At 40.7% G+C, this 485,289-nt stretch overlaps 37 protein-coding genes and 1 long non-coding RNA gene across 56 annotated transcripts; 18 read left to right on the top strand and 20 right to left on the bottom strand.

Annotated features, from left to right (window-relative positions):
• Positions 1–673: 673 nt before the first annotated feature.
• On the bottom strand, positions 674–12,649 carry git2a (G protein-coupled receptor kinase interacting ArfGAP 2a). 3 transcript variants are annotated; one of them, XM_079551377.1, is made up of 21 exons: positions 12,264–12,649; positions 11,223–11,356; positions 10,195–10,307; positions 9,998–10,103; positions 9,828–9,914; positions 9,608–9,738; positions 9,427–9,521; positions 9,308–9,353; positions 8,999–9,050; positions 8,855–8,927; positions 8,693–8,790; positions 6,686–6,794; positions 6,447–6,589; positions 6,236–6,385; positions 4,777–5,025; positions 4,081–4,170; positions 2,843–2,925; positions 2,570–2,752; positions 2,247–2,378; positions 1,837–1,900; positions 674–1,755 (listed from the first exon to the last, which is right to left on the bottom strand). In XM_079551377.1, the coding sequence occupies exons 1-21, from the start codon at positions 12,313–12,315 to the stop codon at positions 1,543–1,545; spliced, it is 2,403 nt and encodes an 800-aa protein (XP_079407503.1). In that variant the 5' UTR covers positions 12,316–12,649; the 3' UTR covers positions 674–1,542. The 3 variants fall into 3 exon arrangements, with proteins under 3 accessions (XP_079407503.1, XP_079407504.1, XP_079407502.1); XM_079551378.1 differs by lacking the exon at positions 2,247–2,378; XM_079551376.1 differs by lacking the exons at positions 2,247–2,378; positions 4,081–4,170.
• Positions 12,650–13,237: 588 nt separating this feature from the next.
• ankrd13a (ankyrin repeat domain 13A) lies at positions 13,238–17,968 on the top strand. The gene is made up of 15 exons (XM_079577885.1): positions 13,238–13,756; positions 13,940–14,075; positions 14,273–14,397; positions 14,478–14,523; positions 14,716–14,859; positions 14,938–15,127; positions 15,230–15,296; positions 15,374–15,455; positions 15,533–15,594; positions 15,678–15,808; positions 15,877–16,034; positions 16,121–16,249; positions 16,327–16,487; positions 16,572–16,636; positions 16,765–17,968. Exons 1-15 carry the CDS (start codon positions 13,649–13,651, stop codon positions 16,961–16,963), a joined length of 1,803 nt encoding a protein of 600 aa, XP_079434011.1. The 5' UTR covers positions 13,238–13,648; the 3' UTR covers positions 16,964–17,968.
• On the bottom strand, positions 17,161–18,724 carry LOC306979083. The gene is made up of 2 exons (XR_013793937.1): positions 18,553–18,724; positions 17,161–18,368 (listed from the first exon to the last, which is right to left on the bottom strand). It is a non-coding gene; the product is annotated as an uncharacterized lncRNA (long non-coding RNA).
• Positions 18,725–20,820: 2,096 nt separating this feature from the next.
• Positions 20,821–25,286, bottom strand: slc6a4b (solute carrier family 6 member 4b). The gene is made up of 13 exons (XM_079562155.1): positions 25,086–25,286; positions 24,588–24,722; positions 23,901–24,120; positions 23,634–23,772; positions 23,424–23,558; positions 22,876–22,979; positions 22,671–22,798; positions 22,482–22,594; positions 22,283–22,414; positions 21,785–21,884; positions 21,607–21,707; positions 21,288–21,455; positions 20,821–21,211 (listed from the first exon to the last, which is right to left on the bottom strand). The coding sequence occupies exons 1-13, from the start codon at positions 25,282–25,284 to the stop codon at positions 21,131–21,133; spliced, it is 1,755 nt and encodes a 584-aa protein (XP_079418281.1). The 5' UTR covers positions 25,285–25,286; the 3' UTR covers positions 20,821–21,130.
• Positions 25,287–28,202: 2,916 nt separating this feature from the next.
• sgsm1a (small G protein signaling modulator 1a) lies at positions 28,203–67,120 on the top strand. Its single transcript, XM_079561926.1, has 25 exons — positions 28,203–28,470; positions 28,601–28,644; positions 37,179–37,254; positions 43,467–43,629; positions 45,350–45,502; positions 45,573–45,640; positions 46,653–46,798; positions 47,492–47,629; positions 47,923–48,047; positions 48,736–48,803; positions 50,483–50,646; positions 51,217–51,346; positions 54,243–54,372; positions 56,085–56,149; positions 56,251–56,396; positions 56,875–57,003; positions 59,186–59,371; positions 59,620–59,685; positions 61,084–61,851; positions 61,925–62,049; positions 63,422–63,504; positions 63,638–63,747; positions 64,441–64,537; positions 65,394–65,561; positions 65,728–67,120. The coding sequence occupies exons 1-25, from the start codon at positions 28,452–28,454 to the stop codon at positions 65,814–65,816; spliced, it is 3,456 nt and encodes a 1,151-aa protein (XP_079418052.1). The 5' UTR covers positions 28,203–28,451; the 3' UTR covers positions 65,817–67,120.
• Positions 67,121–68,207: 1,087 nt separating this feature from the next.
• Positions 68,208–74,188, top strand: gatc (glutamyl-tRNA amidotransferase subunit C). Its single transcript, XM_079562181.1, has 6 exons — positions 68,208–68,621; positions 68,684–68,734; positions 68,864–69,033; positions 70,709–70,812; positions 70,896–70,989; positions 74,149–74,188. Exons 1-5 carry the CDS (start codon positions 68,466–68,468, stop codon positions 70,955–70,957), a joined length of 543 nt encoding a protein of 180 aa, XP_079418307.1. The 5' UTR covers positions 68,208–68,465; the 3' UTR covers positions 70,958–70,989; positions 74,149–74,188.
• isg15 (ISG15 ubiquitin like modifier) lies at positions 71,106–72,119 on the top strand. The gene is made up of 2 exons (XM_079562144.1): positions 71,106–71,315; positions 71,387–72,119. The coding sequence occupies exon 2, from the start codon at positions 71,396–71,398 to the stop codon at positions 71,861–71,863; it is 468 nt and encodes a 155-aa protein (XP_079418270.1). The 5' UTR covers positions 71,106–71,315; positions 71,387–71,395; the 3' UTR covers positions 71,864–72,119.
• A 3,715-nt stretch (positions 74,189–77,903) lies between the features above and the next one.
• On the bottom strand, positions 77,904–81,112 carry pxmp2 (peroxisomal membrane protein 2). Its single transcript, XM_079562119.1, has 5 exons — positions 80,908–81,112; positions 80,508–80,630; positions 80,259–80,421; positions 78,452–78,571; positions 77,904–78,373 (listed from the first exon to the last, which is right to left on the bottom strand). The coding sequence occupies exons 1-5, from the start codon at positions 81,015–81,017 to the stop codon at positions 78,305–78,307; spliced, it is 585 nt and encodes a 194-aa protein (XP_079418245.1). The 5' UTR covers positions 81,018–81,112; the 3' UTR covers positions 77,904–78,304.
• Positions 81,113–82,940: 1,828 nt separating this feature from the next.
• unga (uracil DNA glycosylase a) lies at positions 82,941–85,566 on the bottom strand. 2 transcript variants are annotated; one of them, XM_079562081.1, is made up of 7 exons: positions 85,440–85,566; positions 84,863–85,075; positions 84,688–84,783; positions 83,906–84,003; positions 83,738–83,826; positions 83,486–83,664; positions 82,941–83,418 (listed from the first exon to the last, which is right to left on the bottom strand). In XM_079562081.1, the coding sequence occupies exons 1-7, from the start codon at positions 85,536–85,538 to the stop codon at positions 83,278–83,280; spliced, it is 915 nt and encodes a 304-aa protein (XP_079418207.1). In that variant the 5' UTR covers positions 85,539–85,566; the 3' UTR covers positions 82,941–83,277. The 2 variants fall into 2 exon arrangements, with proteins under 2 accessions (XP_079418207.1, XP_079418206.1); XM_079562080.1 differs by lacking the exon at positions 85,440–85,566 and having other exon boundaries at positions 84,863–85,235.
• A 22-nt stretch (positions 85,567–85,588) lies between these two features.
• Positions 85,589–87,001, top strand: alkbh2 (alkB homolog 2, alpha-ketoglutarate dependent dioxygenase). 2 transcript variants are annotated; one of them, XM_079562101.1, is made up of 4 exons: positions 85,589–85,649; positions 86,007–86,274; positions 86,361–86,559; positions 86,628–87,001. In XM_079562101.1, the coding sequence occupies exons 1-4, from the start codon at positions 85,620–85,622 to the stop codon at positions 86,944–86,946; spliced, it is 816 nt and encodes a 271-aa protein (XP_079418227.1). In that variant the 5' UTR covers positions 85,589–85,619; the 3' UTR covers positions 86,947–87,001. The 2 variants fall into 2 exon arrangements, with proteins under 2 accessions (XP_079418227.1, XP_079418226.1); XM_079562100.1 differs by lacking the exon at positions 85,589–85,649 and having other exon boundaries at positions 86,001–86,274.
• A 986-nt stretch (positions 87,002–87,987) lies between these two features.
• On the bottom strand, positions 87,988–92,330 carry usp30 (ubiquitin specific peptidase 30). The gene is made up of 13 exons (XM_079562024.1): positions 92,239–92,330; positions 91,629–91,738; positions 91,371–91,544; positions 91,205–91,308; positions 91,022–91,120; positions 90,873–90,915; positions 90,343–90,437; positions 90,216–90,275; positions 90,053–90,139; positions 89,906–89,977; positions 89,611–89,836; positions 89,443–89,542; positions 87,988–89,355 (listed from the first exon to the last, which is right to left on the bottom strand). The coding sequence occupies exons 1-13, from the start codon at positions 92,307–92,309 to the stop codon at positions 89,106–89,108; spliced, it is 1,491 nt and encodes a 496-aa protein (XP_079418150.1). The 5' UTR covers positions 92,310–92,330; the 3' UTR covers positions 87,988–89,105.
• A 364-nt stretch (positions 92,331–92,694) lies between these two features.
• Positions 92,695–97,203, top strand: svopa (SV2 related protein a). Its single transcript, XM_079562011.1, has 16 exons — positions 92,695–92,835; positions 93,406–93,563; positions 93,628–93,713; positions 93,785–93,883; positions 93,986–94,057; positions 94,145–94,269; positions 94,342–94,405; positions 94,491–94,616; positions 94,691–94,819; positions 94,897–94,970; positions 95,057–95,133; positions 95,308–95,412; positions 95,509–95,620; positions 95,702–95,783; positions 96,233–96,322; positions 96,663–97,203. The coding sequence occupies exons 1-16, from the start codon at positions 92,801–92,803 to the stop codon at positions 96,873–96,875; spliced, it is 1,647 nt and encodes a 548-aa protein (XP_079418137.1). The 5' UTR covers positions 92,695–92,800; the 3' UTR covers positions 96,876–97,203.
• Positions 97,204–97,351: 148 nt separating this feature from the next.
• LOC306967138 (D-amino-acid oxidase-like) lies at positions 97,352–103,568 on the bottom strand. The gene is made up of 11 exons (XM_079562046.1): positions 103,549–103,568; positions 100,106–100,338; positions 99,913–100,030; positions 99,498–99,574; positions 99,340–99,405; positions 99,210–99,264; positions 98,842–98,946; positions 98,666–98,748; positions 98,462–98,579; positions 98,257–98,355; positions 97,352–97,826 (listed from the first exon to the last, which is right to left on the bottom strand). The coding sequence occupies exons 2-11, from the start codon at positions 100,297–100,299 to the stop codon at positions 97,701–97,703; spliced, it is 1,041 nt and encodes a 346-aa protein (XP_079418172.1). The 5' UTR covers positions 100,300–100,338; positions 103,549–103,568; the 3' UTR covers positions 97,352–97,700.
• Positions 103,412–114,760, top strand: ssh1a (slingshot protein phosphatase 1a). Of its 3 annotated transcripts, none has more exons than XM_079561936.1 (15): positions 103,412–103,678; positions 105,044–105,081; positions 107,452–107,552; positions 108,012–108,076; positions 110,260–110,381; positions 110,460–110,528; positions 110,618–110,683; positions 110,910–111,092; positions 111,291–111,384; positions 111,457–111,585; positions 111,738–111,784; positions 111,857–112,003; positions 112,075–112,275; positions 112,365–113,007; positions 113,088–114,760. In XM_079561936.1, the coding sequence occupies exons 1-15, from the start codon at positions 103,598–103,600 to the stop codon at positions 114,108–114,110; spliced, it is 3,009 nt and encodes a 1,002-aa protein (XP_079418062.1). In that variant the 5' UTR covers positions 103,412–103,597; the 3' UTR covers positions 114,111–114,760. The 3 variants fall into 3 exon arrangements, with proteins under 3 accessions (XP_079418062.1, XP_079418061.1, XP_079418063.1); XM_079561935.1 differs by having other exon boundaries at positions 103,413–103,678; positions 110,910–111,104; positions 113,088–114,759; XM_079561937.1 differs by lacking the exons at positions 103,412–103,678; positions 105,044–105,081 and adding an exon at positions 105,687–106,030 and having other exon boundaries at positions 110,910–111,104.
• A 5,290-nt stretch (positions 114,761–120,050) lies between these two features.
• coro1ca (coronin, actin binding protein, 1Ca) lies at positions 120,051–131,415 on the top strand. Its single transcript, XM_079562171.1, has 11 exons — positions 120,051–120,182; positions 122,143–122,336; positions 125,515–125,637; positions 126,499–126,628; positions 126,774–126,952; positions 128,183–128,302; positions 128,570–128,674; positions 128,755–128,900; positions 128,994–129,051; positions 129,131–129,346; positions 129,902–131,415. Exons 2-11 carry the CDS (start codon positions 122,145–122,147, stop codon positions 130,019–130,021), a joined length of 1,389 nt encoding a protein of 462 aa, XP_079418297.1. The 5' UTR covers positions 120,051–120,182; positions 122,143–122,144; the 3' UTR covers positions 130,022–131,415.
• Positions 131,416–132,398: 983 nt separating this feature from the next.
• tmem119a (transmembrane protein 119a) lies at positions 132,399–134,434 on the top strand. The gene is made up of 2 exons (XM_079562067.1): positions 132,399–132,473; positions 133,382–134,434. Exon 2 carries the CDS (start codon positions 133,392–133,394, stop codon positions 134,340–134,342), a length of 951 nt encoding a protein of 316 aa, XP_079418193.1. The 5' UTR covers positions 132,399–132,473; positions 133,382–133,391; the 3' UTR covers positions 134,343–134,434.
• Positions 134,435–138,692: 4,258 nt separating this feature from the next.
• iscua (iron-sulfur cluster assembly enzyme a) lies at positions 138,693–139,957 on the bottom strand. The gene is made up of 5 exons (XM_079562132.1): positions 139,733–139,957; positions 139,482–139,595; positions 139,294–139,404; positions 139,143–139,221; positions 138,693–139,008 (listed from the first exon to the last, which is right to left on the bottom strand). The coding sequence occupies exons 1-5, from the start codon at positions 139,826–139,828 to the stop codon at positions 138,941–138,943; spliced, it is 468 nt and encodes a 155-aa protein (XP_079418258.1). The 5' UTR covers positions 139,829–139,957; the 3' UTR covers positions 138,693–138,940.
• sart3 (spliceosome associated factor 3, U4/U6 recycling protein) lies at positions 139,899–145,060 on the top strand (the record flags this gene model as incomplete). 2 transcript variants are annotated; one of them, XM_079561963.1, is made up of 19 exons in its annotated part: positions 139,899–140,240; positions 140,644–140,770; positions 140,857–140,961; positions 141,050–141,234; positions 141,315–141,420; positions 141,617–141,741; positions 141,823–141,978; positions 142,050–142,188; positions 142,270–142,377; positions 142,443–142,520; positions 142,608–142,666; positions 142,736–142,845; positions 142,935–143,047; positions 143,121–143,197; positions 143,281–143,446; positions 143,542–143,987; positions 144,057–144,209; positions 144,292–144,479; positions 144,554–145,060. In XM_079561963.1, the coding sequence occupies 19 exons, from the start codon at positions 139,899–139,901 to the stop codon at positions 144,732–144,734; spliced, it is 2,964 nt and encodes a 987-aa protein (XP_079418089.1). In that variant the 3' UTR covers positions 144,735–145,060. The 2 variants fall into 2 exon arrangements, with proteins under 2 accessions (XP_079418089.1, XP_079418088.1); XM_079561962.1 differs by having other exon boundaries at positions 142,419–142,520.
• A 146-nt stretch (positions 145,061–145,206) lies between these two features.
• Positions 145,207–147,697, bottom strand: ficd (FIC domain protein adenylyltransferase). The gene is made up of 2 exons (XM_079562036.1): positions 147,167–147,697; positions 145,207–147,054 (listed from the first exon to the last, which is right to left on the bottom strand). Exons 1-2 carry the CDS (start codon positions 147,435–147,437, stop codon positions 145,979–145,981), a joined length of 1,347 nt encoding a protein of 448 aa, XP_079418162.1. The 5' UTR covers positions 147,438–147,697; the 3' UTR covers positions 145,207–145,978.
• Positions 147,698–153,251: 5,554 nt separating this feature from the next.
• On the top strand, positions 153,252–154,715 carry cmklr1 (chemokine-like receptor 1). The gene is made up of 2 exons (XM_079562056.1): positions 153,252–153,313; positions 153,506–154,715. Exon 2 carries the CDS (start codon positions 153,514–153,516, stop codon positions 154,549–154,551), a length of 1,038 nt encoding a protein of 345 aa, XP_079418182.1. The 5' UTR covers positions 153,252–153,313; positions 153,506–153,513; the 3' UTR covers positions 154,552–154,715.
• Positions 154,716–157,433: 2,718 nt separating this feature from the next.
• On the bottom strand, positions 157,434–196,831 carry wscd2 (WSC domain containing 2). The gene is made up of 9 exons (XM_079561999.1): positions 196,501–196,831; positions 179,537–180,311; positions 168,744–168,858; positions 166,625–166,809; positions 163,997–164,118; positions 163,676–163,850; positions 163,099–163,263; positions 162,242–162,442; positions 157,434–157,971 (listed from the first exon to the last, which is right to left on the bottom strand). Exons 2-9 carry the CDS (start codon positions 179,919–179,921, stop codon positions 157,619–157,621), a joined length of 1,701 nt encoding a protein of 566 aa, XP_079418125.1. The 5' UTR covers positions 179,922–180,311; positions 196,501–196,831; the 3' UTR covers positions 157,434–157,618.
• A 9,631-nt stretch (positions 196,832–206,462) lies between these two features.
• On the bottom strand, positions 206,463–220,417 carry LOC306967076 (sodium- and chloride-dependent GABA transporter ine). 3 transcript variants are annotated; one of them, XM_079561981.1, is made up of 14 exons: positions 220,376–220,417; positions 220,006–220,255; positions 216,439–216,573; positions 212,826–213,036; positions 212,614–212,746; positions 212,285–212,419; positions 211,896–211,999; positions 211,448–211,572; positions 210,250–210,362; positions 209,287–209,427; positions 209,108–209,207; positions 208,935–209,035; positions 208,681–208,848; positions 206,463–207,136 (listed from the first exon to the last, which is right to left on the bottom strand). In XM_079561981.1, exons 2-14 carry the CDS (start codon positions 220,202–220,204, stop codon positions 207,035–207,037), a joined length of 1,767 nt encoding a protein of 588 aa, XP_079418107.1. In that variant the 5' UTR covers positions 220,205–220,255; positions 220,376–220,417; the 3' UTR covers positions 206,463–207,034. The 3 variants fall into 3 exon arrangements, with proteins under 3 accessions (XP_079418107.1, XP_079418109.1, XP_079418108.1); XM_079561983.1 differs by lacking the exon at positions 220,376–220,417 and adding an exon at positions 215,607–215,701 and having other exon boundaries at positions 220,006–220,233; XM_079561982.1 differs by lacking the exon at positions 220,376–220,417 and having other exon boundaries at positions 220,006–220,280.
• A 976-nt stretch (positions 220,418–221,393) lies between these two features.
• Positions 221,394–236,430, top strand: limk2 (LIM domain kinase 2). The gene is made up of 16 exons (XM_079551453.1): positions 221,394–221,701; positions 221,922–222,018; positions 228,201–228,336; positions 229,970–230,079; positions 230,574–230,759; positions 231,577–231,682; positions 232,141–232,355; positions 232,506–232,692; positions 232,767–232,853; positions 232,980–233,111; positions 233,813–233,869; positions 233,950–234,015; positions 234,087–234,261; positions 234,356–234,411; positions 234,565–234,722; positions 235,425–236,430. Exons 1-16 carry the CDS (start codon positions 221,686–221,688, stop codon positions 235,633–235,635), a joined length of 1,995 nt encoding a protein of 664 aa, XP_079407579.1. The 5' UTR covers positions 221,394–221,685; the 3' UTR covers positions 235,636–236,430.
• Positions 236,431–237,261: 831 nt separating this feature from the next.
• Positions 237,262–241,227, bottom strand: pik3ip1 (phosphoinositide-3-kinase interacting protein 1). The gene is made up of 6 exons (XM_079571204.1): positions 240,994–241,227; positions 240,751–240,879; positions 239,919–240,035; positions 238,630–238,800; positions 238,380–238,458; positions 237,262–237,849 (listed from the first exon to the last, which is right to left on the bottom strand). The coding sequence occupies exons 1-6, from the start codon at positions 241,064–241,066 to the stop codon at positions 237,636–237,638; spliced, it is 783 nt and encodes a 260-aa protein (XP_079427330.1). The 5' UTR covers positions 241,067–241,227; the 3' UTR covers positions 237,262–237,635.
• Positions 241,228–245,374: 4,147 nt separating this feature from the next.
• Positions 245,375–254,645, bottom strand: LOC306962740 (tRNA (32-2'-O)-methyltransferase regulator THADA). The gene is made up of 31 exons (XM_079556007.1): positions 254,474–254,645; positions 254,221–254,401; positions 254,060–254,146; positions 253,959–253,983; positions 253,678–253,826; positions 253,485–253,607; positions 253,269–253,386; positions 253,047–253,192; positions 252,878–252,962; positions 252,663–252,799; positions 252,396–252,593; positions 251,618–252,326; positions 251,384–251,536; positions 251,184–251,293; positions 250,948–251,108; positions 250,723–250,877; positions 250,478–250,642; positions 250,254–250,402; positions 250,051–250,188; positions 249,876–249,980; positions 249,606–249,806; positions 249,380–249,530; positions 249,055–249,307; positions 248,737–248,973; positions 248,467–248,668; positions 248,204–248,386; positions 247,727–247,971; positions 247,486–247,650; positions 246,723–246,983; positions 246,442–246,644; positions 245,375–245,823 (listed from the first exon to the last, which is right to left on the bottom strand). Exons 1-31 carry the CDS (start codon positions 254,626–254,628, stop codon positions 245,582–245,584), a joined length of 5,592 nt encoding a protein of 1,863 aa, XP_079412133.1. The 5' UTR covers positions 254,629–254,645; the 3' UTR covers positions 245,375–245,581.
• Positions 254,646–254,944: 299 nt separating this feature from the next.
• Positions 254,945–258,886, top strand: tctn2 (tectonic family member 2). Its single transcript, XM_079579522.1, has 18 exons — positions 254,945–255,082; positions 255,268–255,381; positions 255,450–255,520; positions 255,595–255,796; positions 255,878–255,978; positions 256,053–256,249; positions 256,332–256,452; positions 256,519–256,672; positions 256,742–256,825; positions 256,909–257,025; positions 257,100–257,174; positions 257,249–257,350; positions 257,424–257,541; positions 257,625–257,728; positions 257,805–257,952; positions 258,061–258,204; positions 258,592–258,680; positions 258,750–258,886. Exons 1-18 carry the CDS (start codon positions 255,001–255,003, stop codon positions 258,863–258,865), a joined length of 2,139 nt encoding a protein of 712 aa, XP_079435648.1. The 5' UTR covers positions 254,945–255,000; the 3' UTR covers positions 258,866–258,886.
• Positions 258,887–261,638: 2,752 nt separating this feature from the next.
• On the top strand, positions 261,639–271,540 carry LOC306967373 (V-type proton ATPase 116 kDa subunit a 2-like). The gene is made up of 20 exons (XM_079562371.1): positions 261,639–262,116; positions 262,226–262,304; positions 262,623–262,720; positions 262,838–262,975; positions 263,065–263,162; positions 263,250–263,376; positions 263,649–263,731; positions 263,811–263,904; positions 264,028–264,240; positions 264,360–264,510; positions 264,714–264,853; positions 264,930–265,087; positions 265,165–265,255; positions 265,430–265,548; positions 265,620–265,830; positions 267,894–268,013; positions 268,097–268,216; positions 268,281–268,398; positions 270,347–270,518; positions 270,597–271,540. The coding sequence occupies exons 1-20, from the start codon at positions 262,000–262,002 to the stop codon at positions 270,697–270,699; spliced, it is 2,550 nt and encodes an 849-aa protein (XP_079418497.1). The 5' UTR covers positions 261,639–261,999; the 3' UTR covers positions 270,700–271,540.
• A 502-nt stretch (positions 271,541–272,042) lies between these two features.
• skic3 (SKI3 subunit of superkiller complex) lies at positions 272,043–281,723 on the bottom strand. Its single transcript, XM_079554593.1, has 41 exons — positions 281,628–281,723; positions 281,241–281,341; positions 281,016–281,159; positions 280,788–280,879; positions 280,067–280,142; positions 279,844–279,990; positions 279,624–279,722; positions 279,431–279,539; positions 279,208–279,348; positions 279,029–279,127; positions 278,795–278,919; positions 278,634–278,720; positions 278,460–278,563; positions 278,266–278,392; positions 277,928–278,107; positions 277,718–277,842; positions 277,380–277,630; positions 277,202–277,304; positions 276,949–277,122; positions 276,736–276,868; positions 276,597–276,675; positions 276,390–276,451; positions 276,246–276,302; positions 276,102–276,170; positions 275,604–275,678; positions 275,389–275,530; positions 275,220–275,313; positions 275,067–275,141; positions 274,855–274,979; positions 274,664–274,787; positions 274,344–274,568; positions 274,188–274,260; positions 274,045–274,098; positions 273,824–273,935; positions 273,557–273,685; positions 273,348–273,472; positions 273,070–273,234; positions 272,808–272,960; positions 272,587–272,717; positions 272,380–272,506; positions 272,043–272,311 (listed from the first exon to the last, which is right to left on the bottom strand). Exons 2-41 carry the CDS (start codon positions 281,328–281,330, stop codon positions 272,240–272,242), a joined length of 4,674 nt encoding a protein of 1,557 aa, XP_079410719.1. The 5' UTR covers positions 281,331–281,341; positions 281,628–281,723; the 3' UTR covers positions 272,043–272,239.
• Positions 281,724–281,904: 181 nt separating this feature from the next.
• Positions 281,905–284,177, bottom strand: arsk (arylsulfatase family, member K). Its single transcript, XM_079565975.1, has 8 exons — positions 284,049–284,177; positions 283,850–283,973; positions 283,619–283,778; positions 283,264–283,540; positions 283,021–283,192; positions 282,621–282,845; positions 282,335–282,550; positions 281,905–282,253 (listed from the first exon to the last, which is right to left on the bottom strand). Exons 1-8 carry the CDS (start codon positions 284,154–284,156, stop codon positions 281,979–281,981), a joined length of 1,557 nt encoding a protein of 518 aa, XP_079422101.1. The 5' UTR covers positions 284,157–284,177; the 3' UTR covers positions 281,905–281,978.
• A 684-nt stretch (positions 284,178–284,861) lies between these two features.
• On the top strand, positions 284,862–290,954 carry arrdc3a (arrestin domain containing 3a). Of its 2 annotated transcripts, none has more exons than XM_079555312.1 (8): positions 284,862–285,380; positions 286,747–286,828; positions 286,909–287,056; positions 287,158–287,260; positions 287,341–287,597; positions 287,967–288,123; positions 288,216–288,349; positions 288,430–290,953. In XM_079555312.1, exons 1-8 carry the CDS (start codon positions 285,101–285,103, stop codon positions 288,496–288,498), a joined length of 1,230 nt encoding a protein of 409 aa, XP_079411438.1. In that variant the 5' UTR covers positions 284,862–285,100; the 3' UTR covers positions 288,499–290,953. The 2 variants fall into 2 exon arrangements, with proteins under 2 accessions (XP_079411438.1, XP_079411439.1); XM_079555313.1 differs by having other exon boundaries at positions 285,244–285,380; positions 286,688–286,828; positions 288,430–290,954.
• Positions 290,955–302,895: 11,941 nt separating this feature from the next.
• adgrv1 (adhesion G protein-coupled receptor V1) lies at positions 302,896–382,637 on the bottom strand. Its single transcript, XM_079582678.1, has 95 exons — positions 382,253–382,637; positions 375,127–375,314; positions 374,896–375,045; positions 373,444–373,539; positions 373,251–373,355; positions 373,039–373,152; positions 372,744–372,974; positions 372,347–372,672; positions 371,997–372,267; positions 369,410–369,736; positions 367,583–367,759; positions 367,041–367,264; positions 366,176–366,302; positions 365,888–366,097; positions 365,629–365,803; positions 362,241–362,404; positions 362,047–362,170; positions 361,609–361,869; positions 360,695–360,821; positions 360,384–360,607; positions 359,581–360,303; positions 359,117–359,490; positions 358,471–358,650; positions 358,175–358,355; positions 357,890–358,083; positions 357,684–357,810; positions 357,366–357,446; positions 356,820–356,959; positions 356,374–356,739; positions 356,048–356,291; positions 355,506–355,721; positions 355,092–355,307; positions 354,770–355,014; positions 354,514–354,695; positions 353,938–354,436; positions 352,450–352,759; positions 352,172–352,381; positions 351,960–352,090; positions 351,789–351,888; positions 351,540–351,719; positions 351,293–351,456; positions 351,087–351,174; positions 350,182–350,260; positions 349,972–350,110; positions 349,746–349,887; positions 349,403–349,668; positions 349,159–349,334; positions 348,957–349,081; positions 348,687–348,871; positions 348,474–348,620; positions 348,313–348,393; positions 347,959–348,223; positions 346,254–346,367; positions 345,873–346,095; positions 345,591–345,795; positions 345,370–345,516; positions 345,033–345,285; positions 344,683–344,885; positions 344,435–344,611; positions 343,856–344,038; positions 343,599–343,778; positions 343,346–343,510; positions 343,106–343,226; positions 342,589–342,712; positions 342,370–342,508; positions 342,109–342,294; positions 341,800–342,035; positions 341,560–341,708; positions 340,995–341,193; positions 340,697–340,916; positions 339,821–340,060; positions 339,596–339,745; positions 339,294–339,514; positions 338,951–339,218; positions 338,736–338,879; positions 338,477–338,648; positions 337,424–337,553; positions 336,592–337,160; positions 335,960–336,223; positions 335,753–335,870; positions 335,497–335,668; positions 335,176–335,418; positions 334,686–335,093; positions 334,228–334,400; positions 333,897–334,143; positions 333,650–333,789; positions 333,403–333,563; positions 332,595–332,695; positions 322,971–323,087; positions 319,828–320,006; positions 318,341–318,498; positions 314,721–314,842; positions 310,744–310,926; positions 308,218–308,395; positions 302,896–303,400 (listed from the first exon to the last, which is right to left on the bottom strand). The coding sequence occupies exons 2-95, from the start codon at positions 375,310–375,312 to the stop codon at positions 303,282–303,284; spliced, it is 18,576 nt and encodes a 6,191-aa protein (XP_079438804.1). The 5' UTR covers positions 375,313–375,314; positions 382,253–382,637; the 3' UTR covers positions 302,896–303,281.
• A 663-nt stretch (positions 382,638–383,300) lies between these two features.
• On the top strand, positions 383,301–388,218 carry lysmd3 (LysM, putative peptidoglycan-binding, domain containing 3). The gene is made up of 3 exons (XM_079562636.1): positions 383,301–383,421; positions 385,172–385,440; positions 386,841–388,218. Exons 2-3 carry the CDS (start codon positions 385,177–385,179, stop codon positions 387,531–387,533), a joined length of 957 nt encoding a protein of 318 aa, XP_079418762.1. The 5' UTR covers positions 383,301–383,421; positions 385,172–385,176; the 3' UTR covers positions 387,534–388,218.
• Positions 388,219–388,496: 278 nt separating this feature from the next.
• Positions 388,497–390,616, bottom strand: polr3g (polymerase (RNA) III (DNA directed) polypeptide G). 2 transcript variants are annotated; one of them, XM_079565700.1, is made up of 8 exons: positions 390,476–390,616; positions 389,627–389,762; positions 389,319–389,448; positions 389,181–389,246; positions 389,047–389,106; positions 388,914–388,978; positions 388,704–388,820; positions 388,497–388,629 (listed from the first exon to the last, which is right to left on the bottom strand). In XM_079565700.1, the coding sequence occupies exons 2-8, from the start codon at positions 389,735–389,737 to the stop codon at positions 388,540–388,542; spliced, it is 639 nt and encodes a 212-aa protein (XP_079421826.1). In that variant the 5' UTR covers positions 389,738–389,762; positions 390,476–390,616; the 3' UTR covers positions 388,497–388,539. The 2 variants fall into 2 exon arrangements, with proteins under 2 accessions (XP_079421826.1, XP_079421827.1); XM_079565701.1 differs by lacking the exon at positions 390,476–390,616 and adding an exon at positions 389,878–389,983.
• mblac2 (metallo-beta-lactamase domain containing 2) lies at positions 390,171–392,088 on the top strand. The gene is made up of 3 exons (XM_079565688.1): positions 390,171–390,757; positions 391,145–391,359; positions 391,439–392,088. The coding sequence occupies exons 1-3, from the start codon at positions 390,316–390,318 to the stop codon at positions 391,610–391,612; spliced, it is 831 nt and encodes a 276-aa protein (XP_079421814.1). The 5' UTR covers positions 390,171–390,315; the 3' UTR covers positions 391,613–392,088.
• A 264-nt stretch (positions 392,089–392,352) lies between these two features.
• On the bottom strand, positions 392,353–439,508 carry rtkna (rhotekin a). Of its 4 annotated transcripts, XM_079560556.1 has the most exons (13): positions 439,365–439,508; positions 439,097–439,265; positions 398,307–398,571; positions 397,906–397,959; positions 397,350–397,467; positions 397,008–397,232; positions 396,840–396,934; positions 396,241–396,347; positions 396,029–396,160; positions 395,173–395,338; positions 394,994–395,098; positions 394,579–394,675; positions 394,051–394,192 (listed from the first exon to the last, which is right to left on the bottom strand). In XM_079560556.1, the coding sequence occupies exons 2-13, from the start codon at positions 439,205–439,207 to the stop codon at positions 394,186–394,188; spliced, it is 1,482 nt and encodes a 493-aa protein (XP_079416682.1). In that variant the 5' UTR covers positions 439,208–439,265; positions 439,365–439,508; the 3' UTR covers positions 394,051–394,185. The 4 variants fall into 4 exon arrangements, with proteins under 4 accessions (XP_079416679.1, XP_079416680.1, XP_079416681.1 ...); XM_079560553.1 differs by lacking the exon at positions 394,579–394,675 and having other exon boundaries at positions 392,353–394,192; XM_079560554.1 differs by lacking the exons at positions 394,579–394,675; positions 439,097–439,265; positions 439,365–439,508 and adding an exon at positions 421,533–422,019 and having other exon boundaries at positions 392,353–394,192.
• A 4,278-nt stretch (positions 439,509–443,786) lies between these two features.
• Positions 443,787–446,603, bottom strand: smn1 (survival of motor neuron 1, telomeric). Its single transcript, XM_079564133.1, has 8 exons — positions 446,470–446,603; positions 445,987–446,058; positions 444,986–445,114; positions 444,720–444,908; positions 444,447–444,644; positions 444,279–444,353; positions 444,089–444,196; positions 443,787–443,984 (listed from the first exon to the last, which is right to left on the bottom strand). The coding sequence occupies exons 1-8, from the start codon at positions 446,515–446,517 to the stop codon at positions 443,928–443,930; spliced, it is 876 nt and encodes a 291-aa protein (XP_079420259.1). The 5' UTR covers positions 446,518–446,603; the 3' UTR covers positions 443,787–443,927.
• A 30-nt stretch (positions 446,604–446,633) lies between these two features.
• On the top strand, positions 446,634–482,102 carry hspb11 (heat shock protein, alpha-crystallin-related, b11). Of its 4 annotated transcripts, XM_079564144.1 has the most exons (7): positions 446,634–446,826; positions 446,900–447,006; positions 447,081–447,149; positions 447,225–447,268; positions 447,361–447,406; positions 480,281–480,373; positions 481,975–482,096. In XM_079564144.1, exons 1-7 carry the CDS (start codon positions 446,735–446,737, stop codon positions 482,037–482,039), a joined length of 516 nt encoding a protein of 171 aa, XP_079420270.1. In that variant the 5' UTR covers positions 446,634–446,734; the 3' UTR covers positions 482,040–482,096. The 4 variants fall into 4 exon arrangements, with proteins under 4 accessions (XP_079420270.1, XP_079420271.1, XP_079420273.1 ...); XM_079564145.1 differs by lacking the exon at positions 480,281–480,373 and having other exon boundaries at positions 481,975–482,102; XM_079564147.1 differs by lacking the exons at positions 480,281–480,373; positions 481,975–482,096 and adding an exon at positions 475,595–475,768.
• On the bottom strand, positions 454,666–477,881 carry lzts1 (leucine zipper, putative tumor suppressor 1). Of its 2 annotated transcripts, none has more exons than XM_079564111.1 (9): positions 477,245–477,881; positions 464,211–464,577; positions 462,785–462,898; positions 458,670–458,823; positions 457,904–458,280; positions 457,661–457,819; positions 457,038–457,166; positions 456,176–456,370; positions 454,666–455,674 (listed from the first exon to the last, which is right to left on the bottom strand). In XM_079564111.1, exons 2-9 carry the CDS (start codon positions 464,445–464,447, stop codon positions 455,204–455,206), a joined length of 1,836 nt encoding a protein of 611 aa, XP_079420237.1. In that variant the 5' UTR covers positions 464,448–464,577; positions 477,245–477,881; the 3' UTR covers positions 454,666–455,203. The 2 variants fall into 2 exon arrangements, with proteins under 2 accessions (XP_079420237.1, XP_079420238.1); XM_079564112.1 differs by lacking the exon at positions 477,245–477,881 and adding an exon at positions 467,154–467,510.
• Positions 482,103–485,289: the final 3,187 nt, after the last annotated feature.

Genomic DNA, 485,289 nt, shown 5'->3' with positions numbered 1-485,289 from the left:
TTTAAACACATTGCTTCAAGTTTTAGTCTTTGAAGTCATGCTGTGTAACATATTAGCCGATAAATAGTCTTTACTGTGAGTGGGCTCTCCTCAGACCTGACCTGACCATAACTTGAATGTTCTGCTGTGTAGCTTTAACTAGTGAACTCAACTCATACCAATGTTTTAGGTTGAGCAGAAGCGGCAGCAGCAGTGGGAGGAGCAACTGCATGTGGAACAGCAAGAAGAGGAAGAGAGAGAGGCTTATAGGCTTCAGGAGGAGCAGCTGAGGCAGGAGGTGCAGAGGATGGCACGGAGAGGCTACGAGGACAGAGTGAGTCAGACCTCATTTATCCTGTGCTTGGTCACCAGAGTTGTACTGTAACAGATGGTTTTCTGCTTATAGATCCATGGCAGACCTCGATCAGCGTGGACCTGAGCTCAATGAAATACACTGTGCAAACAAGGGTCTAATTTTTCTATTAATGATTAGCTTTAATGTCTGAGGCCAGATTTAAGATACGTGCCATAACTATTATTATTATTACAAGACTTTTGCTAATGTGGAAAATACAATGTATTTTCTATTAGATTGTAAATAAATGTGTAATTTTCATTTTTATTTAAACATTTTCATCATTTTTCTTATACAACTATGTTAAAAGAAAAAAGGAAAAAAAACAAGAAGGTATGAATAAATTAGGTTTATTTAGAAAATATTTTTTTAAAGTGCAACTTTACAGCTGCATCACATACATCACTGCACCATCGTGCAGAGACGGACCTTACTTTTGTTTTGAAATGACAGGGTGGTTTATCATCAACACTTATTTGTTGCACATAAAATAAAAAGCACAACAAACATTGAAATACACACATTTGTAGACGTTTTATGTTTTAAGCTTTTTGTTTCAACACTGGCACATAATAGTAATACAGTCCAGAGCGTAAGGGAGACACAGCAAGATTTAACTTATTACATTTACAACTCACTGCTGGTGAATCTTAATGTTATTTTTTTGAAAAAGGCAACACACGAACAGCTGTTATAAATGAATGGCTAAATTAAATTATGTAGGATCCAGCCTTGCATTTTTCATCAAACAATATTATTAGAAAAACTACAACATAAAATCCAAACAAGAAGACAAAGTCCACCCTGTGTAGATGAGCGAACTTACAGTATTACAGTCTTGATGGCTGCACAGTGCAATAACTAAAGGGAAGCTCTGGCAGCTACATGAGTGTTCAAAATACTTTTATGGCAGTAAAATTCTCACTCATTTATGGCTTATCCAAGCTGCTTTGGGACGTTCCGTAAGTGATCACTCAATACATAATCTGCTGTGGACACACAGTATTGTATTTCCTAGGCCTGCTAGCTATCTCCTGTATAACGTTTGTTGCTATTTCTAACAGTGATTTATCTAACACGTATAAGTTTTTTTTCCTTTTCAAAATAAATAAAACACATGCATAAACCACAAATGCAGTTTTCAAAATAAAAAAAAACACATTATGTAAAAATAAGAAATGACTCTGACATATTGGATTTAACTGCTGTTAGTTGGTATTCTCCTTTGTGGTGACGGTTACAAGCTGTTTGGCAGCTTTGGCAATGTCATAAGCACATTGTATAACCTGCTGAGTGACCAGCTGCACGTCTGGGGCCTGGCCTCCGTCTGAATGCACCTCTTTCCTGCATTCAGCCTGCAGTCGACAAGCACTTGAGGTAAGCAGGCGCAGAGAGCCTCTCACAGTGTCCGAACGAGGTCTCTAGAAGTGAATAAAAGTACATGTAAAATAGTAAACTACACAACTGTATTGGCCCCTGCTGTCAGAGAGATGCTCAAATACCTTTGGAAATAGGGCAGCCATTTCGGTTACAGCCACATAAATCCTTTCTGAGCAGGGTATGAAGCTGAAGGAACCATAAAATAAAAGAAAGTGATTATTTCAGAAATCTGGAAAAAAATAAAACAATGCACTCAGAGTCATAAGGCCAGAAAAAGCATTCACTGCACACCATGCAAAAGTCAAATGGATCCTTCAAGTAACTGAAGACGAGTAAGTTTGACTTTATAACCCTTCACACTTGAGGCTGCAGGCAGGTTCAGGTTACAGCTGTTATTACAACAAACCAAAGTATTGAAATCAAGCCCAACAACACACATTGCTTTTATTGATTTTTTTTATAAAAGCAAATCATATCACAGAGTGAGAGGAGGAAGACTGTGCCTGGTAGGCAGGGACAGAGGCCAGAGTACCAGGAGGTGGGGTCAGTGGAGCGAAGGCTGAGCAGCTGCAGAGAGGGAGTAGGCTTTTCAGCCCAAGGAACCAAAGTGCTGAAACATCCCAAACTATGTCTGAGGCGACGCACACCCTCACGCTCAGCAGACCTGCTCATACTGATGATGGAGACATGGAGACCAAAGCACAAACATACAGGGAAAAGAAGTAGGGGAAGAGAATGAACCAACCAAACAGAAAATGACGGTTTCTGGGATAATATGAATGCTTAAAAATAAATGACGAAGAATAGGAGTGGAGGTGTTGGATCTCAGTGATTCGTTTAGCTTCACTTTCTGACCTCTCATGTTTGCTCTCCTGCGCCGCTCGCAGCAACTCTTGGATGTTCTTGGTGATCTGCTCGGTCTTGCGGATAACATCTTCAGTGCTGGGAAGACTGGGGTCTGTTTCCATCTCCACATCATCAAACTCCAGAAGCGAGCTGCCCTCTCCCAGCCAGCCAGTGCTCCTGAGCCTGCCCCTCCTGCACAAACGGTCACCGTGACAATATTCATGCTAAAAACATCCTTCAGAAGGTCCAACATTTGCACATGATTCCCTGGATCCTCCTTACCTGAGTTCGTCCATCTCGGAGTCATTAAATGCATTATCATAATCACTTTCGGGCATGCTGCTCTGCTTATCTAACTTTGACGCCTGGAAAGAACAGAGAAGTGTCACTATAATGTGAACTTTCCATGCAAGGGGTTGCCAGCAACAGTGTGAACTCAAAACAAGGAAGCCGTGCAGCAGCTCAAGAGTGTAAACATGAAGCTGTAAATTAGTAAAAGGGAATGCACTAAAGTAACATGTGGCTCATTTGAGTCTGCTGGGTTAGTTCTGATTATGACAAATATAAACAATAACAGATGGAAATATGACACAGAAGCAAAATTACATAAACAATATTTAGAAGAGACTTTATTGAAACCAATCATTTATTAAAGGGCAATAATGCAATAAAGCAGCTAAGCCAATGATGTAATAACTTTTTGTCAATATGAAATCATGACATTATTGTTATTATTGGCCTGATAAGAAAATAATCCTAACCTTCGCCACTAGTGCAGTTTTAAATAGCTTTGATGACTGCCAAAAATTAAGCTTAAGTCAGACAAAGCCAAACTGTAATTATTTACTGCTCCCCGGTCTGAACAGATTGAACTAGCGCAGTCATAACTCCTCTGATCGACCAAAATTAAAAAATACAAATATTATGTTAATGTTATGTTAATGATTGCTATTCCATTATTAGCGGTTCCAACACACCTCATGAGAGATAGAAGTGATGTGAAGGATGGTCAATGTTTGCGGAATTGCTAATTGTTGTTCAGTTGTTCCCAAAAAGATGTAAAATAGGCTCAATTAAATTAAATTATGTCTAAACTAGGTCTTAACATGTCTAAAGTGGAAAAATATCAAACTGAAATTCATTACTAAAGCATAGATTAAATGAAAGATTAAAATTAAGTCTAAAATTCAAAATCAGCCCGAGTTCCACCTGAAGAAGCCAAAGTCTGAGAACAACTGTTATGGTTAAGTGCAAAAAAGAATCTAAAAAGTAAAGAATAATTCTATATAGCATAATAAATGACTATAAATCCATGTTAAGTTGGAGTTAATTACAAGCATGCCGTTCAAAGCTTACTAAGCAAAGAGAGCAAGAAAACAGAGCCCTCCATGAGCGTGGATTGGTCAGACTGTGCCCATAGTAGGAGTAGGAGACACTGCGCTGCGGCTAGTCCATGCAGTAATGCAGTTTATCACCAGCCTATAGACAGAAGTGATTTGCTGCAACAGGGAGTACTCAACCTTCAGAACACTTTCTTCTTTAGACCATGATAGGGTGGATGGAAATGAGGGCAGAGATGAGGAGGTAACACCAAAAGCACCCCTTTCCGTCTGAGCACAGGGTAAAATCAATTGGGAAAAAAAAAAGCAAAACAATGTAAAAAAAAAAAAAACATAACTCCAAGTCCAAGTAAAAATACTTGACCTGACTAGGATCGGCAGAACAGTGGCCTAACAGCAAAGTTGATCCGAGGTTTGATTATCAGACCATATATTAGCCTAACATTCACAGCTCTCCGCGTAGGAACTCCTGACCAAGTGCGACATTCATGATCTGGGTCCGCGGTCAGTCGCACTTTGTTCGTGACTGATCCAACAGCACGGGTTGAATGTGGAGAGCACATTTGTCAAAAGACTACCTGGCCTCATAAACAGACAATGTACTAATGAAGCAGATAATTTGAATGAATATGTTTAATGCTTATTTAAAAACAAAATGGAAAACAGTACAAAGTGTTAATATGTTTAAATAAAACACTACACATATCCACTAAAAAAAGAACACACCCGATATTATGTATATTATATGATATGATGTATGTGAGAACAGATGTTTATAGATGAAAGCAGACTGAGGAAATGGTTTCCCAAAGGAAATGACAGGAGTCCAGGGCAGCAGACAGGAAGGAGCGGATGCAAGGAGCAGGTCTTACTTACATGAGGTGGGAAGGGTTGCAGGGTGGGGAGGGCCTCCTCTGAGTAGGGCATTTCCCCTTTCGGGACATAGGGCTTCAGGCCTGAGCCAGTCTCATACATAGACATAGGCCGACTGACTCGTGAAGACTGTCGCCGCTTGTGGGAGGAGGGACTGGAGGGGTCAGGGTACTCTGAGCCACTGGGGCTCTGATACTGTTTGGTTGTGACCTGCCGCCTTAGAGAGGTGTTCTCAGTTTGCAGAGATTGAAGCTGGAAGAGATGCAATATACTAAGAAAAGCTCTCAGCAAAGCAAGAATTCCAAGGAATTATCTTATTGAGCAAACTTCTACAGGACCACATTAAAGGTGGTCTTGTAAAAGAGGTCAAAAGGTTACTAAAGTAAGCTTTAGTATGAACATAAAAAAATAGATTTTGCAAAAAGGTAAAACCAAGTAACTTCTTAAAATGTACATGCTTTTTCTTTTATGAGGCTAAGCAAGTGGTGAGCAAGCAAGATATGTACATGAGCAGCTGAGGTCTTAGGAAATTGCTATAGACGGACAAAATACAAAATACTTTTGGTAACACTTTATTTTACACTACCTTGAAACATTGTACATTTACAAACTAAATTTAGTACAAGGTAATGTGCTTTGTAACAATGTGTAATAACTTGTCCCGAGTGCATACACAATGGAATAATGTGTATTTGTACTTTGAAGGTACATAATGTAATAAGACAAAAGACCTTTAGGGTTAGGGCTTACGGTTAGGGTTAGAGTTTGGGTCTTATGTCTTATTACATTATGTACCACCAAACGTATTATTACATATTATTCCATTGTGTATGTAACACATAGGTACATGTTATTAAACATTGTTACACAGCACATTACATTGTACTAAATGTGGCAGGTACAAAGTATCAAGGGTAGTGTGTCATAAAGTGTGACCATATCTTTTATTTTTATTTTGCCAAGAACACAGGGAAAGTTTGGAAAACTACCTATGGTAGGTTTATACTTTCTTGGAAACAAATAATGATGCGAAAGTGGGAGGGTGCATTGCTGTTGTTCTAATAATTACCTAATATCTTTGAAATGTATTAAGTGCAACATCCATTACAAAATTTATGATGAAAAAATACAAACATTAAAAATAATGAGCACATAAATCATGCATAAAAATGTTTTGAAATGAACTTTGTGCTACGATAAACACAACATATTTATAACAGTAACATATAAACCATGCGTACACTTCAAGTTAGTCGACATATTCGTCATGCTTGGGTTTGAACATGCCTGTTAGTTAGAACACTCCGTAATGGAAAATAATAAGTAAAACATAAAACACGAGCATGCTAATATGAAATCATGTGACCAACGTACAACAGTTTATATTTTTGATTAGACGCAGGTACTACACAAACCCAGGCAGTCTGTCCAATGGTTAGTAATGACACAGCACTGGCGATACCTTTTTCTGCATCAGCCTCAACTCGTCACTCAGGCTGCTGTTGGCTTTCATTAGCTCCTGAATCTTTGCCTCTGAAGCAGTGAGAGCATTTTTAACACCCATGTATTCGTGCACAGTAATGGGGCCGTCTGACAGGTCTGAATCCAAGCTCTGACAAATAGAAACACTGTGAATGAGCCGTTGGAGAACATTAGGTAGATTTTGGTGCTACCTTTGTCCTGTCTTCTTTGCTTTCGGCCATGTCTTGGTCCGTATCTTCATCGGATGCCACACTGTCATAGTCAGGCTGGTCGTTGTCTGGACTATCTCCAAATTGCTTTACAGACAGACTTTTGAACATGAGATCGAAATTTTCTACAACATGAAAAAAAGCAACACTGTTAACTTGGGATTCACAGCAAAACAGATGTCAACACACAGTACATTTGTGGATTAAAAGAAACTGCTGACCTTGAGGACTGACTACTGAGTTCCCTTGTCGGCGTTTAGCATCACTTAATATATCAATCACTAAAGTTGCAAATTCGTGTGCGTTAAATCTCGCAAGTTTCTGCCGTCCCTGTTAAAAACAACAGTCATGTTAAATAAATTAAATCCAAAAAGCCTTTGAAAAAAATGTATATACATGGCATTTGAAACATTTTTCTTCACATTTGGGACACTTAAAGGAATAGGCCACCGTTTTTACATACTGAGATATGTTCTTACCTAACCTTAGTCAAGTTAATATATCCCCGTCTGGTCTTTGTCCGTGCGCTCTGTCACGCAAACGGAGCACATACGCAGCCTCTCCCACATGTCATATAGCTCCAAAAAAGCTCACGATAGAAGCTACCAAGCTCTTCCACGTGTTCCCTATTTAAATAAAGTTACGTGAAGTGTTTTCATGCAAAGTATATTTACACAGAAATGTAACATGTCGATTTTATAAGCAAATAAAAAGGGGTACTATATTGTGAGGCGTAATGATATGAGGAGCACAGCGTCCGCGCAGTAACTCCTAAAGACTTCCCCCGCTCACTTCCGTCAATAGAAGCTGCGTGTCTTGTACAGAGCTAGCAGAGAACAGTTGAAGAAGCGTCGATAACTTGTGAACGATGCCTTTTACGTGCATCGTGCCGGGCTGTGATAACAAGCAGAAAGTATATAGTGTAGTAATGTTTCACAGATTTCCAACTCACCCCGGACGACGACACAGGACTCAGGACCTCGACCATGAGGTAGGAATGCGCGAGCACTTTCCGAAAATATATTTTCTGCTTGTTGTAAAAGGCTCTCTACAAGTCACGCAGCTTCTATTGACGGAAGTGAGCGGGGGAAGTCTTTAGGAGTTACTGCGCGGACGCTGTGCTCCTCGTATCATTACGCCTCACAATATAGTCCCCCTTTTTATCTGCTTATAAAATCAACATGCTACATTTCTGTGTAAATATACTTCGCATGAAAACACTTCACGTAACTTTATTTAAATAGGGAACACGTGGAAGAGCTTGGTAGCTTCTATCGTGAGCTTTTTTGGAGCTATATGACATGTGGGAGAGGCTGCGTATGTGCTCCGTTTGCGTGACAGAGCGCACGGACAAAGACCAGACGGGGATATATTAACTCGACTAAGGTTAGGTAAGAACATATCTTAGTATGTAAAAACGGTGGCCTATTCCTTTAATGCAGTACTAAGTAACTCATGCCCCTAGAGGCCATAAGCGCCACTGCAGGTGTCGTGGCATTTGCGTTTTTTTTTACTCATTAAATTGTCAGTGAGAGTAAATACTACACTGACAGAAAAGACAAAGGGAGAGAGGGATATTGTACATCCAATTACACAATGGAGATAATTTTTTTCACTCAAATTTGGCTGTAAATACTGTTTATGTGGCGCTAGCCCTCAGTTAGCTTTGCCTGTTAGCCTGTTAGCTTCTTTTTCGTGATTCCATTAGTGTGTATTGGTGACTCCGACCCAGTGCAGGCAAAGTTGCTGTTGTGGTTTTCTGGCCACAGACACCAGGGGGAGATGAAAGACCCCCTTAGTACTGCTTTAAATTAATTCAATTGGGTAAAAAAAAAAACAAGAAAAAAACTAATGAATGAAGACAAGGCTTAAATTTAACTACATTCAAAAATATTATAACCAAGTGATTTTTTGCTATAATAATTGACGAATAAACAAATTGTGCAAAACCTTGTAACTGATATTGAGAATTTGGTCATGTTTCAGAGGATTCTATGCAATCCCGTATTGTGTTTATTTTTCCCTATTCCAATAATAATAAATAAATGATTGAATTTAGGTTGGGGGTAAATGCACATGGTACATCAGAATCAGAATGGGTTTTATTGCCATTGTTAGTGAACACAAACTAGGGATTTTCTTTGGTGCAAAACGTGCGACATGAAACACTGAACATAAAACTTGGTAGAGATAATCAATAATTCTACATTTGGAATAAACAACTGCACCTGATTTCTAGTGGAGGAATATTCTGGATTCACAGGAAGAAAAGGCACCACAGTCGTCTCTGATACAAGAGTGCTGTGATTCTGCGTTGCCAGCCACACTGTAAACAGATCAGCCGAGTAAATGAAAAGGTGTGTTCTGAGAATTACTCTAAAAAGGTTTACCTGCATCCGTCTCCCTGCGGTCTACCTCATCATACACGTCCATAGCCAGCTCCTCAAATAAATGATTACTGAGCTATAGAAACAACAGAGTCGTTATAACAACATCTGAAGTCTGAACATCTGAATGATCAAGTCAATACTCACAGATTGTAACTTCTTCTTTGCAGCTTTGGCCAGTTCAGATAAATCCAAGGTGCTACAAACAGAACAGCAAGATTAGGACGTGCTTTTAACATTACGTCCAGCTCAATGCAGAGGGAATTATACTCACACATTTCTAATCCACAGAGAGCAATGCAAAAGTAATGGCGTATGCATAAGCTTCTGTTAGATCAATTTACTGTATTTAATATATTAAAGAAAATATTTTGGGTCTATTCATTCTGCAATACGCTCTCTTATCACACTTTCCTGCTAAATTTGCGCACAACATCCACATACACAAATTCTTACCTGTCGACTAATTGTGGAATAATAAAATGCTGTCCATTCCTATGATCTGGAAGAAATCAGAGCAAGTAAACCAAATGCCTTATCTACGGACACCATGGGTAATAGCACAGCAGAAATACCTGGCTTTCTCCCACACAAATAAAACGCCAGTCGATCTGTAAGTTCATACTGTATTTCCACCAGTCTCTCTGCCAAGTCATTCTGACCAGCTTCTCTACACACAGACGAACCGGATGTTACAGGGATAATGATGACACATCAAACGGAAATAAAAAATCTGTTCATTATTGTTTGAGTTACCTTGCATAGTCAACTGGTGTTTTGCCATTACTATCCGGAGAGCCTGGATCTGCCCCATATACTGTCAATAGTTCAGCCTGTAATACTTGTCCAGCCTTTGCAGCCACATGCAGAGGAGTGCTCCCCTTCTCCTGTATGCCCAGTACAGACATATGAATAGAAATGCAAGCAACGTAAAGGGAAATGTCATTCTGTGCTTTGAATAGTGGTTAAATCTTACAGGGTGAAAGAAATTAGCTTGAGCGCCCAATGTCAACAACCGCAAACACGTCTCAAGGTTTCCTGTGCGCACACTTGAATGAAGTTGCTGGGGGGAAAAAAGGGGTTTTGGTGAGCACTTGTAAACAAAAATAATAATAAGTCGGGGATGACGTGAGTTGTTTTACCTACTTTGCTTAAATCGTTTGCTGTGCTGCTGTCATCCTCCCGACAGGGCATGCGATGGACAAAAGCCAGCATTTGGTATTTAGCTTTTATAAACTCGGATTTGTTTGGGCTTTGTGGCATCGAAAAGAGGAAAAACACATCACGTATAAAGACATTAACAAATTATATGAACTATTTAAAAAGAAATCTTAACTACTCACTGCAGTTTGTCCTGAGGATTGGCCTTGCGTTTCCCGCTCATCACAGATGCAGGGTCTAAAAGTGAGTGCTCCCAGATGGAGTTTGCTCCATTGCTGTACAACGTCTGAACCATCTACATCAATTGGAGAAGAAAGAGCAGCATCTTAGAGATTCAGATTTTTTTTTAAAAATTGGCATTTTCGCATTTTAAAGAAAGGAAAAAATGGGTACAAGCAGAAAAAAACAAAATATTCTATTTTGTTGCAATGTTGCACTTAATTGACCATCTGATGTTGCCTGTGTTACACTTTTAGGGCCCCAAATCTGATATGTAAACGAGAGAAGGCTACGTGTTTATTTATTTTTTTGTTTAGTTTATTTCGAACAATTTAAAAACAATGATAATACAAGTAATGGATACCAATACAGCGATTGTTCAAAAACGAGTGGGTTGAAGTGTGACCTTATTTAGTCCCACCCCCTTTCTACTTGATATTTTTACAGGAGCAAAAGAAGCTCATATCGTTCTTCTTTTACAACAACTTGCACAACTCAATATTTACAACAATTGTTTTACAAACTATGAATGTCTTTCCACAATATACACATCACGGCCATAGAAATCCAGCGACAATAATGTTATTTAAATCATAATTAACATCCAGCTCTATAGTCCGTGAAGACCATGTTTTTATACATAGATTTAAATTGGCAAACTGTAGTACAACTTTTGCACATGGCTCTCGCTTTGCACACGAGCAAACACTTGGTAAATGACTCTCAAGTCTGAATTATTGTGGTTATCCCATTGTATTTTTCCTTTACAAAAGAGAAGCAGCTGCCCATTCCTTCAGCATGCACTTTTACAGTTCACATCTAAGAAAAGAGTTCATCATCACGTTTTGCCAAAATGTTTCTATGATTCATTTCTTGAGCAGACTTTTAAAAGCCTTTTTTGCACTGATGAAAATAAAACTAATATGCATTCACGAAGACTTTCTGCACCTAGTTTGTGCTAGCATACAGCAATAAAACGTATTTTGTGTACCTGCAGTTGAGTAGAAGGCCAAGGTGTATGCATTAAGTGTCGGACCTGGGAGCTGTGCCTGCCCAGGCTTCGATGCACGCTGCAGCACTCATCACAAATCAACACACCCCTGTTCACAGAGGCCCAGCGCGGCCCTTAAGCAGAGGAAAAAAAACAAGAGTAAGACACATGCAACATGCTGTTACAGGAATGTTTTCAGATCAGAGTATTGGCAAATTCAGTGGGTTGGTTTAGGGTGGCAATAATGTGAAGGCAGGAGGGCTCTCTTAAAGCTTTTTAACCAATGATTTAGGTGAGGCCTTTCATTATGAGAAGTAGAAATGAACAGCAGGCTAAAAGGTTTTGCGAGCATAGGTATTTCTGTTGAGTAATACAACAGCTTCCTTTTTTAAAGCACTGTCAAACCTAAATGCAATTTTTCGAAACATTGTTTGGTGATGTGGTCACAAGTCACTGGTCTAACTCAAAACACAGGAAATATAAGTTAGCAAGCTATGATTCAACTATTTAATGTATATGCCACATCGAATAACAAATTGTCTTTTTTGCCGAAAGTGGTTTGAAGGTTGGTTCCTAGACATTTTTTTTCTGTATATGACGATTGTCATTTATCTGTGGTAAAACAATACAACGCTGTGCACTGAAACATGTGGCCATTTCGTTCTGTAGCATCCTGTTGTGCTTCCTGTGCCTGAAACAGAAATCATCACACCATTCACACTCACTTTTAAATGCTCTAATTTGGCCAAGTTTTGGCCAAGGCAACATTGTCAGTCAAGTATTGCATATTTCATGTGATTTGCTAAATATGCTCTCCCAATTCTCATAAAAACAAAGCAATCTTTCCTGAAACAGTAATGCAGGCACAGCATGGCAAAGTGAAAAAAGAAATGAACCTATGCATTCAAATATCTGTGGCCACGGAAGAATCAAAGCTCCCCTAATTAAACTTCAGGGTTAGAAAAACAGCAGGTGCCTTAACTTAAGCCTATAAACAAATTGGTCAAGTCAAATAAGGGGCATCAATAATAATCTGCTTACCTGGCACACTGCAGTCCGCACAGACTTCGGTATTTCGCAGGCGGTTGGACATCTTTCGTCATTTAAATAAGATCTTTTAAATCACACTTTGGAATATTTACCTGAAATCGTTCATTGATTAACATTCCACTCTAAATAAACATTGGCAGCTTATAACATAATAATAACAACGCCCAGCTAAATTGTACTGTTGCTAAATTAGCCTAGTCGTTTGGTTTAGCAGATCTACTAAACCCACATAACTCTTTTCCGCCGACATCAAGGCTGTAATGCTTGATGTCACATTGGCTGATTAAGTTAGCGTCTTGACAATGTAACTATCCATATATAGTAGTTTAGTCTTCTCATACTACTACATCGAGGTATGGCTATGGGCAATTCACAGTGGCAGCTGCAGAACCGAATACCTTTTCCCTAAGTTTACCCTCAAAGGGGCAGCTGTTACACTAAAATTAAACATAGACGATGCCATATTCTTTAACAAAGTGCTATATTTTCTATTTAATGCTGTAATTATGCGTTCGTAACCAATACAACTGGATTCCGTGTACACAAATAAAGCGAGACTTTTAGAACCTGGAGGACAACACCCAGGGCTCCATGGCATAAAGTTCCTGACGTTTGATGCCATATTTTATGATTATATTTAATTAACAGTATCAATAATGATGCCTAGTTAAAAACACGCGTTTTCTCTGTAAATAAAATAACAAATGATTATTTATTTATTTTTCAAACACATGAACCCTGTGGCAACGACGCCAAGACGGTCTCATTACCTCGTTTAGAGCATGGATGTATTATTATCATCACTTGGACTGGTATAATGGTGATTTGTTATCTGCTGTTATGAATAATAAATAAAAATACAATAAATTAAGCAAAAGCATTAAATAAATTTGCAAGATCACAAAAACCAAAACCGTTGAAACACCCCTATGCGTACGGGGTGAATGGATTCTTCCGGACTGGATTTGACCACCCTGCTCATACTCCATACCTTGTTACTCAAACGATCAATTAACGTTGTAATAACTTATTTGATTGTGGTGTGAATTTACCTAACCGATTCGGGTTATCATGTGAAGTATTTACGCATAAATTACTTCTGCAAAGACCTCAAGCAAGAAGACAAAATCAGACAGCACACCCCTGCCATTTCTGTGCACTACCCGTACTACCACCACCCCGACACTTCCGTGTTGAAAAGTTTTATTTTGAGGAAGGCTTGACGAAAGTTCGAAGCTCACTTTGATCCGTTTTGGTTATGTTTGATAAATTACTGAACTGAAGAAGCTATGGGTTTTGTGGCTGTCCCTCTCTGACGACCTCGTATGGCTGTAATCACACAAAGCTGGCCAATATTGCACTGAGGCTTCACAGAGATGTCCGTGGCTAATGTTAGCGAGGAGATCCGGGAGAAGTTTTCCTTGCACTCTGCTGTTTGGGAAAATGATTACAGACAGCTGGATGAGCTCATACGGTTACCAGAGGTCAGTAAGACCGTTTGTTTTGTCTAGAGCTCACACTAACCATCTGATATTTTAACTGATACTCGGCAAGATGCTATTGGTCTGACACAACATCGCGTGTTTGACTATCACAAAAGCAGCTGACGTGTTTCCTACGTGTTACTTTAATGCCTTTTTTCATTTATATGTGTTTTCTTTATTCAGATTGACATTGAGGCTTTGGATCCGAGAGGTCGGACTCCTTTGCATTTGGCTGTATCTCTTGGACATCTGGAATCTGTTAGAGTCCTCCTAAGACATGGTTCACAAGTCACAAAAGAAAATGCCAAAAACTGGACTGGTAAGACCACTGTTCACATGTCATTACCCCATCTAAAGAAATGTGATTTAAATTAGTGAACTTTATTTAATTTTCGATACTCATTAAGCAGAAGTTAATAAATAAACTGAAATCAATTCCGTTACAGGTGTCGATTATCATTTATGAATTTTAAGGTCGCTGTTTTGATTAATATTTATTCTGTACTATATGTGTAGTCTTGCAGGAGGCAGTTAGTACTGGAGACCCAGAAATGGTTCAGCTTGTGCTTCAACGCAGAGACTACCTCAAAGCCTCCACTGCTCTTGGAGGAGTGCCTGAGCTGCTGTCAAAGATCCGAGAGGTTGGCGTGTTTTACTTTCAATTTGCAGCACAGTATTTGCATTGTAATTTTTATTAAAAATTTACTTTCTTTTCCTTCAGTCTCCAGACTTTTATATGGAAATGAAGTGGGAGTTTACAAGTTGGAGTAAGTCTTAATTTAAACCTTAATATTGACTCTAAATGCTTTTTGGAGCAGGGGATATTAAATCTGCCATTTGTTTACTGTTAAAGCAACAAGAAAAACTGGAAAAACAGCATGTGTACCTCGTGTACATGGACATTTTTGTTGTAGACTGTAAATGACTTCCTTCATTGTAGTTCTGTCATGTTGTTCCAGTTCCGCTTGTGTCCCGGGTTTGTCCAAGCGATATTTGCCGCATATGGAAAAGTGGTGCAAACCTGCGAGTTGACGCCACGCTGCTTGGGTTTGAGAACATGACGTGGATCAGAGGGAGACGGAGCTACATCTTCAGAGGAGATGGTACACTCCGAAACATATTCAGATGTTATACTTTATATTATACTTTTTTAATGCAGAACGACTTCTTTTGTGTAACAGATTCACATGCAGAGTTAATGGAAGTTAACCATGATGATAAGGTTGTGGACACAGAGCGCTTCAATATTTCTCAGGAAATGGAGGACGTCACTTTGGAGTCCATGCAGCCAGCTGAACAGGAAGTTGCCAAAAGACTGACCACTCCTATTGTTAACACATACCTGGACACCAAGGATATTGCTTTTGAGAGGCAGGTTATTGTTGTGGTTTTTACTGTAAAGTACACACTGATGTTTACATCTTTATGCTTGGGCATATGTATGATGACGTTTATCAATATTCATCTATACAGGACAAAGTCTGGTATTTGGGGATGGAGAACTGAGAGAACTGAAGTAGTCAATGGCTTTGAAGCCAAGGTTGATATTTATTTAATGTATGCATATCGCAATCAATTGCTATCTGACATTCACTCAATTTACTTTGTCATATGTAGGTTTTTAGTGTAAACAATGTAAATGTCGTAATCAGGACAAGGACCGAGCATCTCACAGATGAAGAAAAAGCTCGTATTAAAAGTTAGTATATTTACAGCATATCAAGCTCTTATTGCACAAGTATTATGTGAAAATAACCATTTATTCTCCAAATGCAGGTGAAAGGAATGTTCTAGAATCTCTTTTGGGCACTGTGGAGATGTACAATACTGAACAGGGGGTAAGCTGCATGCTCACCTACGGGAGAGTTCTGCTTTTGTGTCCATCAGACACTCAAAATCCCAATAATGATTATATTTTCAGGACCTTACACTAGAGTATGCAACTGCCAACAATCCCACTGCCATCACCCCTGAGGAATATTTTAACCCTGACTTTGATTTAGGAAACAGAGATATTGGTCGACCAATTGAACTCAGCATTCGAACTCAAAAGTATGACTAACACGTTATCAGAATGTCTGTTGTTTTCTCTATGTAATACTTTAACAATAATACCACAGATTCAAAGGTACATTGTGGATGAGTGAAGAGCACCCATTGTCGCTGGTGGAGCAGGTGACCCCTATTATTGACCTCATGGCTCGGACGAGTTCACATTTTGCCAGGCTGCGGGACTTTGTCACTCTGAAATTCCCACCTGGATTTCCGGTTAAAATAGGTAAGGAAACACTTTTACTGCCTTTATATATTTCTTTGATAATACAGAAGGTTTTAGGAAATGTATATTGTGTCACTCTTTTACAGAAATCCCCCTGTTTCATGTGCTCAATGCCAGAATTACCTTTGGTAATGTGAATAAATGCGGCACAGAGGAGGAGGCAGCTCCAACTCCAACAGGGAGCCCAACAGAAACCCCAACAGAAGATGATGCAGGTGTGAATGCATACTTTAAGTATTGTAAACAATCATGTTTTTTTATTACTATTATTCCTTATTATCCCTCCCCCCAGCATTGGTTGCATTTCAGGTAAGTCCTACTGTGTTTGATGTTCCTCCGCACTACCATCGTCGAGGGGGTAACCGACACACCCCAATGTCCAACAATGACGAGGAGCTGCTGCAGTACGCCATCCATCAGAGTCTGCTGGAGTCTCAGGGAATTTCTGACCAGGTCGATATCAATGGATGTATTTGTTTAACTGAACACCTTTTTCCTTCAAAGTTTCTAAACACCTTTTTATGTATGTAATTTTAGGAAGGGAATTGGGAGGAAGCTGATGGTGGATTTACTGACGTCATGCCCAGAAGTTGCAGCGATAGGTTACTTTTTTTCTTTTTAATTAATAAGTGAAATAAAATAACAAAATGACACAATATATGTATTGTGATTTTGTTAGTTGTGTTACATAGAGACAACACATTTAACAATAAAAATCTGTGTTGTTTAGGAGCATACCAGAAGGGGCGCTGGTGGACCTTGCCGAAACATCAAGTCCTGCAAGCTCTTTTTCAACTCTGAGCCCGGACACTGACCTGCGCCTGGCCATGGAGCTGTCGGCTCAGGCTCAGGAGGAAGAGGAGAGGTTAAAGAAGCAGGAGGAAGAGGACTTGGAAAGGATACTGCAGCTGTCACTCACAGACAAGTAACAAGGGAATATGAGGGAATTTAAAGGGTACAACTCACTAATCCCATTAAACAGTTGCAACCGTTGCACCTCATGCACCCCTGACACCTGCCGTCATCTCTATGCAACCACAGATTTGTACATATCAAACCAGGTTTCTGTTTTCAAATAATTCCATGAGTAGTAAACTTTACACACAAAACAGGCTCTTGTTTATTAAAAAAAATATTTCTGACTAATAATGAGCAACACACAATTTAAGGATTGATTAACACGATCATGTATTTATCCTAAGATGTTTCTTTTGACCCCTATGGGATAGTTTTCTGCACTATGTAGTCTATGTAGCCTACAAAGCTGTTTGAGTGTTTGTCACTCAGCAAAACAGATGTCTCAGGGTGTATTGGCTCTGAGCATAGAGCTCTCAGTTACTTGCTTAATGATTCTGTGTTGTCCCTCATGTCTTTCCAATAGTTTTGCTTTAATACTAGATTTCAGAACCTTGAGTCCTTAAATATGTACAGCTAGCATCTTGTGCTTTATGAATGTACCGTTTTCAATTGGGAGATTGAAAGCATGTTTCTGTAATCATCTGCGGGGGTGGTTTTGTTTTCAACAAAGGATTCCTCTCCCACTCTCCTTACCTTTTTTCATTAGAGATATTCTCTACTGTTCTGTCAGTATAATTTGGATGTCCATGTTAGTTGGTTAGTGGATTTAACAATATGGTGCAGTAAAACATTGTGGCAGATATAGTGTAGTCTGCCATTCTTAGCCATAAACATCTGTGGTCCTGGGGACGGCCTACAGTATTAAACTTAATGAGCATGTGCCATTAACCTGTCAAGCCAAGACCATGTTTCAAAGTAGCTTTTCTAAACCGTTTAAGAAGCATTTATTGAATGAGAGTTTATAACTAGTGTGCATTGCCATAAGAAGGTTGCTTTTGTGCTGAACGTGCTGAAAACTTAACCACTAATACTGATTTCACACAACCACTTTTGTACATCTTTGGGTTAAAAATGCAGAGTGTACTATTGTAACAAATAAATTGCCAAACTGCTTAACCATAACTAAAAACAATTGTTTATACAAAGCTGCGGCGTGTTTTACTCTGTGATTTTAAAAAGTATGTGTTTCAAAATGTTTCTAAAATAAAGGCACTTTATTTAAATGATTTCAATTAGATTTTTTTCATAAACAAATCTCAATGTAAATTAACAGTGACAATGGAATAAATTAGAGTAATAGGCTCGTTGTATAGCCCACAAGTCTCTGTATCTCCATGGGCCGCTATGGTTTCCGCACGGGGCTGGGCCGGAGCTTCTCCACCTGCGACCTTTATCGCCGAGGCAGAGGTTTGTAGACGCAGACAGCCATGAAGATCATCAGCAGCAGCAGGACCGCCAGCACAGTCCCCAAAGTCACTGTATATGAATCAAAACACAATCAACGCTAAAAAACAACACGAATACAAGTTTATCTCACAATAAGTCTGAGTTAGGGGGTCATAGGCTTGTTTTGTGTTCATTATAATAAACCTGACCAATTATAAGGGGCAGCATCTTAATGGGAAAGTCTGCGACGAGAAAGGGCTTAGAAATGGTTTACCCATGTCCTGCTTCTTTAGTACGTCATATGCTCGGTTGTTGAGTATAGAGTCCCCGCGGTCTCCGTAGACTACCGTGTTAAACCACGAAACCATTGTCGATACAATGAACCAGTGCATTTTAATATTTTGGAGGCAGAACCGGTGATGATAATTGAGAGAATAAATGATCCACCACGCATGCGCAGAACTAACCTTAGTCCAAGGCACCCACTCTGGTCCTAGTGCCTTGTGGATTCACGCAGTGAACTTATTTAAATGTATCTTTTTTTTCTCGCCTTGTCCCTTTTTTTTACCAGCATTTTTTTTGTTGCATTTTCGTTGCTTTTTTTTTCTTCTTCACTTTTTCGTCGCTTTTTTTGGTGACATTTTGTCATTGTCACTTTTTTGTTGCATTTTTGTTGCTCATTTGTTGCATTTTCATCCTTGTTTTCGACGCTATTTTGACACTGTTTTCAAGACGCTTTTAGATTTAAAGTGTGGAAAATGTGCTTTGTTTCTAAAATCGTATCTAAACACAGAAACCTCAATATTGAGCTTTTAATTGGGCTTTTAGTTATCATTTCCAAAATGTGTACACAATTTTGAGCCGGAGAATGAATGCACAGACACAGACAATACTACACAGGTTGGTTGGTTTTGTATGTGCATATGTTTTGGGTGTTTTCTTGTATAAGATTGACCCAGTATTTCCACTTCTTTAGCTGCTTGATTGAGCTTATTCAAAGCTCATATACTTTTCCAGAATATAAAATATATTTCTTATATGCTAATGTGAATATCATTCCTCTACAACTACAGAAGGTATAGCTCAGCCTGTATGTCTCAAATCAAATCAAGCATCTCTTTATAGGCTACTGGAAACCATCAGAAAAGTATGGAGCCTTTATCACATTTCCATTTCTCAAATGTCAAAGAGCAGTGAATGAAAGGTCACGCTCCTTGAGGATATATTCTTATACATTTGTTGCGTGATTGATGTATATGGCCTTTACCTTCAGTGTCTATACAACTTAAGGGTGAAAGCTATTACAAACACTTATTGCTGCTAATTATTTGTCCGGAAAGCTTAATGAGTGTTGGCAAATGTCACTCACGTTAACTCAAGTAAAAATCCGAGGCTTCTGCATGTATAACGTGCCTGGTAAGTGAACTTGCAAGTCAAGCCTTATAATAATAACTAGGCAAAATAAATTGTAACCACAATCTTAAAGACATGTTTTATCCATACTTGTGTTTGTTAGTTCTCTTTAGATTGCCACAAAGTGCATTACGTAAGATGTCATTCTATGAAAAAACAGAGACTCATGAATCAGCTTCTAACCTTAAGATCTTTGACTGCTGCCATGGCATTTAAACACCGGATAAATAATCACTGGCATCTCTTTGCTACTATTCATATACAAGGTGCATTTCCATGTATGTGCTATAATATACAGATTAACTACAACAGTCATACACTTGTTTTGTTTTGTTTTGTTTTGTTTTGTTTTAACCAGCTTCTCTTTCATACATCGCTCTGGGTTCCCTGCTCCCGACTTCAATGGTGGTCACTGACACAAAAGGCCTTTGATCCATCAGCTAGTTGTGAAATGAGTAATCATATGTAGCTCAGCTCTTGATGCTCTTGCATACATTCATGCCGGCATTGTGATACCACTGCTTCTGTCTTAATCAAGCATAAAATCAGCATGTGAAGATCTGACAGGCATTACATCACAGAGATGTAAATCACGTTTTGTGATAAGGGGTATGTTGTTTTGGAGGGCGACAATGCATTTCTCCTTAATGCTCTATTGGTTATGTTGTCTAAATAAAGCACAGACAATTCTTATGTAACTGCTTTATATATCATGAAAAATGACACAAAAATTACAAAATATAATTTTACTGCTGTGTTTACTATTATAATATTCACTAAACATACATTTTCTTTTAAATATTTCAAAGTAACAAGACACACAACAGTGTAACAGTCCTCAATGGTAACATTATTTGGAGGCACAATATCAATACAACCTTTAAAACCTGTTATGCACGGTTTAGTAAAACTGACAAATTAAGGCAAAAGATGCTCTTAAATCAATTGACCAAATTGTCATGAACACTATTGTCTATATTATTTTCTGAAAATGTTCACAGTTAAAAGTTAAAAATAGTTTGAAATTCACCGGACCCTAATTTAATTTTGTTGTTATGCACAGGAAAAGGGATCGCGTGACGCTTGTATAAAGACATCTGATCGGCAATAATAAAATAATTTGTTGAAAAATTCATCATTCACAAATAAAGATTTCTATATTGATTTTAGGTGCAGTGTTTCCCAGCACAGTGTGTGGAAAAACAAATTGTTCATTCATGCTTTAACTGATCACGATTTATTCACATAATATTTAAGTGAGTCTAGCAGCATGTCTTTGGGTCTGTCAGAACCCAGTGCCAAAAGTGAAAAGATAAAAACAAACATCCATGCTTTCAGCAATAATGGTATCATTTGGTCAACTTGAAATTCAGTATCAAGCAACAGTGATGTGCAACAGTGATGTGCAACAGTGATGTGCTCTTGCGGCTCATGGTTTTCTATGGCACGGTCACCATGTGCAGGTTGTCTGCATGAATGTCCGGGATGGTCCGCTCCGGTCTCAGACACACGGCGAGTCTCTGCACATGAAAATTGTTCAAAGGTAAATATTGTGTATCACTTTTAATATAGCTTGTTAATGTCGGTGTTACTGGCCTGTTTGAGTGACCCGGGAGTCCACACGAGCTTATAGACCATGTAGACTGGCACCCATATAAAAGAGGATAGCCCAATAATGTATCCCACAGTGAGGCTCCAGTCTGGGTACACGTAGTCGAAGAGTGTGAGAGACGGAGGTTTCAACAGTGAACTCACAATAATGTACTGGGGAAACAAAGAGAGTTGCATTTTGTTGAAATTGGCAATGAAGAAGAACAATATTATAAGCCTACATGCTATGGATAAAACAGGTTCTATTCGTAGCACAACATTTTGCAATTAGTAAATGCACTTCATTAGTGTGTCGTGTTCTTACTGCTAGAAATGCTGGACTGATGGCTACCCAGCAAACCTTCCAAAATAAACCAGGCGCTTTGCCCAACATGGCCTGGACATCATTGCTGAATCTTTGAATTCCTGGGGTAAAAAAGAAAATCAAAAAGCCTTGTTTATGTAAGCTGTAATGCTGTAATAATTTATACATTTTTGTTTACCATAAAACCAGGACACTGCAATAGCTTCCAAAAAAACAATTGCAATAATGGAGCTCCCCACTCCGAACTCCTCCAGCAGTTTTACCACAAAGGCCCCGCCCTGTGATGGGAAAAGTAAACAAATTAAAAACATTTTTTGGTAATGCATTTTACACAGAGGGAAAAACATACATTCAGAATCAGAATAGTTTTTATTGCCATTGTTTGTGAACAGGTTCACAAACTAGGAATTTTTCTTGGTGAGACGTGCAACATTAAACATAAAAACGTATAACACAGTGTTTAGATAAAAATAAGCAATAAACTTTAAAGTATAAGGCTTTAGGGGCATGCATAAGAATATTAAATAAATAACATAAAAAAATAAAGGTAAAATATGGTACAACAAACAAGTACATCGGTCATAGCAGCGCTGAGAATGCACTGTACGTGTGTCTTAAAAAGATCTTTCGATCTGTAAATCATCGGTTCCAGTTTTGTTCCTCATTTGTTACTTACATTTGTAAGGGTGCTGAGAGAGCCCAAGAAACAAACAATTACTAATCCCAGCACAAAAAGCTCCCGTCTGTGAGAGAAATAATCTGGATATTCATCAAGGACAGCGGTGATGATCGCCTCTAGTCCACCAAACTGAAACACATGACCAAAAAGGTTTTGTATTTGCATAGTCCATAATAAGCTGGTCGATGTAACATACCGTACTGTCAAGACCGAGGGTAATCATCATCACAAAAAAGATGATCGCAAAAAATGTTGAGCCCATCATATTAGCAATGGCTTCTGGATATGTAATAAACAGCAGACTTGGCCCTAGAAGATAAATCATGAACAGGACAACATATTTTATACTCTACATACATTTTATTTCATTTGTGAAACACCTTACCTTTATCTTTGGCCACTTCCTCCACCTCCACCTGTCTCATCTCAGCCATGTAGCCCAAAACCGTAAAGATGACAAAACCAGACACAAAACTTGTCAGGCAGTTCACCAAGCTGGTCACAATGGCATCTCTGGTTCAGAAAAAAAAAACAAAGAAAGAAAAACTTGCTGTTTTGTTTATCCATTGGCATTCAGAGTCAGGTCTCACCTATAGCAGTTGTTTGTGAATGGATTGTAACTGGAGAGTGCGAGGAGCACCCCAAAGCCAGGCCCCAGGGAGAAAAATATCTGAGCTGCAGCGTCCACCCACACCTAAAACAACAACAACAGAAAAGTTTTTTGTTTTTTTCATGCATTGTGTTTCTTTAGCAAATTTACTTTCAGTCATATTATTTGTCATGCTGTACTGGGCAGTAAAAAAAAAAAAAACAGTTGTTGCCACACAGCTGTCCACATGGAGATCTGAAGAGCTACACACATTTGGCATTAAAAGAGAAGAAAGAGTGCTGGATGTTGGTGAGTGCCACAAAAAGGGAGGCCTTTGTTAATGGGCAGAAATTCTAAACTAATTATGCATCTTATTATCCACCTCTGTGGCTTATTTATGCATCTCATTTCAGCTCATCCATATTCCCATCCAAGCAAAGCACACAGACACAAACATTTAGCTCACAAGCTGCAATAGAGACGGGGATAAGGGGATATTAAAAATATAAATAAACTCTAATTTATAGGTTTTATTTTGCAAATGCTCACACTGGTCTCAAGCAGTTTCTCCCATTGTGGTTTCAGGTAGAAGACCACCCCTCTCCAGGCTCCAGGCAGAGTGGCCCCGCGGATCAGCAGAATGAAGAGCACAATGTAGGGCAAGGTGGCTGTTACCCACACCACCTGATGAGTCAGACTGGGATAAGTCAGGGAAATCACACTACACGTGCTTTGAATGGGCACATAGGACTGAGTTACCTTCCCTGATGTTTTCACTCCTTTCCACAGGCTGAAGTACACAATTGTGAAGATAAGGAACAGACAGAGCATGAGCTGCCAGCGAACACCACCAACGTTTGAGAGGCCTGAAGAGTTTTGGATCCCTAGAACATTCCTCCTGTTTGGATCAAGCATGTCCACTTCATCATAACATAAAGGTGTTATTCAAAACCATCACTATGGCCTCATGTACCCCATGACTGTACAGTCAACCACACTCTGGTACTCACTGCTACATGCACTTACGTGTAAAATTCCTCTGCCGGAGAACGGGAATAGTTGGTCCAGGTGACGTTGTTCAGGCCAAAATAGTTGGTGCAGTTTTCAGTGTTCCACACATTGTCACAGTTTGTCCATGGCAGGGTTGAGGAGAAAGAGGAGTAGAAATAGAAGAGTGCCCATGCGATAATAGTGTTGTAATAGAAGGACACATACAGGGCAATGATACATATGGCATAGCCAATACCTGAAACAGAGAAATCATTACATACTGTATATTACACACTGTATATAACATATCACTCCTTCACCGTCAATATGTCACATCAAAATCTTACATGTATCAAATTCTCACTGCGTTGGTAATCCATGTGAGATTTTATCATGTAAAATACTCAATTTAGTGTATTTAATGTAAAATACTAATTTAACTGACATATAATGTGTTGGATGTATTTACCAGTAGTGAGTTGTTCTGCTGCCGTTTGTTTACATTTTAAATATTGTTTTGGCCCATAATACTCTGCGGATGTTGTTGCCTTTTATACCAACAAAATAGTGGATCTGATCGATAACAGTTTATAACATTTATGTTCATAGCATGTATATGGGATTAGTTTGACACACCTCAATGTACATAAACATTTAATCTTGATACAATTATACATTGGCCACAGTTCTTACAAAAATGAAAACCTCTGATTGCAGCAGTACCTTTGAAAATGGGACAAATGTGTTTCCAAATGGATATTGCTCCAGTTCTGTGAAACTGTCCCAGAGCCAGCTCCATGTAAAAGAGTGGCACACCTCCGAAGATGGCCATGAGGATGTAAGGTATCAGGAAAGCTCCTGTCCAAGAAAGTACACAGTAAAACTGAATTTAATGAATTATTGAATCATTTCTGCAACTAAAGCTTATACATTTCAGCACAATAAAAATCTACTCTATTAAATACACACTGATTTAAGTTTGGGTCGAGATCAGTCACAATATATTTTATTTAATTTTACCCCTTGCAGATAATTAAAAAGCAAAACTTGTAAATTATGCCTTTGTTGTTTGCAAAGCTTAACTTGCATCAAGGTTTCAGCACCACGGACAGTTCCGATCTCAAGGGTGGATCTTTCTTTCGGGTCCAAATAGTTTGCTCAAAGTTTTAAGTTTAGCCAAGTCTGCTGTATTTGTTATAGAATGCATTTATGCGCACTTACCTCCGCCGTTTTGATAACAAATATAAGGGAAGCGCCAAACGTTGCCTAAGTCCACAGCAAAGCCAATAACAGATAAAAGAAAATCCATCTTTTTGCTCCATTTGTCCCTGGAGTCGGTTTGGGTGAGCACGGATACCGGGACACTGTTGGGGCTGCACCCGGGGTTTGAAGACCCGTGCTGGGTCACGCTGCCAGCCATGACCGTGGTAAAGTCAGAGAGAGGATCTGCTTCTCAGAGCAGTGGTCTTCTATAGCGAGGACAGGCCCAGTGGGAGGGGCCGATGAGGGGGCCTGTTTGGACTCACACGTTCAATCTCTTCTCATTCTTGTAGAGAAACTAATAGGCCTAAGTAGTCGTTATTAATGACCAGCCAAGTTGCCTAATCGGCCTTTGCAAGTGACGACACAGCCCAAGTTTATTTTGTAGCCTAGTTGTTTGCTCGCGCAGAACTCTGTTCTTGCTGCTGTATGTTCGCGTGCGTGCTCAAGTGACGTTTCTTTAGACAGACCAGGGAAAGGGAATCCAATTTTGTGTCGAATTTTTTCCTGAGCCACACGCCACCCAAAGCGCAGGATGTGCTACTTTAGTGCCACACACGCATGATCGAGTCCCACGTATTAGTCAGCCACGCCAAGTAGAAAGGCCTACCACAGTTTTACCAAAGTTATGCGTATCAACTGAAAGGGGGCACTTACGACAGCAAATTAATTAGGCCAAATTGTCAACTATTTGATTTTTATAGCCTACTTTACTGAAGAACGTGAGACAAGAAATTCATCTCCCTCTCACTGAAGTAAATGTTTAGTTTGATTTAGGCTACGAATCTAATATGCACATTGTACAAATATGCTACACTTATCTAAAATATTTATCGAGTGTTCTTAATGACATTCTGATGTTTAGTACATCAGTTCCATTTGGGCACTGGATGTGACTGTTGCGGTGCAACCATACAGGGGCCATGAGCGAGTCAAATGTCTGTCCTTGGGTTCTGGAAACTGTCGCCCGTCACTAACATGGTGTCACACCTGTAAAGTGGAGTAAGCAAGTGCTTTATTTGTCATTAGAAATTCTAAATGTACAATTGTACATTTAGAATTTGAATTTAAGTCATGATTCAAATTTTAACATTTAGCATAACAGCAAAAATCTGAAAATCTTCTATGCACTTTAAAGCCACACCGCCTACAACTTTACCCAATAAATAAAATTAAAATATTAGCACTTATTTTATGACAGATAAATAGAAAAATGAACAGAAAAATACCTAATAAAAGTCTAAACAAACATGAGCCTTTGCTGTGAGCGGCTCAGCTCTCCTAAGACATGACTGGAACTTTACCGGGAGTGGGTACGTCTCCAGCTCGTCTCCATGGAGATGTGACTTAAGTCAGCAGACTTTGAGATTTAAATAGGTTTTGGACCCATTCTTTGATTACCCACTGCAAAAATAGCATTTTCTATGTCCAACTGCTCAGTAGCATGTTTTGTGTTGATGGCAACAGTAGAGTCCAAAATGTTACGCAGTGTGCCTTTAAGGTGGGAGTACAACTGTCCAGCTTGTGTCTTCATCAAATGAACATTGTGCCAAGTGCTTCTAGCTTAGTCCATTGGCCATATTCATGAGGCTCACGTCCTCACTGTCAGAGGTCTGGAGCAGATAATTGCAGGTTTCTTCAGTTTCATATTGTTGCTGCAGCTCAGAAGAAGTAAACAGTCAACAGGTCTGATTGCTCAGCCAAGGTGCGCGAAGCCCCTCAGGGCCATAACAAACATAACAGCAAATCCTGCTGCAGCCTTTTCCAACATACACCGCTGTCAGTGTTCATTGGCACACATGGGCAGAAGCACATCAGACTGACAGCATCTTCAATCACAGTGTGGAGCCTGTCGACTCCAATCACATAAGAACCTGTGGGCCCCACTTTACTGAGAGCACACTTATGACACAGCACACTGACCAAACTCAGTGTGAGCCTGATTATTCAAAATACTACATTATATCATTCCTATGAATGCACAATAATGTCTGTCACAAGCACCACTGATTAGATGGTGACGCTCTTATGTGATTTTTCTCTCACAAACATTTTTTTTGCATACATTATCACATTCAGAGTAAAAAAAAACATTGACATGGGGTAACAAGTAACCACGTGGCCCTGTGTTACAGGGTGTGGGCCTGCTGTGGGTGAGCCTATTAAAGGCAATGCAAGTGTGAATAACAAAAAGAATGATCCAGTTTATGGTGACATTTTGAATGACATAATCTTTGCACATATTTCTCATAGGATAGAGATTTTGGGGAATTCCTAAGGGATCTTGGATGTGTTATTGAGACCAGTTGAGGTGATTAGCTTCAGTCTGTCATTTCGGTTGGTTCTGCACCTTTCACCACCTGATCTATCTGACAGCTCTGGGCCCCAGGCTTCATAAGACCTGTGAGCATCAGGAAACACACTCAAGCAACTGCCACCCTCCAGGGTCACCGGTCTGGGACCTAGAAATGCTGCATTATGTATCAGAGTGTTTCCCAACATTTTTGAGCCATGGCACATATTTTATTTGGAAAAATCACCAGGGACAGCACCACCAAACAAAATGTCACAAAAAGTATATTTATTGAAATATAATGAAAATCTAGTCTCAATGTATGAACTCAGTCTGAAACGTGGGCCTGTTTTATTGAGCATAAAACTGATATTCTTGCAGAAATAGAAGAAAGGTGGTCAGGTCAAGTCCTCTAACCTTAGGCACATCATGATCTCCGGTTCACCTAAGGCGCTTTCACTGGTTGAGAAAGACACAAATGTACAAAACTTCAGTCTTTTGTGACAGTTTTCTAAGTATGGCATGTGCTGCGCCAATCGGTGCACGTTAACCACTGTCACTGACACTGGATTATAATTTCAAAAGTAACTGCCCAGATAAACCACAAGATGGCACAAATAAGACACGCTATGAGTACATTCTGAGCACAAGACGAATTTTGCTATCATCTTAATTAGAGCCTCTTAATATATTTTTCGGTGTTTGCATCTACAAAATCATCTCTCTATCTTAATTTTCCAGTTGAGTTTTAACAGCTGTCCACACATTAAATCAATGCGATGTGCACGAGTGCAGGGCTGGTCATCGATACATCAACCACCATTTTCATCAGCTAGATTTGCGTGACGAAAATGACCAAAGGCCTCGTGTCTTGAGTCACCCTCTATAGACCGGTGTCGTTCACACACTTGTGCTTGCAGAGGCGGTGTCTTTAAGGGGCGTGTGCCACCGGAAAGTGGAGTCGAGTGCTACGGCGCAGCGCACGAGCGGACAGTAGATGGGAGCACTACCACCGTAGACAGGAGACGACATCCATGGCAACAACCATGGCAGGTGGGAGCAGAAATTACAGGAAATATTATTATTATTATTGACTAGAATAATACAGATAGATTACCTTCATTGAATTATACCGGGGTGGTTAATTGCACCTGTGTAATAGTCATGTTTGTGCGTGTTTCAGAAGAGGAGACTCGTCAGCGGCTGGTGCGCACCGTGAAGAAGGAGGTGGGTGTTTTCACTTCAGCAGTTATCGAAATGGAAAAACAAACACTTTGTGTTATTCAGCACGTTTGGTGTATCCACAGCAAATCCGATAAACTGTACTTGTAGGTTATACCTTTTTGCTCTGTGATATTGTTTTCTATCATTAATAGCCTTAATTTCAAATAAAGGCTATTCACTGGTGAGTGGACTCCAGTTGGATATACGTATAGTCCAAGTAGTGGGTTGGATGAAGGCTATTCCCTGCGCCTTAATCAATGTGTGCTGAGTGATTTTGTGAGATAGGGGACATTTATGTGAATAAAGCTGGCTCTTTTTTCTTTGCTTTTTTGCTTCTCTGCTTTTTTATTTTTTGAATTGGCATGCTAGAATGACACAGATGTCCCTATGTGGAATGTCTAAGAGTAAACAATTGAATGCAGCATTTAGGCTATAAAAGTGAAGCAAGTAAGGAAGAGAAATGAAAACATTATCTACTATGTGTCATCTTTGCACAAGTTGATGCACAAATGGCCTACTTCTTTGTAGACATTGATAAAAATCACTTCATCTTGTAAAAAGAGAGATTTGTTTTGAGACCTCTTATCAGTGGAAACCAGACCCTTCCCTAGACCCGCCTCCTCTGTGCTACTGGGCTCTGGCTTACTCCCTGTTACTTGTGGCACTTACAGTATGGCATCTCTGGCTGGGAACTCAGATCAGTTTTCTGAAGCCTAGTTAACAGCAAATAGTCAACCAAAGGATTTATTTAACTTTATTTTATTTTTCTTCATTGTACAAAATGAAAAAATAAATAAATTAAACCATAATTTCTGTATTTTCGATGCCTGCCATTTCCCTCTGTGTTGTTATGATGAGTGTGTGGGATGGTCCATATGGCGTCTCTGGCCTGTGTTTTCCCACACTTGGCTCGTCCAGCTGGTTTAGTGCCACAGCCTCCTCACCTGAACGTGGGCCATTATCCAGAAAGCACAGTACGTCTGGAACCACAATTACCTTCTGGCACAAAATAGCTTTGAATTAGGTCTTTGGCCTCTCTGTCTGCCTGTGTCTATCTCATTCAATTATTATCCCTGTGCGCCTTTTTTCATGAATGATGGATGTAATGTATGGACACCTGTGTTTGCTCAGTGAAGCAAGACAAGGAAAAAAGAGGACAATTATAATGAGCACACCATATATCTGCTCCTTATTTAGTGCTTGCATGAAATGGCTGCTTCTTCGTTATTAGGTTTCTGGGCTATGCAACATAATCAGTCACTGTTTTCACGGTGTCGTATTAGCTTTCATACACTGTGCTTGTGAAAAACTAATAATGGCAAAGGCCCTCCAGGGTGAATAGTGGAATTTAGAAAGTTGTGATACTGAAATGAACAGCATTGAAATCAGAGGAAATCTCGGTCGTCTCGTTGACAATTAAAAGAGAGTTGGAGCAAATTTCCATTAATTGCACAACCATTATTTTAAAACACATATCAGGAGCATTAACAATTAAGAGAAGGCAAAAAATAAACTGCTGTGAGATTAATGAAGTTGTATTATCGTGTATAGAAGTCTAAACTACAGGATTAGCAGTTTAATACATAATAAGCATCTCATGGAGACTGGACATTTTGTCGTTTGCAAATAATATTATACCTTCTAAATAACTGACTTATTGCCCTATGTGATAATGAAAGAAAGAAAGCCACAAGTCTATGTTAATTTAGGACAAGCCTGGATAACTGGAGAGGATGTCAGTGGAAGAGGTGCTAAAAGAGGTGCTGAATTAGATCAGCTCCAGGTACATTTGCTTCACCTAATGGAAATGTTTGGTGATATTTGTTGCATATAGAGACATGTTACATGTACAGCTCTATTTCATGTGTGCAGGTATTGGAGAAATGAACAATGGGGGGTTTTGTGACAGGGGCTTCTTCTGCTGCTGTTGAAGTTAATTGCTCGGCTCATGAGATCTTTTATCACCGTGGATGGTCCCTTTAGGCTGCAGTGGTTTGATAGAGACCATTTATCATGTTTACTGCTCTTATATGGTACACATTTGTGTGTACATGGGGTATGATGTTTTAACTTCTCTAAACTGTTGTATTTACCTTGTAATGTATTGTTAAAAGTCACTCTTCTCTCTGTTTTTTCGGTCATGTCTGAATGTTGTTGACGTGTCTACTTAGGTGGAAGTGATACACCGTGTCACACATGCGGTCTCCATAGAAACCTGCAGATTGTCTGAGCTGAGACACTTGATTATAAAAATACCTCAGAGAACTGATCTGTTGTCCTGATCATTTGAAGTAGAGAAGGCAGTCATTAGCGTTGATATCGGAGTTTTGGTGCACTCGTTTAGAGCGCTGAAGAGCCTTAGTGTGGGAGTTTGAGGTTTGAACTTGAAATTCAAAACAGAGATTCAAATAATTATGTGTGTACATCTGATTGTATTTCAAATGAACAAAACCTGCTAGATTTTGAAATGACAAATGAATTCGAAATAAATAAAATATCGCAATCATTGACAAAGTCTAAAAGTAAAGATAACTGGGGAATGGACAACATTCTTCTCAAAAAACATAAAGAAAATTTTGTAATTCCCATCACATAATACCTAACAAACAAATCAATAGAAGAGAGCTTGTTTCCCACTGCTTTTAAAAACGCAGTAATCTCATAACATACTTCCTGTTGTCTCAAAGATTGCAGAGAAATTAATTGCAGAGCAATTCAAAGAGCACCTAAACAAAGATAACATGCTACATCCCATGCAATTTGGACATATAAAACACCATTCCATCGAAACCGCACTTTATTGAGGTGGTTAAAGCAAAGCTGGACACGGGCGGGGTCGTGGGCGCCGTGTTTTTGGACCTATGCAAGGCGTTTGACATGATCAACCACTCTGTCTCACAGAGCACTACAGTACAATCATAACACAGTCACCGTGTCAAAAGAGTCAAAGGTAAATCAACATCTAAGGCTAATGACATGGGTGTCCCACAAGGCTCTGTTCTTGGGCCATTGCTGTTCACGCTTTACATAAACGGTCTCCCTTCGGTGTGTGGTAAGGTGGTCATACAGATGTATGTGGACGATACTGTAGTTTATGTGCATGGAAGTGATGTGATCAGTGCAGCTAATAAACTAACCAATCTTATGGGAAACGTCTCAAATTGGCTTTCCTCTGCCTCGCTCACACTGAATGTAAATAAAACAGTCGCAATGTATTTTACCAAAACTCAAAAAGTCCTCCTTCCCATGCATTTATGTAAGCCAGAATAAAAGTAGTGGAAGAATTTAAATATCTAGGCCTTGTTTTGGATCCAGCATTTAGCTTTAAACTTCAAACATGTTAAGGAAGTCTGCAACACATTAAAATACAGTTTGTCTGTTTTTTTTTGTTTTTTTTTTTATAATTCAAGTTTTTATTAATGTTTACTTGGTACATGACAAAATAATCAGTCATACATATTGGCCATTGGGGGTTTCTGCATACGCAGGATCAAATAGTGAAACACAAACGTTTAAATAATAATAATAGTAAAGGATGTAGGGTGTGGAAATCCTTGCAAAATACCCAATTACAAAATAAATACAATTAGGTTTCTTCCTGTTGACTGGTCATTACATTAAAATGAGACCAAAAGTTTTCCCAAACACACATTGTAGTGTTGTCCTTGTTATTAATTTTATAAAGCATGCGTTTATATGAAGCCATCCTAATCATCATATTTACCCATTCTTTAAAGTGTGGGGCTTTGGGGGTTTTCCAATGTTTAAGAATAACTCTAGCAGCCACTGATACCCCAACCATAATAACAGAGTATTTATCATTAGGCATATTTGCCATTTGTTCTTTATCACCGAGTAAACATAATCTTGGACATGATGGCACATTTCTTCCCAACCAACCACTCAAAGCATGAACTATCACCAGCCAGAAACGACTAATAATTGGGCATTCCCATAAACAGTGCATCAAAGTGCCAGTATCTTTTTGACACTTCCAGCATAGAGAGTTGTTCATGAGACCCATTCTATTCAATCGTACAGGAGTCCAATAATATCTATGTATAACTTTGTATTGTGTAAATTTGCCTTTACATTCTCTTATAAATTTCCCACTCTTAGAAACAATTCTAGTCCATTCCTCATCTTCAAACATACATCCAATATCCTTTTCCCATGAGACCTTTAGATTTTTACAGTCACTGCTGAGTGCGGAGTTGGTCCTTTTGTAGAAAGTTTGTCTGTTTTTAGATATATTAGGAATACACTGAGTCATGATGCTGCAAAAATTTACTTGGGGGCAATGATAATTCCTCATATTAATTTCTGTATTTCTTGTTGGTCACAAAAAGCCACTGAGATACCATCACTGTCCAATTCTTGGAAAATACAGCATGTTAAACTTAGATAATTCAATTCTATATGCCAATGTGTGATTTGTTTTTATTTAATATAATTTTGAATAATACTGCACCTCCACCACTGAATGTGTCCTGCTCTGTCCTGAACAGACAACCTGGACCTCCAATGACTGCAGACGGCCTAAACGTAGCTCAGTGTTTGCACAGACAGCCTTCTCATCTCTCTCAAGAACTCCCACAGAGTCTGAAACTTTCCTTAGACCTGAAGGACTTTACTCGCAATACAAGAAAAGTGTCGTGTCAGCATAGAAAACTGAATGTAAATATTACCGTTAGTGATGTTTTATTGTAGTAATTGTAGCATTATGTGGACTGATGGCTGTAATGGGTGAATGGTTGAATGAATGAATGAAAGAATGAATGAATGAATGAATGAATGAATGAATGAATGAATGAATGAATGAATGAATGAATGAATGAATGAATGAATGAATATTTGTATTTGAGTGGTTAAATACATTTTATATTGTACATTTTGTTTTGTAACGCACCTGCTCAGGGACTGCAGATGGAAACTAGCTCAAGCTAAATCTGGTGCAAAGCATCTTCATGTTTTTGCACATTGTCCCTGTTGAAATAAACTAATAAACTAAACTAAGAGTCTGGAGAAATGTATAGGCAGTATCGAACGCACACTCATGTGGTGCTGTGAGGATGAATCACTGCTGTCTAAAGATAACTATAATGCGTGATGTCAGGGAAAAAAATAGCCTGTGATACAGTCAGTGTAAAACAGCACATACATGCAAATCATGGTTATTTAGATAAAGGCTCAGCAATGTTCAGCTCCATGTGGGACTGTAAGATTTTGGAAAAAAATGTAATGGGAATTTTTCTGACAAGTATTGCTATTACAGATAAGCTGTTCACAGTGAACATGTTACACATGCCCAGGAGCATTGTCATTTGAGCGAAGACAGAAATAAAAATGCATAAGAAACACATGCAACAACAAGTACATGTTTGTAGAAGTGTGTTAGTGTTAGCAGGATTTACACATAATTACAAAAGGACATTGATTGTTTTGTTGTTTTGTATCTCGTAACCTTTGTGATTTGCTATTTGCGAAATTCAAAGTACGTTGGGTGATTTTAATTGCGATTAAATGTGCTGCCCTAATCAGGATTCACCAAGACTCACCAAGTCCTAACATTGGCCAAACAAGGGCGAGTAACTCTTACCAAGAAGTTAACTAGACAGCAATGCCCAAACTAACAATATAGATTTTGATTCATAGTAGACATATTACTTTTTTTTCTCACTTCGTCACAGTATTGATATTATATTTAGTGAGGTCACTCTAAAGTTACTCTATACGGGCTCCTTAATTAGTAAAATAGTCTGTCCCAAATATTTTCATTAGTCATTTATAATCGTGTCGCTTCCTTCCTGCCAGGAGAGATGAGTCAGCCAAGGTTTTATCCAGCTGCAATCGGTGCTCTGTGGGCACACTGTTCTCAACACTGTCGCATAAACAAGTTGCTTTGTTTTCTCAAGATAAATCAGAAATCCCTGTCTGTGCCCCCAGCTCTGAATAATGACTAGGATAGAATAATTAACTTGAGCACGGCCCTTCAATAAGAAACACACCGACAATAATACACAAAAATGAGAAGCCTCACTTTACCATTAATTGTCTGTGTACTTACTCCATGTTTGAGGATGGTAGCCACTGAGTCAATATAGGTGCAGGTGACAAATGCACGGATCCAGCCACATCTAAATGAGTTTTACTGTGAATTGAACTAGAAGCACAAACAACACAGTCAACACAAAAGGTATTCCCCCCTTTTGTATTGCCAGCCGTAATTGTCTTTTTCCATCAAGAGAAAAATGTTCATGTGCGTTTGAAAGTCTCTCTCACTGTAATATCCCCCACTTGTAAGCTGCAGGGGTCAAGTGCTTCTGCGTGTGCTTTTACACTGTTGTTGTGGCTCTATCCGCGCACACAGTCGTCCCCACACAGTCAATAAGGATGACTCATGTCGTCACCGCTCAGTTAACTAGCAACAATGTTTTGTTTTTTTACACCTAACTCTTTTGTCAATTGTGTTCCCTGTAAACCTCAAAGGCCATCATTAGTTTTTTGAAATACTTTTGGACATTTGGGAATTGGTGTGTCCATTTGTATTACCCATACTGATGTTTATATGTATGGAAAATACGGATGTAATGACATTGCAATATCGCCAAGGCAAAAGTCTCCTATTACCATGGACTGTACAATGTATAAGCTCCGATAGGCCGACTGTTATTTGATACTATTTAGACTTTAATCCATATGACAGAACCCAGGACATTCTGGGAGGAATAAAGTTGTGTTTTCAATCAATCATTAAAACACCTTAAAAATCAACAACATATTTGTAACTGGGTTGTATTCAACAAAAAGGCCCTTTAAAGCCACGCAGGGTTTAGGTTGTCTACAATTTTCTATAACTAAACTGTAGCAATGTCAGCAATACCAAAAATGCTTCTACTGCTCACCTGGACAAGCTTTTGCAATGGATTATCAAAATAAAACAACCTAATGTAATGTATGTTAGGTCCCCTTCCAAATGTTTGATTTTATTGTCTGGGTGTCTGTGGTTAAAGCAACATTTCCATGGAGACGAGCTGGTTGGTGGTGGTCAGAGGGGCTGGTGGCACAGACTGGTTGCCTCGTTTCCGTCAGTCTACCCCAGGGCAGCTGTGGCTATAACAATAGCTTACCACCATGGCGTAGTTTGTATTCACACTGCAGCTGATTTTGATTGGGGTCAGGACCGGGGGCAGACTGAGATCGTAGCTATGCTACACTCAGCGTGGCTCAAGGCAGCAGTGGGTCTTCAGAGGCAGGTGAACAGAGCACTGTGATGGAGACCAGCAGTTTTTCTTATCTTATCTTTCATTATCTTCCAGATGGAGGTAGACCCACAGATTGAGGTACATTTAGATGAATGAAAAGAATGAAATAGCTTTAAATGAATTTGCCCCATCGGCTTAAGGCTGTGATTATGAAGATTATTACAATTTACACTGAAACAGGCATCCAACCAACTCGGCGTCCGTTGTAAATGTTGAGACCAGCTTTTCATTCAGCCAGAGTAATAGGACCTTGTGGACAGACTAATTTGGACAGGATATTACAGTGATCTGTGTCCGGAGGTTAATAGTCCCCAAACAAACGGCAGCAGGAGCAGAGTCTTCTTAGTTCAGTCGTTGTGTCTAATGCTTTCACCCATCACATATGACACAATAACACATGTTTTTGGAATCCATTTTGTGACAGGATCAGAATTAAAAGCATGACATTTCCCTTCATCTTCACTCTCAAAGGCATTCCAAAATTCAGCTCCAAAGTCACTTGAATAAGAAGCTTTTTTGCAATTACTGTACATGTAAGTTTGATCCTTTGAGCAAACCATTAGAGTCTGCACTTCCATTATGAGTTCATCCCAAGTGCTCTGTGGTACTGCCTCCCACTGTCCAAAGACATGTATGTGTTAATGCCTCTAAATCACCCCTAACTAATGAGACTCCATTATGAATACTTAGCCGGACTAACCCTGGACCAAATTAAGACCGAATTTAGACAAAACGAGAGAGATTAAAAAATGCGAAATTAATCTTTTATGCAACTTAAAATAAACAAATAATGAAATATTCTGAAATCCTGTACTATTGGTGTGTATTCAGTGCATCCTCAGGCTCATAGTTATTCAATCAGCGCCTTTCACGTCTAATGAGAACAACCAATTCATCGCAGTGAATAAATGAATAATGAATGTTTTAAAAGTTGCTAAAAAAAAAAGAGACACTTCTTATGTTAGAACATGAATAAAGAGTCTTTAAGATGTCTTCCCCTGAGCTAAAAAAAAAAGTGTTGAAAGTCTAGTTCCATGTGATGTTTCTCCAGTGCACTTCCACTCCCCGGTGGGGCTGATAAAAGCTGGTGACTCATCTGCTAACTTCACACTTGTCCCTCTTGTGTTGCCATCACTTTTGAACCGTGCTTTTCTCAATATGTTCCATAATTTTACACACACTTTCCGCTGATTAACTTTCATTATTTCTGTTACTCTGTTAGTGTTTGCGGCACATTAAGGAGTGACTCATCAGTTTTTCTCTCCTTGACAGGTGAAGCAGATTATGGAAGAAGCTGTCACCAGGAAATTTGTTCATGAAGACAGCAGCCATATTGTGTCCTTTTGTGGTGAGTTGCCTAACACACTCATTATCACTAAGGCATTTAAATTGGCCAAGTCATGGTTATTAGTTCATAGTTATTGCTGTCATTACTAATAAGATTATACTGTTATAATTGAACTGAATGTGCGTCAAGCCTGTACATAGCATGGCACCTGTACAGGCTTGAAGCGTAGTATTACGACTACTACTACTACTACTACAATACAGACAATAACGCCAGATGGAGGGTTAGTCCTGAGCTGCTGCGTCTCTGCAGGCCGATACATTGGGCCAACCTGACCCCGTGTTTTGGAGGTAAGGAAATCGTAACCCTCACAGGAAACCTAAAGCAGACATGGGGAGAACTTGGGGGAAACTCCTCGCAGACTGCGTGTCTGTGATTTGAACCCAGGACCTTCTTACTGTGGCCTTTGCTCTGCCTGATCCCGTCAGACCTCCGAAGCTAAATAGAGAAGGGCCTGGTCGGTAGTTGGATGGGAGACCGTTTGGGAACACCAGGAGCCTGGGTGAATGTAGTGAGTGAGTGGGTGGTTGGTGGTGGTCACTGATGGTGGCTGGTTGCCTCGCCTACCAACACAGAGTTTGGAGTGAATGAATGCATGAAATTGTAAAGCAACTTTGAGCGTCTGGAAAAACGCTATTTAAAGAGGGGGTATTATGCTTTTTTCAATCACATAGCACCAGTCTATAGCACACTACAATGATGACGAAACCTTCTGTTGGTCTGTAAATGCAGTAAATTAGAAAAAATGCCTTGTATAAAATTGCTCTCTCAAAATGGGTGTAGCGAATGTCTTGAAATAGGCCTCTGTCTCTTTAAGAACCTCTGACCCTTTCAGACACGCCCCCTCCACACGCTGTGTGTGGCATCAGTGGGGAGGGGGTTCTGCTGAGGAGCAGTGGTTGGTTACTCGGCTGGTGACGAAAGGTCGGAGGCGTCTCCGGAAGGTGGAGGCGTTCCTAGGAGGACTCAGGCAAACCTATCCCTAAAATGGCTTACTCAAAAATACATGAGTGTTCCAAGGCAACACTTCAGGCATGTTTTTAATGAGGGAATGACATAATAACATGATGTAAAGCTTGAAAAAGTCTATTTTGCATAATACCCCCTCTTTAAGACTAATGTATTATTCTTATTATTATTACTGTGAGTGCTAACCACTCAGCCATGTCATTCACTTTGGTGACAATTTTCCTCAAATATATTGGTCATTGATAGACCTGTTTGGGGTGAATGTGGCGCAGATAGTAGAGCGGTGATCAGAGTCAGCGGTTTGAATCACACAGGTGCACACTGTCGTTGTGTTCTTGGGCAAGACACTGCACCCGCCTTGCCTCCAGTGTCTGACACTGGTGTATGAATGTGAGTGTATGGGGGAGTTGTTCCTTGATGTAAAGTGCTTTGTGCCTACAACAGGTAGAAAAATGCTCAATAAATGTGGCCATTGACCTGTTAGTGTTTTATTCATTTAAAAACAAACAAAACTTTATTACACAGTTCAAATTACGCCATATTTCAAATTAGCATAAAAAACTTTCAAGAGGAGAATTCAGCCAAACTGTTATTTTGTGCTAAAAGTTACACATCCCACATGGAAAACAAGCACTTTCACATTCTTCACAAGGCAAGTTGCGATAAACAAAGGCAATACATGCAAATTATCCAGAGTGGTCCCAGTCCACTCAAATAGCGATATATTTATGTCCAAACACAGTACAATATAGTTTTGAATATAGCATATCCTTGACAGCAATAATATCAATGTTGACAACACGCTATTAACAATGTAAAAAACCTGCAGCAGGAAAAACAAATAGTTTTTAATTAGTTTCAGTGTGAAAGTCAGACAGAGAGACATTGGCCTGAAGTACAGTGCCAGACAGCCAAGTGTGACCAAAGCTTATTAAAAGTGAATCATCCTTCCCACTCATTAATTAGTTTCATGCGAGTGTATTTTCTGTATTTTGAGTTTTGTCCTCTTCTAGCTGACATTGAGAATCCTCCATGCGTTTTACGAGCTTTAATGCTTTTTTCTCCCCCTTAACTTCCATAGCAGTAACATTTATTTGATGATAGGTTTGTAATGATCTTGCTGTGCGAGGAACATAATGTGGCTTTTGCACTGGGCTTGTCTGGTACACAGCCCAGTGGGACTCTTCAGGCTCTCTCTGTACTGACTCCGCCACTGACCCTGTCTATTACTCTAACTGCACATCTTCTCTGAGCAGTGATGTGCTCCGTGATGAAAGCGGAGGATGGGAGCACACTGGGAGGCAATTAGCGTCTACTGTCATGCTGAGGATTTGTATGGGAAAAAGAAATGTTACTAACCTGGAAAATCCATGTCATGCTTGGTCTGTGTTTGCAAGAAAGAAGAGATCTGAAACCTAGTCACGAATGGCCTTCAACGTTAGGGCTGAACGTTATGAGGAAAAGAAAACTGAAATATTTGATAAAAATGCTTTGAATATTGCGACGATGATGGAATATTTTACTAAACCATTTCAATTAGTTACGTTTATTTTTCATCAAATTGTGCCAAAACCTGACTTTAAAAATACTAAATCAGAAGCAAGTTTGAAACTGAGCTAAATTACAAAAATCATAACTAGAAATAAACTTTCACACATTTTTAAGCATTTTGCTTTAACGCTGTGTTGCAATCCACCAGTGATGCTATAGGGTATTGTGTCACCTAATACTGCAGCAACAATTATTTGATATTATTTGATATATATTGTGCAGCGCTCCCTTAAAAGTTTTTACATTTCTTTATTTTCACAGATATTAGACTTGGAGGGATAATGGGTTGTGCTTTTACCCCTTAACCAAACAATCTGTGGTTTGAGTGTCTGGGTGGGTACTATATCTTTGTAAGGGAAACTTACACAGAGAGTTTATCCAGAGCAAATTATTATATATTATATTATAGTAGACTCATATTATTACAGAATAATCTGATGAGTACCGTGGCCTTGAGCTAGAAGATCACTGTGAAATCAATATTTGTTTGTTATTGATGGAAAATGTTGTCTCCCCTAAGAGGATAACTTATATTAAACTCCTCATGATCAAAGGAGAAGCAGAGGCGGTTTGGGGCATCTGCGCAATCGCGAGTAGGGCGGGGCTTAAGCTCCATAATGGCGCCGCCATGTTTATTTCCCAGAATTCCGCGGGCGGCCCCCATGTGACGGTGTCTCGGCCCGCGGGCATTGGCCACGGGTCCATATGGACCGCGGTGCATTGCTGTACTGCTGTCCGAGGACAACCCGGCGTCACAACAACGCCAGTGCACGAGATCTGACTGCCGTGCGTGTGTGCGCGCATCCAAACAGGGCAATGTGTGGCATCGTCACTCACCGCTAAACTGCAGCTGTAGACGCTCCGCACAGGTACAGTGACATCCTCCAAAACAAATGACATCTGCGCGTCTTTGTTTAAGTCTCTCCTGCAGTGACCGTGACTGTGGTTCATTATAGATCCAGTGCTGCGTAATGTCACAGGCGCAGACAAATGCGAAAGATCCAATCCTGGCCATATTCCGTCTCCAAGGCTTGGTCTCTGAAAAAAAGTACACGCAGAAAATGGTCCAACAACTGGCCAAACACAAGGTGCAAATCAAACGCGCTGCTCTGAGTGCTTTAGCCTCTGTGTGAGGAAAGCGAAAATGAAACTACCACATAACGAGCGCATGGCCTGCACTGCGTAGCTTTTAAAAAAATTATTATTATTTATTTTTTTGCTGCTGTACCATTTGTTTTCTATTTTGCTTTCACGTAATGTGAGCCCATAGGTACATTTTATTATAAAGCAACTTTGAAAGCATTGCCAATTTTATTCTAAGATTATAAATACTGATAGGCTATTTCATTTCAAAACCAACTTATTATTTTTTTAGATTGCACGGGTCCTGCACCGTGACCCGAACCATGAGAGCTGAACCCCTAATATTTATCCATAAATATTCCACTGTCTCTTGAATTCTATTCCCTGAGTTTAGCGAACATATTGTCGATGTAGTCGCTCATTTTGCTGGCACTCTGGACAACACTAAAAACATGTGCAATAGGTGAATCCTCCAGTTGATTCTGACCATCAGCCTTGCTCCACATCATGGAGATGGGTCCCCGGGCGCGGCACTGCCGTCGACCACTGTTCCTTACGGGTTGCCCCAGCGGCATCGAAGGATGGGTTAAATGCAGAGGACAAATTTACTTACGGGGACAATAAAGTATACAAACAAACAAACAGACTCACTCCTTTCTGCACACTGCAGGAGTAAGTAACTTTGCAATACACTATAGTCATTACAGTGGGATTGCAGAGGCTCAGAGCTTTGTCTGGTCAAAGGGTCAGGTCATGAGTAAAATCATCAAATATAAGAAAGGAGGTGCATCAAACACTCCAATTGCAGTTTGTTTGAAATTATTTTTAGCATTCATTCTTTTATACATTTGTAATGGCCATAGTTTTTGGAATGGGTTGGGAACAACTGGTCTACATAGTGCGGGTCTACAGCTATACTGAGTGACGGGTTAAAGGGACTATAGGGGACATTTCTTTGTAATAACTCATAATATCAAATGCGGGGATATTATAAATAAACCAGATAGCTCTACATTTGACAGATGTTGATGTGTGTTAGGAGCTGCCTCTGGTCGTTTGACAGAGTCATGCGAAAGTAAAACATTTAAACTCACAGAAAGCAAACCCCAGTAAACTGGGAGAAAGTCCAATGACAGTGTGAGCTAAACCTGTGGTGTCATACTGTACTTCCGAGGAAAAGCACGACATGTCCACACAGTGACCTTCATCTTATTGATGAACTTGATGAGTTTCCACTCTCAACATGTAAAGAGCTAGACTGATACCGTCCTCAGAGCGGCTTGAGAGGCTCTTTATGTGCTCTGTTAGTAACACTTGTGTTGGCTGCCTTTAGGTATCAGTCCAGCTCTTATTATGTTGAGCACGGAAACTCATCAACTGTACCTAGTTTTCTAACTATGCTGGCTGCAAATATTAATGCATCCTTGTTGCATTTTAATATCATTTTTTTTACACTTGACATTTTAGTGTATTGTGACTAGATAAATGTACTGTACGGAAGACCATTGGATGTTCTTCGTCTGCGTTAACCTCTATCTTAAAATGATCAGAAAAGGTTAGGAAAAATACCTCAACCCGACCCATACAAAACAAACACAACTCTCACATTTTCATGATCAGCAGGGAGAGGCAAAGAGATTGAGTGGCCCACCTGTTTTATCACTGGTATGATTTAATCATATAATCAAACGCCTATGGTAACATTTCTCTATTGTATTTGCCGTAGCGTAATATCTATTTAATTTAAATCTATAAGAACAGTGAAGGTAAGGTGGATGGATTTTGAGCATTTAGATTAATTACTTAAATTTGATATTATTTTTGAACATCCGAATGCGACACACACAACAAACGTCTTTGTAAATGCAAAGCAAAGCAACAAGCTGTAGCATCTCAGAAAGGGTAGAACCAACTTTAACATAATAAGCTTCAGGACTGATTGTCAGAAGAGCAGACAGACAGAGAGGGAGGGATTGAAAGATAAAGAGGGATCGTGATGTCGGGGATTGGCCACAGCCCCTCCTTCAGCGCTCGTCTCTCTATGGCTCCATCAACACTGTTTCCCGTGGTAACCGCAGCAGCCTCCCCCCTGACCCCATGTGAACAGAGCTGCAGGATTAGCCTCGAGAACCACAGCAAATGTCAACACAGAGAAAGCCAGTGCCACGTCGTGAGGAGGAAACTGTTTTTTCCTGCTTTGCCAAGTGATTGTGGAGATTGACTGTAGGATACATAGGATTTCCTGTATTGATTTTGGGATATTTTTGTCTTGCGGATAAACCCTCTACACCCTTTAATTAGGTTAAAAACGTATTATATGCAGGAGAAATGTAAACAATTGAAGGGTGTTTGAGAGGGCTTTTGAAAGTTGAACCTGTGGAGTCTATACCTTTGCTATTAAGTCCTACAACACAAACTCCAACCCCAAACAATACAGATTTGGGAAGTAAAGTAAAGTAAAGACTATTCTAAAATGAAATAGAAAGCAAGTATTTTTGGGACAAAATGCCAGCAATCCAGCATTATGATATGGACTTGTCGTTCCTATTCAACTTCTCACTTATTAATTTAAACCTGTCCTTGACTACAACTGAACTTTGTCTCCGCAGCTGCAGTGGAGGCTTGCGTTCTGCACGGGTTGAAGAGGCGTGCAGCGGGGTTTCTGCGCAGCAACAAGATTGCAGCTCTGTTCATGAAGGTGGGGAAGAGCTTTGCTCCCGCAGAAGAACTGTGCCGGAAAGCCCAGGAGCTCGAGCAGATTCTGGAAACCAAGTGAGACTCGCCACTCTCTCAGGACACATCAAAGGCTGTTTGATCACAAAACAAGTGTCTGCAAGTTATTTATAGCTTTATATTCATGAGGTAATTCTCTAATGAAGGGAGTCAAGGAGAGCGAATTAGTGAAAACTTTAACTTTCAGTGTTTTTCTCCACAAATATCACTCTCACACACAAAATATGTGACTTGATCTTTTCAAACTTGAAAAACTGACTCTGAGAAGCGACTTATTTGCTGTTGTCATTTTTTTATTTTGAGCCATACAAACACAAGTACAGACAGTGTACAAACACAAGTACAGAGACAAGGCACATGCTGAATTTGGCCCAAATCTTTCAATTTCATACAACGTTCCTTGCCCCTATAATTGAAAAATAAATAAATAATAATAATTAATCATCTGCGTTTAGTAACTTGAACATTGGACGTTCTGCTTCTCCTGCATCTGCCCCTTTGCTCTGTGCCCTTTAAGTGCCCTTCTCGCAACCACAGGTTTTTTTCTCTCAAAAAATAAGTATTATTTATTTCATAGTTCTTAGATATTTGCCCTACTAAGCCAACGTGTATGGAAAAATACAGTTTTAATGCACAACTTCAAATTGCGCTTCATTCCTCATCTGCCTCTCGAGCTCCTGATCAAAGAAGGGCAACTGTGCTGTCCCCGCGTTTCCCTCGTTTGAAAAGATGGTACAGCACATCTCTGAAAGACGCGGGGGTAAAGTGAGTAAATGCGATAACTTTTATGTACGAACTAGTGCGACATGACTGGATAATTAGGGGGAATGGAAACGTGTGGTGCCCTTTTGTCTTGGTTGAGCACCTGCCCCTTAAAATGTCTGTGCACGTCACTGCTGCCTCTCATCCAAGAAGCCTTGACTGCAGCATTAATGATATTTTAGTGTTGGGGCAACGTATTATAAAAGTAACAAGTTACAAAAATATATTACTCTATTCAGTAACTAAGGAAAATAACATAATACTTATTATATTAGTCATTACAATTCAAGTAACTTGAGTTACAAGTGCATTTAGTACACAGGGCCATCGGGAAGCTGAACTCCCTATAATAAATGAATAATAATAAGCTGTGATTTGACTGCAGCTTCATTAATAACAACAGCTTACGCTTGTATTGCACTTTACAATCTTGACATCTTGTATCACAAGTTCCATAAAGTACTACATAGTAGTCATTATTCATTCACTCCACACTTGGTGGTGGTCGTAAGCTGTTATTGAAGCCACAGCCGTCCTGGGGCAGACTGTCCATTTACCACGTGGCTATATAACGTGTTGTTCATATCCTGAGCTCCTATTATATCAGTGCCCTCTGCTGGACACGTTTGGAACTCTTACATTTTTAAATATACTGTATATTGCCCCCTAGTGGCTAGAAGGAGCATTCTGGTTATTCTTTAAAAAATCATAACTCCGCACAGGAATGGGCTAGAGTCTTACTTACTTTTTATATACATACTCTGGAATTTATACTCTACAGGGCATGGGCCGTATTAAATCATCTCGCGGGCCAGTATGTTGGACACCCCTAAACCTTACAAGTTTGAAGTTCAGCCATTCAAAAACATATCCTTATTCTTGATTGAATATCAGTATCAATGTAACAATCAGCAGCAGTTTTGTTTTTCCTTCAAAATGTCATGAATCCTTGAGTATGTGATCTGTAAATATTACCGAGACATTTTGTGATTTGCAGGCGGAGTCAAAGTTTGCAAAGCCAGGACAGTTTGAGAAAGATCCCGCGTCTGCCCAGTCTCACACCTCAAACCGTTAAAAACCTCTGGATCCGCACTGCCTTGTTTGAAAAGGTTCTGGATAAAATTGTCCTCTACCTGGTGGAGAACAGCAGGTGTGTTTAACAAGACCAATGGCAAGTATTAAACGTCCCCTTGACAATTTCATAAACTCTTGTTTTTCAGTAAATACTATGAGAAAGAGGCCTTGCTGATGGACCCTGATTATGGACCTATCCTTGCATCTCTGTTAGGTAATGCTGCGCTTTTACTGGAAACATTGCCATTTAATGTAATAATACTGCTACCTCATATGGCTCCGGAAAGTAGAACAAGGACAGAAACTGGCCCTGTTGTGGAAATGAATACAGATGCTGGTGTTGGGCAATGGATTTGTTTACTGGACATTAGATAAGGCGGCGATTCTCACCAAGACTAAACTAACAGTCGTTTTTGACCAAACTGATTTGGCACAGGGTTAAAATAGACCCAAATCATGGACTAAATAATGACTAAACACAAGCCCACTGTTAAATGCATTGTTAGCATCTATAGCACCTAAAATGTAGTAAATGAAAAAAAAATGAAAAGGAGTATTAGTACCACCACAAGACGTCCAAGCTCTATTGGTACATGTAGCACATTTTTAGGCTTACATTGCTGTTGCAGAGAAATGGATCAATAGAATAATTGTTAGCAAATCTGGGGATATTTGGGAATCTGCAGATGCACAAGACCCAATCACCAGTATCAATAAGTAGTGAGGCCTAGGCATCGGGGACCCAGGCGGCCGCCTAGGACACCATCTGCTAGAGGGGGCGCTGAATTTTTTTAACCCAATACTCCCGCCATTTAGAATGTCACTGATTTTCGGACATAACTTCGAAAGAGAAAGTGATAAAGACTTGCAATCTTTTGTGTTGGAAACTCGGGATTTCAAGCTTTCGAATGAGTCGGTCCTTCTAGGGGAGCCATATAAGATTGCGATGAAGATTCGTAAATTTACTTAAGAAGTAGAGGTTCTTCCTCCAATATAACTGTTATGCACGTTTCATGATGCACATGCTCTGATTTTCTTTTTTTTAAATGAATAAATAATCATAATGTGTCCAAAAGGATTGGGAAACAAATGGTAAAAACAAAACAAAACAGTAGCATGCGATATTGGTCAAGAAACACGCAGAAATGCCTCGGGCGCCAAATTGGCTAGGGCCGGCCCTGACAGGTGGTCAGTTATAGAGAGTACATTTGTCACTTTTGTCACAGTTGGACCTTGTGCTCTGGAGTACACCAAAATGAAGACAGCAGACCACTTCTGGACAGACCCCTCGGCTGATGAGCTGGTCCAAAGACATCGCATCCACAGCGGCCACTGCAGACAGGACTCCCCGACCAAGAGACCTGCGCTGTGCGTGAGTATCCAGTGCAGCGGGGCATCGTAATCACAAACCTGTTTGAATTTCCCTTTCTGAGATACTGCCTGTTCATGGGGAAAATGAGGAGTTTGTTCGGTCATGTGGAGTACAATGTGCTCAGGGAGAACATGGTGTATCCTCTACCTGCTTGTCCTGCCAAAGTCAAATGCTTGTTTGCTTTTTCTAAAGGATTGCTTTGTTTTGAGCGCTTCATATAATAAAAACAACTATTATTGTTTTGGCAATGTTATGAATCATCTTCCACAACTATTGGCCCAGTTGGAGAATACGGAAATGGTTTATCTCTGTCTTTTCTGTTTGCCATTGTTTTTTATTATGATTCATTAAATCTTATACAGCACTTTCTGTATGAACACGAGTCTCAAAATGTTAAATACTTGGATTGTGGCCATAGCAAATAACAACACAACAAAGTATTCAACCTTAGAGTGTCAAAAATGGAGATGCAGGAAAAAATTATGTGGAATACTTGAGTACTGTACTACGCCAAGTTGCAATTGTGGAACTACTACGAATAAACTGCACATATTCTTCTGATCTTTGATGTGGACGCAAAATGAGCACAGTGCTTTCAAATCCAGCATGTGTTGTGAGTGATCATGTGGATAAAGGCCTCCATTGAACAACAATGTACCGGTGATTTGATTTGATTTGTTTTGAATTGTCTAGATCCAGAAGCGCCACTCGAGCAGCAGCATGGACGAACGCCCCTCCCCCTCGCCCTCAGCTCGTGAATATGTCGAGTCACTGCATCAAAACAGCAGGGCCACGCTCCTTTTTGGCAAAAACAATGTGCTCGTGCAGCCGGTAAATGTCCCGCTCATCCTACCAGTTGTTATCTGATTTATATTGTGTCCGATCAACCAGCAAAGACAATGTTTCTCTAGTCTCGGTTACGATTTGAAAAAGCACGCTCCTCCTTTCAGCCTATTCTATAAAGTTAGTCAAGTAAAAATGATGTGATAGCAGCTTAATAAATAACTACCGACTTCACATTTTGACCTACAAAAACACAACATCTTATTCCTTTTGTCAACCTAATCCTTATGCTTCATTTTGCAACATAACGGCAAGTGTTTTTTCTATCCGATATCTTTCAGAGGGACGATATGGAGGCTATCCCGGGTTATCTCTCGTTGCACCAGACTGCAGAACTGATGACACTGAAGTGGACACCCAACCAGCTCATGAACGGTTCAGTCGGGGACTTGGACTACGAGCGCAGGTGCCTTGTGCTTCCTATGCCCATATTTAAAGTCTGATGTGCCTCCTCCCTGGCTCCCGTTGTTGGTGTTACTCTGGGCTGTTGCTGAATAATGCAGTGTGTTTATGCGCGGCTCCCTCTTCTGCAGATCTCGATGGGTTTATTTCCAGCCCAGCAGCCGCCAGCAGATGGCTTATTGACTAAGACATCTTTCAGACCGGCAAACCGTGTTATGTTCCAGCGTGTGCATGGTTACTCTCACCAAAAAAAATTGATTATTTCATTAGGACTGGCTTAGTGTGCTGTTTATTAGCTCGGGTACAAATGTTCTTCAAGATTTCAATCAACAACAACAACAACGACGACGAGCAGAAAAATGCCTTTCTTGTCGTTTTCTTATTTCTTTTTCATCCCTACCTTCGGGCTGGGTCAGGCCTTAAAAGTAGGTCTCCAAAAGGCATGTTTATTTATACGGCTCATTTCATACACGAGGTAACTCAATGCGCCGGTCCCGAAGCTACACCAGCCAAGAACAACTGTCCTAATGTGCAGTGAATGTGATATTCATATTGATTTAACATTTTATGCTGGATGCCCTTTGTGATGCAACCCATTTCTGCAGGCTTTGAAGCTGCACGAAGGGCACACTTACCCTCTATCCTTTGATATTCCTCCATAATTTTATGCATTATTTCTTCTGTGTTTTCAGTGTTTACTGGGACTACGCCATGACAATTCCTCTTGAGGAGATTGTGTATTTGCACTGTCATCAACAAAGTGAGTCTGATCACTTTATTCTCAGCATACAGTGGGTTCATTAAGTATTCATACCCGTTTATAGTCTGATACAGAAAATTATCATGTTAATTTTTTTTCCTTAAAAATCTACAGGCTTATATAGAGGCTTTTATGCTTCCTTGGCGAGTACTAGAACTTCCCACACCCTGATATTTTTAGGAACATTAAAAAACAACAGAACTATCTATGAACAATGCATTTGCAGTTGTTGTCTACAGTGACTGTGAAGACTTAGGTCATTATAAAACGTAATGTTTTATTTGAATGTATTAGTATAGGATGTAATGTATTGCGTAGGATAATAAGTGTAGCATTTAAAGGAACAGGCCACAGTTTTTCCATACTGAGATATGTTCATGCCTGAACTTACGTGGAGGAGTTGATGTTTACCTGTCTGGTCTTTGTGCTTGCGCTCAGTCAAAAAGACCAAAGATGTTGTTAGCATTTAGCCTCTCCTCCTCTCCTCTATGGGGTCAACGGAGGTGAAGATAGAAGCGTCCATGCTCTTCCACGTTTCCCCTATTTAAATACGGTTACGTGAGCAGTTACACGATCAAAGTATAGTCACACAAAATTAAACATGTCGATTTTCTAAGCCGATAGAAAGGGGTACTATATTGTAAGGCTCCTAAGATGTTATTAATATTATATAGTACCGTATTTTCTGGACTATACGTTGCTCTGGAGTATAAGTCACACAAGCCAAAATTTGCCTAATGAATAAATAAACAACAGGCTGAATAGGCGTACGGTTTGCTAACGTCACACACTGATGTTGAGCTACATGAAGCATAAACAACAGACTAAATAGATCTGGTATGTTAACGTCACCAAATCCATTGAAACCTTCATCCTCGGTGTCACTTCTGGAAAATCGCCATGGCAACTACCAGGACACGGAGGCGTGACTGCACCGTTGACAAGCCTCTCCCGGCAGCACGTTTTTCAAGCTCTTATTTGCGAACTCGTTCCTCTAGCTGTGGCCATCTTGCTTTTAGCCCGTGATTATCTTTTTATGTTTTCTTCATTGCGGTAACAGTCCCTCGCAAGTTTCTCCTTCACTCCAAACTTTCTTTCTGCTGCTCGATTGGCCTGCAGTGCCCTCTAGCGGCGTGTGAAAATATATATTTGAGTAAAACATTTAAAAATCACATATTATCCACTCCGGAGTATAAGACGTACCCCCAGCCAAACAATGAAAAAAGCGCAACTTATAGTCCGGAATATACAGTACCTCTTTTTATTCGCTTAGGAAATCGACATGTTTAATTTTATGTGACTATTCTTTGATCGTGTGTCTATTCACATAACCATATTTAAATAGGGGAAAAGTGGAACAGCTTGATCGCTTTTAACTTCACCCCCGTTTGGCCCCATAGAGGAGAGGAGGAGAGGCTAAGTGCTGACAACATCTTTGGTCTTTTTGCATGACTGAGCGCACACACAAAGACCAGACAGGTACGCATCAACTCGTCTAAGCTCGGGTATAAACATATCTCAGTATGATAAAAAAAAAAGGTGGCCTTTTGCTTAAACAAATATAAAATATGTGAGTTTAGCATCAGACTGTCCCTTATTAAATGTAAATTGTTGAAGGAGTTCTAAAATCCTCCTGAACCCACTTTAACCGTAACATTAATCACTTGATCTGGATGCAGTCGACAGCGGTGGGACCGTGGTGCTGGTCAGCCAGGACGGGATCCAAAGACCTCCTCTGCGCTTCCCCCGAGGAGGTCACCTGCTCCAGTTCCTCTCATGCCTGGAAAATGGCCTGCTTCCACACGGACAGCTGGACCCTCCTCTCTGGTCTCAAAGGGGAAAGGTCAGCACAGAATTGCCATTATTTCTGCTCACCTTTTGCACCACAGACCCAGAAGACAAAACGCAAATTACAGAAAAATGTGGTTTACTCAGATGAGGGACTTTAACCTATGTCTGCCAGATCAATAAATCCATAGAATGGGTATTTTTAAAAAGCCCATTGTGGGTGGCTCGTGCTTTTGTTGCTGTGATGCTGATGAATGCCTTACACAGTCTCCAAGAATCAATGTTTGTATTTTTGGACTAGCGCTTGATCTGCAAGTAACCTGGAAATCCACCCACACCAGTTTGAACTAATAATACCCGTTCAATGCGTCACTTGGGTTATTTTAAATGCAGTTTTTCTCCTGAAGCTGTAGTTGCTTATATTACATTTTATTTGTATTACGTTTTGTTTTTGTTTATTGTGCCTTATAACTATTGTTTAATTTTTGCTGGGTTTTATAATTATTATGACGACTGGTGACGGTAAACAGAGAAATACTGGTTTTAAATGTTTGTCTTTGTGCAGCACTTGGGAAACTGTGTATGTTTATGAAAATATGATTAAGTGGATTTGAATTTGATGCAGGGAAAAGTGTTCCCCAAGCTGAAGAAGAGGATTCCTCAGGGCTCCACAGACTCTGTGTCGGACAAAGAGGAAGATGAAGCCACTGATTATGTCTTCCGCATCCTGTTCCCCAACAGTCAGTCTGAGTTTGGTGAGTGTTGTTGATTCTCTCACATTGACAGAGCCGTTTTTTCCTATACGCAAACAACGCAAGGTGTGTAGGGCCCCCGCAGCCGCAAGGGCCCCGCATCTCAGTCAAACTACGGTGTTGTTTCACTGACTAATCAACACGTTGTTATGGGGACAGGCACTCTGACAGCACGCACTCACTCTCCGCCTACTTTGCCACATATAACTCCATAGCGGAGCAGGAGAGACCTACCGCCTCCCCCCGGTCACTTCCAAGGTGTGAGTGCTTCTCCGCTGGTGTCCCCGCTCGGCTAACGGCCTCCCGGTGCTCGCTTCGCCTCATGCTGCCCTCATGTGTGGCTCCTCCGCGGCTGCATGCCACCCGTGTCCTGGGTGCTGCTCTCATGTTTTCTCTGTGCGGACTCTGGGCTATGACGGCCACACACTCATTTAAACTCTCATCTTATTGTGTGTGGTGAGTCTAGAGTATCAGGACTGTAGTTTGGTGAGTAGATGAGAGTAAAAAGCCGTTCTCCGTGGCCTTTTTGTTGAGTTGAATCCACATGGTTCTCATGAGCACAGTAACTTGCAGTATCTCTGGTTTTCTGAATGTGCACAGTCTATAATGAATTGGGCGACTCACAGGCTAATTCTCAGTGGTCAGACAGAAAAAGCCGTCAGGTGCAGGTTTCAGTTAGCGGTTCCCAAACTGTGGGTCAGGGACCAGAGGTGAGAGAATGGGACCATTTGCCATTTTAAAAAGTGGGGGAAATAGACTAGTGTCGTCCTAAATCCCAGTCTCACAGTGGCTTAGTGGTTGGTGGTCCTCACACAGAGGGGCAGGGCCTGAATTGAGGTAATTATGTTCCCCTTCTGCCCTGCACTACTGCACAGTGGAACTGTTTTTGACCGAATGGATTCGCTCTTCGTCCAATAGCCATGGGATGTGAACTTTAGGGCCCCCGTGTGGATTTTTTCTTAGGACCCCAGAAGGGCCAGCACTGGCTCTGCACATGGAGCTCGAAGTACAATCAAATGATACATCCCCTTTAGTTAAAAACTTAGATTTTTGAACTATTTGTGAACCATTAGCCTTTGACCTAATTATTATTTTTTTCTCGAATGAAAGTGTGTCAACCACATTTGCTCCTTGTATGTCCCTGTGATTGCTCCCATCTTCCACATCTGAATCTCTCCTCCTTTCGACTCAGGGGAGAGTCCTTCCCGCAAACTAGTCGAGACACCGGTTGTTACCAAACAATCTTAAAGGAACAGGCCACCGTTTTTCCATACTGAGATATGTTCTTACCTGAGCTTAGACGAGTTGATGTGTAACTGTCAGTCATGCAAAAAGACCCAAAATATTGTTAGCATTTAGCCTCTTCTCTGAGGCCAAACGGGTGAAGTTAGAAGCGACCAAGCTCTTCCATGCGCCTCCTCCACACTTTGACTTTACTGCGCGGACGTCGATGTAAATATTATTACGCCTTAAAATATAGTTCCCCTTTTAATCCGCTTAGAAAATCGACATGTTTAATTTTGTGTGACTACACTTTGATCGCGTAACTACTCACGCAACCGTATTTAAATAGGAAAACGTGAAAGAGCTTGGTTGCTTCTAACTCTAACGCTTCTTTGGTCTTTTTGTTTGACTGAGAGCACGCACAAAGACCGCATCAACTCGTCTAAGCTCAGGTAAGAACATATCTCAGCATGGAAAAACGGTGGCCTACTCCTTTAATTCTGTCGACTCATGTATTTCATCATAGTTTTGTATTGTTTTTGCGGACCAAACCTACGCAGCCACGGGGAGAAGTTGTAAACTTGACACAGAAAGGTCCCACATCCTTGCTGAGGGGAAACAGCACTAAACACTCCCCCATTGTGCTTCCCTTTAGCTCTCTTTCCTGCCCGCCTCAACCTCTCTATGTAATCACCCACACTTAATAACCATTTCAGCTTCTTTCTGCCACGGGTGACACTTATTGACGCCGTCTGCTATTAAGTCCATGCCCACTTCGCTGCCAGCTCAAATTACCTTTGTACTCCGCGTGTCAGCACAGTAACCTTTAAGTGATGGACCTGTGACTGATGGATTATGGGTTACAAATCGACAAAAGCCCTTGTTAAGCTGACGTTGTGTTTTCTGTAGTGTTTAATTAAGCACAGTACAGGTACAACACAACAGAAGACCAAAAAACTATTAATGAATGAATACACAATATTTGTATTATTCATTGAATTTGAATTGTTAAAATACATTCACAATATACATTTCTACTTTTTATTATCTTTTTATCTTTCCTTTTTTTTTAATGTTTAAGTGTATTGTAAGTACCAGACACCAGATAAAGCTTTACTTAGCTTTTTGTGTACACTACACTGGCATTGGCATGTTTGTTTTGTGGGTGTGTGTGAGCCAGGTTGCTGCAGAGGATTTACTTTCCATGGGACTAACAAAAGTCATGACAAGTTGCACATTATTAGGCTGATATAATTTTGCCCAAAAAGCGATTAAAAAGTCACCAAAAAAACAACAACAAATATGCAACAAAAAAGCCACAAAAGAGAAACAGAAAAGTGGCAAAATGTGATGAAAAAGCAATGAAAAGAAATGTCAAAAAAGTGACTACAACGTGGCAACAACGCAAGAAAAAAGATCAGTTTAAATTAGTTTTGTGGATCTTAGCTTTCAAATGAGGTGTTACACTGGCCTTTGTGACCTTTTAGATTGGATCAAAGCGGAACTGGAGAAAATGCACTTGGTTAAGGTGGGATCTATAGGAGATGGGGAGCAAATATATGACTAAAACTCTTGAAAATGCACGTATATTGTGAATAATGTTGCCTCCCTCAGGATGACTTAGTTCCACACAGTTGAATCGCCTGTGCTATATCTGTATTCTGGTGCATTGTAGCTCCACCTCCTGAACTAATGGACCGGGAGGCGACGATGTGGCACCCCTCACTCCGGAAGTCCTCCTGCTCCTCCTGCTCCCAGGGCAGTTTCTCTGATGGGACCATGTCCAAAGGATGCAACCACGAGAGGTGAGCAGAGTGCAGTGACCGACTCAAAATGAAACACATGACCATGACAGTGCAAACAAAGACACGGGAAAACTGCAATTACCTCGATAAAAAATGTGTGACATTTAGCTCCACGCCGCCCACAACAGTGTTCGGATATTAGGTGATAATAACTGTAGATATGGACAGTGATGTACCTGAATGTGAACTGAACACACTGTATTACTGCCTGATGAACAAAACTATGAACGTGTTCATTCTGGTGTCTGTGAACGGCGTTCCCCATCTATTTACATTTGTTCAATAGGGTGCCAGCTTTCTTTAGTGTTCAGGCAAAAACCTGGCTGAACACACCGTAAAGCGCCCTTAATATTTAGCGTTAAAACAGCGATATATTTAGCATCAAAACAGTCAACTTGGCAACAACCACCAGCGTCACTCACACGTGCGGCATCGAAACAAAACAAAAAAGCAGCATGGGGGCGGAGGCGACTGACACTGTATTGGAAGGACTCGTCGTATGAACATTTAAAAGAGTTCTATGACAAGGTTGGTGAAGAAGGGAAAAACGTCACAATTATCTGTAAACTTTGCCCACCAGCTTTCAAAAAAAAATCTGCACCTCAGGCAGGTCAACAGCCAACTTAAAAAGACACGGTGAACTCAAGCACCCGGCTAGCTTTGTGAAGTATATGAAAGCTCGTACCCGTACTAGTACGAAATCAAGCCATTGAGGTTTTGAAATGTAAGATGATATGTATAATATAATGCACTTTATTCAGTGCTTAATTTGTAAATGAGTAGTTTCATTAACACTTCAGGTCTAATGTGATGGATTCAGGGAACAGAACATTTACCGGAACACTCTCATTAAACACCATTATATCAGATCAAATATTTCCCGGATCCTTTACCCTGAAAAACTGAAAATTGGGGGAATGCGTTCCTCCAAACAGGGGATCAAATTAAGCACTGACTTTATTGCACTTTCAAGCTCAACCTTATTTCCTACATCAGTCTGGTTCATACCTCCTTTTGTGTAAGTAGAATGTTCTGTTGGCTACGATGCTGTCCTGTTTTTCTTTATAAATTAAAAAAGACCATCCGACTAGCAAGTTTCCCCTCATGTTTGTTTTTAGAATATACTGTAGGGAAAAGCTGAAGCTACTAGTAGTGTTGACTGAAACGACAGTTAAAATGGGGGAAATGCTGTGCCCTAAATGCTAATGTTGCTAATAACCCTGGTTGGATAAGGATTCTGAATTTTATATGAAGATGAAATCTAACACATAGTTTCACTGTTAAACCTGACTGAATGTCAATGATAAAAAAAAAAAAAATAGCTCACAGCAACACCAAAAAAAATAACTATGAACGAACTATACTATAAACAATTATGAACTATGAACAAGCTAGTCTAGTTTGAAATTTGTGAACTGAACTCTGAGCTATTTCATGTAGAAAAAGAACTTTCCCAACACTGGATATGGACTGAATAGGACGGGAGGATGAAGATGGAAACACATGTTGACATCCAGAGCCACAGATGATACTGTAACATTTGCATACATGGTTCAAATAATGAATTAGTTCTTTCCGAATTTCCCAAATGTTAACATTCATTTGTATTCCTTTGGTGACTGGGGATTTGTGTCTTGCCTGGTCAGAAAACATGTATTTTTAAAACGTGTGAATTATTTACCTGAAACGACAAACATGTTTCTAACCTTCAGGACTCCTTTGAAGATGCTTTGCGACAACATGAAGTATCAAATCATTTCTCGGGCGTTTTATGGCTGTACGTATTCCCTCGCACTCTCCTTTATGTAATGCTGTTTAATATCCTCATTGTTTTCTTATGGGACCGCCTTGACTTATGATGTTTTTGTCGCCATTCAGGGCTCGCCTATTGCCGTCATCTCTCCACCGTGCGCACACACCTCTCGGCCCTCGTCAACCACACCATCGTGGACCCGTCTGTGCCGCACGACGCCTGCCACGGGCTCACGGCGGAAGTGTGGCAGACTTTTCTACAAAGCTCTACTGTAAGCTCTCAATCTACCTTCCCCCGATGTGTAATATAGCCACGCAGGTCCACCGCGGAACCCTCCCTGCCCCCTCATCCATATTAATCGCCCGCTCGCTCCATTAGTTCCCCTGCTTTGAGCGTAAAGCATGACTAATGGCCCTGTCAATCCCCATATCTGCACTTACTTTGGATGTTAATTACTGCATATTAAGCAGGCACGAGTCCTATACCAATTAAAAAAGTATCGTGATAACAAAATGGTCGGGCTGTTTATTATAACCACTGTATTTCTTTCACAACACAAACCCTTCCCATAATTAAGCCCTTTGAACGCTTTACTACAGTGTGCTTTCTGTTGTGAAACTAATTACAGTTTTGCAGTCACCTTGTAATGCTCGTAAAAAAAAGAGGAAAAGAGATGCTTTTATCTGTATTATAAAGGGAAATCATCCTTTGGTAATGCTGAGTGAAACAACAGTGCATTTATTTCGCAGTCCTATGAGGAGAAGGAGCTGCAGCGCCTGGTGTATTTCGGCGGCGTCGAGCCCTCCCTGCGCAAAGAAGTGTGGCCTTTCCTCTTGGGCCATTATCAATTCGGAATGACTGAAGATGAAAGAAAAGAGGTTTGCAGATTTGCTTCCATTACTCATTTTGTTTTGCTGTACGTCTCTCAGCTCCTCAGAGGTTTTTGACATTTTTTAAGTGTGATAGTGTGAAAACAACCCATATGTTTAGAGTTACATCAATTCGTTTTCTCTTTGTGCACTGAAGGATTGAACATGTTGAACACACTGGAATATGTTCAAGTATTAAGAGGAATATGTTGAAACTTCATATTGGCTACTGACTGTCCTCGGTGTGTTCTGCCCATTGTTATTCAAATATTCTCAGCACAGGTTGCTCTCAGACGTTTTATAAAAGAAGCTCACATGGTGGAAAAAGGTTGTAGACCCAGTTGGTTATTGTCATGCAGGACAGGCAACAAAAGAAAATAAAAATCATAGAAAGTACTGCTAAGGTGTTTTGATCATTATGACTCATATCTGTTCAAATGCTGTTACTAAAAGCACAAAAGTCACAGTGCACTCCCTCTGTATGAATTACTGATGAACATTAAGGGAAAGAGGATTTTTCTTACTCTTGTGTCAACAAATGTGCTGCTGATTCATAGGAGCATGAAAGTCCATTTCATGACAAGAATACAAAGAAACATGAATGAATTTTTTGTGAGTTCTGTCTTAAAGGTTAAAAAATGTGTTTCTGATCAGGAATCCCAAATTACTAACGTTCTGTTTTCCATTATAGATGGTTGTAATCGCACTCTTTAAAACGGCATAAAACGGCAAAAAAAAGGCTCATCGTGTGTATCCAACAACATAGATAGACAGACAGACAGACCGTACGAAAATGACAGTACCAAAATGACCCCAACTGTGTATTGCCCTCTTTAACATCACAGCTTGGAGTCTTTTTTGGTAGTTGTGGAAGAGGTTCTTTATTTTTCTGATGGTAAAGTGGCCTATTCTTCTTTGCAAAAAGCCTTCAGCACCTGTAAGTTCATGGTCTGTCTTGCATGAACAGCGGGTTTGAGCTCTCCCCACAGTGTTTCAATGATATGGAGGTCAGGAGACTGAGATGGCCACTAACAGGACCTTCACTTTATTCTGCTGGAGTGGCATCAGCGAACCAGCTCCATATTTCACAGTATGTATAGTGCAGTTTTTGTCATAGGCCTTGTTGACAACAGAAAAGTGCACCATACCTACTGTGAAATATGGTGCTGGCCCGCTGTCCACTGTGGGGAGAGCTCAAACTACCACAAAAGAATCCAGGCTGTCATTGATGTTAAAGGGGCTAGATGCAAGTTAGTCATTTTATACTCACTACTGCCACCTCAGGTCTTATGCGTAACTGCAGCTTCTATATTAAGCTCGTGCATGATGGCACTTCGGACCGAATTAACACCTTTTTGAGTGACAGTGCAGGATTTTAGAGGCAGTTGTGGTGAACAGGTCTGAGCTCAGTCTACACATTAGGACATGGCAGGAACATGTAGGGGGATGAAAATACTTAGTTTTTTAGTTCCCCTTTAAAGGGGGCAATACACAGTATTAAAAACTGGGGTATGTAAACTTTTGATCAGTCATTTTGGTATTTGGCGTTTTTATCATGATTGCCTTTTTTAGTTACATTTGGCTATTTTATTATGATTTAAAAAAGAGTAAATTCAGTTGTTTTACCATAAATGGCTTCACACAACCACTAACTATGAGTGAAAAAATACTTTTTGTGTTGTCTTTCATATTCTTTGAAAAATAGTCAAAAGAAATTCTGTAGATACATCTATCTGTAGAGAGATGGATCAAAATCAATTGTGTGAAATAGCTCTGGCATGTTCAGTGCGTCCTCTGCCTTAGCCCATTGTTGCTCAATTATTCTCAGAGCATAAGCAGATATTTGCTATTTTGTTAAGTTGCTCATGGGGTGAATACATTTGGAGACCCCTGAATAAAATAATCGTTAATTGAAACGTAGATCCAAATCTCAACTATGGTCTACCTCAATTTTCTGTCTGAAGCTTTGCACCGGTGTTTACTCCAAAATGTGGCAGTGATGGATTTTTTAAATTTAATGTGTTCAATGGTGCTGGAGTGGAAAGCATCATTGTTTTTGTTTTTGTGTGGATCATTTAAAGATCTTTTCTCTACTACAGCTGCTGTATATTAGTAAAAGTTTTAAGTGTTTCTTTTCTATTGTGTATGAATCGAGAATTAAGGGTAAATATCTGGCATTGTTGACCCTCAGGTGGACGAGCAGGTGCAGCTCTGTTACCAGCAGACGATACGCGAGTGGCAGAGCTGTGAGGAGATCATCCGTCAGAGGGAGAAGGAGCAGCACGCCGTAGCATTAGCCAAGTGCTCCACCTCCGGGGCGAGCATGGACAGCTCCAGCCAGAGGATCGTGCATCATGACTCCACTGTGAGCAACGAGGTAAACACAAACTCATTCACTATGTTTCTCGTTTATTTATGTCTGCAGGGCTAAACAGTTTGAATTATTATCTGTTGTTGCTTTGTGCCGCAGTCATAAATATAATATTAGATATTATATGAATGTGGTGCGAGGGGCTGTAGATTTGCAGCCCAGAGTGAGGCGAGTCAATGAACAAAGCGGGAAATTGTCAAGCTTAAAAGTGAAGAAGGACTAAGACTAATTCATGAATATTATATTTATTGCAGTCCTCCCAGAGCTCCGACAGGCAGAGTCTCGCTCGTCTGCAGAGTGACTCCAGCAACAGCACACAGGTATCAGGTCTCAAAACACTGGTGTTGACACCATATGGGCCCCTTTCACACCAACAGTTTCATATAATAGACCAAATATAACCCGACTTTTTATAACTAAACCATAGTAACACCGAAGGAAAACTCCTTAGGCAACTACGGTGTGACAATATCAGCATATACAGTGGGAGGAAAATTATGATAATTTAAAAAAGAAAGAAAAAGGTTTCCGTTTTACTCGCCATGTGGTTTAGCCAGTTTAGCCACATGCACATTTTTTTTATTATGTACTAGACTTGTTAAACCCATTTAAGATGGTAATAGGTAAGTTTAAGTGAATACTTAGTGAATTCATCTTCTGAAAAATAAGGAACTGACTTAAAATAATCTTCAAATCATAACAACGCCGCCCAAGAAGTGACTTCCTATTTTGATCCAGCACGCCAAAATAAAAGCACACAGCTCGTCTCTTTGATTAGTTCAGCTGTACTTGCAACAATAACAATTAATATACAAACTAATAATACACACATTTTAAGTGTTTTGACTGTTAATAGTTAGGTAGAAAAAAAGTTGAACTAATGAATAAGATGGTGCTTTTATTTTGGCGTGCTTAATCGAAACAGGAAGTCACTTCTTGGGCGGCGTCGTTATGATTTGAAGTTATGCACAGAGTCAATTTGAGACTAGCTTGGATAAATTCACTAAACAGGTTAAACTCGGATAATTAGAATATCGTTCAAAAGTCTGTTTATTTTTGTAATTCAACTTAAACTGTGAAACTGACATATGATATAGACTCATTACATGCAAAGTGAGATATGTAGCCTTTATTTGTTATAATTTAGATTTTTATGGCTCAGCTTGTAAAAACCCCAAATTAAAAAGTGAAAATGGACTGTAAGCCATAATCATCAAAATGGCTTGACATATGTCACTTTAAGTTGAATTACAGAAATAAATGTAAAATGTAAAAGTTTTGAAAGATATTCTAATTTTCGAGTTTCACCTGCACAGTGAATTTATCCAAGTTTGTCTTCTCAAATTCCTTGTATTTCAGAAGACGATTTGTTTCCAAGTATTCACTAAAACGTCCTTATTACCATCTTAAATGGATTTAACAAGTCTAGTACATAACTTTTTTCGCATGTGGCTAAACCGTTAAGTGGTCAGTGAACCACATGGTGCGAGTAAAACTAAAAGCTTTTTCTTTCTTTTTTAAATTCTTATTGTTTTTCCCCAGAGTGTGTGAAAGGGCCTCAGGACTTGTTTGTCATTTTCTCCATTAACAATCATATATCTCTCTCTCAAAATGCCAAACCAATACTCCTCCCTGCACTCTCTCTCTCCGGCCAGTCTCTCACATCCTCCCATCCCTTCCCCTGGAGTAGCCTGCTTCCCTTTGGCTCTTTCTTTCAGGTGTTTGAGTCCGTGGAGGAGGTGGAGCAGATTGAGACCGAGCCCAAGAGTGAAGAGCCCAAACTGTCATTACAGAAGGTGGCCAACGGGGCGCTGCAGAACGGGACGAGCTCTCCGGACTCGGGACACCCCTCCTCGCGTAATTTCTCAGTTACCTCCGGCTTGTCCGATGGCTCGCTCAGCACCGAGGACAGCGCCCAAGCTCAAGCTCCGCAAAGCCCCGGCAGACCACAAGATGCAGAAGACGCTCAGGCGAAAAGCAAAGAAGAGGAAGAGAAGTTGGAGAGTCAAGAGTTGGATGCCGGAAAAGAAATCACAAATGACGCAAAAGGCAGTGATGAAGGTGAGATGAGAACAGAGGAGTCAGCCAATGCCATTATAGAGGCGTCAGAGCTGGTCATTGAATCCAACACGGGAGCGGACGATCCTGCTGTGAAAGAAGCAGGGGAGGAAATAGGCCTCGTTTTAACCACAGAGTCACAGATGCCACAATCAGGGACCGCCTACAACGAACTTCAACCCACCACCGAGTCTGATGAGTCACCCTCGGCCATAGAGATGGAGGAGATCCCCAAAGCCAAAGTGGTGCCCTGGAGCGGGACGGGGTGCGGTGCAGAAGATGTGGAGGAGAAGCCCAGTCCTGAGGGAACAGAGTCCATACTGTCCGATGAGCCAGAGATGGAGAGCCTTTGCCCGCGCTTTGACGATGGCCCAGAAGAGATCGATAAGGGAAAGAGCGCAGAAGTGTCCACAGGAAGCCCTTTCTCAGTATGCACACTTTAAACACATTACCTGATCAACGATGAGATGATGTGATAACTGTTTTCACCGTGTTTTTCAGCAAGAGCTTTTGGATTTGTACACACTCAATCTTCACCGCATTGATAAAGACGTCCAGCGCTGTGACAGGAATTACTGGTACTTTACGCCGGCCAATCTGGAGAAGCTGCGCAACATCATGTGCAGGTGATGAGATTTCTACGCAATTAAAATGTTAATGTGCTAAGTTTATGTACCGTGACCTTCTGATTTATGTACGTGACTCTTTATTCTGCGTATTTGGGTCCTCTGCTGGACAAAATAAGAATAATATAGTTTAATAAGGCGATTATACAGCATCCCATGTATTAATATTCATGTTCATATTAGATATAATGAAGGTAAATTGATTTTTAATGTGATACAAGGCTCTTAGTTATATTAAAACTTTAACGTCTAAATAATTGTCCAATGAATTATTAATATGAAATATGTGCACATTTTATTGTTTTATAATTCTTCCATTTGAGGCTCCATGCTGTTTTTCTTCTTCTCTTTTGAATGAGAAGACGTTTATCACAGTACTATTTAGATTGTCAGACAGAAAATGTAACTTCAGCAGCTCCGTATGTATCAACACAAATACGAGGACACTGCACAGACACAGGACGTTTCACAAAGACGTCAAAAGCAATCGTCCACTCGCCACTACGCGTTTAGATTTTATTAGATCGACATAAAACACAAAACAGACACAAACATGCTGAGCTGATGCGGGTTTTGCTGTTACACGGCCATGATATAGAGCAGGGGTAGGCAAAAGTAAAGCACCATTTTCTACAAATACCAGTGCCGTGCATAATGACCTAATTTGGTGTTCTGTTTGGAAATGTATTTCTCACATTTTTACTGCCTTAACCGAACACATTCTCTCCAGTTCGACTTTACCCGTCTCTAAAAAGCTTCAAAAGAGAGACATAAGAAGTGATGAAAAATCAACAAAAGAGCAAAAAAAACAAAAAGAAAATGCGACAAAAACACAACAAGAAAGTGAATCAAAAATCATAGAGCAGTTTGGTCGGTCTTAGCTTTCAAATGAGGCGTTACACCTATAGGCTGTAAGCTCCAGTCGAGAAGCTTTGAGATTTGCGTAAAGCTGAACTGGAGAAAATGTGCTTGGTTAAGGTTAAACTCTAAAACGATTAAAGTACCTCTGGTTTGTATAATAATATTTCTCAAAATCACCTTGAGGGCCAAAGGTTCTTTGCTGGAGGGCCGGATTTGTAAAGTAGCTTATTTCCATTAAACTGTTTTGTGTGATACTGCATGTTCATGGTATTACAGTATAGTAGCGATGGTTGAGAGGAAGTGCGAGGTCCCATTCATTTTCCCATCAAGTTCTTTTCTAAATTTTTCACTTTTTGTTGAAGTTACTGTCTTCATCAATCCATCCATCTCTATGTAATAACGGTTTTAGGATCTATCTAGTTTGATTTATTCATCTTTCTATCTGTCTCTATGGTTTCTATCTGTACTTATCGACTTGTATTGACTTGTACGAGCTTGTATGTGTCTGCAGCTATATCTGGAGGCATCTTGATATCGGCTATGTGCAGGGCATGTGCGACCTCCTGGCTCCTCTCCTCGTCATTCTGGACGACGGTGAGTCATGGCTGAATCATTCTCTGTTTACTTTAATCCGTGACATTTTTACAGATATTCTCGGTAAAACAATGCCGTAGTTTGACCAATCATGTGACACTATTTCCTGTGTGGGTTTTTTTCTTGTCTGCAGAAGCCTTGGCCTTTAGTTGCTTCACTGAGCTCATGAAAAGAATGAATCAAAACTTTCCGCACGGAGGAGCCATGGATACGCACTTCGCCAACATGCGCTCTCTGATCCAGGTGATTGAGAAAGACATTAAAAGCCTATTATATCAATCAAGCTTTTTGAGCCTTTGTGATGCCCCTGAAAAAGAAAAAAAAAAAACATGCTTCATTCATGTACCGTGTAATCCTCTTCCTTTTCAAGAGCTCCAGACTTTTGCTCTCCCACCTGCTGATGTCACAAGGTGTTTTTAAAGTAATCATTTAATAATGATAAATGGTCTCAACTTGTATAGCGCTTTTCCACCTACATTAGGCACTCACACCGCTTCATACACCAATGTACGCAGACACTGGGGCAATGTGGGTGAAGTGTCTTGCCCAAGGACACAACGACAGTGTGCACCTTCTGGAGGTGGGATTCGAACCCCCGACCTTCCGATCATGAGACAACCCGCTCTACCATCTGCACCACTGTCGCCCCATTATAATTTAATCATGTTGTTTTGTTTTTTTTACGATTCTGGAGCTCTTAGTGCCTCCACTACAAATAATTTATTGCTAACAACTGGCCACCATGTTTAGCTCAATTCACTTTCACCTTCTTTCACTTCAAATAAGTATATACAAGGTTTAAAACGTGTATTACCAGTACTATGTCCTCCTAAGTATTCTTTATAAAGCCCATATAAGGCATAATATGGAAAGTTATGTACAGTACAAATGAAAAATGCGTTCACAGGTAATAAATAACCTTTTTATTAATTGTAGATCTTGGACTCTGAGCTGTTTGAGCTAATGCACCAGAACGGAGACTACACTCACTTCTACTTCTGCTACCGCTGGTTCCTCCTTGACTTCAAAAGAGGTAGGACTTTAATCATTTTAGATACACATTCTACTGTTTTACATACTGAGATATGTTCTTACCTGAGCTTAGACGAGTTAATGCGTAACTGTCTGGGCTTTGTGCGTGCCCTCAGTCATGCAAATAGACCAAACGGGGGTGAAGTTAGAAGCGACCAAGCTCTTCCATGTTTCCCCTATTTAAATACAGTTACTTGAAAAGATAGTTAAGCATAAGTAGAGTTACACAAAATTAAACGTCGATTTTTTTTAGCGGATAAGTAAGGGATAATGCACGACAAGGTGGCCATTATCAGAAGAAACTGGACTACGCGGAGGCAGTGCAGTTGTTCTGATAATGGACACCTCGGAGTGCATTATCCCGCTTATACCATGGTCCCGCCAACTGAAACTGTTCATTGGGGATCTACCAACTATCCTTGGAAAAATATACTCGCTGCCAGGCTAGGTGTACATTATCACTTTTTAATGGACACCTTTCAGCCAATCACAATCGAGTACACACCCAGACCATGGGGTGCCAATGGGGTACTATATTGTGAGGCGTAATAATAACTTAGGAGCACTTCGACGTCTGCACAGAAAAGGCAAAGTACTCCTAAGGTATTGTTACGCCTTACAATATAGTGCTACTTTTTATCCACTCAGAAAATCGACATGTTTAATTTGGTGTTAAACTTGGGCTAGGGTTGTATTTTAATCCCTAAGCAACACCTCTCACTGTGTTTTTAATCTTTTTTTAAAACCATGTGATAATATTCATGAATTTCTTGAAAAACTATATATAAGTTTTCAGCACATTTCTTTCCAAATGTCCCAATGTTATGACGATGCCCAGCCCTGTTTTTGTATTTCAGAGCTGGTGTATGACGACGTGTTCTCGGTCTGGGAGACTATCTGGGCGGCCAAGTGTGTCTCGTCCAGCCACTTTGTCCTCTTCATTGCTCTGGCGCTGGTGGAAATCTACAGAGACATCATCCTGGAGAATAACATGGACTTCACAGACATTATTAAGTTCTTCAATGGTAAGAAAAGACGTTGTGGCTGTGAATGCCTTTGCAGCATTTCTCCCTACTCTGTAACTTAAGTACAGTATGTGTGTGCTGTACAGAACGTCCTTAGTAACACTGACTCTTGTGTAACTTAATAAAATGTGTTATTTATAAAAGATTCATTGCATCTTCTTTTCAGAAATGGCTGAGCACCACAACATCAAGCAGATTTTGACCTTGGCTCGAGACCTGGTGTGTAAAGTGCAGATGTTGATTGAGAACAAGTGATTTCGGCGTCCGTCCTTTTTAACTTCCAACTGTAGCAGCACAACTTTGACGCATATACAGTGTAAGGACAAAAGCAAACACGCACCACACCACGCATATCTCCTCACTGGTTTTGCTGCTATTAATCTTCCTGGCTTTAACCATTCGGCTGTAGGTGTTGTCAAATGGTGTGTAACCTGCTTCATACTGTACATTCAGGGGACAAAGAGAAAAAAAAATCCCACAAGTGTCTAGCTCTATCGAGTGCACTTACTGTTTTAGAGACTTTTAGTTTCTCGCCAAAATGCAGAGATGAATTCAACCAGAGATTATATTTATGAAACAAAATCACAAGATGCTACTTTATAATGATTATTTTAATACATTAAAAAGTAACAATTTTTAAATATTAGCCAACTCTGTTACCCAGATATTGAATGTTACCTTTTTATCCAAATCATTTTACTGTGTGTGTTATAACATAGGACACAGAGCCAAAGTGAATTCATATCTCTCGTAAAATCTTACTTAATCATAGTCAGCAGTATATTACAGCATTCCACACCTACTGTGATTAAACAACTGTGTTTTCAGTGTCTTTGCTTTGTCTGCCAAACAGTACGTACCTGTAGCCTACTTAGCATTGGGAAAAGTGTCTGAATTGAATAAAGTAATCTCTGTACCTATCCTGCTATTCAAGGGACTTGAATGTGAATGAATGTTTGATCAGAGATTTGCAACAAGCATAATTTCCAGTCTTTGCCATTGTAAATTGTGCACTTTACTCATTTACTTGTGTCCAGTATTGTCTATTACCTGTTTGTTATGTTTAATTGAGGCTTAAATATTATTGTGGAAATGTGTCCAAAATAGTTTTTATTTAAACGTTATTTAAATTTGTTTGTGTAAGAAAGGTATGAGCCGTTTACATTAGAGAAAAAATGTTTAGTTGATTTATGACAAAACCTTTTGCATGGATCTCCTTGCTGTAACAATTTTAGTTTCCAATTATAGAATTATGAAATAATGTGGTCATCCTTGAAAAGTCCATACATTTGTGTTGCTTCATTGAAAAACATTACTTTATACTCTTGAAGTGTTTTTGAATGTTCTGATTAGCTTCCAAACGGTGTTTGTAATGCGTATATGGCAATGTCAGAAAGTGTCTGTTTGTTTAATTATTGGAATGTTTTTTTTTGTTTGTTTTTTTATTCGGCTCCATAGTCAAATGCTGCTTTCTATGTACTGTATTTTTCTTTTGTGCCAGATAGCCTAAATATCGTGTACTAAAACAATCAAATTCTATAATATATATTGGATGGTACATGTTTTTACAATAAAAACAAAAATGGAATAACCATTATTTTTCCAAAACAATGTGACGTGTGTTTATTACATTAAAGGCACACTGCGTAACATTTTGGACCTTACTGTTGCCCACAATACAAAACATGCTTCTGTAACCCTTAAATGTTGTTGACTGGATGGTCATAGACTGTGGGTCAGGCAGGTAACATTCAGAGATCTTTGTTTCTTCAGTATTTTGGAATCTTCCGTGCTAACCAAGGACCAGACAGCAGGACAGTTTAGCTTACTTTATTTCACGTACCTCTATACTCTCTCTCTCTGTCTAGGCTGAACCATAACAATGTGGAAACAACAATAGGACACAGCAGGGCAAGAAGAAAAACGTAATATACAAAACATAATCAGACGAAAATGAATAATCATAAAACAAAGCACAACTTAAATACAGCAAATAATAATATGCAAATGAATAACACACAACACAAATCTAATATTACAGTCTTCCTCTGCCACAGATGAAATGTCCACATTTCAACAAAATACAACAATGGTATCAAATAATAATCGTAATACTTGCAGGTACTTTTTTTTTAGACTTTTTTTCATAAACTAAGAAATTCAGTGGGTAATCAAAGAAAGGATTTGGATGAGGACTTCCCTGTTTAAATCTCAAATTCTGCTGACTTTAGTCGGCATAGAGACGAGCTGAAGATAATGTGTCATGGTGTTCTTCAATAATGAAAATATTTGTCATAAAAATGCTTGTATTTCCATTGTATATTGGGGGAAATTCTACGCGGTGTGGCTTTAATGCGCATCATCGGATCCATGGGAAAAAGACTAAACGAAAAACAAAAACATACGCCCGAACAGGGACTTGAACCCTGGACCCTCAGATTAAAAGTCTGATGCTCTACCGACTGAGCTATCCGGGCGCTCGTGCACACAGGAGTCCATTAAGAATTGAAATAGTTAATGCCACACGAAATCATGCTCGTTTTTATGATTCAGTTACAATGACAGTGCCGATTAGAAAACGTATTTGTACTGTCCAGGCTATAGATAAATAAAGTAAGCAAATACCATCGATCCGTGGTGCATTGGTGCCCATTTTACACAAAACGTGACTAAAGTAGGACTCGAGTCGGACGGTAAAGCAAAGCAGGAAGTGATGAACCATCTTGCGCTCTTAGTTCTTTTCCTCCATTGCTAACAACATAGCTAAACAGGCTGCTACAGGACTGCAACCCGGAACGTACGCTTGTCAGTAAGATACGGTGCAGTTCTTATAATAAAAAACATTAGTGACAAGAAAAAGATCGCTCGTTCAGAATGATAGTTGAGCCAATGTGATTCGTAATAATGCGAACATTTGAGCGAATGACTCGACCTTTGTTATACAGTCTTGCTAAAGACATATGGCCAGTGTGCACAGACAGCAGTGTACATTGTTCTCAAAACCATTACAAGTGTTTAGCACAATCTTTCTGTTCAAGTGGACACAGCAGATTCACAAAGGTAAACACTCGAATGAAACAACAAAACGTTTTCTCTAATCTAGACTAACTATAGTTTTGTAGGTACCCCAAACACCAACATGGGAACCGGTTATGGAAGACCAACTGCCACCGGTAATATGCTGTTTATTATGCTTCATAGATGTGTGAAACGTCACTGGGCATTAAAAAGAAAGAGGGATCCTTAAAGCCTTGGGTGGGTGTGGGCTTGTTCGTGAATTCATTTCAAAATGTATTTTACAGCCGACCACAGTCCTGCCTGACCTTGTGGACAAACTGGAGAGACTGGCTCTGGTGGATTTCCGAACCAAACAGGGACTGGACTGTTTGGAGAAAGCCATACGATTTGCTGATCAGCTTCATATTGTGGACACGTCTGGAGTTGAACCAATGGTTTCTGTGCTGGAGGACAGGTAGGCCATGGAGCTCAACTCACAACCTGCTCTGGTCGAAGTACATTTCCCATTCATTACGTCAGCGTTAGGGGCATGTAGAATTAAGAAAATACTTCTTTTTTTTTATTTATTACAACTTTTAAGTAGAAACGTCGTGCCCAAAGGCATTGCCGGCTGGGTTCATGAATATTAAAACATAGCATCAAAGATCAGCCTCTGCTCAATGTCCCATCATTTGTTTTTAAAACAGTCTAAAGTAAGACAGTCCCACAGTTCTGGAATGTTGTTTATTAACTTTGTTGCAAATAGGAATGGAGATCGGACCAATGCTCGACTCATGGGGAACTCTATGCCTAGATGGACAAGTGTTTTATTCTGTGTTTCAATATGAGTTGTTTTAATGGTTGGACATAGGGACAGAAGAGCCTTTGGAAGTAATCCCCGTAACAGCTTGTAGCCATAGCACATAACTGCAAAGTTTCTCCTGTGTTTTAAAGGAGCCAGTTTGAGTTCTACATAGTCCCCATCTGTAACTGGTTGCATGTAGGAGTAATGTAGTATGATCCTAATGGCTCGGCATTGGAGTTTTTCCAAGCCGTTAGTTTGTGTGGCATTTAGAGTGGCCCAGACAGGTGATGCATATTCAAAATGAGGTAGAACATAACATTTGTACAGTCTTGTTAATAGATTCTTGTCATTAACAGAGAGGGAGAGTCTACGAAGGAGGAACATTTGAGATGCCGCCTTTCGGCAGGCGTAGTTCACACAGTTCTTAACTGGACAGCACATGAATTTGATGTCGATGTTTGTATTTTGCATTTTGGAGAGAAACATTGCTTTGGTTTTGCTTGGATTAAATTGCATACCCCAAGTTTCAGCCCACTGAGCAATGTCCAGGAGATCTTCATTTACTTTCTCTACCATTAGAGGGAGCTGTTGGGATGCAACAAACAGTGTAGTGTCGTCAGCATAAAGCGGACAATCATTTACAGCCTGGCTTGCTTGATGACTGGATTTCACCAGGAACCAGATGTGAAAGATCATACATGAACAGTACCTGATAATATGGCAAATTACTTCATACTTCATACTTCATAATCCTCTCAATTTTGTGTTTAATGTCATGAGTTCACTGTCCTTCTATTCGTTTTTAAACTGTTACTGTTAATAATATTACACTCTTTTCTCCCAAATTTAATGACATTTTTTACTTTGGTGGGACTGATGAGTTTTATAATTAATTAATTAATTATTATTATGAATTATGAGAATACTTCTACTGAATCCATATGACTATGGAATCAGACTATGGAAGTGTATCCACTTAAGAGGTTAAGTGGATATACACTTAACCTCTTAACCTCCGCCTTGACTGCATTTTCCCCAGTACAGCTTTACCTAAATCCATAAGGTCACAGCCGATAGGCCAAGCTTAGACCTGCAAAACTCAGCTAAATTTATGTTTTTCCTCGTGTAGTCGTCACTTTTTTCCCCATCACTTTTAAGTTGGGTTTTCATCACATTTTTGCCACAGTTTCATCCCTTTTTGACACTTTTTGTTCCGTTTTTGTCACTTTTTTGTCGCTCTTTTATGGTGTTTTCTTTCTAGATCCAAACTGGAGAAGATGGGCCCCAGGGGTTAAGACCTTAAAAATAATTAAATAAAACATAATTATTATTATTATTTTTCCAGGGTATTATACGTGAGGAGGGACGTGGTAACAGAAGGGGACTGTGCCGACAAACTACTTCAACTCTCTCAAAACACATTAGAAGAATATTTTGTTGCACCCCCAGGTAAGTCAAAACTTGTGGTTGATAAACAGAGAATATGTTATTTATCATATATCATCATATATTCATTTATCTTTTTCATACAGGAAACATCCCTCTGCCAAAAAGAGAGGAAAGGGCAACGATGCTCAAACATTCTGAATTTTAGATATGTACATATGCAACAAAAACAACCCACTTGAGAATAAAACTGTTGTGAGAATAGTTTCTGTTTTGTTTGTGATGTCACAATTTTATAACAAACCATTCTCATGACTCAATGCTGCAGGTATCCATTCAACGCTAAAAAGCCTGTCTGTATTAATCAAAACAAACACAGAATCACTTTGGGAGAACAGAAACTGAAACCTATGAAGTCACTTGCAGGGAGAGGGGAAACGAATCTAACCAGTGGGTGGGTCTAAACAGCGGAGCAGTGTATAAAAACAGAGCAGTCGGATGTTTTTCAGAATACACACAGGATACGACTGAAGAGCTTTCGTCTATCATTGCCAGCTGTACTCAAAGTAAGTTTAGTAGAATATGTACATTTTTACATTTTATTTCTTTACAACTATTAATGTGTCTTGTCTTTCAGCCTGCAGAGATGAACATCACTATCACGATGCTGAATGGGGCGTCCGTCACCCTGAACGTGACCTCGGAGTACACTGTGAGCTCCCTCAAACAACTCATAAAGAGCCATTTGGATGTCGCTCCCGAGTGTCAGAAGCTGGTCATTAACAACGGGCAGACCAAAATCCTCACAGACGGCTCCAAACCTCTGAGTTATTATGGACTCGCATCTGGCTCAAGAGTGTCCCTCCTGGTGGTCGACCCAACACCCATTCAAGTGTTTCTGAAGAATGAAAAGGGTAAAACCAATGCCTACGACATCGACCTGGAGGAGACAGTGCAAAGCTTCAAGAGTAAAGTCTACGCCAGAGAGAGAGTCCCCGTGGACCAGCAGAGGCTCGTCTTCCAGAGCAGAGATATGACGCAAGGCAAACTCACAGACTACGGTGTTGAAGCATTCGGGACTATTGAGCTGCTTCTGCGCCTGCGAGGAGGTTAAGGACAATCCCTGCCATAGTATTTCTTTTTAATTTAATCTTGGTCCTTTTTGTTGGTTGACAGCCAATGTGGCATTCCTCACTTCATGTTATCTAATCTATATTGAAGTTGTTACTTGTGAATCCCTGCCCCGGCTGGGGAGAATGCATTCTCTTGTCTTGATTTTTGGGAATAAGGATCCAAAATTGTGTATTCCAATAGCTACTGATTAAGAAATGAAGTACTGGTTGTCATGGAAATTATGTATTATTTTTTTAACAGAATAAAGTTATTATTATTAAAAACTTTTCCTTTACTGTACCTATCATTTTGTTGGCCCTAAACCGGTTACCAGGTAAACAAGGCACGTGTGTTGTGGACACATCTGGAGTTGAACCAGTGGTTTCTGTTCTGTAGGACAGGTGGGTCATAGAGCTCAACTCAGAACCTCCCTCCCCAAAGCCTGCTCCGGTTCTGGAAGTCCTACATTTCCCGTTCATTACATCAGAGTTTGATCTCTTAACCCCCACCTGAACCGAGCACATTTTCAGTTTGGCTTTACCCAAAGGCAAGAAAGTGGCAAATGAGCAACAAATATGTGCCAGAAAATCATCAATAACACAATAAAAAGTGACAAGAATATGATTAAAAAATTGACAAAATGATCAAAAATGCAGGAAAAAAAATCAGCAACAACGTGACAAGAGGTTAAAGCAGGGGTATAAAATTAAGAAAATACTAAACACTTGAAAATATGGCAATGACTTCATACTTTTGTTTTTAAAATTGTAAAAAATAATCCTCACTTGTGTGTTGATTGTCATGAGTTTGGCGTTCTTCCAGCTCCATTATCATTTTAAACTGTTAACATTACATATTTATTTACAATATTTTATGCCATTTTTACTTAGGTGGGTGGGACTGTTGGGTTTTATATTCATTCTGGATTATGAGAATAGTTGTAAGGCTTAATCTGCATGATTTATGATACACAAGTGCACATATACTTAAAAAAAATATATATTGCATTATACTTGAAAAGGGATGTTGTAGCAGAACAATATTTTGTTGCACCCCCAGATAAGTCAAAATTTGTGGTTGATTAAGAGAGAGTATGTTATTTAATTGTCATTCATCTTTTTCATGAAACATCCCTCTGCCAAAAAGAGAGGAAAGGGCAACAGTGCTCAATACTGAGTAACATATATGTTATGGTTAAAGTGCACTTTGGAAGGAGGTGGAACTCTAATCTTAAAGCCTCAAAACGCTACATAAGGCCCATATAAAAGGCTGTGAATAGATTGCATGCACAGAACGTGTTTTATATTACTTTAAAATTGATTTATTAAAAAAAAAAAAAAAAGTTTTAAAGCATTTTACAGAACACTCTTCTTCATGTCTGCACTTGTTTGAGATCCTCTCAGACAGAGCAACAGCCAGTCCTACCCAGGACATTTTTGCTTAATTAGATACAATTTAGTGCAATCTGCTGTATTTTAGGCAAGATAATGCCGTTTAAAATAGTCTTATATAGTGATGACAATCAGATCTGTCCACAATATGATTACTTTCCTAAATAAAATAAATAAATAAAAAGAAAGAAAGAAAAGCAACACAGATTTTTATAGCTGTAATCAGACTACTTTTATTATTTATTCTATTTATTTGTTGTTTTACTGTCAAAATGTGTGTGTTAGTGTTTCCCAGTGGGACCCCTCAGCCCCTCTGCTGTGGGGCCCCAGTCCCTCTGCTGCACGTGTCAGCTCCGCCCCTGTTCCTGCTCCGTCTGCAGCTATCCGTTATTGGGCTCCTCGCGCTGAGACACAGGCCCGAAACGACTCTAAAGACTTAACTTTATCCAGGATTCCTCACTTTTCTGTTGCTTTTGAACCGGGCGGATTCACAGGATCAGATCAGAGGAAAGATTGTGTGGGAAAAGGCCGACATTGCGCCGTCACCGCGCGCCGTAAACCCGCACTATTGTATCGCCTTTTCTTCATTAGGCATCCTAAATTAATCTGTGAAACCGAAAATATAAGGCCGATTGTTGTGAAATAAAAGAAGAAATAAAGCGTGGGAAGAGAAGACTTATGGACCTGTTTATGTTCGTAAAGTTGATGATTTCATGCTAAATGGTTATCTCTCCCTCTGAAGAGCGGACTTCTATCCAAGTACCAATAATCCCCATACACTCACATTCTATTTGGCGTCATCTGTCAGACGCGTTTTGTTGTTGTTTTGTCTCCCCCACTACAGTTCCGGCCCACTTTAACCCCTGCTGCATATGTGTAACAAAACATCTCACTTTCTATTTGTAATATACGAGAATAAAACTGTTGTGAGAATAGTTTCTGTTTTGTTCATGACGTCACGCAATCTCATAATCAACCATTCCCATGACTAGGCTACCATCTATTCAACACCAAAAGGCGCTGTCATTGTCAAAACACAGAATCACTTTGGGAGAACAGAAACTGAAACCTATAAAGTGGCTTGCTGAGAGGGAAAACGAATCTAAAGAGTGGGTGGGTCTAAACAGCGGAGCAGTGAATAAAAACAGAGCACTCAGAAGCTTTTGGGGATACACAGCATACAGAAGAGATTTCATCTATCATTGTCAGCTGTGCTCAAAGTAAGTTTAGTAGAATATGTACATTTTTACACTTTATTTCTCTGCAACTATTAATGTGTCTTGTCTTTCAGCCTGCAGAGATGAACATCACTATCACGATGCTGAGCGAGTCCGTCACCCTGACCGTGACCCCGGATTGCACTGTGAGCTCCCTCAAACAACTTATAAAGAAGAGCCATTTGGATGTTGCTCCTGAGTGTCAGAAGCTGGCCATTAACAACGGGCAAACCAAAGTCCTCACAGACGGCTCCAAACCTCTGAGTTATTATGGACTCGTTTCTGGCTCAAGAGTGTCCCTCCTGGTGCAGCAGCGGTTGTAGCCGAAAGTGTGGTCTGGTCCGTGAATATTAAAAGACCGGTCCGGACCATAACGGACCATGACCTCTAGGGGCGCTGTGCACTGGTCCGAGTGGTCCCTGATGGTCCCTGAGATGGTCTCTAGGTCCCTCGAATGGTCTTTTGGCTGAATTAATGGTCCTGTGTATTATGTGTGGCAGGAGTGGAGTCCTAATAGGTCTATATCAATATTTCTCATTCATATTGAGGAAAACCAACGATTTGTTTTGGGAAGATTTTTTATTTGAAAATCATATTCTTTTTCCGGATGGCTTTCGACATTATCTGTTTCAAACATTGCTCTATATTCATTCCAACCAACTGAAATATGCAAATTTGCGACATTAATGATCTTTTTTTTAATTGTACTCATTACGATTATAGACCACATCTACTGACATTCTATAACACGTTGTAGATATTACGTGGCCTAACGGGTTACGTGCATGACTGCAACGTTAATGGTTCGAGGTTCGAGAGTGACTTAAAGTGTTATTTTTGGTTTCAAAACACAGAAGCATTTTACAGTTTTTAAAATGATGAACGAATGAACGAATAGTGCAATGTAAAGCGTCTTTGAGTGTCCAGAAAAGCGCTGTATAAAACCAATGCATAATTAATTTATTGAAATAATGTTACACTCCCCTTTTTATACACTTCCCCTTTCATCTTGCTTTACATTTCTGGAATTACATAGTGCAGATGGTCGATGGTTTGATTTCCTGTGTAGCTCTATGAATTTATTTGTTTATTGTGACAATTAATGGGATCTTTGGATGATTTTTTGCTGTTTGGTAATTAGTCTAAACTCATATAAAGTTAATACACTGAATAGTATTTGCTCCCATTTTATAAGTCCCTACTAATAGATCAGTAGTTATCATAGTAAACAGGTTAATTCACTGTTCTCTTACCTCTGGACATTGGACTGGACTCTGCACTAGAGAATTACAGGAGTCACCTTTGGGGATGCTGTTCACTAGTCCGCCAGTGGTTTGTAACAGACCGTGGTCCTTGAAGTGGTCCTTGGGCCCATGCAAGAATCAGGGACCACTGGTCCGAGTGGTCCGGACCAGTCAGGGACCGGTCCCTGAGACGGTCCTTGGTCTGAGTCAATGGTACCTGTTATTTATGACTGGTTTCTGCTTCATACAAGCATAAGGGACCACTGGTCCGAGTGGTCCGGACCATTGGTCCAAGTGGTCCGGACCAGTCAGGGACCGGTCCCTGAGATGGTCCTTGGTCTGAATCAATGGTAGAATGGTAGCCTACATGTTACTTATGACTGGTTTCTGCTTCATACAGGCATCACTGGTCCGAGTGGTCCGGATCAGTCAGGGACCGGTCCCTGAGATGGTCCTTGGTCTGAGTCAATGGTACCTGTGGCCTGTGACTGGTTTCTGCTTCATACAAGCATAAGGGACCACTGGTCCGAGTGGTCCGGACCAGTCAGGGACCGGTCCCTGAGATGGTCCTTGGTCTGAGTCAATGGTACCTGTTACTTATGACTGGTTTCTGCTTCATACAAGCATAAGGGACCACTGGTCCGAGTGGTCCGGACCATTGGTCCGAGTGGTCCGGACCATTGGTCCAAGTGGTCCGGACCAGTCAGGGACCGGTCCCTGAGATGGTCCTTGGTCTGAATCAATGGTAGAATGGTAGCCTACATGTTACTTATGACTGGTTTCTGCTTCATACAGGCATCACTGGTCCGAGTGGTCCGGACCAGTCAGGGACCGGTCCCTGACATGGTGCTGCTGAACATGTGGATCACGTGGGTGCTGCTCTGCTCAGCGAAGCTCAGGCCAATTTACGCTAATAACATATAACAATAATAAAATGATTCAAGAACTTGTAAAGCCACCACTCCGTTCCGGTTCATAACATTAATCCATATGTTGTGGGACTGCGGAACTATCGCAAATACTCCTGCTCGTAGGGCTCCATAGGTAGAGCGCAGGGCTCACGCGTACAAGGTCGGTGGATCGATCATGTCACCACCTCTCTTTTTTTTTTTTTTTGACTGGGAACCCGCTGGGAAAAACATTAATGCTGATCCGTATATTCAGTTTATTTGGACATTATAAAAACAGTACAGTTATCAATGATGCTAAGAATCATTATCATAAACCGTAAAATGCTTCTGTGTTTTGAAACCAAAAATAACACTTTAAGTCATTCTCGAACCTCGAACCATTGACATCACAGTCATGCACGTAACCCGTTAGGCCACGTAATATCTACAACGTAATAAAGAATGTCAGTAGATGTGGTCTATAATCGTAATGAGTACAATTAAAAAAAAGATCATTAATGTCGCAAATTTGCATATTTCAGTTGGTTGGAATGAATATAGAGCAATGTTTGAAACAGATAATGTCGAAAACCATCCGGAAAAAGAATATGATTTTCAAATAAAAAATCTTCCCAAAACAAATCGTTGGTTTTCCTCAATATGAATGAGAAATATTGATATAGACCTATTAGGACTCCACTCCTGCCACACATAATACACAGGACCATTAATTCAGCCCAAAGACCATTCGAGGGACCTAGAGACCATCTCAGGGACCATCAGGGACCACTCGGACCAGTGCACAGCGCCCCTAGAGGTCATGGTCCGTAATGGTCCGGACCGGTCTTTTATATTCACGGACCAGACCACACTTTCGGCTACAACCCCCTCTCTCCTGGTGGTCGAACCGAAAACCATCCAGGTGTTTCTGAAGAATGAAAAAGGTCAACTTAGCACCTACGACATCGACCCGGAGGAGACAGTGCAAGGCTTCAAGAGTAAAGTCTACGCCAGAGAGAGAGTCCCCGTGGACCAGCAGAGGCTCATCTACCAGGGAAAAGAAATGATGCAAGGCAAACTCGCAGACTATGGCGTCGAAGCACTCGGGACAATATACCTGACTCTGCGCCTGCGAGGAGGTTAAGGACAATCCCAGACATAGATTTTTTTTTTAAATTATTATTTAATCTTGATCCTTTTAGCTGGTTGACAGCCAATGTAGCATTCCTCATATTCACTTTATGTTATCTAATCTATTTTTAAGCTGTTACTAGTGAATCCCTGGTTAGGGAGAATGCATTCCCTTTTGTCTTGATTTTTGGATTTAAGCATCCAAAATGGTGGATTCCAATAGCTATTGATTAACAAATGAAGTATGTGTTGCCACTAAAACACAATGTATTATCTTGAACACAATAAAGTTATTATTGTTAAAAAGATCTTTACTGTATATCATTTGGTTAGCCCTAAACCGATTACCAGGTAAACAAGGCACGCTAAACAATTTGCATATCTTTAAAAGATACTACAAGAAATAATATTAGCACTAATTATACAATATTTGGCAGTGAAATGTATTATTCAAAGTCATCCTATTGAGTGTTACAAAAGAAAAAAGTTGACATTAATCAGATCTGCATTTTTATCAAAATTAAAAAAGTGGGAGCAGTATATAAGTAGTTCAGTCATTGATTCGGTCTTCATTTCCTGACTGATGCAAGGTAGGCATACCAAAAGAAGGCAATGACGTTGGCAAACAGCACTCTGAACTGAAAGCAAAAGGAAGAGTTATCTGAAAATGTAGCACAGCACAACTAAGATGGGAGAATGCTCTTTCAGTGGATCACCTGCACAGGCACAAAGTTGACATTGACAAACTGGAAGGGCGTCCAGACTTTCCAGTTCATCTTTAAAGCCATCCAGTAACTACTTTTCATTTTTCTCTCGAAGTCAGACCAACCTTTTGCCTAGAAGAAATTAAACATGGATGAGTTCAATTGGTCAAGTTGTTACATAATGTATTTCTGGTCCCTGGAAAAACCTTGTTGTTAGATTTAGACACACTGTTTATGAGAGATGCTTTGAACAGAAATCAGACAATATTAAAGAGGACATGTTTCTGTAATGTATTTTGTTTACAGTAAATATAACACAGAAGCGTAATTTGCCTGCATGATCGGCGACGCTACCGGAGAAAAAAGTCTGAAGTCCGGCCGACCGCTCCACATGCAGAGAAGAGCGAGAGTGGCCTCAGATCACGCAGCGTCTCGTTCAGATATGGCATTCATTTCCAGTTTATCTTAAATGAAACAAATTGCTCCTGCTCTCTTTCCTTTACTCCAGAGACATCATTCTTCAACAGAGAAAACTTTGCCATTTGTTTGTTTGTTCAAGTTTGTGAGATAAAATATTTCCTTTTAAATCATGAGTTTGTTCTGAAAAGCATCAAACATGAGGTCTATTTTAGGGCGCAGTACGGAACTTTAATAGTTTCAGTCATATTTCATTTGGTTAGATCTAAAGTGAGGAGAGAGGAGGGGGCGAGGAGCACGTTTCTAATCACAACAGACTCGTATCCAATCACCTGAGCGTGAGCCGCTGACAGGTGGGTGTTTTCCCGTCATGCACGGGGCCGTGGAGCCGCTGCAGTTGCCTTTGGGGAGATGCAGTGGCTGATCGAGTCGGCTGCTCTCGTTGGGGTCTCACGATCTTTCCGTGCCCAACGTGTCCGTTACATCACAGCCTGTCTGGAGCAAGTCGAACAGAAATCTAACCGGTGTAACGTCGAGATGCACTTCTTTGTCAAGCTGCACTGACAGTATCAACGCGCATGTGCACATGTCTTAGTCTCTCATTAAAAACGAGTTATTAACAACTGGTAAACTTTGTCTTGCATAATATTACGTAAGTAAAGAGTAGACGACTCTTTCCTCAGCAACTTTTATTACATTTAAACGGTCATGCTTTCTGATTATTGACAAAACTTGTACTTTTTTTGTTTTTAAAGCCAATATCTTCAACAGACAGATATTTAAAGGCAAATTGTTTTTGCAGCTACGTCATTTACTAATTACATGTAGAATAGACTGCCTAATTTGACAGTAAAATTTATTAAATCATGTTATTTGCTGAAAAAGCGGAACTCGATGGCTGAACCTAAAATGACTCGATAGTTCTGCACTTGCGCAGGAACGAGAAGTAGTGCAACTCGACAAGCTGTCTGTTTCGATTGTGCGTCTGCAGACGGCTGTCAAAACTGCGTCTGTCTAGCTCATCTCGAATGAACCAACAGCTTTGACTGCTATGTGATGTCATATCGCTAAGCATCATGGGATTAGCAGCAATTATAAACTAATGGAGATTTTTAAAAGCTAAAATACTGGGGTTATTGTTCACATTAAAACACTTGGACACCACAGTGAGTTAGATGTATTTACCAGCAGTGTTTCAGCAGTTTTTTTCTCCACTTTTTATACTGTTTTTAGCTAATGTTACTCTATGGAAATGTATGCTAACAGTGGATCTCTATGGTAACAGTGGATCTCCATGGTAACAGTGGATTTCCCAAACTCTATACCTGCACTTCATCAAGTCATTAACACAATTATCCACATTCACAGGTAGCAGTATAGAAAGCAGCAAACTATAATGTACCTCCAGGACTGTCATCACAAAGTAGAAGAGAAGTAGGAAGGCAGGGGCGAAGAACAGTCTATCCAAGAGCAGGCGTTTAACAAGGCAGTATGGGTCAGTGACGGGCATCCAGACTTCCATCAAATGGTAAAAGAAATGACTGAGAGGCCCGGTGAAGAGCAACCTAACAATGACAACATCAACTTCAGTGAATGATTCTATAAAGCAGTAGTATTTTACATTGAATAATTGGTGATGGTCTAGCCTTACCCAAAAATGGCATATCGGGCTGCCCCAGCTTTGTCAATCTCTTTGGCTGCAGCTCCATGTCTTTCTTTTCTTCTTGCCTCCAAAGTTTGAGATAAAATGTTTCCTAGCGCTGAGATGATGGCACTGAAAGTAGGATAAACAATATGCACATACAAATAATTTTATTAGCGAATAAAAAGGGGGAGGGTCAATAAACAGCTTCTGATTGGCCAAAATCTGGACAGGAGAGAGTTGTGTGGCCAATGCAAACAAGATAAGCTCTCATGAAATTAAACAGGATAGACCACTGCATGGAAGTATTTCATGTATTTACACGACTTTGATTTTAATATCAGTTTAGACAAACAATAGAGCACGAGCCTGGTGGGTGTTTGCTGAGGAGAACTTCACATATACGTACCTCGTTACAGATTTTGTGAGAATGGGGTATTTCTTGAGCAGTATGAGGTATTGCTGCAGAAGACTGAAATGGACGGATGCATCACGGACTTGCACGCTTTGCACAGGCATTGTGGAGTCAATAAATGCTGCAATGTTCTCAATGTAAGGCAAAAACTGAAATCATAAACCCATGGTGGCCGAGGGTACAACTTTTCCTGTTTACGTCACTGTCTCTATGCTGTCTACGCGAGAAGCCCCGCCCACGACGCAACGCCTTCTTAAAGGGACTGAACTTGTTGAGTCTATGGACTGAACCCCACAGCAGGTTTTGTGCAGCATGTTGTACACTGTCAACACATTCTTTTAGGTACCTCTACATTGATACTTCATGCTATATAATGTCTAAGTATGTAATCACAGGGTTTATACCGGCAGCAGCAAGTCATTTTAATGCGTTTTAATGCCAGTTTAATTTAAAGTGACACTGCGTAACATTTTGGACTATACTTTTGCCAGCAGTACAAAACATGCTCCTAGTGACCAGCTCGACACAGAAAATGCTATTTCTGCAGTGGGTAATTAAAGGATGGATTTTAATGAAAACCTTAACTATTTAAATCTCAAATTCTACTGACTTCGACTTCAACATCTCCATGGAGACGAGCTGGAGAAGTACCCACTCCTGGTAAAGTTAGTCATGTCTTAGAAGAGGTGAGCCGCTCACAGCAAAAGCACATGTTTGTACGAGGTATTCAATAATTAAAATATCTGTCCTAAAATAAATGTTTGTACTTCAATTGTATTTATTGGGTAACTATTGATTTTGATTTTTTGATTGAATATTTTATTTTGAGCTACACTAAACAGACACAAAAGCGAGAAAAACAATAATTACAACAAAAAAACAGCAGTCTAGCTCGAAAAGGAGTGGGAAGAAGACAAACTTATTAACTCCCACCCCCTATTCACTTCAATAATAATGTGGTTGCAATAATAACATATGGTTACATATTTACATCAAATGCAACAATGCATTACATTAAGTCAACAATCACATTTATATTTTTATTTATTTTTTTCCTTATGCCTTATTTATTACCATGTTAGTATCACTGTTGTTCATCATAATCATCATCATCATCATCATCATCATCATCACCACCATCATCACCACAACCCATGTAGCTTTACTTGTTTCAGTGTGCATGAATAATACATAACACACACTGCATTTATTCATGAAAGGTATTATATTGACTGATTGGTGCTCATGATAACATATTAATCTTAATGATGTGCACTTAAAAGGAATCGAGGTTCTGCTGTCTTTCTTTTTGTTTTCTCTTATGTTTTTATTTTTTCTGTGCTGGACCTGCTGCCAGAGGGGGGCAGCCCCTAACTATTCTACGCGGTGTGGCTTTAATGCCACAACTGCAAGAAATAAATCTGTGCATATTTAATTCATTAATATACAATATTTCATCAAACAGAGGAATGAGGGGAAATTCAAATATTCAAAAGCAAATTGGACACAGCGGAAAACTTTGAGCAAAGAAAACACGCACAATTTGTAAACTGCAGCTGAATGTGATTTGGACAGTCATTTTTGACAAAATTATGCAGTTACTGTTTGGATCCAGAGTAATGATTTTAATGACATTTAAGAGGCCTTCATTTTGGCACAGTTCATTAAATGGCTTTTAATGCTGTTTAATGCCTTGCAGAAACCCTGAATCAAGACAGTAGAGAGCCTGGGCTGGCCAGGATTTTGAATTGGTCTGGAGCTCCCTCTACAGGTCACCGTGGAATGACATGGTGATAAAAAAGCTTTCACTGTCTGCTAGCTGATCTTCGGAGCAGTGATGAACATAGATTACTTATTCAGTGAGGGAACAATGTTATAACAATGATTAAAAGATTAGAAAAGTAGATTTTGCGTCTCCTTCAAAATGAAAAGACACGGTGGGTTCCCTTTAATTGCAAACTTGTTTTTGGTCAAAGGATCTGGCAACCAAAAACATGGGGATTATAGACCAAAACATAAAACTCGATTTGTCTATTCCACTACAGAGCTGCCATCCTTTCTACCCTGTGCATTAATCCAGGCTAAAATCCATATTAACCTGGAATTTGTTAATCAAGTAAGGTTTTCTATTTCGATAGATTTGACGAATGAATTTGGAAAAAAGTATTAAAAACTGTAGCTGGAAAATATAAACACTTTAATGATGTGCAAACACACAAAAGATGAACACTCAAGACAACAGCTTTTCAGCAACTTGAACAAGGTTTTCTAACAACAAACAGAAATATAAAGCCTGGTCAACTATGTTAAAAAAGCTTATTTAGAGGAGGTATTTGTTAGTAGTTAATTGAGCCGTTGCAGTATTTAAAGTGCCTTCCAGTCAATAGGAGACTTCTTAGATAACACTAAAAACTCATTGGCCTTTGAAAAGTGTTTGCAGCCGAAGAATCCACGGTGAGCTGACAGAGGGGATGGATGCACAGCTTTGAGGACATGGTGTCGTTTCTAGGAAAATAAAAACAATACATCATGCGTGTATCATTGTTGTCTAATCCACGGCAATAAAACCTACCCTGTTGATAGCAGCCCCCTTTTTCTGGGCATAGGCTCCCCACAGCATGAAGACGACGCCGCTGAGATTCTTGCTGAGCCACTGCACCACCGCGTCTGTGAAAGTCTCCCAGCCTTTGTCTTTGTGGGAGTTGGCTTGGTGCGCTCGAACAGTCAATACAGCGTTAAGTAACAGAACTCCTTAGTCCACATGGGGAAGAGCATTAGCTTCACACGCTCGAAGGAAAAGGTCATGTCAGTTTTAAGAAAGTACCTTGTTTGGACCATCCCGTCAGATCTCCATGTCCAGGGTGTGAAAACCCATCAATATCAGATATTAGTTCTTTGTACATGTTCTCCAAACTGGAAAAGGAAATGTGGTTATATTCGGAACAATAATAATGATACAATAGTTGGTAACATTTCTAAGAATATTCCAAACCTTGGAGGAGGCGGCACTGGTTTCTTCACACTGAAGCACAACCCATGGGCTTGGTTCAGGCCGTGGTAGGGGTCTTGACCAAGAATCACCACTTTCACCTGAAGGAAGTTAAAGGTTTGAGCTCATTACTATAATGCTACCATAAACTATAAGACAATAAAAAATGCTATTTTGATCATCATATTGTAGTCTTATGTTATTTTTATTTGTGTTGTATTGTTTTGTTTGTGTTGTGTGTCTTCAAATGGACCTCGAGTCTGTTAATAAAAGATGAATATGATGATGATGTTTAATGCAGGTTCAGAGATGTCCAATTTGACTGAGATATGTTCTTACCTGAGCTTAGACAAGTCGATGCATACTGTACCTGCCTGGTCTTTGTGCGCGCCCGTGGAAGAGCGTGGTCGCTTGCTGGGAGAGACCAAATGCTGACATCTTTTGCGTGACTGAGCGCACGCACAAAGACCAGACAGGTACGTATCAACTCGTCTAAGCTCAGGTAATCTCAGTATGGAAAAATTGTGGCCAGTTCCTTTAAATGTAAAATGTGGGCAAATCAAATCAGTCCAATAAATGTAAGTATAATCATTAAATAATCAAATCAACGTCCTATGCACAGTTTGCACAGAGTTGAGCCCCGTTTCGCTTCTTTAAAAGTTCCAGATTTTAGTGACTGAACCAATAACAATGAAGGGTGTCAGAAGCAGCAGATGTCTATTAGCTACAGACCAAGTGTGCGTATTGTCTCCCCTCAATATAGACCCAAAACAGGCGTTACGTACATCTTTAATGTCACACATCTGTGTCCACGTGAAGACCTCTTCCGCAGGAGGGTAAACTGTATGACGTTTCCTCTCCTCCGAAACAAATGACGTCAGCTGCAACAAGATAGACATTACATACTACAACTCACGCGCAGACTGTGCACCAGCAGTGTGCGAGCACGAGGGAACGCACTTGTTTGAAATAAGCCTTTCCAAACTCCGTAGACAGGCCTTCTCTCCAGCTCTCCCCGAACCCAGAGGGCGCCTGGCTGGAGGAGAGTTTCTCCAGCGCCGCCTTCTTGTTTTGGGCGATCCTCTCCTGCTGCTCCGGGGAAGGAGCGACACGACCAGCTGCACTGGCACTGGAAGACGCAGGCTCGTCCTCCACATCAGCAATTTTTCGCTTCTTCGGCATTATTTTGGTATATCGCGTGGACGAAAAGGTGAGAAAAAGACACTCAGAAAAAAGGGATCCTGATATAACTGGTTTTAAAAGGAACTGACTGCGCGCAACAAACATCTCCTCGCCCCGTACTGTGTGCAACCCTTCAAAACAGAGGCGCCTGTGAACGCAGCTCTAGTTTAGCTCGGACAGACACGTGACAGTCTCATAGATATAAAACTAAATACCGTATGAGATATAAAACTAAACTGCGCGCGTGAGAAGTGGTGGACTGTTACAACAAGTAGTACTAAGTGTAATTAATCATGTTTACATTCCAGGTCTAGCTGCCGACGAGAGATCTCCTTCGCAAATACTGTAAACCTACCGCTACTTTGGCATCCTCCTCCGTGTCATTGAGATCTTTAGAAGTTCTTTTCCTCGACACAGGCGAGAAAAACGAGTTTATGGTCTTCTGTCCGATCATTTTGTTAATACGAGATCAATTTTGCAAGTTTTCCAAAAGGGGGTGTCGAATGTTGCGCAGCGTGGATGCTTTCGCGCCAGGATGCACGAATATGCAAATGAGCTGAGCTGCGTTCAAGGGCCGTCTGTGTCGTCGCCAACCGTGTGCTTCATGTCATGCGCTAAAAGTAAATAAATACAAATAAATGTGAGCATGAAATGAAAGTTCTCGTGAAATTTACAGAAGAGCTAGTGTTTTATTTAGCAAAATGGTGATTTTATTTTGAAGTGAGAAGGGATTTTATTTACTATGCATTTTCCGAGTTCAAAACATGCTTGTAACACCTGTATGTGCCAGATTGTAAGCCTGAATGACGACGGCATTGACTGGGTTAATGGATTTATGAGTGTAATGTCACAAAACATACTTTATAAATACTGAACTAGTCAATAAAGTGTTTTTTTTCTTGCATAATCTAGGATGGCAAAGGAAATGGCTACTGGGCAGATAATGACAAGACGACCATCTGATGTCAGTATTGCAATAAAGAGGCTTAAAGTTGAAAAAGATGCTGAGAAAGAAGAGGAGTGCGATTCTGAGGATGATGAAGCAACGGGTTTGGCTGAATTTGCTAATCCTGTCCCATGGCAGAAGATAGAGTCAGAGGGACTTGACTGCGATTATGCTCTTCTATTCCCTAAAGAGGAAGCCGATATCCTCTTCAGAAAGCTGGAGGAAGAAGTGGTGTATGCAAAAGGTATGTGATAAAAGCGAAAATATACAATAGCTGAAATACACAATTAAATAACACTGTTTGTAATGGACTTTATTTATTTGTGGTAGGGGAAGAAGCACAAGTTCAAGTATTTGGAAAAGTTCACAACATACCAAGAAAGCAGGCGACATATGGAGATGCCGGCCTTGCCTACACTTACTCTGGAATCAAGCGTTTTGCCTGTCCCTGGACCCCAACTTTGGAGCATATCAGGGAAGCTGTTACTAAAACCACAGGACAGACTTTCAACTTTGTCTTGGTCAACAGGTAAGATGAAGCAACAGATCTCTAACATATGCCGTTTTGTTTTTGATGGGACGTTTTCCTCTCACCAGGTATAAAGACGGTTTGGACCACATGGGTGAGCACAGGGATGATGAAAAAGAGCTGGATCCCCTTTGTCCCATTGCCTCGGTGTCTTTGGGAGCCGCACGTGACTTTGTTTTCAGACACAGAGACACGAGGGGAAAACAAAACCGCAGTCACATTAAACCAGTGAAGTTGGAGCTCGCCCACGGCAGCTTACTCCTCATGAACTCTCCAACAAACACATTCTGGTATCACAGTCTGCCCGTTCGCAAGAAAGTGGTAGCGCCGCGCATCAATCTAACATTCAGGCGGATTCTGATCAGCGGTACAAAAAAGGACAGATGAAGTTTGCATACTTTGACCAAAAGTCCAGTGTGGTGAAAGCAGCAATGGAACTGTTAAGACTAGGGGGGTGGGAACCTCTGGGTACCTCACGATTCAATACATACGTGATACATGTCTTACGATAACGATTATCTCACAATACGCCGATACTGTGATAATCGATATATTGCACAAAAATAACCTACATAATATGGAGGATTGAAAGTGCCACAATTAAATAAATACACCATTAAATCATTAAATAAATGTGTCATTAATTAATTAAATGTTTCAGTCATTAAATAAATAAATGCACCATTAAATAAATGTCATTAATTAAATCTTTCATTAATTAATTAAATATGGAATTAGATAAATCAATGTGTCATTCATTAAATTACCAATGATGATGATTTATCTATTTAATTTTGATAGAAATGATATTACAAAAAAAACATGCTACTTTTAACCTTAATTTGAATTTACTACATATTATTTATCTTTTACATTTCTTTTCATGTGCTTTGATCCCTGACTTACTCAGTGAAAATGGGTCTTTAGATCTGTCAGTGACTTCATTTATATTTAAACAAGAAACCACAGTCCTATTTAAAAAGGAATAAATCAACACCAAATTAATCTTATATACAGTGGGGGGGAAAAGTATTTGGCCAAAATCCAATACAATGTCTATGTGAAACTGACCAAATACTTTTTTTCCCCACTGTATATAAATATGAAAACTATGATTAAAAGTTAAACTATTTGTGTGACAATGTTTGGTCTACGTGCTTAAAACTGTAGTGCCGCCCCCTGCAGTCCTGACTGAATTCTTGATCATTGTTGGCCTCTTGACTGTGAAAACAGTAGAGCACTGCTGCCTCATTAATATGCTTGACGTCATCAAAAGCATCGGAATAAAAAGTCTGGCAAAATATCGCGATATATCGGAAAAACAATATATTGTCACATTCCTAAGACTGCAACCAAATGAGCTATAGAGGTATTAAATGAAATAAAAATAAAATAACATTGTGGATTCTTTCTGTACTTTTATTATTGAAATTCTGCATACATTCTTATATATATTCATATTATATTTACAACTACGCACAAAAGGTACATTATGAAAATACACATTTGTGAAGTTAGAAAAAATCAACTGGGCTGTACCTTTCCATTGTAACTTTGTACATGCTAAACCACGGCATTCAAAGTACTGCAATTACAACATACAAATACAAAAATTAAAGTTCTTAAGTTGTAATAAACCTTAATCTCTAGTAATAATTTAAAAAACAAACTACATTCAGTTCAAATGGTGCAGCCTTTCCAATATGATTTCAAAGTTTGGTTGCACGCTGGGAATTTTCAGGCAAAATAAATTTCATTTGGCATTAGTTTGAGTGAAGAGGGAGGGGGGAGTGTAAGAAGTAAGTGCTCATTGAAGTTTTTCCTTGTTATAGATGAATTATTGCGTGTTATATTTGTGGCGTCTTAATGAGATTTGTATATGTGGCGTCTTAATGTGCAGCAAAGACCCTGTCCGAACCAAATTTATCCCAAGAGAAACAAAGTGTTAATGAGCACGCGTTCCTCCTTCTAGAAACATACATAGCTTGACAAAGAAGTCCTGATCATAAACTAAGTGAAGAGTTGCTTGTGAATGATTCTTACTACACAGAATGGTAACGAGGGATTACTGCATTTGACATGTTTTTTTCTACCACTAAAATCGCAAAATTAAAAAATGTAAAAAAAAGACCCAGACAGTGAAATTGTCCCAAACCAGAATATTGCCTCTAATCAGCCACTAATCAGTCAGTCTGACCATAGTTGTGCCCCCCACCTGAGTGAATGTAGAGTGTGAGCGAGTGGTTGGAGGGGCCAGTGGTGCAGATTGGCAGCCTGGCTTCCATCAGTCTACCGCAGGGCCGCTGTGGCTACAATAGCAGCTTACCAAGTATGGCGTGAATGAATAATGAATCTTGACAAGTGTGTAAGCATGATCATTATTAACTGCAGTGATATAGCTAATATGTTTCTGTATGGCCCATAATCTTTGGAACAGTGAAACAATGAAAGTGCAATAACTGGCCTCAACAATGGCTTTTATCATTGGTCATAATTTACCCAATGTTGGCGACGCGCTGAGGCGGAAGAATAAAAAAAAAGGCTGGTTACTCCTTTGAACGCCCGCCCGAGTTCAGTCGCCGCACTCTTTCATAGAACAGCATGTACGCATTTGAAGACAGAACCTCGTGTAGACTTGCTTTACGTACAGAGTCATCGGAAACCCAGACCCACTGAGAGTTGAAGGGCGAGGGGCCGCGAGGCGAGGCGGGGCTGCGGCGATATGTGATGAAATGTCCCGAATGCATGTCTCCATGATGAACTAATACGGCTGTGAGCTGGAACAAATACTCTGTTCTGTGAACAATAGAAGAGAATAGAAAAGATGCAGGTTAACATTGATGAATATAGGCATGGGCCAAAATCAACAAGACGGTTACTCACCCAAATTCACATGTAAGGCTTAGCTGGGGTCTCACTCCAGAATAGTGAAACAAAGATGAACCATTTGAAAAGGGTTGATTATTGTTTTGATGCTCTTTTTCTACAAGATTAAACACAGGGCATTTATTACACCAAAAATGTAGCACTTTGATAAAAATGCAAACAAACCTGTGCCATTGACAGTGGGTTGCGTTATCAAGTCATCTTCTGAATTATCGGTTTTTAAGGGTTTTGGAGGACATTTGATGGGCAAAACTCTCTGTGTTGAAGTACTGTGTTTGTAGCGGTCCATAGACAAGAACTCAGAAAACTGGACATGTTCCTGCCTCTTGATAGGACTACCTTCACTTGACCATGTCAGTCTTTGTAAATGGATACAGAGGCACTGGGGCAACTGGAAAACAATACTTATAGTTACGGCAACAACTATGACTTCAAGTATCTACCGTTAACAAAAACTCACTTTTCCCAGTTTCAGCTGTTTGATAAATGTTGTTCTTTGACTTTGTGAAGCCACTAATGTTCCTTCTTGAAGCTGTGGAAAAAAGTCAAAATAAGCAATTGTGTTTTGAGTCCAAAGTAAAAATTTACCGACGATTCAAGATGGCACCTTTGTACAGTTTTCACATTCCACCTCTTTGATGGTTTCTGATGATATAAAATGTTGGAGACATTGGTCTAAAGAAACTGGCCGCCCCTGTGGACAAAACACCAGCATACTTAATGAGCATACTTTCTTTATTCTGTATACATATTTAATGAACATTACCCACCCACTGAGGTAAAGGGATTGTCAGGGAGAGGCTGTCGAATGAGTCGTATCGCACAGGGCTCTGGAAAACAACAGAGCTATAACAACTACCAATAAACAAAGAAAACCTGAATGATGCTCAAACATACTTGTTGTTCACATCGCTTGCAGGACATGTTGCTTGTTAAACGTCCATGAAAAGGATGCTGACATTTCAAAGAACAAGGAATCGGACGAAGAGGTGCTATGGTGACAAAAGTAAATGTGAAATGTATTTATAAACCCAGTGTGAATTCAAAATGGCCCTGGGCCACAGAGCAGCTGCATTTGCCCCAGTATATACCGGTAAGTCTTAAAATAGAGTTTTCAGTTTTAACAAAGGGGGTTAATTAGTTTTTAATTGATATAACAAATGGTCTGTTTTACATTATGTTTTACATTACATTAACAAATGCCTAATACTGTATTTCACTGCACCCAGTTGGCAGCTTTCCCTTGTGGTGCGAAGTCTTAGCATGAATTCGGCCCTGCCACTGAAGAGTTTACACAGATTTCCATCTGGTGCAAAGTGTAACCGTGGAGTGACACAGTGCATTCATATAGCTAAAATTATGGCAGATTTCTGGGGCACAGGTGGCGCTACACATGCACATACTAAGTACTCTCAACGTCCTTTTACCTCGACTTCTGCAGGCCATATTTGGGTCTTCTTTGGGTAAAGCCTAAAACAATACACAGTCGAGTAACGGTTATAGTCCTCCTTGAATGTACCAACCAAGTGGTTTGTTCATTTAAATATTGATGGAAATGTAATTAAATATACCTTACCTCCAGAGACTGCATATCAAACAAGTGAGTGACTTTAGGCTGACGATCCCGCTCCTCATCCAGAGATGATGTAAGAACATGAAAAAGTTCATGGGCGTCCTAAAACCGTAGAATAAATTGAAACTAAAGTTTTTGAAATTCAAAATAATACAATCTATACCCAATAACATATATTTAGCTCACCTGCTCTTCGAATGAACTGATGTGCCAACGGTACAATCGAAGTACTTCCAGGAGACCCCCGGCATCCAGCACGTCTTCCTCCCCAGGCTCATCACTAGATAAAGCTGCAGTGCATTCACTTTAGAGTGCTGCAAGACATCCTTTATTACCAACAATAACTACGTACCTTTGAGAAGTTCAAGAAGAGTTGTGGACAGCTGGGTCTCTCTGCATGTCCTAGTTAGAGTTGATTGGGCAAACTTCTCAAGCCATGTGATAAAAGAGGGACATGCTGCTAAACCTTGAAGCAAAGAATTTAAGAAGCAGGTGTTTCCTAAATTTAAGAGTCCTGGGACCATTCCTGGGGGGAAAAAAGTGACAAGCCATGAACATGAAGTGATGAAAGCACTGTGGGATATTTTTGTGTTGAACATGTTTGGTTTACCTCTCTTTCTCTTCTTTTTCACCGTTATTGGACCCCACAAAACATAAACTCCTGCTGCAATTGCCGCAGCTATGCCACCAATAACGCCCCAATTTTTTATCATCTTGTTTCTGAAAAAACAAAGTGGAGAGGAAAAATGAAGCTGTCTTATCTGCCATTCATTATTGCTATAATTGATGCCGCACTTATCGTGAACAGCACCTGAAGTTGCTACGTTAAAAGAAAAGGTTCTGCGTATTTGTAGCGATATTATTGATTACCAGCTCTGCCAACTTTACACGCACCAAAGAGGAGAAACACAAACATGCTAGCAGAAGAAGCCATTGTTAGCAGCTTGCTAAAACTTACCCACACTATCGCTGTTACATTGCATCCTTTAAGACACAGAATCTCAATAAAAACAAAAAAGCATTGTTCTCCACGTGTCAAAAGGACCAATGGCATGTATCATGATAAAGTGTATCAGGGCAGTAAGGTACAACTCAAATCCAGTTCGCGTATGCACGGACAGAAACAGACCGGGGCTCGCAGACAGGCTGGCCTCGTGACCCTTTAACCCGAGAGCAGTTCTTATCAGCTTTTAGTTATGTCTGCCAAGGGCCGCATTTACCTGACCACGCATCCAGTGCCAAGAAACTGCCCGATGAGCTTATCTGAGCTCCTGGGTCTGCACCACAACATTCTGCTACTACAGCGGAACTCTTCCTCTGGTTACGTGTTTCCAGCCGGAACACTAGAGTCACGGACCCCGGTGTTGTTAGTAAATAAAACGTCATAATAGATCCATGAATCATCCATGATCATAAAACACCAGTGAGACCCGGTCATTTATACAATTGACTCATGAAATGTAACTTTGGGATTTTGATCTACATGTTCCACTCATAACCACATTGTATCGTTTAAGGTTAGGTTAAAAATATTTTTGATGTACATGCACAGCATGCAACACCTGGATATGTTTGGAAATGTATATAAACTATAAATATAACTTTCATGTGTATTCTAATGGCGTAATCTGTATTAAAATCCACTCTGGCCTCGTCCATGCGTGGGCTGTCCCGTCTCTGATTGGTTGTGAGCGCGCACGGTGGCGGAGCTCTCCTCGGTGCTGAAGCTAAAATCTCTTCGCGTAACAAAACAACGATGATTGTGTGTCAATAAACTCTAAAATGGACGATGATCTTTTCCAACTTCGTCAGTTACCGTAAGTAAATGATGTGCTCATGTCCATGTGGAAAGCCCTCACAGCTATTTAACGTTGTTTGTTTGTTTGGTTAGCTCCCACAAGGCTAGTACATCAGTTGTAAATGGTCTGTATTTGGTTCTCTTTATTATCATCCAATAATGCAAAGACCAGTTGGTCTCACTGGGCATGCATGCAATTTTTTTTACGTTTTTACATCACAGCAAACGGGTTTAAAACAAAAGTTTATATTGCACAGGTAGGATCACCTTTATTGATTGAGTGTTAGGCAAAAATGGCCATGCAAATAAATAAACAAAAACGCTGAAAATGACAATGAACTTGTAAAAATAAAAAAGAAGTAACTTCTGATTCTGGATGTCTGGTATTTTCCAAGCGCGCTTTGGATAATTACAATAATTGACCTGTCAACTGAGGATGCAAAGACCCACAGTGTGTAATTAAGCCACATAGAAGAAAACTATGTTTTACTGAACGGCACTTTCTATAAAGAGGACAAGATGATTCAGAAGTGAGCAGAGGGGGCAATTACAGCCACATGTCTTAATAATGATGATACACTTCCTGCAGAGTTATTCGGTTCCGTCACTCGGGAGACAGCATACGTTCTGAAGATGAAGTGGAGAAGCAGGACGAGGTTGTCCGGATTGCTGACCAGACCACTTCGGAATCAGAGGCATGTGCAGATGGACCTCCGGTTCCACGGGAGTTTGCCAATCCAACTGATGGTACTGTATTTATATGTGATTCTCTTGTTAGGAATAGATATAAATGCATTTGTTTATTTTTCAGATACATTCATGGTTGAAGATGCAGTAGAGGCCATTGGGTTTGGGACATTTCAATGGAAACTTTCCATTTTGACTGGCCTGTCTTGGGTAAGAGGCCTTTCCTACTGTATGGCAAGGATTCAGTGTCATTGTAACTCTTTTAAACTCATTTCTATCAGATGGCTGATGCTATGGAGATGATGATCCTCAGTATTTTGGCCCCACAACTTCACTGTGAATGGAGGCTCCCAAGCCTTGAAGTGGCATTGCTCACATCGGTAAATGTCCGACACACCACCAAAGTTTAGTTTATACACTCAATTGTTTTCCTGTTACCTAATATAAACAGGCACAATTTAGTGACTACCTATTTCATACAGGCTGTCTTTATTGGAATGATGATAAGCTCTTCACTTTGGGGAAACATATCAGACAAGTATGGCAGAAAAACAGTAAGTGCAGAGGTTCCCTTTGAAAAATGTAATGTAAAGTCACATAAATAATTTTCCTTTTGCGCTAATTGAATCATTCTTATACAGGGTTTAACAATGAGTGTTTTATGGACTTTGTTTTATGGTCTTATGAGTGCATTCGCTCCTATTTATGCCTGGATTGTGTTCCTCCGTGCACTGGTGGGTTTCGGCATCGGAGGCGCCCCACAGTCGTAAGTGATTTTCAATCACCTGTTCAAAAAGGAAATTATGTAGATTAATGATGATTCTTTGTTTCATCTTAGGGTCACTCTTTATGCAGAATTTCTGCCAATGAGGTCCAGAGCCACATGCATTCTTCTAATTGAGGTAATGGCATATTAGGCAGGCAACATTTATGGTATCAGTGTATGCAACCAATTTATTTACTCACTTGAATAATATTTTTTGACAGATATTTTGGGCATTAGGAACTGTGTTTGAAGTACTTTTAGCAATCATGGTGATGCCGACGCTGGGCTGGCGTTGGCTCCTTGGCTTTTCAACCATTCCCCTTTTCATTTTTGCTTTGCTTTGCTTTGTGAGTATGGAGTATATTTAAGGCTCAAGTAAATGTTTTATGGGCACTGCATAAATGATTGTTTATTTTGACAGTGGCTTCCTGAGAGTGCCCGATATGATGTCCTGACAGGGAATCAAGACAAGGCCTTGGCCACATTGAAACGTATTGCCACAGAGAATGGGGCACCGATGCCACTGGGCAAACTAATAGCTGCCCGTCAGGTAGATCTAAGCCTTATCGTGTGGAGTATAGTGTGGATGTTCATAATAATTTAAAGTATAATTCTTTATTGATAAAGGAGGAACGCGGGAAGTTTCTAGATCTATTTTCAACACGCTTTCGTTGGACCACAGTTCTGCTTTGGTTTATTTGGTATTAAGCAATGAATATGTTTAAAATAAGATACTCGAGAAGTTTATATTTATTAATAATGCTGTTTGTGTTTTCAAATTCTCAAGGTTTGCCAATGCCTTCTCCTATTATGGCCTGGTGCTGCTCACCACAGAACTATTTCAGGAGGGCGGCGTATGTGGAAGTAATTCCCTTTTTTTTTTTCATTTTTCCAGCTGACACATGCACATATATATTTATATATTATTATTTGGTATATTGTGACGCCCAAATGAAAATTAACTATAAATTCTACTAAAAATAATAATTAATAGTAAATGCCTTCCCTTACTGTTGTTCTTTTTGTGTCTCCCTCTAGTGTCAAAAAAGGAGAAAACGGAGCTAAAATGCAGCCTGGAGTGTAAATACCTCAATTCAGATGATTATAAAGACCTGTTGTGGACAACACTGTCTGAATTCCCTGGTAAATATAACACATTAATGCTATAACTAAGATATTTATATGTGAGTGTGTTTCATATCATTTAACACTGAACTAAATCAAGACGTTGTCGGGCAGGGCTGCTGATCACACTGTGGGCTATTGATCGACTGGGAAGAAGAAAAACTATGGCTCTATGCTTCCTGGTTTTCTCACTTTGTATTATTCCTCTTTACGGATGTGTGGGAAGGTATGAAGGAACACAATCAATAGAGAGCTCAAAAAAAGAAAAGAAAAACTTGCCGATTTGACTTTGCCTTTTCTGTTCTAGGACATCCATGACTGTCTTGATCTTCATTGCCCGGGCGTTTATCTCTGGAGGGTTCCAGGCTGCTTATGTGTACACTCCTGAGGTTAATTATATAATATTCATCTCTATACCCGGGTGATCATACTAGCGGTCGACCGATATATGGGTGTTTTAAAACATCGGCTTGTACGCATATTTTGTACATTTCATGTTGCAGACTTTTGCTTATGATAATGGAACGATAAGACATAGATCAGGCTGATTTTTGTCTTTCCTCTTAAGTACCTACTAAAACATGAATGTCCTGAATAAATCAGCCCTAAGCCTCTCATAAAGCACCCCCTGCTGTCACAGTTCAACATTGGCACATTATACAGTTTAGTAGCATCACACAGGATTATAGATGAGACATGTTGTTTTAAATTGGCCTCGGCCTAAGAAAAAAACAATGGGCGAGGAAAGCCCTTCTCTATCTATGAGAAAATCCCATATCGGCCGACCTCTAGATCATACTTTGATTTAATAATAAAAATAACAATATATACTTTCTAGGTGTACCCCACTGCGACCAGGGCCTTGGGACTGGGAACAAGTAGTGGAATGGCCAGAGTTGGTGCTCTCATTACACCTTTTGTTGCTCAGGTAACATTTGCACAATTTGTTTTGGGGTTTACTGTACTAAAGCAGATCATACAATGGGTTAAGGAATTTTTCATACCCTACTCTTATATTGTTATGTTAAAGTCTGATATTGTGTTGTTCAAATGTTTATCTTTTTACCCTTAAAATAAATATACATTCAAACTTGTATTCAGGTATACATGTCTATTTGAATGAACATACGTGAACTTTTTTTGAATGCACAAAACAGCACAACTGAGAGATGCCTGTAGCATTGTTTTGAACATTAGAATTGCAATGTATAGTAGACTGCAACATAATACAGTAATTCTGAGTCCATATTACAAAAAATCTCTTCCAGGTGATGCTAGAGTCTTCGGTGTACCTAGCTTTATCAGTATATTGCTGCTGCTGCCTTTTTGCTGCAATAGCCTCATGTGCTTTGCCAATTGAGACGACTGGCCGAGGCCTTCAAGAGTCCAGCCAACACGAGTGGGGTCAGGAGATGACAGGGTGCGATGCCTCCCACAGTTTAGGTGGAGGATCTCACTCCAATACAGACTCCCACGAATAAAGCCTCCGAGACCATTACAGTATTCTGTCCATACTGCCCTACACCTGTGACTTTGCATATAACCTGTTCGGATGCACAAAAGAGCTGTTTGTTGTAACTCTTAGCACTTTTCCATCTCTGAGAACTTGAAGTATTTTTTACACTTGAGTACAATTACCTGTATACAAAATACAGGTAATAAATGTTTCAGGCCAATCTTGGATTGGGCCTTGACACATTTATTAGTTAATATGTTTATATGTAGGCTATAAATATTGTTATGGTGAAAGATGTACAAAAGTTTATTTTGTCCATACAAATGTTAAAGCACCTTGTACAAAGAGTTCAACATTATCTAGTATAATTGCCAACTCAATGCCAATTACTTGATAACAATCTATAATTGGTTATATACTTTACATTTTGTCTGTGTGTCATACTGACTTGTTTGGCCACAAAATTGGTCAATAACCTTTAATATCTTTTTTTTTTACAATCTTCATAATTCATTTAATTCATTTAGTTAGTCAGTCATTTATTTCAGTATATTATTACAAAAGAAAACATACAAGACATGCATAAACACATCAAAATCCCGCTTTGTTGTCTTTGATTGTAAAGTGACTGATGCCAAGAAGCCAAGTCAGTGTGTAAAGAAACGGTAGCGTTCCATTGATGTCTATGTGGCGTGTGCACAAATTAGTGTTGACACAGTTTCTGTATATGTGTACAATGGCATTAAGCATATTAAAACTAGTGCACATGCTCATTCTTCTTTCTGTGTGATTTTAATATTGTAATACTTTTCTTTGTGTTTTGTTCAATTATATATATTTGACACTCAACTTAAAGATGAGCTTTCAGGCCTTTTCCTTTCTCTTCCACAATCTGTCCAAATAGTCTGGCAGCTTCCTCAGCACAACCTCGGTGAATGGTCAATCCAAATCCTCCATGTCCATAATTGTGTATTACCTATATTTAAAATAAATATGGTTAGCCAACACATACAACTTGAACAGACGCGCCTGATCTTCATTAGAAAACTTAGTAAACTCACTCCAGGATAGTTTTTGTTTGTAGTAGTAGGTCACCTAAATGAACATTTTTTTCATGGCATTACAAGTAAAAACAAGCAACTAGTTCCGCCAATGTAAATTGATCTGTCCAAAAACAATACAAAAAAGCTCGCACTTAAAGTGAAATAAAAAATGCACAGTGCGCCCTCTGCTGGGTAAATGCTGCAATTGCGCCATGCAGCCGCCTGCTGTGACCAAGTAACCAAAGCCACGATTCGCAAAAACTCTATGATGGAAACGTATGAAAATTCGCTTCTGTTGTGCGAATTTATTATGCGAATATTGGACCGATGCGCATTTTCTCTGATGGAAACACAAAAATATACCTCTACTTTAGAAGCTCCACATGGTAAAGACTCTCTTTCCAGCCTCACTTTGCTGCGGTAAGGTCTAAGACCTGACCAATCGTCCACTATTCTTGCATGCTGTAATGAGAGAGAAAAGGTTTGTATTTTAAATGTAAGTCACTTGCTCTTTTTAGTATCTTAATCATTTTGATGTAGTCATGACTGTGTAATAGTATTGTCTTACTCTGAGACTAGGTTCAAGCTGGCAAGCTGCTTCCCAAATGTTCTTGTGATCAATGGAGTCATTTGCCTCATTCCAGTTTCCTATTTGAAACACTCCACCAACAGTGACAAGTCGACTTCTGCATAAACAATAATTTGATCAACTTTACAAGAACAACTCTTCCATCATGTATAATGTTGCATTTTGGTGTATAAAGGTGTTTACCCCGGAATTATATAGGGTGAGTTGTACACCCCTTCTTCAAAGTCATGGGTCAGGATCCAGTGCTTAAGCCATGGAGCGTCTACCTGTAATTGGTCAAGTTCCAGGTATCATCAACCAAAAAACACTGCTGTCTTAAGGTGACCATGAGCCTAACTTAAACAGTTTTATGCAATCACCTTTATGATTTGCCCACGGCCAGGTTTAAGCTCTGGGTCCGGCTGGAGCTCACCAGATCTCACCCCAGTGCAGTTGACAATTATATCTGCTCCAGTTTCTGCCAGCTATGGACGAAAAGCATGATCAAAAGCAAAATATGACCTCAAACATGAAGTACTTTTTTATAAACACATGCATATTTATTTACATTTATAAATTACAAATATAGGAACATTTTATTGTACTTTTTTATATTTAGCTCTAGCCTTGAATAACTGAGGAATGTGTGGGGAGAGAGTCAGGGTCTACAATAATAACGCCGCATGACACTTTTCCATATTAATAATTGGTCTATTAAGTTAAGAAATTAAAACACCATCTCACTTACTTCTTTAAATGACTCAATTTTTCTGTGATGAAATTTCACACCTCTCTGTTCCAGCCTACAGAATGAAGAACTTGTGTTTGGGGAATCCTTCTTTATCATAATGTTGCATTATATTAAAAAATGTACGCACCAATCTGTCAGCCAGGGGAGGTAGGTTTTACCCTCTACCATCAACGCGGTGTTAAACCATCCATGTCTAAAATGTTAATAAGGAGTAATACCAACCAGAATTACCACTGACCATTCACACAGTTCACTGCATTACTGTATGTGTTTATTAGAACGTACTTGTATCCCGGAAACATCTGCATCTCCCGCTTGCTGAGCTCTCTAAAACCCAAAACACTATCTTTAAATGAAGGTTCCTGCAAACATAAACATATTTTGTTATGTGCAAAACAAATGTATTACATGGTATCTAGAACTAATAGCTCCTTTCCCCTTCTGTGATTTCAAGCCCCTTTTGGTGCCCCAGCTACAGAGTCTGAATACTAATTCCAATTGTTGTGGTAAACTTAGCTCTCAGGTTAAAGGCACTGATAGAGAAATTACTTGCAATTAAATATTAACTACTATAAAACTGTTATCTATTTACAGACTATACCTTTGTTCTTTGTTATGAAAGATACAGTATCACCTCTCCTGAAGTGACACCATAATCTTTACGACAATTGGATGTGATATTTTCGAAAAGACAACTCACTGCAGGTGCTTGTTGAAGGCATACATTGTAGCCAGACTGAAGAAATACGCCCATCTTTACACAATCTGGAGACTTGATGAAACTCAGCAAGTAGTCAAATGTCTCTCTAGTCCACTTGCTGGAGAAATTAAATAATAAAAAGTCACTTATAGGGTCTATAAATTGAAACATCAACAATTAGTTACATACTCACGTTTCATCAACTTTTCCATCGTCATAAAGGTATGGCTGCCAGAAACCTGCCGCTCCATCACTTGTGGTGAGTGGAGTGAAGCGGTCAGCATACACGTCAATATTAAGAGGGTGAACAACAGAGTGGTAATGTTGGTATATGCTCTGAGCCGTGGACAGTCCAATGACCCCAGCTCCAATTATAGCCACCCGCATGCTGGATTTCTCTGGGACACAATCTTACTTGAAATGGTACTACTTCAGGAAAAAAACAATGACAACATCAGACCATTCATGCTGCAAATTACAATTAATTGATCATCTAGGACAGGCATTTGCAATCTATTTTACATGATGCTCTTTCACCCTGCTCGAGGCTTTTTGGATTTAGATAAAGTCAGGGAAACTTCTCGTCTAGTTCTGATTTGAACCTGCTTTATTGGTCTAATCTGGAGTCTGAATTGTCGTTTGGCACTGGCTTTGGTTCAGGCGCGGTTAACAGTACAAAGTAAAAAAAAAGAAAAGAAAAGAAAAAGTTCTTTATAGATATAGGTTTAGTTTAGTTTTTTGCAGACCCCATAGTTCAGGTGAGGTTACAGACTATTGCAACTTTGCTGAGAACCTTAGCAGCTTCACAAACCAAGTGACCACAACTTTAGCAAAACAAGCATGCAACATGTGCCCTACTATGATAATAACTCAAAAAGCCTGCACAACTATCACTTCACGGGGAATTACCCTGTCAAACACGCTCTTACTTACGTTATGTCTTCCAGCAGGACGTGGGTGTGGTGTCAGGCATTTCAAGTCCATGGACAAGTCTAACAGGGAGAATGGGCGGAGCTTGATCTACGACCATGTGATCAACATTCTTTGATTATGTGTTCAAAGCAAGTTCATAGGGAATCGTAATATGGTGCCGTAAAGCGGAAGTAACTGTGGCAAAGCAGAGAAAGGTGTGTGAAAAGGACACATGTTTAATTTAAGTTTATTTGTTTATTGCTTACAATTTCTTGGCACGAGGTTGGTAGGGTTTTGTTATGTCAATTTATATTTTAATAGTTTTTGCGGAGTTTATGTAACTTAACTGCTTTCTAACGGTAACTTTTTACCCACTAGACGGTGCTAACGGTCTTCGGTAAAAGCCTTGATTAACGCGCTCGACGTAATGTAATGTAGGCTATAGTAATGGTTCAGATATAAGGTTAAAAAGACAAGGTTTAAATTTTTAAGAAATATACATGGAATTTACATAATTACAGCAGTCAAAATAGAGATTGTCATATGGTAAAAAGTAGGGCTGGGACAAAATATCGGATCGGATTTGGATCGCAATACTTTGTGCTGCAATATCAAGTATCGATACTTTTTCAAATATCGCAATACTTTCAATGCTTGTGTTTCGAAGCATTTTTACCCTTGTTTCGCAGTAACGTTGCACTTTGTTACATTTTGTGTTAATGCACTTTTCGATCTTAACACTTCAAAAACTGTTAAATGGCATTGGGTTTATACATTTTGGACACATGACTGTTTTCTTTTAACACATTTTAAGGCAAACATGTTACAAATCATAATTACTTATTGTATCGTGATTCGTATCGGATCGGCCCCTGAGTATCGTGATACGTAGCGGATCGTGACAAAAGTGGATCGTCCCAGCCCTAGGAAAAAGGTTTAAGGTAAATTAATTGGATTGTTTTTCTGTTTACATTAGCTCTTACGGTGTGTTCACATGCAAGGCAAGGCTCAATAAAAAAAACATGTGAACCATCAGTTTGAGCGACCATCTTTTCGACCGCGGCAGCTACAAAATGTGGGTTTTTATATTTTTATATCTATATTGATCTATCCACGTGAGCTTACTTGCTTGCTATTTATCACACTTGCAGCTGAAACGCAGTCTACTGTTTTTTCTTAAGGCGAGACACTGCAGGTGAATAGGGAAAAAATGTATATTTACAGATATCAATTTCAAACTTTTGCTGTAGATCACTGGCATAAATGTGAGAAAAAAATACATTGCAAGTTTTCTGTCATTTTATCTTTTCATATAAGAACAAGGTGTTTTATGCCTAAAAATGCCCCAAATTTCCCATCTTTTCGGCGACGAAATCTGAATAATGCATTGAACTACAGTCAAATGTATTGTTTCATTTTATTGATGAATGAGCTACCAAGACTTTTTCAGAGGGGATTTTGGATTTCTTTTTTAGTTTTAAAATAAGCTGTTTTTAGTGGAAAAATGTGTAAAAATTTAATTTTCGCCTTATTTTTTGACATTCAAAACTCAATAAATGGGGCTAGGGATTAGATAATAAAAAATCCCTCTGAAAAATCATGTATAATGTTGCATTTTAGTGTATAAAGGTGTTTACCCCGGAATTATATAGGGTGAGTTGTACACCCCTCCTTCAAAGTCATGGGTCAGGATCCAGTGCTTAAGCCATGGAGCGTCTACCTGTAATTGGTCAAGTTCCAGGTATCATCAACCAAAAACCACTGCTGTCTTAAGGTGACCATGAGCCTAACTTAAACAGTTTTATGCAATCACCTTTATGATTTGCCCACGGCCAGGTTTAAGCTCTGGGTCCGGCTGGAGCTCACCAGATCTCACCCCAGTGCAGTTGACAATTATATCTGCTCCAGTTTCTGCCAGCTATGGACGAAAAGCATGATCAAAAACAAAATATGACCTCAAACATGAAGTACTTTTTTATAAACACATGCATATTTATTTACATTTATAAATTACAAATATAGGAACATTTTATTGTACTTTTTTATATTTAGCTCTAGCCTTGAATAACTGAGGAATGTTTTTTTTTTTTTTAAATAAGCTGTTTCTAGTGGAAAAATGTGTAAAAATTTAATTTTCGCCTTATTTTTTGACATTCAAAACTCAATAAATGGGGCTTAGGGATTAGTTAATAAAAAATCCCTCTGAAAAAATCTTCCAAGTATTGTTCAGTCCAAGGCTGGAAAATCTGAAGTCTTTAGGTCCTACTGACGTGGACATAGTGTCACCACAATGACAGAAAAATGTGTTTTGAGAAAAAGGCCCTTGAAATTGCATTGTCCCTTATAAGTCTATGGGGGAACATTGAATCAGCGCAATACTTAAACATGAATTTGTGAAGATTAGGTATATTTTCTGTTTCCGGGTGAAAGCTTATATGTTCATAGACCAATTTGGCGCAAAACCTGAAAACTGAAAAAATTTAGTTTTGCCTGTAGTGTCTCCCCTTAATAGACTATTGACAAATATATATTTTTTTTCTTGTTTCAGTCTTGTGGAGTTGACCCTGAGCTGCTGACCACCACCATGAGCCTAGAGAAGACGGAGCTCCTCTCTCACTCCTGAGTGCTGACCCTCCCTCTGCTGGCCCCCCTCTCGCGGAGTATGTGGGACTACGAGCTCTGGCCGTAGTAGTGTGTGTCGTTAGCCCGGTGCTAGCGGCTTACTTCTGGGCGCTGTACACCGGTGTTTGGCGGCGCATCCTCAGCTTCCGCCATGGCGCTGGTTACTCTGCAGCGATCTCCGACTCCTAGCGCCGCTTCTTCGGCCAGCACTGCGACCACCGCCGCCGGGGAGGTCAGTCCAAATGCGGGGACATCGGGGAGCACATCCTCGGTGTAGCCGGGGAGGTGCAGTGGGTGAAGCCGCTGTACAGGGCCTGCTGCTGACTGAGGCTAAAATTACTACTAGCACCGTTAGTTACCGTGTTATGCTAGGTTTGCTTATTTTTACTCAACATAAATACAAATAATACTACTCCAGCCAATTCCATGATATTATGACCAATCTGATCCTAATCAATCACATCATTGTTGAGTTATTTTGTATCATATTTGCTCCTCTGGTACATGCGATGATAATGAAAGCAATATAAACTCACATAGCTAGCATTAACAACTGTGAGTGAAGAATCATAGAAACTGATCTTAGCTGTTTATCTTCACTTTTATTGTTTATCATAAAATTTAACATAGAAGGTACAAGGTCCTTGTCAATCACTGTCTGACTGGTTTAAAAATGATGATGTGAACTTTGGTTATTAACACTGGATATGTTGATAAAATGACATAGAAGCAGCTGCAGATTATCTTCAAGGTTTTATTCATGTATTTATTAAGTCTTACAATATGGATATAAACGTAAACAACGACGTATTTGTTGGTTCAGTGATTCCATCGTTGATATTACCAGATGGGGGCGCCATCTACCAACTCTAAAACAGAGGGGATACGTCTCATCTGGCTCATAATACATCAAATAAATCTCATGGTATCTGTATCTAAATGCACAAACTTGATTAACTATGAATGAAGTGGAAAATGTACTTTGCTTTAATGAAGAAAACAGCTAATTGGCATCTACTGCATGAAATACATTTATTTGTGATTTTTTTTAATTGTACAAAAAGTTGTGTATTGAAACAACTAGGCCTACATTGTATGAGTTTTGAAGTTGTGGCACCACTGGGCATGCAGCTGTGCAGTGCTGGGTAAAACTGGCACGGCAATCAGGAGCTTCTGCAGCAATGATGTCATCTGCTTGTGGGGATGATGGGGGTGGGGGTAATACTACTGATAGTGAGAGCTGCAAAAACAGCTACTATTACACAGATAAATTTAGCTGATGTGGAGAATTACATGTAATAACAAAGTCTAAATATGTGTTTTTAGGTTTATCTTCAGTATGACTTAAACAAAATTAACCCCTTGCCTTTTGTATTTGATGCACATCTGCTTGCTCTGGTTTTCTTTCTGATGGTGTGAAGTAGTAAAAAGCCACTTTTGTGATACGTTTGGTTTTCTTCATCTTCATAGAGGCCGCCTAACTGGGTTGTCGGTTTTGTTTAACTCTTTTCCAGCTCTGTTTTGGCACAGTTGCATAATTGTCGTGCATTACAGAGAGTTTATCAATCCAACCAATTATCTGTAACATCTTTTCCAGGACTTTGGCAGTGAAGATGAAAGACGAGCCAATCAGAGGTGAGTCTGCTGCTGTTCTCACTCAGTTATGCACAATTTATCACTCCTACTTTTCAGGACAATAAAACTTATCAAATCACCTTCACATATAATTTGATCAATGAGAGTGACAGCCAGCAGGGATGATTTTAAGGACATTCCAGTCTGGGAGGTAGTTCTTTTTTTTTTTTTAGCTTTAAGGTTATTCACAGTAAAATCCAAGACACAATTTGAATAGTCAAGAGCTGCAAAACATTATATACAGAGAATGATGTAAATTCTTTAGCATCAAAGTTTATCTGGATTTGTGAAGGTGTCTAATGTCAATGCAAATGCTTGAAATAGTAAGTGATAAATGGGCTCTAAATAATGGCCGTCTATGGGATAAACATAAGGTTTTCTAGTAATCTACAAATTATCTTTCAGAGCGACTCACTGCTGTGCTAGGCGAACAAACTAACATTGACAAATATAGTTAAGTCAAGTCCAGAAAAAATGTGAAACTATTACTCAGAAGTTTTTAAAGAGGCTTGAATTTTATTTTTGCTGAATTATATAAACTCCAATTCAAGCCTTTCCTCAAATGTGTAGAATTATTATTACTTAGTTAAGGAAGTCGGGTGAGTTTGAGGAGGCAGGTGAAGTTTGTGAGCCAGAGGGAGCAGGCCGAAGCTGGGAGGAGGGAAGAATGGGAGGGGGCGTGGCATCTGACGTCACTGATCCATGAGAACCAGCAAGCTGTCAGTCAGAAGTGCCGCAGCCAGGAAACAGCATGGAAACAGATGCCTGTGCAGACGCTCTCTTCTGTTACACCGGGATCTGATGCTATGGAGTTACAGCTTTTGTAGAAGACACCTGGGTGCATAAACAGGATGCATTTGGTTTTTGAACCCATCCAGGAATCCATAATGAAGATGTTACCGTATTTTGTAGAAAATGCTGTGCTAACCCAGCGTGAGATTAATCGCATGTAAGTCTAGCTTTATCATTTACCTTCAATGAAAAGTTTGTCTCATTCATTTTTGTCATTTAATTTGATAAAAACTAAATTAGATGAATTGTACACTGTTGCTCCAGGCATTTCTGCTGCTGCCTTATCAATCAGTGCCTGACACTGGATCCTCCTAAAAGCCTCTAACAATCTCAGGGGGCAGATTCAACACAAATTCAGAAAATGGAACAAAAGCTCTTGTTGAGAAGTGTCTACCACCCCCAAGCTCCTTTCAATGCTGTGTAACTTTTGCTGTGGCGCTGGAGGCGGTGGGAATTTCTAGTGAGGTTCACAAAATCACATCCATTGTTGGTACTAATGTGTCTCAGGCCCACACCTCTGAATCTGCTTCACAAAGTAGGAACAAGGCACAAGTTTTACAAAGCAGGGTTTGTACTGCATTGTCATCTTCAGGACTTTTCACACCATACTGCAATGTATTCCTCACTCACTATGTATATTTATGGAGCTGTCCATGAGAAAGGCAATGAGTCAAACTTCCTCTGAAACATGTGCTTTGAAATGATTCTGGTTTAGTTCACTCAAGTGAAGTGTTGTTTAAAGGTCAAAGGGCAAATTGAAAAAATGCTGCCCAAAGTGCTTCTCAGGCAAAGAAAAAAGTAGTTGAAACATCAATGCAGTTTTACACAAAATGATACAAAAAGATGGGTCAGTTCTAATCTTTAATAGCTCACTGTTCCACACAACCACAGACCTTTCACATCAAGTTTTGTAACATATTCCTGGAGCATTTAGGGGCAAGGGATTAGTGGACCTCATCTCTGTTATTGGAATGTATGAGGGTAGCAACTCTGACAGGTATGCTGTGGCCAAACCATTAAGACATATAAAAACAGAGTACTTTATTTTGAACAAAACTTTGCAATAGTCAAGATGCTTTCTATTGAAGAACTACCTAAAGGTGTTATTTTCTCAATAGAAAAGTTTGCCTTTAAATATATCAAAATATTTTTGCAGGGCTGGCATCTCAGAACTATCCAGCTTTGTTTGAATGGGAATTTTGAAGCAATAAAATAGCTTAACATGTAACATAATGCTTGGCTTTATCAACATTTTAAATGTGTTTAAATGCAGAGGTCATAGCATTGCAAACATTCCAGGTCAATTTAGGACTGTTTAGCATTAACCTGAGAAGAAAAGACCTGCCAAACCAAATAGGTGCAGTCCATGCAGCAGAATTAGGACAGAAAGCATTTAGGATCAACGTCGAATGGCTGCTGTAAACCAATTTTATTATATTACAGCTGTTGTAACAACTGAACGTAAGCATCCCTGTTAACATTAATCGACCTCAATTTGATTAAGTTAGGCCTAGAAAAATGCAGGTGAAATGTTTAAATCTTTCAACTAATGACATGTGCAATTTACTTGTTTTGCAGTTTGAGCGAGAGCTTCCTCATGGTGAAGGGAGCTGCCCTCTTTCTGCAGCAGGGCAGCAGTCATCCGAGCCAGAAAACACATCCTCAATACAAACATGCAGGTGATTTGGTTACATTTCTTCTTCATTCAACACTGCAGCAGATGTGGTTAGCTTAGTTAGAGGCGGATGAAGGAGGCCTCGCTGTAAGCGTGTTCCAGACATACTGTATAGATTAGACAGATTAAGGTCCTGATCCAGTGCACTGTAATAACCTTGACATTGTGGCAATACTTTACTGACATTATCAGACATTATAGTTTTCTTGTTTGTTTCAACAGTTGTGAAGGAATACGAAAAAACAATTCACTTATGTACTGTAGTGTGTTGAGCAGACGCATTGGTAAATTGGTGAACTTGAAACCAGTGTCCACAGTGTTTGAAATGTGCTCGGGTAAATTGACATGAGCCCTTTTTTGTGATGCTAAAAGCCACTGCAGACATACAATACCTGTCAGAGGTTTATGATGTACCTGTGATACTTCCATTGAACAACCTGTTACTGATGTTTTTCTTGGTCAGGTGACCTCCCCCAGCACTTGCAAGTGATGATAAATATTCTTCGCTCTGAGGACAGAATCAAACTGGTGAGAAACGATATGCATAACACATCACAACACCATGATGGCACTCCTGCCCCGTCCCGAGAGCATTGCCAGATGCACCTATTCAGTACAGTGCAGGGCAGCCATTCTCAAAGTCCAGAACCTTGTATTGCATAGATTTGAAAATCCTTCGGGCCTATAAGATTTTAATCGACTCAAAATGATACAAAAAATTAGATATAGGGAATAATAATGAAGTTTTTTTTGTATGTTAAATGTATGTAAACAACTTTCGAGCTGATGAGGCTGTAGGTGCTGCGTTTACTTTTTAGTCTTGGCCTTCAATCGCTAGGAATGGCTCAGCTAACATGTGGGTGCCACAGGGTTCAATATAACTTTTGTTAATTCTTGTACATTTAGCCACTTGATTTGATTTTTAGGAAAACACAATTTCATCATTCCACTGTTTTATTAGTGTCTTACAAGTCCACCATCTGCTAAAATTCACTACAATCAAAGTCCTCTCAATGAGAAATGGAAAAAGAAAAGAAAATCGCAGAGTCGTCACGTCTGAGGCTCTGGTGGGCACCACAAAGACCAGAAAACTAAACAAAACAGGACCATGACATTGGCTCCCTATACCCACAGCTTTGTCAGGATCAGTGATTGTAGATGCATCTAGATTAGTTAAACAAATAGGATGTCACGATGCACTCAAGCCCCGATTTGATTTGATTTTCGATTTTAAGCTCCTGATTGGGGGTAGGTGCTCATGAGCTTCTTGCTTTAGCCCACTCCTTTTGAGCATAATGTATACTGCTCAAGTAAACAAATAAACTAAACTAAACTGATTTACATTTTTAAATTATTTTTCTTTACCCTTTTTTTTTACAAAATGAATACGACTCATTTTATAACCAAAAGAGGTTTCTTTTATTTTAACATCTGCATTTTTGTCCTTGTAACAAACTGTAACTGTTGTCTCAGTAAAATAACTTTACGTTACCAAATGAAGTTCCTAACAGATAAATAAAGTGAATTTGAATTTGAATTGAATACCAAAAAAGACATGAAAAAGAGTTAATCATTTTGACTATTTCTTTTTTTTTTTAACATCGATTCACATTTTCACATCACCAGATTTTAGGTCGATCTTGGATGAAAGCCTAACCCTAAGCCTCAAATACATCTTTTAAACGCCTGCCTAAGCTTAAAAATGTTTTCATAATGTCGCCTGGACTACAGTAACTTTTTGTGGGACCAGCCATTTATTTGTTCAGTTGTCTATGCAAGTCCCTACCAGGGCACTTTGCTCAGCAAAAGCTCAGTGTCTCTCTCTTAACGTCTTTTTAAACACGTTTTTTTTCTTTTCTTTTTCATCCCCCTTTATATTGCTGTTTTATCGCTCAGGTCTTAGATGTTTTATTTGTGTTTTCTTGTTTTATCACATCCTTATGTACAGCACTTTGGGCATCTGTAGTGGTTTATAAAAAAAAAGTGGACAATTTTTCATAAAATATTTCAGGGTTGCAATTGCAATTAGGTTTGCAATTTTTGAGTTAATATCCTAATTCAGTTCATGGTGCACATTTTAAATCTGTCCAGGATCCGTAACATACAAGAACCAAGACATGTTTTTATTGGTCTAACCCAGGGGTGTCCAAACTTTTTTCATGGGGGGCCACATACTGAAGCTTACACAGGGTGAAGGGCCATAGATCAGTGGTTAGTGCCGCAAAACCTTTGACTAGCAGAGGTTTAAATTGCGCCCCACACCTGTATTTCTGCTCAAAACCTTCATGCCAGCTCTGTCTCACAGTAAAAGGTTAGTTGTTTGGTTAGAATTGTGTAGAATTATTACATTTCAAATAAAAAGGACTATCTCTGATGATGTGTCCCGATTCAGCAAGATGGCAGAGGGCCACCAAAAATTGGTCTGAGGGCCGCATTTGGCCCCCGGGCCGCACTTTGGACCCCCCTGGTCTAACCTAATGATTTAGTTGTTCTATATAAAAATATGACCCCATGGAGATGAGACACTTTCTTTAAATGCAAGGAATAAATAATAAATAGATGAATAAATAATTGCAACCATTGCAATTTGCTGAAGTGGGAGTGGGACCATTCAAGACAACATTTTAATTTGATTGTAATTAATTGTGCAGTGTGTGTATTTATGATACACATTTAGTACACACGCTAAGACTGACTAAGTCTGTGTGCAGGCGGTGCGGCTGGAGAGTGCGTGGTCTGACCGGGTGAGGTACATGGTGGTTGTGTACTCCAGTGGTCGACAGGACACTGAAGAAAACATCCTACTGGGGATTGACTTTACCAACAAAGACTGGTATTGACATTATGCTTTTATCAGGAGATGTTCAAACACGTACAGTATTTGGATTGTTTCCTTCTATTTGTGTGACAGTAAAAGCTGCTCTATTGGCATGGTACTGCCTCTGTGGAGTGATGCAAAGATCCATCTGGATGGAGATGGGTAAATTTGTCACTACATCGAATATACAGTACTTGCATATTTTTGAAGTATTTGTGTTGAAAATAACCATTAGCTACTGTTCTCTACAGAGGCTTCACAGTGAGCACAGCAAGTAGGACACATATCTTCAAACCTGTGTCTGTGCAAGCCATGTGGTGAGTAATGTTTGTGGAGGATACATTTCCCCCTAAATGTTCCATTTATGGATGTAGGTTTAAGAACTGATTGATTCAATGGGTCACTCTGCCACCTGCTGGGTCAAAGTAGCTCGTGCAGATGCTTGACTTCAGTTTTCAACAGAGAGGAAAAATTAATACCCACATTTCTACAAGACACCTTTTACATTGTGAGCTTTTCTTTTTCAAATATTTCCAAATGTAGGTCAGCGATCCAGGTGCTGCACAAAGCGTGTGAGTTGTCGCGCAGGTTTAACTACTTCCCTGGGGGCATGGCTCTCACCTGGATGGGCTACTATGACAGTGGGATATCATCAGATCAGAGCTCCATCAACGAGTGGAACACAATGAAGGACTTGGAGACAACCAGGCCGGATTCGCCAATTATGTTTGTTGACAAGTAAATTTAAACTACTGTAATTTATACACTTATTGTTTATTTAAAGTCCATGAGAACTGTTACAGTTAGAATGTTACAAATCCAACTTTATTTAAACTATATAGTAAAAAAACATTAAAAACTGCACTTTGAATATTGACTGTGGAACTCAATTGTGTTTTGAGACTGATAAGTTTGTTTTGATAGGCCTACAGAGAGAGAAAGGACAGAGTGCCTTATTAAAGCCAAACTCAGAAGCGTCATGACATGCCAGGATCTGGAGAACGTCACTTGCAAACAGGTTAAAAAAAAAACATCTTGACCAAGCAAACATTATCTTTATACTTTCTGTTGAATGTTTCTTTCTCGACAGATCCGTACAGAGCTAGAGCAGCACATGAACTGCAACCTCAAAGAGTATAAAGAGTTTATAGACAATGAGATGCTGCTGATCCTGGGTCAGATGGACAAAGCCACTCTCATCTTTGATCACGTTTACCTGGTAACTAAGAACTGGACTAAAGACCTTCAACACTTATTAATAGTATATCATCTGATCTCAACATGAAAGCTGCATCTTTAACATCTCTCACTTAAGAGTCAAAATAATAATAATAATAATAATAATAATAATAATAAAACATCTGTTTATAGGGATCTGAGTGGAATGCATCTAATTTGGAGGAGCTGCAAGAAACAGGGTTTGTTTTTTTGTTGTTTGGAAAAATACTTTGTGGAACACAACTGTAATTGCAAATATGTTTTTTCTTCAGGGTGGGATATATTCTAAATGTGACCAGGGAAATAGACAACTTCTTTCCTGGAACATTCAATTATTACAATGTGAGAGTCTATGATGAAGATGCCACTGACCTCCTGGCCCATTGGAATGAGACGTACAACTTCATTGTTAAAGCAAAGTGAGTCACCTTTCCCCACTGGAAAAACGGAAACCAGAACATGAATAATATTTAGAAACTCTTGTCTACAGAAAGAATCACTCAAAATGTCTTGTCCACTGTAAGATGGGTGTAAGCCGGTCAGCATCCACTGTCATTGCTTATGCAATGAAGGAATACGGCTGGTCACTGGAGAAATCTTACAATTTTGTCAAGCAAAAGCGAAGTATCACTCGCCCCAACACTGGTTTCATGAAACAACTAGCAGAGTATGAGGGTATCTTGGATGCAAGGTACAGTCTGTTTTGTCTTGTAATTCAATGTTTCTTTTATAATACAGTATGTATGGGAAAGTGGAACTCATTGATTATTTTTGTTCCAGTAAACAACGACACAATAAGTTGTGGCAGCCGGACTTGGATTGTGAGATGGCTGAAGGGCTGCCAGCATCGTGTGGTGCAGACGAGTTGGAGCCGTCCATGTCTCCGTGCTGTGATGAAGCTCTGTCAGAGAAAGGCGCTGCCTGTCCGCCTCGACCCACTGTTTCTCTACAGATCGACCCAGCCTATAACAACTATTATTTTCGCCGACTCTCAGACTCAGCATTGGATAGTGAACCCTCAACCCCAGTGCGCGGGCCTCCCCTTCTGGGCATGGATAAGGTGTTTATAGAGATTGACGATGTTGAGCGTGATGCTTTACTGGACGATGAGGCCTTTGTTGGACGAGAAGGCCTACCCCTTGCACCCTTTGGGCCCTCAGCTGAGTGCACCACTGCTCCAACTGGCAGCAGTGGAGCTGAGCCGCTGGAGGAACTGCGAATGAGGCTGGAGTTTAGTACAGTTGAAGAGGAGGATGAGGAAGAGACGCAGAAAGAAGAAGCCGAGATGGAGGTACTTATGCAGCCAGACAAAGAAGAAAGTGCAACAGCAGAAGGGGACAGTGATGGCAATGGGATGGACCTCGCAGCAATGAATGAGAACTCAAACAATAACAACTTTTTGAGTAGTTCACATAACCCCACTGTGAGTAAACCCTTGTAATTTTACCACAACCAGTTTTAAATGTAACAAATTAAGACGTTCCTTCTTCCATTTTCATTCAGGACCGTATTTGTCCAAGACTGTTTCCTGCTCTGGATTGCTGTGAAGCGATGAAACTCGTCCCTCCATCCCACAGTACACTTTGCCTTCACTGGAGTCCAAGCATAATCCTAAGTGCTTCAGTCCCTTCTTCCCAATATTCCTCTGATGGCATTGCACCCTTAGCGGGACAGGACGGATCCTGGTGTAAATGTGCCAACTGTGCTGCCTCGCCTTCTGGAATTCAAAGTGACAATAAAGAAAAAACTCAAACGTCCGAGAGTAAGACAAGACCTCTGGCTGAGGACCTTTCTGAGACTCTGCCAAAACTGTTGAGGTTGGATTCGGAGGAGAAGCCTGCACTGGCCTGTCTCGGCCAACAGCAGGAGACTCTTCTGCAACTTAGGAAATCAGGCTTAGTCCGTCGCCGTGCTGAAAGACTAGAAAGACTTTCTGGGTTAACCCGAGAACATTTGCCATCCCTGAAGCCTTTGCACACATGCCAAATGTCCAGAAAGGGCTCCTTTTACACTAATGAGGAATTGGAGTTTTCTTCTATTGCAGGGGATTTTGCTAAATCCTCAACACCATGCCAAGTGCATTTAGAGCCATTGGTGTTGCCACTGACCAATGATGCTTTGATGGGGGTAGTGGGCTCTGGTTTACTCACACCAGCCTCCTCTCCTCGTGGCTCTACACTTACTCGCAGCTCCAGCAGTGAAAGTGTGCGCAGCATCAAAGGTCGGCCTGGTCTGGTGCGGCAGAGAGCGCAGGAGATAGAGACACGCATGCGCCTGGCCGGCCTCACACTTCCCTCGCGGTTAAAGCGTTCCAACTCACTGGCAAAGTTGGGTAGCCTTAACTTCTCATCTGAGGACCTGTGTTCAGGTTGTTCAGCAGATGCAGGGACACTGTTGCTACTCTCTCTGTCTCCCGAGCAAGACTCTGGGCTGCAGTGGCACTCCAACCCTGCCCCGACCTTCTCACAGCTTTGCAAGGAGTTACAAAGTCCAGAAAGAAGACTAGCTTTGGAGCCACACAGTTAACAGTAGAAAAATGGACGCATACCGTTTTTTGTGGATAGAATAGGAAAAAATATACATAAGATTTAGAACAACGAGGCCAATTAATATAATGCTCGGTTCCAAGTTTGTCAAAATGTTGTTTCCAGAGACTGAAGTCATCTGAGAAATGTGTAATGCTTTCAGTTCAGCACAAACTTCATTCAATTCATGGACAAACAAGTGCCTTACCCATGATGCCTGAGGCACACGGCGTTACAAGGATGAAGTAGTTGGAGAATCTTCAAATTTAAACCACGGCTGTAATGTGTATTAATGTGCGTATACATTATTTAACCTCATATACAGTAAACTGCTTGGTTGCCTACTTCTGTACAAATGCCCAATGAACCATGACTGCAACTGAAATGTACATTCAGCTGTTTACAACATATATTAGAAAAAAAGGAGTTGTACAATTACCTCATGTTGCTCTTTCTTACTGTATGAACATCACAACTGTCTTCAGGTCCAGTAAACTGAAAGCAGAAAAGTTGATTTTTGCCTGAGGCAAACTTCATGTTTTTACTTTTTTATAAAAGAACAAACATTTTGAGTTTGTTATTAAATGCACTATTAGAAGTAAAAGGTACATGAATAATACTGAAATTGTTATTGTTTTTTTGTAGTATGCTGCATGGATTTATTCCTCATGTGGTATTAAAAATGAAATTTCAAATTATGAATATATGGTACAATGAAAAGATCCTCTTAAGCTGAATTATCTGTTGAAATGTAAAAGACCAAAGTTGTTTTGCCGTCTCTAAAATCAGAAACAACATTTAAGCTGTAAAAATAACAACTGATCATTCAAATGCTGGCATATGTTTTGCACCTTTGGGGAAAGAGACTTAATTGCTATACTGTGCTCAAAACTGTTGAGCTTTGGCTCATATCACCATTGAGTTGATGACAATGATTAGGTGACATTATGTTAGCCATTTTTAAATATGCAGTAACTTTTGTACTGTACTTTGCTGTAGTTCATATGCATATTGCACTTTTTTTTTTTAAGTTGATCGAAAAGTACTGTATGTGTTCATATTGAGAATAAACATTCTTTTACGTAAACAGCTTTCCTTGGTTATTGGCTAATAATATAAATGAAAATATTTTCTTTTATGATGGCTTACATAACATTGTACTTTCTTGTCTTGTACAAGATCAGAAATTTACACAGCTCATTTATCCCGGACAAAGACTCTTGATGATGAATAGTAGCTTGTGTTCAACCCAAGCGTACTTGGTTAAAGCCGCCAACACGCCGCATCCAGTGACTTTTGAATTTCCTCAGCATATGACATTCCAAGATGTGTGACCTAGAGATCCAGATTTTTCAAGTGTTATGGATTGTAACACAGGAACAACTTTACTATAGGCTCTCATTCTTCTGTGGTTTGGTTTGTAGACTTTACGCTTTTATTATCAGACGGCTTATCCTGTTTTGTATGTTACCACAGCAACCAGGGAGAAACAAATGGACAATGTCTGTAGGTGGTTAGATAGTCCCTCATTTCTGGATTTCCATCTGGTTAGCTTCATTCATTTGCAGTCTGATCACAGCTCCTGGCATTAATTAATACTTTCCCCGATTAGGCTCCCGCAGTGAGGTAGTTGTATAAAATACACAAGGGCACAAATCAAGGATAATAGAGTAAATGGTGGCATCACACAGCCTCACATTCCCTAATAAATAAGGTTAAAAAAAAATCTATAAAAACAACAATAAATAGTCAATTCCATTAACCCATGTCTTTGTCGCACTTGTTTTACTACAGCCTTAAACTACTACAGCTATTATCTACACTGAAAATACTATAAGCATATGAGCATGTCTAAGTTTCTCCTGATTGTATTAGTCAAATGTGCTGTGACATCACATGGATGTAATATAAGGCTCCCATTGCTTGAGCATTTGAAGGAGGACTGAACATCACCAAACAACCAACAAAGAGCACTCTGTCGATCCAGGGAGAAGGCCAGCAGCTCGGACACTACCTCGACCCAGTGAGTACATCTGAAGAAATACATCTTTCACTTTGAAATGTGAGAAGTTGGCAGGATAAGTTAGGACATAATAGTTTCCTAGCTGTAGGTATGGAGCACAGTAAGTAAATTGGTTGTTTTGGGGTAAATTGTTATATGCAGTTGTTTTTTTTTTTATGGCTGGAACAGATAGGTTTAGATGTCAGTGTGTGAGTTTTCTAAACACATGGCGATCAAGTGATCAGCAGTCGGCATTCAAGGATGAGACTGAATAATAGACTAATTGTTAACAAGCATGCCATGCCTTCAGGAAGTCTTCCAATGTTTATTGACGGGAATACATAAAAAAATATTTACTGCAGGTAATGTAATAACGTTTCTCTACGTATCAATACTGCACTGACAACTTGGTATTTGTGTTGTTTTATTATTGTCATGGCATGATAAGAGATTATTCACACTGCTCCGCTCCTAGTTCAGTGTGATAACCGTAGCTCCAGAGTGTATCGAGCAGTGCTCAGACTTGTCAGATGATAAGAAAACAGCAGTCATATGTTGTCACACATGGGGGATGAGGCTGCAGACAGGAACCAGACACTGTCTCAATGTTATTGTCCATTGTGCCTAATTGTTTTTTCCGCTTAGATGGGAATTTGTATTGGTGAAAGATTGTTACACCAAGTAAAATTCAGCATAAACTAAAATACTTGTGTCCAAACTGCTGTCATTGCTTATCCTTTCTATTACACACTATTTAGATTTAGAGTTTGTGTCTGTGTGTCTGAAATACCAACACAGAGGTTGTACTAAAGCTGTTAAAGTCATATGATGCTCAAATTCACCGCCTCCATAATGAAGGGTTTTGTCTAACAATGAATTGTCTCTGTGAGACAAAGTTGTTGTTGTTTTTTTACCAATATGAATTTTGGTAGAATTGTGGTACTAACAATATGTTTTACTTCACAGAATAACATGGGGCAAAATCAAGACAAAGTTGAAGGTGGAGTGAACATGCCTGATGAAGGACCAGACAATGAGTTTGAAGAAGGAGGTAATGTCATGGAGGAAGGAAGCTCCAGTGATGAAACTGTGAGCACTAAGGGAAAGTTAGGTGAGCCAGGAACTCAGGGTTTTGGACCAGGCCAGAAGCCAACAGCACCTTCTACTGAAAAGCTCGTGAACTTGTGGGTGAGTTCTTCCACTGTTGATGAGGTGAGAGCAGGAGGGGCCAGGGCAGAACTAGGAGGAGGCAGGACAGTTTCACTGGCTTCACGAGAAACAAACCAGAACCAAGAGAGCCGCAGTGAGAACTTCAGGACTTCCACGCATTTGGACCAGCTAAAGAGGACAAGAGAGGTGCAGCCATCTGCAGACTTTGTGATGGAGCATCAGAGGAGAAGTGTTCCATATGATGAGAATTTCTCTGGAGTGTCAGGTGACCTCTCTCTCTTTCCTTTAGAGGGAGACCATAAAGAGGACTCGGGTTTGATGAAAATTAAAAGAGGAGAACCTACATCAACATTAAACAAATTATCATCATCCCATCATCGATACCAGTGGAACACCATGAGGACGACTGAGGACAGAGAGGATGAAGATAGGAAAAAGCCTGCAGAAACAGTGCACCACTTCAGAGACAGGAAGGAAACGGCTCCAGCTAAACCCCAACATCCTTTGAAAAACACAGTGCAGAAAGAGCCTCTATTAGACTTGAGTGATACCATTCACTCCAAAGCAACGACAGCATCAACTACAAAGGCCAAAGGATTAATATTTGATGAAGGCAACAATTTAAGGGAGGAAATTAACTACTCTTTCAGTAAACCCATGGGGAAGAACCAAGTGCCCACAAAGCAAACAGCATCCACAAGCCCAGATGAAATGGAAGAACCTGGCTCTATTTTGGAGAAACTTCTGAAAAGAAATAAAATAGAAGCAACATCATCTCTCTCTAAAATTAAAGAAGTTGCTACTGACAACAACCATGCACTGGACAACGCCATGAATCATTACAATGCTGCTCAGTTATCCAGTGAACAAGCTCACCACACTCATGACACAACCTGCGAAACAAACCACACTTTGTCACATGAGAAAAAAGAATGCAAAAGGCACATTGTTGAAGACGTTAATGAAGAAAGTGGAAATAAACAAGAGTCTGGATGCAACTCTCCAACAGTTGATGCGGGTCCAGATTTGTTGACAATAAACAAAGTCTCAACAGTTAGGGAGTCGAGTGATGAGCAACCAACAGAGAAATTACAACCACGGCGATCAAAAAAGGCGAAAGATGACTCTGTGATAATCAGGGACAAACCCCAAAGTGCTCTCAGACCCAGGCCCGTCTCTGAACTCATTAAAGCCAGCATCCAGATCCATGAAAAACTGGTGCAACAGGAGAGGTCCAAACCAGCCGAGCTCAGAACGGACGAACATGAACAGTCGGCCAAAGTGGCACAGATTAAGGCAGCCTTCGATGGTGCACAGAAGTCTCCGGAGAAAACTATTGAGAGGAAGCCATCTATGAGAAAAGGTAAGGCAAAACCCACTCTAAGTATTCTCTTGCATGAGATCCATGAAGTGGCCCAACACTCATTCTGATTATGCTATGATTCGATTAAAAAAAAAGCCCACCAAATAGTAAGTAGCCTAGTATGAATACTGTAGCTGTAGAGCAGGTCAATATAAACTAATCTATGTGTCATTGCAGAGGTATGTTAATGTAATGTCTTACTAAAAAGGTGACTTAGAACATATACACTGTCACTTAAAGGAGCAGGCCACGGTTTTTCCATACTGAGATATGTTCTTACCTGAGCTGAGTTGATACATACCTGTCTGGTCTGTGTGAGTGCCCGTGGAAGAGCTTGGTCGTTTCTAACTTCACCCCGTTTAGAGCTATAGGAATATACTGGGAGAGGCCAAATGCTAACAACATCTTTGGTCTTACATCTTTAATATAGTTTAAAAGCTACATTCTTACACATCACTCCAGTACTGCCCTGATGAAGGCCTAATACGGCTGAAACGGCAATGTTTTAATCTAATGGCCTTGCTGTAATAAAGGCCTTTTACCAATACTTTTCTTTGACTACCTCAGTTTTGTATCTTTTTAACATCTTTGGGTCTGTTTGCGTGACTGAGCGTACACGGTTCCATACTGTGATATGTTCTGACCTGAGCTTGGACAAGTTGATACATACCTGTCTGGTCTTTGTGCGTGCCTGTGAAAGAGCGCGGTAGCTTCCAACATACTCCCGTTTGGAGCTACAGGAAGACTGATAAGAGGCCAAATGCTAACAATATCTTTAGTCGTTTTGCGTGACTGGGGGCACGCCCAAAGACCAGACAGGTACGTATCAACTCGTCTAAGCTCGTGTAAGAACATATCACTGTATGGAAGAACTGTGTGCCCTCAGTCACGCAAAAAGACCAAAGATGTTGTTAGTATTTGGCCTCTTCCAAATGTATTCCTATAGCTCCAAACAGGGGTGAAGTTAGAAGCGACCAAGCTCCTCCACGGGCACACACACAGACCAGACAGGTACGTATCAACTCGTCTAAGCTCATGTAACACATCTCAGTACGGAAAAAAACGGTGGCTTGTTCCTTTAAACAAAACAAAGCAAAGGTAATATCAAGCATATTAAGTATTCCTGAAATGTCAACATTACAATAATCTTTTTTTTCATAATTTTTTCTTTCTGCAATACAATGAATGTCTGAAAGGCCCGTCTTTCTATTTGATCCCGTTGAACTTATGCAGATACGGGGTATTTTTTATTCAATCAGAGTCCTGAGTCCTGACATGTAGCGTCCCAGATCAACCACTGGATCTCTGTCTTTAGCCACACTGCACTGTGATTGGATAAAAGAGCTGTCAGTCACAGGCAGCTGCTCCACACAGTGCTATCGGTGCTGGAATCGAGGCGGACCCTGAGAGTAGGAAAAGTGCACATACTTGAGTCAGCACAGCGGCGGGCGGCTCCTGTACGAAAGGAATCTAACAGGATACTTTTTCAGCTGTGTCTTTTGACTACCGTGGGAGTAGTTTTATTTCTCTTTCAGGAGGTAGGTTCAACAACAAATCCCACCATTTTCTTAAAACGTAAACATGCCGTGAGGATGTTTAGTGACATTCAACTGCATTTCAACGGCTACCACATAGCAAAGTGCACGCGCTAGGTTAGCTCAACTGAAACATCCTTCACTTGTCTAACTACTTGAACTCACATTTAGCATCTCCCAAGTGCTGTCCCAAACTGTTTTTGTGTTACCTAAGTGAGTTTAGTGGATGAATAATATGTGGTGATGGGGGGTGGTCAAAGCAAACCTAAAATGTACTGTAGATTGTACCATGGGGTGGGGTAGCAAGGCACAGTCGGGCAGTGCAGGAAAACTGTCAAACGTTGACACATGTTTAGTTTTATTGTAATCGCTAAAACACTGAACGCTTACACTCGAGTTAGTTGTAGTGTTTAATGCATGTTTTGCTTATGACGTCTAGTGCGATGAAGCTTACCCAGTTAGTTCTTATCTTCCAATCACGCGGTATAAAAAAGAGGAAGTGGCAGAGAGACACGCCTGAGTTTACCTGTAACCTGCCGTGAAACTGCCACATCCGCAGAGTTGAAGGCTACGTGTTAAAACTTCACACCAAAGGGGACTTTTAACCTTTTGTATCAATATAATCAATCGGGAAAGTGATCGAAAGTAACAAAGTGTGACCAGTGTGTTCGATTATATCATTTTGTCATTACCATTTAATCATAGTTGTGTCATTATTTACATTTTTAATTGGAAAATAAAAAAAATAAAAAGCACTCAGATATGCTTTACCAATAGTGACAAGCCCAGCTCTGTGTTTGTCACAGTCATAGATTCGTCCCGTCCCACTTCAAATGCATGCCAACACCCCTGTTGCTTAAGCAGTTGTAAGGCCTGTCTCCATTTGACCCAGACTTGAGTAGTGAAGATAAAGGTAATCAGTTGTTGGACTGACAACTATCGAACAATCAAAGTGCATCACATGCATATCACTAAAACTAGGTTTTATGGTTTTAGTTTTTCTGAGAAAAAAAACAATAGGGACTTTGTTAACATCTGAGATGTAAAAAAAAAGAAAAGAAAGGTGCTTAGTGGATTCAAAATTTATAAATTAAAGACACACTCAAAAGTCAGTACATGCTGTGGCAGGCATCTGTCAAAGCTTCATGGCAGGATCAGGTCCTGTTTCTACAGCCCAGAACGGCCCTCTCACAGGAACTGACTCTGTCCGGGATTGCGTCTGTACTGCAGTGCTCAAATATAGCCTCATTCTACCAACCGTGATGCAGAGTCACACTAAATGCAGGACTACTGAAAGCTGTCTGTAAAAACGAGAATGGAAAACGGGCATAACAACCTCCTTCCTGTTTTGGATTAGGATCATTGTTGACCCTCTCGTGCAGAGGTTCACAAACTACAGAGTCATGACCATCAGGAAAATAACCATGATCTAAATTAACTAAAACAGTTTTATGGTACAAAGTACATTTAATACAGTGTTATTAAGTTTTGGATTATGACGCCCAGCCCAGCGCCCCAGGGCGTCCTCCTGACTCACTCTGCTCAATGCCCCTTCAACAGCCTTCCTTTATCTTATTTTTTAAGCTATATTTACCAACATGACCTGGGAGTTACATGAACTGGTATTGAGCACTTCAGTGATGAGTTGAAATTGCGCTTTATTTTAATATATGTATTTTTTAATAGGGCCACGTAATTTCCAAAGGTCTAAAATATTAGAACTTATTGATGGGAGAACATACAGGAAATCCAGCATGGAAGCAGGATAAGTGCAGGTATACTCCGCACTCTGGTGCAGTCGACCAGCAGGAGTTTATTTAGATAAGGAGATGATATGGATTCCTTTTTTTTTTTGTTTTATCTAAATGTGTTCTACATCAGAATGTGGTGGTGTTTGACAAAAGTAAAATATTTTTCTTGCATGTTTTAGGATTTGTGTGTTGTGCATTGTGCTGCTTTACAGATATGGCTTTTGTGAGGCAAAGCAAATTCCGTCATGTCTTCGGTCAGGCGATGAAGAATGACCAATGCTATGATGATATCCGAGTATCCCGAGTCACATGGGATAGTCTTTTTTGTGCAGTCAACCCTACGTTTGTTGCCGTAGTAGTTGAGGCCAGTGGTGGTGGAGCCTTTCTTGTTCTTCCTCTTCACAAGGTAAGTCCTCACTGGAACCACATATTTTGTTATATCATTTTAAGCAGTTAAGCAATGCTTGTTTATGTTTGTTTAATTTAGTAATGTGTAGCTTTCACAATCCTCCCATCTGCTGGAGCAATGGGACTCCTGATCCCTGGTGTTGGTGTGACACAGTTGGCATAATGTTTGTGGTTACTACTTGGTGACTTGAAATACTGTTCTACTCTTGACAGCTTTAACATGAGCCTGTAATTAGTGTACACAAATGCCCCAGTAGTGACATTTGAGATGCGTCTGGCATGGCTTTGGACCCTTCAGCATGTCAGCACACCATTTACACCTTCTCATAAAGGCACTCAAAGCTTGACATGCAAAGTCTTTACGAACAGGCTTTTAAACTTTTGGTTATGCTCACTTTTCTGAATATCCCGTAGAGCCGCAAGATTAATTGTAATCATATCAAAATCACAATTTGAATGGCTGTAATTATTTAGGCCATAATGTGTACGGGAACAGCTGGAGGAAGTGTGCTTGAATAGGGAAGTCTGGCCCCGGATAAAGAAGAATGGATGGATGGATAATATATACAAACGACAAACAAAATCTTGTCTCTTTGGGGTCTTATTGTGTACAAATTGTGATAATCGTGTTGATTTTACATCTCTGCTTTAGGTTTGTATTAATGCAAGCCAGTCTTGAAAAAAAGTTTCACAGTTAGTCTTTTCTCAAGTGCTCTGTTTCTGACTGTCTGGCCTCTGATCACAAATTTCCATATGCTGGAACCGCCGCTATTTTAAGGTGTACAAGTTGAGCTCAGACTTCCCTAAACTTTGGTCACTTTCGGCTCAATCTTTTCTCTGCCTGGTTTACTCTGCATTGTCGCTTCTGCCTCTCCGTCCTGCTGACTGCAGATTTTACCTTATATGGTCATTTAGTGCTCCCTGTCTGACAGGCTTCCAAGACCATTTCTTCCCTGCTTTGCCATTGGCTGCTCTAATATGTGTCGGTACATGTCTGAATTCTAGGATAGGCTCAGGCCTGAGAGCGGCCAAGACAAGAGAGTTATGACACAGCTGCTGGATTCCCTTCATAAAACAAACCCATTTCACTTCCTTCATCTAAATCAAGCTTAAGCTGAATATGTTGTTCCCGATACAACAGTCAGTCAAAACACTGTTCTTTAGTACGTTATTCTTTTCATATATTGATTTCCTTGTTTTGGCTCCAGGACTGACTTTTATGACTTGCTTGATTTAATTATTCATTTATGCTTTATTTGTGAAGCGTAAAGTATAAATTTCCAGGCGGCTCTGAGCAGTAGACTGCATTCTCAGACATTTTGGTGGCGTGTGCATGTGTGGATCACATGTTTGGCTGCGAAGAAAAAAGTGTGCAGAAAAGTCTGCCTGTTCCAGGGAGCACACAAGTGTGTTAGTGTTTCTGCTGAGTCTCCAGCGCTGTGATTCACTCACTTTATGCACTGGCTCTTGTTGCTAAGCAGCTGTTTGTTTTCTTGGACTTGGACACACTTTTTCTGAAAATGGTTGCACGCAAACATAAGAACTTGTAGCAGTTCAGATCTTGAATGTATTTGTAACGATCCTAATGATCAACGTGCTTATTATTATGTATTATAATTATATAATAGAATTAGATCAAATTAGATTTAAAAAAACATGTGAAATGTGAAACATTTTACAGATTATGTTGGCCTTCAGGATGAAGTAAAGTCTTCTCCTCTTCATAGATATATTTAACCCCTTAACGCCGAGTGTCGCTAATTCACAACATATCGCTTCCTGCAAGAATTTAGCATCAGCTTGAAAGCAAAAACGCATCTCTGAGTGAGAGGCGGGACATGGCCACACTGCAGACCCTCCAGAATATCCTGAAGGACAGTTCCTCTTGTCTGCACACCTTCATGACTCAGGCCTCCTCCATTGGATACAAGCTCAGGCACCAAAGACCATATGCTGCTAAGAAGAGCAACACAAAAAAACGTAAAATATCTTTTATCCCACGAGCTTTAACGTTGATTTAGAAATCTGTTTTGTAGATGTTTTGTTTTTTTCCTCCTTTGCTGTTTTTATGCTATCATAATTGACACATTTCAGGTTGAACATTTTGTTCTTTCTTGCTATGTCAATGTTTAATAAACCTAAACCTTAACCTAAACCTAAAAACACTGATAATATATTTTTTATATAATTGGAAATATATTTAGGCGTCAAGGTTCACAGATTTTCTATTAAATTGTCAAAATCGTATGTTTTTGTATATTTTCTAATGAAATGACTGCCCTTCTCACTTCTCACTCTATTTTTAAAGCGGTCTAAGGCAGTGTACCAGTCTCACATGCAGCACAAATTCCCCACAACATTACACTCAGATTTAAGGGATGTTTCTATTACTGTACTTTCATAGGCTGAAAGTGAGTGTAAAGTGTAGCGCTGGAGCAGTAACATCAGGTTGTAATGTATTTTGCTGTGGGTGGAACTGATGCACGTCACACAAAACATCAATAAGATGCTTAGGAACCTTTTGTGGAAATTTTGAACCAACTTATGGCTTCAGCCATTGAAAGGCTGTTTCATATGATCTAAAGCAGAGATGGGCAAAATACGTCCCGCGGGCCAAATCTGGCCATACAAGCAATTTTGTCCGGCCCTTGACTTTTCTGTTGTCATGATTTAAATTTTTTCCCCCTGCATTTTCCACACTGCGTTGTGTTGTATAGAGGCACCATCCCCTGCAAAATAGGGCTGAAGTGGCTCTAGATTTTTCATTTTATCATTTTAATTATTTCATTCAAAAGTTACATTAAAATATATATAGTAACAAAACTGTTTAGTCAGTGTGGTTTGAATGAACAGGAGCAGAGAGAAGAACCTTGTGCATTTTGCGATGGCAGAAAGTTAAACCCCACAGGGAGGTCACGAGATAATTACGAGCAGCCTCTTTTATGAGCTACTCCTTTTTTATAAAGACAAGCAGCCACCGCTGTCAAGTTCAAACAGTTTCAAAAAGAGATTATAAACACAATTGTCCAAGATGTGTCAGTAATCTTTTTGCCTTGTCATTGGCACTATTCATCAAATTCCACTACTATTGATGTATAGAAAAATCAAAATGTATGTTGTTGTTTGAATTTAGGTGTTATTCTTTCTGATATATGTTTTTTTCACTTTGCTTCCAGACGGGACGCATTGACGCCTCACATCCCACGGTGTGTGGACACAAAAGCCCAGTGTTGGACATTGAATGGTGTCCCCACAATGACCACATTATTGCCAGTGGCTCTGATGACTGCACCGTCAAGGTAAGGCCTCTTCAGCAATTCAGAATTGTTTAAATTTACAAAGTCGCAAGTGAATTGTTTTTCATTGTGGAAAAGCAGGAGTCAAAATGAGACTTGCACTTAAATGCTCCATCTGTTGTTTCTACGGCTAATTGGCCTTAAAAATATTTAAGGTTGGGTGTTGCATGTAGCTTTGTCTTCATCAAAGTCTAGAGAGACACAACCCCCAGGCCCCCACTGAAAAAAAGAATCTGCCCAAACACATTTATTGAACTATTCAAGACTTAATAATAGACCCTTGAAGGATGGACCTTTACTGATTTTCTCTTTTTATTTTTTATGATTTATTGATTTTACTAGTGCATATGACAATTCATATGAACCAAGAACCATGCTCACTCTGTGTATCAGCACCACTTTATCAAAAGTTGGTGTTTGAAGTCCAAAGGTTAAGGAATCTGTTGCCACAACAACCACAATGATTTTGCATTGCCACCAACTGCAGCTTTTGACTCACTGTCGTCTTGTCCAACGCTGCCACCTACTGGCTTTGTTGATTAGCTCACTGACTTGACTACATAAACATTGTGTGAAGATTAAATCTGCCCTCTCCCCTATAACACAATTCTAAAATTCTAGTAAGAAACATGAATAAAATCATTATTAAAAGGGTTGGGGTTTTTTGGCACTCGGTTGCTACTTCAAGATGTAGGAGTGCTGGAATCTGTAAATGTACTGTTGTGGGAGAAGGGGAGAATTTTGGTTGAATAATTAAAAAAAAATCAATTGAATGTAAATATTCTAACTGGTTTCTCAATAAACAGAAATGGTAGTTAGAAGGAACAGAACAGAACTTACAGATTATATTTCTGTATGTTATAGGTATGGGAAATCCCTGAAAACGGCGTTCAGGTCCCTATTACAGAACCACTTGTGTCTCTCGATTACCACTCCAAGAAAGTGGGCATCGTCGCATGGCACCCTACAGCGAGCAACATTCTTCTGAGCGCGGGTATGAACTCTGTGTGGCTCTAATAGTCACAAATTAATCTATGGGTTTGGCAATTGACTTGTTTTACCAGGACTATTATTTCATTTATTTAGCCATGTTTTATAAGCAGAAGATTAGTGCTGACTTGGAAATGCTTTTTCCACAGGTTGTGACAATATCATTGTCATCTGGAATTTGGAAGAAGGTGAGCCTCAGATCACACTGGACATGCACCCTGATCTCATTTACAATGTTTCCTGGAACCGCAATGGCAGCCTTATTTGCACTGCCTGCAAAGACAAGAATGTCCGTGTCATTGACCCTCGCAAGCAAAAAATTATTGCTGTAAGTACTCAGTGTTTTTTTTTTTTTCAGATTTTTTTTTAAATGCACTAGTAATGCAATAGTAATTTATTGTATAAGCAGTTACATTTGTCATTTTTAATTGAGCTACATTGGGTGGCACGGTGGTGCTGCGGTGAGCTCGTGCGTCACAGCTGGAAGGTCCTGTGTGGAGTTTGCATGTTCTCTTGTGCCTGCGTAGGTTTCCTCTAGGTGGTGCTCTATCACTAAAAACATGTACAATAGGCTAGAATGAGTGAGAGTGTGTCTGTTAGTGATGGGCTAAAGGTACTAAAACATGCATCAAAAAAAGTCCCAACACTTTTCATTGTCACTTTGTATCACGTAGTGTCACATGATGCAACAAGCACCAGAGTGCGCCAGTTGAATGAGTACAAACTCGGACTCATTTTGTCCTTTGGATTTATCATAATGTGCACAAGGCGCCGGCTCGAGCACCCGCCCAAATCTTTGATCACCAGGCATATTTGCCCTGATTATAAAATGATTCAATTGATAATGGAAATCACAAGAGCCATCTCTTTTCTCCTATTTTGTAATGTAATGGGCTTGTCCATTACATTGATTCAAATGCAGCAGCTGTGCAGACTATAGTATAATGTGTTACAGATACACTTTCGAGACACAAGGAATGCCCCTGATTAGAATGCAGAAGTTCGAGTTGGGCAGCAGCCAATGGATCAGTCGTTTGACCTGGTACCGACTGGGAAAAGATTCTGCTTTATGTGGTCCAGTACGGCCACAATCGGAACTACTGTTTTTGATTCTTGATCTGTGAATCACCGATAAGTCTCTCATTCATTTGTTTCTATTCTCATAATCCTGGGTGCAGTTTTCTTACTGAATTATGACTTTCAACTGGTTTAACAAGCTCATTCATGGTGATGTGGTTCACATTTCTGAACTAGAATAAATCAGCCAGTGTTTTTTTTTCAGGCTCACTGTTTTTCACCACCAGATGGTGTCACACAGTCTGATTAAAATCTTGGAAGTGTGTGAGGCACACCTCGAGTTCTGCTAGTGTCTGTCTGTGTGAGTGAGTGGTTGGTGGTGACCGGCAGTCTACCCCAGCGGCAACTGTGGCTACCGCAGTTGCTTATCACCACAGAGTATGGCGTGTATTATTAATGACAAGCGCCTTGAGAAACTTGGTAGCATAGGCTTGGAAAGCACAATACAAGCGTAAGCCATTCTTTTTTATCCTCTCCTCAGGAAAAAGAGAAGGCACATGAGGGCAGTCGGCCGATGCGAGCGATATTTCTGGAAGATACGAGGATCCTCACCACTGGGTTCGATCGCATGAGTGAAAGACATGTGGCGCTTTGGGACACGGTAAATCCTTTATCACTGCTCCATTAGGTTAGAGGTGGTATGTTTGGTATTAGGTACAATATATCATCATAGCTATTTTAGTGCTCTGATCATTTTGATAAGGAGCATCGCATTTCTGATATTTATTGTTTTCTTTTGTGGCAGTTTGTTTCTGACGTTTTTATGATTATTCTCCTAAAATTCACTGACATTATCAAACCATTTGAGATTTACAAATAAGACATCCTACTATTTGAGAGTATTGATAAGCATGTTTTGCTTTTTCAGGAAAACATGGAAGAACCCATGACACTGGTGGAGTTGAATGTGGCAAGTGGAGTGCTTATGCCCTTTTATGACTACGACTCTAAAGTCATTTTCCTTTGTGGAAAGGTAAGCTGCTATACTGATGTGATGCATTGACAGTGTAAATATTTAAAGTATTCATGTTAATATGTATTAACCCATGACAGGGGGACACCACCATCAGCTACTATGAATTTACACACGAGGAGCCATATATCCACTTTCTCAGTGTGTTCTCATCGGGTTCTACACAGAGAGGCATGGGCTATATGCCCAAAAGAGGACTTAATGTCAATAAATGTGAAATCGCCCGGTAAGCTACTGTAATAAACTGCTCTAGCCACTAGAGGGCAACACAGAACTTTGACGTTATAATGAGGTGTTTTGTATTTATTTTTTCTTCCAGATTTTTTAAACTGCAAGAACGAAAGTGTGAACCTATTGTTATGACTGTACCAAGAAAGGCAAGTCTCATTGGGCTTTTGCAACAAAGCAATACTTGTGGTGCATTTAGTGATCTTTATACGTGTGTCTTTGCTTTAGTCGGACCTTTTCCAGGATGATTTGTACCCTGACACAGCTGGACCTGAACCTGCTCTGGAGGCTTCTGAGTGGTTTGACGGCAAAAATGCGGATCCCCTTCTCATCTCACTCAAGTCTGAGTTTGTCCCAACAAAGAAAAGCGAATTTAAGATGAAAAAGAACATTTTGGGGAAAAAGGTGACCAGGAATACAGAGAACTCTGGCGATTCTTCGGGTGTAAGTCTTTTTCATGCATTTCATAATTATTCTTTTGCTTCCATAATGGTTGATGCAAATCTCACAAGAGAAGAACATTATTGGTATAAAGAGTGGACGATCCAGAGCTTCTCGCTGTTTCTGTTGGGGCTGAGCAGGGCGCATGTTAGTGATTCTTTTTTTTAGAAGTTAAAACACTGGTTCTCTCTTCACTGGCGCTGAATGTTTAACTGTTTATAAGCAAGACTCAAGCATTCATTTTAGAGACACTGTATAAGCAGTACGTGAGATGAGGATAGCATTTGGCAGGACAGCACAGGGTAAAAAGGAATGAAGAGCAGAGAGTGGCATTAAGCAAAATTGTCAGAGCTGGAACTTGAACCTACAACTCTTGGAACAGGACAGTCTTCAGTCTTAACCACCGTGCAATCGGCTGCACTAGTTGCTGTTGTAAGTTTACAGTTTGGGGACTGTTAGGACAGAATTGTGAGGGCTGATCAAAGAGTGTGTCTGATTAGAACATGAAGTGTGTGAACTACAATATGTTAAAAAAGTACTGTGTCTTTTTCCCTGCAGAAATCTGACGCCAAAATGGAAGAGCTCCTGAAGGAAATCAAGTCTCTCAAAGATATGGTTAGCAATCAAGAGAAGCGAATTCGACAACTTGAAGAGAAACTGACTGACCATACAGAATAGCCAAATGTGTAATAGCTACCCCTCTGCTTTTTCTGATCAAGACAATTTTTGTATTATATGATTTGTACAACCATCATGTTATTGTCATAGGACCAAAACAATTTCAGTGTCAATTTTCTTTTTTTTTTTTTTTACACACCCTGTTGCTCCAGTATTGAAATTATGCCCTCGAACTATTGGTATTGGAAAGAAACACTTTATCTCATTAGCTGTAGGGAAAATAAGTATTTCAATGCCCTCATTTTCCTTTTAATCCGTGTTTCATTCCAGTATATAATTTTGGAATCGGTCAAAGCTACTTCCTGCAAGTGTTGTGGGTGTTACTGTCGTGTCATGTGACGAAACCGAGTCTACCTGGCTGAATTTAAATATCATGTGCCTCGTGTCAATTGTCCATTTATGTTTGTCCATTTGTTTTTGTTTGGGAGTTTTTCTTTATTCAATGTCGAATACCCCTGCGGTGAATTGTAATCATTGCCCCTTTTTTTTTCCTTATTTGTCCCCATTTAATTTTACAATTTATATTCTCAATCCCGCTTTGTGTTGGTTAAGTCCGAGCTCCTTTGCCGAGTTGGCACATAGTTCCCGACGACCCTGTTTTTGACTTGACGCTTGGCGGGACTGACACGGGTAATGGTTCAGTCTGTCATTTGCCTTAATTCATGGGACTGCTGTAAAGACCAAAAAGTGCCATAGAGGGGATGGTACAGCTGTAAAGACCAAAAAAAAAGAGAAAAAAAGTGCCATAGAAGTGGCCGTGCAAGTGTTTCTGAAGGCTGTGAGTGCAGATGTGCGTCAAATGGAAAGATGTCTGGTACCACTGAGGTGCGATCTCCTGCAGAGCAATCAGTTGATTCAAAAGCCCATTAATAATCAGTTTGACTTGGTATTAAGATATTCAATCAGGTGTCTGTGATGGAGTTTAGAGCTGTGGTTCACAAACCTTTCATACCAAATACCACCCCACAAAGCATCTGACCTTCCAACTTCCACCTCATAAAATATGACCCTGAAAAATGGATTCAAATAGACAGAATCTGGAATAAAGAATATCTAAACTGTACAGCTCTGCTTTAGACCGTCGCTCTCAGGAGGCTGGCACAGACAGCATATTTCAATGAGTAGTTCATTGAAATGAAAAGGGACTTAGAAGGTTGTGAAGAGTGCAATTGAAATGTATGTAAACATTCAAATCTGGGGAAACCTGAGCGAATGCTGTGTAAATAACAAAGCAATCTGTTTTTGTGATTGTCTGTGGGAGCTGGGTTTTATGTGTTTCCCTTTGTCCTACTTCGAACTTTGTTGTATTAAGTTTTTTTTTTTTTTTTTTAAGATAATCACAACTTCAATCAATTGCAAACTACAGAAAGTGCATTCTAGCAGCATTTTTATATTTTTGCTTTAAATATTGAGAAAGAAATAAAGATTTTTAAATGATTTAAGTTGTATCGTGTCGTTTTTGTTACTGTTAAAAGAGCTGGACCAGATTTCTCGAAATGGAATGACATTTATTTTGTACTTTATATTTTAAACACAAATATTTGTGGGGAAAACTGTGTGCATCAAATTATAAATCATTTGTATCAATTTCATAAACTTTCAGGCTATATTTCTAGCATTTTTGTGAAAATGACCCTAAAAAAAAGTGACCCTGCAAGTTGTGAAATGTGCCAATAAATGTGTCCCTGTAAACAGTTTGGATGCTACAAATATATTAGGAAAGTTACGAATGAGTTTGAACCACAACTAACATTTTAATTCAGTGGTTTCCTCTTTCATTGTTTGCAATCAAAGAATCAGGTATAGGGCCTTTAAGTGTACTTAAGTCAATGGGTAAAAACTCCCAGCTGTCTAAATAACTGAATAAAAATAAGAACTGTAGGGTCGCCTCTTAAAATAGACACCCTGCATATGGTATTTAGGGTCAAGTGTAGAGATAGTTTCTCCTTAAACTTTGTACATGTGTTTTTGGATGAAAGGTCTGCACCCTTATTGGCACGCTGTAATCAAGGGCATGTAATTAGAGAGAACCAAGTGGGAGGCAAAGAAATCCAGGGACTCGCCCTTCCAAGAACAGAAATCCATTTTTTCAACATGTGCTTAAAATATATTTTTTGTAGTTTTTCTTGCAAAACATCCACACATTTTGATTTACAACTTAAAATATGGAGAGTATGTTAGTGTGTTCCCAGTTTAATAGACCAATTGTGCACAGTATAATGCAGAGTAACTCCGGGAGGTTAAGGGAATTCTGCTGTGAAAGGGTTAAACGACCCAAATGAAAGGCTGTAGAAGAAGGAGGATGAGATGTAATGTAGAGGGTGGAGATGAGGGAAATTGAGGGGTGGCCATATAATTTGTCAGTGGGACCTGAGACTCCTCGAGCAGCGCAGGCTCCAGAACTGTCCTCAGTTTCTGCTGCACTTGTCTCTGCTCCACATCGACGACACATGTAAGTATGCAACCCTTTTATAATAGTATTTATTTACAGTTAAGGGTTATAGTAGCGGAACTACGCTCTATCAAGTCTCTTTTATTGCATTAACATCTGACACATTACATTAGTTTAGGCCCTATATGTGAGGGGAAAAAATGTATTGCAATGTATGTATGTATGTATGTGTAGGTATACTGGCATAAAGATGCAATGTATTTTTTATTCTTAATCAATCTTAGTAAGCCATAATCTAAATATTTGCTGTCAAGTTATAATTATGCTTTCTTTTTGTCTAAAGTCAATGTTGTTGATCTGATCTAATAAGAAGGGGAAAACTGGCCTTCCTTCCTAAACCCAGAAAAATACACTTTGCAGTGATCGGCCTAACAGGAGTCACACAGCTCTAAACTAAAACGGCTCTAAGTTTGTCAATTAATGAATTAATGAATTAATTATATTTTAAATTATATTTTAACATGTCACACTAGTTTAGCTACATTTTAATAACAGGGATACAGGCTACTGTCCACAGAACAGCAGGTAAGAACAGATGTGCCGCCTGTAGACACTTCTGTAGGCCATGTAGCTGTGTGCTGCTTGTGCCTTGTATAAATTTAGAAACCACAGTCTCCCACGCCTCTGCTCTGGCTCTGCTGTGCTGCTCCCTCTTTGGTCTTTGGTGTGGCGGATGGGTGGCCTGCACTGAGTTCACAAATTATATGTCCTTCAGTACCAGATTCACTGTCTCCACCCCAAATAAGTAATGGCTACACTATATGCTGAGCTAAAATAGCTCAAGTACAGCATGGAGGAACATTAAAACTGACATGACACACAGAGTTGTGGACTTTACATAATAGACACTTTAACTGCCTTATTACTCCAAATAATCTTTGTTTTGTTGTTTGTTTTTGATGCAGCAGAGCTGAAAACATGGCATTCTACATACTTTTTGTGGCACTATTGTCACTGAGCGTGTGCCACGCCAGTCCAATGTTCTACAATGTTTCCATGGATGGCAGTGGAGATGATGCACTGGAACTCATTTTTCCCACATCCTTTTCCACTCGGGCTCCTGTTCAAGTCACCGCCACCACAAAGGCTCCAACTTTTACTGAAACCATCAAAAACACTCTCACCACCACCATGGTGCGCCTCAAAGACTTCGTCCTGAGCAGAGTGGTCGACTTCCTGCAGGAGAACCTGCTCATCATCATTGTAGTCACCTCTGTGCTCATCGTGATGGTTTTCATCATCTGCTGTGCCTCCGCCATGACCCACAAAAAGAAGCTGGAGTCCTACAAGCCCCTGCCCAGTCCCTCCAAGAAGTATAGTGCAGATAAAAAGGCAGGACGAAAGAATTCTGGTGATTTTCAAGAGAGGCCTTTTGCTGTTGATCATGTCAAGAGAGTTCACTCTCAGGCTCTGGCCTCCCCCAAGACTATGCGTGTCCCCTCCAAGGCTTTGGTGGGTGAGAAGGGCCGGGATGTGCCATCTTCTCCTCGGCAGGAAGTGAGGAAGGCCCAGGACACAGAGGAGGTGAGGAAGGCCCGTGACATTGAGGAAGTGAGGAGGGCCCGCGACATTGAGGAGGCGAGGAGGGCCCGTGACATTGAGGAGGCGAGGAGGGCCCGCGACATTGAGGAGGCGAGGAGGGCCCGTGACATTGAGGAGGTGAGAAGACCTCATGACCTACAGGAGGTGAGGAGGGCCCGCGACTTTCAGGACGTGGAGAGGCGCTGGGACGAGCCCCGGGCCAGAGAGCAGCCCAGAGAGGAGAGGAAATACAGGCAGGACGTGGCCTATGACAGAGCCAGCCCGAGCTCCAGCTCTGCCTCCAGTCACCCTGTCTGCACCTGCCACCTCAAGAAGGCCTACCACTAAAGATCAACCACAATAACTCGGTTATTACTGAGGTACAACAACGGTTATTGATTGGCAGAGAAATAAGGAAAATAGGAGGAAATGTGCGTAAATTATGGATGAGCCAAACAAAAGAGTGCGGTAAATATAGGAATATGCCAAGGAAGAAGAAAGGTCTGTTTGTCCTGCTGAATATGAGCTGAGTGCTCATGGATATATCACAGTATTATTACATGCATCTAATGCAAAACCAAACACAGCTTGGTGTTATTTGTATGTTGATTTTGTTCTGATCTGCTGTTTTTGTTTAATGAATTAGTATTAGTTTAGCATAAACAAAACCTTTGCATTAATTTATATTTTCTAATTATATAGCCCTTGTGTGTATACTTTGCGAACAAGTGTAGAAGTTCAAACCTTTGTGTGTTTTTATTACTTTTAAAGTTTTTTGTAGTTAGTTACGTATATCTGGTGTATAATAATAATGTTTATACATGCAGATCATGCCATAGACTTTGACTCAAGCGACAAAAACCTCAAGCAAGTGTCCTCACAAATGCCTTTACTGTAAATGACAGCATTGTATTCTCTTCCTCTTTTTGTTTTTAAATAAAGTAATAATCTTTTTAATTGTTTTCCTGCATTGTTGTCTTTGCAAAAAGGCTCTGGTTTTCAATATCTTGCTGCTGATGTACCAAATTCAGCCACATGGACAAACATATGGACAATGCATACGTTGGTCAATAACCCACACTGGCACAATATCTTCCCCTCTGAGGGTATGAGGGTTTAGGGAGCTATAGATTGTACTGTATAGATAGTTTAGTATGTGGGAAATGTGGGACTGAATTTGAACTTTTGAGCTCAGGAGAAAACCATATTGAACCTGTGTGAGTGACTGTGTTTTAGTTTTTGACTAGGTCGAGTATTTATTAGCCTTGAGAGCCACTCGTCCCTACTTTCTTACATCTATGTAGGCATTAGGAAAGGATTGTAGTCTAGCTGCACCTGACAGGTGTTTGTACTGGAAGAAAAGAGCAAAGCATATGAAATGAGAAAAAGTGTAATTTATTGTTTCTGTGATGAAATTAAAACAAATATGTCCACTGCAGAAGTTTATCTCAGGACATTTATTTGAGACAAATGGCTCAGACGATGTGGAGAAAAGAGGAGTTTATCACTTTTAGACCATTAGGCTACTGGTCTAAAAGTGATAAACTTTTAGACCAGTAGAGGAGTGATAAACTCCTCTTTGTCTCTTTTCCTACAAGTTCACGATGGTATTGCACTTTACAAGCCTGACTTGACAAGCTTCTCAAAACACTAGTGAGCCCAGTGGGTCGCCTCATGATTGGAAAGTCAGGGTAATCCTGACTCCTGCAGGTGTGCACTGTCGTTGTGTCCTTGGGCAAGACTCTTCACCCTCCAGTGTCTGCCTACATATGAATGAGAGTATGAATGGGTGAGGGTTCCTTGATGTTAAGAGCTCTGGGTAAAAGTGCTATGCAAGTTGGAACCATATAGCCACTATTCATTCACTGTGGTCAAAAGCTACTGGTGTAGCCACAGCTGCCCTGGGGTGGTCTGATAGAAGTAAAGTGCCTCTCCACCCGATTGATCCTCGAAGCACATACCATATTCACACAAAGGCTAGATGGGAGGATTCGAACTGCTGTGAGCCTTGCGACTTTAATACGACCTGCTCTACCATCTGAGCCACTGTCGGTATGTAGTATGACATACAGCTCGTGTTACTGTGTTTACTAACTGAATAATACAGACAGTATGCTGCGTTGAACACTGATGACTGCTACAGTTTTTAATTATACATCAGAGAAAAAACACACTTTGTGGTCTTGCTCCAAAACCAGCCCCTAGTGTCGTATCGGAAAAGGTCAATGTGCTTTTCCATTATTGGAGGACTATTTAATGCTGTTCTGTAGAATTCTACTGTTTTGACAGATTTCGCACTAAGGTTAAGAGTTTTATATTATATTTACCTTATCTATAATTAAGTACATTTTAAAATGTTTGCACAACATTTTAGATTTAGAACAATAATCTGCAGTTATTGCTATATAAAAAAATAAATATATTATCTTCTCACCTTGTGCTCTATTTTCTAGTCAATACACAGGGTGTGAGGTTTACCTTGTTTTTGCAATAGTTAATAATAGTTAGTTAATTAATGTTTTTATTGATCGAGTTTTGGTTAATTGGTACATAAAGTAAAAACACTGGTTTCACTGGTGAATGAAATCAATCAGAAATCAAAAGTCATAAAGGGTGCCATAAAAGCATGAGGCCAGTGAAAGCCTGTGACGTCTGAAACTTGAGCTCAGAGGAGCCTGGCGCTGGGGTCAGATTCCCTGCTCTCTGTCAATGAGGTGCTAAATAATTCGAGAAAATACTACCCCTTTACTTTCACTCTTCCTGGTCGGTGACAGAATAAGTGGACAGCTGTTCTCAGCATAAACAAGGAAGGAGAGTAAATAAATAAAAAATTCACATGGAACTGCTTAGTCAATAATTTCAATCAATTTCTATCACTTTTGGTCTTTCGTTTGCTTAAAAGAAGAACTCAGGGCCTTGGTAAGTTGGTACCTCAAGATAATCATTAAACTTTGATGACCCACCGGGAATGCTCAGCACGAGTGGTGGTTTTCGTCAAAGGGCTCGGACATACAACTGGAGCCACGTGGGAACAAGCCTGCCCATCTCTAATGGAGGAGCACATCCGACAAACATAGAAAATGGTAAGTGATTTATATCGCTTTTGTGTATGTTTCTTCATCTAAAGCTTGTATTTTTCTTGTTTACAGTGAGCCATGCCTTGGAGTGGATGTGGCTTTTTATTAATTCTTTGTGTCAGTCCAATAGCTTGTCTCATGGTGTCTTCCTGTCCTGCTGGATGCTGCTGCCCGGGTTCAGGATTATTAGTTTTGTGTGAGTCTCTCGGCCTTCTATCTCTTCCTCGGTCCGTCCCCTTGAGTACATCAGCCCTTTCAGTGGCCAAGAACCAGCTCTGTAATGTCGATAACTTGCTCAGGCCTTTCTCGGACCTGCAGGAGCTCAGTCTGAGTCACAATCAACTGTCCCGTTTCCCTCGAGGACTGCCTCCAAGTCTGGAGTCTCTACTGCTCCAAGAAAACCGCATCACATACATCACCTCAGGATCCCTCAGATACCTGGGGAACCTCACCCGCTTAGACCTCGAGTTCAATCAAATCCGTGCCATTCAGGCAGGAGCTTTTCAAGGCCTCAATAAGTTGGCTGTTTTGACTTTGAAAGGTAATAAACTCACAAGCTTACCTCGAAATCTCCCACATTCTCTGATGCACCTGGATGTGTCCGCTAATTGCATTTCTGCTCTTGACCTGGCGTCCCTGTCCAGTCTGGTAAACCTGCAGGTCTTGAAGATCAACAGTAACTGCCTTCGTTCGGTTCCGGACAACGCCTTTGACACTTTGCCACGTCTGAGATCTGTGAATCTGTCAAACAACCTGTGGGTTTGTGAATGCGACATTCTATATCTTTACCGGTGGCTGCTGAGTGGGCGCATCAAAATGGCCACAGACCTGGTTTGCACGGAGCCCCTTCATCTTGCTCACCGTCTGCTTTTAAACCTGTCAGTGATGGCCATATGTCCCCATGTTCTGGTGCCAAAAAGAACTGCCCTTAAAGATGCACTGGAACTGAGTATACAGCTCCCCACTGAGTCTATCCTTTTAAAAACCTCTCAAAATGTCAATAACAAGGTTGCTACTAGACTCTCGCTTAATGACTCCTTTCCCTCTGTAACCAAAACGAGAGTACACCCTGGACATTACTCGTTAGAGACACTGAGCTATGAGGAGTGTATGTCACTAAATACAACTCCATCAGTGACTCCACACTATCCAGAAACCACTGCTTTTCCAACTGATGAGAAGCTGCTGTGCCACTACAATGTGACAGGCCAGCCCCCAGAGACCAATGTCACTTCTACTGAAGAAACTCGAGCTCTGCTGTCGACAAACAGAGACTCTCCATGGCCTACGGTTGAACCAGGACCATTGGCGCTAAAGGATTCGACTGTGATCACTGCCCTGCTTGCTCTGCTGTGTGTCCTCGTGGCTATGCTAATACTGGTAGTGCTCATAGTCTTGAAAAAAATACTCCATCGCCATCAGAGAGTGGCTCCACTTGAAACTGGCTCAAGCAGATGACAGTTAACGTTAATTAATGAAAACAGACATGTACAACATGTACTTTATTAAATTAATCGCAGCAAAGGTTACACAATTCTGTGAATGGCTTATTCATTTTAGTGAATTACAACATAAAGAGAGGAAACAAACAGAACCTGAGCCGTATGTAGACCCTATGCTAAAAATAATAACCAAACCTTTTTCACCTTCGATGAAATGTATTCAATATAAACATAGATGTTATTTTTATACTGTGTATTACAAGTAAATTAACTTCCACAGTCATTCAAGCATAAATTCCAGTTCCAATTACAGCATTCTATCTTCCCAATGCAGTACATTGAGCACAAGACCGGATTGATGGATGAATGAATATCACGAGGTGTCATTGTACTGTAACATGTTGTGTGCGATGTGTATTTGTTACACCTATTTCTTGTCCTGTTGTTTGAGTCTGTAGTCCGACAGTGCTGCTTTAATAGCGTCTTCTGCAAGCACTAAAAGAGACAAAGATATACAGTACTAGTGGGCCACAACAGCCATTTAAACATGAGAACGCATTATGTCTTCAGGTTTGCTCAGTTTTGCAAAATAATCCAGTTTAAAAGAGAAAAATAGACATTGAACTTACTAGAGCAGTGGAGCTTGACTGGAGGCAGGCAGAGTTCTTTGGCAATATCAGTATTCTTGATCTTGAGGGCTTCATAAACCTTAGACAAAAGTCATTATGTGAATATTTACTGAGTACATGTCCATTTTTGCTTTAAGTACAATAAACTTACAGATTTTCCCTTCAGCAACTCGGTGGCTAAAGAACTAGATGCAATTGCTGAACCACAACCAAAAGTCTTGAACTTTGCATCCACAATTTTGCCATTTTCACCCACTTGTATCTTTTTCAAGAAATGTTATACAAGTCACAGCTTTAGTGGTAACGCACTGTTTGATTGGTGGTGATTTTAATTCATACCTGGAGTTTCATCACATCGCCACAGGCCGGAGCACCAACCAATCCAGTGCCCACATTCTTTGCGTTTTTATCCAATGAGCCTACATTTCTGGGATTCTCATAATGGTCAACCACCTATGGACAAATCAGACAATTATTAAGACATTTTCATCACATTGAACACAGTAACAGTTTTTAAATACAGATTACAAAGATTATGTGACATGTATATACAGATTAGCCGTATTTCTTGCTAACTAGTCACAATTTACCTTCTTGTGGTACGAACTCAAAACATTGAGCCTGGGACTGAGCAATTTCCCACGAAAGAGCAAGGACGTTATCTTTTGCAACCCAAACCCTGCCATGTTTATAGTTTAGTTTAAAGGGGGAAGATTATTAGGGATTATTGACCCACCACTGCCACAGAAAACAAGGATGACCGTAGGAAGTCAGCAAGTGAAAAGTGAGCGCACGTTTTGTTTACAAACACGAGCTGCGGCGCGTCACCGTTGCCTAGCGCCCCCTGCTGGTCTGACGGACACAGCGCGCCTCGTGTTTGTTACCAGGCAGAGCTTTTCCAACATGGCTGCGTCAAGTAGCGCAGAGCAAACGCACTTGCGAGACATGGAGGGAGAAGATGCGGGAACGGACGAGAGAGAAATGCAGTCCGACGAAGAGGAAGAAGAGGCAATGGGAGATGAAAATTCAGACGACGAGGCTGATACATCTGAGGACGAGAAAGAAAATGAGGCCGAAATCCAGCGACTCGAGGAGCAGGTAATTAGCGACAATCAGCAAGTCTTAGCTCTGATGCTAACAGGGATGAATGGATCAGTGTCAAGCATCCCATTATTTCTTTGCATTTGCACAACAACGACTTTCCCTACATTAAACAATTACTGTTTTACTTTTAGACTATAATAGTATGGATTAAATACTCCCATGAGGCGAATCCCTCCATTTAGAAAGCTGATATTATGTTCTCTGCAGCTCTGCGCGCCTGTTCCCTCAACTACGTTGTTTATAATGAGAGCCAGAACCTGTGTGTCGTCCTATCGACACAGACACATTCATGGCAATTATACAAGAACATTGTTGCACTTCGTTCATGTAACAACTATATTGTGCAGACTTCCTAAACCTTACACTGATCATGCTCTTTGGCTTGTCCATTTTCCAGCTGTCAATCAATGCATTTGACTACAACTGCCATGTAGATCTGATCAAGCTGCTGAAGCAAGAGGGGGAGCTTCTCCGCTTGCGAAAGGCAAGGCAGAAGATGAGTGAACTTTTCCCACTCACTGAAGGTTGGTATAACACAACAATTTGAAATATGTTCTACTCTGATTGAAATTAATATCACAATAATACACAAAGAATGTAATGCTTGCAGAGATCTGGCTTGACTGGCTGAAGGATGAAATCCGTTTGACAGAGGAGGAACCAAACAGAGAAAAAGTGTATGAGCTTTTTGAGAGGGCTGTCCAGGATTACATATGTGCGTGCATATTTATCAGGAAATATATCTTCCCTAAAGAACCTAACATTATAACTCAATCAGCTGCATGGTTTATGTTCTAACACAGGTCCTGATATTTGGCTTGAATATGCTCAGTACTCCATTGGTGGAATGGGCTCACCAGGAGGACTTGAGAAGGTGAGAGCAATTTTTGAAAGAGCTGTGACAGCGGTCGGGCTCCATGTGACCAAGGGACATATGGTGTGGGAGGCATACAGAGAGTTTGAGAACGTCATTCTGTCAACTGTACAGGTTTGTGTTTTAATATCTGTCCTTCCTTTTATAAACATAGCCATATTTCTCATATTATTTTCTTCTTCCATTGCCATCAGCCTCCTGCTGGCAAGATACCCAGCCATGAGGAGCAAAAGTTACTGAGTGCTCAGCTTGAGCGCATCCAAACACTGTTTCGTCGACAGTTGGCTGTGCCATCAATGGGTAAGAGCTGGATACTTAATATAAGAGTTTCCCATTTATTGTGAAATAGTAGTTTTAATTTAATCATTATCATTAGGTGTTTCTTGTGCACAGAAATACAGTTAAACTATTTGTTGCCAAAGTGGTAAAAGTGTTTCACCAATAATGAACCAATGAGGTAAAACCATTTTGAAAAGTATAATTTAATCATTTTTAGACATGGAAGCCACCTTTGCGGAATATGGAGAATGGGCTGAGAATGGTGTGCCTGACACAGCTCAGCATCAATACAAAAAGGCTCTAAAGCTGATGGAGAAGTGTAAAGCTTATGAAGAGGCACTGGTAACCAACATGTGCAATGTGTGTTCAGTGTTTCTCCTTGTTTCTCTGTGTTAAGCATGTTGTTTGTTCTGTCTATTGCAGCTAGTATCAGAGCCACCTAAACTAGCAGAGTATCAATCCTATATAGACTTTGAACTTAAGGAAGGTGATCCAGCGCGCGTCCAGCTGATTTTCGAGCGTGCTTTGGCAGAAAACTGTCTGGTTCCAGATATGTGGGCGAAGTACACCAAATACTTGGTGAGTGCTGGTGTGGGCAAACCGAGTTTGGTCCTTTTTTGTTCTTGTGTCTGATGTTTTTCTGTCTACAGGACCGTCAGTTGAAGATCAAAGACTTGGTTCTTTCATCTCATGAGCGCGCTGTTCGAAACTGCCCTTGGACGATGGGATTGTGGAAAGGTTATATCTTAGCTTTGGAGAGGCATGGAGCTGAACACAAAACTGTGTTGGGTAAATCTTTTGTTGTAATACATTTCCATTATTTACTTCTATAGTAGCTTTTGATCTAATCTATATAAAATGTATTTACAGATGTTTTTGAGAAGGCATTGAATGCTGGGTTTATACAAGCTACAGACTATGTGGAGATTTGGCAGGCATACCTTGACTATTTGAGAAGACGTGTGGATTTCAGCAAAGGTAGCTTTCTTTATTCTTTTTTACTAAAAATGTATGTATAGACATCTCTGTGTTTGGTATCTTAGAATCTAGCAAAGAGTTGGAGGAGCTGCGTTCTGCCTTTTCAAGATCACTTGAATACATGAAACAAGATGTTGAAGAAAGTAGGCAAATTTACATTTGGTTTTGCAAGGATGTCACTTTTTTCCCCTTTTTACTGACTTAATGTAATTTATTAAAATATTTTCAAGGGTTTGGTGAAAGTGGAGATCCCTCTTGTATTATAATGCAAATCTGGGCTAGGATAGAGGTAAGCATGTTATATATAATAATGTTGCTATGAAAGAACAACATTGAAATGTGAATCTTATTTTATTAGGCCCTTCATTGCAAAAATATGCAAAAAGCCAGAGAACTTTGGGATAGTATCATGACAAAGGGGAATGCCAAATATGCCAACATGTGGCTGGAGTACTACAACCTTGAAAGGTGTGTGTGATTTTTGAATTTTTGAATTTGATTCAGCCGGTCTTTACTTTCAGTTCATGCTTTAAAACGACAACACTCTCTGCACTTAGATCATCTGGGGATGCCGTCCATTGCCGTAAAGCCCTTCACAGAGCTGTCCAATGCACCTCAGACTACCCTGAGCATGTGTGCGAAGTTCTGCTCACATTTGAACGCGTTGAAGGCAAGGCTTTTGCTGGCCATAGTAAAAAAGCATCTATGTTCCAGTTGGTTATAATGTATGTGGCGGTTTATAGGCTCTTTGGAGGACTGGGATGTAGCAGTACAGAAGACCGAGACCAAACTCAATAGAATAAACGAGCAACGGGCAAAGGTAGGGTAATGCATCCATGTGCATTTTGTTATTTGGTGATCGTTAAAATCCATCGGTTAAACTCACTTGCGTTTGACTCTTAGGTGGCAGAAAAAGAAGCCAACTTTGCTCGTCAGGAAGAGGGGCGAGCAGAGCAGCGGCACAAAGCTAAGGCTGACAAGAAAGCATATAAGAAAACACAAAAGGGAGGCGGTATTGGAGAGAAGAGGAAAGCTGACAGTTTTGCTGATGAGTGGAATGATGACTTGGGTATATGTTTTATTATTTATTATGCATTTATAATATAATTCTAATATGTGGTTATCTAATCTAATCATTTGCCTTTTATCCATCAACCTTCACAGATCAAGGTTCCAAACGGCATAAAGGGAATGGTGACCAGATCACTGAAGAGTTAATGGAAACTGAGACGGGACTCTTCGGAAAAAAAGCTCCCCCAGGTTATAAGTCTGCTCCACAGGGCAGCAAAACGGACGGCTCTGTTGCTCAGAGGGAGAATTACGACAAGCCAGAGTTACGAAATGACAACTGCAGTGTCTTCATCAGTAACCTGGCATATACACTGGAGGAGCCTGAGACAAAACTTAGGACGCTGTTTGAGACCTATGGTCCTATTAATCAAATACGTCCCATCTTCAGCAATAAGGGGACCTTTAAGGGATATGGCTATGTTCAGTTCGACTCGCAGCTATCTGTGTCTGAAGCGCTGAAGCTGGATAGGAAGGAAGTGGAGGGCCGACCCATGTTTGTTTCTCCATGTGTCGACAAAAGTAAAAATCCAGATTTTAAGGTAAATTAAACATTGGCAGATTTTGCTTGTACTGGAAAATCTTAATTAACTCTGAACACGCTTTGACAGGTGTTCAAGTATAACACATCGATTGAGAAACATAAAATCTTCATTTCTGGGCTGCCATTCTCTTGCACTAAAGAGCAACTGGAAAAACTCTGCGTAAGTCATGGGAACATCAAAGAAGTCCGTCTGGTTACATATCGCTCAGGAAAACCAAAGGTAGGGCTGTGATTATTATGCTGAAAGCGTTTTGACTCTTAATAGGCATATTGTAGATTACATTTCTAATTAATTTTTATAGGGACTGGCTTATGTTGAGTTTGCGAATGAAAGCCAAGCTTCCCAGGCAGTTTTAAAGCTGGACGGCACTGAAGTCGAGGGCAACACAATTTCTGTTGCCATTAGCAACCCTCCACGCAGAAACGCAGCTGACAAACCCGGTTCCAGTCGTCATTTCGAGGACGTGGCGCCTCGTCAGTTCCATGGAGGGTAAGTTTAAATGTAGTGACATCATTTCTGTTTTTTTCCCTTTGCATTAATGGTTCTTCTAATTTGTTCTCAAGGAGAGGTAAAGGACGGACCCAACTTTCATTACTTCCTCGTTCCCTGAATCGTCAAAGTGGATCTGGGAGCAAAGTAGAGAATGGGACTCCAGCACAGTCCGTCTCAGCAGCAAGCAACGCGACCGGAGACACGAAACCGTTGTCAAATGCAGACTTTGCAAAAATGCTTCTCAATAAATGAGACGTGTCGTACAGAAAGCCATCCTGTGTCCTTAGAAATTAGTGCTTAAATACTTCTGTAATTGGTTCCCGGGATCCCTTTAATAATGCATAAGTAGATTATCACCCGCTGAAAGTTGCCGCAATAGCCAAGAACTTTGAGCATTGCATTCTCCAGTGTTGAGGGTTTTTTCTGTGTAATTGCTGTGAAAATTTTAACTGTATTGTTTTTTTTTTATTGTAAATATATTGTAACTAAAGTCTTTTTTTCCTTCTGTGACGTGAGATTTGTCTAAAAAATAAGTATATTTTTTAAATCTTCAACTGTGTACATGATTCTTGAGATAATATATGCAATTGTAACTGTAAAAGAGTACATTGTTGTACCACGGTGGGAGTTTTACATATTAGTTTACTCTTGAAAACAACTGAATTCATCACAAACCCATACGTTAACAATTTGAAACTGTTTTGTTTACCGGACTTCACTATATTCTAAAGCAGGGAATTTACATCCAAGTTACAGCTTACAATTTGGGTGGCATTAGATTAGTCAAGTGAAGTAGTATTACTTTAGCAATGAAAATAAGGTTACTCTATCAGTCTGAATTATGCAGTGTTTCCCCGTCTTTGAGGAGTTAATACATTTATTTTAGAGAAAAAACAATTGTTTAAAAGAATCTTTGTATTGCTATCACCACAGTGGCCTCAGAAATTGTACATGTTCATAGGTCTTTGCCGTTTTTAAGGTTTGTTGCCATTTTGTTTGTTCTTCCAAATTGCATTTTATATTAGTGAACAGTGGCCGATATTTTGATAAATGTTTGGTTGTAACTTCTTTTACCCCCATGTTTTTGTTCAGAAAAGTAATCATCTTTATTACTTTCAATAAAATATATTCTAATATCTATAATAAAAAAATAAACATCTATAGGAACTGCTTCGGATGGTCATATCAGTCATATTAGAGATTTAAAATGTTTTATTCCACAATAAATTAAATCACATAATACAGAGTACACCAGACTGCTGCTTCAAACCCATCGCTCTGACATCTGGGGCAGATAACAAAAATATCTGAAATCATTTCAAAACCAAGTCAGAATGAGGCCATAACGTGAACCTTCACATGAATTCAGCAGTAAAAATCCCAGACTGGGAGTCATAAAATGTCCATAGGACAAAATACAAATTCAATATACATAGGTTTTTGCAGTTACATATTTATAAACAAATGTGCATGCCATTAGTTGTCAAAGCTGTGACTTAATGGACAGGAATGGTTTGCTTGCACTCCAGACAGACTGGGTGGTTGGTTCCTGGCAGCCCAACAGCATGTTCTGTCGTTGAAATCAACAGTGTGTCCAATGTCATCTCTGTGCATTTGGCAATAAAGCGAATGAAAGGCCGGACATCGCCTTCATTTGCCGTATCCAAAGCAGCATAGTATTCAGCCCTTTGCTCTTTGCGAATGGTAATAGGCGGGTACCTGGCTTTCATGAGACCCAAGTTCATAAGAAGTCGTGATGTGCGTCCATTGCCATCTACAAATGGGTGCACGTACACAAGTTTATAGTGTGCAAGGGCAGCATACTCCACGGGGTGCAGCTGCAGAGCCTCCTCAGAGTTCAGCCACTGCACCAGCTCCTGCATGTGTCTCTGAAGGTCCTGTGGGTGGGGCGGGATGTGATGTCCTACAAACACCTGACTGGTGCGCAGCCTGCCCCCCTCTACAGGGTCCACATAGCCCAGCACACGCCGGTGAATCTCTAAAATGTCATTGACTGCAATAGGTCCCGTCCGGGCTAAGAGTGTGGTGTTTATGTACTTCATAGCTACATCGACCCCTATGGCCTCATTCTGCTCCTGTAGGCTCTTCCCTGGCACCGCGTACCGCGTCTCGATGATGTGACGGATCTCAGACAGAGTGAGAGTGCTGCCTTCAATAGCTACAGTGTGATAAATATGATGGTAGTAGGTTTCCTCCATCACTCTCCTCAGGGCAGAATTGCCTTTGGGGATGGACATGAGCCTGCGCACTTTACTGTCAATAATGCTGAAGTGACGCTGGTCAATCTCCTCCACTAAAGGAAGAGTTCGGTCACGGCTGATAAGAGCTCGCTCATTGCATGGAGAAATAGTCAACGCTTTACAGTAGAGCTGATCTGCCTGGATGACATCCTTCTCCTCTTCCAGTATAGTCCCAAGCTCTGTCAAGGCTTCCACAAAATCTGGGTTCATACTTAAAGCATGCACAAGGAGTTTATGAGCTTTTTCCCTTTTCCCAGCTTTTTTCATCTCCAGAGCTTGCACGAGAGCGGCTTTGGCCTCAAGCACCATTTCTGCAAGAACAAAATACAAACATCAGCATTAAACATTGACCTACAACTTCAAACAACAAAGTACTGTCCATTCCCTCTACATGAAACAATAATTAGAAACAGATAGGCGTACCTTTGCTGGGCTTGCTCCTTTGAGGCAGCAGGTCCAGGGCGGTGAAAGGGATGGTCAGGCTTGTGGACTGGACAACTGCAGGAGGCGGGGGGCTCCCCCAAAGTTGACAGCGTAAGTGGGCGATACCTTTTAGTGGAGCGCAGCACTTGTCGTCTACTCCAACTAGAGGCATCAGGAGTCCCACAAGAGACCCGATCAACACACACAGCAGGGGCCCCCAGCCCCCCAGGATGCGGCCGCTGGAGTGACGCCACACGGTCAGAGCAGCCATGGTGGCACCGGGTTAAAGCCATAGGTGAAGGCTCCATTTTCGACTATGAGGAGCTCTCATCTCACCTGCTAGCACTGCCAGATGACAGATGCATACGATTAGGTTGTGTGAATCTAAAGTAAAAATAGGACAACTCCTCCACCGCACCGCTCATAAAAAGTTTAAGAATCCTCAACCTCCCCGTGTCGCGCGTCCCGATGGTTGTTGTGTCGCGTAAAGCTGCAAAACAACAAATCGCAACAAATACACATAACCCACTTTCTCCGGTCTGAACGTGATAACATGGCCTAACCTTATTGGTCTCCGCACAAATGAAAACACGTGCTCATTGGCTACAGGACAGGACACACGGAGCGGTGTCTGATTGGACATGTTCACAATAGGTTTATAGCCCTGCTTTTAGTCTGACAGGCAATCAATGACTCTTTACCCATTTACTGGAGCAGCAAGAGGCCGTGGCTGTGTAGAAGCTTGTGTTGATATTTTTAGGGTTTGTCTTTTCTGTCACTGAATGTGGCTGATTTGATGAATTTAGTTTATTATTCTACAACTTATAACATGATCATGACTGGAGTCTGAACTGCATCCTATGTCTATGTTCGAGAGGCCCTACTACATCACCAACACAGGGTGACGCCATTGTTCCAAAAAGCGTACTTCATTAAAGCTCTATTTGATCTTAGTGTAATTAAATGCATTGTCTGACAGTGAAATAGTCCTTTTCAAATGACCAATTAACTATTTGTCATTTGTCAACTATCAACTACACTAATTTAGGTGATCACTGGGCAAATTAAAGTGTCTGTAAGTTTGCAAGATGAGGAAAGATGGATTGAAATGTGAAAGTAAACATCAAATCCCTCCCCTCTTTAACCAGAAAGCCCTTCAAAGTTTGCAAAATGAAGAGAGCAGGAACAGAATTGTCAAAAGCAAACAATGAAGCCCCTCCCCCTCCCTCCTGATTGGACCTGACAGGCTAGTTCACAGGAAAAGCCCGTCTCATTGGTCAACACGGGAGGATCCTAGACTCTGATTAGTTGCAGAGATCCGGGAAGGGGGGACTTTACAAGAAATAATAGGTGTGTTTGAGATGAGCCAGACGGACGCAGTTTTGACAGCCGACTGCAGACGCACGGTGCATGCCGGTTAGATTTCTGTCCGACTTGCTCCAGACGGGCTCTGATGTCACGGGCACGTGGGGCACGGAAAGATCGTGAGACCCCAACGAGAGCAGCCGACTTGATCAGCCGCTGCATCTCTCCAGAGGCAACTGCAGGGGCTCCTCGGCCCCGTGCATGACGGGAAAACGCCCACCTGTCCGCGGCTCACGCTCAGGTGATTGGATACGAGTCTGCTGTGATCAGAAACGTGCTCCTCGCCCCCTCCTCTCTCCTCTTTAGATCTGAACAAATACACTATGGCTGAAACTATTACAGTTTTGCATCGCCCCCTAAAATAGAGCTCATGTTTGATGCTTTTCAGAACAAACTAATGATTTAAAAGGACGTGTTTTATCTCACAAACTTGAACAAACAAACAAATGGGAAAGTTTTCTCTGATGAAGAATGATGTCTCTGGAGTAAAGGAAACAGAGCAGGAGGTGAATGACTTTTATTTAGGATAAACTTTAAATGAACGCGATATCTGAACGAGACGCTGCGTGATCTGAGGCCACTCTCGCTCTTCTCTGCATGTGGAGCGGTCGGATTGAATTCAGACTTTTTTTCTCCGCCCCCGTTGCGCCGGCTACTCTCGCCGATCATCCAGGCGAGCCGCAACGGCATCTTAAACACACCTATTGTATATATGTAATTACTTGCTTTGCAGCCCAGGTGGTAGATTTTGAACATTTAATAAAATTTGTAATACATGTAGACTTCCAGACCATCACTTTAAGCAACAGATTGATTGATTAATTTGTCTGTTTGTTTTTGGAGTAACCATGTACAGAATTATTCAGAATTTCTTTTTTATCTTAGTATTGACATCTTCTTTGGAAATATTAGAATTTTCACGTTATTTCATGTTCTGTTTCTCATAATTCATGCCCCGACTGAAAAAAAAAATTCCAGGAACTTTTAATGTCGCCAATTTTCCCATGGGAATTAATGAGAATAAATAGAATTGCAGGTTGCTTCTTTACAGACAGACATGAACTGCTGCAGGAGAATCAGATGTGATCGTTATACACTGAAATATTGATTACAGCAGCAGAGATGAAAAGTCTAAAAGAAATCAGCTTTGTTCAGTCTGAGCAGCAGGGTTGGAAGAGGACAGTGTTTTAGGTGTGTGGCCGATACAAAGAAGGGATTTTGGAAATTAAATACAATTACGGGACCAAATTGGCCCAAAATCTGAAATTTTAGTTTTGCCTGTAGTGTGTCCCCCTAACCTCTTAACCTCCACCTGAACCGTGCACATTTTCTCCAGTTTGGCTTTACCCAAAACCAAAAAGCTTTAAAAATAAATAAATAAATAAAAGCATCAAAATAATGACGAAAATGCGGATGAATAAGCAATAAAAATGCAACAAAAAAGTGACAAAACTGAGGTGAAAACAAGACACAAAAGGGATGAAAAAGCAACAAAAATTTGACAAAAATGTGTCAAAAACATGACAAAAACACAATAAAAAAGCAACAAGAAAAGCACTCAGTTCAGGCAAGAGATTAAACAGAAATAAGTAATTTCCCTCCAACCATCCACATCAGAAGGGTTAACCCATAAATGTTCTCTTAATCCAGGAGTTTGGAGCCACAAAATATTCATATTTATTATGATTATTGTAGTTTAATTTTCTATCACCACACAAATTATGTATTGGTTTCAGAACTGTGTGATGTGTTTCGAGCTGTGAACATTTGTTCAGATGATGTGAACAAAACATGTAGATGTGTAAAATCAAATCAGCTTCAATGATAAGCTTTATCTTTCTTTTAGCAGATTCTGCAGATCAATTTGACACAGATATTTTACACCAGAGTTATCTCAGTCATTGTTTGAGCCTGCCTAAGATTAAAACACTCAAATTCTATTGAAATGTTAAAGAGCTCTTGTCCATCTTTTTGAGGTTTTTCATTGTTCATTCATAAAAAAGAATATATGAGGTTATATTTTGTTTCATTGATGCCAGCAGGTTTTATGAGGTGGAGCTCCTGTGCTTCACTTGATGTTTCCAACATTCACATGATCTACATTTCAATGCAAGACTTGCCAATACTAATCAGCTGAGTGGGTTTACTTCCATTCAGTACATCAACTGTGGCCAGGAAATGTAATATTGCATTAAATTACCCTCATATGCCCATAATAGCGAGGATTGGCTCCAGTCCCATTGCGTTTTCTGAGTAAAAATGTTTAATATGAGCAAAAACGGTAATGGGTGAATTTGTATGTATAGGGTTTATTATCATCTGCTTTTTTTTATGTCACTGTCTTCTGCATTTCTACTGATATTCAATCAACATAATGGGAACTTAGTGAATGCAGGTCATTTGGAATGGCAGCACTCAATCTACTTGCAATATCTAGTTTTAAAAAATATATATATCTTTTCATCTGTGGAAATGCACAAGGATTTAACCTGGGGACATATATGCATTTCCATATGATTATGTGCCGCAGTTCCCAGAAAGATTGTTGCAGTGTGTGTTGTGATTGATTATTTATAAGCCTGAGCTTTATTGGAAATCTAATGCCACCGGTAATCGCGTCCTTGTGTTGAAAGGTGTTTAGCTGAGAGGCATTTAAACGGGTCACACAGGTAATACTATAGCCTACTGTGGACTTTACTGCAGAAGTCACAGAAATTGCGGTCAGGTCAGCGAGGTCATAAGTATACAGTGGTATGCATAAGTATGGGCCCCCCTTTAACTTTTTGATATTTTGCCATATTATGAACCAAAAACGTGAATATGTTTAATTGAAATTTTATGTGAAAGACACACAGTAAGTGACACACAATCGTGAAGTGAAATGAAATTGACCTAATACTAGATAGTTTACCTTTGTGCACTGCAAAAAGTGGATTCTAAGCAAGTAAAAAATGTCTTACTTTAAGAAATAAGTTCTAAGTTTTAAGTTCCCTAAAAAGTAATGTCTTGCCGAGCAAAGTTTTCTTGAGAAAAAAATTCTTATCTTTGGAAATACAATCTAGCCATTTCTAGTTCCGATATATTTGCTTTTTTTTTTTCTAATCTTTTTCAGCATTAGACAAAGAAAAAATAAGATCACAACAAATCTTCATTTAAGAACTGATTCTCACAGATAGATAATACATTCCATTCTTTATTTTTACACTCAAAATGAAAGTGTATTAATTCCATAACTATATCTATTAACATTGTTCTGACATTAGAGCAATTGACAAAAGATATTGAAGTTGGTGTTCTCAAAATAGTCAACAGTTTACATTTATGTTGCATTTAAACAAGAGATCTAAACTAACACAAGGTACAAGTTATTACACAATGTTACAGAGCACAATACATTGCACTAAATTTAGTTAGGTACAATGTATGAAGATAGTGTAAAATAAAGGGATACCAGATTTTCCTTCCCAAAATAGGAATATTTTCCTTAATGCTCAAAAATGGGTATAATTTAGAACATTTTGCTTAAATCGAGCATCATTTAAGTATGCATAATGCACAATTTTTCACTATATAAGAATGTTTTTCTGAAATTATTCCATTTTTTGAGGACATTTTGCCTTTTTCTAGCTATTTATTTGCATAAATTTAGTGTTTCTTTCTTGTTTTGTAATAAGGAAAATAGAAATCCCATTGGCAGATTTTTTTCCTTTAAACTAGACAAAATGTCTTCTTTTAAGATTTCCTTGTTTTCAGTTGGATACTTTTTGCAGTGTGTAATCTAATGTCAGTTCAAATACAGCTGTTCTGTGATGGTCTCAGAGGTCTGTTAAGAGACTATTGTGGAGCAGAAACATCATGAAGTCCAAGAACACACCAGACAGGTCCTGGATATAGTTAAGAAGTATAAAGCTGGGTTAGGTTATACATCTCTCAAAGCACACCATCCGGGAATGGAAAGAGTTTGGCATGGCTGTTACCAAGAAGCCTATGATGACCCTGGATGAACTGCAGAGAGCTACAGCTCAGGTGGGGGAAACTGTACAAAGAACAACTATTAATCGTACACATTATGGTCCATAGTATGGCAAGATGTTGAAAAGTTAAAAGGGGGCCAATACTTATGCAACCCACTGTATTAAACAAAAATGTAGCTGTCTGTGCCTCTGCAGCTGTTCGGACTCAACTCTGGCACAACTAAGAGTGTAAAAACTTGATTATGTTGCATTTACACCCCAATTAACAATCACCCATAGTAGGATGACAGCCTTGTTCATTTCCCTCATCCAGATGTCACTGTCTTTGCTTTGTTGGAAACATCTGCAGTAAATATGCCCATTTATTCCAGTGCGCTTACTGCCTAGGGGACTTTGTTCACGATTTTCTCCTCAGCTGATCAACTTGAAACTGATGCAACACGAAAGAATGAAAAGCAAAAAAAAAAAGTAGCTATCCCAGATTTAGCAAGGGGGGGAATTCAGCTTTGTTGTTTGAAAAACCTGCCAGTATTTTCATGTGAAGCATATCGACCCGGAGAAACAGCACATTTAGATATATGCTGAGTACACGACATGAATCGAAAAATGTACTCAGCCTTGACAACAAGTGTCCTAGAAAATTGTTTAGTTTGTGACTAAAACAATGGCACATGTAACAAATGACCTCAGATAAGATGCAGAAGTGAAAGCAGTTGAGAAACACTTGTCAGCTGCTCAAGAGCTGATGCAGTTGAAAGGAAAAGACTCAGAAGACCCTGCAGACACTCTCGACTGGACAGCCCTGAAGGTAACCCACTGAAAAGACTCATTTGTTTTTTGCTTAGTGATATCTTGCCTATACTTGATTGATTTTGCACACACCTTCAAATGACCCATAAAATTGCATTGTTATGTGAAAAAGACAAAATATTCTGAAATGTTATTTATTTTTTATTTTATTTGATAATCCATTCAACTTTTCTTTTAATAATTTTCCCAGTGGACAACATGGAAATCGAGTACCAGTACGACTATGGCGACGCTTTCAACTACACCTACACCGAAGACCCAGATATAGATGAACAGCCGGTCCACAAGCACCAGTCGACCTGCTTCAGTGAGGTCATCTGTGTGTCCCTGCTCATTGTAAACCTGCTCATCTTTCTTCTGGGCTTCTTTGGAAATGCAGTGGTGATTTGGATTGCGGGCTTTAGGATGAAAAGGACAGTGAACACCACATGGTACCTCAGCCTGGCCATCTCTGACTTCATCTTCTGTGCTTGTCTGCCGCTGAGCATGACCAACATGGCCATGGATAACTGGATATTTGGCCTGTTTATGTGCAAAGTGGCATCATGTGTAATGTTTGTCAATATGTTCAGCAGTATCTTCATGTTAGTGGTCATCAGTGTGGACCGCTGTGTGTCCGTGGTGTTCCCAGTCTGGGCCCAGAATCATCGCTCAGTCAAAATGGCCTCTGTCGTAGTTGGGTTGACTTGGGTTTTGGCCATTGCTCTCAGTGTCACTTCCGCTATATACCGTCAAGTGGTCACTCATTTTGGCAGGACCTCTTGCTTCAACTCTTATCCTCCTGGCGGTCACCAGATTATAGCACTCACACGGTTTGTTGCTGGATTCATAGCTCCTTTTCTTTTCATCATTGTGTGCTATTCTGTCATAATCTTTAAACTGCGAAATAACAAGATGACCAAATCGACCAAACCATTTAAAGTCATGACCGCATTAGTAGCTGCATTCTTCATCTGCTGGTTGCCCTACCATGTCTTTGTCCTGTTGGAGGTGAACCATCACAATCTGAGCCACCATGTCTTAGTCAATGGACTCAAATTTGGCACTGTGATGGCAGCAGCAAACAGTTTTCTCAACCCAGTGCTGTACGTGTTCATGGGCAATGATTTTAGGCAGACCTTCAAGAGTTCACTGCTGAGGAAGATGGAGAACGCCTTGGGCGATGATCCCCGCACCATCAGCCGATACCTGTCCCGCTCCAGCTCCATGGACACCAGGGCCTCCACACACATATAGGGAGAGTGGCACTGGGCTGTGGATGTAAATAAGTCCCTGAAATGTAATATATATGTCATTGAACTCTTAAGCTTGTTTATTGGGCATTAGTGTAGCAAAATGTGCAATACCCGCAATTGTGATTGATGTATCAGAGGTTTCATAATAAATATTACTTCTACAGTCAAGTATGTGTGCTCAAATAGATGGTTGAATAGCTTAGCTCACATTATGGAGCATCGCACTGAACTCATAACAGTCTCAACTTTTACAACTGCTCTGAGATGGAAGAAAATAAATGCCTCATTTTTGTGCAATATGGATTTGTTTCCTCTGTAATGTCTCTGAGAGTCTTTGAGGATATGTTATAATAATAAAATTGACCTCTAAAACCTGTTAAAAGGTCAAAGTATTTAAACTTTGTGGTTGATTGTGTCATTTCGAAAAATAAAGAAGGAAATACAACAGGAACAGGAGCCTGGTGATTCTACTGTGTTGAAATGTGCGCAAAGGGGATTACCATAACAAAAGGTTTCATTCAATACTATTTATTGAATTATTTTTTAATTCATTATTTTTGAGTTTACACTATAAACCCTGAATATAATTATTTTATTAAAGGTTTCAAAAACACAGGCAGTTCCCTCTTAACCATCCCATCTAATAATAGGTTCCCTGTAAACCATACCACACACCAGACAAATAACAGAACAAAAATTTAGTGCCATTTTCAACTATGGACCCCCAGACACAGGAATTCTGGAAAACGAACAGGTTCGATTTCAGCAAAGTCTCTGCAAAGTCTCTGCATGGTCTCCGCGAGGTCTACGCATGATCTCTATGTGGTCTCAAGCAGATATGTCGTGAACTCTATTTGTTCTCAGCAGGTGAGATGTTTCTGTGACATTCCAGAGGACAACAAATAGTGTTCGCAACATTGCCACAGGGAACTTCTCAGAGACATCGCCGTGACTAGCGACAACTCTAGTCTCCAATAAGTCTCCATGTCGGTGAGATAGGGCTTTGTATCAGCGCTATCAGAGTTCCTGATGAAGCTGCTGCCCTTTATGATAAAAAAGATTGTGCATTTTGTCGCGGTTCTAAAAGTGTACAAGTTTGTTTTTTGTAGCAAGCCCACTTACCACTTTCCACCACTCAGCATTTGTTGAGGGTGTTTGACTGAAATCAGCAAAGGCCTATTGTTATCATAAAACAAGATGTTGACATAGGAAATACTCATATACAGCACTTCAGTTTCTGTTTTTCAAAATAAAATGACAGCCAAAAGATGTCATCCACACCCCGCGGCGGATATTCCATCCATTTTCTTCCGCTTTATCTGTGGCCGGGTTGTGGAGGCAGCAGTCTGAGCAGAGATGCCCAGACTTCCCGATCTACACACATTTGCTCGAGCTGTTCTGGGGGGACCCCGAGGCGACACCAGGCTAAATCATACACGCAACATACTGTCATCTTTTATTAGGTCTTCACAGTACATTCATTCCATAAAAAATACATTCAGGTGTGGCACTTGGTGTTAAAACATGCCAGTGCATCCGTATAGTATTTAGCCAATAAAGTTTTAAAGCATGTCCGAAAAATATAAACTCTTTGTCTGCATTTTGCAATATAAAGAACTGTCAGTGCACACTATAAAAATATAATTATTCATAGTAGCTTCATACCGAAAATGGAAGTCAGTTTTGCAAAGGTATTATTCACATTATCATAATATCATAATTCAATTTGACGCATCAAGGGAAAACAAAAGAAATTTGAAAGGGATTTACAACAGAATAAAAGGATATTATCACTCGTCTAATCAACAGTAAATCTCTGAAAATAAATCATGATGTTGTTATAAATTAAATACAGTAAACTGTTCAGATTCACAGAAATCTGAATGAGTCCAGTTTGTGAGAACTAATGTCCAACTCATCAGCAGCATCGAGACAAATGCTCTTACGTTGGTGCTTTGAGGACTGTAGTACTGAACATGACGAATTCAGGAGTTCACACAAATACACAGTAGTATCATCACAGGCATGGCACTGCTGCCCATATTATTTATTGCATTTTGGTCAAAATCTCATTAAAAGGCTTTTAAAACGATAGCAGCAAAAATGTTTAACTAATCTGTAAGTACCGTCAGGACTATCGTGCGGGGCCACACCACTTATCTAATGGAAAAGATGCATTGTTTTGTGCAAATTTCGTTTGGTGTGAATATAAGCCAAGCCTATTATTTTAAATGTGAAAAAGTCATTCTGATTTTATGAAATACAAAATGGTTTGGTTCAAATGAATTGTAAACGGCTATATTTGCAGTACTCAAATAAACGAATGTGTCTGCTGTACCTTGTTCAAATAAGGCACATGGCTGCATTGCACATGTGCACAAGGAAGTGCCCTTCATCATGAAAATAAAAAAGGAAATAAAAGCATTAAGATGTCCCAAAACATATCAGTATAAAGAAAGGAACATGACTATAATGGCAAGACACTACAAGGTAATTTTTTCCCTTCTTAGTCTTGTCTCCCATAGCCTCTGCTTTAAAACTGAACAAAAGGAAGTGTCTAATCAACATAGTCTTAAACTTGCCCAATCCCGTCAGACCTTGGAAGCTAAGCAGGGAAGGGCCTGGTCGGTACTTGGATGGGAGACCGTTTGGTAACACCAGGAAGCCTAGCGAATGTAGTGTGTGAGTGAGTGGTTGGTGGTGGTCGGGGGGGGCGATGGCGCAGACTGGTTGCCTCGCTTCCGTCAGTCTACCCCAGGGCAGCTGTGGCTACAATAGTAGCTTACCACCACCGAGTATGGAGTGAACGAATAGTGCAATGTAAAGCGTCTTTAAGTGTCCAGAAAAGCGCTATATAAAACCAATGCATTATTATTATTATAAACTTGTGTTTACTTTTGTGCACACACAAGTACAAAAGGGAACTGTCATTCCAGATCTTGCTTTTAAAAACATTGAAATCGTCCTACCTATCTCTAATATCAAGTTGTGTCCCCTCTACCTGTAGTGTCACGCCCTTAAACACATTAACATATAAATTAAAGCATTAAACACGGGTATTAAGTGTATCATCTGGGCCTGTACTCGACAGGAACCCCCGACATGTTCATTTTCTTCAGCGCCCCGTCCACAGTTCGTATGAGCTCGTCAATGTGCGCTCTCATTTCCGCTGTATAAGGGTCATACTCCAGCTTGCGGAGTCCGGAGCGCTTGAAGTTGCCATCTTTCTGCCCCTCCACACAGAGTAGCCGCTCCTCGGACACCTCCAGCCCCAGAAACTGCACCATACCCTTGAGCTGGGCAAACAGGTCCCTCTTCAGCTCCTCAAAGTGAACCACATGTACACGACGCCCATGCTGCAGCCAGTCCAATGTGTGCGATGCCCACCAGGGGGCGTAGTTCTTCACAAACTCGGGCCACTCTATAAGAGAGAAGCGACACAATAGGAGATTACTTGCAAAATCATGCAAAATCGACTTTTTGGAGCTTTTAGCCATGTTGTTATGCTATTTCCTTATCAAAAACACCCCCAGAGTGGTTTGTGGCTTCATTCACGCAGCTCTCAGTAATCCTCCTGAATCCTGCTCTCTGAGCAGCTGCTCCTCCCTCTCCTGGTGAACGACTGAGTGTTCAGTTGTGTCGTAACAACGGAACGGAAGTGCTCGACGTCTGTAATGTAATGTCTTAATTCTATGCTTAAGGCCTGATTTTAATTTGTAAAACAGCGTTTTCATTATTTCTGTCGTAAGAGAGAAACAAAGAGAAAAAATAATAATAAAAAAAATAAAACAAATTATTGAAAAAGGATGTGCCTGAGGTGCTTCCAGGTCAGCTGTGGCCAAAACAAACACCCCTGAGCGTCTGAACAGATCAGTCATGTTTGCGCTGCAGCTGAAGATGGAGCTCGTTGTCATCTACTCTGGACACACCTGTTCTTTATTCTTAACTAACGATAATGTCACGGAGAAAAAGAAGCGCGTTTGGCTACGAGGACGAGGAGTTTATTCAACCTTTTTCAGGAAGAGGCCACTCAGCTGTTTTTTTCTCCGGGATTCAGCGACTATCAGCCAAAATATTGTTTTTCTGTGACTGTCTCTGATGGATGTTTGGTGAACCTTCGCCAGAACCAAAGTGGATTAACTTTTATAACCAACGCGAGTCCCATAATGTAAACAGCGATGGAGCAGAGGGTGAGTCAATCCAAACGCGTGTTAGCTTGTGTGTTAGCATATTAGCATGTGTGTTAGCCATTTATGAAGCTGTGTTGCAGATGTCAACTCCGTATAACTGCATCGTGAAGTGACTTCACTTATTGCTGTTTATTTATATTACGGTAAAGTTGTATGTGCGGAGAGAGGGGGCGGAGTTAACTGAATCGAAGCGTTGTGTCTTCCGTGTTCGAAAAATACCTCCAGAAAACACTTATATTTATCACAAAAATGAGTGCTCCATAATGGTAGAGGTACAATATATCATATAAATGCCTATACTTAACTTTGGAATGGCTAAAATAGCATGATATAGGACCTTTAACAGCGAGGTGATTGTGTCTTTACATAGTGGAAAATAGTGAAGGTAATCATGGTAGTAAGCAAAAAATAATAATAATAATATTTTTTTGGCCCTATAATTGGAATGGCCAGTATGAGAGAAGCGAAGCAAATTGTCTGCTGAGGCTATAGTTTACCTGATGTGAACACGCTTTAATTTTTGTGTTTTTCTTTAGTCTTTTGTGAGGGTCATTAATAATAATAATGAGAGCCAGAGAAAGTTGCAGAAATACCACTGCACTATTCAAATAGAGAACCTAAAAGGTGCCGAGTTTGCAGATTTGTGGTCACAAGACGCAAACACGGGGTATATAATGCAATAATTAAATAAAACAAAGGCACATGATGTAAAATAAAACGCTATCACAAACATAATAAAGCACATGGACCTTTTTGTTGATGAATTCATTTGTGTATAGAGTTTTGACTATCTTCAGCAAATACATTATTAGTAGTTGTTTGCAATGTGTTGTGCAATGTAAGGAATGTTGTCAATGTATTTCTAAATGTGATAGGCCTGGTTAGACTGATTTTTCGTACTAAACATTATGATAACTTTATTTAGTGCTAATGTACCACAAAAACTGGATTCCTCCTCGGATAGACAGGTCTGTGTGTAGGCCTAAGTACAGGCCCCTGAATGAGAACAAGCTTTAGTCTCGTATCAAGCATCAATCACGCAGAGCTCATAGCGTTACAATTTCCCACAAACACCAAACATCGATGTTCACTGGGAACAGCGGGGCAAAAATGTGCTGAGGTTTTCACAGAGAGGGGCGACTGCTGGCTCGGCAACGCACCCGCCCCAGAATCGATTAAAGCTTCGAGAGGGTCAGAGACAGAGCGGCCTCACGCCGTATTAGCACCAAAACAGTTACCGTGACAACCTGGTCCAGCTCGGGTCTGATAAAACCGCCAGGTATTGTGAGATCAGTGGCACATTTCATAATAACAAACCAATGGAAATTTTAAATGAAAAACAGTCTGCGGAGGTATTTGATCACTGTGATAGATGTAGCTTTTTATCAGTAGTGACAGCAGGCTCCTTTCGTTTCTGTTTTGTTTTTGTGTTTTTTACATTGTTTTGGTTTGTTTTGCGAGTTGCTCACATAATCTACGGCAGCACCTCTATCATAAAGAGAGTCATTGGTTTAAGGTTTTGCAGACAACTGTTACCATGGAGATCCGCCACGTTTGCGGGTGCAAGCATAGATACAGACAGCATCTCTGGAATTGCCCAAATATGGTCATGTTTGAAAACAGTTAAGGGGGAAAACAATTTTGAAAAAATGTAAACTTTCTCTAATTACTCAAAAACTACTACTACTACAAACGCTGAATTAGGAAGTTTTCTACTAAATAAAGATGCAAAGACATGGAGAGGAGCAAAGTGGTTCAACAGCCCATTAATACATCAATAACAGAGAATGCTAACATAATGCTACATGTTAGCATCGGGCTAACGTTAACAGCTAGCTAGCGCTAGCTAGAACTGCCATTTTTTCACTTCTACAGAACAGTCTGCTGTGAGAAAATATCCATATGGACCCAATTTACACTTGACTTTATTTGTCTGTGATAAATAAGTTCATGTTCCACCAGAAAATATCTAAAAAGAGTGGAAAATTGTGTTTCCCAAAAGATTCTATTTTCCCCCTCGGCGAGGCCACGCTCCCTTCTATGACGACATGCCGTCTGTATCTATGCATTACCCATAGACTAACATTAAAACAGTAGAAAAAGTGTAGAAATAAAAAAGGGGAAACAAACCCGTTAGCAGCTGAGGCCCAACTGGTATATACAAGTGTTTTAATGTGAACAATAACACCAGGATTTCACCTTTTAAAATCTCCATTAGTTTATTGTTGCTGCAATGATGCATGATGCTTAGCGATATGACATCACAATCCTGAACTCTATAAGCTAAGACACGCAGGCTAAAGCGCTATGGAGGCAGTAGGTGTAGCGTTGATATAGTATAGATAAGGTTTGCTATTTTTAGCCTTTAGTTACAATTTCGCTCATCTAAAAAAAGAACACCACTTCATTTCCTATGAGATAAAGTGTTACAAAATACACGATGACTCACTCTCTTCCATTCATAACTGTGGTGTTATTTATTTCATAACCCTCCGAATCTGAGGAAGAATCTCCAGCTCTGTGACACAGCACCTGGCTCATGATCAGACCGACCAGAGTGACGCAGGGTGCGGTTGGGGAATGGTTTCATTTCTCATTTATGATTGAAAGACATACAGTAATGGAGCCACAAAAACAGAAGTGGGCCGCCGCATCATTTCTGCCGACCAGATTTTGAAATGGGGGCAAATTTCCACAACAGAAGAATCACCCTAATCAAATGTTCAATGGATACGAGCATTACCTGTGTACTGTAGAGCTACTCTCTCATATTTTTCATATCCTCTTTCTTCCTTTTGGCAGTGCCCCTTGTGAGTCATGTTGTTACTATTCTCTGCACATGAACAAACCATTCCAGCCTGCCCTCTCTGAGATTTGTCCGAAAAACATGAGCTGTCCCACTTGCGCCAACGAATTCCTGATCTTATCCGTCCGGGTTACTCAGCATCATCATACAATCGCCAGCTCTTCCTCTCATAGAATTGTCATTATATCGGAGAAATAACTTACTGTGATGTGGCCCCTGACGCTCCTGCTTTTGAAAACCAATTAGGAGGGATCGTCCCGTTGGTACAATAGACCCTTTAATTGTCTGTTAACATTTCGGGCTTAGCTGGGGGCGGGAAGCTGGATTTTCTATCTATTTTCCATTGCAGCTGTTGTCATAGTAACGATAAACATTATGTCTAACTGTTGTTGGAAATGTCAGATAAACTTTATTTTATCGTTTTAAATGTCATTCCTCTTGTTCTTGTGCAAGGACCACATTTTTTAGTTGTAGTTTTATACTTGTAATCACTAGTTTTAGTTTAATCTGATTTCTCTTGATCACTTGCTGCCTCTAGGTGATGTCACAGATGATGTAAACAGCGAAAGAGTTTATACAGTGCCAATGTCGGTACTTAAGGCGGCACGGTAGCTCTTGTGGGACTTTCCTGGTTAAATAAAGGTAAAAAAAAAAATATATATATTAAAGGCTGTCGAGTATCCTCTGTGTCTCACCATTTCCTTTCCAGTGGGCACGAGAGGCAAACCCGATGTGGCCGCCGTACTTGCGGTTGAACTCTGCCATGAGGGCCTTGTATGGGCTGCGGATCATGAGGACTGCGGCGTCAAAGGCTTCGATCTCGTTCTTGCCGCTCTCGTGAGTCTTAATGCAGATCGTCCGCCCACTTCGCCAATGGTCGCGCTCGCCTTTGAACCCTGCAAACAGCCCACAGTCACACAAAGCACGGACTGGATAGGCCTTTTGCATTGTCAAACTATCTGTGTGAAACTTAGGATGTCATTTCATATTGACATCTTTGCTGTAGCACACCAGCAAGCAGTAGGCATTATATTAACACATGCGCCTGTAGATTCACTGTGTCATTGTATCAAACAGATTAGTGTGTGGATGCAATATAACTTCCTCCAGTTAAATACAGATAAAACTGAGATAATTGTCTTTGGCCCACAAAAACACAGAGAGGTTGTCATTGGTCATCTTAAAAGGCTTTCACTGGGACCCAAAAGTTAAGTTAGAAATCTCGGGGTAATCATAACAGTCATATTAAGTCGATTACATCAGCGGCCTTACCATCTAACAAACATTCCCAAAATAAAACACATAGTGTCCAAACCAGACTTGGAGAGACTAATGTGTTGTGTTTTTTATGCTTTTTACTGTATTTTTTACTGTGTTTGGTGTTACTGTGAGGCACATTGAGTTGTCATGTAGATGAAATGTGCCATTCAAATACACTTGCCTTGCCTTGGCTTAACACATACAAGAAGTATTTAGTTATTGTGATGGGCTTTCCATATGTTTTCCTGACTATGCATTCTAATTCAGGAATGTGTTTTGAATGCAGCATTACCTTTATTATAGAGTGACCCGTCGAAGTAGTAGCTACCGGTGTAGAAGCCAGTAGCGAGCTCGATCAGGTGGCGTGCCCAAGTGTTGCCGGCTCCAGGGAAACTGGTCAAAGCGATCAGCTGCTTGGAGCGAGTGGGCAGAAAGTGTCGGTCCATGCAGCGATTATCTGAAAATACATTGTGTTTTTGTCTTTTATTTTGCCTTGCTTTGAGACGAAGACTTTCACTACATGCTGAACCATGCATACGTGCATTCGGCAAACAAACTTAGATTTGTTCCTCTCACACAAAAACAATACCACCATAATGTGCACCGACGCAGTCACGCTAAACCATATGGGTAAAAGGAAGTGACACGCATAAACTTGTGTTGTTTGCACTAATTTGCAAAAGCTCAGCAAACCCCTGTTCGCACCCTGTTGGTTTCTGAGTGCTTCCTGTTTATCACACATAGTGGCTAATGGAGTTCAAGTCAAGTATTAACAATATGCACTTAAATGTTTCATAATACACTGTGGGTAAAGATGCTGCTTTTTAACCAGAGATGTTCAATGCTGTAGCTGTGCCTTTATTCTTTACCTTGCACCTGCGTCTGATAAACCACAAAGTACTGGTCATTCCCGCAGCTTTCGAACTCCTCGCCCTCGCAGCGGTGGACACACAGGTCCTCCTCCTCTATGTCGTGGAGAGAAAAGAGAGGAGTGGGGAACCCGCAGAGACAGCGATCTCCTGCCAGCACAGCCAGAGTCTTCTCCTAAAAGTGATTGGTTTAATGATTGGTTTAATATTGGGACATACCAGAAATGACACTAAAATTGGTCAAATAAGTCCAGTACATATCGTTACAACAAAGTCTTTATGAGTGCTATAAAGCATTTCCAGACTTTCAATTTGTCTCACCCTCTCTGTGCACATGTCCACGCACTTGTCCACAGACATGTTTTGGATGACCGCGCTGAACGGTAGGGCCAGGGTGACATTGTCTGGCCGGCGGAAACAACCCTTGAAAATGGCGCTGCCGTCTAAAAACACACAGGACATACAGGAGCCGGTCAGAAAGAAAAAAAAAACACTGGACGTTCTGCTTATGTGGTGGCTTTGACCTCTCTCTAATGACCCAGGGTAAAAAAGATCCTATTGGGAGCAGTAGTGAAGACCTAACCCGGCTTATGGCACTGCTCTGTTATGATGCCCCTTGACCTTTTGTTCTTGTTCCTCTCAGATGAATGAAGGATAAGTCACAAGAGTGGAATGGGCACGGCACGGCATGCTTGATTATAATAAAATACATGTATGTTAAGCATCATTTCTGCAGTCGGTGTAACTGCATCCTAGGGGTAGGGGGCTATATAATAAGTAGGTTATTTAACCAGATGCATGCTTTGTTAAACGCAACAGTAAAGTTAAATAAAAAAGGAAAAGGTGGAGTGAAACGTAAATTGCCATACCCATAGGTTTAAATTATTGAACCAGAAATCACTTAAAGCATTTCACTGTGACAGCTTTAGCTAAATAAAATATGCTAATGGTCTATGGGGCTCCATCGAAGGCTGCCACGTTCGCAGAAAAGGGAAAATTACTGAGAGCAAATCGCTGAACTTAAGCAGTAAACATCAAAACCACCAAGTGTTGTCCCAACATGAAACCTGCGCTTCCTCTACTGAGATTAAAGGATTCACGTGTTGCAGAAGAGGGTCAGAGGTTATGTTTGCAGTTGATGAAAAAGGGGGTATTGAAAGTAGAAATAAAAAAGATTATTTACAATGAAAGCGAGCCGGTTTGTCAAAAATGTGAGTGTTGCATAAAAACAGTTTTGTTTTCCGCCAGCCGTTCAATCACGCGTTAGCAGATAAGAAGGTCGCTTTCCCCAAGGACAAAACAACATGCAAGCTCTTATGCCAAACATTACAGCTACGGGTAGTGCTTTGCTTAACAGCACAGTAATAATGATATGGTAGCAGAAAGGTGACTAAGGATATCAGGGGATAATCCATTTTGCAGCTCTGTTTCCAGATTATTTTTTTATTTAACCTTTATTTAACCAGGTAAAAAACTCATTGAGATTTACAATCTCGTTTACAAGAGTGACCTGGTCAATTACCAAGAAAATTGTACCAGGTTTCTTAATAATTCACCATCTTTGCATGTTGGATAAGGCTTTGATTAAAGTACCATAAAATAAATTAGGTGTGTGTTAGGGATACACCGATCCAATATCGGTATTGATTCCAAATATTTGATACTGAACAGATACCGTTTTAAAAACACAACTTGTCTCAGTGAATATGGTGTAACGCTCTATGCCATTTTGAACTGAGTCAGTTTTAACTTCCTCTAATGTATCTTAATCACAGGGCATGCTGGCACGCTTTGACAGAGATTATGATTGGTCAGTCACCTAATAAAATAATATCTACTTCTGGACTGACCAAGTGATTGCATTTTAGTTTCTGCAATGCTGTTAAAGAATAACTGATCCAACACATTTGTAATGCACAAGTTAAAATAATCAGATCACTTTATGCAAGTTGTCATATTGCAACCTAAGGATCTATTTAGTGTAGAAAAGTCCAGTGATCCTTGTATAATGTTTTCCTAGTAGTTTATTCATAGCTATTATTAATAGATATAATATGTATCATCTTGTTTTAAGAAAAGATAAGAATTTATTGATCTCACAATGTAGGAAAAAGGAACATTCACTTTTCAGAGAAAGACACGTCTAAGAAAGTCGCTTGGTATCGGTTAATATAAGATATCAGCAGATACTCAAACCCCCAGTATCGGTATTGGTAGTAATGGATCAGTGCGTCTCTAGTGCAGTGTTTTTCAACCACTGTGCCGTGGCACACTAGTGTGCCGTGAGATATTGTCTGGTTTCCTTGGAAAATTATCCAATTTCACCTAGTTTTTTTTTTTTTAACAAATTCATTATTATCCACAAATATTGTACCGTTTTCGAGTGTCTGTGCTGTCTAGAGTAGAGTAACCATGTAATAAATACTCCATATTAGGTCGCTCATTTCTTTGAAACAAGAGAATTAGTGACGCATGGATGCGGCAGGTGGCGGTGACTGTGGCATTGTGGGTAGTGAGACTATACGGTGTTCCTATTCAAGACACTTTGATGCGAACGACTGAATATAGGCTACAGGGTTACATTTTTTAATATTTTCTGCTGGTGGTGTGCCTCGGGATTTTTTCAATGAAAAAAATGTGCCTAGGCTCAAATAAGGTTGAAAAACACTGCTCTAGTGCGTATCCAGTGTAATTACCCTAATGACCATGTTATTACACTTTTAGTTTCCATGCAATTAACAATCCCAGAGACTAGACCTTCTGAGCTATTGCTGTGTTGCCTTTTGAAAACTTAAATTCAGAGATACAGAAAAACAGAGACAGTGTTTTTTCTGCATGTGATATATGTAAATTTAGCAACCAGTATGTCAGAGATGCCTTATTATATGATCACATGCTGTAGCCTGCTCTCCTGCTGTGCGTCTGGCCGTGGGGGAGTGCGAGACTCACAGCGGCGTGCCGATTCCTGGCTCAGCTCCAGTCTGTAGATGGACAGACGGTTGGCCCCTCCACAAAGGCTGCTCTTCTCACCCTTACACTCCATGTTGCATTCGGTCTCGGAGACATTGACTCCTTGTATCTTGTGACCACAATAACACTCTGCGCCAAACTCGAGGCCTGCATACATGTAACCTCTGCAAAAACAGAAAGTCTTAATTAAGGTTCATCTCAAGGCCAACGCTCATTGGAACTTAGAACAGCTCCAGTGGACTGAGAAAGAGACAATAATGAGATAAGGTATACAGGCACATAGGTGAAATGAAAAGTGATAACAAACAAAGATACTGAAAGAGGAAGGTGAAGCAGAAGTTCAGTTCTTAACAAGGTTCCAGGATTGACCAAACAATAAAAACAAAAACAGTTAAGTACCTAAATTCCCATTATAAGATTACATAGACTAGTGGTTCCCACAGTGGTGTCCGGGAGATGCACCAAACACAGAATTCAGTCTTTGCTATTGTTTATCTGTAATTGATTTTGGGAATGGCTAATATATAGTTAAACAGACATAAATAAAAACACGTCACTATTAAGCAAATGCAAAATGATGGCCAATACAACCAGACACAAAGCAAATCCCTCAGGCTGTCAATGTTTTACTGCCCTCTATTTCCTGCAACCTGCTGATGCTTCCCATTTGTTTGTCTTTTATCAACCTGCCACTGAAGGGGGGACAGGTGACAGAAGATAGGAAGCACGCTATAGGATCAGTGCAAAGAGGAAAATGCAGGCATCTCAGAGCTGCCGCACTAATCTGGGGGGGATCACTGACGTGTGTAATTTAAAGCAGGGGATGGAGCGATTCCACAGAGACGAGTACAATGAAGGTGCGGAGAGAGCGAGAGGCAGGAATGAAAGACGTGAACGAAATGACTAAAAAAGGCCAAAAGCCGAGGGAATGCTTGATATACTGTACATTAGAGGTCGACAGATACAGTGGTGGTTTTTTTATGACCAAAAAATGGGGGGGGGGGGGGTGAAAATCAAGATGAGCCGATAACATAAATAATCACTGCATGAAGCTGAAAATACAGTACACTTCTTACACAATATCTACAATCTACAGCTTTGTTTCCTTAGCCTCGTAAACCCTACCTGAACCAAGCACATTTTCTCCAGTTTGGCATTACCCAAATCTAAAACGTCTTGGAAAACGCCACAAGAGAGCAACAAAAAAGTGGGGAAAAAAGCGATGAAAGAGCAGCAAAAAAGAAACAAAAACTCAACAAAAATGACATGAAAAAGAAAGGAGCTACAACAACAGAGCAACAGAGCGAGGAAAAAAAAAATATGTTGAGATCAGTTTTGTAGGTTCTAGCTTTCAAATGAGGCGCTACATTGGCCTGTAGGCGGCAACCTCTTAGATTTGGGTAAAGCCGTACTGGAGAAAATGCACTCGGTTAACCTCTTAACCCCTGCCTTAACTGATCGTTTTCCTTGTTGTTAACCTTTTTTGACATTTACTTTCAGCTCATTTTTGTCACTTTTTCATAGTTTTTTGTCACTTTTTTGTCACGTTATTGTCACTTTTCTGTTGCTCTTTAGTGGTGCTTTTGTTGCTTTTTCCTCAAACTTGTCAACGTTCTTTGGCTGCTTTTATATATTGCTTTTTTGTCCCTTTGTCGTCACTCTTTTTTTGCATCTTCATCCTTGTTCTCGGTTCATGTTTGTCGCTATTTTGGCGCCGTTTTCAGAAAGCTTTTATATTCGGGTAATGCCAAACTGGAGAAAATGCACTCAGTTAACGTGGGGGTTAAGAGGGTTAAGGCTTAAGAAATGCATGATGTATGTGGCCTTATCCGAGATAAAAACTACGGGATAATATTTTAAATATCTCAGGGACGGGACACATCTTTATCATGTGACGGCAATGACACTTAATTTGTTACGGAGATAAAACATCTAAAGATTTCCAGCGACGAGCCTTGCAATAACAGCGTTCATGAGTCCTTCTGATTATTACTGTCTGCAGAAGCACGAGCTGTAACTTGGACTTCAAACCCTATCAGGAAGCGTTTCAAAGATCTGCGACAGGAGACAGAGAAGCGATGAATAAATCTTATTGTACCTTTCTGCACAGTTGTCCTGGCAACGGAACACAGTCATTTTCCTGTAGTCGAAAAAGGAAACTCCTCGCAGCGCTCTCTTCTGCGTATCGTCGATGTGACAGCCGACGTACTTCGCTGAAACAGATGGTGGATACAGTGAATGTCAATATCTTGTGCTTTTCAAACATTGGCGACAACAGGAATCAGGGGCTGCACGTAGAACATATCGCAAGAAGCCACAATAAATATCACAAATGACTGGGGTCTTCCATCTGACTGAGATTTACACTTTCTTCTGCAAACACAAGCACGATTTTAGTTTGGGTTGAATATGGTTCTTGCAATAGACGGATTAAACTCTAAACTCCAACCTGAACCGAGCATTTTCTCCAGTTCGGCATTACCCAAATGTAAAAGCTTCAAAAAAGTGTCAAAACGAGGGTGAAAATACAACCAAAGAAGTGATTTAAAAAACATGACTAAAAAGCGACAAACACGCGATGAAAACACGTCCAAAAAGTAAGAGAAAAAAGCACCAAAAAGCAAGAGAAAAAAGTGATGAAGAAAACGGAAAATGACAAAAACACGATTAAAAGAAAAAACGAAAACCAGACAAGAAAGTAGTAGGTCACTGGCTTATAGTCTGTAAGCTCTTAGATTTGGGTAAGGCCAAACTGGAGAAAACGCACTCAGTTAAGTCGGGGGTATTTATCTCAAGATAAATTAGCATAAAACAATCCATAAACGCTCCAAACAAGATAGAAATGTGTACAAGGATAAACAGAACAAAGGAAGACTAGTGGAGTGCCCATTCTTTGAGAGCCACAGTAAAAAAATAATGATGGACAATATGTCAAGGACTCTGTGTCTCTGTGTCTTATCTTTGTCTTGTCCTGTCTTGTTTTAATCTGGAGTTATCGTTCTATGAAATGTATTGTGCTTTTTGTATTGTTTTGTTATTTTGTGACCGTGTCTGTGGTGAATGAATGAATAAAAAAAACAAAAAAACAGGGGGTAAGAGGTTAAAAAGTGATCAGTTATTGCTTCCCCCCTCCTCATATTATGCAGACCTTGTGGTAATAAAATGGCCCAAGAGACATATTTCAGGAGTCTGTATCTATAACTACACCAGAGAAATGTTCACTATAGCAGCAATACAACACATTTATATTTGGTTAAAAGAATCAAAGGCTTATTACAGTAAAATGTCTCGTGTGAATCTGTTGTGGTTTCCATTTCCTTAAAAACAATATAAAGTTAATGTGTTTCAGCAGAGCCCAAGCGCAAACTGGGGCACACTTATTTATTTATGAGGACACACATCCCCTTCTAGTGGCGTGCTCCAGTAGTGGCAGGCGTCTTTCTGCATTTTCCACAAGAGGGAGGGGGTGGTTCAGGGAGAGTGAGAAGTGGCCTTCATACAGTTCACACGCAGCACACACAGCTGCAGCTTCAGAATCTCATTCACTTCTACCATTTGATGTCATCATTTCAAATGAAGAGCTTATAAGAGCGTATAAATCTATGGTTTGAAACCTAAGAGTTTGAAATATATCTTATTAATCCTCTGGCATGAGGTCCTTTCAACTGGTAATGAATGTGATTAAATAAAGTCACTGCCTTTTATTACAGCCATGAAAAAAAATCACCTGAATTGATTATTGCTAACAGACAGAGGATATTAGACTTTTTCTGTTTCATGGATAAAAGGCCGGGCTGTATGAAGATGAAAACCTAATCGTGCCAATCCCAGTTCTGCTATTTTTATGATATCACATCTTTATGCTCACTTTCCGCTTAACCCCCGCCTGACCGAGTCTAAAAGCTTAAAAAACCCCTGAAAAAAGCATAAAAATAGTGACGAAAACGAGGATGAAAACCCAGACAAAAACATGACAAAAATGCAACAAAAAAGTGACAAAAAAATGTCAAGAAAGTGGCATAAAAATGTGGAGAAACCACGATAAAAAACAAACCTAAAAGGCGATGAAAAAAGTGATGAAACGGGGCAAAATTACGACAAAAGAACAACAAAAAAGCGATGACAAAGCAACAAAAAATCGACAAAAAGTGACAAAAACTAAACAAAAAAGAGACGACAACGTGGCAAAAACACAAAAATAAAACCTAATGAAAAAGCAGCAAAAACGGCAAAAACATGACAAAAACGCAATCATCGTGAAGTTGAAACATTCAGACGGAGCAGACCACTTAAGTTTCCTCATGGATTCAATTTATACTAAATTTGCATGCATTGTAAGCTCTACAAAAAAATCACGGTGTTAACCACAAATGAGGTCAACACTTTCTGCACTATGACAGTTTACAGGCATCTTCTAGTATAGTTCACGTCTGTCCACCTTCTCTGTATAAAACAATAGGCTCTTAGAATGCTATGTTGTGACGCGAGCTCAACCTGTGCTGTATCTTTCAGCCTTTCAGCCGAGCAAACCTCTGGCCATCTGTGCACTGTCATTATCCCCGGGGGCTTCGGTTAATAGCTTTATGTGCAGAGCATCGAGTTGCCCTGCATCACTTTAATTGTCATTGTATAAAGGGGGACATTCTGAGCTGCGCTAAGCCTCCTAACTACCGCTGCACCGGAGAATCATCTGCTTCAGGATGCACGGAAATGCTGATTTTCAATATGAAGAAGAGTGTACAGACTCAAATACAAACAGCTAAACTAATGCAAAATTCATATGCATTTCATTTAATATACAGGATTTTTTTTGGACCATACACTTTATTGGATAGGGCAGTACAGGGTGAAATGCTACTTTGCATGTTTTTAACCTTTATTTTAACATACTACATATTATACATAATTTACATTTCTTTTCATTTTGGACCCCTTTTATCTGTGTCTATAAATGATCCCCGACTACCACACTGAAAATGGGTCTATAGATCTGTCAGTGACTTCATTTACATTTAAATTGAGAGAGAAAGAAACCACAGTCCTAATTAAAAAGGAATAAATCAACCGCAAATTAATCTTCCTTCTAAATATAAAAGTTACTTCTTTGTGTGACAGTGTTTGGTCCAAGTGCTTAAAACTATAGTGCTGCCCCCTGCTGTCCCGACTGAATTCTTGCTCATTATTGGCCTTTATTGACTGTGAAAACAGTGGAGCAGGGCAGCCTCATTAATATCATGACGTCACTCATTAATATGCATGATGTCATCAAAAGTATCGATCCATCCATCCATCCATTTTCTTCCGCTTTATCCGGGGCCGGGTCGCGGGGGCAGCAGTCTCAGCAGAGATGCCCAAACTTCCCGATCCACACACACTTCCTCCAGCTGTTCTGGGGGGACCCCGAGGCGACACCAGGCCAGCTCGGAGACATAGTCCCACCACCGTGTCCTGGGTCTTCCACGAGGCCTTGTCCCACTAGGACATGCCTGGAACACCTCCCGCGGGAGGCGACCAGGAGGCATCCGAAACAGATGCCCGAGCCACCTCAGCTGGCTCCTTTCGACGTGGAGGAGCAGCGACTCTACTCCGAGCTCCTCCCGGGTAGCTGAGCTCCTCACCCGATCTCGGAGGGTGCGCCCAGCCACCCTGCGAAGGAAACTCATTTCGGCCGCTTGTATTCGCGATCTTGTCCTTTCGGTCATTACCCAAATCTCATGACCATAGGTGAGGGTGGGAACGTAGATCGATCGGTAAATCGAGAGCTTTGCCCTCCGACTCAGCTCCCTCTTCACCACGACAGACCGATACAGCGACCGCATCACTGCTGACGCTGCACCGATCCGTCTGTCGATCTCACGCTCCATCCGTCCCTCACTCGTGAACAAGACCCCGAGATACTTGAACTCCTCCACTTGAGGTAAGGACTCCCCACCGACCTGGAGAGGGAAAACCACCTTTTTCCGGTGGAGAACCATGGCCTCGGATTTGGAGGTGCTGATTCTCATCCCGGCCGCTACACACTCGGCTGCAAACCGCCCCAGTGCGTGCTGAAGGTCCTGGTTTGTTGAAGCCATCAGAACAACATCATCTGCAAACAGCAGAGATGAGACTCTGAGGCTCCCAAACCGGACACCCTCCGGCCCCTGGCTGCGCCGAGAAATTCTGTCCATAAAAGTAATGAACAGAACCGGTGACAAAGGGCAGCCCTGGCGGAGACCAACACGCACCGGGAACAGGTCTGACTTACTGCCGGCAATGCGAACCAAGCTCCTGCTGCGGTCATACAGGGAGCGGACAGCCCTTAGCAGAGGGCCCCGGACCCCATACTCCCGGAGCACCCCCCACAGGGCACCACGAGGGACGCGGTCGAACGCTTTCTCCAAGTCCACAAAACACATGTGGACTGGTTGGGCGAACTCCCACGAACCCTCGAGCACCCGACGGAGGGTATAGAGCTGATCCAGTGTGCCACGACCAGGACGAAAACCGCATTGTTCCTCCTGAATCCGAGGTTCAACCATCGGCCGGATCCTCCTCTCCAGCACCCTGGAGTAGACCTTACCGGGGAGGCTAAGGAGGGTGATTCCTCTGTAGTTGGAACACACCCTCCGATCCCCCTTCTTAAAGAGAGGGACCACCACCCCGGTCTGCCAATCCAGGGGCACTGTCCCCGACCGCCACGCGATGTTGCAGAGACGTGTCAGCCAAGACAGTCCTACAACATCCAGAGACTTAAGGTACTCAGGGCGAATCTCATCCACCCCCGGAGCCTTGCCACCGAGGAGCTTTCTCACCACCTCGGTGACTTCAGCCCCGGTGATGGGCGAGCCCACCTCCAAGTCCCCAGCCTCTGCTTCCTCATCGGAAGACGTGACGGCGGGATTGAGGAGGTCCTCGAAGTACTCCTTCCACCGTCCGACGACATCCCCAGTCGAGGTCAGCAGCCCCCCACCCGCACTGTACACAGTGTTGGTGAAGCACTGCTTCCCCCTCCTGAGGCGCCGGATGGTTTGCCAGAATTTCTTCGAGGCCGACCGATAGTCTTCCTCCATGGCCTCCCCGAACTCCTCCCAGACACGAGTTTTTGCCTCTGCGACCGCACGAGCTGCAGCACGCTTGGCCTGCCGGTACCTCTCGGCTGCCTCAGGAGTCCCACAAGCCAACAAGGCCAGGTAGGACTCCTTCTTCAGCTTGACGGCATCCCTTACTTCCGGGCGCCACCACCGGGTTCGGGGATTGCCGCCGCGACAGGCACCAGAGACCTTACGGCCACAACTACGAGCAGCCGCATCAACAATGGAGGAGGAGAACAGAGTCCACTCGGACTCCATGTCCCCCGCCTCCCCCGGAATCTGGGTGAAGCTCTTCCGGAGGTGGGAGTTGAAGACCCCACTGACAGAGGGATCCGCCAGACGTTCCCAGCAGACCCTCACAACACGCTTGGGCCTGCCAGGTCTGACCGGCTTCCTCCCCTGCCAGCGGATCCAGCTCAAAAGTATCGATATCGGAATAAAAGGTATCGGTATAGTATCGGGCCACAAACTTTCGCGATATATTGAAAAATCGATATATTGTCACACTCCTAGCTTAAACTGTATGATTAGCCGGGTTCAGACGCCATTAAAAGGAGACATATTGTTTTGTTATAACGTTTTATTAAATAACTGCAGGTTTGCAAATTGCGGCCATTAAAACTTCAGTTTGATTGCAATTAATATAGTGACTCTAAACCAGGAGTTACAAAACTACAAAATACTTGGGCGAATGGAAAAAGGGGCTAAACTGAGAAGTCAAATCTAGTGTTTTTTTCTAACAAACATGTTTCTCACACTATATAAATGGAGGTTTTATGGACAAGAGCTTTGAAGATTTTGCTGGTATTGTGCAGTCCTACAGTGCAGAAAATCCCTTTTCTTATGTGTCTCGTGTTGCTTTGTTCCCACAGTTTGACTCTTATCTTTGCTGGACTAGTGCCATCGAATAAGATTTACTTTAAGACAGCGGCTTGGGAGAAAAACAGAAAAAGGGGATAGCATCTCTTAGCCCAAACATAAGCTGGTCCACGGTGTATTGAGGCAAATTTGTACTTTGATTTGCACTTTTTTGGCTATAAATCAATCCATCATTACATCTCGCTGCAGTCCGGGGAGGTTATAGTGTATTTGGACAGAGAACGGTGGGAGGCGTACCGTGAGACCTTGGCTACATCTAATAATGCCGAGCTTCAGTCTGCTTTATAAACACGGCCCGACCATGAACAGGATTAATGGCTCTGTGTTTCAAAATCACTGCTGGAAACCACTGTATTTCATTACTCTAATAATTTCACTTGGTATTTAGGATTAAGACCATTTTGTCCTGCTAATACATGCTTGGATTAAGACTACTCTCATGGACAGTTGGTTACAGACGCTGTGATACGCATGTACTCCAGCAATGATACCGAAAAATAGAGCGTCTATTTTGGATATAAAGACAGTTTACGTTATTGCTGCCATTGCTGCTCCTGTTTTTACTGTAGTATTAGTACTACAAGTACTCTTATAAATCAAATCTGCGACATTTGTTTGTGAGGTGGGACAACAGCCAATTATGCAAAGACTTGCGACAGTCATTGTATCAATCGCCCAGTAATGGTTGTGAATCCCTGTTCAAATCTAGACTCTCCAAGTAATAATGATAATAAAAAAGTAATGCCCTGTGTTCAGAACCACTTTAATTCTTTTGATTTTACTATGGTGCTGCTGGAATCTAAATCCAATTAATAATATTTACTTTAGTTTAGTTTAGTTTAGTTTATTTGTTTGAGCAGTTAACAAGCTGCTCAAAAGGAGTGGGCTGAAGCAAAAAGCTTTTGAGCGCCGCCTACCCCCAAAATCAGTGTACACATATTTACACTTACACACATAGTGCTTTACAAGACCGTGTAACCGGGTTCCCTTTCCACTAAAAACATGAACAATAGGTGCATCCTTCAGCCAAGTGTTTCTGACAATTAGCCTGGCTTCACATCTGGCAATGGCACTGGCCTACACGGGCTGCTCACTTCTCCTACAGGTCGCCCCAGCAGAACTGAGGATGGGTCAAATGCAGAGAACGAATCAATAAAGTATAACTGGAGTGTCTTGCCTAAGGACACAACAACAGTCTGCATTGGCAGGAGCTGGGATTTGAACCACCAACCTCTGGATTATTGGACGACTTGCTCCATCGTCTGAGCCATTGTCGCCCCTGATTATATATATATATATTCAAATTCAACCACAGAAAAGGTTTCGCAAAAATATGAAAAAGAAAAGGAGCAATTTGAGAATAAATCACCCATTTTAACAAACCTGAAACAACCGAGAGCTGGTTATCCAACCGAAAAAATCGGGCAAGAAGGTCCTTAAAGAGACTATACGGGGTTTAAAAATGTTAAAATTATGTATTTTCCTCCCCCTACATGTTCCAGCCATGTCCTAATGTGTAGAATGAGCCCAGACCTGTTCACCATAACTGCCTCTAAAATCCTGCAAAAGGTGTTAATTCGTGTCAATTGCTGTCATGCACAAGCCTAATATATAAAAGGCGCAGTTACACGTATGACCTAACACAGTAAAAATAGCATAAAAACTATTAAAAACACAATAAAAAGCATTAAAAACCATTAAAAACACAATAAAAACCATTAAAAACACAATAAAAATCAATAAAACAAATAATTCGTTACAATTACATTTAAAAAAAAACAAAAAATAAAAAAATAAAAAAAAAACAATCAAACTCCATAGGCTGCAGTAAAAAGGTGTCCTTTCAGCCTGGACTTAAAAATGCTCAGCGTTGAGGCCTGTCTCAGGTCCTCATGAGGCTGTTCCAGACTTTTGCTGCATGAACCTGAAACGCAGCCTGACCATGTTTATTATTGACTCTGGGAACCACCAGGAGACCCCTCCCTGAGGATCTCAGGGCCCGAGGTGGTTCATACAGTTGTAACATGTCAGAGATGTACTTTGGTGCTTGACAATGAAGGGACATACACAAGCAGGGCTGTTTTAAACTCTATTCTCTGAGCAACAGAAAGCCAGTGCCGAGACCGGAGCACTGGACTAATGTGGTCATATTTCAATATTTACAAGATTTACAAGATTTCTTCTTGCTTGTAAGGAGAGACTTTCGGCAAATAGCCTGAACCGGGAGACGAACTCACAGCGCTGAGGTCGGCAAAATGCCCGGCATATGTGCTCTGCAGCCAGCAGCCTGCTGGGATATCGTGCAGCACAAACCTATTCTTTTCTCATGGTAGTCTACTAATCCAGCAGACCAGAAAGTAATCTCGAAAAGTTACCCTTAATCTTAATAACTGATACTTGATCAGTACAGGGACAGAGGAGCCCACACGAGTAAACGATACCGCTGCTCGACTCGGGTTTCATGAGCAGGGCTATAAGTCAGTGCAGTCGCTCCAGCATCTGATCTGCCTGTCAATGTTTTCAAAATGTTGTCTGTCACATGTAAACATTGTGACGGGATTACCCTTTGGCTTTATGACGTCTAAATCCTGTTATTGCCGGCGCTGTGATGTGGGCGAACATGTGGCACTGATGTCAAAGCAAACACAGCGCGAGCAGGACTTAATCGCACTCATCAACTCTCATTTACACTCAGCCCAGTTTAAATGTCACCAATTGTGCACATCATTATTACATTGCAATTATAGGACCCTCATATACCCTCATACCCTAATATGCAACAAATGAAAAAGGGAGCGTGTACATTTTTTGTTTTAGTCTCTAGTCACAACTATATAAAGGCTTTAAAATAAGAAGCGTGACATTATACATTTCAATCTACTAATCAAAGAAGAAAAGAAAACAAATCTGGTTTAATGTTTGACAGCCTCATAATGAATGCACTTTCACTATTAACATGAATTCAGGCCACAAAATAGTGAAGCATATTGGGCTTCATCAAATCATAATGAATATACTGTTGATATGGACGACTTCCCACAGTTCAGTGCCGTGTTTGCAATTCTCACTGTAAAAGCTAATCTGAATTGTACACAGTTGCAAAATCCATCAGTTTTTAATTAATAGAGCATAATTCGCAAGCTGTTGCATGTTACTGCATCTGTCCTTAATCAAAATGAGCCGTTAATCAAAAGGCGATATATGTCACTCTCTCAACCACTTACTGAATTTGAATTGTTGCCTGTGTACTTTTCATATTGTGGAAATGTCTATTATGTATTATGTAAGTAATAAAGTGGACTGGCATTGTTTGTTTCACATCTGTCTTCATCCTCAGTGGGCTCAATTGCATAGTACATTGTGGTATGAGGGGATTGAAAGAAAGTGATAAACGGTCTGACTCAAACCCACAAGCAAATAGTTTTAGTTCTACGCACCAAGCAATAAAACCAGTGTGCTTCAGATCATTTAGAAATGTTTTGGCATTAGGTAAGAGCCTTGTATCTCATCATGAAACTGCATTGAAACTTTTCAATAACTTATGAATTGAAAGAAGCCTGGGGAGCCATTTCCAGATCTTTAGCTGAGTTTGGCCTGCACGACCAAGCTGGAGGACTCTCCTATTGTGCATGTTTTCATTTATCATGTACAGTGTTGGGGGTAACGTATTACAAAAGTAACGAGTTACAAAAACATATTACTTTTTTCAACTAAGGAACATAACATATTACTTCAACAAAATATGGGAATATATTTATCATTACATGGCAGCCCTTTAAAGAAGCTACGTACCGACGTGCACCATCAAATGCATACCTATACGCACCAGTCACATTGCCCGACATGTTACTAGTCAATTGATAGATTTGGGTAAGACAAAGGTCCCCCTATAAAACGCATGGACAATTTTTACAGATATTGTTGACCTGTTTGAAATATATGTTCAAGTGGTAGTATTTTTATAGGCTCAGAGTGTGTTTTGGTTCCCACCTATCTATTGCAGCTGTGGACCTTTATTTTCATCAAAAAATGTAGGCGAGGATAAAGAAAATTATTATTTTATTCAGTGCTGTAGTTGATAACTTGCCAATAGTGGCAATGATAGTCATACTGATTGTTGTGGCTAAAACTAGAGACTCACATGCAGAAGAATTATGTAAACTCCATAAGGGACGTTAACAGCAATGGTTTTAATTTGGAGACGTCATTTTACAGGTGAGTGAATCAAAATGACCTACTTCAGTGAAGGGTTAAGTAACTCAAGTTACAAGTGCATTTAAATGGTTTGTATTGTTGTCAATACAATGCCAAACTCCTCCCCAAATGAAATGCATCACCAAATCAAGTTAGACACTGGTGTATCTGCAGCTGCGTGAAGATAATGTCGTCAAAATAAGACACAAGATTATGGGGGAAAGCGATGGAAGAGGAAATCTTTGACCTCACTTTTGCTCTGTGGTATTATTTCTATTTTCATTTTACAAGTGCTCGTCATATATTTAGAATATCATGAATAAGTGCATTTACTTGTTCAACTTAAACTGTGAAGCTAATATATGATTGACTCATTACATTCAAACTGAGAAATGTAGCCTTTATTTGTTATATGTTTGATTATTATGGCTCAGCTTGTAAAAACCCCTAATTAAAAATCTCATAATATCAAAATATTTTGAAAATGGACTGTAAGCCATAATCATCAAAATTATAACAAACAAAGGCTTGACATGTCACTTTGCATGTAATGAGTCATACATTAGTTTCACATTTTTAGTAGAATTACAGAAATAAATGAACTTTTTCATGATATTCTAATTATATGATGACCACCTGTATATTTTGTCAAAAGTAACTCAAAAGTAACTCAAAGTAGTGTAACTAAAGTAATGTTGAAGTACCTTCTGATCATGCAACATAAGTGCTCGAGTGTAGAACTGACCTCTTTCGTCGTCCACGTCCTTCGCGTTGCGTCCTGTGAGTGCCCGGTTCCAGCTGCGGGTGTGGTGCTTCCCGTCCGTCTCCGCTTGTGCAGTCTTCTTCCAGGGAGGACCGAACCGGCGCCCCCCGGGCTTTCGGCTCTCTTTAAACACCCTGCTCATGAGCCCCAGCCCGCGGACGTGCGTCAGGGTGGTCCTGCCCGCCATTTCCGCAGCAACTACAGAGTCCCCCCTTCCATCCCTCCTACCACCGCCAGGACCGTCCCATATGATGCCCGAGTGGAGGAAGACCAGGCTGCCCGCCGTTAGATACAGCAGGATGAGCGAGAAGAAGCGCACCGGTTTTCGACACAGGTATCGCTGTATTTTGAGAAGAGGTTTGACCATCGTGGCTCCTGAGAATCACACTGTCCCAATGGGGGAAAACTCAAATCAGGAAAAGAAGTGGGACATGACACCGTATCCAAGCATGGCTCTGTCCCGTTCTCATGAGGTGGGCCCATTACATAACTGAACCTCCTCTCCGCTCTCGTCCATCCTAGAGAGTGCCCCCTGTGTATCCTGAGCAGCGCCTGTATGGATGCGCAGCATGTAAGTGGAGCACCTTTGGGTGAAACAAGATCGCTATTGCTTTCACTTCTGTCTTCGGCGACACAGCCGGGGCGAAACGGCAGCACTTTCACCGCTCAGCCTCTCAAGGGCGTCTTCCTTCCCGAAGTCCACAGAGGGCTTTGTGCAGGACCCATTCACCGGGACAGAGAGGGGCGTAGTCACCATCTGTGGAGAAGAGCAAAAATAGTCAGCGAGCGTGCACCTGGATAAGCATTTCTCCAGGTGGGAACAGAGACGAACACCAGCAGGGAGCACAGGGGGAGGGAGGGTTTGGTTAAATAACATTTTAGGAGAGATTTAAGATTTAATGAAAGCGTTTTAACTTTGGAAAATGGCCTGATAGGAGAATACTGTATAAAAACCACACGATATATCGCCAAATTATTGCAATACTAGGTGACGCAATAGCTGAACAACATGATGCCTTTGTACTAATATCAACTAATTGCTCCTAATCTTTCTCTTAAGTAATTATCATGTGAAGACAACTGTGAGAATTTCAGGACAGACAGAATCCCTCACTCAATGGCCGCTCTGTTCGGATGTGAGCTCCAATCAAAAGCTGTAACGCTACACTCTTGGGGGTCGGGGGAAACTTACTGAGGGTTTGATGGGACACTCGCCCTGTTTGCCCTGAGACAGATCGGGCGGGGTAAATTTAAGAGTCACCTGAGACCCCCATGGCCCTCCCCGAGTCTGGGAAGAGCCCTGAACGCTCCTGCCGCCACATCTACACACAAAGACACTCTTCATCTGGACTCTAAATACACTCTCTGCACGCAAGTGCTCCACAAGGACACCTTTGAAATTAGCGAGATTCCATAAATAATTGTCCAGCAAACACACACGGCAAAATGTGTTGGCAACATTTGCAAAGGGAAGGAATACTTTACTTTCTCTGCATTGGACTAATCTCTGCTCACGGCAGGGATCTTTTAGTGAGATGTAATGAAAATCCAACTAGTGGGGCGGAACAATTTCGGCAAAATAATTATTCGGTTATTCGGACACGTTTGCAAATGTGTTTTGTAGGGCTGGGATAAAATATCAGATCAGATTCGCAATACTTTGTGCTGCAATACCAGTAGCAGTATCGCAACACTTTCAATACTTGTGTTGGAGGCATTTTTATCATAAACTCCTTAGTTTTCCAGTAACAGCACAATGCTACATTTTGTGGGTCTAGATGCAAGTTGGTCATTTTTATACTCATTACTGCCACCTCAGGTCTTACACGTAACTGCAGGTTCTATATTAAACTCGTGCATGACAGCACTTTGGACCAAATTAACACCTTTTTGAGTGACAGTGCAGGATTTTAGAGGCAGTTGAGGTGAACAGGTCTGAGCTCATTCTACACATTACTGGAGGATGTATGGGGAGGAAAATACTTAGTTTTAACATTTTTAAACCCCGTATTGTCCCTTTAACAATAAATGTTAAATGGCATTTGGTTTCTAAACTTTAGACACTTGACTGTTTTCTTTTAACACATTTTAAGATAAACATATTACTTATCATAATTACTTACTGAATCGAGATATGTATCAGATCGGCCCCTGAGTATCATGATCGGATCGTGACAAAAGGGGATCGTCCCAGCCCTAGTGTTTTGTAATATCAAGATTGAGTTCACTTGTAATTCATACATGTAGGAGCATTAAAGGGACTATACAGAGTTTAAAAATGTTAAAATTAAGTATTTTCCTCCCCCTACATGTTCCAACAATGTCCTAATGTGTAGAATGAGCTCAGACCTGTTCACCACAACTGCCTCTAAAATCCTGCACTGTCACCCAAAAAGGTGTTAGTTCGGGTCCAAAGTGCCGTCATGCACGAGCTTAATATAGAAGCTGCAGTTATACGTATGACCTGAGGTGGCAGTAGTGAGTATAAAATGGCTAACTTGCATCTAGCCCCTTTAACATTAGAATAAAAGACTGAAATATGGATGGCTAAACTAAACTCATATTTCAGGTACCAATTTGATCGTCCCTAAGGGCCTATCTCACCGGCCTGGAGATTAGTTAGAGACTATCGTTGGAGACTCGAGTTGTTGCTACTCACGGAGGTGTCGCCGAGACATCCCCTGGAGATAAGGCAAGTCTCCAGGTAGTCTCATTGAAAACAGTCAAGGCAGTCTCCGCAACTCTCTCCAGTGAGATGGGCCCTTGACCAACTGGATGTCATCATTTACGCAAGACCGGCATCACATCCAAGTGTTTCAAAGATAATTTGCAGCAGTTGTGGAACCAATAGCCTGGTTACATGCATCTGCCGTTCAGTGTCCCTGGATCTGTCTAGAAGTGTTCTGTCTCAAATGTGTTTCTTAAAAAACCCCAAAGTGGTTCATTGTGGTTCAGGACGTTCTATGTTTGATTTCACTGATTAGACCTCAAATATTAAAATGCATAGTGAAGTCCAGGACAAGGCAGCTCCTCCAGGTCATGCCCTCCACGCCAACAGCGCACTACAGGCCCAATCACTAGCAGCTTTTGAGCATGTGTTGTCTATTTTCATTCCCTCACACTTTTGCATCTGAAATGAGTTGTTTTTGGGCGAGGCACTTAAACTGTATCTGCCAAACCTCAAAATCCCCAATGCAAATCCCCATGCTGCTCAAGTAAATCAGGCCTGATGTCCTCCCACTGTTTCACATGCCGTTTGTTTGTGGGTTTTCTCAGCAGTTACTATCGGCCAAAGCAGCCATAGGAAGGTGTGTAAGAGAATAAATACAACATTAACAGCGGGGGATGACTTCAAAGCTCGCCTAGCAATGGGTTCATTATCCACCTTATCCGTTATGCTATATTGCAGCGTGTACTATATCGCTGAATTGGTACACAGCTTCAGAGGCGTGTATACACTTTGAAATGCGACCCTCGATGCAAACATGTAATGTATAAAACCTGCTAACACTAGCCTTTAGTATAGACCTAACATGTTTGGAAAAGCATGTGATTCTTGTGTAAGTTTAGCCAGCATTTCTTATATCAATCTTCTCTCAGATGTTGTTTTAATCCACTGAAGCATTTGGTTAATTTAAGACATTATTTTCCCATAACACAAGAGGAAATCGAAAAAATGAAAAGCTTGAGGCAGAGAAGAAATTGTCTAAATAAATGTGTGGTGTGTGATGTGTCATAAGTAAGCATGGGAACTGTTTTCTTTCACTGCAGTTTGCTTGTACAAAAGACACAGCTCAAATAAAGCGATCGGATGCCAAACTCCTCTCACTCGACACACATGAGCAGCCGTACAAGTGTGTGGTCTTTGTGCTCCGGTGAATGGACAGAGCTGCTTCCAATAACAACAGAGTCTTAGTGCCAGGGCAGTTTTCCTCATTCTCCTCTCGACAAAACAAACTACCCCAACGTATGTGCAGCCTTCCTCCTTACGAAGTCGGTCATGTGAATTAAAACACTGTGCGCTCCATCTTCCTCTGCATTAGTCACTCAAGCTGTGAAAAACAGCCGTCCCTGGATGTTTGGGATAAAGGGAGGAAAATATTGTTTTGATTCCAAAGCTCGGCGAGTAGGTGGCTCCAGGAAAAAAACGCTGACTCGTAAAAAATGAGACCCACACAGTAAATAACAGCCCTGACAAGTTTGACAGTGTTTAAATCAGGTCAGATGGCAGTGTTGCATTATGGGAATTATCACAGCTTCAACCCTCAGCGGGACACTTGAGAAAAGGGCCCAGGCAGAACCTAGTGCTCTGCCTTGAGGTTACATCACCATAATCTCAGAGAAACATGCCAGATTCACAAACAAAGTTAAGTTTTTTTTTTTTCACCAGCACAATTTAATGGCACGCAAGTGGTGAGAAGAAATGTAATTGTGCAAAGCTTTTTTTTAACATCATAAAATAAACCACCTCATGAATCTATCCTAAATAGTCCTTCACTAAAGCACAAAGGGCAAGAAGACCTAAAGAACAGGACAGACAGACAACAGAGCCCCCTCACCGGTGATTGGGAGCTATGTGCCATCCCATAAATCACCGCGCCACCAATCCCCCCACCCCACCCTCGAGTGATTCACGCGCGACCACAGTTGATAGACATTTAATTTTAAAAAAAGGAAAGGAGAAAGATTCTGCACGAGCCAAACTTTATAAAAGTGACAAAATACATGTTAGAGTCAACAAAGCACAGTCACTGTTTTAAAGAGTCGCCTCAGTAAATGGCCTAAATGAAGGCAGTTTGTGCTTCTGCTTTCATTTAGAGGAAACTTAAAGCCACATGGCTACATACATTGTGCAGCGGAGGAGCAGACCTCACTGTGTGTTAATGCAGCATCTTTCTCTGAAGATGAACCAAAGGACAGGATTTGGTGGAATATTTGACCAGAGCATTTTTTATTTCTGTGATGAAGCTGTAGCTGTGGAAGGTAAATCTGAAATAGCTTTTTATCGTCGTCTGTTTTCTGTGTGGCTTCAAAGCCTTGTTGTGGTTCATGTTTGAGTCATTAAAGTCAGTGACTGCAGTAGGAGCGTTTTTTGTAGTCCAATACTGTATGGGTGATGTCGTTTTTCATGACACAGCTGTTGGTGATGTCACTTCCCCTGTGTTTTCCGCTCTGGGTAAGGACGGTCAGATTGGGCAAATGCCGAAGGTCTTGTTCCTAACTGCATAACAGTTGACCCCATGAAAGGTTAAGGATCAAGACATAGGAGGTATTATTTGAGCAATTCAGACGCAGCCGGAGTCTCCTTGCCCTATGTGGCTGGGGTCTCAGAGAAACTTCAGAGAAATTTTCGACAACACAGAATCCCACTGTACCACAAACCAGCAAACACACTGAGACAAAAATGTGTTAATCCCAAAGACAAAACCCCGAGCCATAAACAAAGCAATGTGGTTTATTCTATTCGATGAAAAGAAGAGAAATGCAAAGAACATTATATTGGTGAAACCAAACAACAGCTACAGAAGAGCCTCTATCAACACCATATGGAAAGCACAACAGCCCCCAGTCTGCTGTTCACCTCCACCTCAAAGCCTCCAACCATTCCTTTTGCGGACAAAGAGGTTAAAATTTTAGTGAAAGAAAAACGTTGGTTTGAAAGAAGAGTCCATGAAGAAAGAAAATCCCTCCATGAACAGGACTGGGGTCTAAGGTTTCACCTGGTCCTGTGTACAACAGCCTTCTGCGCCTCAGGCCTGGGAGAGCTCTTTCACGCTAATGAGGCCGAAACTCAGCCCAGGTTAGATCAATAGGCAGGTAAAAAGCAGTGATCATCTGCTCCGGTGTGAACTAGGTCGTTAGAATTGAACAACAAAAACTCATAACTACAAATGTGTTGTGAGAGTAGCCGTTAATAGAGGGGAGGGACTGAGCCAAGCTCCTCCCTGTGGTCTTTATCTGGGCTTCGGGCTGAGCTGACACTTTAGTGCACTGACGAAGCCTTTCGGATGAGAGGTGAAATGTTCGACGCTTCAACTATAGAGTACAGAGGACGACTCAAGAACCTTGACTGAAGATGGACAACTCCTGTACGACTGAGAGCCCACACAGACACATCTCATAAACGTTCTTTTGAGAATTCTATATTTTACATACGCTTTCCATTTCTTACGTTGCTATATATATATATTATATATATATATATATATATAATATATATATATATATATATATATATATATATTTAAATATATCTATATACTTTTTTACTATATACAACACCAGATAGAGCACTTATATATATGTGCTTTATCCACTGTGTAATATTCATGAGCAGGTTCTGAGTCCTTCTGCTGCACTAAATGTGGAAACCTGTTTACTCATCCACAGAGAGGAGCCTGACCGACCTGGGCTGAGCGTCTGAGCAGATTATTATTATAGAGATCATGGCAATAGTGTCATGAAACAAACGCTGCTCGTACACGCTCCTGCTGCTTCTATGGCTCTGGTAATTACACAGTAGACCTTGGTGCTTTGGGTATGAGGCACTACACATGGAGCTTAAAAACAGAGTTCAGGAGGGGGAAAGCCCATTGTAATCCAGATAATACGTCCCAGCCCATCAAGCTCAATGCTGACCTTTTATTCTGAAGAGGAAGAGGTAAATTAAAAGGGGCTATAAATAATGTAATCCTCTTCTTTGGCTGGGGCACATAGCGTTAAGCCACAATAGTGTAATGGAGTGACTTATGATTATGAATGTTTTCTGGGAACACGGCCCGAGCAAGTGACTGGTACCAAATGAGAGGAAATTAACGAATAATAGGCACAAAGCATAAGATCATTGAGACAAGTGAGGACAGATCTCATTTGGCAGGTTATGTTCCTGTTTCTGAACTTTGATCTGAAATATTCTCAAACCACATGATGGATATCCAAGAAAAAAAGAAAATCACTTCAGCCTTATGTTGTCCCCTGTGATAAGTCCGAAATGAATCTAAGATTTTGTCATAGGAGCCACCAGTGCCCAGAGAGAGAAGCTATCAATCTGTCCATCAGTCTCTTTTTACTGTATGCTTCCGATGTGAAGGGTAGATGGTTTCCGCATAAAGCAGTGTGAACTGAGAGAAGCAGAGGATGGAGGAAATGCCTTTGTGTAACTTCAGGTAATATTTAACAGCACCAAATTAGAACAAACTGTTGGAGCAGAACAACCCTGACGACTAGTGAGACTTTAAGTGAGTCAGTTGATTTTTCCTAGAAAGATGTGGGAAATGATTTATTGAGTACAAAGCTTGTTCTTTTTGTTTCAACATATTCTACAGTAGATGATTATATAGTAAAAAACTTTTTACCATCTTACAATGTTGTTCCCTCATCAGCCATTAATATCTGCACGCAGAAAACCTTTAATCTTTAAAGTTACCCTATTCAAAGTGGCCGACCGATATGTGTTTCTCTCAGGCCGATGCCGATATGCACCTCTAATTTTTTAAAATGTCTGTGTATGAAGCTTCTAAACTGTAAAATATGTCAGAGTTGATCTGTGACAGCAGGGGCCGCTTTATTAGAGGCATAGGGCTGGTAGGTTTTTCAGAGGGAGCTCGTTTGAAAGACAAAAATCAGCAGATTCCAGTCTCTTATGATTCCAAAAAAGCAAAAGTCTGCAACAGAAAAAATATATACAATATGATCAAACCATCCGAGCCACAAACTTGTGACCGATTTTCATCGCGATGTTTTTCAGCTCCCCTGAGGCCTAAGTTGTGGGAATCATGTTTTAAGGGTCTGACTGGAAGTCTCTATAATGTTCGGTTCCAAAGATAAAATACCCATACATCGACCCCCAATTTCCCCCAAGCTCCTCCTGCAGTCCTACAAAACCAGGAGGCTCGGCTTACCTCGATTCATAGCACAGCATATCCACTTTACGCAGACCACTGAGAAGCAAAACCTCAACAAACCGGACTTCATTGTTATGGTAAGCTATGTAAAGAAAACATATTTAAAGGGACAAGACGGAATTCAAAAATGTTAAATATAATGTATTTTCCACCCCCTACTTGCGCCAGCAATGTCCTATGTGTAAAATGAGCACAGACCTGTTCCCCATCACTGCCGCTAAAAGCCTGCACTGTCACTCAAAAAGGTGTTACTTTGGGTCGAAATACTAGCAATCCCCATCGTCATGTATGTATGTGCAAGACCTGAGGTGGCAGTAGCAAGTAAAAAAAATTACAACTTTCATTTGGTCCCTTTAAAGGCTTATCGACAAATTTGAGTAATTCTAAAAGAGAAACATTAACACAACTGTCCCATTATTTGTGTATGTTGCAATATGTTACAGTTTGGTGATTGCTGCGGCAGATTTAACTCTACAGTATTCCCTAATGTAGCTGTTATTGACTAGGGTTTAAGTTGACGCTAAATCAAATAGCTGAGTTTGCTGAAGGGTTGACAGCATTGGTGCACAGGTCCCTCTGCGCCACACGTCGCTCGAACAGTACAGACACTGCAGTCTCAGCTTGGTGCATAGGGGAGCTATTTAGGAGCTAATTACAAAAACCTATCTGACATAAAGTGTAGATTATGTTTTTTTTTTACTGTTGGATTTCACTTAGCAGCACAGTTATAACAGGATAAAAGAATGTAAATGTCATGGGTAACAGGATAATGTGTTTTACACCCCTGGTTCCATATTATAGGTAATTTAAAGCCCTACCATGGGATATTGTACATTGTATTAATCATTGGTGACAGGTAATAAGTTGTCGTGGTCGATTTTAATGCTTGACTGCGTAAGGAGTGTGAATGTATGGGGGAAGAAATAAGACCTTATATAATCATGCATATTACACAGCCACACTTTTACAGAGCTATGCTGCGATCCATCCTGCTTTGTCCACCTACACACGGCAAATCCATATATCAGCACATCTACAGCTTTACTTGCATATAACGATGACAGCCAGGGCCCATATGACGCCTGAACAAGCTATTTAGGGGTTTGTGTGGCTTGCTGTGAACGGGCCAGTAAACAGGGGCAGGGCTGGGTGCATTTGAGCATGCCCTACCAAATGTTTAGTGAACCGTGGATCTTATCATGGTCACGCAAATCGGTCTTTAAAAAGGTTGAGAAACAGCAGAAGGACTTCCTGTCAATGAATCCATCTCCGTCACCTGATTAGAGAGCTGACATTACATTTACTTGACACCCTCATTTGAGCATGCCCTGCCAAATGTTTAGAGAACCGTGGATCTTATCACGGTCACGCAAATCGGTCTTTAAAGGTTGAGAAACAGTAGAAGGACTTTCTGTCAGTGAAACCATCTCCATCACTTCATTTCTAAAGAGCTGATATTACATATACTTGACCTCGATATTGTGATGTGGTATGATACTTTATACTCAATAAACCGTCAAGCAAATTCTATGGGGGAAAAGTACAGTTGTTTTAGCAGTCATCTTCAATTTGCTTTAAAGCAGAACCAAGTAGCCCCTACAGGCCATAAGCGTCACTGCATGCTGCCTTTTTCTTTTACTCATTAATTCTCCGTGAGAGTAAAATACTACGCTGACAGAAAAGATAAAGGGAGAGAGGGATATTGTACATTGTGCCACAACTCAATTACACGATGGAGATTTTTTTTTCGCTCAAATTTGGCTGTAACTACTGCTTAAGTGGCGCTAGCCCGCAGTTAGCTTTGCCCGTTAGCCTGTTAGCTTCTTCTTATTGATTCCATTAGTGTGTATTGGTGCCTCCGACCCGGAGGCAGGGGTGTTGCAAGCATGGTTTTCTGGCCAGAGACACCAGGGGGAGATGAAAGACCCCCCCAATCGTCCCATTAACACTTGCATTATTCCCAGAGGGACTACAAAAAGGATTAATTAAGGTAAACACGTTACTTAGTGCTGCTTTAACTTGCAATACTGTGTCACGTTGATGGCCGAAGTGAGAAAATAAATGTTAAGAGGCTACACTACATGTCTGCCGACTCAGTTAAGCTAAAGATAGAAAAAGAATGAGCTGGCCAGGATAAATATTCAAATACTAAAGAATAACCAAGTGTGTTCAATTAGATGGGAATAACCTTTAACATGAAACACAAGAGGAAACAGTGTGAAGGTCACAGGTGCAAATGCACAGTAGGCTACACAGGAAATCCCTCATATTGTTAGAGGATAACCTCCACTTACAGTATATTGCAACTTACAAGCTTGAGGTGACAAGTTTCTCAAAGTGGTGCACTGCAAACCAGAGCTGCCCTGACCGACGGAAGTGAGCTACCAATCTGCACCATCAGCCCCTCTCACACGGGGAAGGCGGGGGACATCTTGCCCAAGGACAGAGCGGCAGTCTGCACCTTCCAATTATGAGACTCAAAAAGGCAAGAAACAAAAAAAAAAACTGAAACAGAGACGTGTTGGGGGACAGCAGTCTGTTTAGACTTGAGCAGCAAAACCTCAGCTCCAGCTCTGAGATGAATAAATAACCAGCCTATGCAGCCGGGTGATTTCCTCTGATGCAACATAGCATAACATTCTCAGAAGCACAAAGATGCTGGAAAAAGCTCCGGGTATGAGCTTGTGTTTATGTCCACAGAGATACAGCGATGGAGCAACAAAGGTCTTTTTGTTGTTGCAACCTTTTCATTTTTCCTGTGCGTTGGCTCGATCTACAGCACAGACTCAAGCATGTTTCTTCAAGAGAGAAAAAACTGAAGAGGTATTGCAAGAGACTAAGAGGATGTTGATAGCAAATGACTTCTCGGCTGTGTCTGTGTGAGAACTCGTCAGTAAAGCCCGCCTTGAATATTGCATCAGTGTTTTCGTACGATAATGACATTCGGTCTCTCTTTTGGGCAGTGACCCAGGTATTGGAGGTGTTTTACTTTCAGTAATACAGCAAAATAACTTTCCCAGCCTAAATAAAGAGGGCTCACATCTATCGGCTGATATTTTTGATCGATATTTTTAATATAATGCTATAATGCTGTAAAAACAAATACTTGGCCGCTCCAGCACTGGCCAATTTTACTTTATTACTTTAAGTGATCCAATCATAGTTTCTGTCCCAGCTTTGATAAGTTTCCATTAGCATTAGCATATTGTTACTAGCCGCGGCATTTTGCGCAGCGATCAAAAATACAATTGCAGAGATTAAAACTAAATCAGCGAACTCCAGATTCTACACTTCAAAATGACATGCAGCATGTCCATATTGACGGAGGTTTGAACTTGTGTTTAACAAACTTGAAGCTAACCAATTTACATGCAATGTTTCTCATTTCCCCTGAGGCCTAGGGAGTTGCCGATCGGTTGGCCTCTACTCACATCTCCATCCTCAGGACACTGTCAACAACTCAAATGCTTCTCTTGTTTTGGATTTCTTAGTGAAACATGAGGTACAAAAATAGGAGCACGCTGATTTCACTGACTCCATTTTCTAACAATTACGCACCCATGCCTTCCTCGCATGCGATTTTAAATATCTCAGCAAATCAGTTCAGCTTATTCCATCCATCCATCCATTTTCTTCCGCTTTATCCGGGCCGGAGTCTCAGCAGAGATGCCCAGACTTCCCGATCCACACACACCTCCTCCAGCTGTTCTGGGGGGACCCCGAGGCGACACCAGGCCAGCTCGGAGACATAGTCCCACAGCGTGTCCTGGGGCTTCCACGAGGCCTTGTCCCACTAGGACATGCCTGGAACACCTCCCACGGGAGGCGACCAGGAGGCATCGGGAACAGATGCCCGAGCCACCTCAGCTGGCTCCTTTCGACGTGAAGGAGCAGCGACTCTACTCCGAGCTCCTCCCGGGTAACTGAGCTCCTCACCCGATCTCGGAGGGTGCGCCCAGCCACCCTGTGAAAGAAAACTCATTTCGGCCGCTTGTATTCGCGATCTTGTCCTTTCGGTCATTACCCAAATCTCATGACCATAGGTGAGGGTGGGAACGTAGATCGATCAGTAAATCGAGAGCTTTGCCCCGACTCAGCTCCCTCTTCACCACGACAGACCGATACAGCGACCGCATCACTGCTGACGCCGCACCGATCCGTCTGTCGATCTCACGCTCCATCCGTCCCTCACTCGTGAACAAGACCCCGAGATACTTGAACTCCTCCACTTGAGGTAAGGACTCTCCACCGACCTGTAGAGGGGAAACCACCTTTTTCCGGTGGAGAACCATGGCCTCAGATTTGGAGGAGCTGATCCCCATCCCGGCCGCTACACACTCGGCTGCAAACCGCCCCAGAGCAGCTGAAGGTCCTGATTTGTTGAAGACAACAGAACAACATCGTCTGCAAACAGCAGAGATGAGATCCTGAGGCTCCCAAACCGGACACCCTCCGGCCCCTGGCTGCGCCTAGAAATTCTGTCCATAAAAGTAATGAACAGAAAAGGTGACAAAGGGCAGCCCTGGCGGAGACCAACACGCACCGGGAACAGGTCTGACTTACTGCCGGCAATGCGAACCAAGCTCCTGCTGCGTCATACAGGGAACGGACGGAGTTCAGCTTATTGTTAAAGAAAATGTGATGGCTTCTTTCACTCTGCCTTGGTATAATCAGATCGAGATTGTATTTTTTTTTTACAAAACGAAATCTATTCAAGTCCGGTTCAGTATGTCTAGATTTCCACTGATTTTGGGAGAGTATGAAAACTATATATTTTTTGTAAAGAGGAAAGAGAAAAACAATGTTTCATTGATTTGCCGTAAAATTTGGTTAAAACAAAGTCCAATTATACAATTTGTCCATTAGAGTAAATAGGGAGTTATGGTCATCGCTATGGTAACTCCATGAAAAATATGACAAGGGTTTCAAAACTACGTTTTTTAATCCCCTTATAAATGTTATTATCACCTTTTTACTACATATCAGAGCAAATGGAAACATTGTTTTTCTGATTGCTGTTTTAATAAAGTTTTCAAAAATGTATAATTTTTAAACTCGCAAAAATCCGGTGAAATTACATAGTGACCCGGACTATTTAAGCCAATTATCATTCTTGACACTACTGTTTTATTGAAGCTTGGGACTGTCATAAAGAACACAGAGGTAAAAAACTAGTAAGAAGACAGACTGTGCGGTTAGTCATACCACACATGCTGTGTCGATTTCAGGAGGATGGGAATTTGCAGAATGTCTCCCAAGTAACTCCTGTTCAAAAAAGCCTAGAGGCCAACGCTTAACTTTACAAGAACTTTCAAACAAGAGAGTAAACTTGTCACCTGCTGAGGCTAAATGAAAAAAAAAAAAAAAAAACTATATAAAAACCAATATAAGAGCACTTTTGACAGAGATGGTGAGGGACTGGCTGGGATTTGCTGAGTCACACCGCTCTCATCTCAACCTGGGAGAGAGAGGCCACAGACCAGCCAAGCGCGCTTCCCTGGGAGCTCACACCATCACAGTCATCCAGGACAGATGGAGCATATTAGCAGCGCCGAGGAGCTCAAGTGCATATCCCTAACTAAATGCCAGATTGGTGCAAAAGGAGCGGATAGACTTGGGGCTGAAAACACTGCTCCTGTTTGATGTTGGCCATGATGTAAATTAATAGAACAGCATGTGAGAAATAACAGGGTTCACTTTGAGAATATACACATTAGGCACGGGCAATTTGACACATCTGTCAGTGGGGAATCCCAGTAGATGCCATTATCGAATGCAGCATATGTACGAGAATGAGCTACATTTAGCCCTTAATGACAAATCTCCCACAGGACATAAACAAAAGCATAGTGTTTTGGCAATGTTAGAATATACTGCATATTGAAAATGCTTAAACATTTTTTACAAAAGTAGCTAGTGATATCACAGTTTCAATTGGGCACTTTTATTCACAGCAACATGGTACATTTCTCAAGCAAGTGCAACTAATTAAAACCAAACACTCAGATGTGGCTCCTGACACTGACCAGCAGCTTAGACACACGACCTGACCTCTCAGAAGTTGTTGCACAACAGCTTAATATGGAACCCATGCTCCCATTAGCTCAGAGAAATTGGGGATTTCTTCTTTCATAAGGGAAGGGAATGTGATTTGTACAATGCTTTTCATAGATACAAGTCACACAAAGCACTGCACAAGGCTAATCATTCATTCACTAACTGGTGGCAAGCTATCCATGTAGTATGTATTCGCAACTGCCCCTGGGGTGCACTGACAGAATGGCAACTGCTGTCACAAGGGATGAAACACACAGACATTTTGACCTGAATAAAATGAGATGGTTTTGTTGGGAGAGAAATATTCAGTATATTCTCAAAATATCCACAAAATCCAGCTAAAATGGATGTTTGCTGTACTAAGTCGGTAACTTTATAAAAGTGAAATTTACAGACTAAAGTGTTGAAACGGTGGTGCAGTGCCAGTCTGTGGTACAGCAGGTACAGCAGGTACAAGGAAACACAGCGCTGCAGTTGAACTCAGACAAGGGCTTTTTGTGAAAAACAGATCACGTTGTGACGGGACACCAGGGTTTCCTGCTCAAGGTGAGCAATTACAGTAAGATGGGTCTCTAGGTCACCAGGACAAGGTTTGCTGTATTCCTTTAAAACAGTTGCAATTCACTTTAAACAAGGCTATCGATATCTATTTTCTATTCAACTATACCATGGCATGCTAGATGTTGTTTATTCAAAAAAAATGAAACTTTAATGTAGGTCACATTTAATGAATAGAACAAGTGCTGTATCTCTGCAGAGTATGATTCTGATGTCACTCCATGACAGACGGGTGGCACCCAGACACACCTCTTTGATAGACACAGATACATGTTTCGGTGTTCAGTGTTAGCAGATGGACAAATATAACAAGACGTGTAACCCCAAGACGTCTCAAATTAGCTCAGCAATAATCCAATCCCTCAGCTGGTGTTTGTGTGGCTGTCTGGATCCTGAGCCAGACCCCGCTTCAAAAATATTCAACCAGTCAAAAACACATTTTTAACACAGCATACTATTCACGAGTCACTGAACTGTGGATGAATGTTAAAAAGACCACGTTTTGGGGTTTGTTTGGAGGTAACTATTGCTGTAAGAGCAGCAGTAAATGCCATGATTAACTAGATCCTTCTTGGTGGAAAATGTCTGGCCTTGTTAATCATCTGCCATAAGCTGCAAATCTGGAGATTTAGTCCCTTCTTTGGTTCTATGCAGCCATGCCATATGAACCCAAATACTCTTATCTTCCAAGAAAGCAACTTATTCAAGTTGTGGTTAAGTGAAGATTATGACTTTACTTAACATGCAAGAAATTTGAGACACCATGAAATATCTTTGGCAAAGTATTTGATGTCAGGCTATTTTTAAATGGCTTTCTTGGCCCTGTTTTACCAAGAAGAAGCTACAAGCTCACTGGGGGTAAGAGTAAGCGTTCAAATAATGAAATACTGTTACTTCATAGTGTTCAAAGTTAACCCACTTGAGTAGAAGTAAAGCATATTCCTTGTATAAGATTTGTAATATAATGTATCAAAAAAAGCTTTGTCTAATCAAAGCTGTACTGTAGCCTTCCATCTTAAAGGGTCAAATATAAGCAGGTGTCTTGCTTTTCAGGAGTTCACTTTGGAGCTGATCCAAGGCCTGTCTGTCCGTGAGAGGTCACCAAGAGGATGAAGCGATAAGCCCTGGAAGAATTCAAAGCCTCTGTGCGGATGACCACCCCACTGTCACCAGCACTTCCCATCTCTGGCACTCTGCACCCTAATGTAACGAGATCTGCAGACACCTGATAACAGGGAAATCAAAGCAAACTACCACTACCATGACAAACACTGTGGCACAGCAGGATTTTAAAATACTTATACAATCTTCTAAACTCTTTAGTCTGTTGACGCTCCAAAAATCATAGTGATAACAGGATGGGTTTGGATTATTAGTAGTAGTAGCAGCAAAAACATTAATGGGATTGTCAATCATTAGTGTAGACCTTACTTTCACACTATAATTGAAATCCCCATAGACTAAGAAGAATGCCTGTAAACAACAACAGCAGCATCAGTGCTGTGTTGTGTGGAGGGTACAAATATGATTAAAAGCACTTGGCATATTTTCTCTGGCGCCTTATCTTTTGTGCCGTAGGGAGGTCTCATTAAAACCACATTCAAAACTATGTGAATGTATGGCTTTCATGTAGCTATGATGTTCACTCAGATCAACATTACAGAATAATAGGACAGAAAAACACCTTTTGAGCAAACTGAACTCAACAGAAAAGCTGCACCATTCAGTGCTTTATACACCTTATCCACAACATTAATCACTAAATGAACCTAGACTCTTTCAGAACAGAACCTTCTTTGAATCTGATGAAAAACAAGAAATGGCAACCTGTCAAACGGCATTGACTTCAATCTAAACCTGTCACCATGAAGTCATCTGGATGACTGGATCATCAATCTGCACTTTATCACCAAACTAAACAGTCACCGCGCTCTGAGGCAAAGAAACAGATGCATCAAATCATGCTGAATTTGCATTAAATCCAGGGGCTATAATGAATGGTGTTGTGCAGGCTGTACAACTAGAGCCGTGGAGGAGACAGCAAACAGCTCAGACTCTGTGAATTAGCAGCTCAGGTTAAAAATTAGCGTGAGGGCTTTAATGAAAGTCAAACATCACAGTTTGGAGGAAAGTGGCCTGTGTTGTTGGAGACAGCTGAGAATATGAATGGACCGACTATGTCAAATCTATCACGCACAGCAGCCCACAGACATTATTCACATAGGCTAGGACTACTGCTGCATCTGACGCCTCTATAAAACCACCAAGTGTATGATTTAATGAGAAAAGTAAGGTTTTATCCATCACTGATATCACTGCACACGCTACACATCGAGTCCACGCTTTTGCGAGCTAACACGCAAATCTTTCAAGAGCATCGAGCAATAAATTACTGCATGAGTGTTCCCGCGAACGTAGTCATTTTACCCAAGTCGCGATGGTCAATGGTGCTGTTCCCGGGACGAGTCGCCGATGACAGTCATATCTGACGGAGCTGGTGTGATGTTCACGTCCGCGATGATTCACTCACACAAAACTCTCAACATGTCGCGTATGATTAGTTATGCGTCCACCAACAGCTGAATTAGCCATCCTCTCTGCAGCAGGACTGTGGAGTGACACGGAGCGCACAGATGGCACCGCTGGCTCTTCTGCGGGAGACAGCGGTCACCGCGTCACGATGCGGCGTGGGGCAAAGCTGCTCTGTCCGCTCTGCGCGAGGTGAGGAGAAGCTCCAGCTCTGCTTTGGTATGAGAAGACCAACAGCACTGCCTGCTGTACTTAAAGAGACACGCACTCAGCAGAGGCGCAACATCACGCCTGAGCAGACACGTGACACGAAGATGAGTTCACATAAAATCATTTTAGATCAGCCCCACTTACTAAGCCATAATTATGTGCCTTCTATGTCACAGCATTGGCCCACATAGGGTTAATAGCTGTGAGGTTTCGTCAGATATTCAAACTGAACCAAAACCATGTCTGCTGGAGATGAGGTTTTTGAGATAAAGCCATGGAGTCAGTTTTCCAACAGTAGCTACATTGTTGTAATCCCACAGTCGATAATAACAAAGAGGTTCATTCAACGCCCCCATAAACAACAGCATCACAAACATGAACTTCCCATTAGGCCTTGTGGTAAAACAAGACATTTTTGTTTAAGTATCATATTCCCCCTTGTTCCCCAGTTTCCAGTTTGATCATCCGTTTCGCTTTAATTGATGAGCAACTGCAAATACACACCTATAGTTAAGGTCAAGGACAGACTCAAACCTGATGATTAACTTTTGCTCAATAACCTTTATTACGAGCTCGGGTCACTGTCCGATCATGTGCACCAGCCTCAAATGCTGCTGATGATTCAGTTGATTGTTTGCATCGTGGCCCGAAGCATTGTCACCCCAAATTACTCCCCTCTGATGACTCAACGATGCACTACAAGCAGCAGGGAGAGATTTCTGCTGCCTGTGCATCTTCTCATTATGACCAGGAGCCAAACAATGTGCTCAGAGTTTTGCAGAGAGAGAAAGATTCATTGAAATATCTAAATTATACTCCAATAAAAAAGCTACACAAAAATAGAGCTTCAGTTTCATGCTAAAACTTTTGCTCTTACGGAACATGCTTGGTTAAATAAGAGTCAAGTAATCTCTTGATGTTTATCAGCAACTCATGAGCATTCCACATGACCCTCTTGTCTAGGCCTCAAATGAACATTGGACATTAAAACTGTGATTTGTCCATCAGTGATAGCATGATATTCAGCCACAATTCCTTCAATTTGTTTCTGTCGAGTCCAGACAACACCGATCATTATAAAAATTGCTGATTTGATTGAAAGGAGGAACAGTTTGAAATTCAATGAGACACATCAAACATGAAATAGTAAGAGAGCAGACTGATAATAAAAGTTACAGTAACAGGAGATTTGACAGACACAGTAGCTGCAAAGTCATCTTCTCTTTTCTGTGGTCTGTCAGTGGAGAGGCCTTGGTGCCGAGACAAATGACATTACAGAAGCTTTTACACCTGACATGGCGATGCGCACTTCTGCAGTGGAAACAGGGACAGCCTCCTCCTGTTACCCAATGGTTTCATGGTCTGTCCAATGGGGCGCCTCATTGAAGGGCAACTCAAAAACCTTCTACAGAACATTGCAACCCCTTAAGCACCATCTGCCTTTGGACTTCAGGGACATTCTTTGTGAGGGAGGGTCACATTTTGTTTTGGATGTTGTCACGGACGCCGCACAGATCGGAGTTGAGCCACACCTGCTTGGTACATCTTGAAAGGTGACGTGAGGGAGTGTTTACTAGACTTTCTGTCAGCTGCTTTTGCTTGCTTATTCTCCCACCAGTTTTGTCCTGCTGCACACAAAACTGTTGCGCTGTTTAAAATGTAAAAACAAATAAAAAGGATAAAAACATGCACAAAATGGCACTTTGCCATAAGACGACCAACAGAAGTGCAGCCTTGTGGGAGCTGTAAACTGTAAGTGGTACTGATGTAATTCAATAGCTCCTCAACCTGAGAGTTGGTTTACATTCTTCCTATATGGACTTCATCCCACATGTAACAGAGAGGTGCAGGTAAAGCTTTACTCATCACAAACAACACATGAGAACCACTGATGCATTATCATTACTGTAATGTTGTAATCAAATATAACATTTTACATTTTGAGAGCTATCCGAAGTTTCTGGATGCTTGCCTTATTTTTAAAGTTCTAAATGGACTGGCTCCTCCACCCTTAACAGATTTTATATGTAGAAAAAACAATATTGGAGTCAGAACCAGAGCACTAACCAGGGGAGACTGCATTGTGCAAAGGCACTGGACTAAATTCAGTCAAACAGTGGCGTTCATCAGAGGCACAACATTATGGAATACTTTGCCGGAGCACATACGAAACTGTGGGACCTTACTAGCATTTAAAGGGGTCCTTAAAAATGGGTTGAAATCCAAACAGTCATGCTCCCATTAATGAACATTTACTTTTTCTTTGTTATTGCTTAACTAATATTGTCTTTTATGTGTGTTTGTTCTTTTCTCCCTGCCTTAGGACAATGGGGACTTTGGGAATGAAGTTGTGCTCTTTCACATGCCATTCAGTTGATAATCATTTGTCCCGCAGACAAACACCAAGGGACAAATCAGAACTGTCCCACTCACTCAGTGTTGAAGCTCTTTCATTTGGTCACAGATCAACAGCACTTGTATGATGTGCAGTACAGAACCCTAACGACATGTGGAAAAGTGCTCATTGATTTTACACGCTGAAATAACACAATCAATAAAGTGAGCTACTGACCTTTAAAAATGAATAATTGCATCCTGGTCTATGTTTGGGTGCACACGTCACAGTGCGGTTTGTAAATCAGAATACCTGGTGTAGCCTTTATTTGTTATTTTGGTTATTATGGCTCAGCTTGTAAAAACCCAAAATTGAAAATCTCATAAAATTAGAATGTTTTGAAAAAGGACTGTAACATCAAAATTATAACCAATAAAGGCTTGACATAGATCCCTTTGCATGTAATGAGTCTTTATCATACATTAGTTTCACATTTTAAGTTGAATTACAGAAATAAATGAACTTTTGCACGACAGTGTAATTTTCCGAGTTTCACCTGTTCCCAGTTCAGTTTCAGTAGCCACTTGGTTTAGAAAAATATTGCAACAATATCATCACAATCTTCAAGGCAGCCATTGAATGTTGCAATTGTTTTTCATATCATGCAAGCCTAAGCAAAACTAATTTAAAGACTTCACTTCCTGTCTACATAAGAATGCACTGCTGAACGGTCGCCTTAAAAATACTGGCACTCAGCCTCGTTTTATTTAGTGCTACTACACTGCCATGTTGTTGCAGTGGTATTTAAAGTCCCCAAGCGGAAGTTTGCCTTGAGCCTGCACGCTACAGCACCACAACATGAGCACATAAAGTAAAGGATCAAACTCATCACAAAAGTGCCAGTAGCATCGTTGTCTTCACGGTTCAGTTCTTTTGTGCAAAGACATATCCAGAACGAGTTCAGCCAAAGACATATATTAAAAATAAATGGATGCATATAAAGTATTTACAAAGGTAATCTATAATGATTCAAAGCAGATACAGAGCATTCCTTATTCTTCCACAATACACTAAATAAATGAACTAAATTCATTACTATATTATCATGTGCTGCGAGGCTGAGTCACAATGTCACTGCTGGATCGTTTTTGCTTACATCTTTCTGTCACTGTGTTATTCTACACAAATTTCCTGTGCAGCCGTCACTGTCACTCATGACCTATATAACAGTATATAGGTTTTGTGGTTTACAATGCAATGCACAAAACAGAAAGCAACACTTTGCTCCATTCTATCTGGATTACTTTGCGTATCCACTAATGTTGTGTAACAGATGATGCACTGAACAGCAGCTGAACTCTTTGACTATTGAATAAAATACTGAACACACAATGGAATCCAATGTCCCTTAGTGCTATCTTTTTGTCTGAATCTTTGTGTTGTGATTATAGGCAGAATATTTATCACTTAAACGAGTTGATCTCCATTTTGCACTTCATTCAAATCTAAATGCTTTTCCCCATCGCCTTTGGGGTAACCTAAAAATAAAAAAAAGATTTCACATCAAGGTTTTGGCATCTGCTATTCACGTTACCGGGGTTCCCAAATGACAGCAGGAATGTCCTTTTCCCCCATATCAAAACCTCAAATTCTAAGAGTAGCATTTTATTCGTGGCTATTTTGAAGTGCAAAAGGATTTCTGTGGCCACTAATGCATAAGATTTGATAATTGGTGCCTGCGTCTTGGGGAAATGGTGTCAAACTACATAGGAGCCAGAACCCCAGTCACCATAATTACACATTGTACAGACCACAATGATCTCAGCTCTCTAATCACTGTCATTCACTTAAGCTAGTATGATTATGGCTTTGTTTTTTAGGTTTGATATAACTATTATGAGGGAAATTATTCTGTAACACATGGCTTGGTGGGATATGTTATGCAGCAAGTGATCTTTTTTTTGTATTATCTAAGGTTTCAGGTTCAACCATCTCCAAAGCTCCGTCTAGTGTGCTATGAGTATGTCTCTCGCTATGAGTTTTTGTCTGCAGGCTCTCTTCGACACGGCAGCACAGGGTGAAAGCGGTGAGGAGACTTTCGGCCAATCGTTAGGGCCGGAATTCAAACCCACGACGTTGAGTACTGTTCTGCCATATCTTTCAACTGCACGTGCTCAGTAACTCGAACTGTTAAACTTATCACTAATCTTAAAACATGCCCAATAGGCTGATCCTCCGACTACAAAGCAAAATACATGTCTGGAAATGCTGCTCCTGAAAGGTTGTTCCAGCAGAGTTGAAGGATGGGTCAAATGCAGATGACAAATTTCTCTATGGCGACTATTCAATCAAACCAATCCAAACTACATGCTGCAAATTAAACACGTTGCAATGACAATAATGAGGAATTATCTGAATTTCTTTACATGAAACTGAAGCCGTGGTCTTCATTCTGAAAGTGCCCGGGTGGTGCCCCACTTCAGTCTTCAATGTCACTGTGAATAATTTCACATGACCTCAAGCGGAAAGCCTCTTATTTCACTGAGCTGTTTTGTCCACAAGAACAAATTGATACAGATCTATGCCTCACCGTCCAAAATGCACTTTTATTTTTAGAGAAGTGGAATAGTGATACTACACGCTGGCATCCGGATGATGACATGTTTTTTTAGTCCAGAGTTTAATCAATTTAATTCCTATTATCTGATGTTGTCTTTTGTGTGAGGAGGGGCCGCAGTGACAATATCTGTCAAAACGATGCAGTCTTAAGAAATTAATGAGAATATTTATGTATTACAAACAGAAACAATGTGATTAATTTTATATTTGTGTACTTGGAATACATTTGCACAGTATCCTCGGCTTCTTGGTGGTCTGCCACTCTGCTTCAGGCTCCCTTCTATAGTGGGACAGTTTCTTCTTCTATGTATAGGGAAATAAGGCCACACACTCAAACTAACCACAAAGATGGCCCAGATCTGGAGTGTGGACAACTTCAGACAGAACCAGAGCAATATCCCATGGCGTGATTTCATATAGGGCCATATAAGCCTGTGTCCTCTTTGTGGGCCCCAAGTGTGCATGGCCCGATGGTGAACTTGCAACAGAAATGGCAAATGGTAAGGAGAAATTTTAGTAATTTGGTTCAGTGGACAGTGGGAGGCAGATGATGTGCTGTTGCCAACTTGACGCTCTAAAATGTGAAGCATGTTGTTGTATCATCGGCCAAGTCACACAAACATTATTCAGTCAATATCTGTGTAATTATAATATCTAATATATGAGTAGTTTCTGTGTAGCAATGTAATGTATGAGTGAACATGGGTTCGCTTTATAATCAGGGTACATGAATTCATGCATGAATTCACCATAATTCATGAATTCATGAATCAATTCACCATGAATTGATGCGAGTTCATGATGCTTTATAATGAAATACTATGAATTAACACGGTTAATTCAGGCAATGAACTCATTAATGATAATGATTCATTTATCATGATCATGATGAATTCAGTGGCAAGGACCAAACTTTGTATAAACTTACATCTAAAAATGATCTCATGATTAGTTCATAAAGGATTTCTTGCCTTGAGAGCAACAGTACATAGGTACAAAAGAACTATCTTTAGATATGAACCCCTCCTCTCTCTTTCTATAGAAGGATGTATTTGTCTGTCAGCACAGTACTACATGTTTTAACCAGATTTAAGACAAAATTGCATTCATAGTGAATAGGAAACAACTTTGCATTAACATTAAATGAAGCTAAAACTAACACATTAACAATTATAAACAAGGTGCAGGTGTTCTATAAAACATAATGTATTACCAGCCTTCATATAGAGCTGCATGCTTGGGTTGGACGCTATGCTGACATAAACTGAAGCTTGGTACTTAGTATGCACATCTCAAACAACTTGAATACACGGCAGAAACTTCGAATGAGCAAAAATGAAAGAAGAAAGAAGCAATTTCACAGCAGTCAGGCGTGTGCTGCTGCTGCAAGATCCTACATCAAACGTTCCCACCTGCATGAGGAGCGACACAGGTAGGCGTAGTAATACTTTGATGGCTCAAAAGAGAAAACAAATTATTATGTGTGTAGGTAACATGATACTTTTTGGTAAAATGACTCCAAAATTAACCTTGAGTTATCCATAATAAAACAGTAATAACTTGTATAGTAGGCCTATATATATTTCCTTAACTGGCAGTATAAAGTGCCCCAATCATTACAAAGGCTTATTTTATTACCGAGCAATAATAGAAGATCTAATTTATTTTCATTTGTTTATCTAAATGAGTAAGACAAACCCACCTACATAATTTGAGCAGATATCTTTAGCTTACTCCCACACCAGGTGACCAGCAGAACCATGCAATCATATCTAATCTGTTTTTCCTCTCGTTTAATCGTTCCTGCACACGACCACGTCAGCTCACATTATAACAGATGTTCCAATGTTTCCCACAACACCCAATTTAATAACAACAGAGGGGAAGAAAGCATGCGTTAAATGCAGTATGCTGTTATGCTATCTGGATTTGATTTGTTGTAGCTGAAAAGATTAAAGTCATACGGGCTGGCACTTTTTACACAAAGCACTCATGGACTGCTTTCTCTGAAGGCCTGTACACTCTCATGCTCATACAGTCCCTGGAGCTGCCCAGTCTATAACTATTGATTCAATCCCTATGTTAATTTAGTGCCAACAACAATCTGTGGTGCAGCGAGGGAAGCAGGAAGAGGCTATCGATTCTCATATAAGCCATTGCAACCAATCACTCTAATTAACTTGGCAGCCTTTTCAATTATTACATTTACATTTTCCCAGATGCTGCCTCAAGGTGCTCACTAAAGTACTGTATTTGGAGGATAAGGTCAACTGCAGTACCATTGATGGACTTTGCAATAACATATCCGTAAAGGCCTATTGGGGTGTTTTGAAGAGAATCCCCATTACGAATAGCCTGCAATATCTTATAATAAGATAATAATAATTATTTATTATTTATTGTAGGGATAAGCCAGAATTATCTTTTAGCCTACATCGTCTAGGCCAGAACTGATTTTTACTCAGTTACTCAATACAGGTGCTCGCCATATAATTAGAATATCATTAAAAATAAACTAATACATGATATAGACTCATTACATGCAAAGTGAGATATGTAGCCTTTATTTGTTAGCATTTTGATTATTATGGCTCAGCTTGTAAAAAAAAAAAATCTCATAAAATTAGAATGTTTTGAAAATGGACTGTAAGCCATAATCATCAAAATTATAACAAACAAAGGCTTGACATGTGTCAATATCATATATTAGTTTCACATTTTAAGTTGAATAACAGAAGAAAATGCACTTTTTCATGATATTCTAACTATATGACCTGTAGTCTTACATAAGTAAAAAAGTTGAATGAAACTAGGTCAAAAACAGGAACTAAACCAGGTCTAAACCAGATCTAAACAAGGTCTAAAGGAGTAAACCACTAAACCAAATCGAAACTGGGACTAAACCAGTTCGTCACTTTGAACATAAAACACTTTTACTTTTAGAACTGTAGTAGAGTAGAAAGTACAGTTACAGGCTCTAGAATATAGTGAAGTATAAGCAAAAAGTATTCATCATCAAATGTGCTTAAGTAAAGTAAGAGTACCTATAATTTGTACTTTTTACTTTGTTACTTTCTACCACTGTATACTAGGCCAGTGGTTCTCAACCTTTTTTCCTTAGCCCTGCCGCCACATGTTGTCAGGTCACGTCCTGCAGCCCAAAACTGCAGGTGTATCAGAACATACAAATAATTGGGAACCACTGGGGCGACAGTGAATGGCAGAGCGGATCGTCTCATGATCAGAAGGTCGGGGCTTTGAGTGCCTAATGTCGGTGGAATAGCACTATATTAGTTGAGACCATAACCTATGTAACATTTTCCGAAAATAAAATATATAATAAAATAATAATAATAATAATTGTATGATAATAAAATACTGTAACAGCAGTTGGAAAAAAGTCATGGTACAGTGCTGCCTCCTACTGGCCATATAATGTATTTTCTTATCCGCTATCTTGCTTTATTGTGGTTATCTCATTTTATTGTTTTTATTACTATTGACTGTTAAGACTCATATGGGCTATTTCTATTTATTGTTTTATTGTTGTCTTGATCAAGCTTTTCATCAAGTTATTGTTTTGATTTATTGCTTTTTTTAATAGTTTTTAGTGAAGTAAAGAATTATCTTGGTTTAATCAGCCCCTGCGGTTCGAGCTCGTGTTTCACAGCTCGATGGTCCCTGGTTTGATTCCCGGCTGGAGTTTGTAGTATGTCAGCGTATCCTCCAGTTTCTTCTGGTTTCCCCTACCCTCTAAAAACATGTACAATAGGCTAGAATGAATGATAGTTTGCAGTTGCTATGAGAAGCAGAAAGCACAGATTAGCAGCCTCTCTTCCATCAGGTTACCACAGAGGCGGCTGTGGCTACAACAGTAACTTAGTAACAGTAACCACCACAGAGCATGGTGTGAATGAAAGATGACTGGTGCGATGAGAAACTCATCGTTATGTTAAATTAACATGTGCAGCATTGACTATGTTTATCAAATGGGCTACATAACATGTGCTACATAAATAAAGTGGATTTGGATTATATAAAAATGACATCAAAATAATTACATCCACTCAAATTAACGTTTGACATCAATCAACGCATGTAAACATTATTTTATTGCCTGGATACATAAAAGTTTACTAAAAACTGAATATGACAAAAATGCACAGTGAATGCCTATTTAAATTGAACTATATGAAGGAGGCACACAGTTTCTTTACGTGGGAATGTTGGGGAACTTTTCCCCCGGAGACCTCTAATTCTGTCTTGTTCAGACTTGCAAATAACCGTCTCTTTGACAAATAAAACTCAAAAGGTACCCAAAGCTCAGTGGAGGAAGTGTCCCTCAAAGCCTGGGCTTACCAAGATGCTTTGTACCCAGAGTTCACTATTTTGTGTTACGCCCTTGATAAAATCCCAACTATGTAGGCAGTGAATTGAAATGGTCAATTCAACCACCATGAGTGTTTACTGTGTGCGTGGCCCAGCACTGATAAATGTATTTTTCCTGCCTGAAGTATCCAGTCCCCACCTATTCCAGTAAAACTAGAACAGCATTAATGTCAACAGCAGCAGGTTGAACACATATAGCCTAACTGTTGTGTGCATTAAGAGGAACAAAGGTGAATCATTTCTCAACTGAAAAGGACACTTTTGTAAAACCTGGCTCTGCGCTACTTCTCTAAAAGATCCCAAAAAATAAAATAAGGTAATGCAAAGTACTCTGTAACAAAGTAACTCTATTCATGACAGTTTTGGTCGTTACTCTTCACTGAGTTTGACGGCAGTAGATCAAAGGCACCGTAGCGTATCTCAATAGGCATAAAATGTATTTTCCAAAATTGCTGAGATGTGCATTGAGGCCCGAAGATCGTGCCATGGGGATTCTTTTACATATGCAAAAAAAAATATTCAAATATACAAAATACAAAAATAAATATAGTTTTAAAAATGTTAATCCTATAAACTTTCAGTTGCAGTTTCTTTCATGATTGACTGATGGTTACAGTAAAAGTCATGATAATAGTCATTTAAAATATGTATAAACATTGCAGGTGACAAATGTAGCTTCAAACTGCCAAAAACAATGTGAAATATTGCATTCAAGCTGTCTCTTTTGGTCTGTTGTAGTCAAAAGATACAATGAATAAACAAAACATCAGTGCCTACAATCTTTGGCTGTAGCCGGATTGACATTAACAGTAATTAATGAAATGTACACTTGAGTAAAAGCATATGGGCTGTTAACTTTTGTTTTCAGTGCAAAAAGCTTCACAGGGAGGATTTGAGTGTACTCTTCTGTTGATGATTTTGTGTATCTGGAGAGTTGTCGACGTCCAGGTCTAGAGTTGGGGTCACGGCTGATTTGAGTCTCTGTTGGGAGAAAAATAGTTCTCAACAACAATAAACACAAAACAGATTGGATTGTCAACCGCTTGTCTAATTGGTCATAATACAACGGGCAATGAATACATTTACATACAGTCCCACATTTTATAAATACTCAAAAACTGACGACAATGGGCCTCATTCATGAAAGTCTGAGTTTGGTGAATCCCAACTTGGAAGCGCTTTCATGTGAGGACTAATAAGCAAATGTCACCGCCTACGATTCACATTACAAGGACAAAAAAGTGACGCGCGCAAAAGGCAGCCAGAGGAGGAAATGAGTGACAAAACACTGATCCAAAATTAACAAACAAACCCCCAAAATAAAGAAATTTCAGCCATCTGGGCCACGCGCTCAAGGAGCCACCTAAACCTTTGGGCACGCAAATTAACTCTCATGACAAAATGTTTAAATAGATAAAACCTGTGAATCGCGAAAGGGTTTTCCTTCTCTTCCAATGTGTCAGTCTTAAATAGACGCGGCGGCAGGAGAACACTCCATTCGTCTCTATCAAATAACGCAGTGCAATTAATGCTGCATTATATGTGAAAGGCGGCATTCAAAAGTTTTAGCAGTAATACATTGGTACTTTACTTTAACATTAATAAAAGTAGGCTACAAGTGATATTCTCAATTATTTCTGTATTAAAAGGGACTATACGGAGTTTAAAAATGTTAAAATTGTGTATTTTCCTCCCCCTACATGTTACAGCAATGTCTTAATTTGACAATGAGCCTAGACCTATTCACCACAACTGCCTCTAAAATCCTGCACTGTCACTGAAAAAGGTGTTAATTTGGTCCAAAGTGCCGTCATGCACGAGCTTTATATAGAACGTGCGGTTACACGTATGACCTGAGGTGGCAGTAGTGAGTATAAAATGGCAAACTTGCATCTAGCCCCTTTAAGGCATCTGAAACTGATTAAAATTATATTTACATTCTGGGATTGATTAATACATGATTTAATATGTACAAATATATATGACTCAGAATGCTAGGTCCCGTCATGAGTAGATTGTGAACAGAACTGGAGATTTCTTTGTGCGTAATAGTCCTCCAGACTGTTCTTAGGATTTGTTCTTGCAGAGGAACGTTTTCAGCTAAGAACAAGTTTTGTGAAGGCCAAAAACCTTCCTAAGACGGACTTAAGAACAAATTTGTGCGTAAGAACGTGTCGTGAATGAGGCTCGGCGAAATGAGTCTGCACTGGTTGTTTGGGATCTTTTCATGCTTATATGACAACTGAAAGTATTTCATCTGCACTCTTGCCTTTTACTGTTAATGTTTATGTTCTATTAATTTGATCTGCTTTCTTGTAATTTTATGCACCTGTGAAGCACTTTGAATTACCTTGCGTATGAATTGTGCTCTACAAATAAACTCGCCTTGCCTTATATCTGTATGAACTGAGCTTTTCTTCATAATCTTTTTTCTATTAACAGGAAACAAATGTATCTAATTCTAATATAAGAGCAGTCTGAAAACTTTGTGAACCCATTGTATCTGAGCGCAGTACGGTGCTTACGTCGTGTAGAGATCCTTTGTTGATGTATAACTCATGAATGGCGCCCAGTGGGATCCAGATGATTGACACCAGAGAGACTCCCCAGCCAACACCTTCAGCCCAGGACGGGTATTTGTATTTCCCATAACGCACCGGCGTGTACTGGACAATACTGGCCACCAGGATACACTGTGGAGAGGCAGCCAAATGGCATTACACAAGTAGCAAGCAGCGCTGTTATTGATTGTATTCAGGCAGCGACAGTAAAGTCTTACCAGGACCAACAAAGGACAGAGAACAAGCCAGCATATACGGAAGTAGATGTTTGGAGACCTCCCAAGCATTCTTTTGACCATTAAAGAGATCCGTGGGGTTCCTATTGTCACATAAATGGAATGATTGATGAACTACAGAAAGAACTGAAAATCAAGACATGCATCAAATTTACCGAAGACCCAGCAGGCGGCCACAACTTCAGCAAAGGCAAGAAACATGAGTGAAACCACAGCCGTGTAATGGTCCATGAGCTGAAATACATAGATGCCTCCCTGTGACACGAAACATGACAATAATGAGCGCCACCATTATGAGTAGGATTAGCACGAGTTTTGGATTAATATACTGGACCTTTGTGATATGAGGGAGCCCCAGTATAAAGCAGAGCAGGCACACAACCAAAGCCAGAAGCTCCTCTCGCTTCAAAAACTGCAGAATTTTGGTCCCAAATTCATCCTTTAAGAAGGTTATAGCGACTTCAACTGTAGCAAACTAGAAGAACATGAAAAGTGTGGGATCATTGTAAAAGAGCAGTACAGGAATCGCTTACAGGGTTTATACAGGTTTATACAGGCAGAAGCAAGTCCATGTTCCAGAATCAATTGGTTTTGGGTTTCTGGCCAGTTCCTGGTACAAACTCCGAAAAACAACTGATCTTGGAGCGTTATGAAGGCCACTGTGAGGGAACGCAAAGGTGCCAGGCTGCACTTATAATGCCACTGAGTCACCAAAAGGTCAAATATGAACAAATATTAAGATTTTTTTTTTCACTTAAAGCAGTACTAAGTAACTTGTTTACCTTAATAAATCCTTTCCTTCTAGACGTAATACAAGTGATAATGAGATGATTGGGGGGGTCTTTCATCTCCCCCGGTGTCTCTGGTCATAAAACCACAATGGCAACTTCACTGCCACCGGGTCACACTAATGGAATCACGAAGGAGAAGCTAACAGGCTAACGGGAAAAAATAACTGCGGGCTAGCGCCACTTAAACAGTATTTACAGCCAGGTTTGAGTGAGAAAAATTATCTCCATTGAGTAATTGGATGAACAATATCACTCTCTCCCTTTGTCTTTTCTGTCAGTGTAGTATTAACTCTCACAGACAATTAATGAGTAAAACACATCAACATGCTAGACACCTGCAGTGGCGCTTATGGCCTCTTGGGGCATGAGTTACTTAGTACTGCTTTAAAAAGTTGCCAAGTGCACCTTTAAAGGACAAAAATGAAAACTAAACTTAGATGAAAGATATTGTATTGTGGAAAACAAGACTCATTATATTTCTGATAATATTAAGACATCAAGTTCACCTGGCTGTCGAGGCCTAGACACAGGAGCATAATGAAGAAGAGAGGCGCCCAAAGCTGGAAGAGCGGCATGGTGGAGATGACTTCAGGATACACCACGAAAACTAAACCAGGGCCTACATATAAAAAAAAAAGGAAGAAAAAATATTGGAGAGGCTACAATATTATAACACTTGCATCTTCACACTGCATTCTCCTTTTCATTTCAATTCCCTTGTTATTTTAAAGGAATAGGCCACCGTTTTTACATACTGAGATATGCTCTTACCTCACTTTAGCCGGGTTAATATATCCCCGTCTGGTCTTTGTCCGTGCGCTCTGTCACGCAAACGGAGCACATACGCAGCCTCTCCCACATGTCACATAGCTCCAAAAAAGCTCACGATAGAAGGAGGAGTAAAACGTCCGCGCAGTAACTCCTAAAGACTTCCCCCCGCTCACTTCCGTCAATAACCTTTAGGAGTTACTGCGCGGACGTTTTACTCCTCGTATCATTACACCTCACAATATAGTCCCCCTTTTTATTTGCTTATAAAATCGACATGCTACATTTCTGTGTAAATATACTTCGCATGAAAACACTTCACGTAACTTTATTTAAATAGGGAACACGTGGAAGAGCTTGGTAGCTTCTATCGTGAGCTTTTTTGGAGCTATGTGACATGTGGGAGAGGCTGCGTATGTGCTCCGTTTGGCAGAGCGCACGGACAAAGACCAGACGGGGATATATTAACCTGGCTAAAGTGAGGTAAGAGCATATCTCAGTATGTAAAAACGGTGGCCTATTCCTTTAATGACAACTGCCGCATGAAAGTCAGATCATATTTCACATGTGACAAATACAGACAATGACTGGTTACGTGTTGTAGTCGTTAAATAATGAATGACACCAGAAGATACCGGAGACAAAGCCGGTCAGCATGGGCTTATGTGCGCCTTTATGGACAATGCGGCTAAGTGATGCATAATTGATCTTCACTTCTGTTGTTGTATTGTTGCCTGGTGTGTGCCTGGAGGCCGAACATGTTTGTCAAATATGAAACAGAGACTAAGTAAACAAGTATGAATGGAGGGCGTAAGGCTAGTGAAAAAGCACCGCAGAGATCATGTTCATATTCTGACAGACTCTGTGTAAAGATTTATTTAGTTAGTGGCTGCAACTTTAATGCTTTAATGGTTTTAATACTTTTTAATTACTCACCGTCTGTGGCTATGTTGTCGACTGGGAGGTTATGGACGTGTGCCATGTAGCCAATGGCAGAAAAGATCACAAACCCAGCCAGGATGCTTGTGAAAGAGTTTGTCATTGTTACGATTAAGGCATCCCTGGGAAAAGAAGGTATATTTTAACCACATGTTATTGGTTTTATTGTGGGCTGGCAGGAACTTTGGATAAGACCCAAAATAAACATTACTTTCCCAAATAATTCTCTTTTTAAAGCAAGCACATTTTGAATTGTTTGTCATAATCACTGGCAAAGATCACTGGCAAAGATTGTCAAAGACGTGTGCATATTGGTAAGGAAGCTTGAGAAATGCCATTGCTAAAGTAAATTCTCAAGAGCAAGAAGCAACACGCAAACAAGAAGCAATGTTTCTCTCATTTTTTACAGCCAAACAGATAAAACCCAAAGAAGTTAAAATGTTACCTGAGGACGTTGTTGTTGAACTTGTTGTAACTGGACATTGAAACCATCGAGCCAAATCCAATTCCAAGAGAGTTAAACACTTGAGCCGCTGCATTTACCCAAACCTATCAAAATGAAGGAAAACAAACACCATGTCAACATAAAAGCAAATTCCAGCGCTTTCATGTCTGAGTTCAGCCATTCTCAAACTTTTCACACCAAGTACCACCTAGGGGAAATATGTGTCCTTCTGAGCATCACAAGGTCTAAAAAACAACTCCACACCAGATCTAAACTAGGATTGAACAATGACTATGGTAAACCTGCAAAAAGACAACATACCAGACGTTCAAATGACGTTCAGTGCAAGTACCGTTATGTATACAGAGATTATTTGCAATGAGCCTCACCTTAATTTCGAACAGTTTACTCCACACAGGGGTCACGAAGTACAGGATACCATTGATGGCTCCTGGAAGCTGCACATTATTGATGAGCAGGGCGAACAGGATGAAGTATGGAAACACAGCAGTGAAATACACAACCTGAGTGAAACACGAACAGAAAAAGAAGCCATTACAATATGTTTAGTAGTAAGTACGTAAGCTAATGTGGCATAAACAAAGCATTCATTTTAGAACACAACAGGAAGACTAGCAACCACTTTGAGGGAGCTAATGGGGATCCTAATGGAGTATTCTTTTAAGTTCTTCTTTCATATTTAGGAGTATCATCTGACCTTGCCGGTGGATTTCACTCCTTTGAATATGCATAAATAGACTATGACCCAGGCGACGACAAGACAGCCCAGCAGCTCCCAGCGAAGCCCACCAGAATCTTCAATGCCGTCCGTTTTTTCAAGAAGTCTATTACTGCGAAGGCAAACATAGGGTACTCAGTTTTGGCATCATGACAGACCAAGCACGTGATCATATCGTTGTTAAGACTCACTCAAAAAACTGCTGGCTGGCGGACTGCAGGTGGGTCGCATTGCCAGGAAAACCACTCGAACAGTTCTGGACTACATTCCAGGTGTCGTTGCATGACCGCCATGGAAGTGTGGACCGGAACGAGTTGAACAGGTAATATATTGCCCAACTCATGAGCACATTGTAGTAGGTAGAAAACACAAAGGAGATAACAACAGTGGCCAGACCAACACCTGCCAAGAAATAACACAAAATTAGGTACTAAACAAGACAGGAGAGAACGGGTCTTATCGCGATATGTCAGTGACTGTCATGAAAGCCTGGAATTTATTCATTTAAACACAGAGAACAAGAAAGTATGCTTTTGTAGAGAACTTGAAACACATTCCAAAGAGCCGCCTCCTGCCAGCGGGGATAGGGGGAAGAGAACAGATGCTTTATAAAAGATTCTGCCGTTTCACACCTGCTCCATTACAGGATCAGGTTTCAGCTGCAGGTGTGAGTCTCGTGCCTATCCATTTCAGCAGGTGTACAGTATAGCTTCACTACAAGGCTGGATCCAGGGCTAAAGTCAAGAGGTCATTGTTCAAGTCCAGTCAGGGCTAGGGCTGAGCAAACGAACCCTTTATGATGATTTTTCTTGATTTATACACACACTCCCTTTCCTGTTTAAACCACTGTTGATGGTTTCTCAAGTCACTGACACTGATACTGACATGTTCTACCTTCTCAAATTCACTCATTTTGATCTTGACATTTGAAGAGTTCTATTGCAAAAACAGATAATTGGAAAAAACTCCATGTATGCTTGTAAATTTCTCTTTATATAGCGGTGTTTTTCATACAAAGATCTGAACCAGTGCCATAAAAATATAAAGCCACTTGATTGATCTTAATTAAAGGCTTATATGCATGCAATGATCTAACTCAGTGTTTTACACTAGTGTGCCGTGATAAATTGTCTGGTGTGCCCTGGAAAATTATCCAATGTCACCTAGTTGTTGTTTTTTAAACAAATTCATTATTATCCACAAATATTGTACCGTTTTCGAGTGTCTGTGCTGTCTAGAGTAGAGTAACCATGTAATAAATACTCCATATTAGGTCACTAATTTCTTTGAAACAAGAGAATTAGTGATGCATGGATGCGGCAGGTGGCGGTGACTGTGGCATTGTGGGTAGTGAGACTATACGGTGTTCCTATTCAAGACATTTTGATGTGAATGACTGAATATAGGCTACAGGGTTAAAATTTTTTATATTTTCTGCTGGTGGTGTGCCTCATGATTTTTTCAATGAAAAAAATGTGCTTTGGCTTAAAAAAGGTTGAAAAACACTGATCTAACTTACTGTCATACAAAATGGTCCCAAACATCAGAGACCAAAATGAATCCCATCAAGTCTCTCTTTAAGAAAATGTTTAAAAAAAACTCTGGATAAAAAGCCTTTACATTATCATTACGGTAACATTGTAAGTAAGTATAATATTTTTTAGTTCAAGGCACACAGTCATGAAACTCACTGCCAATGACAATAGGTTGCGTTCATGGACTTCACAACATTGTAAAAAGCCCATAGTTTAAATTGAGGTGGAGCAACTGAAAATTCCATGGCAGTAACTATGGTAACTGTGGTAACTGGCAAACTGCAGATTTCTTTGTCTTAGTTTTTAGTGAATATCTCAGTCATTACTGGAAGAATCCACATGAAACAAAAACAGTTTCAAAGTTCATTGTCTTCTCTATCAGCACATAGAGAAGACCATGAACTAACAATTATTTTCTCTGAAAGGCGTCTGAAAGTGGTGGCAATATTCGAAAACATGAGCGTGATGTGGGCCAGTAGAAAGCACTTTCAGACAAAAAATAATATGTCAGGCTTGTTAATCCAATCACTGTCAAATACTGATGAGGAAAAACATTTGTTCTTTTGGAGATTTCTTACAAAAACTGTATTACTCCCATAGAGTTGTATTGGCCCCAGCCCTCAACTTGACATTAAGACATCATCACATTCTAAAACATGAACGCAACCTGTTGCCACATCTTTAAAAAGGTCCTAAAAAAACTGACTGTAACTGACCTCTGTGACAGTAACTTTGTTCTGTTCCATGTTCAATGTCCGTATTTCTCTTCTGTGTTTCTTTATGTGCCTCAGGAAAACGGATGTAGTTCAGTTGTTATGTAAATTCTGGTATATTTACATTGAGGCTTTCTGCTGACGTGTTGATTAATGTACAATGTCCTAATTCAAATAAAATAAATAAAAATAATCAAATTCAAGCACAACTAGTGCCAAAATATATATAAAAAATCATACGGGGGATATCTGTTTTTGCCAATGAGCTCTTCATTTGTGCATCGTTGTTGGTAATCTTTGCTGTCTGAAAATGTGAATATGAGAAGACAGCGATGATCCCTCATGATGAAGATTAGATGAACTAACAATGTCAACTCCATTATGAACGTTTATCTGCCTGTCACTGAAGCACTGCCAAGCAGTTTTGAAGCAGTGGTTGTTTGCATGGGGGTTGTGCTGGAATGCCATGGTCCAACAGATTGTGTATCAACAGAGACAAAACGTCCTCGGAGTTGTGTAAATCGTGCGTGTTGACTTGTTCCACCTCTTCACATCTACATCCAGTGATCCTCAGCCCAAAGTAGACCAAGGAGTTACACAGGCTGCAAGATTTCGATTGATGAATGACAACATGCTGTTAAATAGTGACAGATTTACATGACTGTGCCACTGAGGGTCACAGTGAGATCACAAGTGAATCATTCAAAAAACAGAGGAAAACTACCTGCTTTTGGCCCTTGTTTAGCACAGAGCATAAACCAGGAAGAAATGAGCGATAAATCAATGGGAGGATGTTTTGACCGGGTAGAGAATCTCTGTCTTTGAAAAGATAAGAAACACTTTGGAGAGAATCTTTACATCAGAATAAAAAAGACAGTTTGCAGTTCCCAAAAATAGCTTTCTTTCGATGGCTGGGGTCTTGATTTTTTTTTAATTTTTTTTATCTTCATTTAAACATATGTATAATATTGTGTATGAATAATATAAAAATGTATATATGTAAACTTTAATACACAATAATGTGATGTGATTGGGATATGCCCCACTACTAATATACTATAATAGAATTTGACAAGTCCCCATCCATCCTCATACGGATTAATTAGCTTAATACATGAAGCAAGAGATACATTTGGATACATTTTCTTTTAGTTAAAATTACAAATTGAACCAATTGTATTTTGCTGATTTACATCACAGAAAATAATTACAGTTTGACAAAAGCATTTAGTTTGCAGATAGCATCCGTTTCATTCCACTGCGATTGCAAAAATACAAGCAGTGATCCAAGACATGATTGGCAAGAAGGTGAGGCTTTAAATCTTGTTGCATTATCTAAAGGTGCATTATGTCGCTGTCCAAAAGACAATTATGTCTCTATGCACAAGATTAAACTAACTTCTGTCCTGCACACTTATACAGTACTTTTTTCCTCCTCTGTTTTAACCATTTCTTTTCGACTTGCCTCTAATGTTAAAATCAAACGTTCATTATTTTATGTGGATTTCGAAGCATTGCCCAGTTCTCCATGCATATGGCTCTCAGACCAAACTTACCTTTTAAAAGCGGACACATTTTGGCAAAAGCGTGCACAGGTCCTAAGCGGGTGTACTGCCCAACTGTGAACTCCATGAAGAGCAGAGGAAGGCCACACACGCATACCATTATGAGATATGGAATCATGAAGGCTCCTGCATCAATGCAAAAGGGATAATCACACAGACGTCCAGGACAAGCACAACAAAGAAGATTTAAGTAACACAATAAAGTGTGAAATACATTTACAGTGGGAGGAAAAAGTGAAAAAGTGTAATTTCTTACATTTCTGCCTAAATTGGTCATAAAATGTGGTCTTTATTACATAAGAATAAGTAAACAGCGTCTACTTAAACTAATACCAAATATTAACATTTTATCATATTTTTATTAAAATATGTAAACATATTAACATGTAAACAGCGTGCCATAAGTGAGTACACCTCCTGGCTGAGGATCCTCCAAGAGCTAATTAGACAAATTTATGCAGACATTTAGAATCAGGTGTGAGCCAACCTGAAGTCCAATCACTGAGGCGTGGCTTAGAGCTGCCGTGGCCACTGAAAAACACACTAGTCAAGAATTGTCTCTTACTGAGAGGCATTGTCTGATGTCCACCATGCCTCACTCAAACATCACCAACATCAAAACCCTATCTCCACTGTGAAGTATGGTGCAGGGAGCATCATGGTTTATCAAGTTTATCAGATATTTTGCAGAAAAACCTGAGGCCATCTGTCCAACAGTTAAAGCTTAAAAGAGGATGGGTGCTGCAACAAGACAATTACCCGAAACACTAAAGCAAATCCACTTCAGAAGAATAAAATACGCCTTCTGGAAAGGCCCAGTCAGTCCTGACCTAAACCCCATTGAGATACTGTGGCATGACCTCAAGGAAGCGATTCACGCCAGACATCCCAGGAATGAACTGCAACAGTTTTGTAAAGGAAGCAATGGTCCACCATTCATCCTGATTGTTGTGCACGTCTAATCTGCAACTACAGGAAATTACGTCTAGTTAAGTTAAGTTACGTTAAGTTATTGCTGCCAAAGGAGGGTCGACCAGCTATTGAATCCAACAGTGTACTCACTTATTCCTTGCTGCCCTGTGAATGTTTACATGTTATGGTCAATACAAATATGAGAACATGTAATTGCTTGGGTGGTATTAGTTTAAGCAGACACTGTTTACTCATTATTGTGATTTTAATAAAGATCAGACCACATTTTATGACCAATTTTGGCAGAAATGTAAGAAAATTTATTTTAATTTTTCTGCATTTAAAGAAGAGTATTTTATGTTTATGACTAAAAATAATAGCCTATATAATTTATTATGTAGAGAAAACAGGTAAAAGTAATGAAACCCACATTTCTGTGGCCACAAACTTCTGTTAGAGGCATAGAAGGACTGTTGGCAACATTTTTGAAGGCTGTTTATCATAGAAATAAAAGGCATAATGCAGCAATGTCAATGTTTGCTTGGTTAGCAAAAAAAAAAAGGATGAGATTGCAGGAGATGGCTGTGCCATGGACGGTAACCCCTTTTTGGTGTTTTCCCACTGTAGACATAGAACTTTGTATACATGGGCAGAAAAGTAAAGGCAGGAGTGATTTAGTGGAGGTGATTTATGACAGATAAAGTATATGCATATAACATATGCATCCTCTACTGCTGTTTATACAGATGGACAGATTCCAAAGTTGAATATATTAAAAAAGCAAAGAACACTTGATTATCTAGCAGTACACGGTGGAAATGATGGAGATATTAATGGTTCTCCATTGCATAGAGGAGAATAGATTGGAGGAAGTTCTTATCTGTTCTGATTCCTAAGTGGCATTGTCTTCTATTCTTGCCTTTTCACCCAAAAGCCGGACAGATCTTTATAAGATGTTGTATAGACTTGACCGACTGAAAATTTGTATCAGGTTGATGTGGGTTCCTGCTCATAAAGATGTAGAAGGAAATGAGATTGCAGATAATTTGTCAAAGCAGGCACTGAAGTAGGAGGAAATTTTAAGTCTGAGGTGAAGGCGCTCCTCAAAACTCAAATCTATTCTAAATGGCAGAGGCGTTGGGAACAGGAGCGCAGGGGGAGACACTTTTACTAGGTGCAAAAGAAGGTAGGGAAAGTGTTACAAATGAGTATAAAAGAACACATTGTTATTGCTAGGATACGATTGGGGCATTCTGGGAGTAATAATACTCTGCACTTAATGGGAAAGCATCCTTCAGGCCTATGTGAGTGTGGGGAATAGGTGGAACCTGTAGGGGTCACCAACCTTATTTCAGCTGAGGGCTACTTTAAGAGCATTAAGTTGTTCGAGGGCTACCAGTTAAAAACAAATCCTAAAGACTTACACGTACACTGTTCACTGATAGGATATTGACCCCATTTTATATTAAAATAGCTTTATTTTAAACTCATACCGAGTCACAAGAACCGAAATAACTGTAATTTTAAGAATTAGATTCAAGAAAATGAAGTCTTTTACACTTTGGAAAAAGTCCCAAGGGCTACTGGACATGCCCCAAAGGGCCCCCGGGCGCCCGCGGGCACCACGTTGGTGACCCCTGCTGTAGAACATGTTATCTTCCATTGTGAGAAGTATAATTGCAATTGAGAGAAGTTGAAACAAGGGCTGAGAAGACGGGGGTCGAGTCTTTCCAGTTAAACCATGTTTTAAACAATGTAGAGGGTGAATTTAAGGATTTACTGGTGTTTTTAAAAGAAACTATTATTCGATTATTTGGTTGAGTGTAAATTAATTTAGCAAAAGGGATAGATAGATACTCGGGCCCACACTCCAGCATAGTAGGTGGTGGTAATGCAGCCTAACGTTGAGGGCCGCCCACTGTTAAGCAACAAAAAGAAGAAGATGTTTACATCAGAGTCAAGGATTTCAAATATAGAGTCAACTCAACTGGGCTGATTGAGTTGTCAACATTTCTTCAGAGGTTCCTTTTTGCTTTTGTGGCCAGATTGTGTATAAGACTGATAAACACAGCTACAGGCTTATTTAAACTGGATTCATCTGAACTTTAAAACAATGCAAGAGCCTTTTCCTGATAAAGAAAGATGCCACCTCATAACATCAGCTATCAATAAATCAATGAGTCTAAAGGTCAATAGTAAGTTTAGTAGGACTATATGATGGACTCTTTAAATAGTATAGTAATTTGTAAAAGCTTTCACTTTAGCCATGCTTTAGTCTATTTCCTCTGGCTTCGCTGGTAGATTTGCTGAGTCATTCTGATCTTAGTACATAACCTAATTGTAGTGGCTACCCTCAAAAAAGGCTTCCAAGTAATCTACAGCAATAACTCAGGTTTCTGGACATAGTCATATGCATTATTTGGAATATTGCTAAGGAAGGAATTAAGGATATAAGGCCATATATAGAGAAATATAGATTGATATAGCCTATCTGGGACTATTTTCCTTTATTACTGGGCTTATTTAGCTCGTTCAGATAAGATCAGTAATAGCCAAGTTATTCGGTATTGTGAAATCATAATGCGCCTAACGGGGCGGCACTGGTCTAGCAAATCATAAGCCATAGAAATGCTTCGCGCGTCTTACCTCCTCCGCTGCTGTAGCACAGGTACGGAAACCTCCAGACGTTTCCCAGTCCCACTGCGTACCCGACTGAGGCTAGGATAAACTCCAGGCGCCGGCCCCATGTGGGTCTCTGCTCCTTGGAGTCACTGGTCCGGAGCTCCGTCGCGACTTTGCCATCAGTGGGTACCAGGGCATAACCCCCCTCACCTTCAACATCCATCGCAAAGCTTAGGCCAAGATTTTAATTAATATCCCTGTTGAGAAAAATAGACTACAGGTCAGTGAGAAATTACATCACCGCGTTTACACTTCCTGGATTCAATCCAGTAAGACACAGACCTGACTGAAATGAAAATAAATCGCACATGTGTCAGGGACACGCACAGTCTACAGTGAGCGCAGGTTGACCGGTACAAAGAGTTGACTCGCCTCCATAGACTGTACTCCCGCACTGCCGGCTCTGTCTGGAGTGAAGGTTGACTACATTGTTATAGAAGCATCTGAAGTCGGTCGCTGTGGCCACGACCACTGTATGAACTGAAGAGCTGAGCTCTTCAAAATAAAACGTCTGCCACAACGTCTGCTTTAGACGCAATTATAAAAAGCTATTTCTTATTGAGCATATTTACAGCATATGGGCAGGTTTTGTCTTGTCCGGTCAAATTGATTCCTATTCAGTAGTTTCTTGAAACTTGAGCTGTCCTAGGCTAGGCTATGTAATGTAGGGTATTCACGTGTCATCGCGTTACGCAGTAGAGGCATGATGTTATGAAAGCTGATTTTGCCACGCAGTTTAATGATGGGGTTTGTTTAGAATTAAAGGGATGTAGACAGAAACAATTTGCATACCCTACTGTATATAGTAATGATCACTTTTACTTTGAAAATATCCATAGGTTATTAATATAGACTTTCATGACGCGTCTATTCTAGGGCTGACCATAGCCACAGTATGTCGTTTCTCAACCCATGTGGCCCTAAGCAGATCTTACGTGAGGGCCCATGACCACCCAAGCACAACTAGCTTAATATTGATACAGCATATTATACAAAATGACCTCCAAATTTGCTGGATTCCCTGTTATCTCGAGCTATTTGCGTTAAAACGGTATATTTTTCAGTACAATGTTTTGCTTTGGGAGAATTTTAGGTTTATTTTGACTGCAACATAGTCCTTTTCCTTACAAGTACCACTTTTAAGTAATTACTTTCTAATAAACTGCAACACCCTTGAGGTAGGGGGTACACGGTTGGCCACTGAAAGGCCCAAGGGGTACGAAAGACAATAAACTTTGGAACCACTGGGCTACTGTAGCACTTTTCTCTGTAATACTTCCCGCAGCCACCAGATGGCGGCACCGTCACGGGCAGCAGCAGCGCTCAGCTCCAGGTGCAGGCTGCAGCGGGAGTCCTTCCGCTCCCTGTTCAGACCAGCAGGAATGTGGAGACGGCATTACGTCAGTTGTGCTGCCAGCGGCAAGAAAGCAGTCTGTTCAGGCGGAGTTAGATGTTTTTTTCTTTCCAAGGGAAACTTGACGAGAATTGTGTTTTCTTTCCCGTTGGCCGTCCTCAGTAAGTGCATTTTGTCCTGGACTATCGGAGGCGGGACAGCGCGGCGCACAACATCGAAGTCTCTGATTTGGAAGCCTATGGAAAATCATCTCACGTCCTAATTACCAACCAGACCCACACTCAGGGTACATGGAGGAAGCAAAAGGTACAGCCCATTTGGTCTGATAGTCCTTGAGCCTTATTATTATTTTTAGTGTATTGTTTTATGATGAAAAACGGTCACAAAGACGCCCACAAAGGCAGTTGGGTATTCACCGAGCGTTCTCGGCACTGTATCTTTCTGGAGATACTTGTGTCTACATTACATCTTATATAGTTACAATGTATTACGATCAAGTTCAATTTAACGTGTTGATTTCCTCTAGGTACCCCTGGTTGCTTCTGCGCTGGTTGTGGGGAGAGAATCCAGGACTCTTTTCACATGAAAGTACTTGAAGATACCTGGCACAACGCCTGCTTCCAGTAAGCCTTACACTTATTTTTTTTTAACACGATTGAATTTAGATGCATCTCTTGTATGTGAACATCGTCATACTTTTGATGGCTGGGGTCTTGTTTTTTCGTCATTTGCTTTTCATTCCAGTCTGGTCCTTTTGTATGTCAAGCAAGACCCAGAAGCTTCAGTTTGAAACATACATTTTGTCATGGCCACTTCGCCATTGTTTTTCCTGTTTTTGTTGTGTAAAGTCAAACAATGTCATCTTTAGCCTTTACAGGGCACATGACACATGAGTGCATGAGGGGCACTCAGGTGGTCAGGGAAATTTGACTGTTTTTTTTCTGTAGGACTTTGCCCTAGCCTTGCTTAATGATTCTCTTAACTTGTATATCCTGTTAGGATACACAACAAGACCTATACAACTGTTAGGCTAACTGATGAGTTGGGACCCAAAAGTGGATCGCAAGACCATTTTCATTTTCAATATGACTATATATCGCATATCATTCTGTGATTGTTTTCTTCGGATCTGCTGTAGCCTCTCGGGTCGCTGCCCCGAGTACTCCGATGACTATGATGGACAACTTCTTTTTTAACAATATTGGCAAACACAATAGACTCTACTGTGAAAGAACACATTTCTTTTAGACTGGCAATGAGTGTCATAATTATTCTTCAGATTCTACGGGCCTGAGGTGGGTTACTCCCTGCCAAGATAAGTGGTGGAAAATTAATTAATAAGTAGACTAGACTCTGGAATGCGGAGCAAGCCTTAAGAGTGTGTTTTATGTATGTGCATGACAGTAACCAGAGCCAAACAATGAAGTGACCTTACATAACCTCACACCATATTACTTTGGAAGCAAAGTTTCTGACACAGCAGCATTAGTGCAAAGTGAGCTCCTCCTGTGTGCAGTTTCAACACTCCCATACATTTTTGCATGTAGCATCATCGCATCATTTTCCTTAATGGAATGAAAGATATACTTACAATATACTAACAAAGCTTTAAATGCCACATGCCACACATCAGAGTTTGTATTTCTTTTAGGGATATGAAATCAATCATTTTATTTTTTCTATTTAATTGGCATCGGCATGTGAGCTCTCCTTTGTGACATGAAAAAAAGGTGGCATGGTAGTGCAGCGGTTAGTGTTTGCGCTTCACAGCTAGACGGTCCTGGGAACTGTGAAGAGTTTGCATGTTCCTTATGTGTCTGCGTTGGTTTCCTCTGGATATTCCTACCACTAAAAACATCTACAGTAGGTTAATCCTCCAGTTTCTGACTCTACACCTTGAGATGGGTTCCGGGCACTTGTGTACTGCGGCTGCCCTCTGCTCCTACAGGTTGCCCCAGCAGCACTGAGGATGGGTCAAATGCAGAGAACGAATCCCTGGGTATTAATAAACTATACCATAACCTTATATTAGCTCGGGAATAGTCGTGTTGGAAGGTGGTGGTAGACGTTCCATTTTGGGGGTGGCGTTCCCCCAATATGAGGAGTCCCACACGCATTTACTCTGTGGAATCACAGCATCAAAATGTTCACTGGCAGAGATGAACTCGAACAATGGGACGCAAATCAAGAGCACTATACATTTTGTACAAGTGCAGGACCGTATGAGCTAGCTTCATGTGGCATCAATATTTGAGATAGGATATTTTTGTTGAGTATGCATTTAATAAACTATGCCGTTCTATAAAAAAAAAAGCAAATGGGGTGGGCAGTAGGGCTGGGCGATATGGAACAAAAGTCATATCCCGATGTATTTAGGTTAAATATTGATATACGAATTGAAATGTTAAGTCAAAGGCAAATATGAGTAGTTTTATTGAAAGGTCACTATAAAATGTAAACATAAACACTGTATAACAAAGCTCCGTAAGGTGAACATTTAGAAAAAAAAAAAAGATCTTCATTACAGCGCAAATTTGATATATGTCGATATATGCGACATGGTCTATTTCCATAGGTCATTTAAAAATATATCGATATATCGCCCCGCCCTAGTTGGCAGTGTGACGATATATCAGTGTGACGATATATCAGTGTGACGATATATCAGTGTGACGATATATCAGTGTGAAGATATATCAGTGTGACGATATATCAGTGTGACGATATATCAGTGTGACGATATATCAGTGTGACGATATATCATTGAATTGAATGATGATCCAATTCTGCGACAATCTCCCAATATGAAGATGGGCAAGGCAACTTTATTTACACTGCGCATTTCGTACACAAGGCAACTCAATGCCCCTATTGTTACATATTGTCACAGTATGTCGTGGTGTCTATTTAAGCTTTAGGCACATGCCGTCGACCTTTCCCCACCCACAGCTCATTCTGATCAGCCGCTCAGTGATTGACTTAACTATTCACTGTCATTTACATCAAAGTAATAAAAATAAACTTTCTAAGGTACAAGGATTTTTTGTATGTTTTTTCTTTTACGTGTTGTAGTAGTTGTTTTGACAGTCGCAGAGAAGCACTCAGTGGGATGTGGGATGTTTGCTGAATATGTTAATATATTCTCATCAGCTTAAATGGAGCCTTTTACATTAAAACAAACATTTGCTAAAACATGATGAACTGTGAAAGTTGGGGGAAATGATCCCAGTGTATCAGCATATATTAATCCAATGGTAAAACCTGGATTTCTTCTGTCTGAGACAAGGCTACAAAAGACTGTACAATTTTGTTGATATTGGGATTTCAGTTTAATTGCAAATGTCTTTCTTCCAACTGTTTTTCTGAAGTAAAATTCTTCCTCTTTAGCCTCAGTATCAGTGCTTTGACTCGGCCTGAAAAGGAAACGGCTAAACCAAAATAAACCTTTGTGATTGGGATACCCCCTGTGCAGATCCTATTGTCTATTGTCCACTCTGTTGCCACTCTCATGTCTCATTTTGGGATAACATTCTTGTTGTGTGACGTTGAGCATGTTCCAGTAAACCTGGCAAGAGTCAAGAGGCCATAGGTACAACCGCAGTCGGCTACATTCCTACACAGCGAATCAGAGGCGTGCAGACACTGAGTGCCTAATGCTAAACACAGGGATAAATTATAACAAATGCCAAGATTTTCCTGTGTCATAAAGTAAAGAGGAAAAAGAGAGTGTTGGAAAACAAATCAAACATCTCGTATCATTCCTCCTGTCCAATAGACAATAAAATACATAATAATAGCACTTTGAGAGACCTACATGTAGATGTGTGCTTTGGTTCTTTCTTCACACACCTACAGACACAATTCAAGTTTTTCATTGACATACTGCAAGTTGATTAAAAAAAGAAAAAAATGGTTTATGATTTCTTGCTGAGTGACCGTGGTGGACAGAAGCCTCAGTCAGCTGTCACTCACTTATATAAGGTTTGTAACAGTGTGTACTGGTCTCGCCCATTTCAGAAACAGTATTTTGAACTTTCATTATACTGGGATAAGGTCTTGTGAAAGGTCAAAAGCCGCTTTCTTAAAGGCCACTAAGATTATTTTCCAGACAATATCTATTAACAAAGATTAGACTGCTGCAAGAATGTCAATGTTAGGAAATGACAAAAGTTTACTTTAGCATTATATTGTGTTAAAAACAGAACCATACACTTACTCTATAGTTTGGAGGATGGAGGAAGTCAGGTGTTCTTTAAAAGGCTATTACGTCACATTTATCTTGAACGGACATTGTCCAATCACGGACATAAATTGGCCTTTATAAGTCGGTTTCTGAGGAGGAATGTTCTTTGTTGTGAAGTTGGTGGGTTGATGGACATTGTTTTGTTTGCTACACCTGGATACCAGCTGGTATATTTTACATGCCAAATGAAACCCTGCATTTTGTTCTCCTTAGCCTTTTATCAGATGAGATGTTTTGGTATTTGCGCTGCAATATTGATACTAAAATAACAGACTTTCCGTCTTGGCCCATGCTGCTGTGAATAATGAGGAAAGCAAGACTTGCCTTCTTTGTAGGAAATGAACTTGTGTTTTGAAAGATATGGTGAGGAGTCTCAGTAATAATACCTAAAATATACTTGGATTACATGTGCTCTAAATATGAAGCAAACTTCTTCAAATAAAAAAACGAGTTTACTAGTGTTGGTTTAGTATGTTGATTAATTCATATACATTACATTTTACATGATTTACTGTCGTAAATTTTCATATCAGAAAGCCCACAGAGACCTATTCCTTGAGTTGCCTGATTATTCAGCTAAAACCTGTTATTTATTGACTTCAATGAAAATAATCATACATTAGTAAATCATACTTATCCAAGTGCTCGAATGCCACTTTACAATTTCAAGCATTATTCATTCCTTCCATGCATGGTTTGCGGTAAGATACCTGTGTATTCACAGCAGCTCTGGGAACAAACAGGCTCAGGTTCAGGTTAAGGATTTCATTGTCCCTATAGGGAAACTTATCCTCTGCATTTGACCCAGCCTCCGATGCCGCTGGGGCAGCCCGTCAAGAGCAGCAACTGGTGACCCATCTCCAGATGTTGAGCCAGGCTAATGGTCAGAATCTCACAGGGAGAGAAATATGCAAATTTCACACAGAACGGCTCGCACGGTCTGAGGATTAAACCCGCAACCTTCTTGCTGTGAGGCAAGAGCTCTAACCAGGGGTGGTAAGAATATGGCAGGCTACGGCAACTCATCTTGCTATCATTTTTATTGAGCCATTTTAAAAAGTGTGTTTGCTACCTGCCATATCATTGATATTTAAACTAATTTGCCAAGGACAACCACTGACAATAAGTTTGCTGTTGTCTCTTCTGCACGACTGCACTGTGCCTTTGTTTATACAGGCCTATCTATGTGATACACCAGACTGGAGCCTTTCTCACTCTGACCTTGTGCTCATTCCCAATATTTTTCACCTTTGATTATTTTCTTTCTGAAAAATGTTTATGAGATATAATGCTATCATGACCATTGCCTATTGATAAGATATGTTATGATATAGTAGTATAGTATAGGATTGATCTCACTACAGGTTCTTTAAGAGACACCTTTTGCCACAATAGGTCATCTTTGCTGGGACAGGGCATTAAATCATGATCAAGATAACAGATAAGGTAGGACTTTATTGATCTCACAATGGAAAAATTCACGTGTTAATGGTAATAATTTATAGGTTTACAGCCAATTTAGTGCCAGAAACAGCTCATTGTTTGGAGTTATGAACATGGACAAAATAGACTTCCAATGCTCTCCACTCCTATAACAATTTAACTCACACAAAGCTTTCTTTTATTTAAATTTTTTTGTAAAATGGTGCAGGAGTGGACTGCTTTTTGTCCATATTCATAAACCATATTAGAAAAAACTTAAAAAATAAAATAAAAAAAAGTTTATAGTCTGACATGCTGTCACTTGAATAACCAGTGCCGCTTGTTCAAAGAACGCTCATAGCCGGCAGGTAGCTCTGTATCTGGGAACTTCTGTATGCTGCGTGTTGAACATTTTGTTTCACATGCCAATAAACAACAGAATGTGTGTATTCCTCAAGCTTCTGTACTGTTTAACTACAGCTCTTCTACTGTCCTGCCAATTGGATAGTATTCATATCTTCAATTTAATAAAGAAACGATACAAACTCATTCCTGCGACAATCTATTAAATAATTTCAGAATGGTAGAAACCCATTGCAGGCAAGATCTACAGGTATTTATTGTCCTCTACAGTTCTTACCTTCCAGGCAATGCAAGGTACATATCGTCAATGTGTGGAATTTGCTTCTAGCCAAAGTCCTATCCTAAATTCCCCTTCCACAAGATGTTCAGATTAGACTGAGTGATTGCAAATACCTCTGTTGTATTAAATCATTCCCTTTTGGCTTTTATGTGTTCTGGTCATTGTGCATCTTTTATTGTATTTTATTATTTACTTTTTGGGCTAAACAACGTTTACGTATCAAGCCACATTTATATATTGATTTTCTCTTTGTGACCAAATCATTAACGAGTAATGGATGCAAACGCCATCTGTAAGCATTTATTTAAACATAGTAATGTATTAAAATGACTCTGAATTCATTTTCTTTATTGTCCAGTTTGTATCCTCAAGACATTTTTCATGTGACTAACTTAATTAAGAATTGGAGATACCTGTTTTAAAACCTGTAGAAGTGCATTTATAAACTGCTCCTCCATAAACTCCTTCACCACTCTTTCTTCTTTTTTTGTATGCAGATGCTCTGTGTGCTGCGATCACCTGACGAACTGGTACTATGAGAAGGATGGGAAGCTGTACTGTCGGAAACATTACTGGGAGAAGTTCGGGGAGTTGTGTCATGGCTGTTCGCTGCTTATGACTGGACCCGCGATGGTGAGTCCTGCTGCTAAAGTCACGCCATGGTTGATGACACTATGCTCTCCATTTTTACTGCACAAATGATGAAAAGATTTGATTCAAGAACGAGAAGACGATACCAGTACCTGAACAATACTTGATCTGTATCTATGCTACCTTATTAATTATCTAGAACAATGCAATTTAATGATAATGTTTATTAATCTTACCCCCAAAAAACTATGTTTTTGAGCAAAATCAGTAGTTATTTAATCATCAACTTTCTTCAATTCTTTTGTAGGACCCCGGCATCTTGAGGAAAAAATACATTATTCAAATTAGATATTTTTGTTACCAATTTATATCAGATTTTTTCAGGTCCAGTAGCGTCTCAACATTTGTTTCCCTTGTGCCATCCTGGTAACTGGCACCCAGCCCTATAAATCATGTTGTACTAGTACATAGAGATGATGTCAGATACCACAGTGACAATTAGCCCAGGGCCCATTACATATAATCCACATTGTGACATGTATTTACTAGTTTGCTGACGGCAGCACTCGCTGGTCACAATCCAAGATTGTTTCTCTGACCTTGTTAGAGAAAACTCAAGACCATTTTTATGTTGTTTTTGCCACCGAGCAGTAGATTTAATGGACTCTTCTATTTAGTATTGGCATCTTGCTTCATGGAGTAGCGGCCAAGTGTTTTTTGGCACTGCTTTATTAGAATCGCAGTCTGCAGCGAGAAAGGATCATTGTGGTCCATCAGCTGACGAGGGTCGTGCTCATTAAGCATTCCAGTCCAGCACATCATTGTTTTTATTCATTTGTAGTTATCTGTTCATTCAGTGAGAAACCAAAGGGACTGCTTTGACAACAAGTGCTATTCCTGGTGCTCCTGACGAACGTTGTTTTGATCTAGTCTCTCACACTTTCTGACGTTAAGACTGTCCTGGCACTTGTGTTTGTTTCAGCGTGACTATTGAACCTAAGGCAGTGGCTCCTGGATTACAGATATGATGTTACTCTGAGGTGTCACTGTGACTTTGCTGGCAGCAGCTTTATCCATCGTCAGTGACTCACAGCATTGATGTAAACCATTTATTTATTACACACAGATATCATGTTTCCAAACTACTGTGTAGTGCAAGAACACCATAGTTTTTTCAAAGCAGCCTTTGGGCGAATTTAATTAATGGCACAATATTTTTGTACTTAATTCATAGACAAAATAATCAAATTAATTGATTTTACAGCTTTGTTTTCATATAAACAACCAAGAAAATACTTGCCATGTTTCTTGGTTATTGACTTTATGTTGCATTTGGATTGAGTATTTATTTTGACTTGAGTGTCCTGTTTTTATGCATTCAACATGTAGTGTTTTTACACACTTTAGACACTAGTTTTTGACTTGTACCTGCAGATCTATTTACGACTGAAGGTGAGTGTGAACCTCAGGGAGAGGCAGGGTCCCGCGGTGGTGGGGATGAGGTCATGCAGATTCCAGACAGTGAGCGAGAAGCAGGTGTTGCTGTTGGTTTTAGGGCTGTGTCATGAGGAGGAGGAGCCAGAGTCTCACGCAGTGTTACTCTTTTCCCATCTGAACACCTTATCAGCACAGAACAACACTCTGAGCTTCACATTGCGCTTGTGTTCTGTGTCAGGTGGCCGGAGAACACAAGTACCACCCCGAGTGTTTCGTCTGCCTGAGCTGCAAGGTGGTCCTTGAAGACCGGGACACCTACGCTTTAGTGGAGCGCTCCAAGCTATTCTGGTAAGTCAGGAATGTGCCTTTATGGTGTTGATAGCTGCTGTGTAGAGAAGTATCTGCTGAACCTGCACAGTGAGAGATGGTTGATGCAATATGTGTAAACTGTCAACATCCAGTGTTAAACAAACTGGTACAGAATCAAAGCAGAATTTCGCAAAGTTTATTAAATGGATCTATGGGAGGTGGGAGTTTGATGGAGCATTTCTGTGTGTTTTTGTCTCTCCTGTGTTTTTTGTAATTGTCTTGTTGTTGCTGATGTTGTTTGTGCCTGTTCTGTGTTATGTTAATTGTGTTGTATGGACCCCCTCAAAAATGAGATGCAGCATCTCAAGGGGCATTCCGTTAATAAATAAGAATATGTTGTGCAGATCTAATGCATGTTTTGTTAATGGCATAATTTGGTTACATTTATATTGCCAATACTTTGTTTTATTAGTGGCTCTGCGGTTTTGCTTGCGCCTCCTCCTGATGTAAACGTGCATGTATGTTCCTTACAGTGGAAAGTGTTACAAGCAGGTCATCCTAACTCCAATGTTGGAAAAGCGTTCGCACGACTCCATCCTCGACTCGCTGCCCCACACAGTGACCCTGGTCTCCATGCCTTCTGCTGCCAACGGAAAGAGGGGCTTCTCTGTGTCTGTGCATCGGGACGGGAGCGGATCCGCCAGTGTCCTAGTCAAAGAGTAAGTGGCACCTGATGAGGGTGACGTCAAACTGCGTGAGAATCACAAGAGCAAGTCTTTACATGAGGCTGAACAGACAGTCGGGCTGGGATAAAATATCATTTTGCAATAGATTGCAAAACCTTTTGTCGCAGTACCAAGTATCGATACTTTCTTTAAAGTATCAATACTTTCAATACTTTTATGAAATATGTTAAAAGGATGGATTGAAGTTAAAAGGATGAACTCATCAAAATATTGTTACGTTTTGTTGCGTTAATGCAACTTTGTAACACTTGCATTTGGTTTTCTATCGTTTGGACACAGGACTGTTTTCTATTTACACACTTTAAGGTAATCTTATTGCTGATCATAATTACTTTCTGTATCGCAATATATATCAGCCCCTGAGTATTGCCGTATGTATCAGTTTGTGACAAAAGTACAGTAGGTTACTCTGATGCCACACTTTATTCATTTTCACTATGATACAATTTTGGATTGTAATTAACCAGGAGACAGATTCAAACAAACAATAAATAGGCAGATTTGTTTCTTGAGTTTAATTTAAAATATGGGAACTATGTTGGCCTTAGTGGTGTGGGTTTGTTTACTGGCTGTGACTGAATGTCTCACCACAATCCTCTTCTTCTCTCTAGCTTATCAGTTCTGCCTAATAAAGCCTAAAGAATAATGATGATGCTAATGCCTAGTTAATAACGGTCAGGAGAAGACCCTCATTATACTGTTTGGATGTAAACAGTAACAACTACGTAAATGATTTCAGTGCAGTTCAGTCTTGATAAAAGTCTGCTCGTCTTCTCCTTCCGTTACCCAGGGTCAGAGGTATGCTGATTAGCCCAGAGGTGAGGAATGCCATCCACGTTGGAGACCGGATCCTTGAGATCAATGGGCTCCCTGTGGGAACTCTCATGGAGGAAGAGGTATTTGGCTATTTTATTGTGTACTTTTAATGTGTGTACATTTAATCCAGTGCAGTTTTCACAGTAAACACTGATGTCATTTTTGGCATTCCTGTCATTGTGTTATCTTGCTTTGGGATTGGCTGGTATGTGGTACATTTGGACGCCACCTAGATGTTTATTCTCAAAACCGCACCCTTACCTAATTACCTCTCTGTGAACTGATCTCACTAGAGTCCCCGCCCTTTTGATTGTATTTCTTGAATGAGTCTGGTCTGTAGAAAGCTTGTAATTTATTGTACAAACAAACTCGAGTGCTTTTAGTCTATATTTTAATGTTCTCTATATCTTTCAAATGGAACGTGTGTTATGATTGTGATAAAGGGAAGAAGTAAACTCGCACAGTATAAAATCTGTTCTTTTTATCATGCTGTCATTCATTGCTCACAAGTTTTCTCAACTGTGTCTCGTTTTCCAAGGTGGATGATCTTATACACTGCACGAGTCACACGCTGCAGTTGCTGATCGAGTACGATCCGGTCCGACAGCGCTTGGACCGCCTCAGACTGGGGTCCCCACAGAGCCGCCTGGGGGTGCCGGCCACATCCCGAATGCGCCTGTCCTCGCCCTCAGGTGCCGTCCTAGAGAGAGCTGACGTGGTGGACGATGGGACTCTAAAGAGGAGGTCTTTAAGGTGAAATTCACATACAATGTTTGTCCAAATAGTAGGTTTGGAAGGTTTTCAGGCCTCTTTAATTATTACTGTTTTATTATGTCCCAGAGTAGATCTTTAAGACCGTATTTGCATGTTTTTTAAATTAACGTAATCAATTTCATGTTCTAGACGGAGCAACAGCACATGTAAATCTCCAGGCTTAAGCTCCCCCAAAGACCAGCCTTTCATTTCACGAGACATTGGCCGCTCTGAGTCATTACGATCTCCCAGTAGCTGCTCTCATCGCATCTTCAGACCCTGCGACCTCATTCACGGCGAAGTCTTAGGAAGAGGCTTCTTTGGACAGGCCATCAAGGTTGAACTCTTGTGATCTTTTTTTGTCATGCTCCTTTTGCTTCATATTATTTACAACACATTTTTCTCTTTCAGGTGACGCATAAAGCCACTGGTGAGGTGATGGTGATGAAGGAGTTGATCCGCTGCGATGAGGAAACACAGAAAACCTTTCTCAAAGAGGTAAGTGTCTGTAACTGAGGGCAGAAGGCAGATTCATTACACTTCCAATTGGAAACATAAGACTGTGGCTATTTTTAGGTCCTACTAAAAAGTCTGCATTCTTTTTATATTTTCCTGGTGTTGTAGGTCAAAGTAATGCGGTGTCTGGATCACCCACATGTCCTGAGGTTTATTGGCGTCTTGTACAAAGACAAAAAGCTGAATTTGATAACCGAGTTTATTGAGGGAGGGACGCTGAAGGATTTCATCAGAGATACGGTGAGTTGAACCGCTTCACTGCTTTCCACCCTTTGTGCACAGCGGCACACAGGCAGTCGTTGGACTCTGAGGGGTTAAAAAGGTCAGAGAGCTGCAGAGGGGCTGACCTGGGGTAAACCTAAAGACACATGGCTCAGTTTTATAGTGGGATGGTCTGTGTGTCAGCTGGTCACAGGCGGAGAGTGGAAACAGAAAAGCAAAGTGTTTCCAGGTGATACCTTAAACGGGTTGCACGCTACTTTTTCCACAGCCGTCTTCCAAAAGTCTCTCACCATATGTGCAAGATTTAGACTTGGGTAAAATAGTTTAGTTTAGGGAGTATTTCTTTTCTGGCGTTACAAACTTAAGTCACTCAAACATTTGATTGTGGTTATCCCCCACCTGAACCGAGCACATTTTCTACAGTCTGGTTTTACCCAAATCTAAAAGCTTCTTGAAAAAAAAGTGTCAAAATAACGACAAAAACGTGATGAAAACTCAACTTTTTGGTTGAGTGGGGGAAAAAAATATAGAAAAACAAAAAAGCGACAAAAAGTGACAAAAAGAGATGAAAACAAATAAAAAATGTGACAAAAACGCGGCGACAATGTCACAAAAAAGTTACGATCACTTTTGTAGGTCTTAGCTTTCAATGAGGCATTACACAGTTTCTTTCCAGGCAAGAATCATTAATCCATTGTTGTTCTGTTTTGTGTCATCAGGACCCATTCCCTTGGCAGCAAAGAGTGAGTTTTGCGAGGAGCATTGCCTCTGGGATGGTGAGTTGCAAATCTCGTCCATGCACTGTTCATTTGTTTCATTTGCACAAGTTAATTCTGTGGCGTTTTGTGCATTTCAGACTTACTTACATTCCATGAACATCATACACCGAGACCTCAACTCCCACAACTGCCTGGTCAAACTGGTCCGAAGCCTTTTCCGTCATCATCACTGACCTGTGTTTTCTTGTGATAATGAACTGTTTCATCTCAACAGGACAACACGGTGGTAGTCGCTGATTTTGGACTCTCTCGACTTGTTGTTGAGGAAAAGGTCAAACCTCCGCCAGAAAAATCATCCAACAAAAAAAGGGTGTTTCGACGCATCGACAGAAAAAAGAGATACACGGTTGTAGGTAATCCGTATTGGATGGCCCCAGAGATGCTCAACGGTGCGTTCTTTTTATTTATGTATCTTTATTTATGCAGGGAAGATATTGGAAAAAGATTAACATAGCATGATGTGTTGTTTTTATGTATTTTTAGGTAAACGCTATGATGAAAAGGTGGACATTTTCTCTTATGGAATTGTTCTCTCTGAGGTTTGCAAAGCTTTTGTATTTGCATTAATGTCTAATTTTACTCAACTTTACTTGGAAATTCAAATCAAAACTTAGTCATGTATTAAATAAAAAACAATGGTCTTTGTTGTACAATACTCAGATACTGAGCTTTATCTGCTGGTTTTGTTACAGATTATTGGAAAAGTCTATGCGGACCCTGAGTGTCTCCCCAGGACTATGGACTTTGGGCTAAATGTTGTGAAGTTTGTTGAGAAGTTTCTTCCTGAGGACTGTCCTCCGCCTTTCTTTCCACTGGCTGTGGCCTGCTGTGACCTCACACCGGACAGCCGGTAAGGATAGGCATGCTGTCAATATAAATTAAAAGTTAATTTAATTAACTGTATATTAGAGATTAAAATACACTGTAGGGGTCAGCAGCGTTCATGAGAAAGAAAAGACAAAATTAACAGAACAATGAAGATGACCCTGATAGCTGAGTCATTAGCCTATGGGAGGTATAGGCTAGGGGTATGGCTGCCTTGCGGGACACTTTCCAGCCTCAGCTTCATGGATGTGAGGCTCTGAACTTTTGCTAAATGTCTCTTCCCGCTATGCCCTTACACATTGGGCTGAAAAAAACAACAACACAATTTTACTTCTACATTTGAGTGATTTGTTTTATTAATTACAACCTAGGATTAACACTTCACTTTCTCATTTTTGTCCAGCTTATTAGCTTCCGGTGTGTAGAAGAATTCATTAACTTACATTGGGAGCAGATTCATCAATATTTGACCAAAGGCAGGATAGAAACTGCTTTAAAAAGCTGCTACTCAGGCAGGTGCCTGTGAGCTCTGTGGGGCCTGGTTTGACACTGAAATGTAGTTATAGCGGTAATTTCTTTGCATTGTTTTATGATCCCTCAAAACAATTTCAGGCTAAAATGTTACAGTCCAATGTTTATAAAAGATTGTATTGATATTGTATCCTTCGTAATGTAACAATGTTGCCAACACTATTTCATTGCTATAATTTCTTTTTCTCTTGCTTAGACCGCCTTTCCAGAAGTTGGAGGACTGGTTTGAAGCGCTCTCCTTAAACCTGGAGCTTGGGATCCCCCTTCCTGCAGAAGTGGAGGAATTGCAGCAGAGTCTCAGTCCATTGCTTTGGCCCAAAGACAACACTTCAACAAGTACAAGTCAGCCTCTAACTCCCACTTGTCCCGGCGACTCCACAGACTCTATGGCAGATACCTGCACTTAGTGGCTTCTCTTGTGAAACCTGTGCCTTTATGAACCTTTGCTCTATCATGTGGTAAAGAAGAGGCTTGAGCCATTTTAAAAACTGGATATCTCTGAAAATGCTGGACCCCCTGACGGTGCCTGTGTACTGCTTTGGAAACTGGAGTTGACCCCATGGGCAGCACACATTTCAAGTAGAAGTGCCATATCTTGTTTTACCTCGGTGGACCAATATATTGATGTTTACAGATCATTATTAACCCCCTTTTGTGCTCTTTGCTCCACTCAAATGATGTCAACTGTATGAGGCCTTTGTTGGGGTTTTACGAGTCCCCATGTGACAGTAGTTTCTTGCTCTGAATTGCTGCTGTGTGTGTAATGCACAGGAGTCGTCTAGACTCAGAAATGGAGCCTTTTGAAACAAAAACAAAGTTGTCTAATGCCAGGGCTGATTGGCAGGTCAGGGCTGGAAAGGGCAGAGCAGCAATAGTAGCAAAACAAAACGGTCGTAGCAGTACATAAACCTTTGCTTCAAAAAGCTAAAGTGACGTAGCGAAGTTCATCATCTCGGGACCACCAAGTTACATTTGACAAGACGGCACTTAGTACTGTCGTTTCAGCCTTTTGTGTCAAAATTTACTTAAGATTGATTTTGTTTGCCTTTGTTTTCAGGTCAAAAGGTTCACGTTTGAAAAAGAAATAACAGATGCTCTGTTGAGCTGCCAAAATCTTACGTTCACTTTGTACAGATGGACCACATTTTGTATAAATTTGTAAATATCCAGGTTAATTTTGATATTTTGTATTTCCAGTGCAAGTCTGTCAAAAAGGGCTGTTTACCTTTTAACAAGTGGAGCAAGGTACTGAGCCTGTTGTGACCACTATAACACTGTAATATTTCTCCAATAAAATACGCAAATATATTCTGTGATTTCATTGATTAAAATGAAAGAAAAGCTTTTTTATTTTAATTTATTGTAGAGTTCATTATGTCAGTGTATTAGTTCACACTTCACCAGAACCAAAAAGAAAAGAAAATAGCTCCAGCCAGAGATTATTTTTATTTCAGTCTCAGCAGTAAAAACCTGCAGTATACAAACATGTGAAAAATCAAACAGAAATTTTAGTCAGCAAACTAAATGATGGAGCAGAGTAGTCAAACATTACCAGTGAAAGTACAAAATAACGGAGTGTAAGAACAAAGGTGCTCTTTTAGGTGTCATGCATTTACATGTTTTAGATGCTGAAATGACTAACTTAAAATGTACAACTGACCCCTATGTGCATAGGTGTTTAATCAATCACAGTAGATTTTCTATTCTAGTTCATTTATGGCTCTACCCTTAAGTGCATAACTCAATGTGTGAATTAAATGTAGGCACCAGGTTTTTCCAGCACACACTGCAGACACAGTGCTTTGTCCTGAGGACTAAATATTGTCTCTCGCTTCCTGAGAGCACACTTCATTTCCTGTCACTCCTTAACCTGTGAAAGAACAGGGCCTGATATATTTCTGTAGCCATGACCATCTGTAACACTGGCCCAAAGAAGTGTAACAAAATACAAATACATTCAGAAGAATCATGCTAAGGCATTTTCAAATCAAAGGCAAAGCCTTGCCTTCACTTTTTACAACTAACTTCCCGCTTTCATCTGAGAGAGGGACTCACAGAGCCGTTATGTCCCTCATTTATATCGTTAAAGAGAGCCCCTTCAAATAGTACACAGTAACAAAAAGCTGTGTTTTTACCCAAGAATAAATCACCAACAAACCTGTTTAAAAACACTGACTTCCCAGTCAGACACTGTGGATTACAAAGGTCAGAGAACTTGTAATAATGATGATTTAGGAATTGTCTTCACTGCTGTCCACGGCTACTCAATTATGCCAACAGAGGACAGAGATACACAGCATTTGTTTGTCTTGGAGCACCACATCTCCATTCACAGAAAGGAGACCAGAATGTGGGAGTGTCTTGGTCCACTAAATTGCATTTATATCCCTCACATGCATTGTCTTCTTCACGCTCCGGGGGTACCAGCTGGACCCATGAGTGGATCCCCGCCCTCCACCCCGTCCTGGACCGGGGTGGTCTCTTGCTCTGCAGTTATTACTATAGTGTTTTCATCCACAAGCTCACAGGTGGGGTTAGAGAAGGCCGAAAGAGGCAAGCTGATCCTCTGCATCTCACGCTCATATGCCCGCTGCTCATGCTGTTTCTTCAGGTCTCGGGCCCTGCACAGATGCACATTTTACAATAAGACACAGCATTACACTGGCATTACACTTGCCTAGCTGCAGGGGAGTCATTTTGACCATTATAATCCCTATCGCAAATGTAAAACAATAGTAATAGAAGTGAATAACAACTCCTCATTCTTAATCAGCTAAAATTGGAAACAGAAAGGCACAGCTAATCAGATTTGACAGCTGCAGAGAAATCTACAGAGCATTATGTGCTGTGCCAAAGAGAACTGGGCCTCCCAGTTTCACTGTTCTGGAGCCAACATTTTGTTGTTTGCATCACTGTGTACAATGAGCAGACCTACCAGTAAAATCTGTCTCAACACTCCTCTTTTGTCCTGCAAACTTTTGCTGTGCTTTGCAAACCCAAAACATGTTACAATGTGTTGATTTTCTCATTTGTGAATAATCTTAAATCTATAGCATCCGACATTTAACATCCTGTGGCAATACGAGATACAAGGCTGAACATAAGGAATACAATGGATAATGTTAAAGTATATTCTTAAACCATTTCTCACCGTTTGTAGAAGTAGCCCACAGTGATGCCAGCACCAAGGATAATTATAACAGCCATCATGAGGATGCCGAGCACATAGCCTAAGGAGAAAAAACAGGATTAAAGACAACGTCACAAACGGCTTCCACAGTGAACACACACAAAGAGTGCTTAAGTGTCAAGGCAATATTGGATTTATCCTGTATTAACTATTGCCCCATGAAACAAAACAGACAATAACAGACAATGTGAGTGTGAGCAATGACACTCACCCAGAGTGCCCAGATCCTTCTTCTTCTGAGGCTCTTTCCGGACTCTCTGGCTCACCCCCATCACAGACGGTGCCTCGGCCCCTGCTCCCTGAGCGGGGCCCATCTTGCCAGTGGAAGGAGTGGTTCCCGGGCGAGGGGAACCAGCCTCTGGTGCTGCAGCTGTACTTTGGTCTGGACATAAAGATACAGTCACATATTAATAATTTTAATCAGGAAATGGGGGTGGTAGCGAACAGCATGAAAAGTCAAAATGTGTGTGAGCAATTTTGAATCCATCTTTAAATTGTTAATAGTAGATCCTTTTGTCTTTTTGTACTGTATGTATCTTTTCCTGCAAGGCTGAATGTCAGTTGTCATAAACTGACCTTGAATTGGATAAACTTTTCACATCTCTTCATAAACATCTTTCACATAGTCATAACAACTAGAATCAAATATAAACTTTTTTCCCCATACTGTTGCTGGTCTGCTAATCAGTTAACCAATGGGAGGTTTTATACCCGGAGACAGAAAAAAGATAAATTTCACACAATTGCATTTCCTCACTGGCACCTAAATGTACTTATCGTAGGCAAGCGCATCAAAGACATTTTGATTTGCCTCGCCTCTTGAGTGCTTTGGCTTGGCCCAGGTGGTTTTCCGTTTCACTCAGCTCAATAACATTAGCACTGATGCAGGGTCCACTGCAGAGAGAAGGTTCTGAGGTTGCTCTTGCACTCTTACTATCATTACTTGGAGCTCAGTGAGAGCGAGGAGCACATGATTTGTAACATGTACCACATACATGTAAGCATTTCTATTTTCGGAAGAGGCAAGACTACGCCACTGGAACTTTCACTCTTTCTCCATCATGGCAGTTCAAGTGGTTGTTTACGAACTCATCTAACGTTAAAGGGCATGACGCCAGACACAAAAGCAGCCAACTAACTGCTGTATCTATGGGAAGACTGTTCCTCTGGGCCAATCACAGTGTGTTTGGGGTGTGGCCAACTGCTTGCCTTCAAACTTTTGAGTCTCACGTGTGACTGCAGACATTGTTTTTGTGCCTTGGCTGAAAGGGAGAAGAACTTTTTTTCTAAATGCTGTGGCCGACTGACCTAATATACTTTTAGAACAGGAAATCCACAATAATTCAAGGCATTTCGTGAACAAAGGGTTGCTTGACTTTGCCATGTTGCAGCAAAACAGCAAAAAAAAAAAAACTGGATAGAATGAGCTTCTTAAGAACAAATATTACTATTCAAGTAGCAAACAGAAAACATTAGGTGACTTTAGTTTATTGTTTGTACCTTGGCATGCCTCAATGCTGCAGAACTCCCTCTGAATTGTTCCATCTGGCCCAGTAATGTAGCACCAAGGCCCCTCAGCCAAATCTGGATTTCGACAGTGATTGTGATCTCCAACACCTATGGAGCGAACACAAACAAATAAATCACCTCAGACAGCTGTTTACTGTGAAAATATTCAGCCCCTTGTGTCTATTTGTCCTGCATTGGAGGAGGCATACAAAGAGCTTATGAATCATTAACATTAGTTCATCTGAGTACCTTTAACAGGCTGCCAGAGGAAACTGCAGCTGCTGTGTGCATTGCATGTAATTGTCAGTGTGTAAAAGCAAAGTGTTATCTTGAGTCATAAATAACTACGATATCATACAGTGCAAGTAAGATTACTTTATAAACTGTTTGTACACAGCTGATAAGTTGCTGAAAAGTGCCACTGACTAAAGAGACGGTAGCAAGAATAGGAGGCCGGAACAATGCAAAGACAGCAATCAGGGCTGTCACGATAACATCGACTTATCGTTCAATAACAGATAAACGATATATTTTTGGGCTTGATATTTTTTCTTTGTAAAACGTTGATTTCTAACTGAAGCAAATTTAGTTGCATTATATTTCATGTTTATTGCAGCTTGTGCGGTATTTTAGGATATGATGATGTACGTTTTAGAACAAAGGTTTACTGTCATTTATCCCTGAGAGTTGACAGTATCCAGTATCGGTAGAGTCAATAATATAGTTTATCGCGATACTTTCCTGCCTCAATATATCGAACTTCAAATTTGTTATTGTGACAAGCCTAACAGCAACTGAGGGGAAAAAAAGATGGAATACTTACCATTTTGTGAGTCAGGATGGGCCTCAACATCGTAGTCTCTTGAAGAGTTTTGCCAGTTCATACAAGTGAGACCCGAGGAGGTGCTCTGTTGATTCCCTCTGTAATCCACTCCATTGGATTCCACACAGTCTGAGATGGCACACGAAGAAAGAACCGCATTGTAAACCAAAAGCATATAGTAGATCGATGCATTGGGCAATCATAGCGATTTTGCGGAGAAATAAGTGATAAATCAGGCATTACCTTTTGTCTCCTGGCTGAACACGTTGGCCACAAAAAACACGCTCATGCAAACAAAGTGCAACGAGGAGAGCATGTTGAAGGTTCAGTGCATGTATTGGAATAGAAAGAAAGTTCTAACATACGCTCGAAATGCGTGGAAAAAGACAGAGAGCCTGTGCTGCAGCCATCAGTCACACTGCACTTTTCACTGGGTCCTTGTTATTGTCACGGGCAGGAGTCAGCTTTCTTCGTAAACAGCTTTCAGTGGGAGGAGGCAACTGGGTGCAGCCCTTTGAGGCACTTCAAGGTCCTAAAGCCGACCTCTGTTCAGTCAGTCACACTCCCCCCAAAATGTGAAACACTTTTTCTGTCAATAAAGACAAATGGGGCAAATTACATTTTTTGTGCTTGATCCACTCAATTCTTACAAGCATCATAGGCTATATGAAAATCCACTATTTTTAGAGCCATTGTGAAGACCTGTAAGTGATGGGGATGAGGTGTTGAGTGGACAACATAGTTACAATCTAATTAGGCTGCCTGTGTTTTTATAGTTTTACCTAGAAACAGTAAATTTCTGACATTGAATTTGATGTATTTTTGATTGAAAACAGCATATTTGATCTATATGAAGCCAAATATCAAAATACAGCATCCAAACTAACTAATTAAACCAGATTTTAAATGTTTTGCACCTAAACTTATTATAAACGTGAATTGAATTTTACAGAAAGGGGTCCCTGAGTTGTTGGTTGACTGATTTTGGGGGTCATGGCTTTAAAAGTTTGGGAACCCCTGACCTAGAAGCCACATTACATTCAGCAATCTGTGAGTGTTCAAATAGGATTGTCCAGTGAATCAGAAGGGAGTAAATTACACCCAAGATAAGGACACTGCAAAATTACTTTGCCTTTATTATAGAAAATTGTTACAATGATACAAAAATCCAATAAAATTCATGCAGTGGTTCTCAACCTTTTTGGAGCCGCAACCCCCATTAGAACAGTTAATGGGGACTTAAGCCTATATAATTCTTCAAGAACAAATAAAATAAAATCAGTCACAACCCCGTGAACTGCTACCTTAACGTAGTGGGGTTGTTTGAGTGCCCGAATGATCCGAGGAGCTATGTTGTCTGGGGCTTTATGCCCCTGGTAGGGTCTCCCATGGCAAACAGGTCCGAGGTGACGGGTCAGACGAAGAGCAGTTCAAAAGACTCATATGGATGTGAAACACGCAAGGACCGAGACGTCGCCCGGCATGGCGCAGCCGGGGCCCCACCCTGGAGCCAGACCTGGGGTTGGTGCCTGAACGCGAGCGTCTGGTGGCCGGGCCTCTGCCCACAGGGCCCGGCCTGGCACAGCCTGAAGGGACGACGTAGGCCCGCTCTCCTGTGGACCCACCACCCACAGAGGGATCCGTAGGGGTCGGGTGCAGAGAGGACTGGGTGGCAGTCAGAGGCAGGTGCCTCGACGACCTGGTCCGCGTGCGCAGCTTCTGGGGTCCGGGACTTGGAACGTCACCTCACTGGGGGGGAAGGAGCCTGAGCTTGTGCGGGAGGTTGAGAGATACCGGCTAGATATAGTCGGGCTCACCTCCACGCACAGCTTGGGTTCCGGATCTCAACTCCTGGAGAGAGGCTGGACTCTCCATTTTTCTGGAGTTGCCCGCGGGGAGAGGCGGCGGGCTGGGGTGGGTTTGCTCATATCCCCCCAGCTCAGCCGTCACGTGTTGGAGTTCACCCCGGTGAACAAGAGGGTCGCGTCCCTACGCCTTCGGGTCGGGGACAGGTCTCTCATCGTTGTCTCGGCCTACGGGCCCAACATCGGTGCATTCTTGGAGTCCCTGGGAGGGGTACTAGATGGTGCTCCGACTGGGGACTCCATTGTTCTACTGGGGGACTTCAACGCCCACGTGGGTAACGACAGTGAGACCTGGGAGGGAGTGATTGGGAGGAACGGCCTCCCCAATCTGAACCCGATTGGTGTTCTGTTATTGGACTTCTGTGTTAGTCACGGTTTGTCCATAACGAACACCATGTTCGAGCACAAGGGTGTCCACAAGTGCACGTGGCACCAGGACACCCTAGGCAGGAGGTCGATGATCGACTTAGTAGTTGTGTCATCTGATCTCCGGCCGTGTGTCTCGGACACTCGGGTGAGGAGAGGGGCTGAGCTGTCAACTGATCATCACCTGGTGGTGAGCTGGATCCGCTGGCAGGGGAGGAAGCCGGTCAGACCTGGCAGGCCCAAACGCGTTGTGAGGGTCTGTTGGGAACGTCTGGCGGATCCCTCTGTCAGTGGGGTCTTCAACTCCCACCTCCGGAAGAGCTTCACCCGGATTCCGAGGGAGGCTGGGGACATGGAGTCCGAGTGGACCCTGTTCTCCTCCTCTATTGTCGATGCGGCTGCTCGTAGTTGTGGCCGTAAGGTCTCTGGGAGCCTCAGAGTCTCATCTCTGCTGTTTGCAGACGATGTTGTTCTGTTGGCTTCAACAAACCAGGACCTTCAGCACGCTCTGGAGCGGTTTGCAGCCGAGTGTGTAGCGGCCGGGATGAGGATCAGCACCTCCAAATCTGAGGCCATGGTTCTCCACCGGCAAAGGTGGCTTCCCCTCTACAGGTCGGTGGAGAGTCCTTACCTCAAGTGGAGGAGTTCAAGTATCTCGGGGTCTTGTTCACGAGTGAGGGACGGATGGAGCGTGAGATCGACAGACGGATCGGTGCGGCGTCAGCAGTGATGCGGTCGCTGTATCGGTCTGTCGTGGTGAAGAGGGAGCTGAGTCTGGGGCAAAGCTCTTGATTTACCGATCGATCTACGTTCCCACTCTCACCTATGGTCATGAGATTTGGGTAATGACCGAAAGGACAAGATCGCAAATACAATCGGCCGAAATGAGTTTCCTTCGCAGGGTGGCTGGGCGCACCCTCCGAGATCGGGTGAGGATCTCAGTTACCCGGGAGGAGCTCGGAGTAGAGTCGTGGTTCCTTTAAGTCGAAAGGAGCCAGCTGAGGTGGCTAGGGCATCTGTTCCGGATGCCTCCTGGTCGCCTCCCACGGGAGGTGTTCCAGGCATGTCCTAGTGGGACAAGGCCTCGGTGAAGGCCCAGGACACGCTGGTGGGACTATGTCTCTGAGCTGGCCTGGTGTCGCCTCGGGGTCCCCCCAGAACAGCTGGTGGAGGTGTGCCTGGATCGGGAAGTCTGGGCATCTCTGCTGAGACTGCTGCCCCCGCGACCTGGCCCCAGATAAAGCGGAAGAAAATGGGTGGATGGAATAAGAATAGTTATATTATATAAAGTTATATTTGTCGACAAAGTTACCTTGGAAGGAGGTTGTGTTGCCATCAAAGAAACATCCCACTCATTACGCTTCATGTCAGTTGTATGGCTTCAGTCATCTTCAACTTTTAGGGAAATGTGTTTTTTGTTTAGACATATATACAGCACTAATATGCCATTGTTCTGGGGTCAGGGGTCAGACTGTCAGATAAACTTTTGGCTTTAAACTTTAGAGCAAAGTGCAAACCCTTATTTACATTTACTCTGGGATCTTCATTGTCAACACAAAACAAAACTGGAACAGAAATCCATTTATTGGCTACAAAACAGTATTACTCTCGTCACATCGATTCAAGGTACAGCTCATTGGGGAAACCAGAGCGAGCGTCATCTGATACTCATCCAAATGCATCTCAAATGACATATTTGTGTAACGCCAGAGAAAGATGATCACGGTTTTGAGGCTGCAAGAGGCACCTCAGTAGTTGGTGTATTATATAGTAAATACAAGTTGTCTTTCAGTTTGACACTCTCTAAAAAGGTTGAAGTTGCTATGATGTAATGGTGTGAGACTATTCATGTTTTTGTGGCTCAAATAAAAATGAAAGAGAATAATAAAAATCGACCGGTTCTTTATTGTATTACACACATCATCTCTAGCCACATGTGGCTGTGGAAAATGGACACTTATCCAGACAGAAGGCCTCTAATGGAGCATTAAAGCACACACGATATTTCCCTACTGGGCACTCAGGGGCCAATTTTCCAAGAAGCTCGGGGATTACGTCACCATATAAAACTGGATTCTTCTGATTTCTACTTCATGTTCACATGAATTCACAGTATTAAAAAAAAAAATTCCTGCATCAGAGGAAATTAGTGGAATTTCTCATAAAAATTAAAAGACACGCACATCCAAAAGGTTGATGGGGTGCTGGATCTAAAACAAAAGTGAAGCTGAAAGTGGAGAAAAGTTGGCACAGCCAGGTAGCTTCAGCACCGAATGCAATGTTTCAGGCTCAGCCCATTATCAGACGTCATGCTATATAATAAATTACAAACAATTAAAAAAAGGTCTGAATTTTTCTGAACCCAACCAGAAAACCGATCCGTTAGAGTCTCATTTGTATAGTTGATTTTTCTATGGAGAAAGTTATTCAGAGTAGCTTACATAACCAGTGAATGAGGCGTCCAAAAGCTCAAGTACTGCAGAATCAGCAGGAATACAGCTCATTCATGCCCATGTAGTTGTCATGTGTATCCAAAAATATCCACATGCAATTTTATCCCAGGCCTGAACAGCAGCTTGGCTTTGACCCTGGGAGTTGCCTCACTCTGACAGCTCCCCTGCCACGACAGTTGAGAGAGCAGGAGGGAAGTGGACCCCATTCTCTCTCAATACCGCGCAAACAGCATTTACCGTCTGCTGCAGAGCGGAGGGGTCGCAGATGCCTGGAAGTCCAGTAGATGCTTTCGTAAGCCGCATGAGGAGGGCGGCCCGGGCCAACACGCCACAAAGTGCACTGTGAAAGTGGTGGTCTGCCAGGATGGTCAGCCATGTCTGCATTTCACCTACAGAAAAATATACGTTTTTACAACAAGGGATACAAGTTATCTCCAGTAAAATTGGAAAACTCTTTAAGACTTAATGCACAATGGGTTCGAATTAGAACCCATTGTTCTAATAGTTTCCTTATTATTGCTGACATTACGCCTCTCATCCAAGAAGCTTCGTGGGATGAAGCAAAACATCTGTAACTTTAAAACTATCAAGTACCAACTTTTCTCTACTATAGAAAACACAACAAGCAACTAAGACTTACACAAACATTTCCTAAATGATGTAGCAGAACAACAGCTGCAGACCCGTTCTATGGCTCCCAATTTATTGTTGTGTTGTTTTTGAAAATCCATTGCCAAAGATACAGAAAGATAAAGCCTCTGTAAAAGCCTGAGCGGGAATTTGCTAAGAATAAAAACATTTTCCAGACTTAAACATAACCACAAATGATTAGAGTGTCCTTCCTGAACCCACTCTGCGTCAACAACAGAACAATAGCTCTATGAAACTGCTGATGTCATACTCTTTAAAACTGAAACAAACAATTTGAGAAAAAATAAAAGCAGACCAAAGGCGGCTAATCTTGGGGCTGTCATGCGATAGGTTTATAGAACTTCATACTACTGTACCTGACGAGAGTTCTTTGCAAACTCTGAGGTCGTCCAGTACTTGTGGACCGCTCTCCTTTGCCCAGGCGTTCAGGCGTTGCTCCAAACACGGGGACTGACTGTGTTCATCAGCCACCTGCAGCAAATACGGCAGCACATGAGCGCACATCACCGACGGCTCTGCAAACACATTGGCCTCGTCTTGCTCATACAGAGTGACACACCTGGATCAGAGGGGAAAATACTTAGGCAAATATTTTCTTTGTTTGCGCAAGGGTTACTAAATAAGGTTGGGCACGCACTTATTTTGCAAGACATTTCTCTGCACAGTTATGAGGTCAGACTGAGGCAGGTGAGAGAGTAGGAGGTCAACAGTGCGAGAGTCCCAGCAATGGTCCAGTAGCTGATCCAGGAGGAAAGGCAGAGCCTTGTTCACCTGCATGACATAGATGCTCCCCCGTGCAGCACTACCACAGCGCTTTAGCATCGAGGCAAAATACGCTGCTTTCATTCTGACGGCCACACTTTGGTCTTGCAGTAAGTAAAGGCCAGTGTTGACCAACCTGCAAAACGTCAGAACGACAGAATTATGATTAGCTGCACACTCTATATAATAACAAGAAAGAAGCATTAAGCGATGGTTAAGACTTGATGAAGTTTAGTTTATGGATGTGGAATTAAAAGAAAAGTTCAGAACTTCATCAATTTATTGAATTGAATTTATTGAATGAAAATGCTGTTGATGTCATCACTAGACAGGAAAATACTTCATCAGGACTCAGACATAGGCTAAAACGTAATTAAATAAATCTGTATTATTGTGAGTTCTTGTAATCTATTGTAATTTTTCCTGCATTTACCAACAGTTTACGGTTATACCATAGTTGGTCTAGAATAAATGTCTAAAAGAGTCATTAAGGATAGCTACATTAATGTTATTAAAACATTAACGTTATTGTATACATCTGGCCTTGTAAAGTAATGCTGCATAAATGAATATTGTGTTAATAACCCTTGAAAAGGGTTTTTGTGTGTCTATGTGCTTCCTCTGTGGCGTTTCAGTACCTGATCATTAGGGCCGGATTTTCTTGGCTCGAGCTGTGGTTCAGAAAAGAGGCTCCAGCCAAAATCAAAGCCTCGGCACAAGCCGCTCTGAGCACTTCAGGCGCATTTGGTAAACAGTGGCTCTCCAACACTTGACACCACCGCTCTAAAGTGGAGAAGCTAGAACTATGTACACAATAATAATAATACTGTGTTTGCTTGTAATCTCATTAAATGTATTTGAAAACAGCTAAACTCTCACCTGTGACGTAGAAGTAAACTAACAGCACACAGGGCCTGGGACAGGAACTCAGGCCCACCCCTTTGGGCCTCCACATCCTCAAGTAGCAACTCCAAACATTTAACCAAAGTAGGCTCTTCTAGAGGGTTTTTTAGTGGCGGTTGTGGCAAAAGAGGATCATCTGAAGTCGCTAGCTTTACAAGCGCAGAAAGGTACATATGGCGATATTCTGCACAACGCCTCCGTAAGGCATCCAGCAGGTTTTCCTAAATTCAAACAATCAAATGTACAATATCTAGGCATTGATTACGAGGCATCTGGCAGTCTTTTGTTAAAAGAAGATGGATGCAGTAATATGAATCAGTGTTAGCAGGATTCTGAAACCGGTCTCTTGTTCCAGACATTGTGCTCTGGGACAGGTGTGATTGTCCAAGTTGCAGAACAGGTTTTGAAGTTGTCGTTTGCTTCGTTTCTGAAACTGAGTAGATGAGGACTCACCTGTAACACCCTGTGGATCAGCTCTTTGTTTTGTTTTGAGCTACACCCATCCACGGAGCACTTCACCAGAATGAGCTTCATGTCAGGGCTCAAAGTACAAAACTGCTCCCATATGTGAGCTGCCCACAGGTGCTCTGTGCATAGAAAATGAACTGCTCTTTGATGAAAGGATGAGAGGCCAATCTGTCAATGTAGCAGTAAATATATTAAGAGAAAACATTATATAAACATATATATTATATTTGCATACGTGCGTAGTTTACCTGAATCTCTTGTTGAGGCTTTTGGAAGTCTTCAGTGAGTATTTTCATAAGTTTTGAGAGAAAAGGTTCTGAGCAATATCTTTTTATGTTTTGTACCACCTCAACATAAACCATTTTCAGCAGGGGGCAGTGCTCTGCTTCTGTTGCCAACCAGAGCGACGCCTCCAATTGGCTTACTACGTCGTACATCTCCGTTATTGGGCTACAAAAAGCAGAGGCTTTGAAAAAATGCATACATTGCAATGGGAATAAAAGTATGGCATAACTCACCTGTGAGTGCAAAGGGCTCTGCTGAGCAGAGCTTTGATCTGTAGCAGGTGTCCATGCAGCCAGTTATGACAATATCTCTGTTCTGAGCTCGGGAGTTGTCCCACCAGTGTGAGAAGAATATTCATAATTTCAGAGGTGGGTGTTATTGCTACCAAAGCCCTGGATGCCATTATTCTGACATTGTAAACAGGACTGGCAGAAAGCTGAAGTAAATAAGGTAAAAAGTCTGACCGAGGTCTGTAAAGTAAAAACAACATAAATTCTAATAATTATTAGACACAAAGCCATGGTCCTCCCATACTATTGATAAACTCTTACTGGGTTGCGTCTTGAACCCCGGGGTGAAGTTGCGCTAACAGGGTGAGGATCGGGAAGAGAGAAGGCTTGAGGTGAAGCCGAGCTTCATTAGTTTGACTCCGCAAAACATGTGCCGCTTCTTTCAGTTCTGCCATGAGAAATGGCTGTAGTGCACTGTAGTGGCAAAAGAAAGCAGTTGAGGACATCCCATTTTGGACACTCTTGTCGTCTTCACCGCTGGGACAGTGGCCAATCATTCGAGAGCAGAGCGTGCCTAAAGGATGAGTTATACATTTGTCTCATCATAGTAATAGCACAATAATAAATTCATATTTATGTTCCCTACTGTAGAGCTGCAGAGCAGCGTTTCTCATGGCCCAGCAGGAAGAACTCAACAGAGTCAGTGAAAGGATGGCCACAGTTGGAGCAAACTGAAGGACTGCCGACCCCAGTGCTGTGCTACGCACCAGGGCTTGCAAAGTATGAACCGCACACACCTGTAAGAGGCAGTAAGAGGTTACTAGCTCTAATCCTGACATAAAAAGAATCTGGATTAAACATTGTAGTTCAACCTGTGGGAGGTCCAGGGTCTCATCCCAACTCTCAGGCAGAGGAGCTTTGGCTGTGTCCAGTAAAAACTCTACACTGTGGGCTAAAAGAGGCCGGCCCTTGCTGGCCTCCTCTGCTGAGAGCACGCAGAGAATGAGCATGGGTAAGCCTGCAGCACGCCGCGTCACTGACGTGGATCTGGGAGATGCTATCACCTGCAGTGCCTGTTTGTGAACAACAGGCATTCCATTACGAATGTACACTGAAAATAAGCAGCAAACAGTGATACGCACTTGTCTTAACATGTCTGCAGGGATTTCCTTTAGTTCTGGATCATTACTCCTCATCAGAGAAGCACAAAACTTTGTAAAGCCAATACAGCAACCTTCTACTGCCCCCTGGTGTAGTAAAATATTGTTTATGTAAACTGCCATTAATGTAAAAGCTTCTTCACTTTGTTTAACTCACCCACTGACGGCATTTTAGCAGAATATTCCAGAAGACTCTTGATGCTCTTTTCAGATCTGTTTTTGTAAAAAGCTGGTTAGAGCCCTCACGCTGACTCAGAACATACTCCACCAGAGAACCCAAAAATATTCCAGTTTCCTGTGAACACAGAACGTGCAGTCAGGAGCACATATACAGTATATCACACAGGTAATATGTTGTACCTTGAGGGAGACCCAGCAGCAGGTGAGAACGAGGCTGTGATCCTCTGACAACAAAACACACTCCTCCGAATCCACATGACCACCACCTGAGGCCTGGCCAATTAAACTAGTGATTGCATTCCCCATATCACAAAACGAAGGGGCTACATCTACAAAACATATAAACAAATATATATACATATAATTTTTTATATGTATATGAACAAAATAGATTGATCTTTTACCTTGGTCATTTGCGCCGCCCTCTTGGTCTCCGTATAACACACCCAGAAGAAGCTGAGACATTTTTTCTAAAAGGTCTAAGGCAGCATTGGTCAGGCTACTGTCGAGTTTGTCACATATGCGACTGGGTGAGTCAAAAAAACACTTCTGAAGAGCAGTCAAGATCCCTGAAACATCAACATTTTAATGTAATTGAACGTTTTTGTGAGCTGCAAACGATTTTGGGTTCAACTTTGCCATGTCTCACCATGTAAAGGCTTCGTTCTGGCAGCTAGCATCATGTCAGACTTGGCTGTACAATAATGTTCCTCCAATTCTTTCAATAAAAATCTCACAAAGTCTATTTCTAGATTGTCAGAACAATTATTGAGAGCAACATTGTCCTCCAAAGCGCTGTGTGATCTGGAAATATCAGTGTTTTGTAATAAAACATTTACACACAGTGACAAAGAGAGAGAAGAGCATAACCTACATCAGATGGAGAACCTTTGTCATCAGTGCTGCCATTTGCGCTTCTTGCACTCGAGGGCTGCACAGGAGCCGTTTTGCTCGTGCGAATAAAGCAGTGGAAACATCTTTTGGGAAATTGTTTGGGAAAAATCTCAGCAACAAATTTGCAGACAGTTCCCGAATCTGTAAGGGGGGGGGGGGAAATCATGTTTGTTTCCCATTCAAAATAATCAAAAAGTATTTGTAAAGCTACACTACCTCATTTGTTGAATCCTCCAAACAGCTGATGAGCACAAGTAGTTTTGCACGGGAGAAAAAATCCCACTGCCCTTTTTGCCTCGCATAATGAATGAGACAATCCATATTCACTAAAATGAAAGAAGAAAATAAGCTTGTTAAGTGTTTTAATAGTGACAAGTTTCCTCAAATGTATATCAGGTCAAATCAAATAAATGCACCTGGTGGTTGTCCTTTCTTTTTGTCTGGGCTCCATGTGTCAGTACATGTTTCTAACACTGCGGTGAGGATCAGCAAAGCAGTCTTCTTTCTTTGGTAGCTATGACCTGGTGCCAGATAGCAGTATGGAAGATCTCCCAACCAATCAACAAACTCTACAGAACAAAACATTTAGAGAACAGTCTTGATGGTTATATTTGGTAAAGCCGAGTTTCACAAAGTACAAAATGCATCACCTGTTCCCTGCTTCAGTAAGGCATTGACCTCCAGTTTATTCACAATATCTTGTTTCTTTTTGCCATTTTGGACTTTGACAAAGGACAAGCAACAGTCTCTGATACGGACCAAGAACCGCCTCACTCCACTTTGAAAATGTTGGCGAAAGGATGAAGATTCACAATTTAAATTTTGCGGAATAAAGTTCTTCATTAATTGAAGTTCCTCTTGTGTTGGGCAGTCTTTGGTTTTAGGGCTGTAGCAGAGGAGACTGAAAGCAGCCAGACGCACTTTGTCGTCCGCAGACTCTAAGGCCAGATGGAGGATCTGGAGAGTGGCACCTTTCTGCAGGGTCCAAGGGGAACGCCCAGTCGTGGCCCTGTATGAGCTCACAATACAGGCCCAGGCGTACAGATGACCTGCGGAGCTCGGGTCAAGAGAGCCCAACAGGGGCTCCACGGCAGAAGGAAACACACGAAAAGTACTGGGTAACAAATGTGTCGAGCTGTTGTTTTGTAAAACGGTCACGTCAGATGTAAGTGCCTCAAGAAGGAGTGGTTTCCAGCGCTTTGCCCACTGATCTGCAAGATATGCTTCCTCATGATTGAGGAGTTCGCGGTTCTGCTGCTGGATCAAACATTTATAAAGCTCTGATGCACAAGGGGAGAGGTGATTTGTGCTCAGACACTTCAGCAGATGATCAGATGTCTCAGGGCAATGAAGTAATATCTTTGAAATGGAAAAGCAGAAGTCAGTACGGCAAATAAATGGAACCGCAATGTGTCATATGCCCCTCACCTTGTCAGTACCCAAATATGGGAGCAGTGCACATAACTGATAATATTTGGCTTTATTTTCCCAAGGCATGTTGGCGATTCTAAGCAATAACAAAGAATACAGAGACCTGTCAGCGGCACCAGACAGATCACAATCCATCTGATAGAGCTCCAACAGCAGAGCAAAGGCACCACGGGCCAATTCTGGCACTCCCTCTACCTGTAGAAAATACAATTACAGTTAAAGTTAAATACACGTAAAGAACAGTGTGACATTGTTTTGACTCACAGGGCTGTCAGCATTGGTCAAAATGATATGAATAAGTTGCTGTTGTAGGCTGCTGCTTTCAGACAGAAGGCGAGCCCCTGTCATCTGCCAGACATCAGCAAAGCATTCTCTCATTTTCTTCAGCCAAAGAGTTAACACTGAAACAATATATTATGTGTTAACACTTAACTCATTCAGGCCTTTTCCATGGCTTGAAAACAAGAGGCATTACTGACCTTCAAAGGCAAAGTAATGACAGTCCAGCTTCTCCTCACACAAACTGAATATAACAGAAAACAAACCCTTCACCAGTAAACACGTCTGAAAGGACACAAATGGGAAACAGAATTAACTATACGATAACTTCAGCTGCAAATAAAAGCCATGTTGTAGATGAACCAATACTTCTTTGGCCTCTGTGTTTGAGCTGAGCAGAACATGGGCTCGACAGCAGGTCAGGACTCCTCTGCTGACGGCCAAAACAGCCAGATCCTTCTTCATCATGGATCTGCAGTTCACCTGGAGACTACCTACTGTTAAAACCCCACATTCTGGGAAATAAAGGAAAAAAATCTCAAGCCATAAAATGAATCAAACGTGTTTTACTTTAGTTCAGGTCTAAGATACCTTGATGTGAGATCTGAAGTAGACGCCAGGCTGCATGTCCCGCTGCTTGGCTTTGCGAGGTGTTGAGCAGCATGGCCACTGCATTACCTGCCAATAAACAGGTGTCTCTATTGCAGCACTAAAATGGAAAAATAAAACCATACAATATGACTAGTACATTTTTTCTACAGTGCGACAGTTCAATAGTCTTGATATATAGCCAGCCTTTCCCAGAACCTGTCCATATATGACGTCTACTAGAGCTTGTAGGAGGTTTTGTGCCACTTGGTTCCCTTCCATCTTTGTCCACACAATAGGAGACACTTGATTTGGCAATAGCTGAAATATCTGCAAGCAAAGCTAAAGAAAAAGACAATGTTAGGTAGTACGTTCTTACTAAGAGAAAGTGCAAAGTGCTTATCAAATGTACCTTCACCGCAGCATAGCAAATTGGACCATCTCTGAAAGGTTCTTCTTCAAGTATCACTGTAAATTGTTCAGCTACTTTCTGCATTAGAGGCAAACAGAAGTCTTGCCATACCTCTCGACCAACAACGCTGTCTTCCAGGAACATGCATGCTTCAGAAAAGGCAAGTGAAAAAACAAAGTACAGTCAAACAAATGTTCCAAATATCAACTGTTTGATGTTCGCTTATCAAAACAGGCCCCCACACACTAGAGGAGTCTGGCTGTAATAGTTTGTGTACCAACCTGTTTGCAGATCATCCAGTGACAACTGAAAAAACAGAAATGTATGATTTGAGACATGTGACTGCTTTCATAACCAAGTAGACAGTAATGTTTGTAACTACCTGATCTTTTTGTAAAATTGACAGCAAGCAGTTTTTTATTTCTCTGTACACCAGTTGCTGATTCACATTTTTCAGTTGTTGCAACATCTACAAAATACAACAAATTCAACAAATCATTTTTGCAATATGGACTACACTTAATAAATAATGTATAATCTGACCTGATCGATTTTACCACAAGCTGTGGATATGCCGACAGTGTCTAACTGGAGCGAAATAATAACTTTGACAATGAGCAACAAAAGGCTCTCTTCTAAACCAAGCAATTGCGTCGTGGAAACACGCTTCAGCAGCTGGACAGCCTCCTCCAAACATCGCTCCTTTGATCTCTTCACGGTACTTCTGTTGATACAGGTAATACTGTAACTATAGAGTAATCCATGCGCAACTACTGCTGTTCGTGTTTGCACATACCTCGAAGACTCCGAAAGTTTCTCATAAAAAAGGCTAAGATCTTGACTAACATTATCTTGCTCTTGCTCCCCAGAAACAACACACTTCTGCAGACTTGCTAGAAGCTCGTCAAACGACATATTTAAGTTTAATTCTAACTGCTCATTAGACCACATGTATTCTGAAGTGTTGATGTCACGTGACACAGCCGGGGCTGCTTCTATGGTTCTGAGAAAGCGCTTAGCAAAGTGCTGCCACTAAGAGGCTGAAGTCGATATGAGATGTAAATGTGGATGTGTCAGAATTTCTGAGCAAATAAAATACAATACAAAAAAGATACACGCCATTTAATGCCATCATGTCCTTGCCATAAATCATTAATCAATGGCTGTTCGAAAACCAAATCAAAGTACAACTGCAACCCTCCTCAACCAGAAGAGGGCGCTCTCTCAGGTTTTATCCGTTTTATCCCATGGACACTTCCGGGCTGTTGCCAAGACGATCCCCATAGTTTACAAATATGTCAACTCTCACATGAATGATACCAAATGGCCAGTGCACTTGTCTTGATTGTAATACACATTTTGTTTCTTTTGCTATGCAGTCCTGCGTCTGAGACTCAAAATGTTGGTAAGTGTTTGACCTGAAAGAGTCGTAATTCCTTTCTTGTAGCTTAGATAGCCTAGTGAGCCATGAGCTATCTAAAGCTAACAGCTTAGCTCTTTGGCTAAAAACAAGTATTTAACTTACTTTGGAAACTCTTAATGTTATCTCTGACTCTGAAAATAGCCTTACTTAGTTTTGGGGTTTCACAGTTTTTCAGCCCTCTTTTGTGAACACACGTGGGCCAGCTGTAACTGCAATGTTGTATGGACACACATCAAATATCACACTGAACCTACAATCAATATCCCCTACTAATGTGACAGGTAAGTCCTAAATATTTTAAGTGACCCTTAATACTATGTTATTAACATTCCATTATTTTTTTTTACAGGGAGCTTTGATCCACCTTCATGCAGGCCAGGCACGACACAGTGGATTCTGACAAGTGAACAGGTTGCAAAGGTATAAAAATATATGTTTTTTTTGTTATTTTAATGTGAACTAAACTTTATGCGACTCTATTTATGCTTTGTTAGACGACTGTTCAGGTTCGGCTCAGACTTAACCACAGTCTGCGTTTGTGTGGCACAAATGAGACCAACTCTGATTGCTGCATTAATCCACTGTGTGTCCTGGAGACCCTTCAGGTCTCTGCCTGTGAAGGAAATACATCACAAGCATCACTGACTATTCAGGTCAAGATTTACGCTCTGCTGGTTTCTGCCAACACTGGTTTTGGTAAGATGTGTGAAATGAAACTATTTTAATCCCATTTGTGATTTTTTTTTTGCTGTACATGCATATATTTTTCTGTTTTAGATAACAAAACTATAATTCAGAATCAAGTCTACAGGCCATTTGGGAAATGTCCTTGTGACCTCACTTTCAATGTTTGTAATTTAAGGTGCTGCTGTGATGAGGTACATTTGAACAATTTGCTTGATATATTTGCAGATTTTTTGCACCGCAAATGTTGTTCTACTTCTTTGTCCAGGACTGTTCCACAGAGAATTTGCAGCGTTTTAAGAACCAGTGCCTTCTTGGGCCTTTTGGTGGGGAACTCCCTGATCCGGAGTATCAGTGCTCGGTCCAGTCCTCTCAGAGCTCTCCAGATTGGTTTCCTTTTTTGTGTGTCACCTCCCCACCTGAAAACAATCCTTACCTCGGGCTTTTCTACCAAGGCAACACAATGTAAGAAGTCACAGTGTGCACACAAATAATTGTCAAAAGACAATTTATATTTTAATAATTACATGTTTTTCAATCTTTCTAGAGCCCCAAAGCCTGGTATGTCATTTGGAACCACTGTTTTATCAGCACCAGAACAATTAAATGGATATATTGAAGGAAATCCCATTTTGACTATAAATGATCAGTACTTTACAATTCCACAGGTGTGTTTTATAATGGTTATTATTATAATAAGAATTCTGCTTTTTAATTTTGCTTTGTTTGCACAGACACTTAATGGACACTGTGTTGCAAATGCTCCTGTGGCCTTTTTGGAAAACTTTGATGTCAGGTGTGTAACCCTACTGCAGGCATGTCCTACTGAAGCTCCACTACAGACAATCCTTGAGGATTTAAGGGTTGTTGTGACAAATGGCATTGGTGGTATGTTTTTCTTCCTCACTACATATGAACTGTTGCATATTTGTATTTAATAAGATAAAACATCTGCAGGAGATTCAGTGGTTAATGTAACTGACAAAGTGGCAACTGATTTAAGAGACTTCATTACAATCAGTGAACATTTTGGCCCATCAGGTATGGAAATAAATCCACATTTTTATTACAAAACAAATATTTCTTGTCAATGGTTGAGATGTTTTGCTCCTCCACATAAAAAGGCTCAGAATGTGAAAATGTCACCTTGGCCTTGGATTACAATTTCTACTGGAAAGGAAATGGCATAACAGGGATCACATTAACCCGCACCATTGGGACCATTTCACTGAACGGCAGTGGTGAGATGTGAAAAAACTTGATGACACTGACTGTTTGTCCCAGAGGGTTAATACTTGTCCTGTTCTCTTATAAGTGCCAGTAACTACAAGATACTCTGCAAGCTTTCTCAGTGGAGATATTAAGAGTGAACCCAATTCAGGAAATCCAGGTAAGAATACACTTAAGTTAGATTTACATAAAGATATGTTGATTTACACACACATATTTTTATACATACTACAGGGTATCAGGTAGGTAGGCCTGTAATTGGAGGAATCCTTAACACATCAATGGAGAATGATACAATCTTAATACACAGAGCACCAATTCATCTGTGGGAACCAGGTATTTAACGCTACAGGAAGATCACAATTCAAACGTGTAGCTTACACTTTATGAAATACGATGTTTGTTCTAGTAAACAGTGGACTTTGTTCAAATGCGGATGAGAGGCCTGTATTGTTTGGTGAAAATTCAACATCTGGATGTCTCCTTCCTGTCAGTCAACAAAATCTTACAGAATGTAGTCTCCTGAGGTCGGTATTTCTATCTAAAGTGATGATTATTATATATTATCTACAATAAATAAATAATCTTTTGTGTAACTCAACTGTTTTAGAGACTCGGTGCGTTCTCTCCAAGAATCTCTAGTTAAAGCCACTCTTGTTGCTAGAAATGGTCGTCCTGATGCTCTTTCACTGGGAGACTGGCTCAATATAAGCTGTATGTAGCTAACAGTAATCATAATCATTATTTATTAATAAAAATACTTAAAACCAATATTGGCTTAACTTTTAAGATGTAACCCTGAATGCAAGTGAAATAGAAGACTCAAACAGTTCCTCCTGCACTGATGTCCCAGCACACCTACATATTTACGTGTGGAGTCTTGTCACTGGCTTTGTGGATGAGATTCCTCAGAAAAGCATCAAAGCAGTGCAAATCAGGTGAGCATAAAGGAACTAGTGTTTTTTATCAACACTTTATATTAAATATATTTGTTTTGAAGATGAATCATGTTTTGTAATTTCTCTGATTACATCTATTTTGTACAGCTATGGCCTGTCGTCTTGGAAACTAGAGTGTGGAGGAGGGGACTCGTCAGTGTGCGTGGATCCAACAGAAACACAGATGCTTCCCATCACCTCCTCTGTCACATTTATTGATATTCCTCTCAACACAGGGCCACCAAAAACAAGGTACTTCTTCTAGTAATAGGCCTAGCAAATTAACAAAAGTGGGAAGCTGATTTATAACTTTTTTTTGTTCGCTGTCCAATTAATTCAGCTATGAAGTCACTTGGCCTGGTTCATTGTACATCTAAGAAAATAATTACAAACTACTGTAACATACACATACAAATTACAGTTGTTGTTTTTTTATAGCGACAAAGAATAATCATTTGGGAAGACGCCCATAAATTGGACTGGATAAATGATTGCATAGCTTGTTTGAGTTCAATTTGACTCATGACACTGTTGAATTAAGTCTTTAGGGTGCTATTTGGAAAGGGAAGGAGAGCTACAAGTTGGTGTCTGCTGTATTACACCAAACGTTTAAAGTTTTATCATCTTTTCCAATTCCAGGTATCAGATAAACTTCACAGAGTATGACTGCAACAGAAATGATGTATGTTGGCCTGAGCTCGCCTTCCCTTTTACCAGGTTTTACACAGGTAGGAGTAATTTTACCCCCATCTCTTGTTATTGTAGTAAATACTTATGTTTTGTTGTATCCTTTCCAGGTGAGTCTTACTCCCAGGCTCTGGCCAAAGGTCTTATTTTGGTTTTTTGCTTTATTGTTGCTTCTGTTCTGGGAACACCATGGAAGCAAATTCGACAGATATGGAACGCTCTCTGAAGTAAATACATTTAGAAATAGGATATTTCTTTTTTCAACTTTTTTGTTGTTTTTCTTGTATTCCTCTGTAAATAAAGTAAGAAACATTTTATAAAAGTTTTTTTTTTATTGATAAAAAGTTAAATCTAAGTTGTTTCAATTCTTAATTTCTCAAAAACAAAACGGATTCATTTAGGTATTGATAGGCAATACTCTGACCATATGCAGAAGTGGGTTGAGTAGCCAAAATATTTACTTACGTAAGAGTAACGTTACTTTGAAATAATTTTGCTGAAGTATAAGTAAAATGTATTGACCAAAACAATTACTCAAGTAAGAGTAAAAAAGTGGAGAAAATGTTTCTTAAGTACCGTGAATACTGAATAACTGTTTGAGTGGGAAAAGTTTGATTTAATAGTGTGAAACAAAACATAAATTCATGTGAAAATTGTGATATTTCCAAAGAAAATTAAAAGAAAATGGCAGAAAAACTTACTGACAGTGTTTTCACTAAAGTAAGATAACAGATACTTCAATATAATTTTACTCACATAGATGTAAAAAGTACCGTATGAAAAAACTACTCTAAGAAGTACAATTTATTCAAAAAGATACTCTAGTGCATGTTCTTGAGTAATCTAAATGAGTACTGTCGAGAGAGTAGATGAAGAATATAGGCAGCAGTCTGGATGTCTTATAACAGGAGAAGTTTATTTATCATCGGTGCGGGACCCGGAGACATGAACTCGAGACATTGCGCTAGTCCTACCATTCAAGTCTGTCTATGCTTCCACAGACAAGGGATAAATACCCTCTCAGAGCGTCATACTGATACGCAAGAGTCTGAGCACCACAGTCAAGGCTATGACAGAGATAGTACGACTGTACAGCCTGACCCAGTATGATAAATAGCAACTTAATGTTATCCTCTAACAAGTACTACCAGTCTTCGACCATATTATACTATTTTCCATTATCCTGCCACATAAGCATTAAGCACCCATCCATCCGTCCGTCCATCCATCCATCCATCCGTCCGTCCGTCCGTCCATCCATCCATCCATCCGTCCGTCCGTCCGTTCGTCCGTCCGTCCGTCCGTCCGTCCGTCCGTCCGTCCGTCCATCCATCCATCCATCCATCCATCCATCCATCCATCCATTTTCTTCCGCTTTATCCGGGGCCGGAGTCTCAGCAGAGATGCCCAGACTTCCCGATCCACACACACCTCCTCCAGCTGTTCTGGGGGGACCCCGAGGCGACACCAGGCCAGCTCGGAGACATAGTCCCACCAGCGTGTCCAGGGTCTTCCACGAGGCCTTGTCCCACTAGGACATGCCTGGAACACCTCACGCGGGAGGCGACCAGGAGGCATCCGAAACAGATGCCCGAGCCACCTCAGCTGGCTCCTTTCGACGTGAAGGAGCAGCGACTCTACTCCGAGCTCCTCCCGGGTATCTGAGCTCCTCACCCTATCTCGAAGGGTGCGCCCAGCCACCCTGCGAAGGAATAATAATAATAATAATAATAATAAAGAAAGAAATTAACAAAAAAAAGACACAAAAATGACTGAGGCAGCCCTTTGCAGCAGCACTTATAAAAGGTTAAAGCATCAAGAGTCTTAATAGCTTTGGGGTTTGAAGAGGAACGTATTGATTCTTTATATTGCATCATTTCGAGCAAGTTTAAAAAGGGGAATTTTACCGGAATATTTACGTTTATGAATATGAAATTTTAAAATAATAATAATAATAAAAAATATATAATTCTTTTCATTTAGAGCCACAGGGATTGTAAAAAACAAAACGCACATCAGAGTATGTAAGCGAAAAATTACTAAGGATATAAGTTTGTATATAACGAATAAAGTCCAAAAAAGCAACAGTTAAGGGGCATTTCCAAAATAGGACGACAGTTTCATTGTCCGGATGACAAAAGGAGCAACAGTCCTGTCCTTGTGTAGAGATTGCTTTGCACCTGTGGAGCAGTTTAAAACACACATCCCGAAATGTGTTTGTAACCCGATATTTAGAAGGTAAAGTCCATATAGTAGTCCATATTATGCTTATATTATAATAATATAATATTTATTTACAACTTTTTTTTTTTTTTCTTTCTTTCTTTTTTTTTATTGAAAAGTATATGAGTATACAAAGTATGCCAGGGGGTAACAGAATTGTACAATACAATTATTCAGTTTCAAATATATTATATTTTGAGCAAATACTGATTTTTTAGAGCCTTTTTGTTATCAGAACCTTCCAAGATCTTGATATATGAGAGAGTATCACTAAAAAAATGTGCAAAGTTGGGTTTCTGCTTAGAATATTTACATTTGTGAATATAAAATTTGGACAAAAGGATAAGTAAATTAATAACAAAATAGATATCTTCATTCTTTTGCTTTCTGAAGAAACAAAAAATAACGTTTTCCCATTTCAATGTAAAGTCCTTGTATAGATGTCCAATTATAAAAGTCTTTCCAGAATTTCTTGGGATAAGAACATGTCCAAAAAAAATGTTGTATTGTCTCTGGATGATCTCCACAAAAAGAGCAGTTCACATCAATGTCCCTTTTGAATTTAGTCATAAAAGAATTAACTGGATAATATTTATGGATGATTTTGTACGAAACCTCTTTTACTTTGTTTGTTATCAGAAATTTGTTGGGAAGTGTCCATATATTTTTCCATGAAATATTACCTACAAATTGGGTCCAATATGATACAACATGGATATTTATCTAAAACTAGTCAGCCAAAAAAAAATAAGAATGACGTTGCACGAGACGTCAGGAACCCGGAAGTGTGGATCTCTGTCGCGGAGTGATGTGAAGTGACGTGGAGTATTGTGGATAAACCAGGACTTTTTAAACTGTTTTCGCAATGGATTTGTTATCACTTCTGCTGTTTCTGTAATAACCAGAGGCACATAGGTTTAACGGAGCAGGACGGCGCGCTTCCTTTCAATCGTACAGTGTTAGCTTTGTAGCCATTAGCACAAGGCTTCTGATGACTATCTCTGAAGTCAGCAAGACCAGTTGCATATAACTTATCATTAACATTGGAATATGTGAAACTACCTACACTCTTGGCACGAGCTTGACTACTCGTCTATAACTATTGCGGAGAAGGAATTATCAACAAAAACTGTCAACATGAGCTCCCTGCTACGAAGTGAGGAGATGTGTTTAGCACAACTATTTCTCCAGTCTGGATCCGCGTACGACTGCATCAGTGAACTGGGGGAACTGGGGCTCGTGGAGTTCAGAGATGTGAGTCTGAAACATTCATGTTCCGTGGAGTTATGCGATCCTGCTACACGATACCAATATGAACTCACTACTCCATTATCCTAAACAAATAACCATATCTGTGTCTTAGCTCAACCCAACTGTGAATGCATTTCAAAGGAAACACGTCAATGAGATTAAAAAATGTGAAGAGATGGAGAGAATTCTGGGTAAGCTCAAAGTCTTAACATGTGACTTTTTTATCATTGGAGATAAGGTAGTGGTTGCTGTAGTGCTTCTGCTTGACGGAAGAATCCTTGTGTCTGGTGTGTGACTCTGTGGAGGAAGGATAAAAAGACACAGAAAACTCTCTGACCTGACCTGGCTGAGTTTACAGTCATGGGAACTGTCAGCTGGTTGTAATTCAGTTAAACAAAGCACTTTAGATGGTTAAACCCCCTTTGATTGGATAAACAGATTGACATACAGGTTTCTTAAGTAATGCCTTTGTGCAGAAATACTGAAAGTTGTGTTTTGTACTTTGACAGGTTATCTGTTAAGAGAAATCAAGAAAGCAGACATCTCACTTCCAGAGGAGGATGTTAACCCAGTGGCTCCTCTTCCAAAACATGTCATTGCAATAATGGTTTGTTGATTGCTTTGTCTCCCTTACCAGTCAAAGAATTCAGTGGACTCTTTTGAGTTTATCTATCTTTCTTACTGTAATTCTTAACCAAACATTTCGCTGCACGTTTATCCACAGGAGCAACTTCAGAGGCTAGAGGTGGAGTTAGGAGAGGTCACCAGAAATAAGGAAAAACTGCAGAAGAATCTGTTGGAGCTTACAGAGTACACACACATGCTGCGCATCTCCCGCAACTTTGTTCAGAGATCTGCTGAGGTAAAACTTACACATGAGTTGTTTAAGCTATAGCATATTTAAAATCTTAAATATTAACAGAGTCATTTTCTTAAAACGTGTGCCTTTAGCGAGAGCCCTTACAAGTTCAGTATGAAGAATTTCCTTTTTTGGAGAAGGAAACAATGATGGACTACAGCAGTATGCAGAGACTTGGAGCCAAGCTTGGGTAAGAAAGTTTGGTTCTTTTGAAGGCTAAAGAATCAATTTGCCATTTTATAAGTAATAAAACATAATCCTATTTCATCTTGCACAGTTTTGTCTCAGGTCTGATTCATCGGGTAAAGATTGAAGCTTTTGAGCGAATGCTGTGGAGAGTGTGTAAAGGCTACACCATCCTGAGCTACGCCGAGGTGGACGAGTATCTTGACGATCCTGACACTGTATGTTTACAGTTTCCTCTGAAGTTTGCTCTGTGTAATTGTGTAACTTAAAAAAAAAAAATTGTCAATATCGTTTGCTTCCTTCTCACATTCAGTTTTAATGCAGGCAGTCTTTTAACTGCACTGTTTTCAGCAAGGTTAATTATTGTGTATAAGTGTCTCTAAAAGACATCATGTAACAGTTTAAAACCACAAACCATTGTTTTAATGCCACAAACGCCTGAACGCTTCTCTCATTAGTTCTGTCACTGACATCAACATGTTTTCAATAGGGCGAGCCGACTAAAAGCGTTGTGTTTCTCATCTCATACTGGGGTGACCAAATTGGTCAAAAAGTGAAGAAAATTTGTGACTGGTAATATATATAAAAAACAATTTGAGTTTTTGACATAAGTGAGTTTTGAGGACAACGTCTGATTCTGCTTTGTTTACAGCTACCACTGTCATCTGTATCCATATCCCAGTAACAATGAGGAGAGGAACGATGTGGTGGAAGGACTCAGAACTCGCATACAGGATCTGCACACTGTAAGATGATTTTCTTTCTTGCCATACCCAGTAGTTACAAAATATTTATGTGAAAAGGACATTCAGAGTGAAAATATGGATTACAATATGAATCACATTTTTTTCTTTTTTTTAAATGCTCAGGTTCTTCACAGAACAGAGGAATACCTAAAGCAGGTCCTTGTCAGGGCATCAGAGTCTGTCTACACATGGGTTGTGCAGATCAAGAAGATGAAAGCTATCTACTACATTCTCAACCAATGTAGTTTGGATGTTACCAACAAATGCCTTATCGCTGAGGCTTGGTGCCCTGTTAGCGACCTGCCCGCTCTCAGGGGAGCCCTAGAAGAAGGATCAGTAAGGATACTTTTCTGTTCTTGTCAAGATTTGTTATTTACTATAGACACTGTACTGTCTGATAATGCAGTCAACTAGAAGAAATCAGTGACAAACTCATCAGTGTTTTAATATTGCAGAGAAAAAGTGCAGCTACTGTGCCTTCCTTTGTCAATCGAATTCCCACCAGTGACACTCCACCCACTTTGATAAGGACCAACAAGTTTACCTCTGGTTTCCAAAACATTGTGGATGCCTATGGCGTGTGCAGCTACAGAGAGGTCAATCCCTGTAAGTTGATGTATTATTATTTCTGTTTAACTATTCAAAGCATGTTATAAATCTTAAGTAAACTAAAATTGTATTATTTGGTTTAGTTAATTTTTTCTGGTACCGTGTACAAATACATTAAACTTAAAGGATGAGATGCTTTGTCTGGATGAGATAATGTACCAAGTCAAAATGTACTTTGAGCTGCAGCTGTCCTCTTTCAGCACCCTTCACAATCATCACGTTTCCTTTCCTGTTTGCTGTGATGTTTGGGGACCTGGGTCACGGAGTCATCATGGCTTCATTTGCCTTTTGGATGGTGCTTTATGAAAATGACCGCAAACTGAAGAATACAAGAAATGAGGCGAGTAAACAGTCAGGAAACACAGATTTACACACCAATACCAATGTTTACCTGAGTGATGGATGTGTCTGTGCAGATCTGGAACACATTCTTTGAGGGCCGTTACATAATCCTGATGATGGGCCTGTTTTCTGTCTACACTGGCCTCATATACAATGACTGTTTCTCAAAATCTCTGAACATTTTTGGCTCCAAGTGGAATGTGTCAGCCATGTTTGCAGCTAATATTTGGACGTGAGTATTGCAATATTAGACAGATTGACAATGTTGCTGTTAGCATGCAACTCAAATGCATCACGTGTCTCTGTTAGGGACAAGGATATGCATCAAAGGGCAACGCTGACTCTTGATCCGAATGTTACTGGAGTTTTCACTGGACCCTATCCGTTGGGAATTGATCCTGTGAGTGATACACGTTCACCATTATTCTTTAATTATATTTTGTGGCAGGCATTTTTGATTTTACCCAGCACAGTGAAGTGTAACAAGAAAAATAGAAAACTGCAGTATTGTACTTATGGCTTTAATAATTGTTACCCCAGAGTAGCACAGTACGTGAACTCTTTCGTTTTACAGATCTGGAACCTGGCAACCAACCGTCTCACCTTTTTGAACTCTTATAAAATGAAGATGTCAGTCATTATTGGCGTTATACACATGACCTTTGGCGTCGTCCTTAGCACTTTTAATCACATGTAAGTACACATTTTTTATTCTTTTTATTGTTAGCGTATTGTATCCATTGAGTATTTCTTGTTTTAACTAGACACTTCAGGAAGACGTACAATCTGTACCTGGTGTTTCTCCCTGAGCTGCTGTTCTTGCTGTGTCTGTTTGGATACCTCGTCTTTATGATTGTTTACAAGTGGCTAGTTTTCTCCGCTAAGGACTCCAGACACGCTCCAAGCATCCTCATGCATTTTATCAACATGTTCCTGATGCAAGGAGATGCTGTAGAACCCCTTTATGCAGGGCAGGTAAGAAGGATTCTCAATGTGTACTGGAATGGCACTTAAACATTGCACATAGCAGTTGTGGTCATATCAGTAGTACAAAAAGACTTCTGTTATCATCACAAGAGGGTTTATCAGCAATCTTACTGTAAATTATAGAGGCATGAGCATAGCCTATATATACACTGCTCACAAAAACTTAGGGCACACTCAAAAAACACATCCTAGATGTCAATCAATTCGATTTTTCGGATGAAAATCTTTATTCATAGTGTAGGGCAATGTGTTGAGAACAAAATAACATAAGAATGAGAAATGGAAATCAAATTCTCAGCCCCTGGAGGTCTTGATTCAAAATTATAGTCAAAATCAAAGTGACAAATCAGGTCACTGGTTGATCCAAATTCTGTAGAAATTCCTCCAAACGAGTCTGTGTCATCCTCAGTAGTGTGTGTGGCCTCCACGTGCCTGAATGCACTCCCTACAACGCCTGGGCATGTTCCTGATGAGACCACGGGGCCTGAGGGATCTCCTCCCAGACCTGGATTAGAGCATCAGTCAGCTCCTGGACAGTCTGTGGTGCGACGTGGCGTTGATGGATGGACCGAGACATGATGTCCCAGATGTGCTCTATTGGATTTAAGTCTGGGGAACGGGCAGGCCAGTCCATAACATCAATACCTTCATCATGCAGGAACTGCTGACACACTCTTGCCACATGTGGCCTGGCATTATCATGCATCAGAAGGAACCCAGGGCCCACAGCAGCAGCATATGGTCTTACAATAGGTCTGAGGATCTCATCCCGGTCCCCAATGCCAGTCAGGGAACCTCTGGCTCGCACATGGAGGGCTGTGCGGCCCTCCAATGAAATGCCTCCCCAGACCATCACTGACCCACCACCAAACCGGTCATGCTGGATGATGTTGCAGCAGCAGAACGTTCTCCAGGGCGTCTCCAGACTCTGTCACGTCTGTCACATGTGCTCAGGGTGAACCTGCTCTCATCCGTGAAGAGCACAGGGCACCATTGGCCAATCTGCCAATCGCTGTGTTCTCGGGCAAATGCCAATCGGGCTGCACGGTGTTGGGCAGTAAGCACCGGCCCAACGCCCTCATACCACCCTCATGGAGTCGGTTTCTGACCGTTTGAGGACCAACATGCACATTTGTGGCCCTCTGGAGGTCATATAGGGCTCGGGCAGTGCTTCTCCTGTTTCTCCGTGCACAAATGAGCAGATAGCGGTCCTGCTGCTGGGTTGTTGACCTCGGTCGGCCCCCCCCAGGTCTCCTGGTGTACTGGCCTGTCTCCTGGTATCTCCTCCATGCTCTGGACACTGCGCTGGGAGACACAGCAAAGCTTTTTGCCACAGCACGAATGGACGTGCCATTTTGGATGAGCATCACTCCCTGAGCAACTTCTGTGGGTTGTAGATGCTCCTCATGATACCTCTAGTGGTGAGAACACTGGACAAATGCAAAAGTGTTCCAAAAATACGGTACAAAGGATGAAGACAGGGAAATGGTCTGTGGTCACCACCTGCAAAACCATTCCTCTTTTGGAGTGATCTTGCTAATTGCCTCTCATTTCCACCTGTTGTCTGTTTAATTTCCACAACACCAAGTGAAATTGATTCACAATAAACGTGGCTTCCTAACTGGACAGTCTGATATCCCAGAGATTTGACTGACTTGGAGTTACATTGTGTTTTTTGAGTGTGCCCTAAGTTTTTGTGAGCAGTGTATAAATAAATAATAAACCCTCTTGTGATGATGGCTTAAGAACGTTAAACTACGATGGAACGACTGAGAGATTACACAAAATTACACATTTGGATTCTTCGGGACACACCTTCGTCTCATTATGAACAGACCATGACCCAAATAAGAATCGGAATTTCACCTTCCACCCTGTCATAGTAATATCCAAATACAGGTTTTCATCACTTGATTCAAGCATTGATTATGAGACTTTTTAGCAGCTGCTGAAAATGGTTCTATGACAAATTTGAATATTTGGTATTATATGGTAATACTCTGGTGCCATATCTGTATAACACAGTAAATTTATGTCATTCTTTTCCCCAGAATGGACTGCAGGTATTTCTCTTACTAGTTGCTGTTCTCTCCGTGCCTGTTTTATTATTGGGAAAACCCCTTTACCTTTATTGGCTCCAAAAAGGTAGTCCTCGCATTGGAGCATACAGAGTAAGGAATGGATATACTTTATTTTATTGAGGTCGTTTGTTTTTGTCTAACTTCTGCTTGAATTTGCATCCCTGTTATTATAGGGGTATGAGCGTGTGCGGCACGACAGCGAAGAAGAGCTGTACCTTCTGAGGGCTCATGACATGGAGGACGGCAGCAGCCACAGTGATGCTTCACTGAGCGCAGAGCACCACTCAGAGGAGGTCAGGCTTACTGCTGAACTATATGTGCAAGAGCTTAATTTAACTGAATTATGCGTCTTTCTAGTTCAACTTTGCAGACGAGTTCCTTCATCAGGCCATCCACACAATCGAGTACTGCTTGGGATGCATCTCAAATACAGCGTCCTACCTACGACTCTGGGCTCTGAGCCTGGCGCATGCTCGTAAGTGACCGTAACATGCATGTGACAAGTTTGACCACCCATTTCACAAGAACATAGTAGTAGTAAAACAAATATACTTGCGTTTCCAATGACATCACGCTATAGTTCCAGCCGCCATTTTGAATACCGAAGTAGAATTATGCAGTACTACAACATGTAACAATATCTCTATTGTTACATGAAAATGAAAGACCACTGATTGACAGTGGCATTTTTATGTACTCGTAATCATTGCTCAAGAAGAAAACTATTAAAACACGGCCCCAGTGACTCACATTTATGTGATATAACCAGCAAATGTGGCACAGACGTAGCAGCTCTGTCTGTCGAGCTACAGCAGCAAAATCTGCTTCATTTCTCAGACTAAATTAACGCATCAAAGAGGAAACAGAATGTGTCATGTCAACAGAGTATCGGGCTGATAGGACTTTTCCACCAAGGTGCTGGTTTGGAGCTGGTTCTGAGCTGGTGCTGGGCCCGGGTTGGTTCCTACTGACTTGGTTTTCCACAAAAGTGAGCTGACATTGTGCCTATTGCCATAGCAATGCTTTGGGAAGTCAACTGCCACATAAACTGGTCCTAAACTGTGGAACGCACTGCCCCGGCACCTTAGACAGAGTCTCTTGTTCTTTTTAAATCATCCCTTAAAACACACCTTTTTTCCTTGGCTTTTAACACAGCCTGAGTAGTTTGACTTTTGAATGTCTTGTATTGTGTATCTCTTTTACTGTTCATTTGTTTTTTAATGATGTCATTTTTACTGCTGTGTTCAGCACTTGGTCGACCTTGTTGTTTTTAAAGTGCTCTATAAATAAAGCTGGATTGGATTGGATAAAACATGGATAGTAACATCTTAATACAGACACTTGTGGTTTTAAAATACACAAAAATAAGTTCATGTTCCTGTCACAGCAGCCGTTAACATTATGATGTCTTCTTTCTTCTAACCGTTCCTTCTTGTTTTAGCTGGAGCTAAAGAGCATAAAGCAAAAAAAAACAGTTAATTTCCTCCACAGACTGTTTTGGCTTCTTCAGGAAGTTATAAGCACTAACTAACTAATATTGGTTGTTTGTCGGAAGAGATGGCTGCACCCCCAGCCACTGAAATCACTGGTGCTCATTTCTTGGTCCGCTATATAAATAAAGATCTTCTTCTTCTTCTTCTTCTTTTAACTGGTTCCCAACCGGCACCAGATTTTGGAACTAAGAGACATATTTTTTTCAGTGGAAAACTAAAGAACTTGTTCTGAAACTAGAACCGACCCGGAACCAGCACTGGCCCCAGCTTGGTGGAAAAGTGAGTCATGAGTCAGTGTTTAAGCTGCTCAAGACGTTAGCATGCTACCGGTTAGCAATTGTCAACCATTGACAGTTGATTCAATCAACTGTCAATGGCTTCACTGAGGCCACACTGAGGAAATACTACAGTAACAGCTCAACTCTGACCTCTGTCACATGTTATATCCAAGGCCAGATGTTGTGCTTGATGTGGTTCAGGGCTTTCTCTTGGAGAGGTCAGGGCTGAGCTGAAGCTAAATGCTAACAGGTAGCATGCTAACGTCTTGAACAGCTTAAACACTGACTCACTGGTTTCTTCACATGAACATGCGTCTCTGGGGCCGTGTTTTAACTGTTATCTTCTTGAATAATGATTACGAGTACATAAAAAGTCCACTGTCAGTCAGTTGTCCTGAGTAGAGATATTGTTATTGTTGATATTGTTGTCGTACTGCATAATTCAACTTAGGTATTCAAAATGGCTACCATAACAACAGAAGTCGCATGACTGAAAGGCATGTATATTTAACATTTTGCTAAAAGCAATCTAGAATATACTAGTCAAGTTATACAACAAAAAATCTCAACTCCATAAAATTGCCACATCACTTAATCCGGCCAACTCTCATGTTTTCTCCTTCATTTAATCATTGTTGTGTGATTTCTGCAGAGCTGTCGGAGGTCCTGTGGGCGATGGTGATGAGAGTTGGACTGAAGATGGACACCAGTCTCGGGGTCGTGTTCTTGGTGCCTGTGTTTGGCCTTTTTGCTGTTCTTACTGTGTCCATCCTCCTGGTGATGGAGGGTCTCTCTGCTTTTCTTCATGCTCTACGGCTGCACTGGTAAATGACACCGACGTAATTTACTGCACATTCTCCAGCTATTATATATTTAAATATGATAACTTGTGTTTATTTTAGGGTGGAGTTTCAGAATAAATTCTACAGTGGAGGTGGAGTCAAGCATGTCCCATTTTCTTTTTCACTAATGCCGTCCAGTTTTGATAAGGATGGTTTATTATGAAAACAACACGTACATAGGCATTGGACAAGTTCATTGTTTTGGATTTGGGGCTGAAGACGGCAGACTCCAGGGTCAGCTTCTGAAGGATCATAATGGGGTAAAATGGTTTGTAAAAAATAGTTTTCCACTGAGCTAATGTCATTCCGTCAGCATATAGTATTTTGATAAAGGTATTTTAATGAAATTGCCGGATTGATTGCAGATCCTCTGTGCCTCGCTTCACTTTAACCTGTACACTTTAAATGATTGTCAATTATTACAGTTATGCAGATGATTTTGATTTTCTCCCTTAATGATGATGACCTATTCAATTGACGTTATTGACTGTTTGGTTTTACAAACTACTTTGATTATTTTCTTAATTTATTATGTTTTAAAAGCTGCAGTTGCATTAAAATTTAATATTATTTTGATATGATTTTATTATTATTCACTCTGGTTTTGGAATTGTTTTTTGTTTTGTAAACAAATGCCCTAATTTGCCTGCATTTTGGGACAAGGTTGGCACACACTGGCCTGTCTGCTTAGTGAGTTCACTCTTTCCAAATCTGGACAAATCTATTTGTATTCAATACCAAAAGCATTATACTGAACCAAAAAATGATAGAGATTTTCTTTTATGTATATATATACTGCGACTGCTATTTAGAGTTCTATGTTTTTCTTGTTTGAAAGTGTGAAAGTGAATAGTTGTTTTTCTAAAGATGGACAGACACAACTAAAGATTAGGCTATTCTATACATTTTTTTATGAATACACTCAGCAGTGCCTTTATTTTAGAAGATTCTGTAGGGATGGAGAAAATACGTTTGTTTGATTATTTACTTGGGGAGAGGGCTGAACAGATACTAATTTCACAATTAAAATGTATAATGTGAAACCGAAGTGCCTGACTGTGTTTATTATACCAAAGATTTGTATGCGCTACAGACGATTATGCAAGTATGTATCCCCCAAAATGTCTCATTGGTTGTATTCAAGCCAGGTTAAATTATTTCACAAAACTAAACATTTAATTCCGACAAAAGAACGTGGCCCGTACGGGGATCGAACCCGCGACCTTGGCGTTATTAGCACCACGCTCTAACCAACTGAGCTAACCGGCCTGAATCACCATAGACTAAAATGAAAAAATAAAATAAAACGGTTACACAGATTTGTATGAGTTCGGATTTCATTATTATTTTTTTTTTATATCATAGACTCGTCTCCTGCTGTGGCTGTAGGATCCGGCTGTCAAAAAACAAAAACACACTCGCAATTCTCCTTCTCGCTGGCGCCCTCTGCTTGCTGATAATTATACTTTGCATCGTGTGCTTTTGTAACATGAGTGTCTAATATCTATGGTGTAAGCAGACCTGAAATCTGATGCAGATACAACATCGACACAATCAACAGGCAAAACCGTTTAATGCATTTTAGGAACTAAAACATTCTTAATTCTATAAAATCAAAAGCGTAAGGCAGAAAATATGCTGTTGGCAATATTCCATAATAAGCAAAAGCAAAATACTGTGTGCCATATCTGACAGTACAGTAATCAAGAGGCAAGTTGTTGATAAAAGTCTAACAATCTCTGATCCTTGTTTGTCTTGGCATGTTCCAGAAGTACCTGCAAAATTTAAAAGACACATTTATTTAGGTGGAAAACACTTTGAATGAAATGCATGTACGGCTTACTTTGATGAGTTCCTCGTCATTTTTGTTGTGTAGGTGTCTGAGCAGATACCAACTGGCCACCTGCACCACAGTAACCGGGGCACTGTGGGATACATACACCAACTTCTCCAACAAGCGTCTCGTGTCCCTGCAAACACATGCAGAAACAGAAAATAAATACAAAACGCTAATATAAATAACATCTATGCTATAATACAAACAGGCTACCTCGCGGCCATTTTGACAGTAAACTGCAGCAGGGCTTGGAAAAGCTGTGCCATGGGGGAGGAAGCAAGCTTCAAAGCCTCACTAGTAGCTTCTTGTACAAGCTCTTTCCAGTCGTTTCCTGGCATTCCTGCCTTGAAAATTGAGTTGGACAGGTTCGTTATTAGCCTTTGTCGCAAAATGTACTTTTTTTCTTTTCGGGTCTGTGTGCTCCATTTACTCACCATACACAGCCTTGTGGCTAGCAGAGCAAGTCGGAGAAGGCTAGCAACCTGACTGCTGTGCAGGCCGAGCTGAGAGGCGATCTGTAAACTCTGCTTATAAGTCATCACTGCCTGAAGCAACAGACCTTGTTTGTGATACACCTCAGCCAGCCACTGAAAAAGAAAAAGAAGAAAAATATAGGATATATTGTGGAAAAAGAATGAAGGCTGCAAGACATACACACAGAAAACAGCTGGTGGATGCTGCTCGTTTCAGACTTACATGCCATGCACTGACATTGGCTGGATTCATTGCCACAGAAGAATTCAGTTGCTCAAGCACTACATCTGGGAGAGCAGCATCTCTAGTGGCCAAAAGGAGACGTTGACACTGCACCTGTCGCAGTGACAGCTTTACAGCAGGATGTTCAGGAGAAACACTTAGAACCTAAGACAAAGGCATATAGAAACAATTTAACTTTTATGGATCAATGTGCATACATAGAATACAAAAATAACTACTATCACCTACATGTCGGTTTCTACAGACGTATATAGTACCTGTGAGCAGAGGGTTTCTGCCTGTTCCAGCTCTCCCCTAAGCTTTAGGCCAGTGACTGTTTGTTGTAGAACCCAGGTCTCCAGCATTTGGGCCAAAGGACGCTCAATGTCCTCCACATTTCGAACTATTGAATGACATCAATAACAAGATCATACACCTAAGCACTAAAACAAATCCATTAGCAACAGTAGTGATTATATTTACAAACCTTTCTCAGAAACAACTGACATGAACATTTGCTCTAAACCTGTGCGGCGTGGAGAAGCTCCTGTGAGATAACATGTAGTGTTTTCTGTGTGACAGGAAGACATGAGTCCAGCCCAAGCTGCTGGGTCATCTGGTGAAGACAAGGAGGACACACTGGCATTATCTAAATCAAGTGAAAATCTCCATATCCAACAAGAAAAATGCACACTACATGGATTAGAAAAGATGTCTGCTTGTTTCTAAGAAATAAAACTATTTAGTTAGTTACCAGGGCAGAGCAGCACAGCTCTCTGCATTGTTTTCAGTGCATTACTGTGACTGTCATCTCCAGAGTTTCTCCCATTAGCCAGCTGGTTCACGCCACTGTAAAGCAATGCCTTCTGCAGACAAGAAATACTAAGTCAATGTCTAATCATTTAATATGAATTAAATACATCATAAAATAAAATATACTGCAGCAATAAAATAACCTAATGACCTAATAAGTACCTTTCCTTGTGTCATACTGGAAAGACAAGCCACATGACCAGCCATTGCTCCACCCTAAATAATTGAAGACAAAACGAGTAATATTATTATCATAAGAGAGGTAGACCATAACAAATGCGTGAAGAAGTTGTGGACAGACTAACATTTGCTTTTTTTGGAGAGTACTGTGGTACCGTTCTGGACAGAAAGGCCCAAAGAGTTGCATTTCCTGGATTTCTACAAATGATATCAGTACATTTTGGTGTTTTGAAGGCAGAAGGAATTGAATGTAGTAAGTGTTGTCCTAAGATAAAACATACCTATGTACAGCTCTGGAAGCTTCCCTCTGGACTGCACTGAAGTTGCCTTGTAAAGCCAACAGGGCACATGTGAGCAGACAGCGCTGCTCTACAACAGTTTCTGAGTTCGACGTTTGTTTCAGTAACTCAGCTAAAGCAGCAGCTGCCAGTGTAGTGTCATTCTGAACTAAGCCCATGGCACAAAGACACAGCAAGGACTCTGGGATAGGTTCCTTCAACAGTGAGCTACACAAGGTAAAAGGTAGATAACATACGTGATATTGACACTATTGTACAACTATCACTATCAATGACACTATATGAAAGTTTCATCAAAATACCATTTAAACAGCAGCGTCTTAGCAGAGTCTATGTTGCCTTGCTGGTGCTGCAACAACGCCAGAGCTGTGAGGATGTACGCCTTTTCTTTTTCAGTGGGCGCCACATTCAAAGCACGTTCGTAAGCTACAGAAACAAAGAAAGAAGTTACACCCAGTTTAGTGACATATAGTACATGACTGATGTCAATTACCATTAATGCTCTCTGGGATGAGGCCAGCTCTACAGTAAGCCAGAGCAAGTCCGGCCAAATCAGGGAGCTCCTCCAGTGAAGTGGACTTATAGGCATGCACAGCCTCTTCCCACTGACCCAAGGCACTGAAATAAAAATTATATTTTGTAGTTTAGACCAACAGCACTAAAGTAACGCTTTAAATGGTGTTCAAATCTGCAGCAAAATAGTACCATAAAGCACGACCATAGTTGCTCAGAGCAAAAGCTTGTGTTTCTTCAGGCTTTAACTGAAGAAGTTCAGCAGCTCTATGAAAAATTCATTCTTTCAGTAAATAATTTGTAATGTGTAAAAAGAAGATCCTCTGTTAATCGTATAATGTGTACCTTTGATACGCCTGGAGGGCTTGTCTCTTTAGATTGAGGTGCTCATTTAAAAAGCCCAGCATTATAAAAGCATCAGGATCAGATTGGACTCGCTCTTTTGGAAACAGAAGTCATTACATTGTTGGGCAACATACATTTATCCAGACAGTAAACCAGACACAATCTATACCTGTGTATTTACTCATGGCCACCTGAGCTGCAGACACAGCATTCATCTGAACAATGTTGTAGCGATATAACTCTGAGTCTCTGTTACTTTTGTCCAGTAGTGTGGAGCACACCCAGTGAGCATAGCCTTTCACTCCCTCCACCTGACAGAAAAACATGAGATTCCAATGTGGATATGGCAGATAATTTGCAAACATCTTGCAAAAGGTCACTTACATGAGTGCTGAGTTCAGTGGTGTGTCTGAAAAGATCCATAGTGTCATAGCTTCCAACTTTCTCTGCGATCATTGCCTAGAAGGAAAAACCCAGAAAACATATATCAAATGACAATATGATCACATAACAATCTTATATTTTATGTATATTAAAAAGTGCAGTCACATCTCGACTACATCTTCCAGGTAAACTAGCGGCCATTAAATGAACATGAAGGAGGATTTCTGCTGAGACTCCACTCACATCACCCATCCATTTTTCTCTCTCTCATCCCTCTCCCCACATTTCTTGTTCCCGTCACTTTCAACATCCCTATCCCTCCTTCAGTATTTCACTTCCAATATAACCATCCTGCCTTCAGTCATTTCTCATTGTGTATCCTTCTACTCCGCCTTCAAAACCTTTCCATCCACACATCTTTGCTAAAATGCTCAAGTCTTCCTTTTCCTTTTCCCTTGATACTTGATAGTTCAATATCTAAAGCTAATGCTACAGTACCTGTCCAATCCAACAGCTGACATAGAGTGGCTCCAAAGACTGAGCAATTTTAAAAGCCTCGTGTGCAAGCTGAAATGATAAAAACATATATTAATACTTTATAACTTGACATAATAAAACAAATTACTTTTGATAAAACAGTACCTCTATGTTATCTTTCTTTAAATAGAGGGCACCCAAGTTGGTCCAAGCCATAACGTTCTGTGACAAATTAAATCAACATCTAAAGAAATTCTTCCATTTCATAAATTAAAGTCAAAACATTTGTGTAATTTCTGTAACACATACATTTTGCTCAGCTTGGATGGATTTAATGAAACAATGTTGAGCCAGTGCAAAATCCTCGATGCCTGTGCGATGAAAATGAACACATGGAAAAGCTTTTAGAATAACCATAGAGTGTTGGCATTGAGATTAAATTGATTGCAAGATTTATTCATAGTAAGACGAGACGGCTCAACGAATTAAAGTCTAAATGAAAAGTCACTTTTGTACCTTTGCTGACAGAAATCACACCAAGTGCATTCCAATAGATGTAGCTCCCACTATCCATCATGATAGCTTTCTTCAAACACTAGGAAGAACATAAAAAGTTAAATCCTAATATTGCTGTGTGTGTGATCAAATAACTCACCTGCTGTGCCTTTCCTAAGACTTCCTCCCGGTTTGTGAAGGAAGGCAGACTGGCCTGTTTATGATAGTTCAGACCTAAGTCATACCAAAGACTAGAAACGTCTGGCATGAGCTTCAAAGCATGAGCATAGCATCTGCAAAACAAAAAATATGTGATGTTAACTGTGTAGTTACAACGTATTTTGGGAAAATAACAACCCGGGTATCGACCTACCGTTCACCCACTTTGATGACCTGGGACTGGTTCAGCATTTGGTTCTGTTCAAATCCACAGAGTAAAGCTGGAATTAGAACCTGTGCTCTTTTTGGAGACACTGTGCTCACAGCGCTGCAGGCATCTCCAAGCAGCTTCCACAGACACGAAAGGTCTGGACGCAGCTTCACAGCTCTAAGAAGAGCAAATAATACAATTCTGTAATGGCAACAAAATGGGCTTTGAAGTACAGTGCACTGAATCACAGACTTACCTGAAAAGGTTATATATTGCTTGCTGAATTAGATCTATTGCACCTCCATCCCTACAATCCTCCAGCAACGTTTTAGCCAAAGAGAGCTGACACTCTCCCAGGCCTATACACATTGACATAAAAGTGGTTAAATCTCTATGAAAATATAAAAATGACTAATGAGAAAGTTGTAAAGAACCTTTTAAAGCTGGAACATAGTCTTCTTGTGTTGTAATCTGTATGTACTCCGCAGCAGCTTCCGTAAAGTTGCCAAGGGTTTGTTTAATGGCGGCAGCCTGGTACACGCTGTAGATGGACGACGGCTGAAGCTCCTGGGCCTTTGTAAATGCTTTAAGAGCAGCTGTGAAACTTCTCCGATTCAAATAGGCTTCTCCGAGGCACTCCCAGCACACCCAGTCCAGAGGGTCGGCTCTGAGAGCGGCTTGTAAACTAAAACAAATAATGGTAGTGGCCTCAAACTACAGTTATAATAATACACAACATACTTGGGTTACAGTATGAAGCATTAGGTCTTACTCAGCTATAGCCTGCTGGTGCTGTCCAACTTTTAGATAGTAAAGACCTCGTCTCATCCATGCCCATTTAGCTGACCCTGGGGTCGCCTTCTGCGTTACTGACTGAAGAATTTCTAAAGCCGAGTCCTGTAACGGCAATTTTCAAGTAAGACATTTACACAAATAACACAAGATCCTTGCAAAGTCTCTGTTAATGTGGATGGCAGCTTACCATATCCTCCTGCTCCATACAGAGGTCAACCGAGGCAGCGCCAGATTCAGCGTCATCATTATTTAATTCAAAAGCTTTCTTGTAACAGCCACGAGCCCGGTTGTAATCATTTGCCACTTCTCGATAATAATGCCCAAGATAACGAAAAGCACAACCCAGATTAGGGTCTACCTTAGCAGCCTGAAATTAACAGTTGAAAAAATTAAAGGAACATTGTTTTGCACAGCTTTGCACTAGTAACACATTTGACACATGTACGTGCTATATTCAAATGGTCACTCTGCCAGTTCTCAGCCAGTAATTTATGTATAATATATATCATAACATGTAGCGCCAACCTTGAGTAGCTGAGTGTGGGCTTTGCTGCGATCTTTACGAGTCTCGTCTCCCATGTCCCAATAGAGTTGTCCAAGTAATAAATAATATTCTCCACAATTTGGATTTTGATCGATCACCTTCAGAAAACTAAAAACAATAATAATCTTTAGTATATTTTTGCATGTTCTGAATTGCACTAATCATTGTCTTTTACCTTTTCTCTGCCAGTCCCATCTGTTTTTTTAATAGATATGCCAGTCCCCTCAGTGCCAGTCCTTCTGGCAGATTAGGATTTAAGTCTAGCAGATCCTCTGATATCTTTGAAAGATGTGAATACAGAAATGAAGTTCAAGATATCAATCAATGTATTCTTTATTAAACCTTTTACCTTCAGACCTTCCTCAGCCTGCCCTGTGTTGAGATAGGCTCGTCCTTTCAAGGCAACTAGAAAAGGATCTTTTTCAGAATCAGCAACCTGTATAAAGAAATTGATACAAAACAACATAGCAGGTAATAACTGACTCAGTTAAAACAGTAGGCAGATTTTACCTTTGAAAAAGTCTCTAGTGCCTCATCTGCAGCTTTCTGATCATTGCATCTTACTAGGGCCTCTATTTTCAGCCTTAACAGGTTAATCCTCATCTCCTTGTGTTCAGGCTCACATGCTGCCAAACCTAAAGATTGTGAAAGTCAAACAGATGTGTACTGTACTAAGACTTTAAAGAGATTATTAGATTGTGTCACCTACAAAAACATACATTTCAATACATTTACATGCATTACCATAAGAACAAGCTGCCACACAGTCTGAATATCTGTGCATTTTAAGATGAGCTTGACCCAGAGTGAACCATCCGCGACTGGAGTTAGTTTTCTGTAGCCCTAAATAAAAGATGTTGTGTTAAAAACAATTCTTAACAACCCAAATTCAGATCTTGGTCTAAAGTTCTGAACACACTAACCTTGTTCAAGATATTTGATGGCATCTTTATAGTTTCCATCATAAAACGCTTTGGTGCCCAAACCCAACTGAGCTAATCCACAACCCGGGTTTTTATCCATGAGCCGAGTAAAACAGCTCATGGTTTCATCGCTGAAGACACCTGAAAGAGTTGTTGTTAAATGTAAAAATGTAAATGTAAAACCTGACAGCACTTTAAAATACTGCCTGGCACAAATAAATACCTGCAGTGACATAATGTGAGCAAAGAACTTCAAGAGGATAGCTTTCAGCAGGGTAAAGAGAGACCATATCCTCACACACCGCTTTCATTTTAGCCGCGCTTTGTGGCATCTAAGAATAAAATGGGAACAAAGATTATGAGGTATCAATTTACCAAGTAAATAATGATTTTTTTTAAAAAAGTATTGTGCTTACTTTAGACAGACATTTAATTAAGTCAACTGTGGCTTGTTTGTGTTCCTCCCCTGGTACAGGATCCACAAGAACCATGGCCTTTTCAAATGCATTTATTAACTGGAAATAAAAGATTATTGCATGAGAGAGCTAATTACACAAACATCTTAGTTTTTATCATTAGAAATGTCACTAACTTCACAAATATCATGCATTTGAATATAATTCAGATATATCTTACATGCAGTCGAGTTGCGTCATCAGGCTCCTCCTCACCAAGACATTTGGTGAGGAGTTTGGACATCTGCTGCCACAGCTGGAGTAATTCCTTCTTCTCCATACCGTCCTCCTCCTTAAGGTGAATGAACTGTACCCATAGTTGTGCCAGCTAAATTCAGATATATATACAGTATGTCAAAAACCTTCAATGCTGTGAATTCAATTAAACTGCAATGATCCGGTACCTTTAGGTTTTCTTTGTCAGACTCATACATTTCAGAGAGTTTCTTGATGGTCTCATAGCATTTATTTCTATCGGAGCTGTAAATAAATCCCCATAAATAGATGTTTCAGTACAATTAAGTAATAATCAAGTTTGCAGACGACACAACAGTGGTGGGTCTCATCAGCAACAGAGACGAGTCAAACTACAGGAGTGAGGTGAGCAGTCTGGCCTGCAGTCTGTGGTGCACACTAAATGTGGAGAAGACAAAAGAGATTGTTGTGGACTTTCGAGAGAGCGCGGGTCCAACATGCTCCTCAAACAATCAATGGTGCTGCTGTGGAGAGGGTGACCAGCACGAAGTTCCTGGGTGTGCACATCACAGAGAAGCTCTCCTGGACCAAAATGGCAAACTTGCATCTAGCCCCTTTAAGGACATGTACTCCACCCGTCTCACCCGCAAAGCCATCAAAATCGCCAGGGACCCTACGCATCCATCACACTGTCTCTTCAAGGTTGTGCCTTCAGGGAGGAGTCTGCGGAATCTACGGGTCAGTTCCAGTCGACTGAGGAACAGTTTCATACACAGGGCCATCGGGAAGCTGAACTCCCTAACCTCCCTCCCACCCCTCTTCCCCCTCCCCCCACTCCACAGTCAAGGATGAGAGAAACATAATTTCAAACCAATCACATGGTTTGACAAATAAAAAAATCTTGAATCTTGTATAATCATAAATGATTACCTTGAATACAGCTCCACTAGTTTCTGATAGACACTGGGAAGCTCCACTTTGAAATCCCACTGATCGATCTTCTCATAAAGGTTTGCCAAGCCCTAAAACAAGTGTTTCATGACATTACAACTAGATCTGTAATAAAATTCTAAAATAAATTAAATACATTAAATATATACCCATTCTATATTTCAAAATCTATTGTTTAAAAAATAGTGTCATATTGTCCCATCATACCTGCCAGGCCAAAAGCTGCTCAGGCTCCAGCTCCACAGCCTTTCTGTAGGCCATCTGGGCTTGATCTGGTTGATCCAGTTCAGTCGCTGACAAGCCGATAAACACCCAGGCATTATAGTTGTTTTTCTCAACTTTCAAAACGGCCTTTAACAAACAAACAAGAAAATAGTAGCTACATTCAACCGTTCTTTATCTACATACACCTTTTCTTTTTTTGTTCATTACCTTGCAGTGTTTAAGCGCTTCTTTAAACTCCTTGTTTTTAATGGCATCTCTGGCACTCTTCAGTGCTGATTTCACTTCTTTGGATGACATCTCGGAGTTACCTAGACAATAAACATGTAATAACCCATTTAAGTATGTTTCCCCTGATATCTTTGAGCATGTTACTATTATGACATTATCGCCGCCCTTTCTGTGTTACATTCACTATTATTTTGTACCAAATAATGCCATTTAAAAGCGTATTTATTAAAAATGCTAACACGTTAGCTATGTTTTTAGCAGAATGGGAAGTAGCTGTAGGCTAAACTTAAAACGAAGAGTGGCCTGTGAAATAAAATGCTTCTTTAAAAATAACTAATAAGGATAATCGTTGACAAGTCGCTTTACCTTTTAAGCATAACAGGGTAACTTTTATGGAAACTTCCACACTGATAGCAAGTTGCTGCAAGTGCTACTTATGTGACCCGGAAGTACAAGTACAGATGATTTGGCGAGAAAAAAAAGATTTGTTTTTGTTGAAAATAATAAAATCATACAAGTGTAGTAATAACAGTAAGAAAAAATACACCGAAGAGGAAATTATATACACAAAAATAAAAATAATATACTTTATTCAAGCAATCAAAAAATACACTGGGCATGTCAAAATATGCATTCATTATTTGTAATAGTCATTAGTATGCAAGTGTAACTTTTACTGCAATACGCAAATGTACAGCACAAAAACATGATAAAACATCAACTAAGTCCATAAATCCACTGATCAATTGCTCCTTCATTTGCTTTTGCATCTTTCTGCCAATCGATATGCCACCTAAGATTAGCAATGATCTGACTGTAATTCCCCCCAAGGCTATTTCTCCAAGAAGTAAAAGCTTTTTTATTATATTCATGTACAGTGGCAGAAACTGATGGATAATTTAAAATACTGCGTAAAACCTTGTCCAGATGTACCCTCACATCAGGAAATTTAAAAATGACATCATGCAATTCTTCTGGGTCCCGTGTTAAATCTACAAAGTAAAGATGCATTAAAATAATGCCAATTGGAAATCAACTGTGTGGATAGAAAAATATTTCTCACTTAAACTCACCAAAAAGCTGTGGTGGTACTTGTTGACCATCTGAGTATGTGATGTACTTCCAGTGGCCAGCTCTCAGCATATATGATGAAGCATTGGCATTACAACCATGATACTCACTTAGGATCCAGTCTGGGTGCTGAGCCTTGAGAAAAGAATGGGACTTGGACATAAACGGAAGAAGTGAATGACCACTGAGGTTGGTTGGGACAAGGACATCAGCAATATCTGTAAAAAGAGTAAAGCTGTTTTGTTTTTGCTTCGATACCTTGTGCTCATTTGATTATGTGGTTCCTACTTAGTATTGAAGGGTAGAGATCAACTAATGACACAAGTTGGTCCACCTGAAGTCCAGACTTGATGCCGGGCCCCATGAAAAGCAGGGGAATATGGGCACTGCCCTCAAACATGGACATTTTGTAGAATTGCCGGTGCTCCATGGCCAACTCTCCATGATCCGCAGTGAAGATAACAATTGTGTTGTTAAGCACACCAGTCTCTCTTAGGGTTGCAATAATCTGCCCTGGAAAAAACAAACTGTTACTATATACCTTATGTATAACTTTGTTCTAACCACTGTGTCATATCTGTCATAACAGTTCTGTACTTTGTCCATTTCGACAAATCCTTTATGAGTTTTCTTTAAATGAGTGCATAATTTATAGTGTTGAAGCGTTTGAATATTTCTGCATACTTACCGAGCATAGCATCAGTTTCAGCGCACATGGCATAATAAAAGGCCCGAATGTTTATTACTTCCTCCTCTGTAAAAGCACCACTGCAATTTTTGGTGACAGTAGAGTAATAATCAACAGGGTGCATAGCTGACATTGGAATCCACTTTGGTACAGAGATCAGATCAGCAGACACCTGTGTCCAAAAGTAAATTTTAGATTGAAATGCACTGTTGTAAATTAACAGAGGGAAAGGTTCTGGTTTACCTTACTTAACCAGAATGGTGAGGTGCGGAAAGTAGAGCCCCCAGCTGTGGGCCCCAGGGATCCAGTTTTATAAGGGTGCGGTAAGTTAAGACCGAGATAAAGGGCAAAAGGTTGGTCATGGGACAAATTCCTAATCCATTGCTGAGCCTTCTTTGTGTTTTTCCAGTCTCCCATATGTATTTCCATAGTTGACATGTTTCCCACTAGATCAGTCACCGGTCTGCCCTCTTGGCTCAAAAGAAGCTGAGCATCTCGAGTCCAGGCTTCCACACGATTACTGAGAACATACTCACATTGTAAAAAAAATAATAATATTAAGATTCAAATATACAAACTATGTCTAATGTGACTTTACCTGACAGAGTGACTTCCAGAGGTGTAGTCCAGCTTGCCTATCATTTTAGTATTATAACCATTTTCTTTTAACAAATCCATCCATGTTGTTGCATTGGTTTCAAGACACTTGTAGTTGTTCCATGACTCGGTGCGATGCACAAACTGACCACTCCACATCGCTGGCACCAAACGTCAACCATTTTAACACTTATAAACAGAAGTTACAATATGTCTTCAGTTGGTGCTTTACCTGCTCTTGAGGGGCAGCATATGGGAGAGTTGGTGTAAGCATTCAGGAAGGTTATGCCAAGCTCCCGAACATAATTAATGAATGGCAGTTGCACCACTTTGTTAGTAAAGGTCAATCTTCCATCCTGTAGATGCATGAAACCAGTGTGAGATCCACTAACATGTGTTACGCAGCTAAACTCAAAAGTGAGAGTACTTACAAATGCATCACTCATAATCATCACTATATTAGGCTTCTTCTTGAGATTATGGCACAAACTTATGCCATACACCTGAAACAAGAAAAACAAAGTAATAAATAAACCCATGTTAGAGCAGCGTAGGCCTCTTGATAGTTAGAAAACTTCATGTTAAGAAGTACACAAGAACAGAAACGTAAACTTCCGGTTCACGTAACCACGCACTGGCTAAATCACACCAGTAGAGGGCCCCATTCACCCAAGAAAGCCCGCCTGCTTTTCGATAGCGCAACTTTGTTACTGTGAAGTTGTTTATTCAACAGGTGGTGGCGACACAATGTTAATGGCCGTCAGGTGGCGCTTTAGCTCTGTGAGGTGTTATGTTGAAGCCGTAGACATGACATGTTGGAGCAAACATTTAATAAAAATCACCAAAAATAGGCTATATATTGGTGTGAATCACATTTTGTTAATAATATGAACATATGTTTTAGCATAATAGGGTCATGCATGACTCACTGAAACTCGAGGAGATCTAGCATAGCCCTGCAGAATGAGCTACAGTGTAATCTGCAGTGTAATGAGAGTATGCTAGTGGGCCTTTATCTAAAGATTATTAAGCTCACTGCCAAGAACGCAAAATGCTGGAAAAGAATGTGTCCTCGGTGATGTGGCCAGTGTACACTCTCCTTGCAGACTTTCAACACAGACCAAACTAACCATCTGGCTCAGTGCCACAGCTCAGCCTTGTTCCAGAAGGCGGAAGGAGGGGGCTGTGGAGGCTGCGCATGCGCTGAAGGTTGTTTTTCACACGGGCAGTAGCTTAAAGTGACTGAGCGACGGGGGTTTCCTTGTCTTTGACTGGAGACCAACCCGGAGACAGGCGGACGATAACAGCATCCATTGCTGTTATTTAGCCTTCACACATTTCAATGAACGACTCGAAAAGAAACCACTGATCGTGCCTTCTGCTCTGCAGGGCAGAGATCAGTGTCTGAACTGCTCTCTGTTTTTATGAGATTCTTTTTCAGACTTTTTTACTCCTAGGTCTGTGTAGCCTTGTCTTTTCCACCATGGTGCTAGGAAAGGTAAAGAGCTTCACTGTAAGCTATGACTGTCTAAATGACAGTAATGTCCCCGTTTTTTCCAGCGGGGACAGTGTCTCAGGGAGAGTGATTATTGAAGTCACTGGAGAAATTCGTGTGAAATCACTCAAAATCAACGCAAAAGGATTTGCAAAAGTTCGTTGGACTGAATCTAGAAATGCTGGATCCAACACTGCCTACACACAGAACTACACAGAAGAAGTGGAGTATCTAAATCACAAGGACATCTTAATTGGACACGAACGAGGTGAGATTTGTGGTTGCATGAAGTGGATTATTCAGGCTCTTTCTGCTGTGTACTGGAAGATGCTGGTCCCTTTTTGATTTACAATTATATGACAACAGTATGTGAGACTGACGCCAGTGGGTTCATTATGTGCATGTGAAATAGCAAGGATAACTTGAAGGCATTGTTGTGGAGCGTTGATCCATCCGTGTTTTTGGCAAGGTGTCAGTGAATGACAGGTTAACTTAGGACGCTGAATTAATGTCTTTAAGCTTTCTGATGGAACAGGTTTCTGGCCTAGGATCATGTAGTGTAAACCGAAATCATAGAACCATATTTTACTGTTCGTTTCTTTGTAGCGTTGTTTAAGTTTCCACCCATTGTTCAAAGCGGTTTAATCCTGTTCAGAAACTGGACCAGATGCAGGCGGAGTTAGAGGCAGGTCCCTCCCTCCAAAGTGCGCTCATTGGCTGTGGTGCTCATGTGTGGACAATGACATCACTTTTTTTGCAGAGAGTGACAGACATATCTGCAACTTTTTAGAATGAAAAACACCTGCAAGTGAAGCACAGCCTTATGTTGCATCCAGACTCTGCGTTCTCCTCAGAATAGGCCGAACATTGTCGTTTTATTGTGCCGTGCCAGGGCCAGCCACACGCGTCATTTTTCTTTTTCTTCGAACGCTTATTGGCCTGACGCAAATCGTAACATTCTACCCTAATTGTTTTTGCCAAAACCCAACCAGATATGCAGATGCAGTGGGTGACGAGGCTCAAAAAAGAAAAGTCTGCACTCTGCAGAAAAAGGCCTGTTCGCTCACTGGCGGCGCACAGTGAATGCGTAATGAGCACAGCGGCTGTGGGAGCTGCTCGCACCGGTTTAGGCCGGTCTCCTCCTGCTGGAGTCTGGCTTTGAGTGACAGCCCAGCACTTGTTTACCACACTCAGCTCGGCAATGTACGGGGGAGGGAGAGTGCTGAGCTGGCAGAAGCACATTCAGTACTAAAATCACGGAAAAATAATCAATATTCTGAATTTAAATAAATGTATGTCTCATGAAAAACAACAATGCAGAACTGTGCCTATTGTTCGTCCACAATACAACTAATGTGACAAGTAAACACGATTCAGATGGGACATTTGTGCCCACAAGAAGGCTGCAGTCAATTCAAATTGCTATAGACTATAGTTTATTCCCTCCAGGTAGACATATTTTATATACTTGCCAATAAAAAATGGGGGCAAATAATAATAAGGAATATTTTTTTAGAAAAATATATTTGTAAATTCTATTCTCTTTTTTTCTTCCCCCACCCTGTGTCTTTGTAGATCATTGTGTCCAGGTATGGTATACACGTGTTTGGAATATTGTCCTACTTCTGTTTCAGATGATGACAATTCTGAAGAAGGTCTCACCACTATTCATTCAGGAAGACATGAGTATGCATTCAGCTTTGAGCTTCCACAGACGTAAGTATCTGCAGTTTGTTACACACAGTTACATCTGTGTCGTGTCTGTTTGCTAACACGGGTGTGTGCCATTTCTACAGACCTCTGGCTACCTCCTTCGAAGGAAAGCATGGCAGTGTGCGCTACTGGGTAAAAGCAGAACTCCACAGGCCATGGCTTCTGCCTATGAAGACAAAGAAGGAATTTACAGTCTTTGAGCACATCGACATAAACACTCCTTTATTGCTGGTAAGTTTCTTTTTGCAATATTTTTTCTAATATACACAGATAAGAATCTGAAATTTCACCCCCCAAAAAACTGCCTAATTTAATCCACATCGTGTTTTTAGTCACCACAGGCAGGCACAAAAGACAAGACACTTTGCTGTTGGTTCTGCACCTCAGGTCCCATTTCCCTAAGTGCCAAAATCGAGAGGAAGGGATATACACCAGGTAATAACATTGTAACAAAGTTAAAAGCAATACTGTATATCGGGATATCTTATTAACTATCATCGCTCCAACCCCTCTAGGAGAGTCCATCCAGATTTTTGCAGAAATTGAGAACTGCTCATCACGCATGGTTGTGCCCAAGGCAGCCATCTACCAGACCCAAACCTTCTATGCCAAAGGAAAAATGAAGGAGGTCAAACAGCTGGTGGCTAACCTGCGTGGCGAGTCCCTCTCCTCCGGAAAAACTGAGACTTGGAATGGCAAGATGCTGAAGATCCCACCAGTCTCACCCTCCATCCTGGACTGCAGCATCATCAGAGTGGAGTATTCTCTGATGGTGAGTCGAGATTTGTATTTGTTTCTGCAATTAGCATGTTTCTGTATCCATTAAATAGTAAAAGTTTAATTTAAGCTGAGGTGTTCTATAGATGGCACTGAGTCAGCACACATGATCAGATCTGGGCCTCAGATTGAAGCAGGTGTTCTCTCCACATGCTGTTAAGAGCATTAGCCCAGAATATCAGTGCTAACACCTGTCTTGAGGGTGCTTATAACCACTTTACCCTGTAAACTGACAGCCATAGAGCTAGAGCACTGGCCTCCATAATCACCTGGTGTCAGTGACCTACATAAATGTGAACATTATGAATAGCCCTATTCTTGAGCTATGGTTTCATAGCTCATGGTGTACATGTTGTGTGTTTAGGTGTATGTGGACATACCTGGAGCGATTAATCTGTCCCTAAACCTGCCCCTTGTTATCGGAACCATCCCACTACACCCATTTGGCTCTCGCACCTCAAGCGTCAGCAGCCAGTGCAGCATGAGTTGGCTGGGCATGGGGCTGCCTGAGAGACCTGAAGGTATGTTGGCTCTTGCAATGGTAGTCTACAGTTAACTTTATGCAAATGGTATTTTGGTTTAATTTTAACATATGGTTTTGTTCTCTATCCAGCCCCTCCAAGCTATGCAGAGATTGTATCAGAGGAACAGAGGCAGGATGTCTCGGCTGCCCGTGACGAGTTGGAGGGACCACTGTTTGCCTACATTCATGAGTTTCGCTTTCAGCCTCCTCCTCTTTACTCTGAGGTAGACACAAAGTTACATTCAATGACATATATGTAAAAAACAAACATGTTTAATCTATCTGTAATGTTCTCTGTCTGTAGATTGATCCAAATCCAGACCATGCCAGTTGCACTGAAGAACGTAGGCGGGACAGCTGCCCATCACGTTGAGAGTTAAACCCTGTTTTCCCTTTGGGATGGGGAACTGAAATAAACCTTTGTGCAAAGCGGCAGCTTTGTACAGTTCACTATGGCAGCACCAACACACAAAGGACGTGAACAGTTGGTTGTATGGACAAACCTGCTTGTTTCCTTTTATAAGAGGAAAAGCTGTCATGAGGTGCAGCTCCCTGGTGTCAAACTGCTGACAGTGGGACATATTCAGTCTGACAACTCCACGAGTAGCATGAGCCCTTGTGGTCGAAGAAGAGGAAGACCCACAGGTCTGCTAAGATTTTAACCCATTTCTAATGGCACATACGGACACACCTCCAAAGACACGGAGGTCTAACTACCACACTCTGAATGAAAGCATTCAGGGTTGGTCAACAGCAGATGAAAGCCTCCTGCATAATTTGGGATTTTGTTTTGCACATTTTATTCGTTACTTGAGTGGCTATTTTTAAGGTTAATGAAAATCACTAATGTTTGGCCTCAACCTTGTAACGACTGAAAACAAGACTGCAAGTCTAACTTTACAGACTTTTATTTTCATCATTTTGATCATAGAAGAGAACAGGATTTGATATTGAGAAAAAAAACTGAAAAAATACATGAACAATGCACTGATTTTTGTTTAGGTGTTAAATTAATTATTTTTAATGATACATTACAGGTGTATTGGATGTGGACAAAAGAAACTTACACAAAGCATTAGAGCACATTCTTTCCGTTTAAGATGTTGCCTCCATATTGGTTCCTCGTATAGTTTTGCAGATAATGTTAGTGCACCACGCAAACGCTTTCTTTGACTTTTTAGTTGCTTTAAGCCCGTGTTAATGGTGTTGCAGCGTTGCATTATTTTTCCACATATAATGCACCTGTGGTAAAAGGTGGTACATGGGGGATGTACTTGTTCCTATTTAGATGCATGCAACATCAAAATCACACAAGAAACCCATCTAGTGTATCTAGACGTATTTTGACTCTTTTGCCAAATGATTAAAAAGAGTAATGTGTCCTAAAATATCTTGGAAATTGCACTGTTAAGTGTTTAGTCCTCAATTTAGACCTGCAGAAAAGATGGATAGGAAGCTGTCTAAAGAATCACATTCCCTTTTTGTCCTGCTGCACTTGCCCATCTCATCCACACTACAGTGTTTTACCAGACCATTGAAGCCAGAATGCTAACTGTAAAAAGAGACGACGCTGCTTCTGTAATACTGAAGCAACCCTAAGCCCAGTAAAAAATGCTGGAACAATGCAAACTGTCTGGTCAGACTGGTCAGAACAAGTTGTAGGTGGAAGTAGTCTTTTCTTTTGTAAAGTGGTAGGTTGAAATGAGTAATACATTGGTTTCTAACTCATTCAATGCACAAGACCAGCTGCATCAGACAGAGCAAAAGGGTACGGAGCACTTTTAATAAAAAAAAATAATAAAAAAAATAAACTTAGCATTTAATGTTGAAGGTCTGGAGTAAAACAAAACCCCACAAAGCGTTTTGTAACACTAAAGTCATGCAGCTTTGTGTATAATGTATTTCTGTTTTGCTGAAATTAGTTTACATGTAGTTCATACAGGTTTATGTGTTGCTTGTGCATGCTTCCGATGAGATCCAACTGGTGACTAACTTCACGCTCCTGTTGCTCACAGCCGTGCATATTAGTGTGTATTTTTCAAGTGAACTTATCTATGCGGCCTTGATACAGAAAAGACCATTGGATTTTCCTCCAACAATTCAGAATCTGTTTTGCCCATTGGTCTCTTGGTTGCATTTGCAATATTGCTTGTTATTATTTATGAGGACAAAAAGGGAAAAGGGCAAATGGTCCTTGAAAAGCAAGTTTTTCATGATAAACTTTCTGGACAGGCCTCTGACATTTTCTAAAGCTATTCTTTATGTTTTTTCTTTATGTTAAACTTTTATTCTTCCATGTAACTTGGGCATTCACATAGTTTTCTTTAGAGATTAGCAACATAACCAAGTTGGTCTCTGACCTTTGTGAACCTTCTTCAGGTCGAGGTGGTGGCAGCTGTTGACCAGCACCCTCCCCCATTGAGAAACAGTTAGGTGTAACACCAATAGCATGAAAACCGTTTCTTTCACCATTGTTCACATTTGCAAGTCTTTGCTTGAATTTTATCGTGGGGAAAGCTACTCTAAATAATAAGCTTCAACATTATTTAAGGCTGGTCAGTTCCATTGTTTATTTGCTTGAGTAGTTCAGTGTCAAAACTAAGCTAAACTCCTGACTTGTACGAGGCAGGACCTAAAATGTTCAGAGCAAAAGAACTTGGGTAGGGCATCTGAGACATTTTAGGGGAAAAGTGCAATATCATGGCTTTTTTTTTTTCTTCATTCTACATTTGTATTTTTTGTATCTTTTTGATCTGTCAGTCATGACAATGTTAAGATATTCTATGAATATACTACGTTCTGAATGATTTAACCTATGTATAGTTCTTCCTTTGATTTGAATAAACATTTTGTTTGAATCTTGGTGTTTTCTTGTTTTGAATTAATCGTGTTTGGTTAAATAGTCAGTCTTCGTCTTTCATGAGAACCCCCAATACAAGTTTGTTAAACTTTTTTTGCTTACAACCTTTATAATAAAGCAGAGGTTGTAGCACTTCTGCCTTTTCTCTTTTTTAGTGGTCATCAGCAATTTCAGATTTATCAAAGTTATCAAAGTGCATTTAAGTCAGGTGTTTTTGGTTTGGACTTTAGTGCAATTATATGTTGATTAGTCTCAATATGATCTGGATGTAGGTCTGGTGGTACGAATATTTTATGAGGTGGTACTTGTGAAGTGTAATGGACAAAATACAATAATGGCAAAACGTTTTGAAACTTAAACTAAAAGATTTAACCGGTCACCATGCTGGATGACCCACAGCTTGATCAGCTGGATGCCCTGCTTACTGCACAGTCTTAACACCTACATTCACATTCACATATTTAAAAAGTAAAACACAATATTGCAGATTGCAGATTGATTTTAGTGGCCTATTACACCGGGAAAGAAACAAAGCAGCCATGTACTTACTGTTGTTCAAGTTATCCCTAGAAAGTAATGAATCTACCAACAGAGAATAATAAATACAGAATACAGAATAAAATGCAGAGGCCCCAGATAAGATTTCCACACATGGAGATAGAGACCTGTGTGTGTGTGTGTGTGTGTGTGTGTGTGTGTGTGTGTGTGTGTGTGTGTGTGTGTGTGTGTGTGTGTGTGTGTGTGTGTGTGTGTGTGTGTGTGTGTGTGTGCGTGCGTGCGTGCGTGTCTGTGTGTGTGTCTGTGTGTGTGTGTGTGGTCTACTCTACACAATGTGCAGGACACCAATAAAAAAAGTGGAACAGAATAAATGGCAATGTGCAATAAGATACTTTCATTACATCAGGCAAATTCGTATGTAAAAAGTTGTCTTTTTACATGAAAGTGACTGGGAAGGAGACACAGAACTCAAATGGCTCTGGATGTCAGTGGATTTTGAAATGGGGTCAGCTAAAATGCGTGGACGCTCTTATGAAAGTTGTGGCGATTGCTCAACAGGTCCCGGGCCGCGGAGACACGTGGAGCAGCGGTGGGAAGACCATGAGAGGAATGGGCCCAAACCCAAAGATAACAGTACAGCTCATCCTTTCACAGAGAAATGCTCATAAAAGAGACCGCTCTCGTGATGACTCAGCAGCAAAAGGCAGTTTGACCTCGCACTTCGTTATGCTTTTGTCCTCTCCATGGACCCCCCCCCCCCCTTTTGACTTGTGTGGCCCAGCCTTTTGTTCATGCCTGACCCCTGTGCGATCATAAAAGAAGGAGGGGATTATAATTGGGTGGGCCTTGCATGCATGCGTGCGTGTCCATACTGCACAGTGTTGATTAGTAAGTGCTGACGCTACGCAGGCCTCAGCTGTTTCCTCTCACTGGGTAATCCTGCTACCCAGAAGCACCCAGTGGGCCAGAAGTTCGCAGCCACCGTGACTCTGCATGTTTCACTTGAGGAGGAGCAGGCAACCAGTGGTGAGAGCACATCCCCTGGAAGAGCAGCACAGACTGAAAAACACATTAGGCTGGTCATTGCAGTTTAACCTCAGTCCTGTTATTGCAATAATTGACCGGCACAAGCTACTGTTTGGTTATCATTAGCCCACTGGTGCACCCATTTTGGTCAAACATTTATGTCATTTGAAGCTAAATACCCGGGAGCTTCAAGAACAAGTTATTTTGTACTGGACAGCTGAGGAAGAAGAAGGCAAAAATACAAAAATTGCAGGGCCCACTGTGCCTCCTAAAGTTACCCAGCTGTGATCTTTGCCCCACATTTCATTGTTAGTGAGATACAGTGGATCAATGCATTTTGTTATAATTGTATGTAGAAGTATGCCACATGTTTTCAGCTCAGTCTCCATATTGTTTCATTGAACTTCTTGCATGTTGCAGTGGCCGCTGGTTTAAGCTCGTCTGTGCACGGTTATATTTTGAACGGTCAGCAATGTTCACATGCCGGGATTGGAATCACACGCGTCGCATTCACACCTCTGCCTCACACACTAAGATTATTTTGACCCGTAGCTTTAACAGACAGCCAATTGTGGCCAGGGACCCTGCATATGGGCTGCTGTAGCTCAACCTCTATGGGTATTGACAAGATTAGACACTTTATTATTGCACAGATGTATGCAACAAGCTTCGAGTGCACGTCCCACAAAAAAAAGTGCTTTCAAGTGTTCTGGGTGAGTTTTCAGTCCATTATTCAATATTGTTATGGCTCTGGAATGAAAACCGTTCATGAATTGAGTGGTGTGAGCTTTGATGGACGAGTTCGCAGCAGCTCACACTCATATCATCACTTTTAGGAGCAATTATTGACCCTTGCAGCTTTATGACTTAGAGCTATAAAAGTCAAAATTCTAATGGTGCAAGGAACCCTTCTCACCCTGGACCTGGACTATTCACCCCTCTCCTCGTAGGCAGGAGGCTACGGTCCATCCAGACCCATACCTCCCGCAACAAGAACAGTTTTTTTTCACTCCGCCATCAGACTCATGAACAATAACAAGACCCAGTAACTCTGTATCAGAGTCATGACCGTAGTAACCTGTTCCTACCATTTGCACGGCTCTTTTGCACTGTGTGGTACTGTATGTCCACACTCAGATCTGCTGCTAATAGATCTGTGAATACACTCACACTATTGTTCTGTGTCAAATTGTTGTTGTCTTTATCATATTTTAAATCCAGTCTTCTTATCCATGCCCTCATAATCTTATAGTTTTAACCTATATGTTTCATTTTGCACGATTGAACCGCAAAAAATTCCTAGTTGTGAATCTGTTCACGAACAATGGCCAATAAAACAATTCTGATTCTGAGAAACTACAATGAGGCTGTGCTTCAGTCGGAAATTAGTTGGTTCGGATTATATTAACAAGCCTCTCCTCTTTATTGTAAACTAACAAAAGGAATATGGTTGGCCAACTGTATTCACTCAGGTTATTTGATTTGTACTGTAGGGTTAGTTTTCTTTCTGATATCACTCATAGAATGCTGCAGAATATACAATAGTATGGACCCACAACTTATGCAAACCTAAACATATCGCCTGATAGTATGTTTGTTCATCAGTTAGCACCTCTGTAAGTGATATGCTGTGAGTATATGGTATAAGTTGTGCTGTTCTCAGATAAATGACTTGACCTCTCATTCTGTTGTGCAATGTACCATAGCATTGGGGCTTATAGCATACAATATCAGCTATCTAACAGGTTGCTAAGTGAAACTTGATGTGTTTTCCATGCAGCCCAAAGCCCTTGGTCCTTGGCCCACGCCGCCGAAGGCTGTTTCACCTCTTGCCTTATTTTAGCTCATCCGTGCTTTCTGGAAGTGGCTCACTTTCCTTTCTTAGCCCCGGCTGACTCATTACATGCGCCTGTCCCGGCTCAGATTCTCCTGAGTCACAGACCTAACCCCTACTCTGTCCTATCTCCCTGCCCTCTGAGAGTCTCCCGCTCCAGAAAAACAACAGGTGCAATGTCTGCAAGCCGCCCGCTCCAAGTCTGTCCCGCCACAATGTTATTCCACACCGCTGCTTCCAAACATCCAATCCCGTAATGCATCTAAATCCCTCACCCAATCTTTTCCTACCCTTTCATATACCCTTTATTGGTGCACTTGTCTATATGCAGCTCAAGCAAAAAACAGCTTTACACTGCGCAATCAAAAACAACAGGTCAACCAAGACTCCAAGGGGGTCATTTATAAGAACAGGTGAAAATGAGCTGGAAGCTGGAAATGAGCATAGTAATAGCTATAGCAATTTGCCGGTATTACAGTATGTGAGCCCCAAATCTTTTTTGAGAGAATGCTGCGTGAGCAAGAAATGCACAAATGTCTATGCTGCAGACCCACTTGTGCACGTGCCGCTCGATTCGCACACGAGGAAACGCTTAGTAAATGACCTCCCGAGTGCAGCTCACACAATTGATTCTATTGCATTCCCCCAAATCAGGATTTTTTGTTGTGACCTTATTCATTTGGGAAACATGCTCTACTTTATTTAGGTCAACAGGGTCAACTCTATCAACTGTGGCTGCAATAGTTTCCGTTATCATTCAGTCCACTTTCCTCACAGGTGAACGTGATTGAGCCATACAGGGCACCCAATGAGAAACTGCCACTGACCTTGTTTACTCATCAAATCTACAGTGTGAGCTATGCATGCAATCATTATCTGACCCAGCAGCTCAGTTCTCATGACATTTAGAGGGACCTGGGAACCACTTGGAGAGTCTGGTCACGTTTTTTTTTACATTTTTCTTTTAAGAACTGCATGTCTTCAGACTTCAATTTATGATTTGTCTTTTGTTTTCGAGGCTGTCTTTCCCTTTGGACTCACAGACAAACAACATTATCTTTTCTGCACAGGGAGCTCATGTGATACAAGGCAAAAACTAACAGGATGTGACACACCCCAAAATGATCCTCAGCGACGCTCCTATTGAGTCCACACAGGGCGCAATCAAAACTGTATTAATCAATCCGGGGATGTCTGGCTCTTCCACAAACAGATATGCAAATAAACACTCGTGCCCGTCTCTCCGGTGCATTCATTGGTTATTAGCATGTAGGGGTTGCAGGTGGTGAAAGGCTCATCTCGTTGAATGTGGGTCTTTGTTGGAAATAGCAGGGAGGGATGTAAGGCAGACTCCTCTCAGAAAGATTGCGGGGGATTGAACCACATTGTCCTTGAGATAGAGAAACCTCTCCGCTGTTGACGCCTCTCATTATAAGATGTTGTTAGACGATACAAAGACACTACTGTATTTCCAATCCAATAAAAGTGGAGAAAACAGCTATGGCGTTTGTGGCCAGGTCAATATGAGCTAGATAAATATGGCAGTGTCCAAATACTTTCATGAGATCAATGATTGCACTCTCTACATTGATGTTGGTGAGAGAAGTGTCTTGCTCAAGGACACAACAAACAGTATGCACCAGTGAAACCTGGGATCAAATCTCTGACTTTTGATCCAATGAATGAATGCTTAAACTATTGAGGGCTGCGCATAAACAACAATACATTTCCAAAGAGAGGAAAAATGTGCCATTGACCACAAACCGCAAACTGAACGGGCCTTTTGAACAAGAGCAGCTCAAACCAGTTCGCTCCAGTTCTTTTAGTAGTCATACTGATCCAAGAAAGGGGCCAAAAAAAAAAAAGAGTAATCCTCACTTAATCTTCCTGAGTCATTTCTTAGCAACACTTTTCCCTCCAAAAGCAGTGAGTGGTGCAACAGAGGCCTGTTCATCACCTCTGAGTACACAGGCAGGAATGTGTGACTTATGCGCAGAGGCTACTGTAACTGCGAGTCGCAGCTGGATCGAAGCATGTCAAAAATGGGTAATGTCGTCATAATGAATAGTGTTCTACTCACTTCGCACGTCACAGAGCAAGAGGCAGCAGTCACAGACCACGTAAAAATACCTCTTCTCTGAATGACAAGACTTCTTCCTGGTAAATATGGCACTAAGTTTAGAGTGATATAGTGACAGTCTTATTAACACAATGTCAAGGTGCGGGGTTACATCAAGGCCAAGCAGCCAGCAGATGATGATAACATTTAATCTGGTGATAAACTGAGACGTGCGTGAAATACTTCAGCTCATTGGGCAGCGCAGTGGCACAGTGGTTAGTAATGTCACCTCACAGCAAGAAGGTCTCAAGTCTGATCCCGGGCCAGGTGGGGGCTTTCCTTGTGGAGTTAATGTTCTCCTCGTGCCGATAACATCAAGACCTCCCTGAAAAAAGATTCTGAATCTGAGTGGGAATTTCCCCAGTAAATAAAGGTCAAATGAAAAGAGTTGAAATAGTTATCAAATGAGCATTACAGGGAATATAATAGCAGCAGTAGTAGCAAATGTTTCTGTGAGCTTTGTTCTTTTAATCTGCTTCTCTGATGGACTGTGTGCTACACAAATAAAGTTGTTATGTCATCCTCCCCAGCACATCAGTGTCTCTGCCTCTGACATTTCAGAACATCACAATACTTAACATTGTACTTTTCGTATGCTGACGCTGAACCACTGGATGGAACCAGTCTGCTCCGGTCCGCACAGAGGATGCACTGTGATGTGATGAGTAACTTCCTTTGGCTCAAAAAGCCTCCCCTCTGTGTCACTGCACTGCTGCTTCCGGCTGCTCCGAGGGTGGTCACGTTATCGTCATAAAGTGTTCGGGACGGCCAGGAACTCAATATCATCATGACTTATTTTAGATTTTATTATCCAATGTCCTTGGTTAGATTGTATTATGTTTATATCCTCTGCAGAAGAAGTAACACGTTATTTTAGTAGTAAGAAAACTGTGCTGAACATGATTGTGATATTGAGCTTTGCAGCGGCAGTGCTACTCTGTATAGATAGGAGAAAAAAAGAATCTTTAACCTCTTAACTCCCACCTGAACCGAGCACATTATCTCCAGATCCACTTTAACCAAATATAAAAGCGTCTTGAAAAAACAGCGTCAAAATAGCAACAAAAATGAGACTAAAACAACTTGAAAAAGTGACAAAAAATGAATAAAAAGTGACGAAAAGTGATAAAAAAGTGACAAAATGTGACAAAAAAGTGACAAAAATATGACCAAAAAGAGATGAAAAGTGACGAAAATGTGACCAAAGAGTGATGAAAAAGTAACAAAATGTGACAAAAATGTGATGAAAATGTGAAGAAAAAGTTAAGAAAATGTGTGACGAAAACACAATAAAAATGTGGCGAAAAATGTGACAAAATCGTTTACACAGGCCTATAGGCTGTAAGCTTCTAGATTTGGGTAAGGCTGAACTGGAGAAAATGTACTTGGTTAAGGCAGGCCTAAAGAGGTTACGTTAAAAGTGAACAAAACCTATTTATGGCAGTTGTTCCACTTTTTTTTCCTTGCGGACCCCCTGGACCTTTCAGTGGTGGTCCGTGTACCCCCTACCTCAAGGGTGTTGGACTTGATTCATAAAGCAATCACTTAAAAGCACAATTTACAAAAGACAATGCTGAGTTCAAAATAAACCTAAAACTGTCCCAAAACTAGACATTGTACCGCAAAAAATCTCCCCCTTTCCCCCTATGTTTTAATCTGAAATAATTCCAAGTACCCCCTGTTAGGTCCTCGAGTACCCCCAGTACTTGGTTGGTAAACACTGCTCTATGAAAAAAACAATGTAATGAACAAATACAATGTCCAATCCACATGTTTCTGAGAAGAGACCTAAAGATTGACTGGGCCTAGTATCAAGTTACCATCAAAACAAGTCGTCCTACAACTGCCATGTGCCTGTCAGACTGCAGCAGAGGTTAAATATATACGTCAGGCTGCCGTGGAAGCTCTCAGTGTCAGTTTTCAGCACATAAACACATACAGACTGGATGACCATCACGAGATATCAGTGAATACCTTTCCTGATGTCTGTTTACCTTCACTTACGAAAAAATAAACAATAATTTCAGAACAACATTCTTATTAAACCTATTTCCTAAAGTGCACACGGGTAAAGAACATCTCTTTGAAGCCACATTGATTTATGACAGTAAGTTGTGGATGGAGGTTTAAATGGCTTCAGTGCTTCTGGCAAAACCATAATGCCACTCATCCCCATTTGACCTTCATGTTGCTACAGCATGCATAAGAAAATAAACGTACGTGTTGGTTTCTTCATAATTGCAGAGATCCACGTTTTAACTCTGTCCTGCATAATTCGATCGTGTTAAAGTTTTAGAAACGTTTTAGAAAACAACTTTGCTGCACCTATTTGCATGCATGACCTCGGTGACCTGTCTGGACTATATACTGTATGTTTAAAGGTTTGAGAGATGGGCTTAACCAAGGCAAAAATCATGATCGTGAGTGGCATTGTTGAAGCCAGTTTATCCATGCTTAAGCTTTGCATACATATAGATGGTCAGGATTTCCGCTGTAGGTTTTTGCTCTGGCTCAGGACACATTAATTTACAAACACTAGACACACAAATCAGATGTTTATGATCTTAACCTTTAAAGGGATATTTCAGGATTTCTGACATAGGGCCTCATTTCCTAGTTATCCAGAGTGTTGTTGATTTCTGGAGCTATTTTATATATATTTTTTCATTCATGCAGTCCTTATATTTGAAGAGTTTAGTGGTACTAGGCGAGTGCATTGCTATGGTAACTAGCAGCCTGCATTATAAACAGTCTGACCCAAGCACAGTGTACCTGAGGCAAATCACTTATAACACCAGCCTACTGATATACCTGTCTGTGTTGACTGAATAATTTATAAATATAACCATTTTGCATTTAAATTTGAGCAGCATCAGCCTCCTGGTTGTAAGCTACACAGCGGCGGAGTGATCTGCTAGGTTACAGGATCTACAGTAGTTTGGAATTCACAAAGGAGCTTTCTACAAATGAAGCTTATGCGCAAATTCAACCTGGAAGACCTACCAGCTGCATTCATTCATCACCTCATCACCGGCAGCGCACTCCAATCATCCAATCACGGACTCCGATCAAGCCGCACCTTCACAACAGCCAATCACTGCAGCTGCTCATCCCCTCAGCAGCCTGTCATCGCTCAGGATCCCCTTTTTAAGCTTCCTGGTAAATCACTCAGCCGCTTGCCAGCCGTGCTACGACCCTCCTCCACCCCTTTCTCCGCCTGGCTCCTCCTCGGATCCGCTCATCAAGTGGCCAACCCAGGTCTCTTCCACCACCACCAGGGTCCAGGCTCCGGGGAAGATCATGGCTATCACTCGTCAAAGACATGCATTCCATATCGTTCGTTCAGTCTTCCGCCGGGGTCTGAGCCCCAACAATTAATGTTCGTTAATAAAACACTCATACTGTCATTCCGTTTCTGTGAGTCTTTTCAGGTTGAAATCATATATGGCAACATTTGGAGGACTATCCGATGATTTTGAAGAGGTTTTTAATGCAGGCTACTAGTTACCATAGACATGCACTAGCCTAGCACTAGCCTAGCACCACTAAACTCTTCAAATAAAAGAACTGCATGAATAATAATAAAAAAAATCTCCAGAAATCAACAACACTCTGGATATCTAGGAAATGAGGCCCTGTGTAAAAAAATCCTGAAATATCCCTTTAATCCACAACACCGCACGCTCAGTTTCTGTGGTAATGCCCAAAGCTTCATGAAAACATAAAAAAGTTGATCCAGAAAGGGAAGTAGAGTTGATGATCCATTCTGAAATAGTTTACCATGTTTGACCATTAAATAATTATGTAACAAAGTATTAGCTTTACAAATTATAAATGTATATTCTATCTCATCTCTCATCTTATTATAGGCCTGCTGTATAGGCTCCTACAAAATAATGTTACCATAATAACATAACATAACTACCACACACATTTTTTTTCTCCAACAATCCAAACAATATTTTTAGATGCTCTATTTGCATATGAAGTAATCCAAAAAGAACTTAAACATTGTTACTTTGAGCAACAGAAATATTTTTTTTCTTGCTCGGAGAATAACAGCTACATTTTACTCAGCTTGCCCAACTTGAAACTTGAGTTTGTTGCCGTGACCTTGCCTGGTGCCAACTCAAGAATTGTAGCTTTTAACAGTCCCAAAATCAACACCTATGTGGCCAGGAAAGATGAATTTATCCATTTTATGTTTCCAGTTCATCAACAGGACCTGTGTGATTTGAGTCAGAGAGCACTCCAAAGCCACTGGGGATTGTGAAGAACTGGGCCACCCCACTGAACACAGGGCGTTTCCAAATAAAAGCTCAAAACACGTGTGAGTTTAAGTCTGCAGGCCCAGTCCATTCTGACACAAAGAAATAGATGTTGTCATTATGCTGGGGAGAAAAGGATAAAATTAGGTGGCATTCTCATATGTCAGACTACACCCAGTCTATTATTTGTGTAAAATGACGCTGTCTGCAGAGATAGCTGTTACCACAATAAACTCAGGTCAGACGTCACTGGGAGAATCACATTATGTTGACATTTAGAGTAATTCAATATTCTTCTGAGGAATAGAAGAGGTGGTCAGAACACATCACTTCACAGATCAGGCAGTTACAATAAGTTAGTAATGTTATTTATGTATCTAAGGTTCTTCCCATTTGACACCAACTGTTGACCCATATCAGTAGGTTGCACTCATGTTCTAAAAAGTGATAATGTCATAATCTCAGATGGGCAGGGACTAATACAACTCTATAGTAAAAAGAAAATGAACTGTGGCTGACCTGTAGTCAAAAGGAAATGGCGGCTGGCTCCGGAAGTTCCTGGCTCCTATGAATTTCCATTGAAACTTTTCTGCCTCTCTTTAAGTTATTATTGGATATAGGCTTGTCATTCTTCCTTCCGTGTGTTTGCCTTAACATTGTCCTAAATTTATCCTCTTACTATTTTTATTTTCGCACTATTTTAGACGATGAAGGCGGCTCCAAAAACACAGTCAAATTGCTAGCATGAGCAAGCTTCAGCTAGCCTGCGCTGAACGCTCTGGGGAAGTCTCGCTCCCTCAGTTCATTCTTCATTTTACAGTCAGTTTTTGACAAGTGTTGTACCTCATCAGTATTTGGCTGTGATTGGATTCACAAACGTGGCGTGTTATTTTCATGGCAGAAAGGCCTTTCTACTGTCCAACACTACGCTCATGTTTTTGAATATTGTCAATACTTTTGGACACCTTTATAAGGAAATGAATGGACCTTAGTTTATATGCACTGACACAGAACACAATGAACTTTGAGACAGTTTTGGTTTCAGATTCTCCCAGTAATAAAATCTTAATGACATCAGGGAGATGTCATGCAAAAACAAACAAATGTGCAGCTCTCACTGTCAATCCGTTGTCAATAATGATAATGTTTATTTCAAGAGAAAACTTTATCAAGGATACGGTGTTTTGTAGAAGGCTTGAATTGCATAGTGATCACATGTCATTGAGGGCAGTGTTTTCAGATAGCACTGATGTGAAAGTGAATCAGCTATACCTTTTAAGACTGAGGCTTTATCTCACAGCTCCCTCCTGGCACAGGTCGCACAGGGAGGGAGCCTATAGCGTGAGCTGCAAGACCAAGACATTCAGATTTGTAAACATGTTTGTCTCTAGTGTGACCAAGGATGGTGCTGTAACTTTAGCATCGGGACCGGATAAACGCAGCTCTTCGACGATGTAATACTGAGAAACCAGTTGTTCTGTGCAAAAAAAAAAAAAAAAACACACAGAGCTGAACATTTTCACCTCATTCAAGTACATACAGTAGATTCATGTTATTATTGGCTGTGCTTTGTGAGTTCTGCAAAATTCAACCCTTTTATTTCACTGTATAAAACAGATATCAACAGTAAGACCATAAAAAGATCCATAAAAAATTAACTACACTATTTGTAAATGATTTTGCAAGGCCGTATCTTGACTCCATATCATGCACAGTAAAACTTATGTAATATACTGACTGATAAGTGGCTGTTAATTACATAACAAAGGTGTGGTAAACATTTTTCTGTGTAATCACAATATCAGTCAGACAGGCCGTGGATACCAAGAAGTTCAAACTCGTAAAGGATCGAAACTAGTCCACACCAACTTGGTAAGGAATAATCAAAAACATGATGCATTATCTTGGGAATGAATGAATGTGTTTATGGCTGGCATAGAGATGTTTGTAGGGAGTTCTATAGGGTTAGCATAAGAAACAAAACATAGTGAAGACCCCAAGGAAACCGGATATTTTGTTGTCAACAAAGGATGTTACTGCCAAAATGTTAGCAGTCTTCGTGTTTCGCTAATTGCAGCCTTTCAAATTGTGATTTATTTTTTATCATTAAGGATTGATTGGGCCGACCTAAACACCGCAGGACGCAATCCTTCATCAGACTTCGACATTTTGACCTATGAGGAAAGTCAGTTATGCAAGTCACAATAAAAGTCTGACCCCTCTCAAAGTCATAGGAAGTATGGAGGAGATGATCAAGCAAGATGTAAAATACAGTGAATTATTTATTAACAATGTTACACAATCTTAATGCAAAGCAGTAGTACCTTTTCTGTGACTGTATTTTCTAGGCTCTATTAAAAAACAGCAAAAATATACATACAAAACTTTAAAAAACAATTAATTCAGGTTCAAATGTACATCAAAACATTTTCACACATCTATAGTAATGCCCACTTAAACTCTTTTACAACATTTTAGTGCAAAAGTGATATGCAGAGTACAAAAATACTGTAGTAGTTTCTCTCATGGGAGGAACAGTGAGGTGAACAGGTTACAGGTGCGTGTCAGCGATGGGAATTCGCCTCAGTTCAACTATCTGTGAGTTGGAGACGCTTCCGCCGTCGTGACTTCCTGGGATCGAGTCATTGTCACTCACGTAGAGGCCACTCCCTAAAAGAGAAGAAACACTCAAATTAAAATCAAGAAATCTATGCAGGAATTAGCTTTTTAACTGTCAAAAATACTTTTATCTTGACCTCACAACAGTTTCAACAAGTGGAGACATTACACAAACTCAGGCATTATTGTTGTCAGTGGAAGCTACATTAGAGGCGTGATCACTAAACCTTCGCTGACTTGAGCTGCATCGAAACAAACGTTTGTGTACAAATGTGAACTTCTCCATCAGGTAAAATGTTTTGTAATCGAGAATCAATCAGCATTATTGTTATTAATTTGATTAAGACAGCACAGAGATAAAGTTATTATTATAATTCACAAAAACCTTACATATCCTGTCTTTACTAAAGGGGCTAGATGCAAGTTGGCCACTTTATACTCACTACTGCCACCTCAGGTCATACGTGTAACTGCACCTTCTATATTAAAGCAGTACTAAGTAACTCTTCCCTCTAGAGGCCATAAGCGCAACTGCAGGTGTAGTAGCAAGTTACGATTTTTTAATTTATTAATTGTCTTGGAGAGTAAATACTACGCTGACAGGAAAGGCGAAGGGAGTGCATCCAATTATACAACGGAAATATTTTTTTTCACTCAAACTTGGCTGTAAATACCGTTTAAAGTGACGTTAGCCCGCAGTTAGCTTTGCCCGTTAGCCTGTTAGCTTCTTCTTCGTGATTACATTAGTGTGTATTGCTTTCTCCGCACCGGGGGCAGTCAAGTTGCAAACATGGTTTTCTGGCCAGAGACACCAGGGGGAGATGAAAGACCCTCCAATCATCCCATAAACACTTGTATTACCCCCACAGGGACTACGGAAAGGATTTATTAAGGTAAATAAGTTACTTGGTACTGCTTTAAGCTCGTGCATGACGGCACTTCGGACCCGAAGAAGCACATTTTTGAGTGACAGTGCAAGATTTTAGAAGCAGTTGTGGTGAAAAGGTCTGGGCTCATTCTACACCTTAGGACATTGCTGGAACATGTAGGCGGAGGAAAATAACAATTTAACTCCATATAGTCCCTTTAAGTCAAGTCTACAGACATGCATCATAAAATGTGCATTCAACCTATCCATGGGTTTCAAATTATGGAAACTTAGAACCGTTGAATGGTTAAAAGTCTTCACTGCATTGTACATGAACTTGGTTACATCTCACTACATTTGAGGATATTACGCAACGTCCACCGACTTGTGTTTCATAATGTATAGATTATGCTAGTGGCGGATAGGACCCTATCTGATTAGCTGCGGTAACGAGCTGCAGATGGGAAGTTTGACGTCAGAGGGGAAATTGACAGTAAGAGCTAGTGCACATAAGTTAATATGAACTGAAGGTTTTTTTTATAGCAAGTGCATGGAACAGAAATAGTAACAAACATCTATGTTATTTGCAGAACATCATAATAGTTGTGGGCAAGTTTTTGTTTCCATAAAAAAGGTAGCATTTAACTGCCATGGAGATGCAGAACTGTTGTATTTAGTATCATTATTTTAAGTTAATCCTTTACTGTTGTGAGATGTAGTTTCATACAATGTGTCTTGAAGCCCAGTGTTTTGCAGTTTTGCATATAACCCTTCAAGTGCGAATTGTTCCATCAAAACTTGAGGACACAACCCATAACCCATAAGCCCATAAGCGTTAATGGTTGACCAAACTGAAGTGTAAAGAGCCTCACTGATACCACTCACTGACCCCTTTACGGGCTCCATGGCTATGTAACTCAGATTAGTGAATGGTCATGGCTGCAGACCGGCTAGAATCAGGTCACAAGTTCAGCTCAACATGAAGCACATAAGAGGGAGGTCATACTGTATGTGTATTTTTCTTGCCATTTCTGTCATTTTCTTAACAAAAACAGAACTAAAACAAACTAAAGATTAAACTCAAGCACACTGGCCGGTAAATTGGCAAGAGGTCTAATGTCAAACCGAATGTGTGTCAGCCATGATAAGAAGCCTCCGAATAATGCTGTCATTTAGGACGGCGTTTGGATAAGGACCCTCAATGCTAACCTATAATGCTATACCTCCTTTAGTATAGGGACGTCTATGTGGTCCCTATGGTTCCTCACCGGCAATTAGGAGCTAAGAGCCATTGGCTCTTAAACTGTGGTCCCATTGGTGGCCTTCCTTAAGTTTTGTAGTAGTTATGATTTAGTGATGCATTAAAGTTAGCTTGCGGTACAAATAATCTACAAGGTGGTACTTGGTGTGAAAAGTTGATGCATTTTTGCACCCAACAGTTCCTAGAGAGAGTCCCTGTGACCCCCCTAGAACAGGGGTACCTAACTAAATCAGCTCGAGGTCCGCAAACCTTTCTTTCGTAACTTTCCACATGTGTCCAGGGTCCGGACATATGCTGTCATTGCTCTTGAAAATGTTAAAGCATGAACACAGGTTATTAATGTTGCCATTTTATTTCAATGTTATTCAAATTGTTTAAATCATTTTGAATTCAGCCTTAGAAATCAAGTTTATAGAAAGGATGAAAAGGCTTTGGGGTCCGGACTAAAGCCTCTAGAGATCCGGATCTGGACCCAGGTCCGCCAGTTGAAGACCCCTGCCCTAGAACCGCTAAAGTCACGAGAAACCCCTGTTCCACTGTAAATTAGAACATGCACAGTGATGCACATGTTCTTGCAAGGTGACTGTTCCTGGTCTGATTGGAAAGCACTACCCCCAAAGAAGGAGCTGAAAAGGTTCCTCAAAAAGTGGCCCAGCACCCTAGTCAAAAGGGGAGCTGACTAAGGTGCCTGCTGTGCGCAAAAAATGATTCTCTTTAGAATCACTAGTATAGAAAATAGTCTATGGTAGTATTTCTCATGAGGTGCAAGAACTCACCATTGACAGACTGTATTATGGCTAGCAGTGACCGCAGATAAATAAAAGATATTGATAATACAGCCGTAGATGTTACCCAAAAATAACAAATAAAAATTCCACTTACAATTAAAATAATTTGTTGTTGGTCGCTGTTTTAACATCAGTTAAATACAATATTTCATCTGTTGATCCAAGCATTGATCATAAGGCTGACTGATCATAATATAATATAAAGTAACATGTGCAATAATCTCTGTGTCAGCTGCACTTTATTAACTCTGAGTGATCTTCTTGAACGCCGACTGTAACAAGTGAATTTCTCCTTTGTGAGATCAATAAAGGATTATCTTATCTTATCTTATCTTATCAAAAGGTGAATTCTTTTTAATTTAATTATTTTTAAGTCTCTATTCATGCTGCTATGGTGAATTAGATCCTACAGCATTCTTGCTATTGAAAATCTAAACAACAGGCCTTCAGAGGGCGACAGGAAAAGGTCACAGAGAGAAAAGGTGATATTGTTTACTTGTAGGACAGTTGCGTCTACATGGCGTGAGGTGATGTCTTGCTGTCACCGCGGGCAAGACAAGGGCAGGAGGTTGGACCTGCTGTATTTTATCATCCGTTTGGTGCAACGTGATCCATGCGGCCTAATCCGCTTTTATTATCACCACTAACTCTGCTGAACACACACCTGTCGGACTGGACTTTTCATTTGACTATCGCCATGGTGACAAGTGTTGTTGTTGCTCTGCGGTGCACGCTAACAGGCTTTTGGCTTAATGAAGCTGGGTTACTTTTAGAACATTGTTTATTGAAAAAGGGTAGCAATACATAACTCTCAGGTCTTACTCTGTTCAATGTCGAGAGGAGGTTATTACTTACGAGTTGTAGTTAATCATTCCTCAAAAGCAAAACTACATCACAAGAAGCAGTCCTGCACTAAAGCAGCTCTTACATTGTCTTTACAACACAGAGTCCAGCATTAAAACAAGTATTGATTTATTTACTCTACATTAGTTTATCTGAATGCACTTGAGTACCATCCAGGGGAACTCTGTGTGTCTATGAGAGGTTTGTAGACTGCACATTTGAAAAGGCATTCTCCGTGGCATGTGTACATGTTTTATGTCTACAGATGCAAATCAAGGTGGCACAATCAGGATTAAATGTGAAACTGATTTGATTGAGGCATGACTTTTTGTTTTATGTCTGAATAAAGAATGACATTTAAGTTAATTAGGAGTGCAAAAACTAAAGTAAATGTACAGTACAGTAAATGCTTTGTCTTTAGCAGGTAAGTGAAGCATTCTTAAAGTGCATATGACAGGTTTTAATGCTTTTGAAAATATGACTTATTTAGATGGATAAGTGGATCAGTTGCAAGGCAATCAGTTGCACAATTATCATATTATTTCAGTGAAGCAGCCATTTTAATGAATTTCTATTTGATTTTTAAAGCTGCTGACAGGAAGTGACATAGAAGAAGGTAACGATCCAGAGCAGTTTCCCATTGACTTAACATGGTCGGCACGGCAACAGTTTAAAATTGTTTACCTTCTTCTATGTCACTTCCTCTCTGTGTCCAATAAGGAAGTGAAACCATAAACATCACCAAAATTGTCAAATTAAGAAAACTGGGTACAATGTTTAGCAAAAACTTTAATAGAATTGTGTTAACTATGATTTAGCAAAAATTGTGTCTAATGTGTAACTTTAAACTCTGAAAGTTCTCACTTCACTGCGATTGTTAAATCTGAACATCACTCACTCAGAGCATGACAGAGACTGCCAATAGGAGGAGTAAATGGGGAAAAGTGTCTGAGCAGAGTTGCATTAGAAGACTAGCACTTTATCAGATCGCAAATACATGTTTTACCGTCACATCACCCAGCCACATTCTTCAATTTCTTGCTACGATTTTTAGATCTCTATGTCACTCTAACATCAGAGTTGTACAATATCAAAACACGTGTCTCACCAGTCTTTAAGGCAAATATGAGGTCGTCAAACTCCTGGGACTCCTCATCTCCAGCCACCAGGTTGGTGTTGATGAAACCTCCTTCTGACCCATACGTCTCCATCACTGGGCTGGACTTGAACACAGCGCTGGGCTCACTGCCGGGCCGAAGAGAGGCACGCTCCCAGTCTGCTGCAACCTGAAACGTGCAATAGAGAAGCAGACAAATCATAAAGAATCAATCATAAAGAAAAGTCTGAGAGCCCTCTGCAGACAGTGATGAGAATGACACCTTATTAAATGGTGAAAACAGAATTACTCAAAACTGGGTGAATGGAGCAAAATTCGAGTCCAGGTCCGTTTTTGAAGAGAGAACAACATTATAAAAGCATTTAACCCTCAAAAAAGACAATTTTGCTTGATAGGCCTTCTCTAAATAAACCTCAACATAAAAAAGGCCTACAAGTAACACATAATAGCATTAGATTATTGTAAGTGTGAAAGCTTTCAGCACAAGCTCCATAGAAGGGGTGCAGATGATGTCAAGGCATTGCAAAAGAAGTCAAATGTGTCTTAAGTTAAAACATGTTTTGCTCCGGGATTGTTGAGGGTTCTTTTAGAATGAAAGTGATGTAAATGCAAAGACCTGCAGAGAGTTTTGTGAGAACCATGTGAGAAACAAATCATATTTAAAAACTACCAGTAGGTATGGGTCCAACAAAATGGACTAAACCCAGAATTTTGCTAGATCTACAAAATATAACCAACAATAAAAGGCTGTGTTCATGTGACATCATAATGCAGGCTTTACCAGGGGAATGGAGGATATGCACTTCATAATTTTCTTTCTAAACAGAAAGTTTAAATTAATAACAATTGAGACACATTTGCTGTGACATCAGCTGCATACTCTCAAGCCTATACTGTATGTACATAAATAACTTTTGTGCATATAATTGTATGTGTATGCAGTTAATTGCTGGAACAATGAGGCGTCTAATGGGCCTAGTGAAGAGGAGAGGTCAAAAAGAGTGCACTCCAAAGGTTTACGGCCAAACCACAGGGTCAGTGAAGGTTCATGGGGTAAACGTGTGGCCAGGGGGTTTAGGTTTCACTCTAAATCAAAAACAACATTGAGGGAATTAAACAAGCTCCACAGACCCTTTCTTAATTTGACAAAAAGTAGACTCAAAATCATTTGCAGCAAAAGTTTAAGCAGCTGTTTTGCAAGTGGGAAATAAATTAGAAATTAACAGAAATTAATCTTATGCACATACATTTACTTACGTTTTTTTGTTGACTTTTGAGAATAGTTTTCATATGTAGTACCTTATTTTGAAAAGATAAATCCGACTTTTTTGCTCAAATAGTTACTCAGATACTTTTAGTTGGCTCACAACTGTTGTACGTTATTTGTTAATCGTTATTACGTTATTGGCTCAACTGAGTTATTGTGTTACCGGCTGTTATTACGTTGTCGGTTCCTACAAGTGGTACCAAGCCCCACCAGGCACTTCACATCTCACGTCCATGTTCAGGCGGTGGCATAAGTGGATTATTTTATCGCATGTGTTATGCTATGTTCCAATACTGGCTGATTTTGTTAACCTGATCCGCTCCTCTTATAGGACATTTTCTACGTCAGACCTGTTATCTGTAAAGTTGAAACTCTGACGGTAAAAGATCTCTCATGAATAAAATAAGATTAGTGGATTGCTCTGAGTGGTGTTCCCAGAGAAACTTGACCCTTCCCATTTATGTCCTGTCTTCCCCGTCACACAAGCTCAGTCCTTCTAGGGGATACTTTGGGGTTTTAGCATAATACTGTATGTCTGTTAAAACATGGGATCAAGGAGAAAAGGTAATATGCAGGAGCCATATCACTGGCCATATCTTTACACATTCACATGTTGCATAAAGACATTCTGACAGCACAGACTCTCAATGTTCCCTGTTTATTCATGCTTTTCTGAATCTGAAGTATGTGTAACTGAAGAACTGAAAAGTACTGGAAAATAAGATAATGTGCAAGCCATAGGTGTCTAGGCAATGTCTGCAAAAAAGAAAATAGGGGTGAGAAAACTCTTGAACAAGACTTAAAAAATTAAGAATGTTTTTGCAGATTGGTGAACTTTGCCAACTCAGATAATACATTAAGGCCAATGCACACGGAGATACTGTGACGTGCGGCAAAAGAGTGCCTGCATTATGAGAGCAGTGAGCAGTGAACACAGACAAGCCTCTGGTCTGTGAGAGACACTATAAACTTTGTTGGAGGAGACGAGAAATGCAGAAGCGATAGGGCACTAACGCGCTGTAAACATGGAAAAAAGAGCTTCCTTTGCCTTGTTTGCAAAGATAGGAATCACATGTCTCACCTGGCCTCAATGTGTGAGTTGCTGCTGTCTGCAAGACCTACTCCATTATTTTACATAGTAAACAATCTAAAACATGTTCTTTATGATGAGTATGTTTTGCTATGATTCATTCATTACACATGAACGACGAGCAGTATTTGTGCAGAGGTGTTGTGAACAGCTGCTCTACCTCTTCCATGGCGCTGATGAGGTTCTGCGTTGATTTGTTGATGTCGCCCCCTATGGAAGCGGGACCTCCTGGATAAGCAGAGTCAGGGCTGTCGTGGCCGCTCATCTCTACTGTGTAACTGGCTTTCGTGGGCCAACACAGCTGGTTGTGCATGACAAAGTAGACAGCAAGAACATAAAGGCCCTGCAGGAAAAAGAAAAGTCAACATTTTATTTGTTTTGGAACAACAAATGACATAAGATTTCACTGATTACCTGTTGACATCATTAACACAGTGGTATTCCTGCTTTTCCTACTTCTGTGTCATTACTAAATCCTCTCAGTCAACAACACTTTGCTGTGAATTACCCAAAAACACTGAGGTGATAAATACCACAGGACTGTTCTGTATTTCACATTATCCATAACAGATGATTTCATCTACAGCTACATAATTAGAAAGTGAGTTCCATGTCACACTATGAAAGAGTAATAAAAGAGAATGAGGTGTAACTAATAAGTAACAAATTGCCAGAAATGTTTTCTAACCTGTTCTACAGCATACACTCGATACACCAGGTAAAACAAAAAATCCATTATTGAAAAGCAGTGGCTGGTGCTTTTCTGAATGTGCGTTATATGAAAATATAAAGAAAGTGATGCCTTATACCAAAGAAACAACTTCTAATTGTTCTAAGAAGTAAAAGTTGGAGAGGACAATGTTTCGGCCTTTCTATAGTCAAACCTATGTTATTCCATGCACTGTATGTTTGGTTGATAACATTAACGTCCTTTTGCTTTGTGTGGCCTGAAAGCAGCGACCATGTTAAAGCTATTGATGAGCATATCCGTAGAGTGGTGAGCTGATTAGCACACAGCGTTAGTGGCCCATGGAGCAGGAGGGACAGGTTTTACTACTAAAGGCCTGTTACATAAGTGTTCCCTGATCACCCAAGAGGCCCAGTTGTAACAGACGGGAAGCACAGGGGAGCTAGGACCAGTCATGCTCAGACAAGAACAATGTGTAGAATAAGAGGATAGAGAGAGGCTCCAGTGTAGTAAAAATGTATAAGGTAAAAAACTATTTTAAAGGAGCTTGCATAAAACTGACAGCTGCATCTACGTAAGTAACTTCGGGAACCTGTTGCCTGCATATTGAAAAGACACACATTCTCTTGAGTCATCTTTTCATTATAATCAGATTCAATCTTTATCGCCAAAGTTGAATACGGAAGTAGGGCGGAATAGAGCAGTGATGCTGCCAATGATAGCGCTGTATAATGAGGTCTAAGTAGTAGATAATGAGGGGGAAGGAGGCTGCGATTGGGTCATTGATTATAATGTGACCTTAAAATAGATCAAATGCATCATCAAAACTAGGAAAGCCCTTTCATGACTCCGAATGTAGATGTGATATTTTTTCTGTGTTCATAATGATGACGAGCGGAGGTAAAAACAAGGCCTGGACACATTTGTAACATCTGCTGCTGGTTAACGAAGTCTAATTATCAGGTGTTGTTTCAAGAGGTGCCACACAACGAAAACAAGAACATGGAAAAATCTCTTAATGGAAAAATCACAGCATGAGCGAGGCACTTTCTAGTCATGTTGGTAACAAAGCCACAGTATATGCCATAGCCTGTTTGTAAAAGAGTCTAAAAGTATGAACGTGTCTAGCTCTTCCAACATGCAGTATTTAAATCTATAGCATTTTGTTGTCGTTGTGTCCTTGGGCAAGACACTTCACTCACCTTGCCTCCAGTGTCTGCGCACATTGGAGTGTGAATGGGTGAGTGGTTCCTTGATGTAAAGTGCTAAAGCAGGTAGAAAGGCGCAATATAAATGTGACCATTAAATTGTATTAGTGTGAAAACAAGAAACACATCTGCGATTCTAATTTATTTCATGGAAATATATCAAGTAACTAAAGATTGCAAATGACTATAATCAAACATAGGTAGGATTTTCTTGGTAGTAACTGAACAGGAAAATGCATCATCCCTTGCTATCCCTTGTTATTATTTATCATTTTGTTATCGTCTTAAAGAAATACTAAGTAACTCATGCCCCTAGAGGCCATATGCACCACTGCAGGTGTCGTAGCATGTTACGTTTTTTTACTCATTAATTGTCCGTGAGAGTAAATACTACGCTGACAGAAAAGACAAAGAGAGAGGGATATTGTGCATCCAATTACACAATGGAGATATTTTTTTTCCACTCAAACTTGGCTGAAAACACTGTTTAAATTGGTGCTAGCCCGCAGTTAGCTTTACCCATTAGCCTGTTAGCTTCTTTGTGATTCTATTAGTGTGTGGCTCCGACCAGTAGAGAGGAAAGTTGCAATTGTGGTTTCCTGGCCAGAGACACCAAGGGGTGATGAAAGACCCCCTAATCATCCCATCAACACTTGTGTAAACGATTATTTGTGTGTGTTTGCTCTGAGCTGCTCATCTCTCTGCAAACCTGACTGCAACTTTACTGGGAGCGGGATGTCTCCATAAGAGATTTAAATAGGTTAGGTCCTCATCCAAATCCACTCTTTGTCGAGCTAGTAGTCATTAGGAGCACGTTTTGGATTGGCAACAGTAGAATCCAAAATGTTACGCAGTGTGCCTTTAAAGAGTGTCTTCAAATATAAAGTACAACATTTAATCTTAAAATTCTGCCCTCTTTCTTTCCATGAACACTCATAAAAACAATCATACACAGGAACGCTGGTAAGGAGGAAATACAATTGAAGTGTAAAGAGCAAAATTCAAACTGGCAACCTTCTCACCTGTGGGAAACCAGCTCCACCTCTCTCCGTGCTTTTGAAGGCCAACAGAAACATTTTACAGAGATTCAAGAATGCGCTGCAGGGAGCTATGACCACATTACACACTGGACAAACTCTGTTAGGAAAGTGCTAAGTGCGACATCCACTGTTGGTGCTGACTTCACCTGTTTGTTGGATACTAGCGATGGTTAATGTAACACCGCGCTGTTATTTTGAGAAGCGGGTGGTACATATTTTTGAGGATTAGCTATTGCATCTCATCCTGTACTATACAAGCGGATGATGTATCAAGGAATAAGACGAGATAAACCGTGTACTATTGTGGTGAGAGAAACACCACAGAAGACAAACACTTACCAAGAAATATGATACTGGTAAGTTTGACATGGCACGTTTCAAATAGATACTTTTTAATTTGATTGAATCTATTGCAATAAATGTTATATTCTTTCAATATATTAAGCAGCTATCTGATTCTAACATAACATACATTTCATTCTAATTAGATTTTTAGCGATAAAAAATAATATTTGGTACTTTTATAATATAAAAAAAAAACAGAGGGGGAAGAATAAGCTGATTGGTCGATGCATAGATACAATTGCACCTGGCATCTACACCACCTGAAAAACCCCATCCAACAAAGACTTATCTGAGTTCAGCTTTGATTATCTCAGACGCGTGTTGTGTAAGGCTTTGAAGTCCGAGAGCATGGTAAAGAGTGCGGCAGAAGAGATATTGGGCAATAAAGTAACTTGGCGCGTCCTTTTATCTGCAGCAACACAAAGTCGGGATGAAACACTGAAGAGGAAGCACTAATTTTAGAAAAGTACAGAGAGAGCAGCAACAGGTGTGCGGGAGCTCTAATGGAGTCAGATGGACAGGGATGGACTATAGGTCGAGGCCTGTGCCCTGGACGCATCAAACAACAGTTCAGAGGCTGCCAAGTAGCTCTCAGCACTTTCTACACTGACAATGGACACTGCACATGCAACACTCTGTGTGTGTGTTTGCATGTGCAGTGTCCATGGCCAAAACATGAATATTTCAATATGAAGAAATGTAAGGTCTTACGCACATAAAATGAATATAGTTTTTATATCAGACTGGTACACAATGAAATAGAAACAATCTTGTCGGAACATTCTCAGAACCCAGTGTTAGATTCAATCAATGTCATTAATAAAACATAAACAAAGTGTTAAAGTATAAAGCTTACCAGCAGACAGTTAAAAATCACATAGAGGATGAGCATCCACATGTATCGGTAGGCCATGTGAAGTCCCGCCCAGAGCCAGACCACCGAGATGAGCAGGAACAGGAGCAGCACCAGCGGCACCTCTGCAACACAATTTAACATGCCATGTGATTATGTATTTTTATGCATTTAGTTGTTTGCAGCTCGGGAAGCAGTGGCTCAGCAGTTAAAAGATAATAACACATAAACAGCTTACCCCCACCGAGTATACGGTAAATATAATTGCAAACGACTTTGAGCACAAAGAACAGCGCCATATTAGACCAATGCACAACAATGTTAGCTCTCGAGCAAACAAACAAATGTAAGATCTAACATTATACTTTTTCTTTTTGGGGTGTACTTTCCTTAATGGCACAGATCTAGGATGGAAATAGCATGATAACAAGGGATATCACCAAACAGCCATGTTTTTATGTTATTACAAAGACAATAGTGGCCATGTTCCCTGGTAATTTACAGTTTTTAGGGCTAGGAACAATCATGACACAAAATACATATTCTATCTGTCCGGGTTTCCATCATTACTACGTTATTACTGTTTTTGGTATCATGCTATTTCCATACTATCATGCTACTAATGTATACCATGCTGCTAAAGGGCTATAGTTTTCTTAATCAATCAATCAAATCAAAACTTTATTTATAAGCGCTTTTCATACAGAGTTGTAACACAAAGTGCTTTACAGATTAAAAGCAGTTCCCGCCCACCCAACCACCCACTCTTTCAAACAGACAACAACACTGCTCTCCCCACCTTAAAGGGGTTGGAATGTGTTTGTGAGAGCAGCATATCTGGGAACCACTCGTCTTCAAATGGTGAGGACAGATTGACAGTGTGGTATGGCCCAAGCTACGGGATTTGGTTTTGTTCTATGTTCTACTCCACTTGAATCACAAATGAATGAATCCATAAACGATCAAATGAACAGTCAAGTGTAGTTCTTATGGGCTATTTGACAAAACTAGGACAGTAAGATCCTGTCAAATATTTGAAATGCTGTTAATGTAAATGTGAAGGTGAGAACAGCTAATGAGAGGACAAACAAACAACGGTTCCGCAAATGAGGAGACAATGGGTCCTGCCAATGAGTCATCACTTGGAAGAAGACAACACGCACTTTACTAACAATGCTGTTCTGGATGAATCAGAAAAACATAGCACACAGATCAATCATCGCATTGAGATGTTTGAGAGAGGAGGGATAAGAAGCATAATCCATTATTGAAGAAAAGCGGCGTATTGAGACACTTTATGTCACCTCCTCAGATCTAGATTATAGAAACAACAGAGCCTTGAGAAGCAGAGCAATTGAAAGAAATGATTAATGGGATACTTCATTCATATTTCAATCAGTGCTGAACATAAAGTAACCTCAATGTTTACAAGAAAATAGTTTACCCTAACGATACAGGTCTAGGAAGAGTGCTTTGTGCTTTGTAGACAAATCTGACCGTGTCAGTGTTGCAGTTATGGGTGTGCTTGGGGAGACAGAGTTCAGTTCACAAGTAGGATGGAAACAGTGGGCACAGGTCCCAGCTTTGCACAGAACCTCTTCACATAGGTGCTACTTCCCCAGCGCTGGCGGCTTTCCCAGTGCATGAGCTGCATCTCTATGGACCCAAATTTAACATCATTTTAAATCATTTCTATAGTAGACATTTTATTGCATGTCTTAAACCCCTAGCCGCTTTTCAAGAAATATTTACAGTTAATTGCAGGAAACTTCATATCTTGGCTTGAGCTTGAGTCCCATCGGTTGCATTACAGCATTTGTTGCACATCTGTGTTCATCTCCTGCCTCCCTCTTAGTTTTTCCAGCTCTGTAAGCACATTCCGTGGACATTCAAGAGCTCCCACAGGTTTCCAAAGCCAATGCGGGCTCTCAATGACTTGACGGTTGCTGAACATAATCAAAATAAGTAATGCATTCATTGAAAAGTAATACGAGAAAGATGAAATGTTCTTAATCTAAACAGTTAATACTATCTAAATCCGTATGTTTATTTTGGATAAAGTTTTACTTTCAGCAACTGTACAGTATTTATGTACAGTATTTATGTACAGTAATTACTATGGTTTAGTTAAACTCTTGGTTCAGGTACTTTAACGTTTCATAAAAAATACCTATGTGTAAGTTCAATGTTGACCACCAAAATTTAGATTTATTTACTATAACAAAAACATTTATTAGATTTACTGTTAATAGATCAGAATGACAGCTAACAAAATTCCTGCACTTCAAATTAGGTTCACAGTGTTTACAGGCATCTGTAAATCTCAAAAGATCACGGAGCTGTGCATTGGGCCAATGTGGGACGATTACTTTTCCTGCTATGGCTATGTCTGGTTCTATCACAGGTGGGTCAGGTGTAGTTGCTGTCCTGGGAGTCTCGCTGTTGTGTGATTGCTCAACATTTTTATCAGGCAATGTCCACATTTACTAACATTAAGTAGATAAAAGCAAGACAGACTGAGCTCTGATGGCAATGCCTTTTTTGATAAAATTAGCTCAAATGAGCCAATTCTATGTAAATAAATTCCCTTTCCTCTTTTATATGTTAAAATGGGAACAGGTGAAAACGTAACATTGAAAATGCTGGAGATCCTTACTGTATTAGGCTTGCATTTTTTGATGAATGATTCATGAATACAAATAACCTCTATGTGTTGCAAACATAAGATGATCTATTTGTTCTTAGTCCTTGTATTACTGTTTGACAGACAGCAGTCAACAAGTTCACTTTGGGGTCAGTGAGTTAGAGACAATAAATTATAGTTAACACTAATGTGCTGATCTCTACTTCTCTAATCAAGGCTCTTTATCATGTGTTTATCTCAGGAGGTCAGGGAAGACAAGAGCAATAAAAAAAACACATTTTACCAAACATTAACCAGTAATAATAATAATAATAATAATAATAATAATAACTGTTCAATAACACAGTAGGATTCCCCTCTGGATGTAAAAGCCTGGAAAGAAAGAACCACTGTGTTTTAGGGACCAATTTGCTGACAGAACAAACACTGTCGGAGATACTGACGTCAGAAAAGCTGTGATATCTCACACTGTCCTGAGAGTGAGGGCAGCCAAGACAGGCACCTATACACTGAGTTACCAGCCCTCAGCAAACCACACAAGTGAAGGACAGGGTCAATATTATGCTTAATCGTCTGCGACAAACAATTACTGGAATCAAAGATAAAAAAACAACAACAAAGTTTTTATAAAATGTATCTGACTGGCTATAAAATCTCCAAAGCTGGATTCTGCATACAATAACAAAAACATTACATTGGACTTTGCACAGGCTCAGAATGTACCCTTTAAACTAGTAATAAAAGTGATCTTCAGATAAATGATTGCGCTGTATAAACACATTTTGAAAGATCAAATGGCTCTGACCCTTGTGTATGAGGCAAGAAGTGGTATTTTTCATGCTAGACAAATATGCGCTTTGTGTTGCCTGCAAAGCGTGATGATTACACAAGTTGTTTTATCGTAAGTGTTTAGTTAGTACATTGTAGTCCACATCACACGTGTCAACACTTGTGTGCGGTGTGTTAATATTTGCAGTACCTGTGCTGTTGGTGCGTCCCCGGTAAATGTCATCATAGGCCTTCCACTGCTCAGTGACTTGATATGCGTGAATGAATATGACCACCACAGTGACGAGGCAGATGAGCGGCACCAGGACAGCAGTGCACAGAGCAGCATAGATGTTTGGGATAAAGCATCTGTAAATTAACAAAATACATTTTAAATCAATAATAGTAATAGCAAACGTATTCAATTTCTCATAATTGCAACACGGTAGTGCAGCGGTTAGCACTCGTGCTTTCTGTGTAGAGTGAATGAGAACAAATCACTGACTTGTATCATGTGAAAAGCGCTACACAGATGAATGTCCATTCCATTTGTGCCCCCCTGACCATGAGCCTAAGGTGGGTTTGAGGCAAATTCAGTGTGTTCAGTTCACATATTTTCATGGGAAACTAATTTTGCAGAGTTTAAGGAGGTTAATGTTTGCCGCTAAAAAAGTAAACATGCACAGACTGTGACCGTTTCACAAAACAAACCTTGCCTTTGGTTCGGTGGGAGCCACGATAGAGTTACAGAACCTCACTCCAGCTGAGTAATTTGAACTGTGCTAGACATAATACACATAAGGAATTCAAAATAAATCATTACATCATCTTCCCTCAGGAAACGTGATAGACTAGTGGAGAGAACGTCTTTGGACAAAAGGTGGCACTGCTGTGGCCTTGAGACTCCTATGGAAATGTCCCTGGGAATGAATGATGCACGCATTACTTCTGTTTTATTGTACTTATAGTTAAAGTTAATCCTGGAAAAGCCCTTGTTCAGGTGAGGTATAGTATATGGGGAAGGAGTCAAAATACTCTGCCATTAATGGAGTTTGATGAAATTACTAAAGTGCTGTGTAGATGTTTCCATATACAGTATGTTCACAGTGACTCACTGATCAAGTCACTATATTATCATTACACTTACATGTTTACAAGTCGAAAAGAAATGTTTTCAGGAAACCAAGCTTTGGTTGTCTAGGATGAGAGCTGCAGCAATTTTGTGAAGTTGAAAGAAACTAATCTGATACGGATCTGATACCAAGTAAGATATGACCTCATGGTTGTTCACCTGATACAAAAACATATGACTTCTTTCAACAGTTAAAACCCTTACTCAAGAAACACATTGATTTTCCATAATAACTGTTCCACCCAAGTCCAGGGCCATTATTGCACTGTGACTCGTAATGATACTGAAACTAAATGTAGCCCTGAGGACAGTCAAACAGGTTTAGGTTCATGTTCATTCTATATATAGCAGTAGGAAAGCTAATTATAGCTCTGCTTGGTTAAACAGAGGGGTACAGTTTGAGCTTTAGCCTCCACCTTCAACTCAAAGACTGGGTTTCTGTGTGAGGGGGCGTATGCAAACACACAAGCTCATTTCAGTTCATTCATTTGATTGGACGGCCCATCTCCTGATATGATGTCATAAGCTCAGGTGTTTATATAGTTTCAAGTGGTGACTATACTCACACGTCCTCCAGTACCAGTCCGTATGTAGAGTGTATGGTCCAGCTGAAGCCGCCCAGCAGCACAATAACCAGCACTATGATCACAACAGAAGGAAGGCCCCACCCCAGCAGGAAGTACAGCAGGTACCTGCGCTCGGTGTGCTCGTCATTCATTACCAGCACTTGCCAAAAGTTCACCGCCTAAAGGGGAGAAAACAGACATAGTACACATGTTTTCAACTTTTCAGGAAACATTTTTGTCAAAGTTGAGATAAAATACTTCTTAAGTTATTTCCACAGTCAGTGTCATACATGCATGGCAATTATAGCCATACATCAAATGTGGCTTTTTAATCCAGTGGGCTTTGATACACTAAGGCAGACAGGTTTATGCAACTCTGAACACCTGTTGGTGGTATAGACACATCGGGGCTTGTCATGGTCTTCATCAGCAAATGTAACACCATTAAAGCTCCACCTTATCATCTTCTATCCCCAGCTACTCTGTATAGTGAGCTGTGATAAAGTACTGTAATGAAAGCAGTGATGTTTGTCAGTGTCCATCATCTGCGACACAAAAAGCCCTCTGCCTCAGATAACCTTCTCTGCTCCTTATTGCACAACCAGACAGTCAGCAAACACAGCTTTACAGCTATGAGGGCAAGTGTCAGTCACTCTTCTTGGCTGTGAGTAACACAAAATGCATTATGGGAAAATTTGGCAACACAGCACGGGAACAGCAGTGCTTTTATAGAGGCAACACACTACAAAAAGTAAATATCAAGCATTGGCTTAAATGACTTGAATTGAGGGAATGTATCTTGTTTGGAGCGGTTTTCACTCATTTAGACACTTTTCCTGATCGGACCAAGTTTACTTTGCTTGTTTGAGGACATTTCAGACCAGTTCTAGGGTAAATCTCGCTTGAAATAAGAGAGTAAAATTGCCAATGAGATAAGACCAATTTTCTTGCCCCATTGGCAAAGAAAATGACCTGAAATAAGGACGAAATGTATTGAAACGAGTCAGAAACATCTCAGAACAAGTGAAATAATCTAGGACAAATGCCCAAGAACTTCTTAAATAGTCAAAACAACTAAAATTTGGATTATTATGCTCAAATTGAGATGTTTATACTGATCTAGTTAAATACTTTTTGCAGTGCAGGCTTAATAAGCTCAGGCAAAATCAAAGACGTAAATTTATTACAAATTGGCAATTTTTATTGTGAGATTATGCTATGCAAGTGAAAACATTCCTTACTGTGAGTCCTCTTACTGTTTAACATGCAATGTCCTCGCAGTACAGTAATACTAAAATGAGGAACTGTAATTTGTGGGTTATACAACATTTAGCAAGATGTAGCTGAGACTGCATTAGGAAAAAAAGCATGTATATCTCGCTGACAGAAATATCAACCTCAGCACACACTCTTCTCCACCCACCACAGTTATTGATTTGAGTCTTTATGATCGGAGTTGGCTGTTGGCACCTTCTCACATGCACCACTTAGCTGAAAGATGATCTCTGAATAGTCGAGAGGGCTTGCTGTTGTACGCAGGAGTCAGGACATAGATAGAAGCCATTATCAAAACTTGAGCTTTGCAAATATTGAGTGTTAATTGACTTATACCAAGGTAACCAAATATATTCTTAAAGATGGCTATGTTTAAAATGTCTACCAGAACTTGATTTCGTCTCACTGCAGTACATTCCAGGTTATGTGCTGCAACATTACAAGGGCAACTAACCTGTCACCGAACACTGATATATAAACAAATATGCTCCTAATGATAGGCTAGACAGACAGTTTATTGCTGTGGGTTATTGAAATAGGGCCTAATGTATTTAAACCTTATGAATGGCGACCTGTAGTCAAAGCAAAGCAGCAACATCACCATGGAGACGAGCTGGTGCTGTCCAGTTCCCAGCATATGCACAAGTCATGTCTGTGGTGAGGCTAAATGATCAATTCATCATCTTAAACTAAATTGTTGCATTGATTAAATACATGTCAACACTGATTCCATGTCATCTTTTCTGGTATGACTTCTAACACTCTTTATTGGCACATTAAAGCTTTGGTCCAGGGCTTTATCTGTCCAGCTTGCATGGTAAACATTAATATATAGTAGAAATCCCCTCCTTCTTTATGGCTTAGTCTAATCTTACTGCAATCCACCTATACAAACAAAGAGTCCAGATTACAGCACAGAGAAAATGACCAGAGCCTATATCAAGGTTTGTTAGAAAATACATGATTGAAACCACGTACGTTGGTGGATGCTATTGAGAGAAAATATAATGATACTTATTTTTCGGACTAAGTCTCACTTTTTTTAAAGTTTGGCTGGGGGTGCAACTTATACTCAGGTGGACTCAGGACTTGTATATCAAAATATATAATTTCACGTTTGTTATTTTCACTTACTGTACCACTAAAGTAAGTGAGTTTTGGAGTGAGCAAGAAACTTGTGAGGGACTGGTGAAAAGAATGAAGAAAACAAAAATCGCAGGCTAAAAGCTAGATGGCCACAGCTAGAGCTATGAGTTTGCAAATGGGTGCTTGAACAACGTGATGCCTGGAGAGACTTGTCAACAGTGCAGTTATGCCTCCATGCCCAGGTAGTTGCCAATGCATCCATGCCCAGGTAGTTTTTAAATTTTTGGGGCGGAGAGAGTGGAGGTGGTACTAGATGTTGTGCTTCTCCAACTTTTCTTTTGTTGTCCATTACCCCAAATAACATAGACGTAGAGATAGACTTAGGTTTATCTGGGGTAAGAGTTATGCTACGGTCACGTCTCAGGAAAGTACATTCTTGTTCTCAAAGGGTCAATGAGTCAACTTCTGTCTCTTTGATGGATTAGGCCTTGGCTTTCTTACTTTGCCTTTGTAGTGTATTAGAACTGCTACACGCACATATTTGTTAACATGTTCATGCTACAGGAAAAAAAGCTTCAGAGGATTACAGGCCGAGGGTCATGTCATGGCCCCCTTCATTCCTGACCCCTATGAAAGTGCGTAAACGGGAAGCACAGGATTTCAGCACATTATGTAAAACTTATATATGACTGCACGTACTGTAAAGTGAAAAGGGGGGGAAAAAGTACTCTGAGAACAGTGTGTGCACCATGTTTTGACGTCATATTTAAAACTTGTATTACCTGAATTAGCATCCAAAAGAACTGGCTCAGATAGAAGTAATGAGTGAAAAGTGCCAATGCAGAACAGCTGTCGTCTGAAAACACCTGGCCACGGAAAGTCGACACCAGGAAGCACAACTGCAAACATTAAAGAATAGAGAAAGATTAGTTTTCATATATAGTTACTTAAAAGTTACAAAACCTGCCCTAATCCTCCAGGTGTGTAATCCTGACCAAGATCTAAACTCGAGATCTGGAGATTGGCCCCAGGACGTTGCATTGTGGCCATCAACTATTTCTGAAAGAGTGCCTTAAGGCGCTAGTTGAAGGCTTTTAAATGCAGAGGTCAACAACAACAAAGTCAACAGTATACATCAGTAAAGTTAGGTTTGATTTGGAGGATTACAAGCTCTTTATAAAAGGAATAGGCCACCGTTTTTACATACAGAGATATGTTCTTACCTTAACTTAGATGAGTTGATGCGTACCTGTCTGGTCTTTGCGTTCAGTCACGCAAATGTTGCTAGCCTTTAGCCTCTCCCAGCAAAGGTATAGCTCCAAACTGGGGTGAAGTTACCAAGCTGTTCCACGTTTTCCCTATTTAAATACAGTTACATGAAACGTTACACAATCCAAGTATAGTTACACAAAATTAAACAAGTTGTTTTTCTAAGCGGATAAAAAGGGGAACTATATTGTAAGGCGTAATAATACCTTAGGAGCACTTTGACGTCCGTAAAGTCGAAGTGCTCCTAATATTATAACGCCTTATATATTGCCTGTCTTTATCGGCTTAGAAAATCGACATGTTTAATTTTGTGTAACTAGACTTGGATAGTGCAACTTTTCACGTAACTGTATTTAAATAGGGAAAACGTGGAGGAGCTTGGTTGCTTCTAACTTCCCCCCTGTTTGGGTAGGAGAAGCTAAATGCTAACAACACCTTTGGTCTTTTTGCGTGACTGAGCGCACGCATAGAGACTGAAAAGGTACGCATCAACTCGTCTAAGCTCAGGTAGGAACATATCTCAAGTATGTAAAAACGGTGGCCTGTTCCTTTATATTCCAATGCCATGATTTGGACTTAGAGACCACGAAATGCACATTAAAGGAACACACAGAATAATTTTTAAGTGAGAAGAATATCACTTTATCACTGCTGCCATGATAATAACTACTTTAGAGTATATTGCAGCCTGAGATGACATAGTACAGAGCTTGAAATATCACAACAGTCTATGCAGTGTCAGCAGCGCAGCTAAAACAGCCTTTATTGCATATATTGAGGGATATACAGTAATACCAGCAGGATCCACAGCTCCCTCCTTTTCCAAACAAAGCCTTTCTGCAGACCTGTTACATCACCATGCGGCAAACATGCTAAAAAGAGATCACCATTTATCTATGGTGTTTCCTACATACCGGCACATAGTCTCTACATGCTAATGCTCTATATCTTAACAGTTTGAAGAGAATCCGGACAGTTTGCATATGAATGATTACTTAGAATGCAAAGGTATAAAAGATCACAGAAGACACAAGAGAGAAGAAACAAAACATGTCCAACTGGTCGATTGGCCAGGAGGGTTCACGGTTCCAATGCAGATGAACACAGTTACATAACATGGGCCGCTGGTTGGAACACTGCCAACGCCAAAGAGCGGAGTCAGGGCGAAGGGAGGGGAGGTGAGTCATAACACAATCGAAGATGATGCAAAACCAGACTGGGGACAATGTCTGGGGAAACTTTAATGTCAACACATCAGCGGGAATAATTTTTTTGTTGATTCATTCAGGGGCATACAAGTGCGTACTTTTCCCTTTCGAATATGGTCAATTCTGTGGTCATTGTACTTTTTATGTTGACGAGTTACAACATGTTTCAAAATCATAGAAATGAAATGAACAATTCACAGAAGAATGAGAGTATTTGGCATTGCACATGTTTCAGGTCTGTTTTCCTATTGATTATCTTAACACAAAACAAGAGAGCATAAAGTATGGGCCAGGAGACACTGAGAGAAAAGAATCATGAACCAAGACAACTACTGTCTGGCACAGTATAAATAGATGACGTGTGTGCGTGACTCAAATAAAAGTTGCCTAGAAACGTGATATATAGCCAGAATAAAATGTATTATTATTTTTTGTATCAAGTGATTAGAAACAGTGAATGACTAAAGACAGAAAAGAACTCTGGCAATGTTCATTTGGTGCAAATTAATCATCACTGAAACTCAGCTCCAAACATTTAATAGTGGAGTTTGGATAATTTACTTCCTCCCATGACAAACCACAGTCGACGCTGAACCACTAAGTACTAACCAGAGGCAGATAGTGGCATAAGAAACTGCCTCGAAGGTTAACAGAGGGGTTCAGTTGTTAGTCTCAAGCACTTGCAGCAGGTCCCAACAGGACTTGAGGGTAGAATTGTATATACATCTTTTTTTCCCTTAGGTTTATTTGCTTTACTACTAAAGACAGGTTTACGGCTAAAGTCACTTGGAGTAATTTGTGCATTACTGATTAGAAAAGGCAGTACTATGACAACTCTGGGTTACCTTTACCTACTTAATCTCAATATGAGCAGCAGTCATTAGGACTTACGGACAATCTTGATTGACACTGGTTTGAGCCATGGGATCTGGACACATTCTGCTTCCTGATTCAACTATTGGCTTTAGAAGCAAAACACAAAAATGTATAAACACAACTAAAATGTTCACCTCATATCTGGAGGAAACAGATTATGTCATGTTTAAGTTATATTTTCATAAAGTCCGATACAATCAAGAAAAGTTTTTTTTTTTTTTTCTTCTTTTAAAAAAAAAAATGGATATCCTCTCTGAAGCAACTCAGTCTTTTTATCCAGGCTCGGAGCTTGCATGAAGAGAGCAATGATTTGTGCCTCATGAGGGCAGATTTCAAGGGTAAATCAATATTTTTTAAAGTCTGTTAGTAAAAGCAGGAACTCAATAATAAGTATTTGATCAAACTGACTTTCTCATCAGCATTTGTTTAGAGCTGGAATCAACCCTGACATTTGAGACCTGTTGGCTCAGTTAATAACATACTGAGAGATCCTTCAAGTGGGTATGCTAATTATAAAAGGGCGGACAATTAAAAAAAACGTGTTTCTCATTGGATATGGTGCTGGCCTGATGTTGCAGACAGGTCTAGATGTGATCGGACGGCTATCTACTGCTGCTCTGTCATCAGGCACTGGACCTCCTACTCTTTGTCTGAGTAACCAGGAGTCAAACAGTCTAGACCCTCAGGCTGCGCTCTGACACAGCTGGGAGGTGCACTACTCGAAATACAAGCTCCGTCTGTGAACTGGGTGTGTTTAATGCTCAAGTGTCTGGTAAAACAGGAACCCAGCAACATATCATCACACATGCACAACAACTTGTTTACGCTTCACAAAGAGAGATTTCTAAAACTGACATTGTTATTCATAAGGTACAACTATCACATTATCCTAACCATAAAGCGCAGAGAATCAACTATGCTTATGAAACTAAATTTTGAGAGAGATTGAGATAGAGAAGATACTTAAGATTAGGTAGTAAAGCAGCAAAATTAATCGCAATTAAATGGAAACCCACAATTTTCATGGTCACAATTAGCAATTGCAAGGACTACATTTATTCAGGTAACCTAGTGTCCTCTGAAAACAATTAACAGACACAATCAGTCTCCATAAGGATTCATCATTTATAAAACCTGCTACATCTTTAGGTTAGACATCGGCTAAAATGTCTTCAAGCTCATGTGATCCTTGTTTGGTTAAAGGTGCATTAAGTAACTTTTTGTGTGGAAAAAAAAGTTGATATGAGTGCGTATCTGATCTTTCAGTAACCCAGCGCTGTATGGTAAGTATACATAGGAATGTATGCGTAACCACGGAGGTGGTTCCATCAGCAGTGAAACTTACCAGAAACCCTCAAAACAATTGATCCTGGAGCACCATAGAGGCCACTGTGATGGAAAATCAAGGCGCTATTCGAACCGCACAAATATCAACTTTTTTCCGGTATAAAGATAAATAATGCACCTTTAAGAACCTTTAGAAACTCGGCTTGCACTTTGCACACTTTGCTTGCACTTTTTCCATTTTAAATTCAATCTAGGTGAAGTATATGTTTATATAGGACAGAATTATCTATGATTAGAAAAGTCACCTAAATCATTGTCTCAATAACCAAATTTGGATAATGTGAATATGCAATGATGCTTTAAGTCTGCATATGATCTATTATTCAGTGGACACAAAGTCAGCAGTGGGTTGTATATCTTAAAACAGGACAGTAATGCAATGCAAAGCAAACTCCAAATACACCAATTACAGATTATGCACGAAGAGGATTTTGAGCACTGTTCGGTCAAACGTGTTTTGCTGCAGTTGCTTCCTGCTGGTGTTTTTTATCCTTGTTGTGATCAATAGCTGAGTGTGCTGATGCTGGGTACCCAGCTGTCTCGCTGCAGCTAAAAATAGACTGCCTGCTGCATTACATCACTCCATGAATGAGCCCTTAGCCGTCTGTCTACCACTGCATCCATTTACACTCCTAATCACTTCAGCACAGCTCTGTGCTCATCCCCAATGTTCTGCTACCCCCACCTGCCTCCATCCTCTGCTCCACCCTTGTTCTTATTCCCCTCTGCGCCCTCCCCCTTCTCTCCAACTGCTACCGGTCTGATCTAGCTTGTTCCAGACTCAGCCCACAGCCTCCACAGCCTTTGTTCACTGTGATATAAAAAATATATAGGAACGATATGCCATCATTGCACCAGTAAAGCATTCGTTTGCAAATCCAATTCAAGCTATTCCTCTCGTCTCTTGCAATCACACACTCTTCACACTCATCATTTCAACAAGAATGCAAGACACTCATTCATTCCTCAAAAGTGCAAGATCTTCTGTGCAATGTTTCTTCGAGTGATAATATTTTAAGCCAGTGAGCTCAGTATATCTGCCTGTGTGTGACTGAGTTTTTTGTTTACCGAGCATCACCAGTCTCCTCACGAGCACCAATGTCAGCTTCAAATGGTTGTGCTGTTTATGTGAAGAGGTTTATGGCACATCCATTGACAAGAAGCAGGTCACTGGGCTGAATGCTCAGTTAGTGGGGCAGAAGATGCCAAAGAAGAAAATATGCGAGGCTCATTATAATATGGTTAACATAATTACAACGTCATTATAGGATCAAGCCTATTGTGAATTATCGCATGGGCTAAAGGTCAAAACATTGTTTAAAGTTTACCTGTGTTTTGGGTTGAACCTCGGACTAAGACTGACTTGCTGAGGCAGGTGTTTGCCCATAAACACACGCTCCCTCTTTACGTGTTTGAGGTGAAAACAAGCACAGAACTGCGCATATTTACTGCCATAAGTACACAATGTAATACTGTAATAGTGTGTACATTCTTAAAGAAAACAAGAAAAGGCAGTTTCTGTCTCCTTGGGAATGACTGTTATGTGTTCAATTAGTGGCACTGAAATTACCAGTTGGTGTAATTGTTTAGTGTAAAATATGGGAACTGTTGCTTTGAAAGTGATGTATGCTGTCTTCCCAGTATCAGGGTGGAGACTGGCCATTGAAAAGAGCTTGTGTCATCAAAACCGCTGGGATTTTTGGCACATCCCATAAAGTTTGAGATTTTAAAATGTAAAATATTGTACAAAGTTCACACATTGGTTATCTGTATTTATCAGTAATGACCCGACAGCAAATGAAGTTGTTAAATAACTTCTGTATTTTTTTTCTCTTCAATATTGTTTGGTTAATGCTAATCTACAGATGTTTGCCTTATGAATGAATCTATAACATTAGATCCCAAACTTACCCCATGTACAACCACGCCCAACATAAATAAAATAAGTTTTGTCTATAAGCACTTCTCACATCTACACTCGAGTCAAAAGCGTGTCTGCATCTGCTGACACTCACAACAGGACGCCTCTTGGATTTCCTTCCTCCACATCTGGAGTGCAGCAGTCTGGCCCTCCACACACAGTTCTATTGACTGCAGACACGTGGTGCGGAGATTCATGCGTATGGACCCAGCTATAAAAACACTCCAACCAGCTGTTACACTGGAGCGCCTTCAACAACACACACCCTGCTCCAGCCACTGTTATTTAACACTGCCCTGAGCTACTGCACTGAGAACAAGGCAGTTTCAAAGCAAAATTAAAAACCTGAAAGTAGGCCTTATTGATTGGTCCTGAGAAGTCTTAATCCACTGCCTTGCACCTCACTTATCTGTCGAGGCAAAGTGGCTGAAGGTGTCTGTCAGTGGGGAAATCAATGCACTAGGAGAGAGTACACAACCTGAGCTCTTTGCATATTGGCATTGTGGGGGTTGAGAACAAGGACCTTTACAATTCATGCTGCTCGATATCTTTTGTATGTCTCTTTATAATTGAAATGTGGAATTCAATCTATAAAAGTAATGGAAAATCTTTAACAAGTGCTGCAGTAAAGCTCACTTTTGCCTCATGGTCTTAATCAGCAGTGTTCTCAGAGCTCTAGTCATAAAGCTGAGCCCAGAGGAGCCTTTACCCGGGTCTTTACGCGCATCTGTTGAACTTGGCTCGAGTTGTAGAGTAACAGTGCCCCCTATAGCCCGACACGTGACATGCAGCTTGAAGTGTTACAAAACTATAATGGTTTTGTCTTCACTGAATTGAAATTAAAGTCATTGATGAATGTTGCTGTGAACTTGTGAACATTCCCAAGTCAATAAAGTAAAATGATAAAAAACTAAACACATGATATCGAGTCGAAAAGTCGAACAGATAACAGTCGAGGAAGCATAGGTAAAAAAGAAATATTGGGAAACCACTGCTGACCCCCTTTTTCTGTTTGCTGTGCTTTTAATGGAAATAGAGGAAAGTTCATGGTGGCAGTTCTTGGCCCACAACACACATTTGGCAAAAATAAGAGTTTAAAATCCAGAGTCCACATGGGGCAAAGTGAGCAGCATTCAGGTCACCATTACGTACATGAACCCAATGCATGAACCAATGCAGCAGGTTTACCTAAGACTGCAGCAACATCATTGAAAATAAGTGCACCTAAATGTGAACTTCCTGTGACTCAGTTCGATCTATGGCCAAATATTTGTATGCATGACATTTGTTGTTTATGTTGGACGATTCAGTTTGTCTCTAGTGGGCTTATGGGAAACAAATGAGTCACTCTGGAGTCCGGATGTACGAAGCCACTTCCACTGGGAAACACAGAGGCAAAGGCGGAACAAAACAGAAATGTCTTTTACAACTAGTTGAAAAGTTGAAAGTTGCAGAGAAGAAAACAAGGTATACAGTTTTACTGCTGTATCAGTCTCAAGGACAGACAAAAGATGCTGGCGTGCTGAGCAGAGCTGGGTCAGATCAGATTATGAGCACTGGCGTCAGGGCGACAGTGGCGTAAAGTGTTGGGACGTCCAAAAAAGAGAAACACGAGTCCCCCGAGAGGCCTACACTGCTCTCCACTGCCTCTGTTGAATGTAACTTTAGACCATGCCATCACTGTCTTGGCACTAACAGGAGCTGAAAGCCAGCATCTCATCAAGGACACTGTAACTGTAGCATAGTGTACATTTGACTATTTTAACAACTGGCTTGACTAATAGAGGTCTATTATGTAATTCAATTACTATCATAAAGAAAAAGCACGTCAGTCTAAAGCCTGCTTAATCTAAGACAAACAAAGACAAACAATAACTTTTAATTTATAATGCCCCCATTTTTGTCAGAAAGGAAGGGGATGAGGATGGGGAGCGGTTGAGTGTGCATGTCCTGAGCGCCCAGTGCTGGAGTCCGGCCCAAAACAAACCGGAAATCTGCTTTTATCAGAAATGACAAGAGGCTGTTCTGATACTGGAATAAGGAAGCACTGTAGTAAACATTTGCTTGGGAATGGTCCATAATACAGTAGATAAATGTCTGCATCCTGTAGCTATGATTAGGTTTTCCTTTCCCACACCTTAGACATGTCTGAGAACATACGCAGTAGATTTTACTGAAGGTGACAAAGCGTCACTATAGAATTTCAATTTAAAAGTAAGTGAAGGAGATTTGCTCTTGCCACTGCACAATAGCACCGAAACTTGAACACATCATCTCAGAGGCGTGCACAAGTTGAAAATGCTGAATAAGCATTATTTAAAGCTCTGCAAATGTTTATATAAAACTTGCACACATACATACATGCCCGACCAATGTTCACTTAGTATATGCACTGGGTAAATTTCCACTCAGACAATTTTCAGTTGTCTTGCTGTGAGGGAGGATGCTGTGCTGGTTGCTATCTAGGATTTGATTAGATGTTGTAAGCCTGCCTAGCAGTGTTATGGATAGGGCTCTTCTCCCAGTCACTACTGTTAGTACATTCAAATGTTGACACTTGAAGGTTGTGACAACATGTACACCCCCCACCCACACTCACTTTTTATACTTTTTACTCAATGGATTGTACATTGTAGAACTTTCATTGAATTTTGTGTCAATGTTGTAGTTTTGTTCTTACAAAAAAAGAAGTAAATCACACGGCCATTCTTAATTGTTTTCCAACAGAGTGCTGTGGTGCATCTTCATGACAACATGTTGTCCACACGCGACATGAGCAGCTCACAGGAGCTGGACAGTTCACGTCAACGTTAAGACACGAACAAGGCTAAAATCCACAACACCAATAATTATCCCACTGTAACTCAACCATGCACATTAGGCTAATCCTTTAGATTGGAAGGTCCTGGCTAAAGATCTGAAGGTGGATCTCCAAATGCCCGCTGTTCCTGACAGCTTGCCCTGACGCACTGGATAAAGCATGGGTAAAATGCACAGGTCACATACTTATATCTGCATTATTACCAATTTCCTACTGTTGACAAATGTCAGATTTAAAATCAGAGATTCTCAATATTATGCCTCCAAAATAATCATACCTGCTGTAATAATATGAATTATTGACCAATATTAAACTCTCTCCAGGTAAAACATCAATGATGCTGAAATACAGTAACAACAAGGGAATTAAACTGGAATTTTCCATCCAAAACATTTCTACGTTCAGGGGCTCTGTCTGGGCCATAAACAGTTTGAGGTGGTCACTCCCCGACGACGCGCAGCTTCAGTAGGGGCTCATGTTTGTCAACCAAGGCAAGAAGAACAGTGGAAAATTACTGCTCCTGCACTCAGACACACATGCGCGCACACACGCATATGTTTGGGTCAGAGGAGAGTAACCTCCAGCCACATATCTATCTCACTCACTGCTTCAATGACATCTGGATTTTTAAAAGGATAAGGGAGCATTATTGTGTTGTTAAGTCCCACATCCCAAAAGTGCACAACTACACATTTCGGCTTTCTGTATAAAGCTGTTCAGAATTCATCTGCACATAAGACTATTGGTTAAATGTATGAGGGTAAAGCTCAAAAAGTTAAACATTTGGGGTTTAAAACAGTGCTGAAAACATCTTACATTGACAGTAAATTATTTTAACTGTGATAACGACGTGTATAATTTAATGTTGACAGAAATGGCAATAGCGCCAAATATTGCAGATTGCGATTTCGCTTTTATATCTGTATTGAAATGCTGTAGTTGAGATAAAATAATAAAATTTTACCTGGGTTCCAAGGCAGCTCACCATCATGTGTGTGAGCAGTTTGGCAGCAAACATAGGGAAACGGGAGCACAGTGCTTGGGACATAATAGCCAAGGCAAAGCCTAAGAACAAGAGGCAAAACTAGAGGTTAGATTAACTCGGAATCAATCAATCAATCAATCAATCAATCAATCAATCAATCAATCAATCAATCAATCAATCAATCAATCAATCAACAATCAATGAACGAACGAAGGCATCACATTCTTGTCATAAAGCCCTTTTTTATACAGAAGTACATCACAAAGTGCTTTGCAGATTACAATATTTAAAAACATTCTCATCCGGACCTAATCGGCCTAATCAAATAAAACAACCACTGCAGGAGCGGCCAAGTATTTATATTTTACTTTATGAAATGCTGTTTAATAATAACTGATCTAGCATATTTGTAATGCACAAGTTGTAATGATCAGATCACTTCATGTGAACTGTAATGTAAAATAGCCTGTCCCAAGGATAGAGTCAAAAATCCAATTATCCCTGTTAAATATTTTTCCTTTAGTTTATTAATAGATAGGCTATAATTGAAGCTGAACTAAATAGGTGGGTCTTGCTCTTAAAGATATGAATGTTCTCTGCGGCCCAGAGCTCCTTCAGCTGTTTCAGAGGCGAGGGCCATACAGGAAAGATGCCTGGAAGACGTGTGAGTGTGTGTACTGACTTTAGGAATGACTAAGAGACCCCTGTTGGAGAAGCGCATGTACCGCGATGGTTCATAGGGTAAAAGCAGTTGGAAGAATGAAATAGACATTTCTGTGGTAAATACCTGATATACATAATAATCCAGATGCATAGAAGGCCTCATTGTAAGATGCAAGGGAAGCCATCTCTGCATAGGCTGAGTATATGGAGAAGTGGGAACAGGCACACTCCACATAGTTCCCACTTTCCATCACAACTCTGCAGTACTGGCTGTCGGACGACCAGCTATCAAACAGAGATCAACAACAGGATTCATTGCTGTGTCTTGTCCACATGATATCAAATACTGTGATACTGGTGTGGGACATTACCTAGCAGTGGTGTGATTCCAGAGAAGGCACAGAGATTGGCCAGGTTTGACTTGCTCACCAGTGGTGTGGATACGATACACCACTTCCATACCGTGACCTAAAGGTCCCGAGATTCTGTCTTGAAGGCTAGACAAAAAAACCTAAACAGAAAATCCATGCTTTAAAATGTAAAACAAATAATAATAAAAAAAATCGCATTGATTTTGGCCCCTGTTCTACAGCCTTTTATATATATAATTTTTTTTACCTTTCCAGTAAGTGCTGAAAGCGTATCATTGGTGAGAAACCAGTGGTCAGTTGTGAACTCAGTTAGCTGGATACGACTGAGGTAGCTACAGTCCACAGTGACCCCTGGTGGCACCGTAAGCAATGACTCAGGAAGTTGGAAGAAATCTGTATTATTCCCTCTGAATTTGTATCCATTGATCTGAGTTGGATACCACTGGAAGGCAGAAATGGAAATGAAGGGGCATGTCTTCAAGATGGTACCCCCTCTACAAAAACAGAGAAGAGTTTGTTACATTGTGACTCCATATTTATGCATGTGTAGACTCACTAATAAAAATGCCTACACTCACATTTCACAACGGCTTTGTGTCAGAAGAGAAAAGGCAAATCTCTCTGTCACTTTTGCAAGGTAGCTGTGGCCTCTGGTGTCAGATCGGCTGGGGTTGGCCAAGGCACACAAGAGACTATAGGTCAGATTTTGGCCTTTTTCTCGTAAAGGTGTCCTCTCTGCTTCTGTGAGAACCTGGTAAAGACAAAGCAAATGATGTGTAAATGATTTTTTGTATTCCAACAAGTACAAGTTTTTTGATACTCATAATAAGGTGGTTGTTTGTTTTCAAATTATTTTGTCTTCTCAAATTTATATATGGACGACCAATATATAGATGAGCATCAGTGTGACAATAGCAGTACTCATTTTGAGAGACAGCTCAGAAGTGTGGAATCAGCACAACCCAACAAATGAATGGCCTTCATCAACCAATATCTTTCTAAAAAACACATTTTACTGTAGTTTGATTTCCCTTACCTTTTCTAATGCTTCCACCACAGCAATCATCTGCTCTTCAGTCAGAGAGGTCGTGACCTCATCGTTCAGTTGTTGTAGCACATTGTCCAGAATATTATGATTCAGAGGTTGATGTAACTGGTCCAATAAGTTCCACAAAACCGCCGCTGCATCACTGGACACCAAGGTCACATTTGCGAGTCCAAACTTAGGATGAATTTTGGCCCCACCAGTGGCGTTGTAGAGTTCTACCTGGAAACGCTTGGGTGTGGCTAACAAAGAGGCTTCTTCAGGTGTTAAAACAATTTCCAGGGGTGCTGCTGATTGGTCAGTGTCAAAGTGTAGAAAGCCCTCTTGCTTAGGAAAGTCCATCCCTTCTTTAGCAGGTGAAATAAATGATTTGCCAACAATCTCCATGTTTGGGAGCTCCTGTTTATGCAAAGAGAAGAAATATTATAGTGCACAAAATGTGTCTTAAAATCTTCCCAAATAATCTGAAAAACAAACTTACCACTGTGTGGTAATAAACAGACAAGGGTAAAGAGGTGCTGCCTTGTCTAAGGACTTGTAGGATTAGCTGAGTTCTGGACACTGTGGCAATAGGAAGTCTATGGCCAACAGCAAACAACACAGTGCCTTGTGGATCATCACTCTCGGCTAAAGTAACATTGGCAAATTGAGTCGTCTCATTAATTGTAGCACCGTCTCCAACTTGAAATATCTCCACTAAAAACCAGGACTGAAACTCAGGCTCCTAAAGAGAAACAAATACATATTTGTTTGCAAACATGCTTTATAAAAACATAGCTTTTTACCACTGTACTAACTATACCTCATCATCCTGAACTTCAACAATAAAGGCACAGATTACTTCTCCTTTCTTACAAAAGGCAGTCCCTGAAGTCTGCACCAGCTGCGTAGTTAGGTTGACCCCATTTTTGTCGAGGGTAAAGGATTCTTTGCTAAAAGTAGCTCTCCAAAAAACCTGCACGTCTTCAAAAGCTCTACAAACACACACATTGATAGTTAATAATAGTTGCAAAAACATCTCCTGAAATATTTGAATCTGTTTTTGTTTGGATAATGACCTGTTTTCTTGTCTCTGCACATACAGCAGAGTTGTCCTGTTCTCTGAATCTTCATCCAAGACCTTGCCCTGCAGCGAGTTAAGGCTGAAGCCAATAACACCATTATGGTAGTCGCTACCTGCCATACACAGAAAAAAGAATGCATATTAGAAATAGTTACTGGAAAACAATTATTCTATGCAACTACAACACATTTATAGTCATTACCGAGAATGGTGATCCTGACAAAAGCCTTGAAGCCTTGCACTGGACGGTCTGTGATTTGAGCGCCGCCTTCAGGATCACTGAGGTAAATGAAGAACTCTTCGGCTCCCTCTGGCTCTGTATCGTCCAGTATGAAGAGGACTGCCTCCGTCTCATTCTGACCCTCTTCAAATGACACTTCAGTGGTCGTCAAGCGGAAGTCCTCTCCCTCTTTGGCAAGTGTCCCAACGGGTCCCGGAGCAAAGGTTAGAGGTGCTGTACTTCCGTCTGATGATAGAAGAAAAATAATGTGCTGATAAAGTGAAAATAGCATCATGTGGCCAATTTGTATTACAGGGTTGAGATTATCAGTCAATCTACGATAAAAGCATGAAAGCTATTCAAGTATGCCTTATGGTTTATTTGCAAGTTTACAGTTTTCAGTTTTTTTTAGGATTATCTCAAAGGTAAAGGGCATTTCAAATTGGGCCTGTAGTGTAATAAAGTTGAATAGAACAAATCCATCTCTCTATCTGTTATCTTAGGTCTATAAAAGTAGTGATTTCAAGAGAGGCATTGATGTAGAAATATCCAAAAGTTTGAAGGACAAGCACTATTTCAAAGTCAAACAGTGGAGTGAACAAACCAGCACACACCTCCATACGCCTGCACTTTGACCTTCACAGAGCCAGATGCACTGTCAGACCGTCGCACCCTCAGGACCACCTTGCGCTCCTGCTGCGTCTCATCATCTCTGTCCTCTTTCACTTGAACTTGCTCTGGCCCTATACTCAGCACCCCTCCTGTCACGTCACTGGCCAAAATGGTGACTGTGGCCAAACTATGCTGTGGATTGACGCGCGGAGGTGCATCAGTCCAAAGTGAGTCCACAGACGGCATGTCGACTCCTGTGATGTTGACACTAAAGTGCTCGTCCGGTTCCGAAAGGGAGTCGTCAAGTATGGAAAGCTGTAAAGAGGCGTTAGTTTGGCGAAATGATTCAAAGACCAAACGGCCATTGGACACTGGTGTGAAGTCTTGCCCTGCTGTTGCGCTGTCCTCCTGAGTTTGATAATACAAGTGCGTCCTGTTGCTACGTGAGCCGTACAGTCTCTGGACATAAAGGGTGATGGTCTGTATGTCTTCCGAAATGACTAATCGACGAGAATCTGAAGCAAATTGGTATATCCCGAGGGGTTCAATCTCTGCCACAGTGAACCCTGACCTATACACAGAAAAAAAGATATATATTAGGACAGCGGTGGGCAACTTTGCTCGATGATATATCTTTGTCTCTTCTTGTAGATACAACAAGATCAAATGCATGTATTGGTTTCTTGGTTGTGCCTAATCATCATCTTTCTCAACATCATCATGGGGCCAGAGGATCTATTATGTTGCTTACTCCTTATTCAGATATAAATGGATTCTCTGAATAATAAATTAAGCTGACTCCTTGTGCTGAATCACTGAATGGCTGAATATTACCTGAGCTTTACATTACTGGAAGTATCAGCATTGGTGATATGAATTGCATACGCAGCAGGTTCCACTGTATCAGCTGCAGCTGTCAGAGATATGGTCTTTGCCCGTTCGCCATGGACAAAGGTCAGTAAGCCTTAACAAAAAAGGAAAGAAAAGAAAATATGAAATGCAACTGCAAGTTGAAAGACCCAAAAAGTCACATTAATGAGGCATTGTATTTAGTTTAGTTTATTTGTTTATTTGTTTATCAGTTCATATTCTGCTCAAAAGGAGTGGTCGAAGCAAATGCTTATAAACGCCCACCCCCGAAATTGTATTAAAGGGATATTTCAGGATTTTTGACATAGGGCCTCATTTCCTAGTTATCCAGAGTGTTGCTGATTTCTGGAGATATATATTTTTTAAAATTCATGTTGTCCTTATATTTTGAAGAGCGTAGTTTGCTAGACTAGTGCTAGGCTAGTGCATGTCAGCCTGGCTCCACATTATGGAGCTGGGTCCCCGGGCGCGGCACTGCCGTCGACCACTGCTCCTTACGGGTTGCCCCAGCGGCATCGAAGGATGAATGCAGAGGACAAATTTTCCTACGGGGACAATAAAGTATACAAACAAACAAACAAACAAACAAAACAAACATTGCCATATTTGATAGAAAGCTTCTTTGTGAATTCCACGTGTAGTAATGCCGGCTGCAGATAAACAAACTATTTGTGGTAACCTAGCAGATCACTCCACCGCTGCGTAGCTTACAACCAGGAAGCTGATGCTGCTCAAAAAAAAGTTATTTTAAATGCAAAATGGTTATATTAAAATAATATTCAGTCAACACAGACATTTATATCGGTAGTCTGGTGTTATAATTGATTTGCCTTAGGTGCACTGTGCTTGGGTCAGACTGTTTTTAATGCAGGCTAGTTACCATAGACATGCACCTGCCTAGCACTAGCCTAGAACCACTAAACTCTTCAAATGTAAGGACTGCATGAATAAAAAAATCCTGAAATATCCCTTTAATATAGACTGAAAAATCAATATAAAGAACTATCACTGTCTTACCTGAACTTGGAGTTGTGTCCCCGACTTTGAAACCAGGAGAAGGTAGTCCAGGAGGGTGCCCAGATTTCCACAGGACTGTGATGTTCCCAAACAGCCCCGATCGAACAACTGTTGCTTCACATGCCCCGGTGTCAATATTTGAAACTCTAAGAGCAACCGAAGCAAAGCCGACCTGGGAAGATGAAGCATCAGCGAGTGCGAGTTTTCAGTGTAAATATCGTAGAGAAATATAGAAACTGTTGAAAAACTTTATTCTCACTTCTGAATTGGCAGCTTCCTCTGGGACAGAAACCAAAGCAACACTGTCTGCATGATGAAGAACGGGCGGAGGGCCAACAGTGGGGGTTACAAGCCTGACTTCAGTTAATTCTGCGATAAAACTTTCTCCCAAAGGCAAAAACGCCTGCATAAAACACAAAAGCATATATTAGAGTTATTGCATATATATATATGAGTTTTAATGATCAGCCTTACCTGACTGCTTATCGGCACAGTTACAATAGCGAAGGCCTCTCCATCTCTCAACAACACTCTTCCCTCCGCTTGTCCTTGTAGTATCTGTTCAATGTCTATCCCTCCTCTGATCCTGTAGCCCACGGTAGCATTGCCAAAGAGCCCTGCCAGACGTGTCACATTCACAATCAAAGCTCTTCTGGCCTCTTCCCCAGAACCCATTATCACAATGGACTGATGCTCTGGGATTAAGGTAAAAATGCCATGCGGGTCATCATTCGCCCGCACCCTAATAGCAAAAGATATTGACAAAACATCAGTGTAAAAATTAAGATGAAATGAATGCACAAAGTATCGTGACAACCTTATGCGAGCGTTGGTAAAGTATGGGTTAGCATCCAGCGTAGCGCCACCTTCCACACTGGTGAGTTGGACAGTGTATAGTTCCTCCAGCTCAGGCACCGAATCCGGCAACAGGCTGAGGACGATGTCTGTGTCCCTTTGGCCTTCGACAATAATCACTGAACCAGCTAGAGCTAAGAAGTCGCCTGATGTGTCAGAATCACTTTTGATCTGCCAGTGAACCTATGTAAAACAATGAGAGTGAATACAAGTGAATACCAAGTAATGTTTTCTCATTTGCATTGAATAAAGCTGTTGTCCTACTGTTATATTCCCCATGACCCCTTCTCTTCGTGTGACGATCAGGGTAATATTGGCCGGGCCTTCTTCTTCTGTGGATTCATTGTAAACACGTTCTCTTAAGGCATCCTCCGTGAACTGAACAATACCATTTGGGTCTCCAAATTTCTCAATCTGTGTAGCATCAAAACAATTTACTTTCAGCTTTTTCTTGCATTTACAATATCGCTATTAAAAGCGCGAAAATACCTTTAACTGTATAGCTCCCGCTTGAGAGTCGACGTCCATCTCTCCAGACACAATCACAAGCTCCACCACAAAGATCTCTTCCACTTCCACCTCTCCATGGGGAAGGATACGTAGCGCTATTGTGTATGTGCTTTCCTCGCCGTCTCTGAATGAGAAAGTCCCATTTACGGGTTCTTTGATATCTGTGTTGATGGGAGGAAGGAGCTTGTCACTGTTTGGGCCTCGAATCATCCAAGCAACCTGTTCGATAAAAAAATAAAAATAATCATCACCATGAAAGCTTTGTAGTGTTGGCACACAGTGGGTTCAAGAGTGTGGCAGTGTAATACAAGAACAATGAATAAAAATGTGACTTTAACCCCCTTAACAAGCACATTTTCTCCAGTTCGGCTTCACCCAAATCTAAAAGCCTCTCGACTGGAGCTCACAGGCCAGTGTCACACCTCACTTGAGAGAAAAGACCTACAAAACTGATAGTAACTTTTTTTTAAATGTTTTTTTACAGGGTTTTTGTCATGTTGTGGTTGCATTTCGTCACCTCTTTGTTGCTTTTTCTTGTAGATTTTTTGTTGCTTTTTCATCACTCTTTAGTCGTGTTTTAGTCACTTTTTCATTGGTTTATGGTTGCTTTTCCAGCACATTTTTGTCACATTTTGGAAGTGTTTTTGCTGTGTTCTCATCTTTTTTAATCGCTTTTTTGACAATTTTTTTTTTTTGCTGCCTTTTTGTCCTGTTTTTGTCACTTTCATCTCATTCTTGTCACTTTTTTGGTACTTTTTTGGTTGCTTTTTTGCCTTTTATTTGCCCTTAAATTCGGGTAAAACCAAACTGGAGAAAATGTGCTAGGTTAAGGTGGGGGTTAAGAGGTTAACACACCGTAGCATTTCCAACAAAACCTCCTGCTCTCTCTAGAACGAGGTTTATTCTCATCGTGGAGTTCGGGTTGGCGAAAGTTATGATGCTCTCATTGACGAAGCGAACCACGCCGCTCGGGGAGTCACTCTTCGCAATGGTGATGCTTGCGACATGTTGCGGACCCAAAACAGCTCCACCTGCGGCACTCAGCAGCACAACTTCAAACACTTCCGCAGGTTCACTGAAAATGTGATATAAGATAGGATCAGTTTAAAGTTGTTAATGCCTTTTGTGATGTATGTATTGTAATTAGTCTCACCTGTCCAGATCATCTACAATAGTGACATTTATGTAGCTGGTGTTTTGTCCTTCCATAAAGCTTAGTGAGCCGTTATGTAAGATGTAGTCGTTCATTGCGGTGGCACTCAGCCCTCTGGAAACATACTGAGCTGAAACCACTCCATACGTGCCCACCTTCCTCAAAACAGGGATAAGAAGAAAGCCAACATCCTCCTCGACTGAAATGTAACAATCAAGCCATTAGTGGACGATAATGGTTAAATAGACCCTTTAATTGTTTATTAACATTCCGGGCTTAGCTGGAGGCGGGAAGCTAGCTGTTGTCATAGTAACGATAAACAAAATGTCTAACTGTTGTTGGAAATATCAGATAAACCTTATTTTATCGTCACAAATGTCATTCCTCTTGTTCTTGCACTTTAAGCCACAACAGGACCACATATTTTAGTTGTAGTTTTACACTTACAATCAGCAGTTTTAGTTTAATCTTATTTCTCTTGATCACTTCCTGCCTCCAGCTGATGTTACTGATGAGATAAGCAGCGAAAGGGTCTATGGTTACATTTATTTATTATTCCTCTAACCAGTGACGTTGATGTAGCCTGGGCTGAACTCCAAGACTCCCTCAGCATTGTCATTTGTTAATATGGTGACAGAGAGTGAGGCCACGTCCCCAATCTCAGGAGGCTGGTCAAGCTGCAGGCCGAATTCTCCAAGAGTGTAATCCACCCCGCTGTCCACAAGGGGGCGGCATGTGGTTGATTAAAGTATGACTGAGTCTCCACAGGCAACGGGTTACACAGGTTGCTCTAAGTGATTTTTACCTCATGTTGACCAGCTCCACTTTAGTGATGTTGAGAAGGAACGTTTCAGGGCCCTCTGGCAGGTCGTCGTCACTGATACGAACAGTAATTTGCTGTGAGATTTCACCCGGGCTGAACAGTACTCGGGCTGAGGCTGGAGGAAAGTCCAGTCCGCTGACAGCTGTGCCACTCGAGGTCTCGTAGCTCAACCACACCCTGCCAAGAGCTCCTAAAGCCCGAATCACTGTCACATTGACCTGATGAATGTTACACAGAGTGAAAACATAAGTCTGTGCGGTAACTCATGCAATTCATTTTAGTGAAACGTACCATTCCCTCCTCTTCAGATGCCGTGACCTGACGCTGAATGAACGTGAATCTGCCATACGGGTGATCACTGGCTGCCATTGTAATGCTCGCTTCCCTCGCTATCGGACTTATCTCAAGTCCTGGGGTCCCCGGTGTCAGTGTAAGTTTGTATTCTCGATGCTCCTCAGGGATATCGTCATCTACCGCCTGATAAAATTGACCAGAGTGTGTTACATAGTCAGTCGGATGAGGGAGATAATGTTGTTTTCAAGGAGGAATTACTTTTAAATGGATAGTGGCTATGGACTCTCCATCTTTAAAAGTCACAGTGCCAGAGAGCATCTCAAACTCAGAGGGGACTGATGGGGTGATGTTCCAGTGCACCAAAGCTTCCCCGAATGCAGGAGAACCTCGCACAAGACTGATGGATGACAACAGTAATGTAAGAGCGCGTGGAAATGTATAAAATATAGCTTGAGCTGGGATTAAAGCTTCACTAACCCAATAGCAGCACTCCCATTGTATAGTCCTTGTGGCTCTCCAATAAGTACGTTCCTGGAGGATTCGGCTACTCCAACAATCCCCAGGGCTGCTTTGTCGGCATTTATGCTGATTGTTGCAATGCCTGGAAAGAAACACAAATTAGTGATGAGGCAAATTTAATGTATTGCCCATGACACAGAAAGATGTAGCAAAATATAAGCCCGAGGCAGTATAAAAATCCTAAAATCAAAACTAAGACCTACAGAAGTGATTGTTTTTTGTCACATTGTTGCTGTGTTTTTGTCACATTTTGGAACGTTTTTTTCATGTTTTTGTCGCTTGCTTTAACATCACTTTTTTTCTTTGCTTTTTAATGCGTTTTCGTCACTTTTTATAGTGTTTTCATCCTCGTTTTTGTTGCTGTTTTGACGCTTTTTTTCAAGACTCTTTTAGATTTGGGTAAAGCCAAACGAGAAAGTGTACTCGGTTCAGGTGAGGGTTAAAAGGTTAACAAAATGAAACATAAACAAACCACCTTTTAATGGGTCAATGACGACGTCACTGTCCACAGAAAACAGCTGTACCCTAAAGTGCTCCTCTCCTTCTGGGACACTGTCCGCAAGGGCTCGAATTACAACTGTCTTTCTCGACTCAATCTGAAAATATTCCAGAGCAGTATAAGCTGATAAATAATGTATGAAAATGATGAAAAACAGCAGTGTATTGCAAACATATCACACAATGTATTATTATAGGTTTTTTACTCATTTATTACCTCAGTAAATTTGATGGTCCCATTTAGAGGCGCAAGGTCTTCAATTGCTCCTGGGTCAAGCTGCCACCTCAGTGTCACTGCCCCAAGACCCTCAGAGGTGCGTAACACGACTAGAGAGGCCACAGCCGCTGGGTCACCCACAAACTCCGGCTCACTGATGGAAACCTTTAAGAGGACCATTCAAGAACAGCATATTACAAGGAAATCTGATCATCTACCTCACTGTTGTTGCTACGTTGACTGAAAAACCAACCTCCAAAACAAGGAATCCAAAACGTCCAAATCGTGAGTCATTGGGAGGTATTGTTACAACTACAGATGTGAAATCTCCAAGTCGTGCACCCCCGATCACATGCAGCAGAGTCACCCTGAAGGTCTCGGACGGCTCCACTTCATCATCGTCCTCAATAGTGATGGAAATGTCTGCTTTACTCTTTAACAAAACAAAAAATGTTAGGTTAGAAGTCATTTTACAACCTACATTTGTTTGGCATCTGTTCTGTCTCGTACCTGGCCATCTAGAAATGTGATGTTGCCAGACATAGGACTGAAATCGTTGTTTTGAGCTGTAATTGGCTGTGCTTCCCAGTATGCGACTATTCTTCCGACTGTGCCGGCGAGTCTCATAACTGAGAGGTGGACGACATTATCAGGTGGTGGCAACTCATGAGCCAACTTTCCGCCTGGGATTTCCTGCGAATTTATTGACAGAATAAACATACAAAAAACATGCATTATTCTGTAATTGTTGGCTGCATGATATGAGAAAAAAATAACTGACTTGAATAGACTTGAATTGAAGGTTACTAACTATGTTACTAACTAAACATTTTCATTTCCAATACATTTCAAAAAAAAAAAAAAAAGCAATTGATTAAATTAGTAATTTGTTTTTTGTGTGTGTCAAAATTAAACTTAAAAATACTACATTGGGATCAAAATAAGTCTGTAATGGAACTATGTCATAACTAAAACTGAACGTCTGCAGATTTTCTCCATGCTTTTTGACCTCAGTGATATTGTGGCTTCTTGTGATATGTATATTGCATCACCTAATACAGCAATAACAATACATTTTGCACTACTGACCTCTGTAAGATTAAACTGCACAATCCCTCGAGGGTCATCATTCTCCAGTATGGTGATTTCTGCAACTTCAAGTCCAGGCCTTTTCACGCTGGGCTGACCTGGACCCACAGCTCCCCTCACCAGCTCCACATGTGTGATATTTACCAAGAAACTCTCATCCAGCTCAGGTATGTCATCCTTAAAATAACAAAGTTTAGCACAAACAGTGACAATGTGGAGACATAACGTATATATAGAGTGCTCCTTACAGGTAAAATTGTAATTGTAATAATAGCAACAGCAGCACTCTCAGGTATCATAATGGTGTCAGTTTTGCTGATGTAATCCTCTCCTGCACTGGCTTGATTTGAAAGAGGTAAATGCAAGGCAGGTTTGGTTTCATAATGGACTGCAATATCACCCAGAGATCCCTGCTCCCGGACGAGGGACAGGGTCACATTGACAGAACCCCCTGTGTTCAATAAAGGAAACAAAAAAGGAAACAAAAAGATGGTTATTTGTACAAACATGCTTTCTAAAGTTTTCTTGTTCGTCTAATTGCGTTTTCATCAGTGGTTTGCTATACTATTTGTTTTGTATTTGTCTGATAAAAACTTACTCTGTGACTCATTTGTTTGTGTGAATTGGGAGTCCAGATGCCACCCGATGACCCCATACGGAGAACCATTTGGTAAGATGGTGATCACGGCTTGAGCAAGTTGCTCGTCAATGACAGCAGCATTTTTTAAGTCCTGCAGCTCCATTGTTACATCAGTGAGAGTGATAGTGACAGTCTCAGTGAGCTCTGGGATACCATCGGCAAGCACAGACAACGGGATTCTGGCTTCTGACTGGTCCTGGGCGAATGTTATCTGTATGAGGAAAACATAATAAGTATTTTTTATACATAAACATGCTCCATTTGTAGTAATGTACACACAGAACACAGAACATACCACTCCTAATTCAGGTCTGATGTCTGTCACATTGCCTTTCGCAGCCCATTGAACTGTCAGTTTGCCAAAGGTGCCTCTTTGTCTCTCCACAGTAAGGTATATTTGATAATCTTGCATCATTTCTTCAACTTCAATAGAAAGAGATTTCTAAATAACAAAAACATGCATCATATCATAGTAAATCACAGCAGAATTAGTAATAAATGTTGTTCTGTGCTCACAGGAGAAAATCCAATGACTCCATGAGCATCGTCATTGGTTGGGACAAAGACCGTGACCTGCCCACCAAACCCAATTTCCGCTCCACCCTTTGGATTTTTTAGAGTAACGAAAAAGTACTCCTCCACTTCTGGGATGTCGTCATCAATTACATTCACAGCAATCTCCAACTCGCTGACGCCTGGTGCGAAGAGCAACTCCCCAAAACTACAGATAAAACAGAACATGCGCAAAGTGTTCAAGCGTTCAGGGTTTGCTGGTTTTTCTAGTGTCACTGTTGGTACCTGGGGATGAAGTCAGAGTGGCGGGAGACAGACGTTAATTCATAAATAGTGGAGCTTTTGTCCTCTGTAGAAGCCAGGAGAGTCTTGGTGGTGTTTATGGACGGCACCAAAAGGTAAAGAAAGCTACTGGCTGGAGGCGCCCTCAGGATCATGGTGAACAGGCCAACGTCTGACCTCCAGGTATAGAGCGATGAACTATTGCTTCCAGCCAGGACGACAAAAGCTGAGACAAAAGCAATCGGTCAATCAATCAGTCATAACCTTTATTGTCCCGGGAAAAGGATATTTGGTATGCAAAAAGATCAAAAAGATTAGGAAATTAAAAGCAAAGGATATAGTAGATTCATTGAGAACCTTTAAAAGACATATAGTGATCCTTACCAGCTCCTGAAGCATCACTGAAGGCATGCACGGAGGTCAGGTCAGGGTGAGGAATAGACTGAAGATGCTTTATAGTTTGCCCTGGTTTGAACACCTCACAGGAGGGAGCAGAACCTGTGCAAAGACAGACACACACAAAGATCCATGTTCTTCGATGCCAAAATAACATGTTTATGTGAAGAAAGTACTGGTCTGTCTACCACACCCAAGTCGTACAAATTACAACCTTTGAGGTTCTGCTCTCTTCCAGGCTGAGGCCTTTCCAGTAAATCCACAAAAGTTGCCCAATGACACTTACTATTTTTAAACTCAGACTAAGCTAACTAACTAAAAATATACAAATCATTGCAAAAATGCATGTGATGTGCCCTTGAACTGTCACATATTCTCCCTTACTGCAAATTGTACTTATTACTATTATTTATAATTATTTATAGAGACTTTACGTGCATTGAGTTGCCTTGTGTACGAAATGTGCGGTATAACTAAACATGCCTTGCCTTTACTTTTTGTGGACAGCAACTCATCTTTCAATATGTGTCCTTTTTGCTGCTCACCACTCAATTTATCTGGGCTGGGCGGAACAATGGTTTAGTGGCTGGCATTCTCAATTCACAGTAAGAAGGTCCCAAGTTCGAACACATGGAGTTCTATGGAGTTTACATGTTGTGTTTGTGGGTGGGTTTCCAGTTCCCCATCAAACTAAAACATGTACAATAGGCCAAAACCAACAGCCAGGTACTCCCGACCGGGTTCGATTCCCACCAGGACGGGGCCTTTCTGTGGGCCGTTTGCATGTTCTCCCCGTGTCTGCGTAGGTTTCCTCCGGGTACTCCGGTTTCCCCTAACACTAAAAACATGTGCAATAGGTGAATCCTCCAGCCAGGTGATTCTGACCATCAGCCTGGCTCCACATCACGGAGATGGGTCCCCGGGCGCGGCACTGCCGTCGACCACTGCTCCTTACGGGTTGCCTCGAAGGATGGATTAAATGCAGAGGACAAATTTCCCTACGGGGACAATAAAGTATACAAACAAACAAACAAACAAACAAACAAACAAACAAACAAACAAACAAACCTAATATCTGGTGATGTGTGATTCACTGCCCACTGCTTGTTAAAACAGAATGAAGTAACTCATGCCCCTAGAGGCCATAAGCGCCACTGCAGGTGTTGTAGCATGTCGCGTTTTTTTACTAATTAATTGTCCGTGAGAGTAGATACTACGCTGACAGAAAAGACAAAGGAAGAGAGGGATATTGTACATCTAATTGCACAATGGAGATATTTTTTTTTCACTCAAACTTAGCTGTAAATACTGTTTAAGTGGCGCTAGCCCGCAGTTAGCTTTGCCCGTTAGCCTGTTAGCTTCTTCATGACTCTATTAGTGTGTATTGCACCTCAGACCCCCCATCATCCTATTATCACTTGTATTACCCTAAGAGGGACTACAGAAAGGACTTATTAAGGTAAACAAGTTACTGAGCAAACAAGTTATTTAATTCTTCTTTAAGGGATGCCCCATTGGAATTGAGGAACACATCTCTATATGGGGGCAATAAAATGTAAATTACTTTGAGACCAGCACAAGGCTCAAACTGCCTTTTGACCCTTTGTGGCATAAGAATTTATCATATTATCAGTACTTAGAGCATTTGCACTTGGCCTGGACTGTATAAGGCAAGACAATAATACTAAAATACCTGTTATCATAACCAGGAGGAGGGTGCCATTGGTTCTTGTGTTGACCTGCTCCACCTGAGCGCCTCTGCCTGTCACTGGCAGCCGCTGTGGGTCCTGAAACCTGCCATTGGTCCATTTCATGATGAAGCAGCTGTCAGTCTCACTGTCAGTGCACACAAGGAGGTGCAGCTCACCGGCCTCTGTGAATGTGGTAACACTGACAATGCCTTGCTCAAAGTCCAGAGTCTGGGAGAGAGCTATGGTACTTCCAGTCCAAACAAAGATCTGGAAAAAGAGATAGACCAATGATGCAAAAGGCAAGTAAACATTAGTAAAAGGTAATACTGTATATATATCATAGGGCTAAATGTTACCTGACTTGATGCTATCACATAGTTTCTGCCATCAACAGAAAGGTGTTTGACATCAGATGTTTCTATCCCAACAGTTTGCTCCTGAGAAATACATTTAATACATAACACGTAAGACAAATAGATCATAGTATCAAAATTGTGTTGTGGAAAACAATACAAACCCTTGTAATATTCAGGTCTTGGTGTAGTTTAAAGATACTTAGATTGGCAGCAGGACTGAAAGGAAGGCCAGTGTGTGTGACTCCAATGTAGGTGGAGCCATTGTGTGCAAAACCAACACAGGAGTTTGGATTCTGAATCCTAACAGACTGGATCGATAAAATGGGACAGTAAGAAGACAAATAAATGAAAAGAAAACTGATGTTGGTTCATACCATGACAGGCACAAAAACACCCTGCCACTGGTAAAGTGTGGCCAATGTGTGTGATGATCCAAAGACAGGCCTTTTGTCCAGTCTCATTAGCAGAGGAGATGAAAAGTCACTGGGAATTAAGCACCAAGCTGCAGTTGAGCTGTCTTCAAAACTCTGATAAACACCAATTATTGAGAGTGGGCCCCCTATGTTTGTAAGAAAAACATGTACAATATAAACATTGAATTGCTTTGGGTCGCCAAGATGTAAAGCAAGAAGATGTGAATTTACCCGAAGCTATAGCAGTGGCAGATTTTGCTTCCCATTCCACACTGACGGCGGACTCGAGGCCATTACTGCGAGACACAGTGAGAAACACAGTTCTGCTTTCTTCAGCCACTACTTCCGTCCTTGTTCTGATCAGAAAGCAATTATTTTCTTAGCAGATATTTACACATTTTCTTTCTGGAAATGTAATGGCAACCCAGCACACCTGTTAAGAGTTGGCCCAATTCTAAATAAACCCGATGGTGCAAGGTTCTCTAAAATGGTGATCGATATTTCAAGCTGTTCTCCAAGTCTGGCACCTCCAGTTGGATTTAACAAAATCACTGTGAAGGTTTCGTTTGCTTCAGGCTCCGCATCCAAAACTGCTCGAACCTCCAGGGTCTAACACAAGAGAATATTTAGTAGTAAAGGCAACAATAATACAGAATTAAGTAGCCAGCGTGTCCCACCTTAAACCTCACTCCTTCTTCCAGCACAACAACCCCCTGTGCAGGGCTCACGTCGCTGTCCGCCAGGCTGCCGTTTGCATTAGTGATGGAAAACTGAACAGTCACAGTACCATATACACCTTCCTCTGGGTTACGCACAACATAGAAAGAGGCCAAACTCTCACCCGGCCCAGACGCAGCAGTGGGCTCTTTTAAAATAAAGTGCTCACTGGTGTTGAAAGAAATAACACCATGCCCATCGTCACTGGCCTGGATATTCACAGTGGCTGTAAGAAAAAGGTATATTGTTTTGGACACATAATAATTCTTATTCTTACCAATATCTATGAACCAGTTTGTGTACCTGTTGTATTGGTGCCCAACACCATTTCTTGGGACGGTTGAGACAATATCAGTTGAAATCGCTCAGCTTTCTCTGGAAGAGCATCATCATTGATCTGTACTTCTACAAATTTCAGTCTTTCCCCATCCACAAAGTACAGAGTCTGTAGGTGAAGTAAAAGTTAAAGGACATATAATTTGTTAAAATGTTCTGCTCTACACTATCAGAAAGTTGAATATGCCCTTACCGTTTCACTGATGTTGTAATCCAACCCAAGTTGAGCCTCTAAATTCTGTGCATTAATAACGAGTGAGACGTTTCCATAAGTGCCTTTGTTCCTGTACGCCACTAAAGTCATGGAGCCTATTGTTTCATCAACTTCATACCTAAAAAAATACACGTATAAAATCAAAGGTGATCACAGCCAATATAAAGATGCAAAAGCAAGAATTCTTACATTGTATTAGTCCACTCAATGACACCTCTAATGCCATCATTAGCTGTAATGATGATCTCAGCCACCAAACCAGCAACATCTATAAAGCACACGCACAAAAACAATTTCATTTAACAAATCTAAGTGTTTGAAATATGTCCTCTGCAGTGGACGTTTCTGCCAGATGATTTCTGATCTGACAGAAATTTCCTCTGTGTACTATGACTACAATTATATCTTTAGGCAGCAAGCCTACAACTGACATCTAGAGACCTAAAGAAAGAAGCGGAAAATCAGCATTTGTTATGCTGCAATTAAGCAAAGTAATCGCGCCAAAAAGGATCTCAAAGTGAGCTGGGAGTTTAAGGCAAGTCTTTATGTTGGACTGATTTATGACCTCCTCAGAGTCTACTGTTCTCTCCGTGGCTGAGGCTCTGGGAGGCCAGCTACGGGTTTAGCTTGGCTTACTCTCTTTATACCACACAGTGCTACTCCACTACCCCTCGCTTCCTCAATCATGGAAAGCATCAATCTGGCCATCCAAGCCGCATAATGACTGTTACCAAAAGAGGGCTGTGTGTTTACCGAGTGTCTCCAGGCAGTATGCCCATAGTGTTCTCGGAGGCTCCAGGACCTATTCTGTCAACTCATCACTTTCTAAAATTACTCATTCATAAAGTGAACTGCTCGAATTATGCAAGAACAGTAGCTAACTCCATAAACGTACAAGGCACAGCTATGTCTCAGAAGCTGCAGGTTAGCGATTACAGCAAAGCTTAAGAGCAAATATATTGGTATTACCTGATAATGTGCAATATACAATCTCTAGCCAAGAACATGTTTATGAGAAATAATAAATTATTCATATAGCACGATATACATATAACAGAGCACAATTGTTTATTTAAATCAAAGTAATGCCTTACCAAGTTGAGGATCTGTGGCAAGTGTTGTCATAAGCACGGCTGAAGTTATGTTCACCAGGAAAAACTCTTGTATTTCAGGAACATCATCCTGAAAAAAAAAAAAACATATTTGGATGAACATGCATTTGCAATTATTGCTTTTTATTTTATTGCTCTGATTGTGAAACTCTTGCAGCCTGCTACATGTGTACCACTTAAATACGTACATCCAGTAGAGTAACAGGAATGGCCACTGAAGTCTGCCCATCCTGAAGGATGACAAAACCACTTGCACCAATGAAATCTTCTCCGGGTTCAGCGAGATTACCCTGAACACGGGACAGATTCTGCAGTGATCCACGTATGATCTCATAAGAAATATTCACAGCTCCTGGACAAAACATTAAAAATCTGTTGAAGAGACTAAGATGCATGAAACGATGACACAAGCTGTTTTTTTAAACGTTCACAAACCTGATGCACCGAATTCTCTGTTGACGTAGATGTTCAGAATCTGTTCACGCTCCTCTGTGGTCACCAAACGGGACGATGGCGCAATGGTCAACATCCCAAAAGGTTCGTCACTTGTGTCCACAGTAATAACACACTCAGTGCCCTCTTCATCCAACGCAGCATGGCCTGTCACCCCGACGCCTTTTCACAAGAAACAAAAGAAGGTTTTGATTGTGCCTCACTGATTACAAAAGTATAAAAGTGTTTTACCAAAAGTTTGAATGCCCGACAATAAAACTCGGTATTCGTCTTTGTTCTCTGGAGCAGCATCATCAAGAAGGTCCAACACTATTGTGTTGTTCAGTTGTCCCTGATAGTACAACCACAAATGCACGACAATGTCATATTCACTCAATAAACGCGGAATCTAAAACCAATTACCTCGGTGAAGAAAAGCGTTCCCAAGGCCTGTATGAATGTTCTATGCACTCTAGGTCCAGTTACAGTCCACGTCACTGTCACATTTCCAAAACCTGGAGCTGTCCTTTCCACCAACAAGGACAGAGTCTGGCCTAGAAGATAAATATGGATGTCAGGATTGTTTACTGTTGATAACATGCAGAATTTTACGCACATAGAATTAAAACACTGACCTTCTCTCGCAACAACAGAGCGTGAACCCGGGTGAAAGCCAATGACTCCAGCTGCATTGTCATTGGCTGATATTACAATGCTTACAGAGTCAGAGCTGGGAAGGATCCGACTTCCTCCCTTCGCGTTGACAAGGCCAATCATGATGTCTTCACTGTCTTCTGGTTCATCGTCATCCTTTATTTGAATAACGACTGTTTTCTTCAAATCGCCTGTAAACATATTAACACAAAATATCATCAAAGGTATTTTCTACAACATCATATTCTCACAAACCTACCATCAAATAAAAGGGTGCCTCCAGTCCCAGTGAAGTCGACGTCTGGTGTGGCTCGTCCTCCAGTTATTCTCCACTCAACACTGACAGCGCCCAAGTTTCCTCCACGCCGCTCTATGATCAGTGGTACCTGAATCAAAGACTCTTCTCTCACCTCCAGAAAGCGTCCCTCATCAGAGGCATCGGGGCTCAGGATGTACATGACAAATACACCAAAAGCATCACCATTCATCCCGATGACCACTTCGGCTTTGTCAGGCTGACCAATGGTAGGCACGTTATTTTGCGCCACAGTCAAATTCACCAACTGAACCTGCAGAAGGAAAAATATATACATAAAATATATACATAAAATAAAGACTCTATGCCATTCGTGAATTTGTTACACAGATAATTTTTTGGAGTCTCAAAGTCTTCTAAATTGGAAAATTGCACAAGATCACATTATATTTTTTTTTAGAAATCAGCAAGAAACAGCTCTAGGGCCCGATCTTGTGTGTCAAAACGCAGACTATAGCGCAACATTTTGGGCTACTCCAGACTTAAAGCATTTAAGGGGGAAGTACTGGGGTGGAGCAACGCTTTGTCCTCCAACCAGATTGACTACAGGCTGGGAGGGGGAAGGGTTGTGGGGGAGTGGGGGTGAACATGTGCATTTGTTTTGTTTGCGTTTATGGCCAAGCGAGGCTGTAGCTCTTTCTCTCTCTCTCAAGAAACATTGTTTAGCACACGATGGGGTTAAAAAGGTTTTTAGTTTGAGAGCCTATCATGCTTAAGGAAGGACACAAGGCAGCGCGATGTAAACGAGGAAATGAATGTCAGTGGTGTTCCCATCAGAGCGAAGGTGTTCGCCAAAGGCCTGCGACCGAGTGCGCCAGACACAATCTGGCCCATGATGTCTCATTGTGTACTGAGTTTTACATGTTGAATGAAGGCAAAACAACTTTAAATGGTTAAATGGCTTAAACCAATTTTTTTCATAACTTACTTTTGCATCCCAAATCTTCACATGGATAAGTTTAAAAGAATGTTTCACAACTTTCAGGGAGCAATACTCTCACGGTACTGTAAACCTGTTTTTCCCAACCTGGGGGGGCGGGCCTCCCAGTGCTTTGCCTGGTCAGAGGGTCAGGCCATGAGTGATATTATTTGAGCAAATAATATGGTTAAAAATCCCAAAATATGAATGAGAAAAGACCACAGGCACATTAACACTCCAATTTTAGTTCATTTGATTGAAATAAATACTTGTGGCCACTGTACTACACCATGCGCAAGAAAAAAGGTTGGGAACCACTGCTGTAAACAACAACTAGCCTGCTCATTGATGATCGATAAAAATGCTTTAGAAACAGATTCACAACACAAAAGTTTTTTCCCCCATATATGTCTGCTTTTATAACACACAGAACAACAAAACAAAGTTTAATTCACTACTACCAAAATTAAAATTATGCAGTGTTTATATGTAGGCAATGTACAGTAACTTACCTTTAAGATCTGAATGGAAAATCTCTCATCCATCTCAGCATCCTCATCTGTCAGTAGTGGCACTGTAAGATTGGCCACCTCTGACCCGGCCTCCATGAAAGCACTCTGAGCAGTCACAGGGGTATAGTCACTGCCCGCCTCTGCCCGGGCACTGAACAGTAGGGCTGCCGCAGTGGCATTTTTCACATAAGTGAAGAACAGAGGAGTTGGTGTTACATTTTCTAAAGCAGAAGTCACCCAGACGCAGGATGGGGAGGCCACAGCTGAAGACGCAGAGAAAGCTTGACAGGCACGCTCTCTCAGACAGGCAGCTGCACAGGCGCTTTCTGGGTCCTTTTCACCTGTTACATTCACTGTCCTTTCAGTTGTTCCGGATACAACTCCTGGCTTTGGCGCTTCAAAGTACACCAGGAGGTTTTGGCCGCTGTTTTGAGCTGAACCAACCAAGTCCGTCTCAAAAGTCCTGTATGTGATTTCCAATCGGCCAAAATTACCACCTCTGAAAGACATAAATTCGAATAAGAATGAAGACATGAATAAAATGTACAAAAATGTGGAATTGGCAGTTCACAGTACCTTCTGCGAACAGCGATGTTGGCTTTAAAAACACCCTCCAAAGGCTCTTGAACGAGGTAAACAGACTGATCAAAAAAGACTGTCCCATAAGGGTTGTCATTGGCAGGCACGATGATATCGACAGACTTGTTGGCACCAATCCTCCCTCCATTACTCGCACTGGTAAGCTCCACCTTTATGATCTAAAAATATGGATTTGATCGTTAAAATATCAAAAATATAACAGACTTTTGCATCGCTTACAGTATAGGCCTACCTCTGTTATTTCTGGTACATCATCATGTAAAACTTCCAATTTTAGGGTTTTTAGCGTGTCTCCCGGTGCAAAGCTAAGCAGTCCTGACGTGGGTTTGATGTCCCCATTTGCTTCTTTACCATTTACTGTCGCCTGCCACTGGAGAACAACAGTGCCGGTCACCCCTGCATTACGGACTATAGGTAGAGTCACTTCAGACGAGTCCGAAACTGGTTCTTCTATTGTGAGTGGGTCAGCTTGGAAGACTACAAACAAAAAGTAGAAATATTAGAATGTGTTGTTATTCATTCAAATAAACACTGTGCTCAAAACTAGTGGTTACCAAAGACACCGAAAGGATCATCAGACGGCATAATCGTGATAGTTGCTGAAGTGAGAGGACCCAGGACAGCGCCTCCAGTGGTCACATTGTTGAGCACCACTCGGAAGGTCTCCTCTATCTCAGGCTCATTATCATCAAGGACGAAGATGGGAATATATTTACTAGATTCCCCCTCTAGCAGGAGAACATCAGTCGAGGCCACAATGTAGTCATTCTCTGTAGGGAGAGTAATACAGTTAGTAAATATACACAACGTTTATTTATCCCAATCAATGATAAAGAAAAAGATAGGGTGTGTAACAATAATGTAAATGTGTCCCAAGAGAGGAGGTTAAGATGATTTTACTTGATTATACAAAAACATTTTACGTAAGCCCCACTCTAAAATCAGCCTTAGTTTGATGGAGTACTTACTAATATTGGCAGTACCATCCATTACATCGAACTTCACAGAGACACTTGCAAAAATCCCTCCAGTTCGAGTGACTTTCAGAAACGGTCCATTGAACTCCTCGGGAACAGTGACAGTAGAGGAGGACAGCTGCAGGATGGCAGAACTATCGTCGCTGGTCATAATTATGACCTGGGCAACTGTGCTTGCACTTGGTCCGAGAGACGGTGAATTTAAGACTGGAGGGAAAAATGTAATGATTTAGTAGTACTTATTAGTTGCGGTAGAAGCACCTACAGTATCTATAGAAAAAGGTGTAACGCTTTATATTAAGGGGTGCTCGCTCAGTATTAATGAGGTCATTAATAATATGCTTGTAAAGATGTTAATAAGCTGCTGCATACTATTATCAACTACCATGCTAATTGGCCATGACATATGCTTATTCATGGCCTAACCCTAACCTTAACACGTAACCCTAAGAAGATTACAAAAGCTTATTAACAACGCATTAATACTTAACAAGCACCCCTTCGATACTGAAAAAGGTTTAAAATAGATTTACCAGTCCTGTCTTGTTGTCCTTTGATGAGCTCAACACTGACCAGTTTCACAAACACTGACTCATTTCTTTCGGGAAGATTATCATCAAGTATATGTAAAGTAATATTGGCTTCCGTCTGATTGGCCAAAAACACAACGGAGCCAAAGAGGGGGACAAAGTCAAGGCCCTCGGTAGCACGGCCAGCACTTGGGGTTTTGTAAGGAGCTGGTTCAGCTTCAGTCAATGTGGCAAATGTTACTTTCACCTAGAAGCACAGAAATGTAAGTATTCAAAACTGGCAGAACATTGATATGGTCATGTTTTGCAATTAGTTCATGGGTAATTACCTCTCCCATTAATCCTTTTTGTCTTTGGATTTCAAAGTTTACAGTTGAGTCAGCTTCAGGGATCCAGATGGGCTTAGTCGCATTGGCAATCACAAAAACTCCATAAGGATCATCGCTGGCCAAAATGGTCAAAGTGGCAGCTGTCTGAAAACCCAGGCGACCATCGGAAACTTTGACCAATGAAACAGTAAAACTTCTGTCAAGTTCAGGAACTTCGTCTGGCGCAACATGAACTGTAATGTTTTCTGATGACTGGCCAACATCAAAAGAAATATTTCCAAATCTGCTGACAATCTGTTCTTCAGAGCTGGGGTCAACTTCCCAGAAAACAGTGACATTAGAGAGGTCCCCAAATGACCGGTCCACCTAACACAAAAGCACAAAATCAATCGAAATAATTTTTCAGATAAAAAGAATAGAAAGAAAACTCATCTGGTTGAACTTACTTGGAGAAAAACAGTGCTTTGTCCACCCTCAGGTTCTGTCCCGGTAATATATAGAGAACTGGGACTGAAATCAAACACTCCATGAGCATTATCTGAGGCTGCGATGGTCACAGTGAGGCGAGAGGCAACACCCAGGCTGGCTGCAAACAAAAAGTTTTCTTATTGAAACATACTTAATTTGAAATTTGAAAGAACTGGAATCTAGATAAGCTTCTGGGCTGCACATGACAAAATATTTACTTTTCCCACATCTCTCATTGTGAGAACTTCATGGGTCACGTTGCAATGCAAATGTCACACACAGTGAAATGTGAGAGAGCGCACACAGACAGACACAGTCACTAAACAAATTTAAAAAAAAACAACGACATTGTTTACAGTATAGCCTATTAAATCATACCTCTCGCTTACTACTATATATACATATACTATAAAACTATAATTTAGTATTCCTTACTCATAATGAAAACATTGTTGGTAGATTCAATCAGAGCAAAGCAAAAATGCATTGCAGAAGGAAACATGAGGCATGAGAGGGGGACTTACCATGATGGAGATGTGATGGAAGAAGAAAGTCAGAGTCACTCTCTCCACTACCACTCTCTTCACTAAGCAGAAACTGATCCACTGATGGATCACACACGGGATCACATGAGTGTCAATGCAGGGAAGGGCCACACCAGACGAGTAAGGGGGTTAAGCACAGGAGCATACAGTGGGTAGGCAGGTGCAAAGCAAGCAGCACAGCACATAAATCACAAAGCAAACACTAATCACTAAAAACACAGGGTCAAAGTCAAATACAACTCGGGATACACTAAAATACTCATTAACTACGTATACAACTGTTTCACAATTACTCACCTCCAAATGCATCAAAAAGCTCAACTCTGAACATTTTCTCAAGCTCAGGAGCTATGTTGTCTATGATGGTGATGTTAATGAACTTCAATCTTTCTCCTGGAAGAAAATCTAGGACACCATCTGAATCCTGAAAGGGCAAAGGCAAACAGTACAAAGTACTTAATATTTATGAACAAAACTATCTTGTAACATTGCAAGAACTTGACCTCATAGTCTTCAGGACTGGAGGCTGTGAAGGGGATGGTCCTGTAGCTGACCATGACTGTGCCCAACAGGCCCTGTGCTCTGGCCACTGGGAATTGAACAACTCCATCTTCCTCATTCACTGTGATGTGAGGAGGTTTTGTTGCTGGAGGGATTAAACCCTCTCCAGGTATAGTTGGTTCAAATTGCAAAAGACCTAGATAATATAAAAACAACAATGAGTATACAAGAAACAAGAACAGTGAAAGAAAAAAAAAACTACTGTAGAAACTACTGCATGTGTGTACCATAGGGGTAGTCATTTGCTACCACAGTTACTGTGTTAACAGAGTTGTAGCGATCAATGCTGGCACCACTGGTTGGAGTTGAACCTGGCTTCCTATCACCCGACAAAGCAGACACCAGGGTGATGTTAAAGGTCTCATTGAGCTCAGGGAGGTTGTCGTCAAATACCAGCAAGTTCAACACCTAAAAACAAATGTGCTTGTAACATCATACAGCATGAGGTGCAGTGGTGTGGTAAAAAGCTAAACATTTACACACAGTTTACATATTCAATTTAAGGAGAGCAAACCTACTGTACCTCTGAGCGTTGTCTTGGTGCAAAAAGCACAGCACCAGTCGCATTAACAAAATCTTGATGTGGTGGAGCACTGTTATCAAAGCTCTCCAGTTGGGTAACTGAGTAGTTTATGTAAACAAAGTCCAGAGATCCACGCATACGCTCAATCACACAGGATACGGTAGACCCCTCCTCTGTGACCTGTAGAGAATCATAGGAAAGAATTATAGTTCATTTTTAACAATTAACATAATACAAAGATGATTCTACATAGTTCCTAACGGGTATAAATATTTAGAAATCCTCTCGTTCTGATGGAATGTCATCCCCAGCTCTGCCATCTGTTGCGCTGACTCCAATGAGCAACAGGATCTCCCTATGAGTGCTGGAACTCCTTGTCCACTACTGCAGGAATGCCTTGGGTGTCAGGTCTGCAGCTTCACCAGCTGTCGCTGTACCTGAGTGGGGCTATGATAAAGGCCTGTGTATCCAATCTAACTAAAGAGTGGCAGCATGCTGCCTCTGCAGCCAGGCATGGAGGCTAATAAAATATGTAGCAGGACAGGGACTGCCTAACCACTAGGTTTACGTTACATGTGTTTCTACAAGTATGTACCGTCTATTCACTGTTCTCTGGGGAGACCTGTGGCTACACTTCTGCACTTACATTAGGGATACAGGCCCCGGTGAATCCAAAGAGCCCATTTGCAAAGTCACTTTTCATCACTCTTAATGTGGCCGTGGGTTTGGGGAGCGGCAGGCGGGCTCCTCCGTGCACGGCTATAAGCTGCAGATAAAAAACCTCTTCTCCCTCCTGCTCACTGTCATCCCTGACCTCGATCACAAAGGACTTCTGCCTCTCGTCCTGGCGGTACCGGAGGTAACCTGAGATCATCCTCAGGTCACTTTTAGCAGGCTGGTTGTGCAGCTCGTGGATATGAGAATGGTTCAATTTAGATCTGTACATGCGGACATCTTGCAGAACACCAGTGTAACGCTGCTGTCCTTCAGGATCTGAGCCAATGAACATAGAGGCAGGCCCTACATGAAACAGGGAACACATGTCAGAAAGAAATACCTTTAATGAACCAACAAAGTTACATCTGCATACAGGCTTGTGCTTTGCATTACCATCAGCGATGCCCTCTCCCTTGATGCTCTTTAACCCTCCAGGGATTGGGCTTCCATCCAGAAGAAACTCAATGATGCCATCATCCACAATAATGATCACTTGTATCCACATTTTGTCCTCTAAAAACTTCTCCACAGAGGCCTGAGCCACTTGTGTTCTGTTGGACCCTGTCACTGTGTAGTGCAGCATTACAGTTACATGAGACTCATTAGTCTGAACTTTCACTCCATAATACAGTGTACCATTCACCATTCCTTTGGATATGATGAAACCATCTGTATCCGCTTTAGGCATCAGCCAAGCAGAGAAGGTGAAGTTGCCAAGAGGAGCAGGGCTGTCTTCAGGAGAGATGATCCCATAAGCTCCTGGACGTCCAGAGAAGTACCTTGCATCTGTGCCTGAGTGGTGTCTCCGGTCAAAAGGCCTGAGGTCAACCACATCGGGGAAAGAGGCTTGAAGAAGCAGGTCGTCCATTAAAGGGAGCCCTTCAGGAAAGTGTCCAGATACAATCTCCCAGGCAACACGCACATCTCCAAAAGTCCCCTGCTGCCGGAGGATGGTAAATGAAGTGACGTCAGACATATCATCTTCTGAAAGCACATCTTCAGCTACTTCTTGGTCCAGGTTCTCCTCAGCAATAGCAAAGACACCAAATGGGTCATCATTGAGAGGTATAAGTACTGACGCATTCAGTGACATGTCTGCTAGCTGTCCACCATCGCCTAGAAACAACATGCAAGTTCATATCTGACAAATGTTACAAATTATTTAAAGACATTCACAATACAAGATCCAATCTTACCAGAGACATTGACAAGCTTGAGGATGTAAAACTTGTCCATTTCAGGGAGCATGTCTGAGATGGCTTCCAAGATGATAGGTTTGCTCTTCTCATATGAGGTGAAAGTAATAGAGCCAGAGGTGTTGGTAAACTCCTGGTGTTCCTCAATTGGAGTTACTGAGTCATTGGTGTACAACTGCCAGAACACTGTGACGTTACCAAAGACCCCCCTGGTACGGAGAACACTGGGACAGAAAGAATAGTATGGTGTGATAAAACTAGACACAACTAATCCCACTGTTGATTTAATAATAATAATAATAAAAACGTACTAGAAGCTATTTGTAGATCCCTCCTGGACAGATTTCGAGAGGGATTCCAGAGAGAAAATCCCATTGGCATCGTCGTTGGCTGTGATCACAACAGTGGCTGTGTCTGCTCCGTACACAACAGCTTCACCTGCATATAGTCAAGTTTTTCATTATTACAAGCATACATATTAACCAAATGTGAACTGACCTTGTGCTATTGTGTAATGAAGACTAGAACTAGGCCTACATTTCCAGATATTAATTCTTGAAAACTTAAAAGGACCCAAACTATACCACCCCAGCAACAAGTCAGATCATTTGCACATTTTCTAAAAGTTCACATGAATGGCATTATGTGAAACACTTTTGGATTTCATTCATGCATTGCATTATTGGTGTTTATGACATTTTGCCAAATACAACTACTCAGAATTCTTTCACACACTCTTGACAAAAGCAAACAAACAAAACAAGTTTGGCAAAAGACTTAAGTTAATTAAAATCAGTTCACTAATTTATCACTGGTATCTATTGCTATGACATTAATTCTGTTGGTGCAAAATTTCATTAAAAATAATCAATGTGCTCAACAACTTTAATTAAAAGAAGTTAAAGCAGGGTTCTTGGCAGCGTGACTGACTTCTAACATGGGATTTAATGACTGGGGCCACATTGTGTGTCTAAAGCAATTCCTTGGCAAACCCTAAATCCTGCTCCTCATCCTCACCCAATTCTATGGCATTCAGTAAACAGAGAGACCGATGGAGTGGCCCGTCTTTGTATCCTACAATGTCTGGATTCTACTATTTAAAGTGCTCGGGGCCTATTAGCTTTTAATTTGTGTATCTGAAACACAACACCAGTGCCAAGCCAAGAAGTGAAGCAAACTGCCACAGAAACATCCTAAAATGTAAAAAAATCAGACTAAACCTGACCTGTAGCATTGTGCAGGATGATGTAAAAGCGCTCATTGTCCTCCGGGATGTCGTCCTCTGTGACTGCCACTGAAATGATCTTTTCTCTTTCACCGATGTCAAATACGAGCAATGTGTCATTACTCATCAGTGTCAGGTCCTCTTGGGAGGCATCACCGTAGTCCACGATAAAAGTAACAGTGGTCACATAATCTGCTGGCCCGGCCCTGAAAACGGTGAAGTTGACCGCACCACCTTCTTCTACTCGTACAAACACTGGCTCTGAGGTGAGAAGAACAAAGGCATTTTTTGTTACTGTTCAAAAATCAACCAAATAAAGCATTCATTGAAACTACTGACATCAAAGGAGTATAGTTACATAAGTAGTAATAATTCACACAATGCAGGCCACATAGAAAGTAACACAATAACCTTTATATAATACCATATTGTGCTTACCGGTGAAATAAATAGGGTCATCATTCTTATTAATCAAAAGGTTGGCATTGAGGAAGTTACCAACTCTTGCTCCACCTGTGGCGTTAAATAGGGTTATAGTGAAATTCTCCACATCTTCTGGTACCTGAGATCAAATAAAATTACAACATAAAACCTATAGAACAACATGAATATATACATGTTTTAATGTTTACCTCATCTGGTACAGAGAAGAGTGAGAGGTTTTTCAGATACTCTCCTTCCAAAAATGTTATGCTGCCTTCAGTGGGATGGACGTCTTCTGTAAAGGCTGGTTCAATGGACCAGGACACAGAAACCTCTCCAAAACTACCCTTATTTCTAATAACAGGGTAAACCACTGTAAGCATAAATAAGAAATAATTTATCATTATTATAATTGCTCCATAGTCTCTATTATGACCATGACATTTATTGCACATTTAAAGAGGGGGTATTATGCTTTTTTCAGCCACATAGCACCAGTCTATAGCACACTACAATGATGACGAAACCTTCTGTTGGTCTGTAAATGCAGTAAATTAGAATAACTGCCTTGTATAAAATTGCTCTTTCAAAATGGCGATAGCAAATGACTTGAAATAGGCCCCTGTCTCTTTAAGAACCTCTGACCCTTTCCGACACGCCCCCTCCACACGCTGTCTGTGGCATCACAACAACACTGCGCTCGTTGTCTCAACTGTATTGAAACTACGATCGGTGCATTTTAATTTTTATTGTTGGAAAGGAGCTACTGTTTATCACTTTGTGAACAATGGCCACACAGGATATTATTTGGAGACGAACCTTCCACACCGGACGCTTGGAAGGGGCTCTTGCCTGAAAAATAACTGCTGTTTGGAGGCTCTCTCTTTGCATCTGCCATGCCCTATGGATCTCTAACTATACCCCCATGGACTACACCAGGATCTGCAGGAGCCCATACGATTCAAAAGACGGACATTATCTGTGCAGGTGGACAGTGGTTTTTCGAGGTTACCCGTTAGCTTGTTATAATCGACTACAGCTCATTGTTGATGAAAAGTCTGCAGTAAACTACAAAATCAACAAGCCAGGCTCCGTGTGTGATCATCATAAAGGCTGCTTCAAGCAGTTGCCTGTTTTAGTGACGTTTTCAATGCATAATATGCTGCTTGTATTCAGTGAATTTTCCCGTTAGCTTGTCGCGGCTAGCTTGTTAGCTCCGGGAGAAAGCCACTCGGCTATGACCCATTGTAGATGAAATGTGAGCAATAAACTTCCAAATCAACAAGCCAGGCTCCGTGTGTGATCATTGTTAAACGGTTCTTTATGTGTGTGGTGGTTTTATTGACTTTATGTGTGCATATTTCTCGTTTTCACGTGATGACTCGAGGTTTAGCTTAGCATTAGCTTTCTCCGGAGGCTCTGTGCATCATCAAGGCCCAGCGCAGAACCAGACACTGAAATAAGCGTTCTTGTCACCGGTTTTAATCCTGGGTGTTTCGGTAACAGAAACACTGATGTGTGTCTTTGTAAAAGTCTGCTGTGGCTCCGGTTCACAACACATGAAGCTAATCCTCCATGATGACTCTGTTTACATCTTAGGGCTAGACACTGCGGGGAGGGGGTTCTGCTGAGGAGCAGTGGTTGGTTACTCGGCTGGTGACGAAAGGTTGGAGGCGTATCCTGGAGGTCGGAGGCGTTTCCTGAAGGAATCAGGCGTTTTATCCCTAAAATGGCTGCCATCGGAGTTTTTACAGATTACTCGAAAATACGTGAATGTGCCAAGGCAACACTTCAGGCATGTTTTTAATGAGGGAATGACTTAATAACATGATGTAAAGCTTGAAAAAGTCGATTTTGCATAATACCCCCCCTTTAAGATTCATCAACTCATTACATTTCCAATTTTAAAGAATTTTGTAGTGAGATTATATCACTGAATTTTTTAGATTCTGACTTAAAGGGGGCCTATTATGCAAAATCGACTTTTTCAAGCTTTACATCATGTTATTAAGTCATTCCCTCATTAAAACCATGCCTGAAGTGTTGCCTTGGCACATTCACGTATTTTCGAGTAATCTGTAGAAACTCTGATGGCAGCCATTTTAGGGATAAAACGCCTGATTCCTTCAGGAAACGCCCTCGACCTCCAGGATACGCCTCCGACCTTTCGTCACCAGCCGAGTAACCAACCACTGCTCCTCAGCAGAACCCCCTCCCCGCAGTGTCTAGCCCTAAGATGTAAACAGAGTCATCATGGATGATTAGCTTCATGTGTTGTGAACCGGAGCCACAGCAGACTTTTACAAAGACACACATCAGTGTTTCTGTTACCGAAACACCCAGGATTAAAACCGGTGACAAGAACACTTATTTCAGTGTCTGGTTCTGCGCTGGGCCTTGATGATGCACAGAGCCTCCGGAGAAAGCTAATGCTAAGCTAAACCTCGAGTCATCACGTGAAAACGAGAAATATGCACAAATAAAGTCAATAAAACCACCACACACATAAAGAACCGTTTAACAATGATCACACACGGAGCCAGGCTTGTTGATTTGGAAGTTTATTGCTCACATTTCATCTACAATGGGTCATAGCCGAGTGGTTTTCTCCCGGAGCTAACAAGCTAGCCGCGACAAGCTAACGGGAAAATTCACTGAATACAAGCATATTATGCATTGAAAACGTCACTAAAACAGGCAACTGCTTGAAGCAGCCTTTATGATGATCACACACGGAGCCTGGCTTGTTGATTGTGTAGTTTATTGCTCACATTTCATCTACAGTGAGTCGTAGCCGAGTGGTTTCTCTCGGAGCTAAGGCACTATTAGCCGCGACAAGCTAACAACCTTCACCTTCACAACATTCATTGAAAACAGGCAGCATATTATGCACAAATAACGTCAATAAAGCAGCAACTACTCGAAGCAGCCTTTACGATGATCACACAATGAGCCTGGCTTTACACATTTGTGGTTTATTACAGACTTTTCATCAACAATGAGCTGTAGTCGATTATAACAAGCTAACGGGTAACCTCGAAAAACCATTGTCCACTTGCACAGATAATGTCCGTCTTTGAATCGTATGGGCTCCTGCAGATCCTGGTGTCGTCCATGGGGGTATATTTAGAGATCCATAGGGCATGGCAGATGCAAAGAGATAGCCTCCAAACAGCAGTTATTTTTCAGGCAAGAGCCCCTTCCAAGCGTCCGGTGTGGAAGGTTTGTTTCCAAATAATATCCTGTGTGGCCATTGTTCACAAAGTGATAAACAGTAGGTCCTTTCCAACAATAAAAATTAAAATGCACCGATCGTAGTTTCAATACTTGAGACAACGAGCGGAGTGTTGTTGTGATGCCACAGACAGCGTGTGGAGGGGGCGTGTCGGAAAGGGTCAGAGGTTCTTAAAGAGACAGGGGCCTATTTCAAGTCATTTGCTAACGCCATTTTGAGAGAGCAATTTTATACAAGGCAGTTATTCTAATTTACTGCATTGACAGACCAACAGAAGGTTTCGTCATCATTGTAGTGTCCTATAGACTGGTGCTATGTGGCTGAAAAAAGCATAATACCCCCTCTTTAAAGTTTCTACCAACCCCCATGTATGTTGCTGCCTTTACTCTCATCGATGGACACGGTCAGGTTTGGGCTGATGAACTCAATGACCCCAAAAGGGTCATCGTTCCTCCGCACCGTGATGTTGACCTCTGTGCGGTTGCCTAGGCGACTGAGTGACGTGTTGCTAAGTCTGACTGAAAACATCTCCTCAAGCTGTTAACAAAGGAGTAGAAAAGCAAGAAACGTGTTTAATGTGTAATAGCTATAGAAATGTGGGTTTAACAATGCAAGTCTAACCTCTGGGATGCCATCAGCTTTTGAAATCAGCTGCACATGGAGCTCTCTTTCCCCTGGATTAAACACCAATGTGCCGACAGAACCATAAAACTCTGTGGTTATCACCGAAGTACTGTCTGACTGATGGAGCGAGATGACCGAATAGTCCACAAACTTTTGCAGCAGAAGCCCCTGGGTTCGGACCACGAGAAGATCCACAATCCCACCCTCCTGAAGTGAATAGAAACTAAATTAAAACTGTAGCACAGAGAGATATTAGACAAATTCAGTACATAAATGTGTGCTCACGTTAATTTTCCATGGACCTTTGGAAAACTCTGAAAACTCGAAAACACCTCCTGGGTCATCATTCTCAATAATGACGATTTCTCTGCTGGTGAACCCGGATTTGAGGATCTGATTTTCAACATTAGTCCTAAAACACAGGAAAACATGGGCCATCATTTTACCACCAATACCACACCAGATATAATGTTATGGGAACAGAGCCATGTTAATTTAGAATGGTCAATGCATTCCACAATTCACATGGCGAGGTCCTGCTGCTAAATCCACTTTCATTAACGTGTCAATCAAGATGCCAGGGTATTGTGTGGGGAAAAAAAAGTGCAAACAAATTCTCAAAAAACATAAAAACAATGCAAGCAAAAGATGTCATAACAGAGACAAAGGAACAAACCATAAGGCGGCTCTCTTTGGGAAAAAAAGATTTTCACACACCATCCCCATTGCCCCTTCCCCACAGCAAACACAGCTCTTGAAGTGGGCGCTTCTCGGCAAAACAAAGTCTCAATTCACACCGCATAAAAGAAGCGGGTTCCCCTCAATCTGCACTTACCCAAAGTACACTGTGAAGCGTGCAGCCTCCACCCTACAAAGGGGTACGAGGGAGAGAAAGCTGGCATTCACTTCAGAGCATCACAAATGACCTCACCCACCAAAAAGCATAATAAGCACTGTGTATTTAGCTGTGGCATAATTATAACAATATCTCTAGTAGCAAATGAACTTTATGATACATACTGACGACTAGGGACCAGGAACACATATGCTGTAGCTAAAGAGTTTACGCCTTTGCTCCAATACACTCCTCTCACTGGCAAAACCACTTTCTGACTTGTATACTCTGCACATACAAGTGTAGCCTTCATACCTGTCAAGAGTGATCAGCAGTGTCTCATTCACTTCAGGGATGTCATCAGCAAAAATGGTCAAGTTGATTGAGGCATCGCTTTGTCCAGACTGGAAGACAACAGTGCCATTGAAGGGTTGTAGGTCGCTGGCGGTAACATCCTTGGCATTGGCGCCGATGGGACGCAGACTCCAAAACACCTCAGCTTTACCATCCGTCCCATCGCGACGTAGAGGAAGGGTTATCTTAAAGGGAATGTGAATATGAAGATTGGTATTGCTCACTAATAGCTCTTTCCTCGATGTTCATATGTAAAATATCATTCAAATGTTTTGGACGAAACATTATTCAAGGTTAGGAAAGATACAAATAAGAAACAGAGAGTAGCAATACCAGAAACGGTGACAAATGGCACTAAATTAATGAAGTCATGAACTAGTTTTGAATCCAGATCTTGGCACAGTATCTTTATCATTACACGACAATCAATGGTCTCTGTTTTCTCTGCGTTGTTATTGTCCAAGTTTACATAATTTGTATCTGTCTACATGAAAAGGGCTTACCGTGCTACTGTTGTTGTCTTCTGGTTCATACACATTCACAGTACTGTTGCTTAAAAAGCCAATCTCCCCATTGGCGATGTCTGATGTAACAGTCAGAGTCACATTGAGTGGTCCCTCAAATCTTGGGGTTTTAGATGCTATAAAAGGTTTAATGTCCACCAGCTCCAATGAGTCCAGCTAAAGAAGGAAACAACCTTGTTAACCTTGAAAGTACAATATGAACTGACACAGAAGTCAGATGTTGTTAGTTTAAACTATTCAACAGGCTGTTGCTATAGCTGGATGCCAGATTTTTGTGCCAATGGGTCACACATCCTAATTAGGTACTTCGGCCTAGAGTGGTGCTTTGGGTAGCACTTACTTCAGAGTGTTGCAAGTCTAAATGAAGGGTTAGACAAGCGAAGAATGGCAAAACATATATATTAGAGCCGAGACCACGATGTCAGACCAATTCTTTACATTGGCTTTGTCAGGTAAAAGGGGTATTTCAGGATTTTTGACAAAGGGCCTCATTTCCTAGTTATCCAGAGTGTTGTTGATTTCTGGAGATTTTTTTAAATTCATGCCGTCCTCATATTTGAAGAGATTAGTGGTGCTAGGCTAGTGCATGTCTATGGTAACTAGTAGCCTGCTTTAAAAACAGTCTGACCCAAGCACAGTGTACCTGAAGCAAATCACTTATAATGCCAAACTACTGATGTAAATGTCTGTGTTGCCTGAATCATTTTTTAAATATAACCATATTTAATTTAAAAGATTATATCTGAGCAGCATCAGCTTCCTGGTTGTAAGCTACACAGCGGCAGAGTGATCTGCTAGGTTACCAAATCTACAGTAGTTTGTTTACCTGTGGCCGGCATTACTACACGTGGAATTCACAAAGGAGCTTTCTACAAATCAGATATGGCAACATTTGGAGGACTACCCGATGATTCTGAAGAGGTTTTTAATGCAGGCTGCTAGTTACCATAGACATACGCTAGCCAGCACTAGCCTAGCACCACTAAACTCTTCAAATATAAGGACAGCATGAATTAAAACAAATATATATCTCCTGAATTTAACAACACTCTGGATATCTAGGAAATGAGGCTATGTCAAAAATCCTGAAATATCCCTTTAAATCTCACTGTTATTGATTAAAGGGGGGGTATTATGTAAAATCGACTTTTTCAAGCTTTACATCATGTTATTATGTCATTCCCTCATTAAAAACATGCCTGAAGTGTTGCCTTGGCACATTCACGTATTTTTGAGTAATCTGTAAAAACTCTGATGGCAGCCATTTTAGGGATAGGTTTGCCTGAGTCCTCCAGGGAACGCCCCCACCTCCCGGAGACGCCTCCGAGCTTTCGTCACCAGCCGAGTAACCAACCACTGCTCCTCAGCAGAACCGCCTCCCCACTGATGCCACAGACAGCGTGTGGAGGGGGCGTGTCGGAAAGAGTCAGAGGTTCTTAAAGAGACAGAGGCCTATTTCAAGACATTCGCTACAGCCATTTTGAGAGAGCAATTTTATACAAGGCAGTTATTCTAATTTACTGCATTTACAGACCAACAGAAGGTTTCGTCATCATTGTAGTGTGCTATAGACTGGTGCTATGTAATTGAAAAAAGCATAATACCCCCTCTTTAAATCCTGACACTCTTTCAAAGTATGGAATAGGCTGACCAGAAGGAGCGGGGGCTAGGAAACATCAACAAAATGCGTATGTGTTTACATAGATATCTTAAATAAGCATTGATCACAATATTATGAGCTCCTCCCATATCACCCTTCCCTAAAAAAAAGCTACTATTAATACTCATAATTAACTTATTTGTCACCTTGATCAAAAAGTGAGCTCCGTTCTGCAGAAAAGCATCCTTCCGGATTGGCACAGTGACATGGACCTCCCGCTCACTGGAGAAGACAACATTAACTGTCCTGCTTACATTCAGGACCTGGTCTCGAGCCCGAGCTGGGTCTATGGGACCAGCAGGAATGTAGAGGGCAGTGAGAGACAAGGAAACATCGGCAAAAGTCCCACCGCCACGCAAGAAGTTCAGAGACAAGAAGCGCTCCTCAGGCTGGCTCTGGATCGTCTGCGCTTTGTTTGGATCAAATTGAAAAAAGCCATAAACTTCATCGCTGTCTTGAATGTAAAATACCACCTGCAGGAAAATACAAAAAAGGGGTGAAGTAACAAATACATCTGAAAGAAAACAAATGTTGTATTTTTGTGTGCAAAGCTATAGAAAAAAACATGTGTCGTCGCATAAAAGAGAGACAGCTTTATTTTTACCCGGGTAATAATATATCAGACTTTCCATCAACGCACTTTGGGGTTTCGCTTGTATCCTGTTTTCCTGTTACAAAGTGTTTATTATGGCAACTTAAAATACATACTAAAACACGAATAGACCAGCTGAGACTGAGAGTCAGAAGCCTAATTTAAGGCACATAATCTCCCCCATCCTTAAGCTTTACTATTATATTTTAGGTGGTAACAGACAGTGGCCCAAACACAAAGCTGTACACGCTATTGAGCCATTGTAACCATCTCCTTCTGCACATATTGCTAACAGATCAGACAAACTGAGGCATGTTTAACTAAAGCCACACTCGACCCCAGGCTACTATAATTAATCAGGAGGACTCAGATCGGCCCACATCTTCACACACAGCAATTGCCACATAGGGATTCAATAAAACTATAAAACTGCATCACCCACACATCCACATGCACACGCACAAAGCATGTCTGTTTCCTCCACTTTGAAGCGTCACCAACAAAGCGCTTTTATCATGTGTTGAGCTTGTTTCTATACCTTACAGAGAGCAGTCCACAGAGCACATGCCACTGCGAGCTGCTTTTTTAATTATTTGTTTAATTGTACAGCACTCTGCTGTAGAAAATCGGAAAGAAAGGTACACATCATATAAATCAAGGTTCGAATGCACCGATCCAGCTTTTTTGCTACCGATACTGGGGTTTGAGTATCTGCCGATATCCAATATTAACCGATATCAAGAGACTTTCTTAAAAGTGTCTTTCTGTGAGTGAAAAATTTAATTGACTCTTTTCTCCATTTTAAGATCAATAAAGTCATGTTTTTTTGTCATGATGTTACAGATAAATTATCAATTATATCTATTGATAAACTCTTGGATAAACATTTAACAAGGATCACTGGACTTTTCTAAACTAAATATTCTTGGGTTTATGACAGGCTTTTGATTACATTAATATAAACAACTCACATTAAGTGATCTGATCATTACAAATATGTTAGATCAGTTATTTCTTAAACTAAAATACAAACACTTGGCTTCAGCAGTGGTCGATTTATTTAATTAAAGGGACTATAAGGAGTTTAAAAATGTTAAAATTAAGTATTTTCCTCCCCCTACATGTTCCAGCCATGTCCTAATGTGTAGAATGAGCTCAGACCTGTTCACCACAACTGCCTCTAAAATCCTGTACGGTCACTCAAAAATGTGTCACTTCGGCCCGAATTGCCGTCATGCACGAGCTTAATATAGAAGGTGCAGTTACACATATGGCCTGAGGTGGCAGTATAAAATGGCGAACTTGCTTCCAGCCCCTTTAAGCTACTTTAGGCATTTCTATTTTAGTTTCTGACCCAGCCTTGATTAGTTTTTGTTAGCATGCTCCTGCTAGCTTTAGCATACTGATGCTAATCGTAGCATTTTGCGCGGCGATCAAAAGCACATTTGCGGAGGTACAGATACAGCATGCCTATATTCACTTTTGTTTTTAAGGCGTTGAGAGCCAAAACTGGTATCGGTTCAGTATTGGATATTTGTAGCCGATACCCGATATCATATTTTTCCCGGTATCGGCTCCAGTGCATCCCTAATCTGTATCTGATAGTATACTGAAACAACTGCACACGCATCACATTAGGGATGGGCGATACCACATTTTTTGGAATCGATACGATACCGATACTTTTGGGGTCATTTTTGTCGATACCGATACCGATACCGATACTGGTCATTTCATATGGGTGAATGTATTTCAATCAATATACATCTCTAAAACTGGTTATTATATATAATTAACTGGTCAGTTAAAATTATGTTACTTTAACTGGTTGATTAAACAATACTAATGTGAAATTGAATACATAAACAAAAATTAAAATCAATACTTAAATGACAAACAGAACCTAAACCAGAATGATATGCCCGGCTCAGTTCAATCCTTTGCTGTTGTGGACTGTTTTGGCTCAGAACAAAGAAATAAATCATCCTTTTGTGTTGATAATGGCTGCCCCTCCTTCTTTTTACATATGCAAATTAGTATCGATACTTTTTGCCCAATATTGATACTTAAAAAATAGCCGTTTGGTATCGATATATCGATACTTTGGTATCGATCCGCCCATCCCTACATCACATGCCTACCTCCATTGGTTCATCCACTTCTGCATTTCCAGTGACAGAAAGCGGCAGTAACTTGAAGACAAACGTCTCTGCCTCTTCAGGAACATCGTCGTCCACAATGTTTAAAGGCACCACGGCTGTAACTTGTCCAGCAGCAAATCTCACAGTCCCAGAATCAGGCCCCAGATCGTCAGATAAAGGGACACTGGCGCTGGAGTTTCTGCTCACGGTCCAGTTGACTGACACGCTACCAAAGCTGCCTCCATTTCTTACAATGACAATCCCTTCAAATCTATGAAATATTGAATATGAGTTGGCACTAAGTTGCATAAGCATAATATGTATTTACATAGCTCTTTTGTTGTATTTACCTTGATGTGAGGTCTTCATCTATAATTAGTGGCTGGATTACGACGCTGCTGCTGAGGGACAAAACTCCAAAAGCTTTGTCATTGGGCTCAATAGTGACATGTGCCTCAGTGGGTGCAACTAAAACCGCATCTCCAGTGATAGTGTCTTCCAACAAAATAATACGGAAGGATTCAGCAATTTCTGGATCTGAGTCATCGCTAATATTGAACCGTAGACTTGTTTTGTTGACAAAAGGTGCAAATGTCACGGTTCTTATGGGCTGCAGGTCAATGAAATCAAGGCCGAGGGTGGCACCGCCTTGTACCACCATGTAATCAATAGATACCTGAAGATGAACATATGTTTAGTTAAATAATGTATATATTCTTTCTTTATTAGTAAAAGCTAAAATCTTACCTGTGAGTCAAAGGAACCGACAAGTGGACCATCCTCTGTGAGTTGGCCCCGTGTGACGTTGAGGACAATCACTCCGGCTGACTCCGGGACGGTCAAAATTGTGTGTGAAAACCGCAGAGGACTGTCGTTACGCAAAATCCTCAATTGGACAGTGCTGGCATCAGGTCTTAAGAGTGCGCCCCCTGCTACACCTGTGAGCTTGACCAGAAACACCTCATCGTCCTCAGGGATCTACCACATAGAGAGACACAATGTTAAATATATTGGACATTTTAAATGTGTCTGCAGGTTGTACCTGATCATCTTTAATCAGAATGATGAATTGCACAGAGGAGCGTCCCACTGGGATAGTGATGTTTCCTCGGTCTGGATTTAAGTCATCACTGGCAGAGTTTGGACCTCCAGTAATCTGAAAAATAGAGATTTTTCTCATGGTAACTACAACAATATGAACAGTTTTATACATAAATTCACAGTGTAAAATAAGAAAATGATCTTGTGTCTCACCTCAAATGAAACAGTCACTGTGCCATATGTTCCTTTTTCTCGTATGAGTGTCACAGGCACACTGAGGTCTCTGCCTTTTGGTTCACTGACGACTATTTCTTCAGTCTGAGATAAAGTGACACACGACTTAACAAAATGTTCCTAAATTATGCTACTGTTGAGTGTGCATTATACTGAAGTAAAAGTTGCTTACAGAGTTGAAGGATATTATTCCAAAGGCATTGTCATTGGACAGAATGGTGATCGTTGCTTTATTGGGTTGCCCCACTGTAACACCATTTGAGGAGTCCTGAAATCAATAACGATGGCAAATACAAATACATTGAAAAAAAGCAATCTGATATTCCAAATTGTTAAATGTATTTCTTGATTTCTAATTTTTGTTTTTAGAAATATTTATGTTGAGGAAGTTAACGATAAACTATAAGATTCTCACAATTAGATAGACTCTTTATTGACATACGGGATATTTGTTTCTGCAGACTGTCATCAACATTTAATATTCAACCCAAAAGGGTGCACAGACAACCAAAACAAAATTAAACAAGGTATGACAAGGCAAGGCAAGGCAAGGCAACTTTATTTATTCCGCGCATTTCGTACACAAGGCAACTCAATGCGCCAAATAAAATGAGGCAACTTGTTGAGAATGATGATGGCTGATTAAACACAACTCCTATTAAAACTGTCTCTATCGTCCAGTTTAAAGCATAACAAAGCCTCTTGAAAATTATGTTCATGTTGAAACACACCCTTTTCTACAAACTAAGCACTTTGTCACAGTGAAGTGAATTATCCAGCCAAAAAAAATCTACCCCACTGAGAAGCCCTGATGGGACAGTACAAAGACAGGAAGTACTGGTCACAGCTCAGTTATTTATCAAGTGCGCCTCTCAGCAGGACCCCTCTTCAGGTTTTGTATTGTGTTCTCTGAATTGGCACAAAGTCCCAATAAACGTACATTCTCTAGGAGCTCTCAGTGACTCCAGAGACTTCTGAACCTCGCCTTTAAGCAACACACTGACCCCAAAAATGATTATAATTTTGAAATGTTCTGTAAAGAAAGAGTTCCGTGTACAAGTTCAACAGAATATGGCATTTTCTGAGAAAGATTTAGTGGATGATGAAAACTACCCTTGGCATGCCTAGAAATGCGCATGAAGACTGTCTTTAGCAAGTTGATAAGACACCCTGTAGTTAAAGGAGCTTTTGACTGTTTCTGAAATGTAGAAATCACGCATTGTTCATTTGTTCAGTTCATTCAATGGCACAGCTTTGTGTAGTCAATGTCAAATGTTATATAGACAAAGATCATACACTCATTAATCATCATTGACAACTAAAGACTTGAAGCCATGGAGAGATTGTTTCTGGGTCTAAGGAATTTCCGGTTGTTATGGAAACACCCGAAAACCATGAGAAAAATCAACATAGAATTGACACAAAATGACACCATCACACACAAGCAGCTATTGGCCTGGTGCCCATATGCAGGCGTACAAAAATGAAATCCAATATTATTTTTTTTATGTTGAGATATTTCTAAATTTATTTGTCAAAATGCATATAGCTGTGGGAGTCACTGTTTAATAACATGATACACCGTCTAAAAACTATTATGTTAGATTATCCCATGAGCACTCACCTGTACGTCGAGTATAAATGTAAATGTCTCGTCTGCTTCTGGGAGATCATCGTTTTTTACAGAAATGAAGATTATTTTTCTTGATTCACTGGCCGTCAAAATGACTGGACGCTCTGTGTCAACAAAATCCCCTGTATCTTCTCCCTCTAACTATAAAAAACAACAACAAAAAACTACACATTAACCGAGGAAAGCTTTCTCATTAACTAATTGACAGGATGCTGCTCTTACCCGAACCAAGGCTGTCACATTTACTGGGTCACCCTCCCTCCCCACGGTCAGTCTGATCACACTGTCTGAACTCTCGTTGACCACCTTCACTGTCTCCTCCAGGAACTTGAGTGTAGCTGATGCTGATGTAGAGCCAGGGATGGACAGAGCCAGGATCAGACCAGGAAGCAGGAGGACAGGAAGCATTCCTATATAAAACAACACATTATATTACACAGTTTGCTAATCATGCAATAGATTTTAAAAATGTGCAAGTTATATCCAAATTATATTCATCAGAGGTAGTCGAGCCACATTTTTATAAAGTTTAATCTGGATCAGCCTTCCTGCTTCTGTGGACTGTACCATCCCATTCACAAGCTGCATGTTGCATACTGCGTCAGCTTCCCACTAATAATTACAAGGTTAACAGAGAGCGTCAGCTGCCCTGGTGAATGAAGTCATTCTATTTGCAGGTTTTTTATAAGTAAGCAGGAAGGTCTGACTTTAAAAATAAGCTGACTTTAAAAGCAATCTATACAAGTCCATAGATGTTGTATTTATGATTAATAAAGATTTATTTGTGACAGTGCATGTTGATGAACACTTGTGAGACTCATGCATGTAAACACAGTGTGCCAGATTGTAGCCATAGGCTAATTACCATCCGTTGTCCTGCACTCGCAAACATCCTTGCCTATTTTACATGTTTTTAGGGGAAACTGGAGCATCTTGAGGCAGGCATTGGAAGAACATTCAAACTACACACAGATAGGCCCGGCCCAGATCAAACCCATAACCTTCTTGATGTGAGGCATGAGACCACTACCATTACGCCACCATGCAGCCTTTAAAGACCAAAGACATTGCAGTATCTTGTTTTAAAGTTGTAGGAAGGTGAAAGTTTGTGACATCATATACCAACAGTGTGCGGCTGGGAAGCCCATCAAAAAGGGATTTGGATTTGGAGCGGGGGACTGAGACTTTGAGGCCAAGGGAAAAAGAGGTGTGTCTGTCACTGGACAAAGAGCAGAGGGCAGAGCTACGTAAATCCTGTTATTCACCATGCTCCTCTTTGAGACTGAGAAAGTTTTGCACAAAGCGGTAAAAGCCTAAGTGAAATAAAAAGACGTCCAGCCTTTGATCCCCTGTCCTTACAAAACACAAATCCACTTTTGTGGATCAAGGTGCACCTGATTGTATCTACATCTGGGTACATGGCATCCGAGCGAGAAGCAACAACTGCTGCAGGGCTATTTCTCTTTCAGTTAAAGGTTCAGAAAAGTCTGCCTTTGAAGATCTTTTGTAATCACCAAGAGTCACAGTTAATATGCTACAAGAGTTGCACAGGATCAACTGAGCAATAACATATTGCAACTGGCAAAGGGACAAACAGAAGTCATGTATTTAAAAAATGGCACAAGTCTGTATCATTGGCAGGGCAATCTTCAGTGAGAGTTTCAAGTGTCATGTGCTGTGCCAGACACACCCCAGGGATGATAGAGGCATCAAGAAACTGTCTGCTACATCAAAAAGGTCAAACAGGGCCTGGCTTAGAGCTCTAAGAGTGAAAGGACTTGGACAGATACACAACCTTGAGACAACATTCTTGAACTGACACATGCACGGGGTGTTTAATACTGCAAGTAAACAGGAAAGAAAAATACCTGCCACTTTTGCTTTCAAACAAGACCAATATCTCAGTAATAGTCATAGCACTTGACAAAGCAGCCTTCCTAGCAGGGGCAAACCCGAGAAGCACATTGACAAGTCCGGACGATGACAAAAGCTCTTCTCGGGTGTTGCATTGACCTTCATCACCTGTCGGTCCTTTATAAATGGTGTTAGAATCCTGGTTCACTAAAACTCTTTTGCACTGGTCTATCAGACGTCCCGGTCAGAGGTGTTGAGGCAGTGTCTGGTTACAGAGCTGCTCCTGGGGTCAGTGTTCATTGCTGATGCCTCTAGAGTTTCCCCCTCAGTCGTAATCTTCAACATCAATAATTCACTGTCTACCTAAGACTGTGCATTTGAAGGATCCTGGTAAGTGTGTGGGATTCACCTTATAGAAAGTGTCATGACAGCTGATCCACACTGACTACTGCAGGCGTAATGGCCTGGCTTTCAGAGAAGTGAGACCCTTGTTCCTAGAAAGTCTCCAAACCCAAAGCCCAATAAGGATCTACTTTGGACGGCTACATTATACATAGGGAACAATATGTTGCTAATGGGTAGCTCAGTATACAAATGACTACAGTTAGCCTAAATCCACCACATTTATAAAAGAGAGTAAATATATACATTTACTTCCCTTTTGGTTGTGACAGTGTTTAATTACAGCCTCTTATCGAGGGCTCTCCCATGCGGCACTCCTGCCCTGAGGCTTCCCCGCTTCAGAGACGCCCTTGGTGACTGTGAGTAACTTGCGGTGATATTTGGCAGACTTGCTCACACACATCCACACACACACGCACGAACACACACACACACACACGTAGGAGTTTGAGTCTGGGAGGCCTGAAGTGGGAGCTCATTTATCAATCTTACAGCTCTGGACAATGATGTAGAGCCAGACTGGCCACAAATGCTTTGCAACTCCTTCAGCTCTGTCATTACAATCCACTAATATAAGAGTGGTCCTGGTATGCTTACTTCCTAAAAGCAAAAACACATAAAATCTCCAACCATGGATCAGTGTTTATTTTGACAACAAACTTTTTTGTGTTTTTTAGCTTTAGTCATGATTTGGTCAAATAATTTAAGTGCAGCAGTTCATCAGTGGGACTCTTACGGCTGGGTCAGCTGACCCTGGCCAGGGAAAAAAAACCTATCCTTCCCCCTCTATGTTCCACAACCAGGATAACGCAGTTGGTCTCCCAACGGGAGCCAGGAGAACTTTGCAAACAGAGGGTGTGATGGATCCTGGGGGATCTGAGTACCTCACCATCTGCTGATCACAGTAGGAGGAGAGAGTTCTCACCAGGGAAAAACCTTAACATTGTGCAGTCAGATTTTGGAATGTACGGAGATGTAGTAGTACTAGGGCTGCAACTAACGATTATTTTGTAATCGATTAATCTATCGATTATTTTTTATGATTAATTGATCAATCGCTTGGCTGTGAATGGTGTAGGAAAATTGTATTTTTACTTAGACAGACATATATTCATGAAATTTACGATGTACAAAACATTACATATACTAACTATAAAAACAAAGTAGGTTTTCATCAAAAATACTACATTTCATGTCATTTTTGCTCTTTTTGAGTCTGTCTGAACCAGAAAGCGATTAATCGATTAGTAAAATTTTAATAATCGATCAGTCGTCGATTCATCGATTAGTTGTTTCAGGCCTAAGTAGTACCAGCAGATATAGGAAAATGTTAGTGCGCTCTCAAGAAATGAGTTGTAGATGAACATGTGTTGTTTGCTGACACTGAAGGAGTTAATCTTCCTGAGGAGATGCTGTCTCTGCTGGCACTTTTTGACACTTGTTACAAGCGAACCTCAGCTGATGGTCGATCACAATCCCCAAGAACTTACACTCTTCTATTATTTCCACCGTGTCACCATGGATAGATGAAATGAAAGCCTTCCACCTGAGCTCTGTGTTTGTAGTGGAAAATAATGATCAAGCCTTTCTGAAGAAGCTAAAATGCATCCGATTTGTAAATCAAACTGTAGTTGCCTTCTTGTCTCTGTGTATGGGACTATACAGTACCTTAGAAACCACCATGGGTCCTCAAGCCACGGCTGCCACTCTGGGTCAACTCAAAAGGCGTAATTGTACTTTAAATATTACTTTCCTTGCTTTGGCAATTTATTTTTAGATTGGTGAATGTTCTTACAATTCAGAGGGACAAAATAGAAGCTAAAAACTAATAGGAGAGGTGCATAACATCAGACAAAGCTGTGTTATTCAGCTACTTTGGAGAGAGCTGTACCTTTTTATTGCTGCCAAATAACTCCACTTAAAAAAGACAGTTGCAGCCTGATCTTTCAATTAACAAAAGGCAAAAGGTAAATTGGCAAGATTTTATAAGGCTAATTACTATGTAACATATGAAGATTTTTTTTTTATATCTACTGTACTTAATTTGTTTTGTTCTGTCAAATAATACGTTGAAATGATCAATAAAACAGGGTCAAATACAAACAAAACAATACAAAACGAATGCAGCCTTTTTGTCACGTAAAACACAACTTTGGGCTGCCTGACAATAAATTTCTTTCTGAAAAAAGAAAACATGAAGCAGTACTGTCCAGTTAATCAGAATAAAAAAATCACAACTGGATCAGCTTAAAGTAGGGTAGTCAGGAGCTTACAAAGAGATGTTTCCAATGGAGTTTTCTTTGTGTCCTGCCTGACTGATTAGCCTGTATAGCAGAAATGCAGACGAACTGAGAAGCACTTTTGGACCATTAAATGAGCTGGAGCTCTTCAGTGCCTCACAGACCAAAGGACCAAATTAGAAAGGGTATTACTTCATTGCATGTAACCAGTTGGGCCTGGATGAAATGCTAATTGCATTTCAAAAGAGACAAACCAGAACGGGGGCGTATTTTCACTCTAGAAGAAGCTGGACTTTTACGATTCACTGACCAGCATACAACTTCAGGGAGCGAGCTTTTGTGTCCTCATGCTCTCCTTTGTATTTGTGTGCATTTTAAACATGGCTAGATCTCAATTCCTTCTTTTTGGCATGTTGGACTTTTCTCTTGCAGAATCCAAACTATCCTACGCTTGCTTGTTTTTGAGCGAGGACACACACATCTTTAGTACAGTAGGTGTGAAAGAACACCATGAACACATAAAAGCAATAGAAAACTGAAGGCCAGCTGGTAGAATAAAGGCAGTGGCATGTAAATCACTGTGGAGAATGAGGGTATGTCAAAGCAAATAATATATTCTAAAGCAAAAAGGTGATTAATTGTTCTTGTTGGTTTACCTTGTGTTAGACTTTGATGAGTTTTAATCACAAATGCAATTTTAAGCTTATTACTTTCCGTTTTTCAACTGCAGCCAGCACCACCATCCTATAAAAGAGGTGGTGCACAACAAGAGAGGGGGAAAACAAAGAAGTGGAAATGCATTAAACTCTTAAGAACAGTTGAAGAAGTGATTAAAAGTCGTCATGAAAAAGCTTTACTGAGTCACTAACAGAATGTTAATTCTATTCTTACAGTAAGTTAAATCAGATCTTGCGCTTTATAAACATCACTAGAGGTCATAGTTCGTTTAAAAAAATCTGCAGGTGGTCTCACAGCAGCGTCTGATGACAACAATGTGGCTGTGTCCTACATAAGAGAGGTCAAGACTAACAGAAACCTCCTGGGGCCCAGAGCCGCTCTGTCACTACAGAGACCTCATAGTGATCAGTGAAGCCACACCACTGTCCTGGCCCAACAACCACAGTGCCTGCAGTCGCCAACTATTTTTGCACATTTATATTATGAAAAGTCTAGGACATTCTATTTGAAAACACGAAAAGAGCACTACAGGCTAATAATAAGTTCATAAGAAAAAAATACAATTACTTTTACACAGATACCACTCCATTATCAACTGTATGAGCTACAAACCGTGGCTGGAGCTTTTTTTTTTTTTAGAATCCAGCCCCCAATAGGCCACATCAAGGGCAAAGAGCTGGTCACTTTACAAGAAGCGCAAACAGACACATCTGCTGCACATGCTCCTCCTGTTGCAGTCAAGTGCACACACACAGAGTCACGGCTTCAGAGTTCGCTTCTCCTTATCACCAAGAAGTCTTTCATCTCAACTCATGTTCAACAAGCAACATGAGCATCAGAAGTGTGCAGTTTATGGCAGTACTTGTATTTGTACAGAGAAACATTAGGAGGTGAGACAGAAGCAGTGAGAGGCAGGCAGTAAAACAGTTTCCGCCCCGTGAATCACACTCAGCCCCCCACACAGGCGACTGGGCTGACCCCTGCCAGGCAATGACATAAACACAGACAGACAAAGGACCCCAGCTCTGAGCAAAGTGCTCTGGGCCATCCAAATCTTTGAAAACACTGGAGAGACAAATTGATGTTGCGAGTCAGTATTATGGTCTATGACTTAATATTTTACAAAGCATTTTTAAAGATTGATAGTCAGAGTGTTAACAACATGCCTGAGGTAGACTAATTCATATATAATTGTCAGACAGGAAAGGCAGAAGTGATGGAGAAGCAGGTGTAGTACAGCGATGAACACAAATGCACTTCCCTCCCTTCCTCTTATTGAAAGGGTTTTCACTGCTGAGGTATTACAGACAAGACAACAAAAGAGTGAGATGCTGATTATGTGTTTATGTTGAATAGAAGGTGACCAATATGGCAGGCAGATTAATAAATTATTCACTTGCAAACTTTGTCCAGTTCGCGTGTAAATGAATGCGCAGTAAAACGCGGAGAAACTGGAGGACAATGCAGCTACAGGCAGCAACAGTCTTTTATTTAACAGTTGCAGCACATGCGCGCAACTCAAAGTGTGCCAAGATTACTTATGTCTGGAGTAAGCCTATAGATTAGCAAGGGAGTCTTTAGGGGCTGCTGTCCACAGCCCAGCATGTGTGGCAGTCTCCTCGGAGTTGTTGTTTTATTTCAGTGGGAGAGAGAAACCTGCAGACAAAGCGCAGTAATCACGCTGGAGATCCTGCCTGTAACCATGGAAGCGTTTGTCTTCGTCTTCAATGGGCTGCCCGGCCATTCATTTACCGATCACGCTGAATCAATATTTAGGCTTTGCAATTATATTAGCAAAAAAGACGGGGGTATTGGCATAGGACACAAAGAAATTAGCAGTGGTCACCGACGAAATCATATTCTAATTGATGAAAACAGTTAGGCCAAGAGCGCTGTCGGTAAAAAAAAACTGATGTGTGGCGTTGTCTTACATTTTTAAAGCTATTTAGGCTGGACGCGCACATCAGCTTTCACAGAAAAATGAACTGCTCTCATTGAATAACTTTAACAATGGACTAAGCAGGCTGGGTTTTCTGTGGGTCAACATCAGGCATCCCCAAATGACCCTAAACTTTTGCATCCTTTACTATTGCACGAGGTGTTGAGCTGCGCGCTTTGAGTGCATATAAAGACGCTGTTTGTGGATTGAAACGACTCTACGCATTTGAACTTACCTGACACCTTGCTTGGCTCTGTCCGAACTGAATCTATACTTCTGGTGAAAAGGACACCATCGATGCGCGCCCCCACAAGCCGTCAAGTTTGTCCAGTTAACGTCCACATGAAAAGGCTTTGTGTCGAAGCAAGTGCAGCCTGGTAAGCAACATCAGACGCAGCGTGTATCATTCAAAGGAGCGCGACATGAGAAAGACAGACGGAGCGATGGTCCCGCTACTTTCTTGTTGATGCTTCGCTCAGTTTTCCAGGCTGTTGCGCGCACAGTTTGGGCCATGTGCGAGCGGCAGCGGCTGCTACAGTAACCTACTCACAACTCTCTCTCTCTCTCTCTCTCTCTCTCTCAAGAAGAATTACTCCGCAACTTCTGTGAGCTTCTGCTTGTCCTCCTGCGTTGGCAAATGAGACTGGACGTTTTAATCCCATTTGTCACTCTTCAGTTGTACATAGAGCGACACAGCTCCACCAACTGGAAATTAGTCGAACTGTCTGTCCTTCTCCTGGAGTTTCCCTGGTTTAGATGTTTACGCACAGTATAGAATTTATTATGATTATTTTTCCTGATTACTCCGATTATTTATATGATTCTGATTCTGATTCTGATTCTGATTCTTCTTCTTCTTCTTCTTCTTCTTCTTCTTCTTCTTCTTCTTCTTCTTATTATTATTATTATTATTATTATTATTATTATTACTATTATTACTATTATTACTATTATTATTTTATTATTATTTGATCTTGATCTGATTGTACGTACTTGGAAAGTCAAACATTTCAGGTGGTAGCTATTAGGTGATTGAAGAAATAATTGATACACAAAACTGACCAAATTTAGCCTGGCCCCACTCTATTAAAAAAGATATGTTGATAATGTAAATACAGATTTTTGCTTCGTAAAAAAGAAGGGAAAAAAAAAAAAGGAACACACTAAAAATGCGTTGCCTTTTGCGCCATCTGGTGTCCCAAATATGTCACTGCGTCTGGAGTGTTTCGTACGTCATTACGCAGTGTCTGTTGACGTGGCCTGGGTCGTAGCAGCTCAGTTGAGGTTAGCAGCAGCAGCAGGTATGCTTCGTGTGCCTCCGCGGCGAGACGAGCCTGTGAATTATTCTGCTGGAGTCATGGATATTTCTCAACTTTCCTAGCTGAACAGTGGTCGTATTACCAGGTGAGGTTCCTAATATTCCTGTTTCAAGTATCGCCTTTGTCTTGTAATGACAGGAAAGTACACGAACAAGCCTCAAAGCATAGGTGTTTTCTTGCTAGCCTTTAGTTAGCATGGACTGATTTTAATTTGCTAACTTACTCAAACTACGAAGCTTCAGTAACAATGCGACCCACTCTGGTCTGTTATGTGGTCATTGTTACAATGTTGTTGAACACACTATCAACGTGAAATCATAGATATTAAGACTAGGTATATAGACTTCGACCTAAGTTAACTTAATGCCAGTAACATTAATTACTCATGACGTATATTTTCTAAAGTATAAGAAATGAAATTACTATGACCGTTGTTTATGCATATTATTGTTTATATTATATCGTCTTAATTCACCACGATGTATTAGCTATTCTTCCACCATATGGTAGACACCTGTACTATGAGCCAGAATTATCTGTCTCTTATCTAGAAGTTGAACTGCAGTGGAGTCGGTATTGAAGTTATGTATTAAAGGACTTTGACTCTTAGATGTTCATCATCTCTTAATGACATTGTCTCAATAGATACTCACACTTTTTTAAAAATATGTATTATTATAAATTGTTATTTGGGTAATTCCGAAAATGGCAATCACAACCAATTGTTGAAAGACAACTATTACATAACATTATTTAGATTTTTGTTGTTGTAATATTTAATAGTTTTGAAACCAGTTCAACAATATTATTATATTATTAAAAAAGGGAATCCAAAAATCTAATTTTCATAAAAATGTTTTTTTTTTTTGGCCTGTGATTTTTCATCTTTAACAAGGTATAAAATGTATAAATTGTAGCTAGAACTACAAAATAATAACTTAATTACATTGTCCACTAAGAGATCTCATTGTTTTACTGTTTTTAAGTATAAAAAAAAATCTAATTTCTATGAAATATTTGCAGTTTTATGTGTGTCCCTAAGTTTTTTGTCATTCCTGTTACCAAACTACAAAAACTCTCCACATATTAAAGGTTCAGTCCAATGACATCACTATCAAGATGTTGTTACATTCAGAAGAGACTTTCCCACGATCTAAACCAATCAGTGACTCTCTCTCGCTTCCATATTTTACTCTATGGACTGTTTGTGAACATTTGGAGAGGGGGGGCAAATATCATCCATCATGCCTGTTACCAATTTTTAATGTGTAATTCCAAGTATGTTTCTATTCTTATTTATTTAATCAATATCTACCATAAATGTCGTTTCAGTGGGTACAGCCTGTGCTTCTGTGCTAGTTAGCATTAGCCTGCAATTGGCAAATTGGTCAAATTTTGTCATTCCTGTTACCTTCATTCCTGCTACTATTGTGAGGAAGAGAGATAGGAAAAATCCATTAAAACATTTAAAAGAGAGACTGAGATGGCCCCCATACATTTTTGTAATCATCAAATCACTTTTGAAACAACTTTTTTGGGGCGGTTTTAAAGCTGAAAAGGCACCGATTTGGCGGAATGACCCATGGCCATGTCATTAAATAAAGTACAGGACAGGTCTGCTATGCAACACATTTGTTAAATTATTACAGATATTTCTGTAGACACAGTAATGTAAACAACGTATGAAACAATTCTTCTTCTATATTATACTATCAGATTTGAGCTACATTTGTGTTTAGATCGACACAGCAGTAGCCTCACTCAAATGGTTTATTTCAAAGGTTTGACAGTCAATGTATGTAAATCTAAACTTTTTTATTATTATTATTTTGTAGAAACAATGTCTCGGAGCCAGCACTATGGTCTGCAGTCAGCCACAATGGTGCAACCTTCTAACGGCGGCCACACATACCTCTTCACAAACAGCTGCTCAGAGAACGATCTGTCGGAGGAAGATGGTGAGAGTTACGAACTGCGGCCCCGGGGTCGAGAGAGACTGCGTAGGAGCACATCGCGAGAAAAAATGGATGATATCATTTATCTGGTCAGAGACATCCAGGAGGGAGACACACTGAACAGTATTGCCCTGCAATACCACTGCACGGTAAATGAAAAACTCTTATTTTGTTAGCTTTTAGCTTGTGTGATGTGTTTGTTATCAAGTTTAAATGTGCTGTCATTCATATCACTATGTCTTGATGTATTTTAATTATGTGTATTTATGCATTTAAGTATAACTGCATTATTTTTCACTATTGCTAATTTATGTTTCATGTTGCACCGATGAACTAAAGAAAATCCCTAGTTTGTGGGGCCTTTCACTGACACTGGCAATGAAAATCTGATATATAAAAATGACTCTCATGATAAACAAGGCTTATTAGAGACTGGCTTATTTTGTTTCCAGTATTCAGATTTAACAAAAGCTCACTATGTGTCACTTGCAGCTATATTCAGAAACACGGGTCGTAGCATTATTTTCAGCAATGGAAAGCCTGAAGAAATGGCAACGTTAATGCAGCTGGAAATGACACAATTCCCTGGCGTTGTATGAAAAGTTTAGGCTGATAAATATGCTAGTAATAGGTCTACAATAGATTAGAGCTAATAAGAGAGACCAGGCTAAACTGAGAGGTCACAGTCACAGAGGGATGTTTATGCATGCTAGATGGCAGCTGCCTGAAATGTGAGTAAACCAGAAAAAACAAAAAACAAATCAGCTTTTGTAAGAGTCAGCTTTATGAAACTAGATATTTGTGTTTAATTGACATTTGTTGACCCAATGGCTGTATGGTTGGTTAGTATGGCCTCTAATGCTCCAGGATCAATGGAGGGTATGGAAACGGTATGTCAGAAGTGAAAACCTACCAGAAACATCATAGAGACCGCATGATGGAAAGTGAAGGCGCCATGCTAACCAGTAACCACATAGCCACTGGGTCACTTAAGGTAAAATAAGAACTAAAAAGTTCCATAATGTACCTTTTAAATGATGTGTCTAAATGTGTGTTACATGGGCGTACTGTTACTTTATTCTTCATGTTAAACAAACTAACATGCATAATATCTTGATCAGAGTGGGTCTTATTAATGTGCCTCCGTATTGTGATGGTAAATCGCAGCTGCTGAGGATGCTCCGCTCCTCTCGTCTCAAATGCTTAAGAACCCGGTACATTTCTGTGGTACTTTGGCTCCTCCTCCGTGGATGAGTCTTGTGTCTCAAATAAATGTTGTCAGGAGTGGTCACTTCCTCAGCATACTCGTGAATTGACGGTCGCTTGATCATATCTTGAATCCTCTTCTGTGGACCGTCCACATACGCGAATGGGGCGGTTCTGTTGGACTGTGGGGAACTGAGCTCAGTGAAACTGGCTATGTCTGTCCTTTGTGCTATGTCGAGAGAGAAGTTGTTTTTCTATGCCACTTATATGCCACACAGAACTCAAGTCCTTGGGCTAAAATTTCCAGCTTATTCACTTACTTTGTTGTTGCTCTGTGTTTCAGGTTGCAGATATTAAACGTGCCAACAGCCTTTTGAAAGAGCAAGACTTTTTTGCTCTTCGTTCAATTAAGATTCCAGTGAAGCGATTTAGCATCCTTACGGAGACTCACATCAGTACGCCAGCCGCATCTGCCCCCTCTCCCAGTGCCAGGCACCAAAGCCAAGTGTCTCCTTCAACTTCACTCCCTCTGGAGTCTTCCACAGACTCGTCTTCTTCCGCTGACAGCGTGGAGGGCTTTCTTCTGGAAAAGGACAAAGACATTGAGCGGCTGGTGAAGTCGACTAATCCGTCACGAAGTGGCCTCAATCAGGTTGTGTCTTCTTTAACCCTTCACCAACAACAGCCTCTGCTGGCAGAAGTAGAGTACAAGCCAGCTCAAAGAAAGGATCCGTATTATGGCGCAGATTGGGGCATGAGGTGGTGGACAGCTGTCGCAATCATGTTGTTTGTTGGCATCATTACTCCTGTATTTTATTTGCTATACTATGAGGTTCTTGTGAAAGCAGATGTGAGCCATCATGGTAGCCCTACACAAACTCATTTGCCTCAAGGACATTTCAATGGAAAGGATATGGACATTAATTTTGGCCTTAATCGAGATGCAGTGGCTGCCCCAGGTCACCCAGAAGGAAATATTGATCCAAATGGACCTGCACTTGACAAAGCAAGTGATCGTGAGGACATTGATACGTAGCGGTTAACTATATTTTTAATCACAAACCCCTGGACTGCACATTCACATTTATACTGTCACTTTGTCCAATATCAATGTTAAAAAGAGCTGGAGTTTAGGAGCTGTCACTTTTGGCCTCTGGGATAAAAGGTGCCTTTAGCATCTGTCCAAAGACATCGTTTATAACTGCCACATTTGGTTATGGGGTCAATGATGCTTTTTCCTTCAACACCTGTGTTTCCCTACGTCTAACTGCACATTATTTATGTTTAATTCACGACCTCAAAATGTTTTCAGATAATTAAGAGTGACTAGTCAGACTGTATTGTTTTATTTTATTTTTCTGGTTGGATGACCATTTTGCAGCAAACTCATTGTCTGTATATGTTTTGTGAAAGGTTAATTTAGATTTAATTTATTATAGAATTGGAGAACTTAATGCTGTCTCACACAACAGGACTATCAGTATTTAGTGAATAACACTACCAGGGGGCATGATTCTCATGCCTAAGAAAATGTGGACACTTTTTGAACTTTCAAAGCGTAGAAATCTGGCTTGCACAAAGTATTTTTGTAAACATGCGATTTCAAGTGTTGTTGTAGTTCTTTATTTTACCGATGCTCAAAATTAATATTTTATTAAATAAATGTTTGTGCCTTTTTATCCATGTAAATCTGTCCAGGCCTGAGAATAAACAAACTATTTCAATTTTAGTATTTGCAAATTAGTTTCTCGATTATACAAACAAGGAAATTATATTATTAATGAATTAACTATTGATTTAATTCAGAATTTTGTATAGCATGACCTTCACATTATACAAAGAACCTTATTCTGCTCTTGCCTTTCTAAAGATGATGTTTCAAAACTGTTTACATGGAGTGAAAACATGTTGCCTGTGGCTTTACAGCAGAAAGAGAAGTCGAAAACAAGCTGTAAGACATTTTTGTGAAGTGGCTCTTACACTGAGTGTACTTGACAGACGAAATGAAAAAAATGAAAGTAGATGAACTCAAAATTGAAGTATCAGTAAGTCGCTTCACCGTCCATGTTGTCGTCACTCTCGGCAGCAAAGTCATCTCCATTGTCAAAGTAGCTTTCAATGTAATCATTGTCCTATGACACAGAGAGGAGATTACCTTCAGTCAAGCGCTATTACTGAAGATTAAAGTGATGGATCCAATTTAAACCTCTTCAACATCTTCCTCTAATTCTTCCTCTTCAAGTTCCTCCTCTTCATCATTTTTCTTCTTTTCATTTTCTTCATCAGAGTTTTCTACCGTTCCTTCATCTTTCTTTGCTAATTCCTGGACATATCAAATATGGCTTTCAGAAGTTGATGCTCCACATAAATATATGTTGCTTTCATCAGAATCTAAAAAGACCTAAAGACGTCTTACATCTAATTTACTGAGCATAGCTTCTGTATCTTTACGTGGAACTTTGACTGATTTTTTCTTTGTTGCTGTTGGTGTAAAACAAATGATTTATTATGGTTAAGTGCAAGTATTATTTTAATAACATTTAAAATGCCTGTTTTTGGATGTGGTTTCTTCTTTTGAGGCATTAATTCTTTTGGGAATAAGTTCCAATCTGAAATGAAATGAGAAGGAAAAAAAAGTCATTTATGTTCAATCAATGTTTTATACAGTATATATTATATATACCTGGTGTCCATTCTTCATCTTCAACATGCGTTTTCTTGAGATATCGCTCTGTGTATCTCTCCACCTCTATTGAAAATACATTTCACACAAGACTGGACAGTAGGGGTTACTGGCTAGATCACAGTATTTGTTTCTCACCTGCTTTATTCTTCAATGGCTTGATGTGTTGTGGCCTTCGTTGCATTGTTCCTCTCATTTCCTGTTTTAAAGCCAGCATGTAGTTTTCATCCTCTCCATCTTTCAGTGGCATTGGTTTAAAATCTGTGTGCTAGTTAAAACAGGGAACAAACAACTTGGGAATTGTATCATTTGGACAGCTGTTTGCTTTAATTCTTTAATATCAGCCACATATTTTGAGGTCTGATAACACACACATTAAACATTCACATCACTCACTCTGCATTTACTCACTGGTGAGTAAGGATACATTATACAGGGCTACTTACTGGAAACAGTGCACTGGGCCCCACCCTGGTCTCTGGCATGCTGCCTCTGCCTATGCCCAGAGCTTCAATATTGAAGGTGAAGGCTCCCACTCCACGGCCCTTGCCAGCCATGGCTGCAGTCCAACAACACGGCCTCCTGCAGCAGATGCGATCGATATGCACATTGGTGATGGGCACCACACCTTAAAGCCATATCAGTCATTTAAGTTGTGGTTTAGGGCAAAGTGATTTACTTAAAACACCATACTCACTGATAGTAGACAGCAAAAATAGTCGTTTTGTCGAGTTGAAATCTAATGTGGAATTGAAGTTAAGACGCCTTTCGGTTCTTATCACCAATAGCTTATATTCTGATATCTTAATTTTCACCCAAACCGAACTTTGACGATTTACTACACAGCAAACCAAAGCATCATGAATGCGTTTGTGGTTTACGTGCTCCGCCCTTCGCTGACGCCGCAGAAAACTGCAGCCAATGCCATGTGCTTTAGCTCTTGGCCACATTTGTTTGGCTCCAATGGTCCAATGACCTCATTCTCCTCCCCTAAGGGCGTGTCTGCAGCCACCATCGCTTCTCCCTCAATGAAAATACACTACTAGCGTTAGCAGGAAAGCTGTTAGCACCCGCAGCTGTAACACCTGACCGCATAACCATCCGGTGACAGCCTGTGACAGGTGCACAAAGTGGGATGTCTGCGGCCGATTGGTACGCGCACAAAACGCTCGGGGACGGAATCTTCTGGATTCAGGAGCGTTTTTACCAATCGTTCAACAGGGCCAACATCTGGCTGCTGCGCGGCTCACACCAGGACGTGGTGATAGACACTGGTCTGGGCTTGAGGAGCTTACCTGAATACATCGACGCTCAGGGGCTACTAGGGGAAGATCCACAACGAAAGAACCCGCTGCTGGCCGTAGCCACCCACGCCCACTTCGACCATTCAGGAGGCCTGCATCAGTTCCAACAGGTGGGCGTCCACAGCGCAGAGGTGGATGCTTTGGTCAACGGGGACAATTTTGAAACGGTCACCTGGCTCAGCGACAGGGAGATAATTGAACCCCCCTGCCCAGGATGGAGAGCAAGGCACTACAAAGTCAAGGCCGTGCAGCCGACCCACATACTGCAAGAGGGTACGTCACACACTCTAGCACATGAACACATGTTTTTGGACCTATTCTGACTTGGTTCTTGAAAGCATGACGTCACGGTCACCTCGGTTAAGCCCAGACGCCTTTCAGGTTCTACTCCATCATTCCCATAGTGCCTGTCTAAATCCATGCTTATGTGCAAAAGCATTTTCTTCACTGCCATAATGGATAGCTGACACCTGAACACTCACACCTTCCATGCAAGATGAGTTTCTGCTTATGTAAGCATAAAGTACAGCTCTACTCACACCTTAACAAATGTCCGCACTACACACACGTTTGTTTGTCAATGCTATTCTATAACATATTTGTCAGTGCCTCATCTGCAGAAGTCAGATGATGTAATGTGCTGTTGTGTTTTCTGTCTAGGTGATGTGATTAATCTGGGGGACAGGCAGTTGACTGTGTTGCACATGCCTGGTCACTCTCGGGGGTGTATTTGTCTCCATGACAGAGAGAACAAACTGCTCTTCACTGGAGATGTAGTGTATGATGGCGCCATGATTGACTGGCTGCCCTATAGCCACGTGAGCGACTACATCAGTAGTTGTGAGCGCCTGGTGGGACTTGTGGACAGTGAACAGGTATCAGAAAGAGAACTTCTATTAATAACTTCACATTGACTGTGTTTATTGCAGTATTTAAGTTAATGTTTTTATCCAGGTTGATCAGGTCCTTCCTGGGCATTACAATACCTTTGGTTCAAAGCGCCTCCACCGGATTGCAACTGGATATATCAGCAGAGCAGAGACCTGTCCTGCTAAGTTCTCCACGTTTGCCTGGAAGACATTATCTGGTGTGGCTTTGCGAGCGTTCAATCCACGTAGTGCCTGCTAGTAAAAGGTCACATCCCTGAAGAAGCACAACTGCACAAAACTATGAATGGGCAGTTTAAAAGTCTACTTGGGTAAATATTCTTTAACGCAACGTTTATCACTTATGTAACCCAGCACAAATGAAATTGCCAAACTTAAAAAAAGCTTTTATGAAGCATATACAATACACATGTATTTATTAATATATTTATCAATGTATTCTGTAAATATTGATTTTTGTTATGTTTGTGGAATCATTTTTCATATATTTACAAAATTGTAAAGCTGTAATGACACACTATTGGTACTGCACTGCAAACAGAATACAGGGAGCATTGGATTTTCCTTTGACACTATGGGAAATTAGTAAGCGGGGCCATAATTCTTGTCTATGCATATCACAATGAATGCAGTGTTGACTACCTCCTTTGTTTGTAACAGTGCTTTGTACTATGAAGAAATCCAAGGTTATCGGCATGAACAATAAAGCCTCTCCTAAATGCATTTTCTGGGCTCTTGCAAGTCTTTCTTTTTCTGAAATTAGATTGAGCGTCAAAAAGGTAGAGTGGGATCACTTCTAAGTCAGTTATGGAGCCAAAGTAGAGGTATTCTCAAATTGCAGGCTGATGGTTTTATGCTTCAAAAAATGGACATACTAGTATCATTAGTTTAATGCATAACACATTTATTAAAATTATATTATTAAAACAAAGATTTTTTTTTTTTTTTTACAGAGATCATGCATGCAGATTACAAAACCTGGCAACATGAAAACCTCATACATCCTCTGCAAACCATGTGTTCATAATATGTACAACAAGAGACTAAGGAAGTTTTTTGTTAGCATAAAAAATTTATTTATATTTTACAGTAACAAATGCTGCATGGAAGCATTTGACAAATGTAACACGTACTATCGTTTGAACATAACTATCAAAGACATGTACTTTTATGGTGGTTAATTGACCATTTAAATAAATTAAATAAAACACATACACCTAAAGGACACCGAAATATAGAAATGTTATGTCATGTTGATGCAATTTTTTGTATTTGTACTTTATCCCGTGTTAGAATTTCTTACTACATAGAGGTATTGCAGTGTAAAAGTAGCAGAAACTGAAAGATTATTATTGAGAAAATCTTATCAAAAACAGGCAAAAACAGGTCAGAATGAGAAATTCCAGTAATGACTGGTACAGTATGAGCACTTGCATTGCTATCACCTTTGTTGAAATGGCCCCCCAAAAAAACAAACAAACAACAAAAAACTAAACCATGACCCCATGACAACATGAGGGGCTTGAGTGTAGCATTGCATGAAGATACACCAAAGCGGTTTTCACAGTAGGCAACATATGTACATGAACTTCAATGGGCACACTTGTTCATCTGGCTTCATGCTAATTGACTTTCTTAATGTAAACACAGCAAATCTTTATCAAAATACAGATAAAACTGTCAGAATACTGACATTAATAGTTATTGAGGACCTTAAGGTGGCCAGCATAACTGACACACTAACAGAACATGTTTCCAGTTAGAAAGCTTTATATTAGAATGAACAATTTTATCTGCTTTAGTCTAAATAGATCACCCTCTCCCATAACTATCTACATTTTTTGGAAAATCGTTGGTACCTACAGTTTCGATTTTTGAAATGTCACGGAAAGTTGACAACCCACTAGCGCAGAGCAGCCAAGAGTGATTGTCATCTGTTTTCTGTGTTCGGACACATTTCTGTTTGGGACTCTTCTATGAAGCAGATGCAGTTTGTCCTTTAGAGCAGTTCTAAAAGTGTTAGCAGTCTGCCTAAGGTTTCACATACATTATGGTAAGCCAGTTATAACAGTAACCTGCTTCCATTTGCAACTCTGTGTTGCGTCTAATGTGTGAAAGGCTCACACCTGACTTTGGAGCCAGTTGCGAGGATCAAGCCTGGCTCGTAAGTTCCTGAGACTACGGCGAGCAGGGGAGGGCCTTGAAAAGGGGACTCCTTCAGAAAGCTCCAGGCTATGGCTGCCCTCACTGTTGCTGGAGCTGTTACTGGAGGTGGAGCTAGAACAAGAGAGAGTGGTTTGTGTGCTGCGCTGGGACAGAGGGGACCGGGACATCTGCAATGGATTCAGAACAGACGAGGGAGGAGTCTGACAGGAGCACTGGAAGGTCCCACCATATCCCCTGCCTTTAAGAGTGCTGAGCTTTGCATCAAGAGACAAAGTGCGTGGCCTCATACGGGAGGGGGAAGATGTCAGTAGAGAAAAGTTTGGGTCAGGCCAGGCCTGTTGGTGAGTGCAAGGACTGGTGCTGCAGTGGCTGTCACTGTCTGAAGTGAGACTTACATCAGAGGATAACAGAGCCAGCTGTGGGTACCTCTGCGGGTTGATGGGGCTACGGGGGGGTCGGTGAGGGGAGCATGCGCTGTGGCCCAACAGGCGAGAATCACTGGGACGAGGGTGACCAGCGTTTTTCGGGGTGTCTTCCTCAAACAGAGTCATCCATGTAGGAGATGATCCCAGCTGACTGCGGAGCTCCAGCTCCTGCATCCTCCGTGCCAATATGTCTGACACAGTGGAGCTGAGGTCATCAGACGACTCAATAACTGCAGGAAAATTAAAAAAGGCATTTTTGTACAGTTTATAAAAAAGAAAAATGAAGGAGGATGCAAAAATAAATAGCCAGTGAAGATCAGAAGCTAGTCAGCAGCCTATAAAGTACACACAGCATCACATTTTAGTTACACACTGCATACATTTTTCTTGAAATTAGTGTATTTGTGCCTGATTTTATCTGATTGCACTTAAAATTAGATACTAAATCTCAACATGTTTGAAATGAGATTTATTTTCTTATTTTGAGCGCAGAAATACGTATTATATATTTTTTTATTACTGGTAAATTAAGATTGCTCTTTAATTTTAACTTTTATTGCCGTGCATTCACTATAATTCTCTATAAATGTGAGAACTACTGGTCCTGTTACTTCACCTGTCGTTGTAATAGGATGAGAGCAGAGCACGAATCTCAGCAGACACTGCATTATCCTGCAGCAGCAGACCCTCACAGGAGGGTGCAGCGAGAGGAGCTGACAGGCGGTTAGGGCAAGAAGAAAGGATGCAAAAACCGTTTCAAACCAGTATTTGTGATTAGGGGGAAAATGAAAAGAAAAAGGTTGAGAAAATTAAAATGGATTCAGGGAAGCAACGAGCACACACACGGACATGGAAAAGAACAGGACAAGAAAAGACAAAAGTCAGTCCCAGAGTTGTCAGAGTAAAATGTGAAAAAGAAATAGTAATGCAAGAAGATCCTTGTCCAAAAAACGTCACTTGTATCACATGCATTGTTTCTATATTTTGCCATTTGTTTGTTTACAAAGACTGTTTTCTAAAGTGGCTCATACCCATTTCGTGATAGAGAGAGCCCTGCTTCGGTGAAACCAGAGCCGGTTTTCTTGGTGATGGAAGTTCAATTTTCATCAGATCATCACAGCACTGTTTCCATTGACCTAGAATTGTTTTAATGGCAACGTGAGCTTCTTCATAACAAAAAAATATATTAGGGATATTATCTGCAACTCACTCATGTCGTAGAAATGCTGCCAGAAAGCCTCCATCCAGCGGTGAGTGTCCTCTCGACTGTCTGTAGTGACTGTGTGTGTAACCTCTTCTCCTCCATACTGATTACTAATGCAAATACTCTGGCCTTTACTGTTGGGATCTTTTTCTGATGCCCTTATTCTGGTCTCCTAAAACAAAAGAGCAACAAAGTATAGTTATTCATTTGATCCAGCCACTATCCTATCTGCAATCACTGCTAGTGGGTAACGTAGCCAAGAGTTACTTTAAAATGCTTTTACTCAAGTAGAAGAAAAAAGTAATGGCCCAAATATTTATTCAAAAGGTTACTTAAACACATGTACTATAGTAAATGTAACTACCACCTCTGCTGCTAGTACTTCTTATTATGTGCATTAAGCAGTCTATTGGAAATTCAGATACAACAACAAACAAGACTCTTTTAACTCCCTGCTGAAATTGTATTTGTGGCCACTAGATGGCAGTGTGGCTCCATTTTGTTCTACGGACAGATCGTAAAGACTCCCTTCTTTTATCCTCTAGATGTTCAAAGGCTGAATTGGGATCACGCTGATCTGCTGTGATCCAAGTTCAATGTGCCAAGGGTTGGATGCTACAGAAGATTCCGGAAACCAAAATGTAAACAGGCAGTATTTTTAGAAACAGGAAACATTCTGACCGACATTGAACACCAAAGCTTGGCACAGGTTTTATCCTTGGATCTCCATCTCAGATTTACACTTGTGCCTTTCCTAAGGGCATGACAGCATCCTCCATCTCGGGTCTTTTCTCTTTGGATTTAGACTAACAGAAAGCTAGCTGAGGGGCTTAGTGTTACCAAAAATACAATTTTATCTCACCTTGTTGATACCAATGGTGAAGGCGGGTTCGACATTTGCCTCCACATCTTCTTGCCGGTTATAGCAGCAGAGGCTTGTTCCTTTGAGAACTGCGTGAACTTTGATCCAACTCTGGGACTCTCCTCCCAATTGCTAAGAAATGAATAAAGGATTATTACATACAAAATAAAATATGCAAATATACAATTGATCTCATTCAGTTGTGAACATACCTTTACTTTTAAAGACCCGCTCATCATTTGCTTAGTCATACAGTGAGGCTGAGCAGCAAGACGACAGCACATGCTGCCATAGAGAGGCAGCCAGTACGAGCACTCCTCTACATGGAAAGTAATAAGGAATATAGTTATTAAACTGTAATATGTCTAGGTAGACTGCAAGGATACTACAGTTTAAATGTGCCTTTAACCCTCACTAACTCACAATACAAGAAAGTAGGGTGTAAAAGACTGGCAGTTGCAGGGAGGGCCATGAGCAGCACCCATGAAAGTTTACAACAGCCTGAAGGGCCGATGAATAAAACACTAGGGGCCTGTCTGTGTGAGGGTCTACCCCCTTGTTAGCCCACATTATTACAGCTCCACACAGCAGCCACCTCACTTTCCCAGTCTTTATTACTATGACCTTGACAATGGCTGTCTGTCAGCAACATGAATCAACAGTAAAAGGGGTAGGAAGCCTGGGGAATGTGAGGTATTAAAGCTAATTATTCAGAAGGAGCAACACAGTGAAGGACAAACACAGACAGATGGCCGGCTGCTCAGGCAGAGTAAGTAAAACATGGTGAAGAGGCAGCTTTAGGTTCACATACCGTTGCCTGAGATGGTGAGGTCATGTGTACGAAAGTTGTCCTGCACTTGAGACAGAGTCAAAGTCGTATGAGCAAGAAGATGGTACTTTGGGCCTCTGAAAACACAGAACATGAGCAATGAATGAGCTGGCAACAGCAGAGAGCATAAAACAGATCTAGTGAACTCACGGCACAGATGGGACAGGCAGCAGCAAAGGAGACGCTCCCCCGTTGCTGATGGGACTACACGATCCAGGCTCCATAGCAGCTCGGAGCTTCTTGCCGGCGGATCTCCCCAGAGAGGAGCTCAGTTTACTGGCCAGTTTTCTCGGGGTACTTCCTGCTGAGTAATCATCCTCTGAGCAGCAGCTATACAACTCCACACGGAGATCAAACCCAGGGCCGGCCTCGTTACTTCAAAGAACAAGAGCAGATAAAATAATAAAGCACATCTGCCAGTCACAAGATATGTTTTTCTGTTTTTCAGGTTGTCAGGCACAATGTTGTTGAGGTTGTTGTGGAACAACTTACAATACAATAGTGTTGTCAAAGCAAATATCTGTGAGTGTTCGGTCAACTACAACCATGTCTGTGTCAAAGATCTCTCCCCCGAGCTGCAGCAGGCAGAACACAGCACAGCGGTGCAGCTCTGCAAAGAAAGCACAGAACAGATAATGCATGAGAAAACAATATTTGTCAAATGAAAAAATACAACACTCCACTCCAAGCATGTTCTAGAAAGTAGTGCATTTTTAAATATTAAAACATATTCGAGCCTGAGAAAACCCCCCAAAAGCTTCGCTATACGTTACTGATCTCAACATAAAACCTGTTGTTGAGTCTTTTACTTGTCAAAATGTACAATTACACAAGAACATCCACCTCCACAACTACCAATACATGACTATCAACCATATGTGACATTTTGTTCTGCCTACTTTGGTCCTTGAGGCTAAAATGGGGTTGTGTAAAAAGCCAGTAGGTCAAGATGTTGTGCCAGGTTTCCTCCAGGCAAACTTTAGGGTTTGGGTCAAATGAAGCACTTGTACCTTTTGTGTGTTTTGTGTCACGGCAGATGGTTTCTCACCTCCTTTGTTCTTGAAGTACTCTGTGTCTTTCCACATGAGCGGGATACGGAGATCTGGAACAACAGCAGAGAAAAGAAACATGCTCACATAATATCACAATTTAATCAATGTGTTTTGTCATTAAACAATCATGCTTTTCTACAGTTTGATGCAGTCTGTTTAAACCATCTTTTTCATTTGTTGTTTGTCCTCAAGTAGAAAACATTTACAAAACACTGTACTGTTTATTTAGCACAAGTTATGTTGATATTATAACATAATTCTCACTGGACGCTGATAATAAAAAGGTGGGACATCATCTAACGTAGGTTGACTTATCATGCGGATATTTGCTGTGCAGTTACAGTGTGCTATGGGCTTGATAGTCCTGACTAAACCCACTGATATCACTATTCCTCACCCGAGATGGCCACCTTTCCTTTGCACGGTTGCCTTTCATCCATTGGCCCCGCGTCCGACGACCTCCGTGTCATCACCTTCTGCATCACCTGGGCCTCTTTCATCCTCTGCAGCTCGGACATGTAAGCCATGATTCGAGTGCTACACGTCTGCAGGCTCTTCGCTGCCTCCAATGCCTGGTCCCTCTGGGAGCAGGCAGCCAGCAGCTTACAGGCCCCATCCCGCATCCGGATCTCGTGGTCTATCTTCTTCTGTAAGTCACTGTCCTGCAAGACAATCGCAAACGAAACACTTACAACTGCATCCCCACAAAAAACGCGCTGACGTGGGTGGCATTTTTACTTTTTCAATGTTATTTGACTAATATAATATAAGGCAGAAAATGTAAGCAATTTGTTTCATGTCTAATGCATGTCTCCTAATCTACTGTATTGGTCTCTAGAAATAATAGGGAGATATGCCTCTAACTAATCCCCTAGCCCCACCTTACATAGTCAGCAGAAGAGAAGTGTGCGATGGAATTAAAACAGCAGAGTGTGAAGAAAAGGAGAAACATATGGGGTGAAAGGGGAGAGAGAGGGAGAGCACAGGGCTATCAAGAAAAAGAATGAGCTTAGCAAAACGGAAGGGGAGATTAACCCTGGACTGCTGGTAGCACAGTGCCTGCATATTTGTCACAGTGGAGCTCCTTTTACACAGAACTGAAGTATTTTGTGAAGTACAGGATGGGTATGTTTACTCCAAAGCAAAGTTCAGGACAAATTATATTAGCCTAAATGCTCTTTTTCCATGTTTACTAAACTGTTTGACGAATGCCCCGTCTCTTTGGCTGAGAGCAACAGTTATCTCTTCTCCTCTCCCCTGCCTTGGCCTCAGCCTCATGAATTTTTCATTCTTGTGATTTAAAGCTTTTATAGTTTCACTGCACTTTGAGCTCACACTCGATCTGTTCCACTTCACTGTCCTCATCCACCTTTCCCTATGGCAGCAGCTCTTTTCAAGGCCTTTCCCGCATTACTGCTCGTGACGCGTAGAGAGCATGAAAATGTTTATTTAAGCTGCATTCATTGCTGTACAAGGTGACGAGAACCTCAATGGACCAAAACAAGGGACTGAAGCTTATCCACTACAATCAAACCACAGACCAAACCACGAGCAGATGAAACATTTGATGTTGCCACTGACAGTTTTATTTAACAACTTTTTTTGGAGCAAAATTAAATTTTGGCCAATTACAAAGATAAATGATCAATTTACTGGTTTCTGGATATAGGGATACAGTATAAAAGAATGGTTTTCAAAGCACGACTTTGTATCAGCCGTCTATTCTGAATTTGTGGAAATACTATAAATTATAAACACAGTGTGAAATAGGGCTGCATAAAATATATATCCATTTGCAATAGGGCTGGGCGATATGGACCAAAAGTCATATTCCGATACATTTAGATTGAATATCGATATACGATATGTCCAAGTGAGAGCTGTGAAATGAAATGTTAACTCAAAGTCAAATACGAGTAGTTTTATTGAAAACTCACTATAAAATGTAAACATAAACACTGTATAAAAAGCTCCGTAAGGTGCACATTTAAATAAATCAAAGAAAATATTAATTAAATAAAAATAGCCTATAAAATAAAATAGGTCAATCTTCTTCTGAGGGCAGCATAGCTCCAATCAGCGGCTTGCCTGAAGCAGGCATTACAGCGCAAATTTGAACTATATCGATATATTTCTTATGGACTAATTCCATATCTCAATTAAAAATATATCAATATATCTTAAATATCGATATATCGCCCAGCCCTAATTTACAGTGAGTATTAGCTTGTGATCAATGGTGAAGCCTTAACACAAAATGTTCAGCTTGTGAGAACAGAGAGAAAATACAGCAGACCAATAGTCAACAAGGCTGTAAACAGACTAATGAGCTCTGGTGGACTCTATACAAGTACACAGGCACACAGAAAGCCCGAGCCGCAGCCCAAATCCTTCCCGTGGCTCTGACCTGCTTGGACGCGCTCCTGTATTTTTAGCAGCTAAATCAACAGACTTCTCCTGCGGGTGATCTCAGAATAGCAGCGCAGCAGCCTAGATCTGACTCTAATCCACGTGTCTGTGGGTGTGTGTCAGGGTGAAACAACACTTAGAGAGACAAGAGTGAACACGCGACGAGATCACAGAGCACTGGACATGTAGTCCGCTGCCTACCAACAAATATGTTGTGTAGACCTGCACAACATAACACAAAAAGTATGAAATTTGTTGGCTGTCTTGAACATTACAATAACAATATTATTGCAAATATATAAAGACAAAAAAATAATTATGCACATTTTTAAGTAACCATGAGTTATATAAATATGGTCTTCCATCTGACTGTGACATGACATTGCCTCACCTCATTTTGCTGTTAATAAGTACACACCACCACTGCCAAGGCACTTGCAATGGTAGTGCCTGGACCTATATCACTAAAGAATCTTCAGGAGTGTAAAAACCTACAAGATACTATTCGTTCTGTTCTCGAGAAAAAAAAAAAAAGGGAAAGAAATTATAGAACGCAATTCTTTTTATTTTCATGTGAAGATATTGCATGTAGTATTCCAGAAGAAGACGCAAGACAAGTGTGTAATGCCGAGGTGGGAAGAAGATGAAGAGTTCAGGAAAGGTCAGTGTTTGGCAGAAAAGCAATGCACTCTGGGTATCAATCTGACACACTGACTTAGCCTGAATATAGACATAACATTTAGTGATAGGAGGAAAAACGCAGTTTAATGAAGCCGTTCTGGAGCAGATAACGGTGTAATTAGGGAACAATGTGCATCGAGAAATCAGCCAGCCAATCGTAATCATTCTTGGCCTTGGAAAATAAAAGGGGAAAAAAAGGTCTGCATTGCACACAAATTAAATCCATTCTTCTGTTATGATTTGCTGTATGCAGGCTTCAGTTATTTTAATGTTCAAGGCTTTTATAATACAATATTTTCCCGCCAAAGTAACCAAACTCTTGTACAATATCACACCTAAATAAATTTGCCTAACACCCCTGTAGGCTTTCACCAGGCGCCTGAGTGAACAGCAGATGGCTTCTTCTCTCATCTGCTGTCCTGACTCCTGTCCTGTCAGTCAGTCTCTGCTGCAGTGGCTCTGATCGGAGCGACACCTCCTCAAAAACACATACACTCGAATGCTGGTAAGGGACATGACGCCAACGCAGATGGTGCGTAATGGTTTGTTTATGAGGCGTTGTTCTGCGTGAGTAGGCTTTCCTGTTCAGACCGCTAACCCCCGAACCTTTGACCTCTTGTCGCTTTCAGCCATTAGTGCGTAGCTTTGTTTTGGCCTAAGGGGCTAACTTAATTACCCATATTACCACAACTGTACGACGCCATTTGTTTACCAAGAGGGAAAACAAGGGAGCATATGCATCTAGTTTCCAAGACTATTTCTTTTTTGATTCATTATAATGATAGTGTTGTGACTTATGTTTCAGAAGCAACGATTGGTCCAGAGTACATTTAAAAATAAAAGCAGGTTTTACAAATCCCGTGGAGACAGGATATTTTGTTATTTGTATAACTACGATGTTACAAAATATTAGGGGTGTTCGATATTGACAATAAATAATCTTTCAATAATAATTTTGCGAACTTGGATGAAGCAAACTCTCAGAAATATGCATATATAAGCTGGCAAACATCTACATTTACATTGCTTTGTCGCTCAAACATATAACTGTCTTGAACAAACTACAAAAGTGCAGAAAAACAGTTCTAAAATGTGGTCTGATCTTCATCAACAACATAAATATGAATAAATATGAATTAAACTAATAACACTCAAACAATGACATGTTATCAATTCAACTTTGGGTTAATCAGTCCACATAATATTTTGCAAGTAGTGCTGTGAAGTATCCAAGAGCTCTTTCGCCTGCTATCATCAATGGGAGAATGAATTCACAAGTTTATCAAGATAGTTTGCAGAAAAACCTGAGACATTCAACAGCGTAGAATAAGTAAGTGAACCCCTGTATTAAATAGCTGTCTGACCCTTCTTTTGCGGCAAAACTGCTTTCCTGTAGTTGCAGATTAGACGCTCACAATGATCAGGATGAATTTTGGACCATTCCTCTTTAACAAAACTGCTGCAGTTCAGCGAGATTCCTGGGTTCACTTACTTTTTCCTCCCTGTCCTGTGAATGTTTACATTAAAAATATGATATTGGGTGGTATCAGTTTAAGCAGACACTGTTTATTCATTCTTATGATTTTGATGAGGATCAGACCACATTTTATGACCACTTTAGGCAGAAATGTGGGAAATTCCAAAGTGTTCACATACTTTTTCCTTCCACTGTACATAGTTTTTGAAACTTTTCGTCGTTTCTTGTCATTGGAGATATAGTCAATCTTATAAATTTGCTCATCTTCTAAACAGCAGTTTCGATATATTTCCCACCTCTACAAAACATCAGCATGATCTTTTTCTTTACATTAGACAAAAGTGTCAACTGGAGGAAAGAACTTTGCAAAATCCCCAAACTAAACTCCACTAACACGCCCCGGAGTTGTCGCTACAGCCGTCACAGGATCAGCTGTGATGAGTGAAGACACATGCGCCAACACTGTCGCAAATGGTCATGTTTTAAAACACATTCACACACAGCAAACAACTTAGCCACTCCCATAGATTGCACTGGGACTTCTCTGACCAAATGGTTGCCTTTCAATTAGCCGGCCACAAATATGCGCCTCGCCTTCCTCTCCACCCTCTTCCTCTACTTTCTCTCGATGTTTAGCTGCTTTCTTAATTTTCCCAGGACAAGAGAAGGCAAGACATAAATGACAAGAAATGACAAGAAATATTGGTAATACATTCTACAAAACACTGATTTGGCATATGACATCCTGCCAACTGTATGAGTGGACATTGTGAACTGTCCTCATTACTTGACAATTCCGGTTTCTTCCATTAACTCCTGCTGACCAGCAGCAACTCAAGAGCTGCAGTTCTGGGAATGGCTTTGTTCAGTTTCACATTCATTAGCAGTGGAGACAAAACACTTTTATTGACAGCCTTTGCTTTTCTAAATACATATTTGTGGTTTGGCAAAAGAGGCAATGCATCTCGTGAACCGTCCCAGTCCATACTGAACACGACGCCAATATAGAGAACATGTTTGGGAGCTGGAAAAACAAGCAACAAACAACTGCTTTGTCGGAAACACTTGCCAGGCCCAGCAAACTCTACAACAATGCTCCAATTCACCATGCAAGGTCCCTATACAGTCTCTGCCATCACAGCTGTGTCTGGAGGCTAGCAGCAGCAGCAAAGACTGAATGGTAATGCTTATTAGAAACTCAAGTGAGGCGAGAACAGAAAGCAGGTGGAGATTTTGCATTCACCGTTTACAACACCCATGCTGGCCACGAAGCACTGAGACTGGAAAAAGCCATGCTCGCAGGGTCAGGGCCAGGGGTCTCCAATACTCTTCCCTGTGAGCTGCTTACACAGACTGAACATGGCAGATTCTTATGCTTTGAGGACACGTAAAGCTGATTTTTCCACTTCAAACTGTGATTTTTTGTTTTGTTTTGGCCCAAACTCTTTTCTAGCTCCCACAATCCCCTCTGCACAACCAAATTGCTCAAGCAAATTGATACGATGCATGTTTCAAAAAGTCAGGTACCCTGGCTTTAAGTAACAATGAGACTGACGATATGATATTTTGACATAAAGACAATTCTCTTTACATGAATGTTTGCAGATTGTGTTCAACTCTCTTTACTTTAAAGGGGACTAGATGCAAGTTGGCCATTTTATACTCACTACTGCCACCTCAGGTCATACGTGTAACTAGACCTTGAAAAATAGACCTTGTTGCATTGTCTTCACCTAGATTTTTACATGCATGAGATCCATGTATGTTAATTAACATGCATTGTCCCGACCAAATAAACCAAATTAAAAAAAAAACAAAAACAAAAAAAACTGCACCTTCTATATAAGCATGACAGCAATTCGGACCCGAAGTAACAACTTTTTGAGTGACAGTGCAGGATTTTAGAGACAGTTGTGGTTAAAAGGTCGGGGCTTATTCTACACCTTAGGACATTGCTGAAACATGTAGGGGAAGGAAAATACATAATTTTAACATTTTTAAACTCTGTATTGTCCCTTTAAGGGACAGCGTACAGACACATTAAGCTCATAGAGACATAGACAAAGACAAAGACCCCGTCGTTCTGCACTTGCCTCAACAGTTTCCTCAGGCCCACCCCCCCGTCAATGGCCGGTCGTTTTTCCTGTCCCCAAGAAAAAAATTCCAGCACCAAACCTGATGTACTGTGTATTTCCCATGTCTTGATGTTTTTATGATGTGCATATCTACTTTTGTAGGCACATTGAGATGCCTTGTGAACGAAATGTGCGATTATAAATACATGCCTTGCTTTACCTTGCCATTCCATAAAACATTGATACATATGAGTTGCTTCACCTACACAGCAATCAACTTAGACTCATATGGAATAAAAGCCTTTGGGGAGGTATTTGTTCGAGTGTTACAGGGATCCCTCAAACTACAAGTCAAAGACCACTGTTCCTGGTCCTGTCTCAAATGGTCAAATGTGTGTACACACTATGGAGGAGGTAACAATATGTTGATTGCTGCCTTCACTATCTGACAACTAGAGCATCCAATTATTTGCTGACAATAGCTCTAGCTTGGCGAGTGCAGAAAGTTCTCCAAATGACTTTGCAGCCAGCTGTTCACACACAAACGCAGTGTCAGTGTGTTTCCATGCAGCTGGCCAAGAGGAGTCAGAGGGTGAAGAAAACGATAAATTACTTACATCATATTAGTGAAAGTGCACAATTTCACAGCTCTCCCAAGTGCACAGAGAGAAAGCCGCAGTAGTGAACTTGTAGCTATAAAACACAATGAGTTGAAAGCTAATAGCACAGGAGGCTTAGAGTGTGCCAAGTAGTGATCACCGTACGATTTATAGGCCCAGTATAAAAGTGGATAGCTGTGCAGACTCAGCCTAATACAGCAGCTCTGTATTATCATATCAGAACACAGCAGGAGCTCAAACAAGAATGCACCTGTGCGTCGTGCTGTTTCTAAAGCAACCCTGCGTGTGGTCTATAACAGGCCAATGGAGGAAAGAATTAGAAAATGCTGCACACTCTCAGCAGACCCACACTCATAAATTACTGTTGTCTGAGGAAAACACCACATACTGGAGCTGGGGCTTTAGTTCATAAAGAGTTGCGGTACAAAGCCCAAGTGACCTGTGCAAACCAACACACACACATTCATAATCTAATGTTTTATCATTTCAATTCATGTGTATGTATGGAGAAGACACTTGATGAGCAAACAGAAAATACAAGCCACCATTTTGACAGGCACCCAGGACGGCCCACATCACCCCCTTTTTATCAACTCTGCGTTGATTTGAATGTTTTAGTCCTTTTCGTCAGGACAATGTAACATGGTTAAAAGCTCCAAAAAAAAGGTGATGCTGCATGATACACCGCTACATGTCACCACATTACTTCACAGAGCCAGATGTAAGAAAGCCAACTTAGTACTAGAAGCAATGCAGCCTGAAGTATATTGGCGCAGGAAAGTGTTGCAGTTTGGCATTGAGCCACTTGACTGGGGTATAGCCAGCTTTTCCAGTAAGGCTATAAAGGAAAGGTTCTGTACAAAGATCTGCATTTAGCATAGAAAACAAACTTCCTAAAATTCATTAAAAATCACCATAGTCTGTAATAGTTAGAAAAGCAGTCTACCTGATAAAGATGCATGTTTTTTCCTTCATATAACTGACCATTAATGGATTTGTAAACACATCTTCAGCTGGTATTTTTCTGTTCCTTGTCTGATTGACAGTTCCCAGCATGTTACCACACACCTCAGGTAAACATGTGGAAGCAGGAGGGAATGAGATCTGTTGCAGAGTAAAGCATAATTTATATTCAATCACAGCAACGCGACAGACAAATTCATTAACACCAAATCAGATTCTGAAGCAAGTCAGAAGCATTGCTTTCTGATATTTACTTGCATCAAAGGACAAAATGTTATGCTATACTTTATTGTCCCTCAATGGGAAAATTCAAACACATCCACAAAACAATAACACAAAAATCTGATCAACAATAAGAAATCACAATGATAAAATTGCACAGGAGAGCAATTACAACTATCTACTCATTATTCCTAGAGTGTGCTTACTTAGTATCTTGGCATAACATTGAAAGCCTTGGCAGTAAAGCTCAGAAGCGTCTTAAAATGTTATTTCAAGCCAATATCAATGTAAATAAGAGCATCAAGCATTAAGTGTTTAAAAGTATGAAATGTAGCAGTAGAAATAGTATTAGCTGACCAAATGGGAGCACAAGCAAACACAAAAGGAACAAAAAGGGCAAAAGGTCAAGTCATAGTTCCCCAAAAGAGGGATTCCCACCGTGTCTCTTCCTCCAGGCAGTGGCATGTGGAGATGGCACAGCAGCTTACTTCGACACATGCTGAGCATGTGGTTGAGCATTGTGAATCCTTAATTAGCTGACATTGTAGATAATAAGGACTGAAACAGCCAACATGTATGGTTTGTAATCCAGGAACAAGTTACCCTAAACTGCCCCTTTTCAGGCTGAAGAAAAGTGACCTATTACCTCTAGTTACAACCCTCTTAATGTAACACAATAGCAGCAAGACAGACAATAACAACAACCTGACAGCCAACATGCACATAAGAATAATATTGAAACGGCACATTAGGAATCTGCACATTGAGGTATAACTGAGATTTCTTTAAGTGTGTACTCTCAAACACGATGACTATTGTCCATCATGTTTCAGACCAACACACAAAAACTGTGCTTAATCTACAAGTGAATCTGAGAATAATTACTGTAGGAAAGCCTGAAATACAGTAAATCAGATCAATTATAATATTCATGAGGATTCAAGAGCTGAGCATAAGTTAAGCTGATGTAACGCTCGGTCCTGCCTCTTGAGAAAAATAATATTAAAAACGGGAAATAGGCTTGATAAGTCAGCCGCAAGAGAGATACAGTCTATGAAAAATATGGAGGAAAAAAAAAACGCAGCATACCTTAGTTTGAATTCATCATAATTACCCTTGTCGCAAATGTAGAAGGACATCCACTCTCACACTCGCTGCTTGTACTGACATCACAAGCCTACTCTGACTAATTGTTCCCATTAACCTCGACTGTCCCTGTAATTCAAATACACAGCCAGAATATAACACTGTTCTGCCTGGTGAAAAAGAGAACAAAGAACACGTTTTTCTTTCTGCATAGAATTTAAGTGAACAACTAACATAGATTAAAAATATAAGTATCCATTTGACAAGGGCTTTGAGAGAAGACTGAAATATGACCAGCTAAACAAATACACTACAACACGCAAAACACACTCAGAACATGCTTGTTAGGGTCAAAACTATAGAGTTTGCTGGTTCCATGGAGATATTTCAAAGAGGACTGCAGTCTATCCAAATTTCAACTAATTCTGCAGCTTTACCATCCCTGCTCTCTCTCACGCCATGTCTAATATTATGAACCACTTTGGTCAAGTTTTTCCACAGTTAGTTAAAATTGGAACGAAGGTCACCATGGCTTTGGTGCGTAGTTTATTTATGGAAGCTGCCGAGCTACATATAAACACTTGGAGCACATGTGTCAAACTCCAACAGCAGACACCAGTAGTAAAGTCTGCTCTTCTCATTTCACCACATGCTTTAGCTTCTGTTTTCCGTCCAACATTAAGCACCATGTGACCACGATCATATGATATACTGTATAATAAAACATACTATGGTATGACTGAGGCTACATTGTTGATATTTTCATTGATTTCATACAATATTTGATGAAAGAGGCCAAGGGAGCAGGACAAAGGGTTAGCATAGATGGATTATTCATTACATTAGGCTTTGACTGTTCTACCAGAAACCGGGGTCCAGGGGGGTTTGGTGCTTTTACACTCCCTGTCAGAGAGAAACATGCAAACAGACAGGCCAATCCACCAGAGAGAGCTGCTGAAATAGATGTAGCAGGAGCCCAAACCCCATAAGAAGCATGTAATTGTTCGCTTGTTTGGACATCATCAGAATCCAGGTACGACATTGCAGAAGTTAAAAACCCCCAAAAATATGAAAGTTCAGAAAGTAAAAGCCATTCTAAATGAAGCAGATTTATGATATTCACATCATACTAGCATCGTAATATTGATGATGGACACATTTTAATGCTAATCAGAAAGGTTTTTTTTTCCCTCACTAAACACCACACAATGTGATTAATTTAGTTGTGGGCTGAAACAATCTTTTGTAGCTTTAAATTGCCTGTAAGAGGCAAGTACAATATGGAAGGCTACTTCTGGTGGTTCACACTTCACAGTGGTCGGTTAAATCTGCCTGTCACTCCTGCAGAGCTGGTTGGAGGCAGACCAACATGAGAAGTATTTGGTGAAAAGTATAGATTGCGTATGTCTGTGTATAGAGCTGCAATAAACTGAAAAGACTTGAATATAATCTTCTCAAATTGGCAGGAACACACTCGATTATATTTGTCGTCAACCCCCGAAATCAAATTATAGACACATTTAAAGAGATGCTCAATGCTTGCTTCACACTGTTCTTAATGTACGTCAGCTACAAAAGCTCATAGTTTTAAGTGTAAGCTCCAACAGAGGGAATAAGCATGCAGTAAGAAAGTGACACTATATTATCAACAAGCTAAGATAAACTTGACAGACATGGATTGGCTGACTGTAAGCCAGGGCTGGTATTAGCTGCTTGTCTGATTACCTGTCTGTGTGTGACACAGACAGGACACACTTCCTTACAAAGCCACCAATCCTTTTCACAAGCACCATCAGGTCATCAACGCTGTGACTGCTCTCAGGTGAACGCTTTAACTCACATGCCTTCTCACTTATCTGTGTCCGCTCAGCATCAGTGTTATGGTTTTGGTCCAACAGACACACTCATACACTCTCTGCATAGCATCGTATGAATCATTGCCATCTGAACTGTAATACTGTCTTCTTATTTGAAATGAAGAGTAGTACCCTTTATATTACTTTGACTGTAGTCATTCACCCTTGGCTGACTACAATTCTTTTCATGTTGTAATATTATTTAACTTGAGCGTCTAGTCAATACACTAACTGCTTTTGTGTCACAACGCTCAAAAATATAATAATAATAACAATAACAATAACAATAATAATAATAATAATAATAATAATAATAATAATAATAATAATAATAATAATAATGTATATTTTGTATGTGTCTTGCCCAAGGACACAACAGGATGACTGCTCTCTCCCACCATAGCCACTGTTGCCCCCAATATATTGTAGTCATGCTGGCCTTAAATGTCTAGAACTGGCAAAGAGGACAGAATACTTGGGTCCAGAGGCAGTTTCAAATTTATTTCTCACACTATGTTCCACTTGGGCAGGTGAGCATGCACACACAAACGCAGAAGCACTTGTCCCTTTTGCAGCTGCTGTCACACCTTGCGCAGCATGGATAAAGGCTGGCAGTTCCAGTCCTATACCTTCCTCTGCCCAATAAAGATTCTGGGCAACGACTGGAAATGATCAGCAAACACAATGACCTCTGCTGCAGAGAGACTGTGCATGTGACAATACAAGGTGAATGAAGAGGTCTGCAATATGGAAGAGAGGGAGCATGAAAAGGTTGATGCAGAAAGCTAGTTGTATAGACAGAGGCTTAGTGGACTCTGCAGTAAGTGGTTATTGATTAGAAGACAAGGTCCAGAGCCTTTTGTGACTGAGCAGGACACACAGGAAGCTGATTTTTGTCTTGTGCGTGCCATAGGAAAACAAGCAAATACAAAATGTAGGAGTGTGGATGTGAAGTGTATAATACAGGATACAACAGCCACACACATGACAAACTGACCTTTTCAGAACTAATGATCGAAGATGGTTGTGCAGAAGTCACCACAGGAAGACACAGTATGTGTAATAAGCACACAGTGGCAAAGTAAATGCCAAAGTGTGCATTTCCACTCATGTTGCTTTATTGGTCAGTATTTTGTGCAATAGTTGACCTTTCATTCACAGGAAGCATATATATATATATATATATATATATATATATATATATATATATATATATTCAAAATATTTTATCACATAACAGTAAAGTGCCGCCGCTTGAGGACGTGTTGATGGAATAAACTTAAAGTAATTGTTTGTTGGAGTCTCTCCCTAAATAGTTTGGTTTCTTAGTGTTTTGAGAGGAACTTGGAGACGGTCCGCACTTCTGGGTTAACATTTGCTCCACTTTAAGCCCAGTAAGTGACCTCCTGGCATATATGAGTCTGTGTGAACCAGAAAACGATTACTCGTCGATTAATCGATTAGTTCAGTCCTAATATATATATATATATATATATATATATATATATATATATATATATATATATATATATATATATATATATATATATATATATATATATATATATATCAAATGGTCACACAGTAACTTTCTTCTTCAGCAGTTTGTCCATGGAGTAGCTCTCACATACGACTTCTGTTTTCAGTTCTGACAATTCTCAATCTCCCCAAACCAATTATTCATCCACTGATTACTTAGGAGCTAATTAGACATCTGTGAATGGTGCTACAGAATGGATTGTTCAATGGGCACAGAGTTCCCCTTGAATGTCACATTGCAGTTGACATAAAGTTAGCAAATTCACCGGGATTTCCACGCTTTTACTCGCGGGAACGAAATGTGACTTGACGTTGGTAGCACGTGACTCAACCGTTTTTATTTTGTGAATGAATAAAACATACATCCTTACCATTTGACTGATTGAGTTCATCATTTCCATGCGTAAAAACGCTGTTTACTCGCGCGTCCTGCAGTCCGGACGGTTTACGCAACACTGTGGTCCGCTGAATGTGTCACTCAGCCAGTCGCGATATTAACTCAGTTTTCCTCCCGATGGTGCCACATCGCAAAATCCACACTATTCCAAAAGTGGCTGAAGGTTAGCGCCCCCAGAAGTTAAGTAGGTTCGGTAAAAACACAAACGCCACGTTGCGAGAAGTGCGGATCGTACTGTGTCCTGTTCTCTTCATTATCCCAGCCCCTTCGTCGAAACGCTGTACGACTGCAGTCCAGGCTCCCCCACACGCTCACAAGCAGAGGATAAGAGCTGACCGACTGATGCACCAGTCCTGAGCTTCGGAGGAGGCGACACACACGAGGCGTGTGTGCTAATCTGTGCGTAACTGCGCGTGGAGCAAAGCAGAAGCCTACACTGTCATTTGGGACGGCGGTTCTCAGCAGTTGCCAGAGACAAGCAGGCTCCCTGTGGGGGCATCCCAAGGTCGGTGGAAGCAGAACACTACGCTAGCGAATGCCAGGAGGTCATTTACTGGGCTTAACGTGGAGCAAATGTTAACCCAGAAGTCCGTCTCCAAGTTCCTCTCAAAACACCAAGAAACCAAACTATTTAGGGAGAGACTGAAAAAAGAGGGATTGGACAAGCTTCAGCACTGACCATTGGGTGTCAATCAAATCCACTGTAGCTGTTTAATGATACCACCCCCACAATGGAGAGGGGCATTTATAATGACACTGCATTTTTATACTTCACCGTCTATTCAAAACAATATCTATTAATATGATATAAATTATGCAAATTCTTCTGCTCTCAAAGTATTATTTGTAATTTAGAAAATCCGTATTTGTTGCATAATAAAAACATATTTAATTTAATAAGCAAAATCATACAACACAACATTTGAAAAATGTATTTAAACTTGACATGAGTTGTCAACCCAGTTATGTTTGACCGCGAAGCATTGTGTAATAGAGCACATCACCTTGTCAGCCAGTGATGGATGGGAGTGATTTTGTGGGCAGGTGGAAACGGAAAGCCCAGCTCATCCTCGCTAGAATTAAGTAGCATAGCAATAAACAGGCTACTGCGAGCCAGCTGACAGAGAAGGGGGTCCTATAGGCTCTGTAGAATATCCCATGGAGGATTGTGAGCAATTGGATCAGGTAAATGTTAAGAACATCTCAGCGCAGAGAAAACAATAGCTGCCCTTTGTTTGTTTGTCTGTGTTTTTGTGGGTGATCTGTGAAGTAAGTCCAGAGATTGCAGCAGATGACATGTGGGAGGATGAAGATGGAGGAGGAGAGAGTCACTCCGTGGGCAGCTTCAGTAAATAACAGCAGCTAATGTCCAGCTCATTGGTCGAATGATGCATCTATGTGAATACCACATTTTCTGCGATATACAGTCATTGAAAAGGGCACAGCCACGGAGCCAAGGCTCAGCCACAATGTTTCATTCATATCTTCCTCTCAGCTAATCGAAGTGTGTAGACATGCGCAACAAAAACAAGATGAGCCTTGATAACTAAGGATTTAGAGCTGTAAATATCCACTTAATCAGATTAGCTTTCATCAGCAACAAGCTACACCAGGGCATGAACTAGGAATTATGTCAGAGGGAAGTTATCTAGAAAGAAATCTGTCACAAAAATTTAAAACATCAGAGGATAATTTAAATTGTTATTTAGTTGAGAGTGTCAAAGTCCGAGTGAGAAACTCACTCTGCTGCTTCATGGCCTCAGAACACCTCATACCAAAATAAATAATTTTCCAAAAAGTCTGCTGCCCATAGCTGCCTTCTCTGCAAAGCCTTTGAGAGTTTTTTTTATACTGTATAGGCTATCTAATAACATCAGCTTCAGTAAAGCTAATCTGACCGTTTGTGAAGTAGTTTGATCACCTCCTAATGTCCATTTAGGAGAATTGCACCTCTCTGCTGCTTCTCTTGACTGGAAGACATGACAAGACTTGTTTTAAAGTTGTTCAAGGTGTTTTGTCACCACCAGGAAATAAAAACACGTCGTTTTCTCCTTACGACACCACAGTTACAACATGGAGATGTACTTGTGGATATAGATGTTAGGCGGAAATTAACTGGACTGATGAACATGAGCAGTACCAAATTAACTCTGAAGATACATAGTCTGTATGTGCTTAAATGTACCAAAAACATTGACAGACACAAATCATGAGGCACTTACATACATGGCCACAGGATTGCAAGAGTACATACAGTACATACAGAGTTCTCCAAGCTATGTACCCAACAACATTACAGATCCGGACACCCCTGTTCAGCAACTGTGGGCACAAGACCAGGTCCAAAAATACTCCCTGGGACTGCATGTGTGAAGCCCATAGTTACGTAACCCTGGTGCATGCCCACTGACACACTGACCAATGCCTGTACCTCTGTAGCCATAAAGAACTGGAGTCTCTAAACCACTAAGGAGCAGGCCTGAGCCAGTCATGGTGACCCTGAAATCCCCATACTCTCCCAACTCTTCCTCAGACTCCTCAAGCAAAGATAATAGGGATTAACCTTTTTGCTGTCAGCTAATGCTAAGATTGGAAACACACAGTGACATGCTGTATCGACACCTGTCAAGTCTGAGTCCTAATCAACCTGAAAGGAATTGTCAAAGCTCACACAAAGGCTTATGGGCAGCACAGTCCTTATGCCTTATGGGTCTATATTACATTATATATAGGACATTTCAAAATGACAGCATACTTAGGTGTTTGGTAACTTCTTCTTATTTTCTCCATTGTTCCAAGTTATCTGCCTTCTAGAGGGCATTTGACTCTATGCAACTGAATTTCCTACATTTTTACACTAACTAGCCTTCAATTCGGAAAACATTTTCAAGAAATGCCAACAATCATTTTAAATTCTACACAAAAAACATTTATAATAATATATATTACATTGACTATAATCACTTACATTTGTTATAATTTATTCTTCAATGAACAATTAAATGAATGTTTCATTTCCATATAGTCTCATACAACTTTTCCAAGCAATGGCTATGAGCATTTGACCCCTGTGTGACATCACCCATCTGGAGCGTTGTTCCACTGAGCTCACACACTGGAGACACAGGCTGTTTTTGTTTTTAGGGGGCGTTATATGGGGGTCTAAACTGCTCCGTCATGCCTCTCTCAGCACCTCACGTAAAAACAACTGCCTCCTTTGAGCACCGCTGGCCTCTATGATCTGCCTCTGCTCGTGCTGCTGACCCGCCCCCAAACTTGGAATTCCCCTGGGACTAACAGCCTGCGGACTTTCCTCAACAACAAAGTCCTAAATTTACACAAAGCCCACAATCCACCGCCACCAAAGTCGCAAAAAATATCAACGAGATTGGTTGGCAAGATTTTTTAGTATCCAACCTGTGGAATGTTCATTCTGTGTAAAAGTTAATTTATTAGCGAAAAATCAAAAAGCAAGTTACAGCCTTAAGATACAAAGAAATATATATACATTTTTAATATATTTTTATATATTTTGCATATTGTGTCCCTCTGTCTCTTTTGAGTCCTGTCCTCAAGTCTGTAATAAAGTTAAATTGAATTGAAATTATACATATATACGAAATTCACTCCTTCATGAGTGGTTTCCTTTGCCATAAAAAAACAAAAAGGAAATGTAGGGCCTGATTTACTAAAGGTTTGCTTACATAAACATAAACGCCACAACACAAAATCATTTATATATTAGTTTTGCTCCGCTAATAATTGAACTAGTTTCTAATGATAAATCAGGTGCAACATGCTATAAAACTGAAAGTGGTTATTTTAAGTCATACTCACCACTTGGCCCAGAAAGTGGTAAAGGTTCTTATTGGGTTAAGGCTACAGAATATGTTCTATTGACAAAGTGACAAAGCATCTCAAAAAGGTTTACAGTGGGGCATATAGGGCTGGACAATGTGACAATAAACATTCAATTGTGATCAGGTAAAACCACACACTAAACTAAGAAACAGGTGTTCTAACATGACAAGTCTACCAGATCATAAATCAAAAAACAGCATCGCACACTCAAGTAGCCGATGTCCAGCTTTTAATCAAGGATGATAAAGTTTCAGCAATAGCCTTCCTCAGATCATTCTTTTTTCATTTTAGAACCACAGTTTATGCAGAGTGTACAAGTCTACCAGATCAATAACGCTGGCCACACCTGGGAACAGCAGCTGATAAAAGACGCAGATAATAAGTAGATGGTATGGTACAGTATGGTATATTATGGCAACGCACACAGCCACAGCGGCTAGGAGCTCCTACAAAAGGCATGGTCTCAGACCATACCAATTACGGTTGTAACGTAATTCCATTGTTACAACAGTACTGTCCCGCTCTACCAACTGTTGGTAGAGCAAGTCATCTCTTGATTGGATGGTAGTGGGTTCGCTTCTCAGCTTCTGAAGATATACACTGTCGTTGTGTCCAAGACCCTTCACCCTCCTTGTCTCCAGTGTCTGCGTACACTGTTGTAAGAATGAGAGCGTGAATGGGTGAGTGGTTCCTTGACATAAAGTGCTTTGAGTGCCTAAAGCAGGTAAAAAGGCGTTATATTTCCAAACTTTTGACCAGTAGTGTGGATTAGTTCAGACACTCAGATTCAGAAAACTTTATTGACCCCACAGGGCAATTCATTTGTAGCAAACCTCAGAACATTATACAAACACATCAGAAACAGTCACTGTGTGCCACTCCAAATAATTCAGACAAGAGTAGAGGCTCAAGATCACCAATAGTCCATAACAATAATAAAAATAGAGCACATTTGAAATGGTCTATGTTACTTAAAGGAATAGGCCACCGTTTTTACATACTGAGATATGTTCTTACCTCCCTTTAGTCGTGTTAATATATCCCCGTCTGGTCTTTGTCCGTGCGCTCTGCCAGGCAAACGGAGCACATACGCAGCCTCTCCCACATGTCATATAGCTCCGAAAAAGCTCACGATAGAAGCTACCAAGCTCCTCCACGTGTTCCCTATTTAAATAAAGTTACGTGAAGTGTTTTCATGCGAAGTATATTTACCCAGAAATGTAGCATGTCGATTTTATAAGCAAATAAAAAGGGGAACTATATTGTGAGGCGTAATGATACGAGGAGTAAAACGTCCGCGCAGTAACTCCTAAAGACTTCCCCCGCTCACTTCCGTCAATAACCTTTAGGAGTTACTGCGCGGACGTTTTACTCCTCGTATCATTACGCCTCACAATATAGTTCCCCTTTTTATTTGCTTATAAAATCGACATGTTACATTTCTGTGTAAATATACTTCGCATGAAAACACTTCACGTAACTTTATTTAAATAGGAAACACGTGGAAGAGCTTGGTAGCTTCTATCGTGAACTTTTTCGGAGCTATATGACATGTGGGAGAGGCTGCGTATGTGCTCCGTTTGCCTGACAGAGCGCACGGACAAAGACCAGACGGGGATATATTAACACGTCTAAAGTGAGGTAAGAGCATATCTAAGTATGTAAAAACGGTGGCCTATTCCTTTAATAAACACACAGTTCAGTGGCAGAGGGGACAAAAGAGTTGGAGAAACGATTAGTTCCCGAGAAGCTACATAAAAACGACACCCAGAAGGCATGAGTGAAAACTCTGAGGACAGAGCATGGAGAGGCTGACCCAGGGTACATTTAGTCTTCTTTAGCGCCTGCTCCTCCCATAGACACTGTAAGTCTCTTTGTTTAACCCCAATAATTTTAGAGCAGGTTTTGACAATGTTTTGCAGCTTGAAATAAAAAAGGATCCTTTTATTTACATAATCATATGTTCTAAAGATTACATGGTGGACACCAAATTCCTGGTGGCTGATCACTAGCTGCGTGTTAACAACTTGATGAAGGATGGAAATACTTCAGCGAAAGAGACTTCTCCATTCAGCAAGGTCGGCAAGTTTGTTGTTTACAAACTTTTGACAGGTATGCATCCTACATGAAGCTCTAGTAACGCAGTAAGTGGTCATTTCCCAGGAACTCGCTGTTCACCACAGAATATTCAGAAAATAAGCTTTGAAATGGGTCTAGGCTCATTTAAATAGGAAATAAACAGGAAATACTGGTGCTCACAACTTCCTTCATTGAAACTAATGTAGCCACATCATGCACTAAGCCAATAAGTAATCTTGTAGCCCAAGCTGCTGAGGTGCTGGTTGTCTAGTCCAGATGTACCAACATTAGCTCTCTGCCCCGTCAGGTATTTCAAACTCGCTCTTCGCTCATGCAGGCTGTTTTTCAAAGGAAACTGGCTCAGGCCGCAGCATCCAGCTTGTTCCTGTTCACACAGTGAGCCCATTGAGTCCAGGGGTGCTGGTCGTAACTGTTACATGGGCTGAAGTTGGGTGGAGACATAGGAGTTATTGGAGGTACAGAATATTTGGGGGTACAGAACTCAAATCCATGGCGCAGGTAAGTGTGGAGTTAAATGGTTAGAAGTCAGCAGAATTGGGCCTGGGAGAGATGCCGGAGTTGAGAAATAAAATAAGCAGAGGTGGGGAAATTGTGTGTCCAAGCACTATGATACAAAGACCTCTTTCTCATAGAGCGCTTGCGTTGGCATCTAGATTTCAAAAAAAAAAAAGAGAGAAATTGGATAAAATTAGACGATTCAGAGCCATACTGGCACGCACGACAGGACCACGGCGCAGCGCAAACAACTGTAAAAAGGTATGTCTGTTCGTATTTAAGCTAACTACTAAACTACAGAAATGGGCCAAACAGCCACCGGGAAAGATGTCCAAATTGAATTAATATAAATCAAGGTGGCCACAGCAGTTTGCACAGTTTTTTTTGGCAGGATGCTTAAAACCCTTTAAAGAAGCTACGTACCGCCCACGGGACGTGCACCATCAAATGCATACCTATACGCACCACAGTCACATTGCCCGACATGTTACTAGTCAAAAAAATAGATTTGGGTTCCATGTAAAAATTATGTACAATGTTAATTTTTACAGATATTGTTGATCTGTTTGAAATATGTTCATGTGGTAGTATTTTTATAGGCTCAGAGTGTGTTTTGGTTCCCACCTATTTATTGCAGCTGTGGACCTTTATTTTCATCAAAAAATGTAGGCGAGGATAAAGAAATTATTATTTTATTCAGTACTGTAGTTGATAACTTGCCAATAGTGGCAATGATAGCCATACTGATTGTTCTGGCTACAACTAGAGACTCACATGCAGAAGAATTATGTAAACTCCATAAGGGACATTAACAGCAATGGTTTTAATTTGAAGACGTCATTTTACAGGCGAGTGAATCAAAATGACCTACTTCAGTAAAGGGTTTATCCCACTTAATCCCATAGAAATAGGGTCCAAATAAACACATTTAAATCCACATGTAAAAGTTTTTCTGATCCAGATGATTTATTATATTATATGACATTAATGCATCCCAAAATTCCAGTATCTGCCCTTGTAGTTCTAGATGTAGTACAACTAGAAAGCATACAGTTACAGCTCTATCTATTTCCTGATCTTACAGTACTGCAGTAAAGCTGATCAAATATTTACTCTCACACTCGAAGCACTCATGCAGACGGCAGCACAGCAAGCGGCAGCCCAACATCCAGCGCACCGTTGCAAAGGAATGTGTTCTGGCCCAGATATGACAGTTTCAGTGTATAAAGAGACAGCGAGCAGTCTTCGGTTTAGCACACCTTCAACTGAGGAAACACAACCCGCAGTGCTGCCTCACAGCTGAAGCAACACAGCTATTTATTTGCTGACTGTCCTTTTAGCTTGTGGTGCTAAAACGATAGACTCAGTAAACAAGTACCCATGTCAAGCAATGAATGAGTAAAGATTGACCTTGTAGTGGCCAAAATTGCACTAAGACTCTCCTGTGTAAGGACAAGTCAAATAATTGTATTGCTATTGAGCCAGTCCAAAATCAACAGGACAAACAGCGAATGCAGGGGTCCATGCCAGTGGATAATTTGGCCCTGCAGTGTTCAGAATGTGTCCAACTATCCCAGGCATGGCCCCAGCTAAGTTTAGGGCCTGAGAGCGTGTGAGAGGTCGCACCCAGTGTCCAGGGGGTTCTTCCACCTGACCCCCTTATGAGAGCTTGTCAGGGTCACCGGCTGTGCGACCACGACTGCTACTTTAATTTAGAGGAGAAACCAAGAGAGTGATGGTGCAAAAAGATGAAAACTGAAGGGCAAAGCAAAACGTTACTTAACATGGGCCGGCAGTAGCTTGAAGGTTGGTGGTTTGATCTACGTTTTCACTAAGTTACTGTCATTTTGTCCTCAGGCAAGACATTTGCCTTCAGGGTCTACGTACGTACACTGGTGCATGAGTGGCAGAGAATGAATGGATGAGCATCCTTGATGGAAAAGTGCTTTGATGGCCGAATGGAGGTGGAAAAGCGATATGTATGTGAGAGCTATTGCCATTTACAATCAACAAAAGCAATATTCAGTGGTTTTCATTTCATTTACAATTTATTAAATGCTATCTATAAATAAAAAGATTGATTCTTTACATTTATTAATTTCCCTGATTTTGTGTTTGACAATGTCTCAAATTTAGTTTGACACAATTTGATATTTCACAGCATGATTTTCTAATATTAAGCAACTTTCACAATAGGCTATGTGTTTGGACTGAAGTAGAAATGGAAAGAGGTCCACTCGCAAACCAATGACATCAGCCTACAACAAACAGAGAGAGTGCTGTAATGTCTGCTCGGCTATAACAAAGGCCGAACAGACGTGTAACTTGATGTCAGAAATAGGCTGATTTCAGCACTAAAATTAGATGGGTCAAGGGCCCATGTTGAGGGGAGTAAAGAGGATATGTACAGTAGTAAAAGAATGCAGCTAAGAGGGGAAAACCCAACAAATCAGGAGCAATGGGACAAGAATGAGCTTCACTTCTGCCACAGGAAATGCTGTGTTTATGAGTGGTAGTGGGTTCAGTGACATCACTTTGTTTCCCCCGGTGGGAAACGACAATCAGGCATGACTACTTCCTGTTTCCCATCTCTCCCATGCATTCAAGAGGTCCACACTGCACCACTGACCATGCTAAGCTAGACAATACAAGAAAACAGAAGTGTAGAGGAATGCAGTCACTCCTCCTAATAACCGACTTGTTAAAACCTGAACAGCGCAAATGTTACTTCTTACTGAGCAGAGTCTATACAAAGCCTGCTCACTCTCAGTCCTCCTGAGATCACGTTATACACACCTAAAAATGCGTTCACAACATGTACAAGCCAAATTTGATCATCAGCGTGACTAAATGATGACTAAATTATTGAGAGAATGTGTCTGGATGGGAGTAGCCAACAAACAGATGTGCTGCAATGAGAAACAGACAAGAGGAGGAGTTGACCAGACAGTGAGGTTTATGAAAGAGCCCCCCAGGCAAACAGTGCGTTCGTAGTGCTTTTCATAACGAGTTGAAATTACTGTTACGCAGTGGGCCGAATGCTCAGACACATACAAAGAATCCCTGTCTAATAAAACCCACCCAGGCAGAGGAGACGGGAGGCGAGACCATCTGAGCTGTTTACTAGAAAAACACAAGCGCAACTCCCCTATAGTTCTTGCATAGAGCAGACCCTCACCACTGAGCTGTCTCTGAAGGAATGAAGTTTTCCCACACGATGTCTAATGGCTATTGAGTTATGGAGCTTAAAGTGGAAGTGTGAGACTAAGCAGGACAATCAAATTCACAATGTTGATGGTGTTATCCACATTCCGATATAACCCAATTTTCAGACAAGACATCACCTCTTCTTCAAAGCGATGAAACCTAAAAATCTGATTAACTCGACCCATCGTTGTCAACTCGTGATGCTGACCATGTACCTCGATTCATAAGACTCTTCTGAGCATTAAAATTTGCTGAAACAATGAAAGGTAACTTGTATGAAAAAATAAACAGAGATCACTTTTTCAACAAATTGCAGTGAAAGTATGATACCAAACTGAAGTTGTATCTTTACAGGGACAATATGAGGCCTGTATAAACTTGCAAAAGTTGTACGAATCAAGTGGCCCGTGTCTGTCACTTTCAGGATTAGACACAGAGTGTCTCCCATAGGGACTCGTGAGGTCATGTGTGCAGCTGTGGAGTGTGTGTGAAGCCTGGCTCCAGAGGGACAAACAAACTGACAGCAGAAACCAACCAGCAACATAACCCACAACCTGCCCCATAACCTGTGAAACCAATATGAGACTGATTGTTTAACTAAAGAACAAGAGGAAAGTGATGAGCAAGATTTTTACCTGCAAACTCAGCGCAATCTGGCGTATGTACATCATGTTTAGGTCTTCCAGTATCCATAGTTTTCCCTCCATGTCTGCAAATTTGTCCAATGGCATCATCTGGACGGTAAAAATCGATCCTGTTTTCTTCTTACAAGTTGGGACAGATGTTATAAACTAGCCCACGGGCACCGTCTCGCTAAACAACATAGTGACAGTTCTTTGGCGTGTGCCCGTTTGTTGAAATAGTCCACAAAAGGGTTGAATGAGCAAAGTTGAGAAACGTGGAGAGGATGACAGCGCTGGGTCTTTGCTGTGAAACGACCCACAACACGTTAGAGGCGCAACTCTTCCTCTGCGGGAACTTGTTCTCCAACTTCTTCCACTTCTCCGCGCGCAACAAAGCTGCTCAGAAACACCCACAGAGTCAACTCCAAGGCAGCTGCAAAAGAATGGAGTCATTTAAAACGCACTTGTGCTCTTTGTGTCGCCGTGTCCCGAGTGTGAATGCCGTCTGTAACTGTGTGTCCGACAAGAGACCCCCCTCCACCCCCCCTCCACAAAAGGGCATCGCCTCTGCGGGTGTGAGTAAAGTCAGCGCGACACAAGAAGTCCACTGTGCGCGCTCCCCCGGCGTTCCGCTACGCGCCGCGGTGTTAACCCCTACGTTACGCTTCTGGATATGATAATGAAGTGTATAAAAAGGCACGGCAGAAAAAACTACACGCGACAGTGAGACGACTGTGGCCCCACGCCCGTTTGGATAAATAAACAGCCAGTGTCTCGCAGCCGCATAACCATGATAGCGCCATGAGGGGCTTTGTTCTTTACCGGCTTCTTTGCCATTAACTCTGCGACAGCCACATCAAGCGACTGAAAATAGATAAGAGTGAAAGTAAACGACCAGAGCTGTAAACTCTCGAAATTATGATTCCCATTTTATATGCTTCATTACACAAGACCGCCTTTAATCTAGACAACTAAGTAAGTCTTTTAACCTCTTTCCCCTCTTTCCCTAAAAGCTTCTCGCCTGGAGAGCAACAATATAATGCCTTACCTTATATAAGACTTACAAAAGTGATCATAACTTTGTTGTCGCTTTTTGTCGCTTTTTATGACGTTTTGAAGTGAAGTTTTTGCCAAGTTTTTGTCACTTTTAGTTGTGTTTTCATCCCTGTTATTTTGACACTTTTTTCCAGAATCTTTGTTTGATTTGGGTCCCTCCGGTGTGTGAACCATATTTGTTTTCACGGCTGGACATTTGTCCCCCAACACATCCACATTTACAAGACCACACATGGCACAAACGCCTCAAGACTGGAGTATTTGGGGGTCAAAACAAACATAATCCTCATGACATACTGGCCTCTGTGTGCCCTGTTGACATGTTAACATTGTAAAGAAAAGAAGAATAGATGCCTCATAACATAATGCCATATGCAGCTTCTTGGATGAGAGGCAAAAGGTCCACCACTTAAACCAAGTATAGTGGAGCCGATTTAAAATATAAGATGAATGAATAACTTATATACAACATATGTGACATCACCTTTAACTTTAGCCCTACACTGTTGTTTTCTGTACACTTTCCCAGATGCAGTTTTTGTAAGTGGCTTTTGAACAGAACAGAAAAATCCCCTAACACACCATAAAACCATTCTACATTTTCATTGTCACCTGATCCGTTTATGTACTGTATAGCCTTATTGTCACAGACCATTTGCCGCCTCAAAGCTGAACGGAAAGCTCATAGATACGTAAATCTCCAACCAATCAGATGCCAGCAGTGACACCTTTTGACAAGAGCCTCGAGTCTGAGCAAAACAGAGTGAAACATAGCTATTATCTGAATGACAGGGCAGTGAGGCAGAAGGCTGCGCATATTTCGCTGTCTCCTCTTGGATGTGCTGAGGACAAGGACATGTCAGATATGAACAAATGGTAGATTAGTAAGAAAGGCCCTTGTGGGCTTGGGATTTTCCCATGTTACAAGATAATTGTCTATTGATGGGCAGGTGGATAAGCTGTAATAAGCCTTGTAAAGCCAGCAGGTACTTAAAGTGACAGGTTTTTAAGGTTCAATAATTATAACTTAGCTTGATGTGATGAAGCCTGTGGCAACTTTTAATCATAATTTTACACAAGTGAAGTGGCAATTTCATTTGGTAAAGTGTTGCTAAAACACAAGAGACATTGGTGGCACGCTGGCACAGCGGTTCGGGCTCGTGCGTCACAGCTAGAAGGTCCCAGTTTCGATTCACACTTGGACGGTGCCTTTCTGTGTAGAGTTGGCATGTTCTCCCCGTGTCTGTGTAGGCGTCCTCCGGATACTCCGGTTTCCCCTACCACTAAAAACATATACAATAGGTTAATCCTAAACTCAGGTGTTTCTGTCCATTAGCCTGGCTTCACATGTGGTGATGGGTCCCCGAGTACCTGCCAACGCTGGCTGCTCCTACAGGTCGCCCCAGCGGTGATGAGGATGGGTCAAATGCAGAAAAAGAATCCTATACTACACGGATTAATAAAGCATAACTTAACTTAACTCATATATGTTCCATATTCCAAGGATAGAACTGGGACTAGTTGGCCCATTGGTACAGTATGTTTGTAAGACAGCATTTGTGGAAATTCTTTGTGGCTCACATCCTGCATACATCTACAGTTATAAGGAACAGAAATAAGTGAAAAAAATCAAATCAGAGAAACCTTGGTACAAGACTTAGGGAAATCTTATAGAATCTGGTGAAACCTCTTATCTGTAAACAGTGAATTTCATATTTTGTCTTTTTTCAATGGATTGCCAAAGCCAGTGGCACGCCTCCTACACTGTGTTCCAAATTATTATGCAAATTACATTTTTCTCTGATTTTCTAAATTGTCAACTGAAATGAGAGTCAGTACAATTTACACGTCTTTAACTGTTAGAGGATCATTTGAATGTGGTTGAAAACAAAACAAACAGTGTTAACAGTATTTTTTCCAAAAATAAATATAGTTAAAAACTCAAAATCTACTGTTCCAAGTTTTTATGCAACTCAGCTTGTAATTAACTGAAAATGGTCATTTGTTGTAGCATTAGGAGGTCATACTTACTGAAATCAAAAGGTATTTCATCAAAAAACCTCTTAACAGGTCAAGTTATATTTTAACATAGGAGCCCTTCTGTGACAGCAGCTTCAAAATTCTAAAATCCATAAAACTTGTGAGTTTTTGGAGAGTTTCTGCTTGGATTTCTTGGATGTCAGGATAGCCTCCCAGAGCTGCTGTTTGGATGAAAACTGCCTCCACCCCTCATAGATGTTTTTCTTGAGGCTCCAAAGGTTCTCAATAGAGTTGAGGTCAGGGTAGGACTATTCTTTACTGTATGACATGGTGCATTGTCATGCATGAAGATGATTTTGTTAGGGAAAGCACGGCTATTCCTTTTGTGCCATAGAAGAAAGTGGTCAGTCAAAAACTCCACATATTTTTCAGAGGTCATTTCATACTTTCCGGGATCCTAAAGGGGCCGACCAGCTCTCTCACCATGATTCTGGCCCAAAACATGACTCCGCCCCCTCCTTGCTTTTTTTTTTTTGTACTTTACACACAAATGTAAAAGGTACATTTTTTTTTACAAGGAGCAAAATTAAAAAATAAAAATCAATGAAAACCCCAGCTCCCGCCCCCTCCTTGCTGACGTCACAGCCTTGTTGGGACATTGTGGCCATTCACCAACTATCCACTACTCCATTCATCTGAATATCCAGGGTTACACGGGACTCATCAGTGAACAAGACTGTTTGAAAATTAGTCTTCATGTATTTCTGAGCCACTTCAGCCGTTTCTGCTCGTGAGCATTCGATTACCAGTTTAGGGGAGGCCGGATAGAAGGTTTTTGCACAACTGCAGCCTCTGGAGGGTCCTAAACCTTGATGTTCGGGAGACTCCAGAGGCACCAACAGCTTCAAATAATTATGATGATTTTATTATTATTATTATATTATGATCTTTTTCAGTAGTTTTTCCTTTAACTGGACTTAACCTGACAACTAATCATCACAGGCGTCTGAGACTGATGTCAGTGATTCAAAGAGCCCTGAGACACAACCATCCATGAGTTTCATTGAAAACCTTTTTTTTTTTTACCTTTCTGACACTGAAATACAATTTCCATAATACTTTTGAACGCAGTGTAGTCGCCATGTGATCTGCTCCTTACAAAATAGAGATATAAATTCTATAAATCTATAATAATCTATAAATTATTTTGATAGCTTTATAGCACTTTTCCATCTACATTAGGGTTTCAAATCACTTTACATCAAGAACCACTCATCACTCACACTCTCATTTGTACACAGTGTGCACAGACACTGATAACGACAGTCTGCACCTGCGGGTGCCAGGATTTGAACTGCCAACAATGACTGCGGTTGTAAAACAACCTGCTCTACCATCTGAGCCACCGTTGCCTGAAGCACTTACCATTATCTTTATTATTCCAGATGCCCTTCCTATGCAAACCACACTGTGTCAGGAGCCAGTACTTGGTCAGTTCCAAGCCCAGATGAAGGGGTTCTGTCGGCGAGATGCACCAGGGTTTGGCAAAAGCCATTCCTCAAGACAATCCATGTGTTGAAGTCAGTATAATCGATGTAATACATTTTTTCAAGCCTCCATTGAAACAAATTCTGCGCTGAATATGGCTTGGTTGAACACACCGAAAGACAAATCACTGCACATAATATTTTTATAGTTGCATTTCCTCTACCATAGTATTTTGGGTTCCTGTTCAGATGTATGAAACACGCAAGGCTTCCTGTCCACGCATCAGCTGGAGGAAGAACAATGTGTCAAAGAGCTGAGTCAGTGTTCAGCTGAGCTCCAACAAGGTGATGTGCAATTCATACATCTGTTACCACGTTGCAAAAATACAGTTGTGCTCAAAAGTTTACATACCCTGCCATTTTTAAGAGAATATGAAAGAAAATACAACATTTTTTTTCACTCACAGTTAGTGGTTGTGTGAAGCCATTTAAGTGCAAACAAATGAGTTTGCTCTTTTTAAATCATATCAATAATAATAATAATTGAAACTACCATAATGACTCTGATCAAAAGAATTGGATTGTAAGTGCCTTGTTTATCATTTTATATCCCTTTCCTCTTTTATACAGTTCAACTACCTTTTCTCGCAGATCCTCTGACAATTATTTTGCTTTCCTCATAACTCAGAAACCAGATACACCAGTGCAGCACTGGTAGATAGATACAAGTGTCTGTTAGGAGCCCAAACACTCACTGCCCTTTTATACACACACACACAATAAATACAAACACAGATCACAGGTGAGGATGCTTACCTTTAGTAGCCAATAACCATTCAAAACCGTTTGTGTCAACTTGTGTGTTTTTTATCAGGCCAAGATCACCAGGGTATGTAAACTTTTGATCAGGGTCATTTTGGAAGTTTCTCTTTCCATTATGATTTAACAAGAGCAAACTCAGTTGTTTGACCATAAATGGCTTCACACAACCACAAACTAGGAGTGAAAAAATACTTTTTGTATTATCATTCATATTCTTTGAAAAATAGTCCAAAAATAAAAAATTCTGCCAGTGTATGTAAACTTTTGAGCACAACTGTATATGGTACATTACTGTTGTACAATACCTTTTTAGCTTCTGCTAAAGATCAAGACCATTCGTATCTACCCATGAGTGGTGTCATTTAGTAAAGACGACAAAGTATTAACACCTTTGCAAATTAGTATTTAATTTAGAATATGGATTAGTTTCTAGTTATTGATTATTTTGACTATCCTGGATGTAGGTTAAATACTTTTTCAATTATTATTTTGGCACCAACTTGCCATCACAAGAGCTGCTGCAGGATTATTCAAGTCAAAATGTCGATTGTTGCAGTTGGGTGAAAAATTAAAATGACACAGCAAATGTTGTAAATGTGATTTTATGTTCAAAACACAACTTTTAAATTGTATGAATATTGATAATAATCATAAAAAGTCACTGTGTCTTGCAGTGCAGTCCTTATTTGGCCCCTGCAGAGAGCAGTCATGTATTTCATCTTCAGTGAGAGCTAAATGTGAGACTGCAATCAAAGCGTGGCAGCCGCTCTGGGCTCAAAGATGCAGAACCCCAACCACAACAAAGAAAGTCGGATTTTGAGACGAGAACCACCCACAGGGCCTCTGCGGAAAAACAAGCACCTAAACACTCAAACCCAAGAATAAACACACTTTATATTTGTGCATGCCATTACTCTGGGACACAGACAAGCTTCAGCTGCTGCAGAAAGATCTCAAAAAGCGAGTTAAAAATAGTTGATGAAGATCAATGTAATTGTGGGGTGAGGAAATCATTGTTGTTAATGTATAGAGTACATTTATGGCACTAAACATTTCAGTTAAAGAAGGGTAGGAAAATACAATGTCTTGAACTTTTTACAAATTTGAATCATTCACCCTGTCACAGTATGAGTACTACTGTCTACTACCACAGCAAATTAAGTACTTACTGACAAACTTACAAATCATTAGTCTCAGTCCACAAATTGGGCTGCACGGTAGCGTGGTGGTTATAGTGCTCGTGTTCCCGGGTTCGATTCCCACCTCTCCCCGTGTCTGCGTAGGTTTCCTGCATGTACTCCTGTTTCCTCTATCACTAAAACATGTACAATAGGCCAGGATGAGTAAGAGAGTGTTTGAGCGTGCAAGTGTGGGACAACAGATGCAAATTAGCCCATGGCTACAATCTGGCGTCCATTAACATGCACTGTCCAGAACATCCATCCAGAACATCCATCCAGAACATCCATCCAGAACATCCATCCAGAACATCCATCCAGAACATCCATCCAGAACATCCATCCATCCATCCACTTCCGCTTTATCTGGGGCCGGGTCTCAGCAGAGATGCCCAAACTTCCCGATCCACACACACCTCCTCCAGCTGTTCTGGGGGGACCCCGAGGCGACACCAGGCCAGCTCGGAGACATAGTCCCACCAGCGTGTCCTGGGTCTTCCACGAGGCCTTGTCCCGCATTTGTCCAGAACAAATAAACAAAAAAAATTAACATTGGGCATTCCCTTCTCTGCATTTGACCCATTCTTCAATGCTGTTGGGGAAACCTGAGAGCAGAGGGCAGCCGCAGAGGGCGTGCACCGGGGGCCCATCCTGTGGAGCCAGGCTAATGGTCAGAATCATCAGGCTATTACATGTGCTGTAGGGGAAACCGGAGAACCTGGAGGAAACTTACGGGAAGAACATGCAAAGTCCTCACAGAAAAACCCCTACCAAGGATCCAACCCAGGACCTTCGAGCTGTGAAGCACGAGCACTAACCGCTCCGCCACGGTGCCCCTTACAGCTGTAACTTACATCAGTGCTTTCTTACAGAACACAACACTGACAATGACTGAGATTATTACACAAGCTTTAACACACAGTCACATCTGTTTGGTGGGATGACTTTACTGTATGAATAATAGCTGTGATGTCAGACACACTGACATTCCCCTGAGGACTTCAGCTCTTCTCACACAACATGAACAACATGCACAGACGTCACAGTATAATGACAATATATGACTCCACATCTAGCAGGATCAGGTTCCCATAATCCCATTTCAGCGACAAAACCACAACCCACCAATGGCAAGTAAATCAAAATCTCATGAATGTGTTTTTGATCCCTGATATTGAAGATAATCAATAAAAAACGGACACAACAACTGACACAGCTATTATCATTTATCTCAAAGATAGTGTATTTGTCAAAGATTAAATCAAATAAAGTCTAAAAAGGCTTGGGAGCCACTGCCTTATACAACGGCATTATGATTCATGGTTGACAGAAAAAACTGTAAAAAGTGCAGACAGAACCCAGTAGATTCAAGTTCAATATTCAATCAATCAGCAGGCGTTGCCTCACAGGGCAGTGCAGTGTGATTCAATTCAGTGTTAGTCATAAATGAAGACTATTGTAACTGTAACATCAGACATAGGCCATCACCAAACTGACAGACCAATCACAGCAGCTTTATCACTTCTCAGAAAAAAAGGAATTCACCGCGGATCTGAGTCATTTGTCTCCATTCGTTGTTCCCCTCAGGGCCTCAAAAGATTCTCCATCTTTTTTTTTAATCTGTAAATTTAATAGGAAATGTCGTCTGAGGCTATAAAATATGAGTTATAGTGCTCGTGCTCTTTTAAAAGTATGAACTTAACCGTAATTGTGGTTAATGAGGTGAGTGCCAAATGTTTAAAAGGACAGGTAAAGGTGCATCTGCCGCAGAGTTGGGGGATATGATGTGGAACAATGGCTCCATCTGCAGGACACATTTAGTACTACAACTGTGATGCGCGGCCATAATCCAATTAACAGAATACAAAGATGGTGTGTGTGTCCACATTTAATTAAAACGAAATGAAAGAGATTTCCAGTTCGTCCTCCGTTCGCTGTATGGGCATATTAAATCCCGAAACTAAAAACAAAACCTTCAGCAGCATTAAAACATAAGAAATCCTTTTATGTTGCCTAACAGTCCAGACCAATAAATGTCTTTTGGTCTGTCTCTGTAAAGAGCATTTTCCCCCCCTAAACATCTCAAACTAAACATCTGCTGGAGCTGTGTGCGCTTTGTCAGAGCAGAGGAAGCACAGGAGGCACATAACTCAAATTGACAAGCGCAACAGCTTTAACAGGTACACACGCTACTGTTACAACGCAACACAGTACGCTGATTCATTCGAGCCATTGAAAATAGACAACGATATGAATTCACATCAGTTTGATTTTACATTTAGTGAGTTGGCAGTTTGGATCATTTATCTACAGCATTATGAAGGTGATAAAAGAAGAGATTTTGACATATTTTTTTCTTCTTTTAGCTTTTTAAAGAACAGGCCGCCGTTTACATGTCTGGTCTCTGGTGCCCGTGAAAGAGCGTGGTAGCTTCCAACTTCACCCCCGTTTGGAGCTGTAGGGAAATGCTGGGTGAGGCCATATGCTAACAACATCTTTGGTCTTTTTGCGTGATCCAGGGCACGCACAAAGACCAGACAGGTACGCATCAACTCGTCTAAGCTCAGGTAAGAACATATCTCAGTATGGAAACACGGTGGCCTATTCCTTTGATGCATTATCCATTTTTTTAAACGTTTTGATTGGCATGACATGACGGCTAGCAAAAAAGGATATGACGCAGGCGCAGCACGTGTTCTTACATTCTTAAAGGCAGTTTGAGCACTGAAAGAGTTTAGGGAAAGCAGTCTGGAAGGAGAGAGAAGTGCCAACTCAACTCAAGCTGGTGGGGAGTCGGGACAAGTGTTTCGAGCTCGAGACATCGCCTTTATTGATCCGCAAAGGAAATTGCGTTGTCACAGAGGGAGACGGGCTGAATATTAGGATCACTCTAAGACGCATGAGTGAAACAACTCTAAAGTTCAGGTTGGTTAAGTTGCTGAAAAATAATGAACCGCTAAACTTGTACAAGAATCACACAATTTGACAAAAATGATGATTTCGATTCAGTTGTGATTGATTGGGATCATTACGCAGCACTAATTTGACTATAATGATTTGCATAGATAGGCCTGAACGTATAGAACCCCAAATTGCTGAGAGCGCAGAAATGACAGCAGTACAAGACAATGTGACAAGAGCGCGAGCATCTGAGCCAGTAAACAAACACTGTAAAACATTAGGCGCACTGGCAGGGATGAGTACACTGTGTGCAATAACGGCAGACGCACATAATAGAGCCATCTGTGCCCATAAAGTCACACACCTGCCTGGCATCATCAAACAACGGGCTACATGAGGGGTACTTGTGTTCGGTTTGGATGCGCTCCTCAACACGAGAGCAATACAGAGCACAATGAACATGGCAGGGGGCGAAGAAGGTCCAGAGCGGGGCGCACTAAATTACAGCTGAGCGATGTTGGCGACATGGATCCTTGGAGTTATTCAAGCAGTGATGAAAGCAAACAATTGACCTCATCAGAGCAGGAGCAGGCATGTAGTTTAGCACAGCCAGACACTGCGCGTTGCAACACAGGCATATTCTTTACTTATGTCAACACTGCTGTACAAGTGGCTCCAAGTTCAGAGGCCTTTGTCACGTCTCAAAGCAGTATACGTAGTCATCAATACTAGAACTGGGTAGCGTTAAACTATACCAGTATGGGACACACACACACAAAAAGTTTAGGTACTACCAGTATCTAAGACATCAAAGTATCAAAAAATATCATTTCTTAAGAGACCACGTTTTGAGCCTGTTGGGTCCAGTGACAGCACTAAAGGAAGCTACTTGGTTATTTAAACTTAAATAAATGGCAAATATTTGAGTATAGGTAGGTATAGATAAAAGTATAGTTCAGGTATCGGTATCGTACATCAAGTATCGTTAAAGTACGAGTATTGAAAACTGTAACTGTACCTAGCCCTATTCAATACTGACATTTGAATGCTTTATGTAAACACATTTCAACAGAATATTAAGTCACGTTGTTCCCCCCTTCACACCCTGATATAAACATACACTACACATCATATGCACAGAGAATGAGATCAGCTGACGACCTGAACATCCTGAATGACCAGGTATAAGTCCGTAAATGGATTTCTTCTTCCCAGATGGGAATATTCCAATGCCAGAGTCATATTATGAAAGCAATGAGTGGTTCAGGGAACATGAGATATCATTTTCATAAATATAATGGCAGATTGACAGTCCAGATCTCAACACCATTGAAGATATTTGGAATGTGCTGGAGAAGGCCTTGCGCAGTGGTCAGTCTCTCCCATCAATACAAGCTTTTGATTAAAAGAAATAATGTCACACTGGATTTTTTTACATTGCAGAAGCTTATTAAAACAATGCCACAGTGAATGCGTGCTGTAAACAAAGCTAAAGGCGGTCTGTATATTTAATATATTTAATATTTAAGCAGGTGTGGAGAGTTTCTTTTTGATCAGGCAGTATACATCCAAGATAACATATTAGCTGTGTATCGTCCAGAAAATGTGCCAGAAAGAGTAAAGAAAAACGTTCTCCTGCACACATGTCCCATCCCGGACTTACTACGTTCACCTTTGACCCATTTTGTTCACACAGACAAACAAAAAGAGGAAAACTGCTCAGAACCAGAAACTGCTGAAAAGTTATTTTGAAAAATGTGCGCATATTTTGAATGCCTTTGGGTAGCCTGCTACTTTATTCACACAGAGACAAAGCGGATCATGTTTCTCAGACCCCTGTGATAGGTCTGTGGCCTGACAAGCGTCCTGCACTGTAAATGACACCACACACTGGAATGTGTGTCTTTGTCAATGTTTAACACGGCAGCCCCAATCTGGGGGTCCTGCCTCTACAGAGAATACCTGTGGCAAAGACAGACGAAAGTGTTAATGATTAGAGCTGAGGCATTTAAAGCTGGCTTACGGTAAAATATCTCCTGGTGAAGAAACTCGTTAGGCGCAGTAATTCAGTATTGCCACGACCAAAGAAAAAAAAAGAAAAAAAATGTGATTCATCAAATAAATACTATTACATTATCAATTTATGCTTTGAAGTTAAGATTCAGTGTATGTCGCAACCAGGATCAAAAACATTAACACTTGAGAGAAAACTGAAACGTGAACTGCTAAACTAAAAGAAGAATCACAAGCATTTCAGAACATCTTTGGAGAAGTGTAATTTACAGGGTTAGCAGCTTCTATAAACAATAAATCCCAATGGAGACCGTTACTTAGTTGTTTTTAAGAGCCTTTTCAATTTGCTAACTGCAACCATCAAAACTGATTTGGATACGATTGTGATTAATTGTACTCTAGAGCTGAGACGGCTAGAGAAAGTTATATGCAATATCCGAACAAACGCCTGATAAAAACTACTGTTTTTTTACGCAAATAAAAACATATTTTATGGAGCTTGTTTTACAGATACAGATTCAGCCTGACAATGTGACCAACTGAATTGGATCAAAATAGTCTGGATATCTCTCGTAACCGCGGGTGAGCTACGTACAAAAAGCTCTAGTTTTCTGATACCATGGGAGCTGTGCCGAAAATAAGTGGCGTGCCCCACATAGTACGACTCTCCAGAGAAAGGGAGGCACTGCGGTGAGTATATTAGCATTGAAACCCGGAGAGGATAAAGACAAACAGTGTTAAAAGAACAGAGTTTGAAATTCCCAGTGTACAAAAGCTTGAGCAATAATGCATGTTTTGAACACTTAAGCTTCTGTTCTGTAAAATAAATCAAGGGGTAGTCAGCAGATGTGGAATCAGGGGTAGATGCTCTTTATGTTGAAGCGCGATACTATAATAAATAAAGAAAACAGTTTCTACAGTTTCTCGACTATATAGTTTCAAAATGTGACATTACAGAAATGAACAAGACACATTTTTACTATTATGGGAAAGTGGTAAGGAATCCAGAAAGTTCAGGACAGGTGTATATGTACTGTCTGTGAGTCTCAGAAAACCACTTAGTCACTGTCTGAGAGGAGTGCGAGAGAGTGACTGATTGTGACTTGAATAAAAACTGCTCTTCATTTTACATCATCAGAGTGAAATGGGAAGAATAATATTAATGTAGACATGTGTGAACTGCTGACAGTATGTGTGACTCACATCCTGTCCGTGTCTCTATGACGTTTCATCTATCACTGCCTCCCCTGGTGCTCACGCCTTGTTTGGTGCTTGATGCAGAAATGTGATAGAAACAGAATACTGCAACATGCAGATCACTTAGTGTAAGTGACAAGTAATCCTGAGAAATTTGGTTGAAAGCGGTCAATTCAATCTTAAAAATAGTATTATAGTTTTCAACACATCAACATATCAAATATTAAATGTACAAACATGGCAAATAAAGTTACTGCACACAGAAGTTCACAATTATTATTTGTCATTATTATCTATTATTTTATTATTTATTTATTATTTGTGCTTTTTATTTTTTTTATAGATGATACAGTAAATCATCTATTGGTTTAAAAATCTAATTGCATGTTACAATTATAATGTTCAGATAAGAGAACATGCCATGAGTGCAATAATATGCTATAGTTTGGGCTTTTTGGAGAATAATAGGAAATGTATTATTTAACATGTAATACTATCATGGCACATGTGTATAAATGGATAGTAAAAACAACTGCACAAAGGATAGCGAAAATGTCTTATTGTGGGGAAAAAAATAACTACCGGTACTGTATAGAGACAATAGGACTGTTGGACCTGTTAGGACACAGTAGATAAAAAATACTAAGCCATTTCATACGATCTGAACTAATTTAATATTAAACTATGGTGACAGCTTTGAAACAATTGCAAGACCACGTCTCAGTTCACTGACTGTGAAATATTTTCTTTTTTCTTTTACTTTGGAGCGGGAGCAGTGCTCCACTTTAATGTATACTCAAGCTTGAGCCATAAAAAGGTTAAACATTAGTGGGTCAAAATATTTTTGGCATACCAGGAGACCATGTGAGCTGCGCTGCAGTGGTCCAGCTTTGTTTGAAAGAATGAGAGTCAGTAGAGGTAAACTTTACAGTGACTGGAATATACTGTATTTCAGCTCAGCTCAGTGCCCCCTGTGGAAAACAACTTGCCCAATAGCCCTAAAGCCACAATCACACAATCCACTAAGCCTATATTTAACCGCTACAGCCAAATCCCACAGTAGCAGAGGACTATTGCAGCTCGATTTCCTAACTTGAGCAAATCTTGGAGACATTTGGCAATTGTGTTTGGGAAATCTGGCAGTATGTGCTCATTTCAGTCTGGCCCCAGAGCCGGTGGATTTGAACCCACAGCCTTGGTTTGGAGCTATCGAGAGAAGTGATGGCCCATTGTTCAGTGAGTACAGTGCCTCACTGGGGAACATTTGGCATTTGTCTAAAACATGCTTTTCTAAAGTGATTTTATGGTCCTGAGGTGCTTCTTTTTGGCAGGAGCAGAGGTTGTCCTGGAAACATCCATATGACCTCAGTTCTTTTGAGGATGTGGGAAGTAAATGTTTGCTTACACAAATAGGTTTAGATCACCAAAGAACCGTGCCAGGCCACTTTACACACTGGCACTGACAGGTGGCTTACACCCTGAGGAACATCTTTTGGGTCAAAATCCTTGTGTTTAGTGACAACTTTACAGAAACATACAGACTGGTCTAAAAGGACAGAGTTGTCACATATCTCTTGCAATTCAACCTTGAAAAAATACAGGCTTGTCTAGAATTGGCATTATATGTCCTGCAATAATGAAAATGTAACACCACAGTCTCTTTTGGTGTGAACGATGTCTTTGACTGTACCCGTAGTGTGCGTTTGAGGGTTTAGTGGTCTGACTGAGGGATCCACAGGGTGGAGAAGGGCTGAGCCATTAAAACCCGTGGAGAATTTGACTAATGTCAGACTGGTGCTGCTACTTGCAGAATAAAGGGGCGAGAGTGGGTGTATGGGTGTGTCCTCACACTCTCACCACTTCCCGCCTGCAGAGCTTCTGCAGACCCACAGGCCTGGACTGTGGGCCCATCCTTGGGTTAACCCTTAGGCCCAGTTAGTGCACTGAAATCAAGGACATTTCACCTCAGTAATAATAAACCAGGCCCCCAGTGCATTTGGGTGGCCTCAGCTGAAACAGTCAAAGCTCTCATGGCCTAAACAGGACAGAGTGGTGATACCAATGTCTTGGTAAGCAGAAAGAATAGTAATAAGTTAACTATCAAATTAAAGCTATGAACACATACAATTTATTTTTAATAGTCAAAGAGTGTTCTCTAGCTTTTCACTCAAGACTCACTAAGGTTGTTCAGATCTTGTGATGAAGCCGTTTACTGATAACAATACGTCAATAACATGTGAGTGACCATTACGTCACACGCTTGCATAAGACACATGAATGAGTTTGTCTTTTGGCAAAGGTTAAACAGGGGCTTTCACATCGAGCGTCTTCATTGAAATGCTGTGGACTAGTTCCGCTGAGGTATTAACTGACTGCCAACGGCAGAACAGAGGAAGGTTCTACTCTCTCAAAGAGGATCATTAGTATTAGCCACAAGCTTAAGATAAATTCAGGCATGGGCAACAGCAAAATAATTAAATAAATAGTTTACGTCACACACCATTAGTATGCAAGACAAAGCGACAATAGCTTCTAACTCTTGAGTCACTCGCCGGGTTGCTTAAGTGTTTATGGCTTGAAAGACTTGGACATATAGTCTCTCTTTACAATGATCGATTGAGGAGGAGGGCCAGGTTTAGCAGAGCATTCTTGTGACATGAATTAGAAACAGCTCATATACGACTCAGAGAATGCTCGGGCACATCACTGACTGATTTAAGAATAGTAACACAAAGACAGTCAATAGTTTAGTCCGTCTTTCCACTTACGTATGTACTATGTGTATTAACAAACATAGAGTAAATAGCTCAAATGTGCATAAAACCTACCAGCCATTACACAAGAAAAAAAAAAGGAGTTTTATTCTCAAGGTGAGCAATAAATGGATTCCAGGCTTCACAAAATTGCTCATTGAGAGGGCAATCATGAAGCTTTTCATTTATATCAATGACAACATTGCAAGGTTGCTTTTAGGTATGTTTCCAACGAAAAATAACACCAAAATATACAGCCTCATATGCAAAAGCTTGCTATACACTCTCAATTCTGCCACCTTTCTTTCAGAACCATAAGTCATTTCATGCTCCCCTGTCCTTGGTGATGTTTAATAAATACTGACGAAAGCAGCGAAGAAACACCACAAGAGGTTCGGTTTTAGCCATGAAGATGCCACTAGAAATGCCCTCAAATCTTTAGACTTGGTCATTTTTTCGGCTTAATACAGTTAAGTATAGAGTTTATAAGTGTGCAGGGCATATAATCATAAAGAATAATTTTCAATGATGAATTAACACCTAGTTGTTATTGTTAATACCGTGAGAGTAAAAAAAAGGAATTGTTTTCTATTGCAGTGGTTACTATGAGCGTTTCCTAAAACAAACAAACAAAACAAAAATATGTAAGGGCAGCAAGTGATGTGAAGTGAGTAAAAACCTCTGTGAGGTTGTCTACTGTTCAGCCAAGAACCAGTGGCTAATGTGAAGCAGATGCCGACACAGCTTCAGAGGAGGAAAACCTCAAATGTGTAATTGTACAACAAACAGCAACACGGATCAGGAAAGGGCTGTGCAGCTCTTGACCCACTTACTTTGATACTTTGCAGTACCTCTCTGACTACTCCCTGGAGGCTCACTGTCCACATGTGCACAGTCCAATAAAACTGAGTCAAGTGAAGTATCTTCAGCAGGAAATCAGGACAAGATAGAGGGGTATAGGCTCAACTATCTTTGGAAGTGTATACATTAAAACCATGACATACATACATACATATGTTAATATACAGTACATATATACACATATGTATATGTATGTGTACACACGCACGCACGCACGCACACACACACACAAATAGGATCACATTCGTTAACACTATTAAAATTCAAGTGTCTCTATTATAGCCCATGGGATAAATATACAGTTCAGCCAACCCTCTATTATCCTTCAGTGGTTCCCAATCTTTTTTGTCTCACTGGAGTCCTTCACTTCATCACTCCGACTCGTAAAACATAATTAAAAATACTTTTCCATAAAAGTAATATTGAAATTTTACTGAACTTTTTTTAATCTGGGGTAATTGAAAGTACCCTCTGCTGGGTGCTCAAGTCTCTTACCCCTGGGGTTGTTGTTTTTTGTTTTGTTTTTGTTTTTACAAACGTAGGATCATGTGACTCTCCTGAGTCAGCAGGGTTGGGAGAGATGCCCACTCTGAAGGCATGTCCCTATAGCTTAGCAAGACAAATAGCCAGTGGGCATAACAGTCAGATGTAGCCAGTCAGCTACAAGAGAGAATCTTCCAAACAACAATCTGAGACGAGTACTCAGCTCAAGTACATGTATTTGAGTACTCCTTTGGAAAAACTGTACTTATTAGAGAAATTATATCATTCAGTACTTTTTACTTGAGTAATATTGTATAAACGTATCTTTACCCTTGAGTTGAAAAGTTACTTGCACCACTGGGAGTACATTTTAAAGTTACAAAAAGCAAGAGTTGCATAAGTTACAAAAGCTTCACTACATTTTACTTAATTATTTGAAAGTAACGTTACTCTTACTTGAGTAAATATTGTGGCTACTCTACCCACCTCTGTCAACAATGAACTACAAAATAGGCTACAACAAAAACACCAAAGCGTGTACTCATATTGCGCTAAATTCAAGTCAAGTACTTTAAAAAAAAAGCGGCCATTAACTTTCCGCGTAAAGACTCGGGCACACGGACGCACGACTCTCTTCAGAAATTTTAATTACAGCGCATCTCACAAAACAACCCCTCTGCGCGCTAATATGAGCCTCGAAACAAGTTTGAAATTGGGCCAAAGAATTAGTTTACAGATTAGCTCGCAGAGGGTGCAGTAAACACAGAAAATCTATCCCCCGTGGAGATGAGTTGACTTGTGAGAGACGATAAGAAGCGGCGGACAATCACAGAGACTCTCCCTACCTGGGATGTGTCCAGGAAAATGCTCTTTCTGAACTTCCCTCGCCGTATCTCCATTTCAAGCGCCGAGCCGCGGGCAACAGTGGCTCTCGCTGTTTGATTTCGGCAAAACATCACCTTTAGTTCGCTGCCAACTTCGAGGATAGTCTTGTTTTGAGGGTGGGATGAAGCGCTTTGGAAAGAAAGCAAAGTGAGTGAATCGTTGATCTAAAGCGGTATAAAAACAAGCAGAAAAAGTTTAAAGAGATGATCAATTATTTTCGAGGCAAACCTTGAATCAAACTCCCTCCTCTGTGGCGTCCATGCCGACAGTACACTCTCGAACAGCGTTCATTCACAGCTGACTTTTCACTTTTGGGAACACTGCCCCTTGTGTGTCCACGGGTGACACAACGACACCTCATGTGGTGCCCCCGCGTGCGTCAGACTCCGGAGCCCCCTACTGGCGAGGCCCTGCGACGCACCAGTAAAGCCTTCATTCATTCATTCACTCACAGTGTTGGGGAGAATGCTTTGACATTGTATTTAGTTACTGAATACTGAATACTTACCTTAAATGGATTTTGCAACGTATTCTGTTACTTTGTCTAATCAGAGTATTGTAAATACTTTGAATACTTTTAGAATACTTGTAATACTACTGTTGGAACACCTGTTATAAACTCACTTACCATTAATTAGGAACTCTTTAACCCTTTAACCCCCACCTGAACAGAGCACATTCATTTTTCTCCAGTTTGACTTTGCCCAAATCTAAAAGCTTCTTTTAGAAAGAAAACGAGAATGCAACAAAAAAGCCACAAAAGAGTAAATAAAAGCAACAAACATGCAACAAAAAAGCAGATAAGTACAAAAAGGCTACTAAAGAGCAAGTGACAAAAAAGCCATGAAAGTGCATCAAAAGAGTAACAAAAACTCAACAAAAAAGTGGCAAATTTGTGACTAAAACGCCATTTTAAAAAAAGCAACGAGAAAAGGGTAAAAATGAGATGAAAAATAACGTTTAAAAAAAGGGTTGACAAGATCCATTTTGATCAGATCTGTGGGTCTTAGCTGTCAAATGGGGCGTCACACCTAGAGACTGTAAGCTCCAGTCGAGAAGCTTTTATATTTGGGCAAAGCCGAACCAGAGAAAATGCACTTGGTTCAGGCAGGGGTTGAGAGGTCGACTTTCTTGACAAATGGAACAGCAGATCACATGTGCAGTGTTTGTATGATCTGTGGCATAAGGTGTTTTAAATCTTTATTTTAGGAGGAAAACCAGGTCAACATTAAAAATTCTTTGTTAATGTTGTGAAATATGGAGCTGAAATTGAATGATTGAGTACTGGGATGTATTCTCTTGATATTTGGAAAATAACTGTATTCTAAATACTCTCAAATGAAAGTGTAACTTTACCAGAATGCATCCATCCATTTTCTTCCACTTGTCCGTTTCCAGCTCCAACAGCTGCCCAAATCACATTGCACCAGCCCCAAAGACTACATACAAAATTAACTCTACAGATTATAAGAGCACTATTATTTTTCACTAATTATTGGTTATTCATCTATTTTTTGGCATTTTCAGTGGTCCGTACAAATAATACTTTGAATGTCATGGTTCAATGCAGAATACAGAAACTTGAAGCTGACTGATTTCTTCTGTGATGAAAAGGTATTTAAATGTATCTTCTCATCTAATCCCAACAGGTTGGAAACCATTTTGCCATAATCTGTACATCTAATGGACAGAGAGGCTTCTCCAAAGACATTTTTTGATAAATCTACAGCTAAAGGTTATCTGCACATTCAGGTAAGTGAGTCAGATAAGCTGGACTTATCAAAACATATGTTGGAGTGAAATGAGGCGGAAAGTGCTCTGTCTTGTGATGAATCTGGAGTCTCCTGAACAGCACCGGTAACTCACGGCCTGCTGAGCTGGAATCTCAGAGAGTCAGACAGGAATCAAAGATCCATCTAAACAGACAGGGGTCACCTCCAGTGCAGCACAACTGGCAGACACTGAACAGATCATTTACAAAAGGATCTGTTCTGTTTAGTGTTATTGTGTTATTGTGGTATCTAGTTATTATGCCATCCATTAATAAATTGTCACAACATTCTGTGCATTGATACTGTGTACTCCGAGTATGTTTCTAGGGGTAGTGGTTTTAGTATATGTGCTCTACTTTCTAAAACAAGTAGGGAAAAAATAAAAAAATGTCTTCATCAACCTATGATGTTTAGGAGCCTATAAGTACTTAATAATAGAATGCAATGGGCCTTTTCACCCAAATTAACCTCTTACCCCCAGCCTGAACCAAGAGCATTTTCTCCAGTTCAGTTTAACCCAAATCTAAAAGCTTGTTACAGCCTATGTTCCTCGTTATGATTGTCACGTTTTTGTCCTTTTTGATTGTGTTTTCATCACATTTTTGTTGCTTGATCACAGTTACATTATACTAAAAAAACAAAAAAACTAAATGTGTCCAAAAACAATGAAAAATGTGATACTAAAAACAAGGAAGAAGCCTTGAAGAGTTTTGTAGGTCTTAGCTTTCAAGTGAGGCGTTACTTTGGCCTTAAGGCTTTAATAAGCTTTTAGATTTGGGTGAAACTGGAGATAATGCAGATAATACACTAAACTACAAGCATAGATTTTATTATACTGTAGGTTAAGATGAAAAAAACAACACGTGTTTTTACTGTTTAAAACTGATTAAAATTGGTAGATATAACTAAAAGGCACATGGAAAACACAATGCCATAGTGAAATTACACTTCTGTTCCTTTCCCATGGGCCTATACTGCAGGCAGCCTCACAGAAATGTATTTGATGTGTTTGGACATTTTCATGACAAGCATAATGTGGGAAAAATCTGCCAGCGTCAACGTCTAAAATTAGACATGCCTTGATTTATGTCGGAGAAGACTATCCACACGAGCTGTATATGGATGAATTTACCCAAACCTAATTATGTTGTAGTTTTTGTGTGCAACAAGCATTAACCTAATGCTGCAGATCAGAAACAGACAGGAAAAAGGCATAGGGCAAGTGCAGCACTAATCTCTCCTTAAGTCTCCTGTTTAGAAGTGTTTGTTGATGTTGTGGGCCTGAGTAAATAGCTGAAGGCGTTATAACTCATGCGGCAATGCAATCTTGAGTTCTGGTGCCTTTTCCAATCTGTTAGTTGTGTGTGTTTTCTAGAGGGGGGACTTAAGTGAAATGCAGATTATGTTTACATACCACATGCCGCCTTTGGTCACAGGGGGCAGACAGTCAAAGAGGGGGGAGTGGTGCGAGGTCGGACCCCCTTTTAACTTCCAGTGAAGCTTGGGTGGTGCACTGCACGCTGAACCCTGTGGGCAGCTTAGGAGTCAGGGAGAGAGTGAGGCGGTGGGTTTATGAACATGCATGCTTCAGCGTGGCAGATTCAAAAAGCCCATCTGGGAGGGAAAGATAGGTCTGCGTTATCAGCAGTTGTTTGTATTGCGTTTTATTTGTAAATCCTATAAACTAAATTTCCCCGTTATCGCACTTTTCCTTTTCTCTCTGCGCCACATATACAAGGACAATAAACAGCACAAGACAAAGAAGGAAAGGGGGATAAAAAGCAGCTCGACATGTCACAACAGTGAGCTGTAAAATGATGATCACGGTCAGAATATGAAAAGCTGTTGTGTGAGAAAGCGATGGAGGAAAATCACATGACATTAGACACAGCAGATAATCAGACGTTTAACACAAACCAGGTTTTTCATTCACAATTGTTGTATTATGAACTACCCACCAGTTTTAAAGCAGAGCAGATGGAGTTAAAAGAAGAGCAGATCACAAGAGCTGTATAGAAAATATGGGGAGTGTTTTGACAGAATGAAAAGCGCTACAGGCTCAGCAGAATGACTGTGGCTGTTTCCACTGCAATTACATGTGGTTTTCTATGCTATATTTATACTCAAATTTGCAACTATCCCTCCACTATAGTGCTTCTTTATGACCAAACCTCAAACATTCTACAAATATTCAAGCTTCAAAATTGAAGATTACAGAAAGAAAACACTGTGCAAGCTAACCACTGCACCATGATCATGTTTTGTACACAATTTTTGGATGATCTTCTTATTTGGCGCACTCCTTTTAGATGCAAAGGAGAAATCAGTTTTAAGGTTTTCCCTGCATGTGATTTTGTCTGATGCTGCAGCACGGCCAACTAGCACATTGAAATATGTGCTTATCTGAGATGAAAAGAGAAACCTTATGATGGATGTGCTCCTATACTGGGCGGTGGATGAGGAAAACACCTCAGGGGAGAGAAAAAGCTTAAATGCAAGGCATAACACGGACTGTTGCTCTGAATAAACTATGTGGAGATAACCTGAGGGACTAGAGCCCAAGTCGAGCAAGATATTAAATTTAAAAATATATATTAGCAAACCCAGAGTCACCCAGTGATACTGATTGGAAGTGTTTTAATCAGGATTTTACTCAAGTTTCAACTCATGAGAATACTGTATTCTATGCCCCATTCCATAAGGCAAGTGCATTATGGTAGTCTGACTTCTGCTGGATAACACTTGCCATTGCAGCCACATATTTGTCTGTGACGTCAATGTAATGACCGTGTTCAGAAGGTGGACTTCTTTTTGATTTTGTGCTGAATAGGACATAGTTAAAAAATAAAACAAAATATGTTTTTGCAAGTTTTTTATTAAGGTATTTACAAAGAATACAAAACTCTTCCTTCCGTAATTAGCTCACCTCATTTACATTTCAGGTACACTAGTTGTTTATGAAATGAAGATGATCAGCCACTCAGTTGATGCCAGAAGAACATAAAAAAATTAATTAATTTTATTTGTGGTGCAGTTTTGTCCAATTGGCAGCTTCCTTTCGTCCTTGTTTCAACCCCTGTACAAACACAAACAAGCGTTTTAAAAATATGTATACAAAAATAAACCAAAATACTGATGAAAATACAATTGGGGTCATCTTTAAAATTCTTTTCAACATACCAAGTAGTATCCTGTGTGATAGCCACTCATGTACCAGGAGATGAGCACACTGCCCAAAGCCTCATCATCCACCATGTCAGGGCTCATAGGTGGAGGCGGCGGGATCATCTGCGGAAGGTTATAATGTAGCAGTTTTCAACTTTGTCATGTTTACAAAATAGACAAGCTTCATACTGAATGACAGCCTTACTGGTGGTCCAAAAGCCATCATAGGAGGCCAGGGCGGCGGGGCATGTCCATGTCCACTTGAGCGCTTACTTGCTCCCTGCTCAACATAAGGTCTCATAAAACACTGAGCAAAATCACACATTCCATGAGCATTATATACTTGTCATTTTAGATGTAAATTATATCGTACTTGTTTGAAATTTGGCATTGGAGGTGGTCCAGCTGGAAAACCAGGAAAACCAGGAAAACCAGGAAAACCAGGAAAACCAGGAACCTGAGGATTCTCTTTGTGCGTCTTGGACTTGCATTTACTTTGCGTTTGCTGTTTGTGTACATTTGGGGTTGCTGACCGATCACTTTCCTCTGTTGATGATTCAACCTCATTTGTCTAAACACAAAAGGGATATGAAAAAGTCAAGCATATCATCGGTCATCATCAATGAAGTTATTAAATCTACAGTACCTTGGAATTTCCTTCATCCCCCTCAGAAATTTCTGACACCAAATCTTCAAGATTTTGTTCTTCTTCATTACCATACTCTGTATATGTAACAACACAAGTGCTTCTTTCCTCATCTATGGAGGAGATGGTGGCAGCATACAATTGTCCATCTTCTGACCAGTAAGCACAACAAGAATCTCCAACCTGCCACTATGACAGGACAAAAATATAAGCCATGAAGACATTAGAAACTAAAAACTTATCTGACCAAGTTATTTTTCACATACCGATTTGTCTGCAGGTGAATTGGTTCTTTTTCGACTCTGTTTTTTCTTATTATTCTTCCTTTTCCTGCCTGGATGATTTTTCTTAGAGGTTTGTGGTTGCTCTTCCCCCTTTTCCCCCTTCAGGGCAGTCTGGTAGAAAAGCATGAAATGGATTATTGACATACAATTACACAAACAGGCAACATTGGCCACGCATGGGGCTAATATTCAGTCAATCGCTGCCAAACTCACAGAGGGCCTAAACAAAGTGCATGACTGGCTTAAACAAAGTTGTCTCATGCTCAACTCAAAAAAGACAGTCTGCATGATGTTTAGCAAAAAACATTGAAACAAGAGAGATCGTTTGTGCTTTTGAATGGAGAGGAGTTGGAGTTAGTGACCCACTTTAAATATCTTGGAGTAATCTTGGATCCCAACCTCACATTCAAAAAGCACATGAAAAAGGTCACAAACGCTGGCCCCGCCTCCTCTTAGGGAATTCATTAAAAAAAGAAATTGTGAGACCAGCACCCGATCAACAGTCAAAACGTGCTTTCCATTAAGGCTTGTTCGAGTTGGAACACTCTACCTATGACAATTAGAGAAAGCAGCACCTACGTCTCATTTAAGATACAACTGAAAGAATGGCTTCTTTGCCAACAAAGGTGTAACCATTAAGACAGGAAACAGATTTTTAAAATATTTGCAGGTACAGGTGAGTGAGTGGGAGGGACGAGGGGAGCGGCGTATGTAAGAGATGCACTTTATGTATTGTGTAGTTGTTGTCCTTGCCTGTGTTGTCTGTAATGTACTGCTGTGTGTTTTGGCTTATGTGATTTATATTTTGTATGTTCTTGTCTTGTTTTTTTACCTCATGGGACTGCGGATGGAAAGTAGCCTTGAGCTAAATCCGGCATATTTACAGCACTAGTTGTTCATTAATATGCACTGTCCCATTCAAATAAATGAATAACTGAAATGGAATATGATATTGTACAAAGAGAGAAGTGGGTTATATTTACCTTAAATGAAGAAACTGCCTTATCATAAGCCTTTATCAATGCTGTATCATCCCAAATGTCAGAATCGTCACTCTATAAAGGAATACAGTAGCTCTCATTATGAACCATAATACTCAGAAAGATTAAAAAAGACACCTGCAAACAGTGCATTTGTAAAACCAAGTCAACCAGTACTTTGACGCTGTCCATGTGTTCTAACCTCGTATAGATCATATAACCATGTCTATTTCACATAAGACTTGAAAGATATGTTTGTAAAAATGAAAAAGAAAACATTTCTTGACACTAACGAAAAGTTAAGCTGCTTGGTAGGAAGGAAAGATTGCAAGCATAATTTCACCAATGCTGTTTCTTGTTGTGCATCTCTGTTAGCATCATAAATTTATCCAAGATTAGCATTAGGCAGCAAGATGACCAAGACACACTCCTTATAAATCATAATAATGTTGGGTATTTGGCACCGAATTATGATGTGTTACTTACTTGCCCGGCTCCACGAGTAAATAACACATCTTGACACCCATTTGCCATTTCTAGACTGTCATGTGGCTAAAGCTAAGAGCAATACGCACACAAGTAGTGCATCGGGAAAATGACGAACGAAACAAACGGTGACGTATATATCCTGCGACATTTTGGTTGGTTGACTTGGCAACGGGATCGTTGTCCTCAGTGAGGAAAAAAGTGTAGCCTGTTTATTAGCGCGGAACCGCGTCGTTCTAAGAACAGATACAGATAGTTTTCAAACATGCCTGATAATGCCCTGTGCTCCTTGGGGACAGAAGTCGTCGTCGCATCATCCCATGACGAGAATTATCCACCGGAAAATATTATTGATGGGTAAGTCGCCTACACACCATTACGATGTATTAACATGCACCATCATGTTGTTGAATATATTAATTTACCGTAGAAACGCTAAAACGTTTTGGATGACCACTGGGATGTTTCCACAAGAGTTCATAATTCGGTTTGCTAATGCTACCCATCTCAGTGCTCTGACAGTGGACAGCAACAATGGTGAGTAAAAGAAGATATGCTGCTACTACTGTGAAGAAAAAAGGCTTTGCACGTGCTTTTTCTATCTGTTTCAGTGAGGACTCTTAAGATAGAAAGAAATACTTCTGAGTTTGCCAAAGACTTTGAGACTGTTGTAGAAAAAGGTAAGAAAAAAAGCCCACAGTTTTCCTTTTACAAATACAATACTTAAAATATTAACAGTCTACCTTTTCTTGCAGAATTCGCTCCTACACAAGGACACCTTCAGTCAAATGTTATATCAGTAAGTAAAAAGTAGCCTATATATGTATTTCAAATATGAGACACCCAGCTTATATTTTATTTCTAACTCAATCCTCCTTGTTTGTTTTTCAGCTGAATGGAATCAGTGCAACCCACCTTCGGTTCATAATCGAATCAGGTTACGATTACTTTGTTTCAGTGCACAAAGTCAGTGTTCAAACTTAACTGTTGATTAAAGATAATTTTAGAAGGAAATCAAAGTTAGAATAACATATTATGGGGAGAGCGGGGTGGTTTGAGCCACCGGGAGGATTGGGTCACTAATTGTTTTAGAATTAAAAGCTTGGCCGTCTGGATCAGCCGCCCCAGGTGATTGGATACATAATCTGCTGTCCTCCCTTGGCTGTGACTCTTTCCTCTCAGTGCAATACTTTAGATCTGAACAATAAGGCTACTTTAAATTACGACTGAAACTATTAAAGTTGCATGTCCATAGTCCTGTAAATAGACATCACGATGAATGATGCATTTCAGAACAAACTCAAAGCAATATTTTATGTCACAAACAGACAAATAGGTGTGTTTTCTCTGATGAATGATGTCGCTGGTGTGTAAATGAAACAGAGCAGGGGCTAAATTAGTTTTATTCAGGATGAACTTGTAATGAACATGATATCTTAACAAGACGCTGTGTGATGTGAGGCAGCTCTTGTAGTTCTCTGGATGTGAAGCAGCCCCTTTTCGAATTAGCCTAATAAGAGAGACCTTGCTAAACCTAGAGGTCATGGTCACAGAGTGGATTGTCACTTACTGTTTATGGATGCTAGATGGCAGCTGCCTGAAAGGTGAACACATTAGAACAAAAACATGTTTATGTGAGTCAGCTTTCAAACTGAAGAACTTGACTTTCATAATTTCCCTGCTAGTAGTAGTAAGGTGTATTTTGGCTGGAAGTGAACAAATATAAAATGGCTGACTGAGGAGCGTTGGGTCAAATATTGTACCCAACCCAAGCAAAAGGTAAAGCTCCTCTAAAAAAAGACAAAATTTAAGAAGACAGAAGAAAGTAGAGATGAAGAGTCACAGACTGATAAGCTGACCGATACTGATGGCAAGTAGTTTCATCCTTGACATCTGGTAAACATGTTTTGGTGAAGAACCCAAGTCGTAGTAGTAGTAGTAGTAGTAGTAGTAGTAGTAGTAGTAGTAGTAGTAGTAGTAGTAGTAGTAGTTGTAGTTTATTTGAGCAATTAACATTTTCTCTTTCTTATAAGCAAAAAGCTTATAAGTGCCCACCCCTTGTTCATGTAAATTACATTTGCAATTCATGATGTTACAGTTAAACATTACTTTAACATTTACATCAAATAAACAATCCTTCCTGAGTATTCTGTATCAGTTTCAAAACACAACTATAACACAACTACATTATCCTAATGTAGTTAACAATTGTCAACATACAATCAGCAGACTTATCTTACAATTTGCAGCACTGGCAAATGACGAGGTTTTAGCATTTACATAATTTACACAGCATGCTAATAAATAATAATAATTAATAATAGTTGATAATTATAATTAATAGTTATTGTTATTGATCATAACAATTATCCTTCTTGTCATTATCAATGGATGAATATCCAATTTCATATTATATAGGCTATATATATATATATATATATATATATATATATATATATATATATATATATATATATATATATATACACTGCTCACAAAAACTTAGGGCACACTCAAAAAACACATCCTAGATGTCAATCAATTCGATTTTTCAGATGAAAATCTTTATTCATAGTGTAGGGCAATGTGTTGAGAACAAAATAACATAAGAATGATAAACGGAAATCAAATTCTCAACCCCTGGAGGTCTGGATCCAAAATTATAGTCAAAATCAAAGTGACAAATCAGGTCACTGGTTGATCCAAATTCTATAGAAATTCCTCCAAACGAGTCTGTATCATCCTCAGTAGTGTGTGTGGCCTCCATGTGCCTGAATGCACTCTCTACAACGCCTGGGCATGCTCCTGATGAGACCACAGATGTCCTCCTGAGGGATCTCCTCCCAGACCTGGATTAGAGCATCAGTCAGCTCCTGGACAGTCTGTGGTGCGACGTGGCGTTGATGGATGGACCGAGACATGATGTCCCAGATGTGCTCTTGGATTGGATTTAAGTCTGGGGAACGGGCAGGCCAGTCCATAACATCAATACCTTCATCATGCAGGACCTGCTGACACACTCTTGCCACATGTGGCCTGGCATTATCATGCATCAGAAGGAACCCAGGGCCCACAGCACCAGCATATGGTCTTACAATAGGTCTGAGGATCTCATCCCGGTCCCCAATGCCAGTCAGGGAACCTCTGGCTAGCACATGGAGGGCTGTGCGGCCCTCCAATGAAATGCCTCCCCAGACCATCACTGACCCACCACCAAACCGGTCATGCTGGATGATGTTGCAGCAGCAGAACGTTCTCCAGGGCGTCTCCAGACTCTGTCACGTCTGTCACATGTGCTCAGGGTGAACCTGCTCTCATCCGTGAAGAGCACAGGGCACCATTGGCCAATCTGCCAATCGCTGTGTTCTCGGGCAAATGCCAATCGGGCTGCACGGTGTTGGGCAGTAAGCACCGGCCCAACTTGTGGACATGGGCCCTCATACCACCGTCATGGAGTCGGTTTCTGACCGTTTGAGGACCAACATGCACATTTGTGGCCCTCTGGAGGTCATTTTGTAGGGCTCGGGCAGTGCTTCTCCTGTTTCTCTGTGCACAAATGAGCAGATAGCGGTCCTGCTGCTGGGTTGTTGACCTCGGTCGGCACCCCCCAGGTCTCCTGGTGTACTGGCCTGTCTCCTGGTATCTCCTCCATGCTCTGGACACTGCGCTGGGAGACACAGCAAACCTTCTTGCCACAGCACGAATGGACGTGCCATTTTGGATGAGCATCACTCCCTGAGCAACTTCTGTGGGTTGTAGATGCCTCTTAATGATACCTCTAGTGGTGAGAACACTGGACAAATGCAAAAGTGTTCCAAAAATACGGTACAAAGGATGAAGACAGGGAAATGGTCTGTGGTCACCACCTGCAAAACCATTCCTCTTTTGGAGTTATCTTGCTAATTGCCGCTCATTTCCACCTGTTGTCTGTTTAATTTCCACAACACCAAGTGAAATTGATTCACAATAAGCGTGGCTTCCTAACTGGACAGTCTGATATCCCAGAAATTTGATTGACTTGGAGTTACATTGTGTTTTTTGAGTGTGCCCTAAGTTTTTGTGAGCAGTGTATATTGGACATTATATTCTGCCATTTTGCCACTTCCTTGTTGTCATTATTATGATAATGACATGCCCATATTGTATACCCTATGTAGTTTGGTGCGTTAAAGTGCGTTAAGTCTCAAGAAAAACTTTCTCTACTTGGTGAAATTGGTGGATTGTCTGTTTTTGTGCAATTTCCTTCAAAAGACGAAAGGATCTTCTGTTTTGTTTACAAACCCAGACAAGGAAGACATAGAACTTAATCCAGAGACTGCTGTTCTCATGCTTGGTCCCCTTTATCTGTAGGAGGTACTGATAGGTCTGCTCCATCTATTACACTATGGTTTAACTGTTGTTTGTTAAAAACATAAAAAAAATAAAAATCTTTGTGAAGGACCTGTTTCATGCTATTCTAACTTGTACAAAATAACAATTATAGATAAATGTTAGTGTGTCCACCCCTTCAAAGCAATAAACCGGGCTGACTGGGGAGGGTTGGGTCAAATTATCACAATAATTAAAATGAGTATTATTCTGTTTCTGTTTGAATATTAAAGCCTCATGATTCTCGTTCTGGAGAATGTGCATACTTCGTATCTGGGCAAAATGTTTAAAGCCTTGGCAGAAAGCTCAAGGATTTAAACAAAGATTTGTGACCCAATCCACCCTGTTGTGCCCCATACTTCACTTATCCTTTTCTGTATTATACAAGAATTGATGGGGTTTATTCACAACTCATTCTTACTAACTAATTATTTAAAAGGCTGAGTTTTTATATGTATTTCCAATTCCGCATGCTTCTTATAACACAGTCTCTTGGCAAGGCTTTATAATATGGAAGCTTTCAATGCAAGAGATGGAGTTAATTAACTAATTCTAAGCAATGGGGGCTTATGCTGGCATTGGCACAAACACCCGTTAACCATACTCCTCCCACAGATCACCACCCCACCCACCTGAACTGAGAAGAATTTGACATCCCTATAGAAAAAAGCTACTGGGGGCTCAATGCAGGGGGGTGGGGGGAACCAGATGGTTTCCCAGTCAACCAATGATTCTCTAAAGACTGCAGGCCTATTCACACAAGAATCACTGCTTCTCCTGCACTTCACACTGGAACACAATCGCCAACTCCTATCTACCTTCTCTGCCGCTTCAACATCCACTGGGACTCCCTCCCCAATTACTTTGCTGACTGTTGCGGTGCTGGGGGATTTGCTCAGGCTGTGTTTTGCCATCGTTTGGTCTGCATACAGCCCTTTGAATAAACCAATAAAATATGAAATACACGCTTGAATAACTAGCCCCCTGATATTTTGAAGCAACTAATTGCTTAGGAGTATGGCTTGTGTATACACGTATATTTCAGAATGCAAGTGCATAATGAGTAATGAGGCCCAGGAAGAAACCAATACAATGTTATTGACCTATCTATTATTAATGGAATATTTATTATAATGTTGTGAGGTGAGTGAGGGTCATCATAAAATTATGTTCCCCTATTTGTAAGTGGAAAACATACTGCTCTCCCATAATTTAAATTGAGTATTATTTATTTGTAGTGGTGTTCTTGAATGTAAAATAGAAGCTTTTTCATGTTGACAAAGTCTGCACATGTGGTCCAGCGTTTCTAATGAATTCACAGTCTTTTGTGTGTGACTGCCAGCCGATCAAGGGAATCACAGCAGGATATGAGAGCTTTATTATCGAGTCACTGCAGGCCAGGGATAGATTATAACCAGTGTCTTCTGGAGGCTGCCTAACTGCTGTCCAATCACACCAGACACCTGCTTGTCCCAAACTCTGTATGTTCAGCTGAGTTCATCTAAGATCATCAACGACCAAAAACTAATAACATCGAGACTGTGTCTAAATGCAAAATTAAGCACCATGCAAATCTCAGTGAGGTGTATATTCAGAATTTTTTGCTCTTTTGAAAATTGGAAATATGCGTGAATAAAACAATGGAGAAACTGGCATAGAACAACTTCAGTGGCAGAAATTCAGTTAAATGTTTGTTAAAGTGCATGCATATGACACATTATACAAAATCTTTGCTAAAACATAGTTAACTCTAGCCTGGCCATTGCCATCCGTAAACTCCAGTCAATTATAATTTCCCTACATATACGTCTGGGTTTGATCTCAGTGGCTGTGTTACATCGGTTGACTTTCTACCTACCATTCAGCGAGCGTGGGAGGCGGGTGTTGTAGGTGACGTCAAGCATTTGCACCGATTTGCGGGTTGTAGTTTGGCAATGGCGGCGGATACGAAAGAAATGGAAGCTCTTCAATCCGTCCTGGCTCGGCTCCCAAATATCCAGAAATTAAAATTGAAGCCTTGAAATGTGCAAGGAATGCTCCCAAGAGTTGTGATGGCTCGCTTCACTCACTCGGGCGCATACGTCACGACCAAACGCTAGCGGAAATCAGATCTAATCGTTTCAAAGGAGTTCACCCCTCCCACCTGATAACAGAGCTCAATTGTGAAGGTCCAGACCCTTATACGAAATGAAGTAAGTACGAGGGTATGGTAAAACCAGGCAAAGTTAACACAATTATATTCAAGATTCTGCTTGATGTGTACCCAGCTTTCCTAATTTTAAACTGTGGCCGTGCAGCCATGTTAAGACAATGGGAAATGAGCGAGTCAAACTGCTGTTGAACTTTACCTTTATCTATGCCACTTCCTGTCAGCAGTTTAAAAATTCAAATAAAAATAACTTTTCTGCCCAACGTCTATTCTTTGCAACGTTGATCATAAACGCCTCTAGAGGTTTTCTATTTCAGGAAACAGTTGACGTGGACATGTGTTGCATCTTGAAAAGGAGTACTGTTTCTTAGGTCAAGTGTGTTTGTACTGGACTGAACAGATTATTCCGTATTGCGCTGCACATGTTTACAAAACTAATTTTGTTAGTGTGACGATAACACCTACCTTCCTCGCAACATGCTTTGTTCATCTTTTATGTCTACCCAGTGAATCCGCTGCTATCTCTTCCGTGTCCCCCCTTTTCATGTCAATAACAGAAGCTCACACAGTGACACAAAAGGTTTTTAATTTGATTTCAGCTCTGATGTGGACCGGTCCAACAGGCACCATATGAAGGAAGGCAACACTATCAAAAGGACTGAAATGAGATGATTAGACGTGCAAGCAAAACAATACCCTCATTATTTAAGTCCAAGAGAGAATCATAATGAGGAATTGACAAAAGGCCAGCTGGAGATTGCTTTGAAACATATCTGCTGCAATCTTATTTCAGAATGTGAATATATTCGCAAGTGTTTGAAGTGCAGCAATGTCTGACAAAGTTTTCTCATTAATTTTGTAACACAAACGACCTACATATTTACAGTAATTGTAATCATAATAACAGCCATTGTCTCTGTTTTAGTTTTTGAGCATAATAACCTTGAGGAACAATGTCTGTCAAGAAGCTTAGAAAATCTACACAGCCGTCAAAAGAGAGACAGTTATTGAGCATAATGGTTTGAACACAATATGCTTTATGCATGTTCTATTAGGGTCAACAAAGGTGATATCTCCCTGCTTTTACAACAACATTTGAATTGTCTAAATGCCCAGGACGTTCATCCAGGCTGCGAAATGCTTGTGTGTGGAGATGTGATTCTACTGCTCCTCACAGCACCTCTCGCCTCCAGAGTTTAGCTTGGCTTCTGCCTTCAAAATCTCAGACCTGCTGTGGCGATAATGCACTGTAATGGTGGGTTGCCGGGCCATCTCCTGCTGCCTCATTACTGAGCCTGCCATGCATTTTTGACTGTGTGTGCATGCGCGTCACGTGTGCAGATTTCTGTAATAGCTGGCGTAAGCTTACGAGTATTAAGTGGATGGAGTAGTTAAACTTTTGCTTCTCCCCAAACTACTTTGCCCTTGTGGTGCAATGGAACCAGTCCAGAATAGTGGCGCCAAATGTGGAGAGCGGCGGCACTAGAGTGAGAGTCTCCAAAAGCTATGCCAACAAACCCTTATGAAGATAAACACTGTGGCAAAGGGGAGTTGTTGTGTTTTTTAGATCAAATAAATAAATAAATACATTCAATGAACTGAACTTAGTTGAATTATGAAACACGTACATTTACTACCAAAAATCTTATCAATATGTGGAGCAGTCTTCATATTCTGTGTGTGGCTGGGGTTCAAACAACTACAGGCTTTTTGAAATACAGCTATTACTATATATTTTTTTACTGACAGACATCCTCTTTTTCACATTTATTGGGGGCACTCTTTAGACAGTGGGAAGTCAAAGCAGTTGGAGAGAAAATCAAATGTAACATAGAAAAGATAACCTTTTTGAAAAAGGCAAGGAACCGCTCTGATGCCGTGCAGCGAGATTCATCCTAAACCAAAATAATAGTTTAGTGGAGGAATAAGTTCTATATGTAGCAGTTTGTATATTATGGAGGTAAAGTGTGATCATTAAACATGAGATTACATGCATTTTTGGAACAAATTTAAAGTCTTAGGCATTAAGACTGAAGAGAAAAAATACATTACTTGGCAGTGTTGAACAGTGTACATAGCTCCTAAATTCACGTAAAATAGTTTCTACCCTGAACAGAAGTGTATCTAAAAACTGTGAATCTTAAATAATTTGTTATCCAACTATCAGTGTACTTGACTTCTAATCCTGTCAGCTCAGTACTGCTTCTGCACGTTTGGTTAAATCTCAGTGGCGATAACATCCTCATAGGTCTGTAGGGCTGAGCAGTATGGGATGTCCGTGGCCAGTTCAGCCTTAGCCTCCAGTTCAGCTGTAACCTCTTTGAGCGTGCTCTCCAGCTCCCTGTTCTTCTTGTGCATCTGCAGGTAATTCATCTGCAGCTGTTTCTGATATTTAATGACTTTCTCTTTCTCCTTATTCCACGTCAGTCTCTCTTTCTCGATGCTGATGGACAGTTTGTCTTTAGAGTCCCTCTCGTGTTGGACCTGCTGCCGGAGCAAGTCCATTTCCTCTTGGAGACATTTGTCGGTTTCGGTCTGGACAGGGGAGGGTGGCTGTTGAGGTGTCCCTTGTTCTTTGGCTGTAGAAAGATCCAGTTTCAACACCTCATTGTCGCTCTCCAGTCTGCAGACCTTCTCTCTCAGCATGTCCGCCTCATTCTTCTTCCGCTGGAGCTCGTTTTGGCACACCTGAAGCAGCAATAGTCATATCTGTAATAGGGTCGAGACAAGCCTAGGGCTACAAAACAAGTCAACAAATATGGCTTTGATGTGCCCAGAAGACACATTTTTTTTTTTTCTATTTTATTTCAATGCCTTCTATTTTTTCTGCGGACCAGGAATCTTTTATTGATGACAAAGGATGCTGCTGCAATGATTAGTGTGTAATGTTAGTCAAACCAAAGAGCAGAGCAGCAGAACTGGAAATAGCTGAGAAAACAGTCTGAACCCATATTGATGATGCCAAGGTTGGACAGGCCGCCTTGTAACTACAGAGAGACACGGCTTGGCTTTATTCATTTCCAAGTATACCACTTAACACTATATCAAATTGATATTTCTCGGCGCGAGTATTACGTGTGCATGAACAGTCAAGGTCACCGGGACTCATCACAGCCCAGACATGTGTATTCAATGACTGTGTGGGATTCTTGTTCAGAATTCTTTCTACCATATGAGCGGAGTGTATACCTCTGCCTCTCTGGTGCGTGCATGCAGCTTGTCCTCGTGGTCGCGGCTTCGTCTCTCGAGCGTCTCCATCTTGGTGCTGACGTCCTTCAGCAGCGCTCGCAGACTGAGTATCTCATTGAGTTTTTGGCTGACATCGGCCTGGCTGTCCCTGAGCTGTTGCTTCAGAAGAAAGATCTCCCCGGTCTTCTGACAGACCTGTGGACACGCAAAAAGTCAAGAAGTTCTTGAGTGTTTCATTTCTCATTGCCATGACAACGGGCATCACTTCAGAGTGGACCCAAGGATATATCTGGTTTGTTGATAGCCTGATGTTTTATGAATAAGCATGCTGTATCTGTTTCTAAAGTTTTTGCATCTGAAATTCTTTTTGTGCTCTTGCATTCTGACTTTTTAACACCTCAATTTCAGAATCTCGGTATCCTCCATAACTAACTACTGCAGTGTCTTCTATTTTCTTGCTTCATTGCTCTGTGAAATTCGTATTAATTACTGTGGAGTGCTTGAAGCTAGTGTGTGAAAAGGGCTATGATGCTTGTCGTGTATTAACACCTTCTAAAATGCAGTTTAATATTAAAGTCGCGAAGCAAAGTCAGCCAAAACAGTTTCACTATTCAGAATATATTTGAGCTAATGCTTGTGTATTTTTAAATCATTGAAAAACAAACAGAGAATTTGGATACTCTCGCTCTGCAGTATGATTTAATGCCACTATCCCAATTTCTGCCACCTTCATCTGCCGTCGGCTTGAAGCTAATAATTGTCCTCATTCAAATAATAGTTAATATCCCTTTTGAAATGGTATATTAACAACTTTGTAAGTATTTTTTGTCATCTGCGTAGGTCCCATCAGATGATGACCCACCTCCCATTGCGTTTCCTCCAATGTGGGGGCCAGTGTGCTGTGCGTCTCATAGGCCCGTAGTCTCATCTCCATCAGTTCTTTTTCTTGATTCAGTCGAAGCACGTGATCCTCGAGTCTCTGCTTTTCCTCCTGCAAAGCCACACAAATGTCAGCGCTTTCAAGGTTTTGCATTCAAATAACATCATGAGCTTAGTTGATGAAATGTACAATAAGTAAAGATTTTTTATGTTGAAAGGTTAAACATTTTCATTTAGAAAATAAATCCAAGAAATACAACTTGATGGGTCGAGCAATATTAGGAAAAGAATTATTGATGTGAACTCTTTGACTCTCAGAATCAATTTGCATTAAGTAGTTGGAAGAATCTATAGACAGCATATCCTACCATACAGTCATTATTATCAGGTATTTCAATGAATAGACTGTGTACAGTAAATGTGAAATATATTTGTGCTTCTTAAAATTTACTCTTTAAGGATCTTTAAGCCAGCAGTCTGAAAGTGCCACTATACTGTATGTGTGATGAAACCATATACAAATAGAGATTGTGACCTGTAGAAGGAGTAGATACGAAAAGACAAGATTATTTTGATCTCACAATGGAGAGATTTACTTGGACTGACCTGTAGCTTGCTGACCTGCAGTTGTAGAGCTTGTGGACTTCTGTTTGCTGCCTGCTGCATCCAACACTGCTGCTTCAGGCCTTCGATCTCATCTGCACAGTGCCTTTGCCTCTCCTCAAACCGCTGCATTGCTTCGGCTCCTTTTTCCTCCAAACCTGTCTGTTTTTAAAAGTCACAGATGCTCAGTTATATAATAAGCCAACTTTCTTCACCCGTGATTGGGACACAGTGATTTGATGTTACCTGTAGCCTTTGCAGTTCGCTCTCTCTCCCCACAAGTCGGTGCTCCAAATGTTCAATCAGCGAGTCGTCCACAGTAATGGGCGATCGAATCCCGCCTGTGGTTTCACTCAGGGGGCTGGACTTATCTCCGGAGCGCAGGGAGCCATTAGCATTGGCACTGGCCTTAGACACAGGGCTGTTAAAGGCAGGGGAGTAGCGAGAGTCCGGACTGACATTAGTGCCATTAAGCCACGAGGGGAACGTGGGTAGCAGTCCCTTGCTGAGGCTGTGTGCGGCGGGCGAGCTACTGTCCCGTTGTGAGATAGGGCCCAGGCTGTCACCAGTACTGTGGGTGGGCAGAGAGGACATGGAGTTCCGTCCTGAATCTGAAAGAGTCCCTGAAAAACAATACAAGAAACAAATGTCGAGAGACTGACGCAGAATTAACTAAATCTATTTCCATTTCCAAAAGAGTTTGATGGCCCAGCAGCATCTCTCAAAATGATTGTCACGTTGATTCATTTTATAGTAATTTGCCCAAAGCACAGTTGCATTTTTGGATCATTCCTTCTTAATCACCAAATTTGACTGAAATGTTGAAATGCCTGTTTTTTATTCCTTCTCCACATGCTGTTAGGAAATTTAGTCATTACCTTAACTGAAATTGGAAGTAATTCTTTTTGGCAATAAATATTTTTCTTGCTGTCTTTATCCATTTCATTTTTAACACTTCATTATTTGTATCTTAATGGGCGTAACATTGCTGCTGCATCAAATAGACTAATACCTGAGAGGTTCTCTGCCTTTTGCGTGACATCTGGACTTGTTTTCTCCCTGGGTGCAAGGATGCGGTCCAGGCTTTTGTGGCCCGTCTCCGTGGAGCTTGTATTCCGGGGCACAACAGGCGTAAGCGCACGGACCAGCGGCTGCTCAGTGGAAGTCTGTACGAGCAACAGAGGAGCACAGTGAGCCACATTCTCCTCTCTCCTCTTTGTCCTCCATTTTGCCTTGTAAAAGCAAATAGCCTTGTACTGCGAAAAGCCAGCACATCCTAAAACTTTAAAGTGCTTTCCACGGAGATAAGTGTTTTTCATGTACGGGGAAATCTTTACAATGAAGCGGCTGGATCTTTTTCATCCAGTGCTGTCTTTTTCAGAAGCAGACACAGCCAGATGAATTGCTCCACTATGGAAGCTGTCAGTGTTGGAGCCACTAGCAGTATTATTGTGTATACAGTCAGAAAGGGTTGAGACCTGTCAAAGATGAACGTATGACCTCTGATCCAGAAATAAAGCATCCTTGCGGCACAATGTGAGCGTTAGTAACAACTTAGCTTAGTGATTGCTAATCCCCAAAGCCTGAAGTTTTGTTCGATCCCTAGCTGAGCTTTTCTACAAGAAAATCGTCTCCTCTCCATATGTGCAGGCTGTCCTACCACCGGAACAAATAGGTCTCAGGTTGACTCACTGCACACTCAGGACTTAGTACTTAAACTCTCTGATCTGATTCACAAAAATCTGTTGTGTGAAGCTCTTTACTTGATGTTTTCAAGCAGGCAAAAATGTACGCTAAGGATTATAGACCTTGACACTAATTTAAATATGATGGTTAGAAAACTTGATCAAAGCATCCACAATACACCAAGCCTTTATTGGACTCTAATTGAGATCATACGCCATAAGATTATACCATTATAGTTTGTTGACAGCCGGCCACAATGTTCTGCGAGCAACGTTAAAAAAAAGTGTGGGAGAAGATATGGAACAACTTTTTTTGATTGATCTGTCACTATTCTTATACTTGTATGTACATGATTAGAGATGCACCGATCCGATACTGGTATTGGATAACGGAGCCGATACTGAAAAAAATTGGGTATCGGCTACAAATATCCGATACTGAACCGATACCGAACCGATCTCAACGGCTTAAAAACACAACCTTTACCAGGCTGTATGTCATTGAAAAGCTAAGAACCAGGGGAATTCAATCGCTGAGTTACGTATTTTGATCGCCGTTCAAAATGCCGCGGTTAGCATCAGTATGCTAAATCAATGCTAACGGAAACTAGTCTAGAAACTATGATAGAAATACTTTAAGCAGCCGAATAAAATAAAATCGACAACTGCTGAACCCAATTGTTTGTATTTTAGTTTAAGAAATAACTGATCTAACATATTTGTAATGATTAGACCACTACATGTTGCTAATGTAACCTAAAGCCTGTCGTATACCCAAGGATATATGATCAGTAGATATAATTGATAATTGATCCGTAATATTATGACAATTAAATATGACTTTATTGATCATAAAATGGAGAAAAGAGTCAATTCAGTTTTTCAGCCAGAGAAAGCCACTTTTAAGAAGTATCGGTAAAGATCGGATATCGGCAGATACTCAAACTCCAGCATCGGTAGCAAAAAAGCTGGATCAGTACATCTCTATACATAATCTAACACATTTTATGATCTTCATTTCCTTGCTCTGACAATAAAGTGGAAATTATGTGGGGAGTGGGATAAGAGATCAAAACCATCAGTCATAGCCAGACCATCATAATGTTTTGGCCCAATTGTGGCATGAGTTGATTGGAGGAAGCACAAAGATAAACTTATGTCGCAAATGTCCCATCTGTGCTGTCCAGGAACATGACTGTGCCTTCCCCTCTGCAGCCTGCTCTGCCCCTCTCCTCTATCCCCCTGCTCCCCTCCACTTGCTGTCTGAGGGGAAGATGAATAGCCTCTCTCTGTGATATTAATAATATGAGCTACTGCTGAAGTGTTGGAGCTAAAGCTTGTGAGCTCAGCATTCTTTCTCTCTGACTTCATGACTGGGATGTTCGCCGCTGCTTTGCCGTATTTTTTCTTCTTTTTTTTTTTACCTCATTCTGACCTGTTCTCTCTGAAGTCGCTTCCTCTTCCTATCTCTTGCCCCCAAGGAATTAAGACGCATTGAAAATTTGGCTCAGTATTTGTGAGATGACTTGTCTGACACAATCGACCCAATCTGTGTGTATTCGGTTGTTAATTCACTGGCCAAGGTTCAAGGCAGATTATGAAGGATGTCCCTGTCTGTTTAAAAGTGTTTGCAGTTTCCGGGTGGCTGGAAGAGTTTATGTGATTTTGTAATGTTGAGTAATTTTGGTTTTAAACAGCTGGAAAAAGCTATCCAGCTGTATTGTACATTTGAAACTAAAAATACATTTGGTCAGAAAGGAATGATATGAGAACTAATCCATGGTTAAGATTGGATAAACATTGAGGTGCCTTGCTTCGAGTCTGTCTCTGGCCTTAATGACATAATGCATATTAATGAGGTGCTCCGTTACCTTCACCATAAATACGGTGGCAAAAGTGATCTGTGGATCTCAACTGGTGCTGCACCATCTCAGCCTTTAAAGTCGAGTCGCAACCCCATGAAAATGGTCCCACTCCACTCACTCCACTGGCCAAAAGAGTGCTTTCCAAAATATTTCACCAAATTTGAGATTGACAATTGTTTTATAACTTCTTGACTTGTGCTTTCATTTTAAAAGCAGCACTAAGTAACTTGTTTACCGTAATAAATCCTTTTTGTTGTCCCTCTGGGGGTAATACAAGTGTTAATGGGATGATTGGGGGTCTTTCATCTCCCCCTGGTGTCTCTGGCCAGAAAACCACACTTGCAGCTTTTCTGCACCGGGTCGGAGGCGCAATATACACTAATGGAATCACAGAGAAGAAGCTAACAGGCTAACGGGCAAAGCTAGTATTTAAAAGCCAATATTTAAAGCCAAGTTTGAGTGAAAAAAAATCTCTCCATGGATGTACAATATCCCTCTCTCCCTTTGTCTTTTCTGTCAGCCTTGTGTTTACTCTCACGGACAATTAATGAATAAAAAAAACATAATGGCCTCTAGGGGCATGAGTTACTTAGTACTGCATTAATTTATTCAAGATAAAGAAGTGCAATACTCAGTTATAATGTTTCGCAACACTTTTGCAATATATTGAAATTGCAATACAAATCATACCAGCCAAAATGTATCATGATACGTATCGCACCAGCTTCATATAGTTCTCTGGGGGTTGCTTTTCTGGGCACTATATGTCTGGGCTTGGGACCTGCCCTAAGATTCTCACGTTGTAGAGTGGGATGATGTCATAATGTCAGGCAGGTGCCAATACAAAGGCAGTTTTGGAAAGAAGTAACTGACTAATGTTATTCCTCATCAGATTAAAAATCCACCATATTATTTTGGATGAAAGTCCTTTTCACTGGCCAAAATCACAAATATGTTTTTGAATATTGTCACGACTTTAAGACGAAAAAATTATTCGACCTTAGTTTGTATGTGCTGATAGCGGAGACATTGAACTTTGAAACAGTTTTTGCTTCATGTTGATTGTTTTAGTACTGACAGAGATATGGGCTATAATATGCACAGGACCCCCTCGTGATTTCCACCGTCCTGCACAGTAACCCCTGTGCTGTCCTTCCTCTCCCCTATCCTTTACATTCACAATTACTACACACAAATGAAGTGACAGCTCAAGCTTTGTTCATATGTTGTATTGACTCAACCTAACTCAACCTATTGACACATTTGCTTGTTTGTTGAGTGATTGCTTTCCCTCCTATTTTTCGAAATGTATCCTTGCGCTTAAATTTCAGCAGTTCTTTTTTTGCCTTCGGGGTGTTTTGTACTTTCAACCTTAGCCATACAGCTTCCTCAAAGAGAAAGGCAAATATCTGTTGGTATTATACATAGGTCTCATGAAAAATTCAGGTGTTGCTTTGTAAAACCCCAGCTTATGCTAACGGCTGTAAACAATCTTAAAACAAGGCGAAACCAAGCGGTATTCTAACGACCTTAAAACAATCATCATTGTTTTTTTTATAAGTACAATATTTACCAACCCTGTCTTTCAGTGTCCGATAAAGCAGCTTTGGTGTTGTTTCGTCATCTGTGTTTGAATCGCTCTCCTCCATGGCTGATCCCCTGTGCTGCATTGACCGGGGCTTCTGGCTTACCTGAAAGTTATGAGAATAAATGCATACTGAAAAAAGAACATAATGTACAGTACATCTTTGGTATAGGAATTCAGGTTCTGCACAGCCATGGTTTCCTTTTTAGGAACATAATATAAAAATGTTTTGTTTGAAGCCTTAACCCACACCTGAACTGAGCACATTTTCTCCAGTTTGGCTTCATTCAAATCTAAAAGCTTCTTGAAAAAAGCGCAAACGTATCGACAAAAACGAGGAGAAAACAAGGATTAAAACCAGATGAACAATATGAACCGATGAAATTGTGACAAAAAAGTGACAACAAAAAGAGCAACAAAGAGTTATAAAAACTCAACAAAGAAGCAGCAAAGATGTGACAACAAAAGCGATGAAAGGGCAGAAAAAATGAGATGAAACAGAACAAAGAAAGTGACGGAAAAGGTCTTAGCTTTCATATGAGGCTTTACACGTGGTCTATACAGGCTGTGAACTCCAGTCAAGAAGCTTTTAGATTTGGTTCAAGTCAAACTGGAGAAAATGCACTCGGTTAAGGCACGTGGTGAGAGGTTAATAAGACACAGTTGTGGACTGGCCATATGTCCTTTCTGGAAGAGCATAGAAGGGCCACTGGCTCTAGGGCCACTGGTCTGACCTCTCAATTTCCTCCTTACCGCTAGCCCCGCCTTAACCGAGCTTTACCCAAATCTAAAAGCTTAAAAGAAAAGCATCAAAATAGCGACGAAAACGAGGATGAAAGCGGAACAAAAATGTAACAACATAGCAATGGAGAAAAGCAATGAAAAAGCAACAATAAACCCAACGCAACAAAAAAGTACTGGCAATGATGACAAAAATCCGACGACAACGTGACAAAAACTTATAATCACTTTTGTAGGTCTTAGCTTTCAAATGAGGCATTACACTGTTGTTCTTCTGTCGGGAAGCTTTTAAATTTGGGTAAAGCTGAACAGGAGAAAATGCGCTCGGTTAACGCGGATTATGGAAGTGCGCATTTGCGCTTATTTGGGCCAGGCTGGTCAGAGTCCAGGTCCGTTTTTTAGTCCCAGTCCGCCCATGACTAGTATGCCCTCCTTCATCCCTACCTTAATATTTTACTCATATGAATTGCTATCAAATGCAAATTATAAATAAAACCCCAATACCTTTTGTTCACTTCTAATTCTAGTAACACTGGCCTTTTCTGTTGATACACAGGGGAGTCTTGACTGTATTGCACAGCGGAGCTATAGTCATTGTGCAGCTCTAATGTTCGGCTCTAAAGAAACAATAGCTGGAATTGGATAGATCTATTATACTGCTCTTTTTGCACATGTACCTTGATATAGAAGAAGTCCTCGCTGCGTCCCGACCGGGAATGGGACAGGCCTTTCGTGGGATAGGAGGAGGAACCAGGACTAAAGCTACACTTGAGCAGGTCGTCCAGGCTGCAGCCTCCACTCCTCCTCTGCTCACTGCTGCTCTCCTTCTTCAGCCTGGGCTGGCCTGAAGCTCTGCAGTGCTTGGCTACGTTGAGGCTGTGGTTGCCTGTGACTAGGCTACTCACGCTGCCCATTGTCCCGCAGGCATCAGTAATGCAGGGGGCGATGAAGGGGTGGGGGGCGGTAGAGGAAGTCCTTGTGGTCCACTCAAGTGAAGCAAACACAAGCCTCCTGACCCGGGAGCAGCTCTGTCCGCCTCTTCATCTGCACGTGCACATGAAGGAACAACACACGGCGGCACTTTATGAAGGAGCATTATATCAGTAACTCAGTCCAGACATGCATTGTTGAATAAGGGTTGTCCACATTAGCAAAACAAACAAGCTGTATGTCTTTGGCGCTCTGCCTGGCTTTGTGTGACTAGATTTATAGCCCGACTGTTGAATTAGACAAATAACCCTTTGGGCGCCCTTCCTCTCACAATTAGACTGCTTACGGCCGACTCAAGGGAAGAGCTGGCGCTGGCTTTGAAGCTCTAAGCAGTGCCACCATAGGCAGGAAGCCATGAGTATTTACATGTCGGCACTAAAGCTTCACTAGGGCTGCACAATATCATATCTCCAAATGATCATTTACCCATTATTTGATGATAAAGTCACTCAAAACCTAGAAGATTTTCAATTGTTTTTGTTGTTTTTGCTTAAAACAAGAACGCTTAGTAACGTACAAAGGGATGCACAAGTTCAGTCATCATGATTTTTCTGCTTTCCGTTTTTATTTGCTGTTAAAGACAAATTGCTTCCAATTTTCAATTTTTCTCGCAATATTCAAGACAGTTTTTCATATCATTTAGCTCTGGATTCAGCGAGGGATTTTGACTGTTCTGTCTTTACATATCCAACATTAATCAAATTGATGTGTCTTGGAAAACAATGTTCTGCTGAAATGCTGTTTTTGTCATGTAATATAATGTGTTGCAATATTGAGGTAGCGTTTAAATTTGGTATAAAAAAACAAGCTGTCATAGCTGAATGTTGTGTTTGTTTTGTTAAGGAGCTCGGACAAAATGAATAATTCATTACACTGTTAATGTTAAGGCCATTACATTCAAACACAAATCACTTTAACAGCATTTGGAAAACTCATTTGCTCTGTAATGTAGGGTTAAATATTGTGTGTGACCAATTTATAGCCTCTCTTTTAGTTCTCTTTCTGTAGCTGTTTTGCACTGTCTACTCAAAAGACCCCAGATGCTGCTAGTATGATATGTAATCCACAGGGGAAATGTCCTCCCCACAGTTACCACCACCTCACTGTGGGCTCCCCTAACACCTGCTCCCCTGCATTTAAGCTTTTTTTTTTTTTTTTTCCAACCACCCTGGCAACAAAGCGCTCGCTGGCAATTTTCACACAACCTTATTTTGAAGGATGTGTTCTCATAACTCTCGTAATAATTAATTCTTCTTGAGTGCTTGTCGTAAGAAATACATAATCGTCAGTGTCTGGAAAGATGAAAACAGAGGATGAGAGCGGATCGAGGCTGTCACTTTGTATTGGGGGGAAATGATGATCAGCGAGTGGAGACATGTAGGAGATAGGATTCATGACGAGGAAATAATAGGACTTGGACACGAAATGAGCAGCGTGAATACAAGAGGGAGGGAACGCACTGACAGCAGAGCACTTAGATGTAAACAGGAAGAAAACTTCACCGGGTTGATGCCTAAAAGAGCACACTGCCACAACAGTGTCAAAGTTTAAGAGAGCTTTGTAGACTTTTACAAAATTAAGGATGATCTGCACACAACAAAACTATACGAAGCTTGAGTTTAAATGACTTGAAATCACAATATTATTCATGTTTTAGTAGTGTTTGTTTCAGTAGTTTGAGATAGTTTGATATTTATTTCCTATGACCTACAATTTGTAGTTGCTTTTGTAACATTTCTGATTGGCTCAAATGTAATCTGTTCTGGGCCAATACAAAACAACATCTTAACTGGTTAAAACAGCTTATAGTTAGATTCATATTCTGATTTTAAGTCATTAAAACAAATACACATTGTAGTTCAGGGATAAATGCCAATTAAGTCACAAAATTTAAAGCCACACCGCGTAAAATTTGACCCAATAAATAAAACTGAAATACAAGCATTTATTATATGACAGATATTTTCAGAATTGAAAAATATCTCATAGATGTACAAATAAGTAAGTGCTTTTGCTGTGAGCGGCTCAACTCTCCTAAGACATGACTGTAACTTTACTGAGTGGGTACGCCTCCAGCTCGTCTCCATGGAGATGTGACTAAAGTCAGTAGAATTTTAGATTGAACTAGTTTAGGTCCTCATTCCAAATCCATTCTTTGATTACCCACTGTAGTAAGAGCATTTTCTGTGTCGAGCCGGTCATCAGGATGTTTTGTATTGTTGGCAACAGTATAGTCCAATATGTTTCGCAGTGTGCCTTTAAATTAGAAGAAAAGCATGATTGTTTTAATGACAGTTCTGTCTGATTTCCTCGTGTTGTGTGGCAGATGTTGCTGATGTAACACTATGCTCATGGATACATCATTATATCGAGGTACCTTTACTTTACATTTTTACTAAAAACACCAGCATTATTCATATACTTTTTTTTCTTCACTAAAAATGTATGCATGCATACCAGTGAACCGCTAAAGTGAAATGCTCTCTAATAGCGCTTCATTCTAATGCCTCTCCCATTGGGCCAGTGTTATATTTAAACCAATAGCTAAATTACCACTTCACAATCACTCACAGATATTAGCATTTCCATCTGACACCGGCTGAAGTAATGAAACAATAGATTTTACTTACTGCCTTCTCCCGCTAAGCATCCATCTTTCTCAAGGCCTCTGTGGTCTCATCTATTTCAGGTGCACAAACCAAAACGAGCTTGCTCTGACTAGGCTCTTGTTACCACTATCCCGGGACACTAAACTGTTTTAACGGGCTGGGTCTTTTTGGTGCTGTTTTTCCTTCCTGGCTTTGCATTATAACTGACATATACATTTGAGTGTGTACTGGTTGGGTGTGTTTTGGGGACCCAATGCTTTAAGCCCCTCCTACCTCCCCTGGGAACCCAGTGTACCGCATGTGCTCCCATACAACTGGCGTGTGCCGCTCAAGTGATTAACCGGCGGCCTTGACAAAAGATCTTTCACACCCCCCTCGTACCCCTGCCTTGCACTATCTCCCCCCCATGCATCGACTAACTGCATAATAAGCATTCATTCATTCAAACTCACCCCCTCCAAACCCATCTACCCCTGCCCTGCACCCACCCCCAGTGCAAACGCTACTCCATCTCAGCTTTCACTCATTGTCCGATGAAGTGTGCCGCGTTTTTTTTGTGTGTGTGTGTGTGTGCTTTTTTTTTTTTGGTTTTGTTTTGTTCGGATCTTTTGTGAGCGCGCTGACAAGTCCTCCCCGAAACAGGCCAGCACCATATTTGAGCGTTAAATAAATGACCAGTCTCCACAATGAGCGGCACTGGGCTTGAGAGAGGGAGTTTGATGGTGATTTACCACCGATCTACCCCGGTTCTGTTGTTGTGGTGTGAGGCAGATGACAAAACACCTCTGGATGAAATACAGGCAGGTTAGGACAGGGGAGATTTACCGAGGGAATAGAAAAGATGTGGACCTTAAGCGCCGCAGCCACCTCTAATAGAGATGAAGGGGGGGGGGGGACTTGATCTAAAGTGTACAGATACAACCAAATACAATTGCTGCAAGAGTGAATCATGTCTCTCCAAACTAACGGGGATTTGCTCATTGAAATTGGTTGTTATGCACTTTACGCCTGATGAACCATGTACTTTTTGGCTCAAGACTCTTTGCGGGTTGTTCATGACTCCTGGCAGTATTTCAATTTGCCCACTCTCATGACAGACTTACTTGCTTACCTTCATAATTTAGATTTACTTGAAGTGACTTTCCGTCTTTGACCAGATTAGGCAGGCATACAGTGTTAAGAGGATTAAGGATGCGCAGTATTTAATTGGGGTTAACAACAGCAACAGCAACAACAACTATGAGATCTCGAAATTTCTTGCGGCAAGCGTAGTAAATGACCTTACTATGATCTCACAAGCTGTACACATGGTTGCTTCACAGTTTGCACCATGTTGCATCACACTTGGCTAAAAGTCACTTTTTCCTGATACGTTCTCTCGACCTACTTTGAGCATCATTTATATGGCCAACCATAATCCAGTCCAAGTCTTCATTTGTCTCCGTGCGCTCCTTTGTTCAGCGTTAAACAATGAAGGCGTCACCTTTTTCTTTAGAATATTTCACCGCTCTGAGTTGTATAAACCTGGCAAAAGTTCTAGCCGCATGGATTTTTGAGCGTTGTTTCACTGTCTGGAGAAAGAATGCATAGGAGTGAGTTTGCGTCAGGCCCCAGCTGACCCGCCTGATACTTAGCCTTATCCCATACAAGACGACCATATGACACAACGACCCTTCTTCTCCCCCTTCCTCCCCCATAACACGCTCAAATACAGACAGGCAGATTCAACAGGGCCATGGCCAATCCATTATCCCAGCCAGAGGAAGGCAGCAGCGGGCTACAGCGGCCTGGGATTTATACCTGTCTCAACAATGACCGTGAAAGTCCCCTCCGTCACACTGTACTTCGTCCACAGGGCCACGGGGACAGATGGCACCGCGTTAAATCTCACTGTCTGTATGGTAATTTTCAACAGATGTACGTGTAATCCATCCAGTTCAATAGGTCTGTTTATTTGGGTCAGTTCGGGACAGCTTAATGTCCATTGTTATGATATGCGTACACAAACTTTGTAAGCTTTTGCAGAGGACAAAAGTACAGAGCTCGGTCAAGAGTGAGTAGAGGAGGCTTGTTTTAGGTTTATGTAACTAAAAGGTTCTGTACCGTGATTTTTGTTTTGTTTATGAGAGACAGGAGGCAACCAAGAGATTTGCAGGTTACGGCACAAAAAGCTACTCAATGTATTTGAGTAACGGGCTGAGGTTATAGCGAGTTGATTGTAAGTCCAGTTAATTAATTAATTTGTTTTTTGTGCTTAAAACTCATCATCATCTCATCTATATCTGTGCAGGCATGTTTACTAAAATGTGCAAGTTTAAATTCAAATGGTCCATTCAAATTGTGCTTAATGTATTAAAGAAGTGCATAAAGGAATGAGACACTGCAAAGAAACTGGTCACACCATTTTCTTTGCAGTGTCTCATTCCTTTAAAAAACAAAATATATATATATATATTTGTAGGAAAAGGGGCTAGACGCAAGTTAGCCATTTTATACTCACTACTGCCACCTCAGGTCATATGTGTAACTGCACCTTCTATATTAAGCTCGTGCATGACGGCAATTCGGGCCCGAAGTAACAGTTTTAGTGACAGTGCAGGATTTTAGAAGCAGTTGTGGTGAACAGGTCTGGGCTCATTCTACACATTAGGATATTATTAGAACATGTAGGGGGAGGAAAATACTTAATTTTAACATTTTTAAACTCTGTATAGTCCCTTTAAGAAGACTTCACAATAAAGAAAACAGAAAAATGAGATTTGACAGTGAGCGGCACAAATAAAATGATCTAAAACAGGAAGAAGTTGATTTTGGGTGATTTGTTATTGCAGGTACATTAAATAACATTTCTTTACTGTGCCTGAGACTATGGACAGACCTAAGTGGACATAGATATTCTTTTAAGTAGGATGGATCATTTAGATGAACGCACTTGAATATGAACTGCAGCTGATGAAAATGTCTTCTAGCGGTAAGTGATAGCCAGTTTAAAGAAGAGTTCATTTCACAGTGATTTGTTCTTTATGGACACTGAAGGATGAACCCACAGATGCTATGATGTATTACAACCAATGAATGTATGCATCTGAAGTGTTCTGATAGATAAAGTCCGCATAACTAAGTATTGGCAGATGTAGTTGTGACAATTCTCTTCCTGATGAAAAGAGTAAAGCAATTAACTGATGAATATAGAATTCTCTCTCTCTATCTTTTTATGATTCAATCGATATGAATTCTCCACATTCCACAAGCTCTTCTCTTTGACAATATGAATGAACAAGTTATTGAATTAAATTTTTTTTTTAAAAATCCATGGAGTTGAAACCATCCATCACACAAAAGCAACACATCAATTCAAGTTCCCACGATTCAACACTGTATCCAATAGGTCCAATAGGTCTTCTAGCATCTCATTGCCCTGGGGATATTTGCTGCAAATATCTCGTAGCAGCAAACTGTGGTATTTTTTCTGCTTTGTATGCAATGAAAAAGCCATATATCCTCTTCACCCATTTTTTATTTGACTTTACTATTGATGAAGGACATGCGTGCATTGCATTGTCTATAGGGTAATTGCAGGGCACGGACTATTTGTAGCTGTTCGCAGTGTGGCAAATGTTGCTTGTTAAGAGTGTTGCCTGACAGTGCAGACATCCAGCCACAGCAGTTATATAATACATACTGCAGGGGTTACCGCAATGATTTAACAATTTGAGCGTTCGTAAATCTTAGCCTGCAGATGCAAAGGAAACGCAGCCAATATCAAAGGAAAGAGCTTGTACCAAACAGCTCTGATCCCAAAGGCAGACGGGTAAATGCAGGAGAGGAGATCTGAAATCCGTCTCCCTGTCCATTCACGGCACTGATGAGAGAGATGAGATTAAAATATGAACTCTGCAGCACTCACTGTAACCGATGCTGTGATGCAGCAGAACAGACACTTTCCGTTATCTCAGACATGACAAAGAGAAATTAAACTCCAATTACAGTTGCTTCCATGTTTAAGGGTGGTACCTCACTAAGGACTGATGTTCAGACTGAGAAGAAGAAGACATGATCTCATAGTATATGAGATGCCCAAGTGTTGTTGTATCTTACGCCAAGGCAATATATTCCTTGCCAAATTAATCTTTATAAGTGTCAGGTTGTAAAGGAGTTCTGGATCAAGCGACAAAATTTAACCGCTATTGGTAAAAATCCATGATATCAGTTGCCAACAGGTAGTGTCATTTCTAGAGTGACATTTGCCAAAACATGAAACAAACAAACAAAAAAACAACTCCTCCAACTGACGGGTCACACTAAAGTTGCTTTAATGCAGGGGTAGGCACGTTTGATGGAGGGCTGATCTGATTGTAGCCAAAAGTAAAACACTACTTTCAACAATTGCTAGTGATGTACATCAGATATGACTTTACTGGGGTTCGCTGGGACATTTTGAAGGAAGTTACAGTATTTTTTCCACATTTTTTGTTTTTTCAAAAGGCATTGGATCTGATATGTGGAAAGTTATTTCTGAAAATCATCATTAGGGCCAGAGGGTCTATGCTGGAGGGCTGGATCTGGACCCCAGGCCTGATGTTGCCTACCACTGCTTTAAAGTGAACTTGAGTATTTTTCAGTCTTGTCTTTGGTTTTTACATTACACATTCAATGCAGGCAAGAGTTAGCTGTAAAAGCAGCAGTGGCTCTATTGCTAGTTTTGGAAGTAATTGGGTTTTTGCAGACAGCGCTTTAACTAATACGAACCTTTACTGGAGTATGATCCATTTCCTCTGGTTTTAAAGTGTGTTCACTATAGAATGACTTTTCTGGATTTCATATCTGTCTGCCTGACTGCCTCTCTCTCTCTCTCTCTCTCTCTCTGTCTCTCTCTCTCTCTCTCTCTCTCTCGCTTTCTTTCTTTCTTTCTTTCTCTTTCGCTCTCCGTCTCTCTCTCCATCTTTCTTTCTGTCTCTTTTTCTCTCTCCCTCTTTCTCTCTGTCTCTCCCTTCCTCTCTCTCTTTCTTTCTCTCTCTCTCTCTGTCTTGCGCTCTCTCTCTCTCTCTCCATATCTCTCGCTCTGTCTCACTCTTTCTGTCTGTCTCTCGCAGTCTCTCTCTTTCTCTCTCCCTCTTTCTTTCTTTCTCTCTCCCTTTCTCCCTCTCTCTCTCTATTCCTCCTCTCTCCCCTCTCTTCCCTCTCTCTCTCTCTCTCTCTCTCTCTCTCTCTCTCTCTCTCTGTCCTATCTGTGCATCCTCTTTCTTTATCCTCTTGTTGTACTCTCTCTCCCTCACCTTCTCCTCTCTTTTTCCCTCTTGTGTCTTATTCACTCAGACTCAGAGTGGTGAAGATGAGTAATGTGGCCTCCAGCTTAACATCAAGTGAGAATGAAGTGTGGGCCACTGACAGCCATCTATCTCTGCCTCACACTGACCGGACACACACACAGATCTGTGCTCACAGAACCGACTAGTGGCAGCTAATTGAGTAATCCTTTTAGTGCATTGTAAAAGAGATTGAGCGTGAATGGGACTCGGGAGCTGAAGAGCAGAATAGCAGACACTCATTACTGGCCTGGAGTGAGGAGATGGGACACCAGGCGCGGACCGACAAAGACTGGCAAAATGTCTGTGAAAAAGGCTTTGGGAGATTAAAAATGAGCAATGAAATGTGACTTGAAAGACAGAAATGTGGTTATAATAGAGAATCTTCATCATTGCAGACAGAAAAACACAATATTGAATATTAAAAGTCTAGATGAATAATGAAAATATATGATGAAGGTATTTTATGAAATTTGTATATAAATATTTTGATTTGATATATTTTTCATCCATCAACCACTTATCTGGTTAATTTTGAGCAATGACACGAAATATTTAGAGTTTGTTTTTTGTGCTGAAGTGGTTTGTTCCGGTACAGTGAGAAAAATGTTAATTAATGACTGCTTTAAAGTTTATTTTGCTAAAACTTGCTCAGACCACATTGTGATGCAAGCAATCATTCCTATGAACAAGTGCAATTCTGTGTTCTCCATAGACTGCAAGGACCATTTCCCAACAAATATTGTCCTTTGTAACGTGCTGATAAAAATGGCTTTCACATTTATGAGTCTAAAATATTAATTAATGGTTAATTTGGCATCGTATCTTCTATGGGCAGCAGCCTCATCTTTGACATGGGGAGAGCTTTTAGTGAAGAAGCCCCTGGTGAAATTAGATTGTATTCACTTACTCACATGTGTGCATCCGAATGAGACGTTGGGTCGACCTCTGTGGGACTGCTCAGATAAGGCGGCTGCACGGCGCTTTGGCCTTTTATTGCCGGCCAGCTACTATTTCTGTAGTACACGCATTTGCATAACCTTGGCAGCTTGAGCACAGAGGGAAATGTATTTTTAATGGGGCTAAATGGGCCTTTAGCGCTGTGACAAGGATGGGAATTGATGCTTATGAATTTAAGGAGCAGGAGCAATTAAATATCAGAAATCCCCTATTATTCCTGTCTGTCTGGACAAGCATTTATCAAGATGGGATAAGTTATTGCCTCGTCATTTACCTTTATGGAGAGCTCAACATATCTTGTGGACGGTGCAGATCACTGGGCTGTACAAGATCATAAATACTGTATTTACGTACAACACTTTTATTCTCCCAATAATGAACTTGGAAAAGCATAAAAAAAATCAATGTAGCATTTTAGGCAAACCTTGGCCAAACATTTCATTGGACTGCCTTTACCTTTGACTACAGCGCACATTCGCTATGGCATTGTTTCAAAAAGCTACTGCAACGTCAAAAGACTTCAGCTTCATACCTGGCGTAATAAGTGGGCTGGACAGGGGCTGGACAGACAGTCAGACACCCATAGCGATGTTATGAACAGCAGTGGTCCCTTCCCAAATTTTACCTCCTGCAGACCGCACTAGAATATTTTCCACTACGGCTGGTGTGGGGGGTGCACATGCTGGTGTTTTGATCACATTTCCACAGCGTGAAGCTTGCCCTGCGCTCTTTAATACTGCTGCTAGAGCTGGCAGTGTTTAACTCACAGTTGGAGAAATAGTTTGTAGTTTGTGCGAGCGCTTGATAAGGTGCGTGAGCCTGCGTGCAATGTTAATGCAGAGAAGAGGAGAGCGAAGAGGAAGCGCTCTTTGTTGTCAGCGCCCCTCTTTTGTCTAAGCGACTCCCTCAGGCTACCAGCGAAAACACTGGGGCACCGTTGTTTGAACGCAAGATACCAACATCATCTTGAGCACCGCTGTTGTTGGAAGATTGGGCCCCCCTCTTGTATTGATGATGGGAGAGTGTGACCACAGCCTTCTCCAGCACATCCCAACGGTTTTTATTGAGGTTAATATCTGGACTCTGTGGTGACCAGTTGATGTCTCTCCACGAAACACTCTTTCACAACCTGAGCCTGATGAATCCTGGCATTGTCATCCAAGAATTTGCCTATGCCATCAGGGACGATGAAATACATTGATGGATTAACCTGGTCATGCAGGATGTTCAGGTCATCAGCTGATCTTATTCTTTGGGCGCATAGTGTTGCTGAACCGAGACCTGACCAATTGCAGCAACCCCAAATCATAACAGTTAGTTAAATCCAGGGGGGCCTGGCAATGTGCGTATTTACCTTTACCCTTTACTGGTGTTTCCTAAAGAGAAAGAGCCACTTAGTCTACAACTATTGCATGTCCTTGTACATGTCTGCGCAAGTTTCTTCTGGGTGCTCTAGTTTCCCACTAAAAACGTGAGGGTTCGAGTTGCAATATGTCTTGTAGAAAGCATCTCCCTCCCCTTCTTTTTCTGTGAATTCGCTGAACAGCACCACCCACGCACCATCATCTGCCTTTAACACAGTTGTCTCTCTTTGCCTGTCTGTCCGTATTCTCTTTGATATGGGGTGACATGGATACAGGTAGGTGGGAGTATAAAGAGTTCTCCCCTGGCAGTGACTGAGGCCCATTGACCCGGCAAGCTGAGCACTGTGATAAGGCTGTCATTCTGGAGCATAACCATCCTCCCTCCTCCTAATCTGCTGCTCTGTACATGGATGTGTGCGTGTATACGTATGTGTGTGTGTATGTGTGTGTGTGTGTGTGTGTGTGTGTGTGTGTGTGTGTGTGTGTGTGTGTGTGTGTGTGTGTGTGTGTGTGTGTGTGTGTGTGTGTGTGTGTGTGGAGGGAGGAAGGCACAATTGAGCTCACTTTCAAAGCTCTGTATCATTAAAAAAAAATATGTATGACCTAAGAGATACCTGTGCTTAGCTCCAAAATAGAAGCCCTCTGAGGTAATGCTGGCAAACTCGTGGGAAAGTGGCAGTTTTTGCGCTAAAGATGATAGATATAGATGTTTAATACCAGTGTTTAAATAGATTAATGCCTAGTTTTAATCGGTATTAGTAAAAATCGTGCAAGTAGCAACAAGTAATGCAACAAAAACCTTTTTTTTAAGGATTCTTTGGCCTGTGTATAGATATTGGGGAGGACAGTACGTGGTGAAAACATTCAGTAAATTGTCAGAGCCAACCACAACACCGAGGCCAGAACGGAATACCATGCATGTGCACACCAGCCCTACCCACTTCTCTATCAGGCACAACTACAAGTTATTCAACTACGAATGCTGCTACTTCACGTACTTCTTCATTACAACAACCTTCACAACTACGTACTTTGATACAATAACTAATCAGATGTCACAATGTCATTGACAAGAAAGAGTTTGCATTTGCAACTTAAAACTCTACCATCATGTTCTCACAGCGATTTTCTCTCATTACATCATTGTTAGCGAGTATGAACAGGTGCTGGCCACTTCCCATTGACTGTGTCACCAACACAACGTTCCATACAGTATTTACAATCTGCACATGTCCCAGCGGCTGCATGTTCCCAGGTGTGTCTACGTGATGCCTGTGAATGGCCAAATTATGCCCTTCAGATATGACACTTTTTGTTGGTGTCTATTAAGCTAAACAGCAGTTTGAGTCAGACAATGATAGGCTTGGGCACATCAAGGTGGACTCACATAATTCCTTGCTTCTTCGACCAACCATTTCTAGTACAATTATTGCTTATTTTCCACTATTACTGAGTGTTGTGTAACTCCTAAGCAGGTATTTAGATGATCAAAAAAACAGTACTTTATCGGTGAAGGTGCAAATCATTACACGAGATTTATTACATTCATTTACTCAGCATGATATTTTCGTAATCTGTGTCATCCTTTTAGTTCTTTTATAGGGTTTTTATGCAGCAAAGCCTAAAATAATACAGTTTTTGAAGTTGTTTTCTTATGCCAGAAGCTTTAACTGGCATAGCTGCCTCCATACAAATGGCAGGCTTTCATCAAAAGTATCTACATGACTTCTGTATCCACTTCTATGATGATCTCTTAACCAAGCGCATTTTCTCCAGTTCAGTTTTACCCAAATCTAAAAGATTCTTGAAAAAAAGCGTCAAAATCACATCAAAAACGAGAAGAAAATGAGGATGAAAACGCAACAAAAAGTGGCGAAAAACGTGACAAATGAATTACAAAAACGTGGCAAAAATGCGATGAAAAAATGATTTTAAAAAAGTCACAAAAACACAAGAAAAAAGTCACAAATATATATGAAAAAGTGACAAAAATGCGTCATTAACGCAATTAAAAGAGCCCCAAAAGTCGATGAAAAAGTGGCAAAAATCCAATGACAACATGGCAACAATGCAAGGTAAAAGATCCCATTTCGCTCAGTTTTGTAGGCCTTAGCTTTCAAATGAGGTGATCCACTGGCCAGTCCAGTCAAGAAGCTTTTTGGGAAATACTGAACTGCAGAAAATGTGCTCTGTTATGGTGGGGGTTAACAGGTTAATATGTTTCAATCATTTGTTACAGCAATTCATTCAGCACAGTGTCTTCCATTATGCAATACGTTTATAAGGCCAGACTTATAGGTTTATCCAGGCTTGGGACCCACAACAGCTTTACACACAGACACTGGAAGTTGATGTGTCTAGGTCATTTTCTGTATATATTTCCCACATTCCTAAACCTAGACCAGGTTTATTCAACATGCATGAGCTAAAGTGTTCCCCACAGTTACCTCTTGTCAAACTTATGAGATCGTAACCGGCTTACCTCCATGTCCCGTCGGCCAGTAGTTACCAGTTGTATTCCCAGGCTGCAGAGATCACAGTGGACTGGCCAGCGCACAATGTAGAGCAGTTTAAATCGTGTAAAGTTCCACCTCGTTGCTCTCCCCCCTCCGGATCCAGCCTTGTCAGTCCGCCCCGTCGCCCATAGTAAACTGCCACATTCCTCGACATGCGAGCTCTTCCTCTCCCTGCACTGTCCCTCCCACCTCACTATCCTCCTCCAGCTTCCACGTGCATTTCTTTTTTTCTCTTTTCAAAACAACTTTTAACCTCATTTCTCTTTGTATTTATTTGGCAGTGTTCCCAGCCGCCCCATTGATCTCAAGCCTTAGTATGTGCCTCTGCATGTCCACATACAGTGATTTCCAGTTAATAGCTGGGGCGGTTCTGTGCCCGTGGCCTTTCCAACCAGAATAATACACTTCTAATAAGGCGTCTTATATAGGCTACATGATGTAGTGCAGAGGCAGGAACAATAGCATGAGTCACTGTTATCAAACGGAGCTGTACAAGAGAGTCCACTGATTAAGTGCATAGAAACACAACCATCTATTTGCTTTTGGAGTTTGGATTACATTTGTTTGTTCACATTGGGGGAAAAATGAAAGTGTTCTGGTTTTAGAAAGAGAATGAAACTCCTATTTGTTACAGGCAAAAAAAACTGTTTCATATCACTACTGTAAAATATAAATTGTTAACGATTGAAAGTTTCATTTTGGTTTTGAATGTCAGTTTAGTGTATAAATTCTTCATGATTTGGCCCCACAGCCCCTGAGAATGTTTGTGAAATCTTGTGACGAGGCAGGACGTAGAAGCCTCCTCCAGAGGAGACTGTTATGTGAACTTTAGATCCTCTATTTTTGGACAAAATTGCTTCTCTGTAAAAGCTGCAGGGATGTGGAACTCGTTGCCATTAACTGTTCGAGAGAGTAGCACCATGCAACAACTTAGCCTGAAGAAGTGGTTGAAAGTCGGTCAGATTTGTGATCATTAGCATAAAACTGGTTAATCGGGTTAATGTTAAAAATGACCAGTAGATTAGTGAAAATCTGTAAATAATTGGAATTGCAATTAAATAATAATAAATTAAATAATACTACTACTACTAAGAATAATAATACTACTAATAATACTACTACTAATAATAATAAATACTGTATATATGCATTTGAATGTTTGTTGGGGTGATCATTTTGCTGGTGCTTAAAGAGTATTTTATATTGTGAATGGACTTAAGTAAGAATGCACATTGTCCACTGTATAAACCTGTTTAAAACAACTTCACGTTTCAAGCATTGTTAGAGAGACAGGCTCCACGTATCAGTGTCAACTCAAATGTGTATCATTTAGTTTATTATGAATATGTTCTGCTCCCCAGGGTGCTTCTCCTCAGGCCCATGGCTGTAAACTATGCTCCTGTCATCTGTGATTCCACAATGCACTGAGCCGAATATTACGCACTGATAGGAAACTCTCTCACAATTGATATATTGTGTGGCACTCGCTCTAACTCAAGAATTGTATGAATGTTATATATAGGGCGTCCATTAGACATCTCATACTTTGGCCTCTTTCTTTCTATCTATCCCTCTCCTCACATATTATGCCTTTCCAAACCCCATGATTTGCACTTTTATCTCCCACTTTCCAGTCTCTTCTTCACTCCTATGTGGCTTTAAAGTCTTAACAACCGCTGCATGACAATTAGGGAATGACAATATGCTTTGTCTTTTTTCCCACCCGATAATACGGAAGCTTGAATTTAGCGCTGGAGTCCTTGGTGTTTAGAGATAAAGACAGTTGTGGACAGCTTTCGGTGTTCAGACTGTGTAAATTTGTCCCATAATGATATTCAGTCTTTTATTTTCGAAAATGATATGTAATCAACAGCTTTACACGGTTTATCTCCGTCTGGCCACTGAACCATAATCTAACTGAGACATGGGGCATTTCAGCAGTATATTCTTAGAGTGCAAAAGTATTGGTTTTGGAAAAATGGCTGAATTGTAAAAGTATCAGACCTTATTGAATCTTTGAAGTTTCACATTTAGGTGAAAAATGAAAATAATAATACACATGCTCTAAGTGTAGGTACATTTGTTTTACCTTTTACAAAAAGCAGACCCTAGATTCACATGAAATCAATCACAATGAAAGAAAAAGTTCATAAAAAATGAAGCCGTTTTGTGTCCAATTCTCGAGAACAAGCAATCTTTGTGGCTATTGAAGCTCTCTCTTAGATAACAGCAATTTACTCTCAATTCTATATGGCTTCCCAGTAGTTTTTCTAAATTGTACGTATATCATACACGGCAAAGGATGCATTCTCTGTGATGTGTGCTTCTGTCAGCACATAGTCAGCTATAAAAGGGGGTAGAATATGTTGTACCTTAGCTTTGAACGGGCAATTCTTCAGCACTATGCACGCTGTGTTAATGCACAATCCTGGCAACGGACACTCAACAACCACGCAGCCATGTAAATATACATAGTTCCTTTTTTTCCAAACAACACAGGCAGATATGATTCCACAAAGCAGTAAAGAGGTGGTTACAAACATTGCCAAACGTAGCCCCGTGCGGTTTCTGGTGTGGTGATTCTGTATTTGAATGCTTCAGGAGCGCAGATTGGAAATGGCTGAGGCAAATGATTGGCTCTTACGTCAAATGTGCTCTTCCAGAACGTGCCTCTCTGTTCTTGGCCGTCCCCCCGGCCCGCCCGCCCCTTGCCCTGCTTATCTCGGTCCACCCTGCAGACGCGCACTCGCATAAAGACGTGAAGGAGAATCAATACCATCATGAATAAAAGCAGCCGGCATAATAATGTTGACCACCAGCTGGCTCCTGCGACTGACCTCCTGTAGTCAATGTCAAGTGACCAGAGGCTGGACACATGGAGGCAAACCACAAGGCTGGCCACCACACCAGAGAATGGAGGAACCTCTACAGACACTTGTGTAAAATTTGGATTGGGTCATTGCTGTTATTTCAAACCTTTATCTCTTTCCTTTCTTCTTCAGTGGTCCCAAATCACCTGCCGCCATCTGGTTTGAAGATCTTATGGGTAAATTGCATATTGCAGTGTTGCATATTGTGCGGAGACTTTATTCAAGGTAGCTTACTCGTCAAAAGCCTACATTTATGTGGGCTTGGGACAGGTATATTTTGTGTTTTTTTTCCTTTTTACTCATTCTTTCTTATATATACGAACTCTGCCAATTCCTATGTTGATTTCACCCTTTGTGAGTAATCATTCCATTTGTGATTGAATGGAGAGAGCATTTACCCTTGATCTCGATGATCCCATCCCCTAGTGCTTCTTATTTTTAATTAACCTTTCTTTATTTTGTGACATATCCATGCCATATGCAGATAACGTGACACGAGCAGTGGGGAATTGTGTCTAATAAAAAGATGTCATGATGTTTGTCCTACACACTCCCGAAGCATGCATCTTAGAATCCAATTTCCTATGTAAGCGTGCTTTCTATTTGCACATATGCCTTTTTGGACAGGCTGGTCATTGACAGCAGAAGGTAAATCCTCACAGAAGCCATATAATACTGAACATTACACACACACACACACACACACACACACACACACACACACACACACACACACACACACACACACACACACACACACACACACACACACACACACACACACACACACACACACACACACACACACACACACACACACACACACACACACACACACACACACACACACACACACACACACGGTCAATATTCTATAAGCTATAATAAATATTGTAGCTTCATGAAGGACAAGCAATTTGTACAACTGCGGCTTTCAATTCGACACAGCCCAATAACATTCAGAGAATACTAATGATGGCAGTATTACTCAGACAGAAAAGCTTCAAAACCTCGATGCACTGTACGTGGTTTTCAGGAGCCAAAAGTGGTCCAAGGCTGTGCTGTCTAACTCTCTGCTATCAATCAAATGACTCTGTAATGTTAATGGAGGATAAGTTAGGCGATTGCTGTATGTTTAGGGGACCATAATGTTATTCTGAATGCATGCCCGTAACAGATCCTAATTGGTCTAATCAGTTCACTTCAGTCAGCTTTGTTATCACATTAACCAAATGTAAAGCGCATTCAGGGAATTGAAACGGAGTCCCTCTTGAACCCTTGATGTTAACAAACAATCAAAGAATATGAACAATCTGAACGCTCATCTTAACAGTGTGGTGTACTGGACCTGGCAAGGATAGAGACTTTTGGGATTGTTTGTTTCCATAAACCCTAGCACTATCTAAAAATGTTAAGAAAGCTCAATTATTTAAAAACAGTGATGGGCAGTAACAAATAAAAAACAACAACACTGCATGTAGCTGCACTTTTGGGCCGTAAACAGGTAGTTGTTGTGGCATTGACACTTCAGTTTAATTACCAAGAACTGCTCCCCTGTGCTCCCTCTATCTCTCTAATGGTATTTCAGCTGCTGCCTCAAACGGTTTGCTGTTACTGCACTGTGGACGTACATCATTTAAACTGTCTGTTTGTTGAACTTTGGCTCTCAGGGCTTGATCCAGTCAGCTGCTGTGAAGAAATTAAAGATGCATCAATCTGATATAGGTGCTCTAACAAGCTGGATGGCCTTGGGTAATCCACTGCAGGCCTTGGTCTTTTTTTTTTTCTTTTCCTGATGTGCTGTTCTTTTTTCATCTCTTGTCAAGGCTCACGGCTCCACGAGGTATCGGCGTGTTCACCTGGGGCCAGGCAAAAGGCCAGGTCCAGATAATATTGACAGAAGTCATGGTGGGAGCAGAAAATGTAGCACGCTTGAAAATACAGGAATTAAGGAGAGAGACTGACACAAGAAGAAGGTAAATAAAGTGTTCATTTTTGTAATGCTTCAAACAAACACTACATATATACAGTAGATACAGTAGCTTTCACATGTTCTGGCCAATTCAATCTTTTTATTGTATTGTATTTTTTGCAACCCACTGTCTTTTTATAACTTTGCTTTGGGAAACTTTAGAACCACGCTGCTTAGACACAGCAGAAATCTTCCAAAGAAAAGAAAAATCAGAGATACTTCACTAAAAAGAACTGAGATAAGAGAATGTGTTCCCCTAAATGAGAGTTCAGAAAAAGCACAGGGACAACTCCTACTGTGTGTTTTTATTTTATTTTTTATAGCTAATAGTCTAATACAACGTACTTGCAATTGTATAAGTCTGACATGCTTGTGCTGGACCAGTTTTGAATACAGGTACATTCTATCTACTTTCAACCAATGGGACTTGAGGCATAAAATAGTCAAAACTAAAGCCTCGGTGACAGAGAGAGTAGTTTGAGCTGCGGTTATTGATTGTGTTGGCTGTGTCTGTCAGCGCTCAGAGGACGCACTTGGCCTGATGATGTATGGCCCTGCTCTCCTCCGACTGCGCCGCGGGACGGCGGAGTGGGATTGAGGCGCGGTGGGGACCCCTGTTTCTCTTCTGCCTCTCAGCTGGAGCAGCGGAGGCCAGGGCGATGCTCCGAGCGCCATACATCACAATTCCACTGAGATCCACTGAACCAGAGAATGGCCCCTCTCTCACCCGCGCCTTGACCTAAACCAAACAACACGACTTCCTGCTGAAATCTCCGGCTCCAAGACAAGGATAGACATAAAGTTGTCATCAATAAATAAAAGCGATGCACACAATCTATTTTTCCCCTGGCATAAATGTGAACAATTTGTCGTACCCACTGCCAGCAAACGCACATACACAGATGCTCGCACTTCAAAGTCGCTCTGTGCTAAGGCAATTTGCTCTCCACAAGATCTCTCTCACCGGCAGCATATAAATAAGCCTGGTCCGAGCGCACAGTAACAACCTGTCAGGTTAGATGAGGACAATGAAGATGTCTATCTGTCCTGTGTGCGTCCTGTTGAGTGCTACAAGCTGTGAGTATGGGACAAACTATACGGACTAGCCAACCACCGACTCACAAACACGTCTAAAGAGTTATTAGTATTGATTTAATGTACCTGCACAACTCCACTAAGTTTGATGGGACTTTAATTCTTCTCCATACTCTCCGCACCAAAGCCGAATACTTAGACAAAGAAAGCTTATAGAGAAGTCAGCCTGGAGATAAAGGACAGGTCATGTTGTTTGTGAGCTGCAATGTCTCTCAAAATCAGAGTATAAACTCAAAATGATGTTGTGTTTCACATATTCTACACCAGCCGTTTGAAACTGGTGGATCAGCAGCATCACTATTGGGCCATAGTAGCCTACAGTGGGCTGATTTTGAAATCAAATAGGCCAAACTTGAAATTATTATTCATTCTATTTCAAGTTGAAATAAAGACTCCTGCCAATGTTTCTGTACTTTTGCCCTGAGAGGTCTGTTATCGAGCATCCAATCCAGGGCGCAGTCCTAATCCTGACCCTAACTTCTTAGCCCTGACCATACGTCCGAAGAGAAAACTGTGATGGTCCACTTACAGTGGGAACAATATGTTTACATACACACTATAAAAACACATTTGCATTTTTTTCTCACTGTCAGACATGAAACCAGAATTAACTTTTAACAAAACCAAAAGTCTACATATATTTCATTAATATTTGGTTGCATTGCCTTTAAACTGTATAACTTGGGTCAAACGTTTTGGATTTTCTTGCACAAGCTTCTCCCAATAGTTGGCAGGAGATTTGGTCCATTCATCCAAACAGAACTGGTGTGACTGAGACACATTTGTAGCCACCTTGGTGCACATGACTTTTCATCTCTCCCCATACATTCTCAACTGGATTGAGATCAGGACTTTGTGATGACCATTTCAAAACATTGACTTATCCTTAAGCGACTTTGTAACCAGTTTGGCAGTTTGCTTTGGGTCATTGTCCATTTAGAAGACCCATTTACGCCCAAGCTTTAACTTCCAGGCTGATGTCTTGAGATGTTGCTCCAATATTTCCACATAGAGTTCTTTCCGTATTTCACAGTTGGGATGGTGTTTCAGGCTTTCAAGATTCCCCCTTTTTCCTCCAAATGTGACGATGGTAATTATGGCCAAACAATTAAAAAATGTTCCCATAAGACCACAGGATGTGTCTCCAAAACTTAAAGTCTTTATCCTTTTTTTATCTGCAAACTCCCAACTGTTTTTTGTGTTTCTTTTGGCGTAAGAGCTTCTTCCTGGCAGAGTAGTCAGTTCATGTCGGCACAGTACTTTCACTATGGATGATGTCAAACACTTTAATCTCTGGGACACAGAACCCGCCTTCTTTCTGATCTGTATGATGACTGGACATTTCCATCTTTTTGTACTTGATTCAAGGTGTTTGAACCATTAAATGTGGCACCTTCAGGCGTCTTAAAATGAAAATATGTCTTTTTATACGGTGTTTGTAAACATCTGGTTCCAAATGTAGTTATGCAGCTGGAGAACTGTGGCAGCCCGGCATCTGTAGGTACATCCTGCTGACCCCAGAAAAGACAGAAGTAGCCTATGTCTATGTTCTTTTAGCCAGTGTAGCTAAATTTCTTGTTCTTGTCCCAAGCTTTATATTCAAGGCTTTTATTGGCACAAAATACTTCTAAAACATGTGCCTTTATACTATATGCCTGCCTCTTTTCAAATCTAACTTGTGCTGGGAGCGGGGCATTAACCTACCTAGTTGTCTCCATGGAGATATTTCTTTGCTCCGACTACAGTCAAACGTGAGGTTTAAAAACATCACTTTCCCTTCCTGATGCTTTATTTGGATAACGCTCTACAAATATAGCATTGCTGATCATTAGGAGCACGTTCGGTATCGCCGGTATATTTGTTTATGTTTTGAGTCTTGCAGTTCAGAGTTGCTCTTGTGACATAGCAACGCGTAAACCTCAGATGTTCCGCAATGTGCCTTTAATAAAAGTGGTTGCATCAGGATGATTCTATGTTAAAGTAAAGTCTCTGCACATAGGCAGTTGTAGTTTAGAGCAAGAAATGGGTATATCTTTGGAAACCTCTTTGTAGCTATTTGAAAGAAAGAGGTATA

Source organism: Gobius niger (assembly GCF_951799975.1).
Source record: "Gobius niger genome assembly, chromosome: 1".
In the NCBI taxonomy this organism is placed as follows: domain Eukaryota; kingdom Metazoa; phylum Chordata; class Actinopteri; order Gobiiformes; family Gobiidae; genus Gobius; species Gobius niger.
The sequence above is the reverse complement of the archived record's forward strand: the minus strand, read 5'-3'. Positions and strand labels throughout refer to the sequence as shown.

Excerpts from the sequence above, each read along its gene's own strand:
- git2a (XM_079551377.1), bottom strand. The coding sequence starts at position 12,315 with ATGTCCAACCGCCTGCGAAATACCGAAGTCTGTGCGGACTGCAGTGTG. Across the intron at positions 9,051-9,307 it reads ATTCCACAATTAGTCGACAG|CACCTTGGATTTATCTGAAC; the intron begins GTAAGAATTTGT and ends TTCTGTTTGTAG. Across the intron at positions 6,386-6,446 it reads GCAAAGAAGACAGGACAAAG|AGCTTGGATTCAGACCTGTC; the intron begins GTAGCACCAAAA and ends TCTATTTGTCAG.
- ankrd13a (XM_079577885.1), top strand. The coding sequence starts at position 13,649 with ATGTCCGTGGCTAATGTTAGCGAGGAGATCCGGGAGAAGTTTTCCTTG. Across the intron at positions 15,297-15,373 it reads TCAATGGCTTTGAAGCCAAG|GTTTTTAGTGTAAACAATGT; the intron begins GTTGATATTTAT and ends TGTCATATGTAG. Across the intron at positions 16,637-16,764 it reads CCCAGAAGTTGCAGCGATAG|GAGCATACCAGAAGGGGCGC; the intron begins GTTACTTTTTTT and ends TGTGTTGTTTAG.
- slc6a4b (XM_079562155.1), bottom strand. The coding sequence starts at position 25,284 with ATGGCTGGCAGCGTGACCCAGCACGGGTCTTCAAACCCCGGGTGCAGC. Across the intron at positions 22,980-23,423 it reads AGAAACTGCTTGAGACCAGT|GTGTGGGTGGACGCTGCAGC; the intron begins GTGAGCATTTGC and ends TTGTTGTTTTAG. Across the intron at positions 22,415-22,481 it reads CCCTCGGTCTTGACAGTACG|TTTGGTGGACTAGAGGCGAT; the intron begins GTATGTTACATC and ends CATGTGTTTCAG.
- sgsm1a (XM_079561926.1), top strand. Across the intron at positions 57,004-59,185 it reads CTGAAGATGAAAGAAAAGAG|GTGGACGAGCAGGTGCAGCT; the intron begins GTTTGCAGATTT and ends GTTGACCCTCAG. Across the intron at positions 59,372-59,619 it reads ACTCCACTGTGAGCAACGAG|TCCTCCCAGAGCTCCGACAG; the intron begins GTAAACACAAAC and ends TATTTATTGCAG.
- gatc (XM_079562181.1), top strand. The coding sequence starts at position 68,466 with ATGCGAACATTTGAGCGAATGACTCGACCTTTGTTATACAGTCTTGCT. Across the intron at positions 69,034-70,708 it reads GTTTCTGTGCTGGAGGACAG|GGTATTATACGTGAGGAGGG; the intron begins GTAGGCCATGGA and ends TTATTTTTCCAG. Across the intron at positions 70,813-70,895 it reads ATATTTTGTTGCACCCCCAG|GAAACATCCCTCTGCCAAAA; the intron begins GTAAGTCAAAAC and ends TTTTTCATACAG.
- isg15 (XM_079562144.1), top strand. The coding sequence starts at position 71,396 with ATGAACATCACTATCACGATGCTGAATGGGGCGTCCGTCACCCTGAAC.
- pxmp2 (XM_079562119.1), bottom strand. The coding sequence starts at position 81,017 with ATGCCTGTGCAAAGCGTGCAAGTCCGTGATGCATCCGTCCATTTCAGT. Across the intron at positions 80,422-80,507 it reads GCCCGATATGCCATTTTTGG|GTTGCTCTTCACCGGGCCTC; the intron begins GTAAGGCTAGAC and ends TGTCATTGTTAG. Across the intron at positions 78,572-80,258 it reads TTGTGATGACAGTCCTGGAG|GCAAAAGGTTGGTCTGACTT; the intron begins GTACATTATAGT and ends AATTTCTTCTAG.
- unga (XM_079562080.1), bottom strand. The coding sequence starts at position 85,189 with ATGTTTGTTGCGCGCAGTCAGTTCCTTTTAAAACCAGTTATATCAGGA. Across the intron at positions 84,784-84,862 it reads GAAAGGCTTATTTCAAACAA|CTGACGTCATTTGTTTCGGA; the intron begins GTGCGTTCCCTC and ends ATCTTGTTGCAG. Across the intron at positions 83,665-83,737 it reads GACGGGATGGTCCAAACAAG|GAGTTCTGTTACTTAACGCT; the intron begins GTACTTTCTTAA and ends ATGTGGACTAAG.
- alkbh2 (XM_079562101.1), top strand. The coding sequence starts at position 85,620 with ATGCACGAATATGCAAATGAGCTGAGCTGC. Across the intron at positions 85,650-86,006 it reads ATGCAAATGAGCTGAGCTGC|GAAATGGCTACTGGGCAGAT; the intron begins GTTCAAGGGCCG and ends AGGATGGCAAAG. Across the intron at positions 86,275-86,360 it reads AGAAGTGGTGTATGCAAAAG|GGGAAGAAGCACAAGTTCAA; the intron begins GTATGTGATAAA and ends TATTTGTGGTAG.
- usp30 (XM_079562024.1), bottom strand. The coding sequence starts at position 92,309 with ATGTTGTGGTGCAGACCCAGGAGCTCAGATAAGCTCATCGGGCAGTTT. Across the intron at positions 90,916-91,021 it reads TTGATATGCAGTCTCTGGAG|GCTTTACCCAAAGAAGACCC; the intron begins GTAAGGTATATT and ends GTATTGTTTTAG. Across the intron at positions 90,438-90,872 it reads TATGGCCTGCAGAAGTCGAG|CACCTCTTCGTCCGATTCCT; the intron begins GTAAAAGGACGT and ends TTGTCACCATAG.
- svopa (XM_079562011.1), top strand. The coding sequence starts at position 92,801 with ATGGACGATGATCTTTTCCAACTTCGTCAGTTACC. Across the intron at positions 94,058-94,144 it reads ACAAGTATGGCAGAAAAACA|GGTTTAACAATGAGTGTTTT; the intron begins GTAAGTGCAGAG and ends ATTCTTATACAG. Across the intron at positions 94,406-94,490 it reads CATGCATTCTTCTAATTGAG|ATATTTTGGGCATTAGGAAC; the intron begins GTAATGGCATAT and ends ATTTTTTGACAG.
- LOC306967138 (XM_079562046.1), bottom strand. The coding sequence starts at position 100,299 with ATGCGGGTGGCTATAATTGGAGCTGGGGTCATTGGACTGTCCACGGCT. Across the intron at positions 98,749-98,841 it reads GCCGTGGGCAAATCATAAAG|GTAGACGCTCCATGGCTTAA; the intron begins GTGATTGCATAA and ends GACCAATTACAG. Across the intron at positions 97,827-98,256 it reads GTGGAGCTTCTAAAGTAGAG|GTAATACACAATTATGGACA; the intron begins GTATATTTTTGT and ends TTTTAAATATAG.
- ssh1a (XM_079561935.1), top strand. The coding sequence starts at position 103,598 with ATGGCGCTGGTTACTCTGCAGCGATCTCCGACTCCTAGCGCCGCTTCT. Across the intron at positions 110,529-110,617 it reads ATCCATCTGGATGGAGATGG|AGGCTTCACAGTGAGCACAG; the intron begins GTAAATTTGTCA and ends TGTTCTCTACAG. Across the intron at positions 111,586-111,737 it reads TCTTTGATCACGTTTACCTG|GGATCTGAGTGGAATGCATC; the intron begins GTAACTAAGAAC and ends ATCTGTTTATAG.
- coro1ca (XM_079562171.1), top strand. The coding sequence starts at position 122,145 with ATGGCTTTTGTGAGGCAAAGCAAATTCCGTCATGTCTTCGGTCAGGCG. Across the intron at positions 126,629-126,773 it reads CAACATTCTTCTGAGCGCGG|GTTGTGACAATATCATTGTC; the intron begins GTATGAACTCTG and ends CTTTTTCCACAG. Across the intron at positions 128,303-128,569 it reads ATGTGGCGCTTTGGGACACG|GAAAACATGGAAGAACCCAT; the intron begins GTAAATCCTTTA and ends TTGCTTTTTCAG.
- tmem119a (XM_079562067.1), top strand. The coding sequence starts at position 133,392 with ATGGCATTCTACATACTTTTTGTGGCACTATTGTCACTGAGCGTGTGC.
- iscua (XM_079562132.1), bottom strand. The coding sequence starts at position 139,828 with ATGGCAGGGTTTGGGTTGCAAAAGATAACGTCCTTGCTCTTTCGTGGG. Across the intron at positions 139,596-139,732 it reads TGAGTTCGTACCACAAGAAG|GTGGTTGACCATTATGAGAA; the intron begins GTAAATTGTGAC and ends ATTTGTCCATAG. Across the intron at positions 139,009-139,142 it reads AGTCAAGCTCCACTGCTCTA|TGCTTGCAGAAGACGCTATT; the intron begins GTAAGTTCAATG and ends TGTCTCTTTTAG.
- ficd (XM_079562036.1), bottom strand. The coding sequence starts at position 147,437 with ATGGCTGCTCTGACCGTGTGGCGTCACTCCAGCGGCCGCATCCTGGGG. Across the intron at positions 147,055-147,166 it reads AAGGAGCAAGCCCAGCAAAG|AAATGGTGCTTGAGGCCAAA; the intron begins GTACGCCTATCT and ends TTGTTCTTGCAG.
- cmklr1 (XM_079562056.1), top strand. The coding sequence starts at position 153,514 with ATGGAAATCGAGTACCAGTACGACTATGGCGACGCTTTCAACTACACC.
- wscd2 (XM_079561999.1), bottom strand. The coding sequence starts at position 179,921 with ATGGTCAAACCTCTTCTCAAAATACAGCGATACCTGTGTCGAAAACCG. Across the intron at positions 166,810-168,743 it reads CAGGACAACTGTGCAGAAAG|AGGTTACATGTATGCAGGCC; the intron begins GTACAATAAGAT and ends CTGTTTTTGCAG. Across the intron at positions 163,264-163,675 it reads TTATCAGACGCAGGTGCAAG|ATAATCGCTGCATGGACCGA; the intron begins GTAAAGAATAAA and ends ATGTATTTTCAG.
- LOC306967076 (XM_079561981.1), bottom strand. The coding sequence starts at position 220,204 with ATGGATGTTGAAGGTGAGGGGGGTTATGCCCTGGTACCCACTGATGGC. Across the intron at positions 211,573-211,895 it reads TTCAACAACAACGTCCTCAG|GGATGCCTTAATCGTAACAA; the intron begins GTAACATTTTAA and ends TTCTTTTCCCAG. Across the intron at positions 207,137-208,680 it reads ACAAAGGATCTCTACACGAC|AGACTCAAATCAGCCGTGAC; the intron begins GTAAGCACCGTA and ends TTCTCCCAACAG.
- limk2 (XM_079551453.1), top strand. Across the intron at positions 230,080-230,573 it reads GAGCGCTCCAAGCTATTCTG|TGGAAAGTGTTACAAGCAGG; the intron begins GTAAGTCAGGAA and ends TGTTCCTTACAG. Across the intron at positions 232,356-232,505 it reads CTAAAGAGGAGGTCTTTAAG|ACGGAGCAACAGCACATGTA; the intron begins GTGAAATTCACA and ends TTCATGTTCTAG.
- pik3ip1 (XM_079571204.1), bottom strand. The coding sequence starts at position 241,066 with ATGCTCTCCTCGTTGCACTTTGTTTGCATGAGCGTGTTTTTTGTGGCC. Across the intron at positions 238,459-238,629 it reads GAAGGATCTGGGCACTCTGG|GCTATGTGCTCGGCATCCTC; the intron begins GTGAGTGTCATT and ends TTTTCTCCTTAG. Across the intron at positions 237,850-238,379 it reads GTGGGCTACTTCTACAAACG|GGCCCGAGACCTGAAGAAAC; the intron begins GTGAGAAATGGT and ends GCATCTGTGCAG.
- LOC306962740 (XM_079556007.1), bottom strand. The coding sequence starts at position 254,628 with ATGTGGTCTAATGAGCAGTTAGAATTAAACTTAAATATGTCGTTTGAC. Across the intron at positions 253,193-253,268 it reads ACTTCAGATCTCACATCAAG|AATGTGGGGTTTTAACAGTA; the intron begins GTATCTTAGACC and ends TTTATTTCCCAG. Across the intron at positions 250,643-250,722 it reads CAGAACGAAGCCTTTACATG|GGATCTTGACTGCTCTTCAG; the intron begins GTGAGACATGGC and ends TTGATGTTTCAG.
- tctn2 (XM_079579522.1), top strand. The coding sequence starts at position 255,001 with ATGGCCAGTGCACTTGTCTTGATTGTAATACACATTTTGTTTCTTTTG. Across the intron at positions 256,826-256,908 it reads TGAACATTTTGGCCCATCAG|GCTCAGAATGTGAAAATGTC; the intron begins GTATGGAAATAA and ends CCACATAAAAAG. Across the intron at positions 257,542-257,624 it reads ACAGAATGTAGTCTCCTGAG|AGACTCGGTGCGTTCTCTCC; the intron begins GTCGGTATTTCT and ends CAACTGTTTTAG.
- LOC306967373 (XM_079562371.1), top strand. The coding sequence starts at position 262,000 with ATGAGCTCCCTGCTACGAAGTGAGGAGATGTGTTTAGCACAACTATTT. Across the intron at positions 263,163-263,249 it reads AGACTTGGAGCCAAGCTTGG|TTTTGTCTCAGGTCTGATTC; the intron begins GTAAGAAAGTTT and ends CATCTTGCACAG. Across the intron at positions 268,217-268,280 it reads CAGAGCACCACTCAGAGGAG|TTCAACTTTGCAGACGAGTT; the intron begins GTCAGGCTTACT and ends GCGTCTTTCTAG.
- skic3 (XM_079554593.1), bottom strand. The coding sequence starts at position 281,330 with ATGTCATCCAAAGAAGTGAAATCAGCACTGAAGAGTGCCAGAGATGCC. Across the intron at positions 273,936-274,044 it reads CCAGTATGACACAAGGAAAG|AAGGCATTGCTTTACAGTGG; the intron begins GTACTTATTAGG and ends TCTTGTCTGCAG. Across the intron at positions 272,507-272,586 it reads ACTGTCAAAATGGCCGCGAG|GGACACGAGACGCTTGTTGG; the intron begins GTAGCCTGTTTG and ends ATGTGTTTGCAG.
- arsk (XM_079565975.1), bottom strand. The coding sequence starts at position 284,156 with ATGGGTTTATTTATTACTTTGTTTTTCTTGTTTCAGGTGTATGGCATA. Across the intron at positions 283,541-283,618 it reads TCTGGAAGTCACTCTGTCAG|TAATCGTGTGGAAGCCTGGA; the intron begins GTAAAGTCACAT and ends GTATGTTCTCAG. Across the intron at positions 282,551-282,620 it reads TCTCTACCCTTCAATACTAA|ATATTGCTGATGTCCTTGTC; the intron begins GTAGGAACCACA and ends CTCTTTTTACAG.
- arrdc3a (XM_079555312.1), top strand. The coding sequence starts at position 285,101 with ATGGTGCTAGGAAAGGTAAAGAGCTTCACTGTAAGCTATGACTGTCTA. Across the intron at positions 287,261-287,340 it reads GAGGAAGGGATATACACCAG|GAGAGTCCATCCAGATTTTT; the intron begins GTAATAACATTG and ends CAACCCCTCTAG. Across the intron at positions 287,598-287,966 it reads GAGTGGAGTATTCTCTGATG|GTGTATGTGGACATACCTGG; the intron begins GTGAGTCGAGAT and ends TTGTGTGTTTAG.
- adgrv1 (XM_079582678.1), bottom strand. The coding sequence starts at position 375,312 with ATGCTTCCTGTCCTCCTGCTTCCTGGTCTGATCCTGGCTCTGTCCATC. Across the intron at positions 361,870-362,046 it reads TGACCCTATTTATTTCACCG|AGCCAGTGTTTGTACGAGTA; the intron begins GTAAGCACAATA and ends TTCTCACCTCAG. Across the intron at positions 359,491-359,580 it reads GGGAGAGGGCATCGCTGATG|GGCCTGCCTCTATGTTCATT; the intron begins GTAATGCAAAGC and ends TGTTTCATGTAG.
- lysmd3 (XM_079562636.1), top strand. The coding sequence starts at position 385,177 with ATGTCTCGGAGCCAGCACTATGGTCTGCAGTCAGCCACAATGGTGCAA. Across the intron at positions 385,441-386,840 it reads CCCTGCAATACCACTGCACG|GTTGCAGATATTAAACGTGC; the intron begins GTAAATGAAAAA and ends TCTGTGTTTCAG.
- polr3g (XM_079565700.1), bottom strand. The coding sequence starts at position 389,737 with ATGGCTGGCAAGGGCCGTGGAGTGGGAGCCTTCACCTTCAATATTGAA. Across the intron at positions 389,449-389,626 it reads GGCCCAGTGCACTGTTTCCA|CACACAGATTTTAAACCAAT; the intron begins GTAAGTAGCCCT and ends TGTTTTAACTAG. Across the intron at positions 389,247-389,318 it reads GCCATTGAAGAATAAAGCAG|AGGTGGAGAGATACACAGAG; the intron begins GTGAGAAACAAA and ends TATTTTCAATAG.
- mblac2 (XM_079565688.1), top strand. The coding sequence starts at position 390,316 with ATGTCTGCGGCCGATTGGTACGCGCACAAAACGCTCGGGGACGGAATC. Across the intron at positions 390,758-391,144 it reads GACCCACATACTGCAAGAGG|GTGATGTGATTAATCTGGGG; the intron begins GTACGTCACACA and ends TTTTCTGTCTAG. Across the intron at positions 391,360-391,438 it reads GACTTGTGGACAGTGAACAG|GTTGATCAGGTCCTTCCTGG; the intron begins GTATCAGAAAGA and ends GTTTTTATCCAG.
- rtkna (XM_079560553.1), bottom strand. The coding sequence starts at position 439,207 with ATGTTTTGCCGAAATCAAACAGCGAGAGCCACTGTTGCCCGCGGCTCG. Across the intron at positions 397,233-397,349 it reads TTTGACAACACTATTGTATT|TAACGAGGCCGGCCCTGGGT; the intron begins GTAAGTTGTTCC and ends TGTTCTTTGAAG. Across the intron at positions 395,099-395,172 it reads GCAGCATTTCTACGACATGA|GTCAATGGAAACAGTGCTGT; the intron begins GTGAGTTGCAGA and ends AAACAATTCTAG.
- smn1 (XM_079564133.1), bottom strand. The coding sequence starts at position 446,517 with ATGGCAAATGGGTGTCAAGATGTGTTATTTACTCGTGGAGCCGGGCAA. Across the intron at positions 444,909-444,985 it reads ATTCACCTGCAGACAAATCG|TGGCAGGTTGGAGATTCTTG; the intron begins GTATGTGAAAAA and ends GTCCTGTCATAG. Across the intron at positions 444,197-444,278 it reads TGATGGCTTTTGGACCACCA|ATGATCCCGCCGCCTCCACC; the intron begins GTAAGGCTGTCA and ends AACCTTCCGCAG.
- hspb11 (XM_079564144.1), top strand. The coding sequence starts at position 446,735 with ATGCCTGATAATGCCCTGTGCTCCTTGGGGACAGAAGTCGTCGTCGCA. Across the intron at positions 447,007-447,080 it reads GACAGTGGACAGCAACAATG|TGAGGACTCTTAAGATAGAA; the intron begins GTGAGTAAAAGA and ends TATCTGTTTCAG. Across the intron at positions 447,150-447,224 it reads TGAGACTGTTGTAGAAAAAG|AATTCGCTCCTACACAAGGA; the intron begins GTAAGAAAAAAA and ends CTTTTCTTGCAG.
- lzts1 (XM_079564111.1), bottom strand. The coding sequence starts at position 464,447 with ATGGGCAGCGTGAGTAGCCTAGTCACAGGCAACCACAGCCTCAACGTA. Across the intron at positions 458,281-458,669 it reads AAAGGCAGAGAACCTCTCAG|GGACTCTTTCAGATTCAGGA; the intron begins GTATTAGTCTAT and ends ATTGTTTTTCAG. Across the intron at positions 457,820-457,903 it reads GCGAACTGCAAAGGCTACAG|ACAGGTTTGGAGGAAAAAGG; the intron begins GTAACATCAAAT and ends TTTTAAAAACAG.